Source organism: Melopsittacus undulatus, chromosome 4, assembly GCF_012275295.1.
Source record: "Melopsittacus undulatus isolate bMelUnd1 chromosome 4, bMelUnd1.mat.Z, whole genome shotgun sequence".
NCBI lineage: Eukaryota > Metazoa > Chordata > Aves > Psittaciformes > Psittaculidae > Melopsittacus > Melopsittacus undulatus.
The window spans coordinates 60188732-60765447 of NC_047530.1; the positions used below are offsets into that span (position 1 = coordinate 60188732).

Sequence of the window (576716 nt, forward strand, 5' to 3'; positions counted from 1 at the left end):
TACACAAGAGGTTCCTGTTTCATTCATGGGATGAGAGGTCATCTAAGAATCATAATCTGTGCAGAAATTGCTCATCATAGAATCATAGAATAGTTAGGGTTGGAAAGGACCTTCAGATCATCTACTTCCAACCCCCCTGCCATGTCACAACCCCCACACTAAACCATGTCACCCAAGGCTCTGTCCAACCTGGCCTTGAACACTGCCAGGGATGGAGCAGTCATGATCATTCTCATTCTTGTAGGATTTCTCCTTATTGCTTCCTTCCACCTCCTGCATGACACAGTATGATGGCACTCTGTAGTCTTTCAAAGTCAGCTGCTATCTCCTATTTATCATTCCTCTTAATGTAGTTTCAAATTGGTCTGTGCATATGACTGATGCATATTCCCATGGGATGTGAATACACTGCAGAACCTTTCTCAGACAAATCAATCTGAACCCTGTGTGTGTTCTTAGTGAGCACTCTTGATATTATTGTCATCTGAGTTTAAAACTTCCAGGTTGAATAGGTTTCTTCACGCTGTTGAAGATAGTTTCTATTTACCTCTTTTCAAAGGCTAAATAGGTATATAACCAAAAGAAATAGAGCCAAATAAATAGAGTTTCCTTGAGATATATATATATATGTATATATATATATATATTTGAGATATAAAAATCACAGAAGTCTTAATGGTAAGAGTTTGAAAGGAATTTTAAATATCCAGCTCCCATATGAGTCTTTGAAAAGACTCCCCTCTTTCTTTAACTGTTATAATATTCTTAAATCCCATGTTCCTTCCCCACTTCCTGATGGCAGTAAGCACACCAAACAGTTGAAAATACAGTACAGATTCAAATGCAATGACATAATTGTTACAAGTTGACCCACTCAGCATCTGTTTTGGCATCCTCTTTACAAATAATCTTGCAAAGCTGCATCACTGCATAGACTATGAACTAGAGAAGCTAGTCAAGGAACAGCAATTTATTTGGTGAGAGCATTGAGGTTTCTGGACTACATTTTTTTTCATGATACAGTGAAAACAAAACATTCTGAATGGCTCCATGTACCTGAAATTTAATTAATTGAAAAAGTTAGATTTTCAACTTAGGTCTCATCTGCATATCAGTTGAAAAAGAATACACCCTGGACCAGTTATACTGATATTGCTTTATGGCACTTTTCTGTTTGGCTGAAAAAGCAGTATTCAATTTAAAAACCTTTAGTTTAAACCACTTTGGCCAGCTTTTAAAAGTAGACACTTTGCCATCTATTTTAATAAATAATTTTCAATAGATTTTATACAGTATGTGGATAAAAGAGTTGTCCTCTAAAAGAAGAGCCCAAACTAATCATAATAGTAGATTAGATTCAAAATGGAGACTTAGAAGACCATAACTGTCCCTGGTTAAATAAAATACTTAAGTTTTTTACAAAATATACAGAAAAATGTTAAACCCTTATCAATGGCATTTATAAAAGCCAGTGCACAAATCAAATGTTTAGTGTTTCCTCTTTTTCCCAAGGAATTCAGGTGCTCATCTGAGTTTACTCGAAGTCCTGAACCCTCTCATGGAACTGGTTATTCAGAGGGAAAAAAAAAAAAACACTTTTCTTCAGAAAATCTTTTTTAGCATTAAGTTTTCCCTAAACTTGATTCAAAATTTTAGTGGCTAGCATATTTTCATATGCTATGAGGCTAAACTCTTTCAGTTACTTAATGAGACTTTCTTGTTCTTTTACATTCTAAAATAGTTTTCAGTTTTCCATGATATGCAGTAACCCAGGTAAGATTTCTCCAAGATTTAACAGTGAAGCAGTTGGCTATGTATCAGCCTCATCCACCCACAACCCAAATGTTTGCATAGATCACTGGACCAATAAATTTTCTGGCTCTAATTGTTGCACCTTCTCCATCTTGCTGCAGATACAGCTGTTGGACTACAAGGGATGAAAGATGTAGCAATCAGTAGCTTACTGTGTTTTGAGTGGTATCAAAGGGATAGATCAGATTTTAAAATCTTCATCATTCTAGACATATTTTCTATACTATCTTTCAGATTCAGTTTAACGTCTTTGATTTTATGCAGGCACTTTCTTAGAGATGTGATAGTTCATTATATACCATGATAGAATATAGCTGCTAACACCTTTTCAGCAGAAGATAAAATTGGAAATTGCTGATCTGATTTTGAAAATTATTCAAAACTTGTTAGCTTTTCTGGAGTAAGATGGTGCTTTTCTTTGAGCTGTTCATGTGAAAATCTTTGTTTGCCATTTTAGCAAGGACACCCAAGGAATTTTCTGACGGCAGCCAGCTGAGTCTATTTCCATATCTCTCTCTTCACTCTAGGGATAAGGAGCCTCCGGAGTTTTTATTAATCTCAGAACAGAGAATACCAGTGAAGGGCTGCCAGGATGAGTGACAGATGAGAGATCAACGTTTTAAATGCATAGTCAAATCAAATATATGTTTTCCAGACATCTTTGGATTGGATCTCTATAATTAATTTAATGTATATTAACTTAAAATGATGGATGTAATTCACCATGAGTTGTAATTTCTGATTGACTAGGAGCAGAAGGAAAACTTTTAGAATAAAGCTGAACTTCAAAAACCTTCATCCCGTTTGTGCTTAACAGGTATTTTGAATTCCTCATTGTCAGCAGAATCAGAATTAATGGTGTATCAGAAGTTCTTAAGTGCTACTTCTTGATTTGGTGGTGGGTAAAAAAAAATGTTTTCCTGTTATTTTCAAAACAAATACTGATATTTAAAGTAGTTAAATACTGTCATATAACAGCATACATTTTAGGCTTATAAAGGTGCATATTTAATTATCTTTTCTTGAACTCCACAGTCAGTTTTAGGGTTCTAATAATGGATTGTAAAATCCCTACAAAAATGTTCTTGACTTTTCAAGAATGAGTCCTCTCTCTATTTTCATTTTTTTTATGGCTGCAGGAAACCTAGATTTTGAATGAGGCTCTGGCATGTATCAGGAACCTTTAACACTGTATATTGGTCATTTTAAACTACCACAGATGATGAAAAATACCTTTGTATCTTGGTTTTGGAAGGTTTCAGGAGAATCTGTGTTCAGAAGTAGCCATAATTTAGAATCATAATTAAATGTGCCAATAGCAAATCTGTAATTCAGACAAAATTTTGCATCTTACTGGCAAACTAACCCAAGTGATTGGATATCTCAGTTAAGGTGAAGTAACAACTAAGAGATTATTAGTTTTTATTATAAAGTGAGGCAAATGGAAGATTAACTACAATAGCTACTGCATAATTAAGGTGCAGAATGTGTTATGGGAAAGGTTTCAGAATATTATTTTAATGACTACACTTGGGTTAAAGGTTAAATTCACTCTTTAACATTTGTCAGGAAGCCCTTGAGTGTCATTAGCATCAACAAAAGTATTTAAGATCGCTTTTGTGCTTCAGAAAATGTGGTGTAGCCCAGCTGGTAGAACACCATTTCTGTTACTCCCATTTCTTTGAAAACCTACCTACTCTTAAAGGATAGTTTCTTTTAAAAGAAAACTTAAAATGAGTGTTTTAATTGAAGGCAGAATGTTACAAAATATATAGATCAAAATATAAACATGAGTGAAACTAATTCATAAACCCTGTTTTGGAGTAACACCTTTACTATTCTGCTATTACTGTGCTGAAAATCAGTTATGGCATATCATGCCTTACTTTCCTCTTTATAGTGTTTTTTTAGCTTAGCATATAGAAAGTTCTTTGTAGTTATTTTGGGTTGGATTTTGTGGGAGTATGCTTCCGTAGCCTAAAGTAAAATCTCTTAATTGCAGGGAGGGCAAAATGTGTAATGTGTTTTATATATTGAATCTTAATTATTCCATCCATATGTATAGTCCCATCTGCTTAAGCACACTACACTCAAAGAACAGGGGCCTTCTTCCTTCTTCTTCCACTTTGAAGATGATTTCAACAAAGCAGCATAATTTGTTTCAAAGAAATGCAATTCATTCTTTCTTGTAATAGCTCCAGGCAGGGTGATCAGGGGTTAGCTGTAATTGCCACTGCTCCCTACTATGGTACTGTTTAATTCTATTAGCTATAGTGACACATATCCAGCACTAGGGTTTACAGCCTTACTGGATGCATCCCAATACTAAATATAGTCTAGAAGTTTAGAGTTTCCTCTAATTTCGCTCCCTAAACAACTTTGTGGACCAAAACCTAAAGCCACTCTGGGAAAATATATGAGAAGTTCTTCCATGAAAATATTGAATAATGAGACTGCTTGGTATGTGTTATACCCATATTATTCAAATCTGTTTGTTGGGCTTCTTAGAGCGCACAGGATGGGTCATTCATTTTTTAGGCTTTTCTGCTGAGATAATTATTCATGAGATTTGTATAGGAGTGTGTCAAGATAGTGGCGATATAAGATTGTATTTATGGAAGTTTAGTAAATTTAGATGTTAGAATTTTGTGTGTGCTTGTGCATAGAATTTCAGATAGGGATTTTGAATAAATTAATAAATATTCATTAATATATTGTAGGGACTGTAGCAATAGAAGAAGAGTTGATGGGTTAAAACTTCAGCAGGGGAGGTTCAGGCTACATATAAGGAAGAATGTGAGTGGTGAGGCCCTGGAACAGGTTGCCCAATGAAGTGATAAATGCTCCATCCCTGGCAGTGTTCAAGGCTATGTTGGACAGGGCTTTGGGTGACATGATCTAGTGTGAGTTGTTTCTGCCCACACCTCCCCTGGCAGGGGAGTTGGAACTAGATGATCTTAAGGTTCTTTCCAGACCTAACCATTCTGTGATTCCACAATTCTATATTGTGAAAAGCCCCAGATGAATGTGTTTTTCTACGGAAACCTGAGAATTTCCTTGAAATTTATGTAAGCAATATATAATGTTTTACCATTTTTATCCCGTGGTGGTATTGTTGGTAAGACATGTGGTTTACGGCATGCTATTTAGAGGGTATGAGGGAAACAGAAAGAGCTTTCTACATTCTTAAATGTTGAATGGATTGCTTAAGAAATTTTAAGCTGCTTATGCATTCAAGCACAGCTGCAGAACTTAAGCAATGAGTGTAGTGATTGTACAAAAAGTACTGAACAACAGCAGTGTTCCACACTGATTTGGCCTTAATGTGCTCTAATAAGGAAACACAAACAGCGGATTCTTAGGGTGGGGGGAAATGTTGGGCAAAGGCTGTTTGTAAGAATTTACATTTTTTTTAGAAAAAGAAAATTTGCTAACCTGTAAGAAATTACTATTGTTTTATAAAAAAATACTTTGCTAACCTGCAGTCTGAATTCACTAATCAGGTTAAAGCCCTGGGCATTTGACTGTAGCCACCAGCATTAAGTTACATATTCCAGAATCTTCAACATATTTTCCTAAACAACAGTGTTAAATCTCCTTTTACTGAAAAGGATTTTGAAGTACAGTAATCTACCCATCTCGTGAGTTAATTGTAGAAATAAATAACACAAGATTTTCTAATTCCTTTCCATATCTTTCTTGATTGTTAATTTTATATAGATCTAAAACCAGACCATAAAAATCAGAGAATTTATTTTTTTCCAAGTTAATAGCAACTTTTAGTCAAACTGGAAATATATTAAAAAAATACACTTCTATATGGTATTTTGATTATATTATTTCTATTTCTGATTATATTAATACGTATGCAGGAAGCTGAAAATGGGTAGGGGGAATGAAAATGGGTTTTTTCTTTCTTGTGGAAAGAAAATTGTTTTGAATAAAGCCTGTCATTTTCAATCAAATTTTACTTTTTTAATAGGGTTGGACCTTCAGAATTAAAGATCATACTTGCTTTTCATTGTAAATATGAATACTTTATTCCCCTTCTATTTCCGGAAAGACAAAAATGTTTTTTTATTTCCCTAGAGTCAAGGTAACTATTTTGAAAGATGAGGCAGGAACATTTTGATTACTTTCAAAATGTTGCCAGTTCTATTTGTCATATTTTATCTCTTTTGGAGGATGTGCTCCTGAATTTGTTTTCCTCTGAAGCTCAGGAACAAAATAGCACTCGTGTCCTCCTAACTGCTCAGAAACATGTGCACGTATCTTGGACTCCTTAGCTAAATGCAGAAGATGTGTGCCTCATCATGCATGTTTCATTGGTGGTGTAGAAAAATATCTCTCATACAGAAACGACTTAACATGAACACAGCACAAACTTATGAAAACAAAAACAAGTGAGATTCTCAGAAAAAAATTTAAAATAGAGTCTTTTTCTGGAAAAAGAGAAGAGGAGAGGAGAGGAGAGGAGAGGAGAGGAGAGGAGAGGAGAGGAGAGGAGAGGAGAGGAGAGGAGAAGGAAAAGAGAAGGAAAGGAAAGGAAAGGAAAGGAAAGGAAAGGAAAGGAAAGGAAAGGAAAGGAAAGGAAAGGAAAGGAAAGGAAAGGAAAGGAAAGGAAAGGAAAGGAAAGGAAAGGAAAGGAAAGGAAAGGAAAGGAAAGGAAAGGAAAGGAAAGGAAAGGAAAGGAAAGGAAAGGAAAGGAAAGGAAAGGAAAGGAAAGGAAAGGAAAGGAAAGGAAAGGAAAGGAAAGGAAAGGAAAGGAAAGGAAAGGAAAGGAAAGGAAAGGAAAGAAATTGCAGTGGTGTGAGAAACTTCCTAGGTTTTTTCAATGAGAAATACAACCCAAGGTCTCAAATAAAAATCAAGTAAAAGAAAACTACTGAAGAAGTCAAATTGTATTCTATATTCTAAACTAGTATTATTGAAAACTTTTACTTTGTTGGAAGGACTGCAAGTGGAAATTGTAATTCTTCTTTGTTATTCTACCACAATTTGGCTGTTAGTAGTACTGAAGATCAGTAGAAAAACCGAAAGTCATTAAAAGACAGAAGAAAAAAATTTTTCTCTCTATTTTCAAAAAGAGAACATCTTAAGGTCATAGTAATTTCTCTCATTTTCTGTCAAATACAAAAATTAGAATAAAAAATGATCACTGAATGATTTATTTTAATAATCCAGTACATGGGATTTATAGTATAACCTTGTTTTGAGAGGGTGTTCTGTAGTTTATAATGTTAAAAATAGAGACACACAAACACACACATAAAAATGTATCACTTTATCATCCTAAATAAGCTTTAAAAATAGCATCTTATTCTCTTACTCAATCAGTCTAAATATTATTGGGATATTTAATACAAAATTTACTAAAATTTAATAAAACTTGTTAAAAGTCTTTGTATTCATGTGAAGTAAAATTAATATTTATATGAAGACTTATTTAATTCCTCTTGCTCTACTAACTGAAAGGTCATGCCTGAACAAGGATGCATTCTCAGAATAACTAGTAATACTGTCATGTGTCACCAGAATAACAAGTGCAAATTATTCTTGTTTTAAAGATTCAATGACAAGCTGTTGCCATGCATTCAAACAGGTTTTCTGCAGATAAACAGGAGAGACATCCTAACACATCGTGGCAGGTCAAATGACATGCTTGCCCATGTTGAGTCGCTGAGAGAATGGTTGTTTTAGTGACCAGACAATAAGGATAGCACATCTTTCACATCTTAGTTCAAATAAGATGTGTCTAACCTTTGATTATCTTGCCCAACTCCCTGCTTAGTTCACATAGTCCTGATGTCTTGAAACTATTTACAGAGAGAACTATTGGATAGCTTAGCTGCTCTCCAGGTGTTGGATACCTGTGATTTAGTTCAAATGACTGCGTAGTTTAAACAAAATCTTCTCAAATGCCTATTTTTGCTTTTCCACTTGCCACCTATGATGATTCTATTCCCAGCTTTCAAAGGGAGCTTTCAGCATCCACTATATAGAAAAAGTCCTTCTGTCAGGATGGAAGCTGTACCACAGATACAGGTAGAGTGTAATAAAAGTCTAGCTCATCAGGCTTTTCTGCTTCCTATTTTCTAAACATGACAGAAAAATGACTATTTTGTTACTAGCCTTGTAAATCTTACACACTGTAAGTAATTTCTTTTAAAATCTTTTTTAATGTAATTTCTTTCTCTTTTGGACTTGGCCTCGAGTAAAAAGACATAAAAAGACACTTGCAATAACAAGTGGGAGGGAAAATGCAGCAAGAAATTAATAATTTTTGCACACAAAAATTACAGGAATAATAAAGCACACATTTTTTAATAATTTTGAAACACAGGAGGTAAGGGGTATACTGTCCTGGATTAAAAGGAGCTATCAACAGTTAGCCCCCTGGTAAAATAGCACTCCGTAAGTTAATAAAAATTACAAGCTACAATGCAGAGAAAGCAAAAAGGACATTTTCATCTAATGGAAAAGAAATTCAAGTCCTTGTGTAGAGCCTTGTTGTTCCTTGAATCATCAAGCAAATAACTTTGTACACTATCAGATGACATAATTTAATTGTATATACTTTTCTATTAAGATTTTACTTGACTGTGTAGGAAAGTATACCACTATGCTAAGCATAACTGCACTTTATTATTGCTCTCTGAAAATGCAGGTACAGCTTCCTGAGCTACATAAACCAGTGACTTGGTTCCAGTACCCCTGTCACAGTTTACCATAGAGTAGGCAATACTCTAGTTCAAGCACTGCTCTAATAATCTGATGAAAATCCTTTGGAGATAATAGCAAGAAGCAAAACAAGATAGAAAACTTAGCAGAGGAGTAATTCAGAGCAGCCCTGTAGAGAACGACTTGGAGGTGTTGGTCAGTGAGAAAATGAACATGAGCCGGCAGTGTGTGCTCACAGCCCAGGAGGCAAATCATGTACTTAGCTGCATCAAAAGAAGCATGACCAGCAGGTCGAAGGAGGTGATCTTGTCCCTATATTTTGCTCTTGTAAAACCCCATTTGGAGTATTGTGCACAGTTCAGAGGAGGACCACAAGGATGATCGGGGGTCTTGAGCACCTGCTATACAAAGACAGGGTGAGAAAGTTGGGGCTGTTCAGCCTGCAGAAGAAAAGGCTGCGTGGAGACCTCATATCTGAAGGGGGCCTTTAAGGATGCTGGAAAGGGACTCTTCACTGGGGACTTTGTCAGGATATGTAGTAATAGAACAAAGGGAAATGGGTTTAAACAGCAGAGGAAGTTCCCGTTAGATACAAGGAAGAAGTTATTTACTGTAAGGGTGGTGAGGCACTGGAACAGGTTGCCTAAAGAAGTGGTAAACGCTCCATCCCTGGCAGTGTTCAAGGCCACGTTGCATGACATGGTCTAGTGTGAGGTGTCCGGGCCCATGGCAGGGGAGCTGGAACTAGATGATCTTAAGGTCCTTTCCAACCCTAACTGTTCTATGATTCTGTGACTTAAAAGTGTGAAAATAGTTACAATACAGTGAGGACTAATCAGTGATTTTTAATTTAAACTAAATATATTTTAATTTTAAAACTTTAAGATACAGACATGATTTCTTCCAGCTGTATACATAACTTGCTGCATTTTTCCTACAGTGTCCTTAAATCATAACCTCAAAACCATCAGAAATTATACATTTTTACATCTAAAACCTAATAGCAGGGGGGTTGGAACTAGATGATGTTAAGATCCTTTCCAACCCTAACTATTCTATGATTCTATGATTCTATTCTATGATTTTATCTACTGAGGAAAACTTCATCATCTATATTTTGTTGGAACCTGATCCCACTCACATTCAAAATGACAATGGACACTCATTTGTGATCGGTTTGCTGTTGATTTGCAGTGTGGGAACTTATGAACTTAATAGGAAAACTTTATTCCTCTTTCTCTCTTATTTTTAATGAAAAAAATTAACTGCTTGCATGGGCCAAAGCAGTGGCCACTGTTCCTTTCTTAAAGCTTCCACAGAGTTCACATCTTCCTTCAGCCATCAGGTGTCTAAAGTAAAATTATAATATGAAAGAAAATGCTGTTATAATTAGAATGTCATATTTAAAGTAACTGGAACAGCAACAGATAGGGAGTCAAGTAAATAACTGTCTTTTGTGATTTGGTGGCGGGCAGAGGGAATTTGTTCACAAGCTTCAATGAAAAGATTATTTTTTGATGACATGAACTTTCACAGTTTTGGTTTTACATCTGGAATAAAATTAATTGGAATAAACTATGCCATCTATTCTGTTGGAGAGGTATTTATATGTAAACTTTATTTATTTCATAAATCTGTTAAACATTAATTTGTGATTATACATTTTTATTTATACTTATAGGCAAGTAGATAAGTATACTATGATTATGGAAGAACTAGAAAAGAGATACTGGAAAGTACCAAAGATATTGTGACATAACATGATAGATATTGCTCAAAATATAAAAATATTCATGTTATAAAGTCTTGAATATATATGTATGAACTTATGAACTTTTAGTCTGATATTTTTCAATACTTTTTATAAAATATGCATGATCCTTCAATGTGAAAGCACTGTTGAAAACTAGCATTTTTATGTCACAGAAGTCTTAAAACAAGTATGTTACAAGATATAGCATACATTTTACATTATACCTGACACTTTAAATTTTCATTAACTAATTAAGTCTCCATTGAAAAGATATTTTTTTAACAATCCACTAATTTCAGTAAAGTCAGAAGTTGGTAAAATGCTTATTATGACTAGAAAAAAAAAACCTGCAATGGGGCTTATTTCTGATGTATCTGAAAAATAGTCAATTACTTGTTCTTCCTTAATAGGGGAAGGTGGAAGGAAAGGTCAATTTTAATAGTTTTGGGAGGCACTCACTTGTCACCACCCTTTCTCTTGCCGTCTGTTGTTTTCTGTTCCATCAGTCCATACTTTCCTTTTCTTTCAGCTTCAGTTTTTCTGAAATACTTCATATTTTTCTCTGTTTGAGTCAATGTTTTGTTCAGATTCATCACTGTTGTCGCTTCAATAAAATTTGCTATAAAATTTTCAATACCAGGGGTTTGTAAAGCATCTGAATCGCCTACAGCAATAACACCCAAGGCTGTTGTCTTTCTTGATGTTTTTTTTAGGGCTTTTTCTTTTTTTTGAGTCTTTACATGAAAATAAGAGAAGAGGAAAGTAACAAAAAATGGTGAAAAATTTTGCAAGTTCAGAGATGGCTGCAAATATGAGTAGGTGAATTTCACAAAGTATAAGGTGGCAATGTTTCACCTTTCTTTGGTTTGAAGTTGCCCTCACAATCTTAACATGACTGAACTGCTTCCATGGGGCTACACTAGCACTTCCACGCTGTGGTGGTTGCATAATTGTTGATTTGAGTGGCAAGTCAGCATTCTATCAAATGAGTCTTTTTTCCCTGGCAGATGAATAAACTGGAAACTGAATTTTTCCATCCTTTTTATTTGAATATAGATTTTCCTCTATTTTATCTAAGGAAAAAAATATGATCCTTGAGAGAAAAAAATACTTTTAAAAAATCACTTTCACAACCTAAAATTCTCTAACTCCTAACAATAAGAAGTAAACTTGGATAGACATTTTGATTTATATATTTTATATCCATGTTAATTTTTTACCTTTGTTTCTTATTCGTCATGCATTATTTGGAAGCCTTAATTGTCTCTCTTATTTTTTTCTGTTTCCATCTCTCCACTCTATTTATTATAAGCTCTGGATTTGATCTGTGTTCTCCTATCCATCCCCCTTACTAAAGAAAGCAACTCGACAGTCACAGTTTCCAAATTTATAGTACAGCAATGATGACAGTTTAATGAAAAATCTAAGTGCAGTATGCTGGATGTGTTAAAATTTTAATTGATTCTTTAGTTGAAAAAAATAAATGCAGCTACTACCCCATTTCCATAAATGTATACATAAGAAAAATAGCACCCATAAGAATATTAACATTCTTGAGAGTTAGAGCTGCAAATGATTCCTAGCATGCACAGCTTTACAAGTTATGCTTATTCTCATCTCACATGCATATTTCAGATTAATAATCTTGCCAAGTATTATTTGCCAAAATTCAGAACTTCCATTCTTCTGCAGAAACACTGACAACTGAGTCATAAATACATTTGAATAATTTCTCTCCATTTCAATGTATTGCATAAATCAAGACTAACACCCTGCAGGTTTCTGGAATTTGTCTTTGTCCAAATTACAGACTTACTGTATTGCAAATAGTTTGCATGTTTAATGAGTATTTTCAGAAAATTTATTGAAAACAAATTATACATTGAAATAAGACATCTGATGCTCGATTCACAAAGTGACTTTTTTGATACATTCTTATTGTGTTATAATGTTGTATGTATAAATATTATAATGTCCCCAGCATAGTATAATTTTCATTTCATAATATTACACCTACACATGCATTATTTTCGTTTGTAGGTTACAAAAAAATATTTAACATTTAATTTAATATAGCGATGTAAGAACAGCTATGTTGATTAAGCTCAAAGGTGTTGACAAGTTGTTAACAAGAAAAATAATTCTAACATTGAAATATTAAGTAGCTTAAATGCTATACATACATAATCATGAGATTAAACTTGAGTTTCCAAAGATTTTTAAAAACTGTATATGTTGCATCGATTACCAAATGAGAAAACTTCTACAAATCTTGGTTTCTACTCATTTTCTGGTAGTTAATATGGAGGCTTAATTGCAGCTATCACACACAGGATGTACCTGCAGATCCTCAGTATTCAGGTAAAACCCACACTGCTGTGCGACATGCCAGACCAGATGCCACTTTATTTCTTTAGTCTGTGACACCACATCTAATGCAAGTCTGCACAAGTATGCCAGTGCACATGGTCACAAAAGCAGAGCATACCTTTCTATGTGCCAGGTCATTCACAGACACTATTGTAACTAGACAAGGTTAAAGGATAAAATAATGTCCTTTTGCAACAACAGAATAATGTTATAGAAGGAGAAAACCATAATATGCATTACAATATACGTAATAGTCATGTGTAATTACTAATATTATCTTCAGGAATGCCGTATCAGAGGTAGCTCCCTCTTCTTTCCTTACAGTAAGCCAAAACCTCTTTCTCTGTTTTTTTCTAAAGTGTCTTTCATTACTCTATCTAAGATGTTACTGGCTTCTCCTGTTCCTCCTTCCATATCATCATTCTTCCTCTTTGGAAAAGACAGGATCACAGAGATGTTGAATCTCTGCTCTTTTTAGTGTTGATTCTAGTGTGGAACACATTAGCCTAATTTTTCTAGTTTCTTTTGACTGACATGGAGTACTTATGGACTACATTGGTGTGCATTACTTGTTTTTCCTTTCTTCTGTATGCTTTTGTTGCATATTCATAAGGCTTCCCTGATTGCAGCTTGCAAAAAAATGCTTAATAAAAGAATCTTGAACTTTTGAAAACTCTCGGTAAAATGATATGCATAATATTATGAAAATTAATAAATGCACAGTTCTCAGTAGATGCAGAACTGTGCCTTTATGTGTATCATAAAGAAATTTTCTGTGATATCCTGAGTGCTGACACTTGGGGAATCACTGCTTACACTGACTTGGTGTTTCCCTTCTGTTTGCCTAGCTTTGAGATACTGATGGTTTTATAGAATGTCCTCTGAGAGAAGTGTCACGATAATATACATTTTCAAAATCTGCCATAGTGGTGTGTAACCACTAGTAAAAGCAGTACTAAGGTAGTACAGCATTCTATCTATTCTGCCCAAGAAGAGATATAAATTAGAGACAGGTGATTGATTACAAAATCGATAATGGATAAGGAGCTGACCTCAGCTGCAAACAGGGGTAAAGAAGATGGTAGAGGCATATGTTATGTCCTGTTATGTTAGGTAAACACAATAGCTGCTTCTTCCTTCAAATGCCATTTATTTATCAACAACCTTGACCATTTTCAATACTGGCCTTATCTGTGCAAGAAAATAATTCTCTCCGCTCTGTGCTACTACCATCTTCCCTCCTACTGACTAAAGCTTTTACTTCTTCATTTTCATTGACTTCAGTGCAGCCTTTAGCATCATGCCACTTTTAAGATACATAGAGATTTCTTTCTTTACTGTTTCAATTTTTTTTGTCCACTTCACTGTTCTGCTGTTCTGCTGTGCTTTTATATGTGTGTGTACGGCAGTGTATGTTGGTTTCCCTGTACAAAGACCTTTCCTACTGAAGTTCACAAAAGCTTATTTTGGTGATCTGCATCAGCCTTCTTCATCAAGTTTTTGTTCCCTGTAACTCCACATACATAGAGATGATGCAATGCACTTTTGAATTGAAATTTTAATGTTTTGTAAAAACTTTGAACTTTCTAAAAATGCAGTGATGTTAACAATGTTTGTGAACAACTATGTGCATGTTTACTGCAGGTTTCTTAACCCTACATGTCAAAATACAGCACAGGGATTTTAGGGAGCATGTCTCCACTCTTACCTCTGTATTGCCTGGTCATTTCCTGCTGATATTTACCTGTTTTCCTATTTACCACCTTGCAGCTGTTGCTGTGAGAATCCCTGGCATCTGAATATAACTTTGTAGCATGGCTCCACCTTTATAAATCTCCTGACAAGACACAAAGAACTTTGAGCAGCCATGTACATTCATTTATTCAGAAAAGCTGAAGCCCATGCACTTCTTAAAACCGTCCTGAGAGTTTAGCCTTTATTTTTTTCTGTCCCCATAACAGATAGACATTTATTAAGTTCAGAAATACTACAAGGCTAAATTACATCATTTCTAACGTCAGGAGAATATTTTTTGTGCAACTTATGAGACTGGTGTTCAGTTTAACAGACAAAGCAAATAATGAACCACTGTCTTGAAACATTAAGAATTTGTAGATATTTGCTCAGTAAGATGCCAGATTCAGAACAGATTAATACTTACTAATACAAATGACATGCAAAGGGTGTGAACACCTCTGTTACACTGACTTCAACACCTGCTGTGACTTAAGGTGGGAATGAATTTTGGGCTTTGAAGCTAGCTGTTTGAGCTCAGTTTTTTGGGGGGTTTATTTCATGTGTTCCAAGAGCATCCTTTAAGCTTTAATGTTAACTAAAAAATGGTTGGGAAGTCAAGCCTTGCTCCAAGGCAGGCTATGCAAGTTGACCAACACCCAGACAGCTAGAGCCGGCTGTTTGCAACTATAGATGCATGTTTTGGACCAGGATGATCTTACATGGGAAGCAGAAATAATACTGAATATAAATTCTTAGGTATCCCTCAAAGCTTGTCTAGAATATTGTCTTGGAGGCAGTTTTAGCTGTCCCAGAAGGCATGAGAACTAACCCAATAGTTAAGCAGTGTAAATGATGAGGTCCAATACTTTACTTTCTCTTTAGCTCACTTTTGTTTATTAGTATTGATGGAGCCAAAGCATCTGCTTTACACAATCTAGTTCCTGTAGTCAGTGAACCAGCTTTTTATGAAATATTAAGGATGCAAACCCACTGATTTGTTTATCTTGCTGAATAGATATGATCCATACAGGAACTAGTCCCTAATGAAGTTGAGAAGTTTACGTCATCATAAAGTGTATGGGTAACTAAACAGGATATAAATAAGTGTATCACTATTACTATGTTTTAGTGAAATACAATACAAAATATGCATGGCTATGCTTTCTAAGGAACAAAAGGACAATATAATGCCCACTCTGCATTTTGTCCTTGCTGCCTAGAGCATAGTTATTATAGTAACTAAGTACTCATCCAAAGCACCTGTCATTCACCAGCTAGAAAAAATTAATATGTATTTTCTGGGTTTTGGATTTTTTTTCATTTTTCTACCATATGATTTGCAGATATGTAAAAGAACTTTTTTAATCTAAGTAACTTCACTATATTTAAGCTCTGTGTAAATATTTTTAAGGATAAGCTGTATGGATTTTAGTAGCTAAACAGATTTTTCCATCAGGATTTTAAAGATTCACACAATGAAACACACATAGGGGCAGGTGGGTGGCGGTGGTGTGTGTGTGTGTTTGTTCTGGAGTGGGGTTTGGTTTATATGAGGCATTTCCAGTTTGTTGCATATTCTTTATTTATCAGTTATTGGCTCAACTGATCTTTTAGAGCCCTTCTTCCCTATTCTGTGCTGTGTGTAGTCGATCAGCCTATTTATTTTGTTTTGTTACATCACAAAAGACATTTTTGCATTCCTTAAGGTCTTAAAGATATTAAGTTTCTCTGAATTATTTTTGGGGAAATATATTACATAAATGGAAAAGATAATTTTATTAAATGTCTCTGTATGAGGTAAATGAGCTGGTGTATGAGTACCAATTCTTTTCATGTCTACAGAAATGCTTGTCAAATTCTTAAGTTGTCTGCATAGATATGCATGGGAATGTTCTGTGGTGTACAAGACCAATAGTTTTTGATAGGTAATAAATGAAAGACATACCCTTGACTGCCTTATAAACAGAGGGATTTATCAGTGGGCTTGGATCCAGAATATTCAGATATGCTGAAACTGAAGTTTCTTTTCTAGGATGTATCTCAGCACATATCAGAAAGAACCACAAGTCCATGAGCCCAAAACAGATTTTCTGTTGATAGTAACTTAGGTGCTCATGCTTGAAAAAGAAACAAGATTACCTTACAAACAATTGTCCCAACCTTTAATTTATGGCAGCAGTCATGGAGGGATGCTGATACAAAGCCCTGCAGTATTTTCTTTAAGTTAATATTTCTCCCCTCAAGCTTAGTATTTCTCTCATCATGAGGATTCGTCCTATTTTTCCACTCTCATCTAATGTATTAGGCATGCAGGAAACAAGAATTAATTTGCAAGTAACTGTAAATAAAATTTAACAAAGCATGCCAACTCTCAGACAATCTACTTTAACTGCAATGTTGTGGTATTGAAAATTGCTGTGTATATATAACATTTTAAATTATGTTATAAATTGTTATATCCAGGCTGGATATAGACTTATAGAAAGGCGGGTACTTATGAATATAGGACATGCAAGTAACTACTGGGGCAAATACTGAATTCTACTAAGAACATCCTAGCTATATAAGAAGGCCTACATGGGTTCACTGTCTTTTCCTGAAATGGCATCATGTGTGTAAGATGTGTAATTTCAAGGATGGAGTGACAAATAAGCACTTGGCTGATTAGTAATACAATAATTTTAGATTTTCTAATTGTGATGAGTAATAGTCACCCAACCTCACCTCTTGTGAAAAATGTGTCTCTGGCAGTTAATTTATTTCCATTGTTTTTTGTCACGGATGTAACCCAATCCCACTGGATATCTTTTGATACAAAGTAGTCCAGGTTGATGTGGCACGACAAGAAGTAAGGGCAAAAGAGAATTTGGTGATGACAAGGAATGTCAATCCATTGAGAATCCCCTTCACATTCATAAAGCTGTATCTCAAAGTTACTTGTCTCTTTGCTTTTCCAGCACTCTTTCACAGCTACAGTATCTCAGGATTTGGAGAGATTGTTTTTTTTTTTTCCTCCTTCATTTCCTGTACTTTTGAACAATATGAACAGTTTTAATAAACTGAGGAAATGAGTATGTAAGAGGCATTACTGTTGAAGAAACACATGATGATGGAAATCAAGTGGAAGGAGGGGACAGAAAAGGATGGCACCCTGAGGCTCGTGGGGAACTAGAGAGGATCAGTAAAACAGTTATATGCCTGTGAACAACAAAAATACAAAGTGATGTGAGAAGATGCTCTTACATCACTGTCATTCTGCCACAAAGAATGGGGCCGACTGTGCTAATCTTTAACATCATGAGTTCCTTGAAAGGGTATTTTACTTTGTTCTGTCAGAAAAGATTTATATTCTATAAGATATTGCATTTCAGATGACATTTTAAAAAGTATCATTTGAAACAGCATTTTGTATTTCTTATAGCAGAGCATGCAAATAAATTTAGCAGGTGTTATTAGAGCTGGTAGGGGGTGGAAGGTAAATAAAAATTGCTGATAGGGATCTTCTCAGTGTGCCACCACTGGGATCCTGCAGAGACTAGACAGTCTTAGTTAAAGCTGCAGTATGCTTGCTCTTTATGGGAAATCTATCTTGTTATATTATCTCACCTGTGAAATCTATTTACAGAAATGGAATTTTCTATTCACCTTTCCTAAGAACATTTTATTTTGTTACTCAGAGTGGAAGGACAGTCTGCAGATATGTGTGGTAAACCTGTGTGATTCATTATTAGGAATATAAATGAAATGTTTTCCTAGAAGCTCTCTTTTTTCATTTTCTGTGAAAGTCTAAAAAGTTCATTGGTTGGACTACTCATACACTACCAGCTATTACACTTTGTCGCTTTTAGCTTGGTTTCATTTTCTTTTCTTTTTTTTTTTTTCCTTAACACGTTTGCCTAAAAGTAGGCCAGCGTGACAGATTGATTGTGGACTAAAATCCTTCTATAATACTGTGTTCTGGACTTTCCAGCTTTAAAATCACTCTGAAAAATACTGTGCTTACAAGAAAACTGGCATACTCAATTTATTGTACTCTATTGTCTTCAGTAGAATTTATTTTGACAAATAAGAAGTAATTCCTGGAAGAGGAAAAAATCAGTCTCGATTTTCATTCAAATTCTTTTGCAAATTCATTATTTTCTGGGAATGGAAGAAGGGTATTTGTTCTCAGAAGATATACACATCTTGACAGTATTACTAAAATGAAATGGGTAACAATTACGGAATGAAGTTGACACTGTGGCAATGACATGATTTTTACCTGCTAGAAGGATACATATTTTAGATCCCTTTTTCTTCTGATGATTAAATTCCCATTCTGCTGTCCTAGAAGGTAAGAAAATGAGTCCCCCTATACACACCTTTTCCCATCTTTTTCTGCAGTGGGTTTTTTTTTTGTTTGATTGGTTGGTTTTGGTTCTGGGGTATTTTTTTTGCTGAAGCTTTTTTCTACTTTTCTGGAGAAAATCCATCTCCTGCTGTTTGTGGCTTAATCAAGATATCTCTTAGAACAGATATTTGACTAAAACTTCTGTGGAGACTATGAGACCTTGAATGAACAAGGCGCTCCTGAAAAAACTCACATGCAAAAAGGAAGCCTACAGAAGGTGGAAGCTAGGACAGGTAGCCTGAGAGGAATACAGAGAAATTGTCCAAGCAGCCAGGGTTCAGGTTAGGAAAGCTAAAGCCCTGACAGAATTAAATCTGGCCAGGAACATCAAGGGCAACAGTAAAGCCTCCGTAGGTATGTCTGTGATGAAAGGAAAATGAGGGAAAATGTGAGCCCTGTCCAAAAGGAAATGGGAGACCTGGTTACCCTGGACATGGAGAAGGTTGAGGTATTCAATGACTTTTTTACCTCAGTCTTCATTGGCAATTGCTATAGCCACACTGCCCAAGTCACAGAAGGCAGGGGTGGAGACTAGGAGAAGGAAGAACCACCAGTTTGAGAAGGTCATGAAGGAACTGGTGGATAAAATGGTTAAGCCATTATCCATATGTCGTGGTTTAAGCCCAGAGGGCAATCCAGAATCATGCAGCCATCAGTGATCTAGCCCTTCCAGGTAACTGCCAGCATTTTATATACTGGGCATGACATGTTGCGATATGGAATAACTCTTTGGTCAGTTTGGGTCAGGTGTCCTGTCTCTGCTTCCTTTCAGCTTTCCCTCCTCCCTGGCAGAGCATGAAACTCAGAAAGTCCTTGGTCAGAGTAAACATTACTGAGCAGCAACTCAGTGTTATCAACAGTGTTCCCAGGCTGAAAGCCAGAACCACAGCAGTGCACCAGCTACTAAGAAGGAGAAAAAATGACTGCTACTGCTGAACCCAGGACACGATAACGTTTGAAAAGTTATGGCAGTCTGGTGAAGTTTCCACTGACTGGAAACATAGTCCCCATTTTTTAAAAGCAAAAAAGGTAAGACCTGGGAAACTACAGGTCAGTCTCACCTTGGTGCCTGGCGAGATCATGGAGCAGATCTTCCTGGAAATTATGCTAAGGTACATGGAAAATAAGGAGGTGATTGATAACATAGAATCATAGAATCATAGAATAGTTAGGATTGGAAAGGACCATCTAGTTCCAACACCCCTGCCATGGGCAGGGACACCTCACACTAAACCATATCACCCAAGGCTTCATCCAGCCTGGCCTTGAACACTGCCAGGGATGGAGCATTCACTACCTCCCTGGGCAACCCATTCCAGTACCTCACCACCCTAACAGTAAAGAATTTCTTCCTTAGATCCAATCTAAACCTCTGCTGTTTAAGTTTCAACCCATTACCCCTTGTCCTATCACTACAGTCCCTAATGAACAGTCCCTCGCCAGCATCCCTGTAGGCCCCCTTCAGATACTGGAAGGCTGCTATGAGGTCTCCATGCAACCTTCTCTTCTCCAGGCTGAACAGCCCCAACTTTCTCAGCCTGTCTTCATATGGGAGGTTCTCCAGTCCCCTGATCATCCTCGTGGCCTCCTCTGGACTTGTTCTAACAGTTCCATGTCCTTTTTCTGAGAGCAAATCGTGCTTTGTAAATCTGGTGGCCTTCTATACCAGGGTAGTAGTGTTGGTGAATAAGGGAAAACCAACTGACATCTATCTGAATTTGTGCAAGGCAACTTGTGTTGGACATCTTTGTTGGAGACGTGGACAGTGGGATTGAGTAAAGTTTGCTGGCAACAGCAAGCTGTGCAGTGCAGTCAACACTCTGGAGGGAAGGCATAGCCCCTAAGAGAGGGTAGATTTAGGTTAGATTATAGGGGAAAAAAATCTTCATTGTGAGGGTGGTCAGGCACTGGCACAGGTTGCTCCAGCAACGTTGTGGATGCTCCAGCTCTGGAAGTGTTCAAAGCCAGGTTGGATGCAGCTTTGAGCAGCCTGGCTTAGTAGAAAATGTTGGAACTAGATGATATTCAAGGTTTTTTCTAACTAAAACCATTCTGTAGTTGTAGAATGACCATTCTATAATACCGACTTGTTTTCCACAAACGGCATTTTGAATGCTGAGATTTCCAGTACAGACACCAAAGTTAGTGTCCTAGCAGGATGAGAGAATACTGGCAGGCAGGGATAAATTTTCTAACTCTAAATTTACTTTGTGCCTTAATAATTTTGTGCAGTGATGAGTTTTTTAGTATTTTAACTGAGAAAGGGGTTAACCTGTTTGTAAACCTGTGTGTATTCCCTGTCTACTGCACACCACAACCTTTCTGGCACTGCCAGAAGCTTCTGCAAGGTGCATGGGAAACTAAACAAGCCTTGTCCTCTAAGTCAGGCTGCTGCATGTCACAGAATGCTATGCCATGACCAGAGATGTTTGTGTGCTTGCAGGTTAGGGAAGAACACATTGCTATTGCTGGTCAGTAATTAAATAGCCAGAAATGGTTGAATCTGACAAGCAAAAACTAACTCTGCACTTGATATCTTTGGGGTCTGATTTGTTTTGTTTTTAATTATGCAATAGTAAGTGCAAATTACATCTCCTGTAGGCATTTTGGCTAGTGGCAATGGGACCATGTTTTGTGCAGAGCTTATATAGTTTTTTAACAAGCCTCATATGCACATACTTTTGACTTTTATGTTTTCTTTCCTGGTAATGGAGAGACCTATGAATGACTGATTATGCCTTTCATATTCATAGTGTTCATATAATCTGTATCCAAAATAGTTAGCTTTATGAGTAAAAGTGAGAGGGTTTTTCCTCCTCCTTATTATGAAAACACTTTTTATGAAATCTGAGTTATTTTCTGCCCTGATATCACACTGCTTAAGTGACAGAGAGAGCATGGGTTAAAATTACCAAGTGAGGAAACATTAAAAACAGAACTTAAACAAACTACTCTGTAAGTTACTTTGGCCTTGGCTTCTTTTTGGCTCATTATATCCCTTTTCTGGAATTGCTATTAAGGAACAAGCAAATGGGCAATACTGAGCAACCATTTACAGGAAGAAATAATCAAGAATTGTAAAATACCTTGTTTCTTTTCCTAATCACGGAAGGAAATATTTTAGCATCACTTATAGATTAAAACATAGAATCAAATAAACAAAATTCAAATTACTTTCATGCCCTACAAGAAGTTTTAAAGGTATTTTTGGTTATGGACCTACTCTTCACAAATTATTCTGTATTATGTTAAACTTTTAAAATTGATGCTATTTAATCTTAAACCTTGAAATTAATATTTGCACAAATAGAATTGGACCTTTTTTTTTCTATTTTAGGGCCTGTCCTAGTAGGATTAAGTTACATAACATGCAGAATTGCAACATGGATTTCATCCTGTTTCAAACCTGTTTCTAAAAACTAGGGAAACCTTAATAAGGAAATGATGAAGTTGGAAAATATAATATTTTTCATAGAAATTCAGGAGATTATATAGTCACTAGTATAGATAGTACTGTGCATTTTTGCAGGGAAAGAAAAGAAAGGAAAAATTATAAATTTTGCCCACCAAGGTTGACACTTTGGACTTCTCCATATATCTTCTATTCCTTTCAGAACTGCAACATCACAAAGATAAATATTCATACGTCCTACAAGTTTCTGTTGAAATGACTTTGAAAATTTCCAAATACAAAGTAAATGTCCCTTATAGAATCACAGAATCATAGAATAGTTAGGGTTGGAAAGGACCTCACGATCATCTAGTTCCAACCCCCCTGCCATGGGCAGGGAAACCTCACACTAAACCATGTCACCCAAGGCTTCATCCAGCCTGGCCTTGAACACTGCCAGGGATGGAGCATTCACTACCTCCCTGGGCAACTCATTCCAGTGACTCACCACCCTAACAGTAAAGAATTTCTTCCTTAGATCCAATCTAAACCTCCCCTGTTTAAGTTTCAACCCATTACCCCTTGTCCTATCACTACAGTCCCCAATGAATAGTCCCTCACCAGCATCCTTATAGGCCCCTTTCAGATACTGGAAGGCTGCTCTGAGGTCTCCACGCAGCCTTCTCTTCTCCAGGCTGAACACCCCTAACTTTCTCAGCCTGTCTTCATATGGGAGGTGCTCCAGTCCCCTGATCATCCTCGTGGCCTCCTCTGGACTTGTTCCAACAGTTCCATGTCCTTTTTATGTTGAGGACACCAGAACTGCACACAGTACTCCAAGTGAGGTCTGATGAGAGCAGAGTAGAGGGGCAGGATCACCTCCTTTGACCTGCTGGTCACGCTCCTTTTGATGCAGCCCAGGATACGGTTGGTTTCTGGGCTGTAAGCACACACTGAAGCTGGCTCATGTTCATTTTCTCATCGTCCGACACTCCCAAGTCTTTCTCTACAGGGCTGCTCTGAATCTCTTCTCTGCCCAACCTGTAGCTGGGCCTGGGATTGCTCTGACCCAGGTGTAGGACCTTGCACTTGTCATGGTTAAACTTCATGAGGTTGGCATCAGCCCACCTCACAAGCAAACATGTCAAGGTCCCTCTGGATGGCATTCCTTCCCTCCAGTGTATCAACGGAACCACACAGTTTGGTGAAGAATATTTCTAAATCAGTGGCTTAGAATATTTGATTTATTTATTGACACTTGCAGTAACCAGTGGAGCCAGTTGTTATAGATATGCTATCTTTGACTTTCTAAAACATTTTCATTCTAAATAAACTATAAACATACATGGTTTTTAAACCTGTGTGCCTTTTATTTACAGTCTTCAGTTTTACTTTACACCTTGCTGTGATAATTAATTTGACTGTACTGAATGTGTGATAGTCAAAAGTACTTTTTCTATGACTGAAGTTGACGTTCATATGAGTATTATTGGAAAGCTTCCTTCTTGATATCCATAAGTAGTATCAGGGTTGGAATATGAGTTTGCAGTTACAGTAATTCAGATGGTCCTTTCTTTTTTTTCTCCTTTGATACTGTTATGTGAGGATAAAACACACCTAATATTAACCTACTTTCGGGCCTTCACACATTTTACAAGTTGCCGTAAGAAGACACTACTACAATGCTTGAAATACTTTAAAGAGATTAATATGTACCTCAAGCTAGTCTCTCAAGTGGCATAAAGCTGCCTAACTCAATGGGGTTATTCCAAATATCTGGCCCTTCAAATTTAATCCCAGTCATTTGATCTGTCCTAGAGAGATTTCCATTTTTCACACTCCTGTGTGATGTGAAAATTGGTATTCACACAAGGTCCTAACTGGTAATGAGAATTCTATGGGTTGTATATGTATTAGTATGGAAGTTGAAAGTCCTGAATTACAAGACTTCGGTATCTGTTTGGAGGGTACTCAGGCTCGGTGTATTTCTAAGAACAGGATGGTGAGCATTCTGGAAAATTAGTAGTAGGTATTCTTACATTTCTTCATTTTCTATTTACTTTGTCAGAAACTGTCTATGACATGCCTATCTCCCTTTCATCCTGACTCCAAATGATACTACCTTTCCTGCCTCTTAGATGCATTCACTCTCAGGATGCCCTGTCATTTTAGAGAACAAGATGGGAGTAAGAACCCAGCTGAGATTGTCAAATTTATAGATTTCAGCCAGTATGTTCAGAGGCGGGGTTATGTTTTAAAAGAAGATCTAGAAATCAGAGAAGGATTTCAGTGCTGAGTTACTCAGCAGTCTACTGAAACTTTCAACTATTTAGCAAATTACTGCATTAGACCATTATTTCTTTTTTTTTTTTCAGGAAAATTATTTTAGGTACTTAATAGCAAGAACTGCATGTCATAAATTCTTTGAGCTAGTGTTAAAGAAAGTCTACAGACTACATGGGCTGGTGTTATGGGCAACAATGATATATATTGGTATTACCTTGCCAGAAGTGTTTTGCACCATTTTAGGTTGCTGTCTCTTTTGCCATTGGATTTTAGCAGTTGTATTTAACAATGTGTTTTTTTGCTGCTGCAGCTTTGCAGTGACATCCCTGAGGGAAGAAACAGACTGTTTAATGCACTCTTGTCCTAGTATCATGAAAATATCAAAGACATTGTGTGGCTCATCCTTATAAAAATATACTTCTGCTGAAGAATTGAGAAATGTTAGATTTTTGGTCTGTGCATAATGCCATGCTGTTCAAGGATATCCTCCAAATACTAGGGAGTAACTTGTCTTTTAAATAAGTTTTTCAAAACTGTGTTCTTAGTACTCTATTGATTTTTGATAAGAAAGTAATATATGTTACATAAATGCTAAATGTAATTTATAACTAAAATTCAAGCTTTTAATAGTTCTAATAAACAGATCATACATATACAGTTTAAACTCAAATTTTGTCACACTATATCCAGTACCTGTACATGCTTTAAAGTTCTGAAAAGTTGTTCTCAGCACAGCAGGAGCCTATTCTTTTTTGAGATATTCTGCTGCATGTAATACTGCACATCTTTATTTAATCAGTTGATGTATATATTTGTGCAAACAGAGTGGGTGACTTTGGAGACAGGTGGGAGCACAGCTACACCTCAGATTTTAATGATGGAGAGGGGAGAAGGTTTTTTTTGTTTTGTGAATTTGTGAAAATGTATAAATTCTGAGATTGGTGTAGAGTGTTTCTAGTACCAAGAACAAAGTGTTCTCTCTCATTTGTGAGTTATCGATGCTTGCTATGATTTTATTTACTCAGACTTTGAAAATACCATCATGAAATGTTTATTATTTAGAAGCTGTCAGAATTTTCAGCTAAAGCTATTTCTGAAAGTTTTGCCAAAATTAAATGAATATTAATAATTTCAACATCCTGTCATCAAATATTTTGCATAACTTAAACAACAGTCGGTATTTGTGACCATGTCCTTTACTTCACTAGTTTTGAATGTTCTAGTACCTTTTTGGGGGTAAGTAAATCCATACAAGATATTGCCAGCAAATATTACAACTGAGCAAAAAAGGGGTAGGTCAGGCTAGACAGATGTTTGTAATTCATTTAATACTGAAATAGGAAGTTATAAAATAATTTCTATTTAGCTTTATTAAGACACTGGCAGCCATATTTGGGAGGTCTTTGTTTAAAAGCATTATCAAAACACTACCATAAAATTGTAGCAATAATTGTACTTATAACATGGAAGGTGTCCTTCCACCTTTTTGCCTTATCACCTATTAAACTGACAGAACAAAAATATTGCTGACAGCTAACAATAGGTTTTTGAACATTTTTGAAGCTTGTTTCCATTATCAATGTGATACATGAATTGGACCTTTTCTCCAGCTGTTACATTTTATTAGCTGTTTCAATTCACTTTTCTTGCACAAGGTGTTTTTTCTTTGTAGTTTTGACAGAGTTCTGTTATTTTAGAATCACACCAAACTGTGAACTTGTAGCAAATCGTAACACACAAAAGACGTTACCTGCAAAATGTAATACTGATTCATTATTGCAACAGATTGCAAAAATGCATTTGGTGTTTTAAAAATAGGCCTTTCACTTTGAAGATGGGATTTAAGTGAAGTCTTTTCAAGATTTCCCTTTGCAATAGGAATTCCAGTACAGATTAAGTTGAAATAATAGCAAATGACAAGCAGACAGATTAAATAGGCATTTTTAAGTATTAAGTATTGTGTGTGCTTTAAATTAACTTCTGTGTTGCGTTTGTTATGATAAGGGAATGCGTTGGATACGTGTTGGCTAGGACAAGGTATTTAATTGTCTGGATGGTACTTTCACTAACTCCTTTCATACTGTGGTTCAGTGTACTGAAAACATGTACCCATGTACATGTGCTATTTCGTAGAATCATAGAATAGTTAGGGTTGGAAAGGACCTCAAGATCATCCAGTTCCAACCCCCCTGCCATGGGCAGGGAAACCTCACACTAAACCATATCACCCAAGGCTTCATCCAACTTGGCCTTGAACACTGCCAGGGATGGAGCATTCACAACCTCCCTGGGCAACTCATTCCAGTGCCTCCTAGCCCCTACACTAAAGAATTTCTGCCTTATATCCAATCTAAACCTCCCCTGTTTAAGTTTCAACCCATTACCCCTTGTCCTATCACTACAGTCCCCAATGAATAGTCCCTCACCAGCATCCTTATAGGCCCCTTTCAGATACTGGAAGGCTGCTCTGAGGTCTCCACGCAGCCTTCTCTTCTCCAGGCTGAACACCCCTAACTTTCTCAGCCTGTCTTCATATGGGTGGTGCTCCAGTCCCCTGATCATCCTTGTGGCCTCCTCTGGACTTGTTCCAACGGTTCTATGTCCTTTTTATGTTGAGGACACCAGAACTGCACACAATACTCCAAGTGAGGTCTGAGGAGAGCAGAGTAGAGGGGCAGGATCACCTCCTTCAACCTGCTGGTCACGCTCCTTTTGATGCAGCCCAGGATACGGTTGGTTTCTGTGTGAGTGCACACTGAAGCTGGCTCATGTTCATTTTCTCATCAATGAACACCCCCAAGTCCTTCTCCGCAGGGCTCCTCTGAATCTCTTCTCTGCCCAACCTGTAACTGTGCCTGGGATTGCTCCCACCCAGGTGTAGGACCTTGCACTTGTCATGGTTAAAATTCATGAGGTTGGCATCAGCCCACCTCACAAGTGTGCCAAGGTCCCTCTGGATGGCATTCTTTCCCTCCAGCGTATCAACCATATTTAGACTTTTTATTTGGGCTACAAAATTTCTGCCATTTTAGGGGATGTTCACATTGCTGGAATACTTTGCTCTCCTTTACACACGAGCAGAGAGAGTCTGGGTAGAAAACATATGTGTCAAATAATCTGGTAAGAACAGCAGCAGGTGATAGAACTTCTGTGACTCTAAACCCCAGTGTTGCCAGTGAAATGAGTATTTGTTCTGTCAACTGCTGACCAAAAGACTGTCAAGGCTTTTTGGGAAATTTCAGTCTTTCCCTAGGGAGGTTTTTTTATGTGTGTATGCTCATATTAACTGGGAAGCCTGAATCAGAGAGTGATGGAAAAAAATGCTCTTATATTTTTAGATTTTAGCTGCAAGTTAGGCAGTCATGTGTGCCTGCAAAACATACACACTGTGGGGTTATAATCCATAATTAGGGCTTCTATAAAAGAAATGCCCATCACTGACAAATTATACTCGCATTGCGTGTGTATCTAGAAATGTATACAGTAAAGCAACAGTAGGTGGGGCTCTATCATTTATTCAGTACTTAACTTTTTACTTTTCTGAGATGAATTAAATGCTGTTTCTGGGGAGGACTCAAGATGTAGTCATGGATACATAACATCAACGGAATGGCTGGGTTATCTAAGATTTTGCACCCTGACCACCCACACTTTCCAGTCTTGTGTGGCTGCTGTCTGCCCTTTTCTTATTTCCTACTGGGGAGGAAGGCAAGGAACACAGCCTTCAAAAAGCTGTTTCTTACTTTATTTGCTCCATAAACTACTACAGAAGACTTCTTACTAAGAAGTATGAAACTTGCCGGGGAAAACAAAGTAAGTAGTGCTTTCCTTGTGAGTAGCAAAAAGCTTTCCAAGCAGCAGCCTGTTCCTTTCCATGCTCCCTTCTTGGCTGATTCACTCTATTAAGTCTTCTTACTAGGAATACTCCTCCCTATCCTGTTCCCAAGATCTGCATCCTGTTTACCAGAAATATTAAGCAGTACAAAATCCAGAGAGGCTGCAAAGCCTCCAAAATTTAATATATCTTTTAGATCTTTCTTTACACCTCACAGAGTTGTAACAGTAATGTTCTTTAACAGGGAAGGACTAGTTGAAGAGGGGCTTCCTAAAGGTTTTTAATCTCTTAAAGCAACTGACAACATAGAGTGTCAAGAGTCTACTGCTGCCCTTATGTATATTTATACACTGTTCCTTGATCAAATTACTGGAGGGGGTGTATACTCATCCTTCCATAAAGTTTTGTCCAGCACCTTGCTGTTGTGTTTGCATGGGACCTCAAAATCCAGGAACTGAGAACTGTGAATACATGTTTGTGCAGAGAAGTATACCCAAACTCTTGCCTTTCTTAGTTCTTTTAAATTCTTAATCCTTCCAGTGCTTTCAAATTCCTACATTAATAAGACATTTTTTCTAATTTTGAAGCTCAGATATGCAATAAGCTAAAAGTAATATTATTTCCCCTACTAGAGAAACATTACAACAATACTTTGTAATAAAGGAATATGGTTCTGACCCCATGTTAAATCCTTCATTAAATGAGGGGATTTTACTGTTGGAAATTATCATTTTACCAAGAAAACATTGAACATTCCCTCTGAAAGTTACAAATCTGTGGAAATTCGCACCTGTGCTCTGAAGGTGGAATTCCGTAATGCTTACAATGAGTAAGCTTTCTCTGACAGAAATAATGAGTGTTTCACCGTGGAGAAATTACACAAGTGCCCATGAAAATACCAGTTTTCACACACATGTACTCACAGAGGGAAAACTGGAGGAACAGTTTGAATGCTAGACAAGTGAAGCAGTAGTATGAGCCCATGCATGGAAATATAATACTTCATTCTTTCTTGTTAAAGGATTGTATTTCTCAAAGACAGGATACATAGGGTACTGTGTATCAGCCATTCACTAACAGTAAAAAATGTGTATCACTGTAAGCGTCTTCCTATATGTCTCTAACTATATTAGATGACACTGCTGCAACTGTGCTTTGGCTAAAAATATGGCTTTACATCTAAAGTTCCATCTGTGTTGTTGCAATGTAATTCAGCTGCAGAATGCAAACTCCTGTTTCACTGACTCCCTGTGTCTTTATACTGAGTAATGTTGATGAAGCAGAGAACAATTTTATCCATATATGAAATATTCTTATATGATATCCTACTCTGGAAGTCATTTTTGTTGAACAAGGGAAAAGGCCAAACGAGGGGGAAAAAAACTCCAGTGAATATAAAATTTGGCTCAGGAGGGCCAATTTGGTATTTTTCTTTAACATTTCTTTGAGTGTTTCAATCTGGGTAGAGAAAAACAGTTCCATTTAAGGAAGCTTTAAAAAATTTGGTTGCCTTCCAATTTGAAACAAATGCTCAAATTTTAACATTTTCTACCAGGCCAAATTAGAATTGTAGGGTGAGGTTGTACTTGAACACAGAAACTAAAAGGCTGGAAATTCCAGACTCCAAAAATACCTATGTGGCTTCAAGTGAGGTAGCTCAGAGCAGCTGGCTCTAAGAATAGGAGCAAGCTAAAGCATGCTGCCTGCCAGCATGTCTCAATTCTGCTTTGCTCCATCTGACCCTGTGAGTGTTCATTGTTGACTAAAAGATACGAGACAGTCTCAGCTGGTACAAACTGTTCTAAATCTCTTGGTCTTTCCAATTTTCTGTGTGAATATGTGGGTTTCAATTTGGTTTAACATATTTTTTACTTGAGTTGAATTGTCAATTCATTTCAGAAAGCAAATATATAAATTACTGTGGTTGCCACAGTCTTCTAAGCTTTTAGATTCTACAGTCTTCTAAGATATTAGATGTGGTCCCGAATTTTGTGCATGGATTCAGAAAACAATATTCGTTAAGACTTCTCATTTCTGTTGGGTATAAATTTCTTGGTAGATGCTGTCACATCATGAATATATTAAGTGAGATTAGCAATTATAATAACTTCTACAGCAAGGTGCCATGTGTGATTTGGCAACTGGTATTTGTAAAATGCTAGATGCCTACTTGAAGGCCTGAATGCAGATGTGTTATCCTATTCTTTACATGGGCTTAAATGGGATACTTTGCCCTTATTATATTATTAAATGATAATCAGTGTATTTTTATTAAATTTATTTATTATTGATTATCCCTTCTAAGAATCATACGTGTTCCCTGTTCACAATTTACATTTCCCTTTGAGAACTTTTCTTGTAGCTTTAGAAACTAAAACTTTATTAAGCTGTATAATTTTTCCAGCTCTTTTTTAACTTGCATGATATGCAAATACCTAATTACCACTGCCACTCTGTTGAGCTTCAAGCTGTAGGCTTTTTTTTTCGTTACATACAGCAGGTGAAAACACACACATTATATAAAAACTCACTTGCTTTCTCATACATTTAAATAATAAAAAGCAGAAGTTAGTGACTATAAGAGCATTTAAGGATGGATCCTGCTCTGCTGAAGTTATACTGAAATGATGTCCACTGTCTTATACATAATTCTTCTGAAAAAGAAAAGTATGCATGCATTTAGTCTACTGTTGTCCTTTCTATAGGATCATAGAATCATAGAATAGTTAGGATTGGAAAGAACCTCAAGATCACCTAGTTCTAACCCCCCTGCCATGGGCAGGGACACCTCACACTAAACCATGTCACCCAAGGCTTCGTCCAACCTGGACTTGAACATTGCCAGGGATGGAGCATTCACTATGACAAAACAATAGTGTTTAAGAGGTTCCCAGACTCCTAGCCAAGGCCTATTATACTCCTGAAAAGAAGCATAGTAAGTGTAAACAAAAATAAAAACAACCAAAACATTACATGCATCTTAGTTTTCTGTCAAATTGGTTAAAAACTGAGTCTTCAGGCCACTTAAAAACCAAAAAAGGAAAAAAAAGGAGAATGGGGACAAAGGGAAAGGGGAAAAGAGAAGGAGGGGAAGGAAAGCATTAAATACCTTCTGAAGAACCTGAGTCTCTGCCACACAAAGGCCTTCAGTTTTAGATGCAACCCACTAGGTAGGTAGTTGACACTGTATGAAAAATGTGTTGGCAGTGTACAATAAATAACATTACAGATCTGATAGGGATACTGCAAATCCTACAAGAAAAGTTATCTTCACATTTCACGTCACTCTGACACCGCTAACACACTTAACAACAGAATTGTACTTTGCATCACCTCTTGGAAATGTACGCCTCACTGAGGATTCAACCAGGGGAATGCTAGTAGTTGCTGCTGAGCACAATGTATGATGAAGCTACACATAATGACATACTCATGAATGTACACATTACATGTCCCCTCTGTATTTTGTTCTGTCTGAGCAAAGTTAAATCTTTAGCAACTGGAAGGACTGTTAATAGGTGGAACAGATTGCAGTATCACACTGCCCCAGCTCATTATTTGGACTTGTTGCATTAGAAATGTTGTACTGGGTAGAAGATTCACAAACTGTATCCTTAGAGCAGAGAGGCCTTACCCCTGGTTCTGTGAGAGCATTGAAAGCTCTACCTAAATGTGTAAGACAGCAATGTTTTCCAGTTTATTACAATAGCATTTAACTTGGGCATTGTGATTACAGTTACAAGGCAAAACTCTGCTTGTCTGTGGGGATAAAAGGTTGCAAGCAGAAAGATAGTTTTGTCTTCCTATATAGAAAGCACATATGGTGTGCTGTTAGGTGACTTTTAGGATTGCTCTGGTAAACATGTCTGTTTCAAGTGTTAAAACAATGCTAACACAAGTGGCTTAAGAATAAATGGGTAGTACTGTCTAAAATCTAGACAGCTTGGATACAGCTGTTCAGGATGATATGGATCTATGTGTTTGTGGCTGCATAATGGATGTGTAAATTATGCAATGTCCCATGGTGGCGCACTGTACATCAGTACTTTTACATTTATGCATTGATATAAAACTATAATTTACAGCCTGTCAGGATGATAAGCTAACAATTTAAGTACAGAAACCTCGTACAGCAAAGCAATTAGGTAAATTAAGTACATAAGCTTGAGTTTAATTTTAAGCATGGGACCAATTACAATGAAATCAAGAAAACTGTTTCCATGTTAAATTCTAGTCACTGCCCAGCTGTGGAAGTATGGCACAAGCAGCACTTCAGTAATACTGTACATGTCTGTAATGTCTGTGACAGGGTTTTCTGGTGTGAAGCCTACCACAGCTACACAAGTAATATGCATTAGATCAAACTCTTCTGTGACCTAGCACTTGATGCTACCAGTAACCACACTGACTTTTGCAGGTTAGTGGGGAAAAGCACCTCATCTAGATTTTCCAAACTCATGTTGGATTGTAGACAAAAGAGTTTCTGCAGCGCTATTATTTGTCAGTTTTGTTTCCCAAAGAAGGATCTCTTATATACTACAATTATCAGAAGCTTTTCAGTATGAGACGAAAAAACCCAACACCCTAAACAAACACCACAGCAATCAAAAGTGTTATTAATCATAAATTTAGCAACACAGTGCCAAAAGCAAACTGTAAAAGAATAGGAAACTCATATGAAATCTTTTGTTAACTTCTTGTCCTACCTATGCCTTTTTATTTATTTATTTTAAGATGAAAGTCTGCTGTGAAAGCCAAGAGGTCAATTCAGTAGTATCCCATCTCTGTAATAACAGCCACCATCTCTCAGAGTATTCTTCTATCATTAGGTTTCCTTCCTTTAATTTTTGTTTTCTACTGATTGCTAGTGCTCTGTAAACAGCTAAAGCCTCCCTCTGCTTACATGAGGCTCTCGGTCTGCAGTAATATTTTTAAAAGTATTAATCATAAAAGTTATTATTGTCCTTAACATGCCACACTTTAATTTTTCTTTTGTTTTGTAGTATTGCTTAGAGTATCACATCCATGTGATATCAACACTCATGGTTTTAGGGTTAGTATGTCACACAAACACTGCAGAAATACTGATTTAACTCAGTGCCCATTATAAGCTGAGACTTGGTTGACTAGATATTATCGTTCCAACACCAACATTTTTATAGGAAAGAAATGCCATTTTATATACCAGATGGTGAGAGAATGTTACAGTATTTATTTTGTTTTTTTAAATCCATTACCCATGCAAAAAAGCTTCCATAGACTTCCAACTTTCCTTAAAACACACAATGCTTTCTACAGTTCTACTGGAAGTCTGAGTTTTCTACCAGTTATACAGATACCAAAACATTAATTTGGTCAGTTTACTAGCCTTGAGCTGGACCATATGAGTGGACCATATGAGCATTCAAGCATCAGCTGTGTGGTGAAACAGAGCTTGCCAAGAAAAGTATGGCTATTAGAAAGTATTTAAAGTGCTTTTCAGCTGCAATTCACTGAAAGCTATTCAAGTGTTAACCCCCTGGAGTTTTTTACAATGGGCTGGAATTATTAAGAAATTAAAGTAAAAGTGTATGAGCAAAGTACTGTATATAATGTCTGCAGTCTACAAGCTACAAAATATTTAAAACTAAAGAAACTGCTTTAGTGGATACAAGAAATGCACAAGTGGTGGAAGCGATTACTTGTTTCTCATTGCCTCACCCACTCATACAGACTGTGCCTGACCTAATCCATTATCCTGTCATCACTGGCAAATAACAACGGAATATATATTTTTTTTTTATTAGAAGACAGAAATTAAAACTTTGGAGGAAACAGAATGAAAATGCATAACTTAAAATCTCTGCCGCTACCTAGATTTGTGTTTTGCTCCTAGGGAAAAAAGCACAGACAGTAATTTAGCTTTAGAAAAATGGCACATGAATAATGGGTCAGAACTCAGTTAATTTCTGCTATAATAACACATATCTGCAAAAACCTATCTAAAATATATCCATTATAAGTAGAATCAAGTTAGAAGTTTTAAAATTACCATTTCTAGTACATTAAGTGGCCTTTTTTTTCCTACAGACAATTTTAATTTAGCCATAAATATTATGTTGAAATACTTCATTCTGAACATACAGCCTTAGAGAGTTGTGCCATCCTCCAAATGTTTAACTCTGGAAGACAATATGTTAGGAAAAAAATAGAAAAGATAATTTCTGGAAATGTAGAAATATCCATATGCAATTCACTGTTTCAGTGCTTTCATGTGCACCTTTTCAATCACTCAGCATCCGTTTGATGAATTCCATAAAACTAACCAAGTAAAAAATAGGCTATATTAATGTATCGGAAAAAGGTTTTTGGTCTTTACATACTCATTCTTTGGGAACTAATTAAAATTGATTCTGCTGCTGTTGGGTTTTGATGCTGTTCTACATTGCGACTGCTTTTTCCTATGATTATTTCATAGTTCTGAATCAATGATGATGTAACTGATGCCTGGCAGGTTTGACAACCATAATTTTTTGGACATAAACATTTAGGTTTCCTGGCAGAGCTTAACTTGATTAATCTAAGTTGAAAAATTTGGTATGGTGTAGGCATCACTCAGTTTGATCTAGTAAGTTGCGTAGCGTAGTGTCTTAGCAATTCAGTAAACCGTAATCACTATTTGCATGCAAAGCACTGCAATTACAGCAATTTTCTTTGCTGGTGATTCTGAACTTGAAAGAAAAACAAATTTGAATAAAAATGCAAACTCTTTATACCCCAGTATATTATATATTATTTGAACGTTAAACCCGACCTTCATAGCTTCCGAAGAAAGAAGAGGTTGTACTTCAGCCTGTTCTCAGTTTGAATCACTTTTTAAAATGTAAATTATCTTTCTGGTAGGTTTTGATTTCCGGCTACCTTGGAATCTTCCTAATGTTTCACAAGGTTATCAGAGAGATGAGGGCTTTACAGTACATTTAAAAATGAGCAATCTAAGTTTTTTGCTATTTTCTAAGATTAGTGAGCATGGCCACTTGTGAGCTAACAGTGAATTCAGATTATGTAGGAATGACAGCACTTGGCTCTTACAGTAAACCTGACTTTCATCTGATTTGCTTGACTAAATTGAAAATTTCATAGAAGTTTCATAGTAATGTAGAATATTCTATATTGATAAGAAAAATCTCTAATTCAGTAGATTCAGTATAAAACATCTAACTCCTAAATTACTGCACTGCCATAGGTGACATTTTTGAACAGTGTTATTCAGAAATAAAAATGTTATTAAAAATTAACATTCAGAAAATGTTCATTTTCAGAAAAAAATGTTATTTAGAATTTTTCTGTCTAGAATTCATTCAAAATGAGTTTTTGTTTGTTTGATTGTTTGTTTTGGGTTTTCATTTGTTTGTACTGGTTTTAAAAAAGACCCTGTGGCAAAGGCAAGCATCTGTTGCAGAGCTCATTTTGAAAGGTGACTGCCCAACCAAAAATCTTATTGTAAGAAGAAAGATGTCAGGACAAGAGGACTATATTTCATCAAATAGTGACTCTCCTTATCTTACTTTTAATGAAGAAAAAAATTTCTATTTTAATACATTTTTTATTCAGTAAGAAAAGGTATGGAATGTCGTGGGGAAGGAAATTCGCATGCCACCACTCACATAAATACTCTTGTTAGAGAGGGAACAATTCTGCTGGCTTTATAGGGGGTATCTTCCAGTGCATATCCTGAACAAGGTAAGAGGATGTAGGTTTCATCACTGTTTATACAGCTTATTCTTCGTAAATTTGAAATGGATAGATAATCGTAACTGCTGAAGAGCAAGCAACACTAACTTCGGAGAAAAACTGGAGGCCATCGCTGCACCACCATAGTCTGATGACAAGTGTCATTTGTATTGCTCTCTTTCTGTATGGCAGTGAGTGCTGTCAAAATATAATAACAATTACATCATATGATGTGCAGTACAAGTCTGTCTTACTATTGCTCTTTTGTTTTGCCTCAGAACTGAGCTAGCAGCACACAGTGTCCTGCAAACAAGTAATCTCAACAGTTTCACTTTAAACTTGAGTCAGTTCTCTACTTGCCCTGTGAAGATTTTAAGTAAAATCATGTTGCTGTTGAAATATAGAGAAGCTCTGCTGTTGACCACAGCTGGGACTGGATTTCACCCTATGATGCTGTGAAGTTTTTGACATTTATATGCCATCCTCAGTTCTTGAATTTTATGATTGCAACTAAAAGTAGCAATATTTAAAAAGAAGAAATGTGGTTTTCCATTTGCATAACTTTAATGATTGAGCTGATTGAGCTTAACATTTCCTTCAAAGTTTCCACTTTGGCTCGCATTGCTAGTGTTGAAATTGCAAATATATATCTCAAAAGGAACATATTTTTAGAAAATTTTGTGTGATAGGAAACAGGGTCTTAAGATGAAAAGTGCTTTTCTTCTTAGCAGTAATTTTTATCTCACTTGTGTGTAAGCAATGTGCTGTGGAGGAAGTCAGACTGTGTGTATGCTATTAGCTGTATGTACACATTTGCCTGCTTGATTTTTTTCTAACTCAATCAAAAGGAGATTTTAGGTTGAATAACAAGGACATGAGGCAAGGACCAGAGGCACTACACACTTCTGTACATTACCTCCTAAGAATGAATGGTAAGACCATTACAGGGGAACTAATTAAAATTATATCATTCTTTGTCAAAGGAATGCTTAATCATTAAAAGCTTTGTCATTTTAGAATAGAAAGGCAGATCAGTATTTAAGGTTTTTACAAAAACAGTAAATCAAGATAGTGACTGTGAAGGATAGATTTAAAACAACTAGGATATTCCAATGTTTATGAATGCAACAGGCGTTCTGAGACTAAAGGTTATATATTTTCTGTTCTTTGTATAGATGCCTATGTATACTTCTGAATTTATATACAGCATATTTAGCTTTAGGGACAGTTTTAATTTAAAAAGCTGCTTTTCACAAGCTGCTAGAAGAGAGTTTCTTGTAGGTGCCAGTATAGCTTGGCCTGTTGCACAGCAAGGCTGAGAAATGGGCTGCATTTGAGAACTCCATTTAGATCAGCTGAAGCTAGGACGTATCCTTCAGAACACAGAAGTAATAAAATCCCTAAGGTGATCTTTCCCTGCCTTCAGAAGGAGGGCAGCAGCATCTACAGCACAGGTTCTTCTTTATTCGTGGCATGAACACAGTTATATAAGGTAAATCTATACCATGCATTGTGCTTGCCTCCTCATCATGCCAAAAACTAAATCAGGGTTTATCACCTAAAGCATGCCTCTGTCTCTCCTGATAGCAGGTCTGGTCTTGGCTCAAAGTATATGCAAGAATGCAGTATGTAGGATAGATAACAATACATCTTGACCTTTAAAATTACAGAAATTCAGTTAAACTTTCAGGCACCTACATTTGAGAATTAGGTTTATACAGAATTCGTGCAATGGACTGATGATTTTAATGGAAGCAGATGATGTGCAGCACTTTTGACATTGGTGCTTTATGTAAGATGTCCAAATAAACATTGAAAATCAACATTTTAAGTACTCAGTTTTGCACAATGTTTTGCTGCATTGTAGATGTCATCATTTTGTGCCACATTCTAGTGTGGAAATACAGGAAGTGAAGACATAGCAGTAGAAACTTATACAGAGGCCTTGAGGACACTCATGATTCCTTGATCCCAGGTTTTGGTGACCAGGATACTAGAGCAACACATTTTGAAAACTTCATTTCTGGCCTCTGAGTACTGAGAACAGATTTACTGTTCTGCTGAGGCTGATTCCCTGATTATAGACAGATTGACTGGAGAGTTTTTCCGGTAAAATAGGTTCATTTTCCCAAAAGAGATGAAAGGAAATGTGGATGGCTGTAGGACAAATGAATAGGTTAACAGTGTATGAAGTCTAGCCACTTAGCCTTTGCTGACAGTTGTTTTAAATAAAAATGTTCATTTTGAGCGGAAAAGAGATACAGAAATTCTGATGCTGCTTTGTACTTGAAAATCCCATTTATAGCCGCCTTGTTTAGGGATTCTTCCATGTATCCCAGCTGATGCTGAGAGACTTGCTTCAATTTCTGAATACTCTGGTGGTTCATGAATGTCTAATTTGACCCTAATATACAATTCAATAAGGTGATTCTGCATTGTGTTGCTTCTAAACCCAGGAATATTTGTACATGCATATTTATATGCAAAACTGAGCTCTGTGACTTTGTTTAGCAGCTGATTGGTGGCTGCTTTGGTACCAAATGGAACAAATTCATAGAGGTTTGCTCCACAGCCAAGGAACAAGTTCTTCTGTTTTCTCCACAACTTTAACATCTTTCTCCTTAAATATATATCTACACACATACAAAGATGTCTACATTTATATACATGCATACATATTGTTGTCGTTTAAAACCAAATTGCACATCTCGTTCACTCACTCCCCCCCTTGCTCCCCCAGCTCATGAAGAGTTAGGAAGGAGAATCCAAAGAATGTAGCCCCCATGGGTTGAGATAAGCACAGTTTAATGGCTAAGGTATAACACAAATCTTTACTGCTACTACTACTACAAATAATAGTGATAAAGCCAATAACAACTGAAGAGAATACAACACCTCACCAGCCACGGACCCATAACTCACCCCACCCTGCCCGACTGAGCACTGACTGATACCTCCTCCATCCCCCCCAGAGCTCCAGCCCTGCCGGGTCTCTCCCAGTTACATCCTGGGTATGATGTGCTATGGTATGGAATACCTCTTTGGCTAGCCTGGGTCAGGTGTCCTGTCTCTCCTTCCTCCCGGCCTCCCCTCTTCCCTGACAGAGCATGAGCTCAGAAAAAGGCCTTGGACAAACCAAACATTTGAGCAGTAACTCAAAACATACTTGCTATCAGCAACCGTTCCCAGCCTGAAAGTCAGAACACAGCACTGCACCAGCTACCAAGGAGGAGGAAAATGACTGCTACTGCTCAAACCAGGACACATATTTATTCAAAAAGGCTTTGCCACTCTCCTTTTAGATATGTTAGTGTCACTGAAACTGTAATTTTGTAGGAAAATAAAGAATTTAAAATAAAAAGGGCCTTGTGTGACTGAAGGCTTGTTTTCTTTAGCCAGCTAGCTCAGCTGGCCTAGTAAAAAAGCCCCACAATATGAAGCACAAAAGCAAACTCTCAGTAAACCTTACATCTCTTTGTTTGTCATTCTTACTATTATTAAAACATCAGATTATGCAAGGCATATTGTTACTGGTATAACATTGTTTGTTAAATATTATTATATCACTGATTATTAAACTATAGAGAATAACTACCATGATAAGGCCTTTGCAACTAGGTATTCACAGTAAACACAAAGAAATGCAGTATTATGATTCAGAATTACTGACTGGAATTGTAGTTTAACTAATTCATCTCTATTTTCCCATTGGACAAGTTAATGTTAACACCTACAGTGTTTGTAAGTGGAATCATAGACTTTTGTGTGTTGGTACTTAGAATCGTAGAATCATAGAATAGTTAGGGTTGGAAAGGACCTTAAGATCATCTAGTTCCAATCCCCCTGCCATGGGCAGGGACACCTCACACTAAACCATATCACCCAAGGCTTCATCCAACCTGGCCTTGAACACTGCCAGGGATGGAGCATTCACAACCTCCCTGGGCAACCCATTCCAGTACCTCACCACCCTCACAGTAAAGAACTTCTTCCTTATATCCAGTCTAAACCTCTGCTGTTTAAGTTTCAACCCGTTACCCCTTGTCCTGTCACTACAGTCCCTAATGAATAGTCCCTCCCCAGCATCCCTGTAGGCCCCTTTCAGATACTGGAAGGCTGCTATGAGGTCTCCACTACTTAATTAGTTTAAGGTTGAATCCTAGGTTTGGGGCTTTCTTGAAGTCTACTATTTTTAAAATTCTGAGGTCAAAAGTTGGGCTAAATGCTGGTAATTCTGTTGCTTTCAAACTCCCAACATTTTCAGAGTACGTTCTTCCTTCCCCCCCCCCTTTAATCACATCTTTTAATACAATAGATTCTGTATATAAAAATATCAGGTAAGTATTTATCAATTAACATTACGTCTCGTGTTCTCTTTGTAATATTTATTCATCTATCTTGCTTTAGGCATTGTTTTATTTCCTACTGTCCCTCCTAGTGTCTCTCCATTTGCAATTACAGGAAAATCATAGAATCATATATTGGTTTGGGTTGGAAAGAACCTGCAAAGCTCACCTATTCTAACTCCCCTACAATGAGCAGGAAAGCCCTGCCCAACCTGATCTTGTTTCCTGGCATGAGGCATCTACCACCTCTCTGGGCAGTCTGTTCCAGAGTCTCCAGCTGGGGTAATGCACTCAGCTCTGGGGCCCCAACATAAGAAGTATGCGGACCTATTGGAATAAGTCCAGAGGAGGGCAACAAAGATTATCAGAGGTTTGGAACACCTCTCCTGTGAAGACAGGTTCTGGGGAGACATTACTGCAGCCTTTCAGTACTTAAAGGGGGCTTACAAGAAAGATGCAAACGAACTTTTTAGCAGGGCCTGTTGTGACAGGGCAAGGCATAGTAGTTCTAAACTAGAGAGAGTAGATTTAGAATAGGTATAGGGAAGAAAAACTGGACTCACCTGACTACTACGACTTCTCAAATGTCATGAAGAGTGGCTTGGCAACTACATCAGTCAATTCCCTCTGGACCCTAGAATACATGTTATTAGGTCCCATAGACTTATGTTTGTATACATAAGTAACACATAAATATATACATATATAAATGCACAACAGTGATAGAACCAGAATTCTCATCTGCTTTATTTTTCATAACTCTTTATGCTGTTTTAGGCTAAGTATAGAAATGCTCTTTGCAATTCCATAAGGGTACTAAAAACCAGTTTATTCTGACTCCTGTGTTGAAGGAAAAGAAAAAAGAAAAGGTATTTTTTTCTACATAGTTGAAATTCACCAAGAGGTTAAGTCCTTGAAAAATGTGAATGATTTCATGGATGTCTCAAAGCTTTAAAGATGAAAGATCCAGCTTTTCTTCCTGATTAAGTTATGGGAATGATGAGATCTTGTGGGCTTTTTCTACTTCAAAGGGTCATTCACATATAACTCCCAGGACAGATGCCATAAAACTATTTCTATGCATTCCTTTTGTATTGTGTGGAATGCTAAGGAGACTTCTCCCTTTGGCTTGTTCTTGTTGCTCTTCTGGACATTCAAGGCAGCTTTTAAAGAGATACCTGCTAAGCCAATGAACCTCCTAAGTAGAAGGTGCCTGACATCCAATATCATATTAATAGAACTCATTACTTGCAATATAATTCTCCTGAGCAATTGCCTTAGATTTGATATCAGTTAGGTCATATCAGGAATAAATGCTGCTTAACTGATGCATTAGGGTATGGAAATATGGCCTCCATGCTACAGATTCTGTCTTGGAACATTTGGGACCAGCTTCCACTGGCTATGGGAGAGAGAGCCTGTTACAAAAGGGAAAGTCTGGGCCACCATTGCTCCGCATTGCTGTCTTTGAACAATTCAAGATAAACCCCATTTTTCCAAATTTGTCACATACAAGTTTGAAAGTCAATGGCTGGTTTTGACATTTCAAATACAAGAAGCGCTACTTTGGGTTGAACTCACACAAACCCAAACAAAACACTGATAACAGAGCTATGAAAAACACTATTACAGGGCTTTACGAACATGAAATGAAGGGACTCACAACCACAAAGTAATTTGGAAAACATTGTTCAGAATGTGAGGAAATAGTGATAAAAGTATTTATCCAAGACTTAAAAGAAAATCCATAGCTGGAATGGCTTACTCAGTCTTGGCACCTGGTCTGTACTACAATAAATCATTCTGTAAAAATAAATTTCTAAACAAATGCTAATACTATGAAGAAAATCATAATTCCAACTTAATTTCTCTAGGATCTACACAAAATTAATTGCCTGTAGCAGTTTCTTTTGCCACCGTTTTTCTGTGTGTTAAAATTGGCAGCAATATTTGGCTTGATCAGTTTTTTATCTGGTCATTCTTGGCAGAGAAACCAGTCTTTTTGGATGCAATCTAATTGCTGGGACTGATGAGAAAGTTTCAATCTATCTCTGCTCCTATCCACTTTGGTTTCATGAGAGGGTTAAATTATTTTAAGTTCTTCTTTTTCCACCAATATTTTATTCCTCTGACAGATTTCTGGTGCTTCTGTAGCCCTGCTTTGTCTTTGATCAGTGCAATCACTTTACAAAATAATTGAAGTCATTTGTTTAAATACAGAATCTCTCTTTCTAATGTAACAGCTATGATGAATGTACTCTTTATCTAAAGACCGAGACAGAAGGTAATTTTATTTACCATCAAGTCTGAAAAGTCAATATGAGTAAATAATTATCGTTTTAGAGAAAACAATTATTTAAGGCTTAGTTTGAAGTCATCTGGGGGTGGACTATTTGCTCTGTATTGTTACCCTTACAGATTTACCACTTTAAAAAGCATTCGTCTCTGAAACTGAAATAGGTGAAACTAATTTAGGATCTGGATGTCTCATGTTCTTCTTAAATTTGACAGTCTCTGTTACTTTGTGTTAATTTCCAGGGGAAACTCAGAAAGAATATGTTAGATGCTTCAGACTTGTTAGTGGAGGAATTTCCAGGGCTGCACCTCTGTAGCAGAGCTACTACTAGAGCATCCATCACCTGAAGGCTGCTGCCCATCCCCGGGACTCCTGGGGACAGCAGGACTCTCCTTTCTCTCAGGTACATTTTGAGTGTATAACTTACCCTCTTTGCCCCCATGTGGAAATCACTGAAGAAACAATTTCTTTGTCAGCTCTCTGCAAAGACTAAAGCTTCTGCACCGGATAGTGGAACTAAAGGTATCTTTGTCCATTATTCCATATGACAGACTGCTAAAAGTGCAAGCATTTCCACAATGTCTCTAACCTCACGTCATATGACAATATCCACAGGCACATAATGCACCAAGCAACACATACCAGCTGTGTTCCCTGCACTGGGCAGAAGTTACATGGGACAGTAAACAATTTTGAACAGAAAAAACAAAAGCTGCCAAACTCTGAAATATAGCATATATTCCCTTTCTGCCTGATTAATTGGGATCAAGTGTACAAATTGGGATGAAAATGTAGATTTTCAGGAAAAAAAAAATAAAAGGAAGGGAGTTACAATAGTAAATAATTCAAACTTCCTTGTCTGCTGATGACTGATTTCTTCACAGACTTTCTCACTTGTTCTTGTAATAATTTCATCCTAAATCTTAGAAAGATTTGAATTTTGATTTAGGGCTTAGTGCAAGATAGAGAGCAACGTACCAAAAGATTTCTGCTGACTCCATCATGCTTCAGAGCAAGCTCTTTTGATGGCATTTTTCATATTTGCTTTCAAATATTTCTTCCTCTGGCATCCTAAATTTAAGTTCCTGATAAAAATCTCAAGGGGTTACAAGGGCTTGAAGAGTAATACATGCATTTCTGTTATGTTGCAGTGACTTCAGTGAGCTGCAAGGGCACTATTAAGACTCATCACTACATTTCTCAGTCTGAAATCATTATTGTGTTCTTAAGGGACTGATACAATACCACTAAAATCAGAATTAACAAATTACTTTGATTTTACTCTTGCCAAACAGAATTTCTCCTAATGAAATCTTTAGAATTTATGGTCAGCTAAAAGAGGAGAATATTGAGAATTTGGCTTGATAAAAAGTGAGTCAGGCCTTTAGGATTTCAGTTACTTAGTAATAAAACTTCCTCTAAGAAAAGTTTTCAGTTTGCTGATATTTCCTGATTTAAACATGTTTTGTAGGATTTGGGGTGAGGGATTTTTTGCTAATGTGATGACATATTTCAATTAATCATTGCAAACCATGCAAAGATAAATATTTGAATTGTATATATTCATTGGCCTACATTCAAGTGTAGTTCCAAATACTTAGTGGCAGCCCTGGAATTTGCAGATAGGTTACACATAATTGGAAAGACTGAGGACATGCTGACTGTTGAGGAGGAATCAGTATACTTCACTGTTTGCAATAGCAGGTGCATTTTATCCAATTAATTTAGTCATGTGATTGTTACAGAGTTGATATTGCAGTGAGAGAGAGCAGAATCTTCCCCTTATCCTGAAATTAACTGTCATTCAACTCACACCTATCCAAGACTGACATAATGCCAACTGGTAGCTTGCTAATGTCTCAAATGGCTGCTATGCGTTTGAACTCTATGGTGGATTTCTCCCTTGTTGCGACTTGCACTGTTCTTCCTTCATACCAGGAATATTCATCAGATATTGTGTAAAAATCAAAGGAGGAATACTTTGGGCTCTACATTACACACAGGTTCACAGCCCAAGTCTCTTGACAACATTAGGTGAATAAAGCTTAGTCTGTTTGTCTTGCCGAATTGCTATTTTAGCAATCATAGTGGGAAAGACTACTTTGGTTCTGAGCACTGGTTAATGGGATCAGTGGAACACTATGTTTCACATGGAAGTAGGAATAGAGTTACATAGTTACATGCAGTCCTCAGACAAAAAGCAAGGTTTTTCCTGACTGTGAACCAACCATAAGGGACATGTATGTCGTAGCTGAGCTGGGGATGAAAGCTAAGATGAAGAATGAAGTAAAGAATATTCAGGGGCTCTAGTTTGGCAAAATACCCGAGTAATGTAACACTAATTGATATAACCAGCCCCAATTCCAGCATCCTTTGTGAACTTCTATTTTCTTCGCCACATCCAACTGCCTAACAAGTGAGGTGGATACTGGGGGAACTCAGTTTTGAGAGACTGTTTATACTGTCAGTGGCTGATAGCACCATAAAGCAAAGTGGCTGCAGAGGGTTTCTTGTTCACAAAATATTTACATGAATTAACAATGAATGTCTTTAGGTATTTTGTAAAGTTTGGAGGAAAGAAAGGCTTCTAACTGTGTGTGTATATGGAACTGGAACATAAATATTGCACTGGCATATTGTTTTGTTCCTGAAATGGACATGGCTCCAAAAGGGTCTTATTTCCCAATTTCAGATTTAATTTCTTGGCTATTTTGAGAATAGCTATTGAACTGATTCAATGATAACAGTTAAAACAAATCTAACTCCTTTAATTTATTAGGTTTCACTATTTGATGACCATGTGGGTGTATATGGTGCTGCTGTATGGAGGCTGTGAAGCTGGTCAGGAACAGCAGCCTTGTAACTAAAACATTACCTACTGCACAGCCAAAATGTAACCCCACTGGTACAAAGTAACATAATTATAGCACATCCAGTATGTGTGTATCACCAGTCCTTCAGAAAACATCACGACTGACTCCACTGTAGCTAAACAATTTTATTCCATCCTAGTCACAGATGTCCTGAAGGAGATACTAAAGATTTCTTTGACTATTATTATTAAGAAAACCAAGAAAAATGAACTACATGTTTCTGATCACGATAAACATATTTCCAGAAAAAAATAAAAGAATTGCGCTATGATACAGAATGAGTAGGAAGAAATGCAAGTGAAATTTACCAAATACCTAAGTAAATTAAAATTAATGCACTGAACAGATTCAGTTTAACAAGAGTGGGCTGATTTGAGAAAGTGATTATGATTTGAATATTAATTTTTGAGGACAGAGGAATAATCTGGAAGTATTCAGAGAATGAGTTTTTCACACATCATAGAATTTTAACTCCTGAGTAAATTATTGCAGGAAGGGGTTTCCATACATTGCCTGCACTTATGTTTCTAGGTACATGGCATTATTATTATTATTATTATTTTAACTGAAGGATAAGCTATTTAAAACACATTTGCATTTACTGTGGGGTTAAGGGAAAGCTGCTTTGAGATTCCTGTATCAAGGTCTATTCCGTTTCACATTTTTAGACCAAAGAACTTTCCTTCAAAGAGGCTAATAGTCAATGGTAAGATCTTCATTAACTTATCAGGATAATACCTGTTTTTAAGTGATTCACTTAAGTAAGGCATACTGAAAGCATTCCACAATCAATTTCAAGAACAGTCTGTCAACCCTCAGTGATGAGAATGGGAAATTGTAAGAAAAGAAGCCTGAAAGTCTTTACTCATAATACAGGAAGTCTTTCAATATTAAACAATGAAATGGCTACACTTCAGTCATCTTAATGGTATCACATCCTGATGTCTTCCATTAGAACCATTACAAAATTTAGGAGATGACAGCTTGAAAATCTTACTGGGGGAAGTACAGTGGAGAAAGACTTCAGGACACAGTCATGAGGAAAATAAAAGCTCTCTATTTTGTGAGGGCTGGAAAACATTTTTATTGTGTTTTCCAGGAAGCATGTACAAATTATTTGAGAGTGAATACAAAGAATGATTCACATTGAGCTTGGTGAACAATATGGTTGTGGAAGAGGCAAGAGCTAAAGGACATTTGTGCAACACATTGCCCGGAGCAGGACAAACATAGCCATAGTCTGCAAGAAAGGCGATGACAGTGCAGAGCAGGCACTCACAACTGAATGAACCTGGGTCTAGACTTCCATAAGAAATCCTGGGTTCCATAAAACCAGCAACAAAGCCTTCCTGGATTCTCAGGACTTTCGGTCTTGTTCGTTTGCTTTACTGGGCATCATTTGTGTACTGGGAAATGCTCATGTGGCAGTTTCTAAATGCTCTCTTCTAATCTTTCTGCCTCTTTGTCAAAGGAGTAGACGCCCAGATATTTGTGTTTTTTAATGGTAAAGTACTTTAAGAGAAAGAATAGTACGCTGACCTGATAAGCCACTTTTACAGATTTTCCTGATGGCTGTTAGCATTGACCTGTCTTAGGGAAACTGCCAATTCCAGTTGGATTGCTTGAAATTACAATAACCTAGATGTCTATTTAATGTAACTCTGATATTATAAATGCTATTAACATTCATTCTGAAGAAAAATTCAAGTAGATACGTTTTAGCTGCAATAATTCACTGTATTTGTCTGTGTATATACAGAACAAATGTATTTCATAGTTTGTTTCTGACTTTTCTGCTCAATTACTCTTTATAAATATTAATATACTTTTAAATACATTGCAAAGGAAATAATATGTCAATAGCAAGAAACTACAGCACTGAGGCAGCAGTTCAGAAAAAAAAATGGGTTAAAACCATTTGTACATACATAAGTTTATAGATAATTTTCTAAAGTTTTGAAACTGGTGATAAGACCACCCTGTGGTAGACTGCTGTTAGCCCTTCAGTGACCATTCTAGCTATTGAAATGTTTATCCAGTAACTAGATGGACAGTGGTTGACCACATTGAACTTGGAGTTAAACTCTGGAGTAGATACAAAAGCTGGAGTAGTTTCAATATCAAAACTTTCCCATCAATGTCCTGAAACCTGCATCTCAAGTGAGATGTGCCATCAGTTGCCTCCCCGGCTGCTGGAAGGGCCTGTCCTTTTGTCGCAGGTGTCTGCTGGTTTTTGCTTCGCCTTTAGGGAATCCCTTTCAAAACCAAGAACAAAATGCAGCTTAGTTATCGGATAGCGCCAGAGCCGGAGAACCTCTTCTTGCCCTGAACCCTCGTCTTCGGCCGGGGAGCCTCTCAGAAGGAGCCTCCATCTCCCCCACGCACCTGCACACCCCTCACCGCCCCTCCCTCGCCCAACCCCCGTGTGTCTGGCACTGAGCGGCAGCCCATGGCACTGCAGATACAGGATGGGGCCAGGCGTCTTCCGCCCTTTCTTTCTTCCCTTTCTCTCTTTTCCTAGGCTCCACTTGCCGTGGCATACACCCTCCCGTGGGCTTTGACTGGATCATTTATTTATCTTGTGCGCATTAAGAAACCACCATTAGGCTTTGGTGGGAGGTGCCTTACTTTCTGCGCGCTAGCCTGCCTCCCCTGCGCTGCGATAGGAATACACAATTGAATAGAACCTGCAAGCTTGGCAGGAGCTGCCTTCTGCGTGTCTATTTATTTGCCGGATCCGTATTTTTTGCCGACTGGGTCATTGTCGTCCCCTCTCTCGGGTTTAATCTTCTTGGTTATTATTATTATTATCGTATATGTGGATTTTAATTATCTTTTTCTATATTTTCCTCTTCGGGAGCCCTCGCCGGAGTTTCGACGCCGGGCCGGACTTAGTGCTGGCACGGAGGAGCTGAGAGGAGCCGTACCTCCTGCCCCGGGCCCCGCCCGCGGATCGGCCTCCCTGGCTCGGCGCCGGCCGTGGGGCCGCGGAGTAGCGAGTGCGCTCCACCGCGCCGCCGCCTCCCCGCGGAGCAGCCGAGGGATGCTGCTGCGCCGCAGCCGGGCATAGGTAGGAGCCGAGCGGGCGGGGGAGGGATCGGAGGGAAGCAAGGAAAGACGGAAAGATCCCCCATCCCCAAGGGGAGAGGAAAAAGAAGAGAGACGAGAAAGAGCGTGAATGTGAAGGAATGTGCCTGCCCAACGCCGGAGACGCACGGTGGGGATAAAAAAAACCCCACAATAAAACCTCCAGGAGGCTGATTCTTGCGACTGGAGGAAAAAAAAAGGGAAAACAAACAACAACAAAAAAGCAAAGAGAGGAAAGAAAACCCCCGCGAGCGAAGAGACTGCGGCGAGCAGCGTTAAAAGCAGGGCACCCGGCGGATGTTGCGGCCGTACCGGTGACTCCGCGGCCGCGGGAGGCTGCGCGGAGCATGCCGTGCTGGCGGCGTGACTGAGCGGGGCGCTCCCGCCGCCCGCGCCGCCCTCCCCTCCGCCCCCCTCCGCCGCATGCCGCCGGCAGCCGCGGCGCGCTGATGCCCCGGGGCTGCGGACGGCCCCTAGGATGAGCGAGGGGGCTGCCGGCGCCGCGGCGCCCGGAGCGGCAGAGGCGGCGGCGGTGGGGGGCCCGGGCGGGGATGAGGCCGGGGGTCCACCGCGGGAGCTGCGCTGCAGCGACTGCATCGTCTGGAACCGGCAGCAGACGTGGCTGTGCGTGGTGCCTCTCTTCATCGGCTTCATCGGCCTGGGGCTCAGCCTCATGCTGCTCAAGTGGATCGTGGTGGGCTCCGTCAAGGAGTACGTCCCCACCGAGCTGATGGACGCCAAGGGCGTGGGGCAAGACCCCTTCTTCCTCTCCAAGCCCACCACCCCGCCCCGCGGCGCGGAGACTACCGCCGCCGCCACGCCGCGGCCGCCCAGCCGCGTCAGCCCCCGCCTCACCACGATGAGCCGGGCCCCCCCGCGACCTCCCGGCACCCGCGGACCAGCGCGGGGCGGCCCGCGGCCCACCGCGGCTCGGCACCCCCCTGCGCCCCATACGGCGCCCCCCGCCAGCGGCTCCCCCGGAACAGTCGGCCGCGGCGCCCGGCCGCCGCCCGCCGCCCCCAGCACCCCGCCGCTGCCCGCATGGCCCACTGCGGCACACGCTACCTCCTCCTACAAGATCTATGTCCACGACTCGGCGCCGTCCTGGACCTTGTCTCCCTTTCAGGAGTCAACCACCACCACGCCGGAGGCCAGCACGACCCCCAAAATCCGTAAGTACAACCCGCCGCCCCTGCCCTCGGGGCGCTCGCCCCACCCGCTTGTGAGTCCCCGTCAAAACCCAGTGTTTGCTCAGCGTCGGGGAGATGCTTTGGTCGGAGGTTGCTGTCAACGCGTCTCCCGGAGACGCGGAGCTCCCGTGCGGCTCTCGCCCTGCGGGAGGCCAGATTGCTCTGAAGTTGGTGGTTCTTCTCTCCCTCCCCCGCTTGCGCCCCCTTCCCCATCGGCAAGTTCCTCGCTGGTGTGGTGTGGTGTGATGTGATGTGATGGATGGTGAGGCAGGAGCAGCCATTTGAGAGGGGACTAGATTTCACTGTGGTTTGTAGGAAGGTGCAGACCCCATTCTCTTCTTCAAGGCTGGTCTACGGAGGGTATTTGAGAGATGCTGGGAGCTGTCTCAGCGACAGAGACAATTGACGACCCACCGGGCACCGGCGGCTCCGGAAGGGGCGGTGGGGAGAGCTGTCCGAGGGAGGTGCTGTGCCAGCGCCTCTGTGCCTTTGAGGGAGTTTGACTTCCCAGACAGTCATCTCCCTCGAAAGAGATTTGGGATCAGGCTCTGGAGGTTGCTCCCTCCGTCCCAGCACTCGGCTCTCGAAAGAGCTGCTGCCAGGTCTAGCGGCAAGGAGCCCAGGGCACCCCGACAATATGCAGACGCAGTCAAGCGCTCTTGCGGCTCCTGTGTGTAGACACCGCACCGTCTTGCCGTAACTGACTGTTGGTGGGTTTTTGTTAAGGAGGGGATGGGGCTGGTTCGCCGATTGATGCTCGGTGACTGGCTCTTCCCACTCTCCGAGGCACAAACATAAGAATTCGGGCTGAATCTGAAATTCATTTGGTTTGGGTGCATCAACTTTCAGCATCTCGTAAAGGTTATCTAGGACAAGCGCAATTCGTGCCAAAAGAGCTTATGTGTGATGCTGTTTAGCGAAATCCTCAATTATACCGTATTATAGTCATCTTCTGCGTTTTCTTGGATGCGGTAGAGGAAACGAGAAGCCATGTGTCCTTCATTAACTCCTGGTTTCTTCTGGTACGAGCGTCAATTCAATTAAATGCTACCACCTGAACTGCTTTTACAGCCCAGGGCTCTCCTTTCGCATGCTAATGTATGGCTATTCAGCTCAAGGATTTTGTTAGCGCGTCGTTTGAACTTTATTTTGTCCATTAAATCTATTTGCTGATGAGCCCTGAGGCTGGGAATATATGCAGGGCGAACTGATCTTGTGAATTGACAAAATCGGGAGAACAGCAAATTGGACGTGTGGGTGGATGTGCAGGTGGTGGATGGCTGGGCATGATTACGAATAAAACTATCACTAAATCAGAAGAGCAAACAAGGCAGTAACTCACTTCCCCAGTGTCTGCTACAGTAATTGAGAGAGAACCTTCCCGTACAGGTGTGTCTGAGCCTGGTTGCGCTGTGGCTACAATCCAAGGAAGTCAGATGTTACCAGAAGGAAAATGTTATGTGGAGTTGGACCCTACCCCCTTTCACTTAGGTGTAGGGAGCCGCATAGGGCACTTAAAAACAGGCAAGCAAAGGGAGTCTGATTCTCAACCAGTGTCTCTGTTTTCAAGCCTTGTGTGAACCAGACATGTTATGTGGTGTTTCAGGCTGCTGTGACCCGTGTGAGTTTGAAATGCTGCCTGGCCTTGTCACGTACGATCTCTTGAGGTATAAATGCTCTCTTGCAATCTGTCCTTTTCTCCCCATGTCACAGTTGGCTTTTTGAGCGTGTGTGAGAAATCCACAGCAATTTTCACCCCTTTATGCTGTCTCCTTGCAAGGCACAGAAGGCAAGAATATCCTGATTAATAAATAATGTTTATCTGTCAGGAGTCTCCTCCATGTGAGACATACAAAGGAAGGAGAAAACCCAGAATCTTGAAATGTCCCTGGCAGTTACAGTCTTGTGACTATTATTTGTTTTAGGGAGACTGCTAATACCTTTTACAGCAGGGTGTTTCCCCTCATTAAGTACAGCTCAGTTATAGGATGAAATGCAAGAAGTGCAAATCCAGCAGAAATTGACCCTGTTTGGACACATTGATAGCAGAGATTATCATTAATGGAAGATTAAGTAGATTACATAAAAAAGGATTTGAATTTGTAGGGCATGTGGAATTTTTTTTAAAGCCTACAGCTGTACTTTTCTGATACGTATAAGCATCTCTGAGGATATATGGAAAATTCTCTGAAGCTGCAGTATCCACTAAAGGGGAGAGGAAGAAGAAATGCAATCTTTCTGCCGTAAGATGCTGACATGGTGTGACCCCAAAACAACTATCTGCATCAGCCACTAGCAGGTCATAGGAAGAAGGATATTTTTTAAACCAAATTCATCCTTATTTCCCAGGTTGAGTTGCATGTTCCTTCTGTGCCCACTGCTCCAGCTGCTGTTTAAATGAAAGTCAGGATTCCATTGTAACATGTGAATACAAATCTGATGTGACAGATCTTACACCCAGCTTTCAAAATGGTGCACACCCTTGTGTGATCCTCTGGCTTGGCAAGGCACATATGTGGGCAGGAGTCATAGGTTATTGAGCATTTCACAGCTTTTGAGGAAAGAAGCAGCTGTCTTGATGTATACTGGTTGGTGTTGTAATTTGTTTAATTGTTTTAACACATTAGAATGGGCTCAAAATATGACTTAGGAATATGGAAGGCAAATCAGGAGCTATTTTTCTAAAAGCCGGATGATTGCCCACCTGAAGCAAATGTTGGTAAAGCCTTTTCTGTGTGTGTGCATTTATCTGAGGAGATGTTGTGAAATCTCTCTTTTTTGTGGGTGTACATAATGACAATAATTCTTGGTTGTGTTTCACTCAAAGTCAAGCTATCTGTTAGCTGTTTGAAAGTTCTTGATGAAGATCCTTCAGGTTCTGACTAAGCAAACACCAGTTACTCATCAGTTCTCTCTCTGTCTTTTGTGCCTGTGTTTGTCGTGATCATGCATGGACTATCGCTTTTCAGCACAAGCCTCTTCATCCAGTGCTCAACGTAAAATTCAGTCATTGATTTAAAAAGATAGTCCAGCCTGTAGATCAGAACAATCAACCAACTGACTGGAACACACCAGTGAGGTTTTATTTTTATCAAGCCATTGACTTCATTTCTGAAGAGTCATGCCCTGATTTTTCCAATATGCATTTTTCATGGTGTTCTGGGTTCTTCAGTAATATTATCTTTAAATTGAGATACTGTACTTATAAGAATTCCTGTGTGAATTCAGCTATGAAATAGCCTTGTGGTTTCTCTTATGTTCATATGACCAAAGGCTAATGCAGAGAACTGGGGTCAGGCAGGTGGGGCTTGACTAATGCATGGTAACCAAGGAAAGAGATGTTGCAGAACTCTTAATCAATGTATCTTCTGAAGCCCAGTTGTGACCTTTTTTATGACTCCAGATTGCATCCCGAGTATTCTTTCATTTCCTGCTAAAGGTTTTCTGGTCCAGTTGTTTATCCTAGTCATGCCTCTGTTTGATATGCATGGCATAGGTTTAAGTAACAAGCTTTTGGCAGATGAACTGTTACCAACACTGACATTTTGGTAAAAGCTGTTTGTTTTATTTTGCACTGACTCAAATATCTTTTTCACATTAAGGATGACACTTAGATGGAACTGCGGGGTTTTCACCAACTGGAGGGTGTTGTGGGAGGTGCCAAACCATAGTAAAACCAGACCTACTCTTCCTAGAGCTCTAAAACATTCTGCCAACAAATGACATGTATCTGTGAATGCTTCACATTATGATCATGAGTTGTCATTGGAATCAAGGGGAGCATGTATGACTGTAAAGCACATGCCTTTAGCATTGACTAAGATTAATATGCCAGTTATTTATCAATGTGTAATAGAACAAAAGCTGTTGAATTGGGAAAAAAAAACATACTGAAGTGAACAACTGGGAGTTCTAAAAGCATTTGCTTTTTCCTTGCTCCCACTTACTTTCTATTCACATATCATGAGTCAATGTACCACAGACATGATTAGGTTTGTGTTTCCCATCTTGAATACTTAAAGGCTACTGTCAAGATAAAAGAAATACAGACTTGTAGTCACAGCACTGAAGTGGAAGTTATTGTAATTTTATTTTTTTATATAGTACAGCTATATTTTGCTTCATCTTTTAATTAAGTTGGATGACACTGGACTTAATACCATTTCACATATATAATCGTCTTTATAGTTAGGGACTAGCACAGTTATCACTGAGTTCATAAGGACGTGGAATGTTTAAGTGAGGCCCACTCACAGATACATACATTGATTCTGTTTGGATATATTTCCTTTCTGTTCTGCTTATTTAAGTGTTTAGTGGAATCCATGACCTAGGAGAGCTTTCACAGCACTGGTATGATGAGAGGAAGGAATGTTGCTGAAATTGCTCCATGCTGCCTTTTAACCCAGAAGAAAACTCTTTTGGAGGTTCTAAGGATTCTCTTTAAGTCAACTTAACCTGTGATCACCAGTAAAAGCCAAGTCTTGCATTTTATTTATAATTTTTTATATGTTGACAACAGAATACTGTTATTAAATTAAAATATTGATTCATTGCAGAGTATTGTACTAAAGTGATGTCAGTGATTTGTCTAAACCCACAGAAAATGGAAATTAAAAATTAAAGCAAAAGACCTGTCTCTATCTACAGTATAGTGTCTAGTGTTGCAGTACATTTATCATCTGACTCAATGCTTTGAAATCTCCTGCAAAGCCCAGTAAATACATGATGGTATGGATTTGGCTTTGACTTTAAATTTGATAGGTCATGTAACTTTCAGGAAGTACCTAAAACATACTTGTGTCTGGCTTTTGCTGATTTCTCTATGACTTGCTTGGAAGCACAAGGAAAAGTGCCTAGGAAAATTGTGTAGTGCCACCTGGCCACAAATAAATATATTTAGAATCATAGAATCATAGAATAGTTAGGGTTGGGAAGGACCTAAACATCTTCTAGTCCCAACCCCCCTGCCATGGGCAGGGACACCTCACACTAAACCATATCACCCAAGGCTTCATCCAACCTGGCCTTGAACACTGCCAGGGATGGAGCATTCACAACCTCCCTGGGCAACCCATTCCTGTGCCTCACCACCCTAACAGTAAAGAATTTCTTCCTTATATCCAATCTAAACCTACCCTGTTTAAGTTTAAACCCATTACTCCCTGTCCTATCACTACAGTCCCTAATGGTTTTGCAGAGACTTTTGTATGATTCTGAGCCTGGTGATTCTCTGTGGTTCGAACAAGTTTGCAATGCTCCAGTCTTAACAGCATGTGTGTGTGTGCACACACAAAATGCAGGCAGGTATTTGTGCATTTGCACAGTACTTGTTTTTGAGGGAGATCAGGACCTCAAAGACTGTAGTAATCTCAGGATCAGTGTTTGCTGATCAGGACAGCTACTTTGGTTGCAGTGCTTGTCCTTGCAGTGTAGTCCAGAAAAGAAACCTGGAGGTTTAATAGCAGCAAACTAGACTGAATACCAAGTTAAAGTGATTGTTTCAGGTTCTGCTGTGTGCAAGGCATTCATTGTCACTGTTACTATTAAGCTTAGGTACTTTTTAATTTATTCATTTATTTTTTTGCTTTGCAAGAGTAGACATAACTCAGTAAGGAAAATCACCAAGTTGTTTTGTGTAATGGAGATGATTTCTTACTCTGAGTGTCTTGGCTCTTGGGCCAATATGATGAGGGTTAGAAGTGTCATTTAATAAGGTGATGTGCTCCAGATCAGAACTGGCACTATGTTTTCTCATTGCTCAGATCTAAATTTTGAAAGCAGACAGCTCTTAAACCTGCTTCCATATTTTCATTATTCCATAAACTTGCTTCCATAAACCTTCCCCTTCAACCCTAATCTCAAGTCATTCCATTGAGTAAAGTACATCTTCAGTGAAGAAAAGTAACTCCCTGTGAGGGCTGAGCAGATAGGCTTGCCAAGTGAGGGCACTTTTGACCAGGACAAGGGAGATGATGAGCATTCAAATGGCTTCAGTGTAACACACAGAGGAAGTGAATGTGTCTAGGTGGACAGCTGATTTTTGAGGGGGTTTTTACTTTTTTGGCACCCAGGTTTCTGGGGCCCCTTGCTAAAATGCATTCAAGAGGAGAAAAATGAACAAAGCAGCCACAAGGAAAATCAAAATAGCAACTGCATATATAAATTTTAGTGCCCTTTTCACAGAAGAAATACCTGATGGGATGAAGTCTTCCTGGTGAAATTTGGTGATAGTAGTAGGGAAAAATACATTTACTAAATGCTTATTGCTAACTATTCAAATGTTTGTTTCTGAAACTTGATCATATTCAGTACTGCTTTAGTAATATTTAAAACTGTAGATAAAATAAGTAAAGCCTAGAAATTTTTCCCCATATTCCATCATTTTTGTCCTCTAAGTGCTATATTTTGCATTTCTAAAGTTGCGTAGCATGTAAATAGGAGGATTCTGTCCTTTTTGCAGCATACTACTCCTGGTACTATTCAAGGACAATTCACTTCATATCATGTTTAGTAATAGATTTATTTATGTTTTTTTTTCCTTGGAGTAGTTTGATTTTTGTCTTTCTGCAAGAACTAAACCTTTGGGAAAAGCTCAAGTAGAATGGAGAGTCCAATAAAAACATAACTGGGTGAAAGAATGAAAATCTTTGCACTGAAATACTAGAAGAAATTCCTGCTTTAGTCACTGTAAAACAGGCCCAGTAACTTGCAAAGTCTTCTCTTTTTGCTTTAACATCTTCTTTCTGTTTGTTACTTTTTTGTTTTTATGGCTTTTCTTTTTAAGATTTGAATTAATCTCTTGGCAATTCTAAGGGACCTACAGTTGTGTCCCGTTTGCATTTTACAGGGAAGGTGCACATTAGTAATGTATATATATTGTAGCGTATTTGCTCTTTGTAGAAAAATGAATTCCTATTTTAATCTGTATGCAAAGACCTTTAACTGAGGCATTTTGCACTGAGGCATAACCATCTTAGCAAAGAATGGAGGGAAAAGCATCTTGATAGTATTCCATATAGAAGTTATTCTGAATTAAGTAGTTTAGAGTCTTGGGTTTTCATAACGAGATTGCTTTATGGACGACTTCTACAAACTTATAGGCCCAATTTGGGGTGTGCCAGTGATGCCTTTTCTCTTTTTAGAGTTATGCGTCTGCAGAATCAGGGTCAGTTTTTGTGAACATCTGTGTGATTAAATCTGTTACTGTGTCTTTGATGGCAGTATGAATGCTTACAAAATGCGCCCGTGTAAATAAGTGCACATCAGCTTTAAAGTGCTTTTTAAAAATTGCCAGCATTGTTTAAATATACTTACTAGAACTGAGATTCCAGTATTGCATTTTCTTTTTGTGTGTGTCTGTGTTTAACACTGTTTTGAAAAATACACCATTGTCATGTCTATTCTTTGCCCAGAATAAGTTATGTGGTAAGATCTTTCTGTTCTGGGGGATTGTAGTTGCTGAGCTATAGACTGTCACAGGTCCTCTGGGTCATGAATTATTTTGCACATCACTTTTAAACTATTTCCTTACCTGATTTTCTTTTTTTAGTTGTTCCAGAAAATAATACTTCAGTTTTGTACAGGTTTCGTCTGTATTCCTCAGCTAGATGTATGTCAACGCTTTTTCCTAAAGCTTGTAGATATAAAATGTTTTCTACAATGTTAGAGATGGCAAGTTATGAAATTATCCTTACTTTGTTCATATCACAGCATTATTGCTGTTAAAGTTCATATTCTAGTTCAGTAGGAACTGTGCCTTGATTGCTGGTTGTTACCAGATAGAGGGGCTATAGCACTGTGTAACAGCAAACCATTAAATTAGTATTAATAGCAAATAGCCTTTTTTCCAGATCTGATTATTCTCGCTGATGTCAGAACTTGTAAAGCAAGCATTTGAGATAAGATGGGGGTATTCTCTTGGAAGGACTTTGGTGGCCTGTTTTTACTGCAGTGACAAGGGTTTTGTTTTCTTTTCCTGATGTGGTTGGCAAGGGAAGTAGTAAATGTGCAATCTAACCTGCAGTTACTGTGCTGCTTCTAAATGCAATCTCTATTTTAACAAAACAAAAGAACCAAACCCTTGCATCAGAAAGTGTTGCTAACCTGCAAAATTGTGCTGCATTGTGCAATGGTAATGTTTACTTCTGTCTCCCACTTTAATACATAATAAAAGTATTAATACATAATATGCTCAGAGTGGCTGAGTGTTGTAGCTGGCTGACCTTCTCAGTGTCAGACTGATACTGTTGAATATAAAAAAGAAATGATTTAGGGAATATTTGTTTCCCCCTGGTGAATTATATTACAAGTGGTCAGAGGGTTATCATTAAATGCTATCCCAGAAGTTTTGACTTGGGATTAATTGCACAATATTTGCTAAAAAAATAATTAATCTCTTAGCTGTCTTCCAAAGGGGTGTGCTTTGGTAGTATTTTGTGGAGAAGGAATTAATTTTCTTTTTCAATCTCTTAGTGAATTTACAAAATAGAAGCAGGAGTTTTGCTTGAAGCATAGATATAACCTGTACTGAAATGGTGGTGATTTTTCTGCCATTTAGGAGTATCAAATATTATGACTTTGAGGTGATCCTGCCTCTCTACTCTGCTCTCATCAGACCTCACTTGGAGTATTGTGTGCAGTGCTGGTGTCCTCAACATAAAAAGGACATGGAACTGTTGGAACAAGTCCAGAGGAGGCCACAAGGATGATCAGGGGACTGGAGCACCTCCCATATGAAGACAGACTGAGAAAGTTGGGGCTGTTGAGCCTGGAGAAGAGAAGGCTGCATGGAGACCTCATAGCAGCCTTCCAGTATCTGAAGGGGGCCTACAAGGATGCTGGGGAAGGACTATTCATTAGGGACTGTAGTGATAGGACAAGGGGTAACGGATTGAAACTTAAACAGCAGAGGTTTAGACTGGATGTAAGGAAGAAATTCTTTACTGTTAGGGTGATGAGGCACTGGAATGGGCTGCCCAGGGAGGTTGTGAATGCTCCATCCCTGGCAGTGTTCAAGGCCAAGCTGGACAGAGCCTTGGGTGATATGGTTTAGTGTGAGGTGTCCCTGCCCATGGCAGGGTGTTGGAACTGGATGATCTTCAGTTCCTTTCCAACCCTAACTATTCTCTGATTCTATGATTCTATGACTTTGTACTGCTAGGGTTCAGTGGGCTCAGAAACTTAATGGAGGGGATCATTTTGATTTGTGATGAGTATCAGGGCTCCTGGTTTAGAAAGGTAGAGATTCTTTTATAATTATTTCATAAGTAGCTAAACTGCATTAGTCTTTAACCTGAAATCTGGCCCAGCTACATAAGGGTCATAGTGTTAAAGTTCAATTTTTTTTTCCTAAAGAAAAAAAGAACCGCAAAAACCTAAAAAGCCTAAATGTCACACAGAAATACAGATGACAGTGACTTTTTTATTAAACAGTTTGGGGTTTTTTTTTGCTTTTAGATTTCCATCTTTATTTCATAACATGTTAATAGGGCATACCATACATTTCAGAGGCTTAGTTGCTTATTTATAAGGACTGTGCTCAATGTAATAATGTTGATTACAATTTGTTTCAAGCAATCGAAAATGTTAGTGAGAAAGTTGCAAACTGAAACAATTTATAAACTGCAGTTTTGAACAGGTGAAAATATTAATGGAATGCTTTTTTGGGGTTTATAACATTCACAATTTTAAATTCATTGATTATCTCAAAGCCATGATACAGCCTGCTACTAAACTGATATTGTATACTTGTGCAGCAGGTTTTCTTAGTGCACACAGATTTTCCTTCTGCCAAAGCTGTTCTGTTAGGAGGTTGTGCCTTTGCCTCACCTAATTATCTTCTGAGCTGTGAAGATGATAACATTGACACTCATAATGATAATAAAAGCAACACTGAAAATTCACAGGATAGTTTTAGAATCATAGGTTTGAAGGCTCGTTTGTAATGGGAAAGTGAACATTTGCCACTTGGTGACTGCTGTCACCTTGCCTTAGAGAAGAAAGGTGGTGGATGGGCAGTGGAGATGACGGCGTGAGCTGTACCCATCCTGCACTCCTGCACAAGGAGCTCTTCAGCACCGTTTGGCCTGATCTGGGAAGACACAGCCTTTGCCTTGTCTCTGTCAGCATTAACTATCCTGACTTGTTCTCTACAGAAGCACAGAGGGAAAGAAGTGTTGCCAATACCTTTTTGTATTTGGAGCACATTCATTACAGAGGCTTACTTAGTCCTAAATGAAAAGCAAGAATAATAACTGAATGTTTTAAATTGGTTTCAGAAATATCTGCCTGCAGTAGGAATTCTTACAGGTTTTAGGTCTTTGATGGCTGGATTTAATCTGAACATATGAATCTGAAATGTTAGTTTAAGAGGGAAGAAGAGTCTGATACTGTAATTGTTATAGGAGACTGAAGAGATTGCTTGCATCTGTTGAATTTTAGTAACTGGCTACACTACAAGGCTTGATTACACCTTGTGTTTACGTACACTTGAAAAGCTGTCCTCTGTTACCTTGGCAGATATAGGAGATGTGTAGTGAGCTACCACTGAAGCCAGCTGCCAGTGGAGCACCCTGAATCAAGCACAGTTTGGGGAGCTACTCCTCATTCCTTGTTTGTGGTGCATATTTTAGAAACATGAACAGGTATTTATTCAAGTTGGATAATAATTGAAATACATTTATTCCTGATTTTAACAGTGATCCTGGCTGCTAGTGGACAGACCTAGGCTAAAAGTCCTTAATATAAATAGATTATAATAAGTAGAGTCCTGCCGTGAGTGTGAGGTATGCTAGATGATAAAAGGATTAATGATTTTTGTGATATGTTTCATTTGCATACTGTGAGAATTTTGTCTGTTTAAAAGCAGTGAATGTTTATCAGGGAGCTTATTTTTTGAAATGCTTTTAAGAAGATATTGTAAAATTATATCTAATTCAATATGTTTGAATTGTTTAGAGATTATTTTTCAACCATCCCTTTACATCCTAACAATCTTATTTTTTTTTCAAGTTTGTAGTTCTGTTTGTGAATCCAATCTCTATGGCAGCATAGACTTTTGAACTTTCCCATTAACAAATACTGCTTAAAAATGAATCTAGTATCTTTTGTGTAATGGAATAGCTTTACAAACTGAGAAACTCATATATATAACTGGGTATTCAGTGGGAACTATGGGTTGCTCTGCAGGTCTGTAAGAATCACAGCAAGAAGCAGAGTAAACCACAGACAGGCACTAGACTGAATGTTTTACATGAGAACTAATAATTAAAGCTTATTAAAGAATATAGAGTCCAAATGTAATGAAGCTCTTCTAATTATCACCAGATTTTTGTCCACCTCTGCATTGGCAAGAGGTAATTAAAAGCTTGTAAGTTCAGTTCAGCTCTGCATAAATGAAGGTTGGGGTAATCAAAACAGAAATAAAGGGCATATGAGGATATTAGATTAAATAGACGTGATTTGCAATTTCAGTAGTAGTTATGGGAAACAAATAGATGTAAAAAAACCCAACAAACCCTAAACCCAAAATCTAGTATCAGAGATTCAGTATTCCATATCTTCGTTAGTTTATGATTTCCTACATTACAGGACAAAATAACTTTTCTCATTAGGTATTGAAAAGTGTATCTTACAGTGCGTAGATCGAGATACTTTGTGTGAAGACTACTCAGCCACATCTGTGCTGCACTATCATCCTTGGAGCTCTGCCCTTTGTTACAATTGAATGAAATTACCTTGTTGTTCCACTTTCACCAAAAGAAGGATGACTTTGACAGTGTAGAGCTGTTGTAATAGACAGCTGCTATAGAATGACTTAATTTTCACAATTTTGGCTTGTTTATTAGACTGCAGTTCATCCCCCAAAGTTGTTCAAATCTCAGTGAAAATAACAGAGCACAGATCATTGGTTACTGGAAGTTAGGAGACCAGGATGATCACTTCTTAAACTCAGGTTTTCTTATGTGTGAAATAAGAAGTCTCATGGTAAAGAGGAACAGATGAGAAGTGAGAGGTGTGTTACAAAGAATGGTTAAAAAATAATAAGGAAATACACTTAAATTTCAGAAATTACCTGATATCCTTGATTGTGCCATTGGTTGTGTAATCATTTCCAATAATTTTCTTTTAATAATTTTCTGTCAGTAATGTATTAGACTTTAGAAATAAAGAGGAAGGCATGGAAGCTTTTAATTTTTCTTTTTAGGTTATTTAAAAGCAGATCTCCAGAGTAGACAAGATACATCTCTGAGTAATGTGGCTGTATGTGAGACCCCCTAACACGCCAGTTACTCTAGTTTATAAGTCTTCAGTTTTTGTCCTGCAGTGAGTTGAATGAGGTTTGAATTCGGGATACATGTTAGGCCAAAACCTGCCATTATGACAACCCCATTTAAATCTTTCAAACTTAATTTTATAGTCAGTTGTCACTAGGGATTTTAGTAACTACTATGTTTCATATTGCTGTCTTGTTATATTTTAGAACTGAAGTGTTATTGTTGCCATATCTCACATCAAAAGGAAGAAACACTTTCAGTATGAGGTAGTCTTCTATAGATAGAGTCAAAATGCTCTCTGAGTAGGCGGGATCCTTAGCCAAATCCAAAACCAATGAGATAAGTGAGAATAAGTGGGCTCTAGGTAACATTTAAAATAAACAATTACAAAGGAGTAACTTGCTTAGCTTTGTCTGTTCTGCATTCGCTCATAGCTGACTTTTATTAAATGTAGCTATTCTGATCTCTTAAGAAAAATCTCTTTAACAATAATAATGTATTTATTACAGCAGATTGCAAATGGAGAATGAGACGAGGTTTGTAGGAGAGCTATTCCAGTAGATCAATAAAACAGGAGAAAAACTGGCAAATACTTTGTCTCTTTGGTGAGGTAACTGATTTCCTTTTAGCTTTTCAGCCTCTTTCCAGTGACAGAATTCTAACACCAACAAAGGTTTAGGTATGTTTTTTTAATTAACTGAAAATGTTTTTCATAACTTGAACTGATATGCTTAGCTTTGAAGTATAAAGAAGTAAGTGCAGACCTTGCTAAGTGTTGGCCTATTTGCTTATTTATCCTGCTGTTAGGTTTGAGGTCTAAAAACAATACCTGTATCAGAGAAACTTACCAAAGGTGGGTGAGAAACTGTTTATCATCATAAAATTCTCCCATATTCAGATCATCTTAGTAGTCTGGAGAAAGGTTTAGTATCAGTAGTTATTATTGACGATTAACATTATGTTAACACCTAGATGTATGACTCCAACAGAGACATTCACATCAAAGGTGCACTTATTATGAATTTCAGAGCCTATATGAAACAGTTTCTTCTGTTGTTTGAAAACATGTTTTGGTAATAGCTTTTTTTAATGCCTTTAGGCCTTTTAGTTGTCGTTAAGTGGCATAATATGCTGTATGTAATGGAGAGCTGGGAGTATTTTGGTTGCAAATAGGATAATGAAATGGATTGAAAACAAGGAGGATAATAAACAAATGGATTTTTACTATTAACAGCTACCTTGGGCTCTGCATCCTGTTTATGACCCCAGTATACCATGTGCACCATCTAAGGTGGGATGTCTTTTTCACCAGGCAATCATGGAGTTTACTACAGGTCCTAGTCTCTCTGGGACTGATCCTGCCCCTGCTGAAGTACTACTAAAGCTATGTTAATGTTAATAGTAATGGGTTAAAGCCTGTGGACCATCATTTGTTACTGTGGAAGTCAGTGAAAGGTCTGCATGTGGCCTGATGTGGAACCCAATCAAACACAATGTCTGGCACACCTGTGCTTGAGCATCCATTTTGCTGAATGGTGAACTGGTATTTAAAAAATAAAGTATTAAGTTTGTGAGATAAATTGTTGAAGTAAGGTAATGCTTATCCATTCTGTCAATTAAGACAGCATTTATAACCTAAACAACTTCTGCACTAATCCTGGAGAACTGGAGACCTCCTCAGTGACCCTATATTAACCTCATATGAAGCAAATGGCTAATGTAGGTAGACTCCTGGTATGCCAAAGAGTTCTGCTTGCCTCTAGTATGTTTTTGAGCTTCATGAAAGAGGTGTGAGTGGTTAGAATTTCCTTTCAAAAGTCTTCATTTGAGAAAAGTGTCTGTTCTTCAGACAGTGAAGTCATATTGTGGGAACTGAACTGCCAAGGATTTCAAGGCCATTGCTTAATAAGAATTTACATTTAAAAAGGTAGAAGTATCAAACTTCTTTTTCAGAAGAAAAAAACCCCAAGAGCCATAGTTCTCTAAAGTCCCAGATGCTTTCTCTGTAAACCATGTGAAGCTCTACCAAATGACCGACTTTTTATAGAGACAAGCAGTTGATTGTGTAACTGGTATGCATTGTCACTGTGAAATCACGGAATCCCAAGGGTTGGAAGGGACCTCAAGAGGTCATCTAGTCCAAACCCCCTGCAGGAGCATCACAGAAAGTGTGATTTTTAGATGATATTGTAAACACATCTAAAATAAAAAAATAATTCAGTATATTTGGAGTTTTTACATTAAATCAAGATATGATCAAAGGAGTATTTGGTACTGCACATTTTAAGAACTGTATTTTTTTGCTGAGTCTTGCAATAGGCATGAAATCTCATCTATTCTCCTATATTTGCTTCTTAAAGCATAGACTGTAATAGCTATATAGAAATTTCATTGATGGATTATGTAGTATGTTAAATAGGGACAAGTACCAGTCCCAAGTGACGCATTATTTGGAGGTCTTTCCTCATTTCATCTTTTCGATATATGCTGTGCTACCTGTGCTTTACAGTGAAATTGTGAATGCTGGTTCCAGTGTTCTGTGCTAATTCTTCCATTGTTGCTGTTCAGTTAAGCTTTTCCAGAAACACACAGAGAGAACAGAAAAGTAGAGGTAGGAGCAGAGGTCTTGTGCTCAGAGGGAATGAGACTGATTTGTATGCTTGGGAGATCAGAAAGCCAATGGAATCATATGTATCATGAAGATCTAACCTGCTTTCTTGTAGGTCTAATTTATTATGATAAAACTCCTGCCAGCAGGTGAATTATTGAAGAGCTAAGAAGGAAATTACCACAAGATGATGTACTGTGTTCACAGTCAGGTAGCACAGTCTGTGATCAGTTCCTGTTGTGCTCTCCAGCAGGATCTTGTAGCATTTCTCCCAGGAATTCTTTTGGGATGGGGTGCACTCAGGAAGAGAAAGAAATAATACAAGCTGGAGGAAGAATTCTACATATCGTGGACCATTTTGGTAGATCTTTTCAGTTTCCCCAGCAGAAAGATTTCCTAGGCAGTTGAAGCTGTTTTGCCCTTAACTGCTTCTGCACTCTTGACTTGAATGAATATTTCGTCATCACCTGAGTGTGTTATGGTCCACCACCCCTGCCTGACCCTTGCTGAAAAGCTACTATGAGTCTTAATGAATCATGCACCAGGAGACAGTGTTCCCTGTAATGGTGCTCACAACATTCTTAATTTCCTTGTAGTATTATTTAATCCCAAATCTAGTTTTCAAAAACATATACTGTGGAGAGCAGCCAGGTCTTTCAAAATTCTACCTAAGAAGAAAAGCATTCTAAATTCAGAGTGTCTTGTGTAACTACTATGGAAGCCCATTGATGGCATTGTCTTGCTTGTTTCTTGCCCTGTACCATCTACTTTAGTTTCCATTTCTCTGCTGATAGAGTCAGAAATACTGATGTAGGCAACTGCAAAACATAAATTCAGTGCTTCCTGTTAAGAAGAGTATAGCGCTTCTGCATTCAAAGCTCCTTTAATTTTGAGAATTATTCCTATAGTTCTTTTCTAGTCTACAAAAATCCTCCAGAAGTTTTTGGAGAGAGATATATTTGGAATATCTTGGCCCACCTTTGTAAGAGTTAAAGGTGTAGCTTGATATCTGTGTATCTATGATTGTCTGTTCTGTTCTAGAAACTCTTGCTGATGCTTCTTTTATATAAGTACTTCATTTTCTCTATAAGTGGTTCCTACTGGAAATATAAAGTTTGTAGGAGATGTTTCTCCACCATATTCTGTGGTAAAGATCAATGCACAGAAGTAATTTATTTTATATGCAGTATCCATAATTGATGCCTGATCTTTTAGCAGAACATCTGATTCTTTCATAGCCTTCCTGTGACTGATGCACTTAAATGCCTTATTTATTGCCTTTATTTAGGAGCTTTTAACATTCTCTTGGTTTTCTGAATAATTTGCTCTGGCTTGATTTATTTTTTTTGTTGACAGGCTGTGTAGTCATTTAACTTGCTGTCTTCTCCTGCTGTTTTCTAACTTTTAGGAAGAGGAGTAATTCCATACCTTCCTGGACTAGATTGCACTGTAATTTGAAATTCTGGTATTTTATATATTCAGGTTTTCCCCCTTCCATTTAATTTCTTTCCTTTTTTTTTTTTTTCCAGCTTCCCAAGTGTTTTGAAAAGCTTTACCTGTTACTTGCTAATGCTGTTGTCTTCCTTGTCATCTCCCTTTTCAGTCATAACTAAGCTGCATCATATGCTTATGTTTAGAATTAGCTTCTGTTTTTCTGTGAGAACTGAGTCAAAAGTGGTTGCTCAATATCCTTTTCTTGCTGTTCCAAGAAGCAGCTGTTCAACATGCTAAAGATTTGCTGCTAGAAATATCAAAATAATAGGCTATAGGAATAGAATCACATTTTCCCGTGTTTACTGTGTTCTGTGATCTTTTAAGTGACCACAGTGGGGTAGAATTTTCTGTATTTGCCTATACCCATTGGATTGAAAGTTGTCAAGTTATCCACTCTCCTCCTGAATCTTTTCTTACCTTATTTCATGTGGAAGAGTTTGAAGACTTTTTTCAGCTGTAACAACGCTCAAGTACCTCTCTGCTGGAGTTTTCACATGATGATTGCATTTAAGTGAGTGATTTTCATATTTTCTTTACATGTTGAGAATGTATTCTCTGTCACCCATGGGGATAGTGTTTTCATATTGCAATATAGATCTATCTTCCAAATTCTGTACTGTGATTCCTTGAATTACATTCTTGGTATGGATAGGCTACATAAATGTGGCATTTTCTTAAGCATTGTGTAGAGCTTAAGTGGATGAATTCATGTAGTGGGCCCTCCCAATAAGCAGATCCTTATCCTTCGTTTTCCCTGCCAGTTTACATCTGGCTGTGGAACTTAGGGATTTTATTTCAGCTCTCTGCTGGACCATCTGAGAGCTGCAATTCCAATTACATGAATTATTTGTTGACTGAGGAACAATCAAATCAGTATGACTCTGATGAAGATCAGTTTCCTGTTGGTTTCTTCCTTCAGAAGACAGGATGCTCATTTGGGGAGAATTCCAAGGATGCTTTGATGGGGTTTCCCTTGCTTTGGCACTTCTGCATTCCTTTCATTTACAATATATTGGGTTAGCAGCTGCCAGATTTGTCTTCAAAGGACAAATACATCACTGAGAAGGCAGACTAAATCATTCTATCCTCTCCTCAACATATGGGATAGTTTCTGCCTTGTTTCACCTCTAACGGCTTCTTGGTTATATATAACCACTTTTGCATATGCATGCTGCTGCACTTTTGCTATGGAAAGTTGTGTTTGTGGGTGTATATTTCTAATTTCAATAGAAAAAAAAGTTTTTTTTTTTAATTATATTAAAGTTATCTAGCTAATTTCCAAATCACCTTTCTGCACTTCATGTCATTATCTGGTACTATAAAATTCCAATATAATATTAAATTTGGGTGGAGGGGGAATGCATATTCCAAAAGACAGATGTCTTAAAAAATGTTCCATAATTTAAAAGAGGCCCATTTCCCACTTAAAAGTAAGATTTCTGGGTTTTATGATTCCTTTTTGCTTCCCAAGGAACAATTTTGACTTCCCAGAGTATTTCTTTTTAAATTTAATGCCTTTTTCACACTTTCCACTTCTGCATTTCATATTCTCACTGTTTTTCAGAAATGATGATTAAAGTGAATATTTTAATGCAGTAAGAAAAGAACTTTAATGCAGTCAGTTGCCTTTATTCCTTAGACACACTACTAACTAAGCTTTATTTTGATCAGTAAATTTCTAGCGGATTTATTGTTTTCCTGAGCAGGTAATTGAGTGAAGAATAATATAGTCTTGAACAAAAAAGTCTTTACATTTTGTTCACATTCCTCAACATTTAGAAGAAGATACAGCAATACTGAATTTAAAATGACAACAAGAATATTTTAAAATACTCCATTTTATTGCATATTAGGTAACACCACACACTGTTTAATATTGTAGCAAGATCCTTTTTTATTGGCAGATGTGTAACATGTTCCAAGATGTATGAATGCATTTGTTTTTTAAATGGTCACATGCAGTAAAACGTCTACTGCACATCAGTGAGAGAATTAAGCTAAATTCTGTTTCATACCGTAGTTAGCCCCTTTTCTTGGTCGTGCAATTAAAATGTATCACCACAAATCATGTACAGCCTTAATAGTGCTTCTGTAGAACTCAGAATAAGCATTTATCAAGTAAAATAGTCCCTTGAATATAAGGTCATGAGTTAGAACAGTGTTAAAATGGTAGCATAGAAAGTGTGGGATTAGTTGTTTAAACAAGTGCCCTAATCTGTTAAAAAATTCTGAGTAAACAGCAGTTCCTATTACAGGTAGCCCCAGCTATTCAAAACCAGTCCTTGCTGCTAAAAAATGTCATTTGGACTTAGTGTCCATTCCATTTCTTTATTGGAAACATTGGGATATTTTTACTTCTGACTTACAGCCACTCAATAGTATACTGTACTTTAGATTTGTAATGGGCTCAGGTGACATCATAAGCTTTAGGATACTTATTTCAAAACCTCTGACAATTTGCCAAAAGTGGTCTCTGAAAATGCAGAGTATTGGTAATATGTTTATCTAATATGATAAATGTTGGTTGTTGTGGTTTAAACCAAGTCCCCACAGCTCGTTCACTCACTGCCCCCCCTCACTCCCCCAGCTCCGGGACAGTTAGGAAGGAGAACCCAAAAGAATGTAGCCCCCACAGATTGAGATAAGAACAGTTTAATAGCTAAGGTATAACACAAATCACTACTACTGCTACTACTACAAACAATAGTGATAAAGCCAATAACAACTGAAGAGAATACAACACCTCACCAGCCACCAAACCATAACTCACCCCACCCTGCCCGACCGAGCACCAATTCATACTTCCTCCATCCCCCCAGAGCTCCAGCCCTGCCAGGTCTCTCTCGGTTACATCCTGGGTATGACGTGCTATGGTATGGAATACCTCTTTGGCTAGCCTGGGTCAGGTGTCCTGTCTCTCCTTCCTCCCGGCCTCCCCTCCTCCCTGGCAGAGCATGAGCTCAGAAAAGGCCTTGGACAAACCAAACATTTGAGCAGTAACTCAAAACATACTTGCTATCAGCAACCGTTCCCAGCCCGAAAGTCAAAACACAGCACTGCACCAGCTACCAAGAAGGAGAAAAAATGATTGCTACTGCTCAAACCAGGACATTGGTCTATTATAATTTGCCTGTTGAAAAGTTGTTTTTGTCAACCAATTTATATGCCCAATTATTTTACTTATGATTTACACTTATTATTTTACTGTGTAAACTTTATAATCCATTGCTTTTTATAGGCTAAAAAATGTTATTTTCAGAGTTATTCTGACATAAGTTTGCCGTTTCCATGGTGTGCCCTTGATATATCAGTGTGTGGGCCTCCAACTTCTTATCATCACCGACCTCATTGATTCACTTGGGTTATACCACTGCATTTTTTTTTTTGCCAAAACATTTATGATTTTTCTAGTGGGGGGAGTGTGTTGGTTTGGGATTTTTCTGTATTTATCCTTTTCTATTTTGGAGATCAGTATTTATGAATTCAGAATCATGAAAAAAGAACCTACTAACTGGTCCCTTATTTTGTCTTCTGACAGTTTCCTCTTCAGTGCAAGTTCAGGTATAATCCAGGGATTTTAACACACTATTGCCCAGTCTTTGAGCTCCACAAAGTTTTATTTTAGTGTTTTGTGATGCCTTTAGAAAGTTTTTTCTAATGTGCAATATAACACCTCTTTTCCTGAGGTGCACAGGTAGACTTGCATGAGTTTAGCGTCCTTACTTTTTGTCATTTATCATTTGTTTGCAGTTTGTTTTCTGTGCTATGAGGTTGGTAATTTCTGCTTAAGCATCATACCTTGTGTTTGTCCCAGTTGAAGAACTCAAAAGTTATGCACAGCTGGTAATTTTTACCACTTTGATCTAGGAAGAACTCCTTGAAATACTTGAAGTGAAATACTTCTATGGCACAGACAAGCAAGAATTGTTTCCTTTAACATAATGGGGAGACATTAATGTCTTTGCAGATATTCCATGACATTACTAGAGTACCTTCTGTATGAAGGTAGGCTGAGAAAGTTGAGGCTGTTCAGCCTGGAGAAGAGAAAGCTGTGTGCAGACCTTACAGCAGCCTTCCAGTATCTGAAGGGGGCCTACAGGGATGCTGGGGATGGACTATTCATTAGGGACTGTAGTGACAGGACAAGGGGTAATGGGTTGAAACTTAAACGGGGAAGTTTAGATTGGATATTAAGGAAGAAATTCTTTACTGTTAGGGTGATGAGGCACTGGAATGGGTTGCCCAGGGAGGTTGTGAATGCTCCATCCCTGGCAGTGTTCAAGTCCAGGTTGGATGGAGCCTTGGGTGTCATGGTTTAGTGTGAGGTGACCCTGCCCATGGCAGGGAGGTTGGAACTAGATCTTAAGGTCCTTTCCAACTCTAACTATTCTATGATTCTATGGTTAATATCCCTATTCTGTAGTTATTTTTTCAAGCTCCATCACTGTTTTCTCCTTTCATAAAATGCAGAGTTAGTCTTAGAACCTCATTAATTTACATCACCTTCATACCAATTTAACTTTACCCATTTACTTGTTGCATCGCATATAGTTCTGGGTGAGACAATCAAGATTTTAACAAGGTGAGAAAAAATAATGTATTTTTATTTTACTGTTTATCTGGTATGATATGAGCACTGAGATTTTAATGAATCTATCTATACCATTTAATAAGTGTGATTTATACCCTTTTATAATAGGAGATAACGTTGTGAAGAAAGTGTAAACACAAGAGTAGTCCCTTAATTTTTATGAAATTGAACAAGGGCAAGTGTAGAGTCTTGCATCTGGGGAAGAACAACCCCATGTACCAGTACAGGTTGGGGGTTGACCTGCTGGAAAGGAGTGAAGGGGAAAGGGACCTGGGGGTCCTGGTGGACAGGAGGATGACCATGAGCCAGCAATGTGCCCTTGTGGCCAAGAAGGCAAATGGCATCCTAGGGTGCATTAGAAAGGGTGTGGTTAGTAGGGCAAGAGAGGTTCTCCTCCCCCTCTACTCTGCCTTGGTGAGGCCGCATCTGTAATATTGCGTCCAGTTCTGGGCTCCTCAGTTCAAGAAGGACAGGGAATTGCTTGAAAGAGTCCAGCGCAGAGCCACAAAGATGATGAAGGGAGTGGAACAGCTCCCTTATGAGGAGAGGCTGAGGGAGCTGGGTCTCTTTAGCTTGGAGGAGAGGAGACTGAGGGGTGACCTCATCAGTGCTTACAGATATGTAAAGGGTGGGTGTCAGGATGATGGAGCTAGGTTTTTTTCAGTGCTATCCAGTGATAGGACAAGGGGCAATGGGTGTAAACTGGAGCATAGGAGGTTCCACGTTAACATCAGGAAGAACTTCTTTACTCTGTAAGAGTGACCGAGCACTGGAACAGGTTGCCCAGGGGGGCTGTGGAGTCTCCTATGTTGGAGATATTCAAGGTCCGCCTGGACAAGTTCCTGTGTGATGTACTCTAGGTTACCCTGCTCTTGCAGGGGGGTTGGACTAGATGATCTTTTGAGGTCCCTTCCAACCCTTGGGATTCTGGGATTCGTTTTCTTTTTTTTTTTTAATTATTATTATAATGATCAATTTTCATGTGTTGTGTATTGGCTTTTTTCTTCTCACCCACTTTTCTCCTTCTTCTCCCGCTCTCCCTCACCACATAGCACACAAAACACAAGAAGGTTTACACCTGCAGTTGATAATATCTGTCTGATTTATTTAAGCAGATTTGAAATTTTTACTACTTTGTGTGGTTTGTAATGGGTTACAGGTTGAATAACTCTTAAGAAGCACTAAAAATCTGATTTGATAACTAGTTTAATGATTCTTCCAAGAACAATTTGTAGAGATTAGGATTGAGTAAGGATTAGCAATTGCTTCTTAAGGTGTTCTAGTTGACAGATAGTGGATAGCTTTCCCTAATAGCTCTTTTATAGTCCACTGCAGCTGGATAAAAATCAGTGAGAAAGTGAACTTGCTTGTTTATCCATTAATTTGGGTTTTAACAGATGAGTTTGGCTTCCATAGTAAATTGTTTAATATGTCATCCTTGTCCATCATGATCTAGACAACCTCAATTAACACACTGATTAATCCTCAAATTCTTCTTCAGTAGTTCCCTTCTTGGTTGCACAATGTGAAGGGAAGCATTCAAGGCGTATCTGAACAGACAGCTCTTATGCTGCTCAACACCTAGATTAATAGGGCCTGAAGAAAAGGAACTCTCTTTTCCTCCTATTTCACAGAATCACAGAATCCCAGGGGTTGGAAGGGACCTCAAAAGATCATGAAGTCCAACCCCGCGCAAGAGCAGGGTAACCTAGAGTACAAAATAGAGCTGTAGTTATATTAATTTATGTATTTGGTTTTGTTTTTTTTTTCCTTAATTTTACATATTTTGCTGTTATTAGAACTTAAAACTAGTAGTTGCCCTGAACTTCATTATTGATAACTGGAATGTCCAAAACACATTTCTTATGTCATCATAGAAATAGCAAACATGGTGTAAAATAGCTTTATTTTTAAGGACCTTTTGCGAAGAAGCCACAACTCCTTATATTGAATTTAGTAGTATTCCCACAGTTGTGATCTAATTTAAGCATTCTCTGTCTTAACTTTAGCTGTTATATATGTTGAATATTGACTTTGGGACAGTTCTTCCCTTTAAAGTTTAGTTACATGGAATAAGTACAACCATATTTCAGTTGCAGTATTTTCACCATTTATGTGGAAAAGCATTTATTTTATGCGTTCACTTTTTAAATGTGAACAAAGTCTGATACATTTGTGAAAAGTCTGAAAAAAAAAAGTTTGGTGTTTTTTTGGGTGGGTTTTTTTGGTTGTTTTTGTAGTTTTTGTGTATTTGGTTTTGTGTTGGTTGTTTTTTTTTTGTTTGTTTTGTATTTTGTTTTGTTTTTTTCCCATAACAGGAACTAACTTCAGAGCTTTCTCTGAAGTGGGCAGGAGTGAGGAATAAAGGTTTTAGTAAGAAACTCATGAAGAAATGAAGTATGTATGTTGAGTGAATAACATTTAGGAGTAAACTACATGGAAAATGATCTAAATAGCATTTTTATAAATTCAGTAGATTAATGTATGGGCAAGCTATTACAGGAATTACTGTACAAAATAAGCAATTTTGTACTAGAAAAATAATCCATTTTACACTTTTAAAATTTTGCTTTAAGTAATAATGAAGAGCTTTACTTCATAACCAAACAAAAGCCTCTAGGCTGTTGTTTCAAGAAACATTTCCTTTCCTGCCATACCTGTGTCAGGATACAGCTGTGACAGTGTTAGCAATGCCATGTCTGACAAACTGTTCTAGAAAGAGAATGGAATTCTGCAGTTATTTTTGTAGGTTTTATGATGCGCATTACATTTGTGCTTTCATTTGTTTCCTAATGCTGGTGGTGGATTCTCTTTGGAATGCAGCATGAACTACATAGCAAACATATATTCCTGAGATCTGAGTGAACGTTAGAATGTGTATCTTCTTGTTTAGAAGTAATTTTTCCTGGTGGACATAGGTTAGTTTGTAGGTTTATGTTCATATGCTTAAAATCTTGAAACAAATTACAATATGTAATCTTCTTAAGCAAACTTGTTATAAATAAATGGTAGTTTTAAGTGCCTAATCTTTGTTTTCTACCAAAGCAAATATTAATCCGTACTAAGCCAGAAAATAAGTAAACATAAGTCTTTCCTGTCTTTGGTGGTATTTCTCTGAGTGATTTCTTTCCTGTGTCTCTGCAACTTCTTATAGTACAGATGAAAACTGTGACTCAGTTTTAAATGTGAAAGTCCAGTGTGGTGCTCTCATACATCCCTGTCTTTTGACCCTGTAGCCAGGGGGATGCTCCAGTGTTCATGGCTCCTGCTGATGTCCCCAGGGCTTCCTGTAGCACTGGCCCACTTGAGCAAGTGCCAACTGAAATCTTTAATGTCACCTGAAGCTCTCTTTGCCATTGTGATTTCACCTCTGGCTCTGCTGATGGCAGAAGCCTTTTATGAGCATGTTAATGCTATAAGTAGTTTATAATTTTTAAAACAATTATTAATCTGCTGTTAGTAGTAGTAGGAGAGTATTTGGCTTTAAGCACAAACCAGACATCATTGCTGTATCAGTTAGGAAAGGAGTTTGATGAGCAGTGTTACTTTATCCCTAACAACAGAGAACCATGTCTGGAGCTTCTTCATAGTAGTGGTCTTAACTTTTGCAGCACTATGGTTGTCTCAGAGCTCTGCTAACCCAGGAGCATGTGATTTAAATAGGACACAGAAGACCAGCTTCTGAACAGGGAGAGGGTGGTACATGGGTGATAACGCATTTCAAATGTGTTGACATAGTTTTGCCTCCAAAAGTTGACAACACCAAGTTCAGACTGTGTGTAGCTTCCCTTGCACAACTTAACTCATCAGTTGAGAGTATTTGTTAGTCTCAATCTTCTGTACTGGAACTATTCTTTAATAATCACACACCTGTTGCCATAGAGTCTTATTTATTCAGTGATCTTAATGCTGACGTAACATGTTGAATCAAAAACTTCTGTTAAGTTCTTTTGAGTATAGCACTGAATTAAAAAGCCTGCAAAATGCAGGGAAGATAATCAAACATTTTTTTATAGGTAGCAACTTTCAGTCTAGCTGGGGGAAATCCTTGTTACAGTGCCATTTGGTTTCTTCTTGCACAGGAGAGTACAGGTTAGCCTGGAGGGTTGTAAGGGTGCCATCCTGCTCCGCTGCATAGGGTATCACCTTGCTTTTATGCTACTTATTTTGTTGCTGTTAAGATCTTCTGCTTTTAAAGTAGAAGTTTTCTTGTGGCTGAAAATTTTGGTAGCAGATGATTCTTTGATATAGTAGACAAAGGGAAGACATTATGCAAGAGTGGAGGCTGAAATGCTCAACAGTCAGATTGGAAACAGTTTTCAGTCATACACAGACATTTGAAAGTGGATACTTGTGGTTATAGGATCCAACCTAGTTTTTGGTAGTGTACAAAACTTATCTTCAGCAGTCTTTAAAATAAATACTTAAAGATAAGTGTTTTCAATAATGTTTATCAACATCCAGACAGCCTTTAAATTTCTACAACACTGTTGATAACATCTAATGTCAAAAGGATATATGCAAAGAAGAAAATTTGTGCTTCAATCAAACCCTTTTCAAAAGATTTGTTGTAGATTTCTGTGACAGTTACAGTAGCCTTCAGTGCCATGTACACATACACATAAAGAACAAAGTTTGTGCTTCAGTCTCGGACCATTGTGAAAATTCTGTTGCAGGGCTGATCACTGTGTGTGATGCTACAGTAGTAAAAGTCTCTGCTCAGGATTGAGAATTTTCAGAAGTATTTGGATTACTGTTTGAATCTACTCTTACAGAATCCCAGAATCCCAAGGGTTGGAAGGGACCTCGAAAGATCATCTTGTCCAACCCCCCTGCAAGAGCAGGGTAACCTAGAGTACATCACACAGGAATGTGTCCAGGCAGGCCTTGAATATCTCCAACACAAGTTTTTAGTTGTACTGAAGTGTCATTTTAAGTACGGCATGGTTGGATGCAGTCTTTGGAAACAACTGTTTCTCAGCTCTTGTAAATTCAGACTTTTGCTGATGGTTTTTCCTCAAGATGTGTGAGCTGTCTTTGTTTGTCGTGTCTCCAGTGTAATTCAGTTTAAACTATAGTTGTACTCTGTATGTAATTGACACTTTCGCTTTTTCTCCCTTGAAAATGGTGAACTTTGAGTTCATAATGTATTTCTAATCCATATAAATACAGGCTATTTTTTTCTAAGCAAAATAATCATATAGATCTTCAAGTTTATCGTAAGGGTAGGGTTTGACTTTCACCCCAGATAGTAATATTTTTTATTCCACTATGCATAGGTAATGAAGGGAAGATGCTAGCCACTTCTATAAATGCTTTAAGGAAATCAGAAACACTTATAAAAGCTTTATTTAGTGATCAAGTTTTCATATCTGTCTAAATAATCCTTCACTGACCAGTCTCTCTGGTATAAAATTTCAGCTTTCCAGCTGCCTTTCCTCCTATCGCTCTGCAGGTTTAGAAGATTTGGGAAAAGATGTGGCTCATTTATGGCCAGTGTTTAATCAATTAACAGAGAGGGTGTTTCTCTTCTCTTGCTATGCTTTTTAAAATCCAAGTCACTGAAGGCTCTTGTATGGCTGCTGCTGGTAAACAGTTGTGTTTTCTAACTCCTCTTTCTGCTTTCCAGGGAAGAACTCAGCCTTGCTATTGCTAATGCAGGTCGGAGGCAGCAGGCTTGTTCTTTCTTACTGTAGTCCCTTGATATTGGTCATTACCTGGAGATTAGTTTCAGGTCATTGGCCCAGAGAGAGTGAAGCATCCCATCCCTTCAGGTTTCCTATCACTTTTGTAATTTGGTAGGCTCATTGTGTCTTCTAAGGAGTGCTCTCTCTGGAGTTTTGTTATTTTTCTTATTTGCTTGTGACAGTATCAGTAATACTTACTGATTTAATCTCTTTCCTTATAGCAATTCTCAGCCCTACAGTGATCATTTTTAGGATTATCTAATTGCATATGCAAAGCATACTACTTATTATGGGACTTAATTTAATTATGTCTACATGTAAGTCCATCATGACTACTACCATAATGCTTTAATTTGAATTTTTAATAAGGGCTTTGATCCTGAAAATAATTACAAGCATTCAGTCATAATTGTGTATTATCAATGTATATTATGTATATGTATTATTATGTAGAGCTTACTCACATGCAAGTTACTGATGTACAAGTACTTAGATAACTAAATACTTATTTTGCCACCTTTTGAAGCACACTGTTAGTGCCATATATGCAGCAACATTTTTCAAGGCCACCCAATTTTGTTTTCAGTAACGATTTAGACACTTGGAAGTCTTAGCCCTAGAAGGGTAATATTTATTCTCCAAAGTGTGTGTAAATGATTCTGGTTTTAAGTGTATAAGTCACCCCTTTCAACCTAATGTTTGTAAAGTTGACTAATTGATTGCTAACATACATGCATGCACACACATTTTACTTTCTTCATTACCTAGGTGTAGCCTCTGCTGCAGAACATACACTTTGTAACAATGTGAAAACCAGGATCTAACATCTGAAGACCAGAGAACCTAATATATACAACAGTTTTCCTCATTGCACATTAAAAATACATCAGCATACCTGTGACTTTATGAAAGTGTGAAGTAGGAAAACTTTCCTGTCCAGTAGATGGTTTGCCTTTTTTTTGTGTGTGTGTGTTGTGTGGGGTTTTGTTTTTTTTCTTTTGACATAGAGCATGCATTTATATTTGGGGAGTATCCAAGAAGAATATATTATGTCAGCTCTCGAAACATGGAAAGATGTTTCTGGTTCAGCTCACTAGTTGGCTCCTGGGGAGTCTTATTTCCTCAGCCTGCCTTTTAAGTTAGGTGTTATTCCTCATGGACCACAGGATTTTCCTCTCCCCCATACCCTGCCTTGGAAGATGAGTAGAATAAATGTTGCACACTTCTTCACATACCGTTTCCTCTTTATTTATCCCTTTTTGGAATGAGGAAAGGACTCGTACTATGAATTCTTTAGTTGGTTTTCTGTGCAAAATACTGTGGTTACCTTAGATTACATAGAAGACACTGATTCTGCTCTGCTATTGTTAATCTTAAATCAGTGATCACTGAACCAAAAGTGATTATAATTTGTTTGTATCTAAAAACACAGTCTAGTCAATGTTCTGGAGTTAACGTGTTATACTTGCCACTTTAATAAATAAATATATGTATGTGAAACTGAAAGCAGTTAGGAACAAATGGAGTGGGAGGTAACACTGAAACATAAGAATACCAGTGATAACTTGGAACTGTGCAAGTCTGGTTCCTTAGATGCCAAAGAATACAACTCATTAATCATGAAAGAGAGCTTCTTGAATTAAAAAAAAAAAAGTAATTAAAAAGGAAGTTAATCAAGAAGGGAATAATAACTATGAACAATAAATAAAAATAGAAAAACAAAGTGCTGCATGTTAGGCAATGGGCAAGTGCTAAGTGATATCAAGAGTGTAACTAGAAAAGAAAAAAAACAACGAATTAATGTAGTTTATAAGCTATTTGGCAGGAGAGACATCCAAAAACTGGTGTAGGTCTAATAATAGCTAGGTTGATAAAGAATAGTGGAAACAAGGCTAAGAATATCATTTAAAAAATACTTGAGAAAAGAGAAAGTTCATATCATACAGAGCTAAGTAAATACTCTTGATTTTTATAAGTAACTAACTAATGCATTTAATAATTCGGTGTAAATTTTGAACTGCAGGTCTAGGTTGCTTACACCAAAAATCTCCAGATAAGGAGCTTTCTGAATGACTGGTATGCATTTGTAAGCAGTTAAGGTATCTTACATAGGTTAAAAAAGTCTTATGAATGATTACTAATATTGAAAAACTGTAAGTATGTTGGATAGGATAAGTATAGGTGAGAAAAAAATCATGGTAAAGCTCATATGGGAAACAGCTGGTAGTTAACTAGCAGTAATCTGATTTGTAGTAGTGAAGAGGAAGTCTGGTCTGTTTTCTTTGTATTCTGAGGGAATCTCATGTCCAGCTGATTTATACCTTTGCTCTTGTATCATTCACTTAATTTCATCACATGACATTGCAAGAAAAGGGAGATAACACTTTTGATTGAACAAATGGTGTATAAAATCAATGTGTATGTATCATGTAAAATATTAAATAGACCAAAAAATAAAACCCAGAACAATTGATCTGTAAAAGGTCTTAAGGGACAGTGTCAGCATGGTGCTTGCTGTGGTGTATAAAAGAAAGTCCAGGTCTTTGTGTCTAATGAGGGGATTAGAGATGTTCAGACGAATGTTATATTTGCATGCTTGAGTTCTTATCACGTACAAATGTCCTCCAGGTTTGAATCTTGACCTCTTTGCACATTTTCAGTTCTGATCCTGCTCAGACCTACTCAGCTAATGAGGTATAAGATTGTTGCCTGAGGTAGAAAGACTGTGGCACATCAGAATTCACAGTGATGTTGTTTTACACTTGAGTAGAAGTAGCAGTGAAGGAGTTGCCAAATATGCTGCACTTTACAATTAATATATTAAAGTGGGTATTGAAGATGAAAACACTACTCTCACTGTATGATGTATCAAATAAAGGGTAATAAAAATATGTATTTTTCAGGTATAAATAAAAATCTGTTGTGCTGCATGTTGCATTTCTGTTTTGCAGGGGGCTGTAACTGTAATGGGTAAAGATTTTTAGTTGTGCTTAGCATTAAGTTGATTATTTTTTAATAAAAACCTTACTCAACATTTTTCCTTGTCTTGAGGCAGTGTGTGTAACAATCTCAAAAGAACCTACAGGATAACTTCTGGGGTAAAAGCTGCGCTAATACCCGGTATAGTTAGTCTAAGTTGTGTTGGTACTTTTAAAATGCTTTTTCTGTATATAAAGTAATGCCCACTTAAGAATGAGTCATCTTCACTTACAATCCATTATATGTATTTCTGCTGGTTCTTATCACTGGAACATGCATCTTACCATTGATGTTGCTGGTTATTTTAAATTTTGATTTTCTGGTGGTAAGTAGAACAAACCAAATGAAATTTGTGCTCTTTATAGCAAAAGAAAATACATACAGCTGGTGCAGCATCCATAGTTCTTTATTATGTCTCAAGGCAGTACTGCACTGATACTGAATAAACATGTTATCCCTGTTGTACTGCGGTAAGCAGAACCTTCTGTTTCTTTGTGTAGATTGTTTTAAGAGTGGTCTGTGTGCCGTTGATATGTCAGTTCCTTTCAGTTGTACCACAGGGTACATGATAAGAGCATGCTACTCGTTATTGAATGGTGCTTCCCGCAAATCATTTCTGCAACCAAGTGCTCAGTCCTCCTAGTGGCAGTATGGGGCATTCTGTGCTGTGACCCTGACTGGATGTACATTTTGCTGCTAGAGCAAAAAATGTTAGGTAAGTGTATGTAATTTTAGACAAGGTAGTTGAAACTCGAGTGCCACTTAATTCAGAACTCCATTATATGTACCAAACATGGGACAGCATAAATCAGTAGTGATTTAAACTGTACTGCATTCCATGTATTATATTCTAGAGGATATACAGATAGCTAGAACTTCCCCATTGCATGACTTCATTACATTGTTGAATATGCACCTACAATTTCTTTGGGCAACCTGTTCTAGTGCCTCGCTGCTCTCACAGTAATATTGGAATTGGTGGTAATGCTGAGCTCTCCAGCTCATGGAATGAACAACTGAGAGGTTTCCATTTACCAGAATGATTCATTAGTTAGTACCTGAAAATTGCCAGTCTCAGGGGAAAGTTAAGGAATAATTAATAATTTTTCATGTCATTAACAGAAAATACTACAAACCCTATTTCTTTCTAGATGCCAAGACAAGTCAAGCAGGGTGTGTTGCTATGGAGCATTGTGTCTGTGAGTAACTGGGGTTAATAGTAGATTACTGAATTAAACCTGATTTAGAAATACCACTTTTCTCATAACTTTTAAGTGCCCTTCTTGATTTGATTCACCCAATAAAACTTGTATTTCAAATACCACTGCTGATGCACGGGGCACAGACCCCTGACCTTCTATGTCAAGAGCAAATAATTCAGTCAGAGGAAGGCCTCGTGTATTTCAGCCCTACCTCATTCTAGTTTAAAGGGAGTGGCACTGATGGCTTTGTTCCTGTGCTTTTAGTTTGCTTTTTTCCCCAGGTATGATTTAGTATTTTAGCTGGATTCCCCACATATGAGGCTGCTTTCACAAAGGCATTGTTTAAAACACTTCTCTAGAGTATCTTTAAAATAGAGAACTTCCTTTTTGATATCATTAATTTCTCTGAAATCTCAAACTAAGAACAGCTTTCAAATAAAACTTGAGATGGAGTCATTGCCAAATGCTGTGTTTGTTACCTGGGTCTGGAAGTCAGAAGTACTCTGCAAAACCAACAGGTTTTGCCCTGCTGGGAAGTCTTTTAAACTGAATAAGGAAGATGCAGAAACCTCTTAACTGGAATCTCATTTTCTGCCTGGAGAATGATATGCAAAAAACCCTACAACTTCAGTTACTCAAATTGCAGTTTCGGGCTAGGGAGAGAAATGGAGGAATTGCGTTTATATGGATAAGTATATGTGATGGGAGATACCGCAAAAATACTAGGCATTGGACTTCCCTTTTTTCCGTATCCATTCCCTGGTGTGTGCTGCCAGAGGCTTGCAGACAAAGTACAGAACACTTATAAAATCTTCAATATTGCCATGTCCTCAACTATTTTCTGTTTGTCTTTCCGTCAGTCTTTGAGTTTTTCTGTTGTCATTTATTGGATGGTGCATTAGGTCTGCTTCCATCTGAGATCTGAGTTATAATGCATCCATTTTATTGATGGAGAAACAAAGTCACAGATAAGTTCTGGTGGGTAATTGGCATGTGAAGTACAGAGACTGTTTAGTTTACAAAGCCACAAATGCAAATTGGTTTTCTGTGATAAATCTGGGAGCAGGATGCACTTGGCAAATTTACCCTTATCTGACTAGAGGGAAATCTATTCTTGTTTGCCCTGTGCCTCCTGCTTCTCTCCGCACTTACGTGTGTAGGGATGCTGCTGGAGTGAGTATCAGCCGAGCATAAAGGGGCTGGAAGTGGCCGGGGACACATCAGTCATGCTGTTTTCTGGAATCCCAGCTCTGAAAGCAGAGACTGGATTCAGATTCTTCAGAAATACTTCTTTAAAAAGGGATAGAACTTGAGTCAAAACATCTCTGGTTAGTATAGGACAATACTGCAAGTTTTTGTATCTGTACTAGTAATTTAAGATCAACTTCTGAAATTGGATAATAATTTAATGAAAGCAAAGATAATATATTTCACTGGGAATTTCTAAATGAGTAATGTCCTTAAAGCCCAGAACAAATAATAATAACAATAATAAAATAATCATAAGAATAATTAAAAAAAGTTCTGATGTTTGAGTATTTTCAGTTGTTAGGAGAGGTCCGTGTCCTCACACTCTCTTGCCATTGGTACCTTAATAATAAAAGGAACTAATGAAAGGACAGTGAGAACGTCAAATTTAGTTTCTGTGATTGCATATTACCAATATTTTAGAAGATCATAGCATTACTTAGTAAAATTTATTGGCACTGAAAGAGCATTACTTACAGTTGTCTGATAAAGTAATTTATACAAGTATAAATGAACCTGCAGGTCTCTTGCCCAAAACTTAACTTGGGCATTGCTTTCAATCTGCTCTGCAGTAGTAGTCAATTGCTGTTTGTTGTCACTGTATCTGACATAGACATGCAAATAGGGCTAAGAAACGTTGCTGTGGAGCTTCAAGAAGTGACAGTTACTGATGCAGTGCTCCAGGTAAGTGCCTCACTTTTTCCCTCAGTGTTAAGATATAATAATAATTGCTCAATCTGTGGTCTGAAACAACTGTGTTTTCACTTTTTTGTCAAAGAGCTAATACGAAGCTCGTTTTTCATAGAATCCCATTCAGTGTATAAAGAAGGGCTTCTCTGTGCAGACTTTACATAAACATTAATATATTTTCTCATAACATTCTCTGAATGTTACAACAGAAATTGCAGTGAATTTAACATACACAAAATAGCATATACGATTCATAAGAAAGGAATATTAATTCTATTTTTTCATGTTGAAGAACTGGTTTTCCATACAAAAATGTCTATAATAAAGATAATGAACAGGAAGTTAGGTCAGTGGGCAGTGTAAAGAAGTTGGCATCAACCATATCCAAGGGTGTTCCTGTATATCTGTGTATTACTCAGGTGTCCCTGCCCATGGCAGGGGGTTGGAACTAGATGATCTTAAGGTCCTTTCCAACCCTAACTATTCTATGATTCTGTGATTCTAAAACAGTAAAGTAGTTGTCATGTTCTTTTCGACCTCCCAAATTGGTTGTTACTTTATTTAGTTGGGAAAAACAAACAAACAATAGAAGTATCATTGAGATTTAAGGTCAAGCCTGAAAGTTTTTTTAGGTCACTGAAGTGCCAGACATGCATGGAAATATTAGTTAATATTACAGCTAAGAGAGTGGTAATCTGTCATGTATTTGGAAGGGTAAAGATATTATGTACTTTGAAAATCTCTGAGTGCTCATTCGAGTGCTCATTCAAACTCTCACTGAGTTACAGAGGTAAGAAAGGTGCAGAATAATCTAGCTAAAATGCAGGTAGCAGCAGCATGTGCTCTGCACCTTTTGTGGAGACCTTGTAGAATATATAGGGCAGCACTCTGCCTGGCAAGAGAAATTGCAAGGATCGATATAGTACTGCTTTGCCAGGAGACGAGGAGTCTGCTGAGGATTAAAAAGGAATGTTCTCCATTGCTCCATGTCCTGCTCTAGGAGTGTGGTATTGAGGTCTTTAGAACATTAAAGACAAAATGTGTTATTTTAGGAGATTAGAAACCGGGAAAATAAATTGAGCCATAGTAGCACTCCAGTAGATGTAGTGAAATCCAGCTTTATGTTTGCCTGCATCTGCATCTCCTGATTCACATTTAGCAGAGGCTTCGAGAAGACTGAAATACCTTTCTCTGTGTTGCTAATGTTTGTAATTTGATTCTGATTTATCTGGTCCCCAGAACATTTTTCAGGGTTCTTATTTTTATTTGAAAATCTATGCTTTCTTTCTCATTTTCTCTTTTCTTTCCCCCCCACCTTCCACCCCTGACAGTTGTTATCATGGTAACCATAGTCAAGTAAATGTTGACCCCCTCCCCCTCCACTTTCAAAGAGAGAAATAGCTGCAGAATAGCTAAGTGGTTAACATAAATGTTAAGGCTTCATCATCAAGTGCTATAAAAACCCATATGAGTAGTTGGAGAATGTGTTGAGTTGCTGCTAGGGAGGGCAACTTAGTGGAAAAAGTTAAATTATATTAACAAAATCCTAGTTAAAAATGTATAGATTTAAAATCACCCGAAATCTTTGTGGTGTTCAATGCTGGCCTTAGGTCTAGAGAGGCATAGAAATTCATCCTGTAATTTGTTCTTGCTGGATCAAAATACATATTTATTACAAGCCATGTTATAGAAGTTTTCCAAATTACTTGGCCCATAAATCGTATTAACTTTTTAGGAAACTTGTATCTTTAACTGCAAGAACACTTTTGGTTTTAATCGGGTCCTGATTGCAAAAGTTGCAAAGTTGCTTTTAGCCATATTACCTGTAATCTTGAGTTAAAAGTTTCATGTGGTGGAGGTTGGGTAAATGTATAAAAACTTGCCCACTGAAGCTCATAAAAGCCAGCTTTTGTTCATCTTAAATAGAGCTGAAGATCTTATTCTATTAATATTTAAAGGAAAACACACTTAGAAAGTTAAGTGAGAATCCATCCCTGAGGTGTTTTTTTCTTTTATGCAATTCTAAGAAAAGGGTGGCTACCTTCATTAAGTAAATCACAAGCATTTTTTTTCATATTGACTCCTACCATAATCAAATTATCATAGAATCATAGAATCATAGAATAGTTTGGATTGGAAAGGACCTCAAGATCGTCTACTTCCAACCCCCCCTGCCATGGGCAGGGACACCTCACACTAAACCATATCACCCAAGGCTTCATCCAACCTGGTCTTGAACACTGCCAGGGATGGAGCATTCACAACCTCCCTGGGCAACCCATTCCAGTGCCTCACCACCCTAACAGTAAAGAATTTCGTCCTCATATCCAGTCTAAACTTCCTCTGTTTAAATTTTAACCCATTACCCCTTGTCCTGTCACTACAGTCCCTAATGAATAGTCCCTCACCAGCATCCCTGTAGGCCCTTTTCAAATACTGGAAGGCTGCTATGAGGTCTCCACGCAGCCTTCTCTTCTCCAGGCTGAACAGCCCCAACTTTCTCAGCCTGTGTTCATATGGGAGGTGCTCCAGTCCCCTGATCATCCTTGTGGCCTCCTCTGGACTTGTTCCAACAGTTCCATGTCCTTTTTATGTTGAGGACACCAGCACTGCACACAATACTCCAAGTGAGGTCTGACGAGAGCAGAGTAGAGAGGCAGGATCACCTCCTCTGACCTGCTGGTCATGCTCCTTTTGATGCAGCCCAGGATACGGTTGTCCTGTTATATGTGACATTATTTAAAGAATATTTCCAGTATCTGAATATTTTCAGTTGCATTTATTTTTTCTTGTATTTTTAAGTCTAAAACTTTTTCCTAAGATTCTATCAATAGCTTTCAATCTCTCTCCCTGTATGTTAAATTACTTCTATTCCTTACTAATTCCAGAAGTTTAGGGGAACTGTTTCCTTTTTCTTTACCTTTCTTCTAGGCTGTCTGCAACCTGATCTAATTAAACCTGGCCTGAGCAGGTGCTTGGACTAGATGACCTCCAAGGAAGTCTCTTCCAATTGTAACTTCTCTATCACTCTATCATATAGGAAACATTGATTCTGTAATGCAGTAAAACCTTTTATGAGCTGGTAGCTATAAGGGGGATTATGGATTGGTCATTTATGATTTGTGAATAGCTATGCTAGATTATCATTATGGGCTAGTAGGGACAAGAATTCTCAGGAAGCAAGGGTATAAATCAGTGCCTTCAAGATGTTCAGGGAAAACTTTCTTTGGCATGTATCTTTATTTTGAGTCTTCTCTAGCAGTAATCTTATCTCTATGAGTGATTAAAAGTGTAAAAATACACAGCTTGCTGAAGTCATTAACAGTGTGAAGTGGTTAGTAATTTTGAATAAGTATAATTATTTTCAGTTACTTCTTTAGCACATTACACATTTCTTCTGAGTTGTAAGGGATCTAGAAGATGAGTTCTTGAGCTCCAGGGAAAAAACACTGTTTTCCCTGATACTCAGTGTAATGGTAATTAATTTTGACCTGGAACTCATATATTTATTTACATATATATATCTGTTATATATGTTTTAAATAAAGAACAAATTAGTGTGTTCAGGTAATATTTTAACTATTATAGGAACAAACACATATTGTTCTTTCAATAGGTATCTGTTTGCCTTTACTTGTTCCATTGGTCATCAAAATAAAACCCTCAATAAGGTACTTATATTTCTAAAGAGTTCTCTGTGTTCTGTTGTCCTACAGAGTTGTTCTAAATTATGGGATGTTTTCTAAACTTAAGAGTGTAAAACTGAAAGGGGAGGGTTTTCTTCTTCTAATTTGACTCCCTTTGCATTGGGTCAGAATGCTATGCAGTTTGGCCAAATACATCCATGTATGTGCAGTGCAGCTGACTTTCTTTACCTTGCTATGATCTTCAACCTAAATGTGGCTGCTTCACCATCAGATTGGATAGAATCAAGGCTGGATTCAGCCAGCTGTAAAACTGGGATCAAAGTCTGTTCATGTTATTATTTGAGCTGTCGTTGTTTCATGACACTTGTTTTTTATTTCGTCAGTAAAGACAGTGTGTGACCTTTTAAAAAGAGAACATTGTCTTCAGCCCCACATCCTCAAATTAGCTTGGGAACAACTTGCCCCTGGAAGGTATATTTTCATTAAAAACATTGAATGAGGTTACAGTATGTTACAGTAAAATGTATATGCATTCATTATGAGTGAGATATTTTTGTTATGTCTGAAAGCTGTTTTCTTTCATCCCCTGATAGAGTAATATTTCATAAACTTACAAGGTTTTTACTTCATTTTGTAGTAGACTTCTGTCATTGGCCAGAGGTCTGGAGTGTAAATCTGGGCAAAAAGCAATTTATTCAGTGCTCACCATTTATCTTGAATTCATTTTTCATGTATATGAACTGTATAAATGGGATTTCATCAGTAATGCCGGTGCTTGCATCTTGTTCCTTTCTGAGGTATTTGCTTGTTGTTTCAAACAAATATATTTACAAAGACAATTTTAAAATGGGATGGTGTTTAAGGTGGTTTGTAATTCACAGGGAGCACTAAGAAAGAGTTTGAAAATGCTATTAAGATTTATAAAGGAGTCTTCTTCAGAAAAGAGGATTTTAAGTGTTTCCTAAGCATTTAACATATAAAGAAACTTACTTGGTTTTTAAAATTATACATAGTCCAAGAGATCAGGCCATAATGCTTTTTGTATCTAAATTGTGGAAACCTGAAATGTCAAAACTGACTGTTTTTAGAGGTCCAAATGCAAATGAAGGAAAACAAACTTTTCAATAAAGATTATTTGATTTATTTCCAGTCCCCAGTTGTAGATATGTGGATATCACTATAAACTGGTTGAAAGCAGTAAATATGAAATTAGGCACAAATTGGCATTTGCAACAGAGAACACTGGAGAAAAGAGACTAAAGCCACCCTACCTGGCAATTTCTAATTTTTTTCCAGTTCAGAATGAAGAGAGATGCTGAGGAATCCTCATGTTGCTGCTTTCTGCTTAGTGGGGAGACAGGAGGGCTTTTTCTTTACTGCTGTCCATGCAGCATGTTGCATGAGCAGTAGTGCTAAGATAATAATTGTATGACACATGGCGACTATGAACTTCCTTCCTCAGGTAGAGGTGTGATGTGTCTGTTTATCTGCTGAAAGCTTAGACAATAAACATATGAAGTTACGCTGTTATTAAACAATGTTTATAATTTGTTATAAAATTAGAAGCTTTTCTGTTTAATCCGTCTAAAAAGTGAATTAAAAAAAACCCACAACCAAACACAAGCCTCCCTCTCCTCCGCTATCTTGATTTCACAAGACCTTATGAATTATTCTAATCAGGAAACCTTTGACAAAGGTCTCCCTCATTTTCTGAGGGTGCAAAGGATCCTATTGAGTACAGCTGAGATAACCGGTGCAAAAGACAAGTTCCAGCTATTGGCAAAGGATCCTATTGAGTACAGCTGAGATAACTGGTGCAAAAGACAAGTTCCAGCTGTTGTAACCAAGGAAGAGTTGGACATGATTTATATGGAGAGCATCATTTACAATGGAAGGAGTTGCTGTTAGTCCTAGAACCACACTGACAAGGGGGAGTGTGGGTGATGGCACAGTGAAACTGTTTGGCAATGAGGAGATGGACTTGTCCCTTTGCTGTACACCTGTCTTATGTCAGCCGATCAGTCCACAGACTGGGATCATCACCTTGCTTTCTTCTCGTGTCCTTGAGCTGACTGTTAGAAAATGCAAATTTAAAACTTAATCTTAGCTCTGTGCCAAGGAAGGGGGATCAGCATTTGTGTGTCTACTTTTTTAAACGGAAGAACTTAAACTTTTGGGAAACTTGCTAAACATATGGCTAAGTTCTCCCCTGAAGCTACTTAAAATCATAATGTGTCTGCTCTCAGAAAAATTGCTATTGCTTGGGTATGTGCATATTGGTTTTTCAAGATGCATAATAAGGTAAAGCTCTCCACTTTACTAGAGAGTTAAAATGAATCCATAAAGTTGAGTCTTACAAATATTCTCTATTTTGACTGGCTAGATATTTCACCTCCTTCCTGCAGGTTGTAAACAGGAGAAAATAGGAATTGCCAACAAATCAAATTAGAGAACATTGAAAGTGTCACAGTGCTAGTGTTCATTATGCTCATTCACAGAATATATGAGTCATTAAAATTCCGATATTGCTTCAGAAAGACAGAATTTGTAATGACAATAAAAAAAAAGCCATTACTTGCATTTCTCTTTCTGGCAGTGATTGTTGAGAAAATTAAGGATAATACCAAAATGATTACCTGTTTCTCATGCAGTCTTAGGTTTTCAACCCTAAACACCCTGCTTAAGGGAAGTGCTGGATACAGAGTTGCAGAGAAGTTCTAATCTTTGCGGAATAAAAGCTTCTTTTTTTTTTTTTTTCTCAGAAGTGGTTCTTTTTAAGAAAAATATGGTTTGAAATGTTTTTAAAGTTTTCCATGTAGAATAGAAAGGGTGTTTCTTTGGCTGGTTGTTTGTTTTTTTTTTTTTAATATGAGATTATCTAAGCATGTGCTAAGGTTGTGCTGGATGCTCTGTTTTGTTACAAAGGTACATGTGCATGCACACTCAGACCGCTTTCTCTAGTTACCATAGTCAGATGAAATTCATCTGGTCCTTTTTTTCTTTACAAGCCAGTGCAGACCAACAGCACAAGTAATTAACAGAAGAATAAGCATCCTTGTGATAGTGATGCTCATATTGTCATGTCAGTTATGAAGCAAGGCTGCCCTCCAAGTTGTTTTTGCATGTCTGTGATCCACTCGTATGGCTCTTTTAAGTGGTGCTTGAAATAACTGCTTCTTTACCTGCTTCTCTTGTACCAAAAAGAGATGAAATGACTGGTTCTGGCCTTGTCTGTGGTGTCACTGAGTTATTCCATACTTCACACACATTATGCAACTTCTCAGGATCTGCTGCTCTGTGCAACTGAATCAGAGCCAGCAAATCTATGCAGCTTCTGAGTCTACAAGCATAGCTGGCAAAATGTGTAAGCATTTTAAACACTTCTTAGTGGTCTGTTCATGGACGCTCTTTTAATCTGTCTAGGTTTCTGAAATGCAGCTTTCCACCTCTGGCTTTGTATCTATAAGTGTCAATAAAGTATTCACAGGCTTTTTATAAACTTGTTGGTATTAAACAGTCAAAATTTCTGGAGTCACAGCTCCGGGAATATTTCCTAAGTCTTAATGGTGAGGAAATACCACAACAATAGCCATTTTAATGATTTTTCTGGAGTGGTCTAATAATTTTCCATGCCTGTCAAGGTATTATACAAACTATGGAACTGTTGTGTTTCTGTTGTACAGAAGAATCTCTGTTTGAAGCCATCAACTCTTTCACTTTACTTCACACGTCCCCATTGTATCAGGGTCCCCAGTATGCCATACATTTAATTTATTGTTTGAAAACATGTCTTGCAATTCTCTCAAGGTGGTGTTATATTCAGAATTCAGCTGTAGATTGTTGCAAGAGTGCTTAAGTTAATACAGTAAAATCGCAAAGCAGGTAATTTGAGGGCTAGGGGAGCCACTTACTGGCTAATGCTAAAAGAATGGTAGCCACTCTTTGTGAGTTCTGACTCTGTAGCAAGCAACTACTAGGTAGTGAAAAAACTGGATAAGTGCTATTATTTCCTGCACCTCTCCGGATATAATCTGTGATCCAGGTTGTGAAGTTCAAACTAATGGCAGCTGCAAATTGGTCTGTGATTGATTTTAACTGTGTAAAATAGAAATTAATTATGTTTGAGTAAAAATGCAATCTAAGAGGATTTTCTTACTTAATAGGTGTCCAGTCGTCATAATTTGATGCATCAGATATCCAACTCTAATATGATTTTGGTTTTTATTTCAGAATTGTGAAGTATTTATTTTCACCTTTTTTTTATTTACATCAACCAGAAATTTCAAATAGCCTTTTATTCAAACAAACCAAAGCATAAGCATTAGAGGTTATGTCTTTTAAAGTGAGAAAGTAAAATGAGACTGCTTAGACTAAATTGTATTTGTAGATTGGGCGAACAAACTCTTGAAATTGAATATATTCACTGGAGAAAAAGGCATGTGTATGTTTACTGATCTGAAGCTCACTGATCTGTTACATTTTTAGTGATCTTTAGCAATGTTGTAAAAAAACCTGTTTTTTTGGTTTTATTAATTTTTTTTTAAGCCTAATGTATTCAGGGAACAAAATTATTACTACACTATGTCAGCAAAAAATACAGATTTCCTTTAAAAGTGTGCTTGTGTAGATGAGTAGGAACTAAAAAAAAACTGCAGTTTTGCACAGTGCATCCCTAAATAAAAGCAATTGAAATCTAGTGTAACTTGAAAACAGTTAAATTCGATCACTGTAAAGCTTGCTACTTATTGTCTCTGTGTCAGATTTCTAGATTTTGTCATAATAAGTATGTTGTGTAGCATGACCTTCAGGATCCAAGAACCCAGAAGAAAAAGGACTACTTAAGGAATGTAGGAGTAGCAGTACAGGCACATGGTAATAATTTTGCTTTCTGATCACTGACCATGATGACTGATGGACACCAAGGTGCATGAGGCACTTTAGCTTTAGGAGAACACATTTAAACCCACCATATGTAAATGTAGCTTTATATTTTAAAGAAATGTAGAATTATGATAGATTTCTGTGATTCCGGGAGAAGGAAATGTGGATTGTAGCAGAGCCATGCATTTCAAGAAAACCATCTTTTTTATTTGGACCTTAATAATTTACTTAGCAGAAGATGTTTTCTGTAGCTATTGGTCTAGGATGTATTGTGACAAAGTGCCTGTAAATATGTGACTTGGAAAAGTTCAGTGTTAGCCTACATCAAATTCTGGAGAAGGGGGAAGAAGAAGCAAAAGGGAGCAGGGGAGGTAACTGAAGTATGATGAATGTGTGAAGTTTTAATGTGACTCATTTTCTCTCATCTCCTAAAACATTTTCTCATCTCAGTCTAAAAGTTTAGATGGGTTATTGCATACCCATTCCTAGGTCTCTTCATTGACAACAGACAAAGCTTAGTAGACTCGTTTAGATGTAAATGTGTACACAGCAGGTGTTGGCTAGAGGAACCCTATACCCTTTTTCTCTTACAAGTTTTGGTTCCAACTTGCAAGCAAGTCCTGTGTGAGAGACACACACATAAAGTGATGGCAGGTAACTAAGTGAGGGATGAGGCAGAGCGATGTTTTGTGTCATTTGGGACGCCTTAATTTCTTTTTAATAAGCACTTTGCAATCCAGACATGTAAACCCCTTTAGTCAGTTGTGCCAAGTAGCAGTCATTTATAAACTGATGGTGATTGACATCTCAGGCCTGAAGAGTTATGAACTAATGTTCTCAGATTTTCTGTTTCTTTTTTGTTTGTTTATTTACGAACTGTATTCTAAAATATTTATAATTTTATTGGCAAATAATATTTACTACTTTGAAAGTTAATGAAAAATCCATCAGCTACTTTACTCAGGAATTTCAGCATATTGTGATGGAAGTGATCCCGATAGTTTCCAAGTATTGAGTATAAAATTGAGTTCATTCTGGATATAAGTATATTCCAGTTAGTAGTTGAATTTGACTTCCACTGTCTGAGGGAGTCACCAATTTTGTCATAAATAATGGTCTAGAATAGATGAGAAGCAGAAATGAAAAGCTAAAAGGTAATAGATAAAACTAAAAAATAAATCTCTATCTGTAATACTTCAGTCTACTTGCTTTGTCTTAATAGAGTGTTAATCCTGTCAAATTTTGCTGGATTATGTGTGATAGTTCCAGGATATGTTTTTTTTAATCTGATGAGGACACATCCTTCAGTTCTTGATTTGTGGTAGTAGTGGTAAAATGTCAGTGATTTATCCACTGTCTCTAGGCTTCTTATAAAACATTTCTTTAAAACACCTTTGATACTTATTGTTTTGTTATCTCTTTCATTTTATGTGTTAGACAGCTCGTTATTAAAGAAGGCTTTTGTTTTCCTGTTGTGGTTAATAATGCTGTGAGACACATGTTGACATTTGAGCCTTTCTAATTTTCAAAGCTGTCTTCATGGCTACTGTATATTGCATAGCTGCCTGGAGTCTTTCCATGTAAAAAGATCCCATTCCAGACTTAGTTTCAGAGGTGAGACAGACAGTAATCCCTTTGATTTCTCTCCATTTGTCATCAGGGATTCCTTGGGTTAATATATCTGCCCATCTTTTCTGACCCTGGCTCTTACAGCTGACAGCTTTGATTCCAGATTCTGAAATGGGTTTTTTGACCTTTTTTTGTTCTACCTTATTGCCTTCAAACAAAAGGGTAATTGTTTAGATAGCAAAAACTATGTTCTTCTTTTGTTTTGTATTACTTCAAAGGAGACTTGTGGCTTACAAATTTGTAAAAGTCCTTTATGCTTCTGAAATGTGCACAGGTGAAACTAGTGATTGCTGTTGCCTTTCAAAAGACAAATGGTCAGCTGAAGCCAGAGAATGAAACAGGTGCAACTCTGGCTTGTTTTCTCTCATTTTATGTAATTTCTTTATATCTCTATAAATTCATATACAAATGAAAGCTAGAATACACTTAATAGATTTGCAGGAAACTGATATTCATAGCATTTTAATACTGATTTTTTATTCTTTCACTTGTAATTTTTGTGAGGATCGTACAAAACCTGTATTCCAGGTAGGTTAGCTGTTGATTGTCAAGAAGTTATTTCTGTTTTGAAAAGACAAGTTTGGGTATAATTACTGTCATACGTTAAATGTAACTCATCCTTTCTTAGAGAGAGCCCTTTGCAATGCTGCTAGTCAGAGTTAGCTTGAATAACGAGCCACAGAAGTATAAATTCTTCCAGTTCAGGCTGCTTATGGCAGCCAATGTAGGGTTTTTTTTGGATGCAAGCTTGAGATGGAATGCCTTAGGTCAGTAATCTCTTACTTTATCTACATTTTGAAAATGATTTTTGAATTCATAATTCCTCTTAAATTCCTCTAATAAGAGGTTGTTTGGTTGCATTTTTTTTTTTCATTTAAAGTAAAGATGTGAATAAATCTCTCAGACACTGAGGATTTTTTGCATTAAGAAGTTTGTGTGTCTATTGGTGAGTTGTATTTATTTGTACATGTGGATTGGCATGGGGTTTTTCCTCATCATTGATAGTGCAATTCATGCTTCTTGAAGGCTTATCTAACCAAAAATTACTGCTGTGCTGCTGAACTTAATTGTTCATGCTAAGGTGTGTGTTCGTTTCTGTTTATAGGAGTGATTAAGGGAAAAGGAAAATCCTTGAGTTAAGATTGAAAAACAATTTACTTAGCAAATCATCATACTCTTTGCTGGTAAAAATCAGATACTTTTTGGAGTTTCAGAATATATTCCTTGGACTGAAGGTTTTCAGAGGTGAGTTCTAGGGGCACAAAGTGGTAATTGCCTGTTAGAAAACATTCTTTAGTAATCTGTCCACTTCTCAGTACATATTCAAGAATGTGAGAAGCCTGGAGAAGTGAAAGCTCCTGGGAGACCTTAGAGCAGCTTTCCAGTACCTGAAGGGGACTGACAAGATAGCTGGAGGGGGACTTTTTACAAGGATGTGTATAGGTAGGACAAGGGGGAATGGCTTTAAATTGAAAGAGAGGAGTTTTAGATTATATACAGGGGAGAAATTACTTATTGTGAAGCTGGTGAGGCACTGGAACAGGTTGCTCAGACAAGCTGTGGCTGCCCTATCCTTGGCAGTGTTGAAGGCCAGGTTGGACAGGGCTTTGAGCCAACTTGGTCTAGTGGAAGGTGTCCCTGCCCATGGCAGGTGGTTGGAACCAGATGGTCTTCCAAACCTAACCATTCTGCGATTCTGTGTCTTCTCTGTTTATGTATGAAGAGAATAAGATCAAAGGAATTAATTCTAGCTTCAACTAATGAAGTCCTCAGAGTTCCATAACCTGGAAAGCACAGGAAAGATCTAGTCCAGAAACCACAGAAAAGGAGCTCCCTGGCCCTTACTGTCAGTGTTTTTGTCCTGGAAGTAGAGTATGTGTGTACTTTCAAAAAATATTTTGTTTCTTTGCTTGTTCTTGATCTATTTTATCTGTAATTACTATAATCTGTAAAATGCCATTTTTTCTGGTTTACATTTTCATTTTCTTCACTCATAATGATTGCATTTTGTCATTGTGTACTTCCTTTTAGATGAATGCTTAAGTCCAAGATGGAGATCTGGAGACTGAGTTTTTGTTTGCACTTATTTAGTCTTCTCAAGAGTATTATGCTTTTTCTTCTTTCCAGTTTCTGTTCCGTTTTATGGTGGTAGAATCCAACCCTTGAAAACTAATTAACAACTCTATGCTACTCATTGCTTGAAGCTTTTTGTGCTTTTAAAATACAAGTGAGTATGTAAATGCTCTACTTGCTCTTGTTACATAACTTAAGGAAAAAAACCAAACACCCAAACTTTATTTAACAATAGAAGTGGGTGGAAGTTGCCTCATGAAAATATGTTTAGGTGTCATTGTACAGCAGCCCTTAAGGCAATACAAGCCACTTTGCTGGGCTTATTCTCACTTAACATCTATTTTGTTTCCTGCTCATGGAAAGATTTGTATTCAAAACTGCTGTATTAGTTGAAAGCTGTAGATGGAAGAACACAGATTACTCATAGCTGGTGCAAGGCCACATGACAGATGACTTTATTTTTAGAGTAGGCTAGCACAATCTAATCCTGGGATGTTGCTTGGAAGGATGCTTTGCTTGAAACAGCCATTATGTAGGTTACATTCCTACGTTATTGATAATGTGACTGGAACGAAAATCTAACAAGTTTAATATTAAAAAACCCCTCTGCCTGAAGGTACCTTAACTATCCCAAGCAAAGGAATACTTCATCTGTTGTTGATTTTCATACATGGATGTATTTTCATGTCTTGTTCCCATCCAAGTGGAATGGAATATGTGCTATTTGCCTTATGCCAGAAGTTCTGAGGGACCATTCACAAGTATTGACCTCGCATTAGAACACTTTAATATTAAACTTTCCATTTAAAATCTTTGCTGTGGCCAGGATATTAGTTGCTAGTATTTGTTTTACATCTGCTGCTTGTAGGAGATACTTAAGTTTAGTACAATTTATCTCAGTATTTCTGAAATAAGAAATTTGCTGGTCAGTATCTTCTCAATTATTCAATAAGTATGGTATTTTTCAGGCATTTCTTTTGCCTTTTATTTTTTATTATGCATGGATCATGAGGAACAATTTCAAAAAGCATCTGAGGAGGTAGTGTATTTCTGACCTTGACAAACCATTAAGGGTATTAAGTACATTTATTGAAGATTATAGCTTTAGACCAAAAGGTTCAGGTTTTGTGAAAGAAACTAACCTGTAATGTATGGTAATGCTATAGAAAATATGTTTTCAAGAACTGATTAGAAAAAATGAAATTTCCATTTATTTCATTTTCTCCAAAATTTCACTGAAAGGAAATGTCCCACTTCTGTTGTTTAATAGAACATTTGGCTATATTGTATCTCTACATCAGCAGTATAACTTTATAGATTAAATTTTATTGTTTACACCATTTTTTAAGGAGTACAAGAAAGATCTGATAAAATTTTCTCTTTGTTGAAATGGTGTTTTGATACATTGATATTTACATTGCTATTTAAACACGATGCTGGTGTCAGTAAAGGATGTCTGTCCAAAGCTCATGGATTTTCATAGGTTTTCTCATAATGCTTTTTGTGCTAGCAGAAACTTAATGCATTTCTCTATTTAGTCTGTGATTATGCTGTATGGAAATGTATATATTTACAGTATCTAAACGTATATATTTAAGATGGAATCTCTAGCTACATTAGCCAGTGCCACCTACTCTATAGGAGGATGAATTTCCTGTATTTCACAAGAAGTTTTAAAAGTGTACATTCTCTAACAATAAAGAAAATTTGTAATAAACTCTACACAGGATTGTTAGAGTATACCTTTTTATTAAAAATATCTATTTCCCTGTGCTTTTCTGCTATGTGACTTGAATGCATACAGTTCTATATGGGAAAATGTTGTCAGCCTGCATGAAAACAAACAAGGCAAAAATCACCTGGTGTCTCTGTAAGAAGTAAGCAAAATGATCAGCATTACTTTCCCACAATTGAGTGAGGTGCAAGGAGGAGGAGGGAAGGGGTGCTAGAGTTCACCTGTTATTTAGCTGGAGATCTCTGCTTAAAAAGTCATGTTGGAAGTCTCAGTGTTACTTTCTCAGATCACAGAGACACAATGCGTAAGGTGTTCTACTCTAATACTGTAGAACCGTTGAACTATAACTTGCTTTTTTTGAATGGCTTATAAGTTTATTTACAGCCTTAGGAATAATAGTTGTGGAATTCTCTATCAGGCATATTTCCAGAAAAACATGTCCATTCATTAAGTGACTATGTATAAATTTAAAGGCCTGCAGGCTCTCCTAATTCTTTCCCTTGTTCCTCTTTCTATAAATCAGAGCTTTAATATTTCGCATCTTTTTTCTTTTTCCTCTTCTGTTTTTACCCTTACATTCTTAATTGATCCCATCTTGCTACACAGTTTTCAAAAGAAATTTCTCCTTGATGCAGTGGTTCTTTGTGCCAAGAAAAATCTCTCTGAATGAAGAATAATTTAAATGGCAGAGTAAGTTAGCCTGTTAGGCTGTATGAATTGGCTTTCATTTCCTAAACCATTTTCAGTGACAGTTAAGTGTTTCACTTGAATTTCAGGGCTGTGATGAGTCACCTTTTATGTAGGCATTATAATGGCACTGTTGATGCCTCACTATGACAGTCTTAATATAGCTGTAATTATGCTGAAACTGTTCAATAAGTAAAATCACTGTATTAATCTGTGTGTTTTCTTTCCAAGCTCCCACAGAAACATTTAACTCAATTCATTCTCATGTTCACCTTCTTCTTACAACACACTTTTGCAGGGAGATGGGAGTGGAAGTATCAAAGAGTAATTCAGAAATCCTGATTCATACTCAGTATCTGCTCCTTGCCTTCATGCTTTTCTTTTTCCATACAATAATTTCAGTAATTGAAGTGCAGTAACTATTCTATCTCCATCAAATTCATACCTGTACCTGTCCACCAGGGATAACAGATCAGTTGTAATGCTGCTACTAATTTCAGTAATAAGCTCTCCAATCTGGCCTGCATGATATGATAATGTTGCCTTCTTTGCATTCTGTCTGATCTATTCACAGTGCTGCTACACATAGTTAGGATACAGCACATGGCTTTGAATCATAAGTACAAATATCTTAACACTTGATAACATTTAATAATCTGGATTTAATAATTTAAAAATTTGGAAGGGTAAAAATCTCTCATACATCTGAGAAGAATTTATTGCCCTTTCTATGATTCTAGGAAGCATAAACTACCTCAGTAAAAATGCCTTTAATTATCAAGCATGTACCATGATTAAGTAATAGGCTCATAAATTTTCTTAATAGTTATTCTGCAATCTTCTGAATTCCTTCCAACCCTGATTGATGGGAGAACTATTTAATCTTAAGTATATCAATCGAATGTATATTTCCTATTATTAAAAGAAAAACAACAAAAGGAGACTAAAAATCTCAAAGTTATGCTGCCAAATTTAAAAGGACATAAGGTAAGGATTTGAGTTCTCTGCAATTTCTGTCATGCAGTAATTTATTTAAGAATGTTTCTTGATATCCATTCCAGTAGACTATAAGTAGTATTTTGTAGATAGGAAACAAATGGGATGGAGTACCAAAAAGGGCATTAACAAATCAGAACCCTAACATGTCTTTTCAATTCCTGTAGAGTATAAGTTCATTGTGCAACACATCCATTTTGATGATTATGGTTGAGTTAGTAAGCTTTTGCATTTCTTGTATCTGGAATATGTTTTCATACCTAAACCCAACCAATATAACATACTTAAAAAAGCAGTCTGTAATTTTATATACACAGTGACCATAAATACTGCAGTTATAGATGTCATGTATAAAGTAATCTATAAATTGATTATGAAAGAATCATGGTCCGAATATGGTTTGTAAGGTGTGTATATCACAGAATCATAGAACAGTTAGGGTTGGAAAGGACCTAAAGATCATCTAGTTCCAACCCCCCTGCCATGGGCAGGGACAGCTCACACTAAACCATGTTGCCCAAGGCTTCATCCAACCTGGCTTTGAACACTGTCAGGGATGGAGCATTCACTACCTCCCTGGGCAACCCATTCCTGTGCCTCACCACCCTTACAGTAAAGAATTTCTTCCTTATATCCAGTCTAAACTTCCTCTGTTTAAATTTTAACCCATTACCCCTTGTCCTGTCACTGCAGTCCGAAGCACACAGAACCCTAACCCTAACCGAACCACACAGCTTGGTGTCTTCGGCAAACTTGCTGAGGGTACACTCAATCCCACTGTCCATGTCACCAACAAAAATGTTGAACAAGACTGGTCCCAACACTGATCCCTGAGGGACACCACTCGTTACTGGTCTCCAGTTGGACATGGAGCTGTTGACCACAACTCTTTGTGTGCAACCATCCAGCCAGTTCTTTATCCATCGAGTGCTCCACCTATCAAACTGATGTCTCTCCAATTTAGAGACAAGGATGTCACGTGGGACAGTGTCAAATGCTTTGCACAGGTCCAGGTAGATGACATCAACTGCTCCACCCCTGTCCATCATTTCTGTAGCCCCATCATAGAAGGCCACCAAATTGGTCAGGCAGGATTTCCCCCTAGTGAAGCCCTGCTGGTTGTCACCAAGCACCTTGTTGTTTTTCATGTGCCCTAGCATGCCTTCCAGGAGAATCTGATCCAAGATTTTATAAGGCACAGAGGTGAATTTTTTCCATTTTTTCCAGTTGTCAGGAACTTCATATATATATATATATATATATATATATATGTATGTATATATATATTTTTTTTTTAACCTGTATTTAGATCCTATGGGGTAAGCTGACTTTCATTTGGTACGGTTGAAATTGACTTGCATTGTCTCCAAATTTGTAATCTTCACATGAAGTCTCAAGTTAGGAGGAAATCTGCTACTGCTCTTCATGCTGCACATAATAAACTTTTTTTTCATTTCTTTAAAAGTGGTAATTCTGGATCTTTCTAAGCACAGATTTGTTATAATTTAGAAATAATTTTCTGAATTGCATATATATTGATGAGTGTTGGTCATGTGCTGTGAACAAACTTAAAGCAGCTGTTTTTATAGAATAAAGTATAGTTTGATTTTCCTAAAAACAAACTTAGTAATAATAGTTTATTGATTTGATTCAGAATATAAAATTAAAAGAGAAAATTAGCTCAAATAATGATAAGGCTTGAGTCAAAGGTTTAAAAAAAGTCAGTGGAATTTATACTGTATCTGTCTAAATCCCTAACCTTGAAGTCGATGTGTTTATACTGTTTTGTTCGAGTAAATACATTGGGCGATGTCCTGGCTGCCCTGAAATCGATGTTAGTCCCATTCATTTCATTAGTGCTTATTGACTTAAGTAGATTTATTCATCTGCTAAGGTAGACATAACATTTATCTTTCCCTTGCTGTATAAATACTAATTTGGAAGCTTTTCTTTTTATGAACCTTAGTTCATACAGTGCCTCTTCATTTATTTGCATGGAAAGTTTCAAATATGAGGATCTTAATCTGAGCATGTTGGGTTATAAAGATTATTTCAGTCCTTCTGCATTTCAGGCATCATTGAAGCTATGGGACCTGGAGGTGTTTAGTTCTTTTTGGAAGTTTTCAATATGAAATCTGATTCTAAAAGGACTGAACAAATTATCTATTTTTTCTCTGCATGATATGGATTTTAAACACTGAATGAGCTATATGATATGCATATGTGCACTGAGTGTGGGTCAGTTCTGAAATAGATATTAAACTCCTACCATACATTTTTCTAAATCAAGAACACAATTACTTTGTGAATGAAGAAGTCTTGAGCTAATTTGAGGGAGTCCACCGCTGATGCTGCAAAGCCGATTGTACATTCAAAGGGTTAAAGAGATGATACTGCAAAACTGTAATTAAGTTCATGCTTATAGTTTTCCTCGTTGTCAGCATTAAAGACTAGTTCTATCTATGCATTTATACTTTCACTGTGTGTCTGGATGTGAGCAGGGCAAACATCATTGGCACAACACAATGTACCTGTATGTCCATAGCAAATTTTTAAAGGAAATTTTGGTGCAAATCCAATCCAGACTGCCCTATTTGTTTACTCATGTAAGGATAAATCATGCAGACTGACCTTCAGTCTGTGTAAAGAAATCAGCAAACATAATTTCTCTTGTGCATGGCAAAGCAATGTTTTTAGATCTGTGTCAATTACTGTATTGCAAATCAGTCTCCACTTCCCTCCAGCCACCAGTTCAAGAGCTGTTATTTGATAATCAGCATTAGCTCTGTCAAATAAGATTCAGAAGTTATGACTGCAACCTGACTTGAAATGCATAAGTATGCCTAAAACTTCCCTCCCACCCCTTGCTACGTAACTCCTCATAGTGTAGCTTGCACTCAGCCTTGTAGGCTTCCCAGTGGCAGTTTGGGTGTACAGCTTCCTCATGAAGATGCAATTCTAACTGGTTGGTTTGATCCAATGCTTTGTGTCTTATTGGCTAGCCAAAGCATTTTCTTAGAGATGCCAGTTTTATGTCTTTGTTAGTTTGGTAAGACTAATTTCTTTTTGTTTCTGGTTTGCTATTTTACTAGGAAACTGAAAATTATAATTTCTAGGCCTAGGATTCCACCTAAGCTTTTATTCTCACACCAAATGTGAAGGAACTATTTGTTATATAAATTGCATGATATTATTATTATTTTTATTAATTTAATATTATTATTAATATTTTTAATGGCAAGATCTCAATATGGCACAAATGAAGCAGTGTTTTTTGTGTGTTTATTTATTTATGTGGCTTTCATATGTCCAAATTAGAGTATGTGCAGAAAGTTGTGGAGTTGAAATAATTTTGACAAACCTGGAGTTGATGCAGGGTGTATTGTGTATGTTTGTCATATGTAGCTAAAGGGAATATATTTATTTTATAAGTTCTTGTTTGTCTGGAATATTCCTTTGAGAGCATGTATTCTTGGAGTTAACTCTCTGGGATCCTGCTGTAATTCTAGTTTTGAAATATCATCTTAATCCCCTTGTTGGGCTAAACAAAAGGATATATTCCTTTACCTTTTTTTTCCCTTTTTTCCTTTTTTGGGTGCAGAATTCAGCATGCTAATCCATTTGTTCAGGCTTTTAGAACACAAAGAGCTGGAGTGATTTGACTGAATCTATTTGAGGCATACACAGTGTGATGTAAAGATCACAACAAATGATGAGGAACAAGAGGGTTTGTTTCATATTGGCTACCTTTAACTCTTTAGCATTTAGTGTTTGGAATGTGTAGAAGTATATGTCTTGAAACTTCATTTTGCATTTTGTGGAAGGCAAATGTTTTTGGATTTTCTTTTTTTTTCAAAGAAGCAAAGTGACATTTGAGATATTTGTATCTGCTCTTTTTAGAATGGCAAGATTTAATAACAGTACTAGCATGTAATGCTATCTTGCCTCTGGTTCCTTCAGCATCCACATATATGAGGAAGACACGTTTATATTGCTTCAATCTGAAGGTAAAATGAATCTGTATCACACATAGACAATATGCAACTTGAAAGTACATAGAAGTTGTCATATTACACTGGAAATATGAGTATTAAAAATTGCAAACCAGGTAAGGCTAGCTTGGCAATTTCTAACTCTATTAAAATAGGAAATGAAGAGTTAATTTGTATGTTCTTAGAAACCAGAGCTTATAAGCAGTAGGAGGAAATGGAAATTGCAGTGCAAAAAGAATTATTGTGATCTTCGTTCATGAGTTCCAGATTTTTTTACTCCAGCTTTTCTCTCTCCCGTATTTTCAAACATTTGAAAATGTGTAATCAGAATCCTACAATTACATCACGGAAAAATTGCCACGTTGGTGGGATGATGGGTGCAGGGTTTTATGATAAATTGGAGTACTTAAATTGGTTTTAACTAAATTAATCTTGTCTGTGTTTGCTGCTATATATTTTATAGTTGTATTAATGCGTGAGATGTAATTGAAGTTAGTCTAGTAGCTGGCATACAATAATAAATAAAACTGCTTTTCAAGACTAACTTTTCAATATATATACGTAAACATATATTCATGTATGTAATAAGTGAATTTTTTTTACAGTTTTATGCTGCATATATATAGCTATAAATGCAACTACAAATATCTATGCTTTGTCTATATATGCTTACATATACTATATTTGTATGTGTGTGCATATTTATATATATTTCAGCAAAAGTTTCCTCCTAGAAATGCTTTTTTTAGCTCTCTTCTAATCAGGCCTTTAATTTCTATGTCCACAATCAGCTTTATATTCCCATTATCTTTAGCCAGTAATAGCTCATCCAAATAAAATCAGGAAATTAGTGGGTCTAAGCTATGCTGCATGCAATATTCACTTGTGCCATAATAAATAAACTTTATAATTTCTGCTGGATTACTTTGAAGTTCATGCTCTGTTGAAAGCTTTTGTGTGTATGTAATGCATCCTTCAGTATTTCATGTATTCATTCATCAGAAATATAGCAATAGTTATTCCATATTAGCATGTATTCTCTGTTAGAGACCCAGTGTAAATAGTGAGAGCATAACCATCCCATCTAACTGGGTTTCAGCCTCATCACTTCAGCCTGTCAGCAGTGTATTTTTTCTCTACTGATTCTGTCATACAGTTCTCATTGATTGGCATTTAAGCTGGTGGAAGTCGACTAGAACAAGGTCTGCACGTTCTAGAAATCACCAAATCATAAATTTGCCTTTGTACAAAGCATTTTTCTTAAATGCGGTTTCAATTATTTAGCTTATCAACCAAAAATTTCTCAGAAATGCTTTAAAAATATTACATATTTATTGAGCTCATGAAACATTGTTTCTCAATGAAAACACCTAAAATCTGAAAATCTCCCTTGTAATATTATACTTTCTTGCTTCAAAGTAATGTATTTCCATTTTGTTTGGATAGGACGGTGAGACCTTAACAGAAGTACAGCTTTTTCTTTTCCAAGATTCAGATTCAGTAGGTGCCTCTCTGACTTTTAAGAAACTTTTGGAAGTTTTCTAGGTCTTATGGAAACAAAATTTTGCCAGTAAGCATGTAGTTCAATAGACCTAAGTCTGAAATAACAGTCAAAAATACACTCATTCTTGCATCTTTTTCATGTGTTTTACTATATGAGGAACATTGACTTACAGAGTTTAGATGATGTGCATTTATATGAACTTTGCCTCTTTTATGAGTTGTAGCATTTCTTGCAAGCATTATAGAGGATTTATCATGCAACTGTTTTCACATTTTCTGTAGCAGTGTTGTTTTTCTAATGTATACAGATATGATTTTCCACTTCAGCAGGATAATAATGTCTCTGGGGAATGACATGTATAAATTGAAATTACAGACAAAGAAGGGACACTGAGTTGTTCCAGGAATTTCTGGTAAATGTGAGGTTAGATATGGCCTGATTGCTGTCCATATGTTTGAACAGCTCTGGAAACAAAATCACTGCAAGGCGATCAGAGAGGATTTAGATGGCTGATTTCCACAGCTTGCTTTGAGGAGGCAGAGATGAGTGAGAGATCTGACCATGCCTTTTGCAAACAGTGGCGCTGGCTCTGGGTACTGTAAATCCATGGGACGCTGTGGTACTAGGAGTATGAGGGTTATGGTCTGGAGGCAGTTATAATGGGTAGATGATGAAAAAGAATAGGGTGATAAAATCCCTATAGTGATTCAAGATTATACACATTGTACTGCATCCAAAATTAGTTCTCTTCCTTCGAATAAAAGATCTTGTCTAAGCTGCTTTAGTTAGCTTTGTATTCAGTAAGGATCGACAACAAATCCTCACACGTGCCCAGCCTCTCTGGCAGTAGGGGTAATCAAGATTTGCAAGCTTTTGGAACAAATAAATCTCTTGTATTTATACAGAGAGATAGAAATCTGTATGTACATAGCTAGCAATTTATTTGTCTCCTGACTAATCCAAATAACTACCTTCACATGATGAGAATAACTATGAAATGTAAGGTCTATGAAGATTTTGGTGCAGCTTTTCTCAGTGTTGGGATGGGAATGCATAGTGTAGGATGCGTTCAGTGCAGCTGAAGTATAAAAACTTAACAACTTAGGACAGATAGCCAAATAAGGAAAAAGTTCTGGGTGGAAGTATTGAAAGTAAAAAGCCACATACTGCAATCAGTCAGACATGCAAATTTCTTTTGAAAATAATGGTTGAAATTAGTTAACAATTGTTATACTAGATTATTATTAGTCCACTACTCAGTGTATTGAGTTCAAAACATATTTCAAAGGAATGACAGAATTCCTGGTGTTTGTAGCAATAGAGACTTGAAAATTTTCCTCAAAGTAGAGGTCAGGTCAGAGAGAGAATGGGGCTAACTCCTCCATCTGCTCTGGTATAGATGACAACTACTAGGCTTCATGAAGAATTGCTCTAATCGAGAGTAGCATGTATTGACATATTGTGTGAGGTCTGTTTTTCTACAAACTGAAGAAAGTAGGAATGTTATTGTGAACATTACTCTGCTCTGGTGAGACTCTACCTAGAATAATGTGTCCAGCTCTGGGGTCCCCAACATAACAAGGATATGGAGCTGTTGGAGCGAGTCCAGAGGAGGCCTTGAAGATGCTCTGAGGGCTGGAGTACCTCTCCTGGTGCTCTTGAGACAGGCTAAGAGAGTTGGGCTTGTTCAGCCTGGAGAAGAAGATGCTCCGGGGAGACCTTAGAGCAGCCTTCCAATACCTAAAGGTGCTGACAAGAAATCTGGAGAGGGATTTTTTACAAGTGCTTATAGTGACAGGACGAGGGAGAGTGGCTTTGAACTTTCAAAAGGTAGGTTGAGGCTACCTGTAAGGAAAACAATCTTTACTGTGAGGGTGGTGAGGCACTGAAACAGGCTGCCCCAAGAAGCTGTGAATGTTCTATCCCTGGCAGTGTTCAAGGCCAGGTTGGATGGGGCCTTGAGCACCCTCGTCTAGTGGGGGGTGTCCCTCCCCATGACAGGGGTTTGGAACTAGATGAGCTTTGAGGTCCTTTCCAACTCTTAACAATTCTATGATTCTCTGACATGTAGATCTCTTTAGACCATTATTAGCAGAATACAATTACCAAGTAAAGGCCAGAGAACATACAGGATTGAAGCATGCATGTTATATCAAAACTAAGTTAAAAAAACCTTCTAACTATGGAAGAAGCAAGTTTGGAGCAGTAGAAGCACAAAACCTGTCTACCTTGAATAATATTCTCAACAGTAAGGAGGAAAGAACAGCATGAAGCCAAATCCATTCTATTTCTCCTCTAAGCTTTCTTCATTTTATAAAGGGTATAGTTATTATTTGTCATATATGGGTTTTTTTGAGAGAGTTTCAGGGGACCAGGAAGGCAATCATGAGCAGATAATCATTAAAGTTTTAACCGCATACAGATGTGTAGTCAAGGCATGGACCTTAAAGAGGACTGAGCTAATGGTCTCAGGTATTCAAGCAGTTGCTTTAATTTTTCAGTGTCATTACAACTGCAGAAAATGAGTAATTTCAGTGAAGGGAAAAAAAGAAAAATCAATGGTGCTATTGATGTGCTCCAGCTGAGGTGTATGTGGCATTTAAAAGATGAAGTATGGAGAGCCAAAGCTGTCAATTTCATTATAAAAATGTACTGATTTTACCTAGTTAAAACCCATTAGTTGGCTGAACTCTTGGCATACTGCTTATGTTTCAGTAACTTAGTTTTCAATGTCAGGCACTTGCTTGGGCAGGCAAATTTCTCTTATAAATTGCTCAAGGTTAGTGAGGCCATCCTGTGTTTCTTCTCAGTTCTTTGACAGTTCTTAAGCAGTGTGGAGATGGGCAGAAGTATCAGAGGCAAGTGCTATTTTTATATAGTAATATTTTTGAATATTTTTATGTGGCTATTTTTTGTTTAAAATAAGTGTTGATTTACTTATTGAGTAAACTGGTATAAGGCAGTTACGTATGGCTGTCAAGTAAATGAAGTATTATCGAAGATATTGCTATATAATGTCCAAGCATTCCACTGACCTAGAAAACTATACTTGTTGTGCAGTAACAGCTTTAAAGGGCCATAAGCATGGCATGATGCTAGAGTAGGAATTGTTTCATGTTCAACAGATAAACTGTCTCATTTCATTTACAAGAGAAATTGAGAAGGCTATGAACCAAGAGATGGAATTAGGTAATTTTCAGGGCTTGTTTTATTATTTAATTATATAATAAAGCTAATTCACTGTGCAGATCTGAAGAGGCCTTTACTTTTGACTTTATTCCTTGTGCTCTGTGGTTTATGCTGGGATCTAACTTGCATACATCTGAATTTTTTGCAGCAGACTAATTAGTCTCTTTGGGACTTCCTTTAAAGAGCTGCTACCTGCTCCTTCCCAAACAACATGCTGACATATGGCAGACCAAGGCAGAATAGCTTAATGCCTTTCTGGGCAAGATGTAGAGGAGGAAAGAAGATTGTGTCTCCCATTCCATGTTGCCTTTCTTCATGGCAGATAATGAAATAAATGCCTAGAGGTACATGAACTCCCTGTATTTCTGAATTGCATTTTAAAGGGTTGCTGTTGTGATAGCCAAGAATGAGGATAAACATCCATCTTTGGGCCAAACTTTTCCTGTTAATATGCTTTATGGAGTTCTCTGAACTCTTTCTGAAGAAGGCAGAACAACGCTGATACCATCATGCTCCTGTTAATGGCTTTCATGCTTATGTCATTCAATTTGCATATGGTCATGTGTGCAGCATTTATGCAAGGTAAATTTTATAATCCAAAGCTGATTCAATCTATACAATACAAAAATAAGTGATTAGATTTAAATCTAAATGTTTCACAACTTTGAAGTAATATATGGGACTTTTTTTTAATCTTCTAATGATTTTCACGGGAAAATCAATGAGGTTACATTGTTGGAGTGTATTTTGTAGGGTTTGGTTGTTTGGGTTTGTTTTGTTCTGTTGTTTTTGATATATTTTTTATTAATAGCAAAATAAGCAATGTGATGCCTGCAAAGTACAAGTAGACCATACAAGCTAACAGTGGATGTTAAATATAGGAGTATATAATTTCAAATTAATTATAAACCAGGACAAGTACAGCCAACCTTTCAGAGGCACTGAAGAAGATAAGCATTTAAATGTTTGTTCCTCTAATCAGCAACATAAAGATTAACATTCACATGTAAAGGACAGTAGTGATTGTATTTCAATGTTAGTATCTATTGGTATGAATTGAGTAAGAAATGACATTCTTGCTTCATCTTTCAGTTTTTCAGGAAATTTCATTCTTGTGAAGAGTCAACCCTGAAAAATTTATGTCTCTGAAAATTGTAAAGAAAAAATGATCTTAAAAATTATTAGTGTGTTTGTGTAAGTATATATTTCTAACTTCTCATTTAAATTCAAACTTTTTTTCTTGAAAATGTGATAGGCCTTGAAGTTTGAATTAATTTCATAATTCATGTGATCTAGCTTTACTTTCAGCCTATTTATCAAATGAACCTTATGCCATAAATGCGATTCATTTAATTAAATTTAACTCTTCCAAATAAAAAATGTTTGTTAAATAAATAGAGAAGAAATACTGTACTTCTGAAAACCTGGGTTCTGTAGGCGAAGAAGGAAAGTGACATTGGAAACAGTTGGAAGTGTTTGCATTTTGCAGAGTTGTTTAATTGTCAGTGATATGTATTTCACTATATATGTGTGATATTTGGGATTAACCTATCCTTATTTGCAAGTGAGAAAATACAACTAAAGAGAGGATAGATAATCTTCATGTCAAGTGTGACAGGCATGGTAAGTAGGGGAATCATCTCTCTCCATATTGCAGCAGTTGTGTCTACTGCAGGGTTATCAAATATGCAACAGAGTTACAGATGTCACATTTCCAGGTTCAGAAACTTCTTGTGAGCTCCCTCCTGATGATTTGGGAGTAGTCTGATTATTGTTTTATACTGGGTTTTTTTGTGATTGAATCAAAATAAACATTGGTGTAAAGTGTGCAGAAGTTATTTTTAGAGACATAGAGTCTCTAAATTCAGATGATGGTTAGCAGGAAGAGCTGTCGACAGATGCGTCACAGTTATGGTATGTGTAGCCTTGTGGACATGGAGGCACTGTGCAGTGTCTCAGTTTAGGAGCCACTGCTGTGAGTTTCATTTAAAGACTGACAGCTACTTCTAGGTAAGTTTTCAACTGCGGGAACAACTTATCTACTTCTAGTTCCTGCTGCAACTAATCATGGATTCTTAAGCCCTTGGACCTCACTGGTAGGATGGCTCCCACACACAGGGGTTATTCACCCCTGCCACAGACTAACAAGATTGACATTTGAGGGGAATGTGTCAGAATATATTGAGAAGTCTTTTGCAGTAAGCCATATGGTCCTCAGGTCTCCTCTGCACCAAGTGTTTTTAACAAAATATCTGTGCTGGTTTTCTATTGACTGCAGGAGTAGTCTTCTCGCAAACCAGAAGGAAATCCCTTTCTTCTTGTCATTCTTGAAAAAGCAATAATGATGGAATAAAATGTGGCAAAAAATGTATTTTTATCCCTTGTTGTTCTTGAGTTGTACCAGATTTCTTGCAACTTCTTTGTTACTGATAAGGAAAATGAGATGTGTTTTGAAGCCCAGAATATTACTCATTCCAAGCCTTTACTTTGGTTTCTGAAATAGGTAAATTTTGAGGATAAGAAAGGAGAAAAACTAGACTATACTTAGAGATACTTCTCTACCATTGCTTTCACAGCTATCTGCGGATACCCTGAGTGCAAGTAATTTGGCAGAACTGCCAGGTTAGGTAAAGAAACAATATGCATACTTCCTTCCACCAGGCCAGACTCTTCCAGTTAATAAGAATATTTGCAGGTAAAGTTAACAAACTGTAACTGTTCAGGTGGAATTTAATCAACCTAGTGTTAAAGGAAGACCTAGGTATACATACTGCGAAACTGAGAACATGCTCTTTCTTGTGCTTTGCATATAGAGGCCTACTTACACCGTTACCAGTAAGAAGATGTGGTGGACATGGTGAGTCTGTTCCATGTCTTACAGAATCTGCTTTCTATTTTTGTGTGCCTGTTAGGTGTCTGATTTGAAAATCCACTGAATGTTTTTTATTGAAAGCACAAGAATGTAGAGAGGACAAGCTGATACTGTAGGATATGCACTGAAGTAATTTCTTTGTTGGCATGTGGAAAGAACACTTGAGCTCTTGAGTGGCTCAGATGTTTAGGAAATGGGTAATGAAGTGCTGACAATTTTACTTAATTCTTTTTTAATTCAGATACTTAAGTGCTGAATGTGCCAGTTGAACATGATATGGGCTTGCCACACCTTGCAGAGGACTGCAGGTTCAGGTTATTAATGCATATCCAGCAAGTAGGCAGAAAAAAGGTGTATAGAGTTATCTGTCACATCTGACTCAGATATTTCAGACCATATTTAAGGTCACTTCTTGAAATCTTTTATGAAATTTTCAACGTGTCTGTTTTCACTAATTGGTGCTGTGTAGTTTTATAGTCTATAGTTCAGCAAAGAGGTGAAAGTTGCTGTTCAATCTGATGAATGTGTACTTATGTCAGTAGAAAGTTCTAGGACAATGATGTGAAATGTTTCAGAAGTCACAGAAAGTGCAGAGCAGTGGGCAGATGCCATGTAGCCTTTTTAGAGCACCACTGAAAGACACAAACTGGGACCTGTTAGATGACCAGGTTATTTCCCATAGTGAGAGATATAATCATATTATTAAAACTGCCTTAGTATTTGCACAGTCTAGCAGGAGCTTTTGCTTGTATAAATTTGTGATCAATTTTGATGTGTACTAAGTGGAACAAAACTTTTTATCCCTCCCAACATTTTTTTTTCTCTGTGATAAACAGTATCTCCTTTGGTTGAAACTAAATGTAGTTGTTTTTTCTTAGTCATTATTTACAAAGAGATTCAAAGCTGTACCGCTGGAGTTTTGCATATGTTGCTTACAGAAAAGATGCTCTAGGAAAATAGCCCCAGGACTTAAAGAAAGATGTTGAATTTAATTTTCTGTAGTAAATGTATTAATTTCCTCTTGGAAAAGAAGATTTAGGATAATTTTGTGTTCAGTCTTACAAGGCAATGCCAAGATCTAGTCTGGGAAAATAACATTTACAAATGCTGTATCTGTGATAATTTCCTGATTGCTGCCAAAAAAAAGGGAAAAAACAAACAAACAAAAAAACCCAAAAAAAACCAAAACCAAAACAACCCCCCCCCGAAAACAGACTAAAACAAGCAAGGCAAACCTCAACCAAAGATAAATCATCAAACTTCTAAATCTTATAGATAGTGGTCTTGGTTCCTTCACAGCTGCTTAGGGGGGTTAGATTCTGCAGAATTTGTTCAGGAATTCAAGGGAGAAAATTGGTATGAAAACTTAGTTTTCTATCCAGATAAGTTTACTTTCTGTGTCCATTAAAAGAACCCTCAGTAATAAGTATTGGATAAGAATCTGAATAGAACAAAATCCAGTGAGGTAAACAAGTTATATCAATTTATGCTGTGAACTTAGTCTTTAAAAGGCAACTTAATGATAGCGGGATCTTATGTAATATTTAATTGTATTTTCTATCTCAGAAATGAGCAGTATCAGTATATGGACAAGTAGCCAAGTTTTTGGGATCTACATCCTTGAAGGTATTAAAAACTTGGCTTGACAAGTCCCTGCACATCTTTAGCTAACTTGGCATTAGCCCAGATAGCAGGGGATGGACCAGATCTGTAAAGTAATCCATACTATCTCCACCTGCATCTTTCCCTACCAAAAACATTGTAATGAGTTCAGCCAATAGGGTATTGTCATGGTTCAAACCCAGTCAGCCATGCAACCTCTCTCTCCCACCCCCTTCTTCCCTCCCTGCCCCCCAGAGGGATAAGGAGGAGAATCGAAAGAATGTAACTCCCACAGGTTGAGATAAGATCAGTCTGGTAACTAAGGTATAACACAAATCACTACTGCTACCACCAATAATAATAATGATAAAGGAAATTACAAGGGAAGAGAATACAATACAACCCGCCGACTGAGCCCAACCAAGCAGTGAGTGCCCTTCTGGGTAACTCCCAGTTATATCCCGGGCATGACGTGCTGTGGTATGGAATGCTTCTTTGGCTAGTTTGGGTCAGGTGTCCTGTTTCTGCTTCCTCCCGGCTTCCCATCATCCCTGTCAGAGCATGAGGCTCACAAAGTCCTTGGACAAACCAAACATCTGAGCAGTAACTCAAAACATCAGTGTTATCAGTGCTGTTCCCAGGCCAAAAGTCAAAGCCACAGCACTGCACCAGCTGCTAAGAAGGAGAAAAAAATGACTGCTAATGCTAAACCTAGGACAGTATCCATCCCTTATTCCATACCATTCACACCATGCTCAGATCCCACATTTTCAATATACCGCAGCTCTTGCATATATACATCCACATACACACACAGACAGAGAGAAAGAGACCATTTCTTTATGCATGGACCCATCCCTATAATGCTGCTGAGTCCATTCAGTCCATGATGTTAGGTTCCATCTTTTGTAACAGTCTTTCGGGGCAGGAGAAGCTGTGTGCAGTGTTGGATCTTTGCCTGCTGATGCTGATCGTTCCTTTACCACAAAACTCGTCTGGTTCTATCCAAGTTCATTCTCTGTTGGGATGATGGTCAGAGGGAAGTCATGGCCAGTCGCTGGTGACCTGAAGACATCTAATTGATGGGCTATAAAAGTATTACATAGCAGGCAACAGCATGCAATTAAGTTCGTTAGTTGTTTTCCCCTAAAATCAAATCCCCTTGAGGTATACATTGGACTTCCCCATCTTCCCACATTACGCACCAAGTGTATCCAGGTTCCTGAGCAAAAGTAATCCCACAGGTGGGTTTGCCTTTACCTGAAGCAGGAATAACCCAGACTGTCTTCCTCAGCAAATTCTTCATGTGCACCACAGGAACTTTATCCCCTTCTACAGTATGCAAAAGTTCCGACTGGGCTGGGCCAGCCCTGTTGGCAGATCCTCTGGTGTTGACAAACCAGGTGGCCGTTGGTAAGTGTGTATCCCAATGCTTGGAAGTTCCCCCACCCATTGCTCTCAGTGTAGTTTTTAACAGCCCATTGTACCGTTCGGTTTTCCCAGAGGCTGGTGCATGGTAGGGGATGTGATAGACCCACTCAATGCCATGTTCTTTGGCCCAAGTGTCTATAAGGTTGTTCTGGAAATGAGTCCAATTGTCTGACTCAGTTCTCTCTGGGGTGCCATGTCACCACAAAATCTGGTTCTCAAGGCCCAGGATAGTGTTCTGGGCAGCAGCGTGGGGCACAGCATATGTTTCCAGCCAGCCCGTGGTTGCTTCCACCATGGTAAGCACATGGCACTTGCCTTGGTGGGTTGGTGGGAGTGTGATATAGTCAATCTGCCAGACCTCCCCATATTTATACTTTGGTCATTGTCCTCCATACCAAAGAGACTTTAACCGTTTGGCTTGTTTAATTGCAGCACATGTCTCACACTCATGAATAACCTGAGCAATAGTGTCCATTGTTAAGTCCACCCCTCGATCATGAGCTCATCTGTGTGTTGCATCTCTGCCCTGATGGCCTGGAGTGTCATGGGCCCACCGGGCCAAAAATAATTCGCCTTTATGTTGCCAACTAAGTCCGTCTGAGCCACTTCAATCTTAGCAGCTTTATCCACTTGTTGGTTGTTCTGGTGTTCCTCAGTGACCTGTTGGGTACACGAACATCTACATGACGTACCCTCACCACCAGGTTTTGCACCCGGGCAGCGATATCTTGCCACAGTGCAACAGCCCAGATGGGTTTACCTCTGCACTGCTAGTTGCTCCGCTTCCATTGCTGCAGCCACCCCCATAGGGCATTTTCCACCATCCACGAGTCAGTATAAAGTACTGGCCACTTTTCTCGCTCAGCAATGTCCAGTGCCAGCTGGATGGCTTTCACCTTGGCAAATTGACTCGATTCACCCTCTCCTTCAGTAGTTTCTGCAATCTGTGGTCAGGGACTCCATACGGCTGCCTTCCATCTCTGATGCTTTCCCACAGTACAGCAGGACCCATCAGTAAACAAGGCATACTGCTTTTCACTTTCTGACAATTTATTATATGGTGGTGCCTCTTCGGCACGCATCACTCCTCCTCTGGTGACATTCCAAAATCTTTCCCTTCTAGAATGCCTGGATGACTGGGATTTCCTATTCGAGCTCGTTGTGTAATTAGTGCAGCTCATTTACTCCAAGTAGCATCAGTTGCATGATGTATAGAGGAGACCCTGCCTTTGAACATCCAGCCCAGCACTGGCAAGTTGGGTGCCAGGAGGAGCTGTGCTTTAGTGCCAATCACTTCCAAATCACTTTCAAACCCCTTCATTGGCTGCCAGTATCTCTCAGTTGGGGTATAGCTGGCCTCAGATCCTTTGCATCCCCAACTCCAAAAGCTGAGGGGTCAACCTTGAGTCTCCCCTGGTGCTTTCTGCCAGAGGCTCCAGGTAGGAGCATTCTCCCTAGCTGTGGTGTACAGTACAGTTTTTACACCTGGCCTTGTCCAAACTGGTCCAAGGGCTACTGCATGAAATATCTTTCATTTAATTTATTCAAAGGCTTGTTGTTGCTCAGGGCCCCATTTGAAATCATTCTTCTTCCGAATCACATGATAGAGAGGGCTTACATGCGAACTGTAATTTGGGATGTGCATTCTCCAGAACCCCACAGCACCTAAGAAAGCTTGTGTTTCTTTCTAATTAGTTGGTGGAGACATTGCTGTTAGGTTGTTGGTCATGTCTGTGGGGATCTGTCTACATCCATCTTGCCATTTTATTCCCAAAAATTGAATCTCCTGTGCAGGTCCCATGACCTTACTCCATTTTATGGCAAAACCGGCTTTCAGCAAGATTTGGATTATTTTCCTCCCTTTCTCAAAGACTTCTTCTGCTGTATCACCCCACACAATAATGTCATCAATATATTGCCTGTGTTCTGAAGCTTGCTCCTGTTCCAGTGCAGTCTGGATCAGTCCATGGCAGATGGTAGGGCTGTGTTTCCACCCCTGGGGCAGTCGGTTCCAAGTGAACTGGACATCCCTCCAAGTAAGAGCAAACTGTGGCCTGCACACTGCTGACAAAGGAATTGAGAAAAATGCATTGTCAGTATCAGTCGTGACATACCACTTGGCTGCCTTTGACTCTAGTTCATACTGAAGTTCTAACAGCACTCAATGGTGGTGTGACTTCATTCAGGCCACGATAGTCTACTGTTAGTTTCCACTCTCCGTTAGACTTTCGCACTGGCCATATGGGGCTATTAAAAGGTGAGCGGGTCCTGCTGATCAATCCTTGACTCTTCAGTCTACGGATCAGCTTATGAATGGGAATCAGGGAGTCTCGGTTGGTGTGATATTGCCACCGGTGCACTGTTGTGGTTGCGATTGGCACTTGTTGTTCTTCAACCTTCAGCAACCCCACAACAGAAGGATCCTCTGAGAGACTAGGCAAGGTGGACAGCTGCTCAATTTTCTCAGTCTCCAAAGCAGCAATATCAAAAGCCCATCAGTACCCTTTTGGATCTTTGAAGTGCCCTCTCCAGAAGTAGTCTATGCAGAGGATGCATGGAGCTTCTGGACCAGTCACAATGGGGTGCTTTAGCCATTTCCTCCCAGTAAGGCTGATTTCAGTTTCCAGTACAGTCAACTCTTGGGATACTCCTGTCACTCTAGAAATATAGATGGGTTCCACCCCTTGACAGCTTGATGGCATCAGGGTACACTGTGCACCGGTATCTACTAGAGGCTTATACTTCTGTGGGACTGATGTGCCAGGCCATCTGATCCACACAGTCCAGTAAATCTGATTGTCCCCTACCTCTACCTGGCTGGAGGCAGGGCCCCTCTAATAGTCATCACAACTTTGGACACTTAAGTCATGTTGAAAGGGATTATTCTTTGTTATCACACGAGCTGGAATAAAATCAGCTCTTCCACTCCATCTGGGAACGTGCTCACCAGAGACTGAAGCTGCAGCTTTCATGGGATGATCAGCCTTGACCCTTGTTCCCCTCTTCAATTCACGAACCCGTTCCTCCAAAGCTGAAGTAGGTTTTCCATCTGACTTTATCATGTGTCCTCCGTGATCCCACAGGTAAAGCTATAGAGTGACGTGTGGCATATATATACCTTCTATATCTTCTCTCTCTAACAATAGGACACCTTTTGTTAATAGCTGAGATGTGTGTTGGTACATGTGAGGAGCTGGATAAATCAGATAAATCATCACTGAATTGTTTGAGACCCTGGGATAGTTTTTCCACAGCTGAGATGATGGAAGGGGTGAGATTGTCTTCGAACTCTCAGAGTTTATGAATAATTTCATCCACTGTTAGTGGTACTATGTCATTCCAGGTTACTGTTGCCAATGAATGGGCATATGATGACGGTGCCTTCCATGTGGGTTTTCACCGCATGGGTTATGTGCATTCGACTTCATCTGGGTCTATGGGTATATCCCTGTTATTCGCCTTGATGTGATAGATCATCTCTACAATGGCTGGTTCCCTCCGAGACTGGATGCCTTTGTCTAAAGCAGTCCACTTGGCCGAACGACTCATAACATCATCCTTGTATGGGAACCTCTCTTTCACAACTACCAAAAGCCGCCTCCAAAGACTGAGGGACTTTTTCTCTCCTGCAATTGCTTTGTCAATTCCACTTTCTCTAGCAAGTGATCCCAGTTGCTTGGCTTCTGTACCTTCTAGTTTGTGACCATCAGCCCCATTGTCCCGGTATAGGAGAAACCAGGTGATGATGTGCTCCCCTGGTTGACGGGTAAAATCTTTTCGCATATTCTGTAGCTCGGTTGAGATCAGAGGTCGAGAAGACTTCTCTTTTTCTTCTTCTTTGTCATGTGATGATGACTCCTGATCAAATGCTGGAAGGGGTGATGGATACATTGTTTCTTCATCTTTCCTCACCCATCTTGCCTCTTTTTTGCTTTTCCTCTTGCGTACAGGGTCAACCAATATTGGTATGAATTGGTCCTCTGGTTCAGCTGCAGTGATTATCACTGTGGTTTGAGTAGCGACTGTACTTGTCACTGGGGGTGGTGTAGCTGCTATGCTTGGAGCTGGGGTAGCTATGCTGTCTGTTGCAGTTGAAGTTTGAGTAGCTGCTGTACTTGTCGCTAGGGTAGCTGCACTGTCCACTGCAGCCAAAGGTTGAGTAGTGACTGTACATAAGTATAACTATGTGCTCTTTCTTACCTGGACAGATAACGCTGTATTGTATAGAATCATGGAATCATAGAATAATTAGGATTGGAAAGGACCTTAATATCATCTAGTTCCAACCCCTCGGCCATGGGGATATAGTCTCCTGGAAAAATAGTACTGCTGTCTAATATTTTTTGAAAACTTCCAGAGTCAAACATAAAAAGCTAATCAGGTCTGGCAAAATGAAGTTAAGTATTAGGTACTGCTCATAGGCAGAAAGCAGTGTTATATAAAAGCTGAACTTACTGGAGGGTCATAGAAGTTACTTCAATTTAAAGCTCCTTGATTTTTTTTGACAGTTACAGCTGTTAACATATTGACTGCTGCTGAGATGGAAGCAATTTGTATTTGTGTGGTAAATGCAGATGTGACCTTAGACTGTGGCCTGCTCTAGTTTATCTTAAAAAAACCTAAAATAATAAAAATATGGGGGGGGGGGGGGGTAGAGAGGAAGTGCAACAGTATCTTCTGCTTTCAGGTTTGCCTGCTTTCCTAAACTCTTCCTTTGTTTTTCCTCAGCATTGAATCTGAACCCATTATTCATAGTAACAATTTCCATTTCTGTTACTTATTGAGAGAGACATGCTGATGTAATTACAGACGAGGTAATGGGCACTTCTAATCTATAGTGCTGTCCTTAAGTCATATCAGTGACTGTTCCAGCACGAAGACAGTACAGACAATAAGAACTGAAAATGTGATCCCATTATTCTTGTTGAGTGCTTTGAGGCATGGCATTCGAAAACACTGTCATTCCTGCAAAGCCTGAATATATCCAGTCTTACTATCTCATAATCAGATTCCAGTCTTACTATCTCATAATCAGATCTGGTTTAATGTACTCATCAAGTCAGCTAAAGTATTGTAGCTGTGAGCTCTTCAGAGAAATACTTAATTATGCTGACTTCAGTTTTGACCTAACATAAATAATTAAGTAATGTAATTAATGAGGCTGTTACCCTGGATGTGTTAACAGTAGGTCTGGCATTTCAATTTATAGGCAGCTCTAAATCAATGTCTGTTGAAGATGCTTTACAAGTACATCCTGAGACAGGATTTCCAGTAGTACAAGAATAACCTGATGAAGTGAGACAATAGTTTTTAGTAAAATTAATACCGGTGATTGCATACTGAAAATACTGTAACTTGCATGAAAGTTCGAAGTAGTAAATATAATGCATTGAGATAATCTACCTTGGTTTTTATTTAGTGGTTTGAAAGGTTTTGTTTTTCATATTCTGTAAAAGTATAAATTTCTGTGACATTTGGCAAGACAGTTGTTATCTGCTGCCAGTAGGTATGATAATCACTAGGAGGAGCTTAACACATGGATTTGTAACAACATTTTTCCTCTACTTATTGTGTGATTTTTTTTTGTTTTTTCCTCTCCTTTTTTCCCTTTGATTTGCAACCCAGTTGATATGGTTTGAGTCAATACTTTCATTTATGTTGAGAAGGTATGGTGATGTCTACTGCCCATCTATTTAATCAGGCACTGAGCTGGAAACTCTTTAATTTAAAGCAAAGCCAAACCAATCCTGTCAATACTAACAACGGGTTGTTTTGTCAAGGGGATTAAAAGTTGCTGAAACAGAATAGATGATATAATTAAATCATCGTTAAATCTACTCTCAGGACATGGCATGATGCCTTTCAATCTGAACAAGTTAGGTATGTTTGAAGTTTTGAGCATTTAAATTCAAGGTTTAAACATTTCAGCATCAAAGTGCTTACAATCATCCAGACATTGCTTGACTAAGGACTCTTTGGTCCAGCCTGTTGATACCTTTGTGCAGTGTGGGATGTATAATCTGACTATTCTAGTGGCTCTGTACTGTTGGAATTAATTTCTGTTTTGTCTGTTAGGTAGATGCTACTACTTTATTTCTTTTGTGTGCTGTAATTTTAGGGTCAGGAACATAACTTTCTCCATTCTAAATGAGCATGTGGCTGTTAACATCTTAAGCTCTTTTCTTTCCTTCTGCTCTACAGGCTTCATTTGTCATCCCCTCATTCTCTCCTTCCACTGCTTTTCTCTGATATACCTTATTGTTGTTGAGCTGCTTTTGCCTTTAGGAAACGTAAACATTTTTAGGAAAGACTATGGTTTTCCATTATGGTTTGGGAGGATTTTTTGTGTTTCAATCAAGAATAAACACTACTTTCTCACTGACTGATTATCTAAAACCTCTGACAGGTTTGTCAGTCTCTGGCGTGGCGTCCCACAAGGCAGTCCCTGCAATCCAACTTGTTGCTGGATATAGCTGCCCCCAGCGCCATAGCTTTCCCTATGTGCTGGTTATAGCCTGCTGCCTCGGTTGGTGGTTTTCTGATGGTGCCCTAGCTTTGGGGAGCCCATGAGTGCTGGTCTTCCTATGAGGGCCCGTAGGACACTCATCCTGCCCAGCCTTAGGCTAACCTCATGGGCTCTCTCCTTGTTGCCACAGGGAAGGAATCGATCCATTGGATGTCTTAGTGAAAGGCTGCACTGGTGAGAGAAAGGAGTGCTGAGGCTCCCTGTGTAGGGCTGGCTGACAGAGGCAAGCAGAAAGCACAAGAGAGCGTGTCTCGGGGTCTCTTCTCTGCCCTGCTGCTGTGTAAGCCTATAAAGCCACTCAAGCTCCACCTTCCCCTGCTTGAAATCTGATGCTGTGGATTGTTCCCACTGTGGATAAGGAAAAGAGCTAGCCATTCACAGTACGTCAGTCATACTTTCCTATCTTCTGACTGGTGAAGTTTAGCTGATTTGAGAGCGCATGCGCAATGCGGTCTTGGAAGAGCATGTGCATTGAGGGGGGGGGGGGGAGCCAGCATCAGTGATCACATCCTATCATTGCTGCCATTCTTCAGTCTCCCCCAGACACCAGTCACTCTCTTACCTGTACCAGGCACTTACTCATTCACAGTGCAAATGTTTGTGTTTGTATGACAATTCTAATTGAAAGAGCTGTTCCAACTTCAGTAGATATTTATTTGGTTATGTTACAGACAGTAACTTCTAACTTAATAAACCAAACAGAAAAATGTTCAAGAGTTACTACAGCTGTGTGATAGTGTTTGTTTTTTTTCCCCAGTGTGACATTGTGAATCCAAAATGCAGTTCCCATCTGCAACCAGGCTGTAAATATTTAAAAAGAGCATTCTAATTACTGTCAACCCTGATCTTCTATAGAGTTAATTTAAATGAAAGGTAGCCTAGTTTGGATTAGAAAAGTGTAATTCTCACAGATTATATGATGAGTAACTTTCTATACATATAGGAGTAACTTCCTAATCTGTTCATTATTTTCCCCATATCTTTTGAATATTAAATTCACCAAAAAAAGTGATTGGATTATTGGCTATCAATTTATTCATAGTCAAGCCATCTTAAAGCAATAGTTAAATTACATTTAAAAGCCATAAGTATGTAGATTTTTTTTATCCTAAAATGGGCTGGATGCTCCGCACTAGAGATTATATCCATCAATGTACACAGGAGACCCACCAACAAGAAGGTGAGATGTGCAGGATTAGATTATAAGAATTATGTGGCAGGTGGGGAAAAGCTTTGTACCCTTTTTCATTCTATGCATCTTTCTTCAAATCTCACTGCTCATTCAGTGCTGCATCTTTCTGTCATGCAGAGTTCAGGCATTGGTCACCTGCAACTTTACAGTATGAAATCTTCCATTCCAGTTATGGATTTAATCTCCTTTAGAAAAGAAATTGTGGCCAAAGATGTTTATGTTCAATTCAGCTGGTTTATTTCAGATTGAAAGAGAGAAGGCAAGGAGCTTGGCTCTGAAAATGGATGACGGCTACTTTGAAGTATTGTCAGCCACTGTGAGCATGTTTTGACTTTAAACAGGTTAGATACAAATCTTATTACTGATTTGCAAATGGGTAAATCCTCCCACAACAGTAATGAAAGCCAGAAAACTGATTTTCACCAGTGTTATTGGAGCAAAAGTTTCTACTTAATTGTTTTACATCATGGTATTTGACATACAGCTTTTTCATGCTGGTGCACACATTTATTAGTATTAAATTGTATCAGAGGAGAAGGCATCTCTGTCCTCTGCTCCATGTTACCTGAACAAGCAGTCTGAAAGTATGGATGGTTTTATAGCAGGTACTTTCTGGTAAGCAGTGTCAGGGTTAATTCTGTACAATCTGGCCTAGTATCTTTCAATTCCGAATGATATTAATGGTTGGTATCATGTGAAATTTCTCAGTTATTGCTGCTAGAGGAAATAAAAAAAAAACCAACAAAAAAACCCCAAACCAGTTTTGGGGTTTTTTTTTGGTTTTTTACTTATTCTTTATTTAAAAGTCAATCATATTAACTTGCTGGGTGTTCTTTTTTTCAGTTCAACCAAAGATTTTACCCCATCTTCAGTTTCTTAGTGTTTAGCACTATCAGGTGATAAACTGAGTAAGCATAGATGTTCCAGAAAGATATGCTTAATAATAAATTTCTATTCTGAGTAGTTTTCTACATGATTTGTGTAGATGCCAGTGTTTTCTAATAACTGTGCATTTGTTTGCAACCTATTGGGAGAAACTGGCAGCAGGTGGTGTTTAATAAATGATGCTTATCTGCCAGACACCGTCAGATTCTAGGCACAGGCTGTTTGGGAAAGGTGAGTTTTTTTAAGGAACTTTATGATTTCTTATACTTTACCACTTTACCACATATTGTCCTTGCTGAATGTACGGGAACTGCTGCGGAGTGATGAAGATGAGAGTCTCATGTTATCATATATCACATATATATATGCTGTGATTCAGAGTCATTTTTTCATGTACTGAAAATTGAGATCAGTTTCATGGATTCAGGTTCTGAATGTGAGAGAGCTGTTAATATCATGTATCAGGGTAGCAGAGAGCAATTGCAAACACTGTTTTTACAGATCCTCCTTTGAAGTGAGTTTGTGTGTCCAGTGTCCATTGGTGATTTCACTGGGCTTCTGCCTTTTGTCCCTGTCCTGGGAGCAGTGGTGGTGCTGCATGTGTGACAAGGTGCCCTGCTGCTGTCAGGCAGGGAGAGCTGTGCCTGCCAGGCAGCATCCTTCTCGGGTGAGAAACATGAGGCAAAGGTGACGGCTTTGAGCTGCCACTTCCCAAGATGCATGGTTAATGTTGGCCCTGGCAGCAAAGTAGTTGCTTTACCATCATGTAAAGTCAATTTCTTTTATTTTCTTTATATTTTTTTTTTCCACACATCTCCACCAATAATTCATCTGTCCCTGGGTGTTTGAACACTCAATTACCATAAATTTGTGTAACCAGACAGCCAGGTTTCTGAGGCAATTTCAGAAGTCCCAGATGAGATGTTCAGCTATCTGATAGGCACGTGTAATTATCATTTTGGGCATTGTTCCAGCTTGCATAGGTAGAACATTAGCTGTGCTTACAGAAAGTGATTAAAAAGTAAATACTTTTCTCTTTTTCAAGTGTAATTCTATGCAACTTAAACACAAAAAAACCAAACAAACAACGATAAAAAAGAAACCTTACCTGCCCCTCCATCCACTCCTGCTTTCGTTTACCAGTTAAGGTTTGCATTTAAATAGGAGAACTGTATCATGCGGCTTAACACTTTTGGAGATATTCCAATTATTTTTATATGCACAACAGAAATCCAGTGCAAATGCAGTTGATTTGAGAGAAATAATTACTGTGCCAAAGATATTATGACAGCTGAGAGTGCAACGCAGTGTTCCAACTTCCATTACAAAATACTGACCTTCTTGGCTGAGTAAAAGCATTTTAATTAAATACTTATAATGCATAATAATCAGTGAACCTACTAGCCATGAAATTTGATTCTCTCATCATGGACTGTTTGGTCAATTATGTATTTCAGACAAAAATGAATATGCATATGATTTCAAGCCTAATGTGTACTGGTTTATAATACTACTGAAGCATTTCTGTGGCTTAGGAAAGTGAAGACTTAAACACTTTTTCAGTAAAGGCCGCAGGATTGACACAAATAAGTAGTTAGCAGTGCTGTTCTTTATGTCAGCAGCCTGATGCTTCAGTGGAAACTTGGCTGGCTCCAATTTGTTGTCTGATCTGCAACAGAAAATGCAATGGCTTCTTCCTTGATTGCTTCCATCTCTTATTGGTGGCTGTTACCACCAGGGAGACTAAATGGGAAAGTATCCTTAAGGGAGTAAAAATATTTTCCAAAGGGAAAACTATTTGCATAATTTTTTCTCCAGTCCTGTTAGTAGCATTTTGGAAACCACTAATAATGGAATTTTTGCTCTATTGCCAACAGTGAAGTAATGAAGCTTTCCAGAGACAGACTTGTAGTAAAAAAAACCCAAAACACCCAAGCATATACATGTACATTACATAAAAAATGATTTCTTTGCTAGAAGCTCGGGCTTGTTGTATGTAGGGAGATACACCTTTTAGCTGCCTGCAGCATTATTGCAAGATTACTTCTATATGAGCTCTTCTGTGGCAAAGTTAAAACAGCGAGTTTCTCACTTGCACATCTTCAGTTTTTGCTGTGCAGGGTTCACGATTTGAAAATGTTCAGGCACAAATGGGGCACTCATAGGTTATCACAAATGGTTAGAGGAAAAGTGAGGCATGGACTACATGTATTATTGAGCAGCTTTGGGTCTACTTCTATTCCCACTGAAATGGAAAAGAAAATAATTACAGTTTGCTTACACAAAGCAGAATCGTGGCTGGGAACTAAAACATGACACAAGGGAGGTGCAAAGGCATTTGAATATATTTTCTGCTTCTGCGACAGTCTTTTATGCCAAGAGAGTAACTGAACTAAGGTCATAGTCAGTGATTTGAGGTTACCTAACTTCAAAGAAAACTCCAGAACTTTGTGTTGAAGTGTAAGGCAGGGATTTCTTAACTAGCACAGTGGTTTTGCATGCTTTTGTCTCAGAGAATGACTTTAATTTTCACTGGTTGTATAATGAAGCAACTGCAGCTCTGCAACTCTAGCACAAGAGGCTTTTTCCCTTGCCATGATGAATTTCTATTTCTTTCACCAGCTTCCAGTAGTTCTTATTTACCTGCATGAGATACAGCACCATGTACTTTGAAAACAATGATAAGCTCTTCATTCACTGCTGAATCTCATTGCCTTTGGTTATCTCTTAAGGTATCCAACTTCAGAAACTGCAATAGTATAATTAAAGCCAATTTTATCAAGATCATAGCAAATAATACATTGAAACTTTGCTCAGAGTTTTCAGATCTGAAGTCGTGGTATAGATTAAATAGCCATTTCTCTCCAAAACTTACTTTCTCTATATATAGTGTTGTATTATACTGTCTTTCATTTTAAGGTTTCTAGACTCCTTAAAGGACTGGGGTAATTGTCTTCTTTTAAAAACAAACATGGGAAGAATCTCTTTTTTCTACTTTCTTCAGTTTTTTTTGTTTTTATTTCACTTTTAGCTCTACTTCTAGTTAGACATCAGACATTAGATTTGTTCTTTGCATCCAATTTATTGAAATTGCATCTAAAAAGCTGAAATTTTAGCAAGTTTTGAGCAGCTGGAATAGTGAGTTAAAAGGAAATAATTATGGAATGATTATTGCAATTGTCCATGTCTCCTGCAGACTGTCCTGTTGAGCATAAGATGGAATCTGAAGAATATTTCTGGTGACATGATCAGATCATGATGATAAATCTTTTTTAATACAGCCTTCCTTACTGCATTTATTTCACTTTCATATTGTGTTAATATTTTGAGTTATGTTTTTGTAAAACTCCCACCAAAATGTTTTTAATCCATACCAAAAATATCTTAAATTCTACCTTGTAGAATAGTAGTAGTGATGCCTGGGAGTTAGGGAACCATAACATTCTAGGAGTAGCAGGAGAATATAAGCATTATAATAACACAATAATATAAAGATATAACAATACTACTAAAAATTAACTAGTAGCAATTACTAACCAGAGTGGGAAAATGTAGGCTGGATATAAAGAAAAAATTGTTGAGGGCAAGGTTCCTGGAAAGACTTCCTAAGAAATTAAAATACCTGTTCTTTACACCATTTAATAAGACTTGCTTAACCTTAATTTAAATTATAGTAGTAAATATTGACATCCCGGGAAGATTTTTTCATGCATCATCCAATGCATTTTGTTAATTTGATTAAGAATTAAAAATGTGTACCAAATTATATACAAAAAACATGAGGAGAGAGCAAAGAAGCATAAAGAGAAAATAACAATTGTTAAGTTCTTGGAGAAAAAACTGTTAAGTTCTTGGAGATTAATGCTGCTTCTATGAGAGCATGTATGAAGACACAAAGCAGAATACAGTCATGTTATTCCTTTTTGATATACAATTTAAAACGTAAACCAAGGCTAATCTAAATGTCTGTCTGGAATATAATAATTTGTCTTTAAATTCCAGTGTTGTGAAGAATAGTCTCCTTGGCTTGATGCAGTAAATTCTGTCTGTATTTTCACTTCAGACATCATGCTGATAAGCAAGCAGTTAAAAAAAGTGGCTTCAAATTCTTGCATCTTAAAGGACTGTATGGAGTTTTGTTTCTGAACACTGAGTATGTTCCTAAAGAGAACCGGTATTTGATCAATAAGACATTTAGTGAATACACTTTAAACTGAAGCTATACTGTTGCCGGAAAAGGAATGCATTTGGAGCTTAATTAATAATTAATATTAGCTAAAATTAATAAATATTTTAGCAGTGATAATGCAGAGGGATGTATAGAAAAACAGGAATTTCTTATTTTAAAGTCTGCCTACAGTCAGTCAGTAGTGATTGCTTGATTTTCAGTTGTGAATTCGATTTGCCATATGGCATGGGAATAAGAGAGGTAGGCTTACTACAGGAAAGATGGTATTGATATGCAGACTAAAATGGAAAATTGGATTTCCTTTCCAGATCACTGTAAAGAGTGTGTTGACTTGTTGCAGCAGGCAAATGTACATACTCTGTTTAATGTGGGTTTCATTCTTTCAAGCCCTGACTTGAAATCTGCTGACACTGTTAGAAAGAGCATTAATGCGTTTTGGTTTTGTTGTTATTGGGTGGGTTGTTTGTTCCTGTGTTTTTTCTGAGCTATGTCTTCTCAAGCTGACACAGAGTCCAAGTGATGCTACTTATCCTATAATTAGCCATAACTGATCTATTACGAAAATCATCTTTTCAGGGTTTATTTAAAACCCTTTTTATGATTTTATTTTTTCCAGTAAGGAAAGATGGAGGGCATGACAAAAATATAATAAAAATTTTGTTCCAGTGGGTCAAATACATTGATACACAATCCATCCTATGTGGTCATGCTTTTTTAAATGGAGACTAGAGTTTAGCTCTATTTAATCATACTGCACAAAGAAACTTACATTATAAAACAACCCAAAACCAGTATGCACTGATAATATGAATTAAAGTAGCTTTGCTGATAATCCATTCTATTCCTGTCTTTTGAATATATGATGATTCTGAACTATGTAGAGGTGAAAATCACTAAAAACTCTGAGAAGCAATTATGAATGAATGGACGTGTCTGGACATGGCAAATCTTTCATCTTGGCAGTGTGGTAAGTTTTGTGATGAGCCTTATGCTCATCAGCTTTCCGGTGTCTCAGCATGAGCTGTGCCAGACAAGCCCAGTGTGATGGATGAGTTCAGTTGTGGCTGGATCAGACTGTCTGTCTGATCAGGTCCATCTGGAGTATTCCCCTAAAAATTAATTTCCAGTTCTACACTTGATTTTTTGAGTATGGAAGTTGACTATGGTGTAAACCAGCAGTAAGCAGAAGGCCTTATGGCTGGCAGGTTCTTGTTCAGACGTATAGCCTCTGGTGCACTGTTTTCCAGTGTAAAACTTTTGTATATCTCTTTGTACAGTCTAAAGCTCTGCATATCAAAATTAAACCTGTAGACAATCATTATATTCTTAGTTGTGTTCTAAAGAAATAATAGATTGAGAACCATTTTTTCAAATGTACTCAAACTTGCAAATCCTGAAGTGTAGAGGGAGAAGTTCTAAACCAAAATGTATTAGATCTTCTCTCTTTGAAACTGGGAATTCTGTTGCAGTATTTATTATACAATATTTGACTTTCTAAAAAGAGCTGAAACAGCTTTTAGGTTTAAAATACATCAACATTATAAAAATATGCTGGTAGTTGCAAAGTTTCTGTATTAGCAAGCAGATACATTTGATTAAGTGAACATCTGGTAAAATGTTTGTTACCAGTGAAAACTGAATTCTGGATTTTGCATGTGCCAAGTAAAATGCGGGTAAGTTATAGCTGCATAAATTGAGTGGGCAATAATTGGACCATATACCTTTCAAGCCTACTCCTATCAATCTAAATAAATATTATTCTCAAAGCCATTTTGCATTGCTGATGTACTCCATCTACAGTCAGTTGTTTTACCACATCTTAAAATGCCTGTAAAGAATGATTTGACTTTGTGTAGTTGCATCTGTATGAGGGCTAGATGACCTGACTTTTGGTAGGTTTAACACAAAAATAATTAGGCCTTGTGTTTTGTGCATAAAGCATGATTTGAGTCAGTTCCATCGTCATATACGTCAGACATCAGCTTCATGGCTGATGTGATTAATGCCTTACGGATAAAAAGGGCAGTTTGGCTTTCCTAAAGCTCCTCTAGTGCTGTGGCTCTTGTTGCCACAGCAATAATAATAACAAATACAATAATGAGTTTCAAAAAATGCCAAAGAGAAACCCTAACATCATATCCTTAAAAGAGTTGCTGTGACTTCAGTTCATTGAGAATTGTAGGAGCAACATGATTGCTGTTTCAACTGTTAATGCATCAATGGCTGTGTAGGATACAGTTGTCTTTCTGTCATAACCTATAGAGCACCTGCAGCCACTTCAAGTAACCTTCAGCATTCATTTGTAAGATATCAGCATGTCAGAAAGGTAAAATATTTAAAAAAGGGAATATCACAATGTGCTGTTTTAATATTTCTAAAAATTTAACCTGGAACCCACACTTGTCCTCCTTCCCTTTTTACTTACTGTTTTTTTTCAACAATATGGTAAGGTACTATTTTATTCCCATAAAAAGTAAAATATTAAAAGCATTTATATTTGTCCTGCATTGTATTGCACGTTGATATCTGTGGGAAAGTGGGAAGGCTCAATATCACTGCTACTTCATTTCTGTCTTTGAAGTGTGATTGCCAGAGGTGAAAACTAACAGCAAGAACTATTCTAATGCAGGAATGCAACACCAGTTGTTCCGTTTATAATTATCCATGTATATCACTATCACTATGTCTTAGTTTCATATACTCATGGAATGAGTAATGAAGTGGTGGTTACTTTATAGCTCCATCTTTTTCTCCCTGATATTAAATATTGAAGCTTTCTGAGAATAATGAAATGAGGAGCGTAAGAGAGTTGTTTCTTTGATAAACAAAACACTGCACTAAATATGAATTCATCAGAATTCTGTTGAGTCCATTCATAAATTAAGGAACCTTGTAAGAAAGGTATTTTGTGACTACTGTGCTTCATGAACATTCTATAACACTTTTAAAAGTTGTCGTGAAATTGCTGGAAATAGTTGCTTATGGGCTGCTGAACTTAGCTCTTATTCAAAATGAAAGATGCTGTGGGCAAGTAAGAAGAGAGCTGAAGAAAAGGCATGAATTGTTTCTTTAAAAATATAAAAAGAATGATGAATAGATGCATTTTATCTCCCACTGCTAAAAATGCAATTCTTGCTCTGCTACTATGAGTGTTCCAAGTCTGTAATTTTTTGTTATTTTTCTTTAAGTGGAGGATGATGATAGAATATCTTTCACTGGTGTTTCTGGTGTAATTTTATTGTAAATGTTCAAAATTAGATCTTCAGGTTTATTTCACCTTGGAAGTTGGGTTGTTTTGTATTCTCTACTTAGGGTTGAATCTGGGGCTGTACCTAGATAAAAATTGTGTAGAATATATGTTGCCTGTGTTTTGAGGTATGTTGCTTGCTATGAACCAGAGTGATTTGTACATTCAGTGCATTACACCACAATGCATGGGGATTCACACACTGCACATTATCTAGGGGCCATTTCAATTGTCAGTCTGACCAGCCAGCTGTCAAAACGCTTTCAGTCCACTCACTACTTAGTTGTAAGGAAGTGGTCAAGAGAGAGAAACTTCCTCTCTCCTACAGAGATGGCAGAGAGCCATTCCAGCCTATGGTGATCTTTCAAAACACAAATGCATTGAAATACCATGCCACTGAGTTGCCTAATGTATGTCTTGGTCATCAACAATTTCAGGATGCATACATTAATTCAAATATATGCTACAAATAAACAAATAAGTTCAACTGATGGATTAGGGCAAAGCAGCTGATGTCATCTACCTGGACTTGTGCAAAGCAATTGACACTGTACCGCATGACATCCTTGTCTCAACTGAAGAGACATAAATTTGATAGGTGAACCACTCAATGGATAAAGAACTGGCTGGATGGCCGCATGCAAAGAGTTGTGGTCAATGGCTCAATGGCCGGCTGGAGACCAGTAACGAGTGGTGTCCCTCAGGGATCGTTGGTGGGACTGGTCTTATTCAACATCTTTGTCAGTGAAATGGCCAGTGGGACTGAGTGCGCCCTCAGCAAGTTTTCTGCTGACACCAAGCTGTGTGGTTCAGTTGATACACTGGAGGGAAGGAATGCCACCCAGAGGGACCTTGACATGCTTGTGAGGTGGGCTGATGCCAACCTCATGAAGTTTAACCATGCCAAGTGCAAAGTCCTACACCTGGGTGGGAGCAATCCCAGGCACAGCTACAGGTTGGGCAGAGAAGAGATTCAGAGCAGTCCTGCGGAGAAGGACTTGGGGGTGTTCATTGATGAGAAAATGAACATGAGCCAGCTTCAGTGTTCACTCACAGCCCAGAAAGCAACCGTATCCTGGGCTGCATCAAAAGGAGCGTGACCAGCAGGTCAAAGGAGGTGATCCTGCCCCTCTACTCTGCTCTCCTCAGACCTCACTTGGAGTATTGTGTACAGTTCTGGTGTCATCAATATAAAAAGGACATGGAATTCTTGCGACAGTCCAGAGGAGGCCCCGAGGATGATCAGGGGACTGGAGGACCTCCTGTATGAAGACAGGCTGAGAAAGTTGGGGCTGTTGAGCCTGGAGAAGGGAAGGCTGCGTGGAGACCTCATAGCAGCCTTCCAGTATCTGAAGGGGGTTCTGTAAGGATGCTGGGGAGGGACTTCATCAGGGACTGTAGTGATAGGACAAGGGGTAATGGGTTTAAACTTAAACAGGGGAGGTTTAGCTTGGATATAAGAATTAAATTCTTCCCTGTGAGGGTTGTGAAGCACTGGAACAGGGTGCCCAAGTAATTTTGTGGCTGTCCCATCTCTGGCAGTGTTCAAGGCCAGGTTGGACAGTGCCTTGAGCAACCTGGTCTAGTGTAAGGTGTCCCTGCCCATGGCAGGGGGGTTGGAACTAGATGATCTTAAGGTCCTTTCCAACCCTAACTATTCCATGATGCTATGATTCTATGAAATATATAGTTAAGTAAGATCCAACTGGATTTTAAGGATTGTACTGTATTGTTGCTGAGATTCTTGTGCTGCTCTTTGTTGTCTTTAGTTAGGACCATCTCTTTTGTTTTCTCTCCTTTTATTCTATCACCATTTTAAGCTCCTGGGTTAAACTGACTTTTATCCTATCCACTTGATGTCCATCACAGCCACCTAACTCACTTCACATTTTCCTCCATTTACTGCAGTCTTCTTACTGCCTCAATCTAGTTCATATTATTCCTGAATTTGGTTATATGCAAGAAAGCACCCTTTGTTACAGGCTCTGTTTTGCCTCTTCTTCTTGCTTAGCAAGCATATGACCAGGTTATTCTGGGAGCTGCAATATGTCTAAAAACAGTATCTCCCATTGCAATACAGTATGGTAAAACTTGTGAAATTCTGCAAGCAGTGTTAGGAATCTTTAAAACAAATATGGGTGGTTTGGGTTTTTTGTTTTGTTTTGTGTTTTATTTTTGGATGCAATATTTGTAATAAAGGAAACACATCAGATTAATGTGCATTAAAAACAGAATTTGCTTTTGGGCAGCATTGCTCAAATTATGCAATAAATCACACTCCCAAGGTGCAGTAAAGTACATTCCATCAAATTGCATCTATTTTTCTATCACTTCAATTCTAATTTGAATTAAAGCAAACTTTCTAATTACATCCTTATGTATTTTATGATCCTGCATCCATTGGAAAGATTCCATCTCTCTCTTTCTTGCTTAAGTAATGCTATAAAGAGATCCTCTAGAAATACAGAGCTATAAACAGCAGACTTTGTGACAGGAGGGACTTCATAACTCACCTGAAAATTCATGCCTCAGAAGCTAGTCTTTCAGCTCAGTGGCAAATGGTGACTAATGAACTGGAAGACTCCGTCTACCATCAACATGCACACCTCTCAGTCTCCTTTGAAAGGATGTGGACTTTGCTTATGCATGGTGTCTTGTGTTTTAATCACATCATACAATGTCATTTGTCTTCTATGCATGCTACTTTGATTTTTTTTTTTTGGCTGAGAAATAAGTTCGAGTTGAATAGCTAAAAAGTGGAAAGCTATTGATTGCTGTTGCTTTCAGTAAATAGTTATGGTATAGAAAAGAATTAACATTTTATATGGTTGAAGTAATAAAAATGTCAAAATAACAAAGGTAAAGAGGTCTGAGATTTTCAAGTAAAGAATCTCTAAAAATGGGTATTTTCTAGTACTTCCAATAACTTACCTCTGAGTGGAGACATGCTAATCTTTTTCATAAAGATCAGATTTCTAGGTGGTTCTTTGGGCCTTTTCTAAGCTTATTTCAAAAGTGAAATGTGTCTAGTCTTCCTTGATGCTAATCCTATTCAACTGAAAAAAAAAATAGATTTTCTGTATTGATGCGCCTATTACTGCCCACGCTACAGAGGAAGGACATCATTTTATATTGATTTGGTCTTGAACTTCTCTGACCCTTGATGAGCACAAATGAAAGAACCAATCTGGAGGTAGTCTGAATGAGCAGGGGAAATAGTACCACTGCTTTGGCCAGACTCTCTTGCTTCTTCACTGTATGAATTATACATTGGATTACCATCACAGTAATTAGAACAGGATCCAGCTATTAATGTATGACCTGTAGTAAGAGGGTTGTTCCTTGAAGTGCTTGATCTCTGCGTAATGGTAAAAGAGGAGATTTATAATATAATTATAGAGGAAGCTTGACAGGGCTGAAACCTTTAACAGTATTGGAAGTGCTCATGTATCCAGAAGATGTCTTGCTTGTTTCTGTCAGAAGAAGACATGAAAAGGGGTTAAAGAGAGAGATGCATGAGGAACTACTGGCTATTGTTTAAAGCTTTGTTAGGGCAGATTTGTGCAGTGTTTTCCAGCACATTGATGGAAAGCAGCTAGGGTTCTCTAGCTTAAAATTTTGGATACATCACTTGTAAGCCTATTGGGAAACTGTTATGGTCTTTAGGAGTGGTTTGAAATGTAGGCTCCAGGAGATATGGAGATACTAACAAAGATACAGGCTGTCTAGAGGACACTCTGCAAGACCAGGCATTTTTCTCTGGAAAAATACTGTAACACAGTAAACTGGATTCTCTTACATGTCACTGTGGTCAAACAGCTTCAGTGCTTTTGCTCCCGATGATTCACATAGTGCTTTTGTAAAATAAAAAGTTAGTGCTTCATAGATAGCTTCTCCTGCATTTTGTTACATTTGGTTTTGACACACATACATATTTAATATAGAAGCTTGACTTTTTTGAAGCTTCTATGATAATTGCAGAAGATAGCATGACAAGCTAAGGAAGTTGGGGCTGTTCAACGTGGAGAAGAGATGACTGCAGGGTAACCTCATAGCAGCTGTCCAGTACCTGAAGGGGGCCTACAAGGATGCTGGAGAGGGACTTTTCATCAGGGATTGTATCTATAGAACAAGTGGTAACAGGTTAAAACTTAAACAAGGGAAGTTTCAGGTTAGATATAAGGAAGAAGTTTTTTATTATGAGGGTGATGAGGCACTGGAACAGGTTGCCCAAAAAAGTGGCAAATGCTCCATCCCTGGCAGTGTTCAAGGCAGAGTCTTGGGTGACATGGTCTAGTGTGAGGCATCCCTGCCCATGTCAGGGAGGTTGGAACTAGATGATCTTAAGGTCCTTTCCAACCCAAGACATTCTATGATTCTGTGTCTTTCAGAAAAAATAAAATCTTACATAAAATGTTGTGGGTTATTCTCCCACTTCTCCTTTATGCTAATAGATAAGATGAACTTATGATTTCAACTTTGGCATAAACTGGATTTACTCTCTGGTTTTAAGCAGATCTAAGTCACATTGTCAGCATGTTCCTTTGTAATATCAGCTTTAAAAAAATAAAAATCTATACCTTTATTGTATTCAGCCAAAGTCAGAGATAAGACCAAGCCATTTCTTGTATGTATGTAATTTAAAAATCAGTAGAGAATATTTCTTTCACAGGAATCAATAAACTATGAATGTAAAATTGTCAGGTGATAGCAACTGTGTGATGCAGAGGATTAGTGACTTGTCCTTTTATTATCAGAGCCTGAGTTCAAGCTTAGATACAACAAATCAGAAATAATATTATGCTGTATCCACTTTGGTAGCATCAAACGAAAAGAGCTAATGTGTATAATATCCCAGTCCAGCTGGGAAATACTAAGCACTACTCTACAGTCTTGCTTTTTGCTCAGATCAGCGATGGATTCTCAGTGTAGTATGTAGTTGTTGGTCATACTTAATCTTCAAGATAAACCTTCACAGCAAAAAAAAAACCAACAAAAAAAGAGTGTTTTAGTGTGTTCATGGGGGTCCTCCTGTTCGGTGCAGTCCCAGGCAGGTTCTCAGCAGATGTGTTGATGAAGCGAATAGGAGCTGAGCAGTCTCTCGCAGGAAAGGGTAGTGTGGCTAATTGCAGTTCATTAGGGAGGGAGACCAACCAACATCTTTCTCCTTGATTTTTGACAGTGCTGTTTAATATGGAAACCTTCCTAGGAAGTGCTATTTTAGTGCTTAAATACATAAGCTGAAAATTCTCTGTTATTTTTCTAACAGTATCTAATTTTCCCTGGGATAAGTAAACTACAAATGGATTCATCAGTCTATCGATCCAGCCTTCTGAAAATGTATGAAATAGATATAGTGCAGTGCATGCGTTTGAATATTCCTGTTTGCTTCTCTAGAAAGCATGCAGGCAAGAGCAGGGCATGGCCTTGATATTCCAACTCTACTCAGAGTTTTAATTACACCTCTGAAAGAGCTATGAATTACCTTGTGAAAAATCAGTTAATGCCTCAAATAATTAGCTTTGATGAATTTCATGAGTAGGGCACTCCTAAGTAATTGCTTTGTTTCACCTGAGAGATTTTTTCATTTCAGCAGTGAGTTAGCAATTCCCATGCATGCTTTGTAAATATTGCTTGTAAACACTTTGGGGATGAATACAATCAGGAGTAGCTAAGGAGGAGTACCCTTTGCTATTATCATCTGGGGGAAGAATAATGTTACCTTACAGTGATACTGATTTCAGTGTGAGCAGTAGTAGTAATTAAATAAGTGGGTATTTAAGTAAGTTATGACTTATCAGTAGAAGTGGAACATGAAGGATCTCCACATCTTGCCAAGCCTATTTGAGGCAATACTGCATGCTTAGTTCTGTTCAACAGAATGATAGTCTCAGGTGTCCATGTGTAGAAGTAGGCTTTGAAGAGGCGAGCCAAAAAATACTTTAGAAATGAATCATCAATTTCAAAGATTCATCAAGACAGCAATGGGACACTATGTACCTGTGGGCAGGAGGAAATTCTTATGTGCAAGACAAACGTCATATTACCGGTCTTGATGAACAAGCACAGACCGTTATAATCAAGATGTAATAAGTGACTGATGATTGATGGCTTCAGGAAAAGTATCTCTTCACTCAAGGTGTTGTGTTGTATAGATAGGTTTGTGTGATACCCTCTGCAGTGTCTGGCATAGGACAATACTCTTGAAGTTGCATCTATTTTAAGGCAATCTGAGTGTTTAGTCAAAACTTTTAAGGCAGTACCTGCCACCTTCCAAGTCTTGACAAAACAAGACTATGCCTAGTCAGGATAAACACAATTCCTGTCTGGTGGAGTTTTTTTAAACAACATGATAGCTTCTAGTTGATTATTATGGAGATTTACATACAAAAGAAATAGGAAAGCAGTAAAACTGCTGTACTGCTGACACCAGCATAAAAGATTAATGCTTAGTGCAGCAAAATGATGGAGAGCACATAATTGTGTTCGCAATCACCTGAGCTGAAAGACATTTTTAAGGGAAAAATTTATTTAGAGACCTGAATTTTGGCTGCACTTCCAGAGTCATGCACTGTACCAGGTAACATAGAATATTAAATTTATGCTATAACAAGCTAATTCTAAACCAGATCATTGCACTGAGTACAATTTACTGTATTAAAAGAAAAAGAGCAAAAGCTTCTCAAATGGGGTTGACGTGAGAGATTTACATAACCCTTTTTTTCTGAATATTTGAATAACTTTTCAGAGGTTTTCAAACCTATTGAAAACTTTTTTCATGTTCAAAAGCTCTGTCAAGTGGAGTAATAGAATTATCAAGTAAATTGTACATTTCCTGAGATGTATGATGTTTCTGTCATATGAAATCTGTCTGCCTTTTTTCTGCACCTGGAAGTTAAATGTGTGTTCTCTTTGTTGTTGTTTGGTTTTCTTGTCATTATTTAACCAAAGAAAACTATTTATAGCTAGCTATCAGCTCTGGAGGAAATAGCTGTTTTACCAGTTTAACAGTTTAGTCTTTCTTTTGGTTTCTGAAATTGATTCTATTATTCTGATTAGCTAGTACCTTTTAAAGATGGAATTAAAAGTAGACTGTCATTGGCTGTTTTGCATATTTCTGTTATTCCACATAAACAATGAGGTATCAGGCTCCTACTTCAGGAGTTCATATGATTTAGCCTGCTGATGAACTTATCCTTCTAATTACTTCCCCGAGCGGGAAGTGCTTGATGCATCAAGGAAATGTAAGGACTGCTCAGAAACTAGAGTTGTATGTTCCCTGAATCTATAAAGTATCATTATAATTCCTTATATCATGGGAAAATGGATGTTCAGTCCCTGTGAAAACATTTTTGTGCTGCTAGTTTGCTTTTTCTGATTGGTTGCACTTGTGCTGTTCTAGCACACAGTGCTCCGAGGTGGAGTACAGCAGTCAACTGGGGGCCTTTGCTTGCAGTGAGGGCAGGCTGCATTGCTGCCTGTGGTGTTACAGCCTGCCTGCTCTGCAGATTCTTTCTGTCAGAGAAGAAAGACTTAGAAGCCTGCCAACAGTTTTGATATTAGAAAAATTACAAAACGATCAGTATAATTCCAGTTTTTTGATCCACGGGTAAATATAAAAATCTGAGCTTTTTTTCCCTGTAAATAATCAATCTTTTATCTTTATCTGCTTTTAAGATTTTGACAGGCTTGTTATTTTTTCTTTAGCTGTTTGTATTTTGTATAAACTGTTTCAGTCTGCATGAACTTACATAACTTTTAATCTTTGTTTTTAAAGATGAAGGAATTCAAAAGTAAGGGGAGAGAGTAATCCCTGGTTTTATGTAGGCTCTGCCTTTTAATAAATATTGGGTCTTAAATTCTCCAGGAATTTAGATTATAAACCTGAGTATTTTAGGGAAAATTATTTGTGCCCTGTTTATAAGTTAACAGTTTTCTGATTCTGCTCATGAAGGCTTTTATTTAGAGATGCATCAGAACTGGATAGCACCTGCTTATGAGCAGTTGCTATCCATGCAGACTTGGTCTGATGCTTGTGACTGGTAACTGGAGATCAAAGTCTGTTTTTAGTCTTAGCACATACAAGAATCTTCATCTTCCTGGCTTGGTTTGTGATCATCTTGTGCATGAAGCATGAGATGAGTGAAGTAGCTAATTAATAAGAATAGTATCTAATTTGAAAAGAAACCACATTTTTTGGGGGAAAAAGTTCGTTCCTGAGAATAGGCAGGAGGAAGGTTTCAGCAGCTCGGTGCATTGGGCTGTTTTGGGAAAACATGTTAGAAAATAAAAGGCTGACAAGTAGCCTTAGAGTGTGTTCACTCTGTCCTTACTTTTATTAACAAATAATAATGGTTGAATGCGAATGAGGTATTGTTGTATGGCTATAAAGATTTGTCTGAATGCTTTTGTCCTACATGGTCATTTGTGCTTAGCTATAGAGAGGAAAAAAAGTTCAAAGGCAAACAGATTAATTATTTTATTTCCATATTCAGCAGTAAAATGTGGTCTTTTTCCTCCCAAAGCAAAAAAATAGCCTTGCTCAAATGGAACAGGAGTAGGTCAATGGCATTGTGCTCCTGACAGAAGCCTGAAGCAGCTGCCAGCAAACAAAAAAACCCCTTTTTGCTGCCAGCAGGCAGACTGCATTTGGCAGCCGTCTTGGGGCATCAGTCCTATGTAGCTGCTAGTACATCTCCTAGTAGCATGTATTTTCCTACTGCTTGGCTCATGTGGCTTCATCCATTAACTACTTGACTGTTCCCTTGGTATAATATGCTATCTTAGGAGCATGGTGGTCTCCCACATTCATGCACTAGGGACAAGCCCTTCTTGATAAGTATCAACATATCTCTTTTTGTAGCTGTTATGTGATAGCAAGGAGGTCTGGAAATAGATTCATTTGTTCAAGAACTGAACATGCATTTCCTCCTTGATCTGATCATCACCAGAAATACTTGCATATACAGAATCTTGTTTTTGGAATGCAGCTTGAAGTTCAACGTGGAACAAATTCCAGAGAAAAATTAAGTTTGTAGCTCTCTCTTCACTGGTGACTTCCCTACACCTGAGCCTGTGAGAAGTCTTTTTTTCTTTGCTTCCTCCTCTTCCTGCCTGCCTGCATGCCTTTCTTTCTTTCCTAAAATTGTTTCTATTAAATATCATGTAGGATCATGTAGGATCTAAACCGAGAAAACTGTAACTCTTCTTTAGTGGTTCTGGGTGTTACTGAAGAATGCTTAAAACCATATAAGAGAACCTGCCATGGACCTCTAAATGGTAATATCATTCAGGGACTCAGATTTATATAGCAAGTAAACAGAGGGCATGTATAAGTGGGCAGAATAAAAAGTTTGAGTTAAACTAAAGAAAATAGATTTTATCTACAAGCTTGAATTATACATCTTGGCAAAGTCAGCTAGTTTTGAATAATTATTTTGATGAATACTTTATGTCCTTACTTTCTTGGTTACTGGGTAAGAAAGGCCAAAAGACTGGAGCAAGGCTTTTATCTTACATGCCAAAAAAGAGCTTGTTTGCTTGACTGTAGCAGTTAAAGCAAAGAATTCTGGTAATACAACTATTACATTAATGTACTACAAGGACATCTTACCTGAACCTGGAGCTTTAGTCCGTTTGGGGCTCTTAGCATTAACGAACACACGCTGCTGTCCCGTTGCATTTGAAAAGATGTCTGAAGTGGGGAAGTGCTGTCTCTTCATTTGCTGTTTTAAACATGAGGGAAAAAGAAAACATGCACAAAGCATTTGTAAATAACAAGTGTTGTGAATGGTGATACCAGGCCAGATACCAGATGCAATGTGACTTTAAATAGACAGCTTCTTTGTCTCTTAAAAACAGATGTGTACAACAAACACTATCAGTATTCCATATGGACTTGTGTACTTTGCTCAAAAATACAGATGACATGAAGTAATAAGCCTAAGTAAACGTCAAGCTGTAATATAGTAGAAATCAGAGCGCGCTATTCATTATGCAGTATTCCTGTGGATGGGTAGAGTAAGTACTGTCATACAAAAGTAAGGCATAGACATTGAAAACAAGTATGAGTATCGTCCAATATGTGCCCTTTATAAAATATTGAATTTGGTTTTATGTTGGGTGTTTCCCCTCCCTTCCTGCTCTCCAAACATCCATCAATTTCCAGTTAGTTTCCTGCCCCTGGCAGGTTTGCTTTTTTTTTCTCACTGTTCCATTACATGAGCTGGCTGCAGTGTGCACTCACAGCCCAGAAAGCCAAACGTATCCTGGGCTGCATCAAAAGCAGCGTGACCAGCAGGTCAGAGGAGGTGATCCTGCCCCTCTACTCTGCTCTCATCAGACCTCACTTGGAGTATTGTGTGCAGTTCTGATGTCCTCAACATAAAAAGGACATGGAACTGTTGGAACAAGTCCAGAGGAGGCCACGAGGATGATCAGGGGACTGGAGGACCTCCTGTATGAAGACAGGCTGAGAAAGTTGGGGCTGTTCAGCCTGGAGAAGAGAAGGCTGCATGGAGACCTCATAGCAGCCTTCCAGTATCTGAAGGGGGCCTATAAGGGTGCTGGTGAGGGACTATTCATTAGGGACTGTAGTGATTCTATTTATTCACCTTTTATAAGTGGAGAGCAGAGCCCTGGTTATCCCTGTTAAGGTTTTTTTACTTTAGGTTAATAACAATGATAAGTAAATACAAATGTACTACAGGAACAAGGAACAACTGAATAACATGCATGAATGTTGGAAACAAGCACAACAGCTCAGCATCCCTGTGACAATTCAAATTCAACTCTGCATAAGCATTAATAAAGTCCTGCATCAGCCATGAGGAAAAAGGAATCTATAGCTTTATCTAAAACATCTTATTTCTGGTCCAGACAAAAGGAATAATTCAGAAAAATAAGTTCTGTTTCACAAATCTAAAAAAAAAAGAATAAAATGATACAAAGAAATGAGAAATAATTTTAAAAATCACAGAATCATAGAATAGTTAGGGTTGGAAAGGTCCTTAAGATCATAGAGTTCCATCCCCCCTGCCATGAGGGGACACCTCACACTAAACCATATCACCCAAGGATTCATCCAACCTGGTCTTGAACACTGCCAGGGATGGAGCATTCACAACCTCCCTGGGCAACCCATTCCAGTACCTCACCACCCTAACAGTAAAGAACTTCTTCCTTATATCCAGTCTAAACCTCTGCTGTTTAAGTTTCAACCCATTACCCCTTGTCCTATCACTACAGTCCCTAATGAACAGTCCCTCCCCAGCATCCCTGCAGGCCCCCTTCAGATACTGGAAGTCTGCTATGAGGTCTCCATGCAGCCTTCTCTTCTCCAGGCTAGGAGCTGGGATCTTTTCTGGATTTTTAGTTTTATAAACCAACCTTCACAGTCTTTAATATAAATTTTTAGTAGCTTTTAGAAATAATTTTGGACAGAAACAGAGGCATCTGTATATTTAAATGAAATGCTGGTTGTGTGTATGCCAGTAAATACAGTAAATTTTCTTAGAAAACAGAGATATGTAGAAGTAATTTACAATCAGTAATTCACCTCCTTGTGATTAGATCTGAACCATTTCAGATTGTTCCAGAAAAATCATTAATTATTTTACTACTTAGTCTAAATGCCTATAGTTTTTGCAAATAAGAATGCTACTTCAGAATAAAGTAATTTTAGGGAATTTTATTGAGATTAAAGTATCTGCACATGTCTATGAAACAAGAATTTCTTTTCGTACAAATATGAGCAAGTAGGAATCTTTGAGAGTGTGCTTTTTACCTTTGCTCTGGTATCTGAGAAGTATTTCTTGGAAGCTGTGCCACAGCTGTCCTTTCACACATAGATTAATTCAGAAAAGGAAAAAAATGTGTCATGGAATTATTATTTCTTTTGGGCAGGGTAGAACTCATGAGGGCAGGTTACATCAGCTTGGTTTATGTTTTATTGCCACAAACTTGTGTTTTTCCCCAGGCGGACAGTGGGTTGCTGGAAGGAACTTGTTTGTGTGTTTAGAAAACCGAAGTCAGGTGAGAATAAAGTGGAATATAGTTTTAAGAGTTATATGCCGGATGCTAGCCCTAAAGATTCTGGCAGTACTCTCTGCTTTCTTCACCTCCAAGCCACATGTGTGTCCCAGTGGATGAGAACATAATGGCAATGTCCTAACCTATGTATTGGCTCATGATGCCATGTGCAGCCGCTGTCGGGGCTGCTGTGTGCTGCTCTTATCAAACTAATTATTCTGTATTCCTCTCCACTCATAAGATTGTTTTGTTTGCAGTTACCTCCTGGCAGGATCCTGCCTCTGTGTTTAAATTGTACTCCATCCTTTTTGTACCCTATAACCATTTAAAGAGAGAATAATTCCCCTTTCATCAATTAAGTTCTTTATTTTTAGAACCTAAGACATCACTTTCTCTCCTGAGATTCTGTTTAGAAACAACTAGTGTGCTAACTACAATAAAGCTAAAGGCAATGCAGGCTTTGCTTCCTTATGATGCTAATGTTCCTTTAAAGTCTTAAATGTAGAAGATGCAAAAAGATGCTGTGGATTCTGTGTGTGTCTATTGTTCAGTTCTCCCTGCTGGGATTGTCAAAAAGGCTGATGTACCGAAGCAACTGCTGGAACTTAAAATTAAGAAAACAGTAACATTATGACTATTAGGGTAAACCTGTTCAAGTATTTTTGGACCAAATTTAAATACAAACAGTATGGTGCCCACTATAGGAGTGAAATGTTTTTCTCAGCTTTAGAACCTCAAATGTGTTGTATCACTGTCTTAAAACTTGGGTGTATATGGTATTATTTTGTTCCATTCCCTCACTATGATTTGTTCGCATTATAACCTGTTTGCATTATAACTGAATGTTTTCTTTGTTAATATTATGGGTCAGTGTTTATCTAAAAATATTTTAACTAGCATCTCTTAGTGGTTTTAGTCTTACCTTTCTGCAGGGTTTATCTGGGAAAAAAAACCCTAAATATGTAACAGTGTAAATACCTACATTTTTACTCTGGCAGCCAGGCTGGGATTCAGTTGACTAGAGAATTGCACCAGTAAGAACTGTCTGTTACATTTTGTCCATTGCTTAAATGCAGAGAAAGAGCCAAATGCTAACCTAAAACTATTCTTGATTACTACCTTGTTTTAACCTGGATATTCCATTTCAAGTTAGTCTGCTCTGTGAGAAGAATAATTGATTTTGGAAATGAAGCTAACTACAGGAACAAAACCCCTCATGTCAGTATAGATGTTCAGTTTAGGGAAAGTAAAATTGCCTTTTGAAATACATTGCTTTTTAAGGTGCATACTTAAAATTCTCTTTTTGTACTTTGATACTGTAAAAGGAAAAACACATAATGCAGAAGCATTATGAGGCACATAGTGATTTTTTTCAGGAGCTGTGAAAGAAGAGTGGCAGACAGTATGTGGGTATTTTCCAGGTGATGAACATAGTCCAGAGTTACTGTTTCTTGAGACAAGTGATGCTTGTTTTAATAACAAGTGGTAGCATTTATCAAAGGCTATTTACTTGTCCAGATGTGAAAAAAAAAACCCTGTGACAGTCAACATAGCATTGCATTGCAATACAGCAATCCAGTTAGGAGTACTTCACTAAGTACGCGAACAGCTATGACAAGTGGCTTATATGCTAAATGCCATTGAGTGGCTACAAACAAAACAGCTGTGGTACTGAGTTGATCTCTGTTTTACAGATCCTCTTTTCTTCTTAAAGTGCTCATATACTTGTTAGTCTATCCCTGTGTTGGTTTCCAGCGTTTTACTGGATTAAAAAATGTGACATTACCGAATATGAAATCTAGGGAGATTTAGAAGAAATTTGTTCGGTACTTTTGTAACACATACTTTATTCCAAGAAGGAGGATTTGATATTTGGTACATGTTTTGAACTGAAATTAGCTCCCTGGAACTGGATTTTATCTTGCTGCTAGGAGTTCTATCTGGTTTACTTTTGTCTTACAATTTCTAGGAAGGCCATTAGATATTGCAGTAGTGAGGGTCATAAATATGACATGTTAAGAGGAGAAGGAGAATTGACACACAGGCTACATCTACATTAGCATTGCTTGATGCTCTGTGAAAAGAACAAGCTTGGTATTTTACAGAAAATAATCTATGTATATACCAAAAGCATCATTCTGCAGCCTTCACCGTAGATGATTAGGCTAGTTAATAACTAGACTTTATCTTAGAGTCTAACAAGTGGACTTGATGATAACTATTAACTTTAATAAGAGTTCTTACTGGGAAAAAAGTAATTTTCAGTGTTAGAAAATTTATTGTAATTGGATCAATTCACTAGGTGTCCCTTTTTAAAAGTCTGTTTTGGATAAGTGTTAACTGAAGAACTCGATAAAGAGACAGTCTTACATGACATACCCCATATAACTTACTAAGGGGAAGGAAAGAAGTGCACAATCACAATCTTTGCTGTAGGGCATTACAGCCGCTTCAGCTCTGAACACTTGCAGCACACAGTGCAGCCTGCCAAGAGGCCACTGTAACATCTAAGCATACAATTAACTGTAAGAGTGTGAATAATCTCATCCTTTTTCAGTGAAGCATTTAAGCACGTGTTTATGGTTAATGATTAGGTCCAGATGAAAGCAGTAAGATGATCTGTGATTAAAGTTAAACATATGTTTATGTGCTTTCTTGAAGAGGAATGAAATTATTCAAATGCTTTAGCACTGTGGGTCACCTCACATTACAGTGTTTTCCAGAATTAGCCATCAGATTATCCAGTGGAGTCATTCTAAAAGATGTTCTGTATGTGTGAGGTTCAAATACACTATTCTAAAATCTCTTACCCAGCTGTTTCAGTCTGGATTTTTGTGAGAGTATTTGCACTCTGCCCCTAGAATGAATCCAGAGTTGATGAGGAAGAACTCTTGGAACGGTCGCTAAAAGTGTTTTGAGGGTTTTGTTGTTGCTATTGATTGTTACAAGCTTCAAATACTTGTTTTGTTGGTTTTTTTTGTCTTCAGGTACCCAAAATGGGTCATACCTTGAATGTGCCAGTTTCTTCCAGTGACTGGAAAGAGAATCTGTACAACACTTTAAACACAGACATACACATTTCAAAGGTCTGAAATTCCACTCTGACAAAAGCTTTATTAAGACTATAGCCAAGGAGAATGAAGCCAACTGTTTCAGCAATCATTTTTTCCCCATCCACAATGTTTTGCATAAACAAGGTTGTATCATATATCACTGCTGTGGCTTTATATTTGTTACACTCCTCAGTCATTGGCTGTTTACCACTGCTGAAGCAAGCTAGTGGCATCAATTCTGATCTCACCTGGCAGATAAAAGTGAATGTCATCCAGATGAAATTGCAGACAGGACAGGGAAACATCGCATATCTTCAGTTTCCTTCTGTAATAAATATGTAAAATAAACACAAAATTAAGTGCTGCTGTGTTCCCCATATGCATGGGCTGAAAGGAAATGTTTCTGGGCCAAGTAACAGCTCCTGATCTTCACTTTTTGTTTTCATGTATAATGTTATGCAGAGTGGGGCTCAGAGCTGTATTCCACATACTACATACAAAACCAGATCATACTGTGAACGAACTTTTCTGGGTACTCTGTTCAGAGCAGTCCATGAATACTCTTAAGGCGAGATGCTATGTAAATGATGGGTATTTTGAGAGTGGTAGTAAAGAACAGGTTAAGGTAGGCTTAATCTCTCTACCCTAACAAGTGCACTCTACTTTCTCAGTAGCAGTTCTGGGATCTGTTGATACTGTGAGAACTTAACACAGGCTGCCAGAAGACGCACGAGTGGCTGTGCTGCAATTCCATGCCTAATGCTGTGACATATACAGGGGACTCATGAGAAGCTTCCCAGGTACCTGCCCTATTGGATTCTTTACCAGGCAGCATATAGATTATTTTCTTGTTTGGAAGGCTTTTTTTTTTGGGTGCTGCTCTGCTGCTTCTAAATGGTATGCAGAAGTCCGAGAGGGAATGCTTGTCTTTGGCCCTCTCTTTCTTGAGCATTGTTGTTGGCAGACTAAAAGTCATCAAGCAGTCTTTGTAACATAGGCAACCAATTAATAAATACAAAACTTCTTTGAAGTTTTCAGTGAAATGTGGCTGATCTTATACCTGACCTTCAAAAGTTCTTTCCATTTGTTTTATTAAATATATTGTCCCTTCTTTAGCATTTGTGACACGGAGCATTTTTATTCATGTAAAATGAAGAAAGAAATAGAATCGTGTGAGAGTTATAAAAAAATGTTGGTTTTGTGCTTGGCATACCTTTATTGTAATCTATAGGATACAGATTATCAGATATGGGGATTAAAGACAGGCCTAACCCCCAAACTAGGAATTTCTGAAATATATGTGTGAATTTCCTCTTAAGGCTGGATCTTAACCCAAACCCTACAAGGGTCTGATAATCTCGAGTTTTGTTTCTTTACTTATCTTTATCTGTAGATTGATGAAGGGTCTGCTGCCTGTCCTAGGATAAAATCATCTCTTTGTTGACACTAAATATGAAACAGATATTCAAATGGCTGTGCTAGAAGGAGGGACTTGAGCTCTGTAATTATACACATGGATTTCTCACTGGTCAAGCCTGAATATTTGTAGAGCCTTTTACATTTCACCAATTTGAAATCCTTACCAGCCCTTCCCCAGGTCTCCCCTGCTTCAAAGGCCATCCTTTGTCTTCTGCCTAGTCAGGGGAGATGGTGTACATTAGGGAAGCAGAGGCCAGAAATCTTTAAGACATCTGTCCAATTTTGTAATGTAAGTCTTAAAAGGACAAAGCAGTAAGTCAGGATTTTTAATTCCTCATGCCAGAATATGGATAGGCAAGAAATCTGTGATTACTTTGTGGGCGCTTTTCATCAGGATCTAGCTGTCTTGGTGCACTGGAGAAAACATGCTGCATTAAAGAGGTTTGGTGGAAAATGTGTTTTCATTGTACATCAATTTAGGATATTAATTCTTACTGAATCCTATTCTGTTTTCTTGCTGCATTTACTGAATGCCACTGTTGTGTTGTAACACTGTTACAGACTTTTATTTTAGGTAAAACTGCTTACACATTATTTGTGATATTTATTTGGAGACAGATGATAGGAAAAACATATTAGATAAAATTGAATTATGCTGCCAAGCTGTAGACTTTCAGTGTTTATAAACTGAGACAGCACAAAACAGTGTAAAAGCAAAATTCATACGTCCTGCAATCTTCAGTTTCCACATTGTTGTCACTCTCAAAGTGACATTTCATATTCTGATGCTTAAAAGTTGATTCACATTCTTTCCCAAATTAACATAGTTTTTAGGTTGCTACTGGGTTTCTTGTTTATTTTTGTGGACCTGCTTGTGAATGTTTTCAGCTGATTATATTTGGTAACACTTTTCCACAGCAGACACCAGTGAATGCCTCCAGAGAAGACAACAGAATTTTAATGGGAGCTTTTGAGCCTCCATGTGCACTGTGAACATGCACACCTCAGTCCTACTGCCTCAGTACATGAGGAGATAGCTCAGCTTTAGGCAAGGATCTTGTCATTTCTTTGGAGCCCTCCAGGATTTTTTTACATTCCTCTTAAGAGGCATTTGCAGCAGCTGATGGCCAAAGGTGCCGGGAGCCTACTGGAGCCCATAGACAGCAGATTTAGACTCTTTCCTATCTCCATTTTCTTTGTAAGGCAATGTTAACCTAGTGTCCTCTCAGGTTAATCTTTATCTTGTTATCTTTACAGATACAGCTTTTAGGTTAATATTTCCCAAGCTTTTACAAACAACAAGAATCATTTGGCTCATTTGTCCTCCTGTGACTTGGAAACATGCAACCCTTCAGCCTACCTTCAGGGAGAGAAATCAAGGCATGCGAAGTTTTGGATTTGACAGCAGCAGCTCAGCTACTCCAGGGCAGGGAATGGAGAAGTTACTGGTACCAGATATTTACCTAACAAGGGAACTGTCAGTAATCAGGAACAATTAGACATCCAGCTCAGGTGACCAGCTATACTTCTAACCCACATTCACGGCTCTTTTGCACACCTGGTCCCTGCAGACCTGACTGATGCTTTCTCTACCCAAGAAGCATTTGTGTTTTTGTCTAACCTGAGGACAGATTATGCCATGTAATTTTATAGTGCACTACTGTCCAAAGTTGATCTAGGTATGCTGGGGAAATGAAATATTCTGGCAGATTATGAAACAAGGGATATTTGGAGTTTATGTTGCCTTGGTTAATGGTGAGATTCATTCTGTAATGTCTCTTTGTAGAAAAGTGTTACTGAGACATCTTATTCAGCAGAATGGTGGTTAGTATAAATTTACTTCATGAATGCTTCAGAATGAATTTGAATGAGCCGGCTGAGCCTGTGCTAGATCAGCACTTTATCTTGTATGACTGTATTGATTTCAATCCAGCACTGTCAGCTTTAAAGCCAGATTTACTGTATTGTCAAGCCACAAACTTCAGAAGTTATCCTTAATGGAAAGGAAGTTAAATATGATATATGCAGAAAAAAAAAATCATTAATCAAAGTTGCCTTACATTTGGTTTATGAATGGAAGAAATGTAGCATAGGCTCCTAAAGCTCTGTCTTATTTTATTTGCATTTGCTTTAGCCCATTCTCCCTTATACCTTCTAGAGGAGCATTCCACTAGGATTCCCTCTGTGGTTTATTTAAAACTATAAAAACTCTGGCAAAGAGCATGTCACACATAAAACACCATTGTTTAATTTGAGGAAGGATTTTAGGGCTAGAAAAAGAGGCAGATCTAGTTAGAGAAGAAGAATATGGACCTGAGGAAGAGCAAGAGGTGGAAAAGAACAACCTCAATGATTTTTGCTATTGGGAAGATGACAGCATGGAATCAAAAGAAAAAATGAAGAAGAAAATCTCAGTCTTATAGCCCTGCCTTGCCATTTTTCTATCTGCCTGTCAACTGATTAACATATAATAGGGAAAGAAATGTTTGAAAAAGAGTAAAATACAAGTTCCCGTTGTGTCCTACGTATTCCTATTCCTACTCCTATCCTGTTTTGTATTTATTTTCATATTCCTATTCCTATTCCTGTTTTGTATTTTACTGTTATGCTTCTAATGCTGTAATTGTTAGGCATCTAATTACATTGCATGAAGCAGTGTCTTTTTGAAAGGGTAATTTACATTTAAACTCTGGAGTGCATGCATTGTCTTTGATGTTCTTTGATTAGTAATTGCAGCTCTTGTTGCCAAATGTTACGTTTAAAGCAAAGCACCTTCATATGTCTCTGCTTAGCTGTATTTTCTTTGCAAGTCTTCTGCATGGTGAAACATTCTGTATCTTGTCCTATTAAGGTAACCTAAATTACTTTAAAAAATATTCTCTTGTTTTTGAGAGTTGAATGCAAGGACTTCAAATTAACATGTTCATTACAGATACCTTTGTATGTGAACTCACTCACTTTTGGCAGAAGAAAATTATGTGATTTTAAGCATTGTTATGGGCATGCAAATGCTCTCTTTTCCTCTGCTGTTAGAATCGTATATTTACTAGCTGTACAACTGCATAGCTATGTACACAACTCTCAACAAACAGTGTATTTCATATGGATATTGCAAAGAGTGTAGGTCCTTATTTCGTCATCCTTTCACCTGGGGAGCAGAGTGGTGTCTCGAATCAGAAAATGTTTGAAAACATTGACTTGCCTATTACGACTGCTGAGTCCCTATGTTTAGTGCATCCTAAACATCAGCACATCCATACTTAGCTTCTCTTTGCTTCAGCTCATTCTTCTAAACTATTATTAAAAGATTTCATAAACTTTTCTGGTTATAGTTTTGATTCCAGAGATTGTGAGTATATGTGTAGTACATCTCAGTGTTTCCAGATTTTAGGTAAATTTAGTATTTGAAACAAATGTACTTTACATCTACTGTTTTATTGAACATTTGTCATGGATGAGCTTTCACTGAAATATAACATTAGCCATTTCAGTGCTCACCTAATACTTCCCTATTTTTTATCAGGAGGTCCATGTAAGTACCAAATGCTGGAAAATAAGTCTGAATTAACAAAAAAAAGTTGCCTGAACTTTTTCAAAACAGCAATTTCAGAATCTGATTCTTTGGAGAACAAAACATACATTTAATATAGTACTGCATTTTCAGCAGGACTTTTTGCTCCCAGATTGATTTACATTTTAAATTGCCCTGAAAGCATTAATTTACTGAGCTAATATGGGAAGTACAATATAGAAGAAAGAACTATTTAGTTTATAAATGGTTCCAGAAATGCTTAATGGTTTTAAGATATATAAAGACTAATTTTCCCACAGATTTTGTAACCAGTCTGTTAGTAATGTTGAGTTACACCATTTGCAACATTAACTGTTACATACATGATAAACAAGGGTTTGCCAACTTTGAATGAAATTAGCCCAGTTTAAAGCTGCTGTGTCAAAGTTAGTCAACAATGGTCACATATTAGAACAGGTAGGATGAAAAAAAATCATTGCAGTGCTTATGTGTGTATTTAAAATATGAAAATATGAATATCAATTTGAAAAATTTATAAACTTTTGAACACTGAATTCTAACTACAGTAAGATATTAGTGCATTTCTAAAGTATGATTTTTCTGGAATTCTGATACTACTTAAGTAAATTTGAGTATATGATTAAATCCCAAATGATGATGATAGTTTGCTTACATACTAATGTCAATGCTGCTTCTTACTTTACTTCCTTTTCCGAAATGAGTTGTACAGTTTTAGTGTATTAAACGTTTGCTTATCTTTGATACTTGTAACTTTTTTGATGGGCAGTGCACAGATAGTCATTAATTATTGTATCTTATTAATCATCAAGGCAAAGAGCAGAAGATTAAAAATCTGTTACTCCAGTGAACTCGGAGGAAGAATTAACTGTAAGAAACTCCCAAGTTTACAGAGCCTAACAACAAACTCATTGCTAGGGCAGTATGTTAAAGTCCTCATATCTTTATTTCTTTTATTTTGTTATTCTTGTTTTGCTTGTGCAACTTCCTCTGTCCTGTGGTGGGTGGTATGATCTGGTGATTTCAACTGGGAAGCAGGAAGAAAGGTCTTTTGTAGGCTGTGCCAAAAATGTCCTTTACTGGAACTTTAAACATGAATTCATAATACTTTAAAAGGATTGAAGGATGTAATAGCATTGAATTCTCTAGATATCATGCTCTTAAAATACATGATCCACAGTGAGAAAAAAAATCATTCTAAACATACTTGAAGATAGCATGATTTTTGAGATCAGTCAGGTCAGAGCAGTAATGTGAAGGCTTAAGAATAGTTTTATCACTTTTTCTCTCATGCACATACCCAGTAAAATATTACTGTGCATTTGCAGCTGTGGTATTCTGAAAATATGGAAACCAGGTCATTCTAACCTGAAAGCCGCTACTAGAGACTTATGAGTCTTGAGGAAGCCTCCACCAAACAATTCTGTGCTGTACCTTTTAATAACCTGAGCATGATGGAAACTTTTTTCTGTTCCACATCTCTCTGGTGGGGCTTGAGACTGGGGTTGGGATTAGATGAAAATTGTTTTGTATTACAGAATAACCCACATTTTGCTCTGGACTCTCTCTCATGTCTCAGATCATAAAGACTGTTTATGCCAAAGCCTGTATTTAGGTGACAAGCTTCTGCGTGCAGCAAGGAAATCTCTGCTTGAATATACAGCTGGCTTCATGTGTTTCAGTGGAGGATTTCCTGCTTTGACCAATAAACTGTCTGTGAAAATCTTGCTTAATAATTAATGCGAGTGCAAGTAAATGATACAAATCTGCATGCAGTTGCATGCAGTGTCTCTTTCTCACGGAAGAAGTTACTGTTAGACTGGCCTTTTTAATGCTAATTTCTAGAGTGCTCTACAGGAGTGTTTTTAACAATTCATCCGTAACAGAGCAGATGTCACAGCTGTGTCTAGCCAGTAATGAAATCTGCTTAGAGAAGAGGCAGGTTTTGTAATGAACTTGTGGATGGCAATCTCTATCATGTCGGAAAATGTAAGTAAGGTTTGGATTTTAATCAGTTTTTTTTGGACTAATATTTGTATATGATTTAAAAGAAACCCAAACAACACTGTATTTATATAAGTAACACAATACACTTTTAATTTCATGTTGTCTTGTTTGCATTAAAATCTCTTAGTTGTGCTTATTTCTTATTTCTGCTCATGAGTAGAAATAAGTATCTTAAACATATAATTTAAATTTATTGGTGTGAATATAGGGGCAAGGAATAGTTTAATTTTGTTAATTAATTATCAAAAGATATGGTGCCTGTGGTACATGCATTCCCTTCATAATTTATCCCCAACTTCATGGATGTATTGGACTCATGTTTTAAAATATAAGCTTATATTTAAATTGTTTTGATGAAAATATCATAGGTATTTGTAAAATTGTATAGTACATTATTCACAGTTGGGTCTGAATGTATTATTTATATTATTGTGTATTACATTATTTTTGTGTATTGACTTTATTTGCTATGAATGAATCTCATGCAGCTGCTGTAGTTATTTCTAATTAGAAGTGCAGTAGACAGTAAATGGTGAGAACTGATCTGTTTTCCCCATCCACAATGAGGTTGTTGTTGTGTAAGAATAATATGCCCTGAAGTGTCCAGCCACAGCAGAGTGCCTGTATTACTCACAGGTATCATCACTAAGTAACCAGATATGTTCTTGCTGGCTCTTGTTCCCTATCCTTTTGCTCTGAACAGATCTTTTCTTCAGGGAGTTGTTTTTACATCCAGAATTTGATGAAAACACAAACAATCTGGGAGACTTATCAAACTTTTGGTCTGTAGTTTCTTCTCCAGGATGCCTAGTAAGATGAAGGTTTTTGCATCAGCACATGCTATTTGTTGGTCAAAGAAGGCTGAGCATATCTAGTACCTTCTCACAGCGGCAGCCTTTTCTGCCTCCTGAGAGGTGTAAGGATATACTAAATCTCTATGAAAGAAAGCTTTGATGTGTCTCAGATAGTACCATTAATAAAATATTATTATGCAGATATGTTCTGTTTCCTTCCTTTTTCCACTATAGCTGCAATGTGTAACCTTGAAGGATAAGTCACCTAGCCAAAACTGAAATCCTTGCCTTCATGATCAAAGCATGTTCTCCTTCCTCCACACGTGGTAGTCAGTGCTTTAATTTCAGTAGATCACTGACCATGCCACCCAGCTGTGCTATGGTGTGTTCAAATATTCGAACACTTGCAGAGGGAGACTTGCTGTACATATTGCCAATATAGCCCAGGTGAAATTGATGACCTTTATTAACTCTTTGACTTATGGCCAAGCTGCTGACCAATCTCAGCTGCCGTTGGGGTATTGAAAACACCTGGCATGGCAGTCTGGGAGTGCTGCTGTTGACCTGTCCCTGTAGGAAACCTGCTGTGGGCAGACTATGAGACTTACAATAGGTATCTGTGTGTTGTGTTTGAGTAGAGGAAGCACCAACCTCTGGCTTTGTTACTGATGCTGTAAGTATAATGAAGACTGGTGCTTGTGTTCTGCCTTCTTACTAGTCTTGTTGCTTGAGCATTATATGCCAAGCAGACAGCTTGTTAATATGTCAAACCTGACCAAAGTTATTCTGCACAGCAGCAGCAGCAGAGTTACTGTGCTTAGCAGTTTAGGAAAATGTCTTGCTGGGTGATGGTATAGAGGGTTTATTATAGCTTGTGTCACATCAGCTAAATGCAGCTCATGAAATCATTAACACTGAATTATTCTTATGATGCTGGGTAAATACTGATATCTGTAAAATATAGAAACTAGCGGGTGTGGGTATGTGTAAAATCTAGTAAACTGCTAGGAAAATATTTTAATCTCTTTATTGTGTTGATTTCTTCATATATGTTAAAATATTACCACAGTAACTAAAGTGGCAAAGAAATTTACTTTGTAGAGCCTGTATCTATATGTATTACTCGTGAAAGTCATACAGCTGGTCTAACTTTCATGGCACAAGAGCATTCCAGCTCTAAGACTCTCCCTCTAGCTTCTGCCTAGCCACAATGTGCTTCAGTTTAAATATGATCTGTCAATGTAAAGATGCGCAACCTCTGTCGCCTTATATGATCAGAGGCATATGCACCACCTTCTGTGGCTATGGGTAAAGCTGTTTGCTTCCTGATTCAGCCTAGCTCTGTAACACATTTAAAATGTAGCTTTACATAATTCACATAAAGGGGAAATCTCTTGTATGTGAATCCACGATACAGTTTTGTCACCTGGTACCTGGATATCAGAGAAAAGGAGTAACTGGAAAGGCTTGGATCAAGTGTGCAATTTAAGAGCCAGTTTTTGAGCTAATGTGTATAATCCTCAGGTAAAGTACTGGAAATGGAGTAACTGTGGGAAACGGAGACACATTTTTCAGCTGCTTTTTATGAGTTTAAAAATGGCTGTTTCTAAACAAAGAGCTGTGTAACAGAGATAAAATCCTGCCTTCACTAGAACTGAAAGTTGAACAAAGCTGAACAAAGCTATCCTTTGTGCAAAGTCAGTAAGGTTCCAATGATTTTTTGTTTTAGACAGAAAATGTGTCAATGTTGCTCTATAAGAAGTTTGTGTCCTTTCATTTTTTTTCTGAAGGTGTCTTGTTCAGATGTGAAAATTTCTCAGGTATGCTTTTAATCCACAGCAGAACAAATTACCATATTTGTAGAGAAAAAAATGGGGCTCAACCAAATTATTCGGTCATGTTCCTTTTTCTGCATCATCAGAGTGTGAATTTGAAAATTCTTCTGCTTAACTGACAGCCTAAATCCAGAAAAGCTCTCATAATGCAAGATTTGCTCTATGTGATTCAAGATTTACTCTACTATGAATAGTCTACCATAAAACTATGCATAATTTGAGAGCCGAAGCAGAAAAAATGATAAGAACATATTTTTATAAATGTTCATTATAAACTATTCTTTCAATTTAATGTAAAAGCTTGTAAATGAATGAGAATCCTTAAGTGTGTCTCATACAATGCTATACTAACAGTTGCAGTTTGTGAAAACTGGTTTTACAAAGTAAATTTGGACAAGTAGAAAACCAGCTTGCTAGCTGGGTTGGGGGAGCAACAACCATCAGTCAAGGACAGAGCAAGGGTTTTATCTAAAGTTTGGAGTTTTTCAAACAGTGTAAGCTTATGAAACACAAGCACAGATTCCCTGTTTTTATGAGTATTTAAAATTGGCTATCTTCACAGCATATACTTTAAGTAAAATTAATCCTCCTAGAGAGCAAAGAGAATATCCTAATAAATGTCTAATATCCTCTGTAGTGTTCAGTATAGCATAATAATTATTAAATAGAGGGAAATGGATGTCTTAAGAACTAATTTTATGTGTGCCCCATGCTTCACTAGATCTCACAGACCTGTCTTGTACTGTTAATTAAAACTATATTGCAATAAAGAGAAACACTGCAATAAAGAGATGTGATTCAGTGCTAACAAGTACCTGTTAATGTTACTTCTTGTTTATGATGGAGAGATTTAATCATAATCTAATGTAGTATCTGCACTATTGATGGCATCCCGTAGGAGGCATGCCCGTCTTTGGATGTCATAAGGAGGGAGCAGTTAACTTGATACTAATGTGCACATTTCTTGACAATGGGTACCATTTAACTTGATCCTAGAGATGTTTTTGGAACAAGGTGCTGTATGTGGGTTACATGTCTATATGATATAGATTGAAATCTGAGATACTGCCTTTATGAAATGAATTATGTGGTCTAGCACTCCCCCTCTGCTTGTCAGTTCAGGGCGACTTTGACATGGTTTTCTCTGGTAAGTAGAGAACAATGAACTGCTTAGGTGAGAGCTTAGACACAAGGGTGCAGGTGAGAGAAGTCATTTGACTTTGTCTTGCATTAAGAATAAAAAAGAAAACAAACAAAAAAAACAACAACCAAACCCTGCAATGGACTAACTTCACTGAAAGGAACATTGTTTTGTTTGGAGTTGTCAATACAAAATAAGTGAAAAAGATAGGCTTTTTGTTGATAGGTTGGAACTTGACTTACACTGCTGAAGCTGATGTACATGCTATATGTACCCTCATCTAGACTTCAACTGTTTTTGACATAGGTGTTTTTGGGGTTCGTAGATGCACTTATGCTTTCCTTGTTTAAAATAATTCTTCTTTTAATTAAAATAGACATGAAAGTACACTGAAGTCTGTTGGGAATATATATATGTATGGATGTAAATGGCTTGTTACAAAGGATTGTAGAAGATAAAGGAGGTTTTTATTCCTTCTTCTAATGAATGAAGACAATTTAGTGCCTGATTAAATAAGTGGGTAGTCTCTAAATGTTCACATCTTGTAATTACACAGTTGAGGCATGTCAGCATCAAAACCTCTGACAGTTAAAATTCCCAGTTCTGACATCTTCCTTAGACAGCAAAGATTGAATCATACGTTTGGCAATTGACTTCCACAATGCAGTTTATATATTTATATATATATATATATTTTTTTTTTTTCCAACTTAAACTTTCCGGGCTGTGTTTTTTTATTGTTTTTTTCTGTTCTTGTCTAGCTGTTGGTATCACAACTGTAGCAGTTGCCATGTAGCTGTTGTAATATCATGTGCTGAATGTTGAGGTTATGCAACAGAGATTAATATACACAAAATTCTAGGGGCTGTAGTGATAGCACAAGTGGTAAGTTCAAACTTAAACAGGGGGAGTTTACATTAGATATAAGAAAGAAGCTCTTTACTGTGGGGGTGGTGAGGCACTGGAATGGATTGCCCATGGAAGCTGTGAATGCTCCATTCCTGGTGGTGTTCAAGGCCAGGATGGATGGAGTGTTTGGTGACATGGTTTAGTGTGAGGTGTCCCTGCCCATGGCTGGGGGGTTGGAACTAGATGATCTTTCCAATCCTATCTATTCTATGATTCTAAAAGCAATTGGACTGAAGTCCAATTTGCAGGTTGGCATTGTATTTCTTAACTGAAAAATTGTGCTTATAACTACTATGTATGCTTGAATCATTGATTTCAGTTTCATTGCTCACTCCTCATTTAAACTATCACAGCTATTTGTTAGCTTTTTTCCACAAATACTGATTCTTAAAGACCGATACTATATGTAAAATATTTGTATAAAAGTTATAGTGTTATTTTATGTGTAGGCAGTAAAAGAACATTGTTAGTAATGCAAATGAAACCTGAAATCTTGTCTTTAGCTTCCATCACCATTTGACGAAACAGCTTTACAGTCAACTGCTCTTAATCAAACCTGATATTCATCTTTTTCCAGTATACTGGATCATTCAGTGTATGTAGAAAGAGAACACCTTCATTGTTTTTAGCCATAATTGTTTAATAGCTTTTTAACTAGCTTGAAGGGGGGGAGGGGGGGAGAAGGCAAGCTAGTGAAGGAGGGTGTGAGTGAAGACTTGTGTAAGTTCTGGCTGTGTGATACTATAGTGAAGTACTCTTCAACTAAATGCAAAGATGTTAAGGATTTCTGGGCAATGCCTAATTTGTTGTCTGCTTTCCATAGAAGACCTCAGGATCAAGTAAGCAAAGAGTTATTTCTTCTGTGGAATAGGAGTGCTGGAATATTTAGGCAAATCCCAATATAGCATTCTTTTTTTCAGTTTAAAATGTGTGGCTTATGTAGCTCATTTCTATTACAGCTTTTTCCATGCTATTTCTGGTGCCCATTTTTTACACCTCCTGTGTAGCAGGAGTTCTGCTAAAAGAATGAACCTCTGACAACCAGAGCTTGCACAAGACATACTTAAATCCTTAGTCTGCCAACCAGAGAAAGTATCCAGCATGCAGCATAAATTCTTTTTGGTTTCTTGCTCTTTTGCTCTATTGCTTCTGATATCGTGTTCTTGGCTGTGGATGATGGCACTCACCTCTTTAGAGCATAACTGAGTAGGTGTAGAACGATCCAAAGAGCATTTTCTGTAAAGCAGTGTAATAAAATATTTACAAGATTTGATGTAATGAACTAGGCAATTATGTGTGACTTGTACTGTCTTTAGTTGGTTAGAATAAGCAGCCTGCAAACGTTTGCAGAAGCTCCTTTAACAGTTTCCAAATCATGTTTTATGGAGCGAGAATATTGTTACTTCCTACGTAAGGCTTCATTTCATTGCAGTGCTTACTGTGGAGCATGCAAATATTTACAGCTGAACTTTGGAAAAGGAGGTCAAGAATTCTATTAACACTTATAAATGAAGTTTATATGAGTGTGTGTATATCTTGAACCTGACAAAGATGAGAGAACAGGTGATGAGTTGCTCATTTTGGAAGGTCATGAGCAATTTCACGTTCTCCAGGTATAAAGATTCATGTTCACTGGTCTTTTAATGTTTCTGATGTGAAACTGCAGGAACCTCTTGCTTTCCCTGCTTAGCTGGCCATCTTTCTGCAAAGTCTGTATTGCCCAGCTGTTGCTCAGAGCCTTGTTCACTTTCTTCTTGCAGCTTTTATGTTGATACTATAAACATGTGCAAGTACCAGATGTGACAGAGCTGATTCTATTTTAGTATGTTACCTTTCATTTATCAGGCAAAGGGGTGCAAATCTCAACCAATAGGCAGTGATAGGCTACTTATTTTGTACTAAAAAATACAGAAGAGTTTGGTACAAGTTTGCAAGTTCAGAGACAGTCATAACAGTGCAAAGAGCAACTAACTAGTTCTGCTACAACTTTCTTTTGGCTATGTAATACTAATATATATTCTGAACTAAGTACAGGAAGGACCTTAAATATTAGAACTGAGACTGCCAGTTCTGACATGGACTCCTAATGTAAAATTACTGGAATACTTTAATGTCCAAACTGCTCAGTTCCGAAAAGAAATTGATTCATCTTTCATCAGTCTTTGTATCACTTTTACTCTGTAATCTTCTCAAGGCAGACGGTAAAATGCTTTGATCTTCATGTTAGCCACTTGGCATTACTTTCTGAAGTTCCAATCAGCTGCCTTGTTTGAAGAAGTTAATTGGGCCACTGAACGCAGATTCTTTTTTCTGCATAGATATTTTGCCTTAATGACTATCTTGCATTTTCTTTTCTGGTTTTGATTCTGTGTAGAAGGGGTGTATATGCAAGTATTTTTACTATGAATATTGCATCTGGCTTTATTTATAAATGAAAATAGAAAAATCGTCCATCAACAACTCTCATATTTCCAGTAACCTGAGACACACTCTTATATTTTTAACTGACCACTGATGTGTTCAGGTATGTGTGATTTAGTACTACAAGGGCACCTTGACTAGAGTTTGATCCCTTTAACACTTAAGCTTTCCTCTGCTCATCAGTGTCTTCTCTTCTGTGGCCTCACCTAATGGGAATGGAACTGATGAACAGTAGTCTATGGGGATATGTATTAGGGAAGTACTGGCCTGCATTTAGATGCTTCAAATACTCATTTGTGCTGCAGGCTGATCAATGTATTTGGTTATCATCAGTTTGCAATGTATGGGTTTACAGTTGAGGAACAGGGAGTGGGGGCTGCTGATGGACTACTGTTTATAATAATTTAACTGAAGGAAAAACCAAAAAAAGTTAAATTTGTGAAAAAATACAAATTGTATCTGCTGCCATCTCCTATGGGCCAGTTTGAAATTCCCAGTTTATATGCTCCAAAAATAATAACTGTTTGTAGAAATATGATTCAGCTTTGATCCATACTGTGAATAACTATACATACCTTCAGGAAAATGTACTAATTTCTTTTGATATCTCATTGATTTTTAAATGAGAGGCTGGAAGTTAGTGGAGGAGCAAACCTTATTTTTCATAAAAGCATGGAATGAGTAAATAGCATTTCCAGCTTTAAATGATGAGGAAATACAGGCTGAAGAGAAATTTGCTCTTTACTGTCTGTGGGGTTTTTGTCTTGCACAATCTCATGCTTGTAATGCATAAAAAGCATTATCAGTGATGAGCAGATTCTTAACTTAAACCCCAAAGGGAGGAATGAAACTATAAGTACAGTACATGAGAGATCCAGAATTGTGAGGTCATTTATGGAGCCTGCTAATTTCTAAGGGCTTTTGTAGTAGAGCAGAAAATAGGCAGCCGCCTTTAGACCTCATTGACTCATTTTCATTTATCCTGCAGAGAGATAAACTCATATTTTGTTATTTAATTTTACAGTAGGAACTATGGCACATAATTCATTCTAAACTCAATAGAAATGTGAAAATGACTAAAAAAAGTGTTAAGCCATTGTACAACTGAGAATTCACTGTGTTGTGAATAGCTGAGTAATGTGAATCTCTTCAATATATGTATATATTTAATATGTACCTGATTTTAAAATTTTACTTGTTTTTTTAATATTTACTTTCTTTTAAAGGGCGTCTGTGTAGTCTAACAGGTAACATTTAAAAATCATTTCCAATTTTGGGGTTTTCCTCTGTATTAAACATAGCTCCATGAAAAACAAAGTAGTTTCATCATGTTGGTGTATGCTAGATACACTTCTATTTAAGTAATTATTTAAAAACATATGTGATAACGGTGACACCTGCTCTTCGGCCACTGGTAAAAAGCATGGTGTATTTATGCTATAAGGTGGTGTTGCAGGGGACTGGTACAAGCAATGTAGTAAGTCACTGAGTTACAGGCTATTAAAGCAAAGTGAATTTGTTCATCCTCTTAGTCTTTTGAAATATGTGCCATGCTAAACCTGAGAAATATGAGGTACTTTCCTCCAGTTTCATTCCTTTTGATCATTCTTTGTTTTTTTTCTACATAATCAGGTATAGTCTTTAAGTCAAATAATGACATTGAGGTCAACTAAACCCAATAGTACTTGGAAATTGATAGATTTATTGCATAAGTTTAGCTGTAAAAGTGATGATACAAAGTTCCTAATGACTAATATTGATATCACCATACATGTAGATTTTTTTTTTTGTAATATTTGTATTACTGAAAGTTTTAATTGAATTACAGCCTGAGAGTAGTGAAGTTTGACTGTTTGCAAGTCTGCTCCATGAAGACAGGGTATTTCATGGTAGCTGTGTTGTAGTAGGTCTTAGTGTGTACTGGCAGTGTGTGCTTGTCTAATGTTTGAGATGTTCTAGCTATTTTATTGTGGTCCAGTACAAAAGAAGGACAGAAAATCTACCAGCTCCCTTGTGTCCAAAGCAATGAAACGTCCACTCCATTCGGCTGTTAATGCACCTCCCCTTTTGTCTAGTGTGGGTTCATGACATTGCCTTGGGCTATATGTGTTTATACGAATTAATCCAGTATGACATCACGTCTGAAAGGGGTGTTCCAATTCAGTTAACAATGTCACTAATAGCTTTATGTTCAGAGAAGTATAATACAGCTACTCATCATTATTCTGAGACTATTTTTGTCAGTATCAGGTTTTTACCCTGTATTCTATTAATGTTTCCATGTTTTTATATGTTTCTTCTTGCTAAATGCTACTAACATCTTGTTTAATGATCTTTCAATTCCCCGATGTGATCAACCTCAGAATCTGTAATCCACATTTATGAGGGAAGTTACATTAATGCTACTTCAGTCCCGCTCCTTATTTAATGTTCATCATTCTGGCAATTTTTCCTATTAGAATATGTGATTGTGGATTTCAAAAAGCTGTCTTGCTTGGGCAGACAGTGCAACTAAGTTCTCTGAACTGATCCCTCAAAATATAAAATGGTTGCTTTTCTGAGTGTCTTTGAAGTCTAAGGGTGTTGAAGAATAATAAGTTATATCGGTGTTATGAGGGTTGGTTGGTTTTGTTTGGTGGGAGAATGAAGTTCTGTTTATGTTGTTAAAATGTAGTGGCTAATGAGATCCTGAGGTCTGTCTATGCTGCTGACAAATACAAGTTCAAACATAATCTAGCTCAGGTTTCAAGAATAACTCAGCATGGCAGTTCCAAGGTCTGTGCAGCATCAAAGCCCTCCCAAGAGATGGGTAAAAAACCTTTGCTGTAGCAAGTTCTATTGCTATTGCAATTAAACTGCAGCTGTTGTGTTGGGAAGTGGAGATCTGCAAAAATGACCAAAAGGGCAAACAAGGTACCCATGCACTCTGAAAACCTGTGAATCACCTAGAGAATCTGAGTCTGTCATGGGGCTTTATCCCCACTTTATCCAGGATTTTACCCAGTAGAACTAGATGAGAACTTTAGATTACTTTTTTCATCCTCCATCAGGATACTTATGAAAAAGGAGAACTTTGATGGAATATCATCAAAACTTCAGCATCATTTTGTAAGCATGAGTGTGCTTTCTTCTTTGCTTTTGTTTTCAAGACGTTCATGTTCTGGTTTGCAACTAACTTTTTAGTTAATAAGTATATTTAATGATGAAACTGTGTTTGTGGGTTGTTCCCCCTTACTTTAGAGGGAGGGAGAGAGGAGAGGAGCGTAGTGTAGAGCATAGCACAGCAATGGGTAAGCACACTTGACCCTGTTTGCTATAGCTCCTGTGCAGTAACATCACTTCTGAAAATTGTGTATACTACAAGCTGCTCTTTATGAGATGCTTTGTCTAAATAGGTGAGTAATATACAAGAACTGGATTCATTTCTATTAGGGGGAGATCAAAAACATGTGCAAAACTTAGTATGTAATTTATGCTTCTAACTAGAGCTGCACAGGGTACTGGAACACTGGTAGTGGAGGATAAATGTTTTCCTGGTTTGTTGTCACAGGGGAGACAGAGCTGTGTCTGCTTAACTGCTATGAATAGGAAGTTCTGAAGCTACTGGAGGAACTGAAGCACGTGTTGTGGAAGATGGTAGTTTGTTCAGGTCTTCATCCTTAGTGGGGATTTGAGCAGACAGTGCAGAGAGAAAGATCTTGCAACCCTTTCTGGTTTCTACTGAAGCTTAGATGGAGCTAATACTTTTTTAACAGATGTTTTTTTCTTCTGAAAACTCAGTTGACTTACAACCACAGCATAGTATCCTCATGGAGTTTTAATGAAAGAGGCAAAATGTGCCAATATGAATAATAGGTAATATGCAGACATTTTCCAAGAATAAAAATGACAAAGCTAAGAAAGCATATTTACAAAATCTTCAGATCTGTGTTTATCTGAAGGTTGTGGGAAAGGACGATGTTACTTATAGTCACGGCAAATTGAGTGTGTCCCAGCTCTTTGACTGGAATGATTTGGTGCCATCTGAATGGAAGTGTACCTGTGGATGGTTTTCTTTTTCCAAGGGGTTTTAGCTGTTCAATCAAAACCTGTACATTTATTAACATACTTTTAGAACAAATAGGCAAACATTACTTTAACAGCAGGTAGAACCTGCCAATACAAAATAAGTATGAATACTTCCTTTCTGGAAAGATAATTCTGTAATTAGGCTCCAACCATTCAGTGCTTGAAGATTTGTGGATGCAAATGATTTTCAGATTCCTTAAGTCACATAAAAATAAGGTAAGGGTTTCCTGCAGAGCCGGTATATCTTATTTGTAGCTGAGGTGTTTCTGAGTCTGGATCACATTTGGCAGGAGGAAAAGGTATTAGTTCTCATTATCTTTCACACAGTGCGTTTCAGACTGAAGGAAGAAGCTCATGTAGGGGCAATGCTTTCCAGTATTACTGCAGGAATGGAGAGAGAGTAGAAGGGCAGGCATCAGGGAAATAATACATTGGCCTCTTATATTTTCCTCTTACTTATTCTTACATTCATCTGTTTCTCAAAGCCTCTACAGTTGGTGACAGTGCCTGTTACTGGGTTCTGTGTTGCATAGTGACCCTGCCTTTAGGTGTCAGATGGAGAAGCCACCTGTCATCTCCAGCAGCCTGCTCAAGCAGGTTATTTCTTCTAATTTCAAATCCTGAAGTTAATTTATGCAAAATCTGCTGTCACCAGTTCCCAAGTGTGAGTAGTTAGTGTTTACTGGCATACGCATCAATGATTTTTAAGTGATACATAAAAAAAGCCATGTGTCAGTAGTAGATCGACAGTACTTCTATTATATTGTCTTAGTTTTCTTTATCTTACCAGGATGTTAACTTTGAATCACTGTACTGGTATGTTTTTATGTTTTATCAAGCTTTTGATTACCTGGATTTTTGCCTTTTGAAAATGCTGTGCAATTTATTTTAGGGTTTTTTAATGTTTTTTTTTCCTGGGAATACTTTTATTAGGTGCTCTAGTTTAACTGCCTATTCTTTACTGTGAATTCAAAAGATTTTTTTCATTCCAGCTGGTGGTCTTTTGCTAGCATACCATCTCAAATGATCCATAAATGTGTGTCTCAGTGACAGTTTCACTCTAGGCAGGATCTATAAGAAACTTTCTTCTTGTCATTTAATGTCTGTTTTAAAATAGAAAGTGTTGAAGATCCCAGCAGCCTTTAAGTGGCTGTTAAATCCATTGCAGCTTGAATTTTAATGGAATGCCATCAACAAGGAAGCCAGTTGGACTTGCCAGTAGGATCACATTGCCCACTGGGCTTTGACAGTCCTAGTGCAGTTTAGGACCACCCTGTGCATCAGCTGTGGGCACAGCCTGGCAAAATCCAGATTGATTTATCTGGATTCCTATCTCTATCCTGAGATAAGAAGAGCACCAACCTACACCAGGATAGCTGGTGTAAGATGGAAAGCATATTGAGTTGTCTCCTGAATGTGGCTTACCATGCACAAGAGGACATACTGCATTGTATGGGTTAAGTAAGGTTAAAACAAGCAGAAAGCTCAGTTTTATTTTGTTCCCATTGCTGCTAGTCTGTATGGTGCTGCGATTGACTTGGTCAGCCAAGGAGCTTAGCATTTGCCTGAAGAATGTTTATGCAAAGAAAAATCACTGTGGCTGCAGGAGTGGATATGCATTAAGTAAGAGGTGGTGTATGAGAGTGTGACTTCTAGTTAAATGGCCTTTGGCCCTGTCACTCAGAGGTGTGAAATAGAACAACACAGTGGCAAAGCTTGAACAATGGCTGGGTCACCCCAGAAATTCGGGAGATGGGCATAGGGGCTTGTGCATTCATGTGCTCCACATTTCCTAGTTCTTTTTAAAAACATAATTCATTCTTGTACTAAGGAAAGCTTATGCCTTGAATTCTATATAGTTGGTTGCAGAGGACATAGCAGCCTGTCAATATGTGTTCTTCTGTGCCCATGTTATTCCTCACCTGCATGTTAGAGTTGATGAGCAGAGCCGTTTCTTGTGTCTTCATGGTCAATGACAGCTTACCTTACAGCTTTCCTTATAACTTATTTGTACTCAGTTTGAGGGCTTGCAGTATAGCTACTCAGTTTTCAAAACATTGCGTGATCGTTGTCTCTTTCTCCTTCTTATCAGCCAAAAATGGTTGTTACTCTAAAAGTTGGCAAAGGCGGGTGTTGCTCAATATGAGCATTGTAAGTGTTGTTACTATACTAAAACTTCTAAACAAAATTTGCTTCTGTTGAAAGATTCCCCCCCACTCTATTGGTTCTAAATTCATAATTGCTTTTAATATATAAAACATTAAAAGAAATTTGATGTAGTAAAACCGGATGTAGGCTTATTAAATCAGAAGACTTGATCTTGCATTATAATTGTTTTATTTTTTTTTTATTATCTTAAAACAACTCTTTGTACTGTGTATATGATTCAGAGATTGATGTTTGCCATATTAGATGATGGCAATATTAGATCAAAGCTGTTTGCATCTTTCAGTTACTCTGTGCAGTATTGTTGCTGTTACATTAGTAGAGTTGAGTATGGCACACAACCTGGTCATATAGTTTCACATAGTCTCAAGTGCAAGAGAGCTCGTGTGTTCAAAAGAAGCAGAAGTGACATTATTTAACTGAGGAAATAGTCAAAGACCCAGCAGGGGACACACACTGGAGCAGTCTGTTCCTAAAGGACTGCACCCATGGAAGGGACCCATACTGAAGTAGTTCATAAAGAACTGCAGCATGTGGGAAGGACTCATGTTGGTGAAGTTGATGAAGGACTTTCTCCCCTGGGAGGAGGCTCCATGTCAGATCAGGGGAAGAGTGTGAGATGTCCTCCCCCTGAGGAGGAGAGCGTAGCAGAGACACTGTGTGTTGAGCTGACCACAACCGCCATTCATTGTCCCTCTGTGCCACTCTGGGGAAAGAAGTTAGAAAAACTGTGAGTAAAGTTGGGCCCAGAAAGAAATGAGGGGTGGTGAGGAAGGCATGTGTAAGATACAGTTTTAGTTCTCATTACCCTACTCTGATTTGATTGGTAATAAATTGAATTGATTTTCCCAAGATGAGCTTGTTTTGCCCTTGGTAGCAATTGGTGAGTGATCCCTATGCACTTATCCTTATCCATGCACTTTTCATAGTATTTTAGCTCCCCTGTCCAGTGGAAGAGGGGAGTAACAGAGCGGCTCTGGTAAACACCTGGTGTCCAGCCAGGGCAAAGCCAGCATAAGCTAAAATACAGATACAAGTTAATTCTTTCTTGTAATCAGTGGCTAAAATTGTTGGCCAAAAAATGGTAAAAGTATATTTGCACATACTTTTAAATGTGAAATAGAGAAAAAAAAAAGATTAGAACTCTAATGGAGAATGCAGCATTAATTTATATGTTGACCAAAGCCTTGAGAAAGTCAAGCAGGAAATAATTATTTCAAAATAGGTAATTAGAGAGTTTCTTTTTAATAAGTGTTCTTATTTATCACTTAAAAAGTTGTCAGCATTTTAATGAGAAGAGTCTAAGTACAAACCCAAAGTAGTAGCAAGTTCATAAGGCTTTTTCAGTGTTCCCTGCCATAAGCAATGTGTATTGCTTCTGAGAGTTGGGTTTGAACATTTCAGCTATGTAGAGATAAAAATAAACCAAACCAGCCCAAAGTCTGTATTCTGCTTCCATTGGCTGTAAGGTCGTATTGGATCTGGTTGGAAGTAAACAAGTTAATTTGCCTTTAGTATGATCCATGCATTCTGTGCTGCTTTAGTGAATCAAATTAAAATGCTCTCTCTAAATATAGTTAGAACACTGAAATACTTCTCATCTAACAGAATTGGATTAATCATTTCTGTGTGCATGCACGTGTGTACCTGCAGGTATATACAAATGAATCTCACTTTATCTGTCATGATAGAAATGCGGACTGACGTGGTTTTACACAGTGCCCGCATGTTGACTAACCCTTATTTTGAGGACACTTGGTGCACTTAAGTGATTTAGGATTTGTGCTGAGGTGGTTCATCACCCATTGTCAGTTGAGTAAATTCAGCACATGTCATAGTGTAGCTTCCAAAAGTTCTCATGGGAGCAGTTTACTTACTTTGAAGTCACTGAGCCTAGGAATTAAAAAGTTTGGCAGAGCATACAGGGTAACTGACTTAGAAAAACCCTATCTAAAAAGTGTGAGAAACATCTATATCCAAATTAAGGTTAAAAAAAAAACACAACAAAAACAAACAACCAAACAAACCAAAAACCTAGATAGCATGATGGATATTGAAGATAACAGCATGAGCAGAGAGGTGTGGTGGGTATCATCATGTTTCTCTTAAAACCAGAATTAGTAATGTACAATGTTTTCTTATCTTTAACATGTTGTAAACAGGTAATACAATTTTTAGAATTTAACTCTGGGGAGGTGTCCAACAGCAAATTATTAGTGGTTGTAGAATTATTTGTAAGCACATTTTTGGACCTTTCATCTGTTGATGTTTCCACCAGTTTCAATGAGGGTTCCATAGAGAAGAGCCATACAAAAACTATTCTATAAATATAGAAGTGGACTATAGGTATCAAATTCATTGACAAAACTGTACAGATGCAGTCATGCTCCAGATATCCATATACTTTTTTTTTCTTTCATAAATTCAGTAACTAGGAAATACAGTGAGATCATATAGGAAGATACAGATTGCTTGAAAGCAAGTTTGTAGTAGAGCATTCAAGATTAGGCAATAAGGCTGGAAGAAATGATGTAACAGCAAGGCTACATACAGTGCTGGTACAAGTTCTGGTCTTGTAGATTTTTATCTTGTTGGCCATTTGTGATGCTGCCTAGGTAGACTAAATTAGGCCAAATAAGTTCAGCCAGAACTGTAGAATGTAGGAGTGGTTTTTAAAAGAAAAGGGGAGGGGGAGGCATAGGATTCAAAACCACTCAAAAATCCTATACTTTAACAAGATTTTTTCCTCAATTACTCAATGTGGAACAGTTTGAAAAGAAAAATTCAGTCATGTAAGCCAAACGCAATCAACATTCAAACCCCAGTAGGTTTGTCTGAAGTTACTGTGAACTGTCTTATTCTTACGTTTCCTTTAAGGATGTTCAAGTTAATTGTTTTGGCCTTTGAGAGAAAATTAGTTTTGGGTTTGATTGTAAATCATAAGATCTTCTCCTCCACATGATTAATGAGATAATCTTAGATCACTAAATTAAGCGATCATTCAAGCAGTGTTAGAGAACTGCTTTGAGAGTATTGGTAAGTAATTTTTTTCATGGTATGAAGGGTATTTCTAATTTCATTAGTAGCTTGAGAAAGGCTGCTCTCTGCTTAAGAATGCAATGTTGTAAATACAAGTTGGTTGTATGTGGAGAAACTTCAGTTGTACTGTGTCACACTGCTTAATTTAGAGCAACCAGTTATAACTCAAATTGATTTCAGAGTCCCATATTGCTATTAAAAGGCAATTTCACAGTTGCAGTCAGTGTTGATCCTCATATTTTATTTATTATGCAATCTCTGAAGGCAACAGGAAGGGAAGCATAAAGTTCTGCTGGGTCACTTGAGCTGCTTCCATGCTGTCTTTGGACAGTATGACTAGATTCTGTTATGTACACAGATTTGGATCTCTTACCTTGCCATTTGTAGGTCCAGCCAGTAACAAGGTTGAGCAGTCTTCAGAGAAGCAAATGGGCACCTGCACAGCACAGCCATACAGATCAAAGCAGAGAGTCTGAAAGCAATGCCATCACTGCTTTTTCATCTCTGTCCTCTTCTGCTTCTTAATATTTGTACAGCTGAATGATTAATTTATTACTTTTCCTTTCTTTCGCTTCTGATGAATTCTCATTGGATATCTGTATATTCCACTGTCCTGGGTTCAGCAGTAGTAGTCATTTTTCTTCTTCTTAGTAGCTGGTGCAGTGCTGTGGTTTTGATTTTCAGCCTGGGAACAGCGCTGATAATACCGATGGTTTTAGTAGCTGCTCAGTAATGTTTATTCTGACCAAAGACTTTCTCAGATGCATGCTCTGCCAGGGAGGAGGAGAAGCTGGAAGGAAGCAGAGACAGGACACCTGACCCAAACTAGCCAAAGAAGTATTGCGTACCACAGCACATCATGGCCAGTATATAAACTGGTGGCAGTTACCCAGAAGGGCTAGATCACTGCTTGGGTTGAGCTGGGTATCAGCCAGTGGGTAATCCTTGCAAATTGTGTATTCATTTCAGTTCAAAAGTAGTTTTTTCAAGGCAGCTAACAGTCTTTTTGCCTCACTGAGATGTCATGTGTTCATGTCCAGCCTCAACAGCAATGCACATCTGTGCAGGATTGTAGGTCCCAACAGCTGGAACATGTTTTCATAAATGTTAGCTTTTACCACTTCCCTGTCAACGTTTTGGCTTGTTGTCCTAGGATGTTGATTACCATGGTTCTGGTTTTCTACACCTTATTTCTAACGGTTTTATACATGCTATGATCAATCTGACAGGAGTAAAGAAACTGAGATTAAAAGACTGATCTTTTGAATTGCCATGAATTTTCTGTCTTTTCCTGAAATTGTATCAGCTATGTATCAGACATCTAAGAAAAATGACAAGTGAGATGCTGGCATTCTTTATTATTTTTGCTTGGGAAAGCAATATATGAACAGCTTTCTGTTTAATTTTGTTCAGTGAGGTCCTTTCAGTCTGATTTTTTTTTTTGTCTGTTCTGGCAGAAAAGGCCTGTCATGTTGGTATGATGAATTACTTATGATGTACAGTATCTGCTAATTTGTAGTTGATTTAATCCTTATTTATTAGACATGAAATACTAGATAATATATAAAACTTAAATGAAAAAATCTAAACCAAATAGTAGTTTCATTTGAGTTAGCTGCCTTTGGTAGGTATCTTGCTTGACTCCATAGTAGCCTACTATTGTTGCCAAAAACTTCTGAAAGAGAGGAACATAGTAACCAGGTCTTTAAATGTGACAGTCAAAATACTGATGTCCCAAACTTTGTATCTTATTGGTATTCGCCCCTTTTATTTGTAAGTTGTTAGTGGCTGTATCATAAGTTTTGTTTGCATATTAAAAATAAGTGAAATACAGGCTTACCACTTTTCCTAATGCCTCCTTTGAATGTCAATGTTGTCTAATGATGTGTTCTAGTCTTGTAAGAGCTAGGCAAGTGAATCTGAAGAATTCACCAGCAGACCAGAGTAATAAGTGCTTGTAAATCCTCATCCTGTGAGCAAGATACGCTTTTATTCAGTGCAAAACTTCAGAAGCTCAATGAGTTTAATTAAAATGTATGGAAGAATAAAAGTGAGATTTAAAAGGCAGCAAAAGTGGAGGAAAATGGAAATAGAAGTAATACGGGGAACTGCTAAGAATGTGTTGCAAACTTTCAGGAAAGCATTTTCAGGTAAATTTTTGAGCATCCACACAGGACGTCTTTAGCTGCAGACCAGGAGTACAAATACAGCTCTTGCACTCTCATGTTTGGTACTAATTCCCAAGCTTCTTTCATTGCAAGCATGTAAAATATCTTCCTTTAATATGACAATTTCAAACCAGCATTCCTAGATGGAAACACCTGAATCCTTCCTGGGTAAGTTGGATAAAGGAGCTAGTAGGTTGGTTTAGGGAATTTTTTTCTTCCAACCCCAAAGTTGAGGCAGCAGCATATTCTATTAAAGATGGTGAGAGCTTCAGGTACTAAGTGTTGCTGGGGACTGAATTCCTGTCTAGGTTCATGTGACTTTGTGTGATTTTTCTTGATTTTGTGGGTGTTCAGCATTATAGTCTACGCAGAGAAACAAAGAATTCAAAACCGAATGGAAGATGCTGTGTTTAACCAGCATGTATGATAATCTTTCCGAGTAACTAAGTCCGGTGTTTGGCTATTTCTCCCTCACCTCTATCCCTACCCCCCCACCCCCAATTTAGGGAGAAATTGCTCTCCTGACTGTGGATAGGAAAATCTGAAATTTTACATATTGTTTTATAAGCTCTTGGATATAAAAGGGGTTATGAGTGCTAGTGTCAGCAATAAAAGCTGAAAGAATCGATTGTTGTTCTTTTACGGGAGCTTTGTATCCTGTGCCAAACACAGAGACAGGATCAGAAGGAGTTGCCAGGGTTGTAAGGCTGCAAATTTTTTAAACCAAAACCTGAAATACTAGTTATAGCTAAGACACAGCAGAATGGATATTAATTTATACTGCAATTCTAAATCTTTGCACTGGAAATCAAGTAAAGGTATGCAGTGGGTAGCTACTCACCTCTTTGGGAAGAGGGTTAACACCCTTATTTGGTCATCTCCGTGATCAATCCTGTGGTCATTTGGGCAAACTGAAGTTTTTCCATAAATGTTTATTACTGCATGCATGTTTTTAAAAGAGACTCTTAACTGATGTTACATGCAATCCTGTGATGACTTGTTGATATAGATAGAAAAGGCTAATGTAAAATTTATTAAGTATGAACAAATAATTGTAAGTGGTTATTCAGTCACAGTTTATTTTGTGATTTGGAACTAAAGTTATAGATGGTAACAGCTGTCAAGTCATCCAATTTGTCTGTGAAATACTAATTTGAATGATGTAGAAATTTTCCATGGTATCAGTATCAAACCCTAGACAGGCAATTTTGCTTATATTCAAAATCCTACACTATATATCTTATTCAGGTTGTGTTTGAAAAGGAAAGCAGGAAAGAGCAAAGAAAAAATAACAAAGTAACAGGATTTTAAATAGGTAATCATGAAACTAGGGAACAAATCTTAACTAAAAAGTAAATACAATTCCGATGTCTCTGGAGATAACTAATAGATAATAGGGTAAGAGGGAAAGCAGCACTTCAGGTAGCAAAACACTGAATCAAAACATATACAGATGAATAACTAATCCTGTACTTAGACACTTAAATGCTGTTTCTTTGTCTACTGCATATATGAAGATATATAGCTGCATATATGCATATACTGCATATATGAAGATATATAGAATATAGCTGCCATTGACATTATAAAAAAGCAAAGTTCTCAAAATGTCCCAGAAGCTTTTAGGGATGAACAAAGTGGCAGGTGATAATGGTTCACAGAAATACGTCCAGCTGTAGGGTTTTTAAGTTTTTATTTGGCTTTTAAGAACTTACACATCTTCAGGCTTCACAGAGAAAGGGTGAAATTCTGGCTTCTGTGAATTTCTATAGGTACAGAATATATAGATATAGAATCTCAATTTGCTTTTTCTTGATATCATATATGGTCTTCTAAGTAGAAAACTAAAAAGTAAAAATTTCTGTCCTGCAATCTTTGGGTGTTGGTCTTTTTTTTTTTGGTTTTGTTGTTGTTGCTTTGGGGTTTTTTTTGTTATTTACAAATTAGGTAAATTAGTGAAGTTACAAGGGACCCATGCTAGAAATGAGAAAGGTCATTGTTTACTGTTAACTTATGGTCCTTTTGTTTCAATCCCAATTTAACCAGAAAATAGATGTTCTGATTTACTCCTCCCACACAGTTATCAAATAATTCTTTCTTCACTCATGTGGAATTACAGCTATAGAAAGGACTTGGAAGAAGTTTGGGTGCTACAGGTCTTGCTTTTTCATCTGCTGTAATGTTATTCAGCGCTCTTTGCTGTGAAGGTTTGAGTTGGGCAATTTTTTATAATGATTTACAAGGTAGAAATATGCTCCCATTTCCTGGTCTGTGCTGACTTTCCCCTCCCCGCTTGTGTCTGTGTATATGTGTGTGCATTAAACTACGACAGTAACTGTTAGAAAATTGTATCTGTGGCCAGATTCTGGTAGATGAAGTGTCATAGGAATTAATATAATGGGCTATTTTAGATTTGTATTCAGATCTTCACTTTAGGTTACTAAAAGACTTTGTACATAGTTCCCTCTGTTGTTTGTTGTTATGGCAGTGATGATTTATCACGATCTTTCAGTCTTTCTCTGGTGCTGTCCAGTTGTATGAAAAGCTGTCAGTGGATTTTAGGTAATGATAGTGAATTTCCTCAATTGCTTTAATATATGAAATTGAATAATATATGCTAAAATGGCTTGGTTTACTGACAAGTTGCGTGACACTTAGGGGTAAAAAGTCCTATGTCCCCTTACTATAGATATGTAATTGTTAAAGGAGAATATTGGTTAGGCAAAAGGTTAGGGGTTAGAGTTGGAAGATATTTCAAAGCAGTTCATCTTTCTTCCAAATTCTTTCTTAAAGCACACAAGCATTTAACTGTCAAAGTGCATATATTAACTAGTGTGACCAGCAGGTCAAAGGAGGTGATCCTGCCCCTCTACTCTACTCTTGTGCGACCTCAGTTGGAGTACTGTGTGCAATTCTGGTGTCCTCAACATAAAAAGGACATGGAACTGTTGGAACAAGTCCAGAGAGGGGCCACGAGGATGATCAGGGGACTGGAGCACCTCCCATATGAAGACAGGCTGAGAAAGTTGGGGCTGTTCAGCCTGGAGAAGAGAAGGCTGCATGGAGACCTCATAGCAGCCTTCCAGTATCTGAAGTGGGCCGACAGGGATGCTGGTGAGGGACTATTCATTAGGGACTGTAGTGATAGGACAAGGGGTAACGGGTTGAAACTTAAACAGGGGAGGTTTAGATTGAATATAAGAAAGAAATTCTTTACTGTTAAGGTGTTGAGGTACTGGAATGGGTTTCCCAGGGAGGTAGTGAATGCTCCATCCCTGGCAGTGTTCAAGGCCAGGCTGGACAGAGCCTTGGGTGATATGGTTTAGTGTGAGCTGTCCCTGCCCATGTCAGGGGGGTTGGAACTGGATGATCTTAAGGTCCTTTCCAACCCTTACTGTTCTATGATTCTAACTACTGGACTCTGTCTGAGAACATGGCAGAAAAGGTTCACATTGGTAGTTGCTTGATGTAGGTTAGTCAGCCATGGTCCTCATCTTAATTCTTTTAATAGTTCTTGGTAATGTAGTTTTGAAGTCTCTGCTGAAAAGACTCGTAGCTATTATTGTGTGTAAAAGGCTTTACTGTTTCTTTTCATTTAAGTGTGGTTAAATCTTGAACTGAGGAGAACTGAGTATCAGCTGAAGGACCTGGCTTGCAAAGAAAAGCCCAGATCGTCTTCTCAATATTTTATGTTTTTCAGTTGTCCGAGCTTTTTTTAACAGTGCCACAATATCAGAAACCTCATAGAAAGGCTGTTACCTTACCTCTTAAAGGAAGACATGTCTTTGTATACATCTGAGATGTTTTAGTCTTATTCAAGCCATGTTACTAACATGGTCATAGACATCTTTGCTTTGTCTCTGGCTGTTAAATCTACTGTGTTCTTTTCGTCATATCCTTCAGTCTTGTCCATTTCAGATTCTGTTCAGTTTCTCTGGAGTCCACTTTCATTTTTGCAGTGGGATTTTTGTTCTAAATTTTTGTGGTGTGTTCTTTTCTGTTGACATTGGTGACACTCCCCTTATTTTTTTTTAATCACCTGTGAAATAGATATCTGGTTTGTTTTACTTGATAAGCCACTTTAAATGATGAAGTTAGGTTTTGGCTGTCTACAGTTCTTAGCTAACCCATTACAGTTTTGTTCAGCGATGTAATAGAGTCCTTGTCTGATGGCTTCTCTGCAGTGGTGAGTAATCTAAAGAATAAACGAGAAAACTGGAGAGCTGTTCTTTTCTGTGTGCCTGATGGAAGAAGTCTGTCTGATTTGAAGTAATACATAATACAGCCTGAAAGAGTTAATGTTGGTTTCCTTATGTGTGTACAGTAGGGGATACACTACTAGAAACACTAGTTTATTAAATAATAAAGTATATTTACGAACAAATATGTTCCTCCAAGCACCCTCACCAGGAGTGTGATGGTGGTTTATATTAGACCAGTATCTTTACTGTTCAATAAAGATCCATCTGATTTAATCTTCTTTTTCCATTTTCACACTGATATTTGAAGTCTGTTGTGACAGACTGCTGAGGTGCGGTGCTCATGGTATAGTACGTTTCTCCTTGGCAGACTGTGGGTGTAACATTAATTTTTCTGACCTTCCACGTTTTTGTGCTTTCATAAAGCATGAATTGTACAATGAATTTAGATGGTAATTTACTTAATTGACCACAAAGCTTTCTGCTTCTAATGTTTATGTAAAGATAATTTATTTATGTCAACTGTATGACAAATGCTGGATAGATATTCCTGAAACCATTGGCAAACATTGTAATTAATTATCAGCTTTCACTATACTGATTTTTGAGCTGTGCTAAAGTTTACTTTTGATATGAATTCGGGCGAGTCTTGATATGATAAAACAGGAGCAGGAATAATATAGCAGCACACCTGATGTGTCAAATAGAACATCTTTTTGACCAAAAAAGCATTTAATTTTTATAATAGCAGGTGATTTGTGATCATTTTGGATTAGACAAGGGACAGCAGCAGAAGCTAATGCTGCTTTGAAAGGTAGAGAGATTAGTAGGTTTATTTTGATGAGCTCTATTTGCTGTCTGGTTACAAAAGTCATGTTTTGCTTTGTTGCTATTACAGTGCCAGCAGGAGGGAATAAACTGCTGTCTATTGTTAGAGCTGGAATCAAATTGTACCCATTACAGTTGGAGAAAGCCATTCCTTTAGAGTCTTAACGTTTCATGAAATTATACTAGTTTTTGATAGGGTTGAAAAGACAATGGAGAACACCTTTTAAAAAGCTTTAACAGGTCATGTATCAACATCTTTTAAAAGATGTTTGGATTTTTTTTTTTTAACACAACTTTTCATTTTAGCACTTTGCATCACATAAATCAGAAAGTTACCATTAAAATTGAGTACTTCATGAGGCCACTTGCAATGGTTTCTTTTAGAGTATCTAGTTTCCTAGTTACCTGTGGGAAGTATTTTGAGACTTTTGGATTTTGTTCTTAGCTCTGAGGGGGGCTGGGCAGCAAGAGCAATGGCTATCAAAGAGGTACTCAGAGTGATTTATGTTAACTCATTTTATATAAACTAAGGTTGCAGATAAAATGACACATCCTTTTACACAAACGAGCACTGCACAATATATACTCATATAATCCCCATTTTCAAGAAGGAGAAAATGAATGACTCAAGAAATTACAGGCATGTCAGTCTCACCTCTGTGCCTGGCAAAATCTTGGAGCAGATTCTCCTGGAAGGCATGCTAAGGCACATGAAAAACAACAAGGTGCTTGGTGACAGCCAGCAGGGCTTCACTAGGGGGAAACCCTGCCTGACCAATTTGGTGGCCTTCTATGATGAGGCTATGGAACTGATGGACGGGGTGGAGCAGTTGACGTCATCTACCTGGACTTGTGCAAAGTGTTCGACACTGTCCCACATGACATCCTTGTCTCTAAATTGGAGAGACATCAGTTTGGTAGGTGGACCACTCGGTGGATAAAGAACTGGCTGGATGGCCACATGCAAAGAGTTGTGGTCAACAGTTCAATGTCCAGCTGGAGACCAGTAACGAGTGGTGTCCCTCAGGGATCAGTGCTGGGACCGGTCTTGTTCAACATCTTTGTCACTGACATGGACAATGGAATTGAGTGTACCCTCATCAAGTTTGCTGATGACACCAAGCTGTGTTGTTCTGTTGATATGCTGGGGGGGAAGGAATGCCATCCAGAGGGACCTTGACATGCTTGCGAGGTGGGCTGATGCCAACCCCATGAAGTTTAACCATGACGAGTGCAAGGTCCTACACCTGGGTCAGAGCAATCCCAGGCACAGCTACAGGTTGGGCAAAAAGGAAATTCAGTGCAGCCCTGCAGAGAAGGACTTGTGGGTGTTGGTGGATGAGAAAATGAACATGAGCCGGCTTCAGTGTGTGCTTACAGCCCAGAAACCAACCGTATCCTGGGCTGCATCAAAAGGAGCATGACCAACAGGTTGAAGGAGGTGATCCTGCCCCTCTACTCTGCTCTTGTAGGACCTCACTTGGAGTATTGTGTGCAGTTCTGATGTCCTCAGCATAAAAAGGACATGGAACTGTTGGAACAAGTGCGGAGGAGGCCACGAGGATGATCAGGGACTGGAGCACCTCCCGTATGAAGACAGGCTGAGAAAGTTGGGGCTGTTCAGCCTGGAGAAGAGAAGGCTGTGTGGAGACCACATAGCAGCCTTCCAGTATCTGAAGTGGGCCGACAGGGATGCTGGTGAGGGACTATTCATTAGGGACTGTAGTGATAGGACAAGGGGTAATGGGTTAAAAGTTAAACAGGGGGGGTTTAGATTGAATATAAGGAAGAAATTCTTTACTGTAAGAGTGGTGAGATACTGGAATGAGTTGCCCAGGGAGGTAGTGAATGCTCCTTCCCTGGCGGTGTTCAAGGCCAGGCTGGATGAAGCCTTGGGTGATATTTTTAGTGTGAGGTGTCCCTGCCCATGGCAGGGGGGTTGGAACTAGATGATCTTAAGGTCTTTTCCAACCCTAACTATTCTATGATTCTAAGTACCCCTGTACTGTGCTGCTACTATAGTCCTCATCAGTATTTACCTTTTCTTGGAGGAGGTGTATCTCACAGACACCACCACTCCTCCTGTGTTTTGTGTTTTTAACAGAAATATCTTGCATTACACTGGCAGCACTGACTCATTTTATTTTTCACCTGCACTATGCTGTGCTTCCTTCCAGATTACTAAAGGCACAATGGGAGTGTGTTAAAATCCCTGCATTGCTGCCTCTCTTACATGCAGTTTGCCTTTTTGTTTCTTCAGATCTTCAATGTCAGCAGGTTGCAAACTCTTAATCCCTGCCACAACTGCACCAAAAGTTAATAGGAAAAAACGAATTACAGTGAGGCTGAGACTTCTTGTCCTACCTCAGATTAATAGTTGTAGGTAAAGGAACTCAAAGAATAAGCAAAGTTGCACAAAAATGCTGAAAGCAAAGAATACAGCATACATATGACATTAACAAATAAGTAAGCAGCAGCAAAAAAGTAGTAGAATCTCTGGTTCTTCCAGAGGAGGGGGAAGTAAGCTTGAAGAAACCAGATGCTGGAAAGCCAAGCTTGTGTATGGCTTTTGCTTTACCAATTAAACTGTCTTTTATCTGAACACATGAGTTTTCTCACTTTTACCCTTCTGATTCACTCTCCCATCCCATGAGGGGCAGGAGGAGTAAGCGGCTGTGTAGTACTTAGTTGACAGCTGGGGTTAAACCATGACACCTTGAAGATGATCTGTTGTCCTTCAACTGAAGATAGAACTTTCATGTGACATGTTTCTTTTTTTTTTTTGTGCTACAGCCTTTACAGAAAGAAGCGTCATGTGATTTATCTCATGTGTGCCTGGATTAGTTGTAAACCACACACTGTGGCAGTGAACGTATCACAGGATCCCAAACCTTATATTTGTAGATTTGCTGATCAAAAGGCATAGTGAAAGACCCTGCAGAAATGTTAAAAGCTGTACATCATAGACTTGACTGGGAAGATAATCCAAATCCTATCAATCTCACCCACCACATTGTTGCCACCACCAGCTTTGGGACTGGTATTGGTAACTAAATGTTGAAAATAACTCATGGTTCTTGTCAGGCCATAAGCTCCACGTAATTGTGACTATCCTGCTTAAGAGAAAGCTCTGTGATCTTCAGCATCTCAAGTTATTATTCTACTTGCACCACTGTAACATGACAACTAAATTACAATTAAAAAGTAAACCCTATTTGCAGTGCACTACAGTTCGGACATACATTCCACCTGCTTGTTTTCACTCCATTACTATTTAAAGCCAATTTTTGTACTTCTCTATTAATCCTGTTTGACAGAGGAGTCTGTGCTCAAAGTTTTTATTTTACTATTGACATCTCTGGAATTGGTTACTCTGCAAATATTTTCTTTCAGTTTGAGCTGTGTTAGTATTACATCTCCATAAGGCTATGTGATGGCAAATACAGCTGTACCTTAATAGTCTTTTTCCTATGATGTTCCGCACAAAGAGCAGTGCAACCTTTGGCTTAACAATTGTTGCATTTCTTTCCCCTCCATTCAAAATGCCAAAATATTCAGAAGGCAAGTAATTTAATTCTTATACAAGATAAGCTTGCTTTTTATGGTTTTTTTCTTTGACACAAAGATAATGAAATTTATGTATCTTCAAAAGTTCTCATTAGTAAAGAAAAAGACAATAGTGCTTTGTACTTCTTGAAATCCAGAAGAACTTTTCAAAGTAAAGGCCCATCCCAAAAGTGTCTGTGTGAAATTAGGAGTTGAAGCTGATCTGAAGGACAGACTTAAGCAATACTGTGGTCCCAAATGTTTATGCAATAGAAGGAGTTTTGCTGGTGTGGAATAATTTTATTACTTTAGTAATTATCAATTAAAGGAAAGATTGTATTAATATTTTGTTTTTCTTAACCTGAATATCATCCATAGGTTTTTTATTTTATTAACTTACTGGATTTCTTCACTTTGAAAAAAGATTGAATTAGGTTTTATTAAAACTTTTCTCTTAATTCTTACTGTGAAGAACATGATCAATGCTGGGACCTCCATTACAGAGTCTGCTGTTATAAAGATGCGCTTATGATGTATGAAAGAATAATTAGATTCTTTGAAAATTTGGGTTTTTTAGGCAGCCAGGCTGTGCATAGATTTGACCCTAAATGCTTGTAACCTAAATGCTTGTAAATATCACAGCTGAAGCTAATTGCTTTGCTTTGTTTTTGAACTATTAAAATTATGGTCTTATAATCCAAGACTGACTGACTCAGTATTGCAATATTGAGTAAAGTTTTAGTTATTAACTTTTATCATGTTGCTTAAATTAAATAAAGAAAAAAAAGTAAGAGTTCTCAAAATCCAGTGGCCATAATTTTGTGAAGGATATTTGTTTTGGTGCCTTTGGCTTCAGTGAGGAATATACTTTGGAATTGTGCTTACATAGTGACCATAAATTCAAATAAACTCTGTAGAACATATGCACTGTTTTTACACAATGATTCATAGGAGTCAAGTTCCTCAAGTTTTAAACATGGGTTTGCTGTAGTTCAGTTCATGTAAGAGTTTACTTGAATCAAAATAGTTGTAATATAGTTTGGTGAATTAAACTGAATTAAGGACATTAATTACAGAATCAATGATTCTGCAATTGTCATAGAATCATAGGACAGTTTAGTTTGGAAGGGACCTTAAAGATCACTAGTCCCAGGTTCCCTGCCATTGGCAGAGACACCTTATGCTAGACCAGGTTGCTTAGAACCTGGTTGAACCTGGCCTTAAACATTTCCAGGGATGGGGCATCCACAGCTTCTCTGGACAACCTGTTCCAGTGTTTTGCCATTCTTCACAGAAAAGAGGTTTTTTTCCTAATGTCTAATCTAAATCTCCCCTCTATCAGCTTGAAGCCACTCACCCTTGTCCTGTCACTACATGTCCTTGTAAAAAGTCCCTCTCCAGCTTTCTTGTAGGCCCCCTTAGGTAGTGGAAGACTGCTATAGTGTCTTCCCTGAGCCTTCTCTTCTCCAGGCTGAATGAGCCCATACCTCTCAGCCTGTGTTCATTTTGAAAGCTTAAGAGCACAGCTGTGCAAAGATGAAGCCATTCTTTACATACACAAATACATTAAAGGAATTATTTTGTTGTAAAAGCTATACTAATAATGACAGTCTTACATTTATATTTAGTTTGCTGGTTTGCTTATGCAAACTTTAACAGAAAAGTTTAACTGCATGGTGTGTTACGGTATAGTTTCAGCAGTTAAATTGGTATTTACAGAAAAAGCATGGTGAGGGGACCAAAAGACTTCTTGATTTGCATAGACTGGTATTTGAAATACTAACTTTGTTTCCCAGACCAAAAACATTTGCTATACCAGTCTGACAGCTGCTAAATGTCATTTTAATGATAACATATTTTGGTTTTGTTTTCATTAGAGCTGAAAGAGTTTGCTATGTATATCTTAATTATTGAAAGGCGAAATTATATCTGTAAGGCCCCAACTAAACAGACTGTTTTACACAATTAAGGAATAAAAAGAAAAATATGCATTTTGTGGCATGTTAGCAAAGATTATCTTTTTCAAACCCAGTTAATCTATAGTAATGAGGAATACCACCCTAGGATGTAGTGTGCATAGATAGTGGAAAATCTGGTGGTTTTAGCTGTCATGGGGTAATGGTTGGACTTGATGACCTTAAAGTCTTTCCAACCTACTTAATTCTGTGATTCTAAATCTACTGAGAGGTTTTCTCAAGTCACAGAACTTCTGGAAGAATTTATTAAGATAATTAGGTTGTTTTATTAACAATAATTAAGATAATTAGGTTGTATTAAGATAAGTTAGGTTGTTTTAACGCTCAGAAAATCTGAGATTTTTCTGTACCTGTTGGAATAAATTTAGAGTAAGTAAAGAAGGTGACTGCATTAAAAAAAATTCTGACTTAAAATAGTGTCTGTTAAAGGTTTCGGTTCTGTCTTATTTTCTTTAATTACCGTCATTTCTGTAATGAACAAAGAATATTATTTACAGCTATAGAAATGTACTTTCTAAGTAATTCTTCTGCTTAAGTATTTATGTGGCTTTTGACATGTATTCTGTTGCTTAATATAATTTAATTAATGTTAATTAACCCCTTACATCATGTATGCATGGAATGCTTGGAAACACTGACGTGTGATGTTCAGATCAGTGATGTAATAAAAATCAATTGCTTGGAATGGACAGTTACATCAGAGGTGGAGGTGGGGGAAATGTGCATTTGCCAGTACTTTGCCAAAGTTAGAGCAATTTGAGCCTTAGGGAGATTTTAGGTGTTTTGATAACATAGTTCCAGCATCTTGAAATCTGGGTGCCTTTCCCATAATTTTAGTTGTAATCAATTAGTAATATAAGTGGTTCATATTGATTACAATCCAGTAGAAGCATCCAAAACTAACTGTAGCAAATATCTTCTGCCTTGCAAAGAAGGGAATCAATAAGCAATCCCTTTATATATATTTTAGGAAATAAAACTGGTACCTTCAGAATCCACATCAAACAATAGTATTCTGGGAAGTGCTCTTCCTTGGAAGTCCTAGAAGTATTAAATCTTTGTGTGTAATTCTTGCTCACAACTCAACAGCCTAGCATTTTGTTTGCTGTGTATGAGTTATGTGTCATTGAACCATTTATGTACGAAAGTCATAATCATGAGTGAAGTCACACTCTGAAGCATTTCAGGTCACCAGAGAAGCTTTGGAGTTAAAATTAAGAGTTAGTATACAGTAAAGAATTAGTGACTTTATTTTAGGGGACGGTGTTTGTAATGAAGACCAGTACTTACTAGGAGTATTTACTTGTTTTTCATCATAGAATACCAGGTTGAAGGGACCTCAAGAATCATCTGGTCCAACCTTTCTTAGCAAAAGCACAGTCTAGACAAGGTGGCCCAGTATCCTGTTCAGCTGAATCTTAAACGTGTTCTGTGCTGGGGAGTCCACCACTTCCCTGGGGAAATTATTCCAATGACTGATTGTTCTCATTGTGAACATTTTTTGTCTTGTGTCTATTTCGAATCTACCCATAACTCCTGCCCATTAACCATCATCTTTTTCATAGGACTTCTTGTAAAAAGGAAATTTCCATCGTCTTTGTAGCCACCCTTTAAATCCTGGAACATGGTGAGAAGGTCTCCCCTGAGCCTTCTTTTCTCAAGGCTGAACAAACCCTTTTCTCTCAGCCTTTCCTCACATGATAGGCTTCCTAGTCCTTTGATCATCTTTGTGGCCCTTCTTTGGACTCTCTCCAAACTGTCCATGTCTTTTCTGTAGAGCACAGACCAAAACCGAACACAGTATTCCAGGTGTGGTCTGACAAACACTGAGTAGAGTGTGGTAATGACTTCTTTATCTCTGCTGGTGATGCCCTTGTTGATGTAACCCAGCATCCTGTCGGCTTTCTTTGCTGCAGTTGCACACTGTTCACTCATATTGAGCTTCTTGTCCACCCCCATGTCCCTCTCTACAGTGCCACTCTCCAGCTGGGTAGATCCCAGCCTGTGCTGCACTCATGAGGTTCTTGTTACCCCACTCTTCCAGCCTATCCAGGTCATCCTGTGGCATCCCAGTCAGAAAAGTTGGCCTTTACCAGCACCCTCTGAGTGCAGCCCATCAGCTGATTCATCGCCTACTGCACAAACCACTTGTCTGGACCATAATGCATCAGCTTCTCTAGGAGGAGTCTGTGGGAAACTTTATTGAGAGCCTTGGAGAAATTCAGGTAGACAGTGGCCATTAATACTTTACATAACACTGCAAAGTGTGTGGAATTATACATGTCTCACCCTGCATGGTGTATATATATTAAAGGAAATGTTAGGATGGAAAATGGAAGAGGCTTTTCAATAGCTACTTGCTACACAGTGTATGTATTTATTTTGTTTTTTCTGATAGCTGCAGCTTTGAGAAGTTGCAAGACTTAATGGATTCACTGCAGTGATACAATGAAGATCTTATCTGTTAAATTTACTTGCTTTAATTAGTTACCTCTGGTACTTGCAGGGATTGAAATATATACCAGATATAAGGCAAACTGTTCAGCCTCTCTGGTTTTGTACTGTAGCACAGTGTTCAGTAACATGTATGCCATTCATATCCTTATTGCTTATGACCTTACACTCCTTGCTTATAAATGCTTTCTTTAAGTAAAGATACTATCTTGACTGCCAGCTACAGTTCCTGTGGAAGAGATTGTTGTGGGTAAATAGGGAGCTTTATTTTCCAGTCCTTTAAGATACCTAAATTTCTAGCCCCACTAGAATGTTCTGAAAGGAATCTTGTCTGAATGTATCACTATCGTATTTGTTGTTCCTCATTGCAACAGTAATGACAGATTTAATATTTCTACTACATAAAAATGGTTATACTTTGCTGTGTGTTTCGTTGTCTAAGTCTGATTTTCATATTTTAATGATAATGAGCTACAGCAGTGACATGGGTAACACATTTTTTTTAAACATAGTAATCAAATCTGTAATCAACAGCAGATTCAGGTGCAGGTATGATTACATTTGTGAAGGTTAGAAGCTTGAAGAATATCACAGGAGACCTAAGGATGTTTTCATTATGAAAGCAAGAAGGCTAATGCACTTTTTTTTTTTAATAGCTACTTTAAAGATAGGGACCACCATATCAAAACATGGTCGTTTCCACAGTGGTCCAGGTGGGTTTTACAGGAGGTATTGACTTTGTTAAGCAAATGTTTGAGTGCTGCATTAAATTGTTTTATTTCTCTGGGTGTTATTACATGAATACATCAGCATACTGCTTGATGTGTTCTTGCATTGTATGATTGCACTTTTCCTTTCCCCTTTCCACAAAAAACCCCCCCAAAAAAACAATTAGTGTCTGCCCATAGCCCATTTTAAGTTGCAGTTGATATGTGTGATGGGAATGAAAAGTTCAGAAATGAAAGGAAAAGAAGGTATTCAGAACAGCAGTCCTTTTCAGAAACTGCTTGCAAGACCTTGCAAAGATACAGAGCTGCCCCTTTCTGTTACAGGAAGGAGTGTGGGAAGAAATTACTTCCTTTATTCATAGAGATGTTATAATAATAAATACAACGAAGGCGATAGTACTGCTGTGGTGGGTTTCTAATATATACTTATCAGAGGCTAGAATGCGTTATTCTGTTGGCTTTAGAATTTAAGGTTGTGAATATGTGATTCTGAATCCTTTTGGTTGTGTGATTTGGGATTTGAAAGTGTTTCCCAGTTTTCATTGTGGTTTGTTTTGGAAAGTAAAGCGAACATGCTTGAGTTTTGAACTCTTTTAATTCAGTTAAACTAGCAACAGTATTGCTGTAAGGCAACCCTGCCACATACATGCTTATTTTAGATGCTCTACCCAGAGATTTTTGCTCTGATGAGGTAAGGGGACAAACTCGCTGCAAAACACTGGGGAGGAAAACCCAAAATGAACAAAAAAACCCACTCCCCATCCCCCCTAAAAGAAACAAAACCCACCCACCGAAGACCCCAATAAAAATCTCTTTAGAAATGCTTTCTAAATGGAACTGTTGCAGATTTTGATTGCACCCATTTCTTTTTAAAGCAAACCACACTTTTTCCTATTTCTGTGATTGTTTTATGTGCACTTATTTAAATAATAAGGTAATGTTGCAATCAAGAATATCTAGTGTGATGAAGGTGTCATTGCCTTCTCCTCAAATAATCTGTTCCAGTACCCTGTCCTTACCATTAGAAGGTTTTTACCCTTATGTCTAGTTGTAATATGAGCATATTCATTCTTTAAAATCCTTTAATGTTCATGCAAAATCACGTCTTAGCCATTAAATTGGACCTTCAAAGACTGTATTGCAAATTTGTCTCAATTCTTCTTTTTATCGTATTTATCCTGCTATATATGTCCTTAGAAATTACCTTTGCTCCTTGACTAGCTCAGGAAATAGGCCAGTGCAAATCTTACGAAATTCAGTGTGAGGAGAAATCCCAGGTTTTGTGTTTGTGATGGACTAACCTCTGGTAAATGTGCACAGTAAGAGAGAAAGTTATGGTGGTCAGGAAGGTTATGATGGAATATAAGGAAAATTATCTTTACTCAGCAGAAGAGTTTATCAGTGAGGCTGTGGATTCACTCTCAGTTGAGGTTTTTGAGATGTGCTCAAACAAGCCGTGAGCAACCTGGGGCTTTCAGCTCTCTGAGATCCATGTTATGCTTGAAAGCCCTTGTCCTCATAGGCAACTTCAACCACCCTGATATCTGTTGGAGGGATGGTACATCCCAGCAGAAGCAATCCAGGAGGTTCCTTGATTGTGTGGAAGACAACTTCCTGCAAGTGAGAGAGGAGCCAACAGGGAGGGGCTGGTGGGGAATGGGATGCTCCAAGGCAGCCTTGGCTGCAATGATCTCTAGATGATGGTGTTCAGGATCCCCAGGGCAGTTAGAAGGGCATGCAGAAAGCTCACTGCCTTGAACTTCAAGAGAGCAGACTTCAGCCTCTTCAGGAGCCAGCTCAGTAAAGGTTCCATTGGGGTAAAGCCCTAGAAGGCTTCACTAAGGGCAAATCCTGCCTGACCAATTTGGTGCCTTCTATGATGGGGCTACAGAACTGATGGCTAGAGGCAGAGCAGTTGACATCATCTACCTGGAATTGTGCAGAGCGTTTGACACAGTCCCGCATGACATCCTTGTCTCTAAACCAGAGAGACATAAATTTGATGAATGGACCACCTGGTCCTTTTCAATCCTAACCATTCTATGACTATGATTCTATAATGTTGTCCCTGTTTAGGCAGGGGGTTGGACATTACAAGAGCATTTTCAACCCTCGCGATTCAAAATCTCGAATTCAGCATCACAACTGCATGCCTTGTTATGGTATTAGCTGCAGATCTGTTTTGCTTAGAGAGCTATTGGTTTCTTTTCACAAACTAAGTATGTGTGCAATGAAAGTCTTGACTACTTTTATGAATTAAAATGTCAGTTTCCTTCCCCTTCTGTAGGTGATGTGGAGAAGCTGAGAAAAATAAATTAATTCAACCATAGCTTTGTTTTGGGTTTTTTTGTTTTAATTTATTTTTATTCTGTATCCTTATGTCATTATGTTTATTTGGTAATGAGCATTGTCATATGACCTTCCTCATGACTCTCCTGCAATTGGTAACTTCTTCATTGTTCTGGTGGAGTGCTGGGAAATCAGCAGAGTAGCTGGAGAGGCAATTGCTCTGCTAACTCAGGATAGTTCTCTGTAAAGTATAGAGAGAAGCAGGCTTTGAGTCTCTACTTGAGTGAAGACCTGCTTGCAACAGAAAAATTGCACTGGTTTGAGAATGACCTGCATTACTGAATGAATAGCTGCTACATTTTGAACCAACTGGTCTTTGTGGGTTTTTCTTGCTGCCTCTTCAGCTGTTTGGCTATGTTCCCAAAACAAACAGAGCTGAGTAATGGTGACTGTGTGCATGGATCACTGAGGCTGGGCCTTTGTAACAGAAGAAATGGTCTACTAACTAGCCCTTAGCAGGAAAGAATATTGTCTGTAAGTTTATCTCCTTCAACATACAAATAATAGTTGAGTGGATACCTCTCATTACAGGAGATGCTGAATAAAGATGAATGGGTTCTGCAGAGAACAGAGGGGCTGTAAAATCTTTAGACAAGTATTTTGCAAGCAGGCAGATATTTAAAGTTAATATACTTGGAGTAGGACAGTGAATTACTCAAATCCAGGACAAACTGATTTTTACAAGTAGAAAAACTCTGGATAAGAAATTAGTATTTCCTTTCAAAACAGATTGGAAGCTTCTTTAACCAGCCTTCTGCTTTCCGTTTTTTTCTAACTAGTTAAGCATTGTCAAATAGATGTCCAGTCATCAAAACTTTTAAAATGTGAATACTACAGTCTGTATTTGGGGTGGGGTTTTGGGTTTTTTTTGTTGGGTGTTTGTTTGTTTGGTTGGTTGTTGGTATTTTTTGGGGGGGGGGTTATTACTTTTCAGCAGTTTCTTGATTTATTTTTTTATTTTTTTTTTCTTTAATAGTACACATTGGGAAAATATAGCTCTTCCCTTATACATTTGCTTCTGCAAAGATTTAATACAAATGTAAGCATTTTTTTAAGACAAAGTTAGACAAGCTTTTCCTTAGTGATTGTAGCTACTTCCCTAGCTGATTTATACATTACTTCAGTTGATTTACAAGAAATCTGACAATGAGATCTGAACAATGATTCTTAAACCTCAGTGAAGTTATATGACAAATACAATGTATATCTTGATTATGCTTCACACTGAACTTATTTATGGTCTTGTGTATTTATTCAGATCTTATTCATGTGAAGAAGCATTCAGATGGGTGTTCAGAAGTCAGTGGAAGTACTTGTGCATGTGTATTTTCTTAAGAGTTATAGAATTATCACAGCACCTGTTCTGGGCTCTTAAATGGATATTTAAGCTACAGATAATATCTAGACCTCCACAGGACTTCTCAATTCAAGTTTGTTAGTATAATCCATACCGTTATGCTTTGTTTGGCAAAGAGCACTGTGGTGCTGTGCAATCAAAATGCCTACATATATTCAGAAGTATCGCTAAACGTGCACAGAGTTGATTTGCATGGTTATAGGACAACAGCCGCACTGTGTATCATTCTGTGGCCATATATGTGCACACAAATGTTCTGCTGTAATAGCTAATCATGCTCAGGCTGTTGTGAGAATGGTACTAATGACCTTCATGCAATAGAGTTAAAGGTTTATAAAGTTAAAGGTGTGTTATGCTGCTATGCAGTCTAATTTGCGAACTTTCAGTACGAATTCCTGTGATGATTTTTTTTGGATCACAAATGCAGATTTTCAAGTATGGTTTTCTTAAACTGTAGCCCATTTTACAGGTAAGAGTAAGTCCAAAAAGACATAAGAAACTTTCAGCTCAAATAACTAGCTTTTTGGAGAAAGCTTCCTTCATCATATATGTTTAATATGCACAAACTACTCTGACATGTACTATTTATGAGTAGATAGTACAGAATTTGTTTTGTTTTCCGCCACATATGCAGCTCCTGGTAATGGACTCTTATGGAGTGCTTGCTTTACCATTAAGCATATCAGGTTCAAAGAATGTTATTTCTCTTGGTGTCTAGTGTTCATGGAATAGGCTATTTCTGTATCATATTTAATTGTTGCTTTCACATGATGAGAATAATCTATCTGAATTGCTCAAATATAAAACAAATACAAAAATTGTTCTGAAATCTGAACCTGTGTAAAACCCCAAACAAGCCGATAACAAAAAAAAAACCCCAAATCAATGAATTAATTGCAAAGCATTTAGTCAGGATATAATGCTAAATTAGCAAGTATGAACTGAGGATACTTGCCTGCAGACATACGCATCTGTTTCTGACTGATGCAGTTATCTTTCATTTCATTAGATGTTAAGTGCTTTTATTTCATCAAGAGTGATTTAATTTCTGGAACAGTGAATTTTTAAAATACTATGCATAAAAAATCTTTTATGAATATAAGAAGCCACAACTGTTTGCTTGTTGAGGAATGTGAGGTTGAAAGATCTCTTGTTAAATAATTGTTTCATGAAAATAAGGGCAAACCCTACTATTTACTTGCATTCAAACTCTAGTTAGACTAAAATGTATTAAGTCTCAAGCCGTTCACATTACTTTAGCCCTCAAAAATTGTGCTGACAGCTGGAGGCAATGCAGTATATTATGTATCACATTTCTTTATATGCTCCTAACGTGACCACTTTAAATCAACAACTATTACAACTATATTTAAAGTAGCTGTATGCTGGGCTGCTAAGCACTAAGGAGCAAAAAACACAGTATTTCAATTAAACTTAATAGTGTCTTGCTGAAAATTATTTTTTTTTTCTGTAAAGCTCAGTAGAATTTCTCATAGGATTTTTGAACCAAATATTGTGTATCACAAACTGAAGTCCTAATTACAGTGGAAATGATACCGGTAGTGTTTTGATGTATACTGTCTTTAAACTAGTTCTAATTGAAAGCCATATTGGTATAAAAGTGACAAGTCTATATAAATGAGAAATATTAACATGAATGTAAAAATTTATACTACTCCAAGTGCATTTTTAACAGTTTTTTCTTTTTCTCCTGTTGTTTCTAACCAAACATAAAGAACATAATTGAACGGGCATTGTGTTCAAACATGGGATCTTAGCTCTATGCATTCAAACCAGCGTGCAATGATTGTGTGCTGGGCTAGGCATCACATGAGAGAACTGCAGTTCTCACTGAGATTTGCCCTGAAGCCTTGAGTAAGTCACAACCCTTGCATAGTTCCTGCTCTTTTTCATCTCTTCTAGATTAAAACTCTTGAGGAGGAGGGAAAGAAGGTTGTATGCTAAAACCTCTCTTGATTATAATTAGAAATTGTAGGTATGTAATATAAACAACTGGCATCTAAAAGTGCTGATTGAAATCAGTCTTGCTATCTTCTTGCAGCAGATGAGAGCAGCAATTAATTCACCTAGTTTGCATATACAGCTTGCTCTTAACCACAGAAGCTCATCACATGCTGTAATAACCTGAGAACTGAGTAAACATTTTCACACTTAGTTGACCAGAGCTGCATGGCTGTGAGAGTATATATTGCCAGCAGAACATGTACTAATTAGTTTAGAACTCATCATAGTCACTTCAATGTAAGCAGAAGGTTGGAACTAGATGATCGTAAGGTCCTTTCCAACCCTAACTATTCTATGAATCTATGATTCTATACAGAACAAGAGGCATCTTCTGTAGGCTGGACTCAGAACCTGTAACAATTTAATCTGTTTTGCAGTCTTCCCATAGATCTTCAAAACTATAAATGGTTTCTACAGTGGAGACTGTTGCATAGATCCCTGGGTTAGCATGTCTTGAATGTGAAAATCTGCGGGCAGCAAACTGATAAAGAGATGCCAGTATCAAGAAGTGACAATAACAGTAAATGCACTTTAAATACACTGAATGCAAATATAACTGCATTATGCTTTTGTCTATCAAAAACTTCTTTGTATATTGGTTGTCTGAGGGCCAGAATGCTACATTTGTGACAAGCTACATTTAGGAACACTGATGAGAATTTTTCTCTGCTCCATGTTTACACACAACCAGTGTTAACATGCTGAAAAGATGGCCCTCTTTCTCAAATTCAGAGGCCTTTTATAAAGTTACAGCAGTGCAATTGAGGACAGATGTGGCCCAACAGAAGTGACACTTTCTGGAGTTCTTCATTTGGACAGGATAAATTGTAGCTTGTCTTCATGTAAGTGCCATGGAATAATCCAGAAAAACAATTGATAAGGTACTTACACTTGCAACTACTTAGTAAATTAGTCTGTACAAGAGCAAACCGATTAGGTGAATCACTGACTGTAAAGATGCACTGAAAACTGGAAATGTGATTTTATTTTAAAGAAATGAGCATACCAAAATTCCTAATAAATAACTTCTGTTTCAGATGTGAAAAGCATCAGCTTTCCATGTGAGTGCTTTTCAGACAGTGGGTAGTTCCTGAAGTACTTGTTATCTTAACTTGAGCTGACACTCAGGGTGCTCTTGCAAGTGGGTTTCTGAGAGACTTGTATCCTCTGAAATCCAAGCAAGCAGAGCGGACAATACCACGCTTGCTGTTTCCAGAGTGATGCGTGTTTCTGTGCTGTACTATTGTACAGTCTAGTATACAGTAAAAGCCTGCCCTAAAAAGATGGACATCTAAAACTCGAGTTGCAAAGGCAGTCCTAAATTTAAGTATGTGAAACCAGTGGTACCCTTCGTGCAGGTAACCTATCCTGTAGGTATGATGCTTAACTAAAGATAGGACTGTAAGTTTTCCTGGGCTAGATGAATAAAGATAATTGCTTTTTGTAGCTCACAGTTATTTCTAGATGCTTTGAATTAAGCAGATTGTAATCAGCAACTTAAATCAAGACTAGACTGATGTACAGCAATCTTTTAAAGCTCAGCAGCGGGGGCATTCTCTGTTGGAGATTCTGATCTCCATGGTATGCATAATGTAAAGATAGATAACCTAGAGATACGAAAAAAGAAACCAGGGCTTCTGCATTGTCTGGAGAAGATAGCATGCCAGCTGGCTAAGGAGGAGCCGGAGGAGGAGAAAGAAAATGTTCCTTTTTGGTTTAGTGGAAAGAATTTAAGAGTGTGAGGTTTCGATACTTTTTTTCCCCACCCAACTCTTTTATTACCATATAACCTTGTTGAATATCTTCTGATAAAAATTCTTACTTATCTCTTGAGCTATGGTGTGTGTTGTGTGGGTGAGTGGGGTTTACTGGCTGTCTTGGTTGGGGTTTTTAACTGAATTGCAAAGTACCAGGGATTTAGCAGAGCTATTTTGCAGCTCCGTAAACTGGGACCTTAATATGTGTCATAGCTACTCAGCAGTCACAGCATATCAGAAAGAAAATGGGAGTAGGTTTTATTTCAGGTGCATAAAAGCTAGTGGAACAGAAGTCAAAAAAGCAAGAGGATATTTCAGTTGCAGATGGCAACCAGAAGGCTGTCTCATGTCTGCTATGCTGGGCTGTGTGCTTGAATCCCATGGGTCACCATGCAAGTGTGATGTTTTGTTTGGTTGGTTTGTTGGTGTTGTTTTAGGTGAATACTTGTCAGATTAGTATAGTAATCAAGGGTGGCCTGTGCTTAGTATTCATCTTTCCTCATGTCAAATAAACAAATATTTACTGCTTCATCAACATAGTTTTATTCCATGCAGGTGAAAATGTATGAACAACAATCTACTTCAGAAATCCCAGCCAGATGGGTGTAAGACATCACACTTTTCAGTATGCTGTAATTTAGATGTTCTGCCTGTAAAAATTGCTTTATTGAAATCAATCAGAGGAGCAAAATAATGTTTACACAGGCAACATTGTGTGCTCTTTAAAAGGCATAAATGACAGTGATTGCTACAAATATTACCCGAAATAAATATTGTTGGGTTTGTTGGGTGGGTTGTTTTTTTTTGCTTGTTTGTTTGTGGTTTTGGTTTTTGGTGTTTATTTTGTGTCTTTAAGATTTACCGTTTACTGACATTACATTGAATTATCTCAAGAACTAACTTCCCATAAAGAAGTTTCTCTTAAAATATTTATATTATTCTAAAAAAATCAATTATTTTCTATTTTGCTTTTGTATAGAAGGGAAGAAAGAATGATGATGCAGGTCTCGTAGTAGAAAACATTTCTTCCCAAAGTATTACCAAATACGTCTCAAATATATTAAATAAGCATAGATAGATTTAATGTATCTTAAATAAACTCTTAGTTCGTATCAGTTTCCTTGTAGTTCTCTGTTATTATTTCAGCTACTTGCTTTTCCAGGTGATTGCAGACTGAATGGTTGGAAAACATTATTTATGTTGTATGAATATCCCAAGATGGTTTTCCAAAACATGGAACAAGGAGGATTCATGAATATGTTTACACACTCACTGTCTGTTGAAACAGATGCTCTGAGCCTTCTTGGTTTGGGGGTGAGGTTGTTTACGGATTTTGAACACAGTTTGTCATTACTTGGTTTCAAATTAAAAGAAAAATGATACCTGAAGACGGGTAGGATTTATAATTTGGTGTTCCGTGTTCCCTTTTTGTGCTTCTGTTGGCTTTACTTGCTCCACAACCAAGCCAGGTCAACTGTTTTAGAGGTAATGTGAAATAGTACCATCTGTGATCAGAATGAACATTCCTGCTTTCTTCAAAAGGTTCTTAATAGGATATCTCTTCAGGATATTATGTCCTTGATATATAATTTTAATTTTAAATAAATAATTCTAGACAAAACTTTAGCTCAGTCTAAATTCAGTGTTTGACACAGCTTTGAGTGGGATGGTGGACTAGCTACCTGCCTAAGGTTCTCTTCAACTTTGATGTTTCTGTGAGAAATAGCAGATTAATTCCAAGTATGTTTTACAGATCTATAATGATTACTTATGCATTTTAAAGAGCTTCTAACTACAACTAAGTCTTATGAAGGTCTGGTGTTTGGGATGCGCATTCTCATTTGTTAAAGCTTTGGTAAAACATGAAAATTTATGAGTCAGGAGATGTGGAATACTTCAGGTGTTCTTGGTTTAATTCCTAGGTCTACTATAAACACTGTGTGGTGTCCAGTGAATTACTGAGTTTCTCTGTGGCTCGCTTGTTTTTCTGTTGAAGGTTAATAATGGTACTTCTCTCTTTATTTTGATTTAGATTACTTAATTTTTAGGAGGTGGTTTGTGATTCACCATTAATTGTGCTGGAGGTTGCCAGAAGCCACTGTCAGTTCTGTGCTTACAGTGATCCAGGCAGGAGTTTATCTGGACCCTCTTGTTCAAAAGTGATCCTGTTTGAATGAAAAGGATACCTTTGGAAAGCTGGTCTTCCAGAACGCTTCCAAAACCTCCCCTCCCTTCATGAGGGCTGCTTTGTGTCATGGCACATTATTGAGACTTTGAGGTTTTTTTTTTTTTAATGCCTCTGGAATGGGGATGGTAAAAGTCTCTGGAAAAGATGTGTCCGAAGATCAAATTCTACCTTTACCATTTCGAAGGCTTTCCACAGAACTAAGGGCTAGACAGAGATGGAGGAGGCAGGAAAATTATGCTACTGCCCTGGTTTTAGCTGTAATAGTAGTTTGGGGTTTGGGGTTTTTTTTTGTGTTTTGGTTTTTTTTGTTTTTCATAATAGCTGGTGCAGTGCCATATTTTGGCTTTAGTCTGGGAACAATGCGATAGTACACCAATGTTTTAGTTGTTGTGAAGTAGCATTTACCCTGATTAAGGACTTTTCAGTCTCTAATACTTTGCCAGTGAGGAGAGGCACAAGAAGCTGGGAGGAAGTAGAGATGGGACAGCTGACCCAGACTAAACAAAAGGCTATTCCATACAACAGCACGTCATGCCCAGAATATAAACTGTGGGGAGTCACCTGGAAGGGACAGATTACTGCTCAGGTCAGGCTAGGTGTCAGTCAGTGGATGGTGAACAATTGTATTGGGCTTTACTTTTTGTTTGTTGTGGTTTTTTTTTTTACCCTTGTAGTTATATATTCTCTCCCCTTATTTCCCTTACCGTTATTATTAGTGCCATATTGTACTTTAGTTATTAAAAGGTTGTTATCTCAACCTGTGGGTTTTACATTCTTTCAGCTCTCCCCCCCATCCTGTTCAGAGTGGGGAAGAGGAATGCGGGTTGAGCAAGTGGCTGCATGGTACCAAGTTACCAGCTGGGCTTACACCATGACAGCTACTTAAATTCATAACTTTCTGAACAGACTTGGGCTTGAAAAGAGAATTTTTTTTTTCATTTTATATCCTTTCCATTCCCTTTGTAGTCCTGTAGCATATCAGTCAATGAGGCTGTTATGCAAAATTATTCAAAATGTTTATTTTTTCTCCAGGGAATATAGAACTCCACTTGCTTCTAGTGGAATAAAATTTTCTATACTGCTGCCTCTACAGAGGTTTGCCTTCTCTGGTTAAATTAAAACAAGCTTAACATTAACTACTATCAACAGTGTTTCATAAACATTGCTTGAATATGAAAGTTTGGATCACCATCAAATAAAGACAGAATATTCAATGACAATTAATCTCAAAATGTTTAATATCATTAGAAAGATTTAAGATAATTAACTAACGTGCTGAATCATTTAACATGCTATGTTTATTTTTTGGCTTGAAAATAATGAAGTTAATTTTTGATGTTTTTTTCTAGTGAGCTAGTTCTTGGAATACCAACATTTCCAGGGGTACCCAAAGCTCCCAGGGTGGTTGGAGAGTGTTGTATATCGTATTTCTAAAATACTATCTGAAGCATAGAATAATTCTTTAGTCTTTCTCATGTTATTGCCTCTCCTCATTTAAAACTTAAATGAGATGCCAAAGGTGTTTACCAGTGATATACCTGTATGGCTCCATAAGCAATCACATATGGGTAGGAGCACCCACCAACCTAATTTTTCACAAATATTGCTGCAAATCACCAATATGTAGTATTAGCTCTAGTATGTTCTAGTGAAACTGCTGTCCAACAGTGTTTGTATATGTATGTATTTCTGCATGCCACAATGATATGAGGAGACTCAACAACAAATGAAAACCAATGAAGTATAGCTTTCAAAATAAGACACTTCCAGTTCAGAATGTAATTGGGAAGTGCACATGTGTCTGTCAACAAGCCCAGACAAAAGCATCATAGAAGCAGTGAAAATGAAGACTGAGGAGAGGGAGAAGATAGTAAATTGTTTTGTGGTTCTGAAGGAAAAAATAAGGATGGTGGTTTGGTAGGAGTGTTGTTATTTTTTTTTCTAATTGATATGTCATAATTATGAATATGGTCCTAAAAGCTTAGATGTTTGAATTGACCGCTTATGTAATTATTCGGTTATAAATCCTTTATTTTAAAGTCAGTCTGTAATAATGAGAGGGGGAGACTACTTAAGTAGTCCTCTGTACTTTGTGAACCTCTACACAGTGTTGTATTTTTTTGTGAACCACTACACAGTGTTGTATTTTTTTGGGAACCACTACACAGTGTTGTATTTTTTTGGGAACCTCTACACAGTGTTGTATTTTTTTGTGAACCACTACACAGTGTTGTATTTTTTTGGGAACCTCTACACAGTGTTGTATTTTTTTGTGAACCACTACACAGTGTTGTATTTTTTTGCTAACACTGGAGAGACAAATTTTGTTTTGTGCTGTTCATTGCATAGATCTGGTGCTAGACAAATAATATCAAGTACAGCTCACAACAATATGGAGAATATTAATGTCTACAATATGAGACTTCTAACTGTTGTTGGGTTTAGGGTGGATTCTGTCCTGGATTCTGCTGAGAATTCTAAGCTGCAGCCCTTGAAAGCTAGCTATGTAAAGTGTGTCCCAGATTTGAAAACTGATAAAATTACTGATCTTCAGATTTTTGCTGGCATTTCAAGGAATGTTCAAAGTACACAGCTTTTGAAATAATGCCATAATCTGAATTCCTTCTTGATTTGGTCCCTTCATATTCATCAGTCTAAGTCTAAGAAGAGATAAGAGGGTCCTATGCTATGTGCGTTATGCCTCCAGTGCTAAAGAGGGAGGAAGGGGAGTAGTGAAGAGATGGTTGCTGGAGTTGTAAGCCATGCAGGGGTGGACAGAGGATGGTGATTCAGTTCTTAATTACAATTCATTAAAAATTAAGCTTCACCCTGAGAGAGAGAGACATGTAAAGTGATGAGTCCTTTCTGAATTCTAAAATAGGGCAGCAAAAACTTGCACACAGAAGCAAATCTTTGTAGCACTGAAGCTCAGATTTTGTCAAAATGTCATGAACATGGCTGCAGCTGTTAGAAGGCTGAATTCAGCCAGAATCCTATAAATGTATAAGCTGTCAGCTGTTTTCCTGGTTGTTTGCTCTCCTCGGAATTTTTTTATCTGCTTGATAATGTTGTGGTGAAGTGTGAGCCTAGGAAAAATGCCAAACACTGATACATTGCATTGCTGCATGCAGAAGGACACTGCAGGTTCTGAACTGAAAAGTGCTGTAAGAAGTGAGATTTCGAAGATCGCGGTCTCACAATGCATGCCAGTTGTGTTGGGTGGAAAAAAACAGCATCAGTGATCAATTTGTTTTCAAAACAGTTACTAGCAATACAAATTTGTTATGTTAAGATAATTATGAATGCAAAGATTTTAAAACTATCTCTCGAAACATCCCAAATATAAGCAATATTCAGATACTGGTGTAAAGTAACTGTGGTATACGCAACATGGACTGAGAGATTGATGGGCCTTTCTGGTACCTGCTGAGTTTTTATCCAGCCATAGAGGGTTTTGGAATATTTTTTTCCATACTGGCTTTTGTTGATTTTGCAAAGTTTTAATTTTAAAATAGTTGAGATGTGATTTAGGTCTTGGTATTCAAAAGCCACCTCCATCAGATTTGAACTTTGAGATAAATGAGCAGAGATTTTCAATAATGTCCATACCTTGTGTGCACTCATACATATGCCTACTAACCGTATGATAGACTGCATGGCAGGTTGTAATGCTCATTTTGCTTTTTATACTGAATTCCTACATCTCATCTGCATTGACAGCATTTGCAGATGCTGCTGTGCTCTATGTCTTGCTATCATGTTGCCACCTGTGGTGGGTTGACCCTGGCTTGACACCTGGTGCCCACCAAAGCCACTCTATCACTCTCCTCCTTAGCTGGACAGGGGACAGAAAATATAATGAAAGGTTCATGAGTTAAGGACACAGAGGTCACTCAGCAGTTACGGTCACAGGCAAAACAAAATCAATTTGGGAAAATGAATTTAATTTATTACCAATCAAATCAGAGTAGGATAATGAGAGATAAAACTAAATCTTAAAAATCACCTTCCTATGACCCCTTACTTCTTCCTTGGCTCAACATTGGGTGTTAAGGGGATGGGAGATGGGGAGTGAGGGTAGTGGCCAGTTCATCACACCTTGTCTCTGCTGCTCCTTCTTATATGGGGGAGGACTCCTCACACTCTTCACCTGCTCCAGCATGAGGTCTCTCCCATGGGAGAAAGTCCTTCATCAACTTCTCCAACATGAGTCCTTTCCACAGCCTGCAGTTCTTCATAAACTGCTCCAGTGTGGGTCCTTTCCATGGGTGCAGTCCTTCAGGAACAGACTGCTCCAGTGTGGGTCCCTTCCATGGGTGCAGTCCTTCAGGAACAGACTGCTCCAGTGTGGGTCCCTTCCATGGGTGCAGTCCTTCAGGAACAGACTGCTCCAGTGTGTGTCCCTTCAATGGGTGCAGTCCTTCAGGAACAGACTGCTCCAGTGTGGGTCCCTTCCATGGGTGCAGTCCTTCAGGAACAGACTGCTCCAGTGTGGGTCCCTTCCATGGGTGCAGTCCTTCAGGAACAGACTGCTCCAGTGTGGGTCCCTTCCATGGGTACAGTCCTGCAGGAACACACTGCTCCAGTGTGGGTCCCTTCCATGGGTGCAGTCCTTCAGCAACAGACTGCTCCAGTGTGTTTCCCCTGCTGGGTCACCAGTCCTGCAGCAAATCTGCTCCAGCATGGGATTCTCTCTCCACAGGACCACAGGTCCTGCCAGGAGCTTGCTCCAGTGTGGGCTTCCCATGGGGTCGTTGCCTCCTTTGGTCACAGCTATCTGCTCCTGCTTGGGATCCTCCCTGGGCTGCAGGTCTAGATATGCTCCCCTATTAACCTCAGTGGGCTGCAAAGGGACAGTCTGCCTTATCATGGTCTGTTCCATGGGCTGCAAGGGAATCTCTGGTTTGGTGCATGGAGCATCTCCTCCTCTCCTTCTTTGTTTACCCTGATGTCTGTTTGTCTCACATATTCTTTCTCCTCTCTCTGACTGAAGTTGTTGCTGCACATAAACATTTTCCCCTTCTTAAATATGTTATCCCAGGGGCAGTGCCACCATCACTGATGGGCTTTGCCTTGTCCAGGGGCAGGTCCAACTTGGACCCATCTTGCATTGGCTCTATTGGAAGTTAGAATCTTCTAGCAGCTTTTCACAGATGCCAACCTGTCACCTTACCCACTACTACAACCTTACCATGCAAACATAGTACACCACCTCAAACAAACTCTACACAAAGTGTATTTGCAAGAGGGAAAGTTGGATAATAAAGACTCAAAATGATCATTTTGCCTTTGAAGTCCTTGTAATCTAGTAGGAACAGAATTATGTAGCAGAAGCTATCATCTTGGATGTTTGAAATGACTAAGGCCACCTTCAGACACTGGAAGGCTGCTATGAGGTCTCCACGAAGCCTTCTCCAGGCTGAACAGCCCCAACTTTCTCAGTCTATCTTCATACAGGAGGTGCTCCAGTCCCCTGATCATCCTCATGGCCCTCCTCTGGACTTGTTCCAACAGTTCCATGTCCTTTTTATGTTGAGGACACCAGAACTGCACACAATACTCCAGGTGAGGTCTCACAAGAGCAGAGTAGAGGGGCAGGATCACCTCCTTCGACCTGCTGGTCACACTTCTTTTGATGCAGCCCAGGATTCGTTTGGCTTTCTGGGCTGCAAGCACACACTGAAGCTGGCTCATGTTCATTTTCTCATCAACCAACACCCCAAGTCCTTTTCCACAGGGCTGCTCTGAATCTCTTCTCTGCCCAGCCTGTTGCTGTGCCTGGGATTGCTCTGACCCAGGTGTAGGACCTTGCACTTGTCATGGTTAAACTTCATGAGGTTGGCATCAGCCCACCTCACAAGCGTATCAAGGTCCCTCTGGATGGCATTCCTTCCCTCCAGTGTATCAACCGAACCACACAGCTTGGTGTTATCAGCGAACTTGCTGAGGGTGCACTCAACCCTACTGTCCATGTCACCAACAAAGGCGTTGAACAAGACCAACACCAATCCCTGAGGGACCACTCGTTATTGGTCTCCAGCTGGATATTGACCACTACTCTTTATGTGTGGCCATCCAGGCAGTTCTTTATCCACCGAATACCTAAGTAACTTAATGTAGTCTACCTTTTACTGATTCATACTTCTACAGTCTTGAGGTAATCCATATTGCATCTCTACTATGCAAATAGTAGGCTTTGACATGTTCGGTGTTTTTTTTTTTTCTATAATACTCAGTGTTTCTTTCCTGAAGAGGCCTGTTACCTGTGAGCAGATTTTCTATGGGCATTCTGAATTTTCTCCATTTCTGTTTGTAAGCTTCTTCCTCACTTTCCTTCTTTTTCCTTTTTTTTTCCTTAATATTATTATTAAAAAATGCTACATTTTATGAATTTGGAGAAATTATGCATTAGTATCTGATCCCCATCCTCCTTCCTTCTTTCTCTGACCCTCTCATTTCATACCCATTCCTGTTATCTTTGGCCAAAACTTGCACAAATAAAGCAATCTTTGCCTTAGTAAGATTTGCTTAGCGGAACAGTAGGGCAGATGATTTGTAAACGAAATTATCTTCATGTTTCTTTGGGAATGGCTGAGAAGAAATATGTATTTGTTAAGGTGTGCATTTGACTCTAGTGTCTCCCCGTAGAACACTGAAGTTGAACCTGTATGAGCTAGGTGATGTATATTGCTGTAAAGATCTACTGTTTGAATCCACTTTCCCCATTATTTAAAGCTTTGGGTATTTTAAGTGTTTCTGTGTGTGACCTGGGCAACTTCATGTGAGAATTATTTAAAACCCAGCATGGCTGAGGAAACCGGGAAAGTGAAAAAGCATTGGAAGAGGAGGGAAAGAGATGCTGTAATGAGCAAGCATTTATTTTTGGACTTTTTTCCACGAACTTGAAATGGGATGCTGTTAGTAAAATTGATTAGTATTAAGGTTCATCTCCCGCGAACTTGTGAGAGTGATTACTAAAGCGTTTTAGAACCAGCTTATTTGATTTATCAGCTGATTTTTTTCTTCTTGCCCTTTTTCACTCTTCCAAGAGTAGCAGTTGTGCTCTCCAGTGGGGATATTACTAGGATTCTTGCTACTGTTGCCAAAAAAATTTCTGGTGCAAAATCGTTGTCTGAGTCAGCTTTGTAACATGACAAATTCAGAGACAGCTGCAGCAGTGATATGTTAGTTGTCTAATGGGCAGCTTCCGAGTAGACAATAAATCTCCCACTAGTTATAAAATGTAATTAAAAATAGCCTAACACAGTAGGTGATTGTGAAATATTATGCTTGTTTTTCTGGTTAGCAGGTTGAAAGATTACACAACACTTAGTTGTGGCTACATATGTTGTATATAATACATTAGCATTAAAGAAGAATTAGATAGCATCAAAAGAAGAAGATGCACTTTTTCTGTTATCTTTTGTTACTCAGCTGTTAATTGCTCATATGGTATGCTTAAATTTCAGTGATCACAGCTGTTGCTTCCTTATATGTTTTTCCCTAATGGGGTGGCACGAGAGTACCAAACACAACACATTTTCCAATGGACAGACTAAAATGGAATTAGGCTACCATCACAGGTGTTCAATGTTCTATTTCCAGAACTAGGCTTCTGTTGCTGTTGTCTTCTGGTTTTACAAGCATTGTTATCTCTGCAATTTGTAAATTAAACTACTAGTTTAATTGTTCTTTAGGGTGCTAGTATCTTCAGTCAACCAAAGTCTGCAGTCCTACTTTTTACATCTAATTATATTCTATTTCTGTGCCCCAGCCTACATTTACTTTGCACAGAAGTGAAAATAAAGTTGTCACTGCCATCTCACAACTACTCTCCTCCCCCTTACTTTAGCTATATCAGATGCTAACACTGCTGATTTGTTGAACCTCAAGCTGCTTTGTTTAGCAGTGGAAAGCTGACTGTTTTGCAGCCATCAAGCTGATACAGTGAGACACAAAGTGCTTATGATATTGCCCAGATATCTCATGGGTAAAGGTAGGAGATGCAATTTTGATTTCAATTATATGCTGAATTAATCTAACAAGGATGCAACTTCAATATGTGAGATCTCATGTTCTGTACTAGCTAACACTGGTAGATGTATTTAGCATGTATTTGATTCAGGAGTGTAGGAAAACTAAGAAATACTTGTGTTTTCTACTTCATAGCTAGTTTCTTGCAAAGACAGAATTTTACTGAAAGGTGCGTCTACAATTATGCTTAGTCTGTATTATGCAAACCAATTAATTGCAGAGTGGAAAGAACTGAAGGGAAACACTGCATCTTGATGCTTCTCAGAGAGAAGAGAAACTGCTACAGATGTTTAGTTCCTCTTATTTCCTAATAGGAAATAAGGGGGGAAATTGTGAATTCCATAAAATACTGTGACAGTGCAAGTTTGTGGATGCTATTTATGCTTGACTTTACCTATTTTGACATGAAAGTAGAATTCACTTTGTTCTGTCATGCTGTTTTATTTGTAACTTACATGTGAATGAAGGTTGAGGTTTCTGTGATATTGGGATTTATACTGCTGGAAATTCAGCCTGCAGACCTTGTGTTTTCTGAGTTTGTAAATATTGGAGGGAAAAAAAATGACTTTTATTAATTTTCCTCAAGTATGCTACTTTATCAGGTGTATGAAATTAGACTTTTTGTGGTTTTGTTCAAAGAATCTATATATAGATTTTTTCTAAAAAAATATAAATAAAAAGGGAGACGCAATGTATTAGACCTACGAAATGTGTTTATTCATTAATGAAGAGAAAATTAACCTGAATGTTTTTAAGAACTTGATAATTCTACTTAGTATTGGTTCTCAGGGGCATTATTTCTTCATGATCTTCAGTGGAGTTAAATAATTACTGGAATGCTCTTAATCATAGCTTTCATAAACTACTTTGTTGAAGAATTCACTATAAAGCTGATATAGGACCAAAAAAACCCACCCAAATGTATTTCATACCAGAACAAGCAGATTATAAAGAAGGCAGAGGTGCTGAATGCTTTATTTGCCTCTGTCTTTACTCCTGCAGACTCTCCCCAGGGGCCCCAGATTCCTGTAGCCCCAGAAGGAGTCAGGACAAAGGAGGAGTTTGCTTTGGTAGATGAGGATTGGGTTAGGGATCAGCTATGCAATCTGGACATCTATAAATTGATGGGTCCAGATGGAATACACCCACAGGTGCTGAGGGAGCTGGCGGAGGTCATTGCTAGGCCATTCTCCATCACCTTTGGTAAGTCATGGGAAACAGGAGAGATGCCTGAGGACTGGGAGATGGCAAATGTTACACCAGTCTATAAGAAGGGCAAGAAGGAGGACCTGGGTAATTACAGACTAGTCAGCCTTACTTCCGTCCCTAGTAAGGTGATAGAACAACTTATTCTTGACTCCATCTCTAGGCATATCAAGGATGAGGGGGTTATTAAGAACAGCCAACATGGTTTTATGAGGGGGAAGTCATGTTTGACCAACCTTATAGCCTTCTATGAGGAAGTGACTAGGTGGAGGGATGATGATTGAGCAGTAGATGTGGTTTTTCTTGATTTCAGTAAGGCATTTGATACTGTCTCCCACAGCATTCTCATAGATAAGCTAAGAAAGTGTGGGCTTGATGATCAGGTAGTGAGGTGGACCAAGAACTGATTGAAAGGAAGAAGGCAGAGAGTTGTGGTCAATGGCACAGAATCTAGCTGGAGGTCTGTGACCAGTGGAGTCTCTCAGGGGTCGGTGCTGGGACCAGTGCTGTTTAATATTTTCATCAACGACCTGGATGAGGGAACCGAGTGTACCCTCACCAAGTTCGCTGATGACACTGAACTGGGAGTGGCTGACACACCAGAAGGCTGTGTTGCCATTCAGCGAGACCTGGACAGAGGGAGCTGGGTCTCTTTAGCTTGGAGAAGAGGAGACTGAGGGGTGACCTCATCAGTGTTTACAAATATGTAAAGGGTGGGTGTCAGGATGATGGAGCTAGGCTTTTTTCAGTGCTATCCAGTGATAGGACAAGGGGCAGTGGGTGTAAACTGGAGCATAGGAGGTTCCACATTAACATCAGGAAGAACTCCTTTACTGTAAGAGTGACAGAGCACTGGAACAGGTTGCCCAGGGGGGTTGTGGAGTCTCTTACATTGGAGATATTCAAGGCCTGCCTGGACAAGTTCCTGTGTGATGTACTCTAGGTTACCCTGCTCTTGCAGGGGGGTTGGACTAGATGATCTTTCGAGGTCCCTTCCAACCCTTGGGATTCTGTGATTATACTGTAAAATGCTGATGGAGGGTATATTTACTTCATAGTACTCTGCTTTTCTGCAGTAATACTTCTGTTGTTCAAAATTGATTGTGGATGGAAGATACCATGTCCAGAAATGACCATAACCTTGAAATGTTCTGGCAGCTGAAATTGGTGGTACGATGCAATACTACCAACAAATTGAAGTGCCATGCTTTTATACCATGGGTACCTGGAAGTGAAATGTGACTTATGAAGCTAATGGTAATCAAACCTCTGTGTCAGTCAATGTTCTTTTTTTGATCTCTGTGTGCATGTACAATGTTATAATCTCTGCATATATAATGAGTGTTGAATTATGTGAAAAAGAGTAGATGATAGCATGTTAGCATTTTAAGTCACTGAATTAATGCAGATTCTAAGGCTTCAGTGCTTTGTGTGCTTATGGTCCTTAGGTCTCAGAAGGAGCTAGTAGAACTTGAAAGATGCAGAGAAGAGTGACAATGATAACTTACTAGTTTACTAGCTTGTCACTGTTGAATGATAGAATTAAATTTCCGCTCTTAATGACTGTGGCAAGATGCGGCTTTCATGGAGATGACTAAATATGGTAGACAAAGTTAGACCTCCTTTTGGTAGCTAGCTTTTGTCTTGACTTTCTGATATTTTGTAATCTTCTCAGTAGCATTATATAAAAGAGTGGTGCACATGTTTTTCTTGCCTATCAGTTAGCCATGCTATAAACTACCTGCAATCTAGGAAGAAAATATATATTAACTTTTAATATAATGTTAAAATTAATTAAACACAATGCAATGGGAAATGTATATTTTAACTAGTAATTACATCTCATAAAACTTTCTAATCGAGCACTGAGTTGGTAAGATATGAGACCTATGCTAACTTGGTAAGTATGTTAACAGATTATAAAACTTGGATACAACATACTTCCAAACGCGACTTTACAGAGTGTTGTGGCTTGTGGAAACTGGAATGAACAACAGGAGTCCTGGCTGAATATTGTTTATAGTGGTGGTGATCCCAAGAGGGATTTCAGAGTGCATTGTACTGTATCTCTACAAAAACATCTGTTGTAGTCGCATACTCCATGTTATCTCTTCCCTTTGTTCACAGTTAGCAAGACTCAACTTTATTGCACCAAGGCTGTGTATTCCCTAATAGTAAAAAGCCAAGCCAAGAAGTTTCAACAATTTTTAAACTTCTTTTGTATCAACACAATAGTCTCAAGTGCAATTTAGCAGAAAAGTCGATCTCAGTTATTAGGCAGTGACTTAGAATTGAATCACAGATACTGAATTAATTACTCTGTTGTGTTAAATCCAAGACCAGAGGGAATGCAACTAAACCTGATTTGAATGTGAGTCAAAGGCCAAGGATTTATGAAATGCAAAAAGATTGTTTATATTAGCCTGTGAAATATTACAAACTAGTCATATAGATGTTGTGATATTAGATATGACATTCTTGACATTTCTGGTCAAACTCAGACCTAACCCAGGTTTGTTGATTGAAGCTGTAGTAGCCCACAGGAGAACCTTATTATCTGACTTCCTTATGGCAGTTCACTGACACTGCTGTGTTGAAGAGCTGTGGATTTAAATATAAAGCTATACATAACTTATATGTATAGTTTTTTCTGTTCTGGAAGACTGAATTAAAAGAATCAAGATGAGAAAATTAGATTCAAAAAAATATGTATCATATAGGATATATGGGTTTCTTTATGAAATGCTCAGGGTGATGTTAATGTTTCATAGTCTGACTTTGCATGTCCACACAACAAGAACATCAAAATGATAAATGTTACAACAAATAAGTTTTAGATTGCATGCCTTGGAACTATGCACAAGCTTAGGGTTAAAATTGCATTTCTTATTTCTTTCATTTGCGTGCAACACATTATTTGTCTTATTTCATTTCCTTTGAGAAAGAGCATCACTCTTTAGCCAAATAAAAAACTCATAGCTTCTTTGATAATATTTTTGCATTGCAATGTGAAGGATTTCCCTTTGTTACTAGTAATAATCCTTTTGTTTCATTAGGTATCCATTTTTTAGCCTACAATACTTTGTCAATGACTATAAGAAATTATTTATTAAATGTTCAAAACACAGTACTGAGTACTTCCTGTGCAACTTTAAATTGTAAATGATTGAGAAGAACTATAATCATAGAAGGATAGAACAGACTAGGCTGAAAGGGACCTCAAAAGGTCATTCAGCCTTTCATGGAAATACGAGCCTAAATGAGATAAACTAGCAGGCTGTCCAGTTGTGTCTTGAAAACCTCTAGTGTTGGGGTCTTCAACCACATCTCTGGGAAGGTTGTTCCAGTCATTGATGTTTTTATTTATAACTAAAAATTTCCTTTTCTATACCAAGATGAAACCTCTTCTACTGCCCCATTTACCTGTTGGCCCTTGTGTTCTCTTTGTGGCACCTCGTGAAGAGAGAGTCTCCATCATCTTTGTAGCTGTGCTTTAAGTACTGGAAAACTGATGAGTTCCATGCTAGTTTTCTCCAGGGAGAAAAGACCCAGCTCCTTCAGTCCTTCCCCATAAAGTGGGTTCTGAAGCCCTTTTATCTCCTTCACAGCCCTACTTTGGATGTTCTCTAGCCTGTCCATGTCTTTTTTTAATTGTGGGGAGAAGAACTGGCCACAGTATTCAATGTGGAGCCTGCCAAGCACAGAGTAGAGTGGATGTTGATGTCTCTGTCTCCTCTAGTAATGTCCCTGAGGATGCAGTCCAGGACCTGATCTGCCTTTGTTGCTGCAGCAGTATGCCACTGACACCAGTTTGTTGTCCACCAGGACCCCCAGGTGCCTTTCAGCAAGTCTGCTCCCCAGCATACACTTTGTTGTAGAAGGGAATCAGATTATTAGGCTCAATTTTCCTGATCACCTGCATCATGTTTTGGTTTGTGTCATGGTTTGAGTATGTTTTGAGGGTGTTTTTATTCAAGGTTTTTTCCAGCCAGGTGGAGGAGGGGAGTCCGGGAGGAAGGAGAGACAGGACACCTGACCCAGGCTAGGCAATGAGGTATTCCATACCATAGCACGTGATGCCCAGGATGCATACTGGGAAAGAGAAGGCAGGAGGAGGGGGCTCGGGAGAAAAATGGAGGAGGGAGCACATGGTGCTTGGCCAGGCAGGGTGGAGTGAGTTATGGGTCGGTGGCTGGTGGGGTGTTGTATTCTTTTCACTTGCTGTTTGCTGTATCATTATTATTTGTAGTAGTAAATGGCAGTAGGGGTTTTGTGTTATGCCTTAGCAATTAAACCGTTCTTATCTCAATCCGTGGGGGCTACATTCTTTGGATTCTCCTTCCTAACTCTCCGGGAGTAGGGGGACTTGGTTTAAACCACGACATTTTTGGCGCCCAACGTGGGGCCCGAGGGTTTGAGATAAGAACAGATCTGAGCGGATTTATGGTCTCTTGTCACAATGCTGATTTATTGGCTCTTAGAGGTTTTTCTCTGGATCTCGCTGTTTCGGGATTTTGCCGGGTACTTTGTGTATGGATTGGATGTGTTTGTGTCAGAGGCTTGTAATACGGTGGGGCTCCGGCAGCAGGGGGGGATGAACGTGGCCGTGGACTTGGACTTGTACCAGGCCGTCCCGCTGCTCTTCGCTGTCCTTGTCCTTATCCTCGTCGTTGTCTGCGTGGAGCTGCGTGAAGCCAGGAAGGAGCGGCCCCGGGAGCTGCCGGCAGCTGAGGCTGCCAGGGAGAGCGGCACGGGGAGCCAAACGGCTGTGGCAGAGCAGCGGGAGCAGGCGGGGGAGGAGCGGAGCAGGGCGGTAGCTGAGCAGCGGGCTCCGGCAGCCGGGGGGGTGAGTCCCGCGGCCGTTCCCGACCCTCCGACGGCCGAGAGTGTCCCCCAGAAGTCGCCCGCCGAGCCCCAGCAGGATGCAGGAGACTACGCAGCACTTCCCAGCAAGGCAGTGGAGGAACCGAGTCCCGCCGCCGTTCCGAACCCCGCAGCGGCCGAGAGTGTCCCCCGGAAGTCGCCCGCCGAGCCCCAGCAGGATGCAGGAGACCACGCAGCATTTCCCAGCAAGGCAGAGAAGGAAGATCCGGACTCAGGAGAAGAGAAGCTGGTGGTGGGAGAACTGGCAAGCAGGGCAGCTACATCAGCCCCAGTCGCAAAAGTTAAGCAGAGTCAGGTGTGGGTCTTGTCTGAGTTTAGACAAGTACATAGAAGCACCAGTAGACTGTCCCCAAGGCTGGACAGTCATGAGTGGCAGGGCATGTGGGACAGTATGGCCAAGTATCTGATCCACTGGGCCCCTCCAGTGCTTTGGAAGCATTGGAGGTGGAAGGCAGCTGTATGGAGTCCCCAGCAGCAAGCTGTAGAACTGCTAAAGGGGACGGTGAATGATTTTGAGCCTGGTGGGCCCAGATACTTCAGGCCATCATTCCAGAGATGCAACATAGAGATGTCTCATGATCGAGGGGTGGACTTAAGAGTGATTGTGTATTGAAAATGTGAGATCTGGGCATGACGTGAATGGTATGGAATAAGGGGTGGATAATGTCATGGTTTGAGTATGTTTTGAGGGTGCTTTTATTCAAGGTTTTTTCCAGCCAGGTGGAGGAGGGGAGTCCGGGAGGAAGGAGAGACAGGACACCTGACCCAGGCTAGTCAATGAGGTATTCCATACCATAGCACGTGATGCCCAGGATGCATACTGGGAAAGAGAAGGCAGGAGGAGGGGGCTCGGGAGAAAAATGGAGGAGGGAGCACATGGTGCTTGGCCAGGCAGGGTGGAGTGAGTTATGGGTCGGTGGCTGGTGGGGTGTTGTATTCTTTTCACTTGCTGTTTGCTGTATCATTATTATTTGTAGTAGTAAATGGCAGTAGGGGTTTTGTGTTATGCCTTAGCAATTAAACCGTTCTTATCTCAATCCGTGGGGGCTACATTCTTTGGATCTCCTTCCTAACTCTCCGGGAGTAGGGGGACTTGGTTTAAACCATGACAGTTTGTAATAGTTCTCAATCTTTCTCCCTTTATTTCCCAGGGACTGAAGTAAAACTAATGGGTCTATATTGCCCTGGACCCTCTTTGGCATCCTTGTAGTCAGGTATAACAGTTACCTTCTAGTCTTCAGGAACATGCACTGATCAGCAGGACTTTTGAAAGATTACATAAAGCCTTGTGGGAGGTGCAGACTAGCCCTTTCTCCATGACCAGTGGGTCAACACTATTTCCTTATTCTCTATTTCCTCTTATATTTCCTTTTAGTTCCAAATACATCAGATTTTAAAGTGCAGAGTTCTAAAACTCTTCACTTTATCTTATTTAAAAGGAACTCAAACTAAATCTAGTTAAAGCAACAGTTCCCCCTAGGCAATGAGATTAGAATCCTCCTGAGATCACTTGAAACTGAACATGAAAAGTTTATAAAAATTATTTTGATTTAAGGCAAATTTATTACTATTCTTGATAAATCTTGGTTAATCATTTCTCCAAATTAACATTTTCTTTAGTAGCCAGACATGTTTCATTATAAACTTTCTGAGGCATTATACTCTATTTTTGATACACTTGGTTTTGTATGAATTTTTTTTCATTGCAGAGTGGTGGTTGTAGACATCACAGATGTAGTGTGTTATGCTTGATTTCTTTTAGCATCTTCTAAGGTATGCAGAATTGTTTTGGGTTGTGAGTTTGTTTTTGGTTTTTTTTTTTTGTTTTTTTTTCTTGTTTCTTTTGCTTGGGTTTTTTTTGGGTTTTTTTTGTGTTCTGTTTTTTACCCCTCTTTTTTTTTACTGCTTTTCTTTTGTGTTGCAAAATTACTTAATTTAACTGTATTTCATTTTCTCCATCTGTTGAAGAGTATTTCCTAGAACTATTTACGCATTCCCAGAAAGACTGTCTCCCCTTGGTGCAATGGTGCCATCCAGTCTCGAGGGCATTTAGTGACTGCAGTGATGTCAGTGTGCTGTGGAAGGGACTGCTAGGGGTCAAAGGAGAGAGAAGCTGGCTGGTGGTGGTGGATGCACTTTTGGCACAATCTTGAGTATGCTGCTTTTTCACTGAATTCCTCTATGAATTTCTTTTGTATCAATTAATGACAAGTTCAACTAAAGCACACTGAATATATGTCTGATTGGCAAAAGCACTCTGCACCTAGAGTGCTCATCAGAACTCTCATGGCTCAATTTTCAAAATGACTCTTCACATTAAACGCTAAAACCCTTTAGAGTTTTAGTTAGTCCTGTTTCTTTGGCTCCTAGACATTGAACTTCAGAAAAACCCTGTCCTTTGTTCTCATGGGGCTCCCTCCTGAGTCATCTCCCCATTTTTCAGCTTTCACTGATTTCAGTTAGAGCTGTACAGGAGAATGCAGCCCCTAATGTGCAGTTCTGCATATATACATGTCTTAATTTAATTGGTATTCAGGATTCAGTATTTAAGTTCTTACATGATCAGATAGTATATTCTGAAGTTATGCTAGCTTTATTGGCTTTTCTGCCTCTGAGTTCCTGTTGCATGATATCATCAGGTGGACTTCTTTTTTTGTACACTGTTTTTAGAAATAGTGGTTGCTTGGTTTGTTGCTTAAGTTGTGAAAGCAAATATGTACTTTAATATGTAAGAGTTTTGCAAGAAGCAAGTAGTTCTCTAGTATCACATGATATTTTGATAGCAATGCACTAGTAGCTTGAAAATCTTTTAATATATTTTTTTAATGACATGGATTAGTACTTGTATACTGTAATTTCAAAGTGATAAAAACATCTAGGAAATGAGAACATTTAGTTCTGAAAAAGGATAAGACTTTAAGATTTAATTTCGGCACTCACTGACAAGGGAATGTGTGCTGATTTTTTTGAGAGATGACTGTCTCTTTTATTTATTGTATGTTTCTGGAGCTTGAGCTGTTGTTTCTATGCAGTTGTTGATGTGATGCTATCTTCTGGTGACAGGAGAGAAAACCAGTCTGTTCAAGGATGTGTCTGGTTGTACCCACAGAGAAATGTTTAATAGAAATGTACTTGAGTTCATATCACATTAGTTTTCTTACATAATCCTCTGAAATAAGTACAAAGGAAAAACGGCCAGACTGTATCTCACTGATAACAATTTCAGCTACCCCCACAATCTGCCTAGGAAGACAGCTATTGTGAATGATGATGTTTTGATGCCTCTGTTGCTTTAGCAGTTTGATGCTGAACTATACTGATTTGTTCATTTAAATCTGAAGGATAATAGAAAAGATCCATGTATTCCCATATCTATAGCACAATTTTACTTTATATTACAATGCAAACAAAGCCTTTAAAGGTTATTGGATTAAATAAAACGTTGTGTGACGCAGAATGGCTAAGGGGTGGCTGCTTGAATAATCAGCATTCAAAACTTGATTGCTATTTATTTCAAAACTCTCTATAAATGCAATAAAATATATTCCATATTTTCAATAAGATTTTGGGCTTTAATCATAGATGCATACAAACATTTCAGGTAAGTTTAGAAGAAATTTATAAATCAATAAGATAAAGAAAAGGCTAATTTGCATGTTGAAACAGCCTATAAAGCTGGTAATATCCAATGGTAGTCAAAATATGTGTACTCTTAAAAAGTCTTTCAGTGTGTAAGCTCTGGTACTAAGCCAAATGTGATGTCTTAAATATTCCTTCTTGATGTAATGTACTATGTAGTTGCCTTAGGTATGTTAATCAATATATGTTAACTGTGGAGCTACAAAATTTGGATGCCCCGCCACTAGTGACTTTAGAGAAGTTAAGCAGGGTCTTTTTGTCTCTTGCCCTCCTAAGTATTAATTCTCTTTGCTCTGTCTATAGCAGTTAAGGCTGTCTGTCTGTACAAAAAATAATTCCAATGAAGCACATGGATGATGAGTATTATTTTGACGTTTCTAAAACCAGAATGCTGTGAGACAGATGTGATGGGTAGGAATAGCTGCTGCTGCTGAAAAAACAGCTGCCACAAATGTGGATGTTTCTCAGGACATTTTAAATCTTCCAGTATTTCTCTCCCTGCATTTGTCCTTTGGAATTACAGGTTTATTAATATCAGAACATAGTACTGGAAGCAATGAATCTGGTAGCCTTGAAGTAAGATAGTATTTATAGTATCCTTATCCTGCCTTGAAGATCACTCAATAAATTAGCTATAATGAGCCATCCTGTGCTGATATAAACATGATGAAATGGAGTAATGAGACAAGAGTACAAAGTCGCTAACTCTTCTTTAGATCAGGCTTTAGTCCCTAACAAACTAAAATAATATCTGAAAAGTTCCTACTGACTTTTTTTTCAATATTCCCAAACAACTGTGCTTTTATTTTTATTTTATTTTTAACCAATTCTATGCTTCTAAATACAAAATCTTGAAGCCTTTGAAATGTGTACTGAATTCCTATTTATTTGATCGAACAGTAGTATCAGACTTTGCAATGGAATATCCGTTTTTGGAGCTCGTCATGCATAAAGCTTTGCTGATAAAGCGAGGCAAGAAAAATAGAGCAAAAGTGCCTAGAAACTCTTTATTCCTATTTAGTTGGAAAGATTCCAGCAGAAATCAATGGCACCTGCTGCTTTTGCATGAAACACCAAGGCACTTTGCAGTTAAAGAAAAACAAAACCAAACATGCAAAAAGAAGATGCTACGGGAATATGGATTATTGCTATTTATGGACTGAAGACAAGGACATCCAAACTCTTAACATAAGTTTCCCATAAGTGTTTGGATCTCTTACCTATGCTCAAAGGCTAGAAATAAATTAAGGGGCTGTACTATTTTGTAAATGCCTAGGTTATATTAATTATTAAAAAAAATAAAATCAAGCTTCACAGTAGAATGAATAATGGACACTTATCAGGTTTGTGAATCTATAAAAGATGACTTCACAAAAAGAAGTCATAGAACTGTAGAACAGTTTGAGTTGGAAAGAACTTTAAAGATCATCCAGTTCCAGCTCCCTTGCCATGGGCAGGGACACGTTCCACTAGACCAGGTTGCTCAAAAATCAAAATCAATTCAATATTTGGTTAGGAGTAAAAAAAACCTACCAAAGCAATCCCAAAAACTCAGAAGGGGGTGGTGAGGGCAAGGGGTGGAATTAAGACAAAAAGATTTCTTATTTCTTAGAAAAGGAATCAGGAAAGTTATATAGTGTCTAAAGTGTTTTCTGTTGTTTTGTTCTTTCTATAGTTCTGCTCAGAACATGGTTTTAGTTGTTTGGTGTGATGGTTTTTTTGGTATGGTTGATTGGTTGATTTTTTGGTGTTTTTTTGTTGTTGTTTTGATTTGGTTTTGTGTTTGTTTTCTTTTCTTTTTTTTTCCTCCCCCAGTATTTAATGAAGCTGTAATACAGTTTGTTTCATCATGAGTACAGCATGAAACAAAAGCATTGTTACCTTTCAGGAAACTCACATATTCTGTATGTATGTATATCCAGCGGAAAATAGCAAACTGCTCTGCGGATATCTCAGGTGTCAATTAGTAACGCAGCTTTTGAGATTTTGAATGTTGGTGAATGACCTTTGTAGCTAAGGCATCTTGTAGCTAAGGCATCTGTTCTTTGCAGACCAGAGGTCAGCTGTATGTAGACAGAGGTTTCCATGTGCATCAACACAAAGAATTCCAAGACAGGAAGGCTATAATTAAAAACTGACTTTTAATGAGATAATATTTATTTTAAAAGAAAAAAAAAAATACAAATTATTGTGTACTTTTCAACGTAATGTGTTCTTTCCGAGGCTGTCATAAGGAGCTGTCAGCATTGTTATCTACAACTGTTGTGCTTCCTTTTGAAAGCTGACTTCCTGAAATGGCTGACCATAGTTTGTTAACAATTTATATCAGCACAGAAGTTCCATCACTTGTATAATTTCAGTTACTGCTCGAATTAAGCTATGCTGTAGCTGTATCTTCACTGGCACTTTTGCCAGTATAAAATGTCATGTCTGCTCTGACATTGCTGAATTGGCAAAAGTTTCTGCTATGGACTTGATAGAATCTTGGATAATAATGAAAAGAGGAGTGAATAAGATAGAACAAAGCCTCTGAAAAATATATTTAATCTAAAACTGTAAAATGCTGGCCTTGACAAGGTATTTTTTAATTAATTATCGCAAGAGTATTGTGTGCTTCAAACACTGAGAATTTAGCATGTCATTACCTCAAAGACAAGCTTTTTGATACTGTGTGTCTCCTTGGTTTTGCTGTTCTCCTTTGGGGATATCTCAGATTACTTTGGTGTATGTAATGCAATTACCTTCATAAAAGTATTTGCACAGATTGTTTCTTCAGAGCAGGCTGACAAATGTAAGTGTTCCATTCTCTAAAGCCATATCAAGTTGCTACTCATCAAACAGTTTTAGTTACTTTGTGTAATTATCACAAGTGCTTTTATATAACATTATCTTCAGTTTTTCATATTTAAAGGGGATAGAAATGTTGTTTATATTTATTTTTCCTAATCAAATTCTAAATGGCCATTTAAATGCTTCTGTATAAAATTGATATTAAAGGTAACTGGGCTGCCTTTTTCCTACCTAAAGATATTTCTGTTACAAAAAATCTGATCATTCTTGAAATGTCAACAGTGGTGTGCTAGTCACTGTTTGCATTTACAAACATCTTGTATTGTTTTCAAAATTCAATTTAACACATCTTATTTTTGCTTGTAGTCATTAAAAAACTTGTAGCTTTTGTATAGCCTGTGCTTTTGTTTGTAAATGCTGCTGTCAGTGAAAATACAGGGCCTTTCATTACGCATCTGCAAAGGCATTTTAAGGGAGACTTGTTGGAGTTTATTCCAGGGTTTTTCTTCTTTCCACTGAAAACCTTGAACTACAATATTTTCCCTCTGGGGAACAAAAAAAGTGTTGTATACAAAAATCAGGATGTGAGTTGTCTTACTCTTTTCAAATGCATTTTATTTGTCTTCCCTCATTTAGTCTAGTTAACAATTTTATTTAAAATACACAAAAAATTACAAAAGTTACCTTAAAAGATTTTTGGAACTACCTGAATTTTCTCACAGAACTGTATTTACAGGTGTTTCGTGCTGCAGTGTTTTGTTTTTCAACTTCCATATTACCTTGGCAGATACTTACTTTGTATCAAGTTCTGAGCAAAAAGCAAGCTAATGTATGCTTTTGCAAAGTTCCATGTGCATTGAGCACAGCTTCATGCCTTTGGGAGAAGGTAACACAATAATTTGTGGTTGTATGGTATATAATGAAATGTTGTCTTACAATTTTAATATATATTAGTGTGTTAGATCCTGGCCCTTATCCCTTCAGAATGAGTAGGAATTTAAACTTGGAGAATTAAGATTGTATATGAAGATCAAACCATGGCTGTGTAGAAATTGTTGTCTACTTTGAAAATCACGCTTCAATATTAAAATCCTTGTCTTAGGGAGTAACATTAAAATATCTTCCTGCCAAATATCTTCCTCTGAAAATTTCACTGTAATTGTGATTGCAGCTTGATTCAGAAGGTTAAAGAGATCTATTAGAAGCCAGGAATTATAGCTCACCCCAACATACTGTCAGCCTATTCCAAATCTTTATATCTACCCACATATTCCAAAGTTACAGCCAACAGTCCAAGCTGTAATTGTTTTTTTGAACTGTGATGAGGGTGTGTTCAGGTGGTGTAACTGAAATGACACAATCTAGGTTGTATTGCTTGAGTTCTGGGACAGTTTTTGTCTAGTAGTTCAGATTAGCATTGTTCTTAAGCTTTTTGCTTTATTTTATCTTTCACTGTTGTGGAGTTTACGGTTCAGGGTCTTCTTATATTGTTGCTATGTTAACTACTTTTGCTCAATTTTTGGATGAAAAAAATTGTGTATTGTACATAAAACTATCAGTGTATTAACATGAAAATATTTTTCTGCTTAAAGAATACAAGATAGATGTGTTTACATTTTGGAAGGTATACTTTGGAAGTAGTTGGAATTATACTCGACTTTGCTACAGTCTCGAATATTTCCAAATATGAGATTCCCTTTGTGAATCTTATAAGAACTCAGTTGCGTATGATATGCAGTCACACTGAAGTTTGCGCTGTTCTTTTGCTTTCTGTTATTTAGTCTGTCTTGATTAATTTTTGTACTGAGACCAATTTGGCCCAATTTATTTAACATATACTTAAGAACATCCAAGATTTATTCTTACAGCTCTTCTTTTTTTCTGTTCTTTCCATAGATACTACAACGTATTCCACTGAGCGATCTGAGCACTTTAAGCCATGCAAAGACAAAGATCTTGCATATTGTCTCAATGAAGGGGAATGCTTTGTGATTGAAACGCTAACAGGATCACATAAACACTGCCGGTAAGTGCTTTGAGAAGAAGTTGTAAGTCTTCTGTCCAAGTGAGACAGCATTAAAAGTTCAGACTTAGAATGTTAAAAGCAATGAGATTTGCTTCCAATTTTCATCTATCCCTCACAGTTGATGGGGTTTGTTACTAGTATGTAATAATTCTAAATAGAAATATGGAAATACAAAAAGCCACATTTTGGTTACTTTTATAGATAAGAGAAATCTTCAGTATTGTGTTTTCTAATTATACAAACAAGTAAGGATTAATGTTTTGGTTTATACATTTTTAAATCTTATATTCCTCTGTGTACCAGAAGTGTCCCTTTATTTTGCGTACTCAAAGTAGAGCTTCGACAGTAGCTGTATGCACCTTTAATTAAGAGAGGAATTGTTCAGTTAGTAGTTTTAAGAATTAGGATTTCCTAAGTTCTAATAACTGAAAGATAAAGGAGACCATAATAGGCATCTGAACCTGCTACACAGGTGCTGAACAGTTATGCTTCTGAGCTTCCGTTAATGTCTGTGACCATCTTGAACATATTTAAAGGAATATTAGAAAACCATATCACTACCTATAATTATGCTAGATGCAGTGGCCAGTAAAGGGAGTGATATACAGAAGGAATACTGTAACATCTTCCTAATGACAAGAATGAAAAAAAAAAACCTGAACAAGTCAAACAGTCTTAAATAGAAGCAGTCCAAAATGAAAACCTGTACTTGTGATGTTTTAATTTACTCCCAGGATACTGTATTCGGCATGTTGAAGGTGTATCTAAGATGCTTATATGCCCAAATTCTAAACTGAGCATCCAAATATGTAGGTATCTCTAATATAAATAATTAAAAAACATAAGGCAGTAGTAAGCTTTCTTACTTGATTTGGGACTTAAGTTGCTAAATCCCACTGAAAATAGGAAAAAAGTCACAAAATCTTGAGTGCTTTGTTTGAAAGTGGATATTTTTGGATTTAAAGATTGATGGAAATCTACTTATCATCAACAGAATATTCCTGAGATTTTTATTTTTAAGACTATGCTGGTAATTTTTTCTCATTCAAAATGGTCATGCTTCTGTGACCATTTGTTTCTTCTCTTTACTTATGTTTTCACATGACATCTTTATTAAACTGAGTCAGTAGTCATGGAAAAAATCATGGCTTTTTCTACTTCCAACATAAAACGTTACAAGTATTTTTTTTCTCAAAGTAGCTGTGTGATTTTCAGTTTTAGAAGTCTCATGAGCTGTTAACAAAGGAGCTAAATCACTCATCTAGCCAGTTTTCATTGTCAGAATATTAAAACTGGACAAAATGATACAACTAATAGCAGGGAGAATTTGATATATATGATAAGCTTTACTTACACTCATGAATTTAGTTGCTAATTTATTTGAACACAACCACTTTAGTAAATTGTATGGATTGAATTTTGAAATATATGGAGGAGCGTATTTCATAATAGAGCTGTCTTTGGTTTGTTGTTTGGTTTTGATACTGTCAAGATCTTTCCTGTTTTCTGCCTTTATCAAATTCTTATTTGCTGTGATTCTAATGCTTCAGTAGGGCTAATGATTTGAAGCTTTTCCCCTTAACAAACCAGAGTGTTGAGTTTTCATTGTTTCCAGCACAGGGAATTTTTTCATAGGTTCTTTTGTGTTATACTTCCACAGGGAAATAGGGGTATCATTTCCGAATATTGCTAGCTCCCATGTGTAAAAGATTCGTATTGCTTGTATGAGTTTCAGGCATTGACACGTTCTATGGGAATTAAACATCTGCTTATTTCAGGGTTACTTTGAAGAGCGCAACACGAAAAGACATGTATAAGGCAATAAAAATTCATATAGCAAGAGAAGACTCATTTTAAAATTTAAAAGCTGATTAAACTAGTTATAATGTTTTGTTTAATTCTGTAAGGACCTTCAATGAGCAAGCAGCAGCTTGTTCAGAATTGCTTTTATGATACTGATGTGTATGTCATGAGCAAAGAGAAACATTTTAATTTGACCTTGAAATTCTTTATCTCTACCTTGGTAACTGTATGTCTCCTTGTCAGGGCCAGTGCTGTAGTGAGTAAGATGCAGGTGTTTTTTCTGTCTGTCTGTAGCCTAGAACCATGCTCTGAAATAGCAGCTAGAATATACATGTATAGGAAAGTATAGTATTGGTGTACTGTATTTGTCCTCTAACTAGAGGAAAAAAAAAAAAGGTAACTTTCCTAGAGAATAGAAGGGTTATGGAATTCCCATTGCAATTAAAAGAGTCATTTGAATACAGAATTATAAAAACTTAGAGAGTGAATTAATACTTTGTTCTTAGAATTAAGCTGCATTGTGTATTCTCATTGGGAGTTGGATTTTACATCTGTGCTGGGAACAGAGTACCAATTTGCTGAAATGGGAATTTGCCATGTGAAACAGCTGCAGATAGAAGACCTTGATGTAGCAAAAAACTTTCATCCCACTTTGTTAAGTTTAAGGAACGTTAGGAGATGATAAATTGAGGCAGTTGTGCAGTTTTTGCCAACCCAAGCACAGCAACCCTCCCCCTCAAAACAGAAAAACCAAACCAAACAAAAACCAATCAGACAACCCAGAAACCAAACATAAAAAGACATTTGGTAGGCATTAATAAATACTTGAGTTACGTTGTGGACCTGTTCTGTATTCTCGTGAACCATACTGTCCATGTAAACAGTTTCAACTGGCAGTTTAGACACCTTTCAGAGTTGACAAAATTCATGATATTCAACAGTAGGAGGAGATAACTCCAGCAGTTAGTAATCACATTGGCAGCTGGATGTTGTAGAACACTGTAGTTATAAAGCTTCATAACTTTTTCCTGTTTTGTGAGATACATGCTTTAGCTAGTAGAAACCTGTAATCATGGAGTGTGGGACAAGCGTGCACCATTGGTAAAGGGCAAGAGGGGGGCTGTGTTGTAGGAGACCACTACAAATACAGTAAATGAGGAGGTCTGAAGTAGCCCTGCTTGTGCATCTTCTGTTCTTAACACCTACAGGGAGATGTCCTGAAGTCATGGGATTTATTTATTTATTTTTACCTTAGTTAGCAACTGGAGGAAGAAATAAAGGAATGGTTTTAGTTTCAAATTCTGTAATCCCATTTGCATTTGGACTTTTACATTTGAGTCATTTTGTCTTGGTAAAAACTTGCCTGGGGATGTAAAGTGACAGAGTTCACCCACATGGTTAGGTGACAAACAAGATAGGCTGACTGTTTTTTGTGCTATTTTAAACGTGTGACTTCAGTATTTATTTTGTGAATGGTTTAACAGAAGCTTGTTTTAAGGATAGGGGAGGTCAGCAGTAGGGAAACTTCATATTTAGCTCCTCCATATGCTGATTTTTCATTTTTATTTTTTTCCCCTGTTGCTTTCTTGAGAATTTAAGCTGAATGGTAAGGATGCTTTTATTTGTTATTTACAGAAAACAGATGAAGCACACTGTCAACACTGATGCATCAGTGTTGAATTGGTTATTACATGATGCAGGCTTTAAAAAGAGATGTTTAGTTTTTATCTGTAGAATTTCATTTCAAAGACCCTATCGCAAGTGACTCTGGGTTTTGTGGGTTCATTGGAGTTTTTGTTTCATTTTGTTTTTTTGGGAGGCATGAATCCTTTTTCTTTTTTTCTTTTTTTTTCCTTCTTAGACCCTTCATTTTCTTTTGGTTACCCATTTAGGACTGGAGAACAGTAGATGAATGAGTGGCAAAAATTCGAGGGGAAAAAAGGATTGCACTGTAAATTTCTTTTCTGAAGGAAGCCATTAAAACTATTGTGTATGCACTGTAAATCTTAGTGTTGGCAGTGAACTACAATGTATTTTATAGATTTGAGTACGTTGGATAAGATACTCGTAGAATCATAGAATAGTTAGGGTTGGAAAGAACCTTACGGTTACCTAATTCCAACCCCCTGCCATAGCCAGGGACACCTCACACCAGACCATGTCAGCCAAGACTCTACCCAGTCTGGCCTTGAACACTGCCAGGGATGGAACCTTTACAACGTCTTTGTGCAACTTTTTCCAGTGCCTCACCTCTCTCACAATAAAGAACTTCTTCCTTGTATCTGACCTGAACTTCTTGTGTTTAAATCCATTACCCCTTGTCCTGTCACTGCAGTCCCTAATGAAGAGTCCCTCTCCAACATCCTTGTAGGCCCACTTCAGATACTGGAAGGCTGCTATGAAGTCTCCATAAAGCTTCCCTTCTCCAGGCTGAACAGTCCCAATTTACTCAGCCTGTCTTCATATGGGAGGTGCTCCAGTTCCCTGATCATCCTCATGACCCTTCTCTGGACTTGTTCCAACAGTTCCATGTCCTTCTTATGTTGAGGACACCAGAACTGTACACAATATTCCAAGTGGGTTCTCACCAGAGCAGAGTTGAAGAGCAGGATCACTTCTTTCAACCTGCTGGTCATGCTCCTTTTGATGCAGCCCAGGATACAGTTGCTTTCTGGGCTACGAGAGCACACTGAAGCTGGCTCATGTTATGTTTTTCATCAAGTACAACCTCCCCCCCACCCCCAAGTCGTTGTGCAGGACAGTATCAAACACTTTGCACAAATTCAGGTAGGCCATGTTGACTGCTCTGCCCCTGTCCATCAGTTTTATAGCCCCGTCTAAAAAGGCAGCCAGATTGGTCAGGCATGATTTGCCTTTATTGAGGCCATGTTGGCTGTCTCCGGCCACCTCATTGTTTTTCGTGGTTTCCAGGTGAATATGTTCCATGATAATGCCAGGCACAGAGATGAGACTGACTGGTCACCATGTCTAACTAACACTTTCCCCTTCCTGAAAATAGGGTTTATAGTTCCTTTTTCCAGTTGTCAGGAACTTCATCTGTCTGCCATGATTTTTCAAATACAATGGATAGTGGCTTAGCAACTTCATTCCTCAGGATCTGGGGATGGATTTCATCAGGTACCATGGACTTGTGCACATTCAGGTTCCTTAGGTGATTTCAAACCTAATCCTCTCCTACAGTGGACCTAAGGTCTTCATTCTCCCAGTCCTTGCACTTTTCTTCCAGTACTTTTGTCCTTTGTTCCTGTCCTTGATCTCTCCTTCACTAAGTAAGCAGTATAAAGCCAGAATAAATTTTCTAACAACAGAGAATGAAACAATAAACTCAGAAATGCACAGCAAGCAAAGGATTCCCAGTTAACCAAATTGCAGCAGGCTGTACATATTCATCCAAAGAGCCCTTCTGTTGTTATTATCCTAGAGATTTCTGACTTCGTAGGCCAACCTAGTTTTGATACATCCATCTTGTTATGGTAAATTTTTAGCTTGTTGATCTTGCTCATTTTTATGCATAAAAGATTCAATTTTCATAAATAGTTGACAAAAAATATGCCCTCATTGCTCAGCTTCGTGTAAAATTTGTCATGAGACTAGAAGGATTTAATTCTACTTTTATTGAAGTCCAATTTGGATTAATGTTTATCTACTGTCAGATTTTACTGTGAGTCTTTTGCACAGTAGTACCTGTAATCTAGGCATCTCCGTTGCTGTCAGTAAGAGCAGGAAAAAGAGGTCAAAACCAAACTGGACTATAGCATAGCTCTAAGTATGGCATATGTAATGTGCACTTAATTGTAAATTAAAAATCTAAGCAGAGAAGAATATAATTGCTCTGGTTTAGTTACATGGCTTGCTACCTAGGCTTTTGCAGTATAGACATTTTAAAATACCAACTACTCCATTTTGTGTCTTCCCCCCAGTCTTGTGTTACAGTGATACTTTTCCAGAATGCTTCTGACATGGGAATAAAGCAAACCCAGGAAATTATTAAATATTGAATAGCATTTAATAATAAAACATTAATTGATGCCATATTATTGAAAAGTTAGTTTCAATAAAAATAATCCCTTGCATTAAGCTGACAACATAACATGCAGCTAGAAAGAATTTCAAGGAGGAAGAAAGCTGTACTTAAAATTTAGGATATGTTCCATGTCAAGGGCAATCAACAGATCTCCTGTTGTGAAAATTATTGGCTTATAAGCATAGCTGTAGCACATATCTAGACTATATTTGCATAGTTGCACATGTAGCTGGAAATGTTTCAATTTTTACTTTCATGTTTGCCTTAGAAAAGCAGAGGTGAACTTGAAATACCACATTAGGTAGCTCCAAGCTGTTGTTAAGCAACTATATTTTAGTTTAGATACCACATTGCATTATTATTACATCACCTTTCAAAACTCGTGGCTGCCTTCAGCCGTGTGGTTGCTTCTGTTATCTCAAATGGAATAACCTGTCTTCCTAAAGCATTGTGACTGTGATACTCTTCAAAACGCAGGCCTGTAGGAAGTCAGGAAGCATAAATTCTGGTCAAGATGTCTGTCACACAGACTGCACATCCCAGGGTAGATTATGCTTAGCTATGCTCCTATACTCATATACTCCAGACAGAAATAGTAAACAACAAATAACAGCCTTTCTTTCTTTGTGCAATATTAATAACATATCTGCAATTTGACTACTTTTCCTTTTTTTTTATTGGTAAACCTCGAACTTTCCTTGATTAGTTTTTTAAATTTCTTTTTCTTCATACAAACCCCACCCAAAAACTCCGTGCCCCAAACCCAAATTAGTTCTGCGTTCTCTTTCAAGCTCCTGCTTCTTGAAATGTTAGGAATAGGTTGCATGACTTACTGTTACAGTCTTGGTTTATCCTTTTAAAACTTTTGAGATACGAACCATGAAGCAAAATGGGTTCTAAACCTCAAAATGAAATGGTATAAAGATATCCATAAGACTTGTACTTGTTACTTAGGTGTCATCACTTTTTTTGGTATTACCTAGTCTTACATAGTTTTTACTCTTTGGTCTGAAATGTTGTGTAATTGACACATAAGGTTTGAGCTCAATTAAGTAGAATCAGTTGATCAGAATAAAAACTGAACTATTTTGTCCAACTACTAAACTTCACCTACATAAACCCAGTATTTCTAAGTTATCTCTACTTGTTTTCTAGTAGTCCTCTAAAATTAAAACTGATATAACAGTTCAATAAATAACAAACAGGTCTCAAATTTAAAGACTGAGCCTTTAACATCCTTCCCTAGCAAAATAGTGCAAGAACATATTATGTGAAACGCACACTAAACACAGCTCTATTCTGCTAACACCTGATTCATGCTTTCATAATTAAACATTCAGAAGATGGAGACTCTTGAGAAAGCTTCTTGTCAAAGTACTTTAATGATTGATTAATTTTCACAGTCTCAACACTCCATTTTACTGTGGTTTTTATTTACAGATTTTCCCCAAGATTATTGCTTTTAGAAGATATTTACCTTCTTCAATCTTATGTGAATTCTGTGGTAGAAGCTTGAAAACTATCTATATATGCAAATTGAAAGTCTTATGAAGTTCAGTTTCAGGTATTTGCAAAACTGAGTTTTTCAGTGCAGCAGTTTAACAGTCTATATTTCAGACATCATAATGGATGTTTCCCTGGATGTGTATAAAAAAAATCACCCTTTACCATAAAGGATAAATTAATTTCATGGTAAAAAGAAATAAGAATAAAATAAAGCTTTGTATTTAGTCATCATTTTAGGTTTCTATTGAGATGCTGTGGTGCATGTTTGCATGATATTTCAGGTTTCTGCTGAGCACCTTAAACAGGACAGATTTTCTAATTATTTCCCTTTGAAAAACTTTGATTGCTTAACAGTGTAATTGTTGGTTCCATTTCTGTCTTTTGAAGTCAGGAAATCTACAATTCTACAGGAGTGTAACATAACATTCAGGTTATGATGAAGATGCACTTCAGTCAGAGCAATAAGGTTAAAGCCACAATACCATACACATAAAATATATGCTCAGATATTTAAATTATACACTAATTTAACTTAATTCATCTGTGATTAATTTGATTGAAGAAAATATCCATAAAAAATAAAAGAGAACTCGTAGTAAATTTCATTTTGTTTGATAAGCTTATTCAAATTAATATTCTTCCAAGAGTTTGAGGAAGAAGAAGAAATAAAGGAAAATTTGCATAGCTATGCATTCAGAGTCAATGTTGAAGCCAAGAGAATGAATATGTTTTAAACTCATGTCAATATAAAAGACTGAAATACTGTGGAATTCATTTCTCTTTCACAGAGTAAGAAAAGACTAGTGTAAATCCTTTTTCAGTTAACAAGTATTGGGACAGCATAGTTACAGGCTTAGAGCATCCCCCTGCCTATTTTGTTTGTTTGGTTGTTTTTCATTGTTTTGTTTTTCTTTAAGCCACATATTTGTAATTCACAGATAATAGCTGTCAAATCATACAGTGTTAATTCTTTCATTTATGTATATGCACAGTTATTTTGCAAACAGAAGTATAATTTCTTAGAACAACCAGTAATGTGAGTGAAACAAAAGTATTTCTGGAAGCTTTAAGTAAACTCATTTCTTTCTGGTGAACTGAAGAGAAAGGGACCTAATTCATGTTCCTTTGCATTTGGCAAGATCCCTTCATTTGGCTGAAGCAAGAGATTGGCTATAACCTGGATTTTCAGTAGAGAGAAGTAATGAAGATAGTTGCCAGCTCATCAGCTGAGGTAGCCTTTTCTTGAAGCAGCTAATAATTCTTGGATTTCTTGATTTGGCACCTAAACAGGAGATCAGGAAGCAGTGCTATCCTAGCATTTATTCTCATGTTTTACTAGCAAGAATACTTAAAGCTGGTGGAATCTGAATTTTTATCACCACCTTTTCTGAGCCTACACATCTTTTGAAGCTGTCTTGTCATAATAGGTTAGCAAGGCATCTTGATTGTAAAGCACATCTCCACTGGCAGAGATGACTCAAATCTGTTCTATTATAAAATACAAAATTCCGTGAAAAAAGTTTATTTGTTCATGGGAGAAACTGTCTCTTGTTTTCTAAGTCTAAAGCAAAATAAAGTGACCTACACAAAGCTATTACTCAGTACATGCTGCCTGAAACTAAATACAAGATAAATGCAAGGTATATTCTGAAAATCATAAAAAAAAAAACAAAACAAACGGAAAAGTCCTTTCTCTGCAGAGGAATATTCCATCAATTGATAAGAATTTAGTGTGCGTCCCCACCCCCCCTTGCTTTCCAAAACCTGTGAGTGAATAAAAAAGATTGGGTAGCTTTTGTAGTATGCACAAAGTATTTGTAGGAGAGAAAGCCTTAAAAAGTATGGGTGCAAATTTCAAATGCATATATTGCATCTGTCTTGAAGCTAGCATATGCAAATATTCTGTCATCAAGCTTTGCTTTTAAATTAACTTGGAAATGAGTTAGGGTTTCTGTTGTTGTTGTTCTTACCTCCCTTAGGCAAGAAGGAATTTGTGAAGTGCATAATGCAGGCATCTGAAATATCTCATTTAAATTCTCATCCTTAAGTACACTGAAAGCAATAGCATTTCCAATCTAATCCTATCTGCAGATACTCTCCCAGAAGGTCTGCTGGAAAAATCTTGCTAGGACAAGACAGGAACTCTGGACAATTGAGTTGTTTAAATAGAAAGAAATGCCAGCTTTATCAAAATGCTAACTATCAAAACTTTAATCCACTAGTTCTCTAGGTTAATCTAAATGAGAAGAAGAAACCAACCCACCTGTTTCCTTCATCACTCACTCTGCAAAGTCCTTCCTAGGACCTTAAATAGGAAGAGGGGAAGTGAGGCGAAAGTATGTAAATTCTGTGCTGTTATTGAAACTGAAGTACCTAAGGAAAGACAGGCAGGTAAGCTGTATCCATTAATGTAGTGTTTAGGAGTGTGTAGATTGCTTAAATCTGAAACAAGCTTCTTGAAATTAGTCCAGTGCAGAGAGAGAGAAACTCTTTAAGCAACCTGCCAACAGGACCTATAAGAAATAGATTTATATAAAGTGTATTCAGATATCTCCAGAAGGTTGTAATGAAAGATCTTTAGGGCTTTATTTGTGCCTTAGCAGCTCCTACAGTAGACAGCAAACTGCATTCTTTAGAAGAATTATGCTGTTGAAGATGGCTAGTGTCAGAAGCGTAGATTAATAACCTGACTCCTGCTTGAATTTGAGGACAAACTCCAGGCTGCTTAAGATGGGTATGATATCTTGTTAATTGTATTATTAAAATAGCAAGGGTGTATCAACAAAGGAATGAGAAAATCAGAGGTTACCTCTGGAATTATTTTTGAAGGGCAAGTTTCTGCTATAAGTGACTAAGGCCATATACAAAATTAGTTAACAGTGGAAAATTGTTTTCTAAAAATTTGCCTGTTTTGCTGTCTGGATTGTTATGGTGAACATCATGGAGATTATTATCAGTCAACAGGTTTATAATGTCATTTACGTGCACAGCTATGACTGGAAAAAGTGAGATCTCAAAGCATTACAGTTTTGGAAGTTTTATACAGGGATACTATTCCTGTAAATCAGAAAGTTGTTTGCTTGGGGGGGGTGTTGTTTTTTGTTTGTTTTTATTATTTTTTCTCCACTTACATCTTAATATTACTCAAGTTCAATACACAGTAGCCAATTTAGAGGGAGAAAAGCATTAGGATCATCTTCAGAGACTTTTCAATTAGTTATCTATTAGATAAGGGTAGAATGTGGTTCAAGTGATATTTAAGCGTTTTAATATATTTAAAATACATATAAAATATGTAATGTGTATTTATTTCCAGTGCCTCACTACACATTCTGATCACTTCTAAAAGTTAAACATTCATAGCTTGTCTTATGTGTGCACAATTGCGTCCTAGACTGATTTGAATAGGAAGGTTAGAGTTGAATGAGATTTGAATCTTCTGTTGTGTGTTATATTAGAATATCTTCTGAATAATTAATTTAAACAAACTTATAAGTATTACAACTGTTTATGCTTTTCTTTCAGTTCACTGTTCTACTAAGTCTTGTCAATCTCAGTTACAAGGGATTTGTGCTTATTTGGGTGTATTTGGACATCCATTTTTTCCTCTTTTCTTTGTGTTCTTAATTTCATGCATAAAGAAGCAACTTAAAGAGCAGCAGCTAGCGTAATTAGACTTAAAATGATCACCTGTCATCTCTTGCTGTCTTATTCCCTGAAAACCAGAAATTTTATATTAGTTGTCCAACATGAAGGCAAAGGAAAAAATGACTAGTAGTAATATTAAGGGTGTGGGGGCTTGGAGTAAATTTATCTCAGAAATCTTTCACTTTGAATTGGAGAAAACAGAAGCAAGCTCCAGAAGTTTTGTATGTTTTTAATTATGCTAAATATTTTGTTCTTGCTTTGTAGGATGGAATCAGTTAGATGATTTTAAAATATGTAGTCTTTTTCTGTTTCTCTACAGGTTCCTCTCCCTTCATGTTTTTTGTTTGCTTGTTTGATTTTTTTGGGGTTTTTTTTGTGTGTGTGTGTGTGTTTCTTTTGTTTTTTCCCTTCAAATTAAAAAGGCGGTCTTTACAATGAACATTTGTTAGGTCTTTTTTAGTCTTATTTTCAGTTATTAGTCTTAATTTTCAGTTATTACCATTAATGAGAATTTTCTTCTCTTTAGTGTTCTGTTATCTTTGGTCAGTGTTTGATAGGATCATAGAAAAGTGGGCTCATGAAGGATCTGGGGATGTCATTCATGGTCCTGCAAAGCCAGACAAACTTCTGACAGATGTTTGACTTAGTCTGAAAGATTTCTCTTACTGGGCGTTTTATTTGGGCAATATGTTTGGGTGATCTTTTGTCCATTGGAAGGCTTTTTTCTGAGGTCCAGTTTAATGCTTTTTTAGCAGAAGTTCAACCTGTTCACCATGGAAACATTACCACTTTCTTTGTAACTTCTTTTTACAGCTTATTTAAATTTATTGATTTCTCCCCACAATATGCCTTCTGGAGGCTAACTTCTCCAGTTTTACCTCAAACTGATGCTTTTCAGATCTTGAATTCCGGATTTACAAAGTTTAACTAAGTTTAACTCACAATAAGGATTTTACAAAGGAATTTATATCACTTTTGGGGCTGAAGATGAAGACTGGTTCAGGCTTGTTAGTTGCTGTTGGCTGCATCCATGTAGATTGCCCATGTAGCTGTTATACCATACTTTGCAAGTACACCACAAAGCTTACTTTGGACTAACACTGTCTATGCAGTGCAGGATCAGCTGTTGCTATCATTATATCATGTTGCTATAACATAAAAATGCTTACTAATTAGGAAAAAATCTTTGCAGTCCCTAAAATATTTGAAATGGAAATGCAAAAAGTAATAAAGATGGAGTAAAGAATGAGTGTATGCAGTAAAATACTTAGGAATATTTTCTTCAGAAGCTCTTGGGAATCACTTTTATTTTCTCAAATGAAATTGTTTACAGTGAGAATTTGAGCTTATTAAATCAGTGTCAGCTTCTGTTTGAACAGGTTTTTTTGTTTGGTTCTCCACTCATTCTTCTTTTTGAACCAAAAATACTTCTTTTTTTTCCTTTGCAAAGGGAAAACCAACAGGGTTGTGACTGGTACTTAAAGCTCAATGGTGACTGAATCTAACTCAAAAACGTCAAACATTCAAATCCCGTTTTTGCCTGTAGGCAAGATGTGTTCTTCTGCACAGTGGTAGCTAGTAAAACAATTCATCTGTGTAAAAAAAAAACAGCAAACCACAAAACCAAACCCTCGACAGCTATTGTGGAATGACAAAAAAGGACAAAAGGTAAAATCAAAACACTGCCCTTTTCTAACTTCTCACTAAATTCTTAAAGCACAAAGATGTGTAATGATGACTCCTAAGTATCCTGTAGTAGGTTTTTTGTATGCTCCAAAGTTATATTAGCCACAGGAGATGACCCGCTGTTATCTTAGTACTACATGTGTAGTCATCTGTTGATTTCCAGAGTGGTCATCCCTGGAGTAAATTTTTAACTCCCTGTTATGTTTTAAATCTCCATTAACGCGGAATCAATTCTCATTGGAAGCAAACATGAGGATTTCCATATATCCTAACATCCTGCTAACATCCTGTTTTCTGTTCCATAGTTTAGCATACTGCTTCTGATTTGTGCATATGCTGTACTAGATCATGTACCAAACCTTGTAACTGAGGAAGTTGTAACAACAAATTAAAAGTACAAATAGGTCACTATACACATTATGGATGTTTAATACTTGTCAGAAAATCCTTATGGTGTGATTTCATTGCTGTGTCTGCTGGAAGGTATCAAGACTCACCAGAGCTTTAGTTGAGTATCTTTAAGCAGAGCTTTAATTCTGAATAGAGCCATAAAACTTTATTTAACATGCATATCTTAAACCTCTGAAGACTATCACAAACAAATTATGCCTTATTTTTAGGAACAGTATTGAATGTGAAATCTAGCTTTAAACTGCTGCTTTTAAATTCTGTATTTTGAACATATGAATAGACGTTTGCTTATTTATTTTAGTTTTATTAGAAGGTGCAAAGGAACCACTGGATATTAAGTATAAATTGATTGTTAAATCACCATGTTCTAGAAAGATGACCAAACATGAGCAGAACTTTGGACTTGATAAGTTACAGTATTTACCACTGTCTTAGCTTTGAAATAAATGCAAATAGAAAATTCAGTGTCTCTGCACAGATTATCGCATTCTTAACTATTGTCTTCTGCTGATACTGGGTCTGAAAGGAAATACGTTCTGATCCTGACTTTATCAGGATACTGATATATGCTGCTTTCTGCATGCCTGCAGTTCTATGCTTCTTTATATCCTTTATTCTCCTGGCGAGGACCTGCAAGTGCTGCAGTTCTCTCCTGGAAGGTGCAAAGCCTGCATAGTTTAATAGCATTGGAGCTGGTGTATAAATTTTCTGCAGTATTCAGCTGATTCTCTAGCCCTGATTAAGGTGTTCTGACTCCATGCTGGAACAGCAATAATACAGTAATAGCAGTAAAATCATAAACTTTGGGTACACAAAAAGCTACTGGATTTCTTTTGCAACAAGCTGAAATCACACGATTTTAATTATCCTTTCAACACTGAATGATAATGGCTACATTAGGGTTAATTGCAAGGAAATACAAAATTTACCAATTTTGTCATTTTTTTGGTAATTTTTCATAAAAAATATTAGATGCATACATACAAGTTAAGCACATTAAAATTAATACATGAAAATTCAAGATAAGCAATCACAATATCTAGCTTTCATGGTAACAGTCTTTTGCTCTTGGAGCAAAATATAGTGAAACTGTGAAGGTTAGACAATATTAAAATTTCTTTATTAAAAATGTCCTTAAATATGGATAATTTAAACATACATACTCAAGTAAAAGCTTGAATTTCATGTATTATTAGATATTGTAGTCAAGTCTGTAGTTTCTAGTCTTTATCTAAATACAATTTGGAGTCTGAGCTGTTCTATGAAAAAAAAAGTATATTGTTGTACTTTTATTAAAAGTTAAAGAAATTATATCAAGAAAGAAGACTGGGTGTAAGGTACAGTTGTGTGCTTGGAACAAACAACAACATTCTGCAAGGTATATTATAATGCATACTGGATGTTATATCCAAGCCATGTGGGATTGTGTTTTATTTTTAATGAAGCACGATCTGTATTAAAAGCCTTTGTATTTTTTATATGCGCGTGAGAGAATTTATCATCTTGATTTATGCTTAAAACTTTCTGAAAACCCTTGTTCTGGGTAATCTCTGTGCAGTGTTTTTTATTGTTTTTTAGTTGATACACTTGCTTGTTTTTTCACAGGAAGCATCTTGCTTAGAGTTTAGTACTTTGACAACTGAACAAATCACTAGTGTCATGGAAACTGAATACTTTTGAACTGAACAGATAGATACCTTATAACTAAAGGGCTAGCTAACTGAAAGGGCTGAAAGATGGTAGCTTCTTTCCATCAGTTACTGTGTATTTCTTAGAAAACAGTTCTATTTGGTCTTTTTAGTCAATGTGTAAAGTTTTCTCAACAGGCAATTTGTCTGTACCTTTCCTATTCTATGATGCTTCATCCCAGTTCTGGGGGGGTTGGGGGGGGACGGGGTTTAATTCTGATTTCTTAAAAGTAAGGGTAGAATAATAATACAACATTTAAAGTGAATATTAGGAGGCTGGAGTTGATGGGGTTACTGTGGCAGACTCTAACACTTCAGAATGGAACTTTGTGCAGGGGCTGCACTTGAGTCACCCTGCCCATTTACTTCTGCAGTTCTTCTTTGTGTGCCTTTCTTCTGGTTCTTGTATTTTTACATGCTTTCTGATACCATTCAGTTAATGGTGAGATTCGGACTTTCTGGGTCTATTAACGTTTCAGAAGTCTGGAGGAGGGCAGGGTAAAGTGCACATATGATCGTAGTCCTGGACAGAGCAATTCTAGCGGATTGCTTTCAGGAGCAATTTTCATATATTTTCTTAGATTTCTCAACTGTAACTGAAGCTCCTGATAGAGCTCATGAGGATGACCAACTGTTAAAAATGAGGTTTTCTGTAATTCTGTAAGGGGAATACAAGCAAAACCCTGAAAGAAATTTCCATCCCCAACCCCCCTAGCTGGAAGGCTTCATTTCAAACATTGTATTGCCAAATTTATAAGAAAAGGTGGGCAACATTGCCAGTGAAGACTGTGATTGCTCCTGAATGGGCATGGTTAGGACAACAGCGTGACTGTATGCTGATCATCTTTGAGGACTCTAAGAGGAAAAGATGGAGAATGGGAATTTTGATGATTTACTATGCAGACAACATGGGGAACTAAAATAGAATGTGATTAATAAGCCATCAACATTTAAATAAGCCGAACTGCTTAAATATAGAGGGGTGTTTTTGTATGTAAGCATCATTGAAGTCTGTGTGCTGAGGAAAGTTACACGTAAGGAAATGTTGTCCATACGTCTGTGGTATGACTTTCCTGCTAAATTGCTTCTGTTTCAGTATGATTCACTAACCAAAAAACAGTGCATAAATCTTTGGAACTTCATGTTACTGCATTGTCCAGGGACTACGCAACTTTTGTCTTATTAGATCAATGGCCCATTCGTTTTATAAGTCATTCAACATGTTGCAGAAGCTTTCAGCTACATGCACTAAATCAGTTCATATTACTGAGCAAAAGAAGAGCATGGCATTGCAGCTGGTCTGGCAAAATATGTATCAACGAGATATTGATCTAGTGTGATAGAGAAAAGCTTTGCTAAAATGGCCTCAAAAAAGAGGAGCATTATCTCCTTATTGCAGTATTGGTTCACATTGTACAAGATGATGAAAAAAAGGATAGTAGTATGGCATAAGGGAAAGTTTTAGGATTTTTCCTTTTCTCCATTACTTAGACCATTTTGATCGTTTCATTTGCAAAAGAGATGTGTGTCTCATTGTGGGTATCCATAAAGCTGATAACTAAGTATTCGGGGGGGGTATTATTTACTGTTTTGCTATTACTGCATTTGGAATAGGGCTGGGAGTTTACCTCTGTATACTGGATCCTTAAAATTGCTCACTCTTGTGGAACCAGGAGTTCCTAACTTAGCAAAACAAAGAGCTTCTGTCAGAAAATATTGATTTCCTGGAACCAAATATTTGATTTGAAATACCTCGTGTTCTACAAAAATCCTGCTATAGTGACAGAAGCATTCTTTTCTGGATAGTTGTGGAGGGCTTATGGTTACTTTTCCTTCCTTCCCTCACAAAGTCTCCTGGATCCTTCATCTACTGATTCTGACTGGCGTGTCCCAGAGGGCAGGACACTCCAGATTTCGGCCAAGTCTGACTAGCTTTGTAGGTTGTGTTTGTCATTAGCACCCTTGCACAGCTACTGTAGCATCTGCTTTTCCAGGTTCTGCACTACGTAATTTTGCCAACATGAATTTAAAGAGTGAGAAACTTGCAGAGAAGGATGCCAGATGACTAAGAAAGATTTCTCCTTTTAGCATAATAGTTTGTCCTGTTGAATAGTAAAACTAAAAAATAAATGTTTTGGACAAAGCCGGACATTTAAATTCGAAGAGAAGTTATTGCTACTATGTTTTTTTTTGCACAATAAATTGTTGGCTTGCTATTTAAGGACAGAAATAGGGTTTATATGTTACTTGTGATGGTTAAAAAAAGAAGTTCACACAAGAATGGCAAAGATCATACATCTGTTCTAAAATACCTTAAAATTAGTATGCTGTTTCTGAGAAGAGTAAGCCTGTAGTAGACTGTTCTCATACCTACGAAAAAAAATCACAGTTTTATTGTGAGATCTGCTGCTTTTCTTGAATAATTAAATTGTTGAGGTACCTGACTGGTGCTCCCCAGTCAGGTAATGAGTGCCATCTTGCTGTAGAGAGGAGGTGCAAATACCACCTGCCATTTAGGTAGGGGTGAATTAAAAGGCCAAACAAAGCCACTCATAACTAGTATTAAAGACTATGCTATTATATTTATCAGAGAAGGGCATCGTTGAGAGTCTTGTATCCATGGTAAAACTCACCAGTATATGCATATACCAGCAGATCAATGCAACTTTGTTTTTCTATTGTTTCTAACATAGTGAATTAATTTGGTTCTCTGCATTGCTTGTAAAGAATAGTTAGTATTCCAACTTACAAAGCTTGTCATCCAGTTTAGAAAATGAATCTGATTAAATGTAGAGCTATTGATTACTGATTTGTATGTTTTTGCTGTTTTTAGAGTAAGAGAAATCAGTGATGGAAGTTCTCTAGGAAATCCATGGCAAGTGAACCCTTGTGAATGATCCTTTGCAGACTGATGTAATACTTGACTCAGGAAAAATATGTTTGCCTGGGGAAAAAAAGACAGTACCCAGCTACTGGTGGAAGAAACTTGCTAGTGGTGAATATGCTAAGTCTTTGCTTTGGGTCATGCTGACGTCAGTCATCTCCTAGGGTGAACATCAAACTTTAAATAATGATCCTAATGTGTTTAACATTTAGCCCTGTGGGGTTTTCTAGCTTCTGAGCCATAGTTCAAAACATGTAGTCATGATGTGTAACACATAAAAATTGTCTCTGCTGTTTTTTAAGGAAGAAACACCTGAATAAAAATCAAGAGGTTTTTCAAAACAATAAGGAAATGAAGATACATGGGGAGTTTGACATTTTTCATAAGCCTTTATTTAGTATTTCCTTTTAATGAAAACATTAAATGCGTGCATGGAAAATTACACATCAAATACTGTTCAAGTTGAGATTGAAATTGTGAATTGCATAGAATCCTTTAGAGCACGTGTAACAGCACATTCTGTTTTATCAGTGATTCAGCAAAAAAGGCAAATATCTCCTCTCCCCTTGCCATTGTACATCAAAGTAATTACATGTGGGTGCATCGTTATTGTATTTTAATTCTGACTTTAGAGCAAGAGGGTGAAGGCTGTAAAGAAATACATCAATATAAGTGAGATAATGCTTTTCATAGTCACAAGAGTTACTTCCTACAGGTAGTTTTGTAGTAACTTGCAAAGCTGAATTGGGTGTATGTCTAGAAGATCCAGCTACTGCATACCCTTTTTATTTCATGTGTCTCATATCTGCCAGCCCAATTTTGGAAAATCCTTTGCACCCCAAAGTTACAAAGAATTAGTTTATAATTAAATATTTGGAAATAAAGGCTGTGAAGAGCAAGGCATACTGATCTGATGCTGTACTTCACTAGGCTCATTTAGTGTCTCATCCACTCCATCCTGTCTCCTCTTCCACAAAGAATGCCTGACTATAGGAAGCCTTTTTGACCTAACTGTGGAGCTGATTGAGAAAGATCCATGTTTGCACACAGCTTTTTCTGTTCTTTTATTCAATTGAAATGAAGGTTTAAAAACAGAGCTGATTCAAATGACTGTTCCACACCTATTGTACTATTTCCAAGGGTGTGATTACAATCCATCTTGTTTAAAAAAATCGATTTGCTGTATGTATTTTATAAACCATTTATGACTAGGAAAGTTCTTTATAAACAAATATTAGCATATTCATATTCTTTGCCTCCTTACAGAGTTCATGTTTCATATTTATAACCCAGTGTCCTGGTTTTGGCTGGGATAGATTTAATTTTCTTCTTAGTAGCTTCTACAGTGCTGTGCTTTGACTGAAGTCTGAGAACAATGCTGATAGTGCACCGATGTTTTTAGTTGTCGCTAAGTAGTGCTGACTGGATTGGGGACTTTTCAGTCTTTCATGCTTTGCCGGTGAGGAGGGGCACAAGAAGCTGGGAGGAAGCAGAGACTGGACACCTAACCCAGACTAGCCAAAGGGGTATTCCATACCACAGCACGTCATGCCCAGTGTACAAACTGGGGGGAGTCACCCGGAAGGGACTAATTACTGCTCGGGTCGGGCTGGGTATTGGTTGGCGGGTGGTGAGCAGTTGTATTGTTCATCATGGGTGTTTATTGGGTTTTTTCCTTTCCTCTTTTAGATTTCTATTCTCTCCCCTTGTTATTTCCCTTGTTATTATTATAATTGGTAATAGTAGCAGTATTATATTGTACTTCAGTTATTACACTGGGTTTGCATTCTGTCGATTCTCCTCCCCATCCCTCTTGGAGCAAGCGGCTGCTTGGTACTTACTTACCAGCTGGGTTTAAACCATGACACCCAGATTAAAAATTTCCTATCAAGAGTATTTTTTTCAAAAAACTTTTTAATCTATTTTTCTTATAATTTTGAGTGGATAATATTACAAGTGGCATATGACCAGATATCCTGTTACTTAGTTTTAGCAATAATTTAAGCTTAACTTCCTTGAAAATCTGAATTCATGTCAAAAGCTAATAGCATGCATGCAGTCAGTTGGTGCTTTTGCTGCTGGTAGTGCATTAGCAGTGTGATCAGCATGTGACATCAAACTGTAATTAGCACTCACATATTTGTATTTCTTAGATACTCTTATGTATCAGGGTTTTTTGCACAATAACTTAGTCTCACACTTCAAATGAAAGTTGGAACAAAAATATGGTGATTTGGCAATAATAATCAGGTATTCTAAATCATAACTTTGAAAAATATCTTAATCAAGTTGAAGATGGTTTTATGTCTATCTAATGTAAAGCTATATGCAGCCCGGTATCTATATAATGGTAGCAACAGAAGCTAGAGCTGGAGGTAATCATAAGAAAGGTTTTGTGTTGGCTTTCTGCAGGACAAAACCAATTCCATGAAAAAAGGTAATATGTAGATGTGTATACATGGCTTTCTCTAAATATTATTTTATTATCCTAAAACCAGAAGAATATGATGCTAGCCCTTTGAAATCTCAGGTGCAATTACTGGTTAATCCACTGTGAGGAAAATACCAAAAACATAAGTCACATTTGATGCTGAGGTTCTAGGAATAGCTATGGAGTGCATAACCACTTGATAGAACATACTCTTTTCCAAAGAAAACATTCTGTATACAAGGGCAAGGTGTGCCTATCACTTGTTTGAAAACCAAGCCTTAAAAACTTACAGGGAACTTACAGGAAACAAGTACATAAAAATGTAAGACAAGTATGCAAACTTATTAGTGAGGAAGAATAATAAGTTCAATATAGAGAAGGCTAAGAAGGAACTTCCCAGAGGAAAGAAAGTACAATAACATCACTCAAGGCCTTTCTTTTCTACTGAAATTGTAACTTCGTGAAATAGAAAAGCTAATTGGTAGTATTCAGCGTTGTCTCCTTAAATTATGGGGAATAACTGGTTAATGAAATGTGCATGTTTGTGATTGCAAGGTGGGGATAATGTAGGATAGAATTGTAGAATTATAGAATAGTTAGAGTTGGAAAGGACCTTAAGATCATCTAGTTCAAACCCCCCTGCCATGGGCAGGGACACCTCACACTAAACCATATCACCCAAGGCTTCATCCAACCTGGCCTTGAACACTGCCAGGGATGGAGCATTCACAACCTCCCTGGGCAGCCCATTCCAGTGCCTCAGCACCCTAACAGGAAAGAATTTCTTCCTTATATACAATCTAAACTTCCATGTTTAAGTTTTAACCCGTTACCCCTTGTCCTATCACTACAGTCCCTAATGAAGAGTCACTCCCCAGCATCCCTATAGGCCCCCTTCAGATACTGGAAGGCTGCTGTGAGGTCTCCATGCAGCCTTCTCTTCTCCAGGCTGAACAGCCCCAACTTTCTCAGCCTGTCTTCATATGGGAGGTGCTCCAGTCCCCTGATCATCCTTGTGGCCTCCTCTGGACTTGTTCCAACAGTTCCATGTCCTTTTCATGTTGAGGACACCAGAACTGGACACAATACTCCAGGTGAGGTCTGATGAGAGCAGAGTAGAGGGGCAGGATCACCTCCTTTGACCTGCTGGTCACGCTCCTTTTGATGTTCAAGGGGGTCTCCTGACCCGCCTTCTGCATTCCTTCTAGTTGGGATGCAACACTCCTGAGCTTGTAGCAGGTGATCCTTGAATATTAACCATGAGTCTTGGGGCCCCCTGCCCTCTAGGGCTATATCCCATGGAACCTTGCTAAGCAGGTTCCTGAAGAGCCCAAAGTCCTCTCTCTTGATGTCCATGGCAGTGAGCTTGCTGCACGCTCTTCTCACTGTCTTGAGGACCTCGAATTCGACCATCTCATGACCACTGCATCCAAGACTTCCCTGGAGAGTCACATTTCCAACGAGCCCTTCCCTGTTGGTGAGCACGAGGTCAAGCAGGGCACCTCTCCTTGTCAGCTCCTCTATTGCTTGCAGAAGGAATTTGTCTTCCACACAATTGAGAAATCTCCTGGATTGCTTGAGCTGGGCCATACCATCGCCCCAACAGGTATCAGGGTGGTTGAAGTCCCCCATGAGAACAAGGGCTTGTGAGTGTGAAGCTTTTCCTATTTGTCTGTAGAGTTCTTCATCCACAGGTTCCTCTTGATCAGGCAGTCTGTAACATATCCCCACAGTAATGTGTCCCATCACCGATTTCCCCTTAACCCTGACCCACAAGCTTTCTTTTAACTGATCACCTGTCTCCAGACACAGTTCCATACTCTCCAGCCTATCCCTAACATAAAGGGCAACTCCCCCTCCCCTCCTACCAGGCCTGTCTTTTCTAAAAAGCCTGTAACCTTCCATTCCAACACTCCAGTCATAGGAGCCATCCCACCATGTTTCTGTGATGCCTATTATACCATAGCCCTGTAGATGTGCCCACATCTCTACTTCCTCTTGTTTGTTCCCCATGCTACGGGCATTTGTATACAGGCATCTGAGCTGAGCTCCAAATGAAGCCGGATCATTGGCTGGAGCGGGTAGAATATCACTACATTGCTTAGAGTATTTATTATAGGTGCTGGCAACTGGAAGATGTAGGAAACAGAAGCAACGACTAGAATGTTGTGTGTTTGGTTTTCTGTATGTACAGCTAAAATAAAAACATCATAAATTAAGAAACAAAGATATAATCTCTTTTGGAAAGAAAATGTCAAGTTCTTTTAGGAGTGATTTTTAAATGCTCAGTGGTTATTAAATACTCCTGTAAAGCCCTGAGCATGCTGTCTAAAAATGGTAATGACTTACAGCAGTGGAAATGTTTAGCACACTGCACTATGAAGATGTTTATTTTTACCTCATTTTTGCAGGTAGTTCATAACAGAATACTTCCAAATGCAAGAAAATGGTGAGATAGCGGCGATATATGCAGCATGTTTGTAAAAAAACAAACAAACACAAAACAAAACAAAGATAAAACAGGTAATGAATTTTAAATTAAGTGCAAAGTTACTTCATTATGCATGATATAATATTTGCAGAGATGAAGTTTCTAGTAAATCTTATTATATGCTGAATTTTGGACATCAAGATACTCATGCTTTTCTCCAGAGGGAACTTTCTGTACTTTCTTTCCCTGTGTAGTTTGTTGATGCAGTAAATATTCATTAGTAAGCAAGATGCTGCATATTGGCTGAAATAACTAATTTATTTGGACATTGTTGCAGCATTATTGCAAATGTTGTGGTTTAGGGTTTAATAGGTGAGAAACAGTGCTTCATAGAATCATAGAATAGTTAGGGTTGGAAAGGACCTTAAGATCATCCAGTTCCAACCCCCCTGCCATGAGCAGGGACACCTCACACTAAACCATGTCACCCAAGGCTCTGTCCAACTTGGACTTGAACAATGCCAGGGATGGAATATTCACAACTTCCCTGGGCAACCAATTTCAATGCCTCACCACTCTTACAGTAAAGAACTTCCTTCTTATATCCAATCTAAACTTCCCCTGTTTAACTTTTAAACCATTACCCCTTGTACTATCACTACAATCCCTAATGAAGAGTCACTCCCCAGCATCCCTATAGGCCCCCTTCAGATACTGGAAGGCTGCTCTGAGGTCTCCATGCAGCCTTCTCTTCTCCAGGCTGAACAGCCCCAACTTTCTCAGCCTGTGTTCATATGGGAGGTGCTCCACTCCCCTGATCATCCTCATGGCCCTTCTCTGGACTTGTTCCAACAGTTCCATGTCTTTTTTATGTTGAGGACACCAGAACTGGACACAGTACTCCAAGTGAGGTCTGATGAGAGCAGAGTAGAGGGGCAGGATCATCTCCCTCGACCATCTATTGCTGCATTTGGTACTTTTGTCATAATTTTCAAGGATAAGTTTATTTGTTTTGGGTCATATGTTCTGTCCCACCTCTTCCTCCCACCCCCAACTATTTTCAAGCAATAATCAGAACTGCATTAAACATTTCATGAAACCAAACAGATCACAGATCAGTCTCTGTAATCTACAGTGCTCTCCTGTTTAACATAGATGTCTAGTATTAATCTCAGACTCACAGCAGCACAGAGTTGCTCTTAATCTTTTAATTACTTTTTCAGTTAAATCTCTTTTGAAGCAGGTCTTGGTAGTGCACCCTTAGTGCCATAGTGTTCCCCACATCATAAGAAGATAATGGTCACTTTATCACAGATATAGCAGTTTCACACCAAATACTTCTTCTTGGCTGTATGCTGCATATCAGGAAATGTGTTATACTCCTCTATTGGTATATGTACTCATACGGCAAAGCCTTTTGTCCTGCTGAGAAGATTAATCAAAATCCCTTCACCTCGGGAAAAAAAAAATGTCATTTTTAAAGAAAAAATTGCATTGAAGCATCTGAGACATGTTAGTGACTTGTCCTAGGAGTGGAATTTGAGGAACATAGGCAGAAGTAAACAGCCAGGAGGGATAGGTTTTAAAGTCTTTTCCTCAGCTGTGTCTTCACTAGATGAGTGTTGAAGCACTGACCAGCACAGAAGCTGTGTTCTCCCAAGAATGTTTTCCAGGAATGGCATAATTGTATCTCTACAAACATTTCCAGAATGAAGATTTGGGAAGCTAAACCTTTTTTGTTTACAGAAATGGAGTGCTTGTCAAAGTGTGATGTATTTTAAAACCACTCAGGTTTAGAGCAATGACTCAGAATTTTCCAGTGAAATACCTGGAATATGAAGGCAAATGTTGTTACCCTTTTTCTATGCTTAACTTTTAAATCATGTTAATTTCCTGGAAGACTTAACTTTCTCATGCTTGGGCAGCCTGTAACATTGAAAAGCATAATATTTACAATTTGACATAAATTCTTAGGTAGGGGTTGTATTGCTTAATCATTCACTTATTTCCGTAATTATCAGGTTATGCTGGAGATTGGCTGCTGATCATTTCCTCCTGCATGTGAAAAATGTTTAAGCTCTCTGAAAAAAAAAAAGGAAAACCAATAACTAAGAAAAAAAACCACAAAAAACCATATAGCTCCAAGGAATAAAACATTGTGTATATTTAAAATATAACATTTTTATTTATGCATACACGTATATGTGTACGCATGAGGTGGGTCAGTCTCAGTTATCCCATAAGTAACAAAGGGAAGAGTTTTGTAGTATTAACAGATTGTAAAATTCATTATTACTTAACAGAGACTTAAGTTATTTACAGAATTTAAATTTTTAAAAGATCATAATGTCAAGCTTTGCACACAGGAATACAGTGCTCACAAGCAGATTTACAAGCACATTTACAATGGCTTCAGAGTGTCAGGCTCCTCGTCTGTAGAAAATTTCTTACTGGTGATACTGATGAAAGCTATGGAAGCTTGTATTTTCTTTTGGGAATTTTCAGATTATTTTTTTCCTTAGAAACTTTACACGTTTAATAATTAAAACATATAATTTCTTACAAGGACTTTGTCAGAGTTGACATTATGCTGTGTTTCCTTGTGACGAAGAGCTGTTTCTCTTCTGGCTACATCCAGAGATACATTCCTGGGTCATCTGTTAGAAGAATCTCTGTTCTGCATTAAAGCTTATTATTTTGGTTCCTTCTTTTCAGGAGTGACTTAATCCAGAACTTTTCAGGTCATCTGGTACTAAAATATGCTATGTGTTTATTTATCAGATGACATTTATAATTGCTTGTCTGTCCTTTTTTTTGAATAGAGAATCAAAGTTCATTTGAAACATCATTTTGCCTTTTTGCCTGTCTTGGTATTTAGAGTGCAGTAAATCTGGGACTTTGTTTCCCTTCTGGTAGGATTTTGCACTTGCCATTGGGAGGTCTGGATCTTATTTCTAGATCAAGAAAACAGTGTCACAGTCTATCTGGGTCTGTCAGTATATCTTCAACCCATCCTCGGTTGTGCGTGTTTAAAATGCATTTATGTTGTAACACCTTCTTTATAAAACAGAATATTTTGTATTACTATCTCTCACACAACTCCAGTGACTTTATAAATTGGTCTTATTAACTGCATTTGAAACTGATTATGTGTTAAACTTTTGTTTAATGGACAAAACTAGATGGACTTTCCTAATATACTTTCTGACAGCCTGACTGATTATCTGTAGTTTATCCTGATAAATTATTATCAGGCAGGTCTTTGTTTTGCCATTACCTTGCTGTTCATTAGTAAGGACTGATGCATGCCAAGTCTGGTTGAGGAGCTATATGGTTCCTACTGTCATATGAGGTGGAATGTGCTGCAGTTATTTTAGTTTTCTCTGATGTTACATTAATTTGAGCCTGATCAGTGTCTTAAATAGTATTTAATTACAGAAGTAGCTAAATAAATAATGAGAAGTGGTTTTTAATGGAATGAAAATTCTACATGCATATTTATCACTCACCGAATTTTTGCCTGCTTCCTTATCTCAGACACTAATATTTTGGGAGTTTTTCTTTTAGCTTATTCCCATTTATGTTCTCTTTTCCTTTTCCTTGTATTATAAACCAATCTGTTGAACCTAGCAAGGTCAAATGTAAATTTTCATGACTAAAGCCGGCATTGTCTCTTGACGTCAGATTTTTTAGATACTTTTATTACAGGTATTATCTTTTTTCAGCTGATGCTGGAATTGAATCCTTTGTGATTGCCATTTTGTCTTTTTAGATACAATCAGGAAAAAAAGAGCATCCTTTACACATAAGTAGATTATGTTCAAAAACAAACACCAAATTGTATTTTTGCTTTTTCACTTGTCTCTCTCTGGATCCGGTCTTAGAAACAACCAAATGAAAACAGGGAAATGGGTTACTTGCCTTTTTCAGGTTGAAAAGTTAGGGTTAATCAACTTAGTAACAGTTTTTATTAATCAACTTAGTAACAGCCTATTTGGAACTTGGGGATGAGGGTTGTCAGGTTTTTGTTTCAATTGAGGTTGGTCCATGCAAAATGCCTTGGTTGATCTGTGGATGTATTACATGGCAGTGCTGGTTAGTTCCAGGTCAGTAATACCGAGAACATTCTCAGAACTGTACTCCGTTTAGGTCCCACTTGGATTTTCTGCACCAAGTGCATGAATACCTGCTTCAGCTTAGGCACCAAGATGGTGGTGTGCTGGTTTAAAACAGCATGTTTGCAAGCAGTTAGTATGGCATGTTTCACCTTATACATGGTATTATAATGCAGTTATTAAGGTGGAATTCTGTATTTATGGGTAATTACTTTCTTTAGCTGTCATGAATAGTTATAACAGTAACTACTGAACGTTGGTGTTTACATAAAATGAAACATATAAGCCAGTATAAACTAATATTTTTTAAGTACTTTGGGTTTTTTGCAGTTGTCAACACTTAGTAATTATCATTGCAACTGCTCATCACTTGCAGTCTTTTCAAGATGGGCTTTTTGGTTCTTACTGTAATTGAACCAAGATAATAGCTCTCCATGATAAGTTTTGAGTCTTGATGAATTAGGAGACCTATATCCTGTGCTCACCTGTTTCCTTTTGTTTTTTGGGTTTTTTTTTAACATCTTACTTATGATGATGGTGATGTTTTATCTTAGGTTTCATTGGAGGCACAAATATCAAAGTGTTGTCCTCCATTTTTACACAAGTGTAAGATTCCACAGTGTAAGGAACTCGTAGGTTAGGTGTCATTTCAAAAGTAGAACACCAATTTAAAATAAGATTGGAAATACAACACACAAGTCTTGGCCAAATGCATTAAAACCAGTAACTGAATATGAAGTGAACAATAGAACTGAATATGAAGTGAACAAAGTGAACAATAGAACAGAAAATGCAAAATAAAGTTTTTCTTTGTGCACAGTAGTGCAAGTAGTGTGTGCTGGGTTCAGCAGTAGCAGTCTTTTTTTTCCTTCTTAGCAGCTGATGCTGTACTGTGGTTTTGACTTTCATCCTGGGAACAGCACTGATAACACCAGTGTTTTTAGTTACTGCTCAAATATTTAGTCTGACCAAGGACTTTCTGAGTCTTTTGCTCTGCCAGGAAGGAGGGGAGGCCGGGAGAAAGCAGAGACAGGACACCTGACCCAAACTGCCCTAAGAGGTATTCCATACCACAGCGCGTCATGCCCAGGATGTAAACTGGGAGTTACCAGGAAGGGCTATATCACTGCTCTGTTGGGCTGTGTATTAATCGTCCGCAGGTGGTATTGTGTTCTCTTCCCTTGTTATTTCCCTTATCATTATTATTACTGGTGGTAGCAGTAGTGATTTGTGTTATACCTTAGTTACTGGACTGTTCTTATCTCAACCCTTGGGAGTTGCATTTTTTTGATTCTCCTCCCCATCCCCCTAGGAACAGGGGAAGGAAGGGGGGGAGTGAGCGAGCAGGCTGCGTGGGTATGAGTTACTGACTGCACTTAAACCACGACATAGTGTCACTTATTTTAATACTAGCTTCTTTTCTAATGATAGTGGTTTAGCAGATGCCATGGTCATAAGCTGAAATGGAAGGTTATGACTTGGTATAGGGTGGGATGTAAAAATCTCTCTGAAGATAATTAAGCATTGAAAGACCTTTCTAGGGAGGATGTGCAATCTCTGTTCTTGAAGGTCTTCGAAACCTGACTGGAGAGAGCTCAAATCAACCATGTCTGAATTGAGTTGTGACCCCTTTTTGAGCAAAGACTGGACTAGGTGACCTTCTGAGCTCCTTCCAATTCTGAATTGATTTGTGATTATTTGTGCAGATCAAAGAATGTCAGAAAAGAAAACTAAGATCCCCTGTTTCATTTTGCAAAACTGTATTTCTAAGAAACTCTTAAGAAATTTCTAAAAGGAACAGAAAACTGTCTTCTGTTCTGCTTTTGGTTATGGAACTGGTGTGGTTTAGTCATGCATGTCCTGTGGCGTCTAGTTAAAGATTAATGGCTCTTTTAGAAAATGCAGTGATAGCCATCAGTAGCCTGAGAAATTTTCACATGATTTCCATACTGTTTTTCTGTACATGATGTTATATAAACACATGAAATATATGAATTGTTTAAAATAAATTTATTTTAATCTTATTTTTAAAACATTATATGAGATTCTGATAACAAATACCCAATGAAATCCATCTTCCTTCCATAATATTATTCCATGAGTATATTTCACAGTTACATCTCTATGTAATTGACATACAGTTTTTCCTGTCATATTGTGATAGCCATTGGCAGTGGTGGCAGTGCAGCCTTTACTGGAGTGGGGCTTTGGGTTCCACTTTGTCTAAATATCTTTGTTGTGGATGGTGAATGTAGGTTTGTTCTCAAACAGATTTTTAATGCTTCAACTTGTGTATTTTATATAGGTTGTTTCTAAACCAGGTGAGAATCACTAAATACTAAACATTCATTAAATCTGTTGCAATTAGTTTTGAAGCATATGTATTGCGTTCACTTTGTCTCTTGAACAGTTTAGCAGTTGGTAGAAGTTAGAAGAGCTCTATTAAAATAGTAACTTTGCAAATTTATTCCAGGTGAAAATGGTCTCCGCAATGATGGTGATAATTTGTGACGTAAGACTATATAATAAAATAATCTATTAGAATGAAACAATATACCACACTTTGCATGCAGAAATATTTCCCTTTTGTGAAGTACGTGTGTGGAGCAGCAACAAGATCTCATATACAGGAGAAAATCACAGAATCCCAAGGGTTGGAAGGGAGCTCGAAAGATCATCTAGTCCAATCCCCCTGCAAGAGCAGGGTAACCTAGAGTACATGTCATCCTATTGACATCCAAAACCAATCTAATTATTCTTTTTTTTATCCCAATTTCTCTGCTAGAGTTCATTGTAAAAAAAGTAATTCCTGAATTTCAGACTGAGCACTATAGTGAAGTGACAGCATACATCTAGTTTTAGTAATTAGCGAATGTCTTATCATGAAGAAAGCATGAGATTATATTCTGCACTTGTTAAATTTCTCATTTGTATCTGGCAAATGTCTTAATCTTTTACATTTTTTCTTAGCAGTAGGAAAGATGCTAAAAATATACAGTGAAAGATTGCTTTTAAGGTGCAACATCTGTGTGCTTTTTTGCGTAACACAGCTACTTAATAAGCACAAGGCCTCACAGTGTACCCTCCTTTAACATAATCAGTTTTAGGTAAACGACCTGCAGACAATTCTGTGTATTCAGTCTATTTACATTCATGCTTTTATTTAGCAGGTGTTTTTTGTCCAAGTCATTTGCCAAGGGTAGGCCCTGCAAGCAACCTTTATGCTATTAAAGGATCATCATTTAATCTTGTCCTTTGAGACAAAAATCAATACATACTCAGAAGAATCAAAGCCTTGCCAATTATTAACCTATCAAAGTGTACTTGTGAAAGATTTTTTTCATGCCAGGTACAATATTTCAGGGTTGTTGTGGGTTTTTTTAACAGAATTAGCAACTTGGGTAATTAAGCTTATGTTAGATGAAGTAATGAGCTTTGAAGTTAAAAGCTGAAAATTTGTAAGCCTAATTGTAACAAATTGTTGGTCTAACACACAAGGTTAACAGCAGCCAAAAGTTTAGAAGGAAAAAAAAGTATTGTTCAATCAGTAGGGAAATCCTTTACAGAAAAAATTTGCTGGGTTTGAGTATATGAGGAAAACATGGTGCAGATCAGAGGAAAAAGAGAAATTTTTACTTAATATTTAAGAACCTCTCTAGATTATGAAAGCCCCAAATGTACAAGATTTAATTAGAAGCTAATGATTTGATGTTGTGGGGAGCTGAAGGGAGCAGAACTGGGAATGGCTTGTTTGAAATGACCTTGCTGTCAGGGTTTCACATATGCTGTTAAACGAATGGAAAGAACTGCCAGGAAATCAATAAAATAAAATATTTTAGTGATCCAGTATGCAAGCGCAGGACATAAATTACCATTTTAATTTTCAATCAATATATAGGAACAGGTATTCCTGAAGCAGTAAACATGACTTGCACACAAATATTCATTGCAGGACAAAAGTGAATAAAACTGATATCCATAAGCTATAGATGTTTTGAAGAATAACAATACAAGCTGCATTGTTTCTGTATAGTTGCTACTTATCTGTTCCTGATCAGGAATATCTACTCCCAAAATAAGGAAGCTTTTTTTTTTTCATGGTTTATCAGTTTTACAAATCTTTTTGGCAGCTGGTTTAGATTTTACAGGATTACATTGGATGTGTTTGTTCTCGTTTGGAGTTTCCAGGTCTAGTCCGCATTTGAAATAAATGTCTGGCCTCAGAGTGAACACGTGTCAGGATGGTGCTGCCCAAAAGATACTAAAGAGGGAAGTTGAGTAGCACAGAGAATTTTACTGGAGGTTTTAGTTTTGTAAGTGTTCAGAGTTGATGGGAGCCATAAGTTGCTACCTTATGATGGTCTTTCATGGATGTTCGATTGGTCTTTCATGTGATGGATGGTCTTTCATGGAGTATACAGTTCTTTTATGGAGCGTAAACTTGTTACAGTGAACTCTGATTGCTTTTCAGTTTGAATGTGAAAGTAAGGGAGCCTGAGATTTTAATCCAGTCAAAGCTTTGAAACCCATGTTTAAGACAGTATTTAATAAGTTGTACTGCTTTTCCCTGTGCCTCCAGATGGTCAGCACATAGCTTGAAGTATTTTAAACACTTGGCTTATATTGAAAGACTTTTCTAAGTACCTAGTGCAGTTGTGTTTAGTTTTGACCAGAAATACTTTAATTTCCAAACCACAGCTACAGAGACTTGAAACAAACATGATTTCTCTATGCGCTATAAATTAAACCCCCATTGTAAAGTATTTGCTAATCTCATAAATTCATTTATCAAAACTCATTAAATTAAATTAAATTAAATTTTAAAAAAGTAATAAAAAAAAAGGTAGGGGATATGAAACTTTTCAACTTTTATCAGCAGCCCTGGCTAATGGGGAGCATAAGGCTGTGGATGTTGTTTACCTAAGTAAGACACAGCTTAGCTAAGACACAGCTTTCCACAGCATTTTCCTGAGAAACTGGCTGCTCATGGCTTGGAAGGGTGTACTCTTTGCTGGGTAAAAATCTGTCTGGATGGCCAAGCCCAAAAAGTGGTATGAACTGAGTTAAATCCAGTTGGTGCCTAGTCACAAGTGGTGTTCCCCAGGGCTCAGTTATTGGGGCCAGTTCTGTTTCTTATCTTCATCAGTGATCTGGACAAAGTGATTGAGTACATCCTTGATAAGTTTGCAGATGACACCAAGTTGCATGGCAGTGTTGATCTACTGTAGGGTAAGAAGGCTCTGCAGAGGGATTTGGACAGGCTGGATTGATGGGCCAAGGCCAATTTGTATGAAGTTCAACAAGCAAAGTGTTTGTGTGTCTTTGTGATTTTAAATATTTGTACTTAAAAAAATACTAGCAATGTGTCATAAAAATCAAGGCACATAAAGTTTGTATCTACATGTTGAAAACTTATTAAATCTTTATATGAGTAAAGACATTGTTACGTCTTTAATAGATACTACATAGATTTATTTAGGTTTATTAAAATTTTCAATTTCCAACAGCAAGTTTAGAATTGCTCAAGTAAATTCCAGCATATGATGTGGGCTAGTTTGGGTGAGTCATAAGTTTGCTGTTGTGGAAGGATCAGATTTCTTCCCTGTAGCACATGCACTTAGGTACTAAGCAGTACACATGTGCTAATCTCACTTTGTAACAATGTAGTTTGATTCTTCTGTCATGAAAGAGTCTATAGTAACACTGTTATAAAGTGAGGGTATTAAAACATTGTCTTAATGCTTTCATTTTGTTGTGGGGGAGTTTATTTATTTTGGGGGTTTGTTTTTTATTGTTTTTTTTAAGAATCTATTGCTATTTTTTCTGGCAAAATAATGCATGAGAGAGTTGTTTTGTTACATTTTCTCAATTAGCACTGCAGAAATTAGAAAGGTTATGCTATGGTTTTGTATACTCTTCAATTAATAATGGCTTTCAAGACTTTTTTTTTTTACCAGTCATTCTAATATGTATTTACCTTTATTCTATTCATTAAACAATGGAAAGTGAGGAATATGTCTCAGTTGCTGTATTTTTATGTATAGAAATAGATTTCAGATTTCTGGTGTGTATTTTCCCCCCAGTATTTCATATCTGGTTTTGAGTGTTCTATCTTTCTTTCCTGAATGGCATTAACAGTTGTTTTAAAAGGTTCAGTCTGCTTTTCTTGTTTGTTTTCTTTCCCTCTTTCTCCCAGCCCCTCACCACCTCCAAAATGAATAGATAAATAGACCTTAAAATTCTTGGAGATGTGGTGTGATGTGTAGTCCTACACATTTCATCCGTTCATGGATTGGAAAAGCCTGTTTTATCTTTGTTTCTTTACTGAGAAGGATCTAAAAATGAGAAGACACTGCTAACCTCTCTACTTAAGCCTAGCAGCACTGGCTGAAGAAAACAGAGAACTGGGAAGCAGTGGATAGAGAGCAGAGTTTTGCAGAGCTGGGAGTGTGTTCTCTGTGTTTGTATCTGTGGGTACTGCAGGAACAGACCTCTCCAGTTGGTAACTTCCATTGTTAGAATCATAGATCAAGTCCAGCCATTATCCCAGCACTGCAAAGACTATCAGTAAACCCTATTTTATTTTTCTCAGTTGAAAAGAGGCAAGATTTGTGCATGAAACAGACTTGCAAATTTGACTTATTTCCAAAGCCATTCTCTATAACAAAAAAATAAGCTCCAAATATCAGCTAAAAGAAGCCATGTGTGTGTGTGTGGTGGAATAAGAATTGCATTAATTAAGCAGAAAAGGGGTATTATTCTAATAGAAATTGTGCATTCTGTTCCAACAACGCACTGGGGTTTGCACATCTGTTGATGTACTCTGCTTTTAGAGCTACTACCAAAAAAATGTTACAAAACGTAACATTTGTTACATGTTAGCTAAAAAAGAAATGAAAAAGTCACTAATTATGCGAACTTATTTGTAATAATGTACATGCTCCTGGCAAATGCTGTGTGATTTTACTGCCCATCTCAGGCAGCCTTGCTGTGTCCCATGTGTCTTATCTTTTATCTCACCTTATTAGAGAATTTCTAAGGCTCAATGTGCCGCTAAGGTACAACCATATACATATATAGCCAATATAATAAAAACAAGAAGTTTCTAACCTCAGTTTTTCATTAATCTTCATAAATAAGGTAAACTACAGTGAATCAGCTGCAATTAAAAGAGTGAGGGACAAGAATTCAATCTCCAGTTGGTGAACACTTCAGTAAGCTAAATGTGTTCAGTTGGTTGAGTAAACACTTGAACAGCTGCTAATAAAATCTCAGGTCCATTGGGAGTTATCTTTGTGAACTCATGGATAGACTGAACTTTAGAAAAGGATGAACTTCATGCTTGTCTCAAGGAAAAAAAAATAGGGAAAAGAGTTGGAGCTGGAAATTGCATATCAATTTAGTCACAATATTAGGAGGCTGGGAATTAATGTATTTTATATGAACCAAAACCATTTATTGTCTTTGTAAAGAATATGGAAATTAAAACAGCTAATTTCGGGTCCTAAACAAGAATAGGTCTCTATGCATGCATGTTTGCAACAAATTCTCACCACTCAGGTCTAGAGCACATTGTGCTGTTCCCCTAAAAACAATAAAAGAATAGGTTCCATTTTCCACAAATACACAGCAGAACTGGTACTGTTTCACACATTAGTTTTCTAGTTTGGGGGAAGAAGATTGCCATAGGAATAGGCTTGACTCTGTCTTTGTTCTGTTGCATATGTCTAGTGGAAAAGTCATTTACTGTAAGAAGAAGTGGAGGTATGAAGGAACATTATGAACTGTTCAAAACATGTTGCAGCTCTTCTTGGCAGCAGTTTTTCTGGGGAGGTTCTAAATCTGCTCTGCCCTTTTTTCTGCAGTCAAATGAGATCTCCCTTTACCTAAAGAAACTTGGGAATCTGGGGGGATGAAGAGTTGAAAAGATAGATGGTACTCTTTTCACTAATCTCTGATTATGTTAGTTTAATTAAAGTATTCTTCTGTATAAATTATGGTGTGTTTTCTTTTCATTTCAGTTATTGGTTTCAAACTCATACTGCTTTAATGATTCCCAACTCTATTACTTTATGGCCCTACCTGAATCTCCAAGAAAACATAAATAAGCCTTTTAAGTAGACATGTTGTTATCAATGTGGTTTCTTAAGATACACATCAGGTAATCTGACATTAAAGCCAAATGCTCTAGGAGGATAACATTGGATTTGGCCACTGCATTTTCAATCTCTAATCCAAGTCTTTGTCAATTAGTAAAGTAGATTCATAGCATCTAAACTGATTTTAGCTATTAGTTGTTTAATCTATGATTCAGAAGAGTCCTTAATAAGCTTCTCTTTCATGATAAACTATTGTTAATTACAAGGAGGGGCACAGTTTGTAGTAACAAATGATTATCTAATTTCAAACTGTAATTTAAGAAACGGGGGAAAAAAGTCTTATTCAGGAGTTTCTGTATAAGACATTAAGAATAGGTTCAGGCTCTTATGGACATACTGATTTTTGTTTAGGAGAATCAGTAAGTGAGCGCAAGGAATGATATCTAGCACTTTTCTTGGGCTCTTGATAGGAGCAGTGTTGTAAAATACGGCAGTATTTTAAAGGTGAACAAACTCCTCTTTGAACCTAAAGAAATATAAAGCCTCAATGTGATATTTTTTGTTCAGTGTTATTTAAGATGTAAACCTACTTATATAATACAGTTTTCCAAGTGTATATATGGATTTAATAGGCACAGATGTGTATAGTATAAAATGAAAGAAAAAAAAACCCTCTATGAAATCAAACTTTTGACATTATATGCAGTTGTTATTATTTCTGACATAATGTAGTTCTGTGCACAGAAAAATCTGTGGAGGGAAAAAGTACAAGTTGGATAGTTTCATCCAGGGGTAATACTTTTTAATGGAAAAAAAGGCACGAAACAAACTGACCAACCAACTACTTTTACTTTTTCCCTTCTTGGAAAAATTACAGTATATTTATCTAATTTGGGGTGAAATAATTTATATTTGCTTCGAGTTTTTTCCCCTTTTTACTTTTTTAGCAGACACCTTAAGTAGTTAAGGACACGTAGGACTCCAGGATTTTATTTCCTGTTGTAGCTCCTAACAAAATCTAGTCTTTATTGCTAATTTAACCTCTTACTCTCTTTCTTTGATAGGGTAATGCTGGGTTTTCAGGAAAGCAAACAGAAATACTAGTAAATTTGAGAACACGTGGCACTTCTTTGAGCTGAAGAGTTAAAACTATTCATAATCTAAAATGAATTGTAAAAAAATCACTTTTGTAATCCAAAAGTTAATAAACCTACCTAACAGTATGTTGTATGAGATCATCTGACTTGATAATCTTGTAAGTTTCTACATATGGTTTGTCTCACATTACTGTAAATATTTCATATGTTTAAAGGTGGATTTATGCGTTGGAACTTAATGGTACAGCTATACCCCTCCTGAAACCTTCCTAGATTCTTGACAGCCTCAGCAAACAGAGACCAGCCCCATGATGCTGTTTACATGGAGAGGAGGATTCTTTTGAGAGCTCTATATAGCTGCCTACTTATGTTGTGTTTATCCTTAATATATTATTTTACAAAATAAGTATTTACTCACCATGTCTAACCTAATCCTTTCAGGATAAGGTATTTTAAGAAATCATAGCACTTTTATTATTTGTTTGGATTAGGTTTCATTAGGTTTCCTTTACTTATATGATGGAAGAAATACCAAAAGAAATTAAAGTCAGGGATTGAAGAGGGATGCAGGTCCATAACCTCTTGCCCCTTTGCCAAAGTGCTTTATTTTATTTGTTGTTGGACTTTTATTTCTTTACTATTTATTTTTTGAAAGTAGTAGATGGTATTATAAAACTATTTTTATATTTTATATATTTCTATTTTTGCCAGGTTACATCTGGCAAAAGTTAGATCTCTTCTGAGTCAACACATGCAATTTTATATTTCTATTCTTATACAGAGAATGTCCAAAGCAGGTGAATGTTTATATAAAAAACTCTATTAGGCATAATATTCACTGAAAGGCTAAAATTATGAGAAACTCTCTCTAGCAGATACTGATTGCCACATTCTACCCAGTCTTTTTAGAAATAACAAAGAGAGCATTAATCCAGAATGTCTACTCTGCTGCTCAGTTCTATTGTGAATTATTTGAGTGTATTTAATCAGGTGAATCACCCAGAGGAAACTCATAAAGGAACAAAAGTTGCCTGGGAAATACAGCCTCTGCCTGATCTGGTGTTAATTTTCTTGCACTTGGTGCTGGAAAGACAGCTGTGTTTGGCAAGACCTGTGACATCAATCTTTGAAGAGCCATGTTCAGTTAAGAAAGCTGCACCTCACTGATTTTAGTAACAATAGAGTCATTAAAGAGAAATAACTAACTTGTTCATCAGAGTGAAAATTTAGAAGCATTGCAAATGTTTGGGGGTTTATTGTTTTGGGTTGTTTGTTTTTTTATATATAAATCTGAGTTATACTCTCTGGTGATGGCAGTTGCAGTTGCAATTTAATTATATTTATTGAGAAAAGAACATACAGGCTTCATAAAGTAGATTTATACTTTGTTTCTAATTTTGAGGTTTCATTTTTATTATAGTATTTACATTGGTTGCAGAGGCATCACCACATGTTCCATTTTGAAACATTTAGTTGTGATGTTAACATATTAAGAAAGTTAGTCTTTTGTCTAGCTTGTTTAAAATAAATTACAGGATTTAATTTGGAGCATAGCAGTGTATTTATTCCAGATGACACTAAACCCCCAATTTCTCCACAATTTAATTGCTTTTTTTTTTTCATGTATGTAGCAGAGCTAGCTATTTTCACATCTCTTCCGTTTTACTAAAGATCATGTCTGAAATAATACCCCAGACCTGAAGCATTCTATGTGTGATCATGGTGAACAATCTGTAGTGAGGTGGATCAAGAACTGGTTGAAAGGAAGAAGGCAGAGAGTTGTGGTCAATGGCACAGAATCCAGCTGGAAGTCTGTGACCAGTGGAGTCTCTCAGGGGTCGGTGCTGGGACCAGTGCTGTTTAATATTTTCATCAATGACCTGGATGAGGGAACTGAGTGTACCCTCAGCAAGTTCACTGATGACACTGAACTGGGAGCAGTGGCTGACACACCAGAAGGCTGTGCTGCCATTCAGTGAGACCTGGACAGGCTGGAGAGTTGGGCAGGGAGAAACTTGATGGAATTCAACAAGGGCAAGTGTAGAGTCTTGCATCTGGGGAAGAACAACCCCATGTACCAGTACAGGTTGGGGGTTGACCTGCTGGAAAGGAGTGAAGGGGAAAGGGACCTGGGGGTCCTGGTGGATGGGAGGATGACCATGAGCCAGCAATGTGTCCTTGTGGCCAAGAAGGCAAATGGCATCCTAGGGTGCATTAGAAAGGATGTGGTTAGTAGGGCAAGAGATGTTCTCCTCCCCCTCTACTCTGCCTTGGTGAGGCCGCATCAGGAATATTGCATCCAGTTCTGGGCCCCCCAGTTCAAGAAGGACAGGGAATTGCTTGAAAGAGTCCAGTGCAGAGCCACAAAGATGATGAAGGGAGTGGAACAGCTCCCTTATGAGGAGAGGCTGAGGGAGCTGGGTCTCTTTAGCTTGGAGGAGAGGAGACTGAGGGGTGACCTCATCAGTGTTTACAGATATGTAAAGGGTGGGTGTCAGGATGATGGAGCTAGGCTTTTTTCAGTGATATCCAGGGGTAGGACAAGGGGCAATGGGTGTAAACTGGAGCATAGGAGGTTCCACGTTAACATCAGGAAGAACTTCTTTACTGTAAGAGTGACAGAGCACTGGAACAGGTTGCCCAGGGGGGTTGTGGAGTCTCTTACATTGGAGATATTCAAGGTCTGCCTGGACAAGTTCCTGTGTGATGTACTCTAGGTTACCCTGCTCTTGCAGGGGGTTGGACTGGATGATGTTTTGAGCTCCCTTCCAACACTTGGGATTCTGTGATTCTGTGATTCTGTAGTGTGAGTTATATTTACAGCAAAATGTTTTTTCTTTCTCCAAAGAACTGACTTACTTAAATTGAATTAGGCATCGCACTATGTGACATAATAAAGTATGGGGCCTTTTAACATGTAAGAATATTCAAAATATTTCTTAAAATTCTTTCCTCTCTCATCATATTTTCTAGTTCAGTGGTAGGGATTTTTTCTCTTTTTCTTGAAAAAAACAGTATCTTGTTGGTTATGCTATATATGGTAATGAGATATGTTGCCAGTGCACATAATGTGAAGGATTTTCACAGGAAATATTTGTTTGGCCTTTTTTTTTTTTTCCTTTTAACTTATGTAAAATATATGTTGGACATAGACTTCAAATGTCAGTTATGAACTAGCTGAATTCCGAACACATTTGTTATTGTACAAAGAGTTCTTGGTTGATTGTACTATTGAAAGAAGTCAAATATGTGAAATTTTGAGAGAAAATCGTGTGGGTGATTTCCTTCACTAAAGTTTAAGTCATCTTAATGGATTTCTGAATCTCGTTCTGGCTTTTGTTTTCATTCCTGTATACATAAGTAATATGTATCTTTTGATAAAAAAGTTGTGACTCTGTGTTTATTTCCTCTTTATATATTTTCTTTACTTTCTAAAAAAACCCTTCAACTTCATTAATTTCAAATGCATGTGTTTTGTGTGCTCCAGCTATGGCTGTCTTGTTAGGACAGCAGTAGTTGTGAATGCGTTAAAAAACAAAGATGAGAAACAAATTATATGCTCCAGTGTTATGTATCGCATATAGTATAGAATAGTTAGGTTTGGAAAGGACCTCAAGATCATCTAGTTCCAACCCCCCTGCCATGGGCAGGGACACCTCACACTAAACCATATCACTCAAGGCTTCATCCAACCTGGTCTTGAACACCGCCAGGAATGGAGCATTCACTACCTCCTTGGGCAACCCATTCCAGTAGGTTTTGTCCATGTTTCTTCCATTAAGGAAAAAATAACTTCCAAGCAACAGCTGAAGCTGCAGGCTGTGATGCACTTAAATCCATTTTGGAGAGCTTTACTTTCGTGTTACACATGTGCATCATATTCATTTCTGTATTGATAGCTTGCTAATGTACATGACATCAGAATACCCATCTGTGTTCCCATACTAATTTAACATTATAGTGTCCCTCATGGTGGGCAAGAGCTATGTTTGAAGATCAGAAGCTTGCTTTATTCTCTGTAATACCTCTGTACCATTTTACAACCTGTGTGATACATACTGTGTAAGAGAGTCAAATGACATAGTTGAAGGCTGAGCTTTAACCTGGTAAATGGAAAAGCAGGAGGGATTAAGAATTTACATCTATTATTTTGTAGGCCAATTTTAACAAATTGCTATCAATATGTAATTTGTAACCCAGCTGCCAACTTCCACTGGCAAATAGAAGTTCAAGGCTACTGAACAGTGAGGTTACTTTTGCCATTCTTTGGTGCAAAATCCTGCTGTGGTTATCTGAGGTTTTTAGACCTAAACCTTTTATTTTCTCTGTAGGGCTTTGGGCTGTGTGCCAGGTTGTTGTGTGTCTTTGCAGTTTGTATCTATTGCTGACTAGTAATTTGCTTCTGCTGGGTAAGTGACTGCTTCTTTTTCAGTCCACATAAACAAGTTGGAAGAAGAAATAATAGGTTAGATGCCTTGTATTTCCAGCCATGCACAAAGAGTGTCAAGGTTCAAGAGAATTTCCAGTGCAAGAATGTGCTCTTTTATAAGAGGCTGAGGTGTGGACTTTTAAGTCAGAGATGATGCATTTCAGTCAGCCTGGCACATGGTGCTTTAATCTGTAGCAGGGATGTTTGGGCTTTTATCCCATGGCATTGATCTGAATTACTGCTAGTAGGAGGAAGAATCAATTCTCTTTGGTGCTAGATTTGAGCTGCCTAAACTATAGAATCACATTTCAATTTAGACTTAGTTCCCACTGTAAAAGATAAGGGGTTCTTCCAGACATACTGTTAGGTCTCAACCTTGAAGTTTTCTGTTATAATTTCAACATTTATCCACTTATCTCATGAATAAAAGGTTTCCATTTTAATTCTAGTAATCCCTCATGTGAAAGTCCTTAACTCAACCAGATTCATTGCTGAGAGCACACAAATCGGCTACTGAGTTCAGTTATATTGATTTCTTCTGCTTACTTAAGGGAGGAATCAACCCAGCTTCATTACAATGAGCCAGTACTCGCCTGTTCTATTGTTCTGTATGACTTTGACTAGCTGACATCTCTTGCCTTCAGTTTGAATTACTGATCTTACACAATTGAAAGCCCGTAAGTGAATTCAAGCAGTGACACTGAGACTGCCATCTTCTCATTGCCTTTCAGAGCACAATTGCACAGCTTCATCATTCAGCCTTTTCTCTGAGATTTGCAACTGTGATTTGACTGTGCAACATTTTTTATGCCGACAAAATTCAAATAATTAGTTTTTCCAGTGCCTAAATATCACTCAAGTCACAAGGAGCAAATCATCCCTTCTGCATTTTGTGTTTGTGACTTTTAGAGGACTTACTATCACCTTTGGTTATGAGTGCATGGAGTTTGAACTGCTGAGTTATAGTTGTTGTTCCAGATTATGGTTCAGGAAACTTCTGCAGGCTAAACTGCATTTCCCTTCATCCAAACCAAACTTATAAAGAAAAAGCCTATCTGCTACCACAGACAAAGAATATTTTAAGCTCTAGGCTGCCTGCGTATTCTAGAACATACCAGGAAAAAGATAATATCTGTTTGCACTTGAAAGTTTAAGGAAATTGTATTCTTTCATAGTTTTGAGGGTTAAAAATTATCTAGGGCATCAAAGCCTCTAGCAGTGAGCTGTAAAGATACCTTGTTCATAAATTGCTCTTGTAAATACTGTTGTGTTCTTCTATTCTCACCACTTTTAGATTTGATGCCTTTCTTTTATTGCTTCAAGGGTTTTTCTGATCCACATTCTAGCAAAGCATTTACACTTTTTATGTGTAGTGGTCTCTGCAGACACCACGTATCACCAAAAAAACAAAAAAGAAAAAATACATCAAAACCAATAAAGAGTCTTCTTTCAAGTTATCTGACCTCTGTATGTGTTTATGTTACTTTGTGTTACATAATGCAAGATGTTTGCTGCAGAGGAGCTATTTGATAGTGTATAGGTTATGTTGAAAATCAAGTTATGAATCTTAAATTGGAAAAATTGGCTAACACTTTGTATATTTTGATGCTACCTATGGTAGTAGTGTTGCAGCTGATGCTTCTGGATCTGTATTGTCCACAATTGGACATGATGTCCCTGTTTGGGGGATTCTGATTCTGAGCATACTTGGAATATACCAGACTTTTAAGATGGAGTTAAAGAAAAAAGTCAAAGATTCAATACACAGAAGGGAAATTTACAGAATCTGGTTCATAGGATATTCAACCTTTCAAAAACTAATCACCTGAAGTATGGTGCTGGCTAATGCAATCCTTCCACACCTGGAATTGTTTCCTATATGACTTGCCTGGGTATCTGTATGCCCTATTCTGCATTTTTATTCCAGGGAACATAAACCCTGAAAAGACAAGCTTAAGTGCCACTTAGGTTGCTTAATCTTGAGACTTCAATTATGAAGAAATCAGTTTAATTCAGGTGATTGTTATTCTTTTCTGTCCATCTTCTCTAGGATTGCAGATACCTTCAGCAGTATACTCTTGAGCAGTGTTTACTGTGAAGAACTTGAGTACAATTTGTTTATCATTATGGAAGGGGTAGCATTACTGTTTGGAGTTTCCTTGGTTTTATATGTAAAGAAAGCTGAGTTACCCTTAAGGTTCATTGTAATGGCACCATAATGTAACTCAGCACTGAACAAAGCAAAAAACCAGGTACTCTTTTCCTTTCATGTAAGGTAATAATAAAAATTGCAATTAGCTGCCTGCTGCATCCTTTTCCTCCATGCACTTTGATATTTAGCACTGGAGTGGTTGTAATTTTCTTTGATTTAAAAAAAAACCCAACACCTTATTTTTTTTCAAATTATTCAGCCATTTTAAGATTTTTTTTTCTTATCCTAATTTTATAAAATGTATATTGTAAGCACTGTGGACAAGATCTTTTTGTTAATCTTGACAGAGCTCTGCTTACTTGTAGCAGTCAGGATTACGATTTACAGATCAAGATAGCTGTAAGGCTGGGATTAAGTACTACTTCACTGACAGGGAATAACTATATAGGAGGTCTTCAGGTGGGGATGAAATGACAATCATAAATATAATGAAAAAAGTATTTGTAATCTTATTTGTAATGTGATCTGACTGAAAACAGTGGGGGCCTGTGGCTGTCATTTGAAAATTGTAATGAATGGCAGTAGTCAGTTTAAACCTTGGCAGTTATATATCCTGGCTGACAAAGTAGCAATTGAATTTCTAAACAGTCTACTGATGTGAGCTGGCCTTTCTTGAGCCATTCAGTGAAATATCACTTTGCTTTGTAGTTGCTTTCTAATTAGAATTTTCAATGCTGTTTGGCCAATAAGATGGATGCAAAAGTAAGCTTGCAATTTCTGATGGGGTGTCTATGGCTTATAATAGTTTTTTCCACTTTGCAAAAGCACTGCAGCTTTTGGCAAGTTTCTTCTGCATTAAAAAAAAATATATATATAATCTGTCCATGAATAGGAATTGTCTAGTTATGTATTATTTATTAAAAATGTATGCTAAGAAAAATAAGTACTAGAGACATCAAATTATTTGATTCTGAGATACATTTAAGCTAGCTATTGATTAATTTTTTTTTTTAATAATTCATAACCAAGGTTGCTGAAAGGACAATAGATTAGTTTGTTTTTAGCAAACAGATTTAGTGAAAAGATACAATTATGTAAAAGAAGTACCAAGGTAAAATTAACAGAACCTTCTACTTCCTGAAGCACTACTCAAACGGTAGAATTGGAGACCCTAGGAACGTGCTTGTTGTCCTTGATAAATAGAGGAGTTAGATATGATTGCTTATGTAGTACATGGTGCCAAGTAGCAAGGAGAGTATAAGCTCATTTTTTCCTAAAGTGGTAACAGTTCTGTGCTTCCCCTTATCTACGTCCTCAGCTTTACTCAGTAGGGGTTATTAGATCTAGAATATCTGGGGTTTTTTTGAGTAGAGTGAAGTAAGCTCAACAGTGACACATTGTAAAAGGGATGTGTTCTCCAATGACAAACATTTGCTGAATCAATCTCAAAAGCCCCAACCCCTCTTTCTTATTGTTAATTTTTAGCTGCCAGCTTATTAATATTTCTCAAGTTTTTACTTGCACTGGAGTTCTTGTAGTATAATTACATGTACATCTACCCAGGGGATTAGAAAGTGGAAGACAAAATTTCACACATTTGCTTAAGCCAGAGCTGTGTTTCTTTTATTTTCTTTTTTTATGTTCCTTATTAAAACAAAACCAAACAACAAAAAAACAACAAAAAAACACACAAAATAAAATAACACACACCAAAAAAAAACCACGCCAAAGACCCCCGCCCCCAAATCATATTGTTCACTTTGGGAAGGAACTTGATTTCTTATGTTACTATTTTGTTAAGCTGTAGATTACTTTGGGAGATTGTAGACTATAAAACATTGTTTTCCGGTCAGTTTTGAAAATAAGTTTCTGGTTTTTCTGTTAGTATAATTCCTATTGAATGCTTTGTGTATAATAGAGCTATTATATTGTCTGTGTGTTTGATTACATCTAGCTCTGTAAGAGTGGCAGGGGTAGCATTTAGAAGATTTGTGGCTGAAAAACTTTTTCTAGGGAGTATTAGACACGTCTTTTCAGTCCAACTAGAATGTGTTTTGGAATATGATTTGTAATTTAAAACAAAGCACTAGAAAATACTGATATTTACTGGAATTGTAGTAAAAATCTGTTACTGTTTGTATTTGAAACAAAGCTTGACATCAATGCCTTGCGTAATTGCTTTTTCACTGAGAGATCCTCTTTAGTTTAAATTCTCCACTAGTTTTGGAATACTCTTGGTGGGGAGATTTCTTGACAAAAGATAGGCAGACTAGATAAATTAGTTCATAAGCGTCGTATGTCCACGTTATACATATACGTACATGTATGTTTATTATAGTTCACGTGTATTCTAATAAAGTCATCTTTGGTGGTGGTGTTTGTTTTTTTCATTACAAGATTCCCTATTCACTGTAGAGGAAGGATTGGGAGAAAGAAGCATTGAACTAAAAAGCGTGGGAGGAACGTAGAGTGTTAGAGTAGAAAGTCATGAATGAAACAGGCTAGATTGCAAACCTTTGACAATGGGGGTTTCCTATTTCTGCAGTGTTGTCTCTACAAGGTTCTAGTAAAACCATTTAAACCAGACTCTTCAGTTCTCTAATTGTGCATTTCTTGACCACCTGACTTAAAATGTTGGAACCTGTGAGGGGTTATGTGCAGCAGTTCATGAGCACCTAGTCATCAGGGTATCAGGATAAAAGAAATGCTAGTTAATGGTTATACTAGTTAATGGTTACTTAGGAAAACTTCCCTAGTATTCTGCAGTCAGGAAGATGTTGTTCAACCTCGCTTTCAAAGGAGGGATCGTACGGTTTAAGTCAGGTTTCTCAGGACCTTTTCCAGATGAGTTTTGGTGACTTTGAGGGACAGAAATTACACTGCATGATCTGAAAGGCCTGCTTTAGTGCTAAGGAGCTCTGTTAAAGTTTGCTTTTATTTGTTTGGTTTGGCTTATTATGTTTTGGTGTGTTTTCCTATAGAAAATGTCTCAGAAAGGTTTGTTACAAGCCTGAAATTCATTAGGTTGGTTATTAGGAGGCTGAAATTGGAAGACAGCTTTAATTTTGCCTCTTCCTAATTTTTAGTAAAGGAGTAAACGTTCTCTTAAACAAGTTTTCTACATGTAATTTTGTGATTTCCATGTATGCTATGTTTATCCTTATCTTACCTAGAAGAAGAGAGGTTTATACCTGTTTTCCCAGTTGTGCCTTTCCAAAGGAGATGTATATCCCACATACTGGAAAATTAAGTCTCCTGTGTTTAAGTGAAGTGGTCTGAATTTTGTAGTTAGAAGCAATGCAGTTCTTGCTTAAACTACTGTTCCACTGTTCAGCGTAACTACTAAGCTGTTGAATGTGTCATCTTTTAAAGTTTCTTTCACTAAATTGGTATGCATATATACAGGGTAATAATCTAGCAGGGTTTAAAAGCAAAATGAAGCAGAGCCCCTGTATTGAGGAAAGAACTGCTTTGGAGTTCAAGGTGATTGTCAAAGGGCTTGGGTGCTTGAGATGATAAACAGAAACAATTACTGACTTAATTGTCCCTATTTGAGGTTTTCCATATACAGGAGCTTTTGTCAGCAGTGTTAAATCCAGAAACCCTGCAGGGAACATACAATAAATATCTGAGACAGATACCAATAATTTAGGCCATCTGAAAGGTTACCCTGAGGTAACCTTTAAATAAAGATGTCATTTGACCAGAAAATTCTTCTCCCCCATAAGGGAGATACAGTAAAAGTGTATTTACCTGCAGGTGTATTATTTTTTCCCTTGGAAGAACAGTGAGCAAAGTACAGTGTCAAAATCTGCATTTAAGCTAAGATACTTCATGTGAGAAGATAAGGCAAGATAATTTTTTAATGCATAGTGAATTAGTATAACCATCCTTTTCTGTATGTGGGGAAAGAATAAGAACAGTGTATGGAAGAGTATGGGTGTGGTAAAGTGTAAATTTCATAGTTTAGAGGATAAACTACTTTAAGAATCACTTTCCTTTGTTTCACCTTAAGAACAGGTAATGTGGGGGTTTTGATTGATGATGATGTCTTCTTTGTATGGCCTGTAATATAATCTAAAAATCCCGTTGGGCAGTTATCCTTAGATAAATTTAAGTCATTCAGTTATTACTCTGATTACTCTGTTGTGAAAAGTGATCAGAAATCTATGGTAACATGGTAAATAAAACAAGAATTAACCACTATCACCAATAAAATTCAAAAATTCCAAAAGGAGTATGTGGAATTCTTTGTTTGTCTTTTAACTACAGCTTGCTGTGTAGCTTTAGGTACAAGACACTGATGTCATGGAGAAGTTTACTTGATGCGGGTTGAGAATCAGATCCCACATCTTCTAGGACAACATTTAGAGTACTTGAAGGATCACTTCCTGATCAGTATTCTGACCTGTGAAAATAAGAAGAATATTTGACAAATCCAAGCATAAGTAATTAACCATTCTTACAGTCAGACTTCATTTAAAAAAATTTATTCAAGGAATTGTATTCAAGAAATAAAAGAGACTATTTAAAAGAAAAAAAGCGGAAGGGGAGGAGGCTGGTCAGGTTATTTCTAAGAACCCGCTCTTATTTCTATTGTCTGCATTTAATTTTATCATTCAGGTTTTTCTTAGTATTACTGTAATGCAACAACATTATATTATTGTGATTAGTGAACTATATATTTTTTTCCAACAGGCGCTTTAATTTCACGTTATAATTTTATATTACTGTTGCCTGTAAAGTATTCAGATACATCTGATTGAAATACTGTGTGATTCAGTTTTAATTAATTGTGAAAACTCAGCCAAATCGGTTTGTCAGCTCTAGTATTTTAATTCACATCTCTTTAGGATTAAGGGAGAATTCAAAAAGAAAGAAAGGACAGTTCTAACAACTGAAAAAGAGCGACTAAAAGACTAGGATTATCCAAAAAAGATACTATCACCTCTGCACTAAAAACTTTCTCTTGTTATAGCCATATTTATATGTAAATCTTCCTGCACTGAGAACTAGCTGTATAATCTGATCAGCCTTGAGGTGGGGTTTTGTCGGTAACACATATAAAGAAGAATCTGGCTGACTTTGCTCTTAATTTTTTAACCTTCTCAGTGTTGTGAAGTGTTTTGCCAATACCATTAGGCTGTTTTTTATCTTTAGCGGAAAAGAGTCCTTTAGGAATAATTGTAGGCTTAATAGTGCGGACACACACTTTGTGGTCCCATCTTATATCTTTCAGCGTCTTCATACTTGATAAACTCAGTATATCTAGTTTGAAGATTGAATGATTTTTGTTAATTTTCTTCTCCAAGGTCTTCATACAATTATTTTTAGGAATGTCATCTGCTCTAACAAGTTTGTGTCAATTTTTGCTTTCAATGTGTTGAATCTTTTTTAACAGGGTTAGTGCCTGGTTTTGGCAATGAGATGTATAATTGCTGTTTAAAAATGTGCCTATCTAATATTAGTCTTCAGGTGTATATTTGGATCAAAAGAGATAAGATGTAAAGATCAAAGTGTTGCAAATTGTATTTCAAGTATATTAAGTTACAGTAATAAAGCCAAACATTATAAAATAACAACCATCCAGTAATTATTACTGGACAAAAAAATGAGAGCGAGCAAAGCTCTGTTGGTTCCTGCCTCCAAATCATACAAATATATATGTAAAAATAAGAGAAAGATGAACACTAGGGAAAATACGCTAGGCAATAAGTAGATTCTTAGCCTCCTATTCTCATAAAAAAATGGTGTTTCCTAAGTAATAGAGATGTATAATACTCTAATACAATGGAACACTTATTCAGTAAAATTGTTCAGTGCTGCTTCTAAAAACAGAGATAGCAACCAAGGAGGACAAATATTACCCTGGCATATTAAAAAAAAAAAAAATAAAAATATCTAACTTTTAAATATCTAAATAAAACCAATGTGTTTTCTAGTCTGTGGTGAAGATGTCTTGGCATATATGAAAGTAACATCTGCCTTTTTAGCAGCATCTGACAGGTCATCAGCTGTCATTCATTATATTAATCTGGCAAAAATATCTTTGCATTTTAGTAACTGTATTTCTCCTTTAAAAAGATTTATCTATATATTAGGTGGCTAACCCAGCCACTGGAAAAGTCCTTTTTCACACTAATGGGGTGAATGTGGTTTTCATGTAGAAAAGGGTTTTTCAGCTTTGGACACTATTTAGTATCTGCTTAGTCATAGACTTATAGAATGATTAGGGTTGGAAAGGAACCTAAGATCATCTAGTTCCTGCCATGGGCACTTCCCGCTAGATCATGTTACCCAAGGCTCTGCCCAGTCTGGCCTTGAACACGGCCAGGGATGGAGCATTTGCCACTTCTTTGGGAAACCTGTTCCAGTGCTGCACCACCTTTTCAGTAAAGAACTTCTTCCTTATATCCAACTGAAATTTCCCCTGTTTGAGTTTGAACCATCCCCCTTGTCCTATCGCTACAGACCCTGATCCATCTCTGGCATCCATGTAGACCCCCTTCACATATTGGAAGGCTGCTTTGAAGTCTCCATGCAGCCTTCTTTCCTCCGTACTAACAAGACCCTAGTCTTAGGTAGTTGGATAAACTGAAGGTGAATTAGCAGACAAGGTCTGCAGGATTAAGTAGTGGTGAATTAACCTATCTGCTTTTCTATTTTTGGTTTTCACTGTATGTTTTAAAATGTACGGTTCATATCAGCTGCAGTAACTTTGGATATTGAGACTCTTTGTTATGCTGATTTTCCCAAAATGGCTTCACTTTGATACTGAGAAATAGCTTTGAAACCTATTACATATAATAAAAATTATGACCAATAAATCAGAGTAATTTAGATTTTTGATACGTTTGACTTTCAAAACATCACACATGACACAATAATACAGTGATTCATTTGGCAGTTGGTATGGTTTGTCAAATGGCTTTGAATGTATGAGAACAGTAATAGTTTCATGCCATTCCATTTACATTTAGATAAGCATGCAAAACTAGCAGTTGCTTTTTTATATTCCTCATAAAAACTAAAGCACCTTTTTCATTTCTGTATATATACAGTAAGAGGGTAGGAAGAGATAACCTGTGTAACGCATTTCTGTACCTATCAGCCTTAGTGTGCTGTGGTCATTGTTTAATATTAGCATTTTTATCTTGATGGTATATTTTGATGTTCTGTCTGGTTTGGGGGTTTTGGATTGTTTTTTGTGTTTTTTTAGGGGAGAAGAGGGGTGATTTTGGTTCTGTTTGTTTGTTTGTTTTTAATGTAGATACAGATTTCTATAAAGTAAATGAGGTTAATGTTAATGTTTTGGGGTTTACCAAGAAAGAATTTCTTTATAGATAATTGCTAACCTGTTTTTCCATTCTAAGTACACATAATTCTTTTGAAAGCAATAGAAATATGTAAAGCAGTATTCAGATCAGTCACATTATTAGCTCGATATTCTTTGGCAAAATATACTAGGTTGTTTGTGTGATTATGACAATGCACATGGTAGCTTTTTTTTCTTTGTTAAAAAAAGAAATACACATTTTCTTTTTCTTTATACTTTTTCGTATTTTAAAGGCAAAGGTATAATCAAGTTAATAAAAGTGAAGATCTGAGCTTGTAGTTTACTAAACTTAGTTCTGAAAGTTCATTGTAATATGGTATTCATTCTTAAACACAAGACACCATAAGTACATTTTCTGCTGTAATATTAGTGTCTGCATGGAATTCTTCCTCCCTTTTGTGCTTTTTTTGGTGTTTTTTTTTCCTTGCCTTATTCAACCTATTGAATTGTTGAATTTGCTGATGTACGCTGAAACTACTGGTCCATATGTATGAGGTTTCTGCAAGAAAGAGCATTGGCATTGGATTCATTCCAGTAGACAGTATTCACGCCAATAGATACAATGCACAATTTAGTGGAGTAAAGGATAGGTCTGATACAATGGCTCATTAGGTTTCCAGATTAGATTTGCATGATTCTAGTGCTGAGACATAACAAACTAGATTAGAACAGGAGCTTGAGTCTGGCTATACTTTGTCATCATCGCAGTTCATAAGATGGGTCCACAGTCTTTGGAACTGATTCTTTCCTCACATCTCCTTTCTGAATAGTGCAAAGAAACTTTGGGTCTCTTAACTGTCTCTTTGAGAAAGCTCAGTTATTTCCTATGAAAGTGTAGCAAGAAAGAAGTGTTCATGTGTTTTTGATTTATTGGCTAGTTGTTTTAACTGCTGTAGCAGTTTGATGGTTTGGTGGCCCTCAGCAAGTCTAATAGCAGTATATCAGAGTCTTTGATATACTCAAAAATAGCTACCACTATATGCAAATATATAGTGGTAGCTATTATGCCTAGATATATATCTAAAATAATAACTATATATAATATATATAATATTATTATACCAATATATATCATACCAATATTTTTATACCAAAATACAGTAAAATATGGTTACCACTATATACAATTATAATTAAAACAAGTTAGTTTGTTTGGCCTAATATTTTTATTTGCCTTCTTTTTTTGGAGTGGGAGGAAGAAGGGTGTTTGCTTTTGATCCTTCTGGTTGTACCAATTTCAGTAACTGGTTCTGACAACATCATTTCATAGCTCAGTCAGCCATGTCATCCATGTCATCCCTTTTGTATGAGCATGCTGTATTTCTACACATTTTCTAATCATTCAGCATATTGCAGTTGTCTGTTATTCTGTCTGTTATTTCCCACCAATCCTCTCCTCCCCTGCATGTAAACTGTATATTTCTCATGTTGAATAACAAACACACAGAAACATTCATCTGTCACAATTCTAGAACAAATCTCAAACTGTTTTGCATTATGTTAAGAAAAAACTAAAAAGATATGGGAAGTGGGCAGAAGCAAGTACAATTTAGGAATGCTTCAGAATAAGGTCCTTTGATTAGGACCTAATTTACAGTTTCTTAGTTATGAGCATTGCCAACACATGGAAGGGGTTTTCTGGGATTTGATTCTTCTGTTTTGTCAGATGAGATTTATGACAGCTGGTGGATAAAACCACTTTTACCTGTCCGGTTACTGATTTATGTTTCAACATTGAAACTTCCTCCAATGTAGCATTATGTTAGATAAAACCTTTTTTGTTTTTTCGTTTGTTTCTTTTTTAAGGAGTAAGGTTGTAGTAAGGTACTTGGAGCTGAAATATCTCTTGGTTTGTTTTTTCTTTTTCATAAATATATATTATCTAGGCTATTCATGAGCAAGTCGGATACCTCAGGAAGATTAATCATATTAGAATACTTGAAGTAGCGTAATTTTAACAAATGATCCATAGGCAAATGTTGCAGTAACCAAATGTAAATTTGCGGCTACAAACCCCAGGTTGTACATTTATCTAAGGTATACAGATCTAATATCTTTGAGGGTGTCTGTGAAAAGCTTTGCCTGGATTTCCCACTTGTTTGTGAGTGACTGCTGTGAGAGTGTTTATGTAGAGAGTTCCACTTCAACATAGGGAATAACGTGACAACCTGCCATGTTGTATATTTCTCAGTGGCTTAGAATTTTTGACAGGTGATATCTGACTACATAGAAAACAATGTGAAATATTTTATATTCTCTATTTCTAACTGCATTTTTTTATCAAAATTCATAATGATGTTGGTATTATTCCACTTTAAAAAAACAACCAACCAAACAAAAAAGCCCTCAACTGGTAAAAGGAAGTAATAGAATATAAAATCCTGACCATTGTTGCATGATTTGATGTTAAAAATATAATTCTGCCACAGAAAGTGTCTGCACCCAAGGATTCAGTGAGTGCTTCAACCTTAATGATCAGCTGGTTTCATAAAGCATGATTATGTCCTTCCATTTTTTCCTGCTGAGAGAATTAAAATTCACATGTGAATGCAGCCTGTATAGCTGAACAAAATGTTTCTTCACATGTTGTGACAATTTGGGGCATTTAGGCTGTGAAGACAATTGCACTAAGAGCTCAGTTGTTTCTACATTGAGTATACATGTATATACAAAGGTGGGAATGGAGAATTTAACCAGGATGCAAGCTAGCAAGCAACATTTTATCGCCACATACGGTGGCAATTCTTGTCCTTTCCTGAGCAGAACTTCTCCAAACTGGAAATATCCATTTGTGCTTTCCACAGGTCTCTGAATCCAGTTGTCATCCTGCACTTCAGATCAATAAGCATGTGACAGCCTAAGGCACAGTTTGCTTAAAAAATATATACAACAAAGCTGTAGGTGCCTGCAGCTTAGTTCTATCACTGCTGTAGGAACTGGCATGTAATCCAAAGAAAATGTTCTCTATTATAAGCTTTGCAATAAGAATATTTCTTGTGTTTGTCTAGCTCCGAGGTAGCCTTGCTAACATGATTATTTCTATCAATCTGGTATGATTCCTTAGTAAACTTATTTACCAGCTGCTTTCAGGATGTGTGTTCCTGGCTAAAAACTGACATTTCCAGCTATCATGTGCTTGATCACATTAGGTAAAGAAAATAGCAACAAAAAATGAGAAAAAGCCATTAAAAGTCACCTCATCTTTTGCAGAATGTTTTTCAGCATGCAGTCTTCTAGTGACTGAAATTTGAAATGCCAGAGGCATGGACAGGGACATAGGATATGTTCCTTTGCATCTTAGTATCTTGTGCAAGAGGATGTGATGTTTGGAGAGACATTTTTCTACGTTCCATCATTCCTCCACCGAAAACATACACTGCGTTCATGAAAGAAAGAACAAAAAAAAAACCACCCCAGTTGTTGTGAGTTTTGATATACCTTTTTCTTTGTTTCTGTGAAAAATAGTTTTTGCCTTTATCAGTAATTTATAAATGTTTTTGCCGTAGGAATGAGAGCAGAAGTCTGTACAGGAGAGGGTGTTCATCGAACACTGGCTGAAAACATTATGTTTTGCTGTCCCACCATCACCCCGACATCTAGCTGTAGCTTAATATCTAGATAGTCTGTAACATCTGGGTGAAGACTGTACATTTGATTAGAGAAAAAAACAAACATATCTAAGAATAGCTGTAGTTTATTATGCAGAGAACTGAAATAAATGTCACAAAATCCCCCCAAAAACAGAACACAGGAGTGTGATGAGAGGTGACCAGATGTTGCTTACAAAAATGGAAAGCAAATCTGTAGTCTTTTTCTAAATACTTCGGCTTTCATGACAAAATAATTTTAAGTGAATTTTGGAATTAACATGCTATTAGTGCTCTTCTAATAATAAAAAACTTCTATGTACTTTTCTCAATAACTACTGGTAGGTTAAGTTTTTTTTTCCCATTTATACTTCTTTCTGTTTGTCTAGAGGGAATTTCATTTTATCTGTCATTTTATTGGGCACTCAGTATCTTGCATTGTGTCATGCATTCCAAGTTAATTGCCACCTTCTAGGTTTTATTCTGCTAATTCTATATGACAGACATCCTTTATTTTGTATTTCAGGGTCATTTTCAAATAAGTAAATACTGAAATGATTTTTGTAATTATTTATTCAAAGTCCATGTTGTGAAGCTAGGCTATGGCCAAGTGTGTTAGTTAAAGGTATTAGTAGGGCTCTCTATTGTAGCCATTGTTCATATAACCTTTTGTAAGCACTTGCCATGATAGTTCTGAAGAATTCATTTAACATTAAAACATCATATGAAGATTTAAATCACTCTGCGTGCATGTTTTGAAAGGGTAATATAAATTCATAGGTTCATAAAGGGAAATTAATATTTCTAGTAAGTATAAACTTTTACAAAACTTGTAATGAAATATCCTCTTTATGATAATACTGTGTTGTGATTTGTATGGCTGCAATTTTACACTACCTATTGACTTTAGATATTGGGGGTTTCTTTATTGTGTGCATCTCCTGTGTCCACTGCTGCAATTTGTTTTAAGTTCTACTCATCAACTTTAATTCATAATGACCCAGATTTCTGCACATGAATCTTCCTGAACTCTATAATCACTGTTTCTGACTTCAGTCAAAAAGCCCAGTGGTGACCTGGCTGTCCACTGTTACCTGCAGATGTATTCACTGGTGTTCTGAAGGGGGTGAGTGGGTAAACTGTTGCCAAACAATGCCATTGATTAACTAGTTGAAAGTGTGTGGAAGTAAAATGTTACTATTTCATTTGTTGTTCAAATTAAGATACATCAACAGTATGACTAACAATGTGAACACAGAAATCAGAAGCCACCTCTAGTATTTGAGATGAATTTAAATCAAGTATATTAGTATATAGCACGCATCTAAGAGTAGAAAGCAATGTGCTAGTGCCGCGGAAAGGACTCAGTCAGAGACCAATATGATCAGACAAAAAGCCATTTATTGCAAAGCATTAACTCCTTATATATTATTGGTTACACACACCTACAGCAATTTGGCATATCATGATTGGCTACTTGTTTTGAAGACCCTTAGTAACTAACATAGAATTGGTTAAGCACAGGTGTGAGAACTTGACCTCGAACACTTGCCAACAGTCCACAGTTCTCATAAGTCAGTGAATTACAGCTTCTTCTTATCTTGCTTGCTTAGGCTTCCTCAGACCTCCCACGGCTTTGCTGCATCCCTTGGAGTTATTCAGAGCTCATGTACCAAAAATCCATTCTCCTGTGAGAACACTGTCTCCACACCCTAGAATTATATTCAAGTGAGGGATATATGCAGGAATGTATTTTCCTTTTGATATATTTGTGTAACTATTTGTTAGCATCAAGCTCAGCCCACTTTACAGTTTGTCAGTTTTTGGCATTTTGACCAGCACAGATCCTTTTTTCTGCTCTTGTAGTTACAGATCATGTGAGTATACCCAAATTATCTTGCTGCAACTGTCCGTGTGTTCATAGTTGCAGCTACAAAATATGACCAGATAAAGAACTCCGATATTCATGTTTTTCCATAGCTTGTACAACAAGCAACACCTGAGTTACTTGGCTTTGAGCTGCAGATCTAGCTTTGGCTTGCTAGAAAGAGCAAATCAAGTTTACTGTGCTGATGTGCCAGTAATCTAGTTTGTGCTTTCTGTTCCCAACTCTTATTGGAGTCTTTATTTAAGACTTACAAAATGACTTTCTTTTTTAACTCTCAAATAATTTATTAAAGGTCAGAACAACCTTGTAATCTCTTAACACACTCAAACATTTATTCTTGTTATATTCTGTTTCTTTACTCAGTGTATCTTTGCATTCACAGGTGAGAATATGCCTAGATGAAAATAAGTTGAAGCATGTATCAGGAAATCCAATAGCAGTTAGTGAACTGGAGAAGAATCTTATTTTCTCCCTTAGTGTACAACAAGTAATGGCTGGAAAATTGTTTTTCTCATACTTTGAACATCCGGTAATGACAAATGGTAAAGTTCTGCTATAAACCAAAAACTATGTGAAATAATAACTGGATTATTGTACAGTTTTTATAGTTGCTATTAACTTCAGAAGGGTCTAGTTTGATTGTTCTATTTTAAATTTTGACTTCATGAACAGTCTTTAAGTGTGCAGTTGATCTTGGAACTGAATTTATATAAGAGCAATACTGGAATGAAGTTGTCATGTAGTACTTCTGGTTCCCAAATGCCTCAGTGTTCTATAAACTTCTTGTATATATTGCACATACCTGACCTTACTTTATCAGTTACTGAGAATGAGAAAACTTGGACTAAGCTGAAGATGGTAGCAGAATGTGTGGACAGGTCTGAGGCTGAAACTGGAGCACGTGGTTTGTTTGGCACTTGGCCACACATCTGAATTACCACTTCAACTGTTTTCACCTGCAGAATAAAGAAAATATGCCTTCTCTGAAAATGGATAGGTCTCCCTCAGCAAAGTAAATGGACTAAACCACACCTTTCAGAAAGCACCCAACTTTGATTCAAAGTTATCACTGAAAGGAAAATCCAGTGATTTTATCTTGGTTTAAAATGTATGCCATATTTCTGTTATCAGGATTGTCTTGCTATCCAGACTGGGGTTGTCCTCATGTCTTTTTGTATTAAACTGAAGAGTAAATTTTCCTTTTCTTCTTAAGACAGTTCAGTGCTATGACATCTTTTTGGGACAGATGATAGGGAAAATGATAAAATAAAAACACTCAAAATAATATAGTGTGTGAACACTGGCTTTTTTATCCTTGTTGTCAGAAACAAGGATGTTAGAAATAGGCTAGATATGAAATACGTGGATACAGTTGTATATGCTTAAAATTTGTGGGTGATTTTTTTTTCTGTGTCTCAATTCTAGTCATGCTGTTCACATGTGGTACATACAGCTGTGCTCAAACACAGCCACAGGGATCTTAATGCCTATGGAAATCTGGTTTGTGAGATTGGCATCCTGATTTGCATGTGAAAACCTACTGATTACTATCAGAATGCTGCAATCAGAGATGCAAGTTGGGAGTTCCACTGTCTGTCCTCTATAATTTCAACTTAGAAAATGAAGGTGGTATACACATGTGTACTTTTCGTACACAAATTATAAATTGATAATGAAATTATTTGTTTTAATTGTTAGAAATAAAATATCAAATACACAGGCAGGTTCTGAAAAAGAAAACTATGTTCAACCTTGCTGAACTCAGCTCAGGATTGGTTTGTAATTTTAATGATGGACAGTTTTTATTAAATGTGTGCTGTGATATTAAGTAATACTGTGTAGTCTGGAGAAATAGATGAGGAGGTGGGCTCCTGTAATGTAGGAAGGAACCTTCAGTTTTACTATGACAGGTGACACAGGGCAGCACTGTTCTGGTAAGATTATAGACAGCCTGGTTGGTATTTTTTATTTTACTCATCTCTTAAATTTCCATTTGATAAATGCTGCCTGTAATGTAGATATTATTCTAGGGGAAAAAAAATAAATTTGTAGAAGACTTCAATTGCCTATCAATTCTGATAGTTTCCCAGCCTCGATGGTTCTTCCTCACACCTTCACCCACATTTAATCAAACTAAAATATGATTGCCTTCTGCTACTTTAGAAACAGAAAATTGTTTTAGTGACGTTGTGTTATCTTATTAGAAGCATTTCCTTAATTTCAGATCAATTTCCATTAAAAAAGAAATCGTTGCCTTGCAAAGAATTCTTACAAGTGAAGTTGGCTGTTTATGTTGGTATGAATGTGTTTTCTGAAATCTGAGGTGAAATATCTTTTAAATCTGGTTTTCCTTCTAGAAAAAAAAATCATAAGACTGGAATTCTTTCCACTTGTAGCTTCATTACCAACATCAAATTCTTAACCTGCTGTTAATGCTTGTTATAATTACTGTTGTTAACAATTAAGATAGGACTTCAGTGCTGTCACTGCACTATTTTCAATTACCGTTACTTCTGTTTTCACTTACAGAGTATACACCTGGGTTGTGTTTACTTGCTTTCAACAAAAAACCACAAAACCCTGAAAGAAATGTTCAGACTGAATGACTATTGAATGTTTATATTTTAAATGTCTGATATTTTTTGTTGCCTGTTATTTGTTATTTTTTGTTATTTTTAACTTTCTTCTTCAGGGTGTGCTACAGTATGTATTTTTAATCAGACTGTTCTTTTTTGCTTTGGTGCACATGACTCTAGTGAAGTCAATGGGCTTATGGGAGAGTTGCTGAGATACTATTCAGACTATTACTCTTTAGTCTCACATGGAAGATTAGCTAATATTTAAGACTGACCTTACAGTTATTGCTGCAGGTTCCAAAGTTATTTTATTCTAGGTTGTTTTGTCATTTGTTTTTTTTTTTTGTCTCATTTACTTTCTTCCTTTGTAAAAGGATTTTTTTCCTGAATTTCAGTGATGTTCAGGAGTAGAAGATTTTATTTTTTTCCTAGATACATTCATATGCAACATGAATTCTTATTCATTCAATGAAGTAAGTCAAAATCTGAGGAATTTATCAAAGGGAATATGTGGAGTTAGGTTGAAAAGGTAAGGGGAATATTTCTAGATGGTCTTTCTGCAGGGTAGCATGCTCAGTGCGAGGTTACGTATACATTATTTGTGTTGTTGCTTGCTCTGGAAGGAAAGTAAAAGAATCTAAACACAGAGCTCAAAAAAAAAGAGAGTAAACCACACACTGAAATGCTACAAGTTTGTTTGAAAAGGTAACTAGTCAGAGCAAGTAACTTGGGAGACCTCCACAGCAATCTTGCTTAATAAATGAGGCTGAAAAGTTCTCTGGAAAAGGAGTATTCAACTATACCAAATACATTTGCAGCTGATTGTTGGTCTATAGTAGATTGCTTTGTAGAAATCATGGCTTGACTTCGCAAACAAAGATTGGGGAAGGGTTATACCCACGCTTACTACAAGCGCGCTGATGATTAAAAAGGCCAATATGGGATAGGCAAATCCGGTTGCAAAAAGCACAACAAAAAGTCTCCTTGGGTGGTATAGGCAGGGTGTGATTCTTTCTACGTTGCCTTTTCTCCTCGAAACTAGTTCTCGTGTGTTCTCAAAGGAGACAACAGCATTATGTATGGTATGTCTCCAAGTCTCCCGATTGTAGAAATAGAATAGAATGGAAAACGTCATTTTAAGTTCCAAAACAAAACAAAACCCACAGTCACTTCTATCAACTAATAACCCATTCCTAAAAGTCTATTTAAATGCTCAAGAACAAAAAGACAGCATGCATAGTCATTTGACATAATCCAAACTTAAAAAAAAATGCAATTGCTTTGCAATGCTGAATTAATTTCCAGGTTTTATTTTGGTTCTCGTTCAATTATGTCATGTCCTTATACACCTTAAAAAAGGCTTTCTCAAACTGGTCTGCAGGAAGAGGTCCAAAATAGATACCACTTCTGTTATGATAGGTTGAGATTGGATTTGCTTGTGTAATGCTATTAGAGTACATGTTTTCACTAAGTCCATAAGAACACATCAGTAATTGTCCAAAACGTTTCCTTGTTTTTATATTTTCTGTAGACAGAAGTGCAAATCCATAGTCAGATTTGTAATTAAATTCTTCAAATTATTTTGTTCTTTATGTAAAGAACTGTTTGCTCTAATTCCTATACTGCTGTTATAGATGATTGTGTTGTGAAAACTGAGTTCTGAATACTGCTTCTTCCCTTCTCTGATTAAATTTTGTCATTTCTCTTCTTTGAATCCTAGAATACTTGTGATGTCTTTTTCAGAAAACACAGGACTATGTTTTAGCATTCAACAAAATGCTTTCTGTGCATGGAAACCCTTATGGGAAGCTTAACTCAGCTATGTTTACACACTGTTGAAATGTTCAGAGCCACTATTGCATGAAATGTTTTTCAGTATCACTGGAAAAAGCAGATTTTATCATTTCAATATCAAACAAACCTCTATGTTTGTGAGCTCAGAAGGAGGAACAGCTAAATTTTGTGGTTTATTTTACAGTAGCATAGGTTCCAGATGAATGAAGTGGTGTTCCTTATCTCCACAACTTTTTTCTTAAATATAAACCATTTTATTCTATATGATTTTTATATTATATCTTTTCCAATATATTTTTATGAAAATAAATCAGTTTGAAAATGGACTTATTATCAGCTCATCCTTTGTCTGTTTTACTTGGTAGTGATAATCAGAAATAGCAGTTAATTCTAATCCAGTACTTCTTCTAGTTCATCCCCTTTTTTCTGTTTGTAATTAGCATGGCTTTGTTTTATTATTGTGATAAAGCTATAAAATACATAATTACTTTTCCCCAATGAGGTAGATGTATGCTATCAGCTTGATACCTTAAGGTAGAGTGTTGGGGCATGTAAGAGAGAGCTGCAGATTGAGAAGAAAGTTTATGACAGCTCTTGCTTTTCACAGTTTGTCCTATGTTCTGATCAGCAATCTATACCCTTTTGAGACCTTTTTATTTTTTTAATGCTGCTCAACATCTCTAAATATTACTTTGAAAAAGTCTCAGTTTTACTATTTTTTTAAAACTGTGTTTTCTGTTGTAAAAATTTACTTTGATGTCATCCATCAATTATATGGGCTTCTGAGTTGGGAAGGGGAGAGGAAAATAGGATAGTTGAGACCTATAAATAACCTACCCAAAATAACTTTTCCCTGAATAATGTTTCATTATTTTTGTCTGACCTATATAGGTTAGAAACAGGATCCGTGTCCTAGTGGAAAAAGAAACATTCTGATTTTTTTCTAATTCTATGAAAGTATTGGATTTTATAGGATATCTGTTTAAAACTTCCTGAAAGATTTGGGTGAGTGAATAAAGGTGTGCTTGTCGTAGGAACTTTCATCATGCCATACAGGCATTTAGTCCTGACACTGGTGATGCATTAGAATTACTTTCTATTACCTTAAGACGTGTCAAATTTGTTAATACTGCAGCATAGCTATTGCTAAGTTTGGAAAGATGAGGCATTAAATAATAAATACTGTATTACTGGGGAGTATATTTATTTTTCTGACAGTTTGTTGAGGAGCCAAGCTACAGGAAGCTTAATTTCATAAGTTCGTACAGAAATGAAACAGGCAGATAAACTTGTATTTTAATGTGGTTTCAGAATAGCTTTTTATAGACTTCAGTGTTGAAACAAAGGAAGATCCTGTACAAACTTTGATAAACTGGTTTGCTTTTATTGTTAAGCAGAGAGAAGTTCATAGAAAGAGGCCTCCTGAGTCCTACGGTGTCATGGGTTCAGGATTTTGTGATTCTGCAAAATAATGTCTTTCTTGTTGGCTATTTTCTGAATCCATCATTGAGTGAATAATGAGGCTTTTGCACAGAGATATACTGTGATCATAATAGTCACTTAGGGTTATATTTTTTCCTCTCATGTTACAACCTGGTAAGGGATAACAGCTTTACCACACGCTCTGTAGCAGTTCTTGATGTTTTCTGTTTTCAGCTGTGAAGCAACATGAGGACTACTGAGAAAACAGGCTTCATAAATTCAAAGCACCTTTTCCAATAATCTTTTGGAGCAAAGTGTGTTCATGCGTGCACTGAAGTGTAATGTTTTTGCAAAAGGCTTAAAAAATTCCTGTTAGATGGCTTCACATATTTTTTTTGCTTATTTTCTATTATTTTAGGTCAGCCTACTATCATTTCCCATATGATCTTTTTCAATGCCTTGGGAGTGTTTGTCTGCAATTACCTTTGAATCCCAACTTCTGAATATTTTCCTGAAGTACTTCATCTTCTGAAAAACCAGCATCTTTAGCCCCTCCTCTCAGAGAGTTCAGTTCTCTGAAGCTTTTCAGTACAATAGGACTTTAATAGCTTGTAGTTTTTGTGCTTCTGTATTACATGGATTCTGGTATTAGGAGTCTGATGCCCAGTCTCTTCTTGTGCATACAATTTTTGAATACTTTGTAATCTAGTTTTCTGCCGTTTCCTTACTATGTCATGCTTGTTACTGAAAATAGCATCTTTTTCTTTAAGGCTGCAAGTGAAACAATGTGAAAATCCCTGAGACTAATGATTCATCTGAAAGTGTTTATTGTAGAATATCAATCTCTGGGAAAAATAAACCACCTACTTGTTCTTTACATACTTTGTCATATGAGTTTTCTAAGGTTTCTTCTCCTCTATAATTCATCACTAACCAGATTATGGAGAAACTGAATATGAAATGTGCAGAAGATATAGAAGAACACACAAAACAATTTAAGAGAAGTCAAAGAACAAGTTAGTGAGATAGAATTCTTACATTACAGATGTAAGGGAATGAACTCTTATTCAGGAAGGATTATTCAACAGTTTGGCACACTGGCACTAAATTGATTTCTGGGGTCTTTTTTGGTTTTGTGTTTTGGTTTTGGTGTTTTGTTGTTTTTGTTTTAAACTGGCATTTAAGTCTTTGTAGAGGTTAAGCTTTTTCACTCTGTTGGGAGTGGGGAACAGTTATCAGAGGCACAGTGGTCATCTTCTGCATTAAAAAAGTGTAAAACCATTCCTGTATGTTTCATTGAAAGGAACATGAAATAGAAGACCGTAGCTTTGTTGCTGGTAAGGGAAGAAGGCAGTGTATTTTCATTCCAGAGAAGATGACCTGTATTACTTGTATCTAGTAAGGGATTAAGGTTCTGTTCAAGCTTGGCAGTTTAAAACATTAATTTTACTTAACAGTGTTACTCTACTCTGTCACTGGCTAAATAGCGTTCATTCATGGTCACAGAAGACGAGGGAGTGAGATAGGGCAACAGTGGCAATGGACAATGAAAGTTTCTTCCAGCTGTCCTTACTAAAGGCTGAGCAAATGCATCACAGGTCCACCAAAGTACCAGTGTTGTCATGCACTCCTCTAAGTATTAAAAAAAACCTAGCCCTTCTTGATGACAGTTTAAGCCGAAATTGATTTATTCATCATGCAGAATTTGCCTATTCTTTCTGGTTTTTCTTAAGTACTGAAAAAAGGTTAGTGGGTAAAAGATTTAATGTGTATATACTTAGTCCTTTAAGCATGCCCTAAATTCTTATTCACATAAAGCTTCCAGTCCCTGTAAGATACTGAATGTTGATCATTCATTTTGGCTTCTTATTTGAAAGTGATTATTCAGTCTTTTCTTTTCTTTTGGTTTTCTGGGTTTTAAGAGTTTTGTTTGGAGAAGATTAATGACTGAATGTTCAGGCCACTTTGTCTTACCCCAGTCTGAACCACTGTAAAATAGAAATCAGATTTCATTACTTCATTTTGAAAATGAATAAATTTTTGAAACAACAGTGGAAAATTTGTGTCACTAAAATGTATTCTTTAATAGTTCAAAGCAGAGGCTTTGTTGAAAGTGAAATAGATGAAACAGGTAGTCTCTTCAGAAATAATGAGTTCCTAGTAAATTTGAATATTAAATAGTTGAATTGACAGGTTCTGCCCCAGACTTCTCTCTTCAATCCCTTTATGCAAAACGATAGCTCAGAAATTGTGTGATAAGTTACAAAAATCTTTTATCATAGAATAAATAACAGTGACATTACTATATTGGATTTATATGCATAATTTTCATTTACTTTTGGTAAATGGTAAAATTGCAGTAAGCAGCACTGAGAATCAGTGTTGCTACAGCAACTCTTGTGAAAATAACAATTCTAGAAAGTTGAAGAAGTCAAAAGCAGATTTGTCAGGTAATTGTTACGAAATAGAGGCATAGTAATGCAGTATAATTAACCCTAAAGTTTCAGAATGGTAAGATTGTTATGAAAATCATAATCTGTTATACAAGTGCTGATGCTAACATTCTGCGTCCCTTGACCTGAAGATGCTGCCTTTTTGTTGGAAAATGATTGAAGGGTACTAAAATGAATTGGAATGGACCACTTCTCACTGAGTGCCAGTGAGTGTGTACAGGTGTGCTGTGATGGAAAATATTTGGAAACTGTGGATGAAAATAATTGCTGGTTACTTTTAGCTGTTGTCTTTCCATGCATATTTGTATGCAGGCTTCCTGTGTCTGTCTTTTATTTTAGTGCTACTTACTGTCAAGAATATAGTTTATTACTCTGTAAGAGTTAATCTTTATTTGAATTATAGAATTTAAAGTATGTTTATGTGTATATACTTTATACACATATGCATACACACATTTATATACCCAGTTAAGTGTATATATACAAGCATACTTTTTGATACACAGAAATACATGTATACCTGCGTACAGACATGTCGTGGTTTAAGCTCAACCAGTAACTCAGTACCATGCAGCCATTCGCTCCCCCCCCCCGACTGCTCCCAGATTGATGGGGAAGAGAATTGAAAGAATGTAACTCCCACAGGTTGAGAGGTTGAGATAAGAACAGTCCAGTAGCTAATGTATAACACAAACCACTGGTGCTACCACCATAATAATGATAAGGGAAATAACAAGGGGAGAGAATACAACTGCTCACTGCCTGCTGACAGATACGCAGCCCGACCCAAGCAGTGATCTCACCCTCCCAGGTCATTGCCTCCAGTTCTTCATCCTGGGTATGATGTGCTGTGGTATGGAATACCTTTTTGGTTAGTTTGTGTCAGGTGTCCTGTCTCTGCTTCCTCCCAGCTTCCCCTCCTCCCTGGCAGAGCATGAGACTCAGAAAGTCCTTGGTTAGAGTAAACATTACTGAGCAGCAACTAAAAACATCAGTGTTATCAGCGCTGTTCCCAGGCTGAAAGTCAAAACCACAGCACTGCACCAGCTACTAAGAAGGAGAAAAATTACTGTTACTGCTGAACCCAGAACAATACACTTACAGAATTATGGTCTAGAATGCAACAAGAAAAAATCAAACCTGCTAAATATATGTGAAGATATAGATGCTTCGACTTTTTCCTCTTGCAAAATGTCTGGAACTTTGAAAACTGGAATATAAACCTCCACTTCAATCAGGTTACAGCTTATTTAAGTAGAATTGAGCCTGGGAATAAAGTGCTTGGAGTAAAGCAAGCCTTTTAATATTCCTCACGATTGTTAATCAAAACAGAGAAATTAACAGTACTTGTTATAACAGTTCTTGAAATAAGTATGGCATATAAATTTTGAAGGTGTACAGAGCTTTCCAAATCATTTAGGACTATGTATTTATATAATAGAAAAAACCCTCTTATCTCTTTTCAGGTCAGTATTTCAGTGAAACTTGAAGGCATTTTAGTCAGAAAAGTATTTTTTCTCTTTGCAGCAGAAAAAGGTTTTCTTTCTTTTCAAGTAACAAAATGTTATTATGTATGAAATGAGCAGCTCTCTGTGAAAATATAATCTTTTACATGGAAATACTGTTGCTCAAATAGATAATTTGGGATTTCTACAGCTTTTTACTCATGAATCATTGTTTGGCTCTTCCTGAGCAACCCAAGTCTGCAAATAGAATCAAAGAAGCACAAGAAAAAGTTGCCTAAAACAGATGTTGAAGTGTGAGTGATTTGGAGCTTGTTAAGGAACAATTATCAGCCCAGACAGTCCTGTTTATTCACATTGTGTTGGGTCTGACTGAGATGGAGTTAATTTTCCCCATGTCAGCACTCACAGTGCTGTGCTTTCTGATGTGTTTTGTGCTGGTATCTAGAATGGTGTTGATGACACACCAGCATTTTGGCTGGTCTCACAGCATCAAGGCTGTGACAGCTGACCCAAACTGACCAAAGGGATATTCCATCCCATATGATGTCTGTTCAGCAATAACAGTCAAGACAAAGGAGAAAGTGAGGCATTTTTTACGATGTTTAGTGTAGTAACCGCTATGACTACGGAAGCCCTACTTCCTGGGAAACAGTTGGACATTGCTGACTGATGGGAAGGCTTTCTAGAAACTTCTGTTTACTTGCATAGCAAATCCTTGTACATAATCTGTGCTGTCCTGCAGTATGATTCTTTTTAAATCACACAAGACTGGTAACAATACTGGAAGTTATTGAACATTTTTTTCTACTTGCAACTGTTATACTGTGCTGATTGAAATGTTATGCCTTTGTAATCACTTGGCTGATCATGTACACTTAACATTAATCCTTCCTTGTAGATGCAGCTGGTAACTGTAATAAAAGTGCTGCTCTGTATCCCTTCATAAGGTTAGACCCAGCTTGAGCTTTTTGTCACTTAGAAGACATATATATGTAAAAATAACTAATTTTTCAAGCTGACAATAGCCTAAACATTCTTAGATCAGCTTTTTTGTTCAGCAGAGGAAGGCATTTTCTTTGGCTTCAGGAGAGAGAGCGGTATTCTCCGTCAAACTAGTTGGGGGGTTTTCCCTTCACACATGATAATTACCTCTCAGTATTAAAGTACCTCTTATAAATCTAAAGTAGGAAGGTACCTCTTGTAAGTCCAGAGAGAAGCCTCTGTTTCACTGAATGTTTCTTGGATAGCAAAGCCATATGATAAAGAGAAAAACAAAGAGCATGTACTGGGTTGTGCTGAGACAGTTTCTTTAATTTCTCTTGACACCACTAACTGTTGGTTGTAGCAAGGGACGATAAGTACTTACTGTTTAGGATGAAGTAACTGTTAAAGAAACAATAGAAATTACTGTCTTCACTATTAACGTTAATACTATTTGGCTAAGGATGCACATCAGGTCTCACACTCTTGCTGAAAATGTTAGTCATTAATCACACATGAGATGTTAGTCTTTCTGGAGTTACTATGAAGTACTCACAGAAGCCACTGGTTTCAGAGACTACTGGGGCAAAGTGTACAATGGCATAAAAAGTAAATGATACGATCTGAACTCAAAATTGCATCTCAAAACTGCTCATGTCAGGCACCTGAGACAAGACAGAAATTCTGTTGGACAAGTTGTGCTACAAAGGCTGCTTGTGGATCAAAATTATTTGAGTCCTACAGAACTGAAAAAGAATTCCGTATTGTCTTCTTCATAACTGCAAGGCACATTGCCCATTATTTGCTGATATATGCTCTATTCCTATATAGAATCATAGAATAGTAAGGGTTGGAAAGGACCTTAAGATCATCTAGTTCCAACCACCCTGCCATAGGCAGGGACACCTCTCACTAAACCATATCACCCAAGGCTCTGTACAACCTGGCCTTGAACACCACCAGAGATGGAGCATTCACAACTTCCCTGGGCAACCCATTCCAATGCCTCACCACCCTTACAGTAAAGAACTTCTACCTTATATCCGATTTAAACTTCCCCTGTTTAAGTTTGAACCCATTACCCCTTGTTCTATCACTACAGTCCCTAATGAAGTGTCCCTCCCCAGCATCCATTGTTGTTTTTTTATTGCCGATTCAAATTTGTATGAAAATCTGAATTTAATAAGTGCAGGCAGTGCAGAGATTTGCTCTTAGGTAGGCAATGCATAGTTTAGAAACTGTTTTGCTTATGGTCATGGTACAAAACGATTTATGACATCATATACAAATCCCAATCTGGTCTCCAGTCATTGAAGATATTATCTGTTTTTGCAATGATATAACTGACAAACATAGCTCTTTTTAAGTGCTGTTGGCATGTTTTGACAGACTTAGTCCTGATCTCATCTAGTATGTTTCATGCTGTTGACAACGAAACTATTCCTTTCTATTCATATACCTGTAACATAAATTTGAAATGTCCTTATTACAAATACCCATTTTTAATGTGCCCAAAGATTAGCATAGCATCACTATTTGAAATTTTAGACTTCAGGGAGACGAAAAGCAAAGAGTTTCTTTTTATTGCAGTACTATATGGAGCTCGTCTAGCCTTGTATGGTTTTCCATCTAAGAGAAGGACACTCTTATAGCTTGGTGACAGCCAGCATGGCTTCACTAGGGGGAAATCCTGCCTGACCAATTTGGTGGCCTTCTATGATGGGGCTACGGAACTGACAGACAGGTGCAGAGCAGTTGATGTCCTCTACCGGGACCTGTGCAAGGCATTCAACACTGTCCCACATGACATCCTTGTCTCTAAATTGAAAAGACATCAGTTTAATAGGTGGACCACTCGGTGGATAAAGAACTGGCTGGATGGGCACATGCAAAGAGTTGTGGTCAACGGCTCAATGTCCGACTGGAGACCAGTAACGAGTGGTGTCCCTCAGCGACCGGTGTTGTGACCAGTCTTGTTTTAACATCTTTGTCAGTGAGATGGACAGTGGGATTGAGTGCACCCTCAGCAAGTTCACTGATGACACCAAGCTGTGTGGTTTGGTTGAAACGCTGGAGGGAAGGGATGTCATCCAGAGGGACCTTGACACACTTGTGAGGTGGGCTGATGCCAACCTCATGAAGTTTAACCATGCCAAGTGCAAGGTCCTACACCTGGGTTGGAGCAATCCCAGGCACAGCTACAGGTTGGGCAAAAAGGAAATTCAGAGCAGTCCTGCGGAGAAGGACTTGGGGGTGTTTGTCAATGAGAAAATGAGTATGAGCCAGCTTCAATGTGCGCTTACAGCCCAGAAAGCCAACCTTATTCTGGGCTGCATCGAAAGAAGTGTGACCAGCAGGTCGAAGGAGGTGATCCTGCCCCTCTACTCTGCTCTCGTGAGACCTCACTTGGAGTATTGTGTGCAGTTCTGGTGTGCTCAACATGAAAAGGACATGGAACTGTTGGAACAAGTCCAGAAGAGGGTCATGAGGATGATCAGGGGACTGGAGCACCTCCTGTATGAAGACAGGCTGTGAGTTTAGCCTGGAGAAGAGAAGGCTGTGTGGAGACCACATAGCAGCCTTCCAGTATCTGAAGGGGGCCGACAGGGATGCTGGTGAGGGACTATTCATTAGGGACTGTAGTGACAGGACAAGGGATAATGGGTTGAAACTTAAACAGGGGAAGTTTAGACTGGATATAAGAGGAAAGTTCTTTACTATAAGGGTGGTGAAGCACTTTGAGCAGTTAGGAGACAGCTTTTCCTTGCACAGTGCTGTCTTACTCTTTTCCTATTACACCTCATAGTTAAAGGAGATGAGCGTATTATGAGGACTTTACCCTGTTCTTTCTCAAATGTTTGTTAGGACCTGCAGATCAAGGTCATTAATTCAAAGTAATGATTTTACAGACTCAGTGAGATATCTCTCAGCTTTTTTCATACATAATTATATGAAGACTCATTTAAGATTTCATGACAGTTCCTGCAGGCCCCATTTTGGTTGCTTTTCATGTTACCAGATATCTTAGCAGGAGAATCATCTTATATGCCCCATAGTTTAGTGCGGACCTTACCTGTCAGAGGGCTTGTCAAGTAGTGTGTTTTGCTATATAAACATACTCCTAATCTACTATTTTTATCTTTAGAATTTTGTCCAAAAAATGATCCTTCCTTGTGAAAACATTTTCTAAGGTTTTGGTAGGCTGCCCATCTCTCATTGGAAGAAGGGTTGCATTCTGACTATTTCTAGCTTCATGGTACTTTTCAATCACCTGGCATATGCTTAGGAATTCAGGATATCTAGTGCTTTTCCTTGGAGAAAAAAGATATTGGTAAGAGTAAATATGGCTTGGTGGAGTTAATTGAATAGAGGAGTTACATCTGACTGATTTATGGGTTTTGGATTTTCTTTTTTAGAAATATATTCCAACATAATTTACTATGAAATTCTTCATAGTTTATCAACTAGTGAGATTTTGATTAATTTTTGTTTCAGTGAAAACCATAAATTATTACTGATAAAGTAATGGATAGAGCTGATTTGTTAATTGGAGAAATTCTTCCTCAGAACAATGGAGGAAGAAGCAGGATTGTTGAGCTTGCAGTCTGTAAAAGGCCTGGGTCTGGGCAAGTTGGGAACAATTTTTCTTTTAAATTTAGATTTTTTTTTTCCTTGCTTTGACAAAACCCATAGGTAGACTTTAATGCTTGTGAATACATTTCTTAGAAGTTTTTCACAGGCTGCTCACTATAGAGTTGCTTTATTTTCAGGCCAGAATCAATCATGTCCATCAGAAGGGTACAGATTCTGCAGCCATAAGAACCAGGTGCTCATTTTGTCTGAAGCTACACAGAGCTGTGCAGGAGAAGATGTGCTTTTTGATCCTTATTCTTTTCTAATGTGAAACGGTGTGATTATTCCCAATTTTTAAACATCAGGTTATAAGCATAGATACAAAAAAGGATATTGGTTGTTTGGAATGAGATTCCTTTGACTGTATGATGTGTTTTGCAATGTTTCAGTGTGACCTGTGAGTGGGTGTCTTGTGTCCCATGATTAGCTTTAGACTGTTTTACTGTCTCTGGTCTGCAGATTGTGCCCTTGAGTAGGATTTTACAGGAGGAGGGATAATGCCAATGTCGTACCTTGTAGCTGACATCACAACCTCTTGCACTGGGTCTAGTTAAGGCAGGACAGAAACAATCTTGCTGCTCCACAAATTTGTCTTTGGTTTTCAGGGTGGGAACCAGAAAATGTAGGCCAGTAATACAAGTCTCATCAGACTTGCTGTTCCCCTTGTGGGAAAAGGAAAGTAAGGTAGATGGCCACCTTATAAATCAGAGAAGGTCATTCTGTCATTGACTGTTGTCTTTGTCATGTTTCGATAACTACAAATCGATGTGAAGCATTTAGATTGATTTGCAATTCTGTTAGTAGTCTAGAAAATACAACTTTGATCAAAAATAAGGGGAAGACAAAAGTGAATGAATTTTTTTATGAGTTTTCAGAATCTGTTATTTTGATATAAAGCTGTCCCAGTCTTTTCAATAGGTGCACAAAATTAGTGACATCTTGTACCTCAGATTCTGCACACTAAGAAATAAGTGTGTTGGGGAGGCACAGAATAACAATTGGTGAATAATTAATGATAATAATTGTATAATAGTGTGAACCTTTTCTCTCCCATGCAGACAAACTGTAAGTCCAGTAGAATTTGCATTATCTATTTAATATTTCATTTCTCTGTTTACTACTGTACCTAAATTGATGTGGAGAGAATAAGAATTTAGCCGTACCTTTATCTATTGCATATATTGATTCCTTAAACAGAGAAAATATATCTGAAGAACTTGTAATTATTCAAGTCACTATAGCAGTTTGTGTTCCAGTCTGTTCTCATGGAGCAGAAAAAAGATAGCTAGACACTGTTGATCACAGTGTGAAATGAATAGCCTTAGCAAATATTTCAGTAACAATTTAAAATCCACTTCAGTATATCATCCTTTTTGTTGGATAATGAAAAGATCGTGGAGTCACAAAAAGGGGTTCTGAGGTTTTATCTGTCCTTGCTCATCTTTGTGTTTGCTCTTGCATTATGTGACATGATCACAACTATGCAGCCATCCGAAGCTGGATTTGATTGTCTGCCTCGGGTATGCAAACTAATTTAAGGCAAAAGGACCTTGGTAATTTTTGTTGCAGTTGGTAGACTTTGTTAAAAGTGATGAGAAAAAAAAACCTGCCACGTAAAGGCATGCAGGGATTATCTGTTTAAAAGAATGAATTTGGATTGGGGTCCCTGTTGATGAAGTGAGAGGTATATTTTATTGTGACAATGAAGTATCCCAAATCCCATTTTTATATTGATATACCATGGTATTCGTCCCTGGCATCCAAAGCAGTGGGTCATCTCTGCCCATATTTTAATGTAACATTTAGCCAAAATAAATCTGGTATAAGCTTCAGCTGATAAATGAGGCTGCTCAGTTTATAGCTGGAGATGTAGATAATATTAATCTATAAAAAACACCTGCAAAATACAGGTAATGAGCAATATTTGTGTCATATGAATTTGGGTTACTGAATAAAAGTATTATCTCATTTCTATTAATCATTAATGGAGTTATTTCCCCTGTTAAAAATTGCAGTAGCTCATATACTTGTAATGAACACTGAAATCTGTTTTGTCTGTAGAGCACTTCTTTATTAGCAGGTTTTATTGATTTGAACATAATAATTGTGTTGGCAGGGTCATTGCTGTTAACTTTTGGTGGAGATTTGGTACAATTATGCTGCAGGTGAGCTAGGTTAATTCTTTTTATATGTTGGAATATGTAGTCTAGAGAGTAACTTGGTACACTGTATGTATTGGTACCCCAGTTTTAATAAGAATCTGTCTGCTTTACTTGAGCAAATTAGGGTATGTTCCAGGATGAACTGTGATAATGCAAAGATACATCTGTTTGGAAAATTCATGTTATAGAATCATAGAGTAGTTAGGGTTGTAAAGGACCTTAAGATCATCTAATTCCAGCTCCTCCATGGACAGGGACACTTCTCATTAAACCATGTCACCCAAGGCTCTGTCCAACCTGGCCTTGAACACTGCCAGGGATAGAGAATTCACAATTTCCCTGGGCAACCCATTCAAATGCTTCACCACCCTCACAGTAAAGAACTTCTACCTTATATCCAATCTAAACTTCCCCTGTTTAAGTTTGAATATGTTACCCCTTGTCCTCTCAGTGCAATTCTGAATGAATAGACCCTCCCCAGCATCCCTATAGCCCCCCTTCAGGTACTGGAAGACTGCTGTAAGGTTTCCACGCAGCCTTCTCTTTTCCAGGCTGAAGAACCCCAACTTTCTCAGCCTTTTGGGAGCCTATATGTTAAGGAATAATGGTCTGTAGTTTTCTTTTGCACCAAGGCTCATATCCTGATCTCGTTCTAATGCTTTATTTTTTATAATTATTCTCATTTTAATGGCAGGAGTGAAACTTAATATATGTGAATGATATCAGTATGGGAGGAACTATAAATATTTTTGGTTACAGGATAATAATTTTGATAAATTGAAAGGACAGTCCATGAAAATACAAAATAATGTAATTAGGGAGGTGAACTCAAAGTGTAAGTAGTGCTGAGAAGTGAAGTGGTTCTGTATATTTGGTGTCCGACTCCACTAAATAAGTTAATAATGTGATAGTTGGAAAATAAAGAAAGAAAATAAAGGAATTTTACTTTCTTCTTATAATGTTAATAAGGATGTATTAGCATAACTCCAGTTTGCATTTAGCTAGAAGCTTTTGTTCAGATTTTATCCCCTTTTTTAAGAAAGATTTGTTAGGTTGAATAGAAGGAAAGCAACAGGTGATTTAAATTAATACATAAGGAGACATGAATAGATTACATTTGTTTTGATTTATATAGAAGACTTCATAGACTATTATCAGATCTTTAAAAATGCAGAATAGTGTGGTAAAGTGATTGTTCTCTGAGGAGTTTGTTTGTGGGAGGGGAAGAAATTGTTCACACTAGCTCAGAGCTTTGGATATGAGGAGAAGTTTCACCATTAAAAAAGAAAAAAAAAAGAAGATTTTCTTCTGTTTGAGATTGGTGTGGTTGATTGCTCATGATCCTTTCCTAGTACTAAAAATGTATAGAGGGACATATTTCTGGTGATTAGTCACAGATTTGTTTTCTTGCCTTTGGTTTCTCTTATGGTACTATTTCCTCTTTTTCAGTGACAAAATGTTCATTAATTATGGTTTGTCAGCATTACATAATTCTAATATTATTTAATGTTAGCATTAACATCAGTCTGAGCTCCCTGAAAGACAGTGGCACTGGTGTATGATTTTGGGGTTAGCTTGGGGTTTTATTGTTCATTTTGTGGTAAGATAAGCAGTGATGTTTTTGGATAGGTGAAAAAATAATTAACATAAAAAATAGTGCAACCATAATTAGTCAAGTCAGAAACATAACTACAAAAGAGCAATATGTTTTAAATGATGTTATACTTAATTCATAAAATCATTATTATAATAAAGATTGGGGTATTTATCTACCATTTTCATATATACTGCTGCTGTACAAGACACTATGTATAGTATAGGATTTCTTAATCAGCTTATAAAAGAACTTAATATATCATAGTCTAATAATTCTGTTGGTAAATCAGGCAGACCTTTCAGGGAAGAATTTGACAGGTCATCATTTATAATCAAACAGTGATTTCCAGTGAAGCAGTTTAAGGGAATAATTTTTACCAGCTAACATATTACAGGACACCATAGTTACATCCACTATAAGGCACAAATAAAATAGCCAAACCTATCCTGCAAAAGCTAATAAAGAGTAATCCTCTACAAAAGAGCAGCTAAGTAGCAAATGTTAGGGCTCAGGCAAAAAGTCCAAGTGATGTGCTACATGAGTAGTGCTTTGTGAAGATTTAAAGGATTTCTCAGTATGGTTTGAAACACAACATGTACCCCAAAGGATTGGATGTATTTCTCACTGAGATGTGGACTTCAACACAGAGAAGGCAAAATTAAATTTGCTTTGACAATATGTTAATTTATAAAGCTCTAATACAAATTGACTGTGTGCCTTTTGTAATTGACTTGGTGAGTTGAGAACACAGAAGATAAATAGCCAGGAATGTTTCAAGATATAATATATATACATATATATATACATATATATATATATATGTATATGTATATGTATACTTTTATGCAGTAGGCCCTTAACTGTGAGCATATTTCTTTCAGGAACTTCCTTAGCTTCTAGATGAGATTAAAATAGGAGAAAGATTGATTCACCTCACAAGCAATTTGGGGAGATGTAAATTAACTCTTTAGAATCAGGAAGTAGAAGTTTTACTGATTGAACCACATCTGGCATCATAACTTTTTTTTAGTGATAAAAAAATGTGTGCTCCATAACAGTCTTCAAGCCCTTGAGCAACATAAAAAGCTACAATAGCAAGGCAGTGACTATAGAGCATACACCTCTCAGTGCTAGTGGGACTCCTAATTGCTGTGGTCTGGTTGTCTTTATGAGAGTCAGGTGAATCTCCCATCTTCTGGTTGTTTAGTGGTTACAGCTGGAAATGTGAAAGATACCAGTTACAGCCTGCTGGAATAAGAGGAGTTTCTGATGCCTTACAAGTTTCCTGGGGGCTTTATTTTCAAGTGGATTTTGGTGTGTTTTACAGTGGCATCATTGTCAGTGGAGACCTGTTTATTCAGAGAACTTTTCTATGATGAGCAAAGGGATGCCTTTAGTGAGATAGCTCACAGGTGTGACCTGAGCTCAGGAACAAGTAGCATAAAGCTTTTATTTATTGCTAGACCCCACAGCAGCATTGTCTAAGGAATGCAAGTTCACATTCTTACATATATGCCCTTGAAAATTTTAATGGAAATGCTTTTAAAATGCTTACATATGAATATGCTAATGGGTGTTAACAAATTAATACAATTGTCTCCAACATCCTAATAAGGACTTTGAAGATGTACCAGTTGTATTAATTTAGTCAATTCCTCTGTTTAGTCAATTCTCTGAGCTATTTCTTATTTTATGATTTTAAAATATCTTGTGTCTGACATACTTGACCTTTCTCATCCACTTACCACTGAAAACTAAATCTATTCAGTAGAGCTCTTGAAGTATACAGATTGAAGACTCCAACAATTTCACATGGAAAGAACTGGCACTCTTTTTTATAATTGGTATCTTAGGAAGAAACAGACACTTGAAGGCCCATTTGGCAGAAGAATCATGATGATTCTTGCTTCTTTTAATAAACATAATGATAAGGATTAGGAATCCTCTAACGCAGGATCTCTCTACAAAATCTGAGCAGCTCTGCAGGACTCTTGGAGAAAGACTTTATATAAAACCTTTTTGCCTGTTCTTTTTTTGTCAAGAGTCTCCTGTTCTGTATCATCTTGGCTCAAGTGCTATCCTTCATTCCTAGCAATCTAGCAATTTTTGTCTTTTGTACTTCTCTTGGTTATTAAAAACGTGACTGCTTTAATCTATTGCAGTGACCTTATAATGTGTGACATTATATACATATTTGAATGAAATGGTATGATTTGCTGGATTGAATTATGAATCTCAAAATGTTTAGCTCTCCATTTATCACTTGAGTTTTTATGATTGCATGAAATGTGGTTATCATAGTTGTATGAAAGCCTCAGAGACCAATGGCTAAAATTGCTAAATTTTTACACAAAATTAAATATCTTTCTTAAAAGTGTATGCTCCTAACAATGTATGAGACATATAGTGTGCAAAGTGCAATAGTTTTTTTTTTAAGCACCATTTAAAAGTAACTTTAAAACAAATTAATTTTAAAGAGCAGTTCCTCTTGCATTTAGGCCAATATCCTGATGCAAGGCTAGGTAATTTGCAATACAAGGTCCTGTTTGTTGTGCCACAAAAAAGGTCTTGTAAAGAACTTAAAGTAGCAAAACATCTAGAATTTATCCTGGCTCTTGTACTGCCTAGTCTAGTTCTGACCACTGCAGGCTATGAATATCAGTTCATTCATTTGTTTTCCATAGAGAAAAGATTTCTCTGCCATTAGATTTGTAGTTAAAAAGCCTGTCCCGTTTTTAAAGTAATAGTCAATTCTATTACTGAATAAGCTAGCAGAAATGAAGTCAGTTTCCCTGAATATCCAGGTGACATTATTCTGGAAACTCTTTGTGAATGTTGCCTTAAATCTGTTAAAATCCACTTTTTGTTTTTCCTGCATTGCAGGAGTGATAAACTTGTTCATAAAATTATTTTTGTGTGAGGTATACATATATATAAATGCACAGCAGGAGAGAGGGCAGAAGTGATCATGGTCTAAACAACAAAGGGTGAAAAGGAAGCTGAAGCTCAGTAGGACTGAAATGTGGGAGATCACATACTGGGATCCAGGAATGAAGCTTATCTCTTCCTGAGTGAACACTCCTTTTTTCTTGAAGCTCAGTTGAGGAATTAGACAAGCCCCAGGTACTTTTGATTCTGCTTCCAGAATTCATGAGGCTGCCAAAGCAGATTTTGCAACTATTCCTAATATCTCATTTCTGATGCATCTAATGTCCCTATCTTGTAGGAGTGCTTTAAAAATAGCCCCCTCATAATAGTGAAGAAAGCTAGCACAGGCTCTGTGTAGTGGGTGAAGAGATTTCAAGCAATAGGCAGAATGGGGCCCACAAAGAACAATGTTGCTGGAAATAAAACACTTGACAACGAGGTTTTCTGCATTGCCCAGGTATCCTACAGAAATCAACTTTTTCACTTTAAACTGCTATTAACATAATAATTGCTTGTATCCTGATTTGTTTCTGTCCAGAAACTTAAAATTACCGCAGTCCAGCTTTTCTGAATATTTTGAGGCAGCCACTTGTGCATCAATATCTGACTTTGCCCTCAGGTTTACAGGAAATTGCCAGGGACAGCAGGGTTGCATGTGGTGTTTCCACATAAGGATTATATGAAAGATGTCTTGAAGATGTTGCGAATTATTTGCATTACTTGTCTGGCAAAATTCTCCCCAAAATCAGAGCAGTCTTTGAATTTGTAATATATTTGAGATGTTATTTTTCGACATTTTATAAATATATCCTTTGTGTATTTCTTAAAATCTGCTCTTGGAAAATATAACTTATCTAATTAATTCTGAATAGATCTGAATTAATATATATAACTAGCCTTAGAGTTTAAAACGCTCTAATTGTTTTAGTGTGTGTAAGAGACATGCACACTTCTCTGCACTGTCACTTAAACTCTCTGTTCTCCAAATTACCTTATACTGTGTTTAAATTACTATTCAAGCTACCACTTTCTCTGACTAATCAAGTTAATGGATTTAAAAATCAGCTTCAAAGATAACAGGTAGTTGGAACAGAAACATTACACTGCTATGTAAATCCAAATTAAGAGTGTAAAAGTAAAAAGGCCAGACTATGAGAGTCAGATTTTCTTCTGCAGTAATCTGTCAGTTTAAGGGTGTTTCTGCTGCATTTCTTTAGTGTAAGTTCTCTAAAATGTACATCTTTCTGCATGTTTTATAGAAGAAACAGGCAAAATGAAGCATCAATATTGCACATTTTTATTTACTAATTCTAGCCATATATAACTGTAGCAGGTGATTACTGCTTATTACTGGCAAAAGATTATTTGGAAAAACACTTAAAATTGTATTTGAGTTCTATTAGATTAACTTATCATCTTTGCAGACAAAGTGTAGTGTTTCTGTGAAAAGGTGGTTTTTAGACCATTTCTGATTCATAATAGAGAGCCCTTTAAAATTTGGTACATCTGCAAGAGCTATATCTGGATTTGGAAATCTGTATCTCAATTTCAGTGATTTGAAGGTGATACTAGATATTCTAGTACCTTCTTAAAGATCTGGATAATTACCTATCACATAAAAGTTCTAATTGGTTAGTATCTTATTCAGTAGTTTTGCTGGCAGAGTTACTTTCCTGTCTTAAAAGCCATAGCAGTTTTAGGAATGCATCTGGAAGAGCTCCCTAGGACTAATGCAGTGAACAGATGATACAACCACACTGCTGAAACTGTCTCTCTAGACACAGAAGAGCTTTCGCCTGATACTCTTCAATCTTCTAAATATCAGTGTGGAGCACTTGGCTTATGTCAGCAATTTGATGGTTTTTTTTGTGCCCTGGAAATGCTTCTTCAATGGTTCAGGACAAAAATATATGAGGAAATACTGTGCCATTTGAGTTTAAACCCATTCCCCCTTGTCCTATTGCTACAGTCCCTGATCAAGAGTCCCTCTCCAGTGTCCTTGTAGGTCCTCTTCAGATACTGGAAGGCTGATATGAGGTCTCCATGCAGCCTTCTTTTCTTCAGGCTGAACAGCCCCACTTTTCTCAGCCTGTCATCACTGGGCTCAGTCCAGCAAGCTGAATTCAGCTGCAATCTTGTGCAGTTGGAGAGACCCGCTCGCCCTCATTTCTTCACACTTCAGCGCATAGTTGAGACAAGAGCTCTTGTTCTTAAATGCCTGACTCATCTGCAGCCTCGTAATACAAACTGATTCAGAGTTGCTAATGCTAGAAAGAGTAGAAAAATGCTAAAGCAGAAACTCCAGGAAGGAATGATTGTAAGTTTCAGTCATGCAGTTATATATACTGTAGCATATAGGTGTGAATCTAGATTTCTTATTTAACACTGGGATCACCTTAGGGAGTCAAATCTTCTATCAAAGCCTTACTTTCATGGACACAGTATAAATTCAGGGGGAAAAAAAGTTCATGCTCCAGAGACACTATAATAATCCTATTGAACAAAAAATAAAATTCACATGCACAAACAGCCCTAATTTCTTCTTTGTTTTCCAAAAGTAGCTAGTCCAACAGTCTTGACTTTAACAAGATGCAAAAAAAATACACATTGGATAATAAGTAGCATAAATCCTGCAGATACCCTTGGTTTTACATTTCTCCTACATACAATGTGGAAATCAAAGGAATTGAGATTTTCCAAGACCTTTAAACATTCTTATGTACCAGATGTAGTCTGGTAGTTCTTTCTGTGTTATTGAAACATAGCAGATGCTTTAAAAGTACAGTCAAGCTCATCTTATAAAGGGTAGCTATGAGTTAATCTTCAAGTATATTTTTTTTCTGTTGCTGCATTTGTTATTGTCTGACTCAAAACCATTGAAACATAATGGTTTTTCTTCTCACTGAACATAGTAGATAATTCTGTGATCCATAGATCCTTATTTTTGAGTTCCATGTCTAGATGCTGCAGCAATGTGTTCTGCTACTCCCGAGTTGTTTCTTCAGTATTAGACTTGCTTGTGCATTATATGTACTGCGTGTCAGTCTCTTCAGATTTTCGCGTGGTACTGCCTTTCACTAGAAGAAAACCAGAAATATTCCTGAATTAATATTGCTATCAAATTATATGGCTAAAACAGATATGACCTGCAGATTTATTCTGCAAAGGCGATTTGTTTCTCATTGAATCAAAAGGGTAACCTGCTTGTTATGAATTACAGAGGCTTTCATAAAATTGAGGCCCATGATTATAAAGAAGGAATATGCATGAGTAATTTGCAGTCATGTAATGAAAGATTGCCATGGGAAACCATGTGGATCAACAGATGCTGAAACCCTTGCTATGATTCTTGGCATATTTATTTTTCACTTTCCTTCTAGATTTCTGACTCATGTTAACCTGAGGTATTTGCAGATCTCCATGTATTGTAACGAAATATTAACAGTGCAGCAGATACTCAGTGGTAGTAATTTTAAATTAAACCAGTATGCATTCCATAAATCATAAACATGAGTTTAATATATAGGGGGTTTCTGTGTTTAAAATTAACAGTCAATGATAAATTGAGCAGCAGAGATTATGAAGTGTATGTTTCTCCATATAGCTAGGAAGTGTTTCTGAAGAGAGTTGTTTATCTCTGTAAATGGCAAATTTATTTGATGTTTATTTGATGTAGTGTTAAACCTGTCTCTGTTACCTAGATCAGGCTTAGGAAAGATACACAGTGATAAACATATGTAAAAAAAAAACCAAATGTAAACCTATTTACTTATTCCAGGTGTAGAAGTGATATAATTGATGGATATACATCACAAAAACACATAAAACCATGCAAAGAGTTGGTCTTTTAAATAAAGAGAGGGTAGACTGTAAGAGATACTTGGGTAGTGTTTTAATGTTATGTGCTGCATATGTTCAGAGAAAGAAGTTATACAAAAAAGGTCATTGAACACATTTTCTGATAGGAGCACTGTGTTCTGTAGTACCAAATCTTGACAGTTTGTATGGTTTGTTAGGGCTTAGCTAATATGCTTCCATATAAACAGAGGCTTAAAGGGACTTCTGAAAAGCTAATAATTTAAAAGCATAGTTGTATGATTATTACTCTTTCCAAAAACTATAGGCAGAAGGATAGGTGGAAGTATGGTCTGAATGGTCCTTTAGCATATGGGGAAGTAAGCAAACTGTAGAATTTCTGTTGTAAGTTAACACATTGCATTTCAGCAGTTTCTTCCATTGTATATAATGAATTTACTGCACAAAAAGTATTTGCAATAGCTTGTGTTGTAACTGTGCATATGTGTTCTGTGAAATGCATCACTGAAGACTCAAAAAACCACTAATGATACTTTCGCTAAAGCAGTACTTTAAGACCTAAAACACAGGGTCAGTTAGTTAAAATCTTTTGTCTTTCTCACTTTTTCAATCATCATTTTTTGAAGTTCTGACTGGAACAATTGTATTTGTTCTTAGGAAAGGTTTTAAATTTTCAGAGAGGTCATCTTTTCATCAAATGTCAGGGAAGCAGCATGACTGCTGTCTTTATTCAGCAAGTCTCTTTGAGCTGTTTCGGGGAGGTTTTTCATAGTCATTTCATCTGGTTTCTGACTGTACAGAAGATTGTTCTACTTTTCTGTTCTCTCAACAGAGCTGAGCAAAGGCAACTTGCATTAGAGCCTGCCGCACAGTTTCATTTTTATATTAGTAGAATATTGTTGCCACTTTGATGGGAAGAATAGGAAGCATTAGGGGGAGTGCTTGCTTGTCTAATGACTGACAGCAAGCAAAAAAAAAGCCCACAAAATGCTGCTTTAAAAGCTGGAGGGGATGAGAGATCCATCTTTACCATGGCTTAATTTTACTATGTCCTTTGCATTTTCATAGAAAAGATGTGACTTGTTAAGAGAAAAACTGTTTCTTAAGCTCCAGAAACAATTTTGGTTTTGTGGGGTTTTGTTGTTGTTGTTGTTGTTTGGGGTTTTGTTCTTTGGGTTTGGTTTTGGTTTTTTGCTTGTTTGTTGGTTTGTTTGTTTGGGTTTTTTTAGGGGGGTGTCTTTGGTTTTGTTTGAGATTTTTTTTTCCCTATTTGGGCAAAAAGTGCCTTGGTAAGGTTACTGTAGCCACCCTTGTAGTATGATGCAGCTTGTGTCTGAAATGAGAGTAAGATAGTGCTGGACAGTGTTGTGCTGCAAGAGTGAGGTACTCTGCTGCAACACTGACCCTTTCCACCCTTTCTCAGTAACTGCTCCCCTATCACCCTCTTTAACTAGTTGTTTTCTGTGACTAAGCATGAAATTAGAAAGAAGGGTGTCACTAGAGACAAAAAGCATCATTTGAAACATATAACAGTGACACTGGACAGCAAATTGTGAAATTCACACTTAACCAGTCTTTTGTGTGGCTTGTAGGAGAAGAAAACTATTCACCATCTTGTTCTTTCTCACCCCTATCAATCTAACCATCTACCAGGCCAGATGTAACCCAGAAAGTACTTCATGCTTTTCAATCAGATTTGTTACACCATGGGGTCAGTCATTTCTGTGACAGTTTATAAGGAACAGATGTAAGACAGATCTGAAAGCATTTGTAAGTAAATGATAAAAGAAACTCCTATCACATTGGGTACTAGTTAACAAGTATTGGTTTATTGCAGCATGTACTCCTATTAAGAAAAAGTTGATGAACACAGATTTGGTTAAATAAAAATAACAACATAAATCCATGCGCAGCACGGATCTGTGTGAGTTTCATTGTGAGGAGTGGGAAAGAGGTATTACATCAGAATTAGCTCAAAAATCAGAGCTTGAATACCAGGTAGAACCAAGGTCTGGTCTGGCAATTAATGGGGAAAATAAAATGAGGAAAACTGTTTCTATGACTCATTAAATAAAGCAGGAAACGGGGAACAGCTAGGAAGATATTAGAGACTCCAGAACCAGCTGACACATGGGAGAATGAAGCACTGATAAAGAAAGGGACAAAAAGGAATTAGTTTCTCCTCAGTTGCAAAAAGACAGAAAAGACGGGTCAAAATATCATTAGAAATACATCAAGAAGGAAGGTGACCTACTTTAGACAGTGTTCATGTGTTATTACACTTTTTACGCAGTTACTCCTCTTGTTCAGTGTTGGAAGGCAGAGGAGACTGTATTTTAGGCTAGACAGGCAGACGAGCAAGTGCCAATATAATTTGCTTTAGTGACAAAAGGAAATTGTTCATTATTTCACTTCATTTGTAGTCAGTTAACTTTGTACCATTATTGAACTAAGAGTGTGAAAATACTGCAACAAAGTATTAAGAAAGAATAAAATATATTGAAAATGAACTCCCTTTGACATTCTAATAGCATTTAATTGACGTTAAATAATTCCTTTGAAACCATTAAGAAAATCATATGAATACAAATGTATGAAACATTTCCATCATATTGAATCAACAGCTTCAACAGATGAAGTTACATTATTAGAGCCTTTAAGACTTGCACTTTTGCAAATGAATTTAGTACTTATGAAAGTATCACACTGACATTTCTGAAGACTGAGGTCTTACTGTGTGAAGCTTGTCTGTCATAGCAGTTTTGCTAACAGGGAATGAACTGGAGGTGCTGTTCAGAGCATTGTGCAACTTATCTAGCCTCTTACTGAGGCTGCCGGCACTGTCCTCAGCCAACCAGTGATGGACACAGTGCAAGAAGAAATAGTAGCTAGGAACCCATAGAAGTATATCCACACGATTATTATGTTTTGGATGCAACTTTCTCAGGGGATGTAGAAGCCTGGGTGAGAGCACTGTGAGTTTTTTAAGGATTTAGTGTTACTTTCTTCGCACTCTGCTGATGATATTTTCTTCTTGCTTTCTTCATCCAGTAGAACTGAACCTATTGTGAGTACTAATGCATGCTGTGCCTAACAAAGAATGGGCTGGATCGTATTTTCAGAGAGCTCAAGTCATTCTGAGATGCAATGAAACCAGCATGGAAACAAAATGAGGTTTTAACTGAGCAAGCTGTTGGTGTTTGAGGTCTCTGTAATTCATAGTTAATTGCAGACACTGGAAGGCACTGCATGGCTTTGCTAAGCACATTATTGTATGTGCTTCTCTGTCTGGATTTCTCCATAATTTGCTCACTAATAGGCTAACACTTGTGGTACAACAGATTAAGGCACTAGATCTGTTAATTTTGGCAAGGTATTTCTCTTCTAACAAGCAGATTAAGCCATACCCATCTACTGATCAGCATAATAGGAAACAGCTCTTTTATTTGTACTCTAAGTTTTTGGAAGCCTACTGAATTTTGTGTTTTGATTCTTAATTGGAAAAAGGAGTACTTTAATAGGGGTATTCCACTTACAACAGGATGTCTTTGAGAATCTTGTAGGTGCACCCTGGACTTTTTAATGTATTTTGAATAATTACGCAGTGTCTTGTTCTGAAATAAACACAGGCAGATACAAAAGCAGCCTTTTGTACAGTTAATCTATAGCAATGAATTATTATTTAGGCCTGCTTTGCTATAGACATGTGGAAGGTATCTTAGGGAGAGAAGTCATTCTTGCAGTAGCAGATGGAGGGTTTCTTTATATATGCTTTGGTGCAAAGCAAGAGCTAAAATAAATTTGATGATTTGAATGAGATTGTCATGTCAACACTTATTGTTCAAGAAAATCGTGTATCTCTGCATCTTTACAAGTACTATTCTATTTATGGGGTCCACCTACTTTAGAATAAGGCTTTTCAGCAAAATCCACTGACTACCAAAGGGAATTGTGTGTTGAATTTCTTTAGATTATTAATCTAATCTGGAAGTTTACTTCAGAGAGATGCTTGTGAAGTGCTGTTTGCATGCCAGAAAAGGGAATAGTGATGTAGTTTGTTCAAGGAAAAATACCTAGTAATAGGTAAAAGATTTGTGTTTTTTCATTATAATAAGAACAAAGAACTGTTATAAATATTTGGGGTAATTAACCAAAATGTGTAGCATTTTCCAAAACCACTGCATTTGGAAAACAGCTGTGGGGTCACTTCATTGCAGGAGGGGACAGTGGGTTAAGCTCCCTTTATCTCCATCATTGGGCTTCAGTTACTCTTCTGGGCTACTGTCGTCAGTAAAGAGATGCTGATGATGATTTATTCTTCTAATTTTCAAAACATTTGGATAAGTGAATCTCCCTGTACTGCCTCACCAGCCAAACCCTGTTGCCTTCATGCAATCCAAGCCCTGTAGCTAGGGCACAAATTGCTGGTACATGCTGGATCCTGAGGGCTTGAAGTATTCCACTTCCAGCATAAGAAGACTCTAAAAGTGATATGAAGTGCAAGAACACTCTGATTCAGCAGTGCCACATATAGAAAATGCTGTAGTGTTCACTACTTGTGAAAAATAAATTCCTTTTCCTTTCTGAACATGAGTATGTGTTTCTGTGTTCCAGTTTAGATCCCAGCTTTTGGAGCACTGGACACTTGCTGAAGATGACCCTTTGAAAGATGATGTTTTTGGAGAGCAGGAAAGCCTTAGTTCTCAACTGGCAGCAGGCAGAGTGTTGGAAATAGAGGACATGGAAAAATCACTGCTTCACTTTTCCTGGAATTATTACCTAGTCGCCAGTATTTCATTGGAAATCACTAGGATTTAATTAGGAAGGGACCATAAAAACAGTGTCAAATTTGGAGAGAAAGTTGCCTGACCTAAGAAATGTGATCTCAGATCCCAGGTTAGAGATAGCATTGTATGACAGGGTTCAGATTAAGTGATGCATTTAATCTCATAACTCTTATTTAGGCTTTTCAATAGAAATTTTAAAATATGTTTTGCTTGGGGCCTAGAATTGTTTGCTTTGTTGGTGTTTTGTTAATATTGAAAGCTAAGGTATTGAGGACTTCTTGGAATAATATCATTTTCACTCAGCAGTCCACACTAGATGGGTGCTGATTTTGCAGGCAGGCAGGCTGGCTGGTAGTGTCATACAATGATATATCAGAAAGTCCATAATTCTAGGTCCCCACTTCAGGTTCAATATAATTTCTGTTGTGGTTTGTTGGGTTTTTTTCCCTGGTGTTTTGGTTCTTTTGGCTGTATTGTTTTGTTTTGTTTTTCTGTCAGGAGTGTTCCACCCAGTGCAATCATTCTGGTTAAGAGCAGGGTATACTTGAAGGAATAATATATTTAGTGGCAACTTCTTGCAGAAGAATATCTTTAAAACAGATATGCATTTCCCCAATATTTTAACATATGTCCAAAGCATTTGGCAGTTACGTAAACCACACTTGTTCTAGATTTCTTATATTGCTGTCCTATATATAGATGTGTATTTTTAATATTATGATAAGTTGTTATAGCTCCCTTACGTATGCTTCGAATACACTGGTATGCTCTGAGAACATTTGCCTGCTGCACCTTGCTTACTGGTCTTATTTGTGGGAAACGCTTGAGGGGATGCCGTGTTGCAGAGAAGGGACTTGGTGTGCAGTCACATAGCGCGTGCATTGTGCTGACAGTGCTAATAATAGACTCTGTATTTCCCTTCTGCTCACTAGAGCCTGTGCCACTTTCTTAATTTCTTCTGGGTACAATTCAGGGTGATGAGCTTTACCTGGAAAGCCTACTTGTGCAGTGCTTTGCATATTGGAAGTGAATGTACTACTTTCAGTAGCATCCTGTAGATTAAAACACCTAAGGACTAAAAGCACCAATTTCTCAATGAAGAGCCACCAGCTCTGGAATTCTTTACTTCATTTATTCTGTATTTTAGTGGCCTTAAGGATGTTCCATGAGGTTTGTCTATTCCCTCTAGATTTTATCTAATGAAGTTGTAATGTGGTGAGCCTAGAGATGTCTTTGCATGAGACATCATTCATATTGATGTTGAGTTACTTATTTTCAGTAGATGTTTATAAGCACATTTAATGAGCTGGGGAAAAAAGTATTTTCATTGATACTGATGGTAGATTATTAACTCTTTGCATATGTAAGGTGATGTTTACCTCAGCTAATACTTGCAATGAGTCTGAGAAAGCTCAGTAAAAATTGTCATTTTCACAAGTAAAGAACTGGTGCTGTCATTAACCGCACTGTTTAGTTTCAGCCAGCATCAGAAACCTTTTTAATGTTTATATTTGTATGTGTGGGTGCCAGTAAAGTACAGCTTCCAGGGTAAAGGCTTTGGCCACTCTACCTCCTCAAGAACAGGCTGGTGAACTGACTACTTTTTTGCAAGCATGCTATTTCTGTTGCTCAGGGAGCTGTGTTACTACGTATAGATGACTGTGCTCTGTAAGATTTGAAGAACAAAGGGTTCTCTCTCCTTCTCTCTCTCTTTCTCACACACGCTGCTGCCAGCTTAATTCCTCAGCAGCCTTCCCCAGCCTTTATCCAGTGTCCTTTTACAATACTGATGACAGTGATGAGGTATTTTACTGTGCTATCTCTTAATTGCAAACATTTTTTTGCACTATTGAAAACTATAACATGATATTATAGGGAATCAGATACAAAATAGGAGAAGCAAAAGTATATCCGATATCTTCATCTGGAGGTAGTAAATACAAATTTCTATAGCAAATAGAGAGCTGAGGCTGTCAGAAGAGATTTTCCTTCATGTGTGAAACACGTGTGGTTGTCATCTGGCATTTTTGGTTCTGAGCTTCCATGATCTACCTCAAAGATGGGAAGGTTTTAAAACCTGCAACAAATGCACATATAAATTCAGCTTCTTGTCCTCAGACTGTTGGTGTGTACATCATCTTTGTGCAGATTTGCTTATTTTTGTCCTATTTTTTTAGCATCCATGCTTTTGCTGCCTTGCCTGTGAATTCCTTGAGACAGGAGTTAAACTTTGGGTTCTAGAAAAGCTATAGCACTGCCAAAGCTAGGCAGAGTTATCAGAGCCTTTTAATAAGGATGATTTTTACATAGACAATTGCAAACATTAAAACTGGTTTTAAGTGATTCACAAAACCCCCTGTCCATACTTGGATGTAACAAAAAGCAGCCACTGGGTGCCACTGTTGAGTTTCAGTGTAGTGGGCGAGGCAGGGTTTCTGTGGCAGCCAAAATTTGTAGCTGGGAAGGAATGTGTGGGTTGTAGTTGTACAACAGAAATAAATTATTTCTGCAGTTTTAGAGTTTGTGAAATAGAACCACAACCAACATTTTCTTCGCAGTGTTTCACCGGATCTTATCATATCTGACAGTAGATCACAGTGACAGGTTCAGCATGCCTCTTTCCCCACTTCCCTGGTTTGCAGTGCGGAGCAGAAACAATGCTAAATGAGAGAGGACTATAAACTCACTTTATTGTAATGAAGCATTTCATCCCTTACTGAAGAACTTTCAAAAACCACATCTAGTCACACTGCAAGTCTTTCTAAATAACATGCTTGTTTCGAGTGGTGCTGAAGTGTAGGAAACCTGACTTTTTGCATAGCTTTCCATTGATGATCTTGGTCAGCAGAGCATAAATATGTTTTGGATATCACTTGTCTGACAGGAAGAGTCATGATGACTCACAGTGTGATCATCTTCTGACAGACAAATTTAGTTGAACAATCAATGTGGTTCTAAACAGTTTTGATTTGGGGATTAGAGCTTTCTGAATTGCAAATGTATGTGTTAAAATGGATGATGTTGCATGAAACAAGGTTTCTGTGTTGAGATACGCACTTCATCCTGTCTTGTCCAGAATAACAATATTGTGCAGTCTAAATAAAATTGGCTTTTTTTGTGAAATATGAATGGCACATAAAGGAAAGTCTACTTGAGTTTTGAGTATCTTTTGAAGCTGGGAACTAGGATTTGGGGCTTAGGTCCTGATCTAAGTAAATCACTTAAAGAAGATAAATAGTTCTCTTGAATTCACAGGCTTGAAGTTCATCTGGTTTTCTGAGTTTTGTTAAAATGGGGCATCACACATTGAAACACATTTGATAAATATTATGATGATAACTCTCATGGGAAATCTGTCAAGCATAAACAAGCTGGATTTGAGCTACAATAAAATCCACCTTATAAGTAGAAAAGCCTTGATCTATATAAATTTGATATAGAAGTCTGTGTGGTGTAGATTTTAACCCATTACTTGGTTAGTTGTTTCGCTGTGAAGAACTTCCAGACAGTCATGTGCAGAGACATAAAGTAAGTTAGAATCTATAGGTTTCCTTTGAGTTTCCTAAAGGAATACTCTGGTATCTCCTTACAGAAATATCATGGCTTTGGTTTTGGGGTGGGCTTTTTTACTGCTTGTTCTAAAGACGGTTTTTCTCTTATGACCTATTCTTCTAATAAAAGTTCAAAACAAAGTATTTTGGAAAATATAATAATATAAACTTACACATTTACTCCTTTTGATAACTCTTAATATATCACTTAAAAAACATCAAGTTGTTTCTTATGCTAACTTTGAGAATTAGGATATTTTTTCATGTGTAAACTGGAATGTATTTTGGCAAGGTTGCATATTAAATATCAGCACTTACAAAAATGTGATAACTACATTAACAATTGTCATTTTATAGTGTTGTAAATGAAATAGTGAAATCTCTCACCCTCTTGCTTGTGTTCTGCCGTGGCGGCTCGGTTAGGTTTGTTTTCTCATCTTTGGGCAAATCGCTTTATTTTTCTGAACAGATTTGTACTTAACATAATGAGTATATGAGTATATGAGGCTAGCCTTCATGAAGTCTCTGGACATAGGAAATATTGCTGTTAATTTTATGATTGCTGTTTATCATTGCATGAGTGACAAATGCTGTAGCGCAACTGCTGTCTAAAATAAGTCTGATGTTACTGACTTTGAAGGAGCTCTTCCTGATCTGTTTCTTTAAGGGAGCCATAGGCATAGGTAGTCCTTGCAGAGATTTAGAAAAGGCAAATAAGTGAACAGTAAAGCAAAGTCCATCACCAGCTAAACAGCTCAAAGTACCCAGGAGGCTTTTATTGAAGATAATAAATCTTGCTGATTAAGACCATCACATAAGGAATAGATATTACTTTTCACAGAGCTCCATTTTACTTTATTTTGCTCTCATTTTGTACTGTTCCTGAAAAAAAAAGAAAATTCTGAAAAAAAAAGCCCCATCCCAAATACATTTATTTTCATGTCCTCACCAACTTTCACACTCAATTACACCCAAATAACAAAGTACAATTCTGTTACCATGACATTTGAATTTAGTTCTTTTATATGTATTCTGGATTTGGATTTGCATTTTGCTATGTGCTTGCATAAAATGTCTTACTGTGGTGCTCTGGTTAATTGGATAATTCACTTTCTAAAGCTCTTTGCCATCCTTAGTAAACGTTGCTGTAGAATTTGTGAGATAAATTTAAGGGAAATCATGAAGGGAAACAGTAGTAAAGGGACAGTAAATCATGGTATCATTTGGATGGCTGTTTATGTCAGGATTTAAAATATAATGATCAGCCAAATGCTGTAGGTTGTGTGTTGTCCTGCAGTGAGAAAGTTTCTATACTCATTTACTTTTTAGTTAAGTACCCTACTTAAATTCTAGCATGAATTTTCATCGTTTACCAAACTGTCAAGTTAAATGTAAATTACAATATGGTGCTAATGAAATATATTTTTGTGGGGTTCTTAAAGAGTCAAGGCTACATAGTGAGCAATTGCAATACCCTGAGTCTTGCTACTTTAAAATAAGAAGAGCCTTGGCGGGCCTAAACTAGGTCAGTTGTCTTGTTATTCCTCTTTAACTTTCCATGTTTTCATGCAGAGAATGATCTCTGCCAAGGTTGTAGTTTCCCACTGTATTTTTAGAGTAAGGTATTTAATCACAATTATAACAAGTTGTAAACATTAGCTCTGAAAGGGATAGTAACCTCTAGACTAACCAATTAGAGCTTAGTATCCAAGGTTGTTGCATAAGGGAGTAAGGGTATAAGAAGAGCACTGTATCTAATAAAGTTTGGCAATCGTTTGATCATATTGATCGTCTCTGCGTTGTCTGGGACTCCTGCGTTGACATATTTTTTTACTGCTGTTACTGAATTCATTGTCATCATAGTTGAGGCAATAATTAGCAAAGAATAAAACTTTATGTGCAAGAATTGAAAATAAAGCCTAACTTTTCATTCAAGACCTTTGCCTCTCTGACTCTGGCGAACATTGTCATGTGAAGACCTGTTTCTGACTCCTTCTCAAACTTCACAAGGAAAATATGATTCAGTCAAAGCAAGTCTACGACCTGAGCTTCTGACCATACTTTTAATCTTTAGGGCCTGAGATCGAATGTTCTAATTTCTTAGATTATTCTTAAATGGTAATTTACAGCTAGCTTAGTCAAGTTATTAAATTTGACCCATATGCGTGTCTGTATTTCAGTAAGGAAGAATTCCCATTTTAATCCTTGCATTTAACTGTGATCTCCTTTTTGTGTTAATTACAAATCAATGTTTCTTCAGTAAGATTTTGTTTAAGTAGTTGAAGATGCATTTATTTCTCCCAAATTAAAAATAAAGTAACCCAAATCCTGTTTTCTGAGGTTTGCTTTTCAGGTATGTTTCAATATATAACATGTTCAATGTGAAATAAAGTAAATGTTAAAGAAAAGACAAGGAGGAAGTCTAGTATATGCAATGATGAGAGCACATTCAGTTGGCATCACTTCTATAGGAACCCTTTTGGAAATAGTAAATACTCCCAGTGATCTGTCTGTGGCAGCAGCACTATAGCAGAGGCAGAGCAGGTCAAACTGAAGTATGCACTATATTTACTTTCTAAGGTGATGGTGGAAGACAACACTTTTGCCACAGAAAGCTGCAGTTTACTGGTCTCAAAATGGTTGGTAATTGTCATGGGAGAAGCAGAAAAAAATAAACTTTAGAGATAGAAGTGTAATTTCTAGAATGTTGTAGTGCTGTGGTTTTAAGGAAACTAGTCTCATCTGTGCTCTTCTGAGCTGCTGTTATAGCAGCATTATTGTTAGCAGGTGTGTTTGAACAGAGATGAAGGCTGTTTCACACACACTCATAGGTTTCTGCACCATATGTCAGTATTGATCTGCTGAAATAAACTTTACTCAGTAAAGTGGTATAACCACTGTCTTTGTCCCAGATAAAATATGTTGAATCAGTAAAACAATCTAAACTGCAGAAACTGATTATTTCTCTTTATTGTGGGCAGGTGTTACACAAATGATTAAAACAGCTACCTCATTCCTCAAAAATCAATGGCTATGAAAACCCTATCCTTCATTCTAAAACCAATTTCCTGCTGAAAGATTTATTTTTTCATTATTTCCCTAATATGGGAAGGTAACACCTTTGGATTATAGCAACAAAGAACAGAAAAATACGTGTAACATGAAGCTTCTTAGCATTAATATATGGAACTTGCTGAACTTCACATGACTTGTTTTTTCACACTACAGTTACTTAATAGCAGCTGTATGAAAGTTAAAGCTTTGAAATACATTTTTGGAAATACGTGTGATGGAAAAAGGATGAATGAATGGTGTGGAGGCTGCCCATTTCAGTTACTTACAAAGTCATTATGTTCCTTGAATACTATTCAAACAAGACAGACAAAGCTTTCCAGTGGTCTTTCAATAGTGCACACACCTTTCCATTTTTCATCAGCTTTTTACAGTCAACAACATATCTACTCTGTGAAAAATAATGTGTAGATTCAGAGTAAGTCAGTTAAATCATAAATAGATACACAGGGTGAGTTCTGTCTGGCAGAGAGGTTTGAGAGGACATTAGTTGACTGACTACTAGGAGCAATAAATCACAGTGCCTTTCGTTAGTGCTGCTCCCTGGCCAAGTGCAAGGTTGAACTAGCCAAAACAGATTTGTAACAAGTGTAGTAATTGACAGGAGCTAATGACAAGCAGTTTGAATAAGGAGAGACAGACTTAGTTGGAGTACATCTCAGATCTCTGGAGGCGATGAGGTCCTGTGCTGTGCTCAATCATGGTTAACTGATCATCCTGTCGTGGCTACTTTTCTACATCCTCTGGATGTGCTGTGGCACTTCAGTGACATGTAAGGAATGTTCTAAATTTATTATACCTTGATACTGATGGTATCTGAGTTACTCAGTTACTAATCAAAATATGACGTAATATCTATGTCTGCCTGAAACAAATGGTGTGTGGCAGTGGTGAGGAGGCAGTTGGAAATTGAGCTTACTAATTACTGTTACAGAACTGAAAATAGCTCACATTCCCAGTTGTTGTCTGAAATGAATGTCCTAAAGAGAATTTATTTCCAAAACAAGAAATAAGTGGCTTAAAGTGTATATTGTGGTTTACTAGGTGAGTTTTAGCCCACCCTCTCTATGACTTTTTAATCTGTGTCCAAACTCCTGAGCACACTACTAATTTGTAGTGATGTTATTAGCAGGTGGCTGCCAGCAAACAAATTCTAAGACGTAAAAAAAAGAGAGAAAATGTCGCCATTGGCAGAAACAGCCCCTCAGAGACATACTCTTCAGAAACCTGAAAGCAGATTTAGATACTTAAAACATATGGTCCATTGCTTTTGACTGAATCAGGCAACAAAAGAAGTTGCCTAATTAAAGTTTTATTTTGCCTTTTCTTCATGCACTTTGTCTTTCCATTTCAAAATGATCTTTACTTCATTCATTCAACAACAGAGAGGTCAGGGCTGAAACCTTAATGAAATCACAGAGCAAAAAAGTTGTTTTGCTTGGCGGTGCTGATAGTTCAGGTTCTTAATCACATAGGGTTACACTAAAAGACGTCAATATTACAATATTTTGTTCACAATCTTTCCAAATAAAGAACATCCTTTTCAGTCTTGTGGTTGCTTCAATTTTTTGTTTGTTGAGTTGGCTTGAGGGGGTTCAGATATGTGAATCTGATGGTGTTTATGTATCACTGATACATGCATTTTTGTTCACTGAACAGATTGTTCCCTCTGGGTTATATTTGCATTTGGATAAGGTTAGCAGTAGACTTATTCTGTAGAATGACTCATGTTCACAGTGACAAGTAGGGCTTAAGTGAGTATTTTGCAGTACGTTCCTCTGAGTACAGCTGGATTTTATCAACTATTTTTTCATCCAACTCACTTTTTTGTGTTTGAGTGATAGAAACATAGACTCGGTATCAAAATTTGACATTATTCTGGTCAATGTCTCCATGTCTTCAGTTAAAACCCTTTTTTTTCCTTTTGTCCTGATGGGATTGACAACATTGAATGCTCTTAACAGAAAAGCATAAAATACTTCTCTTTCAGAAAATTAAGCTACATTATATCAACCAAATGCGATAACCTGGCTGAACTGAGACAGCAACTCACCAGCATGAATGTAAATGAGCTTGTTTTTTGTCAGCAGGAATGTAGTAGGAGATTAATAAAATCAATAATGGTGGCAGTTGATACAAACCATAGAATTAAAAGTTATTTTTAAATCAAGGTAGAAAAATGGTGTGGTAAGGCAGGGACATCATAACTTGGAAAACCAAAGCATATTTACTTTTTGAGTGTCCTCTAACCATGTAATGTTTCTTATATTGGTTGATTTCTAACAATGCTTATGTGAGGTTCTATTAAAAATAATAATTAAAAAACACATTCCTGACTTAAGCAGTACAGAACTTTAGGCCCATCAGCAAGAGGAGTAGGATTTAGAGGAGCTTCTGGGCTGCTGTAAACTTGCTGTTAGAGTATGTTTTCTACTTAAGCTCCTCAAGGAGTAGATTTGCCATGGCAGAGTTTCAGTAATAAAGCTGCCCCCTCATCATCCCGTTATCCCACCATTTCTGTATGGAATCACTGTGGAGTTACCATGGTGCACGGAGCATGCCCATGCTGGATTCATGCTGTTATACTCTCTCAAGCCATCACTGCCATCTGAAATTATCTGAAAAAACTGATTACTTTCTCTGATTAGTTAGTGATTGACTGTCAGTATGACAAGAGGGAGCTAGAAGTATGTGTTTTCCATGGTACCAGAGCAGTGCTGAGATCTCAGGAATGTAACATGGAAAAAAAGCTTGTTGAGATACTATAATCAGTGTTGAATAGTAAATGGATCTTGGTGTCAAAGACATTTATGACAAGAGCAAATTTGTCTCAGGATTCCCAAGCTAACCCTGACTTACAGCTGTACCACTCTGCATTTGTGCTGAATTTGTGTGCCTCGTCTTCACTTTTGCTTACAGTCAGGGTTATTTTGACCTCTAGCAGATTTTGTTTTCATGCCAAAGGAGTTAAGTTTAGTTTCAGAATCCTGGAGCATCGTTGCTAAGAGACACATCTGTGTTTGGTTTTATGGCAGTTTTTCAAGATTTTGAATACCTGGTTTTTTATTTTTATGTAGGTAACTGTAGAAAACCATTAAGTTTTATTAACATTTTCACAGCTGTTTTGTAAAAACATAATTTATGTATTTTTAATTTTTTTTTCAAAAATTCTAAATAAGAAGAATGTAAAAGTAAGATACTGGATGCATGTGGACAATTAATGATAGCATAAAAATGTTCCTTAGTATATCATGTTAGAAAGAATAATATAAGAATTGTGACATGGCAGATACACAGTTTTTGAACTAAAATTACTAGTCATACAGCACAGTCAAAAGTGTTGAGCTCTCACTACCTGGAATTGGTAGTGTTGCTTTGTAAGGTGTTACATGCTGAGGTTATGAAGTTGTGAATAAGAAGGATTTGGGGAACTTTAATTAAATTTTCCAAATCTTAGGTAACGACTTTCTTGAGCTTTCATGAGAAAAATAAGATCTAAGATGGATCCATTTATATGGGACTTATCTTGTTTTGCTATATCCTTAGAAAGCATGTTTAATGCAACAGTCATAGATGTGCAAAAACAATTAGGATATTTAATCCAGTATATGTCACTTTTTCATTTTACTGAATGTCAGTAAGGAATGGATTTAAACCTAGACATAAGCGTGTTCTATTGCATGTCTATCCTTTTGTGTCTGTTGGGATTAAAGTGCTCAGAAATTCTTGTTCAGCAAAGTTAGACAAACAAAAGCAAGGGCTCTGTAGATGCCAGGCTATTCTTATTTCTTGTAAAAAATCCTGAGCTCTGTTATGTGGAATGGGTAGGAAGGAAAAAGCTTTCCTGTAATGCATGGTGTTAAACTCTGTATTTTGGAAATTTACTTTCTACCCTCTGGAAACAGTTCATTTTGCACAATAACAATGAAAGGAGAAAGAAACATGAGTCCATTGAGTCACTTGACGCCAAAGCATTGATCACCCAGCTTGTGTTCTGGTGGGAGGCAGGTAGACCGTGGGACCCATGAATATTCAGGAAACTTGTGCTTGTACTGCTTTCTAAATGTAGTTATTTCTGAATGCAAAACAAGCCAATCCATGAAAGATTGTTTTTGCTTAGGTTTTACTGCCTCAGTGGTCAGAGTTCACAACTGTTGAACTAATGCAGGTAACTTCATGATTCTTTTGGGGTTTAATGAGTATGGTTCTCAATTCAGCTCAACTAGAAGGAATTCTATGTGCAGTTCAAAATATTGGAAAATCAGCTTCTCATTGATGTACTGCCTCTGTGTGTTGCAATAGATTCCTTTTCCTTTAAAGTTCAGACTTTGTTTGTACTTTCGTTTCTCCTTCTCCTGTATTTTTCACCATTGCATTTCATTTCCCTGACACTTTATTCTTGTTTCCAGTCCCTGTTCTCTGCTAAGGTTTGCACTCACTCTTCATGTGTACTCACTTCCAAACCTGTCTTCACTCTCTGACTACTCTCACTCTGGAGCTGGTTATTCCAACTTTTCATTCCCCAACTTGTAAAATGTCACAGAACCATTCTTTTTGACATTTGACGCAAAGGTGATTTAATCTGTCAGAAAGTTAACTCCTGAGAATTAAGCTTTTCCTTCTGAGTTATAACAGAACTTCATTTACCACAACCATACATAAAATATAATGTGCCTAGGGATCTTTAAGTAAATCATCTTACATTAGTCTTCTCTTTGAATATATATTTAGGCAGGAAAACAAATTATTTTGAAGATATGGGACTCTTTCACAGCATTTAAGTATGATTGCAGCTGTCATTGACATTGTAGTAATGATGTAGTAGTAATTGTAGTAATTGACTCTGATTAGTGGCTTTTCTTATTAGCAGATAAGGTTTTTTTGATTGTTTAACTCTTGAAATTACTCCATATTAACTTTGACTTTTTTTTAATGTAAGATTTGCTTCTTTATGGCATCAGCTTGTCTAGAGATAGTTGGTGATAGTTTTTCCCCTGAAAATTCTTGTCTCGGGGCGTTGACAACTAAACCTTTAATTATAACCTTTTGGTGCTTATTTTCTGTAATGTCCTCAAAGTGTGATAATTAACAAAATTCTGTAAGCCCAGAATGAAGGACTAATTCTAATTTGCAGTAACTGTCAAGTGCCTACCACGGTGTCCTGTGTCCTGTGCTGTGCCAAGAGAATACTTACTAATTTTCTCTAATATACCGTAAAACCATGGATCTGTTAAATTTAGTATACTGAAAAATCTAGATTAATGTTACCCAAAGTAACTGTTTACTAGTTTACATCTTAAATTGTGCATAGGTATTTTGTTGTATTAAGACCCACTTTTTTGTCTATTTGAGTTATAAAAAGACATTTGTCTTACATAGTTCTGACTTACATAGTGTTTGAAAATAAGAAACAATTGAGTGTAGCTGTCAAATCATATGGAGAGTGTCTGGAAAGTACCATAGCCAAAGTTATTTTATCACAGTTTCAAAGAACCATACCTCTTTGCCATAAAGCTTTCCAAATTTCTTCAGTGGTGGCTGATTCTCAGCACCTGAAGAATCATTTCCAAAACTGTGTAAATAACGTTAGCATTTCTTCCTAGAGAGTAAATTAGGGAGAAAAAGTCTTAAGGCATCATTAGATGTCACTTAGGTGTTATTACAACACTAACCTTCAACTAGTCAGTCCATTCTGTATTTGAAATTTGACAAGATGACAGTGTTTTGGAGTGCGGAATTCATGTGAAGTTTAACCTGTATTACAGGAGAAGATTAAATAATGCCAGTTAAAATTAAATATTTTCAAATTAATTTAGGAGCCTAAGTTAACTTGAAAATATTTAATATCAGATTTTTAAACTAGTATGAAAATATTTGATGTAATAATATTAGATTTTTAGGTTGCTTTGAAGATCTTTGAACCATGGCTTTTATGTTTTAAATATCCTGCATGTGTTAAAAAGTTACATTAGAAAGGGCTTCTCATTACAAGATCAAAATAAACTTCAAGCAGCCTTAGACACTGAACTGATGTAAGTTTAAGCCTACTAGCAACTACAACCGAATGTTTGACTAAAATACAGTTTAAATCCACCAAATCTATACATTACAGGAATCTGCTGGTGCATTTATCCTTTTTAAAATCACCTATTTAACAAAGAGTATTACATACCAGGGTTTTCTCATTTGATATAAGGTCACCTAATGTATTTATTCCAATTTTCATTTTGTGAAATAGATAGGTAAGGGAGACTTCAAAATTCCTCACTGACATGATTTGGGAATGCCTGGCAGCAGTGGTTCCTCGATAGAAACAAACTGCAAGAAGAGTAATCTAGAACTGCAATAGGATGCATCAAGTAAACATCCTTTTAATATTTATGTAACTAAACAACAGTAGCTAAATTGCAGTAAGAGTTGTTTTATGTAGCAATAGATTATTTTCAACATTTTCTGTATAGCATATGGCATAAAATTATTACTCTTTCTCATAAACCTTCTACCAATTTTATGAAGAATTTCTGCAATATAGAACTTAAGAGAAACTTTCCATAAGGATTAATTCCCCTTGGAATTTTGCCATTATTTTCTACATGGTTTTATAAAAGTGCTTTCTTATTCCAGTATAGCAGTTCCAATGTAGAAAGCAGTGGGTTTTGATAATATTTATTAATCAGGATTTATAAATCATATTTTTAATCAGGATTTATTAATCAGAATTGAATTGAAATTTATTAAAATATTATTAATCAATCTACATTGAAATTTATTATAATTCCTTATTAGCCTAGCTACTGTTTTTTGAGACACCTGTTTAGTTCTGTGACACTTATCTTTCCTCATGAAAGTTTTGAGTACTATTTGTATTTGTTTTTAAAGTGCCTCAGTAACCCCTTTTTTTCCCATTCAAGCTCAACGAATATGAGCCACCTACCCAATCAAGGCAAAGACCTGAGTAATTTTATTACTAAAGGCTGAGAGGTAGCTCTTAATTAACCTATCCTATGGGTAGTTACTGCCACATAATGAAAGTTCTAATCAGTATGTCAGGTGCTTCTACATAAAATACTTCACAGAAATCCAGATTGCCTTTATTAAATAGATCTGCAATATTGAAAAGGATTATCCTGCCAGGATGCAGGATCTTCTGTCAAAAAAAGTATAGCTTTTGAGTCTATGTTAATGTCATTGAAATACAAAGAAGTCTGAATACTCATTTCATCTGAGAACATTTTTATTTTTCTGATGAAGTGCATGGGCAATAAAATGGGGCATTCATTTCCACTGCAGGATATTGTTGTTATGACTTTAAGATCTATTCTTTTCATGACTGCAACACCTTCTGACCATGGGGATTTGCATTTTTTCATTGTACCCATTCTGTCTTCTTAATACTGATTGTGGTGGGATGTTTGGAAAAATATATTCCTGTGGTTCACAATTGGAGAAATGGCATTAACTAATTCTATGTAGATTACTTGGCAGGCATTGGCAATTTTGTTATCATCTTTACTATTTGAGTACTAAGTGGTAATAAGAAGCTGAGAGAAATAATATTTTCTAGGCCTTCCAGCTCTGAGGTTAATTGATCCCTTTATGTTGTATGAAATGTCTCCATATAAGCAGGCAATGAATAAATTGTGAGGGCATCAAGATGCAACAATGCCTCTATAAATTACAATTTTAAAGTAGCAAACTTTGGTATTGCTGTCTTCTGTTAAAAAGGCAGCTATACTAGGATAGAGAAGTATCAATCTGAAAACAAGAGGACTTTTCTTTATAACTGTGCTTTAGTATCCACATACCTAATAATTCTGTTGTAGTTAGGAATACAGATCCATTCCATATCTATGACACTCAGCATTGGGTGTGAAAATGTACAGAATGAGGAAAGTTTGGGCTTCTAAAGTTAGGGCTAACATTCAGTCTGAGAGCTATGAAAAAACTCATTGCACAGAGCTGAAATATTTGTTGTATTTTCAGTTAGTGTACATTATATCTCTGGATGTACCACATATGGCAGTAATGCTTTAATTAGCTTTTCATGGTAAAACTATAAATGTTTAACGGATGCCATCAAATTAGCAATGCATTTTATCGACTTGTGGTAATCGATAGAAATTGATAAAAGCAGCAATGGGAAAAAACATCAAATATTTGTATTTAGTATATTATTGGCAAATACATGTTTATTAGACTAAGAAATGGGAAAATTTTGGATGTCCTAAATTTCTTTCAGTTAGTGTGTTCTCAGTGAAGAAAGAAGTGGTTCATGCATGCGTTTGGGAGTAAATAAATATCCCAAAGTCATTGTTGCTTTTTATCAGTGTCACATTGCACACATGCCAAAATTAACTCAATATACGTGTAGTGACAAGGGTTCAACTTCATGAAATCTTTTGTTTCATTTATGTTTCTGGGATGTCAAATGACCTTCTGGAAAATGAAATAAATAATAAATCAACAGGGATGGGGAAGATGATCCTCAGGGTAAGCCAAGATTGACATCAAACTCCCATTGCTTCCCAGCAAGTCTGAATCTCTGCATTACGTCAGAAGGCAATGAGCACATTCAATTGAATGCTTCTTCATGTAGCCATCTAATTTGCTCATAAGTAAACTATGATTAGCTCTTTACCAGCAGCCTTAGACAGATCAATTAAGCACAGTTCTATCAAGGTGTTTCATTATTTGGTCCTATTATTCCTTCAATAACATTTAGAGAGGGGAAGTTGTTGACAATTTTGTTTTGCAGTGTAAATTGTGAGTGCTTTTTGCCTATGAAATGTTTTCTTCAAGTAGAAAGAATACAGTACAGGATGAAGTATTTTTATGTTTGATTAAGGAAAATGGTAGTGTAAGATTCCTTAGCTGCTTCTTGTATTTTCTTTTTTCTAGTTGTTGTGTACGTAAATCTATCCACTTCCTGTAAAATGGCAGAAGGCTTTAAATAATTTGCAGCCACTTTGATGGTTTGCAATCCAAAGACATATTAGCCCTTTATACAGGGGATTTTTCCTTTTCCAGTCTTTTTGAGATATAGTAAAATATATGTTTTCAATATGTAGTGTATATATGTGTGTGTGTATATGTGAGTATATAAGAATGTAAATGACAGCTAGTTGTAAATATCACTGGAACTACTGATGAAAAAGATACTGCTTTTGCCATAGGAAAAATGCCAATTTAATGTTAGCTGTTCAGCCTTTCTGTATTTGGTTCAATTACCATATAATTGTCATCATATTCAAGCATTCAAAACTCACCTGTGATCCACAGCAGTTTTAGCTGCCTTGGGTCTGTGGTGAAATACGAGAGAGCCCTTGGAAAAGGGGAGTTCTCATTTGACTGCTGGGTGTCAGTCTCCATTGCTGACATTACGATTTGCATTCAGCAATTTTACAGTGTTTTTTTTTAAATAACAAGCAAATGAAAATTTAAACATGCCTGGAGATAAGTATGAGTACAGCATTTTATGTTCTGTCACATATAAATGGTAGAATTCAGGCAACATCTACCAGATATTTTCTTAAGTGAAAGTAGTTTAGATTATCCTGGGCTGCATCAAAAGGAGCGTGACCAGCAGGTCAAAGGAGGTGATCCTGCCCCTCTGCTCTGTTCTTGTGAGACCTCACTTGGAGCATTGTGTGCAATTCTGGTGTCCTCAACATAAAAAGGACATGGAACTGTTAGAACAAGTCCAGAGGAGGCCACGAGGATGATCAGGGGACTGGAGCACCTCCCATATGAAGACAGGCTGAGAAAGTTGGGGCTGTTCAGCCTGGAGAAGAGAAGGCTGCATGGAGACCTCATAGCAGCCTTCCAGTATTTGAAGGGGGCCTACACGGATGCTGGGGAGGGACTCTTCATTAGGGACTGTAGTGATAGGACAAGGGGTAAGGGGTTGAAACTTAAACAGCAGAGGTTTAGACTGGATATAAGGAAGAAATTCTTTCCTGTTAGGGTGGTGAGGCACTGGAATGGGTTATCCAGGAAGGCTGTGAATGCTCCATCCCTGGCGGTGTTCAAGGCCAAGTTGGACAGAGCCTTGGGTGGCATGGTTTAGTGTGAGGTGTCCCTGCCCATGGCAGGGGGTTGGAACTAGATGATCTTGAGGTCCTTTCCAATCCTAACTATTCTATAATTCTATTAAATACATGATTTCTTTCCAAGCTTGTGTATCCATCTGGAAATTACATTGCTATAGTGGTCTTATCTTTACACTGAAGTATCTGCATCATTAGAATAATTGTCTTGCTGTTCCCACTGGCTTAAAACTGTCACAGAACTTAAAAGGAAACAAAACCAAAATCCAAATCCAAATGAAGGCACTAAAATAACTAAAACTGGTGTTCTGGTAGCTAAATCAGGAAAATTGCTACTGAAAGAAAAAGAAAAGATGACGATGGCTCTTCTGACCACATCAGTCCTTACTACCACCAGCATTTGTCTGTTGTCTCCAGTGAGGCAATTCTTTTCTTCTTCTTCTGCTATCCAGATTGATAGCTTCAGGCTTTCAAGAGTCATCAAATCAGCCTGTTTGCTTGTTGTCATACTTTATGAATCTCTGCAATTCTTTTAGGGTGAGAATTTTGTTAAATTCATATTTTGCTGGGGAAAATAAGTCACAGGATCATAGCATACCAGGTTAGGAGAGATGGTTCACCAGCCCAGTATCTAGATGGATTTTCTGAGTTACAGACTTGTGATTTAAAGATTTGTGGAACTGTGAAGCATATAAAAGCATTTGTTGTAGACATTTTTCTCAGAGAAAGCATTTTAAACTGTGCATATAATTTCTAGAATAGGGTCTTGTAAAAAGGAAGTAAATGATAAAAGTATATTTTCTTTATATGCAAATGATCATTTTAGAATAGCAACTGAGACCCCCTCAGTGGAATGTATTTTCGTCGTAGTTCCCAGTTAGTGCTGAGAGGAGAACCTGATTCTTCCTAGGTGATGGTGGTCTTCTGGGAGTTAGCAAACAAGGGATTGCTGCACTGAGGTTGGCTCCTAGCAGAATACAGAATTAATTTAAATCAGAATGAGAAAGAAAAATAAAATCTGGGAATAACTAATGATAAAGTTTGTTAAATACATATTTGTGTTTATCCACATTACATTTCAAAGAAATAAAAGAACACAAATGTTTCAATGCTGTAAATGGGGGAGTTGGGCGGAATTCAACTGTCTGTGACATGGCAGACCCACCATCATGAAGGAAGAGTTGGTGTATGAATTGTTACAGGAGCTTGACCCCTGTAAATCCATGGGCGCTGGCAATATCCACCCGAGGGTGTTAAGAGAGCTGGCTTACATCTTTGTAAAGCTTTGAGAGTCTCAGAGATCACAGGAAATCCTAGAAGACTGGAAGAAGTCTAAACTCATCCCCATCTACATGAAGAGTTTAGAGGAGAACCCAGGAAATTATAGGCCCATCAGTCTTTCTTCAGTTCCCTGGGAAAGTTATGGAGTGAATCCTCTTGGGGGCTATCACAGGTCAAATGAAGCATGTGGCTGGGATAAAACAGCACAGACTCAAGAGGGGCATATCGTGCTTGACAAACCTGATGACATTTACAAAAATGTAACCTGCTTGGTTCATGCACAGTAAGCAGTGGACATTGTCTACCTGGATTTCTCCAAGGCTTTTGATGTGGTTTTGCACAGCCTCCTTCTAGAGAAGCTGATGCATTACAGTTCAGACAAGTGGTTTGTGCAATAGGTGGGGATCTGGCTGACAGGCAGCACCCACAGGGTGCTGGTAAATAGCTCGTTTTCAAACTGGTTACCTGACACTAGTGGCATCCCCCAGGGATTAATGTTGTAGCCAACTCTAATGTCTTCATAAGTGGGCCTGGAGATGAGATCAAGTGTACCCTGACCAAGTTTACTGATGATAATGAACTGAGTGGGGAAGCAGGCACTGCAGAAGGGAGAGGCTGCAGGATGACCTGGATAGGCTGGAAGGGTGGGGTAACAAGAACCTTATGAATAGCAGCAGGGACAAGCATAAGGTCTTGCACCTGGGAAAACACAATCCAGTAGTGCAGCACAGACTGGGATCTACCCGGCTGTGGAGCAGCTCTGTGGAAAGAGACCTGGGAGTCCCGGCAGACAGCAAGCTTAATATGAGCAAGAAGTGTTCAGCTGGAGCAAAGAAAGCCAACAGGATGCTGGGTTACATCAAGAAGGGCATCACCAGCAGAGGTAAAGAAACCATCACTCAGAACAACAAGCCACCAAACAGCACAGTATAAATACACACTTGAATTACTTGTTTGGGTGACTAGCTTTGTTATTCATGTGTATTTGTAATGCAGTCACTGGTCCAGATGGTTTTCAGCCCATGAAAAGAATAGCACTTGAGCACACTTCAGGCACCTTCAGATTTTTTCTTTTTCTTTTTTTTCTTTCTTTTTAGTTTTTTTAAGAATAACCGTTTTAGGAAAGTCAGCCAGTTGGCAGCTCTTTGTTGCCTGCAGCTGAAAATCATTCCCCAAGGCTGGATTGTGCTTTCCATCCTTATTTTAAGAATTAATATTTTAATATTCCTACTGTCTTTCTATGTATGTACAATAAATGATTGGCTGTAGCTTTTTTTCTGGATATAGGCCTTTATTAAGAAAATATGTTGATACTAACTCTTGGGCTTTTAATACCTTGGAAACCACAGTGGCGTGAGAGTTATGGCATGTCATTTTAATTTAATATAACATAAGGACAGATATTTCTATTGCCAAAGGATGCAAAATGTGATGATGTAAGCATTCTCAAATAAACAGGTTTTGTAAATAAAAGGTTTTACAAAATAATACAGTATTTCTAGGAATATTTTTTCTTAGTGTTCTCTATATGTGTAATCTATATTAAAAGTCTTCTGTGAGATTCTTTTACAGCCCAAAATAGTGTACTCTTTTGACCTCTTGTGTACACGTATTTATACTGAAGCCAGTTTCACTGAGTTAGATCGCAAGACTTAAAATCCTTCGCATAATGTAACTTCGTGTGTTTCAGTCAATATACCTACTATTTCAGTTTATACAAGCAAAACTGTCTCCTTTTTTATCTTAATAAAAAAAGGAAAAACGATTACTGACTAAGCACTAGAAGATTGCTGAGGTTTGAATACAAAGGTGAATTTCTGTTTAACTTATGCAAGGTAAACTGAATACAAAACTCACAGTAAATACTAGTATCATAGATTATTTCCTGTTATTCTTCTAAAAAGAACTTGGCTGTAGAATATCCACATTGTTATAAAATTTGGTTTTCACCCTTGGAACAGTTATAGGACTTAAAAACATAGTTGAATTTTATTAATGTCTTTGAAAAATAATCTCTTGTTACTCATCTGAAGTTATTTCTTATGTTGTGCAGTTGAACATCTGCTCATAGTTTTAAAATAGAAATGACAGCAGTCCTCTTCTGCTAGAGCATCAAGTATATTGAAGTGCCACAGGATCTGTGTTTACAGAGCATATATGCGTAAAATGCAGAAGATTAGGAAATGTAGAAGGTGAAAGCATAGGCAAAAACATTTTTCATGTATGTTTTATTTATAGTCTAGAAACCTGTGTTTGCTGAGAGCTGAAGTAGGTGCATAAGCAGGCAAACAAAACTGAAAAAATACAAAACAAGTATAGCACTAGCATAAAAAGAGAAGAAAAATAACCATGACTCGTGTAGTTTGCTTACTTAAACTTGATGTTTTACTTATGGAGACTCATATCAGATAAGAAGGGATCCTGATCCACCATGCAGCACATAAGGAAATCCAAGATAATGAGAATTCTGAGTGGTGTAAGGGCATAGCTACATAACACCAAGTATAGGCTGTAGGAGAAGGTACTAAAATCAGATGATAGCTCTGGCAACTCCATCTGCATCGTTGCATTTTCATAGGATTAAAAAAAATTATGTTCCCATGAAAAGCATGGGTACATAGTCCACACTATGCTTTAACTTTTAGGTTTCATTCCACCTAGAGGGACTTGGCCAATCGAGCTGCAGTTAGGCCTTCTAGTTTAAGTACAGTTCTCTTGGTGTGCCAAAAAGTCAAGGTGGCCATAGCATGAATTCTGCTTTTGGGTAGCCAAAGCCTGAGCTTCTTCCTTTCAGGAAGGTCTTGCCAAGCTGCTTGAGAGTGAAGAACTTGTTTCACTCAAGAGGCATTGTACTGGGGCCTACAAGGATGCTGGAGAGGGGTAACGGGTTCAAACTGAAACAGGGAAAGTTTAGATTGGATATAAGGATGAAGTTCTTGCCTGTGAGGGTGGTGAGGCACTGGAATGGGTTGCCCAGGGAAGTTTTGAATGTTCCATCTCTGGCAGTGTTCAAGGCTAGGTTAGACAAAACCTTCGGTGACATGGTCGAGGGTGAGGCATCTGTGTCCATGGCAGGGGGGTTGAAAGCAGATGATCTTAAGGTCCTTTCTAACCCTAATTATTCTGTGCTTCTATGATTCTGTGATATGTGTACCTCAGTGGTGCATATTTCCTCTCTGCTGCAGCAAGGAAGTTTTATTGTTTCACCAGATGGTCACAAACCTTGAAACATTGATTTACGTAACTGAAATCCCACCAAGAGATGGCAGCTTTTGTGGCTGTATCTTTAAGTAGAACAGAATGGTTTTGGGATAAAATTGTCCTTCTAAAACTGAATTAGGCAAATGTTGGGTCATGTAGGGGTTACTTAAGCGTCTCTGGTGTGCTGGGGAGGGAAGAGTAAGTACTAAATTGATAAGGGGAGTGAAGTGCAGGAAGTCTTTACTGATGTTTGTCCTCCTGAAGATATCAAAGGCTATGTTGGGTTCTTAAGTAGTATCAGTTGCATTAACTGGAAATTAGCATGGGTTTAAAAACTTTGGAAGTGTGGTGGGGAGTTGGGAATTAAAAATAGATTCTGAGCTTAATGCATGTGAGGAGACTTCCATTACGTAAACATTTGACTGCCAGGTAAACTTCAATTTAGTAGAAGAGAGCATTATTTTTTCCACTTGCCTTTCAGTCCAGCTATAGCTAGGTGAGCAGTATGGTATGCCGACTAAAACCAGGATGTTATCACATGCTATCCACATCCGTACACATACCCTCTCCTTATAAATATCTGTGAATGAAAGCACAATAGCTAGTGCAAAAGTATTGTTTTCTCCTGAGAATGCAGGAGCAGTTGAAAGATTACGCAATGAATTTCATTCTCCATGTACCATTAAGATAATGTTGGATACTGGGAGGACACGAAAGTGGTGTGGAGAATAATTGAGGCTCTACTTTGAAACAGAAGTCCTGTGACTAATTCTTATTTCAGTATTTCCACTTCCTCTGAAAAACCTGTGTCCCGTGTACATGTTTGTTCTTTCTAAGGAAGAAAAAAGGCTTGGGTAAGCTCAGTTATATACAGTGAACTTCAGAACTGGTTCTGCTGTACTCCTGTAATCTACCTAGTGCTGTTTCACTTTATGAATTATTGAAGGCTCTCCTTTCTTTCTGAAATACACAGCTCCATACACTGAGATAGTGGAAACATACAGAAAGAAGTTATGGGTGATGTTGAAATAAGCATCTCTTGAGGAAAAAATCAGTAATTTTTCCTGACAGAGGTGTTTCAAAAAAAATAGGTGCAATGTTTTACAAATACTTGTATTGTATTGATATTTTTGGTAATTGCTTTCCAACAGTGAATCAGTACAGATCATGTCAGCTAGACTGCAGAAAAATGTCTTGTTTTTTGCAGCCATCTGCTTTGTTGTAAAGTGCTTGCTCCAAACTGTATGCAATCTTTTGCTTTGCCTCTGTGATTTAGCTCTTGCTTCTTCTTCTTTGTCTCTCCAGGGTGCAATTTACTCTATCAATCAAAACAGGATAAAAAGGTCAAAAGTCTTCAAATGTTTTTATTAGAAAAGCAAAAAAAATAAACTGATATCATCAGCTGGCACATGGCATTTCATTTATGTCATTTATTCTTTGTATTATAGCTCTAAGCAGGGTGAGTTACTTTGAAAGCAAAGATGATGAAACTATACCTTTAAGCTTTGGGGCATAGGGAGGAGAGAATAATCCCTATATAGAGATCCTAGATCTTTAGTAAGAAAAGGAGCATGTGTGATTGATTTCCATGACTCATATGAGCACTTCATTTAGAAAGCAAGGAATGTTGTTTTCAGATATGGAAATCTGTTTTCCTCACATCTGTCTTTTATGATGCCAAATGATTGTTATACAATTATACTGAGATTTAAGAAATATGCTGGGTTTCAGGCAAATTTTGCTTCTCTAGGAGGGATTGCATTTGTGGAGGTTTTGTTGTGTTTGTTGGGTTCTTTTTGGTGGGGGGTTGGAGGGGATTTTTTTTTCCTGAGAAAGCAGGAATTAGGGAGGTGTGTTTTCTCTGGTTGTTCTTTTTGGAGGGGGTGTTGCTTTATTGTTTTGTTTATTTTGTTGTTGTTTCTTTTGTTGTTGTTGTTTCTTTTTTTTTTTTCCTGTGGAAACTCTTGTAATTCTCAGAGAAATGATCTTTTAACTCCTTATCAACTACCTGGATGAGGGGATAGACGTGCCCTCAGCAAGTTTGCTGATGATACATGTGGGGAGTGGCCGACACACTTGAAAGCTGAGCTGCTATTTGAGACCTTGATAGACTGGAGAATTGGGCAGGGAGAAACCTAATGAGGTTCAACAAGGGCAAGTGCAGGGTACTGTACCTGGGGAGGAAGAATCCCAAGTGCCAGTACAGCTTGGGGGCTGACCTGCTTCAGAGCAGTTCAGCTGAGAAGGACCTGGAAGTATTGGTGGTTAACAAGTTGACTATGAGCTGGCAGCATGATCTTGTGGCCAGGAGAGCCAATAGTATCCTGGGGTGCATCGGGAGGAATGTGGCCAGCATGTCAAGGAGGTGATGCCTTGACCCTCTACTCAACCCTGATGACATCACATCTGGAGTACTGTGTCCAGTGCTGGACTCCTCACTACAAGTCAAAGAGCTACTGGAGAGGTTCCAGCAGAGAGCCACAAAAGTGATCAGGGTTCTGGAGCATCTCTTATGAGGAGAGACTGTGGGAGTTGAGCCTGTTTAGTCTAGAGAAGACAGAGGGGATCCTGATAATGCATATCAATACCTCGAAGGTGGGTGCCAGGAGAATGTTGCCAGATTGTTGTCAGTACTGCGCAACAACACAAAAAGGAGCAGTGGCCATAAACCAAAACAAAAGATGTTTCACCTCAACATAAAGAACTTCTTTACACTGAGGGTGACAGAGCACTGGAACAGGCTGCCCAGGGAGGTTGTGGAGTCTCCCTCTCTGGAGACATTCAAAACCTGCCTGGACGAATTCCTGTGTAACCTGTTCTAAGTGACCCTGCCTTGGCAGGGGAATTGGACTAGATGGTCTCCAGAGGTAACTTCCAGCCCTAACAGTTCCCTGTTAAGGCAGGGAGACACCTCTGCAGTTCATCTAGTCCAGCCTCTTCTCAAGCAGGATCAACAAGTTGTTCACGACTGTCCACATGAGTTTTGAATGCCTCAAAGGATGGATACTCTGGGCAACCTCTCCAGTGTTTTACCACCCTCATAGTTAAACAGGAGGGAATTTTTAATGTTCAAGTAGAGTCTCCTGTGTTTCAGTATGTTCCAATTCTCTATTGTGTTTATACTGTCACTGAGAAGAGTTTACTCTGTCTTCTGTGGTCCTTCCACCTGGCATTTCTGCACATTGATACCATCCCCCTTGAACCTTATCTTCAAGCTCAACAATCCCAAGTCTCTCAGCCTATCCTCATGCCAGATGCACCAAAGCTTTAAACACCGTACAGCTGCTTTTGAATCATACTTATTTTGTTGATGTGATTCCTTATGTTCTATTCTATCAAGAGAGCTTCTTTGAGAGTTGGAATTCTGGATCAACTTAGGCTATATAAGTGAGTGGGGCACTTCAGAGGTTATACTGCTTTTAGGGCAGGTTGTTAAACCTGTAGAATAGAGCACAATAAGAATCCAGTTTGCAAGAATTGAAGAGGGGGGAAGAGTTCCAAACCTGCTACCAAGGATTGTGTTCCCAAGCATAAAAGCTGGTGAAAGGTACCTGCAGAAAGCTGGTGGGAAAGAAAGAGAGAGAAACACCTCAGTCTTCCAAAAGCAAACTCCAAGAAGTTGCTGAAGGAAGCTGTTCTTTCCTGTAACTGCTGTATTGTTTCTTCATTTCAATGATTTGCTTATATAGCACACTGGGACTCAGGTTATTAACAGTGATAGATATACAAAACTTATCTAATTACTTGGAAACTTTTTTCCTGACTCTGGTAGAATTCGAAGTGAAAAAGAAGAACACTCTTCAGGATTGATGGATTTAATTTTCCATGGTACAGCTCTAGAGATAGAAGCCTTTCTATTAAGTTGTAAATCTTTGCAGGTTGAGATTGTTTAAATAAGACCTAATTTTGTATTTCATATCTAGGAAAACCGTTATTTATGAAACTAAGAACATGTTTTTTTAGAGAAAAAAGATTGTGTTTATGATTGCCATCAAAAGGTAAATCTCTTGAAAAGAATTATTTGGAATACACAAAAATATTTTTACCTGTCTGACTTCTAAAATTAATGCAGGTATGGTTATTAATATTATTTTTGTGATATCATGTTATTTTATATGCAACACCTCTCTGCTTCTGAATGCATTAATAATGCCAATTTCTTATATAATAGAAGCCAACATAGGTTTAGGGGCATTTGGTGAGGTTTCTGTGTGGGTTTAGGTTTTTTTTAGACATTAGCTTGTAATTAGGTTGTGTAGGTCTAATTATTTAGTCTGGAGCTGATGTAAAAATGGCTAAGAACAAACCAAAGTACTTAAGTTTGTATATCACATTAGGTTATGTTAACCTGGGGCTTTAAAATGCTGATTTTAAGCTCTGTTTTAACTTTACTTTTGCTCCAGATACATCTAGGTTTGTTCCTACTGTTTTATTCTAACTTCAGAGGAGCACTAGAAACAAATTCTGAGAAAATGGATTTTAAAAGCATAGATTTAAATCAATAGTGTGATCTTTAAGAAGTTAAATAAGCATCTAAAAGGAAAGGACAGCAGTATGTATCTTCCTTAGTGTTATTTTTAAGACTTAAAATGATTAATCCTTGTTGTAGCTTTAAGCTTGTAGCACTCCTGTATCAGTCTCTACTGAATCAGGGTACATTTTTAATTTTATATCAAATCAAACGATGCTATTTCACCATAAATCCCATGTGAATGGTTACTGATTGTTTAACCAAGATACATCGAAAGGGACACCAGGTTTAAGTGGAGTCAATGTTTCTTTCCTTCCAAATCTTAAACTCGTATAACATAAATTAAAAGTATTTTAAACTGCAATTATATAGATCACACACACACACGTGTTTTAAGCTGTTTTTCTTTTTGTTTTCTTGAAAATATTATTCATAGATATATATTTTGAGAAGTTCTGTTCTGCAATAGGCACTCAGTAGGAGCACACTGGGGCTGGAGAATTGTGGGGGTTTAGCTGTTCAAGTGAAGGTAATAAGATATTATTATGTTACCAAATCTTATCTTTTTCTTTTCTGTAGAAAGGGAATAGCATAGCTCTAAAACATGTTTTACTCCTTTTTCCACATCTCAAAACATGTTGTTCCATATGCAAAATACATTAGAAATAATCTTTAACAGGATAGAATTCAAATTAAATTTGCCATGTAGATCATTTACATGGAGGGGGGAGTAAAGAAGCAGATACCTCTAATAGGAAAAGCCACCATGTTTGGGCAATAAGCAAATCCTGATAGGATGTTTTTCAGAGGGGTTCTTTTCTGTTTAGAAACACACTTAGTGAGTAAAAATAAATGAAATTAATGGGTATCTCATTTATAATAATTTTGAAAGTCAGTAAAGGCAAGCAAATGGAATAGACTATTTAATATTATTGGAATAAGCACCCCTGGTATTTTTTCCTATTTTCTGATCTGTATACTGATGTTTAAAGGAACTTATTAAATACCACTGGCGGAAAAATCCCTACCTCATTAGAAGCATAGGTAATCTTATAATGATGGTGAGTTTGCAGAGTAATGACTCCAGTCAGAGTTGAATTATGAAAAGATTTATATTCCCTGCACAAAAGTGGCATAAACATGTTTCACTGCAGGGCTGACCTGACTTTTGAATAATCAATTTATATATAAATGTAGTTATTTGGTTTTTCAGTTATAAGGAGAGAAATACAAGTAACTAACAGTGGTGTGAAAATATCAAAGATGGCAATACATTACTTAGAATAGTGTGTAGCGAAGGGAGTGAAGAAATGTCCGGGCTAACCTTAGATTAGCTAAGCTATATACTTCTAGTAAAATAGCTGGTGCATCATGAAACACACTAAACTTGGCTGCCAAACTCTACCAAAAAGCTCAGTAAATATGTGGGTAATAATTCCTGTTGAGCTGCATGCTACTGTGTCATGATATGAAGGTATTTCAATAACCTAGTATAACATTATACTTAACAAAAAGTCTGGTTTCTGAGACACTTGAAGAATTGAATAAGATCTAGAGAAAGGCAAAAGGATGAGACTGAAGTGGGTTGTCATGCTAGTTATCCTGACAGCGAAATATAACTAATTAGTGACTTACAAAGGTACTAATTCCTTCTCTTTGACATATTGAAGGCTGGGTTAGGGGCAGAGCTGTCATGGGTTGAGGTAAAGCAGCTTAATAAGTAAAGCAAAAGCCATGCACTTAAGCAAAACAAAACATTCACAATTTTCCATGGTCAGGCAGGTGTTCAGCCATGCCCAAGACATCACAGCTTCATTACACCCAAGGGTTACTTGGGAAGACAAATGCCATCACTTGAAACATCTCCCCTTACCCCCTCTTCTACTGGCTTTTTATGCTAAGGTCGGCTGTCCCAGCTGTGTTCTCTTCCAACACTTGGGTGCTCCCAACCTACCCGCTGTTGGGAGGTGTGAGAGGCAGAAAAGGCTTTGGATCAGTGTAAGCACTGCTCAGCAGTAATTAAAACATTCCTGTGTTAGCAACATTGTTTCTAGCACAAATGCAAAACATGGCCCCATAGCAGCTACTAGGGAGAAAACCAACTCTGTCCCAGCCCAGACCATCGCATTACTGTTCTGTGCTCCAAATTACAAGCAGTCTTTACATTCCGTTTCTAGAATGGAACTTATACCCTGCATGAAAGTGGATGGGAATACCAAACTTTGCTTTTTTGGTACTTGATGTATTAATATTTTAGAACATAAATTTAAAATGGGAAATCAGAATATCATAATTTTCATTATAACCTATGTTTAATGCATGTTTAATTAACATAGATTATTTTTCTTTAAAGTCTTATATTTTTTTCTGAAGAAAAACATGATGAATGAATGAACTTGACTGCAAGTTTTCTGATTTCTGCAGAAAATGTTAAAGGTGCATTTATTACTTGTGTGGCCTTGACGCTTACACTGCCACTGTTATTGCATGTTTTTTTGATAATCTATCCTCACAAAGTTCAAGCTGAGGGGAAGGCTGCGCTGATCATACTATGCTGCTATTACAGCAGCGTTGGAAGTGATAATGCTGTTAAGTACTGGCTGAAGGTCACACAGGAGGAAAGCAGTGTGCAGCAGGCATCCTCTCATGTCTTCCTCATAAGGCTTTACTCTTTCGTATTTTCTTTTTCCTTGAAATAAGAATAAGTTCAGAATGACCTGTTCCGCTCCTTTTGTGTGTACGTGATGAGTGAAATTTGGACTGTTTAGAAGCAATGAGAGCTGTGCCAGTTTTCTTTCACCTGATTTCACAAGGAAATTTTAAGAAACACGTCACTGAGTTCAGTTGATTTATGATCAGGAATTCAAAAGAAGCAAATGTGTTCCTCAGATTTCATAGGGACATCTTGTCAGAGACTAATTCTAATTGACAAAATGATCTTAAATGGCACATAATGACTTCCCTGATTATTGCCCTTGGCTACCATTATGTTGAAAAAATTGAATCAAGCAAGAGTCTTGTACGTATGACTAGTATTTTCTGGCAGCAAGTACATCAGATGAGTGCTACCTGTTGACTTGCCATTATTTAGTAATACTCCGTGTCTCAAGGTTTTCTTTTTTGTTGGGTTTGGTAGGTGGGGGCATTGGTGACTTTTCATGCAACTTTCTACTTTTCCAAAAAGTATTGAGAACAGATGCAGTTGTTAGCTTGAACAGAGTGGGTCTTTTTGTGAATGCTGTTCTCTTCAGTGCATTATTATTTCTAATATAACTTCCATTTATTTCCTTGAATTTAAACAGTTTATATACCTTAATGTATAAGACTGGTATTTTGCAGAGCTGAACTGCTAGGAAGGACTTAATCCTCTCAGTAGTGTTAACCTAGGTTTAAAAATTGACACGATTGTTGAGAGTTCCCTTGTCTGTATCAATGTTTCTGTTTCTGCTGCTCTTTGTACAGAGGGTGCAGGAAAGCCATCCAATTAAAAGATCATGTTTACACTACTTTCTGCCCACAAATAACCATGAAGTAACATGTTTCGGATTCCTGTGCATTATCACACAGCTGGTAGTGAGAATCATGTCAACCAAAGAGCTGCTTTGCATGTTTGGCAAGTAATGAAAATGTACATAGAGCAATACAAATTTGCCCTTACTTGCTGCATATCACGTCTTGAGTAGCTAACCTACTTGGAGGTAATGTATTAAAAATAGCTTTTAACATATTGGAATCAGAACTTCACTCTCAAGAAAATTTACTTTATAAAAACCTTGGAAATTTGTATCTTGCATAGAAAATAACTGCATTGGAGTATATTGCCACAAGATTTTTTGTGCACACAAACCCCCCTAGAACAGGACAGTCAGTGTGCAAAGACAGTGTTCACAAGAAACAATGAAATCATTATGATTTTAAAATATTTCTGTACAGATCTGCTAAGAATGGAGCTTGAGCTGCATTAATATCCTAGAATTGTGTTACTATTTACAGTTATTGAATGGACATTCCTTGTTTCCCATTGGAAAATTTTACATTTTCTACAAATAAATAACAATGTCACTGATGGGTCTGGTAGTGTCAGTCAGTAGTCAAGTGGAATATCTTGTAGTAAGTACACATCCTGTAGTCTGAAGCATATTCATCCAAACCCTACAAAATTACAAATATGTTTGCTGGTCAAACTTAATAAACTTGCATTAGCTACTTGTGGAAAAAAATGCTTGAATCACTACTAGGTTTTGATTTTATGGATTCTTATAACTCACAAGCAAGAAACTAATTAAGAAGGTTTAAGGTTAAGATTTCACAATGAAACAAAGATGGGAGTTTCTCCTTGTTCCAATAAAATACTGTGTAAAACATAATATGTGGAGGTTTTTCCGTTAGATGTGTAATTTCAGCTTCAGCTATTTTTCCTGCTTGTTTATTGTAGTAAGGATCTGGCCACATTGCTCCTGTGAAAGTCCACCTGTATTTTGTGTGGATGATAAAGTATTGTGTGCAGTTCTGGTGTCCTCAACATAAAAAGGACATGGAACTGTTGGAACAAGTCCAGAGGAGGCCACGAGGATGATCAGGGGACTGGAGCACCTCCCATATGAAGACAGGCTGAGAAAGTTGGGGCTGTTCAGCCTGGAGAAGAGAAGGCTGCGTGGAGACCTCATAGCAACTTTCCAGTATCTGAAGGGGGCCTACAGGGATGCTGGGGAGGGACTCTTCATTAGGGACTGTAGTGATAGGACAAGGGGTAAGGGGTTGAAACTTAAACAGCAGAGGTTTAGACTGGATATAAGGAAGAAATTCTTTCCTGTTAGGGTGGTGAGGCACTGGAATGGGTTGCCCAGGGAGGTAGTGAATGCTCCATCCTTGGCGGTGTTCAAGGCCAGGTTGGGTGAAGACTTGGGTGATATGGTTTAGTGTGAGGTGTCCCTGCCCATGGCAGGGGGGTTGGAACTAGATAATCTTGAGGTCCTTTCCAATCCTAACTATTTTATGATTCTATGATTCTACGATTTTGGGTTGTGGTTCTGTTGCAGGTTTGTACTTCTCCAGTATTAGCTCTTACAGATTTTTGCCACCAAACTAAGGAGAGAGCAGAGTGAACTCAGAACAACTTTGGGTGGAGTATTTATTGCGTGTTTTGGGGCATTAACCTTGTGGACTGCCAGCTGCGGTAGATGCTGTAATGCAACAAATGCTGCAGCTTCCTGCCTTCTGTAGTTGTTAAGTTTCCTATGTTTAGTCAGTTGACCCTAAGACTTTTGGCTGAATGGTAAGCTCTTGATCTGTTAGCAGGAGAGCTTTAGTTACTGGGTTTTTTGTTAAATCTACATAATGATTCATATGCAATAATAACATTACAATAGACATAGTTGTCACTTCAGGAAAAAAACTATTCTACTCAAGACTTACTAAATCTTTCTGTATAATGGGGCAACTTTAAAGTTTTGGAGTTTTTTAGTGTCTTGGTTTAAACCAAGTCCCCCAACTCCCGGAGAGTTAGGAGGAGAATCCAAAGAATGTAGCCCCCACGGATTGAGATAAGAACGGTTTAATTGCTAAGGCATAACACAAAACCCCTACTGCCATTTACTACTACAAATAATAATGATACAGCAAACAGCAAGTGAAAAGAATACAACACCCCACCAGCCACCGACCCATAACTCACTCCACCCTGCCTGGCCGAGCACCATGTGCTCCCTCCTCCATTTTCCTCTCCAGCTCTCTCTTTCCCAGTATGCATCCTGGGCATCACGTGCTATGGTATGGAATACCTCATTGCCTAGCCTGGGTCAGGTGTCCTCTCTCTCCTTCCTCCCGGACTCCCCTCCTCCACCTGGCTGGAAAAAACCTTGAACAAAAACACCCTCAAAACATGCTCAAACCATGACATTTAGTTAACTTTAAATGGCTCCAGAAAATGGCTTGCCTGAATTTTAACGCCATTCATTTTGTAAGTTCTAAATTATACTTAATGTGGTAAGAAAGAGTTATTTTGGAAAATATTTTTGTATTCGAACTTTGCTAGACAATTACATTGCATATCAAACTGTTCTTATCCGTAAAATGTCCTATGTGCTGATCATATGAAGAGGCATGTTTATTTCCTACCATAAAGGGAGAGGGCACCTTTTTTTTTAGTAGTTAAGGATGTTTTAACTGGCACCTCCAGAGTGGCTTCAATTATTCTTTCCGAACGAGGTATAAAAACAAATACAAAATAGATACCTCACTGAATTACTGAGGGGTTTTGAGAGTCTGGAAGAGGGACTTCGTAGAAAAGGATTGGCTTGGTGTGGCCTTGAGCTGTTTAAAAGAGAAGTCTGTGACTAGTGTTATTCCTTATAGGTACTATTACTAGACAAGCATCTGCATTCCTACATGTATTTTAAAATTTGTCTATTTAAAATAATTGGAAGTTTTGCTGAAATTTGAAAAATGGTTTTGAATCTGCAGGGCTGGACTAGAAATCCTTTATCACTTTTTTGTGGTAAGCAAAGGACCCGTTATACTTCTAGCTTGGGCTTGAAAAAGAGAAATTAATTTCCCTGGCTCTATTTGGCTCTATTTTCGATTAGGAAATACTCTGTGAAATAAAATGAAAATATATTGAAAAGTTTTCTTTAAAAATGTCCAGGGCTGTTGCTTTCATTAAGTAGCTGAAAGCAAAAGACTTCAGTGTCAAGCTTCTAATATGTGTGGGGAGGAAGATGGGAAAAGAAACACATCCAGCAAACCTATTCCGCTATTTAGTAGTGAATTTGCACCTCTCTTCAGAACTGCCTCATTTGTTGTTATAATTGCCATCTTTAACAAACGGACACTTGAAGGTGAAGTAGGTTCTTATTGAAAACTGTGATAGCACCTATAAATCTTATATCTTTTAGTCCTTTCTTTATTGATTTTCAGACATCTTCTTTCTCTTCATAAGTCTAGTACCTGAAAGATGTTTTCAAGAACAGTCCTGAAGGGCTTTTATAAAGATGGTAATCTTGGGCAAACATAATGTAAAGCTGAGGTCTCATTTTCATTTGTTTTTTCAAGTACAGGTTGTGGCTTTCATCTGTGCCTTAGCTGCATGAGGCTTTGAATATGGTATGAAATCACTTTCAATTTATTCAAAAGACTTCTCATAACTGATGAATGCCATACATAATGAAATACTATATTCATTCATCATCCATAGTAAATCATTTATCACACAGTAGAGGTATATTGTGGAAAACCGTAAACCTTTTCAGGTTTTCTGGTTGGTTAAATACAAAATAGCAGAGAAGCGATTGTTCAGTTAGTTGGTTAAATATTTTGCTTATTAGATGATACTAGATGATACTAGATGCTTATTAGATGATACTAGAGGACATTTTTTAATGCTTTTGTGGTTTACAGATTGAAGTTTGCTGTCAAGGAGTGGGGTTTTTGGGTGGTGGTTTTTTGTCTTTTTTTTTGGGGGGGGGGTGTTTTTTTTCTTATGGTGCATGGACTAGAGAAATCTGTGTTGATCCTTCTGTTGAGTTAAATTTGAAAGATAAAGCAGCAGAGCAGAGGTGGTACTATTATTTTGTGCCATGCTTGGGGCTTACCAAAATGCTGCCATAGTTGGTTTGGTATCGGTATAGAAGATGAACTTGTGTTGAGTTACTAGAATGGACAAGCTGTGACAACTTGATCCTGGTACAGGTCAGCACTAAAATCTTATTATCTTACTTCAAAAAAAGGAAAAGAGAGTGTAGAAATTGCAGTTCTGAAAGTGAAACAGGGTTGCATCTGAAAGGTCCTGTTAAAATATTTACCCATTTCTACTGAATTTAATCTAGCATTTGAAGATCTCAGAGTTAATATTGGCACTCAGGCCTCAGTTTTTGCAGCACAGACTGTAAGTTTCATTATTTCAGCACTAACAGTAACAAAAGCTAAACATTAAAAGAAAATCTTAAAATTAAGATGTTGATTGATCCTATTCACATTTTTTTATCTTTAAAACATATTTTTCCAGATATTGATATTCACTTTGGAGTCATATCTTTTTTCTAATGATGAAGACTTATATAATGAAAAAAATTGTGTTGCCTACCCAGTGCTGACCTAGGCAGTCATAAATTACTATAGGCACTGTTTAAATGGAATTACAAGTGTGCCTGAAATTTAGAGTAAAACTTGGCACTTGTTGACCTTCTAACATTTGGTTTTACTGGAGCACAGCTGTGAAAAATTGAGCTGATACTAAGCCTGACTTTCTAACTGGAATAAGCAGTGATAAGTCTCCTGGGACAATCATTTTAAGAGTTTTAGCATAAGGTGAGAGTGACTTTGTGCTTATCTATACTAACTCTTGATTACTTTCTCCAGGCGTTTTCCAAATGCAGTTTTATTTTGAAAACTAAAAGTGCTCCTCCTTGCCCTGCTTTGTTTTAAAGTTTTGGGGTTTTCTATGATTTTAATAATAGTCTTAATCTCAGAAGGGAGTTATGTATCTTTGCTTCTTTAATCTTCTTTGTCCATTGGAATATACCAAGAGAAGAGCTACATTTGGCAGTACTTCAGAAGCATTCTTAGGTTTATTCGATAAATGGGTTATTTTTTTGGCATGTAAATGCTGGTCAGTCTTGGCCTTTATTTATTTTTGATAACTGCTTCTGCTGAGTTAGCATTCTGCTAACTGCATCTGTGGTGCATTTGTATTCCCAGCCATGTTTTTGCAGCAGAGTAATGCAGTGCTATTCAATTTGAATTTTAAACCAACATAATAGGCTATTGTTCTGTATTTAATGAGCTAAGGATGGAGAAGGAAAGATTTCAGTTCTATTGATGACTGAACAAGCCAGATGATTGCATAAGCTCTGTTCTCTAGTCATCTCGATGTACTTGGGTTTGATAGTTCCTGAATACAGTCCTACTTTTCTCCAAATGAAAGGGAAACAAAGGACTTCAAAACTAGACAATTTGTTGTTAAAATATATGATGGAAGATGAAATACAGAAGACAGAAGAGAGAATAATTTTTTGAAATCATGGAATTCATCCTAGATCAATCACAAGTAAAAGGTTGGTTTGTTTGTTTTTCTTATCCACTGAGAAATGTTCTCAGTCATGATTCAGTGGTCTAATCTGTTGAATCTAGGAAGCCGGTTTTCTGCTTCTAGTTGCATGATGTATGCGTTAAATGACAAGGCATCCTGTCTGACCCTCACTGTTAAGATTACTTTTTTATTCCCTTGTGAAGAAAATCTTCACCTAATAACAATCACAATAATAAATACAAATTTCCATTTATTCCAGTTAAGGTCATTCTAGTTTCAGGTAAATAAGTTGATATTTAGCTTACTTTCAGAGTAGAGAAATTATTTTTCATTGTTTATAGCATATTTCAGGCAAAATTGTGGGACAGCCAAATGGCCTATACAAGGTAATGGCTTGCTACTGTATATTTATTACATAACTGACTCTCTAACCCACAACAAAGCATATTGCATTCTCTGTGAAAATAAATACTTGATTAAAATTTATAGATCATTGGCGTATTTCGTTACTGTGATATCTGATTCCTGTTTTAGAGAATAAATAGGAGATGAAGCATATTCTCTTATTGGCATCTGATTGTCAGTACAATGGCTGTAATGGTGTCTTGAGAAAATAATTTGCAAGTGATTCAGTGAAATTATGAGATATATCATTCTAACTAATAACATTTTTGAGATTGTCATTTTGTAGATTTTACAAGTGGTAGGGAACATGCATTTGTCTGGTTACACTGCAAAAAATAACTTTCAGTTTTCATACGTACTACTTATTCTGTCTTCAAAATTGGATTACTCCTGTTTCTGAGGAGCATTACAGGTTTATATAAGTTCATCTTTTGGGCACTGCACTAGTAAGACACTTCTCTTAAATGTTACAAGTTACTTTTGCCCTAAGATATGCTTTTTTTTCCTGTCATACAGTATTGCAGCTTTGTCTTCTGGTTTAGTCTGTCCAAATGCCGTTTTCAAAATTTCTATTTCAGAGGAACTCATGTATCTTATGGTTGCCAAATTCTGGACTTTTTCAGAAAAATTATTTTACACATACTTCTTCACATGGTCAAAGGTAATGGGATCACCGAAATTAAGGAAGAAGAAGAATTATTTTCAAATGAATGGGCCATATCATAGGGAAGGAAGAAAGAGATGGGGACTCATGGCTTTATTATCTTTCATAACCCCTGCAGTTTGCTGGTGCCACTCTCTCTTGCCTTCTGTACAATACCGTTCCTTGAGAACTAAAATATTTCAGCCTTATAGGGATAGGGAGCTCTATATGGAAGTATTTGGGGGAAATGTAAACTGTGGTGGTAATGGCTTCTTGGCCGTAAGCTTTATATGCCTTCCCTCAGCAACTTTGCAAATGACATGAATTTTACTTTTTACTGGTGTATCCTATGTCAAATCTAGGGATTTGAAGTGCTGTTAGTTCTGTGTTATTCGTACATGAATAAATAATGGGCCCCAGATTCCTATAGCCCCAGAACGAGTCAGGACAAAGGAGGAGTTTGCTTTGGTAGATGAGGATTGGGTTAGGGATCAGCTATGCAATCTGGACATCTATAAATCGATGGGTCCAGATGGAATGCACCCATGGGTGCTGAGGGTCATTGCTAGGCCATGATGAAGGGAGTGGAACACCTCCCTTATGAGGAGAGGCTGAGGGAGCTGGGTCTCTTTAGCTTAGAGAAGAGGAGACTGAGGGGTGACCTCATCAATGTTTACAAATGTGTAAAGGGTGGGTGTCAGGATGATGGAGCTAGGTTTTCTTCATTGATATCCAGTGTCAGGACAAGGGGCAATGGGTGTAAACTGGAGCATAAGAGGTTCCACCTTAACATCAGGAAGAACTTCTTTACTGTGAGAGTGACAGAGCACTGGAACAGGTTTCCCAGGGGGGTTGTGGAGTCTCCTACGCTGGAGATATTCAAGGCCCGCCTGGACAAGTTCCTGTGTGATGTACTCTAGGTTACCCTGCTCTTGCAGGGGGGTTGGACTAGATGATCTTTTGAGGTCCCTTCCAACCCTTGGGATTCTGTGATTCTGTGATGTATGTGATAGATGATCAAAAAGATGATGACATAATTTCTTTGAAATCTCCCCTGGGTCCATAAGTTTTGAATGCACAAGAAACATTTTTGAGAAATATCCACAGAAAATGCCAGTGATACCTTTGACCAGAATATACGTTTTAATAGTCTTTAATATTAGAAATGTGGACAGGAGGGTTGAATGAACACTCACACTCTGCTTTCTTTTAATACTAAAGTGCAAATATGCTGTAGTAGAAAGAAGAACTTTTCACCAGGAATGAGAAGTGTTTCTGCAAGCATGTTTTCACACAAGGGATGTTGTGGGTCGCCCTGTGAAATGCAGTGCACAGTACAGCTCGGTTTTGACCTTGAAAAAATTTCATCTAGAGAAAGTACATTACCAACGAAACATCTGAACAACAGATGATAAAATAATCTTATTTGTATTTAAGAGGTATTATTTAGGGATGTACTATTTGCAAGCATTGTAGCAGCTGCAGATTAGTGTTACCTGTAATTCTTCTTTCATATAATTTAATCAGAAGGATTTAAATCATTCCCTTCATACAGTCTTGTTGATATTTTTGGTCTAGAGCCTAGACATACAGCTATTTTGGTGAAGATCTGAAGGCAAAATAGAAAAATCCTTTTTCATTTGTAGTTTGTAAGGATGCTATAATTAGCACTATTTATAGAGCCCTTCACCATGGTCTGCGCTTAAGCATGTACCCAAACCTGCTCATAGAGTGCAGCACTTCAGCACAGAAATGAATGATTTCTGGTGCTGGAAAGGAGCTTAGGTTATTAATTCCATCCTTTGCTGTGGATGTCCCACATGCAGATAGGAGCTTTTGCTTCACTATAAGCAATATTTTGTCCTGCTTTCATTTTCCTATTCATTTTAAAAGGCATATCTAATACACATTTGCTTGTCATATAATCAAATGATCACTTCACAAACAGGCTGCATGAAAGCATTTCTCCAGATTTTGCTGATTACTCACAGTTTTTTTTAATACATCCATAAATAGGAATGTGATCATTCACACTGCATATGGCAATATTGAACAACCTCAGCTGGACTTCCCTGAACTTCCGTATGTGACATGACAGTGCTGGATTTTTAGGGACTTTTTTTGTGGTGGGTTTGTTGGTTGTTTTATCTTAGAGCTGTGTTGCCAGTTACCAGCATATATGTATGCCAAGTATTGTGAACACAACCATCACATCTGCCCATCCATTTAGGATGGACGGCAAATATATATATATATAAATGTATATATAAAGTACTTTGGTAAAGTAGCAAAGACGCAACAACATAATTAGCTTTTATTGTATTGTAACATTGTAACCATCAAAGGTATGTTCTACAAGACTTCAGTTTCATAAGACTTAATTACAAAAGTTTGAGCTTTCGTGCAATATTGGCAGAGCAGTTACTGATATTATTTGATGTCTTATGGCTTTCAAAGGCTTCACTGAAACTAGGAAGATTAGTTCTTATCTTTGCCAAAGAAGTTAATATCATTAAAAAAAACAAACCCAAGCTATCTATGGCTATAGTAGTTGTTAGCATAAGATTATGTTATTACGTTTAAAGATTATAGCTATTCTTTGATATATCAGCCACTTCTGTACTAAATTTTGAAAGTAACAAAAATAAATTCCTCTTCTGTCATTTCACTTCACTGAAGTGTACAGGGAAGTGAAAATGTTACTTTAGACTCATCCAGGTCAGTCAGCTGATTACTGACCCCAATTTCATAGTGATGGAGAATAGCAGAATTATATGGATGATAAAATCAAGATAAAAATACTAGTTTGATATGATAGGCAATACATTTTAAGAGAAGAAACGCATTCCTATCGTTATCTCCAGACTGCATTTTATAGTTTTAGCAGCATGCAATTCAGTCAGGTGCTGGGGATGCTGGATTTTACAAGGGAGAAGTTGTAAATCTGAGTGACTCTGTGATGTATTATATTCCAACCCATTGCTCTTGCAAAGTCTAAACGAGAAAACACAGAAACACATCTAACTCAGGGTCTTGTGCTGGGGTGATACTTTACCAGTTAAAGGAGTTTCTCATAAGATTGTTTTTGAGGCCACTAACATTATTGGCATCGGCCATACTTGCAACTGATAAAATGCAAGCTTTGCAAACAACATTAAATGGAAAGTGAAACTAGCCATAGCACCTTTTGCCATTTTTTGCAAGGTACAGAAAGTATTTTAGTAAACTAAAGACTGATGGATGTTTTGGCTCTGACACGGTAGAATTGGAATAGAGACCTCCAAATCTACCCTATTAGCTAATAGTGGCAAAAGTTCTCTTCTCTAATTCTGGCATGAGCAGTTAATTAACTAGATCAAAATTAATTACTTGGACCACCTGACAGGTGCAAACTCTGTTTCTTAGCTGTGAAATGACATCATTTATTTTCTGTTCTGTTAAGAATTAAGTGATAAAGAAGGCAGCAGAGCCTCTGGCTCAGGTGTGCCCCATTGGCCATCAGAGGAAGGGATGGGATTCCTCCCATTTGTGTGAGGGTATTAGGGTACTTGTAACATTGCTCTGCCTGCCCCTGGCTGGTGGGTATTTACACATGCTGCTGCGTATTTGGTACAGCTCTTCAAAGAGGTATCACTCTCTGACTTCTTATCCTTGCAGATAGAATCAAAGTTTTAAGTTGTGGAAGCAGGCTATGTGATTAATGCTTTTATGTCATGCAGACCAATGGTTTAGGACATAGAGTTTTAAGTCTGTAACAGGGTAATAGTAATTGAGGCAGGTACAAATGTATATCAGAAAGTTAATAGAAAATGCTAATGTAAAGACAAGACTATCCCCATCTATATTGGTTGTTCTTAATCTTTTAAATCTACCGACTCTCAAGACTCTGAAGAAAAGTTGTTGTTTGATGTGAGGCAGCTTATGATATTTGATAATCAGAAGCAAAAGGTGCATGCAGCAATATCCGAGTATATGCAGGCTTCTTATTTTTTTCTGACTAGTGGACAAATTTAACTAAGTATCTGAATATTCTGCATTAAAAAAGCAAAATTAAACCACCTTTATTTTTTTCCTTAAGTGATAACTTATGACTGTTGCCTTAGGATCTGAATTCAATTTTTCCTAGTCAGTCATTTTATAGTTTACAAGTACCAGTGAGAAGCTGATCTCCAAAGTAGCACTAAGTAGTCGTCAGGGAGAAGAAACAAAAAGGAGGGTTTGGGGATTTTAAGTCTTTACTGTAGATTTTTACTACATTTTTTTGACCTGATGGGAGTTCTTATAATTCACATCTTTTCTCACAAATGTGAGTACTAATTCCTGAACCAATGCTGGTCAGATGTGCTTCTCACTGAAGCACTAATTTATTAAACCAAAAGCATTTTAAAAAGAAAATATTAGAGGAAGCCTCACTAGAAACATTGTGAATGAGCAGGTGATGTCTGCTTGTGACGTTATCACATCGTTCAAGCTGCAGTTGTCAATCCTAATGAAGGGTGGTAATGCTGGTTTGAGTATATTCTCTATATGACGTGTAAGAGCTTTGTGTGATAAGGAGTTTCTGTTACTATCATTTATAATTGAAGTGTCCATCACTTTTCTCTTAAAAACTGCTTGCAAATAAATAATTAAAGGTCTGATTCTGATACACTTTGTTGAGTGAGAGTAACTTCTGAGATCAGTCCAAATACAGTAACTGAAATTTCTTCGAAGTAAAGTTTTAAGATAAATAATAGTCAAAGCCAGTTCTTGTTTAAGGGAGGAGGGTATTCTGGTTTATGTGCTTTAAAATATAATCCCACAGGTATCTAAGAGTGTCCACTCACAAACAATGCCTCATGTCTATCATGCCCTAACATGTTATCTTTTGTTCACAGTAGAAAACTAGTCTTATAAGGGCCAGTAAGTGTTACCTGTGTATTAAAACACTAAAAGATAAACAAGTTAATCTGATAGTTTGTACAGTTCAGAAGCTTTATGTTACCTAATGAGTTTATTTTATTACAAATATGTCTATTTTATAGAGAATTTTTCTTTGTTTCACAGACTTGATATGTAAAAAAAAAGTTATGCTTAAATGATGGGTTTTTTTTTCAAAGTTTCTAAAATAATCACAAAGGTTTGAGGGTAATTTTTTTAAATACAAATAATTATACATGCTTCTATTGCATTTCAGCAATAATCTTGCTTCCACTATTGTTGAAATAACTGTAGATATGCAAGTCCCTTGCAGCATTGGCAGGGAGAATTTCAGTTCATTTTGCTACCTTGAAATTAACCTTTTACTATCGCATGCGTATGTTTTGTCATTTATCCCCTTTTTCTCAGGTGCAAAGAGGGCTACCAAGGAGTCCGCTGTGACCAATTTTTGCCGAAAACCGACTCAATCTTGTCAGATCCAAGTACGTCAAATGTTTTTCTTACATTTCTAATCCATGCTGGAGGCTAGTCTTGTCATGTGAGATGACCCTTTGCCTATTATCAGAAAACATACTGTGGGCCAGTTGTGTATAGAGAACAGTGATGCTTTTGTTGATACGATAAAAGCACATTCCCCAGTCTCTGTTATAAAACATCTGCTGCTGCAGCAGGGCAGGCCATTAGTCGACTTGGCTACTTTTGATTTGAAACAATACAATACCTACTTAAAGCCATAATATTCACATTTCTCTACTTTTGACTCAAGAAGAAATAAAATTACATAATCTGAAAAGAAACCATATATGGGCTGCAAAATAGTTCCTTCAAAAGAAAATAATTGTATAGTGTCTGGCACTGCATTGATTCTGATCTCAGGAAATATGTAATGTCAGTTTTTTGGATTGCTTTTTTTCTCACTTTTATGAGTAAACTTGCTCTGTATTTGCACTTTCAGATAACTTTCAGATAGTAATGTGAAGATAAAGTAACTTTCTATTACACTGCACAGTGAATGCCAGAATACCATCTGCATATATGTTCTTCTACTCTGCTGTTGCCCTTTTTAAAGTCTGTTGACTAATAAAACTATGTAAAAAATATTAACCAAGATGAATGTCTTGGAAGTGAATCCATTTACTAATTAATGTTGTTTATCTTAAAATTTTAAATGAAGTGACATGCAACAAAGGGTCATATCCAAGCTCTTGTTTTTGTTCTTATGCTTGGAAACTGTAATGTATTGTTTTCTGGTTTTGGGTCCTCTTTAAAATTTGATTTGTTTGAATAATAATGCTTGTTTTTCTAAATTTTTTTCTCTGTTCATTTTCTTGTGCTTTTCCACGTGAAAGTCTGTTGCTAAAGACACCTGTTGTTTTGTAAGTCTCTGTGTTGTATGGCTTCTATTATAGTTTGCTTTATATTTGGTTTAGCTTTTCCTTTTGCTTGACCTTTAAAGGTAAAGTTCAGAGCCTATAATGAATAGGCAGATTTTACCTCTGCCAAATTGTATGTGCATGTGTCAACATAGAAGTGAGGTATATGTCAAGGAAAAACGTACTTTGTATTCTAAAAGTGGGGAAAAGAGCAGTTAATTAACTGGACAGGGTGGTACCTGTCTGATTTTGTTTTAACAAGGGATTTTAGCTTTATTCTCTCAAAAGTAGAGGGGAAATTCATACAGAAACAATACAAAGCCCAGAAAAGTCTCTCAGATTAAGCCTAACAAGACCAAAAACCTTACAGTGTTTTTATACTGCAAACAGCATTCCTCTTGTTTCTTTGAAGCATTGTGTTGGATACTTGTTTCTCTTTACTTTGGAAATGCTTGCTTACTGTGCCTTCTGACTATTGGTTCCATAAAACTGTTCAGCCGTCTGATCCTGCTCGGTAAGCTAAGGTTGTGCTGAAATGTACTTTCTGCACGTTCTGACTACAAAGGCAATTTTATTATAATTTTATTAATTTGTGTTACTTTGGACATATAAGAGGAGGGGACCTTGGCTTGATGCTGATGTACTTCCACTGGACACACCTATGGCCCAACAAGGGTCTCTCTTGCAATTGGTTTAAGATTAGCATGAGTTAAATCAGTAATGCATTTATCTTCCTTTTGGACAGGAAAAAAAATGAATACCATGCAGATAATTAGCATTACTCACAAAAATATTTGCTATTTCCACAACCTGAGGAGTGTAAAAAGTATTTGACATGGTAGTCATGCACTGTAGGATCATTTCCAAGGGCTATGATGTTGCACTGCAAAATCTTAGTTCTGTAGTTGAATGTGTGTTTGGATTAGGGAGAGAGCTGCTGAAGGGTGCTAAAGGGGTTGAATGTTGAGGTGGTTCTAGGAAGAAGTGCTTTTTCTGTTTTTTTTTTCAGACAAGACTTAATTTCTGGAAGTTTAACACCGAAGTGACTGTTCTTGTGCTTGGACTACATGTAGCCAACACTGGCTGGTGTCAGTCAAGTTTTATAAGCGAGTCCAGCTCATTTGAGTTTCATGGGATTGCTTAGGGTTCTCAATAGTAAATGTGTTCAGAACTGCTAGTGATGCGTCTGATAACAATATGTAGAAGTTTGCATGCCAAAAATGCTGAAGCAATAAATTTTTAATCTTACCTTGCCTGTGATATTGCAGATTACATTTTCAGAACAATCACTTGTCATCATATGGGAAGAGAATCTAGACAACAGCCACTTGGAAAACAGCAAAAATATTGTCTTAAAATTGTTATTAATGCACACAAGAATTATTTTTTTTAACTATCTCTCTAAAACAAACTAAGCTTATCCAGCATAGCTGTTAACTGAGGTTGCATAGTGACAAATAATGTAATATGGCTGTGGAATATTTATAACAGTCTCAGGCCAAACCCATGCTTTTACATCATTTTAACTGTATGTTAGGCAGATCTTGATTTTACATCCCAGACATGAATGCAAATTATGTAATGTTTAATATAGATTAATGCATGCCAAATCATGCACATGTAGTTTAATTAAGGTGAATGGTTAAGATACTGAAGATTCCCGTTTGGGGAAACTTCTTGAAACTCAGGGCTCTGTGTTAGGGCTGGTGTTGTTTAGTGTCTTCATTGATGATCTGATGAGGGGATCAAGTCCAACCTCAGTACGTTTGAGGACGACACCAAGCTGGTGTTGATCTGCTGGAGGGTAGGAAGGCTCTACAGAGGGATCTGGACAGGTTGGACTGATGGGCTATGGCCAGTGGTATAAGGTTCAACAAGGCAAAGTGCTGAGTCCTGCATTTGGGCCACAGCAACCCCAATGCAACACTACAGGCTTGGGGAAGAGTGGCTGGAAAGCTGCTTGGCAGAAAAGGACCTGGGGGTGCTGACTGATGGCCACTGGGCATGGGTCAGCTTGTGCCCAGGCAGCCAAGGAGGCCAACGGCATCCTGGCCTGTATCAGAAATAGTATTACCAGCAGGCCCAGGAAAAATGAGGTAAGATTTCTTCACTGAAAGGGTGATCAGGCATTGGAACAGGCTGTGCAGGGATGTGGTGGAATCGCTGTCCCTAGAACTGTTCAAAAAAGATGAGGCTCTCAGTGACATGGTTTAGTGGTGGTCTTGGCAGTCTTTGGGTAGCAGTTGGACCTGACAATCTTAAAGACTTTTCCAACCTAGTTGATCCTATGATTCTAACTACCCAGTGGTGTTTCAGAATTCCTGAGTTGACATCTGTGGCTTTTTTGCAATCAGACCTGCCACTTTCTATTTTCCTTTAGTTAGGATCAAATTAATAAGAAAACTGATGTAGGACACAGAGAGAAATGTTAAAACACTGCAAACACATCAAGCATCATAGGTGTTAACAGCTTCCACTTTCTTTTTCTCCACACCAGCTGTTTTGGCTTTACGTGGAAGGTATTTAAAGAAAATAAAAAATCAGGAAAAAAAGCCCAAAAACAAAATAAAAAAGCCCCAACCCAAAACAACAACCAAAAACAACCCCAAAAAAGAACAGTGCAAATTAAAGTAGTTTGAGAAATAATTTGCTAATCTTGGAATATGGGAGTAACCAGCCCTAAACCATGAGAGCCACAAGAAATCTAACAAAAGTAAGGAAAATGGCTGCATGACAATGCAACCTGTGCTTACAGTCACTATTAAAAGGAAAGGATATGTCAGCCCTGCTAATACTGGGCAGGACAAGTCTGCACTCTCAATCATCTTCTCCTTTACCTATGGAGAAAGTACTAATGGGACAAATTGAATAAAATGGCAGTCTCATGGTGGAATGAAAGGATTGGAGTATATTTGAAATGTTGCTTCAGCTTTCTCCATTTGAGCTAACTTCTTTATACAGTTCATGGCAATGGTAGAGCACTTACATTTTCAACATCATAAATACAACTGCGGTTTAACTTTATGTACAAGTCATTTTTCAGGCATGTGTAGTCCTGTATGTATCTATAGGATTAGGAATTTATATAAAACATAAATTGTACAAATATACTCATGTACTATCCTTTATAGTGCTCTGGAGTAGACCTGCCTGGCCCAATGAGTCTTGAAAGGTAAGTTGTATGTAGGCTGCGGCTATTTCTTTTGATTAGTTTTTATTCCAAGGCAAAATATGTTGGCTATTCTGTGTGGATATTCCAAAGTGATGAGCAAGGCACTGAGAATGGGTTTGTCACATTACCCCTTATTAACCAAATTGTTGAACATGGCCTTCAACTATTTTGTTCTTAATTTAGCATTGAAAGTTACTTTCCTATGCAAAAAAGTGTATTTCAGTTTTGTAATTTATTAATTTTGTATTTGTTATGTTAACATTCAAGTTGTCCCATTTGACCTCAGATCCAATACTTTTCCAAAATAAATGCATTATTATCTAAAGGAAGAAAATGAGGATGGAAACCTTATAGGTCATTAGTCCATGCACCTGCTATTGTAGTTAAAACCCTGTAATGTAACCCGTTTGTAAGATGATCATACTTCATTTATAAACCACTCTCAGTCAGCATGAATTAGCCACTAGAAACAGGCTTTGTTTATCATCCCCGCTCAGAGGGTGTCAAGACTTTTTAGCTGCCACACAAAATTTATGCAAAGCACAAATTTATCAGTTATATTATTTGTTAAAACACACACTTTGTTTCTACACTGATGTTTCCTTCCATTAGTTTCCACCATATTACACTTTCAGTCTGTTAAACTGGCTTTTTCAAATGTCAGAAGTCTTGTTTCTATAGAGCTACCTATACCCTGTGGTCTTTAATACTTTAACCTGTGACAGCATGGCACATATTGTGTTTCTTTTTGAATCTCATCAAACGGAAACCTGTAAGTGTTGTGACTGAAGTCTGCAGTTACTCATTCTTTGATTACCTCTTTAGGTAGCAAAGGATCAAAACCCCTCTTCTATAAGACTGGGACTGTAAATAATTAAAACAACTCTAGATAGTTTAAAAAGTAAAAGACTCTTTTACTAGAAATGTATTTGAAGCCGCAAGACCTACACTCACCTCCTCTAAAGAAAAGCTCCTCTAAGAAAAACTTGGGCTTTTTGTTGTGTTCCACCACCACCACCTTCCCACTCCCCTTCCTTTCCTTTCCTTTTTTTTCTTTCCCCCCCTGTCTGATTTTGTGTTGTTAAGATCATAGGGTAATTCAGGTTGAAACACAAAGTATGGACTTCTCTAGAGAATGCAGGAGGTTCATCCTTCTGCTTTAAGCAGATCTGGCTTTGAAGTTTCTGCTAGCGGCACAGGACAGCATGAAGGTAGTCTCCTATTTAATAACAGTAATTGAATAACAGTTAATAACAGGAACTATTATTAAATGGAAGAAGAAAGCACATCAGAGGATGTGAAATATTTATAGAATATATTTTCAAATATATATCAAAGTTATAAGTAGAAGAGACTTTAGGGAAAATAGGACTGACTAGCCAGAGGGAGATATCTGAGTTTTGTGGAAGGTGAGTCCTTCTAAAACAGACTTAACATGGGACTTGTTTAACCCCAGATAGACCTTTCGAAATCTGGATCTAAATCTGAATTTTGTGGCTTAACTGTGTCTCAAAAAAAACAACAAAAAAAAGTTTTTAAGCCTGTCTAAAGTAATCATGTCATCTGTTTAAGACTGTTATGTATGGAAAAAAAGCATCTGGTTGGAGCCCTGCAAAGATTCTTTTATAGTAAATGCCATTTTATGCCATTTTACCAATCTAATTGTAGAGTGGCACATCAACTATCTGTTCATAGAAATTATTAATGTTGCTCTAGGTGATTAAGCTTTAACAAAAATGAAATAATCAAAAAGTGATATTTTATTGCCTTGTAAAATTAGATTTTAAGAGCTATGTGGTCACAATGGTCAAGTGAGGTCCCTGAAAATGACAAGTCAGTATAAAATCTGTTAGCATCCATCAGGTGGGTATGACATGTCTGTTAACTATGGTTTCAATATAAGGATATATAAACAGAGTTCTTCCAGTTCAAATTCATTACAAATCAACCTAGGCTAGTGTTGATGCATTGAAGATTGAAAGAAAGGAAGGAATTACCTTAATAGAGGTAGAGAAAATGGAGAAAAGCTACTCAGTTATTGCCAAAGTTTTAATGAATATATCTACAGATCAGAAAAGGTGCATCACATGAGAGAAAGACTGGGGAAAATGAATCCTCATCAAGGTAAAATAAGAAAGAAAACACATCCTTGGGGGAAGGAATGGCATGTTTTCTCTCCTCTTTGATAAAGTGTGGGTAGAGGCCTAGGGATACAGACTATAAAAGATTACATGTTTTCGAATTTGATTTATGCTTCAGCACAGCTGTATGATTTTACCTTTTGTGAACAGTATGAATCTTCTTTACTTGTTCGGGATTTGTATTTTCCTTAAATTGGCAAAGTAGGCTTTATTCTGCAGAACTGGGCTGAAATGCTCAAAACCAGGAGTGTAACATTTACAGAGCGTTAGTAAAATATTTCACTAGTGATAAATGGAAGCACAAATGTGTTCGTTGTCAGAACATATTGAAAATCTAAAGCCCAAGAGAGATTAAGTGAAATCATGAATTGGCTGCTAATGCAATGGGCAAAGAAAATCACACTCAATCACTTTTAGTTCTGGTAATGTAATCTTAAAATTGAAATGCACAGGAAACAACTGGAAGGAAAAGTTTTTTCTATAGTTAAGCTACCACTGACTTGTAGAGAATGTGCAGTATAGATATTTATTTTTTTTTAGTCAGTATTGCAGAATAGACTTTTAAAATCATAAGAGTATTGGTGTTCATTATGTTTCTAATTTAGAAGGGAGGCTATTTTAAATGAAACCAAGGTTTCTAAGGTTGCGTTGCTCTTCTCAAGTAGAAACAACAACCAAAAATCCACTAGTGTGAGAATGTTTCCAAACATGATTAGATGGAATTACTTTCATTACTTTTGTGTGCAATAATAGAACTTTCCCCCCACCCCCATAGTTCCACTGAATTCCCAATCCTTCTAGAAAAATAGCAATGATTTTGCATAACTCCCGCAGCCAGCCCACCAGCTTTCTTTCTGGAAAGATTAAAGAGGGATTTACAGTTGATTTCCATTTCATATTTCAGTTTTAAATGAATTGTCAGCCTTTACCAAATTGACATCTATATTTAGTTTTAGCTAAAATAACATTCAAGTAAGAATTCACACAGATTTGACCAAAAGCATTTTATTTGTTTTCTAAGAACATTGGTTCTTCATTCTTCTCTCTTCATCTCTTCTAGAAGAAAAGGATGTATTGACATCTGGTTATTCAACATTGCTTTATTTTCAAAACTTTCATTTAAAGTGCTGAAGTATGTCTGGTTTTGCCATGGCTTTTAGGCTAGAGCTGGTGTTCTGTAATTCAGCTTGTGAGGACTTCAACTCTGTAGAAATTCGTGGAAAAAGCTAGAATCAAGCAGATGCAATATCTTTGACAAGAGGAAAAAAAAAGACAAAACAAAATAAAAACAAACCTTGAAAGCACTTGTTTCCATCTCCTCCTTTAAAAACTCTGTGCATAGAAGGATAATAATGAAACTGAAATTTCTTTTTATTTAATCTTAGTATAAATCTCAAGTAAGACAGAAGATGGAGATATCTAGCAATTCAAGTCCCAGTAAGCAAAATGTTTTCATCGGTGTATCTTTTTATATATATATAAATATATATATGCTATAAATTAAGGAGATGCTATAAATCAAGGAGAAAATTGCAGCCACCCCAAGCAGGGGAGTTTGAAGAGTGCCTTTCCAGATTTCTCTTGTGTCTAGTTAAAGAATTTCTAGGTCTTTGTGTGGTGATTTTTTTGCACGTGTATTTTAAGGAAATTTACCATGTGATGACAGAATCACTCGACTACAACTTGTTACACAACAGCCGCAGCAGATGGCTGTGAATAGGGGTTACAGTCTTATGTAAGGGACAGAGCTGTGAATCGCACTCTCCTGCTGGCAAGCCCACTCTGCAATGAGCACTGGGTTCACCTCCATGCCTGAATGAGAGGTGATGCAGTGCTTACAAGTACACTAAACAAGTATCTTCTGAAGTGATGAGCCTCTGAAATACTGACTTCTCCTATCCACTTCTCTTACAAACACGTTGCAATTTCCTAAATCTGCTGTTGGCCATCCCCTGTCTGGAAAACAGTAAGTATAGATACAGCTTGGCGTATATGTTCTGTGACACTGGAAGCATCTAATTTAGCTTGTTGATCTGAGTAACTAATTTTTCTGACTTGCTTATGCTTCGTACTGATGATATGTTGCTATCAGTGTCAATCTCCCACTGTCTTTCGGAAGGGCTTCTCTGATTTTGCCTGGATGGGCAAAGTGCAGTCAATCCCATTGTCAGATCACATTTGCAGGCCTTCTAAGAGGAAAATTCAGCACTGCAGCAGCCACAGTTTTTCATACTTAAGGAGAAAAGTATAAGCAAAGATGGGTCATCATAAGATGAAATGTAGGAGAATTTCACAAAACATGACAATGATTTAACTGAAAAGCATTAATTTCATCAGGTTCTATCTTTGTAAATTAGCTGCTCGGCAGTCCAAATAGCATTTAACTTTACTAATACCATTTCACTTTATCTCAGTGATTTAGTCACACTTTTGATGTTAAATGCCTCAGGATTGGTTGAGGAGGTATGGTATAGGTTTCATAGTGTTGTAATAGCCTGTTGCAGGAGAGAGAGATGGATTTGTCTTATTGGCAAGTAATCTTACACCTTTTAATGGAAGATCGATCTGTATTAAATCTAAGTCTGAACTGGGTGTTTTGCATTCTCCTATGAGTGGCTCTGTGTTAAAATTATTCTAGTGAAAAATGCAGCAATGCATGTGTGGATAAATCATGAAGTTGCGAGGTGCCTGATATTCTCATCTGTCCTTTCCATAGTACAGTTATATGACTGTAAGTAACATACCGCATGAAGATAAACTGTGCACTGATCCTTCCAGGCACAAAACTCAAGATAAGTCTAACACACTATCATAAGAGTAAAAACATTAAGTGGCACATAAAAGAGAGGTAAAGTTTCCTCCCAGAGGCTTTATGCTGAGCGTGCCAGTCATCTTCCCCAAATTGATATTTTGTAAGAGCCCCTATGCTCTTAACTGACTTTCACTCTTTGCATTAAGTCCATATGCCACTACAAGGATGCTTATAAAGGCAATTATTGTTGTAGACTTTTCACTTTATGTGCAGCTTCTGCTAGTGTTGATTCAGCTCATTTGAGTAATCTCTGCTTATTAAGGAAGACCTGGAATAAATGTATTCAATATTAGTGCAGTAAGTGCTCTGCAGTGTTGCGAAGGTCAGATGCTTTGGGGGTAATGCGTGTATACACATATCTTCCTAGGATAATGGCAGTCTTACTGAAAACATTGGGGTTTGGCATTACTAAGAGTTTGATTATCACATCAAGGCAATTATTTTATTCTAAGAAGAAAGATACTATTGAGACTTCTGAAGGCATATTCAGGCACATTTCTTAGGCCTTCTGTAACAAAAAATATTTGGCAGCAGGGAATAGCCATTTCTGGTTAAAATTTTACTGTTCAAAGCTGTTATTTTATGAAACTATTTTTCCCTGGATCAAAAACACCAAATGATGAAATCTTGGTTTCACTGATACTGGTAAATGCTTTGTTAATGAATCTTTTGAGGTTACATTGTCATCTTGTGACTTTTATTCCATGTATGACTACTATTTTGCTAGAGATTTTTGTATCGTCCATTTGGGGGTTCAGATTGCCAACAATGAGGAAATGCATTCATATTCTTCAGTGATAAATTTGATTGTAGAATGTTTTTTTAAAAGACAAACTTGATCAGCATTGTTCCATGAGCAAACCAAAATAACAGATCATAACAGGTAGCTCTTGATAAGATTGTTCATGTTGGAAGGACTTGATTTGCTTCCAGCCTTCTCAGAGAGCACCCTGCTCCCAGGGCTTCTGGCTCTCTGCTCTCACTGCATGTATCAGCTTGCTGTAGAGAAAGCATCTAATTGTTTGCTGCCATCATCAGGTTGTAGGTTAAGGTAGGGCTTGGGAAACAGAAAGTTTCTCTTGTTACTTCTGTACACAGCCTGAACAGGTTTGGCAGTCTGGATCTGAATAGTCATATGAAGAAAACTGCTGGAACACTGTAACAACTGAATATAATAGCCAACCTCTTCCTGTCATTGCCCATTTGATTTTTGCGAGTAGGTCTGCTCTTTGGTCTTGTTCCCATCTTACCCAACCATTTTAGCATCTTGTCTGGGTTATCATCATAAACAGGAAAAGATTGGAGTGTACAGCATATTCTGCTTTTTAAGATACAGGTTCTCTCTTTATTGGTCCATCTGTCTTAATTTCCTGTTCTCTAGTTTCTTCTTTTTTTCTCCCTACTCTAACCTTCTATTCTGGTATACCTACTCTAGTTGCTTTCCCATTTGAGGGGCTTTTTCCCTTCAGCATCCGAATTACATTTCTGTTAGGGTCTCTTCATTTTCTGCTAATCTGTGCTACAACTCAGTATTTGCCTTGTGCTTTTGCTGTAATTTCATCCCACATTGCCACTGCATGTGGCCTTCACTCCTCTGAAACCAAGGTTTGAGTTCTTGATCTACTTGACCTGATTTCTATCTTCCAGATGAACGTCTGGATCACAAATAGCTTTTCATGTTCTGTCTGGTATATCTCCTTTAGGCTTCCCTTTCTTCCTTATATATTATTTTTACTTTTGCCACATGATGGAATAAAGAATAAAATTTGCGTTTTTATTTAGCGTTCAAAATGTTCTTTACCTGTTTACAGTGAATAGATGTGTACATTTCATTTTGATTCCAAAGGAGATGTGTCTCATTATCTCTGAAAATACACAAAGATGCTGATAGCTGATGCTTATCAGGAGAAAATATCCACTGTGTGGCCTGTTTGTGAGAAGCAACATCCAAATTTAACCTGATTTGTGGTTGGTATTTGGGGTTTTTTTATTAGTAAAGCTGACTTTTTCTTGAGAAAGGGTTGCATTTTCAGCACTGGAGTGTGCCTTGACAGTTCTTTTATCAGGAAAGCTTTTTCAGGTTCAGAAGAAAATAGTTCTGCTCTGATACAGGAAAAGAGTCCTCAGGTTAGCACAGAACAGAGTATTCTTCCAAACGAGGTGAAACACAGGTTCAAGCCCTTGTTCTTCTTGACCTGATTTTCCTCTCTTCCAGATGAATGCCTAGACTGTGCCACAGAAAAGAGAGAGTGGGTCAGTTTATTTTCTTGTTTCTTTTTCAGAGGAGAAAGACTAAGGTTTTCCTGCTCTTTCCCAGCTAGCTCTTATGATGAACTGATAGATCTGAAACGTGTGGTTTTACAGTATTGCCCTACCCTAGAGAGAGCACAAGACAAAATCCTTCCTTAATTTGCTTTTTTATTATAGAAGGTGGTAGAGTTTACAGAATGTATGATATTGAACTTAGGTTTTCATCCTCCAAAAAAACTCTACTGGTGTATATTGTTTCTCAGGAGAACTACTCGTATAAAAGATACTAAGTACATTTGAAGCATCCAGCTGAATTATTTGCATTAATTTGTGGTTTACCTCACAGATTTTCAGTTTTCTTGATGGTGAGGTGATCTTCCATATTTTAATTCTCTGGATTTAATGAGTCCTCCTGAAAAGACTTTTTCTATGAAGCTGAGCAATGTTAACATAGGAAGCTGGCTCCTGTTGATGTTAAAAGCTCTCCCTGAATGGCTCCATCTGCAGCTGGTGGACAATTCAGTACTGACAGGGGAAGAGTGTAATATTGAAGGAACTTGTTGGTCTGTGGAGATCAACAGTTGTAATTATAAATTTGTGTATCTAAACATATAAAACCAAAAAACAACTTTGTTACTATAAGGGCTTTAAGTGTTCCAGTCTGCATTAGCTGTATGAGAAAGTTTCAGTATCATATTTATGCCATATTAATTTGCTTCCTTATCTGTTTCCAAGTTTTAAGCAATGCTTTTGGTTAGGTTTTGCTCAGCATTCAGTAAATATTGAAAGACTTAAATGTTTAAAACCCCTTAAAATGTTTTCTGTGTACTTTTAGAGAAAAGATGACTTGTTTCAGAAGAAAGTTGTGAAACTTCATTAAACTATATGTGTAGATATATAGCTTATATATATATCTATGTAAGCCTTAACAATTCTACATAATTGTTACTTGAATTCAAGTAACAATTGAATTGAACAATTCTAAGTAAAATCACTACCAATGTACTACTACTGTTATCAGAAATTATTATTCATTTTCTAGCCAATGGAAAAATGGTGACTAAAGAAATAAGTCAGATAAACTGGTTCAATCTTATATAGTAGTAGTGAATGTCTTAATCTGCTGGGAAATGGGAATATTTGGCTATTTATGTATTTAAAGGAAAGCTAATCAATATAGATTTATAAATTCTTTTGGAAGCTAGAACAGACTATTAGAATAATCCAGCAATTTTCATATTGCAGATTGAAGATCATGTCCAGTTCTATAATATTGTTATAAATGTTGCTGTGGCATTTAAAAACAGATGGCTGGGTAAATTAGTTTAGGTTATGTCTATGTAACAACTTAGGTTGCAGATTTACAGTGCAATTAGATATTCTATGTTAAAAGCAAGAAGCTGTTGCCTTGCAGTTGCATTGAGGCAGGTCTCCCACCATGACTTTATAACAAGGCTACACTCAGTAATTTGTTTAGTTTGGCAAATAACAAAGTCCTAATAGCTTGGTGAGGAAAGTAATTAATGGGAGCTACTCTGAGTCAGGTATCATGTGGAGCAAGGATAGCCGACTGAATGGGTTCCATGAGATGACTCTTGGCCCCTATGGCTCTTTCCATGATAGTAGTAGGATTTTGAGCCAATATTTTACTTTCCATGTTCCTGCTGTTTTTGCAATCTGTACATAACTGATCTGCTTTGACAGATTAGTGCAGTCTTGTTTGTCTGAAGTAGGATAGATTTAAGCTTATAAAGTAAGAGCATCCAAGAGAATAACACTACTTAAAAAAAAAAGAATGTAAATCCCTGCATGAAAAGAGAGGCTTAGGTTTTTGAGGTTTTTTTGCTTTTTTTAAAATAAATAATTGTGTTTTAGTATGTATCAAACATGCACAGTGATTTCTGTTGTCAGAGAATTGTCAAAAAAGGGTAAGACTAATATAAAATCTATCCTTGCCTATCTCCAATATACTATGGAGTCTGGATGTAGTAGTCCAAAACTGACTTTTGCATGTAGCCAAACACATGCATTGGAACTTCATGCTACAAACCATGTCAGCTCTTCTGAGTTGTCCTGTTAGATCTTGGTTGCTCAGTTTATTCTCTCTTCAAACTAAACAATAAAATGACCGCTTATCAAATAGACAAGAGGGCCAATGCATCAGGCAGCAAGCTGGTAAATGGACAAAGACAAATATTTTCTATAAGACCATCATATCTTGACATGGTATATGTTTCCACTGAGAAAAAAATAAGGGAAATTGATGGATCACATCTGGTATTGGACTTGGGTATGCATAAGCCATTATTTGCTATCCACTTGGGTTTTGTAGAAAACTTTTCCTGCTCTTTACTTGAAGAGAACAATGGTATATTCAATGCATTGTATATCTGCCATTTCCATGACTACCTAGCTGTTAACTGGCTGCTCATGGCTTAGAGGGTTGTACTGTTTAGTGGGTAAAAAGCTGGCCAGATGGCCAAACTCAAAAGAATGATGGTGAATGAAGTTAAATCCAGGTGGCAGCCGGTTATGAGTGGTGCTCCCCAGGGCTCAGTATTGGCACCAATTCTGTTTATTGTCTTTATCAATTATCTGAATGAGGGGATCAAGCTCCCTCTCAGTAAGTTTACAGGTGACACTGAGTTGGGTGGGAAGTGTTGATTTGCTGAAGGCTAGGAAGGCTCTGCAGAGAGGGATCTGGACAGGCTGGATTGATGGGCTGTGGCCAGTGGTATGAGATTCAACAAGGCAAAGTGCTGGGTCCTGTACTTGGGCCACAGCAACCCCAATGCAACACTACAGGCTTGGGGAAGAGTGGCTGGAAAACTGCTTGGCAGAAAAGGACCTGGGGGTGTGGGTAGACAGCCAGCTGAACATGGGCCAGCCTGTGCCCAGGGGACCTGACCAGCAATAGTGTGGCCTGCAGGGCCAGTGAAGTGATTATCCCTCTGTACTGGGTAGTGGTGAGGCTGCACCTCAAGTACTGCGTTCAGTTCTGGACCCCTTATTACAAGAAAGATGACACTGAGATGCTGGAACATGTCTAAATAAGGACAATGAAGCTGGTGAAGGGTCTAGAGCACAAGTCTTATGAGGAGCAGCACAGGGAACTGGATTTTTTTAGCCTGGAGAAAAGGAGTCTGAGAAGAGACCTTACTGCTTTCTACAACTACCTATAAAAGGTTGTAGTGAGGTCAGTGTTTCTCTCCTCTAAAGTAGCAGGCGATAGGACAAGAGAAACAGCCTCAAGTTGCACCAGAGGGTGTGTTAGGAAATATTTCTTCACCAGAAGGGTTGTCAGACAGTGGAACAGGCTGCACCAGGAACTATTTGTATGCTTGGCTTAACAAAAGTGGATCAGCTTGGCTGGCGGTTAGGGACAAGTGCCTGAAGCATACAACTTGGAATCTTTTGCCTAACATCTAGGTATGCTGAAATCCATTTAGAGTTGATTGGCAAAAGAGAATTTTAATAAGGTTGTAGTAAGTGGTAGGAAATACTTATGGAAAATATATGGTATGTGCCTTCTGTTCTATCTGCTATGGGCTTTTGCTTTTTCTCACAGTTGGTTTCTCATTACAATACAAAACTCAACCCAAAATTTAGGAAGAAGAATGTGAAAGTAATTCACGCCTATAATATCCTTCAGTGCCTACAGATATTAAAGCTGACAAGTAGTGTGGTAAGCAGGATTGCAGATGGTCTGTGTCTGAGCAGAAGAAAGAGCAGCAGCAAAAGGAAATAATATTGCCAAGAGTGATAGTAAAGTTTGAAAAGCTGTAAATGTAGCTGTGTGCTAGGCATTGGCTAAGAGATTCTTCAAGAGGAGGGAGTTTGGAAAAATATGAGCTCAGAGAAGGAATTAATGATTATTGGCTAAGCAAATCCCTTTCTATTCTCTATGCAAAGCCCTTTACCAGCAGATTTATGGCAGAGGTAGATAAATTTCAGGAATAGCTGATGGGCTCAAAAAAACCACAACTGAATCGGGGGAATACAAGAAAAATGCTGCATTTTAAGATGAGTTTTTGTGAGTTTAAGACAACATAGTAGTATACATCGAAGGCCAGGAGAAACAGATGGAATGTCATTCCCAAGATGATAGATGTGAACATGGATTTAAGTTCTGCAGAGCCCTGGCTGCTAACACTGTCTTGGGCTTATCGGCAGGATCTAGCTCTGGGGTCAGGCAGATGGCTAAAGAGGGACTTTGGGATGCTGTGAAAGACTTCAGAATATCTTAAATTGCTGGTCGTATTAAAGCTAGAAGAGAAAGAGAAATTAGAATAGGCACAGCTGCTTTGATCCAGGCAGTAGGAATATTACTTACTAGGTTTTGACCATAGGGTACGCCAGTTTATACTTTCTTGTCCCTGGTGCATTTTAAACTCAAAATGCCATTTTTCCCCAGAGTTGTTAATGAAAATGCAATCAGACACCTTTGCCTTTGGTACCAAAGGTTTACAATTAAGAATTCAATTCAGAGTTCTTCTCTATGCCATTATTTCAATTTCAGTGGGTTTGATTGATAAAGACTGAAAAAGAATTGCGTAAAGTTGCCAAGTGTGGATTGGGACTGCTGTGGTTCTTTATTTGAGGCTCTCTTGTTCATGAAAAAGGCATATGCAGAAAGTTTTGTTTTCGTTTTTACAGAATGTGGTATTCACACCAGAAAAAACTGCAAAAATTAAGTGGCAGAATAAGTGAAGGGACTGGGAACGCAGCAGTGTGTGCCTGGTACAACACACTGTGTAGGTGAAGTGAGGTTTTTTGTGCAAAGTGGGATGTGCTGAGATCCTGACATTGTCATATAATTTATTTTTTTGTTACACAAATTGTTTTTTGGTGGGTTTTTGTTTGTTTAGGGTTTTTTTTTAGGGGGAGGGTGTTTTTTAGCAATTTAGAAGAATAACCATTCTTTTCTGCTTTAATATATTCATTGGTTTAGAAAACAAATTTGCATAGTCTGCCTTGGTCATAGGGGAAAGTACTATGTTATCCGTGTCAGTACTGTGAAATGCGTTAACGTATTTTTCTAAAGAAGCAGCTAGGTTTACTGAAGAATTTTGTTTTACATTTATGTGTAAACTTGAATCAGTTGTGCAGCAATTTGATTGATGCAGCTTCTTTTGTATGCATCCAAATGTACTCATTTATTGTGCACTCGCGTTATTATCTATAAATCTCTCAAGCTTTAGGTACTTGCAGCTGCACCATTATTTGAATGCAAAAATGCATCTGCTATGTAACAATGCAAAATCTCTTGCACTAAAGGAAAAAGAAAAGGCAAGTAACTGCAAAATTATTAGCAGAATTTTGACACCTGTGAACATTTAATAATATTTAGGCTCCTATATGTCTTAAGTTGTCTTTTGAAATTGTACATGGCTCTGTGAAAACTGACTCCATAATGCCTTTTGAACAGCTTGGGGTAAATGAATAGTTGATGAAATCTTTTGTATGCAATTCTAGGGCTTGGGAGTTTTTCCTTCCTTTTTTAGTCCCAAATGGTACTTGCATTTCATGTGTTGGTTTGGTTAGCTTGATAATGGATATGATATTTGAGAACAGACTTTGAAGTAAATAACTGGTCATGAATAGGAAGTGAGATGGCAGCTGTTACATGAGATTGTAACTATTCGTATCTGATTTCCTTTCCAGCATCTGGTTGTCACAAGGAGAGACCTTATAGACATGTTCAGGGCTGTGGAGAAACAGCTGACCCCCAAAACAATACAAAATATCCCTAGAATCTGTGCTTAAATTGTGTGTGTGTGTGTTGTGACTGTTCCTGAGTGCAACTCTTGCAAATGCGACAGTCCACAGTCCCATTAGGTATGTGGAATAATGAGTTGTCAGCAGTCTTACTGGAGGTTGTTATAGATACTAAATCGGTACCCAGGTGTTTGGTGTAGAGAGTAGAGACAAGCCTCTCAGAGATGTGGCAATTGTTACCAGTTATGTTAACTAATAACTTCTGTTGTTAGTTTTCACAAAAAACAGCCTTTATCAACACTGAAGTTGATTGAAAGCCAGAGGGTTTCAGCACTGACATATAGAACCACCAGTGCAGAACAGGAAGGAGATGGAAAGGAACATCAGTGTGAGAAACAAAAGGCTTGATGTGTACCTGTTTGTTTGTGTGGGTTTTATTTTACAAAGTCAAGTAAAATAATATGATTTGTCTGATTATAATTCTTCCCAACGACATCTAAATTGTGAACAGACAATTTTACAGGACTACTATTTGTCATGATTGTAACTTATCTTATTTGCAGTTATAAAATGCAGTCAATGAGTTCTAAGGTTTAATGGTAACATAGGTCAGGCTGGTTGGTGATGGGATTTCAGTATCTGCTGAAACTCTACAGTGCAGCAAATTTTAGAGATGTGTTTGTCCTGTACTGAGCATTTTATAATCCTTCTGGTTTCACTGATAAGCACTTTGAGTGTAAGTTTTTTTCTGTTCTTAAGCCTAACCTTTTCAAAGTCATTTTAATTTTGTGCATGGTACATAGACATTCATTACTTTATGCCCTTACACAAAGCAAAAGCCCTTTTCTTCCTTTCAGTTTATCAACCTAGTTATTTTCACTGTTATTCTTGCTCTTTCATAACTTACCTTTGCAGTGTATTAGCCAACTAAAAACCATAGCATCTGCTTAAAAGTATGATTTGAAAACATTTTAATTCTGTTTCTGTGCTGTTGCATGTGTTGAAGTTATCCTTTTTTCAGCACAAAGGACAGACATGTTTTCTCTTCCATTTATATTAAAAAAAGAAAAAACAAAACAAAAACAAAACACCAAAACTTACATATTTACTCTTGGAATTTAATTTTTCAAAGGCATGCTTGGTAGAACTGTAAGACCTGACTGCCTTTTTTATATAAATAGATATTTTAGCACTTGACTAAGTGTTCTACTGACTTCACTAATGCCCTGCACAGATGCAGGTGCTTAACCTAGAAATAAAATGTGAGATTTTGCCACCTCATAACATTGCTTTTGTAGTAATCAAATGGCACAAAGGGAATGGAAGCAGTGTTTTTCCCCTATCTAGAAAGTCCACCTTCATGAGACTTCTTTGCTATTGAACCCACCATGATACAAAGAGCAGCTCTTCTGGATGGTTTTCAGAAACGTGTTGTCTTCTGTATGGCAAAACAGCTCTCAGGCTTTTCTTGCTTGTACATACAAGTTAAATAAAGAGACTGAGAAATCAGCCTGATGAGTACAGTGGAGAAAATGAGGCCTGTCAGTGTATAAATGTTATGGTCACTAATGCTGCGAAGCACTTGGATATAGTGTATCCTGTAACTTAGCTGCTTAGTAGCCTCTTGCTAATTGCCACTGACAGTACATTTAAATTACTATGCCAGTTCTCTGACAGCATTATATGAGTTTTAATGCAGCCTTTTCTGACTTGACTGATCAATTTTATGCTGCAGTGATGTTTTATGAAGTTTTAATTTGCTCATGAGAAATTTATTGCGTATAGGACTGTGCAGCTTTCCAAGATCATTTCTGCAGTGCACTGCATGTTATACTAGTCCTGTGCCTGAATGAGGAAATACCCAAGCAAATTCAAAATGAATTAGGTCAGGTTGTGGATTAGCTGCAGCAGCACAGAGCTCAGCAAAAGCCATTTAATCTGCCCGCTTGTATAAATACTGCTCTGACTGCCCCTCTCCCTAAAGAAGAAAAGCAATTTTGTTCATTTTCAGCAGAGTAACTCTCATGGGCCTCTTTTTCAGCACAATTCATGTGTGTTAATCAGACCCCAGTCTTCTTCCCTGCCTGTCCTCATTGTATTATTCTGATCTGAGTGGATGACAGTTTTAACAGCAGAAGCACAAAGTTCAAGGTCAAAAAGTATCTTTTGTGCCTTGAGAACATCTTCAAAAGTAAATAAAGAATAAATCTATAGCATAATGAATCAGAAGAACTTACATCACCGTAAAATCATTTCAGGAAAATAACTGGGTTACTGTCTTCTATAAACTTCTCTGTTAGTGTGTTAAACTTCCCTAATGAGCTTTTTTCATTACTGGCTAAGTAAGTAAAGTGTTCTGTTCTATTATTGTCCCTTGTACTCACAAAGCTGCTTTTAGTGTCCATGTTCAACATGCCCCTTAGAAAATAAATTTGCTTGTTTTTCAAGTCTTCCATGTAAGTCTCTATTCTGAATCTTCTGATAAAACGGAGGCTTCATGTCTGTTGCATATAAATAATAACATTAGTTTTGACCCTGCGGCTTAGCCAGAACTGAAGGTTCTGTAAAATTAGCAGTTATGAAGACAAACTGCTAATATCCAGATATATTTGATGCGATTATTGTTACAAAAGAATAAGCAAAATCTTGTCTGAACAGAACCCATCAAACAAAAAGAACTTGTTCATAGCTCAGCATTAAAGCTGCCAGAGAAGTGCCTTTTCCAACATTTTTTCCTAGGCCCATACTCTGGTTTTCTGCCTTTTACACTCCTCCTTCAATATTGTCTTACTACTGCTGCTCTATTGCATAACTTGCCAAAACTTTGCAAATGCCATAAGCTTTCTTCTCATTTGGAGGACCAGAGGCTTTTGGTTCTGTTATATTGATCTCTGTCCTTCCTAAATGAAAAACAACAAGAATACATTCCTACCTCCAACTCTGCCTTTTTCTCATGTGCTATATATCTGAGGATAAATGGAATAATTTATTTAATCTAGCCATTAAAAACATAGTAACATCACCAAATCTTACAGTTGTGCCCAGATGGGCAAAGTATTTTCCATTTCTAAATACCTGTGTCACTACTGATACATTTCCTTAATCCACTTTGCACAGCACAATTATTTTTGTTTCCCCTAACACATATTTTATGCTTACAAATGCTATTGAATAATCACTGAGAACTCTGTGGAAGCTGCCATTATAGTAAATTGTTGTATAAAATTATACTGGTCATGCTGTCTGTTCCAATTAGACTCATACCATTTTTGTATGGGGTATAAAATCTATATAGTAAACTGGACAGAATGGGTCCTTGACAGTTCTATTAGAATTATATTTCTTCATGGCATAACTTGAGAGAAAATATAAGCAGTCAGCCTCTTTTTCTGAGATGAAAGTGCACTAAAATACACAGTTTAACAGTAAATTGTGGTCTAAAAATATTAAAAGAGTCTACCTTTCCATCACAGCCACAAAAGCATCTTTTTCATTTACGTTATACACTACCTGAAATTAAAGGACCAGCATGTACAAACAGGATGAACTTAATCTGCTTGCCCTAGCATGTTATGCTGCTTGCTGCTGAATGACTTCTGGTTTTCCCTTTTCAGCATTCAAAGGAAGAGTGAGGCAGTGTCTGACAAGACAAGACACAAGTTCTGGTGCCCATTTTTGTGCTTAGCACATTTGCTGTTCCACTTTGATTCTACAAAGGAGTATTTTTTGTGGCAGAGCAGAGTGTCCTGACACTGAAACTTTTGTGGACACTTAAAATACTACTGCCACATTTCTCTCACTAGCAAATGTAGAAAAGTAGGAATTCACATTTCTGTGTGTTTTTTATATGCATATGAACAGTAGAAGTTGGAGGGGAAGGAGTACTGAGGGATAATAGAGCCTGAACAATCCAATTATCAATCCCAGATTTCCTCTATGAATTCATTACAAAGCATTGGAACAGTGTGTTATCATCTTATTGGCTGTAAGCTGATATAAGCACAATGCATGCTGGCACCTCTAACTTTCATCATTTGGGATCTTAGAAAAGTAATATAAATATTCTGGACAGGCTACATGAGTCAAAACTTTGGGTGGCCCGTAAAAAACGCCATCATCACCTAAATAAAGATGTGTCAGGGAGATTTGTTACAAGAGAACAAAAGTAAATGGATTAGTGTTTGAATTCTTTGAAACAGTTTTATCATGCATGTAATGGACATGGTGCTTCAAGGCAACTCTGCTGTGGCTCTCTGGCACCTCCGTCTTTTAAAGCAGCTTTGGTAACACTTTCAGCCAGTGCTTCATCCCTCAGGGATCATAGAGTCGTAGATCAGTTAGGGTTGGAAAGGACCTTAAGATCATATAGTTCCAACCCCCCTCCCATGCAGGGATGCCTCACCCTAGACAGTGTCACCCAAGGCTCTGTCCAGCCTGGCCTTGAACACTGCCAGGGATGGAGCATTTACCACTTCCTTGGGCAACTCTTCCAGTGTCTCACCACCCACACAGTAAAGAACTTCTTCCTTCTATCTAACTCGATGATGGTACACTGTCATCTTTAAAGCATGGAAATGGAAGAAATGTTCTGAGTTGGTGGCACATCCTGCACACCAATAAATTTGTTTGTAAATGTCAGGTTTGAGGAAAAAAAAGGGGGGGGGCAAAAAACAACCCAAACCAAAAAAAAAACAAGAAAACAAAACCCTTTCACTGGTACCAGTGACTTGATGAAACACACTTTTCCTGGTAAAATGCAGAATGTCAAATCCAAACCCTAAGAAATAAACAGGTCTTATTTATATCATTCAATATGTGACATACTCTCTTATCTTCTTGAGTGCTTAAAAGTTAATGTTAAAAAGATGTGGTTCATTCCTTATAATTCTTTGCATATGATTCCTTGACTTAACATACTGTGCATTTATTTGCCATAGGTAGAGAAAGCAAAAAATTGCAACTGATGAAAGGTAGCGAATAGGATACATAGTTGTAGCATTCACTTAGCCGAGATGCATTCATCACAGTAAAGTTTGATTTGTATATTATTGTTATGGTTAATTTTCTCTTGTTTTGCTGGAGATACCATTCAGTTATGTCCAGCTAGATGCAGTGTATTTTTGGTGAGTGTATTTCTGGTGAATGTATCTCACAGAAGCAAAGTACCCCTGCTTTCCCTCATTCCAGTTCTGTGGCCATTTAAAGAGGACAGCTGGGAAGAATGGTCTCTAGGTTGCTCAAGGGAGAAATGTTTATCCTCAAAATGGCAATTTCTTAAGAAAATGTTTATAAACATATAAAAACGTCTAAACATCTAAGTGTTTTGTTTTGGTTTACTTTGTTATTTTGCCCTAGAGTGTGTTTAATTTTGTTAAAGTCAGCCTAATGGACTGTAAGAAAATGAAAATGTGCAATTGCAGAGCAGCTAATGAGACTGTATCACAGTGACACTGACTTCAACCCAGGAAGACTGGGGCTGTGTGCCTTTTTTATGGCATTTGTCTATCTGCCTATCTTTAGCCACTTATATTAGTACTTAATATATGGCTCTATAACTGATTGAGAATTCCAGAAGTAAGGTTCATATTGCAGGCCACAAATTGTATTATTTCTTCAACAAGCATTTTTTCTCCAGGTACTGTAGCAGTTGGTAGGCAAGTATTTAACAATATATGATTACTCTGCTTGTATTCAAACTTGCTTAAATGGCATACTGAACAGAGAAGAGAAGTCAACAAAACATCAGTATTACTATTGTAAATTGTCCCAACAATCAAAACAGCATTATCAAAAATAATAAATAAAAGAAGTAAAGAAAAATATTTATATTATCATGGTCTTCTGCAGCAGTGGTTAACTCCTACACAAAAGCAGAAGAAAGCACAGCTTGTGACTGCATTTCATGCATGACTATATATTCACATAACCTGCAATTATCACAAAGTTATTTTGTTAAAGTTGCTTTTAGAAATGCTGTCTTAAGACCTCTGCCTTGCGTTTTGATTTTAGAATGGAATATAAAAGCCTTTTATTCTGAAAATTGTTCCTTCATGCAAAACTTGGTTATGGAAAAGAGATTTCAAACTGTTTTGAATTATTTTATCTGGAAATTGTCACACAAATATGAGGGAAACACATTTTCTCTATTAAAAATGTTCTTTGCATTTAATAGGTCTAGATAGAATGCAGTTAGTGGGGCATATGTTTCCTTCTTAAACAAAAAGGATTTAAGGCAAATCTCCAGTTTCTCACAGTGGAGCAAGGAGGCATGCAAACCAGCACAGTTCTTAATGTACCTGTTGGGATGAAATTGCACTTTTGGTGACAGATCATTCTCCTCTTCCTTGAAGAGTATGACTCAAATGCACTAGTCAAAGCTTTTTACCTCTTTTATTCTTGCTTTTTACCTCTTCCATTCTTGCTCAGTGGGGTTGGTTTGTTCTGTTTCTGGTGATTCTGGCAGCACCAAGGGGCACACAGTATGGTTTTTGATCTTTTCATGTGCTGTGTTTTATAGCAATGTAGGAAGTGAAGCTAGCAGCAGTGTTCAGGGTTTTTTCAAGTATTTGAATATCATTGTCTGAGTGAAAATAGTGCTGATCCAGTACAGTAGTTGATAGATGTTCCAATGTCTGTCTGGAAATTATGTCTGTATAGAACGATGGCCTGGGAAATATGACAGAGAGATATTGTTGGGTCTGTAAATACATCAAGTGGATAAATATAAAGGAAAGATAGGAATGATTGAAGCTGAAAGATATGTTTGTAAAAGAATGAATGGGTTTAAATTGGTGCAGTATGAATTTAGACTGAAAATCAAAAGAGAATTCTCAAACTTTAGAAAAAGCAGGTTCTGTGCCCTGGAGCCTAAGGTATGTTTAAGACCTCAGCAGTCAACATAATAGTGTGATGGTACAAGTGACTCAGATTCACTGCCTTTTTTATTCCTGCCGTGGTTGCTGGACCTCTGTAGAAGTTTTTCACATGTGAATATGCAGACTCCAGCTTTTGTCCCATTGGCTTTCTGCTAATGCAGGCAAAAGTAGTAATTGTTGTCTCATCAAAATGGATATATGGTAGCAAATCTAGGAGTCTCCAGGCTAACCTGATCTACCTGGCATGAGCAATAATACCAATGTCATGGAAGAGCCAGCTGCAAGACCACAAGGTATTGCTAGGCCATCATAATTCATGCAAAGCTGTTCTTCCATGCTGTGGTAACTACATGAAGTTACTACTGCTGACAAGTTGAATAAGTGAATGCAAAACCAGGGTGCAAGAGTCACTTGTCTATCTTACAGTGTAGATGTTACTTTAGAGAAATCAAATTTTCAGGAGAGCTTAAGACATATGAGCCAAAGATGAGTGGTTTCCATTTTGAAAGTGACTTCAGCTTTGTTTTACAAAGGTAAAGGTATAAGGGTTTGTATTTTACAAAGGTACTTATGTGCCTAAATATGTTGTTAACCATGTGTTAGCTTCTCTCTAATGTTTTATTTAAGGGAAGAAAATCACTAGTCTTCAACTGTATGTGCATTTAGCAAATGGAAAACAAAGACAGCTGCTTTCTCAGCCCAAAATATTCTTGAAAGTTAGTTATATGTAGTGCACAGCTGCTGAAAAAAGGAGGGGACTACAGTTTGCAATGGACAACTGTTCTTCTTTGAGGAAAGCAATATTGCTGTAGCTGACAGTGTTGTCTGATATGAAGGCAAAATACTGAACTCTTCACAAATCTTGTCTGAAAAAAAACACCTTTGTTTTTATTTACATACCTGATAGAGGTAATAGTATAATACCAATAGTGGGTATCAACCTATTTCCAGGATATTTCCAGTAAATACAATGAATGAAACAGCTGACTGGGAGGAACTGCAGACAGAGTCCCAGAAAACACAGGTATGATTTTGTCAGAGCCTTACAGTGCATCTGAAGAGCAGTTTTTCCCTTGCTTTAAATGTTCTGGGAAATGGAGGGTTTGAGTCAGAAGCATATTCTAGATCTCTCTTTTCTGCTGTTTACTGATACATGCGTTCAAACAAAAAGTGGCTTGTTTAACAATCTGATTAATGAATTTGGGTTAGAATGATGTGGTTGGGATATACCCATTGAACACAAATGTTAGGCTGTCCTTTTCGCTGCTGCCTGACATCTTCATACCGTCACAAGGGTACTTGTCTTCCTCACTGATTATAGCCCCTTTAAAAGCTCCTTCTCAATCCTGCCACCAACATGACAGTAAAATGTATGTGTAGCTTGAGGAAAAAGAGGTGGTACCTGGAATTCTCAGTTTGAAATAGTATACAGGTAAAATGAAATAAATTAAAAAATAAATAAAAAGAAAAAGAAAGAAAGAAAATAAACCCAACGCCCTCAAAACCAAATTTTGATGAGACTTAGCTCCCCAAAGTTTGCTGTGAAATCACAGCTTTTGGCTTGGGTCATCAATTCTACTTGGGGTTTTGAGCAGGCACTGGAAAATTGTGCTACTCAACTGCCTCAAATTTTTGCCATCTTTCAGGTTAATTTCCCTACCAGATCTTATTCTGCACCTGAAATTCTGACCCTCAAATATAAATATATTAGCAATAGTGACAGAAGTTTGTCTCTTTTCCCCTTCACTGTATTAAGCTTTCTGAACATTTTACAGCGTCTGACACTTTCAGAGCTATTTGGTCTGTAATATTGCCACCACAGAAAGGAATTATCCATGTAGGCTTCCAGCCCAGTAATTGTGGTCTTAATTAAGAGGTCACCCGCCGGTTTGTGCTTCCATTTTAACAGGCTGTATTTGCAAAAGGGAATATAACCCATTTCATAACCCAGAGGGTTTCCCACCTTGCTGTAGTCAATCTAACTGTATTTGTAAATGAATGAATCCATGATACAATTTCATTCAACAAAAATAAAAATGTGCCCAGGTAGCAGAATTGTTAATTTTCCTCCTAAAATGCTGATACATGATGTATTTATCTTGTAATTAGAAAGTGTTTTCTGCTTGTTGGGCATATACACCTTTCAGTAAGGTATCCTGGATTTCTCCTAGAAATTGCTTGCAATATTTTCTAGAGATTTTTATTGGAATTTACATGTGAGATGCAGTAGGTTTTACTTTGTGACAATGCACACCTCTCATTTCTCAGACTAGTACGTTTTAAATGGGGGAAAGCCATTTCATCTTAGTAGCAGTTTGTCCAAAGACTGTATTTGTTGAATATTCCCCTTTTACAGACTTTAGTTCAAAAATCATTTAGATCTCATATAAAAGTGATTTCCATACTCCTGGCTCTTTCACCAGTGATGGGTGTGTGGAGGGAGCACATGTTTTCTGTATTTGTTTTCTATTTACTTTTTAAAGATATTAATGCTTCAGACACTACAGGAACAGTCAATACATCTTCATTCTGCCTAGATGTTTACCACCCCTCTGTAGTGTGTGTATTATAGAGTCATAGAATTATTACGGTTGCAAAGGACCTTAAGATCATCTAGTTCCAAGCCCCCTGCCATGGGCAGGGACACCTCACACTAAACCATATCACCCAAGGCTCTGTCCAGCCTGGCCTTGAACACTGCCAGGAATGGAGCATTTATCACTTCTTTGGGCAAACTGCTCCAGTGCCTCACCACCTGCACAGTAAAGAACTTCTTATATCTAACCTGAACTTTCCCAAAGTTTAAACCCATTACTACTTGTCCTTTCACTACAGTCCCTGACCAAGTCCCTCTCTGTCATACTTATAGGCCCCCTTCAGATACTGGAAGGCTGCTATGAGGTCTCCACACAGCCTTCTCTTCTCCAGGCTGAACAGCCCCAACTTTCTCAGCCTGTCTTCATATGGGAGGTGCTCCAGTCCCCTCATCATCCTCGTGGCCCTCCTCTGGACTTGTTCCAACAGTTCCATGTATTTTTTTATGTTGAGGACACCAGAACTGCACACAATGTTCCAAGTGAGGTCTCACAAGAGCAGAGTTGAAGAGCAGGATCACCTCCTTTGACCTGCTGGTCACACTCCTTTCGATGCAGCCCAGAACACGGTTGGTTTCTGGGCTGTAAGCACACACTGAAGCCGGCTCATGTTCATTTTCTCATTGACCAACTCCCCCAAGTCCTTCTCCACAGGGATGCTCTGAATCTCTTCTCTGCCCAACCTGTAGCTGTGCCTGGGATTGCCCCGACCCAGGTGTAGGACCTGCCATTTGGGCCTTGTTGAACTTCATGAGGTTGGCATTGGCCAATGGCATCCCTTCCTTCCAAAATGTCAACTGAACCTCTCAGCTTGGTGTCATCAGCAAACTTGCTGAGGGCGCACGCAATCCCACTGTTGCCAACAAAGATGTTGAACAAGACCGGTCCCAACATTGATCCCTGAGGGACACCACTCATTACTGGTCTCCAACTGGACACTGAGCCATTGACCACAACTCTTTGTGTGCAGCCATCCAGCCAGTTCTTTATCCACCAAGTGGTCCATCTATCAAACTGATGTCTCTCCAATGTAGAGACAATGATGTTGTGTGGGACAGTGTCGATCACTTTGCAAAAGTCCAGGTAGATGACATCGACTGCTCTGCCCCTGTCCGTCAGTTCTGTGGCCCCATCACAGAAGGCATCCAATTGGACAGGTATGATTTGCCCTTAGTGAAGCCGTGCTGGCTGTCACCGGCCACTTCGTGGTTTTGTATGTGCCTCAGCATGGTTTCCAGGAGAATCTGATCCATGATTTTGCCAGGCACAGAGGTGAGACTGACTGGTCTGTAGTTCCCTGTACCTTCCATTCTCCAGTTCTTGAAAATGACAGTGTTTACCTTGCACTTGATCTGCAGTTTTGCTGGGTCAGTACTTGCAGAGCCATATTGGTTTGGTAGCACACTACCTGCTGTTATGCCTCATCCATTTTGCAGAGCTTGAGTTGCAAGTTGTGAAGAAAGGTGCAGAGGTGGAGCAAAGCATGGAAAAGATGATCACCCATTTCCGTGTTGATAATTTATGAAAGTTGAATAGCCCACAGATAAGTAAAACTTTTTGACTTGTGCTCACAGCTGCCTAAACAGGTTATAACATTATTTTATTTATTTATTTTTCATTTTCTAGCCCATCCTACAGAACTCACTTACTGACATACCTAATTTGTTTCTACTAGAAAAGAATCCAGACCTTCCTTTTGCCCTGGTTTTGTTTGTCAAAATAATATGTGCCCTAGTAGAAAGGTCTGATAAGGGAAATATTGAATTCTTCCATATTGTTAACAGCTAATTGAATGTAAGATAAAGTTGTATCTTAAATCTGGAATGAAAAAGACCTTTGATCTGGGAATGTTCTCTGGCATTTATTGAAAACTATTGAATTCTGAGGCCCCTGAATGTTTGTGTTATGGAGAAGAAATAAGAAGAAAGAAAACGTGCACTTTGATCATACAAAACACAGACATCACTGAGGTGTCTCACAGAGGGCAGGCTGCCATGGCTCTTCCAGTCTTTCCTAAGAGTTTTCTGTTGCCTTTTTCTGTGGAATCTTAACAAATGATCTCCCTAAACCACTTTGTCTAGCTTTTAAATCACAATTCATGTTTATGAAGATCACAGAATGAATTCTTCTCCTCTTAGTTTTTTTTTTCATATGCTGCTTTGTGTGTTGCTACAGTAATTTGTGAGTTAGCTTTAGGGCTAGATGTAAACTGCCAGTGCTGTAGGTATCAACATATAGGTATCGCTCCAGTTTACGTCTGATATGTGCACAAGCAGTTCATTTGTCTGAATGGCTCTGACAGAGTGAATATTTTCAATGAGTTTAATATTTCTGTGTATGGGAGCCTTTGGCACTAATATTATATTCATAGCAATTAATTGCAGTGTATCATCATATACAAATGAGGGCAAAAAGCAGCTTTAATTTTGCTGCTCCTGCTGGAGGTGATTCTGGGTTGTGTGCACATCATATACTTTTGTTCCAACATGCTATTTTTAATAGCACCTTGATAGCACTTAATAATTCTTTCTTTTCATAGCCCTGTGTATGCCTCAAATGTCATGGATGTGTCATATTACCCATCCCGAGCATTAACATATTTAGACTACCTTTGTTAAGTGTGTTTATAGTAGTTAATGATATCTTAATGTATTTATAGTATTAAAGAATGTCAAAATCTGTAATATTGAACCAGAAAAGCAATCAAATAATTTTTCAGATTGTTACCCTCATATCAGAATTCATATATTCATGTCATGTATCCAGAATTACACAAGACGCTCAGACTCTGTGAGGAAGATCTGATGGTCATTTTTTGCTATCCATTTTTGCAGTTACTTGTTTGTTTACATTATTAGCTAATAGCTTTGAAGCAGAATATATTTCCATAAACTTTACATAAACAAGGCAGCTTAGGCATGGATTCCATTTGCATGTACTATATCTGACTGCATAGTATGGGGAATTATTTATTATACTATCTACAGGTTCCTAAACACAAGTTGGTCTGATGTTGGGTCATGTGTGCCAAGACCCACAATCAAATAGAAATGGCACCATTTGAAATGTTACAGCTTCAGGGAAGAGATACATTCCCTTAGTGCCTTGATAATGTACCTCAACCCATAGTTTTCACATCTCAACAAATAACTCGTCTTCATCTTGTCTAGATATCTCGCTTCAAAAATCGTGCAATTCAGACACAGTGCTCTGTATATTACAGAGCTGTTGTCCAAATCTGTGTGCTTGTGTAGCATAACTGTCTTAGTATCAATTACCTTGAGCTAATTATTGCCAGCTGTCAAGAAAGGGTTTTAACTTAGAGGAAAGTGGAACTCTTCTGCTCCCATCGGCTGTTTTTTGTTTGATACCATATATAGGCTGACAATTACTAGTATATTTCCATTAAGAATGTTCATAACAAGCATCAGCATTACAGTACAGAGTTTGGGGAAGGCACCTGGTAGGTGACTTGAGAGAGTATGCAAATTGAGTATTGAAGTATTCCTGTCCTTCAAGGAGCCTTTCCTTGAATCTAGAAACACTACATAAAAAATAAACAGTGTTTATTTAAATGGTTTTAAGCTTAAAAAAAAGATTAAAAAAATGTAACTGCTCAAATGTTTTGGGGTTTCATTGGTAACAAGTAGAAGCTAGAAATAAACCATGTTAGTTTCTTTAGCAAGACACTTTTGGTCCTCTAATGTTTAATACTACAAGCTGCATAAATGCAGTGCAAGCAATGTTGTGCATGTGCATGGTTTGCACTCCCTGACAGCCAACAAACATGAAGCAGAGTTAAAAAAATAAATAAATAAAAACCCAACAAACACTATCAGTTGAGTTGCTAAATGAATAGATAAAAGCATCACAAAAAAGAAGGGATGTGAGTACATTTGGAGCCGTTCCCTTGCTATAGATACTGGATTCTTGCAGAAATGGGAGAATTGCACAGTAATAGGAGCGGTTTTGTGAAGTGGTGTGTGATATTTATTTCATTAAATCATAAGAGATGTTGGGCAGATGCTGTGTTTTCTGATAAACTTCAATGTAATAAGCTCTTTAAAGCGTTCAGTATATAGCCCTGTAAAATGGAAAGAAATAACAAAAAGGAGGGCTGCTTTTCTTTTTCCTCACTAAATAGGGGAGACCTAAGTAGCTGAGAAAAACCTCTCATAAATAAAAAAACTGTTTTAAGCACCATCTAGGTGAATTGCTAACCTACAGCTGGATTTGAGATATAAAGGGATTTCTATGCCTGGTTTCCTAGAAAAAAAGACCCTTTTAAGATTTGAAAGAACATTGGATATCTTGGTATTAATAAACTTCTGATGGTTCAGGAAGGTTGGTTGGCACACACTACTACCTATCGCAGGCAAGACCAGCGAGTCCATAAAGCAGAAAATGCCACAAACACTGGGAAATTTTTGGTTAAAGCTTATGGCCTTTTATCAGCATCTGAGCCTGAAATGTGGGTATGCTGGAAATGAGGCTCAGTAATGCTGCTCTGTAAGGCAGCTGCTTCCATGGAGCGTGAGACATATGCACAGAGAAGAATATGTTCAAATAATTATCTTGCTGCATTCTGTGTTATTTAAATTGAAACAGTGTGTCTTCCATGTGCAACAAATGTGCTTACTGTTAGAATTAGATTCCTAAAGAAATGTATTTTCCCAAATGAAGGTAAAAAACAGCATCTTTCTAAAAAAATCTAAGAAACCCACATTTTTGACTCTTCTGAGTCCTTTTGTGCAAAACTCAGAACAGTTATTTAGGCAGCTAAGTATAGGTATAAATAAATCTGGCAACTTTTGTCATTGGAGTAGAGATGTATAATTCACAGCAAAAACAATTCAGTCAGTATTGTAAAAATGCTGGTGTAAATACCCATACTCTGCTTTTTGGTTTGCTTTTGGATTGCAATAGGAATAAATCTCTTGGTGTGTTAGGGAATAAAGCCTTTTGGGGTGGGGGGAGGAGGGGGTGTGTGTCCACAAATGGATGTATATTCCATGTCCTAAAGTTGAAGAAAGTGATTAGGTTTCAAGAAATTAACAAAAACACTAATTTTTTTGTGCCTTTAGAGAGCAGGAAACACAATTGCATCTGAAACATATTCCTGTAGTAGGCAAGTGAAGGACAGCTTAATGATCTGTGAAAGGAATAAAGTAACCTTTAGCATGAGAAATGTTTATTAAATATCGTATGGATGATATGGTATCGTAAGGGAGCTATTAGCAATTCCTTTAATGTTTCTGTGAAGCTGGTTATATTTTACAGACCCGTATTATCAACTGCCTATTTGGAAATAATAGTGGAAAAATCCCTACAGTTATGTCTAAGAAACTCATAGACTTATTCTACCTTAACAGACATTTTGCATCACTTATTTAACCAAAAGAGGATTCTTTTCCCACAGAATACAGCAATCAAATAAAATCTTTCATGCCTATTACAAGATAAATAATCTAACTCATAGATGGTTCCAACAACTTTCCAGACCATATATTTTGAAAATACAAACATGCTTTTGGGGTATGTTTTCTACTTTTCCCTGGGTTTTGACAGAAAATATGATTCCCTTCCCTTCTCTTATATAGCTTTATGAGACCTGGTCATAGCATAGCTGGAAAATAATCACATAAATACGTTCAAACCCAGTTGCAGTCTTGAAAGATTGGACCAGGATTTTATGCACTGTGAGCCTCGATTCTTCAGGAACCATTGTGTTAATGACACAGAAAAGAATAGAAGAATATATTGCTCCATAGCTTAATTATAGCAGTGCAACTGTGAGACAAGTGTAGTCACTGCAATAACTGTTGCAGAAGCCCAGGAAGAGTTCAGAAGTGTGAAAGTAGCTCAGATAGTTACACTGGTGTTTTGTCTTAGTAGTCAGAAATCCTGGTATGTGACTTTGGACTTTCAGATAGCAATGTTAAAAAAGTGTTATGTATGGAGCCAAGGGGAGGAGTAAGGGAAAGGGAAAGGAACTTTTGAGGAGATGTTGGGCTTCAGTGATGAACAGGAACAAGAAAGAGGTTTTTTGGTTCTTGGTTTTGTTTTTGGTTTTGTTTTTGCAATTACAGTGCTAATACAGGGGTTTATTGATCTGTCAAAACTGCAGAATGTCAGAATATCTACGATAATCATTGGTTTTAACAGTCATCCTGGTTTTGGCTGGGATAGAGCTAATTTTCTTCCTAGTAGCTGGTACAGTGCTGTGTTTTGGCTTCAGTCTGAGACAGTGCTGATAACACACCAGTGTTTTAATTGTTGCTAAGTAGTGCTTGCACTGATCAAGGACTTTTCAGTCTCTCATCCTCTGCCAGTGAGGAGGGGCACAAGAAGCTGAGACAGGACACCTGACTCAAACTAGCCAAAGGGGTATTCCATACCACAGCATGTCATGCCCAGTATATAAACTGGGGGGGGAGTCATGCAGAAGGGACTGACCACTGCTCATGTTGGGCTGGATATCAGTCATCAGGTGGTGAGCAATTGTACTGTACAGCACTTGTGTTTACTGTGTTTCTGCTTTCCAGTTTCAGTTTTATATTCTCTCCCCTTGTTATTTCCCTTATCATTATTATTGTTAGTGCTGGTAGCAGTAGTAGTTTTGTATTGTACTTTAATTGTTGGACTGTTCTTATGTCAATACACAGGGTTTACGTTCAGTTTTCCTCCCCATCCCACCCAGGGAGGGGAAAGGGGAAGGGGTGAGCAAGTGTCTGCATGGTACTGAGTTGCCAGTTGATTTTAAACCACAAAACAGTTTATACTAATGTCAGTAATCAAGTAACCAGGATAAAATGTGCAGTGTTTACTTCATTGTGAGGGAACATTGAGGAAGTTGATCTCAGAGTGATCCCATTGGTTTATCGTTTTCAACATACACTTAGAGAAAATTTCATAAATAACCTTGTCAGCATGAGCTGTGAGGCTCTATACAAGCCGCTTTATTTTCATTTGATGTAGTTATTAATTTTCATGGAAACAGCATTACATTTTTCACAAATAAAATCAGAAAGCATCTTTTAGTTTTCTGACTGGAGAGAAAGGGTTCTGTATGAACTTACTGTTTACATGTCACTCTTCTGTGACGAATCAAAGTCCCTATACATGTACAGCAGTTCTGTTGATTAGTGAATGTTAAGTAAATCAGCAAAAACATATCAGCATATAGCAGCAGCAGCTAATATTTACCTGTTCTCTCACTGATGAAAACAATGGCTTATTCGGAGAACAAATATTGCTGCATTTTGCTAACACTAAATGTCTTAGCCTGGATTGGATGAGATTTTTAAACAGGTTCTTCAGGCATTTTACAGCTTTAATGGAGTAATTTCAGTAGGCTATTTATCGCTTTGAAATCAAAGACATCTTTGTTAGTTCTGATGAATTTATAACTATAGTAACAAAAAATAATCTAAGGTTAGAATCTGTGCTGATTTACAGTATTGTGGGTATCAGTAGGAATTATTTACATTGTTTGAGGAGACTATTTTTTTATCAAAATCCAACATACTGCCTCAACAAGAAGTAGCTTAGTCAAATGGCTGTACAGATTATAATATATAAGGCCTTAAAATTGATGAGAGGAGGCAAGCTTAATCTTCTGAACCTGCATGCTGCAGATGAGGTAAGTGGTTGAAATCTCCACCTTGTCTTGAACCTGTGAAGATTGGAGCATTATTATTATTTTCTGAAGGTAGAAACAATCTTTCAACTTCAGTGGTGTAAACCACAGCCACCAGCTTTTGTCATTCAAAGGGAAAGAAAATCAATAGTTTATTCCATTATTCAGCATTGTTTATTGTTTATATAACAACAAGCTTTATTGGATGCTTTCCAAATGTTCCTTTCTGATAGAACTGGTGGGGGATTCTGTCCTGAAGCTATGCTATAGCCTCTCCAGAGCCATAGATACTGACAGCAAATCTAGGTTTTTTCCAGTTAAGCAATGTCGTCAGTATTTGTTTTTATCTTTTTTCTTTTTTTGCAGATTGAGGATTTTAATTTGGTTTAAAATAAAATTAACCCTCTATACAAATAGAAAATTTAAATCTCTCATTGTTTATATTGAGAATATAATTGATTGTGAAGTTTTTAAAGATTTATGGCCTTCTTTCTTTTTTTAAAATGTTTTATCATTTCTGTAACTGGTATATAATCTTATTGAAAACTGACTAAGTATCTTGTAAAGGATGTGTGTATGTATGATTTGCATCACTGTGTCTTGACAGGTGGTGTAAATCACTGATACATTCTCTATACTTACTATTATGCTAGCTAACGTGTAGTAAAAAGCCTACCTGTCACCAGGAAAACTTTACATCTGGAAAAACTTTAATAGTCCTCGTTGTCAGGATGGCAGGTGCAGGCATCAGGTATTGGTCTATTCAAAGTCATTCTCAGGATTTAGTTTTAGTTTGGTCCATTTTTAAATGTCCCACAGAGGGATATTTCTTTCATACCTTTCAGTGAAGGTGCTTTGAAAACTCAGTAGTTGAGCTATCTTAACTTTATGTCTCTGATTCCCCTGAACTGTCCCAGTCACTTTTTCCACCACCCAAAAAAATACTATGGAGAGTACTTCTTTGTAAATTAATTACAGAAACAAATTGCCAGAATCTCTCTGAAACAAAAAAATAAAATCAAACTTTGTGCTTTCTAATAACTGAGATTTGTAAAATGTGTTAATATGTTCAGGTGTTTTGTGGTTTTTATACTGAAAAAAAAACGAACCCAAAAACCAAAACAAACCAAAACCAAAAACCAGATCAAGCTCTAAGAGCATTTGGTCTGTTTGCTATGTCTGATAATTTCCAGTGGATGTTCAAGAGAAAACAGGAGCAATGTACCCTTCTTACTAATAGAGAAATCCCTTGTCCCATAATTGTATCTGCTCACATGCAAAATAAGGCACCAAAAATAATATATTTGAGGATTCAGAAAATAATGTATTTTCTAATATATGTAATTGGTTGTGGATTTAGCTTCATTAAATACACAAATAGGCTGATAACCGTGTGCTGCCAAACTTAGAATAAAACATAATGGGTAAGACAGCAGCAATTTGTATCTTCAGTTAGTATCCTAATCCAGCTGCTTTCTGAATTGAAGACTTTTTCTTCATTTCAGAGCAAGTTTGATTGGTTTGTTATTTACAAGTTAAACTTTGTCCTGTTCATTCCAACCAGATAATCTGTTCATAGTACTTGAGCTGTCCCTTGGTATCTTGCAGCATATTATTGCATTTTCTGCTCAAGACAATAATCTACTAAGGACAATTTAACAAATCTTATGAGTTTATTTGAAATGTTAAATTTCATTTGCAGAAGAAAATATTTTACTATTGCATTGATTTCCTAAAGCTGTCTCCTTCATACCAAAGTCAGCTTATCCTTAGAACAGATGGAACTGTCTGTAGTACTCTACAATGAGTATTTTTATGTCCAAGATTTTTTCTTCTATAGATTCATGAGATTTACATGTTGAGTTTATGTTTCTATTCATAGTATAGCTTAGAATGTACCTGAGATAATGAAACCTATCTTTAACTGAGGAAACAAATCTCCATGTTAAAACTAGACCATGTTGCCAAACTGTCCAACTTGGCCTTGGACACTGCCAGGGTTGGAGCGTTTACCACTTATTTGGGCAACGTGTTCCAGCACTTCACCACCCTCATAGCAAAGAACTTCTTCCTTATATCTAACTTGAACATCCCCTCTTTTAGTTTAAACTCATTCCCCCTTGTCCTATCACTACAGTCCCTGATGAAGAGTCCCTCCCTGGTGTCCTTGTAGGCCCCTTCATGGCAGAGGGGTTGGAAATAGATGATCTTAAGGTCCTTTACAATCCAAACCATTCTATGATTCTATGACTAAAAAAGAAGTCCTAACAAACCCCAATCCAGGCACAAGGCTGCATTTTCTTTGTGAAGCACTAATAAATTAATTCATTAGTAAGTGCAAATTTATCTTCTCTTGTGTTTGTTATCAAGTATTCCCAGGTGTGTGTGTATTCATAAAGTATAAATTAAAATGGCTTTGATACTAGCAACAAATTCACACAGTGCAAGGACCATGAAGCACAGTATTTTCCCCACATCAACAACAAAATACAGAAATATTCATAAAATAAAATATAAAAGTGAGTATTCTTCTTAATATCTAAGTTTCTAATAACATAACAATACCAGAAAGAAAGAAGAAATTGCAATAACAAAAATAAAATACAGCCACTTTATTCGGTTAATGATCCCATCTTGTGGAGCAGCGCTCACTCTTCAGCACATTAACAGCTTTCATGTGCATTTTTGTTGAACTGAGACCTTAAAGAGACTGCATTGCTTGATGGTGAATTACTTGGCATTTTACCTGTGTCCAAGGAAGTGCTCTGCAGGCAATTTATCATTTATATATTACTACTATATAGCAGCACAGCAGTTCTTTGTTACACTGTGGCATGTCATGGGTTAATACCTTATATTTTACTGTCTGGTTCAGTCTTAGGTCACTATCACAGCTTGCTTTCCCCCCTTTGCCTCTAACTGTGCAGTTCCCACTGCCATGCTTGTTTCTCACATGGACATACTGGGAGTTTCTTGCTGATATTAAGAGGGGGCAAAACCCATCTCCAAACCACATTTTTTTTTTGCCACAACACTGTGAGTGAGAATAACCACTGCATTGATGTTTGGTCACCAGAAGGCAACCCAATGATGATTATAACCTAGTCCATGTGTTTCTCCCCATCCCACCTTTCCCTGCTGCCCGCATGTGGTGGGAACAGGGTGGGAAGAAGGGTCTGAGGAGCCCTGGGGACTCATCTTGCTACTGTTTCCAGCAGGGATTTTTCAAACCCCTTTACCTGTATGGGAATGCAGACACTCCTCTGCTGGAAATGGCAAACTGCAGTGTAAAGCCTGTACTCCAAGACAGCCAGGATTCACTTTCTGCCTTCTGAAAAGGTGTATGTGGGTCATGGAGGCAGTCGTTGTCCAGGGCCAGCCCAGTTGAGGGTTTGGGGTTGGAAGCAGTTGTCTTCTCTCCTTTTCTAACTTTTTTTTCAGCTGCAAAGGTACATAGGGTTTGGGTTTGTTCATGTTTTGTGGGGTTTTATTGTTTTGCTTGGTTTATCTTTTTCCTGTAGCTAGTGGAGTAAACATCTTAAAATGATAAAAACATTGAGAGCCAAAGAATGGGTATGATTAATGACTGGTGGCATTTCTTCTATGATGTTTCCCTGCCTAGTGTCCCCCATTCAACATGTTGAGTATCTGGTAAACGCCACTGATGTAGGAGCCATGTTTTTATTAAGGAAAACAAGGTTCAAAGTATGGGTTTTGATAAGTTGTGAGTGCAGTGAGGGGGGAAAGGAAGGGAACAATGTAAGTATATTCAGGCTCTTGATATGATTTTCTTTCTCCTTTTTGGTTCTGAAGTCTCAGAGTAACCCAAGTAGTGCTGTTATTCCTGGGATCAGAATACCTTTTCTCTTTGAAACCCAGAGGCTGACACTCAAACCAGGGAGCAAGGGGAAGAACATGGAGAATGATTGTGTTATAGACTTTTTGCAGTTTTAAAAAGAGGGGAGTGAAGGAAAAGACAAACCCCCAACCACGATTTATTGCATTTGAGTAACACTTGCATGATACCTGATGGTGTGAAAGGCTCGTTGGCAATGTGCAGTCCCCGAGGCGCTGCTGTCGCCTGTGGTGTTTCCCATTGTACATCCAGCAGGCTTCCAGCCAAGCTACCTTCGCCACCTCCCAGCCACGGCTCTTCTGCTGCTGCTGGCTCAGACAGGAAGGTGAGCACAGAGGCCAGCTCGCAGGCTTGGACACTGGTGCCACTGTACAAGGGCTGTGCCAGTGCCAGCACGTGCTGAATCTGCAAGAATCATCATTGTAGTGTTTTCTATTCCCACATAGCTGTGTGAGCTTGTTGAACTATGCTTAATGATATGAATTGGCAGCTTGGATATTTCAGTGTGCAGGTTTATCAGCGTAGGTATCCTTTCATCATAATCTGGGTAAATCAGCTTTGTCAGCAGTATATATTAAGGTGGTTGCTAAAGTTGCCTTCTGGGCACATGAGATATTTAAAATAAATAACCTGCCATGTTTCCACCTTCTCCAGTGGAATACATTTCCCAGGAAGGCTACACACACCCTTGACTGTCACTTACATATAAGCCACCCAAAGATGAACTAAAATGCTTTTTTCCATCTTTTAAAGGAAAGGTGTATTTGCTTTGCACTTTTTGAAGTGAGGAGATTGCAGACTGCAAATGGAAAACTGGATAGCCCAGTTAAGGAAAGGAGGATTGTTTTTTCAGCTGTTCTAGATTGACTTCAAAAGATTATATTGAATGATCTTGATTAATGTGTGAATATCCTTAGCTCCTTGGACAGCAGACTATGGCACTTCAGTCTCAATTTTTTTAACGTAAGCAGTTGTTGACTTCATCTGGTTGCAGTCTACAGAATCATAGAATCATAGAATAGTTAGGATTGGAAAGGACCTCAAGATCATCTAGTTCCAACCCCCCTGCCATGGGCAGGGACACCTCACACTAAACCATATCACCCAAGGCTTCATCCAACCTGGTCTTGAACACAGCAAGATGTGAATTTCATGCAGATAGTATCTCCAGATTTCACAGGTAGAGAAAATTAAAGAATAAAAAAAACAAATTACAAATCACTGGATATAGTATCTTGAATGCAGTTTTGGTATTTCTGATCTCATGCTCTTAGAAAAATTGCATCCCTGTGTCAAGTGTACCAGGGATGTTTGTACATGATGCTTATACATGAATGCAAGGAGACGAATTAGAAGATTGTAATGTGGAATACATCTATGTGTGATTCTGAGTCATGTATTTAATGCCAAAAAGAAAGATTCATTGGGTGTCACTAGACTTGCATAACGTGTCTTTCCTAACATCACGCTGCTAAGATATTTATACCACTTATCATCATCTTATGTTCTTTTCTTTTGAAATGCATATTGGGTCTTCTGAATGAAAATAAATGTTGAGTTTAGCAGCTGTTACATAGTTTTGTATTCTGAGTGAACTGGGCAAGCTGATGTTCAATGCCCTCTACTGGAAGGATTCAAAGGTTGCAAAAGGCAATCACTCCCAGCATTTTCAACAGAAACACAAATATTTCACATTCTCATCACAGGTACCAGAGCTGACAATTCACTAGATAACGAGTTTCAAATTATTTTTTTATGTTTATGTTGGAAAAATCTTCCTTTAACTTTTCTCTATCATTCTTAAGTGGGCTTTTGGAAGTTGCAGTACATTAGTTAATGGGATTGAGTGTTTCACACAGCTCCCAGTAGTATCTCCTAGCTCCCTGTACAAGCCAGCACATCAGTCTTATTCTGTCTTCCTTGTAATACTCCTGCTCTTTCCCTACTGCATTCCCCTGCATACACTGCTGTTGGAAACTTTGGCAAAATCATGTATTAATCTGTTCTGTATTAAGGAAATGTAACTATAAATTGAAAGAAAGATACAATGGAAGTATTTAGCTTTTATTATATTTTAAAGGGAAAAAGAATCTTCTTTGCTCTTTATAATGCAGATTACTCCCTCCCTTGGAAAAACAAATTATTTAATGTCTCATGTGAAACAGAACTGCATTTTGCAACCTTTCTGAACAGCCTTCCACAGTTCCAGTTTGGACTTGAAGCTACTATTCCTTCACACTCAGTTCTGAAAAGTCAGTTAGCATTTTTTCTGTTCCCTTGTGTAGGATGGAAAGTTTGTTATTCTATAACTGCCTATCAACTTAAACATTCTTTCTATAAACTTAAAAAGTAATAAGTTTTATATAAATGTAAACCTACTTTGCACTAAAACATCTGTTAGAGATGTATACCCTAATTTGTCTTGTGAAAAAGAGTCCTGAACGTTTTGATCTCACATGGGGTAAATTCGGTCAATATTCTAAAAATGATAACATTTTTGCTTCAGTTCTAAAGGTGTTGGAATGACTGCATCATATCAGTCAGATGGCTAAATAGAGAACATGGCTGCTCTTTCCGAAGTCGGATTTTCTGTTACACAGGAGCTAGCAGTTTTGCAATCGCATTGAGTGCAAGTGTGCTGTAGTGAGAGCTGCAACACTCTGCAAAGCCTTCCATTCATCTCTTTAGGTTTTGATCTCTGTCAGAGAAAATGAAAGCAAGAACCTAAGTAATGACAGTAGTTAGCATGTCGAGAGAGGAGTTTCAGGAGAAAAAGAAAATGAAATTCCTGTAAATAGCTGGCTTGAGACACTCAAGTCAGATATAAATACCATGAGTAAAGGCGTTCACGTCCTCTGTGAACTACACTTCTCTCTGTGACAGCTCCTATAGCTGTGTCCTATATTCAAGTCTTAGGATTGCCCTTCGAAGAGCAGAGTTCTGCTTTTCTTTTTGAGCAGTACCCACACAACGAGGCCCTGACCCCGCATGGTGTTCTGCAGCTCTCTCATACAAATATTGAATGCTAGCAGTGATTATAAAGGTGATATTTGCATTTTAGTCTATTTCTAACATTTTTGTCTCTTTTTTCTTCTTTCTTTTACATGCTTTCTTGGGTATAGCAGACCATTTAGGAATTGAATTCATGGGTAAGTTTTAATTTCTCCTCCTTTTACTTGCTCATATTTATCCCAAAGCACATGGAAGTTAATGGGAAGACTCCCATGACCTCCATCAGAGGATTTTGGATTTGGCTTCTATTATATTTACTGATTACATTTGAAGTTATATGATGGTTTTTGTTGTTTTGGTTTTTTTTTTGTTCACTGCCAGGTGGTTTAAAAGCTACATAATGTTTTGGTGTTTTATTGTTGTTTAATGAAGCATAATATAAATATTATACGGCTATATAATGAGATTTGAGGAATAATATTTTATATGAGATTTTTTGAAAGATTTAATGTCAATTTGCATATAAAGGAAATTAAATTTTAAATTAGATGTTTTTTTCCTTCAGAATTTGGTGCTGATTACAATGATAAATGTAACTGTTTAATAAGAAACATTTTATTGGCTTTTAACAGACACTTTAAGAAAGAGGACAAATATCTGTGATTCTGTGAAATAAGTTAACTTCAGATTAGGAGAAAGCTAATGAAGGAGTGAATAGTTGCTTCTTGTAATTTTGGAAAGGAAAAAATGATGCTGTAGATCTGCTGGACAGACTAAGATGCTGCCCTATAATGAGTTCATAGCCTGGTGAAATGATAGGCTTAAATGATCACTGCTTCACCTCTCATCTGATGATTTGCAGAGAACATAGGTAATTTCTTCTATGAAGACAAGGTATGTTGTTAGCAGAGTTAGTGGACCAGTGTATCCTTTCTGTAAAAACAGTTTGCATAAATCATTAAATATGGCTGAAAAATCCACTAATAAAAAACTTGCAAATTTATGTCAAAGTAATGAAAAACATTGTTTTTAATGTGTCCTTTGCCTATGTTGAGTTTTACTTATATTTTTAGATTTCAAAATTAAAAATATGTTAGCCTAGACATTGTAATTGGTGATATGGAGATTTTGTTGACAAGTTGAGTATAAGTTGTCATGAAACCAATATGGTGATGCGTGTTAACTGTGTGGCAGGCTGCATCAACAGGAGGCTGAGGAATCTTTTTCCTACTGCTATTAGACTTGTGTAGCATACATAGAGTACAGTTATCCCTAGAGAACAGTTCTCTCTAGAGAACCGTTCTGTGATCTCCAAAAGTTTAGTGTTTCACTTCACTTTATATAAAACTTCAAAAGTACTGGTGGAATTGATGTGTTTTCGCAGACATAAATAGACAAGCACAACTGGAAAATGGTTACTATGAAGGCTCTGCATATATCCCAGTTTTACTGCTTAACTTAAATTGTATACAGAAGTCTTGAGGCATACAAACTGAAGAATGAGCATATACATAAAAGAAACAAGGAATATATGTAGTGTACTTAGAGTGAGTCTTTCCATAGGAAGTGGGAAAGTGTTACCCAGGAGGCACAGCTGAATTATTTTAACTTTATTATGAATATTTTAGTTTTCTGGTTGATTTTTTTTTTTTTTGACATCTCTTTAAAGCTTGAAATAAAGCCAATCCCTGAAGTCTTGGCTCAGGGTTGTCTTCTTATATGCGTAGCTTTCTGATTGTTACAGATCTTAATGGTAGAGAAACTAATGAAATCATGTGTGTCAAGCCTGTAAATATTAAGAGAGCAATCTAAAGTGAGGATTGAGATGGTTTTCTGTGTGCTAGAAAAAAGCAAGTTCCAGAATCATATGCAGAAGTGGAATGTTTGTGCTTCTTAAAAACTCCTCCAGTCTTTTGGAATAATTACTTTGGCAGTGTAAGCACATACAGAATTATTACTGCACTCATAGCATAGGACACATCCCTGCCCTGTATACAGGGAGATCGGGTGACAACATACTTATCAAATTAGGGCCACTCATGCAAAGCCTCTCCCATGAGTTTATTTCTGTGCTATAGAAAATAATTGCAATTAGTGGGAAGAGCATTTTCTAGTTATGGAAAACAGCAACATATAGATGCTGCAGAGCTTAGCCTTCTTTGTATGTGATCCAGGAAACTCTCTTTGCAATGGTTTCATTGCATTTGTGGGTTTAATTGCCTTAAGAATTCCATTCTCATCATAATTTTCCAGAAATTTTACCTGAAAACCATATAAGCCTGGATTCCCAAGGAAGGTTGATCTCCTTCCACAGTAGGTAGAGCTGTCATGTACAGGGGAACATCTGTCTATACAGAGGCTCCAGGGGACAGTTAAGAATGCACACTAACTGCGTATCTAGTTTAATGTACATTTGCCAAGGGAAGTAGATGAGATCCTGTTGCGGGTCTGTCCTCTCTGAATTTTGTATGCTTTTGTGAACCACTTGATACACTGTCGTTCTCCACAATCTCCTGTGGCAGCCAGTTCCAGAGCTCAGCAGCTAAAGGCTGTGTACATTGCTTTTTCATTACCTGTTGAAATCCACTTCTTACTAGATCCTTAGCTGTCGCATGCAGGTGTCGTTGAACAACAGTTATACATTCAGTTTATCTACTACACTGACTGTTGTATTAACCACTGTCATATTCTCACACCTTCTTCCCATTTTAGATAATGTCAGGTTATGTTCCATACAACACTTAATATTGTTCATTCTCAGACATGAATACCTGATACTTTAACATTGTTGCTGGTTTTGTTTTGCCGTGTCTGTTTCTTTGTATGGGTAGTAGAGCTAAATGCAGGGATAATAAGGTGGCATATCTGTTTTAAAATGTTTCAAATATAACAATGTATGGTTCAGATGTATGCAGGTGCAGCTTTTCTTAAATTAAATGAAAGCCAAGTATGTGTTTAAGGGATAGTATGTCCTTAAAAATTTAAGTATTGTGACTAAGTGGCCAAGCTTTGTGAAATTTCTGGTGATAAGGAAATGGTTTACACTGTCTAGTACCTTAGAGGAACAGAAATAATGAAAGAAATCTTGTGTTTGATACTCGTGAGAGCTAGATTCAATTCCCCTCTGGTGTGATCTTCTGGAAAAGGCTTGGACAAGATATTTTAATCTCTCTGTGCCTTAGATTCTCAGCTACAATAATTTTTGTCAGGCTTTCTGCATTTAGATTCCTCAACAATCTGTGGAATATCTTTCAGTAGTGTGTAACACACGAATTTATGTGTTCCTTGCAAGAGGGTGCAGACTTTGCTGCCTCCTTGCTTTTGCTCCCTGGTTCCTTGCAAGAGAGCACAGCAGTGTGTGGGAGAATAATGCACTGCTCGTACAGGAGTACAGTACCCCTGGTCTGGATTGGTGAACGTGTCTGCATGGTTCCCAGTGTCTCACCAATGATAATACATGCACTTTTATTTAAATTTCCAACACGAAGGTAAGTAAATGCTATCACAATGTTCCTACAAACTAGAAAGCTATTTGTATTAACAGTTTCATGTTAATTGAAAACAGACTGGGTGTTGGTAATGTTCATATGAGGCAGCAAGTCTGTAAAAAAGGAGAGGTTGAAAGAAGCAGCTTTTATTCAATGAGAAGACTTAAGTGATGTACTGTTAGCATTAGATAGCATGGTGATATGAGTTTTTTGACCCAAGTGGTTAACTGCACTTCGGAGTTGAATGGTTTATTTTTGTCTGATGGAAAATGCGATGATGAAGCCAAACATCTTGTGATAGACAGCATGGGTGACCAGGTTACTTTAGTGCAACAGATAGCAGTTGAAAGCTGAGTTGTGGATACTGACATCTTCATGCAGTGAGATTGTTGCTTTAACTGCCATATTCAAGGAGATACAAAGGCCTGAGAGACATAAGTGTTCTGGGCAAAGAGTCAGTGCCCAAGACGGGGAGTCATCATTTTTTCTTATTTCTTACACTAAGAATGAGGAGAGTTAAGGTGGTAAGGGATGAAATGTGAAGGTGAGTTAGTATTGGAATAACCTGTTACACCATGTGAACAAACAAGACTATTTCAGCAATAGACCTACACCACTTAATCTGATGATCCAGGATCTTTATCTTTTGTTCTGTAGCAGTAATTTACAATGGAAACAGTTGAAAATCAAATGCCTTAAGAAAGTGCAGCAGGCAGGTTGCTACAGTTTTTGTGGAAATAGTCATTACACGAAACAGTCGTCATCCTTAGGCTGCTTAGCAGTTGAACCAGTATCAATGGTGTAAGCAATTATGATGTGATAACCTGAATCTCCGCATGTATGAACTGCAAAAATAATACTTGCTCTATTTATTATATTTAAATAAAGTTGCTCTATTTAGTTGCTACTTTTACCTTGCTGATACTTAGGCCTTACACAGGAAATAACTGTTTTTTCTTAGAACTAGTTATCTTTTCTGGAAAAAGCAGAGCAGTTTGACTGGAGTCAGATGAGTATGAATGAAATATAATACTCTTGTAGGTTGTTAATCCGTAAATACTATTTAATTGAACAGAGCAATAAAGTAACTCAAGAATGAGATCCTATTAAAATTTATATATCCTTGCAAAGATTACAATGTGAAATGTATTCAATTTTCCATATTCTGAGAATTTGTTAATATTGCAGAAGATGGTGCATCCTTTATTTTCACTGTGCTGATTCTCACTGACTCGTCATTGTCCTAAGACAGTTCTATGCCTAAGACTCCAGGAATACCTGATCCGGTTAACTTAAATTGGCTCTGTGACATTGTGTCATGCACTGTGACAGATGCATTTTGGTTTTTCCAAATGGTAGAAGTTGGTTTTGCTGATGGACAGCGTAAGCAAAACTACAACGATTTAGTATATTTCCTCTTTGTGAAGAAAAAAAAGAAAACAAAGTTCCTTAGTTCCTTCACAGCTCACAGAATGTGCAGCCAGTAAGCTGTCCTCTGAAACACAATGTCTTGTAGCAGCAAACAGACAATGAAGATAAATAACCAGTGTTTTCACGGATGGTCCTATCTTAGTTACTATTTAGCAGCTCTTATCTGTTATAAAAACCCTGTAATGCTAGTGTCCTCAGTGGAAGAGAGGATGAATGTTCAATGACATGAGCAAAGAATGTACATGTTCTAAAGGACATATGTTTAAAAATAAAGTTCAGTTTTCCCTCTGTTCCTTTTTTTAAGATATGAAGCAGCTATATCCTTTTCTGGTAATATGGCACACTGACTTTATTTAGATTCCTGCTTACACAAACTTATTATTAGAGATTCTGATCACAGTCATACTTCTGTACTATCAAAACATATCTAATAATTATATTGTTAATAATAAGCATCTAAAATATTTCATCTTCATATGTCATTATAAATAAATATATAAATATTTACTCCTTCAGTAAATTCTTGAAGAACTAAGAAGGGCTGTTATGATAGGCTTTGATACTTGTAATGTTTACTACCATTGTCATTGCTCCTTGAATCCCTTTGTGCTTCATGTCACCCCAAATTTTCATTACCTTCTTCTGATTTTACATTTTCAAACTGAGTAAAAGCTTTGCTCTTGGGACCTTGTCTTTCTGTTTTCTTTGTGAAATACCTGTCCTTTTTAAGTAAGCCGCAAAATAACAATAGTATCCTGAGGCCTAAAATGGCTTTAGATCTCCAGCACTTTCTGTGGGATTCTTTTAGCTGGTTAAGAAGAGTCATCTCTAGTGAAGAGAGACATGAGCACCAGAACAGAGAGCCTTATAGGAACAGCTGATGTCTGTGTGCTATGAGAGTCATGGATGAAGCAGAGATTCCTCAGGGGCTGGAGAAAGGTCTGCCAGTAGTTGTATCTGTTTAGGAAAACTCATCTCTTCAGTGAAAGTCAATGTGCACCTGCTGAACATGTTGCAGGTTGCTTTACAACATCTTGGCTCAGTTTGGGGATATGTTTTGCTTTATGGGAAGGAGAGATTTATCTGTTTTGTGGCCTAGCTATGATCTTGTTTCAGTGCTACCATGTATACTTTAATTGGTATGTCACTTTTTCAATTTATCTGCATTTTCTGTATTGGCAATGGACTGGGTTGATTAATTTGTGTAATTTTTAAAAAGCAAGATTAAGATTTACTCTGTGGTTAACTTATAAGTGCTGTTAATTGCCTATAGTGCTTTATCAAAATAGTAATGCTGTGAACTGTGTGCAAAAAAATGATTAAATAGTGTTGATATATGTAACTTACTCTGGTGACCTTCCTCTGTGTTTGCTTTCCTCTGCTTTCTCTAACGGAAGTTCATAGAACCAAATGGGTTGGAAAAGACCTTCAAGATCATCAAGTCCAACCGTTACCCCAGGATTGCCAAGCCCATCACTAAACCATGTCACCAGGGGCCTCATCTACACGTGTTTTGAATACTTCCAGGGATGGTGACTCCACCACTTCCCTGGGAAGTCTATTCCAATGCCTGAGCACCTTTCTGGTTAAGAATTGTTTCCCCGCATCCAGTCTAAGCCTCCCTTGGTGCACCTGAAGGCCATTAACATCTTGGCTTATCACTTGTTACTTGAGAGAAGAGGCCAGACATCTCCTCTCTCCATCTTCCTTTCTACTCATTAGGAACAAAAGTTACTAACCATTTGTGATGAAACTTATGGAAACTAAATATATATATATATATAAAATAAAAAATTGTAGCATTATGTTGACAAGTTTATAAAGCAAGAATTGGTCCATTTTTTCCTGTTTTGCTGGGTGCTGGGTTGGGAGGGCTCTAGTTGCATTATGCCGATGTCAGTCTGAAAAAGTGGGTGTGTATCATCGGTAATGCTACATATAACCATTAGTCTGTCACAGCCTATGTGACTGTGTACTGTGTATCCTTATGTGCTGATCATGGGGTATTAGTAAGGTCAAAGTGTTATCTGTGGATTAGAAAAAACGAATTAGTGAAACCTTAAAAATGGATTCAAACATCTAGGTAAGTTTCCGTTTAAAACCTAGTGCCAGATACAAACCTCTTCTGTATGGTGATGGTTTCAAGAACTTTCATGCTCTGTTGTTACCTTGGGGAGAAAGGAACTGTGCTTCAAGGATGAATTTTAATTGAGGACACAGCATTTCATTTGCATACAGAGGGGCTTTGATGTATGTATGTTTGTCTATGTAAATTGTGTGTACATTCTGGTTTGGGATTTGGCATGTGTCCTAGGTCCCTGCATGGCTGGTGTATCTCAGAGGTAAACACTTTTCATCATGAAATACAGGTAATTGGATGACATAAACACTGCACAGACAGCTGTGTATTTAAATGTGACCTTATACCCAGTCAGTGTTGTAACCTGCATTTTGAATGTGATATTTAGGTAAATGCTTTGCTGAGGTTGAGGAATTGCTAAAACTGACACCACACAGGTATGTTAATGAAACTTAATGACTTGCAATGTTGAGATTTTACTCTTGGCCTTGTTTGGGCTCAGATGCAGTTTAACCAGATGCAAAGATATGTAGACAATGACTTGCATATATTGTATGCTACTAAAATGAGTCTAGCAGGAAAAAAGTGATACCTTCATGTCACAAGTGGTGGTAGAGACAGCTGCCAGAAGACTTACCAGTGGGAGCTTTTATCTCTAATTGAGAGAGGATCTGAGAGGAGGGTTCCAAGTAGCAAGTACAATCCAGATGTGCCCATGTGAACGTGGAATCCATTTTTAAGGTATTAGGGGGTGGAGGGTTGTTAGTAGAAAGTTGCTTACTGTGTACTGATGTTATCTTGCTACCAGAAAAAAAAGGCTCCAAATGCCTGAGCTGTGCCATGTTTATGCAGCCACAAGGAACTGGTGTTGCATTGTCCTTCTCCTACTTGGAGGTGTTATGTAAATGTCAAGTTTCATTCAGTAAATGATGCAAGGATTCAGAAAGCAGAAGGTAAGTATCACAATAAATGTGCCATGACAGTGATGTGCTTGTAATGTATATTATGGTTCTACAGAAAAATTGATGTTTCTGACAGTGAACTATAACTTTGTGTCCTCTATGCCTAGAATTAGTAGAGACACTGTCCTGCCAGTAATTGCTGGAAGCAGAGGAAAAGGGTAAGCAGTGTGGAAAAATTGATCATATGCTATGTAGAGCACTACATTATTTTTTCATGTACTTCCTTTTCTTTTCTTTTGCAGGAGCTGTAAGATACTGGTACGTGGAGAAGTGCACAGATATCATTCCTACTCTGGCTGATTGCTTTTAATAAAGTTATTTCTGTGATAATTGAAAACCGTCTTATGATCCCATTTCATGTCTCCATCAGCATCAGCTTATCTTCATTTCATAATTAACCTGTCTGTGCTGAAAAACAGTTTGTCCAGTTACCCAGGATATCTCTTATTATATGCTTCTGACTAGACAGCACAACAGTTATCTGGGAAACAAGCCTGAGTAGCAGAAAAGGAGGGAGGGGGGAAAAGAAACAAGTAGTGTGTATTAGTGTGCATGTATGCTGAATTCCTAATAACAGTTTAAATAATCACAGAATTGCAAACTATTGCATGCAGATGACAGCATTTCTGTTTACCAGTGCTGACTTTTCATCTTTGAATGGTGAAATTAATGGCCATGAGTTATTTTTACTTAGTATGGTTTCAGAATTTTCAGACACCATTTGGATCATGTTCATGTAGTTTAGTAGTAAATATAGCTGTGGTTTTATCGTATCATTCATCCAGTAATTCTCATGTGTATTAATATGCTCCTTTTTTATTTTTATGATAAGTTAATTAGGTACTTTAGCAAGTAAACTCTATTGCAATATAGTATTATTCTATGGTTATTCTTTCAGGTCTCTTGGTATTTAACATTCAAATAGAAAGGAAAATCAAAACGGAAATATAAAAACCTGGTATGGAGTGTAAAGTGTGACAGTATTAAAATCCTCAGCCAAATTAACAGAAACAATTTAACATCTTCACTATTTGACAGGGAAATAAAATGTAAAAAAGAAACCACTCAGAACAGAGACAGACAAAACTAATTAGACAAAGCAGTTTGTAGGGGAGATGGAAATAAGAGACAGTTTATTTACAATTAAGAACATTAGTACTTTTCTTACATTGCTTTTAACAGCTAGGACTGTAAGTTGTTTCCATCACTGAAATAATGACCGTAGTCTCCAAATGTACAAGCTTTTAAGTCAGGAGAGGAACACGGAGTTAAATTGACTGAAAAATTTCCATTCTACAATGCCAAATGGTGCCCTTCCTAAGCCTTAAGGCTCCATCGTGTGCAGTAGCCGGTTTCACTTGCAGCCTTCTTGCCAGTCTGCAAGGCATGGGATAAGCACAAAGTTCATTGGTTCTGTAAAGACTTAAGTAGCTTTGTGCAAGCCAAGAATGCTTAAAATAGATGCCTACAAATACTTTGGGTATTTTCAGAGTTCTAGCTGACTGGACATTTGGAGACTTGCAATATTGAACATAGTAAGGGTTACTTTTGTCTTACTCATGATTTCTGGCTAAAACACACATCAAAGTGAATAGATATTTCAATATATAATTTCTGTTGTTTCTAATATAATCTACAGTTCTTAAAATCAAGATCAAGTGTTTGACTTGATTCATACATGAAATGAGTTTGTTCTTTTCTTGATTGGCTTCAAATCATCCTGAACTGAAAACAGAAAAACCCCACAGCAATAGTCAAAAACCTAGCTTGTATAGCTAATTTTGTGTAATTGTGCAACGCTAGGAGTATCTAACTTTACTCTTTTGCGCTTTCATTCATCTTCTCCCTGTGTTTTCTTTTGGACACATCTCATTCTTTTCCTTTTTATATGCTCCTGCAGACTTTCCTTTTCTATTAGTTTCATGAGTTTACTGATCAGCGTGTGTTGCTGCTTACAGCATTAACCACAGAATCAGTTGTGTCACAACTGCTCTTTTTATCTTTAATGGAGAGTATGATACACACACTGAACTTTTACTTGTTTATAATTGTAATGTCCCCTCCTGTATCCAGAAGTGATACAGAATCTGAAAAATGGGAGTTGCAACATACACTAACTTGCCCAGCTCAGAAAATCTGAATGCTTAGGAAATTAATACAGAAACATTAATACAGTTAATCAGCTTGAGAAAAATAAGATGTATTTATCACTAGAATGTATATTTGTATTGGGATATTTAGGAAAAGTATCAGCTACTCCATTTTCTGTATTTATCCTACGTTGTGCTCATTACTCTCATTCAAGTAACTTAAATTTGTTTTCAGGATGAGGATGATTTGCTTGTGATGAGAAAAATTTAGATGTCTTTTGTGTCTTGTTTTTCTTTTGTTCTCTAAGGTAGAGTCTATATACTGAATATAAAGCCAGCTGTGCTGGACATTTTTTACATTACAATGGACCAACAGTGTAGACCTTTAAAATTGTTGAGCTATAAATAGTTCCATGCAGTGCATTGTTAAAATGTGCACCATAAAAAACAAACAAAAAGAAACCCAACAAACCCACTTTACTAAATTTAAATTAATAACTCGCCTCAGTGAGAACAGCACTGTGATTCCTGCTGATTTTGCTGCATGAAGTTTCTTTATGCTTCTGTAGTTTGGGTAATGTGCTCTAAGGCAAAACTAAGGAAGTGTTCTCAGTTAATAAATGATGAACGTAAAATCACCAAAACAAGTAGACATTTTATTTCAGTCGTTTTTCTTGTAAGCCTCTTTAGCCTGCTTTTAAAGTTTCTCTTGCCTGATGGAGAATCTCTTTTCAAGGTACTGTAGTACCAGAGCATTCTTTCAATTGATAGTGAATCTTGTCTTGAAATAAAATGGCTGACCATTAGTGGGAAAAGGTGAGTGAATCCTATAAAAATCTCATAGATAAAAATCAAGCCATTTTTAATTAATGTATTCCAAGAAGTAACCTCAGAGTGAACTGACAAGAAAAGACATAAAACCTCAACAAAAATACAGAAGTTCTGGTAATTATTAATGGTTTGATGAATACAACTAGTGATTTGCAAAAGCTATATTGAAAAGACTTCTTCAGTATTGGGTCAGTTTCTTAATTGGTTGTGATGAAATTGGCATGGATAGGGGACATCTGAAAGACAATTAAAATGCATGCCTTTTCATTGGTGCTGCTTTATTCAGCTGTTATGGTAGGTGTTCTATCAAGGGATGAGTGATGTAAGATGGTCAATGTGCTTCTTCAAGTGAATTGTCATTTTTTTCTGTATCTCTTAGGACTCAGTAGTATTCATGTATCAGCTATTTTTATAATTTCATTGTCTCAATACTTTATGGATTGGAATTAACATCTGCAGGACACGAATCAGTTTGGTAATCATCCCGTTCAGTCTGCAATGAGGAACTAACAGTCCTTGTGCAAATAATATTGAGAATCACCTTTAAGTTTGCAGCTGTATCTTTTATTGTGACAAAATGCCTTGTGAATTTAAGATTGAAATGTGCTCCAAATACCTTACTGCATGTCTAGCCTGTGTTCATGACTCTGGTGCATCTCATACATACAGCAAAAATGGGGACATAGTCTGATCTGTGTACCTTTTTGTTACTGCGAAGAATGTGGTAGGGAAACCGGTCACTTTTTTGGAAGCTCATTCCCTGGCCCCTCTCCCCCCAAATATGCTGAATTTACCTATTTTTTTAATAAATTTAAAGCTTTAATTTAAATTTGTAGAGTTTCTTCTCTTAATAAATATGCTAACAAAAACAAATCATTAAAATACTAGTACATTGTTCCCTTGCCTTGGAATTATCTCATAAATACATCTTATGATGTAATATTACTGTTTTCTCCCATTCTGTACTCCTTATTCATTATAGTATCAAGGTGTATACCATCAATCATTTATTTTTTTGTCATCTTTATTGCTTGCTCATTCTCTTTGGTATTTTCATCTTATCCTTCATTCCTTTGCTCTCAGTGTTCTAAAAAGCATTGATGGTTGTGCTGGTAGCACAGCTGTGCCAATAGACCTGCTTGCAAGGTCTTCTGCTGTTCAAAGGTGGTTTTCCTTCCATTTTTCATTGTTTGGCACACCTCTGTTTGCAGCCATGTCTTATTCCCTGATTAATATGGTATTGCTATTACTTCTGTTGTTCATGTTCTTTTTTTTTTCCTTAGCAAAAGCCTGTAATGTTAAATTTTCTCAATTATTCACAAGCCCATATATGAACACCTGCATCTATTATTCAGAACTTTTTATTTTATTTCTTTCATGCTAGAGCCTAAACCCTCTTTTATAATTCAATTATAATTGTTGGCTTTCAGTATTTTCAGGGTACTTTTCTACCAATCTCCCATTTATCTCCAAGGTCCCAACAGTCTTTTAGTTACTTGTGATGAGTGCTGCTGTGCAAGGAGCTATATACTTGTTCAAATAATTTAGAGGATCCCTTTCCTCTTTGTTGACTGTCTTTAATCACTAACCTCACTGTGCAATATGTTTGAAGGGGCTCCTGATCTATATTGTTTGCTATCTATTATGTATTATTTACTAGCATACATAACTTTTTTTATCTAATACTTAATCTTTTGTCTGAGAATATTACTTGGTAGTTATTCCCCTTTTAGATGTAAAGAGGTAGTAATTAAAAAAAAAGAATTCTTTTGCTTGATGTCATCTGCTTTGCTCCCTCATGTACTTCCTTATTTCTGTTCCATGCTTGTCTAAAACTTTTGTCCCCTAGAGCACTAGTTGGTGTGCCTGTAAGTCTTCCTGTTTATTTAAAAGGTATTTGTACAGTGGAAGTCACAGAACTACTGAATGATTTGGTGTGGAACCTGAAGACCTGAATGTCTCCAGTCCAGCCTGAGGTCAAAACAGGGTCAGCTCAGTTGGCGCTAGGCTGCTCAGGGCTTTATCTAGCTTAGTCTGCACAAATTCTCCAGGCAACCCATTCCAGTGCTTGACTGTCCTAATGGTAAAACATTTCTCTTATATCCAGTTAAAATGTATCATTTTAATTTATTATTTATGTAGAAATATTTTGGTATTTAGATATTCAATTCTATGCTTATTGTTGTGCTTTGGTAATTAAAAAAAGGAATACTTGGTCATAGAAGTGCCAGGAATAGTAGGATTCACCATCAGTTCATTCATATTCTTTAAAGAACTTTTGGGTCTAGTGCAGCAGAATCAGAAACTGTTTGAAACAGCTTCAGCAGTGCAGTCTAAGCTTCAAAAAGCCTTAGTGAAAGAGTTAAAAACTCTACAGCATGCCATCAAAATAAGTTTGAAGATATTTAAAGCACAGGCCTAGCTTTAGGCAAATGCACAAGTGCTTTTATTGATAGCCGTATACTTTTGCAATAGCCTGAAATGGGAGAATATCCATGAAGAGTCGATTAAGTCAGGATTGACTCATGATTCAGTGTTGAAAATCCTTTTTGATTGCTCTTGTGCTGTTTTCTTCCTAATGTCATCTATATTTAAATTATTTTAATTGTATTGTATATTCCAAATTGAAGAACTGTAAGAGAATTTTGATAACTTTTAAAATAATTAAAATGCCTTTTTTGATAATATTTCTACTTTCATATGTTACTCATTTTTCTGTTTCAGCAAATATTTACATAGCAAATATGACAGTATTATTAAAATGTTTTCTATAAAATATTTTATTACATCATTCTTCTTTTTATGGTGAATGGTGGCAGTGAACAGCAACTCAATAAATTCAAGTGAAGTTAATAGAGTATTCTTTCTTTTCTGGTGTTTCTATGACAACCGAAAGGAAGAAGAAACTAATGAACTCCTTTCAGGGACACCTTTCCTTTCCTGCATTATTTTACATATTGGCCAAACTTCTTTTTAAAACACTTTTCATAAAGATGCCTATAAAACCATGGTTTTATTATTAAGTATAATTATTATTTCATTATGTCATTCTAGTAGTACCTAAAAGTGCCAGTCACTTTCCAAGCAAATCAAGGGGTGTGAATGTGCACTCTGCACCAACATAAGAAACAAACACGAGTTAAAAAGGTGTGTCAAGTTGGATAAGACAATAGGTTATAAGCTGGCTTTTGTAGACTGCTGATCTGACTGCCAGTATGAGAATATTGCAGTGTTCTGGGTTAGGTTGCACAGATATGCTCATGAAAGTGAACATACTTGGTTTTAACCTGAGATAAGAATGCATATTGGCTATAAGCTTGAGAATTACTAGCACAAGTGAAATAGGTTGTGAGATCAAATAGTAGTAGCTGAAAATGTACTGAAATATGACAGATGCAAACCTTGACTTCTAAAATACCTTAAGATCACCTTATGGGTGATCGCTGTGCCATTCTGCATTGATATGACTTAACAGCCTGTGTAATGCCTTCATATTACATTTCCACATTCATACCATTTGCTATCTTGTTTGCATTCAAGATGGTGGTGTAATTGCTGGCTTTTGTAACAGAAGAGGTGGGTAACACAGCATTCCACTGATGAAGTGAAATGGTAATGCAACTTCAAGGAGTCATCAGAAATACTAGCTAAATCCATTTCCAAAACCACATGATAACAGGAGGATATATTTATACTTTCGGACACATTTCTATAGTCACTTAAAAGTGGTATATAAATCAGGAATGCTGTTTTACAGGAGTGATTGAGACTGTTTCTCAGTTCATTGTACAGTCTTGACAGATCAGTTTGGGCTTTTTAACAATCCGCAGCACCCAGCACTGTGGGTTTGTTACTGTAAACATGTTCATAATGTGTTGTAGAATCTATTGATAACATACTAACTTATGCAGCTGGAAGTACAACAGTACAAAAATCAACCTGATTAAGTGTTTTGTTATGTGTTTTAGATAGTCTTGAGCACTTACGGTTTCAACCAGTGTCAAACTGATGATTATTTTGAGATGATTTTAGTAAGAGTGGGTTATGGAAGTAAATATGCTCTGAAGAAAAGAGTATTTTCTTTTGTAAAAGGGGGATAAGAAACCTGGGAAATCTGTTTCAGCTGTTTTGCAAATTTGAAATTCAAAAGAATACTATAAAATATTTTGATGCCTTAAAAATTTATTTTCCCCTTAACCATGATAGGCAGATAAAAGGCAGAAAATAAGGTGTTTTTTCCTCTTTTTTTGTCTCTTTCAGTTATAGATGTTGATTCCCACCCTCTTCCCCCCCCCCCCCCCCCCGCCCCGTCATTTAACTGTATTTTATTCACTAAGCAGTCTGGATACAACTCTGAGCTTTTTTAGTTAGCTGCCAAAAAAAATAATGGAAGATTTTTCCATTTTGGAAGCCAAAGGTAACCTTTTATACTTCTAATGATGGTAACTGTGTGCTAGATTTGGTTGGGTTTTTAAGAAGAGTTTGTCCTGCAATTTGGTAGAGATATTTGATGGTACAAAACTCTTGCCATCTTCAGTCGTAGTGACCTGTTCCTGTGTGGGAATAGCACAGAGCAATATGTCAAAGGCCATAGTAATTGACTATGCAACAAAGGGCTGCCAGCTTGTAGCCAGTGTTTCCATTAGGTTCAATGAATAGGTGAGCTGGTACAGGTGAGAAAAGAAACAGAATTGCAGGTAGGGATGAATTGAATGAATGATGGGAAGAAACAAAGAATTCTGACCATAATTTTACATTCCAACCAGGAAGAAATCAATCTATTTTTGAAGAGTTTGGTTCTACTGTATTCCAGGATATGATTAAGTGCATGGTTGAAAACTGATTTGAAACTGTAGAGCTGGTGAACAAAAGTCATTTCAGATAAAATTTGCTCTCATTAAAAATTGTCTCTGAAATTAATATAAGTGATTAAAAGAAAATGTATATCAAAATCATAATTCTGTGACCCAGGTACCACAATAAATTGAAACTACTTTCCTAATAATAATAATATCCAAAAAAGTACCATAATTGTGATTTGTTTATGCAACCTGATATGCATTATTTTTTAGCATTTTACCTGACAACAGAGCTTCCTTTTACTCTGGTGGGGGTTGAAAGATGTAACCTGCAAGTGAATCTCTATCTTATGAAAATGTAAGTGGCTAACTGTATCAATACGTGACTGTATTAGATGAAGCAAAGCTTAATTCCTGACAGGAAATCTCAGAAGAAACAGTTCTAATGAACTAAAATATCATTGAACTAAAATGAAATGAAGTTTTTAATGGAAAATGACTGAACTCATGAATATTTTTTGTCTGTGAAAATACCTAAACCAGGTATCTAGAGTATAGATTCCTCTTATGTTTTCCTATTCTGGCTTCTTTTTTTTTTGCTAAAGCATCTGCACATACAGTTAATGCAAGTCACATTTTTATTTGTGTTATACACAAACACACAGAAAAATCCTATACTGTCATTCTAATCCAACCTACTGAGCTAATCCTGCATTGCCTAATACCACGTACCATTTGTCCAGGCACAATAATAACAACTTATGAAAGTACATTTTTGTTCACTTAAAAATGCTATTAATATGGACAGTCATGTGATGGATGCTCTGCTGCTTTCTCTCTCTGCACAGAAAGCAGAAAAGAAACATTTCAGGTCGTCTGCTACTATGCAGTATTACAACGGAAAATGGTTTCTTACTGCAAATTCTGTTATCCTCTGTTAATAAGCTTTATTATTACTCTAAAAATCATTTGCTGTTACTCTAAAAATCTAAAGTACCATGGAGGTAAGAGATTATACAATTCATTACTTTAATGTTGCTGAATTAGAAGACTTTAATTACCAGGTTGAACCAGTCATACATACATCATTACTAGAGAAAGTCTTATCCTTCTACTGTGATGTTTGGCCATAGTGTGATAGCTATAACTACAAATTTACTTCCTTCTTTGAGAGGGCTTATGTGAAGACAACCTACTGATATAAGGATGCCTTTTGATTTTTAGAGGACTTGGTAGAAGGGTTTGCAGTTACTTAACAACAGTACCCACCTGCTTTTTGGGGTGTCTTTTTATGGCCTACCCAAGTCCTTCCCTGAGGCCAAGTGCACATATGCTCATCAGCTTTATGGCATCCCTCTGCCAAACGCAGCTCTTGCCACACATTTTCTGTGGGGTAAAAAAAGACTTTGACAGCTGTGCTTTTATTCCTCCACCTCCCTGAAGATGCAAAAGTGCTGTGCTCAGTAGCTGAACTGTTCATCCACTTGCCAGACAAGCCAGGGTATGTTCAAATGTAACTCCAAGGGTAGGTACACATGTGATTTTAATGGTAATAGTAGGTTCAGCACTTATAGGTAGAATTGCCTGCCTTTTGGTGAAACTGCTGATAGTTACTTTTTGGCTCAGCATAACCCATCTCCATAGTTGCCTGACAGGGGATATGCACTGTGCTCCTTTATGACGGTAAATCCCCTGCTATCTGCTTAGTTTGTCTTGGTAGTATTATAAAGAAACAGTTAAACCTGTGTCCAAAAGGTTACCTTTATATCCTTTATATATGTGAGGATACCTTTATAAGAGAAGCAAATTCCATTTATTTTACACTGCATTACCCTTGGTGTTTTCAAGAACACCTGTTATTAATACAGTGAAGAACTAATGTTCTATTGTCTAAAATACTGTGTATGAATTGTCTGAGCCCTTCCTTTTGCTGCTGCACCTTTCTTCACCTACTGCTAACTTGCAGCTTTTTAGGGAAGAGACAAATAGAGTCTGAAAAGCACCCTCATCTGCTGGAGTACTTCCCAGGATTGTTTGCTCAGCATGAAGCACAATGGATCTGAATTGTGAAACTCTGTAATCCCTCCTGTTGACCCATGTTTGCCAAATCGATTAAGACAGAAGCTGACATAGGCAGAAATGGCACAGTTCAAAGCAGAGGGGAAAGTCCAGCACCTCTTCATGAAAACAAGGTGAAACCAGTTCAGTGTTGGTTAGGAGGCAATGTACTGGGCTGGAAAAGGCAGCAGTAATCCTGTGAAACATTGTGATTCTGTTCTTGTATATCAAAACTATTCATTTCCTATTGGTTCCCTAAAAGTAAAGTCTAGGAATGAAGGTTTTCATGGTAAAAGTGAAGCCAGGTGTTTTGCTGTGGAAAAAATTCAGTGTGTTACAGTCTGCTTCTGAGTCAGAAAATCAGTGTTGTCCAGGGGAAAACATCAATAAATTCTGCCTTTATGTGAAAGATCGGGAGAGAAATTATGGTTGTTCTAGGGTGGATGTTGACCTATAGTATATTGAACTACTGCAAGCTTCTGTTTTTGTAAACATGAGAATTTGGATTTTTTCTTATTGTTCTGTATGGGAGATATGAACATCTGATTCAAAGTAGTTCATGGCTTTGTACACGTACCATTTATAAATGTACCATTGCTAATTTTCATGCTGGGATTTAATTAATTTTGTGTTTCTTGAGCATATTTTATTGGTATTTATGGTATTGAAAACAGATTAATAGTTTTTCCTTATTTTGTTTCTGTGATGTGCATTCTTTTATTTAGATTTCCAGCTTGTCCAGGTAAAACTCATTGGTCCCTTATGCTACAGTATTAATGCAACCTAAGTATATTGTCATTATTTAATAGGCTTTATTAATGGATAATTATGCTGAACATCTACTAGAAGGCTAAACAGGTTTTTGACGCATAAGATTATTGTGTTATATAATTCAAAGCCATAAGAACAGTCCAGTTTCAAAGGGAAATGTAAACTTAATCCATAGGGAAACATCTGCTTGATGAACATCAGAAGAACTTCTCAGAAGACTGAGAAAAGGCAGCAAAAGAAGCAATTATAGCAATCATTTTTCAGTTTTATTGTCTGAGTCATGCCAGAAATGTTGCTAGTGAGCAACATTTAATTAAACTGTTATCAATTTAACTTTGGAGTATTTCATAAGCTAAGCCTTGGCTTTGTCTTTTTATTAGGAAAAGGCTTAAGTGACTATGAAATATAATAAAAAGCCATAGGGAGGGCTTGCACACAATGAAGCTGCTAATCCATTGGAGACCTATGTGGGAAGCTCATTTTTCAGTGATAGAGTAGAGCTTTGAAGGTTATCAGGACCTTTTATCTTCTAGTCAGCTTTCTCTGAACTTGAAGCCCTATCTATGCAAAGTACATCCCAGCAAATACCTTACAAGCTTGAGGTGGAGAGACTAATTTATTACTGCTTTTCCTCAAATGCTGTAGATCTTCATAACTGTTTATTTGTTTTATGTTTGTAGGAGCTAGAATGAGAATCCAGGACATTAAGCACAATGCAATCACATTGTGTGTCCCAGAGAGTTTATTGCGCAAATTGTCAAGTGCTATTCAGACAAGGTAGTTTTGACACTGAAAACATACAGATACATGATTTTGTCAAACTGAAGTCAAAGATCAGGACTGATCCAGTAATAGCAGGAGTGCAATATTTTCCCCTCAGGTTTGTTTTTTTTTTGCATAGAAATCTGTTCATCTGATTAACCACGATCCAGAAAAGTACTTGCACTTCACTTTAATATTTTATTTCCTATAACTTATTCCTTTTATTTAGCAAGGAAGAGTCTGAGCCATAACAATGTGTCTGCGACAATACTCAATGGCTTTGACAGGTGAACTCGTGCTGCTAACAGTAAGGAGAACAGTTTGCTTTGTGACGGAAAAAGTGATCCCCAGTAGCATCTAAAATGGTTTAATTATTTGAGAGGAAACTTTAAAAAAGCCTGTTGTCAGGATTTGGAGTGTCTGCTGCTGACCATTGCCCCTTTGGTTTGAATCTTGCCATTCATAAGCACACACTACCAGTGATCACTCTGGGGACTACCATCTCAGTGTTAGTGAAAATGCTCATGCCAGGCACTTTAATACAGCTGTGAGTGAAAGCAGTATTTGTGTGTCCCCAGATTCATTTACCGGTGACTAATCATGTCATGCAAAATGTATTACTGCCGTTCTGCATCTACACTGCTGGGCCTGCCCATCAGCAGCAGTTAACAAAGAAGCACAACATAAATTAGACACTTAATTTAAACCAAAATGCAGCTGCATTCATTAGGCTCCTTGGAAAATCGCAACTACTTAGGCTAAATGCTTTCACCAGGCTTTTTGTCTGGGGTTTGGGTTTTTGTTTTTGTGTTTGTGTTTTTGCTTGGTTTGTTGTTTTTAGGTTTTTTTCTAATAATTGGAGGTATTAATTCTGAAGCTTTGACTAAAGTTTGAGAACTGAAGGTTTTGGGGGAGGAGAAGTAGGCTGTTTGGTTTACAATTTTTTACTGAAAATCTAGTATCCCAGCTGGGGACAATAACTTCTATGAATATATATTTCCGGCTTTTTAACTCTTACTGCTGCTCCTTCATTCTACAGAGCTTCAAATATTGTTGTGATCTCTACCAAACATATTATTGTCAAAATTCATATAGATCCTGCTTGTCCAGAAGTACTGAAAAGTACTATAAACCAGAGAGTGTGTGTTTTCCACTTATTGTTTAGCCTGAGTCATTTCCCTCTATCAGAGGTACTGACATCTGCCATTCAGTTGAAGAGTTGAAGGCTGTGACACTCTTATAAACAGTTAGCTGTTTAGAAAACAATAAGAACAAAACAGTGATTTGTGTTTAAAATATCTGAACTGTGTTGATTGACTGCCACTGATCATGATGCCAGAATGATGGGTTAACTGCACTTAACTGCATCTTACATACTGCTTAACTGAAATTCTCAGGATAAAGCTATGCTCTCTAAATTATGAACTGAAATTTCCCTGCTCACAAACCAAGCTCCTCCTAACTGCATTCACAGTTAGCAGCATGGTGGTGGGAATGATTGGTAGGACACATGCCCTGGGGCCAGAGTGGGCTAGTGGCATTTATTCCTCTGATGCCATACAGAGGAATTCCTTGCATGCCATCAATTTACCTGCATTAGAAGTAAATGAAGTCTTCCACTTGGCAGATATGGAAACTTATTACAGGAGCAGATGTTGAGACAGACTGTGAATTTTACTTTTGTGCCAAAGAAGACAGTAGATGGGAGAGAAGTGGGTATGTAGCAGGATGAATTCTTTCTAACTCATTTACTTGCTAGCCATAAGGGTTTCAATGGACACTGCTTCCTTTTCAGTATCCCAGAACCCTGTGGCTGGGAATGTGGATTCCTATTCAGTGAATGGGGTTTCTGTGATTCTCAGTTTTCTAGAAGAGATCCTGACACATCTCAATGCTTTGTTTTTTGGAAATAGTGTGTTTACCATGTTCCATCATGTACAATATGAACTGTACATCTAATAGGAACTTACATGTAAACAAATTAAAATCTACCTCAAATACTTGCAGTTCTAGAAAAATTGTGCAGCCAAGTGCTGGAAAAACAGAATCGGATTCTCACAACTGAAGCTAATTCATTTCTTCCTTTTGTCAAATATTTAGAGAAATTTTTAGTTAATCAACCTGCTCTTCAAAAAAATATTGAAAAGGTCATACAAATGAATATCCAATTTTGAAACAGCCTTTGCATTGAAGAAACACAGGAAGGAGATGCACATCTTATCAGGATGGAGTGCAATAACAGTTAAAAATAATGAGGACATAAGATAAAAGTAATGCTTAATATATGTAAGGTACCATTTTCAGAAAATCCATGAACTTTATAGTATACAGGTTCCTAGTAGGGGTTAATTTCTTTAAAATTAACAGAAAGAAAAGCTATTCAATACAATCCAAGTAGTTTACCATGCATGCATTGCATGGTAAACCACGTAAATTGATTACCTGTATCTCTGAAATAGCTTCACTTGCTCATTAGTGGTAATTACTGCTCATTAGTGAAAAAAGTTGTAATCGATGTATTAATGTCACAGAAATAGCAACAAAACCTCATGTGCCTAGTGTAGCATTTGTCTAAGGTTCTCCTCCCTTAATAGGTCACTTAAATAGTTCTATATTTTATTACCTGATACTACTTGCTACAGTTTAAGGTAGAAAAGTGTTTTCTTCATAACATTTCATACATTATGTGCCCATAAATTTCTGAAATGTTTCCTTCAATGCTGTGTTTTTCTCTGGAGGGGATTTTTTTATTATTTTTTTTAACATGTAAATGAATTCAGTGGTATTTTATACAAAATGTCTAAGCACTGCTCACTCTGCACCAATCATATATAATATATATATATATAAATACTTAATGGTGTTATTTACCGTTTCCCATAGACTTGAAATGTTTCAGTAGAGAAAGTTTAACAGGGAACAGTTTGGTTGAGGAGGTAAAATCCGTTTGTTTATTGGATTTATTCAAATGTGTTTTTTCCTCTTCCTTGTTGCAACTTCTGTGAGCTGCTAAATAGCAGAGCTATTGCTGACATTATGCTGTTTGATTAACATAAAAAGGCTTTTGCCTCATTTCATATCTGAATATTTTTGAATACGTAAAAAAACTTGTATTTCATGCTGGTTTACAAAAAAAACAAAACAAAACCCAAAACATTTGGTTGCATTGCTGAATATATCTGTAATCTTTAATTTTGTGGTAAGAAAAGAGTAGTTTGTGCCTGCTAGGGAGGAGTAGATGGTAGTAGGTGGTAGCGTTTCTTATATTTAAAGAGATTTTATGAGATTGCAGAGCTCTTCAGCCACCAGTGTTTTACTGGAATCATAATATAAACTGATTGCTTTAGGGTGGAAATCTTGATAATGAGCAAAAACATACAGTAATCAAAGTTACTGATAATAGCAAATAAAGCAAATCCTAAACTAAAAATAATAAAAATAATTCTGGGCTATGTTGTATTCATAGCTCTTGCAAGGTTCTTGTGTCCTAAGATTTCTTTTATATCATAATGATCATAGAATCACAGAACAGTTTGGGTTAGAAGGGACCTTAAATATCATCTAGTTCCAACAGCCCTGCCATGGGCAGGGACACCTTCCACTAGTCCAGGTTGCTCAAAGCCTGTCAAACCTGGCCTTGAACTCTGGCAGGGATGAGGCAGCCACAGCTTCTTTGGGCACCCTGTGCCAGTGCCTCACCACCTTCATAAGGAATCGTTTCCTAATGTCTAATCTAAATCTCTCCTCTGTCAGCTCAGATCCATTCCCTCTTGTCCTATCCCTACGTGCTCTTGTAAAAAAGTCCCTCCCCAGATTTCTAGTAGGCCCCCTTTAGGTATCAGAATCCACCTTCGGTATTAGATCCACCTTTGCTGCAAACCAAGCAAAATGTTTAATTGTATTCTTAAGTAGGAAGCTGAATATCTAATGATTACTGGACACTTCAGGATTGAATTCTTACATTGGAAGTTATTGCAGGTGTTGTTTTGTATTGGTGTTTTGTTGTTTTTTTTTGGGGGGGGAGAGATGGGGTTAGTTTTGTTTTAAATTTCCCATAGATTTATGAAATCCAATAGATAATTACATAGAGATCAGAGCTTTGGATAAAGGAGAAATTTGCATGGATTCAACTACAAGATTTTAATTTTTTTATGTTTCCCTTAAGAGCAGTGTCTTTGTGGTCAAATAGGTAGAATTCTTTTTGTTCTACCTGAAACAGGAAAAAAAATCAGTTAATTCATTATAATCAGTTAATTCATTATAATCAGTTAATTCATTATAATTAGCTGATAAGATTCTAGCGTCCTCCTTTTCTGTAGAAGTACAAAGCAGATCAGGTTATGAGAAGTCCAGTGAGATATTTTGCAATTTTATCAGTAGGCAAAGATTTTGAACAGGAAAGTTGAAGTGTGAAATACTTCAATATAAAATGTTGTATTATTCCCAAGAGAATTGCATTGCTGCCTGGAGAGCAATAGTTGATATTTAAACAAGGTGTCTTTTGACTTTCACATAGGTAGATGGGACATTTTAGTATAAGGAGATCTAGAAGACATTAAAAAGTCAGATATGGGTTCCTACAGAATTTATGCTTGGCCTTTAAGACTGTTTAAAACTTAGGAGGGAAGCAAGTGTAATGTTAACCAAATAGGGTAAGATACATTAGGATACCATGTTGTACCAGTGCATGCCTTGAAAGTCCATACATACATGAGCTAACTTAGGAAGTCTGTGTTTTGGAGTTTATTTAGAAGATTTTCTTTTCCTAAGAAAGATTTCTGTCATTGACCTTTATTTTGTTTCTGCTAAATCCAAGAGGCTTTCCAGGTAGTGCTGGAATGGCACAAAGTATGGCAGATAGGAAGAAGTAAAAATTTAGACAATCATTAAAATATTATTATTATTCCTTACTATGAGGTGGTAAAATGGGAAATGTCTTTTACTTTTTTACTTTAAGATGCTCAAATATTTTTGTTTAAGCAGATTTATCTTCCAACATATTGTTGTAAGAAAATATTGCATAAATTCACTGTTGATCACACTGCTTTTTTAGTTCCTCATATTATAAGAAATACTATGGTGTAATTATAGTTTATTAAATACGATGTGACAAGAAGTATCTCTTACTTCTTTTTCGTTTGTCAGGTGGCAACTTGTAAGGCAATGATACTGATTCTGGTTTCACCTTCAGTAGCATCTATTCATATATTCCACAGAGTTTAAGAGCTAAGTTTCAAACAATAGTACTATGCCAAAAATACTATGTGAAACACTGTGCTAGGTATTTATAGGAAACTTTGTTTGCTATTGAAATACAGTATATTTTCTGTCACAGAACATGTGATTTACATCTGTGATTTGTTTCACAGAAACATACATGAGCAGGATGGAAAAGCCAACCCACACTTCAACTATCACAGTTTTTAACTTATACTAGTTCTTCAGTCTGCATTCACTCCACTAAGAGAATGAAAAATTACTTCTAGAAGATATTTTATGAGTTCACTGAACATACAGAAGAAGACTTGTAGTGAAATAGTTTGTTCCACTGTAAAAAAAAATCAGGGACTTTTTGGACTATTGGCTTTTTCTCAGGAAACATACTGCTTGTTTTGATTTTACTAGGGTCAAGCTTTCATTGTGGGTACTTGCTTCAGTCACTTAAACTTGGTCACATTATTCGTTATGGAGTTATACTGCTAGAAAAGATTTAGTACAGAGGAGCAAGAGCACTTGAGAAAGACTGACAGATAGAGAGGCCTCTGTGTGTGTGTGTTTATGTAAAAAAGTAATAATGCCAGTGGAAAATAAAAATGGTGTATAGCTCAGTATTCTGTAGCTTCAACCCTTCTCAAAGGGCTGTATGTAGATATAAATGTCATGTGCATGTTACTCAGCCTCTCTTTATTGATACCAATATGATTACTGAATTTACAAACATGCAAGGAGAAAATTCTGATCCGTTTCAGCATTGTGAGAAGTGACTAGTATGTGTGTGGGAAGCTCTGAGAAATCAAGTTTTCTCATTTTCTTTGACTTCTTCCTCCTTGTCCTCATTCATTTCATCACCATGATGGCTAATTCCCTAAATTAGAGGAATGCTTACATGCATCTCTTAAGTAGGTATTTGAAAAATATTGGGTTTGGGTTCTGGAAGTGTAATTTTAAAATTATAATTAAACCCAAATGCAAACCAGAAAGCCAAAAAAAAATCCTGATATCTCCTTTTCTTTCTTTATCTCAGATGTTTCTGCTCCATCATTCATAAGATGAGGCTTTATATCACTTGTACCTAGCCAGCCACAAATCTGTTCTGCCAATTTTAACCCATTTCATAATAAAGACTCATTAGCAAGGTTTTCATTTTCTTCAGCTGTTGAGGAAGCTTTGGGAAAATCTTGGCATGTGTACATAATTGCAACATAGACCCCAAGAACTTAGACAAGATGCTTAAGATAGCAATAGGAATCAGCAGAACTCAGAGGCTTTCAACACATCCTAATTTTCAGCTGGACTGGGAAGATGATTTTGCTGTTCTCTTTACCTTCTCAGACAGTGGAACAGTTTTCTGATAGTGAGCTAATACTGAGCTAGAAAAAGCTGAAGGCTGGGCTTTGATCCAGAGTAAATTTTGACCTTTACATCTGAAGAGCATTTTACAAATCTTTGTGATATTGGATGTTAGTTATAGTTTTGGAAAATAATTTTGCAGGAAAGTTCTTTCAAAAGCTTCAGCAATATTCGTTTTCTGCTTCTGGGTTGTGGTTCTTCTCTGACTAATAGTGAAAAGATGACAGCTTTCATTGCAGTTTTAGTTTTTATTTGAAGAATAAATCTGAAGAACTCTTCTGGAAAAGAAAAAAACAACACAAAGCAAAACAAAATAAAAACAAAAGCCATTTGAAATATTGAAAAAACAGTGAATAGATTCTTCCTGTCCTGTTTGCAGACTTGTATGAAGGAAGGAGGACAGTTACATGTGATTATACTACTAAAATAATTGCTGTTATTTTTTCCATTATTTGGCCTTGTTTACAATAAATAGAAGAAAAATTTGGCTTCCAGATTATTTTGTACTTGAACTGGATAAAGCTAAGTATGATTGTGCAGACTGAATTTTGTCAGTGATTATTAAAATCACTTAACTTCAAATACTGGATTATTTCTAGAGTGTTGATAGACTAGAAGTTACTAGTCTTTATTAAAAAACCTGATAAACTGGAAAGTAAAATACAAATGTAGTGCAAGTACAAGAGTTTTCCCTAAATTTTTCCCATTCACTGGCTTCTGCTTGTGAATTCACTGAAGCAAAGATCTACACTTTGACACAGTCACTTACTGAAGTTCAGCATCTTATAATTGACCTCAGTGACACAATGAATTTGAAGACATCCACAGCATTTGATGGAGATATCAGTTATGATTCTTTCTATAAATTCAAGTAGCATAGGTCAAAAATCATCTCAGTGTTATAATATCTGCATGACATAGTTTGGCTCATAAAGTTATGGGAATTCAGGCTGATTTTAGAATACTTACAATATAATTTTATTTTTTTTTTGTCAAAAGGTTAAAAAACCTAAAAACAAAAAAACACAAAAAACCCCAAAACAAAATAAACAAAAAACCAAAAAAACATAGCAAAGTGGAGAAATTACTCAGTATATAATATTATTACGAGATGGCTAACAGTAAAACAAGGAGCAGGAAACATGTGAGCATAAATATGCAATATATTCAGAGAGCATCCTGGTCAGTATTTCTAAGACCTTTCAAAATATCTTGCCAGAGGATTTGTAGGGAAAATACCTGTTTTCTTCAAATATTGCAGCTGCTTCTGTGAAAATGTTCTTAATGAGCTGAAATCCAGCATTACCTAATAGAAGCATGATCAATGAATGCTTTGCTTAATTGGGACTCGTAGCTGGTAGTTGATTCTCTTATATGTGTCTTCTAAGATCTGATTCTGCGTTAGTAAAACATTTGATGTTCTATGTGCCAGTTAAGTATACCTGGAAATGGATTTTTGGTTCAATAAGAACCATTTGAGACAAAATATAAGAGGAAAGTTCATATCTAAATGACAGGCCATGCACCTTCTGGGTTTACACCAGTATGACTCTCATGTTTTCAGTGAAATTTTCTTGCATGTGTCAAAGTAGACCAGAATCAGCCACACTGTTCATAGCTATTTTTTTCTCTACTCTGCACAAGAGTTCCAGCTGGTGGATTTCCCAGATAAATCCATCCAGAACATTGTTCAAGTTTTCAAGTCAAAAATTAGTCTAAGCAAGGTGGAAGTCCCCAGAAAGTTTTAATAAAAGCTGCAAATGAGAAGAGTTGAGGGTTGAGGAATGTCAGTCTAGCAGGTACTTGAACCTAGTTCCAAGCTATTAATGTAACATAAACATACACATTTAATGTAAAAAAAAACCCCACTGTTTTAGAGAAGACATCTAAAATGAGATTTGATGTTTCCTTTAGCAACTAACGATGCTGTAATTCCTTACCTTTATAATAAAAATCATTTAACTCATTTCTCTTAGTTCACAACTACCATTTTTTAATATAATTCCTGAATATTGTGAAAATTGAAATTGATGGTTGCAATCTGTTGGCAACTTGATGAATCATACGTTTTCTGGTTGGTTGTTAGAGTAGGCATAAGATGTATACCATTAAGATAATGAGTAAAGAAGGGTCATCTGAAGGAATCTCCTCTCTAATCCTGCTTAGAGAAGCAAAACAGATAAGATCTGTCAAAGAGGATGTATGAAGAGCAGTGTGGAAAAGAAGTGCATTTTCCTTGGCTTTAGCAACATGTGACAGTAAAGCAAAGATTTGAAGACTGGTAGGAGATTTTACCTAGCTGCCTTCATGATAATATTGCAAACTGGATTTTACCTGACTTAATGACATAACTATTTAAAGTTGCTAGGAAGCATGAAGACATATATTTTCAAAACATAACTTCAGATGTAGGGGAGAGAACGATAGCTTGGAAGCATACGCAGCAGGTCAGCCAGCAGGGAAGTCTTTTTGTATGGGATTTCTGTTGAAATCATAAAGACATCTCCATGAGCCTGTACACTTCTTCAGTGCTGTGATCATAAACACCACTGTCTTCTGAAGACTATTTTTTTGTGTTCTTTCACCTTTTGCTTTCATGCCATGGCAACACAGCAACTGTTCCATCCTGCCTACTGTCAGCCTCCCCTCAGTCACTCGGTGCTATCCAAGCTAATCAAAATGTGTCTCGCAAATACAGAAAACTGGGTCACAGGTAGGCCCAAGTAGGCCAAGTTATTGCATGTTATTGTCTGGGTCATTCTGTTCAGCTTCTCCAAATCCATTTATTCTTTCCATTTGTCCTGGGCTCAGCAGTAACAATCACTTTTCTCCTTCATAGTAACCAGTGCAGTGCTGTGGTTTTGACTTTCAGCCTGGGAACAGCGCTGATAACACCAATGTTTTTAGTTGTTGCTAAGTCATGTTTACTCTGACCAAAGACTTTGTGAGACTCATGTTCTGCCAGGGAGGAGGGAAAGCTGGAAGGAAGCAGAGACAGGACACCTGACTCAAACTAGCCAAAGAGGTATTCCATACCAAAGCACGTCATGGCCAGGATGTAAACTGGGGGCAGCTACCCAGAAGGGTGAGATCGCTGCTCAGTTGGGCTGAGTATCGGTCGGAGGGTGGTGAGTGGTTGTATTCTCTTCTTTTTTTATTTCCCTTATCATTATTATTATTGGTGGTAGCAGTAGTGGTGTGTGTTATACCTTCGTTATTGGACTGTTCTTATCTCAACCTGTGGGAGTTAGATTCTTTCGATTCTCCTTCCCATCCCTCTGGAAGTGGGGGAAGAGGAAGGAGGGAAGTCAGCGAGTGGACTGTGTGACAGCCTGGCTTAAACCATGATGCCATTAAACCCTACTCAGTGCTGTGATGTTTCAGGCTCTGCACCCATTTGACCATATAGTCACATGCTGTCCATCATGGCAGCCACAGAAAATAATGTGAATATTTTTTAAAGTTGTGAAGCTGAAGGTACAGAAAGGGCTGTCATATAAAGCATGAGTCAGAAAATGCTTTGCCAGGACTGCTTGGCAAAGTGAGCTTTATAACAAAATATGATGAACCAGAGGTAGTGCTTACTTCTGGCATAGTATTTCCATTTCCAATTTTTAGATAAAAATCTTGGCCAGAGATGTTATAAAGCACATCAAAAGCTGCCCTGTGCTGCCAGCATCACTGTTGTGTGTGACAGCTTCTGACTTGTAACACCCACTCTGTGTAGAGATGTTTATTACTGGTACCATCAGTCAGGCTTTACTTGAAAACATTTAACATTGGTCGTGTCCTTTAGCTTGCCACAGAGTGACTGTGTAAGCTTCTCCTTTTCAGGCAGTTGTAAAAGAATTCAGGTTTGGAAGGCTCTCAGGAGCTCCATAGTCAACTGGCTGGTCGTCAAAAACCTCCATGGATAGACACTGCATGGACTCTCTGGCTTACCACCCAGCTTTCCTCATGGGAAGAAGTTTATCCTCTAATCCAGTCAGAAACTCTCTTGTTTCAAATATTGTCAATTTTGTTTTGTCCTCCTGCCATGCACCACTGGTTCTGTCTTCTCAGGGTCAAAGGGAATCTGATTTTAGTTTTTCTTTAAGTTACTTTTAACTTTAAACTCATTGCATGTGTCATTCTGAAAATACTTTTGCTATAGCTGAGTTTAATTTCTCATTCTTCCATAGATTGTAAGAGGTTATGTTGCACTGCATGGTTTTGGATAGCCATGCATCTTTTTGAAATGGCAAGTTTATGGATTTTTTTCTGACATTTTGTGTGCTTCACTTTTGAAGAAAATCAGCATATGCAAGGGATTTCAAAATTTAAAAATCTATTAGTAAGGAATATATTTGTGTTTAAGTATATCCTCTAAGTTTACATGTTTTTCCATCTCTTTGAGCTACAGTTTGCACAGGTTTTAAAACCCACCTAAATATATTAATACATAGAGATTGGACTATATCTTAATTTTGTATGTATGAGTCCAGAGGCCAGGAAGAGGAGTTACAATAACAAGTAAAACTGTATTCTCAACTACTTTGAGACCTTTCCTTTAACTAGGAACACAGTTAGGATATATTATTGATGTCATGCAATATGTCAGTTGCTAAAGATTTTAATCCCCTTCTTCAATCCTTCTGAAGCAAATGATGTGATAAGGCTTGCACTTTGGAAGTCCCAGCAGTCAGATACTGGTACAAGCTGGCACTTGAGCAACTTGGTTTTGGCAGCTTGCTGCCTACCTGCAGCCACTGCCAAATACATGAAGCAGATCCCTCAACGTGGGTGAGAGCAGGGAATGCTCTGCTAGACATTTTGTGGGCTGAGGGCTTTATTGTGTCTTAACACTGCTGCTCACATCAGTAAGCTTAGAGAATTTGCCATTGCTCAGTATGAACAACTGGATGTATTATCCCTCATGTTGGCAAAAAGCTTCTGGAGGATTAAAGTGCTTACAGTCACCATATTTACTTTTTTCTCTCTGCCAGCAGAGTCTGGTTTTCTCTCTGATAATTTATGCAGTCCAGATTCAAGTGTTGTAGTCATTATAATGAGCAAACATGCACTTGCCCTGATGGGGACCTGACTGACAAGAATATTTTGTGACAAGGATGTCAGTGCACGTGTAGAGGTGAGGGACATAATGCAGCAAGCCAGATTTCTGTCTCCCAGTTTCCATCGGCTCATGGAGTAGGTAGCAGAACAAGTAATGGGTGCACAAGTATACAGTACCTTAACACTCTGTGTATCTGGGAGCTTTGAGTGGGATGCCTTCAAGGTGAGCACAGATTAACACAATGCTCTGTGAACAAGGACACTTCTCTGACTCTGGCAGTCTCTGGCACAACACGAGCAGCAATCTGTCCCTTCCAGTTAGCTTCCCCCATTTATATACTGTGCATGATGTGCTGTGGCATGGAATACCCCTTTGGCTAGTTTGAGCCAGGTGTCCTGTCTCTGCTTACACCCAGCTTCTTGCGCCCCTCCTCATTGGCAGAGTGTGAGAGACTGAAAAGTCCTTGATCAGGATAAGCACTACTTAGCAACAACTAAAAACATTGTTGTGTTATCAGCATTGTTCACAGAGTGAAGCCAAACCACAGCACTGCAGCAGTTCCTAGGAGGGATAAAAAAATTGCCGTTACTCCTGAAATCAGGCCACCTTGTAATTACTCTCTGTGCTCTCATCCTCCAGAGCCTTCCCAGGTAGAGCACTGCATTTCCATTTTGGAGTATGAAGAAGAAAAATGACAAATAATTCAGGTTATTCATGATCATTTTCTATGGTTCTTCTGTCACTGCTCACACTATAGTTTTGTTAAAAAAAAAATCTATAAAAGCACCCTAGTTAAAAAAACAGAGGTCAAAACAGAGATGACGCTTCATTGTAATACTGCTTGACTTAATGTGAGCTCCTGGCAATGTAGCCATGTCCTGGGTTCAGCAATAGCAGTCGTTTTTCTCCTTCTTAGTAGCTGGTGCAGTGCTGTGGTTTTGATTTTCAGCCTGGGAACAGTGCTGATAACACTGATATTTTTAGTTGTTGCTGAGTCATGTTTACTCTGACCAAGGACTTTGTGACTCATGTTCTGCCAGGGAGGAGGGAAAGCTGGAAGGAAGCAGAGACAGGACACCTGACTCAAACTAGCCAAAGAGGTATTCCATACCAAAGCAAATCATGACCAGGATGTAGAACTGGGGGCAGCTACCCAGAAGGGTGAGATCGCTGCTCAGTTGGGCTGAGTATTGGTCAGTGGGTGGTGAGCGGTTATATTCTCTTCCCTTGTTATTTCCCTTATTATTATTATTTGCAGTAGCAGTAGTGATTTGTGTTATACCTTAGTTACTGGACTGTTCTTATCTCAACCCATGGGAGTTAGATTCTATCAATTCTCCCCATCCCTCCGGGAGCAGGGAGAGAGGAAGGAGGGAAGTCAGCGAGTGGGCTGCATGGCACCTGGCCTTAAACCAAAACAAGCCATCAAGAATAACTATCAAATATACTTTGGCAACTCGAGATTTGAGTGGAAAGTTCAGTACTAGCAAGTGAGCAAGATATCAAATATGTAAGCCTAACCTTTGGGAAAAATTCCTGTGACAGGGCTTTGTTGCTAACAGCAATGCAAGCTCTGAGATCAAATAAAGTATCAGCTGGAAAATCATTACTTTCTTATATTGGATGTCAGCCATGCTTAGGATCTTTACCCTCATTAGCTAAGGAATTACTCAGGCAGAATTAAAGAATGCTGTTGCTTTATAAAGCCGTGATATTTTTATTTAATAAACTTCTCAGAAACTGTATTTATGGACTTACATATAAACCAATTTAAAGTGAAGTGATTATTTCTCTGACCCAACACCTTCTGGACTTCATTTTCTTTGGATTAGTCCCTATATGTATGCATATGTCCCAAGTAATGCTGATACACGGAGGAAGCTTGTGTCTAAATGTCCTTCCCTCTCCTTCCTTCACTTACAAGCACAAAGTATGGCTGGACTAGGGCCCCAGGAGAGCTGAAGAGCTCAGCTGAGCATAGACTTCACAGAAATAAAAGGACATATTAGAAGAAGAATGAATGCTGAATGGAAGTTCCACTGTGGATGATTTTTCATGCTGATGATAGGGAGAAAAAAGATGACAGCAAAAACATTTTTAAAGTGCAGAACTGTGTTTAGTTATAAAATCTACAATAAAAAATAAGAAAAAGAAAGGAAGATAACAAAATCACAGAAGGAAGATGAAGAGATGTGCCACAAAGCAGCCAGAAATTAAGGGTGAGTCATTTTGAAGCAGAATAGTATACCACTTCTACCCCGCTTAAGATTCTCATACAGAATTGTGCAGCTTATATGCCCTGTCAGAGAGAGAGAAACAGAATAATACTTTCTGTGGGAAATCTATAGTATGAAAGGTCTCTAGGACCTGGCAAATAACTGATATCCTGTAAGCATGTACATGGAAACATAACAACTAGAAAATCAAAACAAAACCAACAACAAAATAACTCACTAAACCCTTCTGGAAAGAATGTTATTTAATTAAAAAAAAAAAACACTTTTCTTAATACTTTCCAATCTTTATGCTTTTGTGATGTATCCTTTGAAGCTTTCTGACCACCTGTGAATGTCTAGAAGCTTTTTTTCTGTGAAGAAAATGTTGCACATTTCTTTGTTCAATAGAAGACCAGCAGGTGACATGCAGATTTTGTAATATATGACAGTTTTAGGGATTTTCTTACCTAAATTTCAAATTATTTCAAAATCACTATATGAGAACGGTCAATAGTGCTGTCAACACAAAGGTAGCTGGAACTGTATGGACTATCTGCTTGTTTGGTGTTCGGCTGTGAAACTTAAATAACAGAAACTAACTAAATTATCAGCATCTTGCATGAACTCCTTGCCTGCTGACTTGGTATAATCCTGTCTCCAAGAATGGTCTCATAGTGAAAGACCTTGTTTAAGGGGTTGAATTTGCATCCTTTGGACCTGCAGTAGATGCTGGAGTTACTTGGAGCTATGATTCTCAGTAAGCAGAGCTGACAGTAAGCCGAGTAAGACTTGATAGTAGATCATGAAGTTTTATTTAGTAGCTAAGAGGTTTTAATACCTAAAGCACAAGTGGGTTTAGCTGTTGTTTCAGTAGCTATTACTTTTAGTTGTTAGCTCAGTATAAAGCACTAGCAAGCAGAGCAGTGGTACTATAAAGAGATTTTCCTCCCCCTAGACTTGCAGAAACTTAGGTAATGAATTTTGCTGATGACTGATGTTATCCATCTTAGAAATAGAATGAAAATAGATAAAGTTTGTAATAGAATTGGATTGTCTTAAGTTGTCAATGCACATAAACTCCCAACCAAATTTTTTCTTAAAAATGAAAAAACTACCCCTTATCCCTAGCTGTCTCTGGAGCTATTTCAAGCCTAAGATTTAATAAATATGTTGTATTGAATGTGCTTAACTAAGGCTTTGCAAGTTTGTTAGATTTGAGCTCTGGCTGTAGCTGACACAATTCCAAAGTTCCCTGCAGACAAAAGGAAATGATTGTTTCTTAGGAAACCAAAGTTGAAATTAATTTACCTTCAGAATTGCAGTCTTACTATTTAAAAGTGCTTATCAGATTTTCAATTTATGACAAGTAGCACTTGCTAAGAATATTGCCACCTTCACTCCTGTTGTAACCATAGACAACACTAGAGATTCTTGTGTAAGGTTAGCCTTTTTCTGTTTGTTTTTTGGTTTTTTGTTTGGTTTTGTGGGTTTTTTTTTGTTTGTTTGTGGTTGTTTTTTTTTTAAAGATAACTCTCCACTGTTTGGTTCATTTTATCTTGTGGGGTTTTTAAGAATGGGTTTGATGGAAATGATTTTTTGGGAGATACCGGTTCCCTAACTTCGGAATGGGATTTCACCTTTCACTCACCAGCCTAAAATAGCTGGTTGAGAGTTATAGCACATTCATTTGCATCCCATTTTATGATGAGTCTATAATATTATCCTTAATTCATTGCTTCATTTTTTATATTCCAGTGCTATTGCAACTCTGCCCTTTCTATAAACAATAGCAGATACAAAATTCCCCTCCTAATTTGTAAACCTTAGTATTTTGAAGCCCTTTTAAAAGAGAAATTCTGCCCAGAGAGACAAAAGTTGAAGTAAACCTAGTGTCTAATAAAGGTAAGTAAGAATTAGAATAAAACATAGGATTTCATATGAAGTAATGCATATGCTCTTGTTGGAACAGAATTATCTGTGGCAGGTTTATCTATTTCATGTATTTGCATAGAGTTCATTTCTTTAGAGGTTAATATGTTTATATTACATTTTACCATGTTAATCACTGAAATGGAATAGGTAATGTTATCCGGAACAGAACAGGGGTCTTGACTTACTCTAAGTCAAAGAAGAAATTTGTGAACTGTGACTAATAGCATTTCAGCTGTTAAATTATTCTGCCTTAGCACAAACTACAACATATGGCAGTAAATCTGTACAGTAGGGTTTTGCAAGTGAACGAACAGAGAAAATTCTTGGGACAGTTGGAAGTCTGATGCTGAGGCAATCACAGATTTTGTGGAACATGTAGGCTTTTCTTATTCTCTTCATGAAATAAATTTAGAATGCCATATATAGTTCAGCACTTGTCACACATAAATCTAAGTATATTGAGAAATATGCTTTAATTTCTCTTGTGCCTTTTAACTTACGGGTAATCTTGGTGTTGCGTATGGGGTTTCCATGTAATCCTCTTATATGGGACTTTGAGTATGAGGGAGACCATATCCGTAAAGCAGACAGATGACATCTTTAAAAAGTACATTTTTAAGAAGCAAGAGAATAAAAAAATCCCAATCCTAGTAGCTAGAATATGGCATGTACTTCTTTTCAGTAACAGACAGATGAAATTTGACTATGATATGAGTGCTGAAAGAAACTTTGCTTCCATGGGTCACCAGTACTCATTTTGTGTTTCATAATGGTATCAGATGTGTAAGAGAAGCTCAGAAAAGAGAACACTTAAAACACGAGTTTATATTCAGTGAGGTGATGTGACAGTTAAAAGGAAGAGACAATTTTGTAACAGGAATTAAAATAATAATCAATGGGCTAGACATGTAGCAGCACAGACAGTGAATGCAGACTTATATGTAGGAACCCAGCCTTTCAGCAGGCTTCATGTCCCATGTGAGTGTGTCTTGTCTTTGTTTTCTAGGATGATCTCTCCATACTTTTTACTAAACAAATTAGGCTCCACCTAAACAGTTTACTGTGTTACCATCTCAGCATTGTGGTCTGTGGTTTTATTTTTATAGGTTATGTTTCTTTGTATAGGTTATATATCTTCTATAATTTTAATGTTTGGTGGAATTTGTGTTCTGTAGCCTTAACTCCCCAGGTAAATTATCCAGCAATATCCATAGCAGTTTATATTTTGTTCTTTAGCTGAAATATTTTCTTGGCTACTCATTAAGTAGCAAATCGTCTTCTAGGAGTATTTATTTCCATAGAATGTAATTAAGGTGGTTTACTTCACAAGGAATATACAAATATATATGAATAAAGAGAGATTTATCATCACTTCAGTCACACTTTAGATTACCTTGGGAACTTTCGTCCAGTGTGTAAGTACGTGTATACACAAGTTGATTCACATCTTCAACTAAGGAGAAAGGGTTTTCATTTCTTCTCTTTTCTACACTGAATTTATGCAGCTTTCTGTCGTTTGAGAGCAAAAGTGCTTTAGCTAGAACCTTCTGCCACATTTAGAGAACTTAGCTAGAGACAGTCTCAGCTGTGCTATATGTGTTTAGAGCAATAGTGATGTTAAATCAAGACAACGATGAGGAGACCTTCAAAGTTTGCAAAGGGAAACAGATTACATTTCTATCAGTAAACAAAACCAAAACAATGTGGAAGATTAAAGAGTAGAAAAAAATGCTTGACTTGATATGTTAGGATGTTGAAGACTAAAAATAGTGGAGTCCAATACATAAAGATTCAAATAATACATATATAAAAAAAGAACAAAAGTATCTAAGGAATAGAGTAAATTTAATAAGTGGTTCTTTAAATAGGCACTATACAAAATAAACAAAAAAAGAAAGAAAGTATTGATCGGTATGTGTTGAAAGCTAGTGACAGAAATTAATCTGACTACACAAAAGACTTAAATCTTCACATAGTTGTTTGAGCAAGATAGTATTGTTTGGTCTCTGAATTGCTTTTATCTTGTTAAGACATATTCTAAAACATCTTAACAGGACAGTGATAGCTATTCAAGACTGGCAAAAGACCATAGCTGCATTAAACTCACCATTTCTCAAAAAATAACAAAAGCAAAAAGAATAAAGAAATATTTAATGAGGACCTAGGCTGACAGAAGAGCAAAATTAAGCCTTCTTCCACACACTAATTAAATCAGCTTCATTAATAAATATGTTTTTTAACTATATGGAGTTTTTGAGTGAAATGTCAGTTTGTTAGTATGTCACTTATTTTAGTGTGTTGTAATTGTGGTCTCAGGCCTTAGCTACTGAAATTGATATTCAGCAGAGTTTGCTTGAATTAGTTGATTTTCAATCCAATTAGTCAGTTGAACTGAATCAGATTAACAGTTGCTGCACTGAACAATTCTTCAACTGTCTGCTTTGTATTTGCGTAAATTCTTCAACTATGATCCACCTCAACATAAAAATTCTAAATTTTTAAGATGAGTCCTTTGTCTACTGCAGTGTGAATAACGGTGTTTAGACAGCCCATTAAAAGCAAACAAAAATAAATTAAAACCCAAAATATTTATTTCATTGCTAATGAGGGTTTATTGTCTAGATCGAAATTTCTGGAACAAGTTTTACTGCAGTGTTGTCATGATTTCATATTGAATTGCAACCTTTCCAGATATATTTTAGACATCTAAAAGTATAGGTTACAGTATTTGCTGATTCTTTTATTTTTTTTTACCTTTTAAGACTACATTTTAAAAATACAGCTTTTAGAATTTCAAATTTAAATAAGGGAAAAAGTCAGCAGGAGCTGAAGACATTTTGCAGCTTAGAAATGGCTTCTGAATCACTGTGATGTTCTTTGAGTGAGGAAGTAATTAAGAAATAAAGATTTGGTACTTGTAATTTTATTTGAAATAGCTTGTGAAAAGGGACTGGGACTTTCACTAGAGACAAATGACTGTATTTAAATTGCCAGATGTTTAGTAATAGCACTATGATATTCATTCTTGAGAAATTAATAATCAGTACTGATTAGGATGCTGTACATAGTCTTCAGTCATTATTACACCATACAGTATTTGACTGAAGTTCCAGTTAGGTGCAGATTTTTTTTCAATATTTGCCTAGATTCACCTCAATATTGTCAAACAGTATTTTCTTCTTATGTACCTGGGACTTATGAACCTGGAACTTGGAATTACTGTCACCTACTTGACCTGTGTGTCTGGTATTCATATTGTTGTGGGGATCTCTGCTGAAGATCTTCAACCAAAAGAGAAAATGTAGGTTTGGCAGTGTGCAGTGTTTATACTGTGCTTTGATAATCCTACATGTTGGTTTTCTATCTAAAATATATGAATAAAAATACTGGTTAGTATGTTGCATGTTTGGAAAACTGATCTTAAAAAATAACAATCTGTTTAGCACATTAGTACATAGACCTAGAGGACTAGTTGAAATCATAAAACCAAAATATTAAAATTAAGGAGCTGTTGATGAATTTTGTGTGTGAAGCTCCAGTATTGGTTGTCTGCTATTATGAATGTGTGTTTTCTCTTGTTTTCTTAGCTTTCTTAATTTTTTAACTTTCATTCTGTTCCTGTTTTAAACTTAATTAGAAGATTATGAGATTCATTAAGGAAATTTCTTTTTAAAAATTGACTCCCATGAAAGCAGTATTTGTTGCCTTGTAACCATGTAGCCATTGGGTTCTATCCAAGATGATTGAATTAATTTTTTACTGTTGCATGTTGTACTTAAGCTTCAAGTACAAGGGATTACAAAGAGTAATTGTAATCACCATTCAGTTGAAAAAAAGTAAATTGGGGTGGCTAAAAAAAACTGAGTCTTGTGGGACCTTGTGGGAGCTCTAATGGATCTTGCCTTAAGCTATAAAAACTCCATGGTTGTAGGGCTGTTTATCTACTGACAATAGAATCTTTCTAAAAAAGCTGAAAACAAGCATGTAAGGCAGAAAAAAATATTAAACTATCCTGATTTTTATTATTACACGTTTCTCAGTGTGTATTGGAACATTTTCTAAAACTCTCCTAGGAGGCCACAACTTCTATGAACCTTATCTAAATGAGAGGTTCAGAGAAGCATCCATTCTATTGAGGAACTGGCCAACAGAGACCTCCAAATATCTCATATCTGTCCATCATTAGTGAAACACGATGTGCTGAAATCCACTTTTCACAGGTATTTTTTTCTGATGCTTTCATAATTCTCAATTTTGCTGTTCACAGAGAGCGAAGAAGTGTACCAGCGCCAGGTGCTGTCTATTTCCTGTATCGTCTTTGGCATAGTCGTAGTGGGCATGCTTTGTGCAGCGTTCTACTTCAAAACAAAGTAAGAGCCTTCATCTAGCATGTTTGTTATTGAGCTTCTGTCCTTTATACGGCTTAAAATTCTTCAGTTACTTTTGAAGCTGTTGCTATGTCTGGACAGGCTAGAATATTTCCACAAAGCTACCCTATGTATCTCAAAAAAAAAGCAAGTAAACAGGAATAATATGTGGTTTCTTTCTGTTTTCTGATATCTGGAAAGAATTGTGTCCTTTCCAGTTCCTTTTTTGACAAGAATTATGTGTCTTTTGCTATCACTGCAATAATCACTTTCCTCTTTTGAAAAATGAAAGTTTAAAAGTATTTGCATTTTTTAAAAGTTTGCATTTTTTATCTCTGAATGTCCCTTTTATTTCTGTATGCTGATAAAGGTAGTTAGAAATGCAGAGGCAAGTTCTCTGCAGATACCTCTAACCTGTAGCTACAGATAGATGTAAACTGCTGATGTAGTTGTATAATGAGTATGTGTAATTTACACACACACTGAACTATCCAAGTATAGTGGAATCATCTGTACTAAACTATTTTAAAGTAAACCGCTTTCCACCGTATTGTTTATTTTCCCAATGGAAGATTATTTTATAATATTTATTGTTATGTGTGCAATTTGAGTTGCAAAAACCTCATAGCAATTACATGACATTCTTGTCAGTGCCACTCTATCTATAAATATGTTCTGTATGCTTGTCATCCTTCATTCTTGTTCCAGTTGGAGCTAATGAGAAAACACGTAAAATAGTACCTGCATGAGGTTAGTCATAGTGGATGAGCATCAAAAATGTGGAGGTTTGCACTATTTAAAAGTTTGGATGCTTATCTGAATCCCCCTTTTTAAAATTTATTTTAATGTGTAGGGACTCTGATGAGAACTACTTTTTCTTAGGGGAAAAAAAAGACAGTACATGTCTATCTTTCTAAAGATCTACATTTCCATTAAAAAGGAAAAAAAATGTTGGAAAAGTCACCAGGCCTTTTTTTTTCCCCTCCTTTTTCTTCCTCTCAGACATCAGGGGTAGTTTCTGCATGACTTGAGTGAAGATTTGAGTTGGTTCATGTTTCATTTCCTATCTGCTCTAATATTTTGAGGGATTGTGTTTAATTGTTCTTTAGACCTTGAGTATGACAGTGACACTAGCTGGGAGGATGCTGTGGCAGCACAGTTCCTCTCTGCAGACTTCTTTGATGTAGTATAAAGGATAAGGGATCTCGAGCACCTCCTATATGAAGACAGGTTGAGAAAATTGGGGCTGTTCAGCCTGGAGAAGACTGTGTGGAAACCTCATAGCAGCTTTTGAGTATCTGAAGTGGGCTTACAAGGATGCTGGAGAGGGATTCTTCATTAGGGACCACAACGACAGGACAAGGGGTAACGGGTTCAAACTTAAATTGAAAGTTTAGGCTAAATATAAGGAAGAAGTTCTTTACTGTGAGGTTGGTGTGGCACTGGAATTAGGTGCCCAAGGAAGTTGCAAATCCCTGCAGTGTTCAAGGCCAGGTTGGACAGGGCCTTGGGTGACATGGTTTAGTGTGTGGTCTCCCTGTGCATAGTAGGAGGATTGGGACTAGATGACCTTAAGGTCCTTTCCAACCCTAACTATTCTATGGTTCCATGATTTTATGAAATTGTGAGCAGGCAGCCATTTTGCCACTGTGGTAGAAACATCATTATGCATTTTATAGAGAATAAGGTGTTCCTGTTCTTCCTTTAAAGGCTTAGGGATTTTGATCATGAAGAGAGGTTCAGAAAAGGCAGAATGGGATTATCAGTTGGAAGAACATGGAGTCAGACATTGAGCGTAATGTGAATAAATTGTCTGTCCCTCTGTTAATTCAGCTGTGGCCTCCCTGATTTTGCACTGTTGTACAAAGTGGTTTGGAATAGCCTTCAAAATACTATGACTTTGATGAAGTGGTAGGGATAGCTATCCCTAAAACTATTGAGTTATTCTTCAAAGATGAACTCATGGGACTATAGTGCTTCATATCTATATATATATATATATATATATAGATATGTGTATATAGTGCTTCATATCTCAGCAGGATGGGGGTGGGAGGTGTTGGGTTTTTATCTGCATTATAAACATGATAGTTAAGAATTACTGGAGTGAGTTAGTGTGGTTATGCCAGATTTTGGAAACTGAAGTTTGAGGAGCAGTGAGAAAACGAGTGCCTCCCATTCAGTCTGGAGGTCTTATTAAATATATGAAACACAGTTTTGCTAAGATACTTATCAATCCCTAGCTCTCAGGCTTTGGCTCGATCTGGAGACTGTATCAAATGTAAATAGTGTCTAGACTGGGTTGCATAGAGGCCACATGAAACTGTAATAACTGTGACATTGGCCAGTGTCTTAAGGGTGTAAAACTCAACAAATTTAAAGTGCCTCAACCCTTATCCTATGTTAGCTTTTAGTCAATAGATTTTCAGGAGCTTCTTCATCAGGCAGGCATATCTTCATCATGCTTATGAGTTATCAGAGCATGCCTCCTGCTTGGAGGATAATAATTTGGTTTAAGTTGATGTATCAACATCTTAAAATACTGCTAACAGCTACAGAAAATCTGAATCTTGCACCCTAAAAGAAAAAGGACACAGACCCTGACTTTTTTGGTCTGACAATTGTATAATATCTACTGATAGAAATATGTGCTTCCCTATGCACCATTAAATTAAAAGTCCTTTTTAAAAATAAATTCAATGTGGCCAAATTTAGAACTATAATGAAACACTTCCAATTATTCCTTTTAGGGTAATCAGGAAAGTGCTGTAAGTGTTAGCAACAGAGGGCAAGTACAGTAATGGGCTGCTCTTTATGGTGTAGACTTCCATAAATGACTAGTGACTATTTCTTGCTGAAATAACAGCACTTTATTGCTAGATTTATCTAAAGTAGAACAAATAAGGCCCTTTTGTTTTGAAAACAAAAATTATAAAATAAGAACAGTAATTGGCGATTAACTTTGAATTTATTAATTGTTTCTAGTTTTATATGCATCCTATATTTTGGCAAAGTGAATATGCATAAACCTAACAGTAACGTTAGGTTGCATGAATATAAGAGGAAATTAATTGCTGGATTATTTCTCTCAGTAAATAGCTTCAGGAATCTCAATTGTAATGTTGAAGTTCAGCAGTGAAGCTGAATATCCAGTTTACTTACATGTGGTTATAGATGTAGAAGCAACTCTAAACCCAGGTTTTTGAAATTAATCCAAATTAGAGTTAAAAAACTTTGTAATTTGCTTTGTTATTTTCCCAATTAAATTCTATGAATATTGTATATATAGGAGATTCCCAAAGTCTGATGCTGTGATCATGTTTTACTGCCATTGTTTAGACTTTATTTGAAGTCTCCACTTAGAAACAGCCATCAAACACGACTAGGTGTTCCATAACTATCGTGGAGAACAAGAAACAAAAGGCTAGCTTTCCATTAGGACATATGGATATACATTTGCTTATTTTCTCAGTGTATGTAATTTAGATGGTCAGAAAATGACTATTCATACAAACTCTAGAGTTGCTTTTAGGACTTTCCCCTGCAATTTTAGGAAAAGCTAGAGTTCATTTTGACTTTTTGTAAATTAAACTATTCAGTTTCACTGGTTTCAAAAAAGAGTAGATATAAAAGTATGTTTTTAAAAGAGATGTTTCAGAATCAATTAATCTAATTTGGCACTGTAATGCTTTATATTACATCTATTCATGTTATCTGATATTATTCTTTACAAGTAAATTTTGAAGGTTTTTGTGCTTGAGAAATTATTTCCTCTAACCACTGCACATAAATCTTAATAATTAAGATTAGTGCACATAAATCTTACTAATTATGAGCTCCTGTGAGCTGTACACAAAACATGCCACTCATATTTGTAAGTTCATTCTTGTTCATTTGCCATGCTGTTTCAAAACAGGATGTAAACAGAAAGCTTAAGAGAAATTTGTAGAGTCTGAGGTTTATTATAGTATATGATCTGTATTCAGGAAATGTGCTTTAACAAGTACTTACTTCTGAGCAGGTGCTTACAGCTTGTTGAATTTAAGGTAATGCTTAAATTATTCAATTCTGAAGTTTGAAGAGTAGTGGGAAAATGCATGCCTCCCATACACAACTAAGGGACTCAAAGGCAGAAGAAATCCCATATATTTATTTTAATACATACTGCAATACTTCTCACTATTTGCTTTCATAGTGAGGTAACTTGTCCTTTCTCACTGTCTTACCCTTTGACCACTTGAGTAAGTCATTTTCCTCTGGTTTCTTACATTTTCCTGAGCTAAAAACAGACTGTACTGGAAGAAGCTAAAATTACTTTTATGTTTCATTCAGTGTCAGATTCATTGGTCTGAGTCAAGTAAGATGCTATCAAAACTGACAATGTCACAAAGCTTTCAGCAACAAAATCACAAGCAAGTTTTCAAAATGTTTTTGAGGCTTCTTTGCTAAAATTTCAGATTTCTGGATAGAAATACTGCATTTCCTTTATTTCTTATCAGCACTGCCCTGAAATCACTTCCTCTGAAATACAGCTCTGCACAAATTGCTGTCTAAATGCTGCTGGTGGCATAATGAAGTGCTGCTGCTGCTGCAGCAAGTCCTTGTCCTTTCTGGGTTTCCAGGGCCTGTGTGGGTTGACTGCTAGAGAAGCATCTTCTAGGGAGAAGGAGGGAAGGCAGAAAAGCAGCAAGGAAAGAAGGAAGGAAAGAAGGAAATAGAATTGGAGTCATTTCTAGTGATCATTTAAAACTAAATATCTCCGAAAATTTAGCTTATTAAAAGAATAGAGATGGATAAAAGACCTTAAATGTGTTTTGCTAACATTTTTTGCCCAGAGGAGATACCTGTTTGTGGAAGATAAAAGAAATATTTAAAACAAAGTTTGTTTTGTCCTCAATCATGGACAGAACTTTAAAACTCGGTTTGTCAGTATAGTGTGGCAGAAACAGAAAGCCATTATTAATAGCATCGTTATCTCCTGAATACTGCAAGTGATTCAGCTGGTGGTATTCCTAGCTCTGACATTATGGACCATAGTATAATATGTCGAACACACAGCTGCAGATACCCTACTCATGTTTTTTTCAGGGTTTAAATTTGTAAGCAAAAGCTGGTCTATACAAGATCGTGGGTTATAGGTCAGTCTAATTAGCTAGCAGAAATCTTTGATTCTTCAACATTTTTTATAGCCAACAGGGGCTAATGCCCGCTGTATTTGCCAAAGTCTTTGTTCTTAATCTGAGCAAAATGCTTTTTTAATATTCAGGCCTACTTGCAAGCTATTGTTAAATATTTAATAGATGATCTTATAAAATTCTGTGCTGAAACAATTGGCATGCTATTATAGTAATCTGAGAATAGAAGATATTTTAAACAGAAGAGCTCTTTTTTCCTTTCTTAAGCCTTGCCAGAAAATGACCACTGCATTGAAAACATTAAAATATTAGACACTAGTGAAATAGCTCAACTTGCTTAATCTGATATAGTGAAGCTTTGAACAAAGGGAACCATAGCTGTAAAAATACCATGGCTGTAGTAGAAGATCAGACTAGCTCTTTCTTACATTAATTCTATTTCTCTCTGCAGGAAACAAGCAAAGCAAATTCATGAACAGCTGAAAGAAACACAGAATAGGAAAACCTACAGCCTAAATGCTTCCAGCATGATGGCTAAGTCAGAGTGTATGGCGCAAAGCCAAGTCCAGCTGCAAAATGTAAGTAATCCTGCCAACGACAACACTTAATAGCGTGGCTGAGTTCCTGCTGCTGATGGTAGCACATTGCCATGTTGCTATTAGCATCTGAGCAATGGGAACAAGAATTCTCACCTCTTTCATAACATGTTCTCTATCAGGCCTGGTAATGGAAAACACTAAGCAGGATTTTTTGCTGACTTTATTTCAGTGGGTCCTGTTACATTTTGTTCACGGAACATCCCTTGCTGAGCCCCTTAGCTCTGCATCCAGCAGTTGAAATGAGTATTAGAGTTTTCAGCAATACCTTAGTTCATGTGTCTGTTTTACAGCTGAAGTGCGGGTCTTTGATCTTAGGTGATTTCAAGTCTTCCAATAATCAATGTTCCTGCATGAAAAAATGTAAAGATTTGTCACAGTTAATTCAGAGTAAATTCAAAATCTAGACTAAATTTACACATGTAAACTAGTGCTCAAAGGAAGACTGTGCAGATGGTCTCCTTTTCCTGGGTTGTGAGTTAAAAGGACTTTGATACCAGAAAGTGGTTAGTTTGTTAAAACTAAATTTGAAATGTATTTAGTCATTTTATGTATATAGTTACACTTAAGTTAATACAATTCCATAATCATGATATTCATAAAGTGTATTTGAAATAAGGAACCTGAAGACGACAAATTTTTTTAGCCCAGGATGTAAGTTATTTTCCAATGCATGTCATTTTCTTCTCTGTGGACATATGCAATTAGTGATGTCTTATTTGAACACAATCTTTGGGAAAACTGAGAAGGGAGCTGGTAGCAATATAATAGGAAATCATAAGGTTTATCCAAGCCTTTCTAAATGCTTAACTGTTAGTTTTTGGGGGTTTTTGTTGTTTTTTGGGTTGTTTTTTTTTGGGGGGGGGGGTTTGTTGGGGGGAGTGAGGTTGATTTGTTTGTCTGTTTAAAAAAAGAGTATCTTATCATTGCTTAAAGAGCGGACTACCATTGTTGTCATGATATCCTCTATGAGAAAAGATACACTATTTCAAGAAAGTAGATAGCTTCACAAAAGCGAGATAATAATAAGTTAGGGAACCTTGTGCAATTCTTTGTTTTACTTTCAGTTCATTCAGTCATACAGCATCTTCTAGCCCCTAAAAATAAAAGATTTGGGGAGCAGTGTGTTGTAATGATGGCAACAAAAGGTAAAGTTGTAAAGATCTTCTGTAATCCTTGTGTTCACACATATAAAGTAGGTCTTGGTTAGCACTAAGAATATGTTCTTTGCCTTTTTCTCACTGTAATTCAGTGCAATATTTTGTCAACCCATCATCACTATGAACTATTTGATGTCTTCTGAGCAGCTGACGAACACATCAACAAGCTTTATTTAAGTCTTTTTCTTTTGCTGTGACAATAGTCATAATGGCTGAAGCAGCAGTTTGTAGATTCCAGATACTAGAGATTGAAAGCCATTATTATTATTTATTATTTTAATCCAAACTTGGTTTTCTGTTTTTAATGGTGTTCAGACTGGCATTTTCAGGGCTGGTAATTAATACACTGTTTTCTTGTTCTTGTGGCTGCTTGCAGGCAGCTGTTTTCTTCTTGCCATTAATGCATTTTCCCTTGGGGAGCAAAGATACTAAGGAAGACAAACAGAATGACCTTGTGCAGGATGTAGTGTAACTGTGCAAGGTAATAATGGTTTCTATTGTTAGCAAGGTTTTAGTGCAGGAATGCATGAAAGCAGTTAATGAAATATTTAGAAAACTTGGCAGATTGGAATGGAGTAAAAGGGTAGGGGGGATGACAAGGCAGCAGAAAAGAACTTTGAAATGCCATTTTATACGAATGGCGGAGTGGCTCCCCACCAGAGACCAGAGATCTGCCCTAGGCCTTATCTGATGGGCAGGAAAGGGAACAAGTATTGCCAAGGGGAGAAGAACCCTCCCACTGCTCCCTCCTGCAACTGTGCTGCTGCCTTTCTTCCAGTCACTGCTGGGGTGTGATCTCTCTTCAGTTTCCATCTACAGCTCCTACCACATGGATCTGGGGAGAAATCTTAGTTCTCTTTATTTCCAGGAGCCAGTAAATAAACTTGAGTAAATTAAGGTGGCTGTTTTCCGAACACTAGTCTTGCAGTATAGAGCTTTGGTTTATGTAATATCAGTAGCTGTTTCTTGTGCTCTTCTCATATGGGAAAACTGTCTTGCTTATGTCTATGTCACCTTTCTCTGTTTCCTTAAACGATTCTCTCATATCTTTCTCCTGCCTGTTTTGAATGGCAATGCTTTCAGGTTTTTCACCCTGCTTTTTCTTCTATGAGAATACATTGGTGTAAACCTAAGAATAATTGCATACTATTCTAGTAATGTCTGTTCTGAAAGACTTTTGACCCAGAGGTTGCTATATTTAGTAAAGGCTGCATGGATCTTTCCCAATGCTGAGTTGCTTTAGAAAGAGGTTTTAATATTTCCCAAGACCCATGGTATAGCAGATAGTGTTTCAAGTGGTTTGTGGTTCTAAAGAGCTTGACTTTTTCTCCACATCTTTTCTCCATTTTTTTTCCACATTTTTTTTTCTTTTTACACCCTTGACTGGACTTTAGGAAAATATTTATTTTTAATTACATATTTTCAAAGACAATTTTTAATATTTTTTTAAAATAAGAGAAGCCAAGTGAATGTATCAAAGTGTTACTAACGTGAAAACACACCTTTCATTCTTGAAACAAGTATTATAATGAACTGAAGTTTGTATTTTATTCTAGCTGAACTCATTATAGTTGCAGCTGCTTGTATTACCACAGAAGGAAAAGGACTTCAGACCTATGATAACCCACCTCTGTGCCAATTAAAGCTTTCTTACATTAGTGTCATATGAGAAACATACACAGGTTAAAAGCCCTGAATGTAGGCTGTTTAGAATTGTCTTCATTTGAGAAATTAGTCACTCACTCTGAGGTTTTTGCCCTCTGATCAGCAAGGTAAACACGAGTGACAATGGCCACATCCCAGCACCCATCTTGGCAGGCCCCGAAGTTGAGGAAGAATGCAAATAGAGATAAGCATTTAAGTTAAAACATGGATGCCTCCCTGTCATTTGTGATATTGCAGGGAATAAAGATTTTTTTTTTGCATTGACAGTATTTTGAAGTATCATATGCTTTTTCTTCCCACACTCAGATGCATTACATCTCCTCCACTTCCTTCTTCTGCTCCACTGTGATTCTGAAAAGTAAAAAGAATGGGTTAGATTTGGTCAAGACGTATTCTCTCTGCATTCCTCCTGAGCACAGCTGGTAATTGCGTTCACCTCTGCTGAGTCTATTTCTCTCAGAGCTGATTGCATTATTTTGTTAAGGTTGCAAATCGCGTTAAAAATACTGTATACTGAAAGCAGCATTCATAAATGTTTGAACACAGCTCCTAGTACTTCTCTTGAATCTCTTTTAAGTCCACTGATTTTCCCACATACTAAGGCAGCAATATGCTTTTTGCTAGGTTTTCTAGCATCTTGGATTTGGATAGTAATGAATGAGAATGTTGCTATAATTCTTCAGTCAGGAAGAGATAGATGTGACAGTTCTTAATGCAGGACCTTTGAGGTACACAAGATTCATATTTATTTCACCTAATGCATGAAACTTAGAACTTCCTAGTAATATGTACTCTGTCCCAAAGAAATTATATTCTCATCAAAAGATATTTAATTAGTGTGCTCCATGAGACAGCAGCAAAAGGTCTGATGTCCTCATAGGCAAAAGGAAGTAAATTTAAGTTCTCAGCTGCCTCTCTTAGAAAAGCAAGTGCTCTGTGCCCTCTTGTATACTGTGCCAGGGGCAAGAGGAGGTGTTGTGGCCCTCCTTTTTTTCTGTAGTTCACCAGTTTTCATGAGTTCTAGTCATGCACCTGGTTACTAGCTCCTTATTCCACCTTTACTAGATTGTTTCTTTAAATACTCATAACTTGACAAACATGTCATGCGACAAAAAAAGGCAAAACCAAATAAAAAAAATAGGAAAAAAAGCCACAAAATAAAACACCTGCACCCGAAGCTTTGCCATTCCTGTAGTGATTCTGACAGTTGTCATGGTTGTTTATGCTTTTTTTATCTTTGTGGATTTTAATGCTTTCTCCCATGGTACTAAGTGGATCTATTAATTCCTCATCACTTTCCCTCTGAGGTGGTTAATATGCTTTTCATGCTGTAGTAGATGGTTTGACTTTTCACTACACTTTTTACTAATAGCTTCTAGTCAGTAGCTCTTTCTGTCTTGTTGTCTTTTGTTGATAGTAGAAATAAATTCTTTTTAGTCACTATGATAGAATTACAATTAATATCTATTGAGCAACAGCTACTCTTGAATCTTTTAAAAGATCACTGTATGGTTTTGCCTAAGTTACAATGTGATTTATCAGCTAATATATTTCTTACTTCTGTATTGCATGACTAATTCATAAGAACTTCCAGAATAGACAAACTTGAATTTACTGGCCTCTGGCTATAGCTAATGTTGGCAACAAAACATATAACACATATGGTAACACCTGTAAGGATGTTATATATATACCACCTGATGGGCTTATGTGCAAGGTCAGCCAGTCCAGAAAAATCACTGGCTCTTTACCTCCTTGAGACACCCTCTCTGAATGTCATTTAAAGCTGGCCCCTTTTGCCTTGAAATGGGATCCCCATTTCAATGGGGATTGGGTGAAATGGATTATTTTTGAAATGGGATCCCCACATCACCTCTCTTCCAATGCCATGTGTGTTTCTTGAATTTTTATTATTACTATTTTGGGAAAATCATTGAGGATGAAGGGCTAAGAAAAGCCTGGGGAAGGGATGGGTGTTTTGTTTTGCATAAAAACAGGAAAACAGGACAGCAGTGTCAAGTTATTCTGTAGCACTTGACCGGCATATGGCAGCTCTGGAGCCTACCTTTTAGAGTAAAGAATACAGAGCATGGATCAGGGGAATTACATGCTCACAGTCACACAGTAGGTCAGTGGCAGAGTCTGATTTCTAGTCTCCTGGCCCAGACCACTTCACAGATATACTTAGCTTTAACTATCAGGGGTTAATTTTATTGTCAGTGTTGAGTAATTGTATGTAACTTGGAGATGATTTTCTCCATGAAAATTTGAAAATTTGCAAAATGTTTTATTTTAATGCTATCATTATTCTTTATTGAGCCATATGCAGGAGTGTTTCTCAGTACTTGTTCAAATAAGCACAAATAATTAAACAAGAAGACAATAAAACCAAAAACCCCCCCAAATAGTACGTATAAGCTTTCAGTGATGCTTTCAACCTACTGGAACAGTCCACTGGAAGCATTTCTCAATTTATTGTCCATCATGGCTGAGTATTGAATAGCTCAGGTCAGAGGCTTCCACAGAGCTCTGCCCATGTGAGAACTTGGCTGTGGGAACACCGTGATGGGCTCTGCTGGGATACAGATGGGGAGTAATCCCAGTATGATACACCATTCTTCTTGGGACACCAACTGATATTGCTGTAAACTCCTCACAGAGATCTGAGGATATTTTTCTCCAAAGATTATCTCAGAGAAGGGATGTGGCACTTACAGTTAAGCTAACGGAGAATAAAACAAGATGCTTTTAAACCTATTAAAATGTATGAATAATGTGATACATCCAAGTAAGTTCAGTTGCATTGTTCAAATTCTCTGTGTATTCTCTGTGTATTCACACCCTCAATTTAAATTGCGATTCATATTTTCATTGTAATTAATGTTTTGGCTGTTATGGTAATTGTTAACTGGTGTATTTGAAAATGGCATAAAAGAAATGTTTAGTTAGGGGAAAAAATATCCTTTGTAGGCTGTGCCTGGGTGGTGCTGGGTGTTGGACCTTCAGTATAGATTACTAACCATCAACAGAGCAACTTCTGGGGGTCCTGGTTTTCTTCAGCTGGTGTGAGGAAAGACCCTGTATAACATTGTTCCTGCCTACACCTATCTTACCCGTAGCAAAAGGCTCAGCTTATCCCTAATTAGCCTTCATGATTCACATCATACTCATGGTTTTTTAAGCCATTCAGACCTTCAGTTTGGTATCATGAACAAACATGAAGACAGAAGAAGCTTTCTGGCACTAACAACCCATTCTTAACATAGCTAAAATTGATTTATTCAGGTCAGAAATCAAAGACAGTTTCACTTCTACAGCTGGCAGGATAACTATTAAACTTTAAAACGGTCAAAGACATGAGTACCTAAAAAAACATACTTCTGTCTGAATTTTCTGTATCTTATCTACAACATTTACAAGTGACAACTAAGGTTATTATAACTTAAAGAAGTAAGGGTGGAATATGTTCCATATTATTTCAGTTGTGTTTATGTCATGCATGCAGCAGCATTTTGTATATTGTCACTCTCATTAGCTTTGCCTTCAGAAGCACATAAGTAGCCCTGTTTATGTGGGTATTTCACACAACAGAAAGAGGGATAGCAGCATTAGAGAAGAATTTGTTATTTTAGCTACAGAAATCAGTCATAAGAAGCTTCAGTAGATGAACTCAAATTGCATGTAACCTATTTTTCTAAGACAATTATCTTGTATGACTTTCCTTTTGGATTTGCTGAAGTCTGGGGAAATGTAGCTAAGAATAAGTGAGAACTGGAAAATAATTTGATATTTTTAAGGAGTTACTGCTCTTTTGTTAGGCAACAAAATAATTGTGAAAAAAAAGCTGTACGTTGAAAGAAATCTTTGTGTCTTCTGCATAAATGTTCATGCTGTTGTATAATAACACGGCACTTTTTTGCCAATGTGATCTTTTTATATTATTATTATTATTAGAATTTGTATTTTCTTTCTAAAATACTTAATTTTGCAATAGCTTCCAGAAGACCAATTTATTGTAAAGATAACATAGATATCTAGGTATCTAATACTAAAATTACAAACTAATACAGAAAGAATGGATTAAAGAAAAATAGACCAATTAATTTTGGTGTAGGTCATTATAATGAAAAATACCTGGGTGGAAATGTGGGTAACCACTCATATCTCTGAGATATTTCCAGGTAACCAAAAGCAAGATGGATTATTCTTCTATGCCAAAATACAGCTTTTTTTTATGCTTTGATTTTCTGAATCTCTTCAGGATCAGAGACAATTTTTGCTGAATTCCCAGTTGAATCACAAAGCAAGAAGAAGAAAATCTGTTCTTGTTCATATCTGGTGTTGGCTTTACAGACCTTTGTGTTTCACTATGTGCCCAAAGTCGTCTCTGCACCTACAACTGTCACAAGAAAAATTATGTTTACGCTGTTCTCACTAGCATAGATACTCAGGGGTCAAAAGTTTTCAGACCTGTTCACAAAGGATATCTGGCTCTGTGGATAGGATTCAAATATTTTTGTTACTTGTCTGACAATACAAATGCTATTTCAGTTATGCATGCTGATGAAATCACCAAATGATCGAAGGAAGTGCTTTCTGTCCTCTGAGATGTGTTTTGTGATCTCAGTCTCTGCATGGACAGCCACAAAAACAGGCTTTTAGTCAGAGGGATCAGTGTTCTCTATCACTGTGGGCAGATCAATCAGTAATTTTGCTACTAATGCAAATAACATTTTGATGTGGAGAAAGTAATGGAGATAATGACTACTGGTGCTTTCTGCTATGTAAACAACAGTGAATGAATGTATTACTTGCAATGCCTAATTTTAATTTAAAAAATGCATTAGAGCACTTCTTACCCTGCTCCAGTATGAATTCTGACTGAATAGCATCAATAATATACTTTGCCTTTTGTGTATTAATTAATTTTATTCTTTATGCTACAGTATTCAAAAACAGATAGGCACCCTGGGCCTATTCTTCACAAAGTTATGGAGTCTAGTTTTTCAGGCCCTCAATCTTTCCCAGAGGCCTTGTCTCCAGACAGAGGAACCCAGCCCATCAAGCCACATAGGTAAGCAAATGTCTGTCTGATGGCAGATTTGACAGGCTGCCAAGGGATGTCATTGAGCTGATGATATGTGTGTGCTGGCAATAGGAGAGATACTGAATGGTATGATACCCACAAAGCCTCAGCTGACTCATTAAGCAGATGTCCAAGCATTTTCTTAGCTGCAGACATAAAAGGCAATAATAGTGCTCAACAACTTTATCTGTGATTTGTAAAAGTCCTAGAGGAAGCATTAAATACACCATCCAATCTGTAGACAGAGACCAGTGAATGAAACTGTAGTTTGAGAAGCCATTAAAAACAAAACTTTCATTATCAATGTTCATGAAGTTCATGTGTCATTTGCAGCAGAAAGGTGTGGTTGCAAATTTGCAGCTTTTCTCACTGTTACTTTAAACAAATAATACTTGAAATGAATACTAACTTATTTATAAACACACAGTGGCCCTTGAAAACTAATCTTCCAAAAAGTTTGGATGATTATAGAATCATAGAATAGTTAGGATTGGAAAGGACCTCAAGATCATCTAGTTCCAACCTTGTTTCCAAGAGGAAAGAAAGAGGAACACCACCCATCACTGAATGGCATTTGGATTAGAATTCTGCTAGTAGCCTTTCTGGATGAAAAAGAATGCAGATGCTTCATTACGATACCAGAAACCAAACTCATGTCTGGTATAAGCAATAATGTTTTGAAATGGCAGTGATAATAACGTTTGATCTTTGCACACAGAGAGAAAAAAAGCTGAGAAAAATCAGTTCAGAATATTTTAGCTGTGTAGTCTGGAAGACATTTATGAAAGGATAACTTAAAATTACTGAAACAAAAGTCTGAGGTTGCATGGAGTTATGAACTAGCTTCTATAGGATTTCATGCATTTTCATTGCAGACCCCAGTCACCTACATGTTCCTTTTCTTTTGAATAAATTATTTGCTTAACCTACCAAAGTGCAGCATATAAGCCAGGAAGGGTAAAGGATAGTAGATAGAAGGATAGGATAAAGGGATAGAAGGGTAAAGGATTCTATCTACTTTTACCTTCCTTAAGCCTTTAATTAGGCATGAAAAAATAATGCCAAATGTTTTGTCCATTCCATTTCTTAGGGCTTATTCTCTATGACACAAAGATTTACAAAATATGCACAATAATTTTGCTGAACATAGATGAACCGTGGAACTGATACCTAGAATTCTTTCCATGGAAGTTTTGGGGAAAATTTTATCTCCATTTGGCTAAAAGATGAAGTTCAGAAAACACATGGTAACATTCCCTTAGCTTTAATAACATGGTTGCAGTAGCCAAGTTTGAAATATTTTAGGTGCTTTACCATGACATTACTTAATCTTAAAAATGTGGAAATAAAGACTGAAAATATTCCTTCTGTTTATAAACATTGCATCATTTAAAATAAAAGCTATAATAATAATAAAAGAGGAATGATTCTCCAGACTCCCTGTTTTCCATAGTAAAATTAAAGAATAAGCCACACAGGTAACTATTGCAGAATCCCGGATTGTTCATTTTAAAATAAATAAATAAATAAATAAATAAATAAATAAATCAAAATGAACTAAATCAAAGCAAACAAATTACAACAAAATGAAAAGACACACAGACAAAAAAAACCCCAGTCACCCAACAGTCATCTCTACTTGCAGATGTCAAGCTCCAGACTATCTTAAGAGTCTTTGCCTCAGAACTGTTTTAAGTTGTGGAATGACTAGCTTAATTTATAAAGAATTTTTTTGTAGTTTTATAACTTAGGATTTATTATACAAGGCCCTTGCTTTGTAATGCATGCAACAGACTTGAATACCGAACACTTTATAAAGCTATCTTCAATTTATGCACCATGTGATGGCTTCCTAATTCAGTTTCTAAATAGCATTCAGTGTGGCCAGGTGGTTAAATGTGGCCAAATGAGAAAACTTCTTTTTTTAGTGGGATACATTTTGTCCTAAACATCCCTTCATTTCATTCCAAATCTGATGTGAGCCTAAAAATTGCAGCAGCTCTGCAGGTTCTCATTTTTATGCTGTGAAACTATGTTACTGGTTTAGTTCTGATTTCTATGGAAATATTTTCTTTCATGTTCCAGATCTGTTTTCTCTGCTAATGTTTTCAAGGGCACTAATGATGGGTGATCATACTGGCCTGGCAGTAAGACTATCTAGGTGGCGAATCATTTGGGATTGCTGAAATTTGACTGACAAAGATCACCTACTTATTTCACTCAGATTACTAGATAATAGCAGTTTTCTGTCTCTACCAACCTCAGCTGCATGCAAAGAATTATGGCAGAGATAGAATTGAAAATTTAAATTTCCAGTGAAAGTTACTCCAAAAATACTTCACTTTTATTATGTGCTGTTATTACTGTAGAATTTTATATCATCTGCTTGCGTAAGTAGAACAATTCTTAGTATTGTCAACTGGAAAGTAACAAATTTGTTTAAGAAGTAAACTTCTTGTAAAGTATACAGTGTCTCAAAAATTAATCTCAGATTATCTGTTGATTTTAGTAAGAATAAAACCCATACTGTCGTAATTTCTTACAGATAGAAACAAATCAGAGTTTTGATAATTATGGGACTGAGTTGTGATCCCATTGAATAGCAGTTTTCTTGGCAATTAGTCATCCTGATTTTCATGCATTGATTCAGTCATAATTGATTTTGTAGGGATAAATTTCAGTGAAAACCATGATGAAAGTCAAATGCAGAGACTTTCAGCTTAGAGCAGTTGTATTGTCTTATAGAAATGACAAAATAGGATAAACTTACTCTGAAATTTAAAATTACTTAGGTTTAAATTTTCAGTGTACTGTTAATACCATGAAAACCATGGTAAAATGATTTATTATTATTATTATTATTTAGTAAGTATTTTAGGTCTTAGGTTCCCAATATAATTGATTCAGTTTAAATTAAAAGAATAAATTTAAGTTATTCTGTAAATAAGGCTATTAGATTTCAAAGAAGTACTGGTAAACTAAAGCAACTAAGAGTGTAAAGGCAGAGGAAACCTGAAAGGGAGAAAGGATAAGGAATCTGTATTTTACCAAGGAAAGAACATAGTTTTCTGTATAAATTTAATAAAAAGAATGCCTAAAAAGAATGGGATGTAGGGAAAGAAATAAACTGTATCATAGGGGGAAAGAAATAATTTCTCAGAAATCATTGAGAATTAAGAATTACTGGTAATGCTGAAAGCAATCAAATGGTCTTGCTGTATAAAGGAGTACTATACAGGAAGAAGCAATGCTGGTAGTGGGACAGAGGTAATATATGAAGCAGTTAGGGCAATCCTGAATGAATATATTTGATTTTTCAGCTAGGGTGATAATTTGAGTATGAAGATGGGAAGGATTTGAGGGTTTGATTATTTGAGGATTTGATTATTTGAGGATGAGAATGGGAATAGGATCAAATATACAAAAATAGACATTGCTATAGTAAAAGTGGAATTAAAATGCAAAAATCAAAGCTCTCAAGTCAAGATGATCTAGTAGATCTTGATCAAAGAAGTCTGGAAGGAGAACTGGCTCATGAAATTTCAAGTCCTGTAGCAAAATCTGTCAAAAAAGGAGCTGTGCCATTCGAAGATGGAATAGAAAATGTCAAATATTTAGGAAAGGAAAAATTTACTGAAGGAACTGAAGACCTATTACATTGAACTAGACTAGTCAAGGACTTTGGACAAAACCTTGGGAGGGGGAGGGGAGGGAAGCAGATTCTTTGGGTAGATATTAAAAAGGCTAAAAATTGTCATGAAGTTTATCAGCAGTGGTTTTTGCAACACTACACTGAGAACTCTTTTTGTATTTGGTGTAGGTGAGATCTCTACACAGCCTCAGTTTGTTTGTTCCCACACATCTAATGTTTTTAGAGGGAGAAAGCAGGGAGAGACAGAAGAGCTATAGTGCCAGATACACAGAAGTGGTTAAAAGGGGAGAGAGTAAGGAATCACACTGAGGAGGTAAGTGCTTCAGGCCAGAATGCCTGAAGACATTTAGTGCTCCAGAGGAGCACTAAGAGAACTCCAAAAGAATTAGTCAACTCTGGGGACAAGTTTTGTTTAATGCTTTTGTGCACAACTTTGGTGACAAAATTAATTTAAAAGATAGAGTCAGTACAGATAACGATCTAGATAAAAAGAATGAATTGAGTAACTGAGTAACTTTGAAGAATGGCATAACATAGGTGGATTCCAGCTTAGCAGTACTAAATATAAGGTACCCATTTTGGAACTGAATATAATCTAAGCAATGAATGAGGAAGAAAAGTTTCAGTATATACTAGTTCGTCAAAAGAATAATCAAAGTGATGCAGCTGAGCAAAAGATAAATGGGATAAGAGGAATTATTAATCAATGCATTTTTGTCATAAAGTCAGAAATATTAAAACCACTTCATAAGACACTGTTGTCACTTCATTTGAGTATAGCATGAGAATCCAATCTCACCTGGTTAAAATGACTTCCTGATTACTATGAACTTAAATTGCAATATAGATGGAGGCATGAATAATCTGTGTTCCCTAAGTAAGTTTTAGAGAATCTGTCTCAGTCTTCACTGAAAAGAGCATATGACTGCTTCTTATAAATACATCAGAGGAAGCATAATGAGAAGTAAAAGACCTATTTAAAATGAAAACCTATTTTAAATGGTGGTACATATGTCAAATAGATGTATACTCATCATAAATAATTTTAAACTGAATGGAAGCCTCAAAGTTTTCAATATAGAACAACTTTCTGGATATTATTGTAGTTTTGGGATAGAGGTTGATCAATACATTACATGGAGTATATGATGAAGTTATGGCAGATGATTAAACTCAGTGCCACTGAAGTACCTTTGAACGCTCTCTTCCCTTTTCCTATAGTATGTATCTATCTGGTGGAACTGGGATGGTGACCGGATGATACAGGTAGTTCTGAAAGGTTTATGTAGAGTTGCAAAGTCCCCAGTCAGCTCTGGCACATGCCATTCCTGAATGCCAAATTATATAAAGGAGCAACGGTGCTCCCATTTCAGAAATCAAGAGGATATATGTAGGTGCAGGCTGGCTGCTAGAAAGCTTCTATTTATGTGAAGGGAGAAGAGAGTCTTGCAAAGTGCAGGCTACAGTCCAACCCCATCACCTGAGCTGAGAACCTGACCAGCTGTAATGGTTCATAAACACAGGCTTGGAAGCACAGGTCGTTGTGCCATTGTAGATGAGACATTTTCCTAGACAGTAATCATGTCTTGAGAATGTACATGATTACTTTACAAAGACACGGAAAAGAGTGGTGTTTTGGATACAGGATGCTATGGATAAAAAAGGGGTAAAACTATGAAATTCAGTTTTCATATGCCACAACTTTTTTTGTCATAATAAACTGCTTACAATCTTAGTATTCTTTAAATCACATAGTTTTGCTGAAGTCCCAAACATTATGTTAACTTTCTCCCTTTGTGAAGCCATCTATAAAAGGTTTCAACAGAGATGCGCTCACTGTATGTCATCTTGTTCCTGTAAGAAGTCTGACAAAAGGACTTTCTGATAGAGTTTTATTATTGCTGCATGGTATTTGTTGAGTGATGCTTGTGTTCTCAGGTATAACAGAGCCTTTTTATTAAAACTGAAAATTGTTTGAAAGTCAGAATAGTTGCTCTGTACAAATGTTGGCAGTAGATTATCTAAGCCTAAAAATGTGACTCCTAAGGAACATCAGAAGACACTGTCTATCTGGCAGCCAGGTCTGTCACTGGGTTATGTATTTACTCTTTCTGTCCTGCAAAGACAAAACCCATGTCTTCAACACTATTTGCATCTCGTGATCAGTAGGTGATAGAGTTTGTAGCATAATATGCCTCTGTATAGTTTTTGCAGGTACAGATTCAGAGTATTTACAATCAGTTTTATAACTTCCCTACCTTCTTCAGCTTTGCATCTTTTCATGAATTACAGTAATGAAAAAAAGGGAAAGAATAAGTAAAATATGTATGCAGACAAGCATGGTTATAAGAACTATTTCTGTAGCTCTCTTGCACTTATTAAACAAGAAGGAAAAGATTCAGATCCCATCCAAAGTTTTAATATTTTGTCATCCTCTTGTTAATGCTCTTCAAGTTATGTTGACAAAATTATGTGTTCATAATGTGATAATCAATTTGGTTTAAAAATTGGCTATAAAGTAGTATGGGAGGATTCTCAGAGTTACTGTAAAATGACTGCAAGTCTTCTCTTCATGGATGTTGTTAACTGCACTTGGGAGTTGTATATATGCCTTGTGACGAGAATACTGAGCCTGCTGCGACAGAATTTGTTTTTACTTGATTGCCCATCCTAAAGAAATTTTTCACACAAAACAATTTGCAACAGTGAATCCCAAGTTCTTAATTCACTTTAGAGATGGTTGAACTACTTCTTTCAAACCATTAATTCATCAGAACTATATTTCTCACTGGTATATGTATTACTTGTGAGCCAGTTCAAGCATATTCTGATTTTTGTTATTCTGGAGTAATTGATTAAGAGATTTTAAAGACATATCTGCTACAGCTTTGCTTATTGGTCCTTTTTATTGAACAGCTCAGTTATGTGGGCTGGGTATTTTTGCTAGTTAGACTGGAGTACAGGAAGGAAGAAACCATAATGGTGGCTGAAGAAGGGTAAATTCCCTGAAGAAGTCTGAAAGGCATTGTTTGCCTTAGAGAGAGGAACACTTTACGTGAGCAGAAGTCTCAGACGGACTGTATTAACAGTCTTGGAGGAAGAGTACGCTGATGTTCATAGAAACTTTGTGAAAAAGGAAAAAACTTTATTATGCTGCAGTTACTTTTTCGTGGAATGGTTTTTAACAAAAAGCTACTATCTTGTCTTTGGTGCTTCAAGAAGTGAGTGTTAACTTGCAGCTGCACTCTGTGTAGGTATTTCCTAGACCTTAATGAATTTGTGTTACCCATGACCACACATTATTTTTATTCATTTTTTTCACTCTTTTTCTGTCAGAAATGTTGAAAGCACGAGAGACACACATTAGCAACAAATTGGTTGCTTAAGCTCTGTTGGTGGTGCAGCTGCTGTGATTGCAAGGAGATATTGGCATGTGCCAGATCCCTTCAGTCTAACCAGCCCTTTAGCAGCCTGTAGAGTCTAGTGTTCTGTGTAGCAAGGAGTTTCAGTACAAGCTGAAGGAAATACAGATAAGTCAGTTACACACATCTTTGCTGCAGTTTATAACAATTATCTCGTGTCTACCTTTATGTGGTGAAATTATGTCTATAACAAATGCAGAGATTTTGTGAATTTGCATGTGCACGTTATTAGACAGAAGGCCATGTGCTCACATCCAGCAAGGAAGATGCACAAGGGCATAAAACCAATCACAATTAAACAATGCCTTTCTAGTTTCAAATATTTGTAATCAGTCTAAAGTCTCTTAAGTTAATCAGTTTGCTGACTTTTGTAGTTCATTGATGAATACACTACAATCAATAAAAAAAAAACCTGAAATTCATTATCCAACAAAAATTACTCATTCAGCTGCATCTTCTAATAATCTCAGGCTCTCCTGAGCAGAAATTGTCAATTCTTTTGTGATGTGCTGGTGTTATTTTACAGAATGTGAACTGTAACTCACAACTTGAGCTTAGCCTTTAGAATTGAAAGGCCAGGGCTTCTGTTTTTTAAAGAAGTCTTTTCACAGTTTCCTCAATAGATAAAGAAAAATCTATTTAAGGTAGCATCAAAAATTCTTGGGGGAGTATTATTGCCATGGTTTGCTTATCTTTTCAATTAAAGAGCACCAGGAAAATAAAGGTGTGGGAGAGAACAGAGTGGAGATTGCAATGGAACACTGGTAGCTTGAGTAGTAGGATAGGAATTTATTTCTTATGCTTTGACTCTGGGGAGAAGAGATTGGTTTTAATGGAAATGTACAGTCCAAGAGAATTTGTCCAAGATACTTGGTCCAAGCAGAAATTGCTTTGGGAGTAGATCTGTCCCTAACTGTAAATAAAGTTTCCATTAGGTATGAAATGCGAATTGCTTTTAAGTCAAGTTATAATAGGAAAAGAGAAGCAAATTTATCAAAAGTCTTTTGCATAGCTGAATTTTATCAGAAGTTGAAATTATTCACATAACCAAAAATAATGACTCTTAAATTGATCTACAAAGCCTATAATAAAATATAGTTAAAGATGTAACAGAATATAAGGTGATACATTTGCATTTCTTAGTCCAGAAGATGTCAAAGAGAAATAGGAGTAATTGAAAATGAATAACTAGTCACTCCATGCAGGACTGTAAGCTGTCAGCAGTAGGAATAGATTATGTCTTACCTTAATTCTGTGTTCCCTTATTTTTGCATCAGCAACAGCTAAATTTGTAGTTAATTTACCAAAAGTATGGATTCTAGATAACTTTTAATACCTGCATGTAGTGGCAAAAAATCCATTCTCCTTCCAAAACACTACAAAAATGTTTACAAAGGCAGTTTTCTAAAATAAGAAAACTATTACTTGTTTCTATCATATTCAAGTTTGTATTATATCTCAGAAACAACACAGTGTTTATCAGTGTATCCGAAGAAGAAAGCAATCTGTATATAAAACACGAAAAGAACAATATAGAAATCTTGTTGAACGTGGAGAAAACTTGTCAGAGATGTTTTTTCAAACTGCATTTCATGAGCTTCACTTAGATTCTTCACTTACATTTTTTTTTCACAATTTAATGATGTTGTACCAGGAAATAAGCACCTAGTAGACTGATGGATGATATAATGGGTTCTCAATTTAAGATCTGATTTTGAGCGCAGCTGCAGGTATGATGTAGCTGTACTGTTTGTTTATACTGTCTGAGTCAACTCCATATAGCAGGATTATGGTATGCATCATGGAGAAAAAGAAGCATCCTTCATCAAGTATGAGGAAACATTTCATATACCAGGCAATTATTTTCATTCCTGCAAAAGAGGTGATGTATTAAACATGGCATAAACAGCAGCTAACTATGGATTATAGTATTACGTTTCCATAGAGAATTTCTACTGATGTCATAGACTGCCACAGCAAAGTTATAGAAACAGTAATCCATGCATTATTAATCCTGAATCTTTACTTTGCAAAAGTTTATGCTTTTGCTGTGATAATTTCTACTGTACTGTTGGTGTTGTTCCTAGAAGTCTCTCTTCATGCTGCAGCCCAGGACAAAAAAGTGGGATGCTGCATAGAAATGCCTTTCGGAGGACTCCTCCCTTACCTCGGGGTAGGTTCAATGGAATTACAGGACCAGCATATCAACAGCTAGAAGAGTCAAGGATCACAGACCAGGACACAATACCTTGTCACGGGTAAGTAGTTATGTAACTGAAGTGAGACAGTTTGTTAGTGGCTGCTGTTATGTGGTTAATATGCTTTGCCATTACAGTCCTTCCAACTTGTTATAGTGTACTGTGGATCCAGGGTTTATAGTATTGAAAGCAGAGGAATGTTTTCAGTGTACTGGCCCTTTGAAGGTAATACATTCTCATTTGGCTGGCTGCTCTTTTTAAGCCTTTCAAAGGCTGTAGTAGAGAGTGATTAGAACAAAGTCATTGGCAATGTTGCTCTTTATAATGGATGTTTTTTCTAGTGGTGATGTGATGTTCTAGTAACTTTTGCATGGCATTTTTTTCTTCCATCAGCACTAGGCAAATAAGCAAATAATTCAGATCTTTTTTCTTAAATAAATCAATGTACATTGCAAAGTGTGTTTGCTGTAGAGACTGAATAGCAATAACTTCAAACAAGTTTGTCTTTAAGAGCACACAAAGAATCCAATATCTTTCCTTTTTCAGTTCAGCTTATTAGAATATTGAATGTGAGCTCCAGCTGTACATAAGGTCTGAATTTCAGAAGTACTCCTGAGCATCTACAGCTAGCTGCCTTTGAAGTCTTTTGCAATTGCATATCCCTACAGATTTACGAAGACTTTTTAGAATCACTGCAAACACACTATAAGTAAAACTAGGAGTGATATCTGGAATGGAATAATACAGTTTCATTTGGACACATGTGAGTCACAGCTGAGTGCAGCTAACTGAACAGTTACACAGCGAGAAGGCAGCTGTATGTTTTCCATATCAGAATTGACTTTATGGAGTGCAGATCTAAGTCACCCACATATTTGATTTTCCCCAGAGAAGGAAGGTCGCTATCCACTCTGAGCTCCTTGGGAGACAACAGTCACAAATGCTGGCAAAGTATAAGTGCTGTTACATGTGTGTCTTGTAGACACACATGCACGCATTTCAGCTGTGCCTCCCTCACTGTGCTTTCCAACCTGCAGTGAGACTGCCCAGTTGGGGAGCAGTGTGAGAGAGGGACTTGGTTCACTAAATGTTTTGTAGGTTATCTACCTTACAAAGTTGGCATCAGTAATTAGGAAAGGCAGACCAAGAACAGAGCTTACCTGTGAAGGGAGAAAGCAAAGCCACAAAAGATTTGTGTGTCTGATGACCTCTTTAAAAAAATACAAATATGTCTCATACTTTTTTCCTTTTATTATTTGCTTCTTATAAGGAAAATTTGTTTAGTAATCCTTGCAGGAAATATGTACGATAATGTGTGCATAATTCATTAACAAAAATTGTGACTCCAAATGCAGCCCTTCCTGAAAGGGGCAGGCTAAGAGCCTTCCCTCTTCAGTAGAAGCATCTTGTAGCATAGACTGGAGAGTTATGTGGCCCCTTCCTAGGTTAAGAAGTGAGGTAGCAAATGGCAAAGCTGTCTTGTGGGTGGTTGTATTTTCTCTTCTCTAGGAAATCAGTGTGTGATATGACAAGCATCATCTTGTAGCAGGCTATATTTTAAATGTGCAGATCTGCAAGAGGTTGATATTTGGACCAGACTGTTACCCCTTCTAGCCTCAATCCACTCAAGCACTTAATCCATACCTTGTGTGCTAAGGATATCTGTAGAATTAGATCTTCCTAATATTGACTCTAACAACTGGACCTCTCTCTGACGGAGTCCTGTGAGTGCATCAACAGGTGCTGTTGTGACAGAGAGTCACGGCAGTCTGTGCATATCACAAATATGATACCAAAACTCTTCAACTGATATCCATGGAAATTAATTTTTTTAAATATCAGTATTAGGCATGAAAATAAAAACAATTATTTGATCTTGTTTTATTACAGTGTTTTACTGATGATGTTTTTTATGAAAATTAAGTCTTTGAATAATGTAACAAAACTTTTTGCAAGTTATTTTGTGTTGCAGCAATGAAGTAATCTCTTCAGCTAGAATATAACTACACATCTTATCTCTGAACAAATATAAAAAATGATTCACTATTCATATGGAATTCTTTTAACTTAAGAAGAGGTTTCCCCAAAATCAGATGGCTTTTCATCTTCTAAATACATGCTAGTTTCATAGTGTTTGTATTCTCACTAGAATTCCAGCCCAAATGAGAAGTTCCCTTGTCCCCGGCAGAACTTACACTACTTCCTTTCTTCTCCCTTTTCAGCTTCATCTTTCCCTATAGGGATGCACAAATCAAATTGGTTTATCTCCCTAATTGTTTGACCCTTCTGAATTTCATCCAGCAGCAGTTTAATCAGATTTTGTGTGTTTACATTTGATAGAAAAGAGGATAATTTACCTGAGCAGTTTTTGTCTGGACAGTAAAAGGGCTTCTCCTCCCATCCCACATTGAGAAGAAAGCTTTTGCTGCCTTCCACAAGCACCAGACCTCATGATTTGCAACAGCATCTGATGTTTGCAGAGTTTGAGTCAAAGATAGCTAATATCAGTTATTTAATCAGTATGATACTTGAAGGAGTAGAAAAACCTACCTGAAATGAGGGGCCTAAAGAAAACAAACCATCTCCATGCCAGTCACATCTCAGAGACAGATTTGAGTCCCTGAAGGTGTCACAGGTTTACATACAGTGGTTTGATCACATGCTGTCAGTGAGAGCTGTTCGTATTACACTGTATGAAGTGCTGGGAGTAATGCCTTACAGCCTGTGAATGTGTACATATACATATATAAATGTGCTTATGTATACAAGAGCCAATGTGTCATACCTACAGGTAGAAAATGGGGTGTATATATATATAGGTATATGTGCTTACAAGGCTGAACTAAAGTCTGGTAACGCCACTAGAATAACTTCTGTTCATTTTAATGGGCCTTCTTGTCAGGGTCTTGTATTGGACATCTATAGCAATATGTCTTATAGCAAAGCTAGTGGTACTGTGCTAAACAAAAAGAATTCTATTTTTTAAGTTACAATCTCTTCTGTCTCTCTTTATATCTGTTTTAATGGGGCAGTAAATTTATTTCCTTTTTTTCAGTGTCATTCTTTAATTTAGACTCTTAAACACTGTACAACATAATTACTGTTGCATATTTATAAATGTTTGAGTTTCTCTTTTTTGCTTGGTTTTAAGGAAAGTGGAGAGAAAGCTGCGCCTTGAAATACGTGCACATGAATGAATTTATTCAGACAAAACAATTTTTCACATAAAACTGATGTTATTCTTAAGAGGAACTATTGTTCTTGTAAAGTTAATTATAGGAAAATGTAATTAAGATTCTGCAATTATAGGTCTAAGTCTCAGTCTATTGAAAACAGCATCAGTCTTGTGTCACAAGTAGAAGTATGGATCAGTTTATAATTGACAAAAAGCAGACTCTTACATGGCTTAGATGTAACATCCCTACTAGTTTAATACCTTGCCTGTTGCACGCAGTGTATGTGCTTTAATTCAACCTCAGTCCTTCTTTGAAAGCCTTGTAAGCACAGGGCAGAAACATGTAATTGTGACATACAACTGGTGAGTCTATCTGTACTTCAAGAAATATGGAAATATGCCAGGCATTGCATTACATATTATTGTTGCTGTCAATTAGTGTTCAAAATACCAAGAACAATTGAGTCTCTATTATGGAATTGGCAAATGTTACTATTTTCTCACCAAACCCATTTTAATTTAGTCTTTTCTTGGTTTTGCTTATATATCATCCATATAATACATCCATTGCATGTGGAATTCATGGAAAACATTCCCTTCCTTTGTTTTCAGGGTGCAGCCCAGAATATATTTAGGGCCCGAATTACCAAAAAAGGGAATAATGCAACTGATGCGATCTCTTCAGCTATAGTCGTTTGAATTATATAATAAGCAAAGGAAACAAGAATGGGCACAACCCAAAGGTCTGCATTGTTTTGTTTTAATTTTCTTTTTTTTTTTAATTATCCTTCCTTGGGAATAATATCCATGATCAGTATTTCATTCATACTGATTATTGAAAACTGTTCTAAAAAGGCCCTCCATAAATGGCTACATGTGTGTCTAAGCAGAGTTCAAATGCCATTAACCAAGAGCTGAGTCTTAGCTGGTTCAGATGTAGAACATAGACACAGCTACATAGCATGTACAAGAAGTTCTAGCATGCATCTGAAAAAGCCACTTGCTATATTATTCCCCTGGGTTTTGCTTCCCAAAGCAGTATGTCTTTCCATTAGATAGCAGCAAAGAGCACAACACCTCCTCATTATTGCAGCACTCCCAGCTGCATTCTCTGGTCTTCTGGGGACACCTGGGGAGTTTTCATGTAGGTGCTGTACAGAACTGCATGCAGGTTAATGTGTCAAACAGTTGTACAAACACAGTGCCACCATAGACGAGCTAATAACAAGTCAGTGGAGCTCTGCTGGAAGTGAGCCTAGAGATATCTCCTCCTCTCTCCTGTCTGACAGCCTGCCAGGAGGATAAGACCAAAGGAAGCCTTTCCAGTTAATTAGTGTTGTGAGCTAATATTGGACTATGGCTGTTACATGCAATTCACTTTCTCTTCCTTAGTTCTTTTTCTGCTAATGCCAAAAAGCAGCAAGGCATGGATGAATAGGAGGATATCCCTAGTGAAGTCCAGCAGGCTTAAGCAGCTTTCAGAAAAATACCCTTCAAGTCATAGCTCAAAGCACCTGCTTCCACACCAGATCTAAATGTTGCTTTCTCATCCATGGACAAAACATACTAGACTTCACCATTAGCTTGTCTTATGAAATAGCGATATGATCACAAAACTCATTATAAATAAAATATGTTCCAGTACTGAGGTGATGTCTGTGGTCCTTGGCAGTGATGACTAACTCTTAGGGCACCGTATTTCTCGTAATGCTGCTTCTCAGATGAGAATTTTCTTTTTTTTTGTCATTGTTTCCTTTGGTTTATATTTAGTCTACTTTCCATTTCTGGTTTTTAAGTATATCATGTAAAACTCTTTCTGATCAGAATAATGAATTTGACTTTAAAACAAATCAGAAATGTTGATAAAAATTCACCTAAGTTGATAATAATAAATAAAAAATCATGCTATGATATTTGTTAATGGAGGATAAAGATTTTTTATGTTTTTTTGAAGCACAGGATTGCAGTATCAGGCAAACACAGACATTTGCTTAAGCCAAAGGTATTAGGTCTATTTCCAGGTGAGATCCAAGAAAAGAAATCAGGCCAACATTAGGAGTATGGGCTATAGAAAAAAAGACATGTTTTTAGAGGTACGCTGCACTTAGATGCTCTGCTTGTTTGAAGGGGAGCACATAAAATCATTTCTATATACATAAAGACTACACAGCCATATTTTGTTTCAAGTTCTTTTTTTCCTGCACCTTTTTAAAGTGTTCTCCTAAAGTATGGGTTTGACATTGAGAGTTCCGAACTCATCAATGAAAGCAAAGAAAGCATCAGTCCATTTCCCCAGTTAGAAGCATAGGAATGGAATTTCAAATATAATGTCAAAGAAAAATAATAATACAGTACAACTCCTGAAATCTTTTAAAAAGGAATCATCTTTTTTCTCATATACTGGTGGGCAAAGATGAGACTGGGAGGAAAGCAATGGTTTGTCATCAGTAGATCTGAGAATCAAAGCCAGGTCTCCAGAGTCTGTAGTTTTCCCCAGGGCCATACTATTACCAAGTGTTCCTAGTGTGAGGAAAAAAATGACATGTAGCTTTTCAGCACAGTTCACTGAATCTTAGAGTTTTCCTGCTGCTTATTGCATCTGACCACTTGATGTACAACAAAACCTTCTTTTTACTCTTTCTAGGTATTCATCCAGTGGTTTAAAAACTCCTCAGAATACTTCAATAAATATGCAACTGCCTTCAAGAGAGACAACCCCTTATTTTAATAACATGGATCAGAAGGACTTGGTCAGCTATTCATCTTCAAGGGCCAACTCTGTTCCCATCATCCCGTCTGTGGGCTTGGACGAAGCCTGCATGCAAATGCAAAATGTTTCTGAAGTAACAGGCATCAAATGGTGCAAAAACTCCTATTCAGCTGAACTTGTCAATGTGAGTTCCCCAGTCAGTAATTGTCTTATAGCAGAACAACACGAAGTGAAAATATTGCTAGAAACTGTGCAGGAGCAGATTCGGATTCTGACGGACGCAAGGCGGTCGGAGGACTATGAACTGGCGAGAGTAGAAGCAGAGAACAGCACGAGTGAAAACACAGCCTTTCTGCCCATGAGCCCCATGGCCAAGTCAGAGCAAGAGGCACAATTTGTCTTAAAAAGTGAAACGCAAAGAGACTCGGTATTGACCAAGTGACTTCGTGTGGGGATTTTGGGAGGGGAAACGAGATCTGTGCATTTGATGCTTTGTTAAACAGGAAGGGAGGAAATTAATTACAAATTATTTATATGCATTAATTTAAGAGCATCTACTTAGAAGAAACCAAATAGTCAATCGCCCTCATATCATAGTGTTTTTTAACAAAATATTTTTTTAAGGGAAAAGTTCCAGGAGGGATGGTGTGTGCATCAGGTGCTTTCTAGGCAGGATTACACATAAAGTTTCGGTTACAGAGCATTTACCATTGTCCTCTTTAGCTGTCCAGAGGCTTAGGCTATGCATCTTTTCTTTCAGTAAAGGCCAAGACCATTCTTAGATTCATTTCTGGTTTCAGGGCAGCGCTGCAGTCAGCTGCTGCCCAGGGACTCAGACCCTGGGGAGCAAGTCCCATGACCCCACCACAGACCCAGTACCCTCTCTCCCTCTCCTCTTGGTTCCAGGTTCACACCATGGCACGCAGGTCTGGTACCTACTGTGGAATGACAATAAATCCCTAAATTGAGCCAGACACTTAACCTTCAACCTTACTTTAATGTGTCACTAAGCCCAAGAAAGTCAATGGAAACAGGAGCTTTGTGTTCAGTCAAGTGTGGAGTGGGACTGGGGTCTGTATTGGTATGATATATGTTACGGGGTAGAGTTTCAGTGGTCAGGAGCCTGCAGGTGCTCCATTTTCTGAGCTTTGCCTATCGGAGCAGCCTTAGTGGAGAGTGAGGAAAAACAAAAAGTCCAAAAGCGTTTATTATGGCAGGTTTGGATTTGATTTGGGGTTTTTTGAGTGGGAACATAAATTTTTTGTTCATTAATAACCCCTCAACATTTCTAAACTGTTATACTTTGAAGGCATTTGTAAGCTCTCAAGGAGCACTTCTGAGTGTGTGTGTATTTTTTTAACTCATTTTTTATTATGGATTGTTCAGAGAAGAGTCAGAAAGATCCAGTATGATCAAAATACAGCTGATAAGTGTCCACAATGCCCTAATTTGTTCCCACTTTCAGTTCTTCAGTCACTTCAGTTAATCATGGCTTAGGCTTGTGAACTTTTAAAGTTTCAACCCTGCAGATGGTTCTGTATGGGCAGATCCAGAAGCATGCACAGATATGATTCTAATTGAGTTATATAAGAGCAGATGGTTTCCACCAAATCACTCCCTGCAGGGAGTCAAGGCCTTGGAGAAGAAATGTAATTTCCTGGTTGCCATATCCCAATCACATTATAAGCATTTTTTTTCTGCATTTGCTTTCTGTTGAGTCCTTCTTCCCCCATAAATTATAACGCAATATGCCAATAATAGCAGGAATTGGATTCAGCGGCATACACATTACTGTTTTTATTAGTGTTAAAATATCTCCTTATTTGTGCGGAAAAGTAAAATCAGCTCTAATAAATAATTGCTAAATAGCCTTCCGTTAATGTCAGAAAATTGATTAAAAAACAGATTACAGTGTATACAGAATGTAACAAAATACTCCTTCAGAGCAAATTAATTGTTAAATTTATACATGTGGCCCAGACTTTCTAGTTCACAAGTCTCAAGACTTCCCAAAATAGCACAATCAATCATGCAGTGCTGTTGTATGTTGAGTCAGAATAAAGCAATATTTTAACCTCTGTCAAGTAAATTTGCAAAAGAAATGCTGAAGGTGTATGTCATTTTTTTTTGTTAAAGCAGTAAAAAAAATTGCTATTCACAGTCTTCATTCACCAAGTCTTATTTTGGGTTTCTTTTGCCTTTTTGTTTTTAGTTTTGACTTGTTTTTTTAAGATAAAGTTGATAAAATTGTCATGTATACGGAACTTTCTATGCTGTAATTTTTGCTGTGTATTTTCAATAAAAATGTATTTGAGGGCAATCTATGCTTTATGCCCCAGGATGGAGCATGCCTCATTTGGAATGCATTCTTCAAAGACACAGGTCTTTTGTTGTAGCAGTAGTGTGCGATAACCATGAGGAGTGGTCTCACCCTAACAGGTTTCTGCGCAGTATGTTGTGGCTGGGCACAGAATCACCATGCATGAACTGAGCTAACTGTGCTGGATATGGCCCCAAGCCCATACCAAATAAACCTTCTGAGAAAAGGGGTGTTTTAGGTGAGCTCAGCTTCACATCCCTACCAATGACTTTTCTGTCAATATCCCACCAGCTCAGGACATGAGCAAAGTGAGGTTGCCTCTGCCCATAAGCCCTGTGAATGTACCTGTAATATAAAAACTGGCTACAATATAAAGCTCTGATTCAATAAACTGTGAAGTGTGATCACAATTAATTAATTGTTCACACTTACTAATTAATTTCATCAAGAGATGGTCTATCTGCAATAAAGTGCAGAATCCTGCCCAGATAGGTATTTCAAAATTAGATCTTTCAATCCAGATGTAAGGTTTTCTCACCCCCAAATCCTACCAAAATCTGCAAATTCACCTTTGGCAACATATTGTAAATACACAGCAAAATTTCTGTTGAAGAAAGAACCATATCATAAGCAATGCCTTTTTGGAGAGAATGTGTTCACTCAGCACTCCTGAAAGACCCAGAAAGAGGGGAAGAGCAAATGTATTTAGGAGAATGAAATGTTTGAGTGAATGATTGATCTTAAAATGGCGAGGATATCTTCAGTTCATGTTAGAGATGCGATCTTGTACTCAGCAAAGGATGTGTGACTGTTATATGTTAACTGTTCTATTCAGTTTTCAGCATGTTTGAATAGAGAGACATTAATATTAACCATATGTCAGACTAGTGTATTATTTGTTAAGAGTATCGCTTCAGATCCTGTTGAAACTGTCATTGTTTGCAGAGGAAAAGAAAAAGGTTTGAAAACATCAAACTAGATAGCCTTAATGTCCTTTGTGTGTTTCTCTAATGCACCAGTTTTCCTCCATGGACCTTTCTATTTTACAGTGAATGAGACAAAATTTTCTCTGAAGTCTGACAATTAACTAAGTAGAGGACACAACAGAAACTTGTACCAAAATAGCCAAAGTCATAGGCCGAATTTTGCGTTACTTCTGACCCCTGTGATCACACTGAACTCAGGGGATTCAGAAGCGATGTGAGTCAGTGTAGTTCCTAGAATTACATCTGTTCCTATCCTTGGAAACAGACTGTAATCCCTCTAAAAGAGTCTCTGAACTCAGTCATTTACCTGTAATGTAATTAAAAATTATATCTGACCTGTGGAGTTCCAAGTGCAGTCTGGTGTGAAAATTCACACATGCAGCATTACACTCGAGTAAACTGGAAGAACAGCTAACTAAATAAATTGAACTTCCTCTGAACTGAACAGAGAAAGCCTGTGTCTCTTCAGCATGATACTGTGGAGCAGAATTATGACAGAAGTCTATATCCAGGTTTGGTTTTTTTCTGTATAGAATTTCTTCAAAATAACCCCCCAAAAATCCGCTAGAATGGTCTTAACATTTGAAATAGGAAATGTAGGTGAGTATGGGCACATTTAATAACATTAACTACTGGAAAATTCTTCAGTACACCCATGCCATAACACTGGAATGTTCTAGTTGTTGCATGATTAAATTTTGACCAACAAATGCATCCATGGAAAAAGAGATTTTCAGAATGCTTTTGGTATCTAGCCATGCTCCCAGCTGATGCAGTCAATGTAGCAGTTTATATTAAGAGAGGATCACATCCAAAAATCTCTTATACTCAATGTTCAGTTAAGTGTCACAAAGTTTAGTAGCCTTCTACATGGTGTAAGGACTTCTACACTGATTTATGGACCTACATTCATTTTGCTTATGGAAATCATGCTTGTGTCACCCTCACTAGAACGCGATGCAAGATTTGCTGCCCAAATGATTGGTTTGTCAGGTTTGTCTTTTACAAGGGTTGAATATCACTGACCAGGTTCTAAAAACAATGAACTTTCCAGCAAGTGGTTAATTCCAGTTTTATTAATTAAAATCCTACAGCTTCAGGTTTAAATTTTGAAGAAACGATGAGATGACGGCATATGCTCATGACCATGCATGTGCTAGATATGTTCCTAAATCAAATGTTCAATCATAAGATCACAAGAAGATAATTCATACGTCTCATATAAGGAGAGAGAGAATCTGGATGCCTCTTCCCAATTCATCCCCAGCAAGACCCGCTTCTGTGCTGTCCTATGCCTGCTTTGATTTTTTATGAAATCACTGAATTTGTAATGGTTGAGCATCTTTATTCATGTTCAATTTTACCTTGCCCTCAGAATTTGGTATAATTTATAGGCTAAAGTTTGGGACACTGGGACTGTCCGCTGAGTAAATTTAAGGCCTAAAACATTCAAAATCATTTATGTGTACATTTATCTGCTTTCGGTAGACCTTATGGGAAATCTTTCCCTTGAAGATTTATGCAGCCTGTTCTGCAAGGCATTTTCCTGCCACTGCTGCTGGTATCAGCATTTCCAGTTTCTGAGTCAGATGCTCTCTTCAGGTTCTCCTGGGCACTGGGACCAGGAGCCTCTGACTTCTTTCAGAGTACCAATGACCAGAAGTCATCTGAAGTGTCCTGAGCCATAGCTATATATCAGAACACTTCTGCCTATTAATAGGAAAATGTCTCCAAAGTTTAAGACCTTTCATATGCATTGCATTAAATTATATAAAAAAGCTGAAGTTTATGAAATTAAAATTATATCGTAAATATTATTGATTTTATCTATGTCTCGCTTTGAAGGAATATGGAGGGAGAGCTCTCAGTTTTGTAAATATTTGGAAACTAAAATACAAATAATAATAAAAAATAATACAAAGGATAATTACTATTCTAAAATACGAAAGATAGTTCCTTGCTTTCTCTGAAATAATCAGTAGTAGCTAAAGGTTATTGAGATGCATTAGGGAAATGAAAGAAGACTCAGTGAGGGCATTTTATAAGTCTTGCCATTAATATGACTAAGGTGGTGGTTTTTAAGTAATTCAGGCTTAGACTTTCCCTTGCTTGACAATACATTAAGATAATCTTTCTTTCATAATATAAAGCTTACTTCTGTACAGAGCTGAGTCAAGTATCACCTACCTTAGCATAAACAGAACAGAAATGCAGCATAGGTTTTGCTTTGACTTTCTGATTCAAGTGTTAAACTCGCTTGCTTCAGATTATCTCTGATTTCTTCCAGGAAAGAATAAATGAGTATCCCAAAAAAACAGAAAATAGGTATGAATAATTGATGACTTCCCCCTCCCCTCCGAAATCTACCAATTAATGCTATGGATATTGAATATCATAGAAATATCTGAGATTTTGACTGCCCTTGATGGGGAAAACAGCAGCTAGAAGAATTACCATCCCCCACCACCCCAGCAAGATGCACACTGGGGATTTCTGGAGAAAAGGGTAGGGAGCTTCTCCTGGTTCTCAAAGAGGGTAGGGAGGTTCTTCTAGCTATGGCACAGCTTTTCCATGGGTGAGGAGGGATAGATTTTGAGATGGATCAGGAGACATCATCTGAGAAACTTGCCTTACCTTTATTTCTTTCTCAGACCTCTGTCAAGTCAGTGAAACCGTGGTCGTCAGCACTAGTTTGTTTTGTAAGTTAGTGATTTCCAAATTCTGGGATTTTTATTGAATTTTGGAAGCAGAGACATCTCAAAAAAAAAAAAAGCCCTAAAATGTCTTGTGTAATTTTTTTAAACCATCTTTACCTGAAATGCTTACATTGTTTTAACTATTTTTTTTAAATTAGGTGTTACAAATATAAACTCCAAACATACATATTTACATCATGATAACAGGGCATGGTTAAGATCTAGGTGTCATGTTTCTCTCCTGATCTAGATGAAGATGTCCCTGCTCATCTCAGGGGTGTTGGACTAGATGACCTTCAAACGTCCCTTCCATCCCAAACCATTCTAACCATTGCCTGGAAAACATGTTCAATTTACTTCTGTTCTTTTTTGAATCGTTTATAAAATGCTGGAGATTTCTGTGCACATCAACGGCCACTTTGAGTTTTACATGGAAAGGTAAATAAAACTAACATATCTGCAAACAAAAAATGGACTACATAAAACTTCCAGGTCAGACTCTAGTGGTATACAAGTGGAAGTGTTTCACTGAAAGCATAGTTAATGTGAAGGGAATGAGGCTCCTAGAGGAAGATTTTTATGGTGGCTCATCAGTTGAGCTGACTGAAATAAAACCCAGGTTTCCACCTCCACAGTGCTAACCTATGCTTCTTTCTAAAACTGTCCCACCCCAAGTAACAGGGTGTCTGAAGCTCCACCACTAGTGACTGTATCAAAAGGCAAGTGTCAGCACTGACTTCTGCAAAAACTCCTCTTATTAAATCAAAATGAAATAATATGAGCTAAAAAACGATGGAACTGATTCTCAATTGCTGTCAGGTTATAGCGAGCACTAGCAATGGTGCTAATTTACTGTTTCTGAGGCTGTGGCTCATGATTTGATGTGACCCATGAGTTTCCATTGTCTATGCTGGAGCTATCTGAGCAAAAATTTCTCTGCCCTTCATGGTAACATTATTAAAGTAGTTTTATTCCAACTAACCTCATTTTTTACACTTCACTGTGTATTGTCCTTGATTATTGTAGAGGTAAAGCTGATTCCAAAGTCTGCTTAAAGTGCAACCTCCTATCTGTCTTTGTCAGAGTAACTGGTTGTGATCACTCAGCTCCAGTTTTAACAGTGGTGTAAGGTCCTCTAACTCTACAGATCAGAGCTGGGTCTTGCAGTCCAAAATCATGTATATGTTGTAGAATCATAGAATAGTTTGGGTTGCAAGGGACCTTAAAGATCATCTAGTTCCAACCCCTCTGCTACAGGCAGGGACACCTTCCACTAGACCAGATTGCTCAAAGCCCCATAGAACCTGGCCTTGAATACTTACAGGGGTGGGGCATCTCAGCAACATGTTCCAGTGCCTCACCACCCTCATAGTGGAAGAATATGTACAAGCAAAACTGTCTGTACTTGTTCTGCACAATTGTATGCATTCAGACCTAAGCATGGATCAGCTGCCAGGCTGATCTTTCACTGTTTTATTTAACAAAGCTATAGTTTAAATGTAATTTTCCGTGCTGCTTCTCTGTATGTTGTATAGAGAAGCAATGAAGGCAAGGTCAGCATGTCTGCATTTTCATCTCAGCTAACAATAGTAGGCTTTTTTTTTTTGCTCCGCAAAGCAGCTCAGGAAACAAAGATGTTCAAATACTGACCTCAGGAAAAACTGGTACCCTGGCAGGGGAAGGTTATTCTGAGCAGATGCTTGTCTAGTCTGTCTTTCTTCCTAAGCAACCTTTCTTCCAAGAGCCAGTGTACCTAAAACACATAAAACAAGCAAAGCTAAGGCAAAACATGGACCCTGCCTGCTTTGCAAAGGGGTCAGGGGCACAAGTAAAGGCTAATTACCAAAAACCTTTCTAGCTAGTTCCACTAGTATTTGCACAGACTGGTAATTCTAAAATGACTGTATGATTTGGTCACATTTATCTGCAGGCTGTGATGTATTTAAACCGATAGCCTTTAAATTGTCAGTGATTTGCAGTATCTCAGGACAGAGTTTCAGCTTGCTCAGGATGGCATTTACCACTCTCCTTAACCTCCATCCCAGTTTCATTTGACTAATGGACGTTTCTATTACACAGGTGGAAGTGACACCGCATTGCTGGAGGCTTGAGTGTCACAGTAAACCCTGCATAGCTTTTTGGCAAACAAGGCAAACCAGTCCTTCTTTCAGCCTTGCAGGCAGTACTCTGGGCTGTGAGGTAGCATAGTGCAGGCTCATCTCCTTTGTCAGGCAAGAAATCGGGTTTCACAATAGGGGAGGCCTCCTAAACTCCCTCAAGACTGAGACAAAAGGGTGGCTTGGAAAAAACCCAACTGGAAATCACAGTCCTTTAAAATAGGTTGTGGTTTTCATTCCAATTTCTCCAGTAAGTAGCTGAGTAGGTTTTGTTTTTAAATTGACACTTAGCTCAATTTAAAGCTGTTTCTAGACAGTTTCAGAGAATAAAGAGAACACATCCCAGTGCAAACGCCTATACTCTAGGAAGGCACTGTAGTTCACAGACAACATTCCATCCTTGTGGGTAGGATGTGGGCATCAATGCTTTGCCAGTCTTCTTTAATTTGTTGACAGAAGGCCAGGCAGTGCCCTGCACTCCTCACTCACTGGCTGCTGATGAGACCTGCAGTAAATCCCCTACTAAAAGCACTTAAAAATGAAACAAAGATGAAGGAAACATGGCTTGTTCACTGTGAATATCCAGCTAGGATATTTGGAATAACTGCAAGAGAATCATTTGCCTTTGCAAAATGATTTATTGGTTAATAGCTTTTCAGTCCTCGCTATTTAGTCAAACAAGGACCGTAAGATTTCCAGATATAAAAGTGGAATGATTGGTTCCTGGATCTGGTTGTAATGGTCACAATTCCAATATGTCAGACTTTTTGCTGAGCACTGATCAAGTAGTCAATTGGCCTTCATTCAAATAGATGAAGTTGTAGAGTTACACCTGATTTCCTTTCTTGATCATTAGATTCTTTCCATATCATGTAAAATTATGTTTACTTTAAAACTGATCTGTAGATATGCATGAAACAGCACCTAATGCGGACTTGAAGTTTGAATCCTCTCAATGCATAGATAGGGTGGGTCTTGTGAAATCTTCATTTTAGCAGCTGAAAGTCTTGAACCATTCACTGAAAGACAACTATTTGATTTTAACAAAATTGATTCTGCTGTTAATAAAGTCACTGATAAACACTTGAGCTGGATTTGGGGCTTCTAAATACTATACGTAGATATAGATATGTAAAGCTACACACACAAACTTCTTTTAGAACACATAAATGAATGCTCAGACTTAAAGTTTATTAATCTAAATAGCTGGAGAGAATATCCACTTAACCACATAGCCTAAACACATTGAAGAAGGGGGGAAAGGTGTTTATTTTCAACTGTATTTATTTTTTCACTGGTACAAACAGAAATAAAAACAGAAGAAAAATAATCATAGTGCCTATGACAAAGGTCGTTTTTCAAGGGGTGTGCAATGTGTACCACAATTATTTTAACTGCAAATGGAAGCTGCTTTTAGACTGAGTGTGGTTGAAATGAAATGACCTTAGAAAAAGTGTCACCCAACATCCCAGGAAATGTTTGGGTTTGGTACGTTTGGCCTTCGTTTTTGTGGAGCTGTACATTCCTGTCCATGGGTTTAAAGGATAAAAAAAGAACTGATTTCAGAATCAATCTGTATTTTGACTCGTTCTTGTACTCCCAGCACCGAGGATGGATTGCCATAGGAGTAACTGAAGCTGAACGGTGTAATTTTTCCATTCAGTGCCACAAATGAGTTTTACTGTTTTACAGAATCCAGTCTTTTTTCTCTGCTTACATGGTGTGCTCCTGCTGTCGCCAGACATCTCTCTTTTAAAGCAGAGGTTTAATTTGTTAGAAAAGCCACAAAGAGGTCCCTCCCAGGGTCCCCCAGCTGCATGGAAAACAGTGCCTCCTTGCAGCCTTGCAGTTCCCTGTGTGGACGTCCCTCCCTTTCCCCCCTGCGCAGGAATGTGGTTGAACCAATCCATGCTGAGCTTATTCATCATCCAACCCCCAGAGACGCTTTCTGCCTGAGTCCCTCCAAAAACATCTCTCTAGTTGATGCCAGGTAGCCCCCAGCTGAAGCCTCAAGTCATAGAATCATAGAATAGTTAGGGTTGGAAAGGACCTTAAGATCATCCAGTTCCAACCCCCCTGCCATGGGCAGGGACACCTCACACTAAACCATATCACCCAAGGCTTCATCCAACTTGGTCTTGAAATTCACTACAGTTCCCTTCCACTGCTGGCTCTGCTCACAGTGTGATGAGTGCATTAAATCTCAGCTGAGACCCAGCCTCCTCCTAGGCATGGGAAAGAGGTTGCAGGGATAGGCGTCAGGAGAGCAGCAGGTATTCCACAGCTTTGCTCTGCTTCAGTCAGGTTATCCCAGTACACCCTCTCTTCTCTCCCCTTTCCCCCAGTTAGGTTCACTCCTGGCCACTGCCTTGCAGATCCCTACTTTCCTGGCTAACTTGGGCTTTTTATTCTAGCTTGGAAGAGCTGTCTGAATCTGTTACTTGGCTTCTACTTTTTGCTTGAGATCTGCCTTACTTTAATAATGCTAGCCCGCGTGCTTATGAACAAGTCAATGTTACAAAATTGCAGAAAAATATTATATTTCTATTCCAAAATATAATAATATTCCAAAGCTGCTCTTCCAGGCACCTCATCCCCTCAGCACAGGCACCCAAACGAGTTTGATGCTGAAACTCACTGATCTAATAAGAATCCTCCTTTTGCCCAGGACTCGGGATAGGTTTGAGTGGGAGTATAACACTGCCCTATATAATGGGCCTACCCACAGGCAACCCACACACCTGCATTAGATGAAGCTGTTCACCTGGTTCACAGCCACTGAGAATACCCTTTGTCTCCCTAACAGTGACCACTTCTTCAGGTCTTTTTGCCTTGTGTGCCTGCACTAGAAGGGTTCTATTCTGCTGAGAAGAATCAGCTCTGCAGGTATGGCTCTAGCAGGAGGTTTGCTTCTTAAATGTGCTATTTCTGATTAAATGTTTGTGTTAGGCAATGTTTTTGTTGTTGTTGTTTGGGTCAGGTTTTCCTCCCTCCTTTTTGTTTTTTGATGGATATTATATGTAGTAATTATTTGTTCTGTGGAATAGTAACTCAGTTTATTAGACTGAGTACAGATTAATGTATTAGATTACAGCAGTTTTATAGCTTTATCTTAAAGCTTTCACTCCATTCAGAGCTATGGTTGATGGTTTGAAAATGTGCTTACTTGGTAAGAGAGTATCAGTTTTTTTCCCCATTCACCCAAGGGTAATTGTAAGTTTCTTGTCTGCTGCCTTCCAGAATGGAAAAATCTGAAGCTTATTTAGAGTGTGTTTTATGTCACAATAGTCACTGCATACTGTCCAACTGTCCACTAAAGCAGCTTGCATGCTGAGGAACTATGCAAACCTTCAAGGGTGCAACTTACAATGAAACAAAAAAGGATGTAATGAGAGTGGCTCATAAAATGTCCATTAAGTCATGTTTGACACTCGCTAAAACTTCATGTTCTTATGGAATGCCAATGTTAAAGGCACATTAATTATTACTGCTTTCTGAAACAAGGCTACAGCAAGCTTCAGAAATTTCTTGTAAAACTATTATCCTAATAATTCAAACTACTTTGCTTAGGCAGTCATCTGCAGAACAAAAGCTTTTCTCAAATTACTTATGTACTTTTAATTTGTACTGTTCACAGACCCATAGCAAGTTGTTAAAAATGCTAACAAGTTACATCTATTGCTAATGCCAAACACTGCAGTTACCAGCAAAATGCTTATAGGAATGTCATTGTCTCACTGTAAGCATGGTTTTCTTGCTAGGACCTGGTGAGCATATGTGCTCACAGACCACAGTGAAGCACTTAGTTGCTTGCAAAATGATTCAGGAGGAGTAGCACTGGTCCAAAAAATTAAGGTTTTGTTACCAATTTAATACTACTTAAAATAGTTCATTTGTGTTTATAGGTTCTTGATGTTTTTCAACCTTGGGCTTCCTTCTCGTTGTTTATTATCTGTCAGTAAAGTGAGATAAGAAATTATAGATGGGTGAGAAGCAACAGAGCAACCACTAAAAAATATTCTGATTTTACTCTTTTTTGGTGAGTTTGTTTTCTTAATTTGGTATTCATAAGCATTGTTATAATAGGATATGCAAAGATGCAAGGAAGAAGCTGATGTTTTGGGAGGCTCTAGTTCTTTGTAGCAGAGGAACTGGAGGAAAACAAGGAAAACAAGGTGTGAGGAAAGGAAAAGCTCAAGACAGATTTTGGGGAGATCTGTGTGCCAAATATTAATAAGGGCTTAAAAAGAAAATTGACTTGAACCTCCTCCATGTTCAGGTGGAAATAAGCTAAATGGACAGATCCAGGTCAATAGAGGGGAGCTAATGAAAACTCTGTGGGGGAATCTACTCTGAAAATAAGACTCCTTGGGTTCTGTTCTTGGTAATTAGCTACCAACAAAAAAACCCAACCAAACAAAAAAAGCCAACCATGTCCTGGGCTACATCAAAAGAAGCATGACCAGCAGGGTGAAGGAGGTGATCCTGCTCCTCTACACTGCTCTCGTGAGACCTCACGTCCTCAACATAAAAGGACATGGAACTGCTGGAGCAAGTCCAGAGGAGGGCCATGAGGACGATCGGGGAGCTGGAGCACCTCCTTTGTGAAGACAGGCTGATCCATTATAAAGGTGATATTTCCCGGCAGAGTTGATTTCTTTTTAAGGAATCAAAGTGGTTGGAGGAAAAGAAGCACACACAATTATTGCTACAAAAGAAAAAACAAAAACGAAACCACAAAACAACAAAAAAAAACCCACAAAAAAGAAATCTGAGTTATTTCCTCTACATTTTATCTTGAATTCAGGCCAGAGAAAGTTAGAAGGATTTAATTTTAGGGATTAACTTTGGGAAAATGGTTTTTTACAAACTAGTTTGTAGTCTGGGATGGTGGATAAAAGCACTCATTCTACAGTCAGATTGGGTACTGCAGGCATACAGATGACTGTCTTGCTCCACTTCACATCTCTTATGTCTTACAGTCTCTTCCCACTATTTCTATTTGGAAGATGTTTCAATGTAGTGCATTTGGGGCAATGGGGATGGAGGGAATATGGCTTATCTCCAAGAGTTAATACAAGTCTCTACAGCTGCAGTATGTCCCCTACTTTCTTTTTGAAGCCTTTTACAAAGTCTCCAGTTGTCCTTCTCAGGGTTTCTCTAGCTCTTTTTCTGTCATGCTCCATAGTTTGCTGCTATCTTTTCCAAAAGTAGTGCTGCTGGTCTAGGCTGTGATTTATACTGGGGATAACAGACATGGCAGCTATCTAAGTATCTTGGTTCTAAGTAAAATAAATAAATAAATACGGTTTTGGCCAAGTCTGCAGCAAATTTGGAGGCCCTGAGGCTAGTCCTGATATAGCCAGAAAGCTGCACTGAATGGAGATGTCTGCACAGGAGTGGCAGAAGCTTCCTGGGCACCTTCCTGGGAGATCCTAGGTATGGGGACCAAGATCACTTGTCAGATCACTGTAGAGCCAATGTTGCAGCAGTTATTTGGTAGGGAAGTTTTATGGTGACCATAAACTCCAGTTCATGGAAATTGGATGTCCTGTTTACAACCAGCAGCGTAAGTAGCATGTGAAGCCACTATAGTGTGAAACACATAAATGAGGTGAATGGGACAGATAGATGCAGGTGTTTGACAAGCCCTGCAGCTAGTAGGGGAATTGAGAGAAAAGGAGATCTTGCTTTTCTCTGAGCTGTGCTTGATCTGCAAGCTTTCCAGAGTACTGTTGAGATCAGGTGCTTTTTGCTTACTCTGTGTTAACAGTAGGTGTTTTACCATTGGATGTTAACAGCTTCTTGACCAAACCTCCATTGGGTAATGCCTTGTTCTTGGAGCTTTCTCACTTTGAAATGAATAGTGTTTATAGATTTATTGTTGGTAACTTTTAGTGTAAATGTAGACCAGCAAGATATGTAACTTTTGACTTCAGATCAAATGAACTTTCCATTCCTATATAATTTAGCCAATATAGATTAAATTATCTAACGTAGAGCTTCCTCTCTATGAATTAAATGTATTAATCTTTCTTACAAAGCTAGCAATAATTATATTATTATCTTGGTCTATTAATTCCTTTCCTCAAGTAGTTACTATTTTTATATGGCTACATTGGCCTGGAATAATTACAACACCAGTATTGCCTCAAGCCCTTCAGTTTAGCACTCTTCTGCTAAAATTTACTGCTTCTACTAAAGCCTTACAAATACTTGAAAGCAGTAACAGTGCATAGAGGAAAATTTCTCACCTGAGTGTCATGAAGGATACGTCATAAAGCTAAGCAGGAGTGTGTTTCATGATTTATGGATTAAATATCTCTTTAATCAAGATCTCTTAAGTAGCCAGTTTAATCATTGTCATCAACTTCATCAGGGTGATGAAACCATCACTGCTTTAGCAACTAATCAGCAAGAACTGGATGGGGTCTTCCCACTAATGTTGGAGCTGCTCATTAGAAAGGTGTCAGAGGACCCTGATGGTATCTGTGCATAATCTGCCCTGGTGCTTTTGCTGCATTTTGGTAGAGTGTGGATTCTTCTTTAAACTTCCTTCAGTTTAATTCAAATTAATTACTACTTTATATTTCAAATACCTAAGTATTTATATATAAAACTTGCTGAAAAATGCAAAGTGCACAGAAGTCAATTTGGTTGCTTCTTAGGCTTTATAACCAAGGCCAAACAAATCATTCACTATTTGAACACAGTTAAAAAAAAATCTAAAAGAAAGAATCAGATTTTCTGGAACAAAAAAAACCCCAAAACCAAAACAAACAACAAAAAACTCACAAACAAACAAAAACCAACCAACCAAACAAAAACCAAAAAAACCCAAACCACAACACTGCATCTAAACAAAGCAAAACCCCAAAGCAATGCATGCTGGAATGGCAGGTAGCTGATCTGTGATCAGACAGAAAACCAATGTTGGGTATGACCAGGAAAAGGATGGTTTGGAAGTTAAGAGGTTTGCTATCTGGGATAAGAAGATAAGTTGATTTGAAACATGATTCATATGTAGCATACCCTTGGGGTATTTGGTACAGATAAAAGAAAACTAGGATTTTTTCTAAGTAATTTAGAAGAGGCCATGTAAGATATAAGCAGCAGCAAAGCCCTAAGAAGGTTTTCAGGATCATAAAAATGAGTTTGAGAAGCAACTAAAATAACCATAAGCTATATAGCAAGTTACTTGTAGGTGATGAATCCAGCCAGCCGGAGACTTTGGGGAGTGAGGCTTTCTGGCAAACTGAAGAAAAGCTTTGCCTAGTTAGGAAAGCAGCCCTCTTGCTCTGGTTTTAAAACTTTATTTTTCCCTTTTTCTTCCTAAAATAAGAGCAAAAGTCTTATTTTGGTTATTTAACTTCACAGTGCTAACAAAGAATTTGGACATCTATCAAAGACACAGATAGTAGCAGTCGTATTCAGTAATCTTGACAGAATTTATCTCAAATTAGTCAAATAATGCAAATTTTGCTTTGAGTTCTTGCTACGAGTTAGCAGTTAGTCTGACAAAATTATGACAAAACCTGAACAAAAATCCTAAAATACTTCCCAGCACAGAGAGGAAAATTGAGCATCTCTCAGATGAATATGGGAGTGACTTCAATATTTGTAATCCAAACCTGGTGATTTCTGGCATAAACTAGTGATACACCTCACCTGTGTTTGGATGGAGGCTGGGGGCAGAAAGTCAAGGATGGTTTTGTCATTTTGTAGTAACTGCCATGGGAAAGGTGATCATTCCCAGCAGTAGCCCTTCAAGGAAGCAGCAAACAGAAGAGATACAGAGGGCCCTGAGTAATGCATGGAAAAGTGCAGAAGGACACAAAGTATCAATTTAGTTTTGGAATGTATGGGAAAACATGATTTTGAAATTAAATATTTCAATTATCTTTATAGTTTACAGGCTGAGCTAAATGCTGGGCTTGACTGGAAGGGGAAGTGACATCAAAAGGAGAAATGTAAATGTGGGGAAAGCAATGGATAAAGGAGTTAGAAGAGGTTTTGGAACAACGAATGGCTCCCCTACCTTATTTCTTTAATTGAAAACTGTGCTCTTGTCGTCTTGAAATATGTGGGACACCACATGAGACCAAGTGACATGCACTGATTTAACAACCATAATATCTTCCTATTATGGGACAGGAACCTTTGTGTCAAATACTGTTCGGTGTTTTACAACAGGCATTTCCTCAATTGTAATGGGGGAATTGTACTGAATCTTCCAAGGCTTTTCTCTCTCTTCAGATTATTGAAATCTGGGGTGTCATAGGTAATGTCTGATGAGGTCTTGAGTACCTGTTTTCATTATTAGTGGGGTATTTCTCAGAGTATTGGATTCTCCAGATCCACAAAAGTGGCTTCCTAGCTGTTAAAATATTTATTGGGACTGAATAGAGCTCCTCCAAATCGGAGCAGTATTCTCTGCCATCATAGGGTACACAGAGATGATACTTTTGATCCTGAAGTTGACAGAAAGGATCTTATCAGGCTTCCTGCACTGGCAGAGGTATCCTTCTTTGGTGCATGGACAGCTGTGTTGTCACTCCACCTCTCTGCCCTCCTGAGCAGAGCTGGAGAGAAGGTGATGTGACCCTGATGCTGCTAGCACCCCTCTGAGGCTGCACTGTGTTTGTGTTGTAACCGGGTCCTAGCCTGACTCTGCTGCTACAGCAGCTGGTGCTATTGCAGCAGAGTTGTGCTTGAATTGGGCTAGTGTGAATTGAGTTTGTTATTGCTCTCATGTGTGGGAGAGCTTGAACCAGATTTTCATTTTATTCTTTGAGCTCATCATCTTTAGTGTCAAAAGAGTGTTTCCACTGCAGCTACTGTTTCAAAACACATACTGAAATATTGTTTCTGTTACTCTTTATTAATGAGTCTTTCTTGCTTACCTTTGTTTGTTACCCTGCTGGTGGTCTTTAACTGACACACACACATCCCCTTCTACTGTGGTGTTGCTCTCTGTTGCCTGGAAGGAGCATTTGGTACAATTAGCAGGCTTTTTATGGTAATACAATTGTTTTGAGAGAGGTTTTTGGAGTATGTGTGTGCTTGGCAATTGCTGAAGCTGGCAGTTGCTGAAGCCTGCAATTGCTGAAGCAGCAGCACCTGTGACTCTGGAGAGACGAGAAGCAAGCTGCAGACAGATGGATTGTGCTGGGGAGTGGCCACCAGGCTTGGCAAACTGTGGTGGCCGGCTAATGCTGAGGCTACAGCTGCTCCACTGTCCTAAAATGAGGAGCCCAGGTATCTATTTCCATTGAGGAGGACAATCAAACCTCAACACAGCAAATAGCTGTGGCAGCAGACTACAGGAATGCCAAAAGCAGCAATCAAACACATCTGATGACTGGTGGTGGCTTGTCAGCAGTAAATAATCCTGCATGTGAGCTGACAGCAGCTCCCACCTGGTCCTTGTTAAGCCAAAAACTGGACGAGGGAGTTGTCATGGACCATGTGGATGAGAGCCAGTGTCTGCTAATGCAGGAGGGAGTTTACCACCGGGTAAGGTAGTTCCCAGCTCTTCCAGATAGCACTGCTGTAGCTTATTCACCAAGTTAGTGATCATGGGCAGCACTGAGAAGTAGTGCAGGGAAGATCAGGCAGATTTCTCTGAAGTACACCACACTGCTTTCCGAGCAGAAGGAGAGCCATGATTGTGCTTGTATCTGATGAAGGAATTCAATTGTCGCTGAAAGGAAAAATGCTATTTAACTTCTCTGCTTCTGCCTTTTTCATATTTTTCCAACATACTTCCTTCTAGATTTCTTTATTACTACTGCCTGTTTTAGTTGATCTAATTCTGTGGTCAAAATGAGCAGATGGAGAGGGATGTGCTATTCCCTAGCATGTTTTAAATGACATCAGCCTACTGAGCTTGAGCCTCAGTGCAAAGAGCTGAAGCTAGAATTGTAAACAGTTGCTGTATCTAACACAAATGATGTCTCTCAGCCTGCTAATGGAATAGGCTTATATTAACCTCCTACCAACAAGGCAGAGCTCATACACATATTGTCTCATTGACCTGCTTAAAGAACAGGAGTATTTACTTTTATAGGATGCTGTGAAAAGAGATGGTGAATTTGTTAACAGGAGTACTTCTGTGGAATTACACCACCCTCATTGTAAAGATCTTTTTTCCTCACATCTAGCTTGAATCTTCTCTTGTTTAGTTTAAAATCATTACCCCTTGTCCTATTGTAATGGGCCCTGCAAAAAGTCTCTCCCCAGTACTTACTGGTTACCTCTAAACATTTTGAGTAACCAAAACCCAACTAGAATATTATTTTTCTCTCAAAAAGAAATAGTAACCATCATTAGCTTTCAGGGAAATTTAGGGTTTTTCATGGGACTGTGAGGAGACATCATGCAATGCAGCTCAGGTATGTGTATACAAGTTACAGCTCAGACAGCATGGAAGTTCTGTAGAGAGAGACTGATTAAGTTGTTGAAACTTCTGGAGATCTACAGCTTCAGTTTCCATGGCTAAAGTTCTTTCTGCACCCACCACTCTTCTTAAGAAGCTCTCCAGCCAGAGGATCGCAATTAGTGATGACGACAGCATGGGACAAAAGTAATGAACATGCACAGAAATGTTTATACACAGGAAAAAAAACCACCCTCTATATGCTTCTATAAAACAGTATTTCAGCAGTTTGGCAGGTGACAGTTCTTGTTTTCCTACTGAAAGAGGTAGGAAAGAGTGGTGTTAGGAGTTGTTGTAAAGCCTTAATTTATTCTTAATTAAATCTCACTGAATTCTATTTCACTTTCAAATTTTCCTGTGTTTAGGGGTGATTTGCAATTCAGACTTACTATTCATGCTTAAGTTGCTGTTTATGCGTGTACTTTCTATGGTTGCTAATGAATTTAACTCAGATTTGCTAGCAGTATTTTTAAGAAAGGCCTGGGAACAGAGTGTAGTTTGGGTGTTTTGATGCTTTTTTTTAATCTCAGATACTGTTGATTGGGCTCAAAAGAACCCAAGCTGAATAATCAAGACTATCTATTTTCTTTTGTGATTATAACATTATCATGATATGTGTTTCGGTCAGTGTTCTTCCTTTGGATTCTCAGGTAAAGTAAGCAAAAAGTGGGGAATGGGCTAAGGTGTGTGTGGCTGGTGTTTGGGTTTTTGTTTGGTTTTGGTATTTTTGTTTATAAAAAAGGCTGAGTCTTCCATGTATGTACTTGTATTTAATTCCTTTCAGTCACTAATCAAACTATAAAATACAGGAAAACTAAACAAAATTCAAGCAGCGATTATTTCAATACCATTTGGCTGTTGGACCAATCAGTTTTTTACATGTGAATCTTTGCTTTTTGTCTTCCTAGTTTTTTGAATAAAATTAATTTAATTTGATAGGGAATAAATAGGAAATCAAATATAGGAGGTCAGAAACTAGTGATCATAGTATTAAATACTGGCAGGCTTCCACATTAACAAACTTGAGATTGAGGGCGTTTGTCTTTTAGCTATGAAGAGACAGACTCATGATAGTCATCTTGCCAGCCCACTGACAGTAGTTGTACTCGATCATAGCTTTTCCCATATTCAGCTGACTGTCATATTCCTGTACCAACTCTTACCCAAACAAGTTTGATTTTGCTGGCCCAAACAGAATGGCATGTGTTACTTCAAGTGAAAAAATCACTCTTATCAGAACAAGACAAACGATGGATGATATTCTGAATATAGGCTACTGTGGTGTGCAGGTATCCTCATGAGCTGTTTGCATACTTGCTGGTCTAAAGCAGAGCTAACATTATATTCTGAGAGAAGCTTCTCAAAACCAGTGAAGGTTATGCATAACAGAATATAAACTTAATATTTAAGCACTTATTTGCAATCAGATTAGCGTCATCTGAACAATCCCCTGTATCTAGGGCTAAAACAAATTTGTAAAGGAAAGGGTGAATTGCATTAATACTCAGCTGGCCTCAGAGACAACTAGTTCCACCTGATTTTTGCTGTCTAATACAGAACTGTGGACTTTAATGTGTCTCCATCTACCTTCGCTAATTCTAACAAAACTTGATATTGCCATATATTACACAGAAGTAAAGTTTCAGGCAATGAGACAGACCTATTCAAGTTGGAGTTTTGCATTGCTTATGTCTTTTTAAGATTAAATAATGTCTCTAGAGTTTATCCCCTTCATGCTTTTTCAGGAAATGCTGGATGCTACTGAGGGCCTAAAACCTAAGGCACTTCCCCACAAGGATTTCTGCTAAAACATTCTGAATATTTTGCAGAACAGTTGAGTTCACTTGTGCATTACTTTCCATATTGTACATTTGCATTTTATGGATTCTGTAGAAATAAGGGAAACCATTAATTGTAAAAAGGGAAAATCACATTTTTATCTTATCTCGAAGACGAGTGTTGTCATTTAAACACTATGGTGATTAAAAAAAATGCAGCCACTGACATTCAGGGATAAATTTGGTGTTCTCCATGCACAACCCAGCTTTGTCAGAGTATGCTTTTGGAGGAGTGACAGCTTATTCTGTGGCTCAGGGGGTCATAAACATGTCCCTCCTTAATGGCCAAACACCACCAGGCCTAGTGGTTTCCAAATCTGTGAATCAGCATCATAGAGCAGGAGGCCATAATAAACTTGCCCATTGATTCAGATACTGATTATATGTGCCTTCCATGACCAACTTCCTCAGTACTAATCAACCCCAATAAATCCATGATTGTTGCATCTAATTTAGTGGCTGGCTTAAAAAAAAAAAAGTGCACTGATGCCTCTCAGGGGTGATATCTTCTGATTTATTTCATTTGTTTGTTTTAGGGGGGAGAAACAATGGTGGTTGGAATACATTAACTAAATGGAGAGGAAAAATCACCTGGGGAAACCTTGTCAGATTCTGGCTTGAGGCCAATTTCAAATATTCTATGACTGCAAATTTGCTGCAGAGAATCAAAGAAATGGTAGGCAGAACATCCAGAAGCAGAATAAATTAACCTCTGTTAAATTCCATCAGGAATCCAATACAGCAAAGTAAAGGAAAAGACAGGAAAGTTTGCCTTTCCTTTGAAGCTATTCTAGTCTATCTTTAATGATGAGTGGCTACAATGTACAGGCTAAAGGGTTTTAGAGAGGAGAAGATGGAGCTAAACAGAAATAAGCTTATGGTACCACTTGCACTGACAGATGCAAGTATTCCCCTGTGACATTAATCAAAGCACTGCTTTGGATGAGTAATGTTAAAGATAGCATTTAAAAGTGGACGGGGAGATGATTTTCATTCTCAGAGTATTTAAATCTGGAGTGATTCTAGCACTGGGAAATGCAGAATCCTCCCTTCCACAGCAGGTGGGGGGAACTGAACTGTATAACAAAAGCCAGCTTCCAAATATTTGCACAAGTTTAGAGAGAGAGGCACTTAGGTAAAAATATGCAAGAAAAATGAATAGCTTGGTAAAAGCTCCTTTTTTGTCTCCCCAGTAGCAAATGTGCTTAGTAATAGGTTCATTTTGACTTTTAAAGGAATTTCTGTCAAACACAATTATCAGGGAAGACTACAACCGTGAAGGTATCAAAGCTCTTTTTGCAGAAATCGAGCTTCAGAGCACTTGTAGATGGAAGATGTTTGTCGAGTTTCTCTTTGTCATTTCATGTTTCTTTTCTTCATGAATCTTCCAGCTGTGGTACATGCTGTCAGTTTAAAGACAAGAATACTCCAGCAGTTTTCTTTGCTAAAAACAAAATCTTTGGCAGCTGAATGGGGTTTTTTTTGTTTTTTGTTTTTTTTTCTGTCTTTGGTTGAAAAGAAAGGCAGGAAAGAGAAACAAAACAGACATTCACACTGAAAACCTCTTAAACATAAATAATAAACTTAGGCTAGGTAGTTCTCTTTAATACTATTGCTTTTCAATTTTTTTTAGCTGTTCTCACTCAACAGTGATGTCCAAACACAATGAAAGTGTTATTCTCCAACTGCATGAAGCATTACATTAACAATCAGGTTTGAAAGCATGCAAAAATATTTTGAATGCAGTTAGAAAAGCAAATTAATTTCTTTCAAGTGTCTGAAGACTAATTCCATTTGTATTCAGGATAAGACCAGAATGGTATCAAGAAATACGTTTTAATTGCTATTTTTATTTTGTGTGTGACATGTATATTGCATGTTGAAGGTATCCTTTCTGTTTATGAGCCTTTAAGGACTTTGGTGTTATGTGTAGATCAACCATTAGGACCCACTGCATACATTCTTATCTCTGTGTAACCCAACATAACAATGACTCTTGGCAGATGAACTGAGCACAATTTTAATGCACAGGGAATAAAAAGGGATTAAATGGATTTATTTCCCTTTTTTGGACTGCTCAGTAGCCCACAGTTCAAGCACACACTGCATAATCTAGTGAGAATGAAATGTCATTGTTCAAATAGAAGTGGAATGATCCACTGAATTCAAATTATGAGGAACCCTGAGCTGTTTTCAGCTGTCCTCACAGGTGATCACCATTCCTAACAGCAAGTCAAATGTCCAGGTATGTTGGAGGAGTGTGAGCTGAAAAGGTGGATTGGGTTTGCAGGAAATTGGGTGTTAATTATTAGGAGTACTTGGTGTCTTGTGCTTTGGAGCCTCAGACAAAATGTCTTCATCACTGCTGTGGCAAGGAAAGAGCTGTTCAGATTATTTCAGATAAACCATGTTATATTTGCCTTCACGGCTGGAAACAGAAGATCTAAATATTTTCATTACGTTTTTATTTGAAGTTTCCCAAATGGAAATAGCAAGTCATGCAGCTATTGTACCTGTTCCCAGTTCTCCTGTGCTGCTGTGGTGTCATCAGCCGCCACAGGTACTTGTGTAGATTCCAGTGGGATCTGGCCAGGGCTATGGAGGCTAAAAGGGCAGTGGACCTTCCAGAGCGGGGGATCCTCCATAACCAAAGCATAGCTTCATACTTGAATAGATGAGCTAAAAACCTGCTACTGTGTCCAATAGCTTATGAATTATATTATTTTTCCTTTGGAGGAAAAAAAAAATCTAATTCAGTCCCTAAATGTCTGCAAGCATCACCTTGTACAGGCATCAAATCCTCTTCTCTCAAATTAAAGTGTGATTTACTGAGGTTCAAAGCTGCAGCAGGATGACTCGCTCCTCCACAAGGCAAAACCACCACCATGTATTTTGTAGTTTCAGTATAGTGATCTAAGTGAAGTGGGTACGTGACAGAGCAGAAGGCAGGATCTATTGCTCATACTCCAAGACGTAAATCAGGCAAAGCTAACTTCAGGTAGGAAAGATACCTCTTCTCGATGTATTTAATGTCTAGCTATAAACTTATGAGGAATCTAACTCCCTCTCATGCAGCAATATTGGCTAATGTGTTTTTCCTGTATTCAAGTGTGCATTTATCAGTTTGCTCTGCTCACAGTACACACATTCGCAATCTTGATCACAAATGAGGACTCCCTTCTCCCAAGATTTTTTCCAAGTGTGATTCACTTTAAAAGCCTGCAGAATATGCTGTGGCAGTATCAAACAGCACCCTGGCCAGATACAGAGCAGTGTTCTTCACAATTCTGAATTTCAAGACATTATTTCATAAGAAAAACAAATTCATTGTGTGGAATTCTTTCATATCGTCAAAGGCCATCAACATGGTAAACATGATGAGGACAGTTTATAGTTAGAGCTGAGTTCAGGTGACTTCATTTCCTAGGTAGTGCAACTACATGCTCATGAACAGATCGCTCCTGCTTATTTTTTAGGCTTTGAAAGAACAGTATTCTGGAGCCTGTGTAAGCTGTATGCAAAAGCCTGCATGCCTTGCAAGAGGAACTACTGTTTTAAGATGGTGAGAAACGTTAGAAGCCTCAAATTACAGCAGTGAAAATTGTCAGTGCTTGTATAGTAAGCTGTATTAAAATGCAGTTTGTGTTGCTTTGCTTTCAAGCCAAGATAATAACCTCACAGGAAACCAGGCTTTTACATCAAATAATTTAACACTGATATAACTCAAGTGCAGCCTGCCTTCCTTCCCTCTCTCTCTCTGGTGCAGCCTAGATAAGGAGGCACTTGCCCCTCATGCTTCCAGGCACTTGATGGAACCTGCCCTGGAAAGCCAAGCAAAGGCCAAGTATCAGCCACTGCTAATTCCCTGCTGCTGCTCCTGAAGGTAGCTTGTAAAAAGGATATAAAGGCTATTTAATTTCAGTGTCCCATAACAGTTTTATGAAAAGCTATGTGCTTCTGCAATAATTCACTATTTAATACTATTACATTATTCAGATTAAAAAGATAAGAAATAAAAATCTTATAGCATATTTCCCTTTATTACTCAGCTCTTTGAAAGCTGAGGGAACAGGATAGGAGTGGCACAAAAAAAAACAAACCATAACTGAATTAAATCTCACTGGCTTGAATCATAAAATAGTTAGGGTTGGAAAGGACCTTAAGATCATCTAACTCCAACTCCCCTGCCATGGGCAGGGACACCTCACACTAAACCATGTCACCCAAGGCTTCATCCAACCTGGCCTTGAACACTGCCAGGGATGGAGCAATCACAAACTCCCTGGGCAACCCATTCCAGTACCTCACCACCCTAACAGGAAAGAATTTCTTCCTTATATCCAATCTAAACCTCTGCTGTTTAAGTTTCAACCCATTACCTCTTGTCCTGTCACTACAGTCCCTAATGAATAGTCCCTCTCCAGCATCCCTGTAGGCCCCCTTCAGACACTGGAAGGCTGCTATGAGGTCCCCATGCAGCCTTCTCTTCTCCAGGCTGAACAGCCCCAACTTTCTCAGTCTGTCTTCATATGGGAGGTGCTCCAGTCCCCTGATCATCCTCGTGACCCTCCTCTGGACTTGTTCCAACAGTTCCATGTCCTTTTTATGTTGAGGACACCAGAACTGCACACAACGTTCCATGTGAGGTCTCACGAGAGCAGAGTAGAGGGGCAGGATCACCTCCTTCGACCTGCTGGTCACACTCCTTTTGATGCAGCCCAGGATACGGTTGGCTTTCTGGGCTGTGAGTGCACACTGAAGCTGGCTCATGTTCATTTTCTCATGAACCAACACCCCCAAGTCCTTCTCTGCAGGGCTGCTCTGAATCTCTTCTCTGCCCAACCTGTAGCTGTGCCTGGGATTGCTCTGACCCAGGTGTAGGACCTTGCACTTGGCATGGTTAAACTTCATGAGGTTGGCATCAGCCCACCTCACAAGCGTGTCAAGGTCCCTCTGGATGGCATTCCTTCCCTCCAGCATATCAACCGAACCATACAGCTTGGTGTCATTGGCAAACTTGCTGAGGGTGCACTCAATCCCACTGTCCATGTCACCGACAAGATGTTAAACAAGACTGGTCTCAACACCGATTCCTGAGGGACACCACTTGTTACTGGTTTCCAGCTGGACATTGAGCCACTGACCACAACTCTTTGTGTGTGGCCATCCCACCAGTTCTTTATCCACGAAGTGGTCCACCTATCAAATTGATGTCTCTCCAATTTAGAGACAAGGATGTCATGTGGGGCAGTGTTGAGCACTTTGCACTTTGCACAAGTCCAGCAACATAGCTGAGGAGGTGGGTGAAACCATGCAACCATTAGATATACTGACACCACACATGGCACTAAAAATAACTTCCTTCCAGGTGTGAAATTCCTATAGTACAAGTGAAACAGTGGTATCAGTAATGGGGAGCAGGCTCTGGAAAGGATCTTTATAATACTGTAATTGTAGCTTGGTAAGCTGCATCCTTGCTCCTTCAGCTTCATCAGCTTGTGATAGAAGTGGGATGATACTGTGGTTGGGATTAACAGACTGGGGGCTTTTTTTGTGGATATCATCTACCCTCTCACTCCACAGTTCAGTGCTGGGTAAAGCTGGCAAGTCTGCAGCCTGAGGTTGCTGTTCAAGCCCTTTTGGGATGTAGCAGGGTTTCTGAAAGCTGTTTTAGTTGTTGAGCTGTGTATTGGCAAGCCGTTAACTACAGCTTCACAATGGGACGTTTATTCAGTGTTGTGTAGCTGCAAGGAGAAAGTTAACAATGGAAGAAATGGTTACTTAGGTCATTAGTACTGTAGACATTCTTAAAAAGAAAAAAAGTAGTTGGTAAAGGCTACAGGATTTACTAATCAAAGTGTCAGTTCATTCCCAAGTGCCTTGTACATCTCAGGTTAATTTGTCCAACTGCCTTCTTGCATATCCAACTTGAACAGTCAGAAATAAAAGCAAATTTCAGTGATTAGCAGAGTGCTACTGGGACTTGCCTCTGATTTACTCATGTAGGGACCTTCTAAAGGCATGTAAATAGGGGTAAGGGGGGAACAGTAACGCAGATAGAGGGAGATAATGCGTTTTACAAAAGCTGAGAAAATACACAGCATTGTTTCCTTTGTAAACTGATTTTCTAAAAATTCAAAGATTGTGTTAAAGATCCTTTATTTGTAAGGGCTTTGTAATCTATACCCAGTTAAAATATTCAAATACTGCTTAACTACAGTTGATAGAACTTCTGCATATGAAAAGTTGAGCACCTCCGCATGTGCTATAATAGTTTCTTTGTGCTGGAGTCCTCCCCGGTGTATTTGGGCACAAGAATTGTTCCCTCTCTGTGACCAATTATGTCTCAAAGAGGACAACTCCATCAGATGGGACTGGGTTTTATTTTATGGTTGGATTGGGAAGGACAAAGCTGTCTGTTACCAAGTCACAGAGGTGTTCAGTATCTCAATAAGAAACTTAAAGAATGGGGGGAATGGGGGGTTAAGAAGAGATAATGAAACCAGAATACTGTCCTTTTTATCAGTTGGGATAGAGTTAATTTTCTTCCTAGTAGCTGGTGCAGTGCTGTGTTTTGGCTTAGTCTGAGAACAATGCTGATAATGCACTGATGTTTCAGTTGCTGTTCAGTAGCACTTACCCTGATCAAGGACTTTTCAGTCTCTCGTGCTCTGTCAGTGAGGACGGGCACAGGAAGCCAGGAGGAAGCAGAAACAGGACACCTGATTCAAACTAGCCAAAGGGGTATTCCATACCATAGCACATCATGCTCAGTATATAAACTGGGAGGAGTCACCTAGAAGGGATCAAATACTGCCTGGATTGGGCTGAATATCAGTCAGTAGGTGGTGAGCAGTTGTATTGTGTATCACTACTGTTTGTTGTTGCTTTTTTCTTTTCCCTTGTAGTTTTATATTCTCTCCCCTCATTATTTCTCTTATTAGTAGCAGTAATCATAGTAGTATACTGTATTTTAGTTACTGGACTGTTCTTATCTCAACCTGTGGGTTTTACATTCTTTCTATTCTCCTCCCCATTCTGCCTGTGTGTGGAAGGGGGAGAAGGGGTGAGTGAGTGGTTGCGTGGGACTTTGCTATTGTCCGGATTTAAACCACAACAGATACTTTAAACTTTCAACCAAGCAGGCCTTGATCTGAAAATCTGTACTATTTACTTGTAATGCTGACAGGTGAGGCTGAAGGAGAAGAGAGCTATGGGAGCTCAATATTGTTTAGGCAATTTGGTTTTGATAGCTGCTCCTTGTACTCTTCTCATGGCTTATGCTGCTGCTATCTGTGCCAGCTGAGCTGGGGAAAGGGTTGGGTGTGGGGTATAGGGTGTGGGGTATGGGGTCCTCCTCAGCTCTGCCGGCTTGCCAAGCATGTACTCAGCCTTTCCTGCAAGTACACATGCTAGGGTGTCAAAGACTGATGAAATCCAAGCAAGAATACAGCAAATTATTCTAAAGATAACCCGCTGACAGCAGGAAGCTCTTGATCACAATGTTAATGATCATAGTGCTTAAGTTCTGTCCGTTTTGCTTTTGTGTTACTCTTTCCTTGTTTAATAGCCATTCACCATGGGCATTATTAGGAGCAGGAGAACAAATGTAGGAATCTGTGATAAACCTGAGGCTCTAGGGTATGTTTTTGCTGGAAAGGAAGCAACAAAAGCTTATTTTCTATTGAAGTAGCTCATCCAACCTTTAAGCAAGCAGAGATTTCTCTTAGTGACCAAAAAAGAGAATCTTGTTTTAAATCACAGCAGAGAAGGTTGTGTGGAGGAGACTGCAAGCAGCTGAACCACAGCTGCTGCTTGCCTGCAGACCTGCTTGATGAGCAAGGAAAATGATGTGTCCCTGGCTCCCCTAACCAGGCTCCTTGCTGCCACGTGTATTCCCAAAGTCTTTTCCCATCCCTCCTGCCCTGCACAGGTAGCTGAGCCACTGCCTCCTCACCAATGGAAGGCCACTGTTCTGCACATATCTAGAACTGTTTTCAAACTGGTTGCCAGCTGTGACCTGAGTGGAGATATTTAAAAAGTCTGATGCCTCAGTGCAGACTTCCATTACCAGAGGCTGGTCTGTGATGAAGCTCATAGAAGCAGAAAGCCAAAGGTCAGTACATTAACACAGAATGCAATAGAACATTCAGTTGGTAGGCACTCTTGATTTCCATATAAATGCAGAGAATTATGTGCACCTTTCAGGCATGTGAAAGTAATGTAAAGTAATTTTTATGTAGCTTACTTTTTTTGGTTTAGTTACTTAATAAATGGAATTCTCTGGCTTTATTGCCATTCTGTCTTACTATACTAGTGTCAGAGCAGGGAAAGTCTTAATTGGAATTAACAACTAAAAATGGTGCTTACACAGGTCCTTGGGTTTAACTGCCAGCAATCTAAATCTTGGAAACCTGGATTCCTCAAACATCAGACACTTAAAATGCCCTGAACTACAAACTATTATTAATCTGCAGCTCAGTCTGGTGCTATAAACATTCCATAACTCTTCCATATATCCTCAACCAGGTGCACATTTGTACCTTGCACCACTAAACCTACTTTTAACAAAGAAGACTTTGTTGGTAATCACATGCTGTAGAGACTGGGTTTTTTGTTGGTATTTTTTGGAGCTTTTTGGTTTGGTTTTGGTTTGGTTATGTTGTTTTTTTTTGTTTTGCTTGGTTGGTTTTGGTTTTGTACACTTGGGTTTGTGCCCAGGTGTGGTACTTTAGGAGTATGCTGCCTATGAGGATACCTGTGATGGTAGACAGGTCAGGACCAGTGGCACCTGAGGTGTATGGATCCTGCAGGAGAGCCAGAGTCTTTGACTTCTGGTTTGTAGCATCTGCTGTGGCCTGTGGATTGTGGTGACAAGAAACATCAGTGAATGTACAGGTAAAATTTGTACTTGGAAAACAGTGGCTGATAACTTGCAAGAAACAGGCAGAAAGATATATCTGTCTGAGTGTTATCTACTATGTAAAGCAGTATCTCTCCCCAGCAACCACACTGGCAGGACAGGAATGCCAAAGCAGTTCTCAGCCTTAACATGTGATTACCCCCTAACAATTCTTATATTAGTGGCTTTCATTACCCTGTAGGTGTTTCTCCTCCGTAACACAAGCAAGCTGACTTTCCATACATAATGCTCATGTTGGTGGTGCATCTGCAGTTCGGGGGTGCCCATGCTCTGAATCCTAAGCAACTATTCCCACTCCCACAGAATGCAAGATGCCATTTTATTGAGATGCTGTCTTGTATGTTTGTCACTATAAGGAAGAGCAGTTAAAAAGCAGGATTTCTAGCTAGTGGGGAGTTCTCAAAAACAGGAAAAGATCACCCTGCCCTCAGTTTCCAGAATATCAAGTCTTCCAGAAAATGTCCATTCGGGGGTACCAACATATGCTTTCCAAAATGAAATATGTTCTAAGGCTTCTGAGCCACAGAATAGAACTGAGCTTATTGCCAGCTTCTCTGCTACTACTTCTAAAACTTGCTCTGAATTTCATTGCTTCTGGTTCAGTTTCTAGCATACAATCCAAATCAGTCACATCAACAGCATAATAGGTCTTTTTTTAGCACTAAAATTCTTTTCCTACTTCCTTGTTGCCAGAATGTAGCTGCTGCTGTGATAACTAAATACATAGAACAGCCTTAGAATTCAAATATGACTCATGATATGTTAACTTACTGATACCCTAAAAGTGAAGAAAGGAAAAAATTATAGTTTTCTTTGTAATATGTTGGGGTTTTTAGATTGTTTGAAGTCAAATAATGCAGATAGCCCCTAATTATAAATTGTTCTTTTTACCAGAAAACTAACTGTATAAAGAGAATCTAAGATTTTAGCAAAAGATATTATTTTGTGAGAGGGTCTTGCCATCACCTCTTCTGTTTCCTTCTCCTTTAATATTTATTACTGAATTTTGTATAATTGGGAAATCTATAAGACTTTAACAGCTTTGATAGTTTCTAATTTGAACAGAAAATCAGCTTGTGTTAAGGGTAAATGTTTTTCTTTTGTGAGATTAAAAAATATGTATTTTTTTCTCTTCTTGTAAAAGAGAGTGTGAAGGCATTTCATTTTCTTGTAAAGAATACAGAAGGGAATACAGAACGGCAAAAAAGACGTATTGAACTTTCAGTGAAAGTCCTAGTACTGTGTGAACCTGCCTTTATTGCTGCATCACAATGGCAGACAATGAAACCCTGGCTCCAAGCAGTGAAAGCAGTTTTCTTTAGTTTTCAGACTATGGACTCTTATAAAATGCTACTATGTGTATAAAAGTATCATAGAGTGTGCCTTGTCCTCTGCTCATTACTTGCATACGATTTCCGTCTCTGCTAGCCTCTTGTGTGCTGGATTTTATTGTTTTTTTTTCCTAGGAATATCTTCAATACCTTTTCTTTCTGCCATGCATCATTGGACAGAGCTTACATTCAGGGCCTTCACTTTGATCATTTCCAGCTCTAGAAGGCCCACTAGAAATGTAGGTGAGAACATTAGTAAGATCACCAAGGACTATTCAGGCAGAAAGATAAATCATACTATGTCTCTTCCAGTTTTCAACTCTGCTATCAAGAATCAGCATCCTTCCTTTAGTCTTCTTGTTAAGAGGGACCAGCCAACCCAGCATGTTTGCTCTGTTCTGCTCCTCTGGCTCATCTTTTGTGATATCTTCTTGAATCACCACTTGAATTTCAAATAATAGGATTGCTTATTTGAAAGGATACCTCTCTGTAGAAGTAGAAGCCACACATTTGGACTCCTTGAAAATGCCTCTGTGGCGTTACATATACTTTATTCTCTGGCCAGAAGTTCAGGACGTTCCATTTCTAAATTTGATTTCCAGCTATAATATAAATGCATCTCATTGACTGATCATCCTTGGAAGTTTATCTACTTTTAGAGTTAAAGATGTGAATGATAAAGTGCTGCTGCTGTGCTTGGCTATGAATCATTCTATGATGCCCTGATTTTTCTTTCTAAATCTCTGTGGCTGCAACAAATAAGGTGTTTAAGGGAGAGAGGGGAGGAAAAATGGTAGAATATGACCTTATTATTAGTTGCATTTCAGATTAAATAGTATTCCTGCAAGGACATGTTTGTATTTGAGTTTCTACCTAGCTTGTGAACTGTGCCAAAGTAAATCCAAACATAGAAGTCTTGAAAGCTGAAGCAACAGACTAAACTGTCAAAATTTAAGTTTTAATACAATCTTAACTCTAGTATTATTATCTCTCAAGGTCAATTAGACATTCTGGGGGGATTGAAATGAGTTATTCTCTGGGAAACACATCTGTGCCCTTGTGGTGGCTAATATTGCTTAATGAACCCCTGGACCTGTCTCGTCTCCATCATATTGTAGTGAGGCTCCTCCTGTTGGAACATGTTTCTTGCAGCCATCTCACCTGATCTTCTTTGGCCATTCTGGGGGGATGTGCTACACAAGGCTGTGATAAAAAAATGCATCAAGTTAATAGCAAGTCAAACACGGGGTTCCAAGTTTTGACTACACCTCGATAGCTGATGCTGTCTATCCTGTGTGTAACTAGTTCCAATTGCTGATTTAAAAACAATAGGGAGTGACTCATCTAAGTGCAGGTATCTACACTTAAAACAAAATGTGTTTTCCCAAACAGACACCTACATGTTGCTGTGATTCACCTGCTCATGTGCTATTTCACCATCCCAGCAGCTGAAAGCACTACTTTTTCTTTGCCTCTTGACAGAACATTTTTGCTCACTGAGCCCCTGACTTGGGTATCTGAAGGGCAGATACAGTCTAGGAGGAGCAAGGTACCAGAGGGCAGATGATTCACCTCTGTTGCAGATTTAAATTGGAGCAAATAAGAGACTAGAAAATTGATTTGGGGAAGAATGAGGGATTAAAAGTTCTCTGCCGAGTCTGCTCTCAGGAGGGCATGTGCAATGTATTTGACTGCCAGGCATTACCATGAACATCCTAGAAGGCATGGAGTTAATGACCCTCGTGATACTCATATATTCCACTTGCTATATTTCTGCAGTGATGGGGAAAGGAAGATTTGATATCTGTAGTCTTCATCTGTTAGGGAAAAAATTGCTATATCTGATGCTGGTTTTGCCATAAATACTGAGCTAGGGCAGGAAAGCACATTTTAATTAAAAATCCCAAACAAATAAACAAACATTATTTTTTGATACTTGTTCTAAGATTAATCCTTTCTTTGCTGTGATATTTGGAATGAAGCTTTCATGTGAAAACATTAAAGATAATCTGTGAGCTGGTGGCTCCCCATTAAAAAGGAAATGATGGCAATATTCAGGGCATGAAACCACTCTATTCTGCTTTGGCAATGTCTATATTTATACCAGTCTCTGTCTTATTCAACTGCTGCTGTAGCTAAAGCACTTGCTTCACCTTATGGCAGGTGTTTGTTTCTCCTAGGGGAGACAGAAGACTCAAAAGAAGATTGGAAAATAACTTCAATTTTCTTGGTCTGCCTTTTACCTTCAATCCTTCCCCTGGCCCTCCCACACCCCCACCCCCCAATGATTGTTTGCTGTGGTCAGCCTCTTTGAGACCAAACTATTTTCTTTCAGGTACTCATCATTTCTGCATTGCTTGGATGACCTGGGAACACAGTCTTATGCCACTCTGGGGAGTAATTAATCCTCAGCCTTCATACTGGTTGCTTTATGGTAATTCCCCACTTTCAAAGTTGAACACACATACACTTTCTGAGACAGCTGTGCAGAGGAAATAATTCTCTGAAATTGACACTATTTTTGTCATATGGCACAGGAAGAAAAAGTGGACAGGCTGTGGGAAGCAGCAGGTTGAAGGAGAGGTGGAATGGCTCCATATGCCATTGCCCTGCCAATGCAGTGGGTTTGAGCACTGTCATGGTGCAGGTGATTCTCCCATTTTAAAGTAGGAATAGTAGACTGACCCTCTGTTATAGAGCTCCTGTGCTCAGCAAAACCTGCATCTAAAGGTTTGCTGTAGATGGAGGGGTGAACCTGTGTTTACAGTAAGAAGGAAAGGAGCTAATGGTGTACCTTCAATAAAATCCTTGCTTTGGGTTTTTTCTCCCTGCTTCACAAATTCAAATGGATATGGAAATCTGTGCTGGAAGGGGGACTACGTAGGTAACTGTATAAATGTGATGGAATGAGAATTTAAAATAGTGAATGTACAGTGCTTGTGTAATGGCACAATACAGATTGGGTTTGCTAAATATATTGGTATGGTGAGTGAAGCAGGCTAGCAGTATTGTTAAAACCAACACTGGAGTATTTGTACAGGGCAATCAATATTCCTCTGGCCTCAGTTGTCAACGTCAGGTAAAGAAAATGTTTTAATAGAAATTTAGTTCATATGTCTTCAGTAGAGGAAATAGTTGTATCTCTTGGGGTAACAAATGCACTTTTCTCTTTGAACATATGTGTCGGATGTGTTTTTTTGCTCTTCATAAGAACTAGAAAGCCTATTGTAATAACTGAAGAAAAAACCCAAAAGTAGCTGTAGGGCACCGGCAAGTGAATCAAACATCAACCACAGCTGGTTAGCTAAAGCAAAGGAGTGTCTAAGGATGTCTGCTTGCAGGCTACAAATGAACGTGTGTTCATTTGTGCAGCCTGAAATAGGAGAGAATTGTATTGAATAAGTGAAGTGTAATGTTTATAACCCTACCCCAGCAGTTTAAAACATATCAGCCTGCTGCCACACAGGGCAGAAACATAATCAAGAATATTTCTGAAATACAGCAAATATTGTTTGCAAATTAATGTGTTCTAATAAATGCATTTTAGCTGTTTTCAGAATTTGCAACAAAACAGTTTTCAGTGTAGAGATGGATTGTTTTGAGAGATTGTCACCGCTTTAGCTAATGGCATTGCGTGCATTTAGTAGCAGATCTATAGGTGAGAACAGTGCACAGTTAGGTTGTGGTTTGCATTTTACAATTTTAAAATTAAAAAAAAATTAAAAAAAAATCGTTCTTTCACTTCTCAGGAATATATCCCTAACAATGCAGTTGCTGCAATACAGGAATGCAATGATAGTTTACATTGCCTTGCTAGAAACTTGAGGTTGGCCATAAATAGCCTGTATCTTGGTGTTGCCATCAATGAGGTATTTGATTGCATGAGGTTTTTTTCATCACTTGGCCACTTTAGAAGGCTGTCAAGTTAATTTCATGGTATTTGTATGACTCATTTTTCAAATGATGTGGCTTCCTGAATCTATTGTGGCATTGCTGGTCTATGAAGGGCTTGCCAATACTATTTCTTCCTGTTTGAAGTGAGATGGGTTAATGGGTTTCCTTTAGATTTTGACAATTATAGCAGTTACCATTTATTTTGTAACAGTTAGAAACAGTTTAGTGTTCAAGTTTAATAATGATGATGACATCTTTTTATTTTAAAGCAGCCTTTTTTGTGTTTACTTTAGAAACACTTAGAAAGCAATCTAAAAGACCAGATTAATTATAAAAAGCTTAAATCTGCTCATATTGTTCACACTGGCTCTGAACGAATAGCATGGCCCTGCTTGAGAGCATTGCCCAAGAGCTCTGTTTAAACACAGCTTTGCAGGAAGAAGTTCAGAGCTAAGGCTCTTGCTTGAAGCTGCATTGATCCAGCTCCACCAAGCACTCAAGAAAGGATGGCAAATTCCTTCCCCAGACAGAACAATGTACTTTATGACAAGATTTGATCTTCAGAAATCAATCAATTTTGTACTTTCCAATGAATTCAGGCTGCTCCAAATTAAATTGAAACAAAATGACTGGCATGGAAATAATTCTTCTAAGTAAATTTCTGCTTAGATCACTGCAATAATACCAATGCAGTTTTCATGATTGTTTCATTAAAAGGATTTTCACTAGGAACAAGTTTCAAAACTTGCTAATATGACACAATCTGAGGACACCCATAATTATATACATAGCTCTCCTGTTGTTTTTTCTCCTGTTTCTGTTTGCCTGTGTTAATAAGAATTTCTAAATTGCCTGTTAAGTGTAATAGTCTGGCACTCTGCAAATTACAAAACCAAATTTGTTTTCTTTATATTTGTTTAGCTCTGCTAAACTTTGTGTGATGGTGGTTTGCATATACTCCTTTCAGCATAAAGAGAAGGGTCTCTGAGATAGCAAGAGAAATGAAAGTTAAAAAATTGTAGACGTTTGACCATTATTCTCCTGGTGAGTTATGCTCTCTGAAGTTCATAGAGAGCCTCATCTAGGGTTAGTAAGTGTAGTTTTTTTCTTTAAGATATTGTTTATTTTGGTGCATTAATGAACTAGAAAAATATTGAGTTTTTATAAAATATTCCTTATCCTCTTTACTCTCTAATGCAATTGTTCTGTATTTTGTTTTAATAATGTTATGTATATTTGCCTATATGATCTTAAGCTGTTGTCACTGAAAATATCAGCCTGAGTTTAGTGATCTTTCTAAGAAAGCATAATAACACACCCTTACATTTTGTCACCTTATACTGCATACAATTAGTTGTATACTACTAGCAAGAGAGATGTTTGATAGTTTAAAATTACTGTTTTCCTAAAAAATTAAAATCTTGTTCTTAGAAAACTTTAAACTTCCATAATTTGGTTGAAAAGCTGCACTCAACAATTGAAAATCTTCTGTGATAAAGTCCCTCTGTCTTTTGAGCTGGTTCAAGAGTCTTTGGATGAATAAACAAAAAGGAGATTAGTGTCAGGAAACAGTTACATAGGATTTCCCAAAGAACATATGCAGTGAGTATCATTAAAAGTATATTTTTATTTTATTGAAATGTGTGTGATGCTTCACAATGGGCCACATTATAAATACTAGAGATTGAATTTTTGAATTCTGTTGGATCTAAAACACTTCTGTATTTTTATTAGGAGATAAGCCTTTCACAAACATGTTGATTTCTGAGAAATATGTATAGAAAAAGTAGTTCCAGAAGAAAAACATATGTTACATACAGTGATCATCTTCAAATGAGACAAGTTTTTGAATAAAGTATCATTACTTTTTAAATTGAGATTTATACATTTCAGTACATCACACATTTAAAGGACTGCAAAACAAAAGAGTATTAAGGTAAAGCAAACTGAAGTTCAGTCCGGCATTGTGTGATCAGTCATCATATCTCATAAACACTTTGAGGGTTTTTTTGCTTTTTTTTGGTGCCAAGTGTTCTTTGTGGCAGGTAAGCTCAGAATTTGTTGCAGGAGGAAATGCTCGATTGCAGAAACAGACGTAAAGCAGAGAAAACTGGAGAAGGATGTCAAGTAATCTAACATTTCCTCCTCCAGGAGAGAAAGATGCTTGTAATTTACAGCTTCATTTCATCCTGTTTCCAATGTCTGAAATAATGGGGTTTTGGGTCATTGCTTTTCAAAGACATTTAGTTGGTTTTGTTTTTTTTTCCCGTTAGAATATATTTATGAACATTGTTACACATAGAAATAACTTTCAAATTATTTAAAAAATCATCCTGTTTTTTTTATAAACTGTCCATGAGACTTTTGCAGATAATGAACATCAGCTAGCTTAGATTTATTGTTCCAGAACAAGAAAAGTATGAAATTTAACCAGTGTGCCACATTTCAAATCTTTGAAAAGCACTCATATAAGGGCTTTTGAATTTAAAAAATAAAATAAAATAGGCATTTCTTGTCAGTCTGAAATACCTGAATTTAAAAATGTTCCTTACAAAAAGCAAGTTTATTGCAGAATCATTAGCAAGGCTAGAACACACTGATTACTTAAAAAACCCCAACCACATACATATACATGTTCCAAGTTTTAATTATATGTTAAACTTCTGCAAAATGCTGAATGTTTCTGTGATCATCTTCGAAGTAACAGTAAATAAAGTTTACATTCTGAAAATGTACCTACCTAACTCAAAACATTTGAATAACTCGTTGATGTTTTATGCGCTTGAATTAGGCAAGAATTTAATACCGCATGGAAGGTTTCATTGTATTCTATGGGTAGTTTCAGTGCTTGCCTATTCAATAACAATAACCCTGCTGATGTAATTATATTGAAGATTGGTATCTTACAAATACAATAAAGAATTTCCCAAACCATCACTGTCTTGGTAAGAAAGGACCAGGTTAAGAAGTTGATTTTCCTTCGGAGTGTAGAAATGCCCTGGTTGATTCAACCTACTTCAGCCTGGATGGGCCGATTGATTGGTTTATGTTTCCTTCTCTATTTTAAACTAATGATGATTCAGTAATAATTTGGAGATAAAAAAAAGTAATAAAGGCATACTGTGGCAACAAAAAGTAGGGGAAGGTTCTATGAAATGATTGCACACAATCCAAGTAGTTTACTTGTGAATGCAGGACTCAACATTAGGTGCTCCAGTCTTCTAAATAAAGTCTTTCCAAGAGCCCTTTAAAACAAAGTGCAGAATAGGTGTCAGCATTGAAGCATGCTAATTTTGGAGTTTGCAAGTGATCTAACAGTGAGGATATTGCTCTACTGCTTAACATCTTCAATTCAAGCTCTAAAGGCCAATGAAGAACTACATAGGTTTTTATCTTCTGCTCAATAGGTTTAAACTATGGAGGGTGGAGAAGGGATCAAGCAATTATTTAGTAATTAAGCAATTACTAGGTATAGGAGTTTTGTTTTACGGGAAAAAATGTATAATTGTGAAGTAACATAACTTTTATAAGTGTATGTTCAGAATTGTTTTTGCAGATGTAACAGTTTTCCCTTTGTAATGAAAAGATGAGCACACAATAGAACAAGGGGTTCTCAGTTCAGTTTTTGTGGCCTGGGTAATCCAGGCATTCAAATGTCACCTCTAAGACTGCTCTAATATCTTTAGCATTCCTAGAGGGTTTTGGTGCTCTTCTTTTGAGACGATGAAATATAAGGACATGAATCTTATGTGTCTGAAAACAGACAAGAAGTATCTCCTTGGATTAAAATATTAGACATATTTAGTAACTAGAGGGTTGACGCAGGTTATATTTTATTCACTTGTGTTCGTGTTCTGTTGCAGAACAGCTCAAAAACATACTGTTTGGTTACCAGTTCTGAGCAAACCTCAGTCTTTCAGAAATTGACTTCGAAAAAAGTTTAAACATATAAGCAAAACCTTGGACACCTATTCCTAATGTTATGAGAGCTTTAAGTGGTTTAGGGTTTAGTTGCAAGATAAATTCAGTTATTTTTATAAACTAAAATATCTTCTAATATTTATTCTACTGTATTGGATCTGTGCTTAGAAAGTACTAATGTGCACCCAAATATTTTTCTTTAACATCAACTGTTTTGATAGACAGGTTTTTTTTTGTTTTAATTTTTTTTTTGTGACTTATGTTAGCTTATACAGGAAATATGTAATATATTTACCACTGCTGCATATGTTTTCCATTTTTACTTATAAATGCAAATTAATCAGGAACTGATTAATAACCCTAATAACTGATAATAATTAATAACCCTAATAACTGATTAATAACCCTAACCCTAATAACTGATTAATAACCCTAACCCTAGTACTTCTTTGGTTTTGTTTCTGTTTTGTTATCTTTATTCTAAGAGTAATTTGAAAACATTATTTGATTTCTGGAAGGTACTGATTTTTATTTCTGCAGCATTTCTGTTTTAGTCCTCACTGTTTCAATTCAATTTTGCTTTGACTTTATCATTTTCTGACTGAAGGAGTCAGTATTTAGGATCAAGTTACATGTCAGAGAAAGCAGTGGCTGCTGCCTCATTCTGACCATGAACCATAAAACTCAGGTCCATTTGTTCTTACTGAAGAATCTGTCATGCTATCAGGACTCAGGATAATTGAATTGCTGCCCACTTCTTTCACTGTAATCCCCTCTTACCCTTCTTTAATTGTCAACAGGATCTAGCACAACAATTTGCCATGGCTGCTTTCTGGATGTTTCACATGGGGTTTCTTGTCTACTTCTGTCATAGAAATTCAAGCAGTTATTTCTTAGCTTCTGCTGTAAGCAGTACCCCAATTAAGTTTTTGTAGGTTGTGCAGTTAAGATACAACTATAGTTCATGATCTGTTCTTCATGTCAAAATAGTTTCTCATTTGATTTCAGTTCAGTTCTTTGTAAAAACTAAAGATCATAGTAAATTAGGATTTAAAAAAATTATTTTCCTTGATAGAAATAATCTATTAACTCGCAAAGCTGAGAGGAACTAAGATGAACAGCATATTTCAGAATTCAGCATTGTACCATACTAGTAGTGGAAATTTCCCATCAAGACGATAGGACAAAATCTACTTTATTTGCCATATCCCAAAGGAAAACAGATACCTGGTATCAGATGTGGAGGCCAAAATTTCCCTACTTGAAGAATGTATGAACCAAACCAGGCTGTTAGCTTTTCCCATGAAAACACACTTTTGGCAAAGCCTGATATCTGACGTCAGGCACTACAATGCCAAAGTCTAACTACAGATAGTAAGACGAGAATAGACTGAGACCTAAATGTTTCTTATCAGGACAAATCACATAATGAAATTTTAAAACATCTCTGAAGAAATCTAGTTTGCTGATTCTTGAGTGCTGATCTCTAACATTGCAGAGGGTAAGAGGCAAACCACTGGGCTCAAGTGTTTAACAGCTGGATTTAGGTGTGAAGTATTTGAGAAGTTGAAAGAAAGATAATGCGTTTTATGGACATAACCATTGATGCAAGTTTGCTGGAAGGTAATAGAGGAAGAATCAGTGCTGCACAGCGGTGACTGAGACATACATCAAAGCTTGATGTGTAACACAGTTTTGAAGAGGTTTTTTTTCTTTTTATTTAAAAAATAACAAGAAAAATATTTGTGTTGTAATTCTACTGACTTTAACAGACCTGTCTACTTAGTCAGCTCCTTTGCAAACACTATAGTGAAGCAGTGTAGCTTTGCAGGAAAGACTGAGGAAGATATCCCAAACATAAAGGAAAGCACAAGTCTCCTAAAAATTCACAGGAATCTTTACTGATGGAGCAGAAAGAGATTAACTTGCTGAGACATTGAAATAGAAATTGCCCCCAAGCATTTGTCTTCTACAGATGCCCAGTGCTCAGGTTTCAAAGCCAGGTGTATTTTGAATTTATTTCTTTCTTAGTTATAGTTTGTCTAATTAAATTGGGAAAGGACTCAGATTAAGACCATATTTAAATGACATTGTCAGGCCTATACGGAAACTTGTGAAGAGAAATTAACATGCTACAAATTTGTCTGGCATCATGAAGAGCATTAATTTTCCATTTTACACATTTATCTACCTTTCTAAGAATTATTTTCATATTTACATTTTCCAAGGCTAAGGTTGGTAGAAAAGGAGCATAAAAATAAGAACTAAAGAAAAGACTACAAGTAACAACTTAGAAATATTACTTCTGCTTAGCACTGGTTATTTAACAATGAGACCTGTTTCATTTATAGGAGTGTTGCAGTTTGTATTAGATTTAGCAACAATAACAAATTTCAGTGCCAAAAGAAGGCATTTAGAATACAACTGAATGTTTACCTACATTTTAATTACACAAACCCCTTATAATTAAATGCATTTCAAACAGTATGCAGACAATGAAATAAATTCCTCTATATAGTAACATTAAACAAGTAGACAATATTCTTCTCTTTTGCTCAGGACCAGATAAGAGTTAACCAATTATTCTTTACTGCTTTCTAAGAGGGCTTTTCATTGTACAGAGAGGCTTAACATCTGGATCAATGCTTACATGGTTTTTAATGAAGTCCTTTAAATCTTAGAAATTATTGAAAAAGCATCTCCTGTGGAAAACAAAGATTAGTTTAGCTGGATGTCATGCTGAGCAACGGATGTTTTCCTTGGCTGGCTTACCACGAAACTGTTTCCATTATCTGTATCAAGTAAAGATCTTAGGCTGTAGTCCAGTAAACAAAGATTATTTTCTTGCAATTCAGTGTGTGCTGTAGCTTCTTGGTTTTCTTTAAGGGAGAGTATTTAGCCAAATTTTGGCTGTTACCATTGCTACTTTGCATTGCACTCTTCCCATGTCAGAGGCTCAAAGGGAATCCTGGAGAAATCTATACATATCACATAGCTCTAACTAAGAAAACTTGCATCTCTTTCCTGTAAATCCCCATGCATTAAGGTTTGCCAGGATAACGATTAAGCTGTGTGAGAGGGCTGTTGACAAAGCACTGAAAGTATGTGCTGAAGTGCAAGGAACAGCACTGAGAGACTGCCCTAAGGTACCAGCCTTCAGTATTCTTCAAATCATTGCCAGGTATGCACTCAGCCCAGAATTTAAATGAAAAAACAGTTTAACCATTTTGTGATATCTTCCATGCGTTTGTGTTTTTTCCCTGTTCCCTGTATGCTGCAGTCCTGATGGAGGGCAATCTTTGCAAAGAGCATCAGTGCTCACCCTTCAGAGGGAGTGACTGGGCTCAGACCTCCTGGCATGCACTCCCCAGGAGTATCCTGTGCAGGAGGGTCAGCACCTGTGAGAATCAGGTGCCCAGTGGTTTTGACACTGTGTTCACTCAAAAAACATACCATATAGGGTTCCAAATAACCCTGTCAGACAAGTTGCACATACACCTGGAAGAGTAATATTTTGCTTCTTGGCATAAGGTATGTGAGCAGCCTTATACCTGCTTATCAGCCTTATCAACCTGCAAACTGATCCCTTCCTTAGATCACAGATTTTATTCCTGGATTACTTTAGCAGTGTTTCCAAACTCTTTGGCCAGTCATTCCAGTTCCCTGATTTTATCTACCCCACAGCTTACTACAGGGGTCTCTATAGCAATATTGCTAGTGCCGGCTCCAGCAATGGTCAGGCTCAATAAATCTCAGTCAGTGATTAAGTCTGATTTTTAATTGGAGGGATAAGTGATATGAGAAAAGCAATTATGGCAAAATATTGTTGTGCTAAGGTGAATCAATGCACCCTTAAAAATTTCCCAGTCTGGAACTTTTGTTTGATGGGATGATCAGCATATGCTGCAAGTAATAAGCAATGAAATCTTTGCTCTTCCTCTGAATGAGGAAGAGTTACACATTAACTTTAAAAAAGAATGTTAATACTCTCTTCTAAATTAAGACATGCAAGGAGACATATGTTGAAAAAAGAACTTTGGCAAAAGGCTTCCTAGCAGTTACATCCCCACTGATGAACAGCATGGCTCTATGGTTTCCAGTGGAGGAACTGGAGAAATTAAATTACATCTAACAGGTTCATTTCTACATTACCACAATTTTTGGTTAAAGGCAAAATTGATTTAAACCAGAAAAGACTTAGGATGTAATGCATTGTAGCTGTGTTTCTATGCTGGATTCCTGGCATTAATCTAGACCTTGTGGCACTGGTTACAGGAAGAGAGAAGACAATTCTGTGCCAATTTCAAGCTGTATTTATAAATAAAAGCATTGATGTAATAGAATTTTTTTAATACAGGAGGTTTAGGAATTCATGTGTCAAGATAAGTGTAGCTGGAAAGTGATGTAAGAAATAGATTTAGTAAGATGCACCTGAGAATTGTGTGATTAAAGCAAATTTTTGAAATAAATACTGTTGTTCTGGAGAAAAATTCTTGTGCTAATAAAATATCAAAGTGTGATTATTATCTATAGAAGGGTGAACACTTTGTACAGATCAGTGTATATAGGGACACGCATACAAGGACAAAAGCATCCACCTTGTACAAATACACAAATTCAGAATTGGAGGAGGAAAACCAGAAGTGATAAATGATATATTCTGATCTACCTTTTGTGTCAACCCTGTTAATCTGGTTTTGTTCAGTACTTTACATAAATAGTGTTGGGATTATGACAAGACTCTGTTTTTTTGTTAATTAGCCAGATTGACAAATGATATTGACCGATTAAGACACCAGTTAGGACTTACAGTGCAAATACAGTTTGCATGAGTTATGGTGTAATACTAAAAGGGAGAAGTTTCTGTCTTTTGATGTTTGATGTGCAAAAGAACTCAATACAAATCTCTCCACATAAAGAATTCTAATAACAAGTTAAAAGATCCTGTAAAGAAATAAACTATTAACATTTTGAAAACAGATAAAGCTGTAGAAACAAGATGAAGAATCCATAAGAACTAAAAATCCCAATGTTTTTGCATCTCTCAACCTGGGAGACCAGTCAATCTTTTAAATTACCTTTTTATATTTTTTAAGTTCAAGTCCTACAGCAATTACCTAAATTAAATTTTTTAATATTTCATGGATTGCACATCTTCTAATCTGTTCTTTATTTCATTTTTATGAAAATTACCCTTCAAATTAGTTTTCTTCATCCCAGGAAGACCCATATCTTATGCATTATAATTTTTTAATTATCTTGATTTGTGTACAGCTATGATTAGAGAAAATTCTAACTTGAATTTCCGAAATAACTAGTGTGACATACATGGTATCTAAATGATATTCCATATTCCCCGTGGAAGAACATTTTGGATGATCTTTTCCAATATTTTCACTGAGTGTTTTGAAGATGATTGTTTTCAGTTTTTTATTCCCCCGACTCATAACATCACCCTTGTAGGGAAACCTTTCCTTCACAGCTGCCTCCAAAGTCTGAGGGCTTGTTTTAGTCTTGTAATCACTTTGTCTAGTGGACCACGACAAAGAGAAGCATCCAGTCTCTGAGGAAATCAGCCATTATAGAGATGATCTCTCATAGGCTGGATGCAGAGGATATGTCCATAGATCCAGATGAAATTGAAAGTACATGACCCATGTGGCGGAAACTTACACAGTGTGCACCATCATATGCCCAGTCATTGGCATCAATTAACTGGAGTGAGGCAGCACCACCGACAGTGAGTGCATTGAGCTGTCGACTCAGAATTCAAAGACAATCTCACCCTTTTCATCATTTCAGCTGTGGAAAGAAACAGTCGCAGGATATGAAACAATTGAAAGATGATCTATTTGATCTATCCAGCTCCCAAAATCATTATATAAAAGTAAGCTTGACACCATCCATCCAGCACAAAGCTGAATCACACCCATTAATTGTGGCATACCACTTGGCTGCTTTTGACTTCATATTGAAGTTCTAGCATGTCTGGTAAGGCAGCACTCAATGGTGGTGTGACTTCATTCAGGCCACGATAGTCTACTGTTAGTCTCCACTCTCCATTAGACTTTTGCACTTCATGGGTTGCTCTTTGTGTCTGTCATTTGCTTTTCCCCTTGCGTGTAGGGGCAACTGCACCCAGGACACCAAATTAGCTTGCTTTCATAGGAATACTGCTTGCAAACAGTTCAAACATCAATTGCCATAGCTCCCCCAGCCTTTCCTGACATCCTGCTTAAGAGATGGAGTTCTCCCCCAGGGAAAGGTTTCCTTACACAGAGAAACAGAGAAACGAGGCGTGCAGCACTGATTTGTGGTGGGAAGTGGCAAAGACTTAAATATCTTTACTAAACATGTTTACTTAGCAGTTATCATTGCTAGTTTTGTCCTTGCAATGTTTTAATGTCCAATAATGAGCTTGGGTTAGGAGGGCTGGTACAAGGCATTCCCAACCTGTCAGCGTTTTCTTACCATTTGTGTTAACTCTATTTTCAGGGATAAGAGTTGGGAAAGAAGGTGAAGTTTGTCTCATGTTATACTGTCACAACTGTTGTTATAAGGAAACTGGGGGATAGCCACGGATGGCTGATAGAGTGAGAAACCAGGCAAACCTCCAAATTTCAAGCAGGCACTTGTTCGGCAAGTAGTTCATGATAATCTAAATTATAACAGCTTAAAAAGCAAGCCCTAATTAAACAGATTAGTCAAGTGATATTATTGAGACTCTGATGCTGTACCTCTGTCTCCAATGGCTTCAGTATCTGATGTTTCTTAATCACCAAGGCAAGACAGTCAGCCTCAAGACTTTTTGATGAGAAAGCCAGGAGAGAGGTGGGGGTCTTCACTCTTCCCTAAGCTGTACTATCACTGATGTTTATATACCCTTTCCTGTTAAAGAAACCAGTCTGGCCTGAGGGTTCACAATGTCTTTTCACAGGCCAGGACCAGTCGGCTCCAGCTTGTCCACATGGGTATTAAACTCAGCACACGTCCACCCTGGCATGTTCAGGTGTGTGTGACTTGCTGGATACTGGTTATCCAACTCTTCTAATAGCTACAGACTGGAATAGCCAGCAGAACTATATACCTTCATTATTTTCATGCAACTATGCCAAAGAAAAGTGTGTTATGAAACATTTCACATTCTACCTTGAATTGAGCAGCTTTATCACATGCCTGGAGTGCAACAAAAGCAGGGTGCATTTCACAGGGAGCTATGGTGGTCATCCAGCCAGTCTTCTGGCTGGGACTCTCAAAGAAACCTCCTATTTCTAGTCCTGATAAAGTCTAGCAAACTGAAAAACTTGTATGCAAAATCTTCAAATTAAGTTAACCAGAGGGATGAAATCTGAAGCAATAGTGAACCCTTGTACAGACCTGAGATAAAGGGAGGGGTCTGGCCCCCATAGGATGAGAGGCAAAAGCCAGATACAACAAAAGGAAGTGAAGGTGGGAACTGGAGAAATGCAGGCTGAGACACACACTTACTAGCAGCACCAATTGTAGATGTTTTCAGCAGCTTTTTTCATGTTCCACACTGTATCTTTTGTCCAAATATGTTTTTATTTGTGGGAAATCTTTCGATACCTCTTTTGGCATGCATGTAGTATGTTTCTAGTCTTGACACCAGCTGATTTAGACAATATTTTCTTCCCACTGCTCTTGCCTTTGCTGGTTCACTTAGATGCTTATCTCCCTCACAGTGGCTCTAAGTTATTTGAATTTGTTTTGTATGCCCTAGAAACCTTGCTAAATCAGTCTTTCATACCAGACATTCATTTCCACCAGAAGCTTGAAATATTTGACAACTTTCAGTGTTGTTTTGTTGTGGTTTTTTTTTTCTCATCTATCAGGAACTTAGAAATACAGAACCCTGTGAAAATGAATGAAAACCCCTTATGTAAAGCTGGTCGAGCTTTGCTGCACATTCAGATTTTATATGAAGCAAAGATTACCATGCAGATGAGGCTTTATTATCCTTCATCTCTCTTGCTCTTCCTTGTTTCCCAGTAATGGATTTTGATTTGTTTGATGATGGGATCAGACTTCTCTTTTGTATCATTCGGAACCTCCACACATTTTCCACTAAGGAAGGGGGAGGGAAAGGTAAGATCTGTTTATTTGTGCATTATGTTTATTTGTGATTTTCCTCCCCCTACAACTGAGATTTGAGAATCCCTGGTAAGGTGAATCTTGTTTTTTCCTAGATACAAGACTATAAAGCAATGAGAATATATAAATATGTATATATGTGCAGTTAAGAATTATATATTAGTAGCTGGATCAAAAGTAGCTTTAAGCAAATTATTTTGTGTGTAATAATATAAATACATTTGGCAAATTTTCCCAGCTGAGAAAGTTTCCACTGTGTATTTTTGTAGTTGTCATTCATGTCAGAGAGAAACTGCCAAGAATTTTAATGTGCCCTGAATTCATTAGTAACTGATAATGAATCTATGATTTGAGAAAATGCCTGTGAAACAACCACAATCTCTGTATACATTTTTCTGTTTTAATAGTCATCCTATAGGTATTCTAGGTCAAATACGTATTCATCATGCTAAATAAACTAAACTAATAGTGTATGCATTAGTCTGTGATGTACCAAAGTTTGTATTGTGTGCAAGTCTGTATATTTCCCATTAAAAAAGGAAAACCACTAACGCTTACAGTAGATGTCTTTCTGTTTAGTACACTTATTTTTATTCTGAATGTAGTTCATTATTATTAATAACTTTTTATCAATGTTACCACAGAAATGGAGAATGTTAATTCCACGAATCATGCCAAAACTCATTCTCTATTCTGCTTACTTCGTTGCTCTATTGCAAACAATGCTTGCTATGTATCTGGATAATTCAGAGCAGCTATGTTATTTTGACTGTTTATTTTTGTGTGGAACATCCTTGCATTTGACCAATACATTTCTTTTTTTTTTTTTTTGAGTTACTCTTGTGAAAATATGCTGAATTTTAAAGGTTAAAGCACCAATGATTTTCTGGGGAGGAAGAGGATGGAATCCATAAACTTATAGAAAAAGAAGTAAAGTGGCCTAAACTTATCTTCACACAATGCATAGTTCTTTTTGAAAGCCATTTTGTACCAATTCATAACCTGTGTTTCTTCAAACTGGTACATGTATGTCTTAATGGAACTCAGTGATCATTAGGCATAAAGCATGTGCTGAGATTAATGTTTCACCTGAGAACTCAGACTTGCAGTAGACCTTAAGAGGCTGCAGCTGTATCAGCTATAGCCATGTAGAACCTAACTGAGTCACTTTGCCATAATGTTACAATTTATTTATTTTTTAAACACTGAGAAAAAAATGTATTCTAGAACCATTGTTTGCAATGCAGTGATTAGTTAGAAATAACATTCTCAGTATTCCACATATTAATATAGTTAGAGCATTCCATTGTGAATCTTAAGGTCTTGGAAATAATATTTTCAAAATATGCCTACTGTAACAATTGAACCCAGTTAAAAATCAAGGGGTTTTCTGCTTCATGCACCATCATCAGCTACTGTAAATTGCAGATGTCTTAGAATCAGAATTTACAATTTTGTTAATGTAGCAGAAGGTGGAAAAGAATACAATGTAGTCTATCATAGCAATATTGACTCTGTTGTGCTGACAACCTTCTTCATGCTTTATGGTACTGTATAATAGGAAAGAGACAAACAAACCAAAGTTTCACATCAGAAAAGGCATGTATTTTCATATAGCCATCCTCTTGGTTATTCTCCCCCAACGCTTACTTTATGGCCATGAATAAAAAGAGAGAAGAGGCAGAAAGGAAGTAATAGTTACCCAAGTGCAGGATTCTGAATCTGTCTTCTGGCATTATGAACAAGAGGATTGATTTTTACAATGTATGTGGCATTTGGCGATTCCTTTAGTCTGTCTTTGCAGATTTCCTTGCCTGTTTTCTATCTTTTACCTGTTTCCTTAAGACTATTTAAATTGGAAGCGATATCTCTAGCCTTTTCATACTGGATAGTCCTTTTGTTTCCTTTTATGGTCCATGCTGTAAACAACAGCACCTAGGATTTGAGCATTAATACAATATAGGTAATAAATAACTGGTTCAGCTCTTACAATGAACTTCACAACTGACAAGATTCTCCAAGGGAAAATTAATTCATGCATTTTCACATAAACAGAATGTAAAACTCCATTTGTAACAGCACCATCTGGAGACACAGTAATGTTACAGCCTCTAAATCTGCACCCACGCATTTAAGCATAAAACTGGCATACTCCATTATCCAGCTATAGATCTGTAGTGGTTAGCCATGGTTATACCCATATCTTTGCATAGAGATTACATATGAAAAACTATTTCTAATATCTTTACTTTATCAACTGCATGGTAACCAAATTGCTGCTGTGGTAAACAGATACTGCTTTTATAGTCAGGATTTTTCAACTGTAGTTGAAACCCTCTCCACTTGAAAGGGTTTTGCTCAAGAATATCTGCTAAAAAAAAGAAAATCACACTGTTCACTACATGTAATATTATTATTAAATCTTCATCTCTATTCATGCTGTTTTTCCACATGTCCTCCTTTAAACTGAAAAATGGGCAATGCAACCCAAAGTTTCAAATCAAAGTAAAATTATTGATGCTTGTAAAACTGCAGTAAAATTTTTCAATGTAAATTACTAATATTTTTCATGTCCTAGCTATGATTGCACCATTCACAAAATGTTTAGAAAAATGCATATCAGTGCATATCAATAATCAAGGATTTATGATGTACACCAGGGATTTGAGTGCCTTTATAGCATTTCTCATAAAATTCTCACTTGCTAGAACAGAGTGTGCTGCAGTAACAGCACTGTTCTGTAAGAGCATGTTTGCACATGGTGCAGCTTTAAGCAGAAATCTGCTTCACCCTGGCAGGTTTGGTAACATCTGTGAATGATAACAGCAGAAAGATGGAAGATTTAGCACTCTTTGCAATGTTTGTCCATGCAGTGATAGCTGGTGTCCAATGCTTGTTTTTGAACTGTTTCTAAGAAGAATAGGGTGGGCTAAATATCTCTGTATCACTGATGCTTTGATTAATCTCATCTCACTGTGCCCTGTCTGTGTGTCGATGTCAGATAGCCAATGTCTGCTGAGAGCAGCCCCATCTTCAGGTTTTTCACTAGCTATTTGTAGCAAGTAACCCTCACTCTCTTTCCTCGCTGAGTGTACATGTATTGTTTTTCTCTCCTGCCGATCTGCAGAGCAGCATAGTCTCTTAACTGACCTCCCACCAGACTGAGACATACATGGTTTGACTGGTCCCCGCAGCTCTATTCTTGCAGAATGAAATACAAATAGGTTCTGCTAGGAGAACACACCTGCACTCCTCCAGGAAACAGTAGGAATGCAAGTTGGGGGCATTATAAAGGGATGATAAATTCTGGTGCACCTAGGGAGGGGAAAAGTGTTAATTGCTTTCTCTGCAGAAATGGACTATGGGGATTAGGATACCTCTGAGTTTTATTTTTTCCACACTGATGCCAATTTTTAATCTCTATCTTTAGTGCTGTCTGTGAAGTGTTATCCTCTTTAAAGTGTGTGCATTTACTGGAATAATCACACTTTTTCTTCCCGTCTGTCAGCTATTAATAGTAGTAAATTTTAATTGCATATGTAAATAAAAACACTGTGTACTCATTAGTTTAAATATGTTTTTCATTAGGCAAATGAAATGCTCGTTGTATATGATGCAAAACTAAAAGCAGAATGTTAACAGCACTGAGAAGTTTGGGAAGTATATCAGTTTGATTTTTAAAAGTATTTTTTGGGATAAAAATAAGTTTTAAGGATTATTATGGGAAAATTCTGCAGTGCAGGAGTCTTGGTTTTGGAAATGGGAAAAACAAACAAGTGGCAGAAGCATGGGTATGGTGTCAAGGCCAATGCATTTAAAACCTATAGTAAAGGGAGATTGCACATAAAAGGGAGATAGCACATACATTTGTATTACTATTTCTAACACTGGCTATTTTAGAGATGATATCTGCAAGGTGGGTAGCATTTTTCAGTTCCTATTTAGAAAAATCATGACATATCTCACATTTTGATAACTTGAAACATATTGGCCCCAAATTTCATCACTACTTCATCATTAATTTTCAAACTCTTTGAACCCAACACTCCAAATACACTTCTTGCTATTTTAGAGGCAATGCAATTACAGTCAAGAAGATATAATTTTTCAGTTCAGTAATCCATACTTTCAAGCTTGGATTATATTTATCAACCTACTAGGTCGTAATCTGTTTTCTTCCTATCAACAAAATACCCACAATTTCATACCCATTTTACTTGGAAACTGTCTTTACCATCTCCTTCCACTGTTCTGCTCACTGGGAAATTATAAAAATCTTATCATTTAGTGAATCAGTACAAATTTATACAAAAGGCTGTCCTCTCAACACGTCTGTCTGCGTGAAAAGATGCTCTGGGGGTGTGACTTCCTAAAGTTGTTATGGCTCAGAACAGACTAACAGTCTCTCTTTTGGCATTGGAAAAGATCACATTATCAACTGAGGTCAGTCATTTGTCATTATAAAGTAGATATTTATTGTAAAAGCCAAACACGTTCCCTGATAAATACGAGAATATAAAATACCTTTCACTCCAAAACTTAGAGCGAGAAATATGCTTTCTTCTGAATCACTTTAGTAAGAAAGCTAAGTTAACAATTTTTAGCACATAAAGATAAGCTTGAATATCCTTGTCTCATCTATGCTTCCTCAATTCAAATTCTATCAAATTTTCATGTTGGAGCACAGTAAAATATTTATATGCAAGGAGGAGTGGAAAAAAATGCAAAGACTGTCTGGCTAGAGGGCAGTCTGCTGGAATTAAAACAGAGCCAAATCCTTAGCAGGCAGTCTGGGAAGAAAAAAGGAATACGTCAGTCTGCTAGTTTCTTCCTTTGCCAAACTTTGTTGTAGCTAGCAGAATCTATTCCTGAGAGGATAAAGGCAAACAGAGATTCCATTTTGTATGAAAAGCTAGCGCACTTGACATGGTTCAAACCAGATTCATCGATTTTTAAAGACCAAAAGAGACTACTATGATATCAAATTGGACTTTCTACATAAGAGGCTATATGATTTTACCTGCCAGTGTCTTGATGAAATTCATGAATTCTGTTTTAGTTGGAGCAAAGTTTTGGGGGTGATACTCAATCTGGTCTTGGTCGAAAATTCAAGAACCAAAGAATCTCTTTTGTTTCTTCCTACAGTATACGGTTAATGGCTCTCACACTCAGAAAGCAGGGCTTTATGTTTGATTTTTCCCTTGTCTGGATGAATCTTTCAGTAATGGAATCATGTTGTATTTTGTCCTGGCAGTGGGTCATCTGAGGAGAATGAGGATTGCAAAGCTGTGGGAGAAAAGATCCAGGATGTGTCAAACACGACAGTTTACTTTGTGTTCTTTGTTTTAGGGGATTAAAGGAGACTGTGATTTAATACATGATATCATGTAACCTATAACAGATTGAGATCTCACTTTTGCTCTTGATGCCCTCAAAATTCTGTTTTTTCTAGTCTGCTATATTAAAAACAATAGACAATGTAATATATAAGTAATGTTCACTGCATGTTCATGCTTACATACAGTAAGAGCAATCTAAATGCTTGCTCAGTCTGGATCCTTGCCATAATAAAGTTACGGACTTACTTTCAAAGAATTTCAGCATAATAGACTTGCATGCCCATTGTTTAGAGAGTACACTGAATTAGAAAGTAAGCATGTCCTGGCTTCATTATTGCTCTAAATATCATCCTTATTATTCAGAACAGAAGTTCTCATTCATCTATAAACCATGCAGCATTTCTCCAAAGTTGTCAGTATTCAGAGAGGGTGGTTATCTTTTATAAATGATTGCACTGAGGTCTGGACTGATTCCTTTGATTCTCATCCATCATCAGACCCTCTTTAGTGATTTCTTATGAGGATCTTCTCCTTCTCGCCGTGGACTTTCTCTAGGCAGAAGATGTACTTCTGAGATAAATTAAATCTTGTACATAGATAGCTGCACATACTAACACATCTCACTGTAACATTTGACAGCTCCTTCTTCAGGTTCCTCAAGAAGCTTATGGCAGAGGTGAGAAATTTGAGGCTATATAACATTTTAGAATGTAGTAAGCTCTCAAATGTTTAAATTGTAAATACATCTAGACTGGGTGTTTTTAATGGTAAAATATAACATTATGCAGGAAGATGAGGAATTTCTGTACAACTCATTTAAAACTGGCTTATCACATTTTATCCATATTCAAATGGGGCTCAGTAGGAAATGCTAACATGTCAGGGAACCAATTAACATCACCTTCCCCCCACCCATTTTTTTTCCTTATTTTCTGTGCTTTTATGGAAGCTACTTCCAGTTCTCCCGCTACTCACAGTGAAAGTATTGACTGACTTCTGGCATAGTTTTAATTTGCTGATATTATAGAATAATGAAATGGTTTGACTTAGAAGAGACCTTAAAGATCATCTAGCTCCAACACCCCTGCCATGGGCAGGGACTCCTTCTGCTAGACGAGGTTGCTCAAAACCCCTTCTTGAATACGGCTGGGACCTCTGAATTTAGATGAGATATGAACCTCTCAGAGTGGAAAACTTATTCATCAGTGCGCAGCTAGGATCTGAATGGCTGCTTTTTGTCCACTTTGGATTACTTTATGCAAACTGCAAATCCTTCTAAACCAAAATATTAACAAATGGGCTAATTTGTAGTGTACAACATCAACAGGAATGTGATTTTGAAGTACAGTCAGCTTTCCAAAATCAAATTACAACAAGGCAACTGGAGTGCTTTATAATAGGGAGAGTTAGAAACATAACTGCAAGCTGCAGTAGATGCTAAGGAATACAAATAGGAGCAGTGAGAGAGGTCTGTGATCCATACATTTGCATATTAAGATAACCATCAGTTATAAAATAGGAGCCGCTGTCAAGCTGTAGTAGAGTACGCTGTGGAATTTTACCTTATCCCAATGGCAACAATAATATATTTGAAAGGCAATACCAGAAATGACTGCCCATAAAGTGGCTCTTAGGTAAGCAATGCAAAATGTAAACTCTACATGAATTTTTAAAATGAATTGCCTTTCAGCAAAACCAGCTGGGACTTTCTGCTTTGGATTTTGTTTTATGTTTTCCAGGATTCCCAACTACAAGTGTCTCACAAGTGTGCTGAGCTGGTAATGGATTTTGCCTCTGTTCTTCCAGGATGAATCAAAGCATTTCAGGATAATTTGCTCGTCTCAATTTCTCTTCAAGTAAGTGATAATCTGTCCTGCACCTGTTAGTATAAATTTGAAGTTATGAAAGCACATTCACCAATAAAGAGTAGTGGGAGGTATAACAGGAAACAAGAATAAGTTTCCATTTACAAAGTTACCTGAATACAGTCAAAGAGAAACAACTAAAGATAGAATGTGATTTAGGATCAGTTTTGTGCTAAGTAGTTTAAAACATTATCTTGCCACTATAGTTGTTCTATTGACTTATATACCTTTTGGCTTACTATTTACCTATACTTCAATACTTCACATCAGCAGCAGTTGTAGTTCAAGTCTCAGTATTCTCACTTCATTCACTGTGAAGCTTTTTTTTACTATGTGTAACTATAGAGCATGAAAATTAGAATAATGAACTAACTTGAAGTTGGTAGCACCCACTGCACAGGCTAACCATAGAGAAAACTACAGAAAGGCCATCATGGATCAATTTTCACTCTCTTCATTGTGCTTCTTCTGTTTGTAATAGATAGAGGGGGCTTGCCATGCAAAGCAGTGTGGAAGACAGGATTCACCAGAAAGAGGGGCAAAATATTTCTGAGGTGAATATCCTTAAGTATTGGGAGCTACTGGTGCCTTGGAATAAGGCTATCCATATGAACATAAAACATGCCCTCCCAGGTGAGTCTATCTAGTCTAATATACATGTATGTACAGTTGCTAGGGGTGTGAATATAGATCTATGTTTGCAAAACATTATGAAAAAACTTGTTCAAGATGCATTAGTGATCTGATGTCAGTTTTGTGAATTTAGTCTCAAGATGATTCCAACCCCATCTGGGATGAACTTAGGAGATATATTTAAGTCTTGATTTAAAACATATGGAAACCGGCATGCAGATCTTTATAATGAATGTTTAAAGAAACGCCCTGTATGGTGCCTAACTGGGAGTGCACTCTGACGCTGGTGAGATCTGACAATCTACTTAAGTGTTTTGCTGTGGCCTTGTGTTCAGGCTTTGGCAAGTACAAGTAATGCACATACAACTTTCACTAGCGCTGTTGAATGCAGATTCACACAAAACAAAATGTAATGTAAATAACTCCCCACAATAACTCCCCTGCCCAAATAAATAATTAAAGCAATTAGCATGCAAAAAATATGTTGCCACAGTTGCAGGTTGTGCAAGTGAGACAAAAGTTGTTACAAACTAAGTATGAAATGGAAAGGACTTGCTCGACTCCTTCATATCTAGATCTGGTCATTAACTATTGATCACAACATGCTAATGTACTACAGCTGGTGATGTCTTTGGAAACAAAGGTAAGTTATGGAAATATGCATGTATACAGCACATCATCTCCCTTTCAGTGTAGTTAGCTGCAAGCTCTGATGTAAGCAATAGATCTCAATTTGCAGAATAACTGTTCAAATACTGAAATTCCTGGATACTAAAAGGCAGATTACGAAGCACCCTCTTAAGATATACAGTTTTAGGTACCAAACCAAGCACTTATTGTATCATTCAGAGAGCTCTATCTAAAGTATCATCTCTATGGAAACTGCTGTGAAAAGAAACCTCTGGATCATGACCCTATTAGGGCCACAATTTCTCATGCGCCCAGACTTGTGCTCAGCAAAGCTCTTAAAGCACATGATAATGTTTATTCGTAATTGGCCCTTAGTGGGAATAGTTGTAGGCATTTTTAATAAGTTATACTTTGCAGCAGTCCAAAGGATGTTGCAGGACTTTATTTAAACTTGTAAAGAATGCCTTCCTATGAAGGAAAGTAATTAAGAATTATTTTAATTCCTGTAGAATTTTATGATCTTAGATTGTATGTCTGAATTGATGCATTTTGAATAGGGAGGGGTACACAGCACAGATCTGATGTCGTTCCCAGTCTGTTACCAAAGCATTTCATGAATCATAAATGCCTCTATTTCCCCTAGAACACTTCATTTTCTAAATAGGTTGCAAGATCACATAAGAGAAACTTGCTAGCAAGACTTGTATATATTAGCCATCCATAATTAAACACAGTGAGCAGAAAAACTGTTTGCAGTGTAGATACCAGGCATCCATTGATGGATAAGGAGTATGAAGACTACTGCAGTAATGTCCCAGATATTTCCTGAGCTCATTTTGAGGGCAGAGGCATGCTAGAAATATGTCATGCATATGCATGCGGGATAAAAACTCCCTACTTTCAAAACTGTTCACCTAGTTACTGTAAGCCTATCAAATTAAATAGTCAAGAGCTGCTTTTACAGACATTTACAGCAAATCTTGGGGGGAGCAAGGAAGTAGTTCTGCTTCTCTGCATGGTTTTTTCAACTGGCTTACTTATATTTTGCTAAACTTCTAACTTCAACTTTCCTCAACTTAGTTGTCTCAGGTGATATACTTCAGGACTTGTCCTTGAACCTTCACGATAAGAAATCAGTATAAGCTTTTATCCTAACCAATGGTATTTTATGACATTATCTACATTGAGTTACTTCATGTCTCTAGATAGCTGAAATTTTATGAACAGGAACTTTTAACAATGACTTTTACGAACTATTGCACAAAAAAAACCTGTCTTCAATCCCTCTTTATTAAACAGAGGGACTAATCTGTGCTGCATGATTTTATTGATTGTTATAGATGTTCAATAGGTATCTCTAGAGAACTGTTGCCATTGAAAATGCTACCATTGCTTTTTCTAGGTTCCTAAAGCACTAGAGAATGTAAAACAAAGTGTCTGTAATGGCATTCACTAATGCATTGTTAAATATTTTTAAGTTATTTGTTGAAAGGATATTTGTAATTTGTAAATTATCTACAAAGGATGCAGCCAGGTACTAGACCTTGGATCCAACACAAAGGACAACTGAAGTCCACTCAAGTGAAAGTCAGAGATTCAGATGGAAATATCAGTAAGCCAACCAGAGGTAAAATCTAAAAATCTTAGTAAGTCCAAGCATGAGGGAAATTATGTTTTGACCTTGCTAAAAGAATGAGATTCTTCAATAAATGTTGACCAGAAGAGTAATAAAAAAAAATAAAAATAGGTGAATTATCGTAGTAACAAAAAAAAAGTATAAGTCATTTTAGCAGATAAAAGCTTTTACTAGATTTCTAAGGTGAAGTTGATCAGCATTTTAATTATTTTTTTAATATTTAATATTAGTATAAGGAAGAATTGATTATTCATTAGTGTATTGAAGGGCACAGAGTGCATGTTGGTCTTTTTTTATCTAGTAAATTGTTAAGCTTATTTTTTTTATTATTTTTTCCCTCAAAACTTGTTAAGGTTCGTAAAAATACCAATTTTCATTTGCATAATACAGAGTTGGGGTTTTTTTTTGTGTATGAATCTCTATTTTTGACTTTTTAACAATCATCTTTCCAATAAAGCAGACTGAAGTTCTTGTGGAATCTAGTTTGAGAATCTGGTCCCTCAGAGTTTGTCTGTCTAACCCCTGACAGGGCTCAGGACTCAGCCTGATTTAGCAATAGTCTTTCAAGTTCTACTATTCAAGGATGTCTTAGATTCTATTGGAAGAGGATTCTGTTTATACAAATATGGTATTTATTTACATATGCCTTTGAAAGTATGCTTCTCTGTTCCTGTGATTGGGACAGAAAATACATGTTGTGGTTTAAGCCCAGCTGTAAATCAGACCATGCAGTCTCTGTCTCACTCCCCACCTTGCTCCCCCACATCCCCACCCTCCTCCCAGAGGGATGGGGAGGAGAATCGAAAGAATGTAACTCCCACAATTAAGAACAGTCCAGTAACTAAGGTATAACACAAACCACTACTGCTACCACCAATAATAATAACGGTAAAGGAAATAACAATGGAAGAGAATACAACCACTCACCACCCACCGACCGATACCCAGCCTGACCGAGCAGAGGTCTAACCCTTCTGGGTAACTGCCCTTAGTTTATACACCGGGCATGATGTGCTGTGGTATGGAATGCCTCTTTGGTTAGTTTGGGTCAGGTGTCCTGTCTCTGCTTCCTTCCAGCTTCCCCTCCTCCCTGGCAGAACATGAGACTCAGAAAGTCCTTGATCAGTAAATATGACTTAGCAACAACTGAAACCATTGGTGTTATCAGCGCTGTTCCCAGGCTGAAAGTCAAAACCACAGCACTGCACTGGCTACTAAGAAGGAGAAAAACAGCTGCTACTGCTGAACCCAGGACAATACATAAAGGTAAACGTATGCTTGACTCATCATACAATATGAAATAAAGTTAGGCAGAGAGCTTTGGGGCATTTGCTTAGCTTCAGTGGACTATTTGTCTTTTGCTATCCATCTCTCTTTAAAGTGCTACCCAGGCCTTTCTTAATAGTTCATCAAATTTAGTAGATAATTAATATATTCTGTTAGATCAATTAATACAGCTGGAAAAGCCAAACAGGATTTTGGGCTCAGCCTCCCTTCCTCTACACTTCCATTTTCCTCATATATCCTTAGACTGTGCTGCTGTTAGGAAAACATAGCACTGGCTCCAGGAAGATATTTTCTGTTTTTGAATCAGATACTTTCTGCCCATACGAGCTACTTTATCAGAAGGTAAAACCAGGCTTCATGAAATAGGTGAACCACTACAAGACTCAAAGAGGTGATATTTTTTTCCATAGCAGAAATGCAAAACAGCATTTCCAACCCAGAAGCAATACATAGTTTTACATATGTAGAGAAAACCTGAGCTCTTAAAATTAGTGAAAATCAGTAAAGATGATTTTCACTAATTTTAAATAAGAAATGTCATGATGTAAAGATATTATTATAATAATTAATTTTCAGCATTTGTGAAGAGAAAATATTAAATTGTATTATTAAATATCAAGCTATGAATAATAAAATTAAAGTCACTCATTCTCTAAAAAAAAATTGTATAGAAATTAGCATATTTCTTCTTTTTTTGTTAACATTTAGGGATCAAAACTTGAAATTTATTGAATTACTACTTTCATTACAAACATGCTTAAAGTGAGTGTAGTTTTAGTGGTATATCTGAGTCTCCAAAGAAAAGTATAATTATGTGGATTTAAGATATGTGACAACTATAAACATTGTGATATTCCAGTACATCTTTCATTGCCTTGTGCCTATTTTTTATACTGGGTATGAACTTATTTCAGTGGTTAGTGCAAAGCTGAGGACAAATTCAAACCAAATTTTTAATACAAGTCAGTAAAATAATGCCATTACGTCTTTCTTATCAAAGAGATCAAGAACTGTAGAAGGGACATCATGAGGCTTATAAACTGCCTTTCCATTACACAAACACTCCATAAGTTGTACCACACATCACAAAATAAGACACCATTAAAACAGTTATGAAAAATCAGCCACCTTTATATGTAAGATAAAGAAATGGTCAGCGTCAGTATTTGGCTAATAAGTAAATTAGCAGCCCACTCTAGAAATTATTACAAGACTTTGTTAATTATTAAATAGAATTTGGGGATTTGAGAACTGCAGAAATAAGGCGGGGAGGAAACCACATAATGATCACAACCAGCATTCGAGATGTTTGACAACAATTTATTTAGTACATCTTTCATGTTCAATAACTACAAACACTTTCCTTGGTAATATGCAAATGTGCCTTTACAAATATCAAAGGGAAACACCTGTACATTTGTCTAAAATTGACTATTTTAATTGATGATACAAACTAGGTCTTAACTGAACATTTTGCCTTTCACCACCAGGCTCCAGCCTTAGGATACCTGAACTCTTTAACAGCTGGTTTCTTTTGTAATTGCCTCCAGTTACCACTGTTGAAACTGCACTTTTTTTTCTGCTGTCTACAGAAAAAACACAGCACATATCTGCAAGAAATCAAAGGTAAAGTTTTTTCTCCTTAGGTTCTGAGTGTAATTCATAGAGTTTTAATATGTCTCCTCTCCAGGCAGAAGCAATGAATGTACTAAATTGTTCCATTTCCTGACATACAACTGAGGTTTGCAATCCCCCTCTCTCTTTCTCCTCTATCTCTCTACCACTCTCATCACCCAAGAAAGAAAGATGTATGCCAGGCAGACATCATAACTATCTTTGCTAACATCTGTTACAGGCCAATTTCAATGCTATTGCTACTTCCCTTCTCATTCTGTATGTATGAGCTGGTATTAATATCTCCAAGGGAAGTAAATGCATGAATCAATGTGTCTGAATTAAATAGGGCTGAACAAAAAGAAGCATATGTATGAAAGAGCAAGTGTTGTGTTTGTACATTCAGGTACTGTGCTGGGCATCGCAGGTGGAGTGGGACACACTGTGAAGGCCACATCCGGCTTGACAGAGAAAAGCAGACTGGCCAGAGGAAGACTTGGGGAAGACCCTTTGTGTGCTGTGTCACAGCCTTACTCAAAAATGAGGTGTGGAGGGGGACAGACTGGAGCTGTGGTGTTTGTCTGCTGTGTCACCATAAAGGTCTCCGATGAAAGGATTGGGAAACAGTTGCCCCATCAAGCCAGATACCACCACAAGCAAAGCAGAAGAAAGGAGGAGATGGGGGAGTGAGTATCAGAGGGCATCAGGAGTTGAGGATAAAAGGTCTGAAGACATCATGGTTGTGAGGTGATCCCAAAGCAAGTTTTCTTCAGAAAATGCAACATATTCTTCCTGAGAAGTATACTGGATGGAAGGGGTAAGTACTTTCAGAAGTTATTCCTGAAAACTGCTGCTGAATAGGTGTTGTGTTTGTTGCAACTATCTTGTTAGCTGTTCGAATCTGTCTTGCAAACAGCCCTTGCAGAAGCTGCATATGCAATTGTTGTTTGTTCCAGTACTGCTGAGAGTGGGTGGGCAGTTACCTGCTGGCTGATGTGTGGTCAGCTTCTTTGGAGCAGCTTCCAGCCCCGTATTTGCTTAAGCATGCCAGCACCCACTGAGGGGCCAGTGCTTGTACTTTCTAGCTCTCTCAGCCTAGTTAGTCTCCTTATCAATAAGGCAGCCTGCTGCTAGTCGGTGAATAGCCACAGCCAGTATACCATTGATGCTGCCCCCAAGCCCACTACCTCTCTCTCCTCTGCTCATGTATCTTTCCTGTAGTGCAAGTCAGATGTTTCACAGTCAGCCACCTACAGCTGCCCAGTCCTAACAGGCACAGTCTGTTAGGAGATTTTAAGTAAAAGGAAGAGATAGAAACCTGTAGCTGGCTTGTACAGGAGAAGGGTGGCTTGGTTGGAATGTGTGCAGATGATAAATACCTTTTTGTACTGTCCATATTTGCATCTTGCCCTACAGAGTACAGCTGTGGCTGGAAACTCTGTCTATTCATTCTCCCATTCCATATAACTGTCCTATCCTATGCTGAGTGCAAACACTGTATGGCCCAGGAGCAGCTTCAAGCTATGTAATACTCTAAAGACTATTGTCACACATATTTTGCTTTATGTGTTAGCAAAAGGCATTTTTGCAAGAGAAAAAATATATACAGGAAACTCTCCAAGGTCAGTATAACAGTGTAAATAGCCAGATGATGTTTCCCTGTGAATTACAAGGTTAAGCAGCCAAACATCTATTGTAAATATAAATTCTGAAGATTCTGAGAACTGCAGTGCAGACAAGAAACTACAGCTGCTGGATCATTTTCTCTGGTTCAGAAATGACCATATCTTATCCTTTTATTCCAGATTTTATTTGCATTGAATGACTGTGTTTCTTCGTGTCAGATATAGGGATGAAGCTAACATCTTTGCTTTAGGATGTTGTTCTTTCATTATAAACAAACGCATTTAGCAGACTTGCAGATATTCTTGTCAGGATGTGGTAAAAATAATACAACACCAATACTGGGCTATTTATCTTAAGCTATCTTCAGTTAAAGTGATTATTAAACCCCAGGACAGGTTTAAGGGTAATCCAGATGAATATTATTTTCATCAAAGCAATAGAGAAATCATCTGCTTTACCCCTGTTGCCTTAGGACCAACTTTAGAAAAGGCATACCAAGTGAAATTGGAATTATTTTGCTACAATTCCTTTAAAATTCAATTGTTATCAGTTACGGCTTGTAGTTATCTGATGTAAGAAAGACTACTTGCTTTCTGAATACTGCCACTGATAGCTGGTTGGGTTTTTTTTTTTCCACTTTCATTTGAAGAGTTAGACATGCACTGTCTTTATAGTAAAAAACACAAACAAGATGATAATGCACTCATTTTTCTAATACAATAAGTAAATGAAGACCTTGCACAAAAGGCGTAGGATTCATTTGAAAGATGGGTGACAAAAATACTGTGAATACAGAACAAATGTAAGAATAGCACCATGTGATAATGCTACAAACTTAGTCTCACTTAAGAAATATGGATAAAGGCTTGTATTTTGTGGATACTTGTGGTCATTACTGACTGTTTAATGCAATGGTCCAGGTGCTAACTCTGATCCTGGAAGATGTTAGAGGCTGAAAGCAAACTGGCAATTGCTGCAACACAGGAGTGAGAAGATACAAACATTGCATTCTTTAAACTCCTCCTCAAAGCTACTGGCTGCTACTGGGAGCATGATGCTGGCCCTGCACAGCCACCTCTGGAGGTGTGCAATAGAAGTTAGCTATAAAAGGAGCATAAGAAGGAACTGGGAGATGGAGACAGCTACTCTGAGGATCCTGCAGAGCCAACTTGAACTTTGGAGCTATTACAGTTGCTGGGGCACCTCAGCTGCCCCTCTGTCTTGACAAGAACAAGAAGTCATGTTACGGAGAGGTGTGTTCTTTGCTCTTTATGAGGCTCTGAAGTATTCCTTGGTAATCAAGCCATGCCCATAAGAGGTAACTCAGAAAATCCAGAGACTCTCACAGCTATGGCCGACTCTGAGAAAATAATCTACAGAAATAACTGGAAAGATAAGCAGAAAACAATGTGCGTGGAGCATACTGATTAGCACCTGCACACAGAGGTTGTCCACGTAGGGTGAGAGTATTCTGTGCAGCATGTTTTTCTGCATTCTGCCATCTAAGGGCCCTCTCTAAAGGAAACAAAACACTAGTATGGTCCTTTCAGAGATTTGCAGTCCAAGGACAAGCTCCATGCACCAGATGAGAGGCAGCTTTTGCAGCTCAGATTCACGCATCTGAAGACTGAAGCTTGTTTGTAGGAAAAAAATAGGAATGGTTGCCTGGGCACAGTTTAAGTTTTGAGAATACAACAATTGTTTTTAATACCATCAGAAGCATTATTGCTTCAGAAACTCTGTTTCATTAAAGATAAAGTCAAATGACAACAAATAAAGTGGCAGAGAATAATACAGGGCAAGTTTCATGAAACATAATATCAGGATTGTTCATGTCAGGACAAAGTGAATAGAAAATGCATCTAAATTAGAATAATTGGAACTAATATGCTCTTTGCATTGGCATGAATAATTATTTAAGGCACAGGTCAGAATCTGCCATTTTGGGTTACTCTGATGTTTTTGTATTTGTTAGAGTGTAAGATGACAATAGTGGAAACAAACAGTACTGCATCTGGAGGAGGTTTTTAGTCCATATAAACATAAGCATTTAAGCTAATTCTACCCCATTCACTGTTTCTTCAGCTTATCAGCCGATCTGCTTTCCTAGTGGAAACAGTACCCTTATTTTCTTATTTTTCTGCTAATAATCTTTCTCACTTTTAGATAGCTTCTCTCAGTGACAGTGTCAGCAAGATGATGCCTAGGCCCAATTAGAAATTCAGTCAATATTCACATAATGAGGGTTCTAGCAAAACCATGTCATTTAGTTCAAAGACATGGATATATTACTGTAGCTATTCAGGATTCAAGCAATTTAGGGCACCTCAGTGAAAAAAGATAAAATAAAGCTGAAAGGCTTAGAGGCAGTTAATTGTTACTATGGCAACTTCCTAAATAAGCTTTAGATTCTAGTCATTATTCAATTTATTTGGAGGCAGAACAGAATCATTAAAGATGAAACTTTATTTAAAGCTTAGAACATTTCTGGGATCTTATAGTTTCCTGCTGTTCCTCATAGAGTTACTTAAAGTTTGTCCATCTCAGCTTTGAACTGTGTCCAAGAGCAAGATGCAGCCTGCATAGATTAAAAAATGGCGGCATGTTACATAGCAATGATCTAATTTTAATAACTTTAGCAATTGCATTTTTACATTTCTATATCCTGGTAGAACTCCTTTAAATGTATTGTGTGGGAAAGAAGTGGTTCTCAGTGAATAATGCTCTTATCTGTCCATAAACAAAGCAATTAAGTCCTGACTTTAAAAAATGGGCTCTGACTTGAGTGCATCTTAGTCGTCTTCCAGTATAGGGTACAGTCCCCATAAACCTTTAGAGAACTCAGCCCCTACCAAATGCTGGCTCTCAACATCACTGTCTCATGATGAACTTCATAAATGGATATGCAGAGTGACATTAAGATAATCCTAGAGTTCTTCCTTCCATACACATGTGCAGAAGAGTGGGGATACTTTTTAGCCTGGTCCCTAGCCAGGACTGTAACAAAGCTAATAATTAAGAGCTAGGATAAAGGTTATCAGAAGGCTCAAAGTTTACTGAGCCATATCAAAATCTTGCCAGGGTGATCATGTCCATTTGCATTCCTAATGAGTGAATTTATTTGGTCTCTGTGGAGCTGCATCACTGGAATAGATTTAAAGAGCTTTACTTCTACAGGCAGCAATGGGGACAGCAAACAGAAGAGACAACTGAGGGGTAAATTCTCAGCCACTACATAGTAATTAGCTGGAGATCCATATCAGCCTAAACTTTCTGCATTTTCTCAGCAGCTCATTTCTTAACTACCCATAGCACATGATACCTCAGCGGAGGCCATGAAATCAAATCGTATCTCAGTAGGAGACACTCCATGGCTTCTCACAGAAGTAACATCCTCACTTAGACCAGCTTTCCATCTTCTATAGGCTGGAAATCTCTAAAGTTGCTGAGTCATAACTGCTAAGTTGTTAGGGAGTGATGCTTTCAGTGTGAAGATACTTAGAAGATACCCAGAAGCGAACATACAAACAGTGCAGTCTGGAATAACAAGCTCTAAAAAAAAGCAGGACAAGTTACCTAGCTGTGAGCTCAGGGCTCCTAAGGGTGAACAGCAGTTGGTATGTAGGCATCTTTAAAATGCCCTCGAGTAGATTAACTGTATGTGTGTGTGTGTGGGGGGGGGGGGGGGGGGGGGAACTGCAGTATGTAGGTGTCTCTCAAAATGGGGTAAAAATGGGGTAAAAGAAGACTAGATAAAGAAGAGCAATAGTCTGTTTTGTATCTGGCCAGGAGTCAATATGACATCATCATAAAACAACCCTTTCCCCGCCACCTGCAAGCCTGTGTGTTTGTAAGTTAATGGTCTTGGATATGGGGAATCTAACAGCCCATGACACACCTTGCTGTCTTTGAGAGCCTCAAAGTGATTCCATGCTTCCTCCCTAGTAAGTGTAGAGAATCAGACATTGCCCGGGCATGGTTTACGCAGTCTTAGGTATTAAACTATAAAAGAGATCAGGGAATTAGCCACTTTCTCTTCCCAGTTCTTGAATTATGAAACAGACCAATCTTAAAATAGTCTTTTTAGCCTTTTTCAAAATGTTTTTATTTTGAAAGATAAGTTGAACATCAAAACTTCATGATATAAAACAGTCATCATGGAAGTAAACTGGTTCTGACCAGTGCCAGTATACTCAGTATACTTCAGTAGACTTAATTCTGTCGATCTGTCCCCTGGTTTTGTCCCGAGAGAATTCCTCCACACTATGCTGAGGGTTTGGTGGTTTTTTCATCCTGATTTAGAACACTGAAATTGCGCTTTCAAGTTTCATATGAGGAAAAAGGAATGTGCATCTAGCTGCAATATAAACTGGTTTTCTTTCCCATCTGAAAATGTTGCGCAATGTGCATGAATTCTGCATTGCCTATTCCTTGCACCATTCCTTATCTATGAAAATCCAGTCTCCTGAGTTGTTACCTGGGGAACTACAGCAAGGAATAACTTTGTTTAACTGAAGAAGGAAAAAAAACCTAAAAAAGGAAAAAAACTGCTGAGGAAAAAATGAAGGAGAGTGTGGTCTGATCCCAAACAGTGGTGTTAAATCAGTCTGAGCATTATTTATTGCATTTATTTTCTTCACTGTTATGCAACTGCAGCACCCAGATGTTTGCTGTGTTGCAAGGGCAGTATTTTCAAGGTCACCACAGAAGTAAACACTCAATGATGGTATGAATATTCATATCAAAACACATTATGAGAAAGTAGAGAGAAGCAAATATGCAATTTAAATATAGACTACAGGAGGAAATGGGACATGAAACAGTAATTAGTGAAAATTACATGTTATTTACATAGGTAAATACACTGCAGGGGTTATGCATGTAATCTTTTTCTATTAACATTTATTTGTTCGTGATTTAACCCTGATTTTAAAAAAGGATTTTAAAAGCTAAGAATGGGAAGAAAGGAATGCCTCCTTTGTGCCAAAAAAACTTTACACTGCTTGCAGGATCACCAGTTTGGGCTGTAAGCCAGGTTTCATGGCTAATGTGGGTCAGAATAGGCTTGTACTGCAGAAACTAGTGATGTCAGTTGTCTAGAAGAGAGGCATTCTCCTCAGCCTTGCTTATGCATCTCCTATTTGGGTTACTGGAAGTATGTGGGTGCTGGCAATGAATGCCCAAGCTCCTACTGCCAAGACAAGGTGGGAATCATACTGCACTACTGAATTTCTTGCAGGAAGAGCAACTAGAAGGGAACAAAAGCATTGTTTCCATTGTTCAGGGAACATTTAGATCTAGATTGTTTCCTACTCTTCCTTTCAGAAACAGAAATATGGCTTTAGCCTAGTTAGATCAGTACTAGTGTGCATCATGAGTCTTTACAGACATCATACTAAAAGCACCAATACTCATTTTCAGTTTTACTCTGAATCACCTCATCTTCCTCAACTCCCACCCACCTTCCCTCCCCCTGAACCTGGTCCCACTTCTTTTTCCTTTATCAATAAATTATGTCCTTTTCCTTTAGCCAAGAGGAAGGTGAGAGAAAATGCTTGACTAGTGCATCTTCTTTACTTTCTTCAGCCAGCAGCATTCGTCTTTTACCATAACCAGCTGCTGCAAACATGGAGTTAGTGATAGTTTGGGCTTCCCAGAGAAAATGGATTGTAAGGAATTAATGAAGGAAAGTGGGATGGAAACAGATGTCTCTCTTGCAAAAGCTCATTTATTTTTTAGCCTTTTGCCTCTGGGTTGCTTTTGGTTGGGTACCTCTACTGTGCTTAAGTCTGCCAGCAGGAAAAACAACTTCAAAGTACATTTATCTGTTGGTGAAAGCATGCAGTGGATAGCTGAAGCTACTGTGCTACAGGGTCGTGCAAATATTTTGTGGCTCTGAGTCTCTGTTGAAAAGGCAGTCATCAGTCAGGTGAGGAAGGGTCTGCCTCTTGCTCCCTGGCATAGTCTGAACTTTGATATAGCTGGTTTGCTATCTTCCTATTCTTTGCTCTTCTTTCCCTAGGATTTTACAGCTTTTTTGTGTCAGTATTTTCCTCTTGAATCCCTGAGATTTAAATAACCCTATCTCAGCATATACTGTTGAGTCTATTGTCTTGCTTTTCTTGTGTGGCTTTAGCACATAGGCTTTCTCCCATCTTAACAGCATTTTTGTATAAAACTATCACAGTGATAATTGTGTTGTGCAAAACCAGGCTGAGGCTTGTAGACAGCCTCAACCACAGAGTACGAAGGGAGCCCAGTTCACATTAACTGCCCCAATGACATGAAGAATTGCAGCATGAAGCTGAAAGATAATTTGTGAGACAAGTGCATTACACTGGAGTGCAGTAACATTTTCAGGAAATTTCTGTGTTTTGGCTCCTGAGCTGGCATTTAGCAAATGCCCAGAATCCAGAGAGGCCAATGCTCTGCTGGTGCTCCTGTGTTCCTTAATACAGAGGATCTAAGACAATGGGCAAGTATCTCAACCTTGGCGTTCTGGCCAAACTCCAAGCTGATAAGTTCCACACTGTTTTAAAGCTCACCTGACATTGCAAAATATGGTTTACTATCTGTTCGCTTTAAACACTTCAGTTTAAAAATCTGGATAATGCAACCTTTGTCCTTTGTTATCTTTCATTTCGCATTTACTTTTCATTAGCAGACAAGTGCTTGTGGATATAAGGAAAAGCCATGAGAACTCTTGGATGAAGCCTTGGGTGATATGGTTTAGTGTGAGGTGTCCCTGTCCATGGCAGGGGGGTTGGAACTAGATGATCTTGAGGTCCTTTCCAATCCTAACTATTCTACGATTCTACGATTCTAACTCTTCCTATCTTTTATGCATGTTTCAATAAGCAGAGGTTCTGTCTATGTGAGTGTATGTCTGTCCTCTGCAGAATAGCTGTGTATAGCTGAAGATTTGTCACTTCTTGTTGAGACAGCAGCATGTTGGTCCTTATTCTTTATAGAAAGTTTATTACTTTTTGTGAAGTACCTTGAGACTTTGTGGAATAAAAGAGTGTATTGAGATAAAGATTATTTATTATTCATCACTCCAAATACATTTGTTCATACATTTTAAAGCTGGGAACAGTGTGTGATAAGAGACAGCTGCATGGCTAGAACTCTTACTGCAAGCATGCAAATGATTTTTTGGATCTGAAAAGAAGCGGTGGGCCCAAGCAAGAAGCTTTTTTTCAAGCCATATCAGATGTGCTAATGAAAGCTATTACTTCTCCCCATAAAACATAACACAGCAAGATCTCCAAAATGAACTAAATGTGTTGATAACGATCACGCTGTAGATAGTAGCACAAGCACAAAAAAAAGATATAAAAATATCATTAAAAGTCACCTAGTCTCTGATTTGAATCTTTTGTATGAGGAAGGCATCCTGCAAACACAGCTGCTGCAAGTATCCCTTATCCTCATGTGCCCAGCTTCTAAAACAAAAATTGCTTAATGCAGTAAAAGGCAATTCAGCTGAAGACATAAAAGCAAAACCAGTCTTCTTGCACAAACTAGACATTTTGTAAAACCAAATGGAGCAGAGAGAAGAGCGGATGTCCATGACTGAAATGACCATGACAAGACAATCTCTCTGTATGTCAGATGGATAAAATAAAAACAGTCTTTGCTGGAAATCTGATTGAAACTCATTCATATCAGGCCTCTGGGTTTTCTCATAGAATGGAAATTAAGGCTGAACATCTCCTGTTGGTCTTGGATCCAGTCTGGAATTGCTCAGTATTTCACAGGAAGCAGTTTTTATGGGGATAATGCCTCTAACTCGGACTGAAATCATATGAGCACCTGTGGCATTTCAGACCCAAAGAAAGCTACAGTGCCACAGGGCAAGCCACATTTATTTCAGTCACGTTTAGAGACTTTGAAACAAAAGTATTTCATTCTACCTTATTGTTTGGCAGTTTAGTGGAGCCTCTGAGAAAGGAAGAAGCTAATTTCTCTTTTTCCTGATAGCAGATTAGTAGTGAATTCTGCTTAGGATTTCTCCCTTTTATACCATTCAGGGTGGAAAAGTGTTAGAGTGGTCAACTGGAAGGGCTTATTTTTATATTAAGGGTAACTATAAATTTCAACATTACTTTGTCTCTGAAACCTGCATGTGACTTTTTGAATCACAGACATAAAACCAAAAAGAAAACCTTGTTCCATACGTTCTAGTGTTAAGCAGTGTACAGTAGTTTGGTGGAGTCCATTTTCCATTAATGACTCCTAGGGAGAAACAAAAGCTGAAGTGTCATGTGTACACTGCTAAATTTCAGGGTCTTCTGAACTGAGGACCAGACACTGTCAGATGCACTGTCAGACCTGTGACTATCAAATGGTTCTCAAATAACAGCAATAAATCATTTTGAGAGTAAGCAGGTATCAAGTCAAACGTCCAGTGTCAACTAACTGCCTCACTCCACTGAAAATTAGCAATTTGTAAATGCCCTTGGCCACTAGCTTCATCTTCAAGCCTTCACATAAAAGAAAATATCCCCTGTAGTCCTTCTCTGACTCAGTTCTATCCTTCCTCTTCCTCTGTGTTAAAACCTAAGGTATATCTACAGAACAGGTCATAAGAGAGGGACTTATCCCAGGTGAGGAATTTAACTACTACTGCAATTAAATTCTAAACCACAGGACATTCCATCTTACATGAGAAGAACTTTACTGAGAGGGTGACTGAGCACTGGAATGGGTTATCCAGGGAGATTGTGGAGTCTCCTTCCCTGAGATATTCAAAAGCCATCTGGGCACAGTCCTGAGCAATGTGCTCTAGGTGACCCTGCTTCAGTAAGCAGGTTGGACTAGACGATCCCCAGTGGTCTTTTCCAATGCCAACCATTCTGTGATTATTTCACATTTACTTTTTCTTTCCCTTAAAATATTAATTTTCTTTCTGTTTTTTAGCTGTCAAGACTGACCAGCTATTTTTTAACTGCAAACTAGCTTATCTGCAGCTTAGATTCCCTAAATACATAGGCTTCTGCTCTGCAAGACATTCTCACCCAGTAGACATTCTGGCACAAAAAAGCGCCTTGGATTAGGGAAAAGATGTTGCTGTTTCTCTGCATGCTGCCCAGGATAGGGACAGTGACTGCCTGTGACTCCCGAATGCTGTTTCAAGTGATTAATTTATGCCTCACACTTAAAAACACACAAAATATCATGATGAACTTTCGCATACAAGCAAACAGTATCTCTAGGTATTTGTGTTCAGGGTTTGATTTATATAAGTGACATTTTGCATGTAAATACACAGCCAGCCATTTTACTGCCTGCCAAGAGGTATTTGAGGTAAACACAATGATGCTTCTGTTAATCTAAAATGTCATGCTTTCATGTGCACCTACCACAAAGGTTATCACACACATCAGAAAGTAAACAAATTATTTGGTAAATAATCAACCTCACCAAATTTGTGCCTTTTTTCTCTTTTTTTCATGGTTAGAGTAACTTCTTTCAAGGTATATGACTCCCAAATGAGCATCCAATAATTTTGGGTCCCTGACTTAAGATCTTAAGATGACATGAAAATAGCAATTGCCTGCCATTCACCCTGAGAAGAGTTGAGTCTCAGCTCCAAGGGGGATTAAACAAATGTGCTCTGAAAATTGCCAATCCCTGGGCTAAAGACTTCCAGGCAGTCCTGCCTGTAAAGCTTTCTTGGGGTATTATCAATAACCAAGGACCTCTGTGTCTTTCCCAAACCTGGACTTGCAACTCAGAGCCCTGCATAGGTAGATAATTTATAACAGGATATAGTGCTAGCTGAATGTGTCCTGAGATCTGTATTTCTCCAGGAAAGTGTAAGTGGCAAACATTACAGAGCATCTCCTCTTTTTGCCCTCTGAAGCTGAAAAGTTTTTCAGGCTCTGATCTACAACTGGTCTGTTGCTTCAGTATGTATTTACTATCTCTGGTGTGTCCATTGTTTCCTCCATAACCACTGCAGCATGACTGTCCCAGGACCAAGGATGTTTCCCCAGGACTGAGACTGCAGCAGTAGTGCCTCAAGCACTCCTGATGATACTCATTGCCTATATTTACCTATGGAGTTGTCATGTTATAGGAAGGTCTGGGGAGAATCTCAGTTCCAGTTTCTGAAGGAGAAGTTTGCATCATGATGATTGTATGAGCTTCACCCTCTTTTTGCAAAAGGCTACAGTGACTGCCTTTGTTGCTGGGCAAACTTCTCTCCTGTTGTGCTATAGGATATACAGATGCAGATAATTCTCCAGATTTCACTCAGCTTTTTCACCTTTTCCTCCTCACTCCCCCATGTATTGTTTTTAGGTAATCAAATTTATCAATTTCCCCCTCTAGCAAAACAGCTCTATGGTCTGTGTTTTGTCACAGGTGTAGTGAACCTACCGTCATACAACAGTTATCCTACAGAGTGACCATGCTGAATGGGAAGCCCAAGTCAGTCTTACATCCCTTTAGTCTCTGTAATGTCAGATACAGTGTGTCTAAATTTTGTTTCGCCATGTGAAAAATAAAGCAAAACACTGCAGCTTTCCAATGGCAAGGCCAAATTTTCAGTTGAGAGATCTCAGGCAAAATTTCTTTTTCCTTTACATATACACACACTACACATGATTAAGATAGAGGACTGCAGTTTGTCTGAGGAAACTGTATTTTTTTCACTTTAAAACCTAGCAGGAAAAAAGGGCTAAAATGCAGGTCTTGTTTCTTTTCTTCTTTTTTTTCCACTTTCCTGAATGTTGAACCTTTTATTAAAAAAAAAGAAAATAATAACAAAGAAGATATAAAAGAAACATAAAAAGGAAATGTTCTTTCATTTTCAATCACAACAAAATTGATGGTACATTTCACTGTAAGCTCTAAATTCTTCCTACTTCAGACTGAAGGAAATGTTTCCAAAACCAAACGGCACATATATCTACCATAAATTAGGAGAGCCTATAGAGGTTGCTGTTGTTCAAATGGTGTTACTTTATTTTTCCACTGAGGTGACTAAGCATCATTCTTCTGCTGTCCTCCAGTCTGCCTGTGAGCTAAGTACCAACAGTAGTACTTTATTTTCCCTCAGATATCTTTCACTAAGGCAAACTCCCAGTGCTATGAGAGGCAGCCTGTTTGAGTAACGACTAAGTGAAAACAGCCTTAAGATTTGAACATACAAGAACATAAACTATAGTCTAATTGCTTAAAAGCCTGAAGTCTTGCTCCTGAGCATAGCTCCAAACCTCACACGAGTAAAATGACCACACACATGTCCAGCAAAATACCCAGAAGAGTCTGAGTGTCATCCTGTATTGTAGGATAGGTTGCACAGGTATAAGCAAAGAAAGGTGGCAGCTTGCAAACTGTAGATAATCAGCTATTTTAACCTGAGAAGTTGCCCCTGCCTCTAACCTGCTCCTATGATGGATGCTGACGAGGGTGTCTGCTCTTTCAGGTGCTGGGCTTTCCCAGCAGCCATGAGTACTCTACAATTTTGACCCAAACCAACTTCCTTCTTTCCACTGCAAATGTCAACAAAGACACATTTGAGAATGAAGGAAGCGTGGCTGTGGCAGGGAGACACAGTTGTTTGGGAGTTTGGGATAGGAAGGGCAAGGAGGGATGGTGTGTAACACAGGCTAAATCAAATGTTAAGGCAGAGAAAGAATCAGTCTGCTGCTTGTTACCATTGGACCTTTAACCAAAGCCATGTTTTAAATCTGAATTTTCCTCCCTTCCAGCCCTTGCTTTCTTTATCTCCCATTCTACCACCATTGCAAAACTCAGTTTTATCTACAGAAATGAGGAGTCTGGACTCTGCTCTGGCTGTACCTGGAAGATAGAGTCAGTTTCCAGGCCTGAAACAGGAGGAGAAGCAGAGCTCAAAGCTTCAGCAGTTGTGGCTCTCCTGCAGCTGTAAGTTAATGGTGTCCTTTCCAGGGGTTACAGAAGTATTGTTTCTTGTGCGAGAGCTAACATCGCAGGAAGAGCTCAGTCTGAGCCAAATCACCACTTGTTATTTACCCTGTGCATGGTAACTTCTGGCTTACAATCAATTTTGTGGTGTTTAATTGTAGAAGTGATGATGGGCTAAATTACTTCATGAGTGACACCCACAAATAAATATTAGAGCTGATCAAATAACCGAAGAGTGAAGTAACAGCAAAGCCAGCAATTAGTTAGATTTGTCATTGAAAACATAATTTTTTTGGAAACTGAATATAGTTCAGTTACAGCATTTTGCTCAAAGCCAAAAGAAACCATGTAAGCTCTTTTCCAGGATCCAGCAAGGGAAAAGAACAAAGGAGATCATGGAGCCAGTACTGCATCTGTTTCCACCCAGACCTGTGGTTTTGCAATGGTCCCATATGCCATCAGAACAGTAATAACACTTCAGCCTCGTGACTGACATGGTATAGAAGAGCTGGTGAGGGACTTTGGTGCTACATAGACAACGAACTCCCACCCAGAGTGAACCTCTCAGTTTCAGCTTCACAGGATGGTGCCTGCACTTCCACAAGAAATGGGAACAGGGAGCACGACTGCACTTGCAGACCGTTTTGACCAACACCACTAGCTGAGCAGAGGTGTCTTTTTCTGTAGAAAATATTGGGTTAATTGAAACTTAGAAGTCTGGACAAACATGACAAAAGTACAGAACACTCTCTGATGTACACAGGCAGCCCCTCTGGAGGTAATTGCATGCTATAAATTACAAGTCGACTCATCTTTCAAGCTTCCATTTGCAACAAGAACTAGAATTAACTTTTTCATAGACTTTATTGTGGTCACTCGTGTGAATTTGATAACCTTGTGCTAAAACTCTTATTTTTGCTTTTATGTACTTTCAGGTGTTGTGCTTGTGAGGCAGGGCCCCAGATTGAATGTTAAGAGCACACTCTTGAAATTGCTACCTGATGTCAGGTCTTCTGAGCTAGTGTTTTCCAGTTCTTTTCTTGGATATATAACTTTCCCAAAATTATCCAAGGGAGATTCAGATTACCTGACAGTGGGCTGCCTTCTTTATTAAAGGTGTCTATACAATTGTCCACATGTCCCTAAGGGAATACAAACACAAACCCATTGCCTACCAATGCTTTCCAGCACCCAAGACCTTGGAATTAAAGTTATGCAATATTCAGTTATATTGCATCAAGGAGCATGTACAGAATACATTTTCACAAGTGAAACATTCTCAGAATCATCTAGTAAGTCAAAATACCTTTTAACAGCATAGTTAGTGCTTTTCACATAATGTTGAGTTAGGTTGCAGGAATGTGCTCTCTTTTAGTGTTTTTTTGTTGTTTTTTTTTCAGTGGGAAAGCTTAACATTTAATTACATTTATGTGAACTTGGAACTTAGACCTTTGTCATGATTTTATATTGATTTTTTAAAAAGCTACAGCTGGGCTTTTCCTTTCATAAACAGGATTATCAGCTGATTTTTTACTTAAAAGTGAGGGGGAAAAAATCCCCATTATTTATTCAGCTAATTTCATTGATTTGCAAAGCACCACTTAGCATTCTTTTGAAAAGATAACTGTGAAGACAATATTACAGTAATATTAGCTGGTGCAAACTAATTCATTCTAATTTTCTGTTTAATTAATAGAAGTAACTGCTTATTGAAGAAAGGGACATTCAGTTGTAGATTAAAGAAAAAAGTCATTTTGAAACCCTGATAAAATCAAGTGAGATGCCAGCCCTTCTCTTTTTGTGTGGTTAAATGAGTGGGAGCATAGCACTGACCATGGCCAGGGCAACTGTTTTGTTCTTTTTTAACCAAAAGAAAAAAAAAAGAAAGTGGAAAAATAGTATGTGAACCTTGGTTAAGATCTTATGTGGGTTTATGGAATTTGATAATTGTTGTCCTTAAAACATTCAAGGCCTAGGGTCCATGCAAAGCTAACTGGCAGGGTGTGTGTGTTAACTTTGTTTCATGGATGCTTTGCTAAGCATAACACAAATCTATTGTATATTGTTCATCTACTTGCTTCAACAAATGAAGGGCTTTAACTGTTGCTTCATGGCTGTGGTGGGAAGAAGTATGTCTGGTAAATTTTAACAGCTTTGTATCAGAGAAAGTGGTGTCTTCTTTTCAAGGATTTTCAAAGTAGAGATACCTTAAGAATGTACTTCACTTTATCAGCTAACAGTGCTCATGCAAACAGAAATAAGACAGGGAACAACAGGAAGGTCATAAACACACTGTTGCACGTGCTAACTGCCAGGAGAAAGAGCAATATGCGTCTGAACTGAGTGCATTATGCAGAGAATTAAAAAGATGTTATTCTGGCAAAGTCAAATTTTCCTTTCATGCAAGCTCCCATGTGATAAATCTCAGAACTATTTCCTTTTAGTAATGTAGGAAGCATAAACTAAAATGGATAATTCTGAATCTGACATGATCTTTTTAACAATGAATGCAGAAGGAACATTACAATTTCTTTGTTTTAAAGTTTTGAGACATAGAATCATAGAATAGTTAGGGATGGAAAGGACCTTAAGATCATCTAGTTCCAATCCCCCTGTCATGGGCAGGGACACCTCACACTAAACCATATCACCCAAGGCTTCATCCAACCTGGTCTTGAACACTGCCAGGGATGGAGCATTCACAACCTCCCTGGACAACCCATTCCAGTATCTCAGCACCCTCACAGTAAAGAATTTCTTCCTTATATCCAATCTAAAACTCTGCTGTTTAAGTTTCAACCCATTACCCCTTGTCCTATCACTACAGTCCCTAATGAATAGTCCCTCACCAGCATCCTATTTTTCTGCATCTATCAGAAAATACTAAATTTTCTAGCATTATCATTCTGCTAAAGCAGTACTCCTTTCTAGGAATTCCGCTTACTGCTACAGAGAGGAATCCACCAGAGGTTGACCTTACCTTGGATTTCATATGTAGTGAGTAGCTAAATCTGATAAGAAATGATTTTAGGAAGAAAATTCAAAGTCAGCCCATTTCTTTTGTAACAGCCATTTGAAACCCTTGGGGAACAGATGTCTAAATGTAATTTAAAACTCCCTTTTACCCTCAAGTGATTGGGATTAATTCTGATAAAACCATAGAAGATCTCTTCCTCCCCTACAACAAGCCCTGGACACTTTGGACTATGTTTTCATCCTCCAGCTTCACATACCAGTGCTCCCTCATTCTGCTCTTTTAATTCACCCAGATTTCTTTTTACCTTCAAGGGAACGCCTGTTCAGCAGTTCAGATTAAGCCTGCTGTACCCGTGGGAGAACTGCCTGGCTTTTCCTATGAGCAATGAAACAGCACCCCACAGCCCCACCTTAGGCCATGCTGGTGATCTACTATCTCAGTTTTGCTTTTCACCTGCCTCTCCCTCCCCAGTGACAATACTCAAGGACTGGGGGAGATGTTATGCTGTCTGTTACTATCCCTATTGGAAAGGAGCTTTTGTATTTGTAACACATGGTTGACATGATTTTAAAACCAGATCTCTTTGACATCAAAGGCTGCAGATAATTAGAAATGCTTACATTTGCAATTCATTAACAAATGTATTTCCCTCTGTAAAAAAAAATGGTTTTCTCAACTCACCCGGCTTGCTTCTCTCTTGAGTGTATATTTCCATTTGTTCTTTAGTGTATTCTGGTAGTTCTATGAACTATGTGTCTGGGGTTTGTGTTTATTTGTTTGTGGGGTTTTTTTGTTATTTTTTCTTTGTTTTGTGTGTGGTTTTTCATTTGTTTGTGGGTTTTTTTGTTGGTTTTTGGTTTTTTTTGTTTTGTTTTAGCTTGGTTTTGGTGTTGTTGGTTCATCATTCTCTGTCCCATCCTGTGTTGCCTCCCCCCTCCCAATTAGTTCCTCTAGGACTATTTTATTAGACTTTTTGTCATTTAAAATATGCAGATGATATCACTAATCTGATTAAAGTGTAGGTACAAGTTGCTAATATGAAATGTGAAAAAGCAGTGCAAGGTACAGTTACTTATTTTCATTGTAAATACAATTATGTTTTCAGTTACTGCTCTGTACTTAACCTGTTTAATATTTTTCCATCTCTAAGAAAAAATAAAGGTTTTCATTAGCTCTATTCTACTGTTGTGAGTGGCATCCCTCTGCTTCTTTAGGAGGTATTAAGGTACTGATGACTGAGGTAGACAGGATTATTAGCAGAGGGATACAAGCCTTTTACCTCTCAGACTGGTCTGACAAACAAATGAAACAAGCTCAAACAAGTGAAGACAGCTCAGATAGTAAAACTGTTCGTTTTCCTAGGGGGATGAGTAATTGGGGTCTCAGTTTATTTTCCAGTAGACAATGGTTTTACTGAAAAATCATGACAATATATAGGCTTGTAGGTAATCTCAGGAACAAGAGCCATGAAATATCATTTCATCTCTAGAAGTGCCCCAGGAATGATTTTGAAGACACACTCTGTTCTGTTTCACTAGCTGGCTACCACCAGTGAAATTTTATGACTACGCTAGAGCAGCTCTTGCATCTGGGCATGATGGCAGTGAAATAAGCTGACGCCATAAGAATTGCAAAGTGAAAATGGTGAAAATAATAGTAAGGAAGGAATTCAAGACAGGAATTCAGGATAAAGAAAAGAGGTTTACTTTTTCCAGTAAAGCTCCTGGGACTTTACATAGGCTAATTCTAGTATGATACAGTTCTATAGGGGAGCTACTGTGTTTTGAAGTGAGATTGAGCTGTATCTGACCCTACTTATCCTCTTCTGGTCCACTCTACAGGAGTTATCATAGACAGACTGTGAGCTGGTGGAGCCTGAGTACACAGATACTTCCATACCTAAATCTGTATCCTTCAGGGCAATTGAACTTGCTGATGTAAATTAAGGAGGACTTAATTCAAAAGACTTTTACATCATCTGCACAATGATTCATATACATCTAACTCTGGGATTTCTTGGTCTCCTGGTTAGAGAAGTGGGTCAGGAAAATAGAATTCTATTCTTGCTAGCACTGTCTCAGTACAATGTGTGTTGTGGGATCATTTTTCTTCCTATGTATTTGGTTTGCTTATCTATCAGCTGAGTCTATAAAAAAAATCTAGATTTTCAGAGTACTTTTTTGTTGTTTTTACTTAGTAGGTCCTATAAAATCCTTTAAAGTTTCCACATATTTATATTTGTGTGTGTGTGTGCATCCTTGTCTTGCATTGCTAAAGTGTCTTCTAACTGCATGAGGCCGCAGTTCATGAAATACAGGAGAGGAGCTATATCAGTTGAAGTTAGGGTGAATTGAGCATTGTATCTTCCTCATAGATATGATCCCAATGTAAAGGAATAAAAAATACTTGTGCAGGCTTTTCTGATGGGAAGCAAGTGAATGAAAAATCAGAACTGCTCTTAATCTGTATGACATCTTGAAGAAGCACACAGAAACCAATTCTGTCTTTCAGTCACAATTAAGGGTTGCAAAGCTACACTAAAATCTCAGTGAAGAAAACCCACTATGCAGCTGCCATTCAAAACCTCAGCCCTAGAGACTATTTGGTTGAAAGGCTGAGGTATAACACAGCATGAGAGAAAGAAGAACACAGCAAAAAAGATCTGCAGGTGGTGGGTGACAGACAGATTTCTTTTTTGTTCTTTTTTTTTTGCTAAATGAGCAACAAAACCTCATTAAGTATTAAAAAAGATGACCAAATAGCATAGCAGAGTTATATACAGTTCTGAAACATGAGTCCTGATCCAGATTCAATGCTTAGTATATACATTGGCTAAAACCTCAGAGCCTGATTTTTGCAAAGATTGTTAGAGATTGTATTAAATCCTCTAATGCCTAGAAAGCAACTGTGACTGAGCTCTTCCACTTATAACAAAACATTCGGCAGGTTCTGAAGTTGAATACTGACAAGACTAGAGTTAAAGCAAACTTGGGAGTTTTAATCCCTTTCCTGGCACACAGGATAGTCCCTAGCTTCTGATAATATTTGGACTCCTTTACAAGGTGCCAGTGGTGTGCCCCTTGATCCTCCCCTTTTGAGTAAAAGAGGCATCTGCCAAGATTCACAGACACTTTCTGAGCCTTGGAGCCCCTTAGGTTGTCCTGGGTTTTACACAAAGTGCATTGGAGTAACCATGGATATAATGCATCCAGACTGAATTATGAAACACTGTAACTTGAGAGGTGAAAGGTGTCTAATTAGGAAGAAAAACACAAAACAGAAGGAAAAATGAAGAGATAACAGTAATGAAGCAGGGGAGAAAAAAAGAAAGAAACAGATGTTTAGTGACTCACATGAATAGAAACATATGAAAGCAGCTATTCAGGAACAGGCAAGCTCTAATTGAGCCTTTTTTACAGTGCCACTATGCTATTGTAAGCAGCTGAAGGGAAAGCTTTCTGAAAGAAGCAAGACTGAATTACAAGAGAAGAGGAAGCAATTAATGATAAAAATGATCAACAGGCTTCCTAATGCAATCCCACATCCCAAATATTAGAAATGCTTTGAAGTCTGATGGCTGTTCTCTCCTCATTTCTCTCCAAAAATGTGGTTGTCTAAAGATAGCACGTTACCCAGCAGAAGCATACTTCAGAATTTTCAAATGTTGCCATAGAGAGTTTGTTTCTTTCAAGTTATGTGAATTAGTTTAGCTTTTGTAATTATATTAAGAGGGGTCTAGGTCCAGAATAAGGTATTAAGAGATTCTGTTGTGATACACAACGTGTCGTTCCTCAGATACAGAGGACCAAGGAAAAGAAATTGATGTGAGATGACATTGGTTATCAATCATCCTCCAGGAATACCAGAGAATTACAATGAAGTAATCTCTGACTAACAGCTGCATCAGTAAAACATCTGCTGAACAATCTTATGTAAGATACTGACTTATTCAAAGGTCAGTCTTTCTTAAAAAGTTGTAGTAGCTGAATGTCTTTGTTCTGACTACATTGACCAAACCCAAGCTTTGTGCACTACAGTTTGACTCCAAAGCTGCTGGAAGAAGACATTATTACTTGATAAAGAGATTTTAAAGACTTTCAGCACAAAACCTGATAAACTCCATATAGATTGTTCAGGAACCTTTCAAAAACTCTTGAAACAGCAGCATTCTTCAAGCTGAGAAATGCATACTAAACATTAAATTTACCACGGAAAAGGCTGTCACCCCAGGCATCCAAGTGTAACTCCTGAATGCTTTCCTAATCCTTGGTTGACCAAGCCAATAGGATAGCAAATGTTTTGATTAGGAGTATGCTTAATGTTCAGCAGAGTTCATTAAATTGATGCTTCCATAAGGCAACCAAGTGCTGTGATGTGAAAACTTTTGCTCTGCGCAGTGCTGGCCTCATGGCTCTTGCTGCATGCTTAGCACATCTATCACCTGGTCCCTAGATGCAGTCTCTAGGGCTAAAGAATTGGTGCAAAATTGAAGTAGATGATACTACCCCTGACCATTCTTTCATTGTAACAGGGTAAAAGGACAATGGGGTGTCTCCTTTATTCTGAGGGGAAGGTCTGTCTGGCTCTGCTGCTAAGTATAGACCATACCCAAAGCTTCTTCAGATAGCATGGCCTCAGAGATTTTCATCCATAGAGATGGCTTCTGGATAATTAAATAATGGTATTTGAATACAACAAATGCATACAATTAAAGTAAAGTCATTAAAAACATAAAGGCGTGGAAAGGACAGTATAAGAGAAGTGGGGCTACTAGCTTTTTTTCTCACAAACATTATCCTCTTCAAGAAAATCTTTGTTACCTTAGTCTGTCCTAGTGATGTTTAGTTTTCTGCTGTACTTGCATATCTGCAAAACTACGGCAGAAAGCTCAATCACACAGCTTATTTGAACTGTGTTTATACCATATTAATCTTAGGCCTCCAGGTTTCTTCTGATGTACTTTTGGGAGATCAGGAAGAATGTTTTTGATTTTAATATCCTGTTTGGCTTTGGGGTATTATTTCTACTAACTTCTGCAGCATTGGTGTTTGGCTCCAGCTACAGATTGGATTTTGGCAAGGTACGCATTGTAATCTGTACTTGATGTATTATGTTTTTCACACAAGAGAAAATCTGAATTCTGTGGAGAACATATGTTAGTAAGATGACAGAAAGAGCAAAGAGCATGAAATTCAGATGTGTTTGGTTGGTGTTTTGTTAATCCACATAGCATAAAACCAAGCGCAGATATGGAGCCAAATGGGAATTTTCTCTGCATCAGATCATGAGCTGGTGTTAAGGCTTGTTTTCTACCTTTCTCTACAGAGTGAGTCATGATCTTACATTGGGCTCACCTGGAAGCATTATTTAGGAAAGTCGCTGTTCTTATAGGGATGTTGTTAGCCCCAGGACTCAGTTATTACTGTTCCATCTGTGTGAAATTACAACACATTTTGGGTAAGTCTTGTGAACAGGCACAAGGAAGTAGTACATCTCCTTGGCTGTGAGATGGTGCTTGGACCTGTCTACAAGAGACATTGCTGGCATTTTTACCCAATAGCTTTGGAGCCAGGACCCTAATGGCCAGGAAGCCCCATTTAACTCTGTGCTCCTGAGCCAATGCAGTCTGCCTATCACTGAATATGACCAACAATTGGAACAGATAGGCAAAAGCCTCTTTTATGAATGTTGGCAGGGCTTTTAAGCATAACCTAGACAGTAGGCAGATCTATGCAATCACCCAACTGATGAGCAGCAAAGTTTAAGAGCCTGTACAATTTTATGTATGATATTTAAGCATCAACAAGATTAGACAGTTGGTTTTGTGACTGAGAGTGATGCCTAAATGTTGGGCAAAGGCCATAAAGCCTTCATTTGCACATGGCCTTAAGTCCTTTTAATACCTAGAAAATGCTATGTCCTTCCATGGTGCGCAATTTCTACCTCAAGAGACATAGTAAGGCAAGCAAGAAAAAAGAAGGCACCATCATGCTGGTGGCTTTGCTTTTGTGCTGCCCCATAAAACGCATGCAGCCGCCACCGGTGGCAGGCTGCAAGGTGCAAGATATCACAAGGAAGAGAATAGAATTTGAGCTCTCTGTACTTTGTTGTTTCCTATTTTACAACATAAAGTTTAATGGGTGAATACTATCAGGTTTTTTACTATCAGGTTTTTATGCTTGTTCATAGCAATTTTTGCTGTTTTCCAAGTTCTGCTTAATCTTTGGGTTAGGCTTGGCAGTGAGATCCTCTTTGACTTTGGAAATATTTAATGGAGCGATTTCAATTCCTCTCTTTTATATGTGCTATTTTTGTTATTGTTCAGCTAGTCAGCCTTTCGTGTGCACTTTATCTTTTGACAAGCTGACTGGTTCGGCTTTCAAATGCTGTGCAGTTCCTCTTGCTCGCATAACCCCAGATCTCCTCATGAAATAATACCATGATCTCCTCTGTTTCACCACATAACATGATGAAACCAGAGCACTGCAGCGAGCACATATATAAAGCTGATCACAGAATCAACCAGATTGGAAAAGGCTTTCAAGATCAAGTCCAACCATTCCCCTGACTGCCAAGTCCATCGCAAACTATGCCACTGAGGGCCTCATCTACACGTTTTTTGAATGCTTCCAGGGACAGTGATACCAACACTGCCCTGGGCAGCCTGTTCCAATGCCTGAGCACCCTCTCAGGGAAGAATTGTTCCTAATATCTAATCTCAACCTCCCCTGGTACAACTTGAGGCTGTTACCTCTTGTCCTATTGCTTATTACTTGGGTGAAGAGACTGACCCGCGCCTCTCTCGATCCTTCTTTCAGGCAGTTGTAGAGAGCAATAAAGCCCTCTCCCCCCACCTTGGTTTCTGTTCTCCAGACTAAACAAGCTCAGTTCCCTCAGCTGTTTCTCATAAGACTTGCATTCCAGACCCTTCACCAGCTCCAGCAGACTGAAGAATGGTGTTTCTGATCACACCGGAAACACAAATGTGTTCATAACAACTTAAAACTTGCAGTCTTCTCAATGATTTATTGCCACTCAATGAGAGAAACCTTTATAGACCCTCAGGCACTGTTCTGCTAAGCTGGAGATCAGGTTATCTTTTTCCTGACAAGCAATTGTTTTGTTAACTTCTGGAAGTGAAAACGTTATTATTCTCAGATGTCACAATTGCTGTATTGCAGAAAGATAATCAAAACTAGATAAATTTGAAGAATTTAGTAGGTTCTATTTCCTACATATGCCAAGTACAGGCTGCTGGGCCTGCCCTGTTTCTCCTGGATGGCTCTCTGATGACAGGGAAGGCCATCCCTCACATCAAGGTCTGGCATGGCATGTGTCCCCACCACTCCGTGCCTGCTGGGTTGCAGCCAACAGCAGAGCTAAAGGTTCTTCTTGGTGGCAAACACAGAGGCCAACCCAGTCTTGCCCTTGCCTGTGGTAGCAGGCATTTGGTCAACATCAGTCCTTGCACCTTGTTGTCAATGCAGAGTTTCACCTGCTGCATCCAGTAATAAGTCACTACTATGGCAAAGCACACACAGATTTACATTAGCAGAGTGTTACAGAGTGCATCAGTGTGTTGAAGATGCTGATAGCAGTGAGTGATTAACCAAAGAAATTTCTTACAGTGGATTTCTCCCATCCTCTTAATTTGTTCCATTACCTGCTTTATAGCACTATCATCATCTTAGAATCTTTCTAGCTTTTGCGCTAGCATTTTCTAGCAGCTGCTGCAAATTTGCATGCTCTAACATCTCTTTTACAAGTGCTAGATCCATACAATACAAGGTGTAGTTTCTTATTAGCAACTGGCTAGTAAATATAGGTGGTTTTATACACAAAATCACATCAAGTTGTTACTTTTCAGTTACCCCCAACTGATGTCTGCAATCATTCGTTTTTCTCTTCCTCTGTCTCATTTTGTTTGGGGTATTCACGGTCAGCTCCTGTAGCTGATGCATCGAGTTCTTCCATTCGTCTTTCCAGCTCATGGCAAGGCTTGACAAACTTTGCAGGCAGCCGCCCTGGACCTGTAGGCAGGAGGACACAAATATACCCCTTCCTGCGGGTTATCAGTTCTTGAGAACTAGACAGGTTAAAGTGATTCTTTAAAGCAGAAGAATTCTCATGCAAAGGAATGTGAAGCAGCTACAAAAGTAAACTGCACCTTTGTAGCAGTCAAAGGGGTTTGCTGTACAATTACCCATTTTTTTTCTTTCTTTCTCTGCCACCCTGATACTGCTTAGGTGACGGCTGATAAAGCTTGTGGTTGCATTTCCCCTCTTGCTTTTTCAGTTAGCAGTTCTTGTTTCAACTGATCTGTTCCTCCAAGTCCTGGATTCATCCCCAGGTTACAAACTGCCCCAATACTTCAATAGATTGAAAGATTTGGGTTTTGTTTTGTTTTTCTCTTGCAGTCCACAATACCATTTATTTCTCGTCCTCCCCTTTGACGAGTTCAGTGTGAGACTGGAGTGGCAGGGAGATCTGCCTTCTGTCCCCCCTTACATCCATACCACTCTCACTCTCGAGATCATTATCGCTATCGTCCTCCTCCCCCCTTTCTTCATTTGTTACCAGTGGGGCTGATGGAGCCCCTGCCAAATCAAGATTTTCGTCATCCTTCTGGTGCTGCAAACTGTTTTCTAAAGCAAGACACCCAATACACTGTTTCTCAGCGACACATCCCTTACACTGTTCATTTGCATTAGTTTTAACAACTATGATTCCACAACATTTTTGCCATTCCTCACTATTTCTTAAAGATCTACATACAGCACTTCATCCCATTTTCCTTCTCTTTTACAAAACAACATTAATTGCAATATAGTATGTGGAGTTCCATTTTCAGGCCATTTTTCTTAATCTTCTAATTCATATTGTGTCCATGAAACACTACAATAATCAATCAACTTTTTTTCCGCATACCTTACCCAAACTCCCTTCCTTCCAATGGCTTAAAGACAGCCTAATGGAGATGATTTGGGAATTGATGGTATTTTGTGAGTACAAAGAAATTCCTAAGGTAACAAGTTCCTTTACACCACAAATGAATTCCTAAGGAAACAAGTTCCTTTACACTACTGAGGAATTCCTAAGGAAACAGGTTCCTTTACACTACAAATGAGTTCCTACGGAAACAGGTTCCTTTACACTACTAAGTAATACCTAAGGAAACAGGTTCCTTTACCCTACTAAGTTACTTTGCTGAACCTGCAGGGCTCATGCTACTGTCTAACAGACAGCACCCAAATGCTCTCCCTGCAGCATTACCAAACCAGATTTGCCGAAACTGCAGGGCTTTCGCCACTGTCTAACTGGCAGGCTTTACCAGATCAGACTTCAGACCAGATTTCAGACCAGACTTCACCAGAAGTCGGTGCACCATACGTTACTAAAATCGGTACCGTTACTAAATTAAACAACTTTAAAAGCACCTTTCTTACCATGTCAGAGGTCCGTCGTGAGCAGCAGAGGTCAGTCGCGGCTGATAGCTCCCTGAGAATCTCTCGGTGCCGGCTGGAGCAGGATCAAGACGTGATCTGCCTCAGCAATGCCCGCGAGGTCCCATCCGGGTTGCCAAAATGTTAGCGTAAGAATGCACACATAACTACCAGAATGGTTGCATGAGGTGCTTTATTGCAGCGCTGGGAAACCAGGGGCACTCACCCAAATCTGGCTTCGACCCCGTCACATCGAGCTTGCAATTTATACATCAAAAGTTTCACAATTAATGCATATTCAACCTAAATTGCTACCTTGACTAATACATATGCATCAGGGATTGCCTCATCAGTCTGTTATGACATCAGCCTCTTCTGCGCTTATGCAGCCCCCCTCTGGTGATTGTGCTGATGAAGTAAGGAGTCTTCCTCAAATGAAGTAAGAAGACTTCCTCGCTTTGTCCTTTTCACCTGTCCATTCTTTGGACAGGCCCCAACCATTATGTGGACTCCAGCATTCTCTTGTTTTCACTTGGCTGCCTCTGGTCAATCTGTATGTTCTGCTTGGATAAGGTTTTACATTACTTTCTTAAATCCACCCATGCCTAAATGACAACTAAGGTACAGAACAGCAAAGTTACAACTTGTTAATATATAAGGGCCTTCTATTGATTTACAAACTTTAAAATATAATTATTTTTAACATTAAATTTCACCCTTTCTCTAACAGAAGAGCTGGTTCTGCCCTTGAGTTTGCCTGCTTTACGCCTCAGCTGTATCATTACTGAGGCCTTCACCTTCTGAATTTGGTTCATTGGGAGCACTCTGTGGGCATTGTGTGTACTAGTCCATGAGGAAAAATCTGGCTGACATGTGCAAGGGCAGATGAAGAAAGAGCAGAGCACTGGAGTATCCAGGTGGTCCCCTGTAACATCTTGTTTATTCAATGCAATTCTCTCTGCAGTACCAACAAGAGTTTTGGGTATTCAGGCTAAGAAAAGTCTTTTCTACTGCATAATTTCATTGAAAGTCTTGCCTAGCATAAATTCTAAATAGGAACTTTTTGTCAGGTGGAGGAAGGGATTTTTCTTTGTTTTTTCATGTTTCATTTTGTGAGCTTTTATCCTAATGTGTGGATACTTAAAAGCCTTCACATTTTGAATATGAAAGCAACATCTGGTTTGTTTTCAATACTGTTTCAAGCAGCAAATGCAAATAGAGCTTTGTATTTTAACAAAGCACTCTTGGATTGCCATTCTAATGAAAGTTTCCTACTTCCCAATTATCCTAATGTCAGGGATTTGCTGTATCTTGCTTTGGCTGGAAAAGAAGCAGAAACTTACTAAATATTTCAGTACAAAACTTATCCCTCAGGAAGACTTTCCTTTTTAATAGCACTAGCTAATCTGTTACTTGCAGTTTCTTCTACTTATCATATTTTGAAGTCTCCAGGCAATATATAAAATCTCTTTATAGGTCTCCAGTGCAGATTTTATCAGGCATGGACTGTTACTGATAAGCTGACACCCAGCTCTTCACGCAAACACAAGAATGCTCCAAGTAAAAGTGGTATGGAATGGAAATGTTGACCTAGAAGTATCAGGAGTATTTTTAGCATTTCATTGTGGTGTGTAATGGACTTGTGAGAGTGTTCTTTTGAGGCCCACACAACAACATTTCTTGTTGGCTTTGCTGCTTGGATTTAATTTATATTCCTGTTGTGGTTTGGTGTCACATTTTTGTCTCTGCTCTTTGTTGTATTGTTTGGTTGATGACTAAAAATAAATACTGAAGACTTTCCCCAACTGTTCTGTATCACTGTGATAAACCTGGTTTAATGTTGGTGAGAAAATAATGAATAAAGCATTATGGACTTTTTTTTTAATGTCACTTCATTGTTACTTTAGCAAATAATAGCAATATATTGATAGTGTTGTGTTCCTGTATTTCTAGGCTTCATATTAAAGCTGTAGCATTTAATCTAAAAATACCTGCTGAAGTCAACAAGTGACTTGGAAACTTCCACCTAGAAACCAGTTATAGAACACTAGCTTTGTGGGAAGAGTTGCTGTTTTCTGAAGCAGGTAGGTACAGAAGTTCCCAGAAGAGATTTATTTACCATGTTGCCTTATGCACAGTTCTTTTACAGAGTTTTTAACAAAAATCTTAAATACCTTGTCAGGTAGGATAAGGCGTCTTTCACAAATAATAGGAAATAAGCCACAAAATACTTGGTTTCTGAGTAGGAAAACTGAAAAGCAAACCAGTGTAGAGTATGACGGCAGGGCTGAAGAAAGCTCTTGCTTTTAAAAGTTGAAAGCAGGCTTGCAGTTTTGTTGAATATGTTAACTAAGATTGTTTAGAACTTCATTCCCAAGGGTTTATTCACTTACATTGAATAACTATTTTGTTTTATCTGTCAGTAACAAACTATTGTGCAGATTCCCTGACAGGAGAAAAAAAAAACCGAACCCTTAACAAACCCACCTTCATTGTAAAGTTTTCATGCCACTGTGTGTATATATGTGTATAGTAAATGTTTTCTTTGACCATTGTAAAGACAAAGTATTTGATTTTTCAGTAATTGAATCCTCCTCCTGCCTTTTCCTAGTTACTTGCACTTTGAATCCTTTGGAGGGGCATAGTAAAATAAGAGGTGAGGGTGGCAATGGTATATCAGACTTACTTAATAATTGGGTTTATGGTGTGTTGTGCCCTCACAGTATTGCTTTATAAAGCTTCAGAGAAGGAATATGATGACAGTAAGTGTTGGGCTAGTCAGGGGTGGTGTTACATATAAGCTTCCATCAACTTACTCTTTCCTTTTAATGATCACCTACCTGGTATTGTCTCATTTCCCTTCCCTGAATGAGTAATTCTCCAAAAGAATCTTGAACGAACTGTGAAGAGCAGCTCCACTGAAAAAGCTTGAAGGGATGTACTTGTGAGGTATAGCTGGTAAACAAGCAGGGTGGCGAATCAATTTGATGTATCATTGCTGAAAGCTTCCTAGCTTTCCATATTATGTGCTCCTCTGCTGACACAAACTAATATTTCATTTCTGTATCGGTTTCCCCTCTACATATGAAGTTTAACGTGATGCAGTCATTGAATCGAGCATGATCACCTGTTTAAATTACAAAAAGCTTTCTGTGTTGGTTCAGAAACCAAAATATTGGGATAAAAATAAAAGTTGACCTGGCACTTCTGGCTTCTATTGAAGCTCATTATCAGCTGGTTGCTGGTTCTGTCCTTTGACTTGCTTCCATCCCACTACTCTACACTGAAGATATTATGTGCAGCTGTCATTTAGTTGAGCAAGAAAAATACTTTTATAGTTATTAATAAAATCACATCCACCTTAGTGTGTAATGCCTGTGCTTGACCCTATCTGATACTGGCCTGCTGATCTCTTATAGCTTTCAAGTCTGTTTTGCTTGCTTTCGAATTAGAAGCTAGAATTTTCTTGCCAGTGATCCAAAGTGTTCTGTGTAGCATATTTATATAGGAAATTCAGTTTTATAGGATGGGCATCTTTGCATTTCTACAGCTGCATTTATGTTTGTAAATTAAAATTCTATTTAAAAAAATTCGAGTGAATGGTGATTTTTATGTAGTATTTCTGATTTCATTTCATTGACATAATCATTCGTACTGAAGTTGCTTCAGTTACGCAATATTTGGATATAGATCATATCACTGAAATCCTGTTATAGTACAGTTTACTTCCCTGGAGAGAGGACACAATTGATGTCATACAAAAGGCATCCCAGAGGCCTGAGGATTGTTCTCAGCCTCTCAGCAACAGGTACAGCTATTTCAGCCAGACATCAAGCAAAGACTAAAAGAGCCATAGACAAACCCTTATGCTTAAGCTCCACAATGTCTTTGAAGAGAGCTAGCTGTTTTCAGTACAATTACAATCCCAATCCCACACTCTCCTTGTTCTATGCAGCTGTTAGAGATGTCTATATGGACAAGGGCTGTTAAAAGCCTATTCAGCAGCATGCATAACTCTATGAAGAACAGGGCTTACATCATGTTTTGCCAATTTAGCTGAAACTATTGTCTCATAATAATGTACCAGCTAAAAGTACTAAAGAGGTAACTTGACCAGAACGGTACAGAGCCTGCATCTGCTTTCTTCTGAAAAACCAACCAAACACCACAGCTTATTGTATCAAGAGTGTACTTTGTAGTACTTTGAGTACTTTGTAGTACTTTGAGAAATGCCTGGTACTGCTAACAGGTGCTTGGAAGAAAACTGTGTCCAGTTTCCCAGCTTCCTTTTTCTTGCACTTTTCCTAGTGCTTTTGGACTAACAAGAAGAATACTTCTTAATATTTTAAGGTTCAAAAACCTGCATTTCAAAAAGCTGGTGTTGGCTTATTATTTTGTTTTTCCCTCATGTGGTGTCAATGCATAATGAAATAAGCAGCCCTCCCTTTTACTGAATATCAGGAAAGAGATTGCCACTGGATTTGAATCTGGGTAGAGTAGCACCACCAAATGCTCATCTAGTGTATTTCATTTGTTTCCTAATACTTCATTTGTGCAAAGTACTTCAAAGCTCTTTGGAAATAATGATTATATATTCACTGATTGTAGAAGTTCAGAGTGAGAATAAAATTCACAGCCAGGTGTGTAATCTGAAATTTGAAGTTGTTTTTCTGTTGCTAAACTTCATGTTGTTCTATATAATTCATGGCCAGAAGTTGATGATTTTTTTTTGGAGGAGAATAATCTCTACCATCACACATGAAATTCAGATTACATCAATGCAGGGATGCTGTGCTCTCACTGAAAACAAACATGCCGTGCTGCTGACCTCTGGGATGCTTGTCTGTTTTAAAGGACACAACAGAATTTTGGCTATGGAGTGGAATGACACGTCAGTGAGGTTTTCTTTCACTTAACACAAAATACAACTTTACCACCTGCAGAATGGTTTCTGGAGAGACATAATGGTCTCTTGGTCTGAAAACCTTTGCTCTGGATGGATTTAGCTTTTTTGTGCTCACAGAGTAAGGTGAGCAGGGAAATATACTTAGGAAGCTGTGGGAAAACTGACAGTATTTGGTTTTCACCAATTCTAAGTTATCTTATGGTTAGGATCTTTCTGAGTATCCTCATTCTTTTTTCCTGAACTGTCCTTTTAGTTTTCTTCTTTTTTTCAACAGCTTAATGGAAGTACAGTTATCAGAAATGATCATTATCTTTGCTTAATCCCCTACCTTCACAGGCTGTTTTCTTCTTATGGTAAATAGCTTACATGGAGAACAATTCTGAGCACTCTAGTCATCCTCCTTTATTTACTATGGTACACTGATCTTGCTAAGAGAGCCAGCTACCTTTTCCATTTCAACATGAGTCTCCTTGTATTGCATACAAATGTTCTTTCTCAATTATTTGCCTATTCACACCATAGATTTTGAGATCTGCCTAAAGATGCACCCTAGAGACACAAAACCCCTTAACTGGTAGTTGCTTTTAGAATATTGTAAGGTTTATATGTTAGATTCTGCATACTAGTGATGAATCAAACTTGTCTGCTTCAGTTTTGTGTTATCCCTTCAAATTATTTGAATTTATCCTCAGCTTCTTTCTGTTTCTGTGAGCAATGAAGACTGAAGTCCTAATCTTCTGTTATGGGAATACTACAGAGCAGAAGAACAAGGTAGTCATGGTCACAGCCAGTAATGAAGGTCACTGGAGTTAGTGGTTATGGAAACCTGAATGTATGACAGAAGTATCAAGCTCAAAGTCACTGGACTCCCTTTTGGTGACGTGAGACAGTGGAGCTCAACTTTCGAACATAGTTTATAACACTGGAATTGCAGAGAAAACACAAGAACAAAAAAGAACAACCAACCAAACACCTCCTCCCCCCCCAAAAAAAAAAAAAACCCAACAAAACAACAACAAAACAAAAAAAACCACAAAACCCCTCCCCAAAATGCAAACCCCTCCCGAAACACACAAAAAAACCCTAAACAAACCCAAAACATCCTTGATTGCAAACCCTTGTCTTGGTTGGCCTCACTGTGGAGTTCCATCTGCAACTAAAGCAAGTGGGAAACTTCCAACCCTGAACCAAGAAATGGTAACAAGTTGATTATTTTTGCATGGTACATATACAAAAAAATATAGTTAACACCAGCTTCTTGCCTCCTGTACGCAGAGGCAAAAGATGAGATTAAAACTGGACATCAGTTCTAGCATACAAATACTAAAGCATCTGTCAAGTGTTTGACACTTAGGAAACCAAACTTAGTTTACTCTGGCATACTAGAAGAGCATCTGGTAAAAAAGAGCAGAACCTGGAATAACTTCAAACAAAACCTTGCTCCTGGGAGGATATTGCTATGGTAACTAATTTATCTTAGCTTCTCTCAGATCAACGTTCCTCTTACCATTAGACTAGCCAAAAGCTATCAGAATGTCCTGCAGACCAGAGTCAGCATTCATTGTAGTGAAGATATATTGGTATTCCTTACAAATCCTTATAGTCTTAGAAATTAAGTGTCTTAATACTAGAATGGTTGAAGAGTGAAACTGAAAACTAGATGCAGTGTGTGGGTTTCCACAGAACTTGTCACTTGGGAAGTGAACATTGTAATGAATACTCAGGAAATCGCGGTGGTGATTTATTTCTGCTGTGTAAAAGGCTGAAACATAGCCCAAGGTTTCCATTATGACATGAAGGTGTGAAATGCTGAGCTAATCAATCTGCTCTTTTTTGTTGTTTTATTTTTCTTGCAAATTATACCTCTTTTACCATAGTTGTATTATAAATCTTAACTTGAAAGCTTTGTGTTGTATTGGCAGAAGAAAGCATCAGTATACTGTTATAGTCATGACTTGCTGAGGTCTAATCTAAATTCTAAATGATGTTTGATACTTCTAAATGATATTTCATGGGAGTGTCATTTAACTTTGCAGCTACAGCTCTCCTGTCTTTAAAATGGATATATTTTTTTTTCCTTTTTTTGTCACATAAAGTTGTTCTGAGAATTAATTGCTTCATGTGGTAGGTATGCACTTCTTTGAAAATTATGGCATATAGGTGATGAACATTATTACCAGGTAATTATTATTCATATACTGAGTTCTAATTAAGGCAACTGTTGGGAGATGAAGGTAGTATCTGTATCTCTAGTTTGATATCAGGAATGCTACACAGTTATAAACCTGACATAATGTGGTGAAGGTGCATCTCTGTGAATAGCTGCTGCTTTTACGGAATCCCTTTCATCAATATAACCTAATGATAAAAGAGTGCATTTCAGTATTTACTCTATTAAGGGAGTTACAACTACTGCCAGACAGGCATAGTTTAACATAAACAGAAATGAACTAATGGTCCTGCATTTCTCTGGACAGGTGATTAGTGACCTCAGGCAGCATCTTGAGTTATCTTTTGTGGATACAGAGGTAAATGGTCCTGAGTTCTTTAGCATTTTTGTCACAAATTAAATGTTTAACATATACTGAACTAAGGGAATTGATGAAAAAGAAGTATCTTGGCAACTATGTATATTAATATGAACAAGTCATAATGTTAGGGTAGCAAAAGCTGTGATTGCTGATGATATATTAAGAGTTCGGTATCCAGGCAGGGGATGAACCCTGAGATTTACAAAAGTGGATACTGTAAGACTCAGTGTTGAGATCTAAGGTATTCTGTGCACACACTGTCTCAAAATTACAGTATTGGAATTGCACAGCTAAAATTCTGCAGTAGGCTGGGTGATTACTTAGTAACATGCAACTGCAATTTCAGCTGATACCATGAATTAACAGATTTTTCAACTTCAATAGTGCTTCGATTAAGAAACAATGATAGCCAGTAAATAAAGCATCCAAGTTTCTTACCTGCTATGTACCTTTTTTTGAAGGGGAATGCAATAGAATCTAAACTGCACAAGATGGAGGAGTTGGGGGGATGATTCATTAAACCTTGTTACTCACATTTAAAGCCACCCTATAATTCTGATAATTGTCAGGATACTGAAAAGGAACTGATTAACGTTTATTTCCATTTTATGTTGTACAGGAATCTTCAACTGAAATTACACTATTAAGTAGCAATCTTAGAATGCGTGTGATCTCTTGCTGCTACAGAATAGGATTATAAAATACTGTCCTGTGTTTCAGGGTAGCTCAAATTTGTCACTGATTATGAATCATTATTTTGATGGTAAATTTGTTAGACTTTAATTCCTAGACCTGAAATATTTTATGAGCGCAGTGGAGTAATGAGTATTGTTAAGTATTTATTGCACTAATTGTTGAACAATCTTTTAAGTGATCACACTAACATTACAAAACTATTAGGTTTTTTGGTAAGGTTTTTGTGTTAGCCAGTTAATTTTAAGCATAAAGTTTAAGCAAAATTTAATTTTTAAGCATAAAGTAACTCATTTAACATGTACACTATTATATTAAATCACTTGATACACACTAGCTTTCCTTCAAATAGTAGTTCTGTTCTTTCATAGCGCAGCTGTTGATAAAAGTCCAACATTAAGCACAAAATTTGACAAATTGTTATTTAGGATAACATCTACATGAAAATTATTCATATAGTCAAACTATTTTGGCTGATTTCCATCTAGATCATTATTGTACAAGTCATTTTCTGTGTTTGTTTGCAAATCTTTTTTTTAATGGAAGCATTTAAATTAGGGTTAGTTTACATTTTTCTTAAACATTTTCTGCAATATTTAGTTTTGTGCCAGTGTATTCTTTGGTCATTAGTAACAGACTACTGTCTGTTAGCCTAGACAGCAAGCTAAGAAATCTGGAGTTTGTTGGATACCAGTTATTAAACATTTATCATTAATTTTGGGGACATTTTTCTCTCTTTATGGCAGGTTAGAAAATGGTTTGGGGACCTTGGGTTTGATTTACTTTTTCTAGTTTCTGATGTCAAGCATTTAGCTGGATTGCAGAATGGGCTGTATTTCTAGATCTGGTTTGTGTAAGAATGACTAAGGCAATCTTTGGTCTTATTGAGATCTATTATAGGCTTTAACTTTCCTATCTTATTATTCTTTAAAACTATGATAACATTTGAAATATGAGTGTATCTGAAAGGGCAGTGACTCCAACTCCCTCTTCTAATAGTTCAGTATAGTACAGATATTGACAATCTGTTTTTTCCCTTTGATAATGCTGACTGTGGGAGTATGCTTGCAAATTGTTGTTGAATTAAGTACATTCTCAACTTTGTACAAAGTTGAGAGCCAGGTTAAGTAGCAGTGCTTGGTTGAATTGTCTGTAATCATTGCATGGGAAGAAGGCAGATGTGGAAAAGTCTGACAAAATACTTGCTAACTTTTTGTTTTGCAAAGCTGTATTGGGCCTAAAGCAGGTTTTAAAGCAAATGTTACAGGCTAAAAGAGCAGTTTTTCCTTTTGCTTTCAATCTTATTTTGTAGGGATCCAGTTCGATAATGGATTTCAATTAAAAAATAAACCAACAGGGAGAACACAGTTATTACCCAGCTTTGTATTTCTGAGTATTTTCATTACTTATCAGTTACTGTAGCTGGTAACAAATCTCAGAATGATAATTTGACCAAAGTTTAGTGATATTTGAGGACTTGTTTCATGCTGACATTCTTGGAATGCCGGTATCTCTGCTCTTTTACTCTTCCTGCATGTTTCCATTCCACATTTTTTAGGTCTTTTATTTATTACTATATGCAAGTTTCAAAGAAAGAAATAATTTCTAATCTTTTAGGGGTACAGTGTGTTTAGGAAAGAATCAAAATGCTTTGTAGATTGAATAAAAATACATTTTTTTCTTACAGCAGCTTGTAAAGGTCCCAAAAAAAGAGACAACATGTTAGTCTGACAATAAATAGGAACTGGTATCAAAAATAGATAGGATCTGGTGCTTAATTTTCTACTAATCTAAACTGATGTATGATTATATGTGCTATGATGAGGTGGACGTGTTGGTTGGTGGACAAAATACCAGCCAGTAAAGGACAGGTAGCAATTTTCTATTAGAACTTAACTCCCTTTCTGTACTGTCCCCTTAAATTGAATCATAGAAGAAACAAAAAAGGAATGTGGAGAAAGATCTTCCAGCTAGAAGAGACCTTCCCAAAATCTGTAAAGTTGAAAGTGACACATTCTTTTTTATGGAGAGGTGATTGTGGTAATGCATAATTAATTAGATTTGTATGGTGAAGTCAGCATGTCTCAAAAGAAACTGAGTATATTTTCTCATAGATGCAACCGCTTTGAAATATGTCTTTCCATTTCACATGGATTTAAAAAAACACACAACAACACAAGATAAGTGTAGAGTGAGTAAACGACATGCTGAACATCCTTCCTAAATTGGGGGGTGAAGAACTGTGTGTCTCTCAGAAGATAATTCCTTCCTCATGGGTAGTTTGTTCTGAAATAATGAGGGTGCTGTGAAAGCTTTAGTTAGAAAAAGAATGTGATTTTTTTGTTAAGCTTCTGAGTTTTCACATATTTTTTGGTGCAAGTCAAATAACCAGAACTTCCTGCTAGAGAGCATGAAAGGTGTTCAATCAGTACATGTAGAACACATATAAAAAAATCCAATTTGTCTTTGGTTGTGTCAGTCATCTCAACATTAACATCTGAAGCAGTGTTAAAGGAGCTGGCAGGATGACAGAGGACAGATTTATCATGAATATCATGCAGATTGTGGTACATAAATTCTATTTTTAATGGCAAACTTCACAAAGCCAAAAATGTAGAAATAAAAAAGTTTTTAATTCACTGAAAAATCAGCAGCCTTAAGGACATGCTGATTTATACTGTATGCTTCTGTTCCTGGTTAGTGCCATCTGCCAATACAGCCTCCTCTCTGTAACCCTAGCCTTTAGATCATGTGTACCCTGCTGGACTCTAAAACAGATCCAGAACTGATAATTTTGTAAAACTGTACCAAAAATCAGGCATAGAATCTTGCCAGTTATAATTATGCCTGCTTTTTGGTTATGTCTAAACATCAAATTCCAGAGCTCCCTGTCCTGGGTTCAGCAATAGCAGTCATTTTTCTCCTTCTTAGTAGCTGGTGCAGTGCTGTGGTTTTGGCTTTCGGCCTGGGAACAGTGCTGATAACACTGATGTTTTTAATTGTTGCTAAGTAGCATTCAGTCTGACCATGGACTTTCTGGGTCTCATGCTCTGCCAGGGAGGAGAGGAAGATGGGAGGAAGTAGAGGCAGGACACCTGACCCAAACTAGCCAAAGAAGCATTCCATATCACAGCATGTCATGCCCAGGAAGTAGAACTGAGGGAAGTTACCTGGAAGGGCAAAATGACTGCTCAGTCAGGCTGAGTATTGGTGAGCGGGTGGTAAGCAGTTTTATTCTCTGACCTTATTTCCTTTATCATTATCATTATTGGTGGTAGCAGTAGTGGTTTGTGTTATACTTTAGTTACTGGACTGCTCTTATCTCAACCACTCCCACTCAAGTGGGAGTAACATTCTTTCAATTCTCCTCCCCATCCTTCCTGGAGCCGGGAGGGGGAAAGGGGGGGAGTGAGATAGCAGGCTGTGTGGCTGATGGGCTTAAACCATGACACTCCCTCAAAGAGATATTTTAATTTTAATTATGTAGCTGCTAAAGAAAACTATTAAAATTACCAGTCGCTTCAACTCTTAAATATTTTATTTTCATCCTAGATAGTTATTAATATACAATTACAGTATTACACCACTTAAAACTGACAGAACAGTATTGATATCTTGCATGGGCCTGCTATGCAAAAGGAACTTCATACATGATGTGTGCCAATTCTGAAGTAAATCACTCAGGTAAACACGAACATTTTGTTTGTGCCTGTTCTCACAAAGTACCTTTTGTGGGTTTCCTTGAACTGTGATTGTCGTTAGTCACTGTATAATAATTTTTTCTTATAAGAGGATGTTGTAACCAACACATTGGTAAATATATTGGCACATCACACTTTCAAATAGGAAAGGATACAAGTTCCAGCACACTAGTGTGTCAGTGTGCTGGTAGACCAGATCTACCAAAGCTGGCATGATTAAATGTAAATTATTACTGAGTCACCTACCCTCTGTTGTCCTTCGGAAATTTACTGTTATGTAAATCTTGATAGGAGCTGCTGTAAACTGGTTAAAAAAGTCTTAGCCCCTTAGCTTATATAAATCAGAGCTGCTTACAGTGTTATGTGAAATGGAGTTCCATGTTTTCAACAATAAGGCAGTGCATTAAAAATCCCTTACCTGCTGCTTTGTAACAGCTGACTTATCTTCTTACAGGAGCCATGCTTTTTCGTAGTTCCTCCATTGCAGTGTTATAGTTAGGGTTTGCCTTAGTTCAGTGATTTCTTTGTTGAGACACTACTAGGAAAGTAAAGAAAGAGGTTCTGGACTTCTCGATTTCTCCTCTCTGCAGAGAGCTCATTATCTTGTCGCTCTAGCAGATACACAACTCTGACATCCATCTCATGGGTCTTGCCTTCTTTCCTGTTCACTCTCACTCACCATTTCACTAATATTAAGCTGTCTCCCACATCTGAACAGTAAAATCCTCTTTACTCCATCTCACTCTCTTATTACTCCATTGAACTTATGTTTGCACAGGTGCTTCCAGTTATTCATCTATTTGCATAGTGGTTGGAGTTTCTTTTCCTCATAGAAAAGGGCTCCTTTCTTCTCATCAAAAAAAGAGAATAATTCCCTTGCTCTTTTAACCTTAATCTTAGGTTGTCATTCTAGGGAAGATGAATTGTTGCTGTGCCTGCATGGCATCCTATTGAACAGGTAATGATCCAAGTGGGATTATCCATATCTTCACTCACTGTTTACTGTAATAGTGCATGTAATACACAGTTCAGATTGTTTTGTGATTGGTACATTTATACTTCATGGAGACTTTGGGTGCTAAAGAAGTTCAGATTGACAAATGTATGTGTTAACAAATGTGTGCATTCACCGAAATGCGTTTATTTCTATGGAGTACACATGGAAAAAAATCTCAGCCTTTGGATATGCTGGACAGGCTTAGTAGATGGCACTGAGATTCGTGTGTTTTCCAGAATTATATTTAAAGGAAGTATTTTCAAGTGCTATTCAACTTAAAAACAGTTCAAGAAGTCCTAGTGCCTTTGGGAGATGGATCTCCCTGTCCTTCAGAGACTTTTCTACAATATCAATACATTATGCCAGGAAAAATGAGGCAGGTCTCAAATATTTAACTTTGCCTCAGCTTGCTGAACAGTTTTAAGGGATGGAAAAGCATATATGAGAAATGAAACAGTTTTGTAAGAAGGATTTCACATCGTATAACCTGGGTGTTATATTGAAAACGAAAAGCATTAAGTAACTGATATGCAAAATGTTATGTGTAGTAGAAATATCTGCATAGAAAATAAAAAGCTGTTACTGTAATTCTAAATAAAAAAAAAGAAAAAGAAAAATTTAGGTAAACAGTTATTGGTGTTTGTTATGAAAGGCTGTAGTGCCAGCATTCTGAATCAAATGTTATAGAGATAATATAGGAGCCTGGCTGTAATGGAGCTTCTAAAATGTTCTTCTGGGGTTTTATTGACTTTGCTATGTGGCTTTTTTGGGGTGGGGGTGTTTTGACTTTGAAGAAGTAGTTTTGTCTACTAATCATGTGGCTGTGTAATTGAAGGTAAGGATAGAGGAAAGGTGACTTGTGAGGAATAGTCTAGACATGTTATCTACCAATCATGTTTCTCTTGTGTTGAAATCTTTCTGTCTACAGAGCATCTGTCCTTACCAGCAGATGCAAAAAAAAATATAGCATAGTCTGGACAAATTCTGTTAGATTATTCCTGAACAGTGCTTTCCACCTGCCGCTGTCATGAGAACACATCGAAGTAGAGCTTCTTTCTATTTGTTGTTCCATTAAATGCTGTTGATGGTGGAAAACTTGATAATGCATGAGAAGTAAAGCCAAACCAAAATTGTTTAGTTAACACAATTTCAGTCAAGACTATGCTAGATAACTCAGTCTGTTGGGAGCTGGGAGGTCGCACATTAATTTCCAGTTCCCTTTCACTAAAATGCTAAATCCCACAATTAGCTGAACTGAGAGAAAATGTGTAGGTGCTTTAGCTTGGAGAATCTATTGTTATGAGAAAGAAGGGCTGAATACTAACCAGTGACAGGTATATATAATGAAGACTCAGTGGATTTTCACTAACTTCACTGCTGTTAACCTATACAGTGATATTTTTCCCTATGTATTTGTGTAGTTAAAGCTGCTAATGTATGCTGTCTCATGGAAATAAAAATGCTGTAATTCTGATGCTCTTTATCCACTAGTAAATGCTTTTCAAAGATTCCTTTTCTGGAGGCTGAAAAAGGGATAGTATAGTAGTCTTTGACCTCTAGAATGTAAAAGTACTTCTACATGAAGAATGTCTCAGATGATATCTACAGAGGCAATAAATTAGAATGCGTTTGGTAATATGCCTGTAGGGTCATTCCAATATTTTATTCAATTTTAAGCCTTTTGGGATTGAGAAAATAAAGGGTTCACTGATTATATTAAGAAACATACTGTTGGAATCTGTAAGACCATCAGTCAGGGTCAACTGAATTGTTGTCCATTTTTATAAATTCTCTGGAAATAATGCTGATTTTTAGAAACACAGCCTATTTAATATCTTTTGAGAGATGCCCTTTAGAACAGCATATGTGCAGCTATAGGCATTGTGATTAGGAAGTGTTACTTGGTTTTCATGGTTTGAATAATACAATGTCACATAAAGTAACATATGATTTATTTATACTCTAATTAGATACAGTTAAACAAATTATTTGGTCTACCTAAATTCCAAAAAAAAAATCTGCTTTAGGAGAAAAGGTACAGTAGTATTTGGTATTTTATATAATATCTCTTTGTGGGGTAAAAAGAAAATAGTCCATAAAAGATATGAAGTAGTGTAGAACAGGATTCTGAGAATAGATGTCTACAAGACAGTAAGCTAGGAAATGATTAAACAATAAGTGTTATAGTGTTCAGCTTTTACATATTGGCATTTTGTTTTATGGTTTTGCAGGGAACATTGTTTATTGGAAAGAAATGGTACATAAAGACAGCAAGGAGGAAAGAGCTTGCATATAGCGCTCTGCCCATCTGAGTGGTATTCAACAAGAGCTGAATAGGTTGGTTGGTAATCAGTGTTGATTTGGAAATTAACAGAAGTATAAGATGGGACAGATGAAAGCCTATTATAAAATTTCACCAGAGCCAACTCAGTACCATTGGCAGATATGTAGCTTTCTTTTACTGAATTACTTCAGAAAGTGAATTCTACTGCTTAACATACAAATGATCTGTTCCTTACTGGTGCTGAGCAGTAAGCTGGCAGAGCTTCTAGATCTCATAATAGTAGTAATAATATTCTATCCTGAAACAAATGATTGTCAGATCAAGCAGTATCTGTTCAAAATACTTGATTTTTTTTTAATTATGGTTACCTGTAAGTAACTATGTGTAGTCTCAATTTTCAGTCACTTGGGATATAGTTGCATTTCAGTAATTATAAGGCCTTTACAGAATTACTTAGCTTGAGCTGCACAGTTTGACCTGAGTAGTCCTGTGATAGTTAAGATGTTTTATTTGATAGCATCTCTATAAAACAATTTTAATGATTCTTTCTGACTTTTGGCCGTCTGTCCCATTTAATGTGTGATTACTTTAAGGAATTTCTTGGAACCAGAAGGGCACTTTGTGATAGTTTTTAGCTTCCAGTTTGCCGAAAGTGATCAGTGTGTCCCCATTTTGCTGAGTTTTAGTTTAAGAGATGTTTGGGCTATTCACTGTTGACAGTAAAAATAATAAAAAACCTTTATCAGATGCCTTATGAAAGAATGAAAAAGAACAACTTTTGTGTTGCATCTCAAGCTAGAAAGAATGGTTTAGCTTTCAATATATTGTAAAAGAACAATTAAAAACTTAATTATTATGCAACTTCATTCTTATTAGAGAAGGACCTCAGTCTCGAAGTTGAGAGCTTTCGTCTATCTGCTGGATTCACAATGAGGCAACTGGGGCGAAGCAGGGGGAAGACAAAAGGCCTACGCTGATAGGACTGGATCTCAACTGGAACCTGTGAGACCTGCACTACCTGTCCAGAAACCTTTGCAGTGAACTAGAAATAAATGTTTGTGAAACACAGCTGTACTGTTCTTTTCTGGCAGAAGAATAACATAATATGAAAGCTGGATATGGTAAAAAACCAGGTCTCTGGTACCTATTAGTGGTAGAAATAGTTGTAATAGAAATATACGAGAGATTCTAGCATCTCGGGTAAACAGATCAATGTGGGAATGGCAAGAAAATTGTGAAAATTGTGAAAAGCACAGTATTCAAATTGGACATGTGAAAAAGTCAGGACTTCATTCCCTAATATTTGCTCAGTATTTGGTTGCCTTTATTTCTAAGGGATTTAGTTTTCCAACGCTCAAGCCTTTTGGTAAACTTAGAATTTTGAATGAATTCCTCATTTAAATGATGTGTTCACTCTATGGTTAATTATCTGTGCTTCTCGGGCTGAGAGGTAGTAGTAGATGTAAATTTTATTGCCATACTAACTGATTATCAGTTAGCAGTGATAAAAACTGATAAAAGCAGTGATAAAAGCTAGTTGAAGCCTTGAATTTAATTACTTTGATATTCATTTGAATTTGGCCAATTCTTTTTTGATGGGGAAAAAATGGAGAATTATTTTTCACAGTTACATCTAAGACAATGTTTTTGTTTTCTTTTGTTTTAATTAGAATTATGCTTGGTATTACCCAGTGGGCTTCTCTAACAAGATCTAGAATATGCAGGTTTTTTGAAAGACAGAGATCTGAATGAGTTGTTCTAAACTCTGTTTGAGGAGGTGCCATCTGTCTCTAAGGGACTAATTATGAGCTTTGCTCTATGCATAGCCTAGCAATGTCATGGAGAGGAAGGGATGTCAGTCAGGTAGGCTAGTGAAATTTCCCTCCATAAGTTTGCACTTGACTGCCTTTTGAGACCAAATTGTTCCTGCAGATGCCATTGCATACAGCTCTGTGCCCATTTTCTGGGGCTGTCACCTGTTATGTACTGCACAATGTTGAGAGCATATTTTACAGGGAAGGCTGCACACTGGTGTAACATTGTACAAAATGGGGAATAATCTGTCCATGTCTGTTTCACGTTGCTCTTTTTCACCTTCATTTGCCAAAGTAGTTTTTAAAAAGACACACTACTTCAACTTGGAATTAAGGTTTAGATAAGGAAGGATCTAAACAGAGGTTTACCCTGCTCCCCATAGTTTTTCCTGAAAGAGTCTCTCACTGTATGCCTCTTAAATTGATATGAAAGTGGTGGTGGTTTTTATTGGGATGCAGCTGGAGCAGAGACGAATCCCTCTGAGTCTGCTGGCAGTGGTTTTTAGACATAGACAAAAGATCTTTTAGGCAAAAGCAACTGTTTATTTTTCTTTTTTTCCCCTCATTTTATCATTTTTATGTTGAGGAAAGGTGACTCTAAATGAACTGGGAAAGCAGACAACAGTTGTATCTCTTATTTTATTACTGGAGAGCAATTAAGTCTTACATAAATAAGAATGGTATGAGAACCTGTGTAAGGGCAAAAGGTGAAACCACATCTTGGTGGTGCCAACAGAATAGACAGCTCTTCTTGTTATAAGGTTTGGTTTTAAGTACTGTGGTATGTAAAGTCTGTAAGAATGATTTAATGATAAAATAGGAGATGAAATGCAGACATGTGATTCTTGTATCTGATTCTTGCAGCTGGTATTATACCTTGTGAGATGCTAAATTTGGGGAGGCAAATGAAGTATCTCTAATTGGTAGCAAAATTTAAAACTTGTGGTACCATGTCCTTTTTATGTTGAGGGCACCAGAACTGCACACAATACTCCAAGTGAGGTCTGACGAGAGCAGAATAGAGGGGCAGGATCACCTCCTTTGGCCTGCTGGTCACACTCCTTTTGATGCAGCCCAGGATACCATTGGCTTTCTGGGCTGTGAGAGCACACTGCAGCTGTTGTTCATTTTCTCATCAGCCAACACCCCCAAGTCCTCTTGCAGGGCTGCACTGAATTTCCTTTTTGCCCAACCTGCAGCTGTGCCTGGGATTGCTCTGACCCAGGTGTAGGACCTTGCACTTGGCATGGTTAAACTTCATGATCAGGGGACTGGAGCACCTCCCATATGAAGACAGGCTGAGAAAGTTAGGGCTCTTTGGCCTGGAGAAGAGAAGGCTGCATGGAGACCTCATAGCAGCCTTCCAGTATCTGAAGGGGGCCTACAGGGATGCTGGTGAGAGACTGTTCATTAGGGACTGTAGTGATAGGACAAGGGGTAATGGGTTCAAACTTAAACAGCAGAGGTTTAGACTGGATATAAGGAAGAAATTCTTTACTGTGAGGGTGGTGAGGTACTGGAATGGGTTGCCCAGAGAGGTTGTGAATGCTCCATCCTTGGTAGTGTTCAAGGCCAGGCTGGATGAAGCCTTGGGTGATATGGTTTAGTGTGAGGTGTCCCTGCCCATGGCAGGGGGGTTGGAACTGGGTGATCTTAAGGTCCTTTCCAATCCTAACTATTCTATGATTCTATGATACTGAACTGCCTAACTGTGACTCAGCAGAGGGATAATTGTGAGGATCCTGTAAGGACTCCAGGGCTCCTAACTACACAGGTCAGCTTTAGCATGGAGTATGGGTAACTTTTCACAGCTGGGAACCCAGCCATGAATGTAAAGAAATACTGAACAAATATTTTGAAGCTTTAGGCGCCTCAGAAAAACTTGAAATGAAACCTAGATGCCATAGAACTGAGTTTTCTGAGGCATTGATATAGAATTTGGAATAAAATGGATCATAAGTAACTGGGTTTGACCATTCTAGGTCTAGTGCTGAAGACTTTTGGAATTGCTGTGCAAAAACAACATGGAACATTTTTCCTCTGAGGTCTTCCCACACTTGCATATTGCTGTTATAGAAAAAGACTGTTGAACTCTTACTGTATGTACTTTTAGTTTGCCTGTAATACTGTGTGCTCATCAGATGTATATCATTGAGTTCTTATGAAGTGGATGAGAAAGTAGTGTTTAGCAAGGTTGGTTTGCTGGATTTATTACTTAAACTCTCTATAAATGTCAGTTTTGTAATGGGGAGAGGAGGGAGTTGCTGAAGTGCCAGCTGCTCAGCATGAAACTCTTGGGAAATAGGATTTACAGTCCTGACCTGAATCCATGTAACCTCTCTGAATTCTGGATTGCTGAAGTGGTATGTTGTCAGTGTAAAATAGCACCTGGCTATCAGGATGCCAGCAGCAATGAAGATGTACTGCATGTGTCTCATGAATACTGAATTCCCATGCAAAGTTCAGATAGAAATCTTCACATGCATCAGTCATGTTTACTCTTCTTGTAGCTATCTCCTGGTGCCATATGCAAGCATTTCAAAATAAGCTTCCAATAGTTAAACTGCATAAAATAAGAGCTTTGTCTCCAATGCTGGTTTAGAGAAGTTAATGTGATGTGTGGTGCATACTCCCTTATTGGTTGATCTCAAACATTGCCTGAGGGTTCAATAATTAAAGACCCACTTAGCTATTTTATTCTAAATTACTTTTTCATTGCTTTCTCTCTTGCTCCTCAGAAAGTTCCAAAGTAATTTAAAACAGCAGAGTTGATATTTGCTACTAGTAGACTTACTGGTTACATCTGTACCATTAAATTAAATGTGCTTTGGACCATTCTCAGGCAAAACCCATGTCTATTTTATGAAACTGCTTTACCCTCTATCACAAGGGACAGGTAGACAACATGTAAGCTGTCCTGTTTTTTCCAGGAAACATCCTTGTTAGCCACTGTGTCCACAACCAGGGAATTGTTTAGGGGAGTGTAATGTTTGAGACTTAAAAATGTAACAGTCTAAATAAGTGTGTTTCAATGCCCCTTACAGTATGCTTTCTCTTTCCAGGCACTGCTTAATTTCATACCATGAATACATTTGGATAGGGTTCATTTCACGTTAACTGTTTTTAAAAGCTAGGAATCTAGTCTAAGATACTGGGCAAGAGCTGATAGAGAAATCATTAGATAATCCTTCCTATCCTAACCTCTGTCTCAATTATCCACTGAATGAATGAAATATGCATAAGGCAGAACAGTGCACAAGTAGATGACATCAACCTTTCAATTATGTGCACTACCTTGAAGGAGATATCTGTACAGGAATACAAAATATTTGTTTGAAGAAGTCAGAAGTACATAATAGAACTGTGAGGTGTGGGCTTAGAAATAATGATAAAAATTGTATGTATGTAGGGTCAGTTAGAGAAAAGCACAAAGTTAAAACAAATTAAGAAGCATAGCTGCAGAGTATTAGTCATCTAAAAGGATGAATCCCTCCAATTTAAAAACCTTGTATTTGGAGCACTTTGGGAAAAAATCTCACCTGAGTCCCTACTATGTATTAAATACATTGTAATTAAATTTTAGTCTGCTGGATTTGTATTCTGGCAGATACCAAAGTCCTTGCCTCATTGCATAATTAGACAGTAAAACAGGAATGTTCCTTTCTAATAGATATATAAAGCAATAAGGATATTTTAAAATTCCTGTCAAATCACTCCATGTAAATTACCTAATCAAATACCATAGCTACATAATGTAATGTTAAAAACAGCTGAATTACACCATTACAGAAATCAACTGGCCCTGTTCCAGATTACAGGGTTTTATAATTACAACGTTTCTTAATCAACCCACTCCACTTCCTGCTGTCACATTTCTCTAGAATTGCTACATATGTTTACCACTGTATATGTTTCCCTCCTCTTAAAAATGTATGTTTTTCAAATAATTTTTCCTAGAAATCCTTTTTTTGTGAATGCTGATGCTGGCATGTTGGGTATATACTAGTTCGTGTAATGGCAAAACGGAGGTTCTGTAGAGCACCCTCCTGCCCCATCACCACTATATATATGCATGTATATATATCCACAATAGTGGACAGTGATGAAGTTTGCCAAGAAATGCAGACCACAAAAACCTGAATGTTGAGCCCCCCTTCATCTTAGAGATTCTCTGAGGCCTTGACCTAAGCTAGTGCCAAGTGATATAAGAATGCTGTGGTTATGCAAGATTTTAAAGGAAATGAGATTAAATGTGGTACTCACCAGGAAGTTACTCTTTAAATACTTAGGAATTTGATAAACCAAAGTGCTACAGTGCAGTTAAGTCTCACCTGGATCACATCAGTATCAGTAAGAAATGAACGTGTATTGGTTCCCTTGAAATAGGAATACCTGTTGTCTTGCATCTTTTGTAAGAGAAAAATGATAAAGATTAAAGACCTTTATGCATGGAGTAAAAGGGGATGAGCAAAGCAGCCTTCTGGTACCAGCTGGAAGGCAGTTAGCACTCAAGTGAGTTTCTCTACAAGATGCAAACATAGCAGTGAGTCTGACTCCCTTAGGCTAGGGTTCTGAAAACCACTTTTTAAGAACTCAAGTGGTCTAGGTAAGTTAGTAGGAAAAAACCAACAACCCCTAAAAACACAGAATCATAGAATAGTTAGGGTTGGATGAAGATCATCTAGTTCCAACCAAATCATCCACTTCCAACCAGATCATCTTTTCCAGCCTACATGGCTGTATGACTATAGGCTTTACCTCATAGCACAACCTGAAGGTATAACAACATAGGCCAACATTAGGTAAGCAATTTTTGGTTGTGACACTTCTTCAGATTCAGTGCTTTTGAAACTGACTGGACATTCTAGGAAGACATGTATATCTTATTTAACTTTCCTAGTAAAGTATTTAAATATAATAAAACTGACTTGTTCCTTATAAAAGCATTACCATAAAATGAAAAAATCTTTTATATATGATTCTTTAATTCTAAACAGTAAATTTGATCAAATTTCTCTGAGATTTAACAGGTCAGAAGTAGAGAACAAGTTTTTACACCATCACAGCCTCTTTATAAAATATTTTTTCTTTTCAGCTTCAAATAATTTTTCTCAAATACAAGGCTTTGTGCTGTTCGAAAATGAACTGTTCTCAGTAACAAACCTGTTACTATCTGCATAAACAAAAGATCAGGGCTCCCTCTGGCCCTCAACATGTGTTACCACTGTTCCTTTGTTGTCTAAAAATCATTTACAGCTGACATGAACCAGTTAATAGCAACTCAGAAGACAAAGGAGTATTGGTCAGAAAAGGAAATAAATCTAAGACCTACTCAATTTCCAGGTAAATGGTTCTGGTTTTTGACCCAGGCCACCCCTTTTCTTTTCTTTTTGATATTTTCAAGTTAATTCCCAACCAAGAGTAGAGACTACACAAGAACCCAAAGGAAAGCACCAGGGAAAGCTAGCAGAAAATCTATGAGTCTGGTTCACTGGTTGTGAACATAACACTGACCCACTTTAGTGCCAGAATAATTTTGCCTTCTTGTGTGGAAAATGTAAGGAAGGAAAAGAATGGCTTACACAGGAGACAAATCTGTTCAGACAATGCAATGCAAGTTTCCTTATCTGAAGGCAACCTGGTAAGAAGATGCATCTGTGGCTTGGCCTGAGTAAGGCTGACCAGGAACATTGCCATAAAACATGTTTTTCACAGGAATATGGGAAAGGACCACCTCAGTCATCATCTGTTCTTTCAAAGTAACAAATCACTGTGCATCTTCATTGGAACTGATTTACTGAAATCGGAATGTTTTGCACAGACCATTTTCATTTCAGCAAAGCTGAGACAGGGCTGTGGCAGAGTCCTGCTGGGTTTCTAGCTGGCTCCCCTGCCTCAGCCTTTGGCAAGATGCCTGACAGATTGACAAGCAATAGAGTGCCTGACAAACTAGGGTTTTCTGGCACCGGTGTTCATCACTCCCTGGTAGGTGAAACTTGAAGGCTTTTTTAGAGTCATGATTCCAAGGCAGCTTAGTGGAGTGCTTCACATTGAGGGCTTGCTTTCCTTTTCAAACTGTGGCATAGGAATATAACAAGCATGAATGGTGATTATTTTAAATAGTTCTGCAAAAAGACAGGAAAAAAATAAGTAAAATGTAAGTATAACATGTGAAGGGGAAACCTTCAGGTGAAAACACTTCGTTTCTTGGATTGAGAGGAAAATGAATATATGCTATTTTTATTGAATTAAAATATCTGTTTGACATTGGTGTTGCTTAATAGCAAAGTCCAAAGATAAAATTGCAGTATATTACCACAGTAATAAGACTATCTTGATGGGCTTCTGTATGTTTTTGCCAAGTAACTGAAAATTAGATGTTGCAAATCTTGTTATCACATATGTATTGGGAAATTCATATGTGAGGTAGATCAAATGAAATATAGAAGATTTGTTCTGTGACATTTGCCCTGTCTGATAGTTCTTATTACCAGGTTGTCCTGTTTTGGCTAATTGTGTTGAAAGTGGGAAAAAGTAACAAGCTGTAAGGGTTTGACAGACTGCTCAGTAATAAAATGTTAGCCTGACATCTGAACTAAAACTATGGCATCCTCAAATAACTTGTCAGTGGTTACAGATGAATCTAGGAGAAGTGGCAAAATATTAATTGGGCTCTACTCATGGGGGTTGTATCACCTAGTCTGCTGAATACTAATATTTCTGGTATCAGTGACTTAATTCAGAATTAGATTTAGTCCTTTTGCAGAAAGAATATATCTTGTCTTTAAAAACATAACCGCCTACCCCCATGAACTTGCTCCCCCATTCATCCACTGTGGCATTACTGTTCTGTGGTGTCACGTTTTTGCCATTGACATTTCCAGTGTCTGAGGTCCCATCTCCAATAAAGACTTACAGAACAGGAAGAATGTGGATTTTCTTTTTCTTCAGAGCTAGAAACTCCCTGCAATACAAAGTTGCACTGGACTTGCTCTCTTTTTTTCACTCCATCCATTGAATTGTAAATGGATTCTGAGCATTTCTTTTCTAAAAGGGATTTGATTCAGGCAGATCTCTCCTCTCAATTTTATATATGCCTGAAATATTTGCTTTAAGAGAATGAAATAAATTTACAGTACCATATTGTAAATGTCTTCAAACCCTACTACCTTTCATCGTATTTTGATTAGCTACCTGTTATTTTGCTAAGCACATGATTTCTGTTCATTTCTTAATGGCAAGCAGGAAGTGGCTATGAGCATGGACTCACACTGTTGAAGGAAAGATGTTTCTTTTCAATATCATTCTGCAATTTTTATCTTATCTAGAATGTACATCATACAAACCCCTCTTGATCACTGTTCTTTTTCCTTCTTCTCCTAAAGATTTCCAGGTCTGGCTTCTTATCTTGACTTGGAGCACTACTGAAATGTCCCATAGTATTCCAAGCATATCTTTCAATTCAGTACAAATTGGCAGTGCTGCTGCAGTCAGCATGCATGTATCTTTCCTTTCTTCTGCCTTGGGCCGCTCCTACTTCCAGAATGTATTTCTATACCCTTTTCTGTCTATAGGAATCCGTCCGTTCTATAGACTTCATTCTGGAATCTAAGTAGTTCTGTCAGTTTTCTGATTAGACCAGGTCTCGCAAGCAGCAATTTACTTCATGTTTCTTCTTAGATTCACATATTTGAGTTCCTCCTGTTTTGTTTATTATGTTCTTTGCATTCTTAGAGAAAGAATGGAAGGATCCCAGTGCAATGTGTCACTGTCTTCTAAATTATCATTTTTAGCACTTCTTTTTAAGCTTTCTAGCCATCGCCTCATTAATTCGTTCTGGTTCAATAACAGTTATCCATCAGTGTCATTTTCCCTGAATAACGTGAGTCTCCTTTTCATCCTTTTAAACCCTTTTATTCTGTTTCAGATCCTATATGTACGGTATCTACTGTGATCAGCTAATACATGTTGTCTTTATTGAAATGAGTAGATTTTTCAATGCAGAAAGCCTAAAATAAAAACAGACAAACAAGCATACAAAAAAAGCCAAAAAGATATCCAAGCTACATTTTCTTTAACCTGCATTTTTAATTATGTCCTTATTCTATCAGCCATATTTTCCTCCAACAAAATGGGAGGTTTTGTAAAAAATGTATTTAATTGCAAATTCCTGCTTCCCATAGTATTAGCAGCATTTCTGTAGTGCTGCTACAGAAAATAGTTTCTGTGTGAGAAGCAAATTTTTACTGCCCTTTGTGCTATTGGATCATTTAAAAGTATTTCAAAAGAGAAGTTTGATTTAGCTTGATCAAAAGCAGGAATTACATCAGAAATCAGTAAAACCAGCATTTGTGGCATATGTGGCCAGGAGCAACAGCTAATGTATGTTTTATGCTAACTTCAGTGATACTGTGGGAATATTGCACTTTAGGGTAACCAGACAAAATCTGTCAGGTATGTTTTATACTGTAGGAATGGAGCAGAAGACATTATGTAGGCTGGTCCCTGTAAGGGCTCTGATTAAAATAGGAAGTTAAAGCCTCAGGCAGTGTAGTTAAAAGTTTACTTCTCTTACCTGACCTGCCAGCCCATAAACCGGTTGCCTTTTAAGCTCTTCCTCAGCAGTTATTTTCACCACAGCCAAGTGATCAGCGTGAAGACTAGAATCTAGCCCTGTACCGTACTGTTCTTGGATTACTTACTGCTCAGTGATCATCATACTTTTTTCTATCCCCTTTGGAACTACTTCCCACTGTTAATGGTTCGTCATAGCTGTCTTGAAAGCTGTGGAATCTACAGGATCATCTGATTCAATTACTTATTTCTCTGGTTGTTTCTGCACAGGCATTGCTGTCTGTCTTTTCATTAGGTTTCCCATTTTCAGTGTTGCCCTTCATGCACAATGTTTGCTCTAAGGCATATCCAACAGTCATTTATTTTGATTCCTAACATATGTATGCGGAGGCTTTCTAGCACAACAAGCAGTTTTTCTATGCTTTCTTTATGTTACCCCCCTGGAATGAGTGCATGGGCTTCTATTTCTTCTATACTATCTTTCTGAGCTCCTGCTCCCCACCTTGTCCAGGGATGGGAAGAGATCTTGCAACACAAATTGCAAGCACATCCTGTTTCTGCAGCAAAGAGACTAGTGAGCTTGTGATGTTCCTTTTGACACACAGCAGTAGGATATGTGCCATTGTGTATTTAAAAGTCGTAGTATGAGGCGTTTGTGGATTTTTTTTTGTTGGGTTTTGGGTCTGTTTTTTTTAGCTAGTGGAAGTATATGTGTTTAATGACATTTATTTTAAATTGTAATCTGAGTGTTATTACGCTTTGTGGCAATTGCAACAGGAATCTCTATTGTTATCTAAGTTGATTTCTGCTGAAATGTTAGATAGAAGTGTAATTGCATAATCCATATAATTGCATGTTGCCCTCTCATATGCATTCAGATCTGATTAAAATAATCTCTTCTGCCATCCTGTTTGTGTATTTGTAAAGGTCAAATGTGTTATTAGGCTTGACTATCCAGCTGCAGGATAAAGAGGACTTTTTATAGCAGCAGTAATGTGATACACACGGAAGTCTTGCTACTTCCAAAATGACACCTACTGGTCTCAAGGGTCTCAAGGGTGTTTTCTTATCTACCTAGTTGTAAGTCGTGGTGCCCAATCTAGCTGAGTCAGTGGATAAGGTGTGAACCTGACTGAAAAGCTGTGGTGTTGCCTTGTCAATACTCAATATTGAAATGGTGTTAGTTTTAAGTCAGTTATCTTTTTTGATCTTTACACTCATGTTGCATTTGGAACACTTACTGCAATAGTTATATGGGGAAGTATACTTTATTTCCTCTATCTTCCCCTCTCTGAACAAGCAGAACATGGGTCACAATACAGTAAGCGCAGTGTATTTGAATGCTATAGCTGTTTTCTCTGGGTCTGTGGCCCAGCTACAACTGGTTAGTACCCTGACAGAGTAGCACTTGGACATGTAAACTGCCAATATTCACAGAAATTTCAGAATGGTGTGTGAGGTGTGTTTTAAGTAACTTTAACAAATACCTTTTATATTCCAGAGAAGTCAGAAGGACACATTTTTTCCTTGAGAAGCGTAGCCCTTCTGATACCACCTGAGGTTTTCAAAGTTTTACTCTAAGCTACATCCCTGTTTTGGTGTGGAAACTGGATGAACTGGAAATGTGAAGTCTTGCAAGATATTAAACATAAAGCAACAGAGGCTTTCATTCAGTGCTGGTCCTGATGAGGTCTGAAGTTCATTTCCAGATCTATAACAGGTTCCCTATTTTATATTAAGTAATTTTGTAAATAATTTATTTCTGTAAAAAATGGCAAAAGTGAGTGCAGTGCTGCTTACAATTTTGTACAGTCTTCTCTGGTATCTGTTCATGCTTTCCTTTAAATCAGAAGCCCCATTGGCACTGCTGCTCTTCGTACCATTTTGTATCTTTGGAGCAGTCTGATCAGAAGCTTCCCAAATTAGGTCAAGGTTGATTGTTACTTTAGAAAGGATATTAAACACTTAAGCAGACTGGCTTTTTTACTGAAGGTGAACTTCTAAGGGCTCAGTAACACAAATCCAAGGGGGCCTTTAGATGTGTTCCTAGTGGCTCTTGTATAACTAGAATCGATCAGCAGCTACCAGCAGCTAGATAATGTGTGTGAAATGAGTTGGTGTCTTCATTCTGTTTTCTCTGTCTTGCAGTTGCTTCCTTTTAATCAATAATGTTGATGTTATTAGCAGTCTCTGGAAGGGTCAAGAATACAGCAATATTGAAAGTGTGTGGGTGAGGTGATAAAGGCTGAATGATGGATTACATAGGTATTCCAAGGCAAGTTTTGGTTGTACTTTTAAACACCTCTGACTTTGGTTATTCTATGAATGAATATACACATTGATTTTTTATTTAATTAATAAATGCTTTACTAAAAAAAATAATTCAGTATTCTGACCTTGGTTCAGTCAAAATAGAACAGAATAGTTACACTGAATTAATATGATACAACAGACAGACCCTTTCTATTTCTTTTTACTCTGTCTCATTGTAGTCAGAATTCTGCGGCTCTCTGAGGAAAATAATTCAGACAGTTTGAAATAAATTCAATCTGACAGTCATTTTTTCCATCTCCACATCCGAAACTCATTAGAACTAAACAGAAATCTTCAAATTGAAATAAACTTTCCTACTTGGATAGTGATTTGGATCCATTCATCTTTTTATACAGCACCTTTTACATTATTCAGAATGTTACATGCTAGTTCTTTAACAGGCATGGTGGTGTAAAAATTGGGTGTATTTGTTTTTCACTCCCATTGGCAGATTGTCTTTTGTATGCCTGCATCAGTCGACAAGCCACAAGCTGCTGTCGCAAGCCCATGAGTCCTCCTTGAAGATGTTTGCTGTCTCAGCCTAGTTTTAGGTTATGTTAGCTTGACCCATGTTTATGTTTTCAGTAAATGAAAAAATGGGATAAACTCTGTATTTTAGAAACCACTTGCATTGCATGGAAACGAAGTCTAAACAATACGGACCCTTCAATGCCACCTACTGGTATTACAGCTGTTAACTACCTACCTATGCCTATACATGGACATCTTTAGAGGAACTTTGTGATGAAACAAAACCAGTCAAAGCTTTATTAGCTATCCCTGCATTCGTATTTTAATTATTATTTTGCAATTTAGTAGTGTTTTCTCTTACATATAAAATTCTGGATTGTATAGCCTTGGATCTGATTTGGCAGGGCAATTGCAATTGGTCAGTACAGTGCTATGATTGCAGGTTGAAGTCCTCTGTTTAATGTCATTAAACTACTAGCCATGGGATGAAATGGTAGAGGGCAGACAAATCAGGATGCTGATGGGACATTGTAGACACGTGTTCTAAACAAAGTTATTGTATGTCTACCTACAGCAGGATGTTATGGTCAATGCAGTTGTTCTGTCTCTTAAAAGAACAGTTGGCATGTTTTTGTTCTGTGACCTGGTCAATCATATATATGTATATATATGTATCCTGTCCAATCCTTAAGACTATTTTAGGATAATTCTGAAAATAATTCAATCCCTTTACTTTTCATAAGAGAAAATGCTTATGAACTCACTGTCCACTAATTGCAGAAAACTTCTTGTACATGAAAAGAGTACTCTATCATGACAACGGCTCCCTACTTTTTCCCCTGGTCAAGACTAGGCCCTTGACAAACTGTTCGTCATTGACCATCAATTTTATGGGATTTGATCACAGTACAGCAAACCACGTAAACACTAACAGTAACATTTGGTTCCTGAAAGCTTGTGAGTTGTATTGTGTCTGTGCTTTTTGAAAGAAATTATCGTGGTCCCTTGTTTAGAAGCTCCCAATGTTTTCCTGTTTGTTGTCTTTTTTGTTGTTGTGTTTTGGTTTGGTTTGGTTTTTCCTTTTCTTGGGTTTATCTTGGTTTTGTTTTTGTTTTGCTTTTCTTTGAATGTTGGTAGATCATGGAAGGAGTACTTGAGCTGTCCTGAAGACCTGATCTTTCCCTCTGCTGTTCTGTTACGTGGAAAGAACTGATTCATGCTAACTTCATTTTCAGTTTTGAATACTTACAAAGAGCAGTGGCTAATCTTTCCTATCTGTAATCTTTCGAATCTTCAGGATGTTATTTTACCCAGCCTGGCTTTTCCATTATCCACACTATTTCTATTCTACTAAAATTCCCTCTTACTACTTAGGGCTTGTTTTTTGTTTCTGTAGATAATAAATGATGTTTTTTCTCATTTTGAAGGAAACTTATTTGTTTTATGTTCCTTATTTTTAACTTTTAAGTCAGTGCTGTAAGCAGTTCGCTGATAAAAGCAAGGGCTTTTCTTTGTTTTCCTAAATCCATAAGGTTGAAAACAAAGAGCAGTTGGTATATGTAAAGCTCAGCCCTTCTATGGATACAAATATTAGTCCATAGGGTAGGTTATTTTGGTTTTGAATAATAAGTTCCATGAAAATTGGATATTTCATGAGGAGACTTCTCAGAAGTGGTTATTTTTATATATGTGTGTGTATGTAGTAGGTATTTTAATACTAGGAAAAAAAATTAACAGAGCACAGATCCAGAGCTGGCATTATAGGTAATGACAAAAAGGTAGAAGAGAAGAAATTCTAGGGATAAATCATAGTTCCTGCATATGTGATGCAGCAGTTAAGCCTGAAGATGCTTTTGCAACCACTGTTTGAAGCAAAAGCTTCCCTTTGACAAGGAAGAAAATTGGGTTACTGTTTTGAAAACATCCCAAATTTGATGCAATACCTAGAATGATTCTGTTCTCATTAGCATAGCTTTTGAGTCCTCAGCTTACTCAGCCTCAATTACTGCCATACAATGCCAATCTAGTGACAGTTTAAGCCTAAGCAGTATAACTTACAGTGAGAATGGATTTACAAACTTGGGGTTTTTATATGTATTTTTTTAAATCCTTAAAATTTATGCAACGGTTTTCCTATTTTTTTTAAGACAACTCTATATATCCCAAATGTTAAACTGTTACTAAATGAAAGGATTGAACTGGCTCAGAAATGTTCATGGGAACAAAAGGTGATGATTCAAATGGCAAGGTTATGACAAGCCTCTTTTACCATTTTCTTACAGACACTCTCCTCAATGCCTGATGTTTAATAGCTGATCAAAGTGGTTGTGGAGTCTCTGAACAAGATCCCACTGCTTCTGTAGGAGACAGCTTCCAGAAACTGCTTCTAGAAGAGCAACGGCTGCTTTCAAAGGGAAAGGTAAGCCTTTATCACATGAAACACTATGTGTTTTCCTTGAAAGATGTGAAATACAGCAAGAGCCTGCAAGGTATTTGTCAAACTACAGAAACGTCGCACTCTTCTGGGAACAGAAATACTGAGTAATTTGTTGTGGATGTTTTTCAGACATGCAAACCAGGTGTTTTGAACTCTTATATTTATGACTGTATTACTCTGAGGCTGTGAAGAGTTTTAATTTTGTGGTTACCCCACCTGCTGTTTCGTTATTAAAACCTTAGGTCTGATTAATCAAAAATATACTCTGCAGTCAGATCACGCAAATTCTATAAAATTTGTATGCTTGAGTATACTGTGGAAGCTATGCATGTCTGAAATGGTTTTTAAAGTTTCAGATGTGTGTTTAAGTGTCTTATCAGAAAGCAGTATGGTAAAACAAGAATGTCGCACCTAGAATGCAGCTGTGGGAAACTTCCTTTCCTTTAATATGTGTGTATGAACACACATCCATGCACACACACTAATAAAAAAGGAAGAACTTATGCCTCAAGTTATCTTCATGAACACTTAAACACTTACTTGGTAGTATACCACAAGGGTATAGCTGACAAAATGGTAAAAATAATGGAAAACCTCAGCAAATTCAGTCCCCTACATCCTGTAGCTTAATGCTTGCAATTTCATGCCTCTAAGGGAGACTGCCATTGAGCCACTTGTTTTAAACCACAAATGTTCTATGAGGAGGGTGTTGGTGAATGTTCACAATTCACCTAAGTGAACTGATGTAAAATGGTTCATTTATCTTTCACTGGTTCTCAATTTTGCTAAGTACTTTCCTCACAACAGAAAGTATGGTAAGAACTTCTCTTGCAGTTTGTGTTTTCATGAAGCTCTTCCTTTGATATTATATTTGATATAATTAAGTAATGAATCCTTCATTATTTCATGTAGTCTAGCAATAATTTAATTCTTCAGTCTATTCATAACTCTTACAGTGGAAATTATTCTTCCCTGTCTTATGTTTGTATGGAAGCTAACACCAGAATGTTACTGTGTATCTGGGATTTTGCTCTTTACTGCAGTTGTTCATAGCTTGTATGGGAGCTCAGGTAGGTGAGCTCTACTTCTCCTATCAGCTCTTTTCCCATAATGGTGCTGTGTCATTCAGCAAGTATAATGAGATAAAAAATGACAGCAGCTCTGCAAAACAAGTTTGAGGACAATTATGTCCAGAGTTGAGGGGTACAGAAGTTAACAGCAGTGAGGCTCACACTGAGGACAGTTTTTATTTGTGTTACTTTTTGCAATACAAACAAATATGAGCAGTAATAGAGTAGGTGGGTAGATGCTTCAGAGTAATATTGTCATTGAACACTAATTCACAGATTTTCTTAGTCTGTTAGACTTCAGACAGAATAAAAACAGCTCGTCTAATGTTTAGAACATCTCATAGAAACTGTTAATACTAATTCATGAGGAGTATGTTATAGGAGGTCTGTTAAATTTACAAAGCACCATTTCCTGTCAGATGAGTTACTGTTTAAAGGAATAAAATGAACTTGCTTTTGGAAGCCCAGTCCTTAGCTGTCCTTTCTGGTTGAAAAGCAATTAGTTCCATGTATAGTGCTTTTGCAGCACAAAAAATCACTGTGGGATGGCAGAATATTTTGTAAAAATGAATGAAATTTTTAAGAGGATGAAAAAGAATTGTTAAAAATAGAAGTGCAACTCACAAGATCTTATTCAAGTCTCATGTAACTTCATCCTGAAGCAGGTGAATTGGATCAAGGTACATGTGTGTCAAAAAACTTCCTTAGTAGTGAAGGCTGCATGATATGTCTATGTGAACATCTGCTCACAGCATCTCATGAGTCAAGAGGAAGAGATCCCCAAAGGCAGGGCTTCTCACAGCTACTTCTTGCACAGCTCTTTCTCAGAACTCAGTGCTTTTCACAGCATCCAATGTTATGGGGTTGGTGCTATTGTAGTGGTGACTTCGAACAGAAGTAATTAAACCCTTCTGAGAGAGCTTGCATAGCCTGTTGGTGCACTCAAGTTGCTGATGTAGGCTAACAGCCAGTTTGTTCCTCCATGAGGACAGGAGGCTGCTTAGAACCCTTATTGCAGCAGCCATTAAGACTGGCCTTCAACTTTGTACTTATGTAGAGAAATTGGCTGGGTAAAATTTGGGATAACTGGAGGCTTATTTGGTCTGAACAAGAATCCCCTCTCCAACAGCTCTGGCCTTGTAACCACTCTCATTTTTGTGCTGTTTAGCTCAAAGAGATAATTTTCTACATGTTTGATCCAGCTAGTTAAAGACTAATATCAAGCTCCCGGAACAAGTCAGCCAGCTCCAGATGGCTAACCACATGTTCTGGCAGTAGTACCATCAGAGGAAGATGCAGTGTGACAATGTATCTGGCCTCTAACCACATTTCATATCCCAGAGCTATCTTGGGCAGCAAATGTGGCTGGCTAGAAGTAAGTTTTAGGTATCAGAAGCCTAGTGCTGAGTATCAGCAAAATTATTTAGCATTTTAATGGAAGATTAAAATGGACATTGAGCTCTTTCTTTAAATTTTGTTGTACCAGTGAGTTATAGGCATCTTGTGTTGCCTGCCTTTCTCTCCTTCACCCTCACAAGATGGGCAATTAATCTAAAGAATGTAGGCTATTTTAGCCTTTGGAACTCAAGTTCTCAGTCTCCTTTCTTACATCCTGTGAATGTGATAAAAAGAAATTGAATCTGAAGCTTGTGGCAATAATTTAGTGAATGAGGGACCTTGGAGGGTTTTGATCTTATAAATAGCATCGCAAAACTATTCCAAATAATGTAAAGTTATACCGGGTTACTTTAATGGGAGTGTGTCATGACATGCACATGGTGCTTGGCCTATGCAGAAAAAGGGTGGTGCAGTTTACCATGGAAACATCCTGTGTTGAAACTATGGTTCACTCTGGCACCAGTAATTTCTGTCATCTGCAAAGATCAGCTGTGAGGTCAAGAATGAGATGTGCCTTGAAGACTGGTACCTCATGTGGTGGTTAAGGCTCTGAACTTTGCTGAACAACCGTGTGCAGCAGAACAGGCAAAGGGTTGCTTTCATTTCCTGAGGCAAGGAGTAAGAGAATGGAGAGATAACTTAGTCTTTTTAATTCAAAATCCAAGTGGATCATCATGTCAAGAAGACAGTAGGCTACCCTTGCTGGGCAGTTGATTAACAGCATATCTGCTGAAAGGGGTATGAAGTCAGTATAAGATTCAAATCAAATTGTACTTTCCTATCTCTCATCTAGCCCTCAAAAGTACATCATATATATAGTGTGAAACCAGTACAGTCATCCTCATAACTCCAAATGGAAATGGGCTTTATGAAAACCCTTCACACCTGATCCATTCCAACAAAACCAAAATGACTTCCTATCATTAGGGTTTCCGGTTTTGTTCTTAATGTATTGGATTTGCATGGCTAAGTTTTGGCATTGGCAGGGGTGGGGGGGGTGCTACAGGGGTTGCTTCTGTGAGAAGCTTCTAGAAGCTTCCCCCTATGCCTGACAGAGCTAATGCCAGCTGTCCCCAGGATGGACCCATTGCTGTCTGAAGCCAAGCCAGACGATGATGGTGACAGTGCCTCTCTGATAACATATTAAAGAGGGGTGGAAAATGTTACTGTGCAAAAGCAATTGCAGCTTGAAACAGGACTGAGAATAACTGAGATACACAACTCTGCAGGCACAAGGGTCAGTGAAGGAGGAGGGCAGGAGGTGCTCCAGGTGCCAGAGCAGAGATTCCCCTGCAGCCTGTGGTGCAGCCCATGGAGGTTAATGGGGGGAGCAGATCTCCACCTGCAGCCCAGGGAGAACCCCAAGCCAGCACAAGGGGATGCTAAAGGAGGCTGTGACCCTGCACTGGAGCAGGGTCCTGGCAGGAGCTGTGGCCCCATGGAGAGAGGAGCCCACACTGGAGCAGGTTTGCTGCAGGACTGGTGACCCAGCAGGGGAAACACACTGGAGCAGTCTGTTCCTGAAGGACTGCACCCATGGAAGGGACCCACACTGGAGCAGTCTGTTCCTGAAGGACTGCACCCATGGAAGGGACCCACACTGGAGCAGTCTGTTCCTGAAGGACTGCACCCATGGAAGGGACCCACACTGGAGAAGTCTGTTCCTGAAGGACTGCACCCATGGAAGAGACCCACACTGGAGCAGTCTGTTCCTGAAGGACTGTACCCATGGAAGGGACCCACACTGGAGCAGTCTGTTCCTGAAGGACTGTACCCATGGAAGAGACCCACACTGGAGCAGTCTGTTCCTGAAGGACTGTACCCATTGTCGTGGTTTAAACCAAGTCCCCCAACTCCCGGAGAGTTAGGAAGGAGAATCCAAAGAATGTAGCCCCCACGGATTGAGATAAGAACGGTTTAATTGCTAAGGCATAACACAAAACCCCTACTGCCATTTACTACTACAAATAATAATGATACAGCAAACAGCAAGTGAAAAGAATACAACACCCCACCAGCCACCGACCCATAACTCACTCCACCCTGCCTGGCCGAGCACCATGTGCTCCCTCCTCCATTTTTCTCCCGAGCCCCCTCCTCCTGCCTTCTCTTTCCCAGTATGCATCCTGGGCATCATGTGCTATGGTATGGAATACCTCATTGACTAGCCTGGGTCAGGTGTCCTGTCTCTCCTTCCTCCCGGCTTCCCCTCCTCCACCTGGCTGGAAAAAACCTTGAACAAAAACAACCTCAAAACATGCTCAAACCATGACACCCATGGAAGAGACCCACACTGGAGCAGTTCATGAAGAACTGCAGCCTGTGGAAAGGACTCATGTTGGAGAAGTTCATGAAGGACTTTCTCCCATAGGAGGGACCTCACACTAGACCAGGGCAAGAGTATTAGGAGTCTTCCCACTGGGGAGGAAAGAGTAGCAGAAGCAACTGACGAACTGACCACAACCTCCATTCTGTGTCCCCCTGTGCTGCTGGGAAGGGAGGAGGTAGAGAACTCAGGAATAAAGTTAAGTCCAGGAAGAAGGAAGGGACGACAGGAAAGTGTTTTAAGATTTAGGTTTTATTTCTCATTATCCTACTCTGATTTGATTGGTAATAAATTAATTTTCCCCAAGTCAAGTCTGTTTTGCCCATGATGGTAACTGGTGAGTGATCTCCCTGTTCTTATCTCAACTTATGAGCTTTTTGTTACATTTTTGTCTCCCCTGTCCAGTTGAAGAGGGGAAGAGATAGAGTAGCTTTGGTGGGCACCTGGCATCAAACCAGGGTCAACTCACCACACTTAGAAATTAAACTCCTGTTTTATCTCATATTGATTTTATCTGAACTGAAAATCAAAGATGGGTATTTAGCCTTGAGTTCCTCACTGGTGGGGCAAGCTCTATGAAGAAATTCTGCTCTACATGTTTTACAAGATCTTTGATGTGACCTGGAAATTATGACTTTGTACTTTCAGGCTCATCTGTATTTTAAACCTTTGTGGAAGTAATACCCACAAACAAAGAATACTTCATATGGAGATGGATAGACTTCATTCAGCTGGTTCTGGAGTTTCATTTTGTTTTGACAGTGTAACACAAATGTGGTAGGGTGATCAGAACCACAGCAGTACTGCACAGGGGAAAAACTGGCATGACATTGAGTAGAAAATAATTTGTCAAGAATTAATGGGAAAATTGCATGGACTGCAGGGGAGCACAGGGTATAAAATGCTGTGCTCCTTTTTTGGTCTTGCTTATCTCTTGAGCATAAAATGTGTAGTCTTAAAACTTGGGTTAAATATAGTGATCTGGGAAAAAATACCAATATTCGTTATGTGGCAGTGACTTAGAGATTTGCAGAACAGTTAAGGTTGAAAGGGACTTTGGATATGATGTATTCTATCTTTTCTGCTGAAAACAGAGTCAGATTAATATCAGCTTAGAAAGTAATGAATTGTTATTTCTTCCACTTTGCATTCAATCTATTGCATTTACTTCTGGCTAAAAACATGGGAATTATTAATACAGTTTTCCATATGCTTCTCATCTATGTTCAAGGGCTATACCACCTTTAGTGCAGAGACTTTGCAAAGTCAAAGGAAGCCTGGATTTGCACATCTTTCCAGCTGTCATTTGTAGTGACAGCGTGTTATCTTATGGTTGGTAATTTTTGCTGTAAGTTGCTGGGAATTCATGTATTCTGTATTTCTCTGAGGCTCAACTTTGTCTTTGAAAAGCAAGATAATAACGTTTTTTCCTCACTTCCTTGCCACTGTATTGCAGTGGTAAGGAAATGGGTGACCATTCAACTATGTTTTATCTATCTTTACTTTCTGTACATTTTCTGCCACTGCCACTCTGAGTATTGTGTATGGTGGTGCAAAAATATACTGTATATCAGGTATATCAGATCTCTTAGGTAACAATATGCAAGTGGTCCAGAGAGTGGGAATGAATAGCTAGGGGTAAGGGGAAAGTGTAGTTCATAAGCTGCCAAGAAAGACACATGAAATTGTTCCCTTAGTGAAGACAAAAATGTAGTACAGAAGTAACAGGATACAGTAGACTTTGATCAGCACAGTGTATCACTGCAGGAGTTTTCCCTGCTTTGCTGTCAGTCACAGGCTATGAATGTGACAGGTACAGCTTGATGTATAGCATGTGATTTGATCCATTACTCAGCCCTCTAACTGCAGCCATATACAAAACAGGCTCAGACTGTATTCCTTGTCTGAAAGATTACTGCCTGGAAGATGGATGCAAATGCTGTTAGGAAAGGCAAGGCAAGCAAGTAGAGCAAATATAGTACAAAATTCTTAAGTCTTCGGTCCTCTACTAAAAGTTTGCTTGTCCTGACTCAAATGTCTTTGTGTTGTAGGTTTCTGTGTGACATTACGTGCATTTGTTGTAGTCCGCAATGTATGTATATAGGCAAAAGTTGTTAGATAAGGTGGACAATAGCCTGAAGTCAGAAAAAGCTTAATGTGTTTATTCAGCATAGTTTGGTCAGGAGTGTGGTCTGTGTGTGCTCAGTCCATATGAGAAGTTTAAGAGGAGGAGGGAATACAGTGAAGTCAGAGGAGAGAGTCCTGGCTATGATTAATAAGTCTTGGAACAAATAGAAAGAGCAACAGAAAGCTGCTGGTGACAAGCCTGACACAAAGAGAGCAGAAAGAATTTCTCTACTTTAGGATATGGTACACTTAGGAAACTGGTAAAAACTTGACAAATGAGAAACACAAGGGAGAGAGAACACTATTGGGACTCTTGGCAGTGTGTATTTCCACAGGGGAAACAAAACACAGCCCTGTGGATATTGAAGAGAATAAAAATAGCAAAAAATGGCATTCCAGACTGCAGGGAAAACTACCTGATGTTTAACACACATGTGCACATACGCACACACGCACACGCACACACAACCCCCCAGAAACCCTGCCTGTACATCATCTGCCTAATGACTGCTTTGAAGTGTACAGATATTTGTAAGTAAAAGATGTATTTGAATTGAAAATGTTCATTTACTTTCTTGGGAACCTTGATTTTTTTAACAGTGCTTCTCTCTCTGTAACACAAAACAATATGGCCTTTTCAACAATACTAAAAGGAGCAAGAAGAACCCTCAGAACAGAGCTTAACAAGCCCACACTGTTCTGCCAGTGTAAGAATTTATCAGAGAGGAAGGAGATTTTTGGAAGACCAGTTACTTATAATCTTTGTCATTTTGACAAGGTATATCTATGAAATGTGTTCCTTAAAGTATTAGTCAGCTATATGCCTAGGTTACCCTTGATATATTTTGAGATATTATGGATATTTCCTTCATGAAAAAGGGGAAAGAGCTGAAACATGGTACATGAGACATGTTTTAGAGTGGTTTTTTTTTGTTTAGACTCTACCCTTTGAAATTGGTATGAATAATGCAAAAAGGCAACATCCTGACAGTTATTTTAGGTTCTGCTTTTTACATTGCTTTAGAGTTACTGATTATCTCCTGATACGGTGGAGAACTGATACAGAGAATCATTCCAGTAACTGTTGGGCAGCAATCTTTACTGTAAAACAATTTAAGTCCCAACTTGTACTGGTATAAAATGGTGCATTTTTTGTATTTTTTTTTTCAATGGAATTGAGCAAAATTGCACCATCAGAGGATTTTACAGATTATTGTATCTAAAGCTGTATATTAAAGCCTTTAGATATTTCATCAATAGAAGACGACAATACATGGTATCAGAATGAATTGTTACATTCCTTTAAACATTCTCAGTTCTTTAAATGGATCATCTTATTTATAACCACTAAGGACTTCGTAATACTGGGGTGGGGTGTCTATTGGCCAGATATTTTTGCTAAAACCAGAAAAAAAGGCTATCAAGAAAAAGGAGAAGAATACAAAATAAAATACTGTAAAGCCAGTAAGGCTGTGTTTTTAAGTTTTTTTCTGTTTCTAAGGGAAGAAAATTCTGAAACAAACTAAAATTTAATACAGACAATTAAAAATTACTTGGAGGAAAAAGGTGAGTTCATACTTTGAGAACAAAAATATTGTTATTGATGAAATTAAACGGTATAATTGTTAGTGATAGTGTTCAAGGATGCAGGGGGGTTGGAACTAGATGATCTTGACGTCCTTTCCAATCCTAACTATTCTATGATTCTATGATTCTATGTAGAAAGCTCCAGTTGCACTGTGTATACAAAGAAAAACAAGGGAGGTTTCACAGATCCCTTGAAGATTAAGGCAAGTGCAGTAGTAATTTACAAAAACACTTTCAAGCAAGATTGCAAAGAAAAAGAAAATTTAAGGCTTATAATTCAAAATTGGAAATAGTCCATTTAATATAAGGAACTAGTACATCTCTGTGAAGTAGAGGGTAATCAAGTATATTTGGAGGAATTATTAGCTGACCAGCATGGTGTTTTTCAGCATGGTTAGATCTTTTAGTAAAAGTTCAGTGGGGGACATGGAATTAGTTTTGACTCATTGCACAATGAAGTGGTCTTCAGATTTAGTCATATTTTTATCTAGGTTGTTAGTATGGCTTGTTGCTGCTTAGGTGTTGCTGTAGCTGACACTGTTCATCATTATTGTTTGTTACCACCACATCAGAAAGCCCTGGTGTGCCTGACATGGTACAAAAGGGAACAGAGAGAGGTGATGTCTGTCCTGGAAATACAATTCATATAGTGAGAGGAGAGAAACAGGTTATTTTAGGATATGTAATGTACTATAATGAATCACATGGAAAAAGCCTGTTTCTTCTCATTAACCACAGAGGGATTACACAGTAATGAGCTCTGCCATAGGATCTACATTGCTTTGAGTTAGGTGAGATGAATATCCCCCAGGATGTCACAGTGATAGCCATGATAGGATGTCATGGCTCACTGGTTCTTAAATCTTTGACAGCTTTATATATGTATATGTCATATGTATATGTGTTTGAGGGAAGACAGTTGCAGGCAATATAACAGAGAAGGAAAATATAGCAGAGAATGGCTGGAAGGAGAATAATAGAGATATTTAAAATAGTATTCTGGAAACGGAAGAGTGTCAGTGTGAAATGTCTAGGCTTTCTCCAAGTGAAACTGGCCACTGAAAGGAGCTCTGTCAGACTTCCGTGCACATTTACATGCATTACAGTTTATATGGTATACATTTTATAGGGAATCGTGTGAGAGAAAGGGTTTTCCTTTACACAACTCTGCAGAAAAAGAGCAAGGCTGTAGACATCATTGTTTGTTTCATTCACTTTTAAAAGAATAGCGTTATGGGGTAGTCTTGAAAAGGTCTACTATAGAGGGCGCATTTAGAGAAGAAATTTTGGTCTGCAGGAAAAATATAGCTTACAGTATAAACAGATAGAGGAAGACAAAAAAGATTCCATAGTATAGTATAGTTTTGGCACAGCAAGGTGTGACCTGAATAGTGTTACATTAATGCAACCTAAAGCACTTGCTTGCCTTTGTAATTCTAGAATACCTGAGTAACAAAGGCTTTTCAGGTAGATAGCATAGAAGTTTCTAGTAGCTTTCTTTCCCAT

At 37.5% G+C, this 576716-nt stretch overlaps 1 protein-coding gene across 3 annotated transcripts; it reads left to right on the forward strand.

Moving 5' to 3' along the window:
- The first annotated feature begins 49048 nt into the window (after positions 1 to 49048).
- Positions 49049 to 451630, forward strand: NRG3 (neuregulin 3). Of its 3 annotated transcripts, XM_034062155.1 has the most exons (10): positions 49049 to 49742; positions 215271 to 215400; positions 341275 to 341348; positions 382422 to 382445; positions 421559 to 421661; positions 427245 to 427371; positions 435161 to 435288; positions 441119 to 441121; positions 444462 to 444632; positions 450392 to 451630. In XM_034062155.1, the coding sequence occupies exons 1-10, from the start codon at positions 49049 to 49051 to the stop codon at positions 450897 to 450899; spliced, it is 1962 nt and encodes a 653-aa protein (XP_033918046.1). In that variant the 3' UTR covers positions 450900 to 451630. The 3 variants fall into 3 exon arrangements, with proteins under 3 accessions (XP_033918046.1, XP_033918044.1, XP_033918045.1); XM_034062153.1 differs by lacking the exon at positions 441119 to 441121 and having other exon boundaries at positions 382419 to 382445; XM_034062154.1 differs by lacking the exon at positions 441119 to 441121.
- Positions 451631 to 576716: the final 125086 nt, after the last annotated feature.

What these genes read in the sequence shown, in the direction of transcription:
- NRG3 (XM_034062153.1), top strand. Translation starts at nt 49,049, where the DNA reads ATGAGCGAGGGGGCTGCCGGCGCCGCGGCGCCCGGAGCGGCAGAGGCG. An exon ending in TTTAGGAATTGAATTCATGG is followed by an intron (nt 382,446 to 421,558) that starts GTAAGTTTTAAT and finishes TGCTGTTCACAG; the next exon opens with AGAGCGAAGAAGTGTACCAG. An exon ending in GACACAATACCTTGTCACGG is followed by an intron (nt 444,633 to 450,391) that starts GTAAGTAGTTAT and finishes TACTCTTTCTAG; the next exon opens with GTATTCATCCAGTGGTTTAA.